The sequence below is a fragment of the Apteryx mantelli genome, chromosome 3, assembly GCF_036417845.1.
Source record: "Apteryx mantelli isolate bAptMan1 chromosome 3, bAptMan1.hap1, whole genome shotgun sequence".
Classification (NCBI taxonomy): Eukaryota; Metazoa; Chordata; class Aves; order Apterygiformes; family Apterygidae; genus Apteryx; species Apteryx mantelli.
The window spans coordinates 118,047,024-118,623,739 of NC_089980.1; the positions used below are offsets into that span (position 1 = coordinate 118,047,024).

The 576,716-nt window shown below is 37.6% G+C and overlaps 2 protein-coding genes across 2 annotated transcripts; both read left to right on the forward strand.

Annotated features, from left to right (window-relative positions):
- The first annotated feature begins 119,121 nt into the window (after window positions 1-119,121).
- Window positions 119,122-414,770, forward strand: SNTG2 (syntrophin gamma 2). The gene is made up of 17 exons (XM_067294829.1): window positions 119,122-119,193; window positions 241,474-241,611; window positions 262,100-262,156; window positions 262,256-262,313; window positions 274,982-275,025; window positions 275,143-275,184; window positions 301,837-301,924; window positions 310,796-310,887; window positions 326,203-326,330; window positions 341,811-341,940; window positions 349,592-349,630; window positions 364,543-364,659; window positions 376,319-376,390; window positions 382,233-382,475; window positions 396,926-397,018; window positions 400,820-400,930; window positions 414,634-414,770. Exons 1-17 carry the CDS (start codon window positions 119,122-119,124, stop codon window positions 414,763-414,765), a joined length of 1,656 nt encoding a protein of 551 aa, XP_067150930.1. The 3' UTR covers window positions 414,766-414,770.
- Window positions 414,771-447,106: 32,336 nt separating this feature from the next.
- Window positions 447,107-517,519, forward strand: TPO (thyroid peroxidase). Its single transcript, XM_067294606.1, has 14 exons — window positions 447,107-447,338; window positions 452,622-452,706; window positions 458,878-459,029; window positions 461,444-461,576; window positions 468,877-469,006; window positions 476,297-476,503; window positions 482,933-483,448; window positions 491,196-491,454; window positions 491,954-492,124; window positions 493,696-493,933; window positions 497,654-497,862; window positions 498,383-498,553; window positions 501,901-502,032; window positions 517,445-517,519. Exons 1-14 carry the CDS (start codon window positions 447,107-447,109, stop codon window positions 517,474-517,476), a joined length of 2,667 nt encoding a protein of 888 aa, XP_067150707.1. The 3' UTR covers window positions 517,477-517,519.
- The last annotated feature ends 59,197 nt before the right edge of the window (window positions 517,520-576,716 follow it).

The window sequence follows — 576,716 nt, forward strand, 5'->3', positions numbered from 1 at the left end:
GGGAATGCCATTATTCCTATAATTATGCCCCCTTTTAAAGCCTTAAGGAGACACATACTCTAAAACCATATGTGGAAACAACTTCATGTGACAGCCAGTATCTAAATGGGAGTTCATAGACTTGAATCCATGTGCATTGCTCTTAACACTTTCAGATGAAATTTTAACACTTCTCTATCAATAAAAGAATGAAGAAATTCCTCTCTGTCCAGATAGCAGCCAGTGGTTCACCACATGTGTTTGTGTCCACTTTTGCCTTTCAGGTCAGCTGCAGAAATGGTATATGTTTGAAAGTGGTTGAAGAGATGCTGTGGCAGATTGACGCATTGAGACCGGTTAAACTTTGTTTACCCTCAGATGGCTTCCCTGTAACTAAACTGTTAATGGTGGTGTGGTTGCCACAGTGCGCAGAACCTTCCAGAAGGGCAGCCCTGCCCCCAGCAACAGCCAATCACCAGGCACCACGGCAATTTGAGCCAATCAGAACCAGACATTCTCTGCCCAATCCCATAACCGAGGGAGCTGGGGTTGCCAGGGGGACCCAGCAGAGCCCCCGCGGAGGAGCGGGAGCGCCCGAGGGCTGGCGGCGGGGCGGCGGCGGCGGCGGCGGTGGTGGTGGTGGTGGGAGCCTGGCCCTGCACCGCACTGCCAGGACACTGCACTGGCCCCCGGTGTCCTCCAGGGCTGCCCGGTCTGCCCCGCCACAGGACAGGGAGGTCATGGGAGAGAGTCTGCTACTCGGCAGGTCCCCTTCAAATATCTGAGAAGTTCAGCTGTTTCTCGTATAACTGTTTCTTAACCATCTGTGAAATTCAGCTATCCCTCACGGCACTGCCTGTAACTTTTGTCAGCTTCTCGCATTGTTATCTGTCACGTCCAGCAATTTTTCATGTCATTTCCAGTCGTTTCTCATTCCTGTTCAGTGAGCTTAACCAAAGACCAGGGTCTAGTCAGTGGCTTAGGCACCTGCTTGCTGCCTTAACAGGACATATTGCCTACTTTTTATATCATAAAAATAAATGGGAAATTGAATTACAGTCGATGTTCAGGAAGACTCTTGACAGAGACAAATACTGGAATAATTTCTATCAAGGAATGATGTCTATCAAGGTATGGAATTAGGTATATTTGACTCACCAGTCTCGAAAAGTAAAAACAAATATTTTATCCACTGCACTGGAGTGAATGTATGAAACTGACATTTAAATGAAAAATAGATGCCTGAGTGCAGTTCTTGAAATTCATCTGTTCCTTTAAGATACATTCTCTCATAGCTTCAGATTCTTAAAGCATAGGTAGAATGTTTTTTTTCCATCTGTGCCATCAAACTGCCTTTCTTTAATATTTTTAATGTCATTTTTAAATATTCACTTTCATAATCAGGTGTAATTGCTGGCCTGCTGCCTTTTATCAAAGCACTTACCATGTATTGGAAACTTCATTTTTATTTCTTCAATGTGGGCAGACTGACAGAGGTGAGCTGTTCTCTAGAAAAGGGTTTATACTGATGCCAAGTAGTCTTTCGTTTTGACATTATATTTGCTATTTTTTCCCTTATCAACAGCTTTGTTCTGTTTGCCTGCTCTTTATTACCCCTAACCCCTGATCACTACTCTCTTTCACTATATGTTATTCTGCCTTCTATGTTTTATTTAAATGGATAAAATAATGGATGCTTTTTAAGATTACTGTGGGTTTTTTTTCTAAGATGGTGAGTTAAAAATTCTTCTAAATCATTCTAAGCCAGTGTTTCCATGCCAAAAAGAAAGAGAATAAAGAGAATGTGTGCTAAAGGAATATGATGTTCAGATTTCCCCACAAACAAAGCTCTATTTAACCATGAGCACAGACAAATCATTGAGTTATAGGGCCTTAGCAAGTTACCACACTTATAAAATGAGTTACAGTGACTCTAAAGTCATCTGAGAGTCAATAATTGTGTGTAGACTCTTATCCTGTCCCATTGACGTTATCGCCCCTCACCACAAAATTTAAGTGGCTGACGCATAAATTAATAACACTAGTACTTTTTTTGCAGCTTCTTATTTATCAGGGCAAAGGTTCTACTTGGAGTAGCATTTTTGGTTTAGAAATGTACTTTTAGATTTGCTTGAGGCTTTTTTCATTTTTCATTCTTCTGTGTTGTTAACTGCTTGCTGAGCAGAACTAGGTAGTGGTGGAGTAAACAGAAGGACCTTTCTAAGCTGGTTTTACAAAGTCTGCAGAGGCTGGTCTGGCTCTGGACATGTATGTTCTCCCTTGGGAGACTTTCAGCCTTCCAGTTTGGTTCCACTTTTTATAGAAGTAAAATAACAGGTTTCTGGTTTATCTCAGCAAGAGATAGGACATGTTTTTTCCAAAACTCTGAAAAGCTAATGTGATGAGAGAACTGCTTTCAACTCAACAATAGGAGGATCCAATCTGTACAGGTGATATACCTAATCTGCCCTTCAATGGCTAAATTCCACATGCAGGTGTAGCAAAAGCTACTCACAAATGCCTCTAGAAAGACAGCCTGTCTGCTGAAGTTTGGGCCCACAATTTTAGGCAGATGAGATACCTTCCAGGTTCAACATCGCTCCTTTGAAAGCTACCCAAGGGTTCTACTTTCTGGTCTGACCACTGACAGAGATGAGCTTGAAGTAGTGGAGTTCAACATCCTGAGATGAGTGAGGAAGGTGAGGGTGAAGGGCATGAGGGTCTAGGTAGTGTCTCCTCAGTCCTCTTGATGAGGGGCAAAAATCTGGGGAGGAGTGGATGAATCCTGTGGGTCAATACCTGATTATGCCATTGGTACCATAGACAGCAATTGGGCTTTTAGGACCACGGGACTTCCTTGATAATCAAGGACTGCCGGGGAGAGACAAATGCCACCTAATGAAGCTAGGAAAAAGCATCTTTGCCAGCAGACTGGCCAATCTGGTGGGGAGAGCTTTAAACTAGGAATGAGGGGAGAAAGATTATGACCCACAGTTAAGTGAGGAAATGGTGAAAAGCCAAGGCTCACCTAGAGCTGAGGCTTTCAAGGAACATCAAGGGCAACAAGAAGGTCTTCTACCTCTACATTAGTAGTAAAAGGCTAAACAAATGTTGTAAAATGTGGGATCATTGCTGAACGGGTTAGGTGATTCTGTGACAGTGGTCATAAACAAGGCTGAGGTACTCAATGCCACCTTTGCCTCAGCCATCACCTATGAGGTCTCTCAGGCCTCCATGATCAGTGGAACATTTCAAGAGAACTCAACCCATACAAGCTCATGGGACCCAACAGGCTGTATCCAAGGGTGCTGAGAAAATGGGCTGATGTCCTTGCAAGGTCACTATCATCTTTGAAAAAATCATAGACATCAGGGAATAAAAGCAAATGTTGCACTCATCTTCAAAAAAAGAGAGAAAGGATGATCCAGAGAACTATAGGCCCTTACTTTGGCCCTTCGGACCCTGGGGAAATCATGGTTTGAATCCTCTTATCAAACATTTTTGGGCACATGAAGGAGAAAAAGTTGACTGGGAATAGTCAGCATGGATTTAGTGAGGGTAAATCATGGATGACCAACCCCATTGCCTTCTGTGAAAAAAATGACTATATTTGTGGACAAAGGGAGAGCAGTAGATGCCATTTACCTGGACTTTAGCAAGGTTTTGACACTGTGTCTGACAATATTCTTGTATCCAAGTTAGGACATTATGATCTGGATGGCTGGACTAGATGGGTAAAAAACTGTTTGGATGGTTGGGCTCAGAGGATACTGGTTAATGGGTCATACTCTACCCAGAGGCCACAGCTGGGTCCCAACTGGAATTGGGTCCATCCTGGGACCTGTCCTGTTTAATACCGTCAATGACCAAGAGGAGGCAATGGAGTGCAGTCTCATCAGGTTTTCAGATGACACCATTCCAGGTGGTGACGTGATAATCTTGACAGCAGGGCTGCCACCCAGAAGGACCTAGAGAGGCTACAGGAAAATGGTCAGCAGGAACCTTGTAAAATTCAGTGATGCCTAATGCCAGGTCATGCACTTGGGAAGGAAAAAGCCCTGGAAACGATACAGGCTGTGGCCTGTTTGCCTGGAAGACAGCTCTGCCAAAGAGGCCCTGAGAGTCCTGAAGGGCAGTGAGCTGAGCATGAGCCAGGAGTGTGCCCTGGCAGCAGAGAAGGTCAACAACATATTGGGCTGTATTAACAGGAGCACAGCCAGTAGATCAAGATGTCTAGAATACTATGTCCAGTTTTGGACCCCCCAATACAAGAAAAAAACTGATAAACTGGGAGTGAATTCAGCATAGGTCACCAAGATGGTCGGGGACTGGAGCACTTGCCCTGTGAGGAGAGGCTGAGGGAGCTGGGCTAGAGAAGAGCCTAGAGAAGAGATGGCTTTGGGGGGACCTAACAGTAGCCTCCCAGGACCTACAAAGGAGTCATCAGGCAGACAAAGCCAAACTCTTCACAGTGATGCATGGCAACAAGTGCAGATTTGTACAGCAGAGTTTCCAGTGGAACATAATGAAAAACATTTTCTCCATGAGGACAGTTCAGCAGTGGAGCAGGTTACCCAGAGAGGCTGTGCATCCTTGGGAGTTTTCAAGACTTGGCTGGATCTGATCTCACTGCTCACCCTGCTTTGAGACAGAGGCTAGACTAGAGACCTTCTGAGGTCCCTTCCACCCTGAATTATCTTATGACTCTGTGAAGTTCTTGTGAATAAAAATGTATCACTTAAATATTTGCAAAAACAAAAACAGCACAGGCATAGTCAAAAGTGCAGATCTGCACTAATCAGATGCATTTATTGGAGGATACTTTATTTTACTTACCAAGGTAGTATTATTGATTGTCATCCTCTGTGGCTGCATTAGAAAAATCCTAAAATCACTAACAGGGCCTGTTTGTCTTTTAAACACAAGATAAAATGTGTATAACTTTTCTTGGCACTTGTGTGTTTCCCAGTACTTGTGCACACTTCCAGCTGCTTTCCGGTGCTGAATTCAGCACTTAACTGTAATTTTGGCTTTGTGTAGCTCAGAGACCACCCACATAACTGGAGAGAGCTATGAGCCTCATTATGCCAATCTTGATGGTTGAAGCAGATGTGAAGGGTATCAGCCTGAGTTTCTAGCACAAGAAATATTAGGCTGAGTGAGCCCAGTTTATCCCTGTGGTTACTTTGTTCATTCCAACAGTCTGAATAAGGCTTAAGAGCTTTAGCATTATTCAAAGCAAGATTTGTAAGTAGAAGTTACATCCTCTTACATAGGTCGTCAAACCACCTGTTACAGATAGGAAAAAAAAAAGACAAGATTTTGAGCACACAGCCCTTTAATACAAAAAAAACAAAAACAAACAAAAAAAAAACCAAACCAAAAAAACTCACCTTCCTGTACAAACTGTGTTTTGCTATATCCATACCCATCATAATCACAAGAATGTACTGCTGCTTAAATATCATTGCATCTGGGAAAAAATTATCATCTACTAATCCAAAATACAATGTTTTGGAATAACGTGCCATTTTTAAAAGATTTGTAAAGCAAATCCTGAAAGAATTTATTCCTTGTGTGAATTATTGGAAAGACCAAATCTTTTCTTCCCTGAATTTTCTCAGAGATTTGTAAACTTAACACTGAGACATTAAGACAACACTGAATTTTTAACAGAAGTTTAAACTAAATTCTCTGTAAATGCAGTGTGAAGTCCCACACAGGCATAGTCTTCATGGGATTGAGTCCTAAATAGCTGAAGATCTCAAAGGTAACTGCATCAAATTTAAGGCTGGAGAACTCAAGTACTGGGCATGAAGGTAGCAAAAAGTAAGGGTGAGTATTAGTGGTTTGCCAATGGTTTGCTGGTTTGCATTGTACCAGAGTATGGGGCAATCATACCATGTCACTATTCAAAAAACCACCCTTTCCTGTGGAAGGGGCTTAAAAATACTCAGTGCCACAAATACTCTTCGCATACAGTCTTAAGCATAAGAAAGACATGGCAAAATGCAGGCTTTGGACTATATATTACATTTTATAGTGTGTAGATAAGGGGGCTAATTAGCATACTTGTTTTTTTTTCTTCCTGCCTGAATTTTTGGTGGCACTAATATTCATGCTTTTTGTAAGTCCTGAATTCTGCCTGCTTGATTTTCACAAGCTATAAAATCCCATATATAAAATATTAAAATTAAAGCAGATAAATTACTGCTTTGCAAATAGGTCTTTTGTATAACAACATGCAGTAAAAGCATCTTAAGAAAATTAAAGAGGTAATTTTGTCTAGCCTTATTGCCAATGCCAGAGGGAAAGAGTTTAACCAATACTAAATTAATAGTGTGTTTATTAAAGCAATACAAACATTACTTTTTTCCTCAAAACAAAACAAAAACAAGCAATTTCATAGTTTCAAATTTGATATTTTGTGGGTTTTTTATATTTAATAAAATACACATTTAGGCTAAATATCTGTAAACACACAAGTATAAAATGTATGTATTTTTAATTAAATGAATATACACTGTCTTGGAAGCATCTTTTAACACTTTATTTTCACCTTGACTTTTTTGGAATACTTGAATATAACAGCACTTTGTCATAAATTAATTAAAGACATTTTTGCAAGCAACAAACGCTATATATCTTAAATGCTTATATATCTTTATCAGAAAAAGACAGAATTTTTTAAAGGGCTATTAAGAAGACAAAAACCTTTTTGAAGTATTGAGTCTTAGAGCAATATGAAAGCAAAAATCTGTAGATCAGGAAAAACAGTGATTGCGCAGCTAGAGGCTGTACTGAGCAATGAAGATTCTCTCAGGAAGTATAAAGAGGCTGTATTAAAATTTTTATATGTAAATAGATCTTCCATTAGATGTTTCAACATTTTTAAAAAGCTGTGTGTTTTGTAGAGCAAATCTAGAAGACCTACACTGAAGAGCTGCTCTCTGTCCACAGTGGAGTAGAGCATCAAAAGTTGTACAACTCCTCCTTCATAGCCTACCATATGCTCTACTTCAAAGGGTGACCTGTATGGGTGAGAAAAATCAGACATTTTCTGTATCTGTTTAATCCTTTTGCTGAGAATGAAAATCTATCTCATAATGTAAATGACAGCAAGTGAAGCTTTTTTCTGTAGTAATTTGGCCAGTCAGAAATGGAGTAATATTACAAATTAGATTGTACATAAATCACACTGTTATGATCAGAAAGAAGCAGCTGTTAGTACATACCAACCAGAAGGGCTCTTGACCTTTTGCACTAAAGCTGAAATCATTGCCTTTTTCCAGACTTTCTCTTTATTTTTTTTCAATTTTCCAATGAAAACGTTCATCTCTTTCTTTCACCATATACTTAGTTAAGTATATATTTTTTAAGATCAGCTGTGATGGAGAGGTGGAAAAATCCACATTCATGTTTTGTGGGATTTCAGTTCAAGTGTGCCTGAAATTTGGTCTGTCTAATTCAAGAACTAATAGAAAATAAAATTAGGTTTGGCTAGTAAACTCCTCCAGTTTCTGATTTTTCCAGATATTGTGGGATTGAGATATGTTTCTAATTAAAAGTATAGAAGCAAGATAAAGTCACTAGTAGCAGTTATTCCAAAGTTTGTATAAGCTAGCAAAGAAAGCAAAGGTTGAGAAAATCAATATTGGAGCCAAAATGCTCAGCTGACATTTTCTCTGGAATTTAGAAATTTCTCTCCTTAATGATGTTAGCACATTAGTGCTCTTTTGCTTTACTAAGTTCATTTAGGTTTTCATCTGACTTCAATGACCACTAGTACAGTTATAAGTAAGCAAAACTAATTTCATTCTGATCATAAAATCTGTGTTCATAAATTCTAAAACCTAAGGCTTAAGATGTGCCCTATGGAGTTCTTGGGTCCAATTCTGTTATGTCCTGATGACCTCTGGAAATGCTGCATAGCCTAAATTTCCACATTAACAGTTAAGGGTTCTTGCATACTGCAGGCAGTACCTTTCAGATCAATCTTTTACTACAAAATACTACTTACAAAGTCACGAAATGGTAAACAGAAAGTTCATAGGTGAGATCTGTCCAGAAGGTAGCATTTTTCTCTCAACTCCAAAATAAAAGATGTGCAGTTTTGCAGCCTTTTACAACTGACAGACATAAGTTGCCTTTGTTTTGATGGTTCTTTTGAGTCCCCTCCTGAGTTGTGACTACAGTTCTCTGAAGCTGCAGAGATCACATCAAGCTAAATGCTAGTCTACTGTAATCCATGAGAGAATTCACATTATCTTCCACAGATCCTTAGGGCTGTATTCTTACTCATTTACATAGCATGGTCAGTAGTTTTCCCACTGACTTTACTGGAATCTGAGTTTGGCCCTCAGATTTTAAACTGCGGGAGAATGCATGACAAGCATTTATTTCTAATGAAGTAAGAAATAAGAAAATAATCTTTGTGTAGCATTTTTTAACTACATTGCAGAAATGCCAAAGCTGTATGTCCTTAGGAGCCTTTTTCAGGAAATGTTACAGTACCATTTTGAAAGTACATTTGGCTTCATTCACCAAGTGAAGATGACGCATCATGCATGTGATGTCCCTAGGAAGCTTAGTTTTCTTTTCTATAATCACCTTTGTCAAGTTAAATTCCACCAAGCTGTTGGAAGAGTAGTAAGAGGAGATTCTGAGCAAAAGGCAGAATGCCCAAAAGCAAGAACGTGTCAGATGAGCAAGGGTTATTTGGCCTCAGAGACAATCCATTTAGCAACTGCTAGGATAGATATACTATTCTAAATTAAATAAGCTGGAGTACTGGCCTGCTGTGCTTTAATTTAAGAAATGCACACAAGAGTCATCAGCTAGAGCTTGCCCACTGGCACCTCTGACTCCTCTCTTATCTCACCCCATTGTGACAAATCAGAGAACACCATTGGCAGAGACAGCTGTAGAGGCATCTAGCTTTTCACATGAGTCTGACTTCATCTGGTTTCAAGTGGTTTAACCTTAAATCATTTTTAGACTGAACAGGTGTAAAACACATATTTGGACAGTTCATTCCATACGAAGGGTGATGCATTTCAATTCATTTAAAAACTTTCCTAACATAAACTGAAGAAGCCATTTGTTAAAGCGAGGTGAAAATATCTACTTATTCCAGGCACAGATTTACTGGAGGGAGTGAAAGACTTGGGGGGGAAGGGTATTTTAGGGGGACTTAGTCTCTTTCTTCAGCATCTGCTGCTAACTTCAGGTAATGCAAAAGATTGTCCATACTACTGTGCAGTCCTGCCATTGACATCAAGGCTACATTCAGTTCTGCATACAAGAATTTCTGTTAAATGTACTTGTAGCCTGGGTAGCTTGTAACCTAATGGAGACACCTGTGTTAAATGTACTTGTAGCCTAATGGAGATGTCTGAGGAGATGTGCCATTACACTTCCCTGAGATGCTTTTAAAAGATGGGCATTCATACCTTGGCTTTTTCAGGAGGGAGGACTCTACTCTGAACCCCTCCCTGCAGGAACCTGCCAGGTTCAGTCTGTTCCCTCTTTAAAAGAGAAGGGCTCCTGCACAGCAATTCCAAGTTAGTTCTGAATTATCAGGAGCTTTAAGAGCTCAAGGAGGCAGTGAAAGAGTTCAAAATTCAGCAGGAGTCCTGGCCTCTCACAGAGTCAAGTAGACTCTACAAAATGCAGCCCCTACTGATTTCCAGCTCCTGCTGAGTGCTGTGAAAGCCCACCTCTATCTAAGCTGGAAATCATTATCCCATCTTTTTGTTATCTCAAGCTTATCTCGAAGGTATTTCAGTTCTTACCTTCACTTCAGCCACAGCATGTTTCTTGTGGATGGATTTCTCCAGATAGGAACAAGAACAGACTAGCAAAACATTACATTTGTTTTCGTTGGTCTTTGTACTCATATTTAACAAAAACTTTCTAAATTACACAACTCTAAAACCAGTAACTGACCCCCAAGTAACATGGTTATATTTAAACATGAGATTACATTATATTTAAAACTGACATAACCTTATTAAAATATGAAAAAACAGGATTACCCTTAATGTGCATCCCTCATTCTCCAATTCACAGCTGAATTTGTTGCTTATTGTTTACATCTTTCAATCGTAGCTTGAAAGGAATAGTGTATGTGTTTTGGTAGTGAATCTAATATAATATTCTAAACTGAACTGGAAAACAGTTTAAGACAAAAGAGCAAATCTCTGTGAAGGAGATTTCAAAAGTAAGTTTACTCTCATGTCACCACTGTTGGGAGAAATTGCGTGGCACTGCAGCAGCAGTTGCTCCCAGGTCTTTGCCATCATATGTGTAGCTTTAGAAGGAAATGCTCAGCTACTGAGTCAAGGAAAAAGGATAGCTTTTAATGTCATTTAGAAGTAATGCATGACAGGATGAGATCCCTTGCTCTAGGAGGCTCAGAGCTACTTTAAAAAGGTATAACAGTATTACTATCTTCTCATGAGGCAAATTCACTCACATGAATAACTCATCTCCTGCTGATGTCACTTTGACAGGATCAGTAAACACTAGTTTAAGCAACATGTGTCATATGTACTGTTCAAAGACAGTACATGTTGTTTTCCTTGATGCAGAGCTGGATTTTTTTAGGAAAAAAGATGCACAGTGAAGAAGCTGAAAAATTATGTGCCAGCATCTAGGCAAGTAAAGATGAGGGAGGGACCTGGCTTCAGCTGGCTTTACCTTTGGGTGAAGGAGGTTATAACTGAACCTTTATCTACCATTCAGCCATAGTCCCTATACTGGCTGTTATAAAAACCTCTCTAATTTCATTTTCAGTATTTAAAAGCCATATAATAAGAGACATCAAAGGCTGCTATTTTTTTTTCCCACATTGAACGAAACCATTTTCTCCAGCTTGCAAAGAAAAAAGGAAAAACAGAAAAAGATTTAGTTGGTCTATCCCACTGAAAAGAAACAGCCAGAAAATATTATCCCCTCTGGGGGAATGGTTATTAGTCCCATGGAGGGGGATGATGTAGTATTGAAGTCTGGGAAATGAAACATTTGGGTAGAAATTCTGGTCCCAACCAGCATCTATAGGCTAGTAATAAATTATTGCTAGCATTAAATGAAACTCAGCGAAATAGCAAGGAAGGAATTATGCATCAGTGGTGTATATCTGAGTCAGAATGTTACCAAGGGTGGTCTTGCCTCTGTATAACACATGCACTATCCCTTCTCCACAGCTTAAAAACATAGCTTCTCCACAGCTTACTTAAAAAACACTCTAGCCAGAATTGTTGTATGTCTTATCCTATTCCACATTCAGGTATCTGTGCAACACTTATCATCACCTGCACACAAACTGTCAGAGGAGTTCTTGATTAAACTAAAGTGGCAAACTGAACTGGTATAGATAAAATGAGCAAAGGCCTATAGGAGGTACATAATGTTCCTTGAAAAGGTGTTATGAAAATCATGCTGTCAGTGTTCCTCAAGCTGCATCTCTGTCTGGTATTGTTAGAAAGTCCAGATGGTGGACTGTTTGAACAACCTGACACCTAGAAAAACCATGCAGTAGCATCATTTTTGGTATGCCCTTCTAGATGCTAATGCTGTGTCTTAATCAGATTGTGGTAAACTGCTTATTGTTCACTGTAGGGTCTTAGTCTTCTCAGTTGCATAGGGGTACTAGTATACGAGTTTCACTGATGTCAAATCTACAGAGGTGCAGGTGGGCAGAGAATGTAGAACTTAGCCTTTGAAAGCCTCTCCTGCTTTGCAAATTGTAATCAAATAAGAAACACATTTAGCTCATATCTGGCGATAATATTACACCCCTCATTTCTGCAGTTCAGGTCCAGTGAAAGTTTAAATTTCAATAAATTGTGGACATAGGATATATAGTATCTAATTAATGAGTGTGGTTTGCACTAAAAGACCTTGAAGACTGCTGAGGATTCAAGCTGATTGATTATTCTCTGTTCAGTATAGTTTTCTGCTACTACATGATTTGAAGGCTTTTCCCCTTTTTATATTAAAGTATAATATTTTGGACAATTAATTTTAAAATCCAATAGTACTATCTATTTTTCAAATAAGTATAATAAGCCAGCTGTAAGGAAAAAAAAAAAATATTTTCCTGGCAATAGCAAGTATTCTCATTCCCTGTAGCTAAAAGATAGGCATCAAGAATTACAGAATTTGAGCATCTTGTCCATCTGCTTCTGAAAGGAGTACAGAGTCTGTGACAGCTCAAATTATCTGCTGGCATGCCATGTGATATACAACACCATGAAACAGTAGAACATTCTCTAATGGCCTTCTTGACAAATATACATTCCAAAACTCTGTTGCCTACTAAGGAAAACACTAGCTGGGCTTTAATTACATCAACATACTGTATTCAATGTGGAAAATAAATCTTAAAGAATTAACTTTTTAAGGACACAATTGCACTGACACAAACTAATGGAAATACACGTTTTAAGAATCATCCATCTCATGGGATTAGCGCAGTGGCCTCTGGCTTCTGGAAAACAGAGCACCAACCACAAGTAAAAACAAGTTTGGTTCCATACATTCACTGCTTATTCCCACTTACTTCAGCAAGCCACTATTGGACTGTATCCCCAGAGCACTATCACATTTCATAATATTGCCAACACTGCTTAGGGAGTGCCTATCTGCTGATCAGGCAGTGTCAAGCACCTATTCACTTGCTGCCTGGGAGTATATAACCAGTGGGCAAGAGCACAGCTCCCAGAATACAGCAAACAGACAGTGAATAGAGTAGTAGCTGGGATGAAATGGGACAGCTCACTCGACTGGAGTGCTGATAGATATATACAAGCTCTTCAGGAAAGACCAGATGGGAAGAAAACGATGGGGCAATGGTTGCCATCTCTGTGAAGGAGCAGCTCAGATGTATGGAGCTCATGTACAGGACAAGCTGGGTGAGAGCTTGTGGGTGAGAATCAGAGGAGAGGCCAGTGAGCGTGGTGGTGTGGGGGGAGTGTGTTACAGCCCACCCAATCAGGGTGAGGAAGTGGACGACATCTAATAAAAATGACTCAACCCGGAGAAGAGAAAGCTTTGGGGGGGCCTTATAGCAGCCCCCCAGCACCTGCAAAGAGGTCATCAGGAAAAAAGACAACAAGCACAAGTTGAAACAAGTTCAGACTGGGTATAAAAAAGAGCTTTTTTTCCCCATGAGGACAGTCCAGAGCAGAGCAGGGGCCCAGAGAGACTGGGCCATCTCCATCCTTGAAGGTTTTCAAGAACCAACTGGAGGAAGCAACTTGGTCTGATCTCACAGCCGACCCTGCTTTGAGCAGGAGGTTGGACTAGACACCTTCTGAGCTCCCTTCCACCTATAAGTCTGCAAAAATGGCCCATTTTTACAGCTCCATCTACTTCACATTTGTGAAAGCCTTTGCAGTAATATTCAGTAGGACTATAGCACATACATTAATTGTTATACCCTTTCTGTATCCAGCTTGTCAGTTTAGGAAACTAGATAATAGAAAACAGAGCAGCTCCAAAGTCACAAATACTACAGAGTTTATTACCAGGGAGATCAGAAGAGTATTTACAGGATACAGGAAAAAAATCTGAAAGGTACACAGTGGTACAAAGATTCAGGGTTGCAGGGTTTACCCCAAATTAACTGCTGTGCTCTTGTGTGATCCCACTGAAGTCAGAGGCAGGCCTTTCACAAATAGGGCTCTGAAAATGAAGTTCATCCAGAACTCAGAGGTACACAGATTTTACAGGCCAATACTATACAGTGAAGAAAGCCTTTAACCATTCATGCCAACAACACATGTAGCTTTTCAAGTCTGATTCAAAGGTCGCTGATGTTAATTGGAGTCTTTTCTTTAACTTTCTTGGACACAGATTCAATTCCAGCATTTTTACCCTCCTAGCAGGAGGCATAGAAGATGAGGTAACACATGTAGTTTAATTAAATTATCTAAAAATTTAAGTATTTTTAGACAGTGTCAGTTCTGTAAAGCTTATTCAATTTAAATAAAAAGATGACACAAGATCTTTTGTGTGTGTGTGTGTATATATATATATATATGTATATATGTATATAAAAATCATAATGGAATCCAGGTCTATTTGCAAGATCTCAAGAAACCACTGCAACACAGGGGAAAGCCAAGTTCATGCTTAGGCATTCAATTTGTAATACCTTTTAAAAAAAATCAGTGTTAGGCGCTTAGAGCTATAATTTAAAATTACATTTAAATAAAAGCAAAAAGTAAAAGCTTCTCATTGATCCTAAACCAGAAAGGTAAGGAAAGAAAAGCATTCAAAGCACTAGGAATATACATAGCTAGAACTACCTCTGGGAATAAAAACAAACCTGATGATCTGCACTTCCACCAGGAACACGTTCTTTGTTGCTTTTACTCAGACAGCAACTAGCATTTACCTGATATCTCCCCCCCCCCACAACCCCATTGTACTTCATGCTATATCCTACATTAAAAGACCCTTGCTGTCCCGAAGAGCTTACAGTCTGAGACAATGTGTGAACATAATGGGAAGAAGTCTGAGGAGAGGAATGGGAAAGGGCAACATAATAACGAGCTAACACTATCGCTATCATTACACATCATCCCTAGCACACTTAGCCATTGTTGTGATTGCTAAGAAACAAATTGTGTGGTCTTTTTTTGCATATAAATTGCTAGATTTGGCCCTAAATGGATTATTTTTAAAAGCCTCTATACCAAGCGATAGAAAGCATAAGCAAACATACAGGAAACATTGTAACTGTTGATAATCCTAAGGTGTTTTTGCAAAGCACTCTGGAGCACTCAGGAAAAGACCTAGTCTGAGTGTTATACAGTATTATGCCTTCCCATAAGGTACCAATGTGTTTACTGAAAGGCACTGAATCCTTTTACTGGAACAAAGAGATCAACCCCCCCCCTTTTTTTTTGGGGGGGGGGCTGTAGAAACTGCAAAACAAATCAAAGTCATTGCCTTTTCTTTTTTTCCAGTTTCTCCACATTTGCCATTTATCTGCCTGCAAAGAAAATACAGCTCAGAAATACAAAAAGAATTCTTCTATTCCCATAGAGAATGTCAAAAGGAAACTTGCTTTTAAAATGTAAATCAACTACTGCGTTAATATGAAGAAAAAAAGAGGCAAACATGAACAAAATAAAAATTAAAATGAAATGAAATGAAATGAAATGAAATGAAATGAAATAAAATAAAATAAAATAAAATAAAATAAAATAAAGGAATCTTTATTATTAGTTAAGGTAGAATGCAATGGGGATCAGCAGATATGCAAATATGCAGTATACAAATTCTCCAGCAGTTTCCGATCCTCTGGTGAATAGAAAAATATGCTTGCTATTTCTGAAAAGAGTATGAATAAATCAGATATCTTAAGTTATATGAAAGTAATTTGTGAATCTGGGAACCTGTCAATTGATACAAAAATAATGTATGCAGTAAAGCAATCTATCTATTATTTATGGCTGTAATTGGGGGTGGATACAGGGAAGAAATGTATATTCAGACCACAACACAAAAGCAGCTCTGGGCAATGAACCTTAAAAGTACGTATGGTTGTGATTTTCAGAAATGACTGTAAGATTAAGGCACAACTGCCATTAATTTTAATGAGTACTGAATGTCTTAATGATCCTAGATAGCTTTTAAAATCTCATATATCTTTTTCTTGTCATCTCTTCAGACAATTCAAAACAAGGCCGCAGAGGTAACTTCAAGAATTTGCAAGTAAGAAAGTATTCTCAATGAAATTGTGTTCATATTTTCTTTCCTTCTCCAGTGTATTAAAGACATCAGTGAGCTGAGAGGTTTCAAGATGTAAGGTTTCAGGGGAAACAGGTGTGAAGAGGAGCGTGGCAGAGATATGGCGGGTCTCTAAAAAGAACACAAGTGAAGTGCTGACTGGGGCAGCAACAGAACCTAAATAAATGGCTAATCCCAACCTAGCAGAGCCTTCAGGTCCATGACCAGATCAAGCCTGGTTTTAACTTTGCAAATGGCTGAGAAAAGGATATTTGAAAACTCAGAGTGCCCACAGAAAAGTGCTCCATGGGAGCCTCAATTCTCATAAATTGAAACAACTCCACTAAATCCAACAGAGCTACTCCAGTTACATCAGCTGGAAGATCTGTCCGTGGGAGCTTATGCATGTGAAGTTTCAAAGGTGACATGTCATTAGCAAAAGCGAAAGGCAGAGAAAAAGGAAAGGCAAATGGCCTTAATTTAATCAAATTTCCCATTTAAGGTACTTAACTAGGGGAACTGAAATTCTAAGGACCTCACAGACACTAAGAAAAACAGCATTAGTACAAAATTGGGGTCAGTAACTGGACAGTCCTGGAACCCACAGGACCTGCAGATAACTCGCAGTGGGTTGGGGGCTTATAGCACAGGACACAGAGTTGTAGAAGGCAGTCTGCAACTCCTCCTAAGGAGCATTAATGCTGCCTGTCTTTTGGCATCTAACCTTTGTGCTTAAGGCCAGTCTCCATCTATAGTCAACAGAGAGCAATGAGCTCCTTCAGAAGGCAATGCAGATGACTGAAGTGGTGTTCTGCCCTTAACTGGCCTCCAGAGCTGCATCCTTCTCCTTCCCTGGCAGAGATTTGGCGGGAACCAGGTCTTGTCCTGGATTCCTGAAGTTAGATTTTTTGACTTCCACCTGCCCCACTGGAGAGCTCAGACATTGTGGGAGGGAGAAAGAAGAGAGAAGACTATTAAAAGGTTTGGAGAAATCTGAATAAGTATATGAATCTATTGATGTTAATCCAAATAGAACTGCTTGAAGTTTGTCCCAGCACAGCTGGGATAGGATATGGTGGGTGTCAGCACATTCCTGGTGACGATGTTACAGGCTTCTTGAAATGATAAAGAAGAGAGAAAGCGGACAATAAGGAGATAATCCAAATGTAGTATGGGATAAATCATGTTGGCTGTAGCTGAGAAGAAAGCAAATGGTCTGGTCAATTGAAAGCTATAAAGTAAAAAGTTTTGCTTATTGCTATTAAAGCAGTAACTCAGGTGAAAAAAAATAATTATTTTCCTCAAATATAAAAGATGCTAATATTTCAACTGAATCTTTGGAGACACTGTAAATACTTGCCTGCTTATATATTAACTCCATGTGTAGCAAAGGGGATGTGCCAGCTCATTTAAAATGACTGGATTTGGAGAATCAAAGCATTTAAGGGATACAGGGCATTTTTTTTTTCTAAATTTGTGGCACTATCACAATTCCCACTAAAATTACCATATTCTTGAAAATGACCTTCTCTGCTTAATTACGCAGGCAAGATGCAGTTAATGGTTACAAAAATAACCCCCTTACACACACTTTATACATTGATTTGCTAATGAGATATTTTGCCAACTCCCACTCTTTTCTTAATCCCTTCCTTACTCAAAATTCTCTCCTTTTCCCCTTTGTTTCTGTTTCATATAAAAGAAAAAAACTTTTTTTTTTTTTAACAAACAGTGCAGGACATGAATCTGTGAATTTTCAGTATTAAGGTTTTCAAACAAGTTTTAATTTCTTCTCCCATCCTGCAGATATAAACTACATCAGAATACAACCGGATGAATGTTGATCTTTGTGTCACTATAGATATATTTATGTTAGTTTTCAATTCAAAACATAAGAACTATGTGTTTATCTTTGATGATTAGTTAATTTAAAGAAATTCTACACTGCAAGTCACGCAAGTCATACATCTCAGTTGTCTTTGATGAGTCTCAAGGTCAGTCTTAGGAAAGAGGTTCTCGTATTGACCCATGCAATGAATTTCATAGGAACAATTTTCATTGCTCCTATACAAATACAAGAACTTTCATTCATCACTAGAGATTTTCCTCTGCTTAGATGTATTATATCAAACTTTCATACTCAGATTTTAGGAAGAGACTGTTCCAAATTACTGCAAAGCACTATTTTGCATACTTTTGAAATCCTGTATGCTGGACTTCACCTCAGATTTTGTCAGGGATGTTCAAAGTCATCCTTTAGGGTAAGGAAAAATGAATTTACTCACAATTCCTACCATCCATGTTCTTATGATACTCCAGTGAAACCCTGATTCAGTTTTAAGGCAGATTGTCCTGTACTTGTTTTCTTAAAATGAGAAGACTTGCAACACCAAAAGAAGCCCTTAAAGCTAGGCTTGATTAGAGCACTAAAAAGAACCATAGATTTTTGTAACAGAAAAAAACTCAGAGTGAGATACAACAGAAGTAAAACAGCCTGTGAATAAGTTTCCTCCCACTCACCATGTCCTTGCAGGGTAGATCCCTTCCTCAACTCTAGCTCTCAGCCCAATAGTCTTTCAGAAGCTTTCTGAGATGTAAAAAACTTCTATACAAGTTCCTTTTGGCTCCCTGGGAAAAGTATCACTCCTCTCGGTGGCCTAGCCCTGTCTCTCTCTCTTTGTATCTCTTGTTGCTGTTCCCCATATTCCTCACCATCTTTTTTGGTGCTGCAAACTTCCTGTTTGCCATGTCTCCTCTTGCTGTCCAGCATTGACCTCTGGAAACTTCTCCCTCAGAGCATGCTTGGTTGATTTTAGCGAGGGTTCAATATTTTATCCCTCCACAATATTCCACATGAAACTGAAGCACGAAGTGAACAAAGGAAAAGGCGAACAGGCATATTTTTCTCTCTGTTGCCCACTCATTCCCTCTTAATAAAAAATAAGAAGTGAAAAAGCTGTTATGTGTCAAAAGATAATCTTCTAAAAAGGAAGGAGGTATGTCAGTGGTGTAACATCCATTTCCCTGTCCCCCAGAAACATATCCACCAGTTGCATCCAGATGCATTTCAGAAGAACTTTCTAGAGCAACTTTGCAAATACCTTTTATGGGATAGAGGGGTAATAATAATTATATATATATATATATATATAAAATAACATATAATCAAATAATGTATCTGTCACACAAACTGCTTCTTCCTATCAAAAGCAGAAAACTTTTCTGGCCTTGACCTGTCTAAGAATTATACAACACTTTTCATTTCTATAAGCAGGACATGAGGGAAGGATGAAGCAAGGAATTTGTGTATATTGCTTCTTTGCAGGTGAAAACTCTTCTGGGGCCCTTATATTCAGAATTTCAATGCTCTGGTAGCTCTTCATCAGCAAAAGTTCAGAATAAACTAGTCAGCTACCTCTGCCAAAAGATGTCTCAGTGGAAGAATGGACTCTCAGTCATCCTTGCTCAGATATTTCAGTAATCTCAGCCTCACAAACCTTTTGTAATCAATCAAAACAAAACTGACAATTCATATTTCTGGCAACATACGAATCCAGGCTCCATTTTGGGTGCCTCTTTACTACCTGAAGCACTTAGTAGATGTCTGATTTCTCTTCACTTCCATTAATTCTTAGAATTTGTCAGAAGATGTTCTTCCTGGGTAAACCTAACTTTGAGTTTCATTGTCCAGTAAGCAAACATTCTTTAAACAAATAATTTTGAGCATATATTCTCATTAAAAGAAAACTGTCCTTGAAAATCTGTGCATCTTTTCTTACTGCTTTTGAGAAATGGAGAGTTTTTGATATCAGAATCTTTCTGTGCCAGTGCTCACCAGGCAAAGATATGAACTATATCTCTAATTGTGAATATTAATTTGACATGACTAGTAAAGAAAATTTCTAGATTCTCTTGAATGTTCTGTAAGGATGTATCAGTTCACAGTCCTAAACAGAATATTTGGCACTATGCCATCCCTAGTCATCCAACTGATGTACAGTATCACTTTCATCCAGTTTTCATTGACTTTGTTGGTTTCCTTTCGTCTTTCTAACCTTCAGTTTTTGAAGTGGCATTGATGTACTTCCTTCTGTGGGTGCAGTAGCTTGAACCTGAATATCTGTCCAGATCAGATGGTGTGGACTGCCATAATAGGACACTCTCTTTCTCTCCCTCACAGACTGTAACAGGCATAGCTTTGAAACTCATATTTCTTGTATGGCAGTATAATAATAGAGGAAAAGTACTAAATAACTTCCTCTCTCTCTCCTATAGTTTTCTATAATTTGTAAAAAACAAGAGACCACTTCTGGGGGTGGGGGGGGGGTTGTTTTGCAGTTGACTGCCTCTGTACATTTTCTGATATTCTCAAAGGCCACAGAGGGGAGTTCTCAGAGATCTCATGAAACTATTCGGCTAGGTGGTTGCAAAGGAGCAATGCCACTTTTCCAAACTTTCTGGAAAGAGAATCTTTTGCAAATGAAAGCAAAGTCCTGATAGCTTTTCTGTCTCTATCTCTGTCTCTAAATGCTAACTTCATTTGCTTGAAGCACTTGAAAGAACTCTTTTCACCTAAAATAGATTTCAGCAATTTAAAAGTTACACATATAGTCTAAATTAGTCATTGGTGGGGGAGGGTGGAGTTCAGTGAAACACAATTTTTGGATGAAATTAATTGCCCTCTGGAGGTATCTGTCTCTAAAGTGAGCATAGGAAATATGACTAAGTATGACTAAGTTAGATGAGATGCCTAAGTTTAGCTGCTAATCTCATCAACACCCAAAAACACAGTCAGAGAGCATGTACTGAATATTAAATATTGTATTTGGAGCATTATGTTCTACAAGTCCTTTGAATAAGAGAGAGTCAACCAATACAGACGTGGCTGAAAAGGAATTTCTAGAAACCAGTCTCTGAGATAGTACTATTGTGCCAAATCCTCTTAGCAGTTGGTAATGCACCACAAGAAGCCACCAAACCGAGTTTGACCAGAAACTCCAAAGTAGTATGGTGAGTCCTAAATAGGGACCAAGGTTAGAATACCTACTAAGCCAAAACTGAAGCCTGCTGACCTCGACAGCAGCCAGCAAAAGGATGGAGGTGAGGACAGTACTGTAACTACCTTGATAGTACTCATAGAGAATTAACTAAACTAGATTAGACCAGAATGCTACACTTGTCCTTCACCAAAAATCACAGAATCACAGAATCACTGAGGTTGGAAGGGACCTCTGGAGATCATCTAGTCCAACCCCCCTGATCAAGCAGGGTCACCTAGAGCACATTGCACAGGATTGCATCCAGGCGCGTTTTGAATATCTCCAGAGAAGGAGACTCCACCACCTCTCGGGGCAACCTGTTCCAGTGCTCTGTCACCCTCACAGTGAAAAAGTTTTTCCTCATGTTCAGATGGAAGCGTCTGTGTTTCAGTTTGTGCCCATTGCCTCGCGTCCTGTCGCTCGGCACCACTGAAAAGAGTCTGGTCCCATCCTCTCGACACCCTGCCTTCAGATACTTGTACACGTTGATAAGATCTCCTCTCAGCCTTCTCTTCTCCAGTCTAAACAGGCCCAGCTCTCTCAGCCTTTCCTCATAAGAGAGATGCTCCAGTCCCCTAATCATCTTTGTAGCCCTTCGCTGGACTTGCTCCAGTAGTGCCATGTGTCTCTTGTACTGGGGAGCCCAGAACTGGACGCAGTACTGCAGATGTGGCCTCCCCAGGGCTGAGTAGAGGGGGAGAATCACCTCCCTCCACCTGCTGGCAACACTCTTCCTGATGCACCCCAGGAGACCATTGGCCTTCTTGGCCACAAGGGCACATTGCTGCCTCATGCTTAACTTGGTGTCCACCAGCACTCCCAGGTCCTTCTCCGCAGAGCTGCTTTCCAGCAGGTCAACCCCCAACCTGTCCTGGTGCATGGGGTTGTTCCTCCCTAGGTGCAGGACCCTGCACTTGCCTTTGTTGAACTTCAGGAGGTTCCTCTCCGCCCACCTCTCCAGCCTGTCCAGGTCCCTCTGAATGGCAGCACAGCCCTCTGGTGTATCCGCCACTCCTCCCAGGTTTGTATCGTCAGCAAACTTGCTGAGGGTGCACTCTGTCCCTTCATCCAGGTCATTGATGAAGAAGTTGAACAAGACTGGACCCAGGACTGACCCCTGGGGGACACCGCTAGCTACAGGCCTCCAACTGGACTCTGCACCGCTGATCACAACTCTCTGAGCTCTGCCATTCAGCCAGTTCTCAAGCCACCTCACTGTACACTCATCTAACCCACACTTCCTGAGCTTGTCTATGAGTGTTATGGGAGACAGTGTGGAAAGCCTTGCTGAAGTCAAGGTAGACAACAGCCACTGCTCTCCCCTCATCTACCCAGCTAGTCATTCCATCATAGAAGGCTATCAGGTTGGCTAAGCATGATTTCCTCTTTGTGAAGCCATACTGACTGCTCCTGATCACCTTCTTGTCCTTCATGTGCTTGGAAGTGGTATCCAGCAGCAGCTGCTCCATCACCTTGCCAGGCATTGAGGGGAGACTGACTGGCCTGGAGCTCCCTGCATCCGTCCTCCTTCTTGCCCTTTTGAAAGATTGGGGTGATACTGGCTTTCTTTCAGTCCTCAGGCACCTCTCCTGTTCTTCATGACCTTTCAAAGATGATGGAGAGTGGCTCAGCAATGACATCCGCCAGCTCCCTCAGCACTTGTGGGTGCATCCCATCAGGGCCCATGGACTTGTCGATGTCCAGTTTGCCTAAATGATCTCTAACCCTATCTTCCTCCACCAAGGGAAAGTCTTCTTTTCTCCAGACTTTCTCCCTGGTCTCCAGGGTCCTGGATTCCTGAGGGCTTAGCAGTAAAGACTGATGCAAAGAAGGCAGCCAGTATCTCTGCCTTCTCTGTATCCTTCGTCACCGGGGCCCCTGCCCCATTCAGCAGTGAGCCCACATTTTCCCTAGTCTTCCTTTTGTTACTGATGTATTTAAAGAAGCCCTTCTCGCTGTCCTTGACATCCCTTGACAGATTAAACTCCAAACAGGCCTTGGCCTTCCTAGTCCCATCCCTGCATACTCAGATGACGTCCCTATATTCCTCCCAGGTTTCCTGTCCCTGCTTCCATCTTCTGTACACTTTCTTCTTCTGTTTAAGTTTTGCCAGAAGCTCCTTGTTCATCCATGCAGGTCTCCCGCCACCCTTTTCTCAACTTCTTGCTCATTAGGATGCACCATTCTTGAAATTGGAGGAGGTGATCCTTGAATATCAACCAGCTCTCTTGGACCCCTCTTCCTTCTAGAGTCCTATCCCATGGGATTCTTCCAAAAAGGTCCCTGAAGAGACTAAAGTTTGCTCTCCTGAAGTCCAGGGTTGTGATCCTGTTTTTGCCCCTCTTCCTCCTTGCAGGATCCTGAACTCCATTATCTCGTGGTCACTGCAGCCAAGGCTGCCCCCAGCCTTTACATCTCCAACCAGTCCCTTCCACCTGTGTCAGAAAGTTGTCATCAATACATCCCAGGAGCCTTCTGGATTGCTTGTGCCTGGCTGCGTTACTCCTCCAGCAGAAATCAGGGTGGTTGAAGTCCCCCACGAGAACCAGGGTCTGTGATCATGAGGGTACTTCCAGTTGTTTGTAGAAGATCTCACCTACTTCCTCTTCCTGATCAGGTGGCCTGTAGCAAACACCCCAGCAGTGTCACCCATGTTAGTCTGCCCCTTAATCCTTACACATAAGATCATAGCCCTGGAACTGCACAAATATCTAATTCCTCCTGTTTACTCCTTATGCTGCATGCATTGGTGTACAGGAACTTCGGAAAGGTATCCGAAAATGCTGATATCCCAGAAGGGGTGCAAGAGGTTTCCCCATAGTCTTGTAGGTACTTCCCTAGCTGCATGCAATTGCCTGAGGTATCCCCACTTGAGCTCTGTTTTGCTGACTGCATGGTCTCTACAACTCCCCCCTTCCCCCGTCTTTCCTAGTTTAAAGCCCTCCTTACCAGGCTGGCCAGCCTGTTGGCAAAGATGCATGTGCCCTGTTTAGTGAGGTGGATCCCAACTCTCCCAATCAGTTGTCAATCTTCAAACAGGGTCCCATGGTCACAGAAACCAAAATCCTGTTGCTGACACCAACTGAGCAGCCAGTTGTATATCTGGAGTTATCCGTCTATTCCTCCTCCTCTCCTTCCCCCTCACCAGCAGGATCAAGGAGAAAATGACCTGGGCCCCCACACTCCTGACAGAATCACAGAATCACAGAATCACTGAGGTTGGAAGGGACCTCTGGAGATCATCTAGTCCAACCCCCCTGCTCAAGCAGGGTCACCTAGAGCACATTGCACAGGATTGCATCCAGGTGCATTTTGAATATCTCCAGAGAAGGAGACTCCACCACCTCTCGGGGCAACCTGTTCCAGTGCTCTGTCACCCTCACAGTGAAAAAGTTTTTCCTCATGTTAAGATGGAAGTGTCTGTGTTTCAGTTTGTGCCCGTTGCCTCGCGTCCTGTCGCTCGGCACCACTGAAAAGAGTCTGGTCCCATCCTCTCGACACCCTCCCTTCAGATACTTGTACATGTTAATAAGATCTCCTCTCAGCCTTCTCTTCTCCAAGCTAAACAGGCCAAGCTCTCTCAGCCTTTCCTCATAAGAGAGATGTTCCAGTCCCCTCATCATCTTTGTGGCCCTTCGCTGGACTTGCTCCAGTAGTGCCATGTGTCTCTTGTACTGGGGAGCCCAGAACTGGACACAGTACTGCAGATGTGGCCTCCCCAGGGCTGAGTAGAGGGGGAGAATCACCTCCCTCCACCTGCTGGCAACACTCTTCCTGATGCACCCCAGGAGACCATTGGCCTTCTTGGCCACAAGGGCACATTGCTGCCTCATGCTTAACTTGGTGTCCACCAGCACTCCCAGGTCCTTCTCCGCAGAGCTGCTTTCCAGCAGGTCAACCCCCAACCTGTCCTGGTGCATGGGGTTGTTCCTCCCTAGGTGCAGGACCCTGCACTTGCCTTTGTTGAACTTCAGGAGGTTCCTCTCTGCCCACCTCTCCAGCCTGTCCAGGTCTCTCTGAATGGCAGCACAGCCCTCTGGTGTATCCGCCACTCCTCCCAGGTTTGTATCGTCAGCAAACTTGCTGAGGGTGCACTCTGTCCCTTCATCCAGGTCATTGATGAAGAAGTTGAACAAGACTGGACCCAGGACTGACCCCTGGGGGACACCGCTAGCTACAGGCCTCCAACTGGACTCTGCACCGCTGATCGCAACTCTCTGAGCTCTGCCATTCAGCCAGTTCTCAATCCACCATCCCCAAAGCTCTGTAATCTCATTTGATTCTTTCCAAGTTGACCTTGGCTGTATCATTGGTGACCATGTGGAAGAGCATCAAGAGGCAATAGTCAGAGGGGTGTATAAGCTTTGGCAGACTTTCCATGACATCTCAGATCTGAGTCCCTAGCAGGCAACAAACCTCTCTAGACAAGAGGTCAGGCTGGTGGTTGGGTGTCTCTGTCCCCTGCAGCAGGGAGTCATCCACAGTAATCACTTGCCACTGCATCCAGGTGTTCCTGCATGGTTCAGTTGTTTCCCTTGAAGCCATGCCCAGCTCCTCTTCAGCTTGGAGGGCACTGAACCTGTTCATCAACTGCAAGGCTTCAGAAGGAGCAAAAGCCTTTCTCGTCATAAGAAGAGTGACCAGTTTTCAGCCTTTGTCTTCTACAGAGTTATGACTTACTGCTCCACATGGCACAGAGCCTGCATGCATCTCCACTGCTATGGGGTTTTGAGACTCTTGAAGCTGTAGGGTCTCTCAGAATATCCTAATCTATCTCTCACTCGTCTACTCAGATGCTATGCAGCCTATTTACTTCTTCCCATAACTCCTTTACCTGGCAACAAAACTCATCAACAATAGCACACCTTCTGCAGAAAAGTCGACTGCCAGCCCAGGCCTCACAGAGAGACCCCAGGCACTCTCTGCAGCCCAAGACCTGCAGAGCTGCATCCACTGTCAAAAGGTCTGTCTGGGTGGAAGCTTCCAACATAGCAGACACAGAGACTCCAACAGCTACTGGGGAACACTCCCTGTGGTGTGTCATAACCATATCTGAGGAAGCGTATACTACCATGACTGGAGAGGTGGGTCCCTTCCTTACACACTGCTGCACAAACTGCTGCATCTGTTGGTTGCACTCTGGGCCTGGCTCTTATACAGCCTCTCCCTAGCTCTGACTAACAAGGTGGTTGACCCACCCTAATCAGCAGTCAGTTGGAACAAAGGTTCCAACTCCCTCTGATCAGGGGCAACTAACAGAACTCATTAGCAGCAGCAACAACTAGCTGGAGCTTCCCAGGAGAGGTAAAGGCCTCCTGTAGCTGTCCTTGTCTAGCTCTCCTTACCTGTCAGCAGCAAAAACCCTCTAGGCTCTCAGAGGGTCCCCAGAAAGGCCCCACAACCTCCAACAAGTTGCAGGTGAAAAAAGACATTCACAGCTTTACATTTTCTCCAATTCATCTGTTTGGATTAATGGAGCAACTTTTATTGATCTGTTCACAATGGAAATACTTCAAACCCAGAAAAGGTTCCTTAAAATTTTTTTCACAGATATGATCAGGTGACATGCTTGTGGAAGATTTATCATTCTGGGATTCAGGTTGCTGGCCTGGTGTCTCTCTGCTACATGACTTTGTACAAGATCTTCATCCATCTGGCCCTCTGTTTCCCTCTGTTTTCTTAGGTTGTTTAGATCCTAATCTCTTCCAGACAAGGGCTGTTTCTTGCAATTTAGGTGTGTGTTTGGAATGCCCAATATAGCAGAGTATCAAGGTGTTATTGCATACCTACTCTAGTGTAATACAATAATTAATTATAATTAGACAGGAGTTAATGGTCTGAGATATTTTTGCAGCTCTCCCCTTGCATAAAATGTCTTAGCAATAAACCAAATCTTTTTTTTAAAAGGAATTAATATTTTATCATGACAGGGATATTTTTTGAGTATCTTTGTGTAAACATCAATAATACTAGTTTCAGTGAAACACATGAATTACACCTTTGAAGATATGAAATTTGCTTATGAATCTTCAGGGTTTAATATATATAATTCACTTTCACTTTCAGCTTTTATTTAACTTCTGTTAAAGGCCTAAAGGGAAGGTAGTTTCAGCCATTTTTCTGCAACCACATAGATAATAATTCACATTTCATAAATTGCATATTTCATGTGATCTCTGACTTCTGGGATCTGGGGCTATACATATTGTTTATGTAGCAATTTTTTTGTGAGTGTTGGCAATAATGAAACTTGTTTTGTCTGAATTTGGGAAAAATACAAGATTTCATTCTGCTCAACATGTCTAAGAAACTGCAACTTTGTAACAAAAGGCTGAAAGTACAGGGGGCTGGAAGTCTCTTCCCCCACACCAGGAAATGAAACAAGTGTTTACACATCAGCTGTCCATTCCAAGTGATTCAGGAATGGACACCCATCCTGTTTTTTGTCATTTCCAGAATATCCATCTGCAGTGTTTGAATATCATTGCAGTAATCTAAAGCATAATCTGTATGTATAATATAAAAATCTAATGACAATCAGATGATACTCTGTAGTTGCCCACCCACATTTCTGACAGATAGCTGCCTCTATGCAGGACGGTCTAGCAAACTCAGGCAAACCAGTGACAATGCTTGTACTGATATACTAGACCTGAACAAGGTATGGAAGGACCCAAAAGCATATGCAATCCTTTTTTTTTTCTTTTTTTTGGATTGCTTGTAAGCTTGCACCATTTCTGTTTAGTTTCAATCATGCTCCCAATGAAGGAAATGGGAGCGAAATAAGTCATTGGCATGGAGCAACTGGATACCCTTCTCTGGACTCTGGTTCTATAGGTAGCATCATTTTCCATAAAAATACATAGTTCACTCTTGGAATTTTCTCAAAAACACCACAACACAGAGGATGTGTCCAGCATCGCTCAGCAGCAATGAACCAGGTGTGGGCAAGTCAGCAACAAGTGAGGACAACCTGTGCATGCGAGTAGAGAAGCACAAAATGGTGGAAGAGGGGGACTGCTAGTGGGAGGAGTGCAGAGACATGGTCCTGGGGCTTTTAGGGGGAAAGAGGATCAATATTCCAGAGACATGGCTGGGATACTATCCTAAGATTACCCTCTGCATGGGACCATTCTGCTGTCCTGTGTAAATCTGGTCTCAAGTTTATGCAATAGCAACCACATGTCTTGGTCATATTTTTATTCTGTCAATTATTACAGCTCTACTGGTGTCTGTGAAACTATGCCAGCTGGTGTAAACATACTTTTTTAAGTATCTTTTTAAAAACATCTTATGTTTTAAAAATCTTCATTCTGAAAGTGCTGAGTACCTCACCTCTCACAGATGCCAGGAGTGGTCAATTGCTAAGAAGCTCCAGCCCTTAAATCTCCCCAGTGTAACCCTTCCACCATTATCATCTCAATAAAGAGTCAATCTAAGGATCAAAGACAAGCTGGATACTCTGAATAAGCAGGGTGTTTTATACTCCTCTTCAGCATTAGCTCTGGTAGAATTTTCCTCTTAGCATTTCTAAAAATGAAGACTATTAAAATACAATAGGGAGCTTTTAAACATTCATTCTTACAGCAGTGCTAAATGAAAAATGTTGTACATTTGCACTATGTTGTATTCCATTTACAGCTTGCCATGAAATTTTTGACTAGCCAGTTTTTGTCATAAAATGCTGATCTGGCAAAATGAAAACATTTTCAAAATGTGGCAGGTTCATCAGCAATCAAGCAAGGAAAGATTTCTCAGATCTAGGATAGATTTTATCATCCAAATGACAAAGGGAAGCACCCAAATAATTACTAGCTTAATGGTTAGGTCTCTATCCAGCAAATCAGAGAAGTATATTGAAGACCCAGATTGGACCCAGTCAAGGACATCGAAGCAGCATATTCTTTTCACAATAGGGTTTCTCTCTCTCTCTCTCTCTCTCTCTCTCTCAGTAGTTTTGGAAATGTTCTATCATGTGAACATAATAGTTAGATATTCAGTGGGTCACAGAAGCTCACTCTGCCTCTAATAAAAGTGATGATATTTAAGACTCCATCCATGCGGCCGAGTAATTTTTAATGGAGACTGGAGAAATTGCAGTGTGCGAGACTGTTGGTGTTATCAGTCAGTGGCCTGACAATGAGCCCATTCCCCTATGCAGTTGGAGATGGACAGGGAAAGGATTTGATCTGGGGTCTCCCACGTCTCAGACGAATAACCAAACTACCACTACCATGAGGTGAATTCTTTCAATACTCCCCATCACTTTTCTCTTCCATTGTTTTAGTGAAAACCTTTTACTCTTTTAGTGAAAACCTTTTACTCATCATAGTTTACTTTCATAGGAGGGACAAGAAAGTTTTGAAATCTTAGAAAGTCATGTGAGATGGGAAAACTGCCTAGATCCATGGGATATTAGACATCTCAAGGCCCAGAAAAATATGATATATTTCAAAATAGTTGCTAACACTTAAAATGCTGCCCAAGACTGATCTATTTGCTATAGCAATAGATATGGTGTAGGTAAACTTAAATTGTAGTGTGAAAGAAAAATGGAAACATAAATACAACAAGAAATTGAACTCCCTCAGAGAGAAAGATGATTTGCAGCTGCATTTATAAGTTGTTTATAAGCCTTAAAATGTTTACTATTTCACATTTTGTGTTGACAAACTAGTCTGTCAGACATGATTAGTGAGGTGACAAAAACTAATCTTCTTTTCTTCCATTGGATACCCTCCTTCAAGCCAGGAGTAGCTGAGAGAAAAGTTTTCTAATGAGAACTGGGTAACATTTCCTTCTTTATTGTCAGCTATTTTATTCTTCCTTTTCACAAAGCCACTTATGATTCCTGCCCCCTCCCCCAATTCTCCTGTTTTATTCATATTTTCAGCAACTCAGTTGTTCTTTCAATCGAGTCAATTAGCATATAAAGGGTAACTTTTTCATTGAAGGGAATTTTTAAAATTCCTGATGCTGTGCCCTGAAGAAACAAGCCTGCTTTTATAGTTTTAATGCATCAGAACTGCAAAGTGGATGTCAATCTGCTTGTGTTTTTGTATCAATGTGAACTGTTTGTTCAGCACCTTCTTGAACAAATGTGATAGCTGGGGTTCAAAGGATATATGTATTTTTTGTCCTATTAGTTTTAATGAGAACTTGATTAGAAAAAGGCATATATTGCCTTCTTTAGGGTCATCTGATTATTGTAGTAGTGTGTGATTTTCCACTACCATTTGAAATAATGGGCCATGAGAGAAGCCAAAAATAACTAGCTTTTTAGCTTTTGTGTAGTTATTCAGGTTCCTACTTCAGCTTTATGAGTTTCGCAATGTTTCAATTTGGAAGTTAAGGAATTTTTTTAGGTCGAACATTGGAACAGGCAAAATTGATAAAAATTTGTAGTCACTTTTATAATATATTATTATTAATTCAGAGGATCCTAAAATAGTTTTCAGTGTAACAAAAAAGGCCTTTTTATTAAAAACTACATTTTCGCATTTCTATACTTAAAATATTATTTATCCCAACAAGAACTTGTAAAGTTGGTATTTAAGATAGCCATGGATACATTTTACGTAGATAGGACAATAGTAGGAATTCCTAGAATTATTAAAAGGTAGGAATTAGGACTGGAAAAATACTCTCAATTCCAGACTTTTTAGTGACACATCATTGGTGGTCTTTCTGAGAGTTTCAAAACAAGCCAGAAACTATGATTTTGGAAAGAGGTACACACAGAGATCAAAACTTATGCTCATTAAAGTTCAAAGCAAAGCAGTAATTAATGGGCACAACAGGAGGGTACATTTTGAGAAGTCCGCAAGAAGGACAAAAGTTCCATACGGGCTGTATTTCCAGTTTGCTGAAAGTTACATTAGTCTATGATAAAGGAACCAAGAAGGTAGTATTGAAGACAGTTGTGAGAGAGAGAGGGATGATTCTACCTCGGAGAAAGGAAGGAGAAGATGCAATATGAGGAAAAGCTTGCCAAACCTAAGCTGCCCTAGAATCAGGAACATAAGAGTGCTCTTAAACTGATAGCACCTCAAGATAGCTTAAGTTCATGGAAACTCGGAACAGCTACAGAGAAATCCAGTAACCAAGGATAACAAAAATTCACATTGTTTTGGTTAATTTTTCCTTTCTCTAAACTCCCCAATTTTATAATATTATAAAATATTTATAAATTTAACCTTTTTTCTCAATCAAAACATATTTTCATTTTAAGCTTATCTAGCTTTTAAGCAGATTTAAAATGAATCTGACAAATCTAACATTCTCTTCCATGCGAATAAAGCAAATCTAAAGGAAGTGAACTGTGCAGACAAATCCTTTTCAAGGTTTCAAGTGCAATTTTAGACCATCTCTGTGGGCTGGTTTTACCACTCTCCAGATTCATGGGAATGAAACAGATCCTCAGAGAATGTACAGGGATGTATTAATATTCTTTAGTTGTTGTTTAGATGCTTAGTCCTTTTAATAGCTAGAATTTACAGCATAATTGTCTTCTGTATTTTGTAAATGGGGAATTTAAGATTTATGTTATATTTAATTTATTAAATTTATTATATTTATATTTGATTATATTTATATTATATTTAAGATTTCATTATAATAAAATTATATCATATATGATTTGGAAGATGAGGCTATTGAGATTGAATAGTTCCCCAAAAAGCTGAACTTTATCAAGTCAGATCATTAACATGAAAGCTTTAAATGCAAATAACAGTTAAAAATTAAGATCACAATGTGCTACAACACATGTAATAACAAATATGTTTCTAATTTCTACATCAGTTGGGCCTACTCTACTGAAGACCATATGGAAAGTCACATTGACTGTTTCTGAATTCTTGCTCTTTTCCTCAAACTCCTTTATATATCCTGTTAGAAGGAACAATACCAACCTGACCTTATATTCAAAATTCATCTCTTGACTTAACCTTGTGCTTGTCCATCTCCTTTGAAAAGTCATGCAAAGTATGTCTAAATTTATAAGTGTGAGGACTCTAGAATCTGGCCTTTCTTCTCTGTTTCCACATTACTGAAAAGAAGTCCAAGCCTGGACTATTTTATGTCTTGCCTATTCATGCTCTTGACTCTTCCAAACTTTTCTTGCATAAATCTTCCAAAATGCTCCTTGAAAGATCATCATGGTTTCTCATATTTTGGTTAATTGTGCTGTCTTTAAATCATTTAGCAATATTCCCTACTATCTGAAACCCAGGTTGTATCTTTCCTTGCTTTTCTTAATTTGCAGGACAGCATTGATTCTTGCTTTTTCTTAAAGTCATGCTAAAGTATAATGCTAATTTCTCTGATGAGCATTTTCATACTCTCTCTCCAGTTATTCCATTTTTATAAGAAAACTTCCCAGGCATAGTCTTCAAATCTCCCACTTCACTGAAACTCACTTTCTCAAATCTCATCTCCGCTATAGGTAGACACAAATATACAGTCTGAAGAAGATTTAACAACTGGGAAATTGTGAGTATGGTTAACAGCTGAGAATTGTTCTTTCACATGTGATGTCCCATCTTTATTGCACTAGAGCTGTAGCTGCTATATTAGTCATATCTAACAGTGATATTTTGTTTGGGGTGAGGGAGGGAGGATGACATATTAAATCAGGTCTCTGTCTTGTCACTGTTATGCATAGTTAGCACAATTCTCTTCCTCTTACCTCTCGTCTTGCCCCTTTGAAGCAAGAATTATCTGCTATTCAATCTCAGGCTTGTGGTATGTAAAACTCTAATAACTAGAGACTGTACTTAATTTGTGTTTGCATGACTGTCTGTCACAACAGGTAAAGCTTGGTGGTGGTCTGAAGACATATAAATACATGCATACCATTACTACTACTAGTGGTAGTATCAAGTGGTAATAGTGGTTAATAATTCTGCATGCTGATATCTGTCCACTTTTAATAATGATTTGTTAAGTAGATGGGCTACTCTGAATAAAAACATTTTATGGAAAATTGCATAATACAGTTTTACAGAATACTTATCTGTATCTTATCTGTAGCAATAGATCCTTTGACATGTCATGTATATTATCTATACATGATTTCCTTCACTTTTATCTGTAAAACTCATTTAAGGAACATATCTGTGATCTTTAGAATAAAATGTTGGAACAGTTACATTATCTTTTAAATATTCTCTTCTAGAGAATTATTTTAAGTAATCTTGTCTGGAATATTTTTCTTCTCATACTGTAGGATCATTCCACTTTTTGTTCAAACACTGGAGAGAGACTATTTTTCTGATATATCACGGAGCTTTTTATGATGTATCATGGAAATAGTAAAAACAGGGTCATTGAGCTTTATTGAATTTATATTTATCACATCTGTTCCAAAGATGGATTCATTACACTCAGTGAATGCTCTATGAAAAAGCTATGGTAGCCTGTTTTGTTCTAATTGTCTGTTATGATTACAAGTACCTGATAAGCTTTATAAAAATAACATTTTGAATTATAAATTCAGTACATTATTTCTGTTTTTTCTGATAAATCTAGCATCATTTGTGATGGCCATGATTTAAATGGGTAGCTTGAATTATAGTATATGTATTTACTTATTTTTATCTTTCTTGTCACGTTAGGCTATTCTATGACATGATTAATATGGTTCTCCTGCAGTGGAGAATGAGGATGAATCTTCTTTAAACTAGACATGTGATTGCACTATAAATGGCTCTTAGGAACATCAGACACTTCAGTTTCCATAATAAATATCATCAACATTATTTCTTTGAAACATGTGGAAGAAAAAAGAGTCTTTGTGGTAGTCATAACATTGAAAGTCATAATTTTGTAAAACTTGTCACACTCTTTTTGGTTCCCAAACTGGTTTCAAATAGCTGTATATAATTTTTCAGTTCAGTTAAAGCTGTTTCCATGGGTAAGGTTCTGAAGAAGTGAATCTGTTGATAAGGGACTTGTCAGTGTACAGTTCATATATTAACCTCTTGTCCTGTATAAAGAGCCAACAGAAGTTATCATTTATGTTGATAACAGTTTCTGTGTAAACTGAAGGCCTTTAAAAGATCTGGCCTAGAAAATAAACTTTCTTGGGCTTTCTAGGGTATTCTTGATATAACATTGTTTCAAAGTCACAACTGTAGCTCTATTTTTCCTGACTACGGATCTTCAAGACCATTTTGAAAGTCGGTATAATCCTGCTTGCACTGCAAGTGTTTTAACAGCACAAGAAAATAATTATTTGACAGTATTTTATTAAAATTATCAAATTTATTAGCAGACTCAGTGATTAAAAACTGAAATTTTCACATTTTAGCTCACATTTTGAATTCTTAGAGATGGAGGTTCACTCTTTTAATCATATAAAATGCTATGTCACTACTATCAAGTCTGTGATTTTCATAAAAGATTATGCCATAAGTACCATAATAAATTATGCCATAAAATCCACCTTAGATGTTAATACACTGCATCAATTGGCATGAAAATTACTCAATACCAATAAATGTAACAAAGACAGTATATTCCTATGAAGATTCTATGTCTTAATCAGTGGAATTGAACAGTAAATTAGCCTCAAAAGAATTCAAAATTCAATATAAATGAGAACATCAAATGTGTTACAGTAGGTAACAATGAAAATAATTAAACATTAGCATAAGTAAAATACTTGCTAAAATACTTGCATAAGTAAAAAAACATGCTACTAGAAGATTTTCAGATGATAGATAATGTTATTTTAGTATTTGGACTATAAAGCTTTACTCCTTGATAACTGATCTGCCTAGAGACCATGCTGTTAATACTACTGAATTTTATCAGTACAAATTCTATATCTGTTTGGGTATCTATTTCTCATGATGGGATATTACATGAAGATTTTTGCATGCAGATTTTTACACTGAGTTAAACACACCCCTTGTATTCAACCACATTGAGAAAAAACACAACAGTAGCATTTTTCTGTAAAACTTGTTGCAAGGAGAAGAGCATAAACTGTATGTATACATATGAAATCCTAAAAAACAAACAAATAAACAAACAAAAAAACAGATTTGACAGGAAGTTTTTGTCAACACTTTTTGTTGGTTTTGAGCACAAGGAAGGGAAGGCAAGGGAAAGCAAGGCAAGACAAGGGAGGGGAAATGGTTTGGAGGACAATAAGACAAAAATGTATGTTAACACTAAAAATGCAGAGGGAGAAAAATAAGAATATATTGAATATACAAGATATCTTCAGCAAGGTTTACACTAGAAGCTATTCCCTTCATCAAAGGAGCTTATCTCCTTTGGCAGAAAGATGAAAGCAGGAGAGCTCTTTTCCTCCTTTCACTCTCCTCCTGTGAGGAATAGAAAAGAGGAGGAGCCAAAATCAAATAGGTGAGAGGAGAAGAGTGGAAGAGTAGGAAATGGGGTCACTAAATAGGCCAGACTAAAAGCTTGAAGATAAATTAATACTACAGTGTCACACTGTGGTGAAGGTATGGAATCTGTAAAATGCAATGATATCTGTAATCATAACTGTACAAGAGCATAGATATGGTCATGAATATTCTGTGGAAAACTTTTGGAACTTCCTTGTCATATGAACTTAACGGAGAGATAAATAAAGACCCAAAATACACTTAAGAAGAAAAAAAAAAACAGAAAGTGCTCTGAAGCTCACTTGACATTGTTCTGTAAAGGCATGAGGAGAAATGTCTCCTACTCTTCTTGAAGATGCCACACCAGCATAAAAAATCTCAGTCAAGTTAACTTACTGTGGCTGAAAAGCCTTTTGGACACCTATGTGTCGGAGGATGCCGGAGTGGGAGGCGGACCCGGAGTAACAACGGAGTCTCAATATGAGTATGATCGTTCTCTCTTTATTCAAGCTTTTACAGAGTATATATAGACAGGCAATAAGCATGTGCTAGCGATAACTATATGATTGGCTTACAGCCCTTGTTCACGCGCCTAGAGCGGATATATGATTGGTGCAGGGTTGCTGTCCATGCGGAGGGGTCCGTCGACATTTATGGAACCTAGTTCCGTCTAGACCTGTTTACCAGTTTTGTGAATACCTTCTTTTGTAGTGCTCAAGGCCGCTTCAAGGATCGCTTGCCTTGGCCTAGATTCCCTCCCTTACCATGAAGACGGGATTGCTCATCCCAATCAGATCATGCCCTCTCTCGCCTAACCATTCTTCCACACCTATGGGATGCATTTTAACAACTCTACTGTAGCTAGAATATGACAAATATGTTTTTTTTCTTTTTTTTAGAAAAGTACTTTTTACCTATACAAACACAAACACTGCTATGCTTCAGGAACAAAATTCAACCTCAGAAAGATATTAAATAGTAATAGTTTGTATTTCCTTTGTCTTGAAAGTTTGTTCACAGTAATAATAGAGTTTTATAATCTTGATTATAAAGCAAGTGTTTTTTTCTAACCCCCCAAAAAAAAGTTTGTGCTGACCTTGTTAATGAACAGAAATGTAAGTAGTGTAAAAATCTAATTTTGTTAGCAGTCTGCTGGGCCTTCAGGCAGGTAGGGGAAGTGTTAAGAGCATGCCAAAATAAAACAAAGTAGAAATGACAGAATTCATGTTTACACTACTAGGTGAAGAGCATGTATTCTTTTTTGTTTTTGAAACATTAAATTATCAAAGTAGTTTACCAAGTAAAAACGTTTTGTCATGAAACTAGCAAGTAGTACATCAAGAATGATTCTTAGTCACCTTGTTTTTCTGATGAAATCTTTTTCTTTCGTACCTCCAGAAGAATGACTTACCCAAAATGTTTTTCTCATTTTGAGTAACAGAGACAGAACTGAGTCCAAAGGAAACAAGTTATTTTGGGCAGTGACTCCACAAGGTGTACGTGACAAAACATCATCACTAGAGTCTTTGTGTTTTTTTTCCCGAAACTGAACTGGGGACCTTACCAGAACAAGCATTTTTCCCCATTTTCTTTTTGCTCTTTCTTTGTGTCTATTTTACCGCAGTTCTTTTGCCCAGAGCTTTCTCTGACTTGTCTCCCCATCTACTCATCTTAGCACTCCGAGGGAACAGTACATGGTGCTCATATACTCAGAAACAGGTGCTTTGTGTACTCCGAGAATGCTGAGCAGATTAATATTAAGGACAATGATGCTATGCATCTTCTTATTGTTGTAAGTTTAAGCCTTTATGCTGGAGAGATGTCAGATCTGTCTCTGTGATACAGCTTTACGTGCAGTGGTGAGCGTAAAATTGTTATTCTGGATGAAAATATGAACCATGCAGCATTGCCTGAGACAGCTATTAATGTTCTGTTTACTGGCTCCTGGGAGACGCAGCACCTCCATCCTTTCCTAAGATAGCTGAATGCAGAACACCTGAGAGATCAACTAGGAAAGACCAGGAAAAACCCACAAATGAACATATAATGAGAAACATAAGACAGAATATAAAAATTAAATCAGTTGGAAAAGAACAAACTTAAAAGGAAAATGAGAAGAGAAAGTAAGGCAGCTGAGCGCAGCGAACAGAGGCAGCGAACAGACGCAGCAGTATGGGCAGCAGTTCGCGCAGAAGGGACGTGCGAAGGGACCTTCGTTTCTGTTCCCTGTGGTGTACGCTTCCTCAAGTATGGTTGTGACACGCCGCAGAGCACGTTCCCCAGTGGCTGTTGGAGTTGCTGTGTCAGAGGCTGGGACCCAGACCGACCCTCTGACAGTAGATGCAGCCCCACAGGTGTCAGGCTGCAGGGAGCGCTTGGGGCCTCTCCGGGAGGCCTGGGCTGGCAGCCAGCTCTCCTGCAGGAGGTGTGCTGCTGTTGACGAGCTGTGTCGTCAGGTAAGGGAGTTACGGGAGGAGGTCAGTAGGCTGCGCAGCATCCGGGAAGCAGAGCAGGAGATAGACAGGGTATTCTCGGAGACTGTGCAGCTTCGGGAGTCCCAACCCCCCACAGCAGTGGAGTTGCCAGAGGGCTCTGTGCCGTGTGAAACGGTACATTATAACATCGCAGAAGAAGGCTGGAAACTGGTCACTGCTCGTGGGAGGAGAAAGGCTCCTACTCCTCCTGAAGACCTGAAGCTGAAGAACAGGTTTAGTGCCCTCCAGGATGAGGAGGAGATGGGCATGGCTGCCAGGGAAGTACCTGCGACAACAGACCCTGTGCCCTGCCGGCACACCCGGAAGAAGCGGTGGGTGATTGTTGTGGGGGACTCCCTGCTGCAGGGGACGGAGGCATCTATCTGCCGACCAGACCTCATGTCTAGAGAGGTTTGTGGCCTGCCAGGGGCTCATGTGAGAGATGTCATGCAAAGACTGCCTAGGCTCATCCATTCTTCGGACTATTACCCACTGCTGCTCTTCCATGTGGGCGCCAATGACACCAAGGGCAAACTGGAGACCATCAAGCAGGATTTCAGAGTTCTGGGGATGGTGGTCAAGGGTCTGGAAGCCCAGGTCATCTTCTCCTCAATCCTGCCAGTGAGGGGGATGGATGAGAGGAGGAGGAGACGGACTTTCCAAGTTAACGACTGGCTGCGCCGCTGGTGTTGGCAACAGGGTTTTGGTTTCTACGACCATGGGACCCTGTTTGAAGATCGACAACTGATGGCAAGAGATGGGATCCACCTCACGAGGCGGGGCACGCGGGTCTTTGCCAACAGGTTGGCCAACCTGGTAAGGAGGGCTTTAAACTAGGAAAGATGGGGGAAGGGGAGAGTTATAGTGCCAGGGTAGTTGGCAAAAAACTGCTCAAGTCAGGATGCCTCCAACAGGTGAATGCAGCCAGGGAAGTGCGCATGGGATGTGGCTATGGAGGATCCTCTGGTATCCCTCCTGGGAAACCTGCATGCTCGATCACCTCTCTGAAATGTACACCAATGCACGCAGCTTGGGGAACAAACAGGAAGAGCTAGAGATGTGTGTGCGGTCGCAGGGCCATGATCTCACTGCCATTACAGAGACATGGTGGGATAGCTCGCATGACTGGAGTGCTGTCATGGATGGCTACGTGCTTTTTAGGAAAGACAGGCCAGGAAAGGGAGGTGGTGGAGTTGCTCTTTATGTGAGAGAGCAACTGGAATGTATTGAGCTGTGCCTAGGGGAGGATGAAGAGCGAGTCGAGAGCTTATGGGTAAGGATTAAAGGGCAGGTTAGCATGGGTGACACTGTTGTGGGTGTTTACTACAGGCCACCTGATCAGGATGAGGAAGTCGATGTGGCCTTCTACAGACAGCTGGAAGTAGCCTCACGATCCCAGGCCCTGGTTCTCATGGGGGACTTCAACCACCCTGATATCTGCTGGAAAGACAACACAGCTAGGCACAAACAGTCCTGGAGGTTCCTGCAGAGCATTGGTGACAACTTCTTGACACAGGTGGTGGAGGAGCCAACAAGGAGAGGTGTGCTGCTGGACCTCGTACTAACAAACAAAGAAGGACTGGTGGAAGATGTGAAGGTCGGGGGCTGCCTTGGTTGCAGTGACCATGAGATGGTGGAGTTCAGGATCCTGCGAGGAGGCAGCAAGGCACTAAGTAGGATCGCAACCCTGGAGTTTAGGAGAGCAAACTTTGGCCTCTTCAGGGACCTTCTTGGAGGAATCCCATGGGTGAGGGCCCTAGAAGGAAGGGGTGTTCAAGAGAGCTGGTTAATATTCAAACATCACCTCCTCCAGGCTCAACAGCGGTGCATCCCTATGAGTAGGAAGTCAAGCAAAGGAGGCAGGAGACCTGCATGGATGAGCAAGGAGCTCCTGGCAAAACGCAACCAGAAGAAGGAAGTATACAGAAAGTGGAAAGGGGGACAGGCCACTTGGGAGGAATATAGGAACGTTGTCAGAGTATGCAGGGATGCGACGAGGAAGGCTAAGGCCCGTTTGGAATTAAATCTGGCGAGAGATGTCAAGGACAGCAAGAAGGGCTTCTTCAAATACATCAGCAGCAAGAGGAAGACTAGGGAAAATGTGGGCCCTTTGCTGAATGGGGTGGGTGCCCTGGTGATGAAGGATGCAGAGAAGGCAGAGTTACTGAGTGCCTTCTTTGCTTCAGTCTTTACTGCTCAGGCCAGCCCTCAGGAACCCCAGACCCTGGAGGCAAGAGAGAGAGTCTGGAGGAAGGAAGACTTTCCCTTGGTGGAGGAGGAGTGGGTTAGAGATCATTTAAGCAAACCTGACACCCACAAATCCATGGGCCCTGATGGGATGCACCCACGAGTGCTGAGGGAGCTGGCGGACATTATTGCTAAGCCACTCTCCATCATCTTTGAAAGGTCATGGAGGACAGGAGAAGTGCCTGAGGACTGGAAGAAAGCCAGTGTCACCCCAGTCTTCAAAAAGCACAAGAAGGAGGACCCAGGGAACTACAGGCCAGTCAGCCTCACCTGCATCCCTGGAAAGGTGATGGAGCATCTCATGCTGGAGGCCATCTCCAAGCATGTGGAGGACAAGAAGGTGATCAGGAGTAGTCAGCATGGCTTCACCAAGGGGAAATCATGCTGAACCAATCTGATAGCCTTCTCTGATGGAATGACAGGTTGGGTAGATGAGGAGAGAGCAGTGGCTGTTGTCTACCTAGACTTCAGCAAGGCTTTCCACACTGTCTCCCATAGCATCCTCATAGACAAGCTCAGGAAGTGTGGGTTAGATGAGTGGACAGTGAGGTGGCTTGAGAACTGGCTGAATGGCAGAGCTCAGAGGGTTGTGATCAGCGGTGCAGAGTCCAGTTGGAGGCCTGTAGCTAGCGGTGTCCCCCAGGGGTCAGTCCTGGGTCCAGTCTTGTTCAACTTCTTCATCAATGACCTGGATGAAGGAACAGAGTGCACCCTCAGCAAGTTTGCTGACGATACAAACCTGGGAAGAGTGGCTGATACGCCAGAGGGCTGTGCTGCCATTCAGAGAGACCTGGACAGGCTGGAGAGGTGGGCAGAGAGGAACCTCCTGAAGTTCAACAAAGGCAAGTGCAGGGTCCTGCACCTAGGGAGGAACAACCCCATGCACCAGTACAGGTTGGGGGTTGACCTGCTGGAAAGCAGCTCTGCGGAGTGCTGGTGGACACCAAGTTAAGCATGAGGCAGCAATGTGCCCTTGTGGCCAAGAAGGCCAATGGTCTCCTGGGGTGCATCAGGAAGAGTGTTGCCAGCAGGTGGAGGGAGGTGATTCTCCCCCTCTACTCAGCCCTGGGGAGGCCACATCTGCAGTACTGTGTCCAGTTCTGGGCTCCCCAGTACAAGAGACACATGGCACTACTGGAGCAAGTCCAGCGAAGGGCTACAAAGATGATTAGGGGACTGGAGCATCTCTCTTATGAGGAAAGACTGAGAGAGCTGGGCCTGTTTAGCTTGGAGAAGAGAAGGCTGAGAGGGGATCTTATCAACGTGTACAAGTATCTGAAGGGAGGGTGTCGAGAGGATGGGACCAGACTCTTTTCAGTGGTGCCGAGCGACAGGACGCGAGGCAATGGGCACAAACTGAAACACAGACACTTCCATCTGAACATGAGGAAAAACTTTTTCACTGTGAGGGTGACAGAGCACTGGAACAGGTTGCCCCGAGAGGTGGTGGAGTCTCCTTCTCTGGAGATATTCAAAACGCGCCTGGATGCAATCCTGTGCAATGTGCTCTAGGTGACCCTGCTTGATCAGGGGGGTTGGACTAGATGATCTCCAGAGGTCCCTTCCAACCTCAGCGATTCTGTGATTCTGTGATTCTGTGAAACATGAAGAAGTCAAAAATGTGTTACTAGTCATAGACGTACGATATCCAGCTCAGTGACAGTAATGTAAAATACAGTTACATCCTTGCTTTCCATTCAAGGAACAAGCTTCCATTCACACTGAACAAGCGTGTACTCTTGACTATACGCTGTGACTGATATATTCAGTGCTTGTTTCTTCTCTCATCTTCCACAAGTGCTTTTTCTTTTGACACTTAAAAGTGCTATTTTTAGTGCTTTGAGGCTAACACTTCCACTTGCTTCTCCTTTGCTGAGATACCTCAGGGTGGGATACCTTCCAACACAAACAGCAATATAGCTCCTGTCCTGAGCCAGAGGGAAGGGAGAATCTTGCCACTATTCCCTTTAGCTAAAACAGAAACTAAGGTCAGAAACCTATAAGTCACAACTTACTAGTTCCAAAATTTTCCAGCTGCTACATATGTTCTGTGTAGAGTTTTATTGCTGGCAGCATCAAGCCCCTGTGCTTCGTGCAGCTTGATTTTCTGATATTTTAATCTGACTTTTTTCTGCTCTCATCATCATAAGCTGATGATGTTAAGTGTTGGAGATGAAAGCTCTAGAGAAAAATAATTTACTGCAAAAACTTTCAGAAGAGCTAATATTTCTGTATATGTGTCTTTTATTCACAGGGTGGATAATGAAGTAAATATCTACTTACTTCCACCAGTGAATTATGTGGAAGAACATTTTTCCCTCAGATGGAAAATTGCCAGAATCACTCTGGCAAAGTGTAGTAATCAATAACGAGCTAATCAATAGACAGTGACTGCACTGAGATTCTTTGGTTCAGACCTCCAGTCATGAATTTCTTCCTTAACTTACATCTATACATGTAGCATCTATATCACTTGTACATACATGTTCATGTTTATACATTTACTCATACACACATACTCATAAACACGAGTGATTAATATATTTAACCTGTGTCACAATTTTTATGATTTCTGTAGGTTTAGCTTAATGCATACGCTGAAGAGTTCATGCATCTCTGTTTTCTTCCACACATTTAACCCCATGCTCTCCCTCACAGCAACTGAAACAAGCTATTATTTTTTCTATGACTGTAGAGTTAAATGAAGCAGAAAATATCGAGAAAGCCTAAACTAAATCTGGTTTCCAAACGTTAAACTGTACAATGTAGTAATAAGTAGCTAGACGGCTAGAAATTAAGTAATCTAAAATACAAAGATGTACCATTGAACTGAGTTGCCTTAGAAATGATCGCAATGCATTAATGCATACTTATTTTCAATAAGATACTGGGAATGAAGTTAGAATAAATATATGTATTAATAAATATGCTATATTAAAATCCATTATTTATACACATTGGCTTATTGATATATAGCAATTATTTTGCAAAGTTACTGTGCACATTCAGAAGACAGCAGTAAACCACAATTAAATATTTTTATAATTAATCTATTAAGCATTTATATTTAAATTGAAAATTATCCTCCCTTTCTTCTTTTCGAATAACAATAAAAAAACTCAAAAGCAGAACAAAGAAGTAAGAAGCAAAAATGAAAGAGCAGATTAAAGCCATTCTACATTAGAAAGTGAAACAGAAGATAGTCCTGATTACAATTAATAGAGGAACAGATTAATTATTCAGAGTATTCAAGGCACTCGGGCATCATAGTGATTAGTCTAGGAGCAAGTAGATAAAAATCTACATTTTATTTTAAGTTTCTGTTAGAAAATTCATCAGCAGAAATACTTATCCTTTGTAAATGAAACAGTTTTATCAGCTACAGTTTTGTACGGTAACTTAGAGAGGATTTAACCAGGTTAAGAATACTTTACCTCATGGCTGGATTGCCAGCATATTTTGGTTTGTTAAAAGAGCTGAGTTTTCAGCTGGACCTATGAAGTATACAGCAGGAACAGTGAGAAAGCCCAGTCAAAAATTGTCCCTGGATAGTTATCAGAAGTGAGGCTAAAGCTGCCTGGTGAAAAAGTTATTTCCTGCTCATATTCTGTAGTTACATAAAACTTCAGTCCCTCTTCCTCTCCTTTCATTTCCCAAATGATAAACTTGAATTGGGATAAAAGTAATCACATTCTATAGAATTAAATAAGGTTATGAAACTATTCTAAAATCCAATACGGAATTGTGTTCAGTTCTACTATGCTGAAGGAGAGAGCATTGCCACCAGAGTTCCTTTCACACGGTAAAGGATGCTCCAGCTCTTACAATACCTGCTGCTTTTCCGGAGCAGCACAGCATATCAGAAACAGCAAAGCCTTTACCACTGCCCGTTTTTACCATTGCTTTATTATGTCATACTTAGGACTAACATGCTGCAATTCCGTTTGGGTAAGTTGTGTATTCAGTAAGCAAGTTTTGAAATTACAGTTTAATTTTCAGCAGAGAAAGCAGTGTTAAGTGATCTTTCTGTCACATGTGCTTTACAGCTGAAAATAAAAAGGAAGACTTTAAAGCAATATTAACCTACTTTACCGTAGAGTTGGGTGGTGCCTAACTCTAAAGAAACCACTTCTGCAGTCACAATACATGAAAGTAAAATAAATGTCCTAGTGTTATGTGGTACTGTTAATGAATAGTTAATGAACCCAGATCTAGTCCCTTCTGTTGGTTTAGATACTCTACCCATTTGACCCCCCCCCCCCCAAAAAAAAAGCCAGATTCTTTTTTGCTTGATTTCCTTCCTGTGTTGTGTTCTTTTGCCCCATTTCAATAGGAGAGATGCTGGGCCTCCCACTTGACCTAACCTGCACAACCTAACGCTCTAATGAGAGGCATGTGTTTAAATGTCTTCAAACCCAGAAAAGAACTTTTCCTTTCTGGGTAAATGCTTTAATGCATTAATGCTCCTGCTTAAATGCTAGCACTCTAGCAAAACTTGAGGCTAGTATTATCTTTTCCTGTCCTGTTTCCCAGTCAGTTTGTGTTGTATAGATTACAGTGATACTAACCCCTTCTTTTTAAGCATACTCTGAGAACAGCTTCTGCAGCTGCTCTTTTAGGGTATTTGGGTGAGAGGATACCTTCTTTGTGAAACCCAGACTTCTCAAGAGGATACAGATGCTAGTACAATTTAGCTTTTTCAGTGAAAATAACTAAGTAGACTAGTGGGATCTTAGTTCCTTTGAATCAGGTGTCTAAAACCACTGTAAGTGCTATTGCTGATACCCTTATGCTCTGCTTGGGTCCTCCCACAGCTGACTAATTGCACAGCAGTAGTCCAGTTGGGGTATTCTTGGGCATGACCAGAAAAAAAGTATATAAAGTGTATAAAATGCAAAACAGTATGTTTTTAACATGATTAGGATTCTTTTGGTTCTTATTCTCTATCCTCTAAAAGTCTTATTAGACTTAGTGTGATGAATGATTTTCCCGACACCACAAGCTAACTGCATAAAATTTCAGGAAACATAATACTTTATTTCATAAAAGTAGCATCTAAATATCCAAGAGTGGGCAAGTCAAGGTCCTAGAGTCAATGTCTTTTAAAATGTCAGTCTGATGAAAATAGCATACTAAAAATAAAAGACTGTTGATATGCAGGTTTCTTACTTTGTGTTCAAATATTTTGAACTCATGAGTACCAGAGTTCTGACTCTAAGACACAGTAATGAGGTGTGACATAAATAGACAGCTACACTGTAATGAGGAGTAATTGGTTGTAATATGTACTCAGTGCAAACTGTAATTGTACAGAATAAAATGTATTTTGCATTCAACAGGGTATTAGACAATGAAAAGTTTGAAATATGTGGAATGGCATGTAGAGCCGCAAGCCATCATAAACAACATCAAAAAACTTTGCAACACTCATTAAAAGGAAAAAAAAATAAGTTGACAAGAATAAAAATAGTTACTATATTAAACCAGTACATAATAAAACATCTGTATGATTTATGAGTGCAGCGCTGTTGGGAATATGATCAAAGAAAAAAGGTGGATTATACTCTGCAATACATTTCATATACCCTTTTTTAATCTGCAGAAATAGTTTAAAACATAGCCAATGCTGTAAATATATCAGTGTCCTTTTACATTGGAATAGAATAACAGGGTGTCTCAAGGTCATTTATGGTTTGTAGTTCTGTTACTGCCAGTTCTGTGCTGTTCAGAGACAGCTCGCCTGGCTTGGACCCCATTCAGTCATGTCACTGATGGTGAGATTCCTTTGACCAAATCTAGACATCTCTTTGTACACACGACTAGTGATCTAAAACTCTCTTTGTAATCAAAGGACAGAATGACACCTCTAGAGTGCAACTCATCTCATCCTGAAGTAGATGTCTAAAGTAGGTCATATGAATCACGCTCCAGAGTATTTATTTCTTTCTACTAATTATAAAGGGATCATAGGGTAGGTAGGTCACAGGTAGTACAGTATCTCTGTAGTAGATATCTGAAGACAGGTTAGATGAGAAGTACCCAAATGTCCATCCACAGGAATAAGTGATTGTAGTAGATCGTTACTTATCGTTATTTGCAGTGTGAACAGGTTTTCAGAGAAGCTGGTCTGGTCTTGACAAGCAACCTGCAGAGTTCCTTTGCTGTATTAAAATGTATTAAAAGTACTGATTAGAAACACAGGGTAGTGCTTCTAACCATAAACCAAAGTGATCTGTTGACACTGGCAGATACTGCTGGTAATGAACAATTTTGCTTTTATAATCATACGTCCAGCTTTGAATGCAAACAACTAATGAATCCTTGGTGTTGACCCATCAAAAGAACCAGACCTCTATAGCTCAACTGATCATTAAGTTTTCTGGCACTGCTGTATTTTATCATATTAAGCAATAAATTGTTTGTATTGTATTGTAAAATTGTATTATACTGTGTTAAACATGGAATTTAAGTCCTTTTCACACATTCATACCCTCTAACAGCAGAATTGCAACAGCTCAATGAAAGATGCAAGTATTTCAGAAGTCAGTTTTATCCCCCAAATTCTTAGCTAGATGAACAGTGGAACTGTTTACTATTGTGCTAACAGTTGTATACTAACATTATAAGAATTTGTGGATGATGAGAGAATCTGCACGTACTTGGGAAATATGGCCTACAGAAGACAGAGCATGTGACTATGGTGGCAGGTCTGGTATTTATTCCTGACAGATATTCTCATGTTTCTCTGGATGAGGGTATTAAGCAACACAGAAAAGTTTTCATAAGGTTGCAATGCAGAAGAATGAACTCCTAGTTATTTGGTTTTGAAGTCTTATACTGTAGCTTGCTCTTTGTGCCCTGGGGCTGGTGGGGCCGGGGGCTGCGGTGGGGCCGCGCCGTGCCGGGTCTGGCCGCCAGGGCCCGTCCCCCCATCCCGAGGGAGCAGGGCCCCGGGGGAGCCGGGGCAGCCCCAGCCCCAGGGGGCGTCAGGCACCGCTGCGGGGCCGGGCAGGGGCCGGGGGTCTCGTGTCCGGGCCGGGGCAGGACTGTGGCAGGGCTGGAGCCGGCACCGCTGCGGTGTCGCAGGGCAGTGACCGATGGCCATGGGCTGCGCTTGCATGGGGCCGGGGCTGGGGCTGGGGGGGGAGGCCGGGGGGGGCAGGGACAGGCAGGGCTGGGGTAGCCCTTGGGCTCTGACCTATATATGTTTCATGACTCTTTTATATTCATTTTATTAATTTACTGCACTAGCCTTTTGTCTAAACTCAGTTTTGTGTTTCTGGCGACGGATGAATCAGTTTTATAGAGTGCTAAACGTTTTTGTCTGTAATTATCTCAAATTAAATTTAATTGGCTTTAATAACCTTAATGGAATTAATTTATTTTCTTATTCTGCTTTCAGATTTGTCCACTTCTTTTTTTCTTTGCCGGGAGAGTTTGCACACACATTCACTAGGACAGATCAAGCTAAACTAGGCGATAAAATGTTCTTTGTTATTTGGTGGTTTAGTTTTCTGTGAAATGCCCCTGAAGGGCTGTCCTCACTGCATAGGTAACTCAAGGAACTGCAGCAGGGCTTCCTCTGCCCTAACCCCCATTCCCACACAACTTTCTCTAGCACTTGTAAAGTGATTCCCTAACGTCAGACCAGGTAGGCTGGCAGAAAGGATTAGATTATAGCAGAACTGCAAATAATGCAACAAAGAAACTGTGGTTCACTTTGCAACTGCTGCTAGTATAGTCAATTGTGTAGGTTGCTCGTGGAGGTAGTGTATATAGCCTAGCTTGGGTGCAGTCACTCAAGCATATTGAATTCAAACTAAAACTTGTACCAAAGATAAACCTTACATGCTTTACAAAACAAACATTCTTAGCTTTCTGTGCTTGCAAGAAAGAATCCTCCAATACTAATCTGCCATTCCACAGGCAGCTTACGGAAACTCTAGAATGAGAACAGAATTCTGTGTCTGTCAAATACCTTAAATGCTTCTTAACATTATCTAGCTGTTTATATTTTGAAATATTTGTAAAATACTTGTTTCTTGTGTACATTTTCTCTTTTTCATCATTGCTTATCAGATCTATTCCTCTAACTTCCTAAAAGCTTTGCCTGCCCTTCTCTGAACTTTTTCCCAAACATACTTTTCAGACAGGCAGATGCCAGGGGAAGATAATTATATTTCAGATGTTATCTGTTGCACTTAAATGGATGGTAGGAACATCCACTGTGAAGCTAGGATACAACAGAAGACCTAGAGGTATAGTGGAGAGACAGAAACAAAAAGTAAAAATAACCACTGGAAAAATAGTTGAATAACTGAAGTAATCAAATTAACCTAAGAGGAGACCCTCTTAATCATTTATATGCTTTTTTTTTTTTTTTTTTTGCTGCCAAGTAGTCTCTGCTTTTTTTTGTTCAAGCTAGGTATGAAAGTCAATTCTATTATAAACCAATCTTGAGAGAGAACATCTGATTCTTGGAGATTATCCTTCAGGACAGTGTGTTAGAATATGACATACAATTCTCTGTGGCAATAACAGAAGCTGCATGTCTAAATCCCCATTTGCCATTCACTGTCATAACCAAGCAATATCAATCACAAAGCACTGGTGTGTCTGCTGCACAGGCTATTCAGCCTGGAAAATATTTGTATTTAAATAATATTATTTATAAAAGTATATATAAACACATACATCCTATTTTAAGCAGAACCCCCCTAAAACAACGAGAAAAGTTTTCAAAATAGTCAAACATTTGTGAAATTCTCATCACAGTTCAGCCTGATCTTGGTAATTCAAAACGAGAAGAAATTGGCCTCATTTCACCTGGAAAAGAGAAATTGCATTTCCCCAAAATGCTGAAGTAGCTATGCCAACAGAAAGATTCATTCCAAGAGAGCTGGTTAATATTCAAACATCACTTCCTCCAGGCTCAAGAGCGGTGCATCCCTACGAGTAGGAAGTCAAGCAAAGGAGGCAGGAGACCTGCATGGATGAGCAAGGAGCTCCTGGCAAAACGCAACCAGAAGAAGGAAGTATACAGAAAGTGGAAAGGGGGACAGGCCACTTGGGAGGAATATAGGAATGTTGTCAGAGTATGCAGGGATGCGACGAGGAAGGCTAAGGCCCGTTTGGAATTAAATCTGGCGAGAGATGTCAAGGACAGCAAGAAGGGCTTCTTCAAATACATCAGCAGCAAGAGGAAGACTAGGGAAAATGTGGGGCCTTTGCTGAATGGGGTGGGTGCCCTGGTGACGAAGGATGCAGAGAAGGCAGAGTTACTGAGTGCCTTCTTTGCTTCAGTCTTTACTGCTCAGGCCAGCCCTCAGGAATCCCAGACCCTGGAGGCAAGAGAGAGAGTCTGGAGGAAGGAAGACTTTCCCTTGGTGGAGGAGGAGTGGGTTAGAGATCATTTAAGCAAACCTGACACCCACAAATCCATGGGCCCTGATGGGATGCACCCACAAGTGCTGAGGGAGCTGGCGGACATTATTGCTAAGCCACTCTCCATCATCTTTGAAAGGTCATGGAGGACAGGAGAGGTGCCTGAGGACTGGAAGAAAGCCAGTGTCACCCCAGTCTTCAAAAAGCACAAGAAGGAGGACCCAGGGAACTACAGGCCAGTCAGCCTCACCTGCATCCCTGGAAAGGTGATGGAGCATCTCATGCTGGAGGCCATCTCCAAGCATGTGGAGGACAAGAAGGTGATCAGGAGTAGTCAGCATGGCTTCACCAAGGGGAAATCATGCTGAACCAATCTGATAGCCTTCTCTGATGGAATGACAGGTTGGGTAGATGAGGAGAGAGCAGTGGCTGTTGTCTACCTTGACTTCAGCAAGGCTTTCCACACTGTCTCCCGTAATATCCTCATAGGTAAGCTCAGGAAGTGTGGTTTAGATGAGTGTACAGTGAGGTGGCTTGAGAACTGGCTGAATGGCAGAGCTCAGAGGGTTGTGATCAGCGGTGCAGAGTCCAGTTGGAGGCCTGTAGCTAGCGGTGTCCCCCAGGGGTCAGTCCTGGGTCCAGTCTTGTTCAACTTCTTCATCAATGACCTGGATGAAGGAACAGAGTGCACCCTCAGCAAGTTTGCTGACGATACAAACCTGGGAGGAGTGGCGGATACACCAGAGGGCTGTGCTGCCATTCAGAGAGACCTGGCCAGGCTGGAGAGGTGGGCAGAGAGGAACCTCCTGAAGTTCAACAAAGGCAAGTGCAGGGTCCTGCACCTGGGGAGGAACAACCCCATGCACCAGTACAGGTTGGGGGTTGACCTGCTGGAAAGCAGCTCTGCGGAGAAGGACCTGGGAGTGCTGGTGGACACCAAGTTAAGCATGAGGCAGCAATGTGCCCTTGTGGCCAAGAAGGCCAATGGTCTCCTGGGGTGCATCAGGAAGAGTGTTGCCAGCAGGTGGAGGGAGGTGATTCTCCCCCTCTACTCAGCCCTGGGGAGGCCACATCTGCAGTACTGTGTCCAGTTCTGGGCTCCCCAGTACAAGAGACACATGGCACTACTGGAGCAAGTCCAGCGAAGGGCCACAAAGATGATGAGGGGACTGGAACATCTCTCTTATGAGGAAAGGCTGAGAGAGCTTGGCCTGTTTAGCTTGGAGAAGAGAAGGCTGAGAGGAGATCTTATTAACATGTACAAGTATCTGAAGGGAGGGTGTCGAGAGGATGGGACCAGACTCTTTTCAGTGGTGCCGAGCGACAGGACGCGAGGCAACGGGCACAAACTGAAACACAGACACTTCCATCTTAACATGAGGAAAAACTTTTTCACTGTGAGGGTGACAGAGCACTGGAACAGGTTGCCCCGAGAGGTGGTGGAGTCTCCTTCTCTGGAGATATTCAAAATGCACCTGGATGCAATCCTGTGCAATGTGCTCTAGGTGACCCTGCTTGAGCAGGGGGGTTGGACTAGATGATCTCCAGAGGTCCCTTCCAACCTCAGTGATTCTGTGATTCTGTGATTCTGTCAGGAGTGTGGGGGCCCAGGTCATTTTCTCCTTGATCCTGCTGGTGAGGGGGAAGGAGAGGAGGAGGAATAGACGGATAACTCCAGATATACAACTGGCTGCTCAGTTGGTGTCAGCAACAGGATTTTGGTTTCTGTGACCATGGGACCCTGTTTGAAGATTGACAACTGATTGGGAGAGTTGGGATCCACCTCACTAAACAGGGCACATGCATCTTTGCCAACAGGCTGGCCAGCCTGGTAAGGAGGGCTTTAAACTAGGAAAGACGGGGGAAGGGGGGAGTTGTAGAGACCATGCAGTCAGCAAAACAGAGCTCAAGTGGGGATACCTCAGGCAATTGCATGCAGCTAGGGAAGTACCTACAAGACTATGGGGAAACCTCTTGCACCCCTTCTGGGATATCAGCATTTTCGGATACCTTTCCGAAGTTCCTGTACACCAATGCATGCAGCATAAGGAGTAAACAGGAGGAATTAGATATTTGTGCAGTTCCAGGGCTATGATCTTATGTGTAAGGATTAAGGGGCAGACTAACATGGGTGACACTGCTGGGGTGTTTGCTACAGGCCACCTGATCAGGAAGAGGAAGTAGGTGAGATCTTCTACAAACAACTGGAAGTACCCTCATGATCACAGACCCTGGTTCTCGTGGGGGACTTCAACCACCCTGATTTCTGCTGGAGGAGTAACGCAGCCAGGCACAAGCAATCCAGAAGGCTCCTGGGATGTATTGATGACAACTTTCTGACACAGGTGGAAGGGACTGGTTGGAGATGTAAAGGCTGGGGGCAGCCTTGGCTGCAGTGACCACGAGATAATGGAGTTCAGGATCCTGCAAGGAGGAAGAGGGGCAAAAACAGGATCACAACCCTGGACTTCAGGAGAGCAAACTTTAGTCTCTTCAGGGACCTTTTTGGAAGAATCCCATGGGATAGGACTCTAGAAGGAAGAGGGGTCCAAGAGAGCTGGTTGATATTCAAGGATCACCTCCTCCAATTTCAAGAATGGTGCATCCTAATGAGCAAGAAGTTGAGAAAAGGGTGGCGGGAGACCTGCATGGATGAACAAGGAGCTTCTGGCAAAACTTAAACAGAAGAAGAAAGTGTACAGAAGATGGAAGCAGGGACAGGAAACCTGGGAGGAATATAGGGACGTCATCTGAGTATGCAGGGATGGGACTAGGAAGGCCAAGGCCTGTTTGGAGTTTAATCTGTCAAGGGATGTCAAGGACAGCGAGAAGGGCTTCTTTAAATACATCAGTAACAAAAGGAAGACTAGGGAAAATGTGGGCTCACTGCTGAATGGGGCAGGGGCCCCGGTGACGAAGGATACAGAGAAGGCAGAGATACTGGCTGCCTTCTTTGCATCAGTCTTTACTGCTAAGCCCTCAGGAATCCAGGACCCTGGAGACCAGGGAGAAAGTCTGGAGAAAAGAAGACTTTCCCTTGGTGGAGGAAGATAGGGTTAGAGATCATTTAGGCAAACTGGACATCGACAAGTCCATGGGCCCTGATGGGATGCACCCACAAGTGCTGAGGGAGCTGGCGGATGTCATTGCTGAGCCACTCTCCATCATCTTTGAAAGGTCATGAAGAACAGGAGAGGTGCCTGAGGACTGAAAGAAAGCCAGTATCACCCCAATCTTTCAAAAGGGCAAGAAGGAGGACGGATGCAGGGAGCTCCAGGCCAGTCAGTCTCCCCTCAATGCCTGGCAAGGTGATGGAGCAGCTGCTGCTGGATACCACTTCCAAGCACATGAAGGACAAGAAGGTGATCAGGAGCAGTCAGTATGGCTTCACAAAGAGGAAATCATGCTTAGCCAACCTGATAGCCTTCTATGATGGAATGACTAGCTGGGTAGATGAGGGGAGAGCAGTGGCTGTTGTCTACCTTGACTTCAGCAAGGCTTTCCACACTGTCTCCCATAACACTCATAGACAAGCTCAGGAAGTGTGGGTTAGATGAGTGTACAGTGAGGTGGCTTGAGAACTGGCTGAATGGCAGAGCTCAGAGAGTTGTGATCAGCGGTGCAGAGTCCAGTTGGAGGCCTGTAGCTAGCGGTGTCCCCCAGGGGTCAGTCCTGGGTCCAGTCTTGTTCAACTTCTTCATCAATGACCTGGATGAAGGGACAGAGTGCACCCTCAGCAAGTTTGCTGACGATACAAACCTGGGAGGAGTGGCGGATACACCAGAGGGCTGTGCTGCCATTCAGAGGGACCTGGACAGGCTGGAGAGGTGGGCGGAGAGGAACCTCCTGAAGTTCAACAAAGGCAAGTGCAGGGTCCTGCACCTAGGGAGGAACAACCCCATGCACCAGGACAGGTTGGGGGTTGACCTGCTGGAAAGCAGCTCTGCGGAGAAGGACCTGGGAGTGCTGGTGGACACCAAGTTAAGCATGAGGCAGCAATGTGCCCTTGTGGCCAAGAAGGCCAATGGTCTCCTGGGGTGCATCAGGAAGAGTGTTGCCAGCAGGTGGAGGGAGGTGATTCTCCCCCTCTACTCAGCCCTGGGGAGGCCACATCTGCAGTACTGTGTCCAGTTCTGGGCTCCCCAGTACAAGAGACACATGGCACTACTGGAGCAAGTCCAGCGAAGGGCTACAAAGATGATTAGGGGACTGGAGCATCTCTCTTATGAGGAAAGGCTGAGAGAGCTGGGCCTGTTTAGACTGGAGAAGAGAAGGCTGAGAGGAGATCTTATCAACGTGTACAAGTATCTGAAGGCAGGGTGTCGAGAGGATGGGACCAGACTCTTTTCAGTGGTGCCGAGCGACAGGACGCGAGGCAATGGGCACAAACTGAAACACAGACGCTTCCATCTGAACATGAGGAAAAACTTTTTCACTGTGAGGGTGACAGAGCACTGGAACAGGTTGCCCCGAGAGGTGGTGGAGTCTCCTTCTCTGGAGATATTCAAAACGCGCCTGGATGCAATCCTGTGCAATGTGCTCTAGGTGACCCTGCTTGATCAGGGGGGTTGGACTAGATGATCTCCAGAGGTCCCTTCCAACCTCAACCATTCTGTGATTCTGTAACTTTTAGGACATATGATTGGCCAGTTTAGAGGACAGGAAATGGGGCTGTAGCAAATGAAGTCATCATTATGCTTTTATATATTGTCTTGCTAAAAAGATGTATCGTATAGATGACTTTTAATGAGGGTACAGAACTCTACAGAACTATATTGTAAAATGAGGCCCATCACAGGGGAAAAAAATGATATTCTTTTAAGAGAAACTGATATCCTGACTTGATGTAATTTTCAATGGGAAAGGATGCCTTGCCTTCCTACTGAAATTATTTCAAACATACAGAGTTTCAAAGTTCATGTATGAAGGAATTTATTCAAGGGGGTCATCCAATTGTGCTATCAAAAATGTAGCACCTTGTAAAGAAAAACAGAAACATTTATCATTTGCCTTAACATTACATTGATGTAAACTCTGTGAGGACCATTAATCTCCAGAGGAAAGGAGCCTGTTTTATCAGGTGGGAAATAATAAATGTCAACACACATGCAAAAAAGCGGCAATTATGTTTAACAGTCTGCTGACACTGATTGGCAGAAACAGTGAAAGAGATTCTTATTTCATAACGACCTAGGGGTTCATTTTAGAAAGCAGCATTTCAATAGCTCTTTTTTTTGTCTCATCAATTTATAGCAGTAGGAATAATAAAGTTCTTGTTCCTTGTAATAGAAATACATTGAATCTACATTCAGTGATGCATGGACACTGTATCTTTCCCCTTGGTGAAAGGTAATTGCAGCAGTGATGTGAAACCTCCACTTGTTGCTTTCAGACCACTAAGAGCATTTTTCTGTGAATCTTTACAACAGGGCTTGTGGGTCTGAGATGATGGTTAATAATTCTTTCTACTTACTGGTGCTTTCTGGTAATGGTAAGAGAAATTATTTGCTATGATAAGAACCACAGAGAGGGGCAATTCTAAAAAATAACAGAAGCAATACTGTTCAGTTTAGAAAGAAAAATAAGAGGTCTGATACAGATGTATTAAAGGAAGAATTATACAGAAAAGTGAGTCAGAACAAGGCTATATAAGGAGCTGCCAAGAAGTGAAACTGTGCCATTTTGGATTCTGACATATTTGTTATACTCAAAAACCACAGCCTAACGATTTTATTTTATTTTATTTTTTATATTTAAGGGTGCTAAGCTATGTGTCTTTCTCCTGTGAGAAAGGAGAGCACTGTAAATACAATTACTAGATATCAAAAAGCAGGTGCATTTTCACTTTCTTTAAAACATCTACATATCCCACAGCAGGTCCAGCTACAGGATAGCGGGAGCCCACCTGTGTAAAGAAATTTATACAATCTGTGTAGTTCAAAGGAAGCTAACGAATGACTAAAAGTGAAGCCCTTGCACAAATTTGTCAAAGAACCTCTATATTTTCCAGAGCTTGTCATCTAGTTTGGCAGATTACATTTTCTGTTAAATTAATAGTTTATTATATAATTAGTATTCTTTTTATAGTTTGTGTTAGTTGCTTGTAAAATATTTTTCTGCTCTTCCTTTCCTCCAGATTTTGAAAGTCTTTTTTTCCCGTAAAAGGTTAAGGTATAAACTTTTACATAATTTATAATAATTTTTTTAATGATATATATGTATATGTATTTTGATAGATTTTTACTTTTGAGATTTTGTTCCTTTGAAGGCAGCAGGTATTTTGCTCTAAACACTATAATGACAATTATTTCTGCAAAATATTTCAAATATAGTTTTCAAAGTCCCTAATTTGAACAGGGTATTTTTATATATCAAACTCTAAACATATGCATATTTTTTCCAAAGTGGAGTGTGAACCATCTGTTAGACTGGGAATAATTTATGAATAAAGGAGGAGAATGTTAAAAGATCTCAATTTTCCTCCTGTTTGTTTTCCTTTAAGAAGAAATGTAAGCCAGCATTTCCTTCCTGTCTGTAGCTGCACAGCTTTCAAATGCTTCAGCATTTTTCAGTTGAGACCCTGAAATTGATGGGTTTGAAAACCCCTGAGCTCCACTTATCTATCAGCAAAAAGAATATCAAAATACCTGCTTCAGAACTGTCATGTGAAGTTCAAAACCTCTTGAGGTCTTTTACTGAGAGATATACAGCATTATTATTTGCTGACCAATTTGCAAACATATGCTATTGCTTTAAAATCTATTTTTATTTCAACTGACTGGAGCAGGTAAGCATATGTCTACGAAAATAAATGTTCCTCATACAACCTTCCTTTTTCTTTGTCAGACAGCTCTGCACTGTGGCATGAAGAAAAACCTATCAAGGTACGATGCCACAACATATCTGACAAATGAGAACGTTATTTTTTTCAAAGTTAAGTTTTCTTCCACATTCTAAACTTGATCTGGAAACTATTTGTTTTACTTAAAATCTGAAAGAAGTCATTGACAAATTACACCAAAGACAACCAGACTGGCTTAGATTGTCACTATTCTAGAGTATGGGCATGAGGTATCAGCTGAAAAGAAATCTTCCTTCCTACCTACATTTCTGTGTGTACAGAGGTATGTTCTCACTGAGTTGGATTATTTCATTACTTTACCCTTCTACTACCTGAAGAGTAGGAAGATATTTCTATTTCGCATATAAGGTACAGAGACTCTGGGTAGCCTAGGTCATTTGCCCCAAATCATTAAACAACAGAATAAGGTCAAAATCCCCTTGGAGATTAGAGGACCATTGTGCTTAGAGCACAGAACAAGCTACACAAAGCATCTTGAGGAATTTACATAATTTCTCTTACACGTAAGCTAGACAAGGAAGACACATCTCCAGAGAGACACAGAGTACGTGAGGTCAGGTAACAGGCCAGTGGCAGGGTGACATTTCTTCTATTCCTGCTCCATTCGCTGTATTTCGCTGGACGATTGTCAAAACTGCTTCCCCTATAAACCTCCCGCAATGCCTCCTCCGACAGTCTCTGGCTGCTGCTGTTTCCTCCTTGCCTCCCAGCGCCTTTTTACTAGCTCCTTCTGGAAGATGAAGCTGCACTACCAGTATACTCTGGCAATATTCTTAGTGTATGAAACAACTCTGGATATATATATAAAAAAAAAGTTATTTTCTTTTCATATTATTGGGGAAACAAATTCTTCAGGTGTAACTGAAGTAAAATTGTTATTTTAAAACACCATATATGACCATACAGGGCAGTAGGCTTCTAAAGAAGAACATCTTTTATTTAAAAGACAAAGGGTCATGTGAAACTGAAAATGTTTTAAGCTGTTACACCTTTAGTATCTCCTGCGAATAGTTTTATTTTATGAAGCAGAACTTGGTAACTGCTATCACTTTTATTTCCATCCCTCAGGCTACTTGATATTTTAAGGAGAGTTAATCAGAATTTCTTTAAGAAAGCATATTCATTTTGATATGCTACATTACAAATTGTATTATTGCAGAAAAGATTGTATAGTATCAGAAAATGCTTCAGAGTCCTTTGTGTCCTTCCTTCTTCTCCTCTTTCTTTTGATTCATGATACCAGAATGTTTTTGTGAAAGCTCTTGAACTTAAAGAATGTGAAACCTAATGACACTTCTTGTAAATTAGTTTACCAGTTTTCTCTTCCTATCTCACCTTTGAAACTAGATTCCTCCCTTTCCAGTATTTTAATGCTCAAGGGAGATATAACAATTATATGCAATTCATTATTTTTCATCATATTTTGAATAGGATCAATTTCTCTCCTTAACACATTTAAAAGAGAAACTTCCTTGGTTAGGTACATTGTATTAAAGAAATTGCTGATAATTATTTTGTCTGCAGAGAAGTTAAGCTCCCAAATTCACAGAATAATATGTGAAAAACCTGTTAACTCATGACAGCTTTGAGTTTCCTTCAACATTACTTGTAAATATTGTTTTTAATAAATATTGTAGTTACTTTTAATCTAGGGAAGATGTTTCCAGAGTAGGTTTCCTAGACCTAGACATATTTCCCAGGACTCAGTCATTCCTTTGCAACACAGATTTAGATACACAGATTCTAACTGAATTGCACAGAAGCGGACAACAGGTGAAAATAATCACTTTCTGCTCCAATGGATCTTGCAGAGGCTCTAAGTATCCATGGGAAATAGGCAAGTCTGGGCAAGAAGGAGGAGAGCAGTGTGAGCACATGGCTCTTTCAGAGGTTTTAATGGCTGAACAGCACTATGACAGACTATTAATTTTCAGCCTTTCCTTCCTACGGGAAGCTACACAGATTCCCACTGACAGGTCTTGCATTTCAAAGCTTGTACAGCGGGAACAGGTATGCCGAGATTTTCCAAACCATGTCTCCCTTCTAAGATTTTAAACTAACAGGACTCGCATCTTCACAGCCAGACCTGTATTACAAGATACAAGGCTACTCTAGATAACTTAATAGGTTTTCATCTATAGCCGTTAGAGGCAGATTTACAAAGCTGGTCTGTCAGTTATTGTTTTGTACCCCCTAGAGCTCGTGATATTTCTTCAGAATAATTCTGCATAAGCAAACTTTTTTCTTTTTACTTTCTGCGTACAGCAAATGTTTTCAAATCCCTTTTTTTTGCAAGCCTCTATGACTTATCAGAGAAGTATTCAACAAACATAAAGCTTACTCATGTATGGTATTTTGCCTTCGCTTTCCATAATAGCTGACTTTCCAATTTGTTCTGCTATAGGTAAGGACTCATTAACATTTTCATTATAAACCTTGATTTCTCAGGCAAAAGATATCAGCTGTTACTAGTCACATACCTGAAACTAAAGCAGGTTTTCAGCCGTGAATATATTTTAATGCATTATTAAGACATTTTGAATGGTTGACTGGTGAAGAAAAACTACTTTATCCAAGAACAAGATACACTGTTTCAGGTTCAGTGAAATGTCTAGACCATTAAAAGGTTTTCCAGAACTTCATTTTGTTAAACTTTTATTCATAGTATAAAATCATCCTTTTTAATTATTTCTAACTAAACAAACTTGGACTATAATTATGACTGAAACTATAAGGAAAATATTCAGGAGTCCTTAAAAATTTTAAGGACACTAGAAAGGACAACCTAAATGTTCATCTGATGCAAGATCCTGTTTCTGACAAGGGACAAGAGAAGATGCTTACAGAGCTCAATACTGCCCATTTCATCATGCATGGAGACCTTTGCAAACATCCAGTGTCAGAGGTACTTAAATAATTCCCCTGTAAAATATTTTTTAAATCCTCAGAAGTGTTAAGCCATTGCTGTATTGAGCATGGCAATAGCAAAACTGTCACTATGCTGCTTACTTTCCAGTAACCAAGCTAAGTGTCCAGCCTCCTCATAGTACAGACGAAGGGAAAAAGGGATCCTCAGCACTAGCTGCAGTTTACTCCAGCTAATGAAGAATGTGCAGAAGAGAGATATGATTTGGGACTAATGAAGTTGGTGGACCCAGGTTAGAATATGTCTTCTCCTGAGAGGTGACTGCCTTTCCTCAACACCCTCAGAAGGATGCTGATCTGTCTGAAAGGTCCTCAAAGCAGTCACCACTATGCTGAGGAAAAAAAGGGAAAATGACAGAGAGAAAGAGAAATTGCCTGAGAATACGTAATAACTCATTGATCTTAGTATTCTTACAAGACTGGAAAGGACCATCTCAGTCACAGAATCCCATTCACTCCTAGAACAGGTAGCCTTATACTCCTTAGATGAAAGGGAATCCCTGTTTTAAAAGAAATGAGGAATTTTTCCCTCTTTCATTAGAAGGCTGCTCCGTAGCTTTGAAGATTAGAAACTATCTAATTTTGACCTTAATAATGTCACTTCTTTGCTTTCATGCCAAGATTTTTTGCTTATTTGAAGTAGCTCTTTTGTCTTCCTGCTGTTAACCCTTCATTCAAGACAAGTTTTATTTTCCTAGAAGATCTTTTGATTTCCTCTCACATTTTAACCTTTCTTTTCCCATAGATTGGTTACAGTAGCTCTTCTCTGTTCCCCTTCCATTTGGGAGTGGCCATATACCAGTGCCTCAGGGAATGGTATTAGGGCCTCCCTTTCCACAGTGGCAATGTCAGTGTGACCTGAGCTTGTAGGAGAGGCCTGAGCTCATGATCCTCCTGAGAAGATGGCAAGTGAGTCTTTCTGTTGAGTCTGTTGGACTTATTCTATTTTGCATAGTTAATTGTTTTCATGGAGCAGAGATCTGAATTTTAATATATCACGTCGCAGAACTGGACACAAGATGCCCTAACCAGTAGTAGGCTGAGTTACTCATAAAAAAATTCTATCTAAATCCTTGTACCTAATGTCAGATGTTTCTTATGGATTATGACAGCCACTGGTTAATATGGCTACAGCACTTAGGTCACCCATGAGTCTTAGGCTCTTTGTTTGGTTCAATACATGTGTAGCTGCTGATATATTTTGGGAGTGGCTTAAAGGGAAATACTAAGATCCACCAATAGCCAATATCCTTGTGGTCAGGAGACCAGTTTGTTGGAATATGGAAGACCTAAGTAAGTTTATATAGCAAAGATTTGAACCTCAGCTTCTCTAATATTACATGAAAGATCTCATTATCAAGTGAACATTAAAATACGTGGCAAGCTTTCCTAAGCCCACATAGGAGTGGAAATACCTATTATGAGAATCTCACTTCATGATCTCAGAGCTAGATCTCCAAAAAGCTTTTGTGGATGCCCCCAAGTGAAAGTTTATGTGCTTACGGGGTTGGACACTGAAATATGGCTGCCTAGGGAAGTTAGGTGCCTAAATATTTAAAAAGGAGCTTCATAGTGGTTATAGTACCAATGACATCTAGGCAACATTTAGGTACCTAACAAGCCAGATACCTTCCAAAGTTTCTTGGAGAATATGGGTTTATATTCATTGGTGGATTATAATCTAGGAAGTTTTAGAGGTCATAACTTTCAGAAGTGTCTGAATTTGCAAAAAATTGTTTTATAATTTCAATATTAAAACAATTTCAGCTAATTACTAAGGTCTGGGCTAGCAATTTTAATCATGCAGCTGGCCTTTAGAGTGATTGTGGGTATTAGTCTTTAGAGTGAATTAAAGCTGCAGTTTAGATGGAGATTTCCTACTTTTTTTCTTTTTTTTTTTTAGTTTTGTGTCTCAACATGCTACCTCTTTAATATTTTAATGCTTAAAATTTAAAACTCCCAATATAGTTCTTTGCTGGTGTTTCCAAGTCAGAAAATTAGCAGCACAATGCATGTTATACAGGGAATATCTCAGGAACACAATCAAAGTCCCTCAGCATCCTTCTTTTTTAGATTTATTCAGGCTTATTCTGCCAGGTGTGGACCAAATGACACATCGTACACCTTGGAGACTCTTTTGCAACTTCTGCTCAGGCTGGAGAATTCCATCTGTTCTATTAAGGATTATTAACAACCAGGAAAGTATTCCAAGCAGTTTTTGCACAATCTGAAAGCCAAAATTAATACATTATTATAATTAATTGGTTTTCATTTTCTGGGGTTTTTTCCTCATTCAACCAGCATAGCTTTAATCAGCAGCCAGTTGAGGAAAACTCTATGGGACCCAGAGGCAGAGGGGCTCATTAAATCATATAAGGAGCATTCTACACATTCAACTGATGGCAAAAGTTGTATGCTGTTATAGCAGTGAAATGTCTTTGGCATTGCAGTATAAATTATTCTGTGTTGCGTTTTGACTCTTAGTGAGGAAAGAAGTGTAACCTATGAGGAGAAAACAAAAAAGCATAAGGAGACTGTATAAATTATGTCTGAAGAACTAGCAAACATACCCACAGAGCATTCAAAATCACACATTATAATAATGAATTACATCTGTAGGATCTGAATTTAAAAACTCCGTATTTGCCTGTTCTGAATAATATGTTCCCACTTCCTCTACTATCCCATACTAAATTCTCTAATAAACTCCATATCACCTTCAAGTTGCACAAAGTCAACTTTTTATTTGGAAATCACATACGCTTTTCAAAACACATCAGTTAATGTATTTCAGGCGGTTTCACATTATTACCTGAATATAGCGTTATCAGTACTTTAGCATCTCAAAGCTGGAAGACTTGAGCTTTAAAATTCTAGCATGATATTTATGCTTCCTATTAGCAATAAAAATGAGATCTAAAAACCTATGGACCCACTCCTACAGAATATCTTAAACAATGAAGATGCATAACCAAGAATCCTCATTTACAATACTAATAGCCATTTATTAAGAATCTCTGAAGATCCAAGACTGAGTAAGGGTGAGGGATATTATACTGTTTATGCACACCAAATACTCAATTTATGTTAGGCAAATTAACAGTTTTGCATCATTTTATTTCTTTGCCAAGGAAGCATGCAACTTCCTCCAAGTCACCTTGTGAGTAACACACATATAAGCACATTTAAGCATTTAAAATATATTTGAATCATGAATAGTACTTCAGAGTAAAAGGAGGCAGCATAATTAGTGTTATCAGTTCAGTTACAGTCAACTTAATAGCAAAACTTATCACTTCAGTGAGATTTTTTTCTTATTTATTAACTTCAATTAAGGCTGCAGTTCAGCAAATCTCAGAAGGATAGTTTTTAACACTCAAGTGATTCTATCCAAGCCTATGGAATAATTCGTCTGATTATAGTTAAATATCTTACCCATTTCAGCCTCAAAACCTATCAAGAAAAGATTTTCTAAGTGTGGTTGTTGTAGTAAGATCATCAATCTGTAATGATGTCATTTGGATATACAGAGAGTCGTTGCTTTATTTTCGGGAATGTTGGGTTCATACAGGAAATTTTTTCTTCTGAAAATCTTTTTGTCTTTAGGAAGAACATAATAACAAACACTGGTGAATGGACTCCTTTGCATTCACTAATGCTATGTCTGTAATGGGCCTAGAGTTATCCTAGTTGTTTATACTTACCTAAATGTTTGTAGCTTCAAAAAAAAAAAAAAACAAACAAACCACAACCCACCAATCAGAAATACTATTATATTTATTATATTGTCCTAGTGTTCTCCAAAGATACCATATACAATCATTTGCTTATAGGCAATACATCTCCACATATAAAGAGTTTGAAGTTTTTCCATATATGTTTGAGGATGTGGCCACCACAGTTTAGAAAAGGATAAAATAGCTTAGAAACAAGGTGTAGAGTGTCTGTTATTACCAAGTATAAACAATGAAATAGGACATTTGGGCTTCTAGAAAAGCTAAAATATTCTAAAATTTTTAGTGTCTGAAGGTCTTTCAGAAATAAAAATACAATGGAAAAAATTCCCAGATAATTTGTTTACATTTAAGTTTCCCAATTTCACAAACAAACGGTGGGAAGATCGTGAGAGTCTGAAATACAAAGTATTTGAACCTATTGGGCAAGTAGCTAAAAATAAGTTGTGGTATAATAGATTAAAAAGAAAGGCATTTGGGGGTTTCAAAAGAAACTAAGCATATTCAAAGAAACAGGAGGTCCATATAATTAATTTTACGGCCCTTTTTATGATATATCCATAGGCAATGATATATTATGACATTGAGATTGATTATATGTGATACTGAGCAACCACAGCCTGCGTACATTTGATATATAATTGTTAATGCTCAGTACTGCCGAAACCTAGATGTAAAGTGAATAAGCCTGGGGGGCCATGTCATGTTTTGATTTTCAGTCATGTTGAAGAGTGTATGCAGATCACCTCTGCATTAGTTGACTAAACTGAAATGTTTACTGTGGAAAAGCTTAATTATCCTTTTTAAATTATTTTTTCGCACAAATACAAAGTAAATTAACAGCAGACGCTAAACAGCATAAAGCATAAAGTAATTCTAAGAAACAATATTTGATTAAGATTTTAAGATTTGATCAAGATTTTATTAAAAACAAAAATTGATCCAACTAAATGCCTGTTGGACATTGAGTAATACTAAGGAAGAAAAAAGACACTAAAAGGCAACTGTTCACCATACATGCAAAAATTTATGAACTTCTAATCTACAAATATATATATATTCATTCAAATAAGAATTCTTTCCAAGTGCTAATAGGAACTCGTCCAATCTAAACAAACTAGTTTGAATCAAATGGTCGTCACTGGAAATAGCCAATCATGTGTGCTAACCAACAACAACATAAGCAGACAAATTCATTGAAATGACCATGACCTGAACTCTCAGTTCCAGCCTGTTCATTTATTCTATGGTTCCCAAAGAACTTTCTCACAGCAGATTCAGTTTTACAAAAGATGTGAAAAGTAAGACTGTTAGCATTCAGAATGCCATGCATTCTTCTAACTTGCCCATGACTGTAATATTTAGGCAAACTTTCTTATATCTGCTTTACTAAGGCATTTATTAAAGGGAGCACTTCAGAACTGTTTCTCTAGCTAAAGACAGAACAAGGCAAGGCATTTCGCCACAATCAGGAAGACTGACAATGCTGAACTCTCTTTTAATGAGTACTGGCATGTGCAGATATAGTAAAGCATCTTTTCAGTTTTGGCATTCCTTTTATTCTGCAACCATAGACATATACTGATGGCACCTTAGCATATTAGCCCACATTACTGTCATCATTTGTAAAAGTTGTGTTACTAGTATTTATACTGCAGCAGGGGCTAAAAGTCGTGGTCAGTAAAGAAATGCACTAAAGATGCACTAAAATCTAATTAAAATTGATATCTGCCAGGACACACCCCCAACTCCATGGTGAAGATCCCCACTTTTTGCACATATTTCTTACTGAAGGTGGTAGCTGTCTGTGCACGTACAATCTCAGCTTTTTAACATCTCATTGGGAACTGGGTCACCATCACAGTGGTGTTTCATTATGTTTTTTCCATGTTGGATGTGCCCTGATTTGTATAATTAGTATCTACATTACTTTTCACTGAATAACACAGTTTGATGAACCTATTTCTGCCTATCGGTTAATAATGACAACACAATATAACATGAGTAATACAGAGTGAGCCCACTTAAATAATACAAAACATTATTAAACAATATGGTGCTTTGCATCTGTAATATATTACATACCCACTGATTTCATTGACACTTTCATCAGTTCCACTAATTAGCTTGTTTCTATATATATTGACTCTTTTCATTGACCTTAGCAGAATGCTACCAACTCATTTGGTATCTTAATAGACCATACCTTCAATACCTCAGTAATTTTTTCAGCCTGTAAATCATTGCTACCGCTACTTGACATTATTGCCCAGTTTATGTACTCCACATAACAAATTCTCTTTACTTATAACAAACACTAATCAAATGGCAAAGGCATTCTGGCAGTGCGCTTCGAATATTAAAGATTTATGTCAACAAGATTAGCTTTTATAATCCTTGCTTGCATGGTATTTAGACGTCATGTAGATTAATGGATCTCACTGCTACAGCTGTAGATCTTTGAAGTCCCTGTATAGTGAACTTTATTTCCCTTTGGCTTTAACTAATTGAAGATAACTGCTCTACATAACTGCTCACAGTATTAGCAGTGAAAAGTCCCAGAGCTAGATGAGGGGAGAGTCCTTGTTTGTCAGGGATTTGTGTGATTTAGTTCAATGATGTAATTGGTAGATATGAACTAAACCCACAATTTTAAGAAAACACATTACAAATCTGAAAAGTACTGCCAGAACAAAAAGCAAAACAAAGCAGTACTTTCCCAGCTTTACTGCAGCACTTAACAGCTAGAGCATCTATCACTGAGGACATCTCATTGGTAAAGATATGTGATGTGATGACAAAGAGCATTACAGAGCTGAATGAAAATAGCTTTAAACACAAAATAGTTTGTTTAAGAAAATGGAAGTTCTTTTCATTAGTATTTAATCATTAAACTAAGTAGGAGAAAACACATTTTTTTCCAACACAGGCATGAACTATTATCCTATCCAAACTGATGCTTATTTCATATGTGTTTCATCAAAAAACATCCATATCTAATCAAGTTAGAAATGACTATAGTTCTACTAGAGTTCTACCTTTTAATAGTGTGCAAAGCAACAATAAGTAAGGGTAATTTAATTTCATTTGCCACAGCCTAAAAGAATACACATGAACTCTTACCATACCATAGTTAAACCTGAAGTTTTGTTTTTTTTTTAAGCCACTGTCACTTGAGTGCTGGGTCAGTTTCACAGATGGATCCATGGCTTGTAATCACAATAAAAGAAATCTCTATAAAATCTCCCCTCTGGGACAGGATGTTTTTATTATCATCCGCATGATAAACTATGCCTTATTTTTCTAGTATTGTCTTGTTTTATCATCCAACTGTTATCTCTTGTGAAAAGCCTTTTTTCAGATTAAAGAACATGTAAACACAGGAAACATCCTACTGACTCACACAGGCTGTCCTTCTAGCCCAATGTTTGGTCTCTGGCAGATGCAATAGGAGATATCACTCAGGGAGAACCAGTCCAATATTTATGGTCTATTCCTGTCTTATTCCCTTAACCGACATAATTTTTAGATTCCTGCCTAATCACTTTGATCCCTGCCTAATTGCTCTGTAGACCTGAGAATTTATTATCAACAGGGTCTTTTTGTAAGTGAATGTTTTCAGTCCATAATAAAGTCACATGCTAACTTTTGAACTGAGCATCTTATGCCTCTCTCTCTTTCTTTCTCTTTCTCAACACTTTTTTCATATTCCTTCATCTAGTTATTTTTAACCCTTTTTAATTTTCAAAAATCTCTTGAGCTTTAGACTTCAGCTTTAGACCCCAGTACTGGATGCAGTCATGGCTTCACTGATGTCATTGAAAAAGGTAACACCACCTGTTTCTTCCTTATATTCTCCTGTTTACTTAGCTAAGGCTCTTATTAGTCCTCTGAGCTCTGGCATCATACAGGGAGTTCAGGTTCAATCAGTTATCTACTGCTACCTCTCAGCTAGCCCTTTCCAATGGCACTGCATGCCAGGCTTCATTCGCCTGTAGCCAAGTCTGTTCTGCTTCTGTAGCATTCATCTATGGACTGCTATATCACCATGGAATGCAGACTGACTTGGATTTTCTATGTGAGGTGTATGTGTTTATAGCACATTTATGCTTCCTCTATCTGAAGGGATTATTTACTTACTTTAGGTAATTTCCTCTGTCTTTGAAATAAGATTGGTTAAGGGGTAATTGTCCTTTGCGAGCTAAGATGCCATTTTATTGTTCCAGAATCTAACTGTTAATCATTTCCGATTTTTGTACTGTGGCATATTAACCTAAGACAGCAGAAGGGGATCTCTTCTTCAAGGCACAGAGACATCTTTGCATATGTCACATTGATCTTTCAGTTCTCCAGAAAAGAAAGAGAATTCCCAGAACCCTGCTCAATTCAAAGAAAAGATCTGAAAATTTGGTAATTATTGGACTTAATTGTTAATCATTAGTTTTGTTAATAAAGGAACAAAAAAGGTTAAGCAGATGTGTACTGTTGCTTTAACTGAGTGTTTCAAAAGTAGGCAGATAAGTGTGCAGGAATGAAGGAAATACAGATTTTCAAGATAAAAACAGCAATTATTGGATATTGTAATATTGCATTCCTTAGCCTAATAACATTGCTCCTTAGCGTTAAAATACTGTAAATAAAAATTAAAATACTGTAAATAAAATACAATACCCTTGTCACTGTGAGTTTATAATCCCATAAACTCATCAGTCAGACTGTTATTTAGGTGTGACCTTTTCACTGATTTCCTTGCTTTCAAATGTCCTATCTTCAAAACTAGGTTCCACATATTTCATTGCCTACATCTCTCCATCTATTTCTTACCACTTCCTGACTGCCCTTATTCACTCTGCTAAAGAAGCCTTTTGCTTCCCACTCTTAGCGATTTTTTGTTTGTCAGTCATCTGTGTACAGCTCCCCTTTTCCTGCTCTGCCCTATACCAGGAGGACAATAGGGCAGAAATGTGCAGTGGATCGGAGTACCGACAATGTGATTTGGCAGACTTTGCCAAGATTTAGGGTAGAGGTATGTGGTGAAAGGGTCTCAGCCGGTATCTCCAGTTTCAGAAATTGTTCCCCAGCAACTTACCTGTTGTTGCCTGGAAGTGTTCTGCAGTGGACTTGATACCTGAATCAAACAGGACTGGCCCCTGCATTTTCTTCACGATTTCCTTTGTGGCAGTAAGAGGGAGAAATGTTGGGAAGGAAGCAGATGATGAAAGGAGCTGTCAGCCAATGGGCACCTTTCCTTCTCCCATTTCCTCAGCATCTCTCCTAGCTGTATAATAGTTACAGGAGCTGATGGCAGAGGCAACAGTGGCAGAGACCACACCTGTACAGGGTAGGTTACTCCTTGTGACCAGATGGGCATCCTCTGCTATGGCTTTAATTTTAGCTTTGTCACCAGGCATTCTTCCTTTCCTTTAAATCATGGTATCACACACTTTGTCATTAGTACTGCACAATTCACCACATGCTTAATGTTCTGTTTTGTCCTAATGAAGGAGGTGGTAGGACTGCATCTCTGTAAAGATTAATCATGATAACTTTGTACTTCTGTCCCACAAGAGCAATAGCAATAGCAACCACAGGCTACCAACTCTGAATCAAACTCCTGATCCAGCTGCTTTCATGGTTTCCAGAGAAGACACTTACATGGCTAATCAATACTCATTCCCCTAGAAGCTTTATTAACAAAAGCAGAGAAATACTTTCTTACGTTTAACACCTATCACACATCCTTCACTTCCCTGAGGATAGTAAGATCTGAAATAGCACCTCTGCACATACGAGCAATTTAAGTCAATGGTCTTAAAGCACTATCAGCTGTTGTATATACTGCCTATCCCAGCTGACATTTCTTTTCATCAGTCAACTGCTCTTCCTTTGTCTCCCTTATATGCTCCTTGAACCATGCTAGTATGACACAGAGAAAGTTCTCTCTCTCAGATGGAGATTATTCTATTGAGTTATGAAATATTTAATATTATGCAGTAAGAGAGGCTCATGTATCAAGAATGTAACTTCTATCTAACTTGATCTTTAATTCTATTAGATTTTATAGATAGTTGAAGGAGACAAAAATGTTAAGTGACATACTGAATTTAAGCAGCATATCCTTACATTTGGTTTCTTTTGTTACCAACTTCACATTTTTGCAAGCCATAACAAGCTTTCCTGTTGAACAGCACTAGCTGAACTGGTAATTAGGATGCCAGAAGTACTGAAGTGAGAGCAGTACAATTTCAATTGTGAAACCTGCTCCAGCTGTAGCAGTGGAATGCCTGTATGAGCAGGGGTTACCACACTATATTACATTAAAAGGGACTTGGTTAGTCTTGTCAACAAGCTTTTTAAAAAAGAAATAAATTGCAGTATTTTTTAATATCTCTGTATGAGAAAGGTATAAAGTGCTGAGCATGGAAAGGCATCATATGCCTTATTATCCTGTGTAATATCTGTCTGTTGTATCCATATTCATCTTTTGTCTTATACTTTGACTGTAAGCTTCTCAGGACAGTCCCTTCTGGTGTATATTCACTGTATAATTGAGGATATAGACATATAGTGACAGACTGTGCTGAAATCTTTTGCTAAGGATCTTAGCCTTCATATAATACCTCTGAGCAAACTGTGGAAGACGGACATTGCTTCTTTGAAGGGGTGAACTTCTAACTCCTCTCACTCTAGACTGGACATTTATGGGTCATGTTCTGTGGCTCCACACTTTTCTCCAAAGTGTTTTTGATGGAGACTTTGCCTTTCTAACTAAAACAAGATAACCAGAAGTGAATAGCAGTATGGCAGGTAACACTTTCCCAGAGAAGCATTTATTATCCTGATCAGTTTGCCCAAGCCAAACTATGGGAAAATGCCTCTCAGCAAGGGTAAACAGCCATATCTCACTGTATATATTAGGGTAGACTGCCGTATCTCCTCATCATCTATATTCTCCAGTTCCTTTTCTACTTTTATTAAAAAACAGTCTTTTTCTACCTGGTTCACTTGATTCATGATCTCACTCAGTGCTGAAGGTGGCAGAATAATCCCAATCATTGGGGAGTCTGTTGCCATTACCAGAATTTTTGATTTCTCTGGATCCATTCAGTATTGACCTAGGTAGCTACATGAAGGCAGACACACTTGGAGTCCTCCAGCCTCCAACATACAGTGAGCAGGCAAAGTGACATTTGTCTGGATATCACATAAGGTTTACATAGCATTCCCACTTACCAAAATATAAATAGTTGTGCTTAATAATAAAAAGTCCCCTTAAGAAATATTACTTAATCAGTTTCAAGGCTGCAGCTGATGAGAGAGCCCTTCTCAGGATGGTTTGGCTGCAGGAGAGCTCTTAGATCTTGGAAAGCAAGTGCATGGGGGCAAAGGGATACACGTGGATCAGAAAAGGGAATAGAGGTGAGATCACCCTCCACGGACCCGAAAATCAATCCTCACACAGTGCATGGATTAAAACTGCTCCTCACACAGTGCATGGATTTTAGATGTTCAAATATTGCACAATCTGTCTGGTAGAAGATCCCCCTAAATAATCCATATTTAGTCTTATATTCACTGCAGGCACTAACTGCAATCATCATGGAAGTGATGAGAAATAAGTTATAACTATTCAGTTTGTCTTCAGTTGTCGTCTGTGCAGGGTGAGACTTTGAAAATTTCTGCTCATTAGGAGCATTGAAAGAGAAGAAAGTGTTCATCTTTCAATGTAGCCCAAAAACCAATTAAAATAAAATAACAGCTAAGATTTGGTAATTACAGAGAGTTTTTAATCCTATCTTCAGACAAAAATCCTTTTAAATCCTCACAGTAACAATAAATTTAATTTTGATGTCTGTATTGCCTTTTTCAATAGTGGCTGATTCTTTTAAAAAAAAAATGGTGAAAAAAACCATCTTGCACACCATCATAATAAATACACAAAGTTATTTTTCTGCAGACATTTCTTTATTAGCCTTTACCTTCATAATCTCATTGAAGGCAAAGTACTACTGGATTTCAACTGAAAGTGGACACTGAACATTTAAAATTCACATGATGCAATTCTCACTGAATAGAGACCATTTACACATTTTTATCCATTTTCCTCATCTTTCCACTATCACTGTCCTTGATGTGCAAGGTGAACTGTATGTTCATAGGCATTATCTGTTATGAAAATAGTGCAAAACTACTTGCACTGGACTGGAAACAGCATTTCTTTCAGCTTCTGCAGGACGAGAACATAATTTTGAGAGTATTTGTTTTTGAAAGTTAAGAATGAAAGTATTAATGTTGTACTGTCAGGAAAGATTACTGTCCAGAACTGAGCAGCTGTGTGATTTATTCTCAGCAGATATACCATAACATTTGGTTATTAAAGAAAGGCAGAGCTTCTAGCGATGGGGCATTAGCTTTGCTTTAAACACATTTTGTCACTCCTCTTCCTTCTTCAAGTTTATATTTCTTCAAAGAAATAGAACCAGAAATAAACGTTTGTAGACTTTGCTTATACAGAATAAAGGTTATTGTAAAAGTAAAAATGAATATTTTTAATAATTTTGTCAAAATCAATGATAAGATATAAAATAAATAAACTGATTTAATCATTTTAGACAAAAATCTGTTCCAGCTTATGCAGTATATTATCTATGAAAAATAATGTCATGAAAGTTATTTTCGTGTGTTATCAAGGATAGTTCATCTCTTATATCAAATGAAATTAGTACCTTTCTTTGGCAATGGTTTCAGAATTAAAATATTTTAATGCATTCACTATGGGTCCTGAAATCATTCACAGAATCTAAATCACTTAAAAGCTCATAAATATGAATAATTCTTTTTTCCATCAGACTTGTTTGACTTTTGTCTTCATAGGTGATAGCAAAAAATGAATTATCCAGCAATGTATCAATCTTGTGAAATTAAAACTACATTACTAGAAAATATTGTTAACAATAAATTGCAATTCATATAATTAAAAAATCATTTCCAAAGACAGAGAGTTAATAGTATACTTCATACCTTTTCAAAACAATTTAGACTACAAATTTAGATGGGATTCCTATCTTGAAAACTATGGGAAGAGGCCTGAGATTAAAATCTACAGAATTAATTTCAAGGTAATTTTCCAAAGTTCCACTCCTGGTAAAGTGTTTTGATTGGAGAAAGTCATCAGCAAATTTTATCAAAAAAAGTTTGGAGCCGTAAAGGATAGTTCCATAGAAGGTGTCTTTCAGAAGTCCTATATATGTTTCAGTCAAACTGTAAAATGAGACATTTCATGAAATGACTAAAATATCAGCTATTTCTTTAGTAGATGAAAATTATAGGTAGATCTCTTTGTTTGGAGTCATTGGAAATATTAATGCAAAAGAATACATAAAACTATTTTCACTAGCAAGTCTCTATGTTTACTTCTAAACTACAGAGTAATACATATCACTTTATGGAATGGTTACTTATTCTCACATTTAAGACAGTTTCCTGAAGTAGTTACAAGCAGTAGTTGCTTCCCAGAGCGACCAGTTTTTGTAAGAAGAAAGAGGTTTTCCTATATGCTACAGGGTGGGTAAGGCAGAGGTATTCTGAGTCTTCTTGGCTTTAAATTTCTCTGCTGAAACTCATATCCATAGAATCACTCTCTTTTGTTACCTCATGTTTCTCCAAGGTTTTGGAGAATACCCTGGAAGGTGACAGGAAGACCATTCTTCCTAAGGTCAGTGTCATCAGGGAGCTACTCCTGCAGGTGTCTTTAGTACCCTCTTCTGCCACAACCTAGTCAGCAGAAGAGGAGGTGAAACCATCTTCTGAGCCCCATGGCACCAACCTGGAACCTTGGTCTTTAGATATCCCATGACATCACAGATTTAAAGATGAATCCTTTGACTCCCCCCCCCCCCCCAAAAAAAAATATATATATATCTCAGGAAATAGAACTAATGTAGGTCCAAAGTGGCTCAAAGGTCTAAAAGGTGGAGGCTTTCACCAAACAGAGAAAGAAAGAAATTTCTTCTTAAATAAAGTTCCCAGAAGGGAAAACAGCCAAAGGACGCTCTGTCTCCAGCTTACTGAGTGGTTGGGAACGGAGGTGCATGAAACAAGGGCCTGTGTTGCAGCATTTGAACTTAATCATTATTAATCTCATCAGTAAAAAAGTTGCTTGGGGCATTATCTCCTGTAGAAGACTCTCTTTCCCAGTAGTGGTGCAATAAAATGGCATAGTAATGCCAGGTTTCACAATATATCTATAATATATATAAAATAGATGTAGGTCTGCTTACACAGAATCACAGAACTATTGAGGCTGGAAGGGACCTCAGAAGATTGTCTAGTCCAACCCTTTGCTCAAAGCAGGGTCAGCTAGAGCAGGTTGCCTAGGGCTGTTTCCAGTTGGGTTTTAGATATCTTCAAGGAAGGACACTCCACATGTTAAAATTATGATTTTCCAAGAAAGGGAAAGAGAGGCAGAAAGAGAGAGATAAAGAGAGAGAGTAAGAGGGAAGGGAGGAAGGGAGGAAGGGAGGGCAGGAGGGAGAAAGGAAGGAAGGAAGGAAGGAAGAAAGGAAGGCAGGCACGCAGGCACTCAGGCACACACAAAACCCCAAAACCCTGAAAAAGCCTGACCAAACTGGATGCATTCAGTGAGCTCCATCATTAATAATTATATTGGGTTAGAAGTAGCCCAATGTCTGTAGAGGACCAAAAGTTTTCCTCTTCCCATGAACTACATTCTAAGACAGAGTACTGTCATAATGTAGAATCACATAAATGTTGTCCATTAACAGGTGGGTGCTGATGGGAGGAAAACAATTTCCCAGCTCAGCACTGTTGCAGGGTTTCCCTGGCTCCTTGCACCCAGTGAACAGGTTTTAGGAACTGGAAACAATATGAAATACTGTACGCTGAACATTGAAGAACCATAGAAGGAATTGGTGGACTTGTGGGGAAGGAGGTGTGAAAATCCTTTCTGTCCCATTTAAATCTAACTCCACTGAAGAGTCTGCAGCAGAATGGAAAATCAGGTGTTTTCTCAAAGTGGCACAGTAAGTCAATGGAAAAGAGCCACTGGAATTCCATAACCCTGCATCTAAACCCTGTGCTTAATTTAAAACAAGGTTTGATCCTGTCTGTTAAGGGAGCTTAAACTCCTTTTGTACACTCTTTTACTAAAACCGCCTTGAATACAAGACCAGAATGAAAGTCATATTTCATTTACTGAAGATCTCTTCCTCAGATAAACAAAGTATATAATTTGGAAAGTCAATATTTACCAAAAATTTTCACCATACAGTCATACCTGACATGACACAGCTCTTCGGTTTTAATTTCCTAGCTATAATAAAACATATATCAGAAGATTCAAAGTAGTTTGAAAGGAAATATTTTTATTCCAACCCCATTGTTCAGCCATAGGCCTGTTGTAAATATTACAAGGTGGTCAGTGCTGGCAAGCTTTAGTGGTGTCTAGGGTATTCTAAGTTCATTGTATGTGTCAGTATTTAAATGTAAATCTAAAGCCCTTCTTTCTAAAGCCCTGATTTATCCTGACAGTCCCATAAACATACTCAAAAAACAAAACCAAAAAGCCCCTCCAAAATATTATTATTACTAGTTTATTAAGACTCTTCTACAAAAAATAAATGAGAAATCATAGAAAATTATTTTACTGTATGTTCAGCCAGGTCTCAGACTTCAAGAAATTCAGATAAGCTGGAAAAGTATCCAAAATTTTAAGTGCTCATTATACCTGATTTTTAAGAGCCTTCATCATTATTCAAAGTTTTTATGCCTTTTTTTCTCTTTGAAACTTCTATGACTATTTATGTTTTATTGTATATTATATTTTCATAAAGTCTTGATGGCTCTTTGAGCATGAAACAAATTATTAATTCTCATAAGATTCTGTATAATTTATCTCAGCTATTCTATAGTAATGCAATTGCTCTCTATGGTTTATCTTTATTCTAATTTGCAACTGTAATTGATAACTTTAGGCCTTTCTTTTGATCTCAGCTACAGAAAAATAAATTTGGAGTGACTCTGTGAAGCCACTCTGATTTTACTGGTGTAAAACCTACTGGGAGCAGAACTACATTCACCTTAGGACCACAGTTTTTTCTATGTTTATTTACAGAAACTTCACATATACATAATAAGGCTCATATCTTTTATTGGAGGAGAGAGGGTGAAACCACCATGCATTAGCTCCATGCATTCATAACTGCCATTTTAGAAGGTGAAAAACAGCATAGAACTGTTCTCCTTATCAACATCTCTATCCAAATAAATTGCAATTTCCCCATAAAATCAAATCCTACCATGAGTCCAGTTTTCACTTGGAGTAGTTGAACATCAAGGGCCAAATGTGGCATGGGCAATCAAAAACCCAAGCTATAGAAAGGGGAAGAAGATGTGAAGACAGATGGCATACCAGGATGATTATTTGCACTCTACTCAAGATGTACATCGAAGGCAGAGCACCAGTTACAGAGGGCTCTGTCATGGTCATACCTGTATATTACATGCTCTGCTGGCTAAGAGACACCTACAAGCTCCTTGGCAGCTTCCCTGGGAAAGCTTAGGTGCAGAAATAGATGTACAGACAGGGAAAACAGGAATGGTGTAGCTCAGTAGGAGGTAATGCTCTGTGGCAGGCCGAAAAAACAAGGAACACAGGGGAAATCCAGATGTTTCCATCATGAACTAATCTGCTGTGGAGCTGTTGTGATATACAGGCTTCTGAAAGTATTTTTCAACCCTCCTCCTTTCAAACTTTGCCCTTACAGCCCAGATCTAATGATTCTGTGCCTTGAAGCTAAAAGCATCAAGCCGTAAACTATCCTGTACTAGTGTAATGTCATTTCTTCAGAATAATCTTTGAGATTACGCTCAACAGAAATTCATTTGTTCTGTTTTATAAGGAAAAAAAAAGATTAATTTTCTACATTTAATCTAGCTAGATTCTCTAAGATGTCAATCATTTATTCTTGTTTGTTTGTTTGTGATTTTCAAGAGCCTAGAAACTACGAAGAAAAAAACAAAACAGCAGCTACTCAGTCCTAGTGAATAGGAAAAAAAACATATTCTAAAGCAGCATTTCTCTTCTTTGTGAAGCATGAAACATTTACCAATAGTTTGGGTTCTGCAGAACAGGTTGCTCACACATCAAAATTGCTTTCTTACTCTTCTAAAAGTTGCCTCCAGAATAGCACCCCATAAAACACACTTCAAACGTCAGTATTCACATCCACACTCTAGGTTCTTTACTTCCAGAACAGTATAAGCACATATATTTTACACTGTCACTTGTCCTTAAATTCTTGTTGCTGCCCAACAAGCCCTAATAGCCCTCCACTAACCCTTACGCACGTCTGCTTGTACACTGTGATCCCTTGCTCCACTCTATTTAGAGTTCCCATCTGGCACAACCTTGCAACATCCCCACAGATATCGCTACATCAGCGTGACCACAGGACAGGGATAAATCCCAGCACAGAGGGCAAAGCCCTGGTTCCAAGCCTCTGAGGTCAGATCCAGGCTTCAGCCAGCCATCGACATCTGCAAAATTTAGCCCTGATATGTCCAATATATGATTGGACAAGCTGATGGAATAAAAAAAACTAAACAGAGAGGACTATTAAATATGAAGTTAACATCTCTGCCTCAGGAATCCCTGAACTCCGTATCAATGAATGCTAGAAAAATATTCTTGATAAATGCCACTATATTCTTTTATCATTCTTATGCTCATCCCTAGGTATCTGCAACTGATCACTGTGAAAATCTGTATAGATGGGCTTTTAGCATGACTTAGCATTGTCATTTTTATATAACTGTCTTCTGATGGTTCTGAACTTTCATTATGAATACTTTTTAGGGAACCAAAGAGTCTTCTAAATTAAATATACAACAGAGGGTATCCAATTTTCATCTGGGCAAGGTCATAGGTCTGTGCCAGGATCTGTGACCAATTCTAGCATGTAGCACACCCTTTTTTGGCCCCCCAGTATTATCCAGACACAAATGGCCATTGAATTTTCAGAATCTTCTAGACCGACCTTACAGTTTGCAGACAACATCATGCATCTTCCAGGTAACAGAAGTTATTTGTTTTACTGAACCTCTTGATTTGTATTACAAAATTGAAAGATGATTGATATTGGTTAAATTACGAGAACATTAAAGCATGCCTACATAAAGATATGCTTCCTGTCAGACTTTATTTTGGCATGTGAATGTAGAAAATGATACAGTACTTTTGAAATAACTATGTCTGTGTGGATTGTAAATGAGAGGTCTTTTTTTTTTTTTTTTTAATGTAAAGGACAAAGAGATCTATTTGTAGAAATATTAGCACTTGTTATAGAGTTTGGATTACTTTTCAAATGTTATACCAGCCAGATTTAATTTATGAGTCACAGTAAAACTTTTATAAAAGAAGAGAAAAAGTTTAACATTAACTTTAAGAAAGAAGTTGTTGTTACAGCTACACAAAACAATAGAAAAAGTGTCTTAACCCTTTTTCAGCAAAGCAATTAAACATATGTTTAACATTACTAAAGACACATTTAAGCACCTTACTGTTTCAGAATCATATTAACAAATTATTTGAGAAGCTCAGCTCAGGCAAATATTCTTAAATCTATCCATTTATTTTTGACACTTTTAATCTAACGTTACATGACATGTTATATACAACATACCATAACATGTTCTGAACAATCAGATCAGTGCCATCATTCTACAGTATTAAAAAATAAAGTGTTACTCTCAGTAAGTATAGTACAAGTACATACATGTCTTATTACACTGTGCAAGTAGCTCTGGTTTGGGTCTAGATACTTCTTTACCTTTTTTTAAACTTTTCTATGAGATGAAGGAGCTGAAACACTCTTTTTGCTTGTGTACTTGTAGTGATTTTTCTTCAGCAAGCCTGGACTGACTTTTAGGACACTATTCCCCAACCAAGAATATATTTTTCATGATTCATTTTAGCCAAGAAGAAATAAAAAAATAATTTGGGAAAAGACAGTGAAGAAGATATAGAAAGAATTATATAGTGATTATTTCCTATATCTGAAAGTATGTACTCTTTTTAGAGAGGACTAATACCCCTTTTCCTCATTTACCCAGTTAGTAGGAAGACATTATTGCCTGTTCAATTTTAAATATTAAAGATATCATTAGGATATCTTGTTTGTATTTTGCTTATAACATTTTAATTTAACTGTTCTCTTCTTTCAAGGTGTAAATCTTCATTAAATTTAAATTAATGAAGCCTTTCAAGGATAGTGACAGATAAAAGACAAAATATATGTACAAATATAATGCATATACAGAAAGAAAACTAATAAGCTACTAATTGCAAAGTCATCTGTCTTAGATCTGACACAATTTCTATTATTATCCACTCTGTATCTAGTACCTCTGTTCTTGGTTATATCAAGAAATATGATCCCTGTTTTTGTTTATGCTCAATCCTCATTTTCCTCTGAAAAGACATAAGTAAAGCACTAGTTCAGCAAATCTGCCATTCTTTTATCCCTTATATCCTTGTTCAGCTATAACATCAGTGGACCAATTTTCTTTTTTATCTTCAGTCTCCTGTAAACAGATTTGAAGAACAATTTACTATTAGCTGAAAAGCACTCTGGAATTCAATGTTTAATGTATTTTTGCATCCCTGATTCTCCTTTTAGTATCTTTGTGATCATTTTTATTTGAACTTAGCAGATGGTTCATAGCTTGACAGCCTTCCATTAATACTTTTTTTCTGAGGCCAAATGCTCTGCTAATGTGGATTCAAGATTTGAAGACCACCCCTTCAAACTGCAACACTCAGAAGGGAACGTGGTAGTGTTTTTTTCTAAAGGAAAAAAAAATCACACTAATTGAAAAAATTTGATCTCTGTCAGACACATAAAAGTATAACTAATTATCTGTGTAATTATTCATGAGACTGTCATCCTCACAGTATTTAACTGCTTCCCAACTATTTAAGTAGAGTAATATCTATAATGGTGTTTCTCTTTTTGTTCCCCGTACTAAAGAAAACACAGATAGATTGCTGCAGACAGGAAATTATTAAGGGAAAATAAGTAAAACAAATAAAAGTTGTTTTTCTTATAGGAAATATTGAACTCCGTATGATTCATATCTCCTGCATCAGTGAGCATCAGCTTCTGTCCTCAATGAAAATTCTGCTCCAGAAGTTCATGAACCTCTCAGTACTGGCTGACCTCTCCGCTTATGCCAGCAGCTATGGCTGAAAAGAAAGAGAGATGATCTCTGAAGTTGCTAGAGACTATTCCATGGAGAGCTTGCAATGCATAGACTGAATCTTTGAACCGAATTGTACGAATATACACTTTTCCTTCTTTGTTATTTCATTCCATCTTTGGAAGCAGTGATATTTTTGGTTCCAGCAATTCAAGAATAGCTGTGAGGTGTCATCTTCTATAGTCCAGCAATTTGCATTAAAAAAGAAAAAGGAAAAAAAAAAAGCATTAGTAACAGCAAGCATACCAAAACTATTTTTTCATCAACTTTTTAAATGAAGATTTTATGATGGTCAGATATGTCAGTTAAAGATGCCTTAGAAAAGTCTTCTCGTGCTGTAAATTATGAAGTTTTAAAAAGTGAAACATTAGAGCATTGTAAATATCTGTAATACAAAAAGTAGTCTTAGATTATCATGCTAAAGTTTGCTCAGATGATACAGTTCACCATAATTTTAATAGTTTTTGCCTGAGGGTCTGAATATTTAAGTTCTATATGTATATTGGATTTGGTCAAATGCAGAAAGAACCAATTCACTAATATTATCCTGAAAAAAAAACATTCTACTGTTATATGCTAGGTCATATTACTTGTCATTTATGACTACTTATATATTCATGAAAATATTCATAAATCCTTAAAGCATTACAAAATTAAGCATGATTAAGGATATATTAAAAATTCACTCTAGATGTGTTTTGTTTTCCTTCACTATTTGCCATTCATCATTCTCTATTTTTAAAAAGTTCCAGTCATGCAATTAAAGAGACAAAATATATTGATTTGTGAGACATACCACACTCACTGAGTAGTCAATGTAAATAGTTTGCAACGAATACATAGCTGGAATATTTTTGAGAAATTATTCATCTTGTACGTGTGAATAATGAACTCATCAGCCAGAAAGAAAGAGTAGGTTTGCATATTCTTTATAAACAGGGAAAAAAAGACTAAGTTCAGCTAAGAATTTGTTTCCAGTGAATAATTAAGCTAGCTGCACTAATGACACTTGAATAATTGTAGTAGAAATGTAAAAACTTAATGAAAAGTGTGTTCCCCTCAGTATTATATTTGTCTATTCAGACACTATCACAATTTGTAAGCATGTATATATGTGTGTATATATTTATATACATGTGCATATACACATTCAGAATATATTCACAAAATATACACATGCTCAGCTTGTATTAATTATTTTTGTTTTCCTTGTCACCTACTCCCAGCTGCAGCAGCAATAGGACTCTTAGAAAGTTCCTACCTGAGAACCTACAAAGCTTCAGTTACAAGAGATTGGTACTAAGGGACCCCAGGAACAACATTCTTAAATACACGTGTGCATATTTATACTCATATATGTATTATAAACAGTGTAAGTCAGCAGCAAGGACAGATGGAATGCCATAAATTATTGAAAAATTTAGAACGATGAGCAGAAGGTGAGGTGTTGGTGAGATAAGATGAGTTACCTGCAGGTTGTTTTCTGACGGGCAGTACCAGCTTTTCCACTGGTTCTCACTGTGCTTTGCTCTACCTTCACTCTGGCAACCCAAAATTTCTGATGTTTGTTAAGTTATGGTTAAGAGACAATATTCTGTAAGGGAAAGAGCAGTGATACACATTAAGGTAACACTCTACTATCCAGTGTTCTTGGTCTTTTTCTTTTTTTCTATGACTACTTCTAAAATAGCCTCTTTCCATGAAAAGATTTTAAGAAACTTTGCAGAAAACCAAACTAGTACAATCTATGGAAAAAGGCAAACCTACTTAATCAAAGATTACTTAATTTTCTGATTTTATTAAAGGCTCCATTGTTATTGCTGTTTTAATTTTTCTAAGGGTGTAAAGATTCCTAGAATTCCTACGCACCAAAAAAGGCCTTTAGTAGGCCTTTTTTTATTCTTAATTTCTATTTAATGTTGCCTATTATTTCAACCCAAATGGCAATATATCAGTAGCTCACTGCTCTACTGCACTGAATATGCCATGTTTCCTGTTTTATTTTCCCCATACCTTCAGTAAATCCTGAAACTTGGTATTTTAAACCCCCGACGAATTTCCAGTTCAGTGTCCCTGTCATTCTAATATTAATCTCACAGTGCTTATCTTTGAAAACATGAAAAAAAGATGAAAGAGAAGAAGATATTAGAATTCTTTTTAATGTATTATGCTATGCCATACCAGCATAAGGCTTATAGTTTTACTGCTGTCCTTGGTGATGAAACAGAATCATGTCTTCAACTCTCCTTGTTTCATGAAAGTTTCCACAGTTATCTGCCTTAGGGATTTTGTTCAATTTTATTTAAAAAAAAAGTTCAGCTTTCATTAATGATTTTTCAATTTCTAAGTCGTCTCTGTCAGCTGCAGCAGCAATAGCAACTCTTACAGAGTTCCTAGCTAAGCTCTGACAAAGCTCGGGTTCCAGAAGATTGCTGTTATGTGACCCCAATTCAGCAAGATACCTAAATATAGTTACTAACTTCCTGCATGCACACAGACATATTGACTCAGAAAGACTAATTACAAGCCTGAAATTAGAGACCTATACAAACCCCTGCATGAATTTAGGTCTGTACTTGCAAATTTCTTCTAGAAATGGTGCTGCATTTCAAAAGAGTGTGGAAATTTCAGCAATGTGACTCTATTTTCCTTCACTTTATAAGAAACAGGTTTTGAGGGAGACATTTTTTTCTTTGTGCAACTTTACACAGTAAAGGTATAAACTTTGTGCATTGCTGTGTGAATCTTTGTGGTAGGATTAGAGTTTGCAACTGCTTATGCTTTTATAGGTAATATGTTCTTGACACACACATGAGGCTGGTTCATTTTTCCTTCAAGATAAATGTTACTGAAATATTTTAATTAGTTTTTACTTGAATTGCTACAGAAAATGATGCACCTGGCTTGTTTATTCCTGCCTCTATAGAAAGCACACTTGCAAACTTTTGAGCAATTCAAAAAGCATTATCTCTTTGTGCAATTTCTGGCAAGTAAAATCAATGACTTGTATCCAGAGAATGTAATTTTCCACTTGTACTTTGGCATCTCTTAAAGAAATATATCATAAGGCTGTATTATTTGTTATTATTTGTATTGTGGTAGTACTATATACTCCTTATCAGAATGAAGATCCTGCTATACCCAGGATGTATTCGAGCATCATGCTGCACTTTTACTTCCCTTAAGGATTTAGCTGAAAAAAAAAAAAAAATACAGTTGAGTTAATATACTGGGAAGCATTGACCTTTGCCAGTGCTTTGCACCTCCAAAAGGAGAGCAATTGCCCCTGGCATTGTCACTAACTTTGCAAGTGAGAGAAGTTTCCTGATTCTGTATGCTTATACATTACCTAAATACAAACAGATTCTATACTGGGCCATTTAAAACAAATAATAAATGAATAATCTGAAAAGACATTAGTCTTCAGGCTCAGGCTGCCATCAATGGAAAACTCATTTCATTCAACGTTATTAATGCTCTTACCATCTCTTCCACATTTTACTTATAAAATGCATTTATTTCTATTCATTTCCCGAAGAAAACATACAGCCCTTCATGATAGGTTCAGGTTTGGATTTCTCTGTGCTATCTTCCTATTCAGTCTGAACTTTCCATTCATCAATACAAAACACTTCTAGTGAGTACACAAGTTTTGACCTCTCTGTGACAAGACTAGAGAACTGAAACATCTGAGCACAGTAGCCATCCTTCACACATTCTTTACTAAAAATAATCCTTTATGAAGAGTTCAGGGTATCTACTGTCATTTATATATCATTTATTTGTATATGACCAATTTTTATATATTGTTTATTAATTGGCCACAGCTCACAGAATTAGCAATGGATCAAGAAAGATCTTTGGATTTATAAATCAGGGGAATTTGCCTCAGCATGGATAAACAGCACTTAGCCAGAGATTTTTTTTTTTCCAGACTGTAAAGTGGATCTTTATTTTTAAAGCAATTTTTAAGCTGTGTACTATATTTCAGTATAGCAGCTTTAAATTACATTGCACATCTTAAGTAGTTAAAAATTATATGTTACAACTTCTGAATAACCAAATATAAAAAAGAAAAAGGGAGAAAAAAGATACTTTAAAGAAAGTGGGAAACAGTTGTGACACCATGTGGCCTAATCCGTTACACGGACTAATCTTATAAATGGACTGAATGAAAAGAAATTTAGCATACAGTGGTGTTGCCATGTTCAGCCTGCAGGCTAAGTTTGCTAGTATATGGTTTGTCATTAGATTAGAGACCTTTACTCATGCAGTGAAGCAGCACTAGAGGCAACTCAATTTTATTAATAGCTTTTGTTGCAAAGCTAAGCAGAATTTCCTATGCCAAGTCTCACTTTCTTGTGGCTTTCTCACTTTTCAACATGCCAAAGTCCACTATTAAAAAAGAAGCATTTTCTTTCTGTGTAATGGGATGAATACAGACCGGTTATTTTTATATTGTCCATATCCTAATTATTAGTTTTTAAACAGCATGTGTTCAGTATACTATTTGATTATCATGCTTCAGCACCTCTTCTACATTTCCATTTGCTGAAGAATAGCCAGTACCATTCCTACTAGAATAGAAGGAAAAACAATGTTATCATTCATCTACAGATGTGGTTTTATTCTTTGACTTTCAGCATAACACTGTCTCTTGACAGTTTTTCAAATTCACCCATACTGTCAAATCTAAGGGTGTATCTGTATAATAAAGTACAGGTGTAGCGTCTGATTTACAATCAAGCCTCTAGGGTGGGTTGTCAGCCAAACAGAACCAATAAAATATATATTTCCCTTTAATTATAATAAATATGCTTACATATATAGCAATGCAGGATACCAAAGTGATCAGTTCTGCATATCCAGCTGTGAAGTGAGGCACCTGTACAATTAGTTGTCTTATATACAATATAAAATGGCTCTACCTATGCTGGGCAGCTGCAATAGGTTGTTACACAATTCTGTACATGTTCAAGTTGTGCCCTAAAACTGGTCCTACCCAACTCTCAAAGTCTCTCTTTTTTCTTTTCTTTTTTTTTCTTTAAGTGATTATTAATTGATCATCTGTGATTTACATATACAACTTTAGGGCTTCTGGGTGTTATCCTGTGCTTGTATTTCCATAGTCTTTGCTATTATCTTGTTCTTGTACTCTTTGGGTTCCCTTCTGTAGTCCTGTTTTTCAATAGCCTTTACGATGTGACTTGCTGATGACATAACTAATGTTTGATTAGCCCAATCTATCCACATGTACATCCTTGCTCAAGGGTCACTGATAGTTCATTTCACAAAAATAGTGGTGCATTATATGATATACAGATACATAATATTTTGGTAACTACTTGTCATTATGACTATGAGTTGCAGGAATATCACTGGTACATCACTAAAATTGCATTACAACAGAAGCAAGCTGTCATTCTTTGAACCAGCCAGTCAAGGTTCAGCTTGAAATTAGAGGCTGATTAGTGTCTGAGCATGAGATAACTAATCCACCCTGAGAAACAGGTTTTCAGGTTTTATTTTCTTGGATTCATTACTTCACTAATGCATCTACCCGCTTACTGGTTCAGAGCTGGCTCCTGGCTTTGAGTACAGGCAAGGCTAGTGCTCATCCTCTATCAAAACAATGTCATCATATCCTACAATTTTCTTCTTAAGCAACCTGGTGTCAGAAGCAATTCTCTGAATATCTTCCATATATTGCAGGATCTTTGGATGTGTTAAGAATCAATATCCCATTAGCAGGTATCTTAGTTGTCTCATAATCTGTGCACTTGAATCAAATATTTCTGCATTTGTATGTATGAAGATCTGAATTTTCACCATGTATAAACTGTGCTTATAAAATTCTTGCAACCAGTAAAAAGAATTGGCTAATTACACCTGGCATTATAATCTGAGCCTAATGGACTAAAAATAACTTTTGCTACTTCTTTAAAGAATCTTTATATAATATACTCATATGAAAGAATCAAGAAAAGGAATAGGATTGTCATTATTCAATAACAGATCATTTACACTGGGCAAAATGCTTCTGGTTCACTTTTAATTCTTCAGAAACCATCAGCTGGAATGGTAAATGATTCATGAATCTCTGAATGATACATTCAGAGATTGAAAAATATGAGTCAAGTATATTGTGTGGCTTAGTGGAGTTCTTTTCTGCTGAGAGAGTGGGACACAGTGTGAAATTAAGACACTTAAATTTACGTGTTTACACATAGCTGTTCATCTGTGCAATATGACTCTAAGCTCCTATTATACCCATCCAGTGGACATCACGAGTTCATGACAAGTTCATTTGGCAGCTAGCGCCATTTAAGAAGTGCCAGGGATGGAAGGAAACATCTGCATGGTATTGGCAGATCTGACACTTACAGCTTGCAAAAAACCTATGTCCTTTCTAAGCAGCATCTGAAAGCTAGATGGGCAACTTTTGAGCATCACAATTGGGACCAGATGCATATGTTTAAGCAGCTGAATTAAGCCTCTATGTTTAAGCCCCTGAGTCGAGCCAGTACAAAACAATGACCCTGTACAGTAAATAATCTGACCAGTCACAAAGTATCTTCTTTAGACAGTAAATTGAATTACTCTCAAGACTCCATTGACTGGATTGGCTAGAACTTCATTCACTAAGATACATTCTCAGCCTCATTGGATTGATTTGGATATGTAAATAGAAGTGTCTAGTGCCATTTGATACAGCATTGGAAAATCTGAGCCATCCACACATGGCTAGTAGATACAACATGGGAACTAGAGTAGATCTGAGCTTTTCTGAGCTGAAAACCAAGCAGAAAACTGTAGGGCATCTCAAATTGCACTAGGAGTTTTATGAGAGCAAGTGAGTCAAGCATCTAGCGTGCCTGTAGCCATGAACATGTACACACAGAGGTATGTTAAGCCCAAACTTAATGTCTCCCCCTTCCACATGAAATTCCAAGATTCCCATCAACATGTACCTTAGATGCTACAGTATCAGTTTCATTTATACTTCTGCTACTTGTATTCTTCTTTATGCAATTTTGATAAATTTGGGGGCAATTTACAATGACACAGGTTTTTATGACAGTTTTGAAGCATAGGCAGTGTAAGTATAGAACTAAGCTGTGAAGCAGAAAGTGCTAGTAGACATTCTCATAAGCAAGCACAGATGTGAACAGTTCACAGAACTTCAGTAAACCCAAATACCAAATTCAGATTATTTCAGGACTTAATGGAATTATTTCCTTAGGACTTTTGAGATCTACCATCATACTCAAGTTCTGGACACGGTCAGATCATGGGTGAGGCAAGATATCAGGGATTATATATTATAGAAACAGCACATTCACAGTGAAAACTTTTGGTCCCTTTAGATTCAAATGCATAAACATTCAGAAGGAAAACAAACTTCTTGAAAAGACAAAGAAGAAAGTGCTTGTTATGTATAACTTGTACCGATACACAAATGAGAAACATTGCAACGAAGAAAATGGATGACAGGGTCCCTTCATTGCCATTATGTAATTTTGGCTGCAGAAGCTTAGTATCAGTCTTAGGGCTAACCAAGAGCAATTATGTGGCTTCTGGGCTGTAGCTAGTACACATCCAGAGACCAGCTGCTCATCTAATCTTTAAAAGGCTTTGTCTTCTTACACTATAATTCAGTTCTTAAGCGGTTCTCAAACAGTCCTCTGTCTTCAAAATGCATTGCAGACTTACATTGCTGTTTGTGCATCCAAAGTGAAGATGACAAAAGCAATACTGCACACAACTGTGAGACTGACAGCCCAGAATTTAAATATTCAGAAATTGAAAATGCTGAATAAGAAGAACTGTGATCATTGAACCAAGTAATCTCTCTGGTGATCTAGATATGATAACAAAGACTGATCTCACAGCAAGACTGTTACATCTATAAAGTCATTAATCAAAAGCAGATCCATCTAACTGAAGTCAACTTTTGGAGGAATACTAGACACAATTGTCTATAATTATAAAGGAGTATTTACTGTATATCTGAACAACCTTATGATGGACAGGATTGCCGAAAAATAACATATTGCAAAAACAGTTGAAAGAAAACAAATCACAGCTTTCCAAACACTTTTGAGATGATATTGAAGTACAAAGTGTGAAATGAGCCGTGTCTTTCCCAACCCTAAAAATTCAGTTAAAGTTCAGTAACTATGTCTGCTTTAATCATCTATTTTCTTCATACAGTGTTAACAGTAAGACGTTCACTAAGGTGCATTTTCCCACCGTTTGTTGGAAAGTCGTTAATAGACAATTTGGAGTTTACTGGAATATCCAATACACTGAAACATTTTGTATCTTATTTAGTAGTTATCTGATACTGCTCTCTGCCTCCAGAAACAGGTTCAGCTATAAAACAAGATGTTGACCTCCTTCTCCCCCCTGCCAAAAAAACCCATTAATTTCCATGTATCCTTCTTTAGCACAAGACAATGTTGACATACTTAAGGAGAAGAAACACTGAATTTCATAATGGGGACAGATGTTCAGCCTCCAGCCATTTGACCCACTATCTAAAAAGTCCTTAATGCATCATTTAGTTAGTAAGCAGGATACAGTCAACGTTATATCACTGTCAGTGTGAGACTACAGTGTCAAGGAAAGGGTTGTCCTCCAGATCTAGAGATAGGGAAGGATTTTACCACCACTCCAATAGAAATGACAAAGAGGAAACCATTACTTGCTTTCAATCAAAACAATCCAGAACTGCGGCAGGTTCAGCTTTCTGGTCTACTACGATACCTCAGAGAGTCTAGACAGGATCTTATTCATTACCAGCTTCTGCACAAAATAAATGCCAATGTCAGTGATGTGATGTCTAATCATTGCAGATCATGCACTAAAGTTATTAGATATAATTTGTTTATTAGATCAAGTTCCTTATATTAAAACAGTAAATGTACCACATGGAAGTACAATGATGTTTTCCAAATATTCAGAATGAGTGAATTTTGACTAATTTTCCATCTTCTTTCTGCTCCTGGGAAACGTTTCCAGGATGCAGATTTCTTAGAGTAATGTGTAGCATCTGGGAGCATTAATCAAGGATCTATCTACACAAAGGTTAATGGAAGATCAGTCTTATAACCCAGCAGTCAGGCTCTACAAAGTTCAATACAAGGTACTTCTTAGATTAACATAGAAAGAGTTTGTTTGTTTTTCCCTTGGGATAATTACACTGCTGATGTTACTCACTTTGAAGTGGCACTTAAATAATTGTGATGACATCTGCTAAGTGCATTTTGAGACAGTCCTTTATAATTAATAACTCATTTTCATGAATCATGCATCTATTTGAAGTGGACCTGTTACCACTGAGATGGTGGTAATGGAAATTTAACGGCATTTTTTATTTTCAAGTGCACTGTGGATTTTAGATTTTTGTCCATCTTTGGTGGACATTATATCTGAGTTATTCCAGGAAGACAGCCTGACAGCCCTGATTCCTGGGATATATCTATAACTACTAAATCAGTGAATGTTCAGACATTAGCAACAGGCTCAAGTGCACAGACATGCACAGGCTGCATGGCTGCAGCAACTAAAAGACTTCTGGGGAAGAGAAGTCTTATGTGCAAAATCAGTCCTGAGTAGATGTAGAAAAGAAGAAGAATTATGACACACTGCCTGTAAGTCTAATGCCTTACTTACTTCCTTACTTATTTCTAAAACAGTTTCAAATTTCATGTTATTTTCATTGTACAATGTGTGCGTATATGTTTGTTTAGTTTCTTACTTGTATTAAGAATTCCTTTTGACCCATAGATATATAAAGCTTTTCTTAAATGCTTACAATGCTTTTCTTATCATGCTGTAAGTACGCTTATTATCAGACAGGAGTATGTCTTAAAAACAGAATTATCCCTAGTAAGCTATCACTACTGAGGAACAGGATCATATATAGAAGGTTATTGGGTCTAAAAAGAGTCCTTAGCCATATATATCTTTAAAAAGCACTATTAGAACTTTCCACCAAGAGGTATCAGGAGATATTTCTGGCTGTGGCTGACTGACTAATAGCTATTTTTGGTGAGGTGACACCACTCTCTTTTTTCATTTTTAAGTGATACCTAGTTCTCCCATATTTCTCCCTTATACTCTAGTCTATTTTTTCTCCAGTTGTAGCCTTCCAATGCAGACTACTTTTTACTTGTAGGCTTATTTAGCATTGGCTCTTTGTTTGGATTCAAGTAGACTAAAGTGATAATACACTGTTCTGAAAGGGCTAACCATTTCCCTGCCCCAGTTAAGAATCCTTGCTTCTTGAGAAGGTATTTGAAAGACTCATTTGCCTTCATCACTTACAGGATGAGTGACATGTGAGCAGCAAAATCCAAAATACCTCAGATTTAGACACAAGGATACCAACAAAGGCCAAGAAACCACCCTACAAATACAAAATAAAACTCTAAGAAAGTCACAGTTAATGCAATACAAGAGTGAATAAATCTCTTTGTGAACAGGGGTGATCTTCATCTAACTGATGCGAGGATACACAGCAAAGAGCCAGATACTTCTTGGAGGCATGCAGCAATAGGTCAAGGGGCAAATCCCTTGTTAGAAGTTGTAACAAGGGAAATTTTGACTAGGTATAAGGAAAAATTTCTTGATCCTGAGGGTAGTTTAACACTGGAATAGATTGCCCAGAAATGTTGTGGTATCTCCAAAGCTGGAGATACCAAACCTCAAGAGGACAAGGCCTTGAGCAATTTGCTCTGATTGATTCTGCTTTGAGCAGGACCTCATGCTAGATGATATTCAGAGGTCCCTTAAATTATTCTATGATTCTATCAAACACTCTCCGTCATTTTCCTTCACCACGAATAAGGTTGGCTCAAGATTCAGTCAGCTTTTCAAAAAGCTGCAGACACTGAGAATTCAATTTTAATTTAAATAAATACTCCAAAATATATGTCAAAGTTATTTTTTTTCTTTTTTTTACTGTTTTATTGCTTTGTAAAGGCCTTGCACTGACAATTTTACTCAGATAAAGCTGTCATGGTTTAAAAGTACAGTAGAAGTTATTTGTATTATTTTAATTAACATATGCTAAAGACCTCCATTTAAATATCTTGTGTCTTTGTAATGGATATTGATATTTGTATAGATGGTAGTGCAATACAGCTTTTACACTCCTGAAATTTTATTTTAAATGAAACCTAATGATCTGGAGATGTCACTCATTTTGGTGACATACTGCAGAACATAGAAAATTTAATGTCATGCCTAAGCAAGTTGTAATTGAAATGTCCAGAAATTTAATTTGGTTACATGAAAAGGGATAGTAACCAGATGTTGTATTCCTGCTTTCAGTTATCATCGGTAGCAAACATGAGCTTCTCAACAACTCATCAGTAGCTTCATTTTCATACATATTTTTTTAGGATATACAAGAATGAAAGTTCTATGGTGAATAAAATTTTAGTTAATGGTGGAGGTTGCACTGGCAACTGTTGCGCAAAATAAAGTCACTGAAGCATTGTTCAAGGCTTTCATGCAGAAATATCCAGAGCTGCAAATATTTAGAATTGATTCGGCTTTAATTAATTAATTAGTGCTGCTCTTTGTGTGGTTTGTTATGTACTTCTGACATGCACCAGAATCAGAAAGTCTGGCACAGCTGATAAGTGCAGGAAGATTTCTCCTGGGACATGGTACCACTTTATGCTTAATATGAAACAGCTAACACTTAGATAGTGATAACAATACTTTTTCCCAATTACAGTGGCTTTCCTCTTAAATAACTGTACAGAGTTTACTAAGTAAATCCACCCACAGGAATAATGTGGGCAACAACATTTATTTGCTATCAAGCTGGATAGAAAAGTAGCAGGTAAAATAAAGCAGTTAAAAACATTATAAATTTTAAGAGAATTGTGCAATGGCAGGAAGGTTTATAAAGCTATAGATATCACATAGTTCTTATACTCTTTCCCAAAATATTAGATTTTACTTCAATGCGACAGACCCATTCTTCAAACTCATAGTCCCAGGTTCTAACAACAGCTGTTACTTTTTTCTATTGTTCTTAAAATAGAAACAAATAATTTGGTACACACTGGAACCAGTCAGATTTGATTTCCTTTAGATTTGTGTCTGCTGGTTAACTGTGAACTTAGGCAGAAGTATCGATCATGGTTGGGGCATTATAAGGCATCAGATTCACTGATGTCTAATAAATTGAAGAGATTCCTTCAGTTATGGCAGTAGTATGGTCTCTTTTCTCTATGCCATGTAAAATCCATTCGTTTGTTATTTTTAATTACAATTTCAATAGACCAATGTATCAAAAATTGAGGAAGAAAGGTAGAGAAACACTTATATATTTGCACCATGATTGTATAAAGCTTGTTCTTTCAGGAAATGAGGCTATGGCAGTTCCTATAATCTCCTCTGCCTTTGCTTTCTATAGTTACTTGCAGTAGGTGCTCAGAGACACCTTTCTAGCAGTTCCTTCTTCCCTTTGACTACTCATAACAACTATCAATTCTAGGTACGATGATCAACAAAATTTCAGATATTCAGAGACTTTTCTACTAAAATACAATAGAAAATACAATCCTATCAGGCTTAAGACAAAATAATTCAATACTAAGTGACAGTCATTTAAAACAGATTTGTATGTTCCATTTCATCAACTTGAAATATGCTTTTAAGTGATTCTCAACATTTAGTAATTATGCAGTTTTGATGGAATCAAACTATATACATAAACAATATCAGCAATGAATCTGTCAGTATTTGTTTTCAAAGTTAATACACCTCTGAGATGAATGCAGGAGTAGCCTTTCAGCTACATGTTTATTCTGAGTCACTGAAGACTCAGAAATATTTAATTTTATTATATTAAAATTAGAACAGCATATAGGGAAAAAGAAAAAATAAAGATTTGGTGTTATTTTCAATATATTTCCAGGCAGATTTGGCCCACAGATTTCCATCCTGCAGGGATGTGATTTCCAACATTTTTTCCAGCCTAAGACACGATCATTCTAGCAATTTTGGAAGTTACGCTTTTATCAATGTAACTTATCATTTTTTTTATTTTAAAACCAAAATCGATAATATTGAACGTAAGCCATCCTATGTTTTCTTTCCTTCCCCCCCTCCCTATCCCCTATAGCTCTATTTGTGAACATCTAGTTTTGTACAAACTTCTTGACATGGACATATACATTTCTATATGTGCACAAACATGGCCAGCAGGCACAAAAGGTATAAAAGACAAGAAAATATTCTGAACACAATCCTTTTTCAAAGCTGATCTCCTTCAGTGTTAAATACTTAATCTTTAATATCCAAATTTTCTCTTCCATATTATGATTTTGCTTAGTCTATTTGAGTTATGCTTTCCTGCTGCTCCAAATAAGAACTTCCCAGATATTTGATTCATTATAGTGAGGCATTTCAAGTACTTTCCATAGTGACAGATAAGTGGGGTCAAGAAGAGAAAGGTAGAAAATGAGCCTCCTTTAAGTTATGATCCTTATGGTCCATATATCCATAAATGGGGAAGAGCTGAAGCAGCTTGCTTAGATCTTAGAGGAACAACCAGTATTTTGCTTAGCAGTAATGTGTTTAATCTGTATAGGTTTTAATGCCCTCTGAGTGGTTGCAGTGCAGTCGTTATACTATTAATCATTCAAGGATATACCCATGTGCACTCTGGTCATGAATCCCAGCTAATGAATTAATTTTGTGGTAAACCTACAGTATATTTCAAGTGAGGTTCAGCTGGCATTGATATGTCTATTCACAGCTCTTCTCCCCTTGCTGTAGAGCACAGCAAAGGCGATGGGCTGGGGCCCACGTTCTCAGCGCTAGACGGCAGCTATGGTGAGACCTTGTTTGTGGGACCCCACACAGCATGGTCAGGCATCATACACACCAGTGAAGCTCCTCAATCTTTTCTAGTGATCCATGAAGGAAGGAGACTTCAGAGGAAAAGGGTGCTAGGTGTATTAATTACCTGCAACCATCCTTGCCCAGCGAAAGTCCTTTCATCTTCTGCTGTGAACTGGAAACAAGTAACCAATTCATTATAACAAATGATCACTGGGAAATGGCACCAGTATATGCAGCATAGTGCTATGGATGCTCACATTAAGGCAATAGAATTGTCTCTGTAGACACAATGCAACTTTGATATAACTTCTACAAAGATTATTTCCACTCTCTATATTTTTAGAGAGGTAAAAAATGTGATTATTTCCATACTTAACTTCTGAGATTCTTAATAAAAGGTGGCGAAAAAAAATGGAAAGTGTTTTGTAAAAAAAATGGAAATGCATATTTTGGAATTTTTTATTGAAATTCCGTAATTTTCAACAATATTGGGTTTTGGCTAGTTACAATGGTCAGAGAAGAGAATATGTTGCTATTCAACCAAATGATACAGTTGAAAAAAAACAAGGCTTAAGACCTGAGTCCTTCTTCAAGTCTGAAGCTAAATAAAGGTTGAAAAAACTTGTCTGAGTTCAAATACATTTTATGAATTAGCTTCTGAGCATGAACCTACATTTAACTATTGCAGCCACTGGCAAGTTTGGAGACTGTTTCTTCTTTCAGCAAAAAATAGAAACCACTTTGGCCTAGTTTACGGGATCAGCCAGTGAACCCACATGCCTGTGAAAAGCCAGAACTGATGAAAGCTGCAATGATTTTGAAAACAAAGTCAGATAAGTGATTCTTTGCATTTCATTCAACCCACCAATTAATTATGCTGAAAAGGCAAAGTTGTCCCTGACTGTCCTCGTTCTTTATGGTGAATGCAAGACCACATGTTGGGTGAAGTCCACTGTGCTTTTCGACCTGTGAGCCTTGCACCCATACTGCTGGCTTGGGAATGCCTATAGATCTATGTCCTATATAATCCCACAGTGTTTTTCAACATGAGATGTTCATCTCTTCTAAGAAGAAACATAGATGACTGCTTTCCTCAATACAAGGTTGTTATGAGATATTTAGGTATCTGTTGTTCAGGATTTATTTGCTCAGACATGAGTATGGCTTTGCTCTGTTCTACTCCTTCACAGAGCAGTGACACAGATAATCAATTCACATTTTAATTGAGGTGTTGTAGTCATTTGGCTTGTGTTTTTTGTCATGATAAAAAGGAGGACTCCATAAGCAATAAGATAGGAAGTTACTTTCTTTAAACTGTCACTAAAAATAAGCAATACTGGAATGTATGGAATATATTTATGGATTACAATATAGTTGAATAGAGGGGAAAAAAAAAACAGGCTTGCTTTTAAAATGATGACCAAAAGCAGCTGTCAGTCTTGCCTTTATGGAACATGAGTATGTCAATCTTAAAATGTGATCTAACATTTCATTTAATCTCTTTCAATTATTGTATTTGGCTTTCTATATTGCAACAATTTATAAACAAACAAACAAACAAAACTTCCAAGAAAAAGTATAGCTAAACCATAAAACCATCTCAAATGAAAGTCATGCTTCTAATCTGAATTTAATGTGACAGCTTCACATGTAATAGGAATAAGAATAGACATGTCAGCTAAGCAGAGAATGGGATAGCTGTGACAGTGGTCTGCAGACAGGGAAAGAAAGGGGCAAAGCACATAGGCTAGGGTGGGAGAAGTGAAGGAGCAGCAAACAGGAAAACAGGAGGACAAGACAGTGTGAGGCTTGGAGACAGATCATGAACAACTGATCTGCAATAAAGTGTTATCTTTTCAATGTCTGTTAAGAATCTTTCCCATTTCTTTCCACATATTTGCTGCTTTCTTGTATTTCTGCTGCTTTAATAAAAAGTGTGAAAGATATTTCTCATGTGCTTTATTTGTAGATAACTAGTAATAGGTAGGACTCTCCTTCCACCCATATTTCTGAGCTGTAGCTTCAGGTTTAAGTGTTCAGCTGTGAGCTCTATAGCTTGAAAATGTGCTGCCTTCACATAGCTCTTTTAAAGAAAATCCCATTGCTGAAAAAAGAGATGCTTGCAAAAATTAGTCAAAGCCATTGACTGAAAGGAGTTGCTGGTTAATATTTCTCTATAAATAACATTAATTACAGTGTTACTCTTCTTGAGAGCCCAGCTGTTGGGTCTGCTTAGGAAATACACATCTATCAGACAAGAAGCTGAATAAATGCCGCTGCTTATCTGAGAGAACTAAAAGCTCCTTAAATATATACATATGTGTACATATATGTACATATATATATATATTTAAAATTTGGTGTTTAAATTGTTGGACTGACATTACCGCAGCAGAGCTATTAGCCTGTCCATCAAAGGCGTACATGTTAGAGAGTCGTTCCCCAAAAAGCCCATTCAGAATCATTCTTCTAGAGTTCTTTAGAGTTAGGATAGTTTCAAACTAGATACTTATTCTATAGTTGGTCTCCCAAGAGTAACTGCAGCTTAACATTAGTTGCAATGGATAAGCCTAAAAAGTTTTAATGTTTTTATGCTGCAGGTAAAGCAGTTACATTGCCGGAAGCAGGCTGATATCACCTGTTAGACAGACATGCAAAATGACAGTATGTTTGAAGAGGTGAAATAAGTTACAATGTAAGTTGTGCGAACAATTCCCAGAGGTTTCCCTCAGTACTCTCCTCTGTTTCCAGAACTCATCACTACTAATAATTTTGACCTAACAGAAGGAAGAAAAAAGGTAATCTAAGAGCAGAAATAGCTGCTTTTCTTACCATTTATTTTGTTTCATAAGTGGAGGTTAATTGTATATGTTACTACAAAATGTTGTATACCACTAGAACCTCCATGATTGTTCTTTAGAAATTCACTTAAGTGCAAGGGCAGTTCTTACCTGGGCAATAGTGGGGTCCATCCCCACGGGAACATTATCACCCTCAATAACATCTTGCAGAGTTTTATTTTCCTTCCTTGCTAAGCATGGATGGCACACGTGCCAGCACCAAGCCCAGCACCGCAACATGCCAGAAGAAGTACACAGTGCAAGAAGTAGACTGCACTGCCCAGGAGCCCTCAGTGGTAATGCCCACCAGCTAAAAAGTACACAAACTGCTGCTGTTTAAGTGATATTTGCATCATTATGATGAGAATTATTTCACTCTTTCCATTTAAATGCCTATTTTTAGAGATTTTAATACTTGCTTCTGACTTAATTCTTGGCAAGAGACTATACGAGGTGTTGAAACATTTGAGTTATTTCCTTCTAGTAAACAAGAGTTACATGTACAGTATGTACAACCATTGCATATAGCAGAGATTTCTGAAAGCAGATGCTATCCTGCCATCTATAGCTCCTTTAGAAAGCCTATAACTCAGCCAAAGTTGCCTTCTATAAGCAAGGATCAGGGGAGTTCTGGAAAAGTTATGTAGAATCTCTGAAAATACTAGACTCAGCTACAACAAACCATTGCTATGTTGTATGCCCATATGGCAGTAGGTTAAACAGAAACTAACAGAGACTGATGTATATACTTCCTAAAAGTCAGGAAAGAACCCAATATATTTACAGCAGTATTAATTCCTTCTTAGACTCCTGACTCTGGATTCACAGGTTGCATCTATACTGGCATCAGAAAACATGCCTGGACACTGGATCTTAGTGAAGAGTCAACACTATCAGATTTTGGCATGGTCTTGGTCCAGGTCATGTAATAAGTCTCCCAAGAATTCTCTGGTGTTTTGGATATAGTGTGTCTCCCACCTCCCTTCCCTATAGTTTGGAGGTTGAAAAGTTTAATTGTTGTTTGCTAACAGCCTCAGTGCCAGAGAACGGTCTCTGGCACATTTAATTTGATAGTATAGATATAGCCAGAGGGTCTATATAGAGTGCTATCAGAAGTCTAACAGATTTCAGCCATCATCTGAACTACTGTGATTCTTTAAGCTTATAAGGACTGGAATAAACACAGCCGATAATTAAATGCAAGAAAACTTGAAACATGGCTTTAAAATATAGTACTGATTTATTTAAAAATCTATGTATGTTGACTGGAAACCAGAGGAATCTCTCAGACACAACTCTAAAGTAAAACAAAGTAAAGCATATAATTTTTGGAGAGAGATTATTTTATAGCATTATGTACTTTCCACATAACATGTTCACGTTTTTAAAGATAAGATTTTAATTGTACTTCAGCCAATTAATTATTTCCAACATGATCATAAAACAATAACTAAAATAGCACTAGGCATGCAGGCTTACCAATACTTACAACTTTAATTTTCTCGTAAAATAGTATAAGGCCATTAGTGAGCTCAGAACATTGTCCCTCTGAAGTAAAATAAAATGGCTTAATAACTTTGGAGCTGCTTAAAACATACAGCTACTGTATTTCCCAAATTAAAGTATTTTCATTTCATTGTGCTGGAGAAATAATCCCTCAAGTATTTATAATCCATAGATACATAACAATCAGTATTTTTGTTTAATAGTGCATAGAAAATAAGGATAATGGGTTTTAGAAAAGTAAACTTGCAGCCTCAGGGACCTGAGGAAGCAATATATAGCCAAAGTATTAGAATGGCCTGTTAGAATTAATTTTCTGGTTTACACAAGATGTAGTATGCAAAGACATGGTCCACAGATCTTGTCTCTCCATTTTAAAAACTCTTTCTTCATGTTTGTAGCTTGACTGTTTGTACATTACAGTACTATTTTAGTTATAAACACCAATGAAAACTGCAGTAAGTATGATGTGAGTGCATTACCCATAGCAAAAGTGGAAAGGGCAGAAACAGAAGAAAGTATCTTGAAACCTTGGCACAGAAGACAAGGCAATTACAGTGTGGAAGCAACTTAAAATTCAAATACAGTACTGGGAATGCAGCTGAAATAAAGACTTGAAAAAAAAATTGATCTCTTCATGAAGGTGAGAGGAGTCACAAAAAAAGCAATAATATACTTTAAAAAAATAAATTGCTTGCTCTGAGACATTTAACTATCTTCAATTAAGCCAGGAAGAACAATTTATCGGACTGTGCCACAGAAGTTTGCAGATCATTATGTTCCTAACAAGAATAAAGCTTTTGAAAGATCTCACTTTCATCTGATAAAACAGAAAGAGGTAAGAAACATCTGAAATATTTAAAACAGATACTGATGATACAGATCCCTAATTTGGGACCAGATTACAATGAGCCTCAGTAGTTTAAGACTAAGAGAATGACATTAGAAGAGGTTGATTTAAGTTCACTATACCGTGGTGAATTAAAAGCTACAGCATTCACTCAAATTGGATTACATGTACTGGCAAGGCAAAGAAAGAGTATGTTGCAAAAGAGAGAATCAGGCTCCCACACAGACATTTTTTCCAGCAAATGCACAAATACTAACAGCTTAGCCTTTTCAGTAAGAGACAATTAATACACAAGATGTGGAATAAAACACTTCTTCAGTGGTGTTCTCCTGTTAGATAGAACTGCTGTAACTAAAACTGTTAAAATGTTCAGACTAGAACAGAATATAAAGAAGCAAAGCATACGCCTTCTGCACAGAGAAAGCAATGCTGCCTAGAACAACAGCACTCTGCATAAAGGCGGCAGCAGCTGTAATCAAGAGAATTTATGAACAGTAGAAATGATTTCAGATGCATCAGCAGCTATCAATAGCATTTTTTTATAGAAATTGTTCAGGTGACTTTGTGTGTTGGCTCTATCTCATCTAATTCTAGGTGTATGCATGCCAGACTTCTGAGATCGTCCCCTAAGTTCCTCATGTAGCCAATGTCAAAGCAATAGCTAATCTTAAAATCATAATTCTTCTGATTTCTTCTAAATGCCTGTTTTAAGAAGAAATAAACTGCACCTTAGAAATTACTATTTCTTTCCATTGACTATAGAAGGAGTCCATATGAATAGCTCAGACGTAGCTTAGTTAAACTGTATAACATTAGTGACAGGAATTCTAAAGTAGGCATCTCAAGAGCTCATGGAGTTAGAAAGCAAAATATATACAGCGAGAAAACATAAGGATAGAAAACAAAAATGCAGTAAAGGGGAAAAACTAAATGACAGTAAATTAAAAGAAAGAAATTTAAAGCCTAAAAATAGCATGAAGGAAGACAATCTCACAGCAAATAAATTAGTGAGATCAAGAAAATACATCTGTAACCAGTGGTATTGTCAAAAAGTTTATTGACAAACAAAAATGCGCTAAAGCACATGACAAAGAAAAAACATCAGAATCTGAAAGTCTTTATGAAAATATATTCAAGAAATGTCAGACCTATGCTACATGATTTGTATAAATTTGTTTATGCTGAAGAAATAATTTCATTCTACTTCTGGATTATTATTTCCATTATCTCACATTAGTTTTTTTTAGTGACCTAAAAAAACAGCTGTTAAACAAGTAATCCAGTGTGTAATATTTGCAAAACATGGATTCCAATTCCGGTAATGATGGAAAATAAATCACAATTTGATTGTTAAAAATCTAAACATTTTGAAAAAGAGAATGATTTTAAACACATCATATCGGTTGTGTCTGCATAAGCAAGTGAGGAACAGATCTGTAGAGAAAATCTATTGGTACTCAGGACTCAGCATTCATGCTATAAGCATTCCAAAGAATCCTTATAGAAAAACATTATAACTGCTACACAGATTTTGGAGGAAAAATGAGTTCTGGCCAGCTGATATAGACTGTGGTTGGTGAATCCATCACCTTACATACTATGGATATAATACTGACTGTGAAAGATGCCACCATAGATCTAGCTTGGATCAGGCATTTATTTTGATAATAAATAGATGGTAGTATGTGTGTACATTGTATACACAAACAGAAAAGTGTAGGTTTCCACCTTTCTTCCATGAGAGAGATTTTTATGATTGTGAGGTATTTTTTAATTGCTTGGGCTATTTTCTGATACCTGCTATGGAATAACTCGTAACTCCCTGCCTCTGAGCACATGGCTGGGGTTGGCCCCTGCTGTGCGCCAGCTGGGTGGGCAACCGTGAGCGAGCACGCAAGCGAGCAAGCAGACTGCATGGGTGAAGAAGTGCATGCGCTGTGTGAAGAGCTACCTGCTATATTAATATGAACGGCTTGGTTTTATTAATAACAGCTTAATGAATAAAAGATGTTCTAAGAAATTTTGGTTGTAATCTGTGTTTTCCCCTGACTTGTTCTCCAGTCAGGGAAAAGGGAGTTTACAACAGTTCATCCAAGCTGCCTTTAGCTCCCTCAAAGAGAACAGAACCATCCCAACTCTCTGAAATCACCAGAGAAACATATGAACTTCTAATGAGTCGCATGTCTTTGGCACTTATCATGTCTTTTTCTCCTGAACTAGATGCCAAACTTGTAGATGCGTGAAGCGGAATGAAACCTTAGTATACTGATGTCAAAATAGCATGTAAATCCCTTTCAGTCAGGTTACTTTCTCCACAGTGGAGGTGTGTGTATACCACACATATAAGCATTACATCCAAAAATTACTTCTCAGGGAGTTACTTATTTTAGAAGATTTAGCATTTCACTCTGCATACTGATAAAGAACAAAGGAAAAATTTTGTTAAAGACGACTCCTATTGTGAAACAATTAATTCTCTAAAAATAGAAATACTGAGCACCCCAGACCACCTAGTGGTACGTAATCCCCAGTAAATGAGCTTAAAGAACAATATTTTGGTTAAATTTTAAAAAAATGACTGCATCCATGGGTTCTAGAATTCTTCCGACTAATAAAAAATACAATACAACCATTAGTGTAGTCAAAAATATCAAGTGAAACATTTACATCGCGGCTATATTCATCTTTGAATATTGAATAGGCTTTGAACCTTCAAGCATTTTACACTGATGCTGAAATTTACATCTCTTAGTAGTTCCAGTGGAACATAAAATTAGAAGGTGTCATGAAATTACATAGCTTTACATCCTGTATATCAGGGACTATAAAACTTCACCCTGTTTATTCTGTTTCAGGTGTAATAATACACATTTGTACTAAGTAGCACTTCTATTTTACTACTCAGTGGTTCCATTCTGATACTTAAAACTAACTCTGTGACAAATTTTTCCTTGGACAAGGACCAATAAGAGATGAGAAAAATCTGGGCACAGAGAAGGTAGAGAACAACTAACCATTTTGAAAAGAACTGGGAGCTACTGCATGTGTATTTCTTACAAGCCTATCAAGTTTGCTGTCTTTTTCAGGCTCTCCATTCCTTTAAATACAATTTCTTTAAATGAAACTGACTATGTGATTTTACTGACTATATCAACTACAGCAAAAGGAAACTAAATTCAATGACTGGTGGGTCTGCTGCAGTCCTAAGAATACTCACAAGCAGCAGTCACATGTAAAAATAAACAGACAAAACAGTAATGTACTCTCTGAAATGTGCATTTTTTTCATTGCATTTAAGAGTTCTTGAATTCCAAATATTTGAACAAATTATCTCAAAAAATATTGTCATTTCCTAGTCATGCTTAAAGTAACACCAAAAGATTTAATTTACAATCCCAACATTCTTAATCTCTTCACACTCCTCTGTCTGCTGCTTGTGTGTTCCATTAGCTCTTTTCCCCAAAGGTCACCTACGCACCTGTTTACTTTCATGGGATCACAAATATAGTCTGGTCACTGAGCAGCAGGAACTATATCTCATCTTTCCTATTTCATTCTGTTTTCCTCTTCTTGGCATATTCTCTGGGGATTTCTTGCTTCCTCTTGCTGCATCACTGCTATAAAACAAAAAAATGCAGATTCTTCACAGTGCTAATCTCACTTTCCTCATTCTTTTTTCCTATCTTCAACCTTGTAGTATTCTGAACATTATTGTAGCATCCCCTGTTCTGACTGTGAGCCAGGGTGACAAAAAGCAATAATCTCTTGCATGGCACCTATCCCTGTGTGAGTAAAGGCATCACTTTGTTGAGATACTGAGATTAAAATGAATTCACATTGATAATGTATTATGATTACTCTTGTTGGGTTATTTTGATGATTTGTTTATTGCTTCCGCTTGTCTGTTTTCTTTATGTGCAATGATTGTTTTTACATGAAACTGTTTCTTTACGTGAAACTCATTGAAATATTAGACTTTGTCCTTTTTTAAAACTGATACTGTATTTAAATCACTTCCTTAAATTACTTTTTATATTAATTTCATAACATTCTCCTTATCTATTGATATATTCTGTTATAATGGGTTTGGGAGTTTAGCAAGAACTTCTAATCACAGTGTTTTACAACTTTTGTTACGTTTCTGATGTATTTTATTTATGGAGGAGCTGATGCCTCCAATATTAAGAGGGTTTCATCTTTGCCTGAACCTCTCTAGAGCTATTTTCATTGACAGTTTCCTCTTAAAACCACCCCTCAGTATATCAGCACAGATGCCTCAAAAGGTTGGTGCTTATGAGCTTCTCAGTTCAATAACTGATTAATATAAAAGTGTATATGTGTGCTAATACAGACCAAACAATACTACAAAAATGCAAAAACCTTGGATTAATTTGCTCTCGAGCAGGAAAAAGAACAGCAAAGAGCCCCAGATCTTTTACCAACTGGCTAGTGGTCATCATCGTTTGTTACAGATCTGGATTATACCTCAGAAATATTATGGCTGTTTTTTTTTTTTTTGCTTGTTTGTTTGTTTGTTTTTCCACTCTGGGTGTATAAAGTTGTCATAAACCTGGTTTAGTTGCCACCAGAGGATTCTAGCTATGTTGAGGGACTGACCCGTAATATCTTCGATACAAGATCTTTGCGACTTCTACAGGTCATGTGGGCAAGAAAAAGTGAGATAGGGATAGTATCCCATTACCTTTGGGTAATGTCATACCTCTAATGACATCTGGATTTCTGACTGTGATTTTTTAGAAAATATATGAAATTTGTTAATAGTTTTCTAGTCAAATCATCACTTTAGTGTGTGTTAGAAGACTTGGATACACTTCAAACTCTTTTATCCCTTCTGTATAACCTTAGGGTAATTGCCAGGTCTCTAATTTCCAAAACTGTGTAAGCCTTATAATGTTAACGGACTTTTATCCTAGTAAATTAAAAGCCTTTTGCAAGTTCTGTCTGCCAGCACTTTTCCTCCCAAGTCTGTCTGCCTTTTCTTTAGGTTTAAAGAGAGGCATTTTCCCATACGATATGTAGTAAACATGTATATAGAAATCTGGACCTTCTATACACCAGCATAATACAAATAATATAGAACAACATCAAAATATAGAGGCTGGTCTAAGTTACAATTTGGAAAGTCTCTGTACTTAGAGTTGAATAAAAACTTCATCATTATAGGATGCGGTAAATATCAGCAGATTATTCAAAATTGACATGCAGAATTTTTGGGTGAGTATTCAGCTCAAAAATTTTCAATCACTTCCACATTAAAGGTCTTCCATTTTTCTAGTACATTTCATGTCTAAAAATGTTCTCATTCATTCTAAACCACATTCATTTTAAACACTTCCCTGTAAGAACAGTAAGAACACATTTAAAATATTTCTAACAAGTCACACATTCAAACAGTTACTTGAATTTTTTGTATGGTTTTGCTTGAAATGATTTCAACCCTTTTATGACACGTTGCACATTAAAAATTAATTCCAACCAAGATATGTCAAAGAATGAAAAGTTTTGAAATAGAATTCTTGACAGATAAAACTATTGAGAGGAAACCCTCACTAATGAAAAACTCTCATGAGTTATTATTTTCTGCACATTATTTTCTGTCCCTACCTTTGTATGTAATGCCACTACACTGTATTTTAAGTATGGACTCAGGAGCACACTTGGCATCACAGTATACATGTAGTTTTGAAGGAAGCCCATGCTTAGGCAGAGACTTCAGGTGAATTTCTTAAAATAAGAGAGGAGGAATATGTGGACCCAATCTAGTCATCCAAAGGTGTCCAGCATTGCCCTCTGCGGGGATACCTGCAGATGGCCGGCACGCTGGGAGGCCTCTTCTAGAGGCCCCAGGCTCCCTGTGCCATAAGCACAGAAAATATTTCCACTGAGCAGAGGGCCAAGACAACTGTTCTCCTCTGCAGACCACCCAAATTATGCAGGAGGGAAATATAGCTGAACAAGGGCTGTGCAAATTTTGATGTTCCCTGGAAAGAAGAAAAAAAGGAGCTTTTGACTCAGTTGCTGCAGACCTCAGTCTGCATTGCAGTAGATGGATTTTCTCTGATAAATGCTGCCAACATCAGGACTCCTGCTGAAACTTTTCCTCAGATCTGGGCACCTGCAGAATACATTTCATTATGCGGCATTTGAGATTACCTTCATATATTGCAAACTTATTGTATATGCCCGGTATGTGATGCGTGAACTCTCACAACTTGGTCAACTCAAAACAAATGTTTACTAGGACAGTCAGAGGCACTTTTCCACAGCAAGAGCTCTTTCCATGCCAAGTTTCAGCATTTGATGCCTGCAGCAGTGGGAGTGGTGCTGTTAAAAAAAATTGTGACTTTTTTTTTTTACTGTGAGGGAAACATGTTTCACTCTTCTTTTTTACAGTGTTCCAAAATTGTTTGAAGAGAAAGAACAAACCTGTGGGAAGAGATTAGGTCTAGAAAACTGTTCCTCAAAGACTGAAGTTAAGGCAAGTGATGGGCAAGTGAAAGATGTGCTTGAGATTATATTGAAGCCTTGATTATAGAAGTTACTATTGCTTCATCAATTAAAAATTGATCTTCTGCAGACCTTTCTGAAAGATATTGCAAATTCTGAAAATGTAAGAAAATCCCCTGATTTTACTTTTTTGTTTAACTTTCAATTTAAAATAATTTTATTTAAATATTTTGATCTTGATTGACTCTCAGCATATCTCTGTACTTTGAGGGATCTAAATATAAAGGGGCTGGATTTTTCAGTTTAATTTAGGCTTCCCTGGGGAATCTGTGCATAGAAGGTTAGATATTACAGCTGCTGTTTACTTGAGCCTCTGTGTACCAATGGGGAAAAATAAATTTCTTGCAAATCTTTTCACAAAAAAAAGTTTGCTACACTAGAGAGCAGGTAGAAGGTAGAGAAAAAGAGAAATGATTTTTAATTAGAGTGACTGGTTCTACAAGATTTTAACTAATTCTAAATCTACTAAATGAGGCAGATTTAAAATGACTGCGAGTCTGCAGATAGAGGCCTAAAATTCTTGTCATTGACTGATACTGCATTCATCTTTAAGCATCTCTGCTTGTTATAAAACTGAGAAAGATGTTATTATGCTGCCAAATGATAAAGCATTCTCAGTAGCAGCAGAAGCAGAGGCAACTTGGCATGTAAAAAGGAAAGAAACACAGTGTTTTCCTCTTCCCATCTCCCCTACAAACAGCATGACGATGTCTTTTAAAAGGCGTTCTGTGGAGCAAAAGGCTGCAAGGCACGGGGATTGCACACACATTCTGTGCCTCTTTTTGAGTGCCAGTTTCACACGCTGCTAAAATTATAGTTATGATTCTACCTGCTAAAGACAATGTGCCATGCATTCCCAGGGGATGGAGAAGAAAAAGTCCTTGGAGGTGCTAGAATTCTATTCGCCATCAAGCCAGGCAATGGAAGCTAGCTTGAACAGTGTCTCTATCCAAAATACCTACCTAACTAGCATAAGTAACTTGCTTAAGGTGATTATTCAGCTATGCTAGTTAATATGATAAAAAAATCTTGCTTTTCTTTGAAACTCTTGGGTTTAAGTGACCCTGAAATATAAGCGGGGTAAAACCTCATAAACCAGTCTTACATACTGCATTTGTTGAAAGTAGGAGGAAAGCTGCTGCTACATGAGACAATGGAGAAATGAACTTGACTATGCTAGATTTCTTTACATTAAAGGAAAAGGCAGCCTGGGCTGGTATTTATTCAGAATTCTCAGGAAAGAGAATGTCCTGATTTTGTGTCTTGAACTTCCTTTAAGGATACACTGAGTCCCATTGTTACGCTATAAAGAACAAACTTTTGAGACCAAAGATTTATTCCGTATTTAATAGTTCTCTGTATTTTAAAACTAAACAAATGCTTTTTGAGTATATCAAATCATTTGGCATAGGCTGACATCAACTCTTTTGGAAAAAATGTTTACCTAATAGATTAATTATGAAACCACTGATTATTCTACATTTCTGTAAGGCAAACTGTTGCTTTCCAGAAAAACTTCAGAATTCTGACCTAGTGAGGCATTTCTGTCAGGCACTAAAAATTAACATATGAATCTACTGAACCGCTAGTAAACTTTGACGTTTTAATTCTTTTTGCTATGAAATGGGATGATCTTTTATTCCAGTAGTAATCTTTGATGTTGGCAGTTACACAAATAAATTAAGAAAATCCCAGTGACAGGAAAAAGTGTTGATGAATTACTGCATTAGATGAATAAATTCTTAAAAGTGCAGATGACTGACTCACTACAAATAAATGTGTGGTTCATGTAAATTCTGCTAAATCAACCTGGACAGATAGTTGCCTAATCTGTACCCTATGTGTACTGCAGAGACATGGAGAAGTAGTTATAGAGACAGTTGTCTCGGAGGTGACTTATCACTTGTTCAAAGTAATTATGTCTGTCTCATTCATTGTGGTATCATATAAGCTTGTTTAAACTTGTATATAACCAAACACAAGATGCAAGTACTAAAGAACAGAGTAGCAAGATTTTTCAAAGGCTTTTTCTATTACATGGTTAATAGTCACTACACAATAAATTCTATTAGCCTCAGACATTTTCATTAAACTGCCCAATATTTATAACCCTTGGGTAACAGAATCAGTCCAACTCACTCTTCCTATGAAACGCAAGCTGGTTTGCAAGACTGGAGATGCCTATGGTCAAATACCCTAATTCTGAGAGGACAGAAGGCTGGACCTCTCCACTCTGCCATTCTCTCCCTATCCAAGACCAGAGCTGTTTATTCCGCAAACCTGAGTTTCCAGTTTGTAATTCAGATTCATCCAAGTCTAGAGTTTTACTAATGTATTCCATATTTATCAAGGGTCTTTGCACTGGGATTATATTCAACATGACCTGTTAGTTCACACTGCTGTGCTGTTCACCATGTGGACTTGTTTTTGTGGATCTTCCTTCCATCTTAGAGAAAAGCAAACTGCAAGGTCTTTTGATTCTTTCTCAGAAGACAGATGGAATAAAAGAGACATATCTACATTAGAGATTTTGTTTGGATTGACTTTTGAAGTGAATCTTCTGACTGATCCCACTTACCATGCTTTGGTTTACCCTGGGAAGTGGTGTCAGAATACTTAAACTGCTTTTGGATGAACATCCTTTTGGTTGTAACAAAATTGAAAGATCCACTCCAACTGCTGAAAAGCATTCAGTTCATGAGACCAGATAAGAATTAGTTTCCTTGAAACATGTATTATGTAGACATCAGCTCCTCATACTTGTTCTTCATTTCTGCATCATATTATTGCACCATACTAATTACATTAACACTAGTGTAGACCTAGCTATATAGTAAATTCAAGGAGTGAGGGAACATTAGGGGATATTTTTGTTTGTTTGCTTGCTTGCTTACAGCATTTCAGATATGTTTCCTGGGATGCAAAAGTCCTCTCCTGCTTTAATACTAAAATAATTTGTTTCAAGTTGCAATTTATGTTGGCTTTACCAGCAATGCTGGCTTCAGGAGTTCTCTATCCTATCCTACCACCTAGCAGCTTCGTCTCCTTTAATAGGCAATTTTTAACATTGATTCATTCATGGATGTGGTTTACAGCAATACAAACAAAATTGGTTTGGCACAAGGATGGAGCTGAAAATTTCTTAAAGTGCTATCACCAGATCACTCCCACTGTGGCATATGGTTTCATATAAAAAGGACATTAAAACTGAAAAGGCTTCCTCACTTTGCAAAACCTTTCCTTCCAAAATAGGTACATATACATGATACATGTCCAGTGTAAATAGGTTGATCCTTCACTTCCAAATGATTCATATGACTTTACCCAATAATTCATCATACTTAACATTATTTTGTCATTCCTAAATTTTAAATAGCCTGAGCTAATGTCTTTTCTCTTTACATAGCCTACCATAGATTTTCTCTTTTTCTCCCACAAATGTAAATGGCAAGCACTATCTGCCTCACAGCAGATTAATTTTTTCATTAGTTACTGTAATAAGTGTCTTGACCTAATTCTATTGACTATGTCCCAAAGTTAGTTTTATTCCTCAAAATTCTTGGTTTATTTATCACAATAACACTCCTTCAATGAAAAGAAGTATAATTAACATCATTTTATAGAGGGAAAATGGGAAAATAGAGAAAATAAGTAATTTGTTGACAAGATACTTAAGAAGTCAATGGCACTTCTCTTTTTTAAATGAGAGGATTTCACCACCATCCTTTTTTTTAGCTTTCCCTGCACTGCAAAGTTATTTTCTTAGCCTCCTTGAAATTTCAGAATCCTGTTTAAATATATCATCATAGATTTAGCCAGAAACTTTGTTGGGACTGTGTGCACCCTTTTTTTAATACAAACCTCTTTTATTTTCTTTTCCACATATTGAGTTTTCTTTTTTTTTCCCTAGAAGGATTCTGCTGTGAACTGACCACTGTCTATGAGTGACAAGTGACAGACACTGCAGTCTTATACTTGACAGATAAAAATTTCAGTTCCAAATGAAATGTGATTTTCTACCTGAATTGGAGACTCTTTTCTTGTTCATCTTGGTAGAGGCATAGAACAGAACTTCATTTTGCCTGTTTTCACTTAAAGAACATCCTTGCTCTATACAGTCTGAGTCTCTGGGTATATTTTCTTGAACTATTTAGCATACCAGATTGTTTTTAGAGTTCTAGAATTAATTGAAAATAATACTATGAAATTTCATTCTTAATTGAAGTTCTTCTATTTTGACACTGTTTTTCTCTGGGACAATAAATAGCAATATTTTCAGGGTTCCAGAACACACCCATGCATTTGAAAAACACTTTCCTTTCTATATCCATTACAATGATAATGCAAGTAAACATACCACTGCATTTATTTTTAATTTTTGCAATAGAAGACTAAAACAGTTTGTTAATTTATGGAACCTAAAATAGAATACTTGCCTTTCAAAAGAAAAGTAAGAAAAAAATAAACAGAATGAAGAATCATAGGAGCAGGTAGACAAAGGAAAAATAAAAGTGCTGTCAACAGTAATGAAGCAATATTTTCTGTTTAATATATAAGCAGCCATCTGTATGATCCCTTTCCACTCTTCAGTAGATACATTCTAAGGCAAAAAGAACTGTATTTATATTAATTATTTCTTGCTCAAATGATGCTCTTACACAAAGCATTGATGATGACTTCTGTAATATACCCTTGGTGAGTTCGGAATTTTTCAGTTCTCTAACTGTCTCTATATCTTATATGGCCAACCCATATATATTAAATTGGATTGAATTTCAGACTCATTTACCTCCACAAATCCCAACTGGCTTCCAAAATAGAAGACTTCCATTTGGTAAGAAGCCTCAAAAGTAGATGATCATTGCACTTAGAAGAATTTGGTGTCATGACGGATCAATTAAAATATATGTAAAATATCAAATAATAATTATACTCAGGTTATTTCAGCTAAGTTAATTGTCCCTTTCTTAATAAAATTTACAGATGAGTCTATGGAAAAGATATCACTGACTTGATCAGCATTTTTAGATGAAATATGACACAGACAGCTGGATCTTGCTCTCACTGAAGTTTACCACAAACTCCCTTGGACATATATATTAATAAGAATTCAGAGTAAACAGCTCACCTCTGACAGAAAGAGTAGCAATTGAATCAGTGGCTAGTTTTATCTATTGTCTTTCAGTACATTAAAAATTGCTAAGGAAAGCTGCAGAAACAGAATGGAACAAATCTTTTATTGAATTTGCCAGTTTGGGAAAGGAAATCATAGAAAGTTGGGGAGAAAAAGCAAGTAACAAGATTATTGACAAGATTTTTTATATTAATTGAATTTAGAACTTCTGCTGTGATGCCAGATCCACTGAAAACTGTATCTAAGCCCTGCCTCTACCATTTAGATCCCACTTGGGACCTAAAATGCCCACATGCTTTTACATCCTTCATACAGGATATGTGTGTAATGCTAGCATATTGGATATAGGTCCTTTACTTGAAACGGTAAAAGGCTGAGAAGAACATCTCATATAAAATATTGTGGATTTGAGAGGGTCCTTTCTTCTCCCTGATTTGTTGTAAGAGTTATTTCTGCTTTATACAGTTCTGTTTGAACAACTGTCTCCACTTCAATAAGACCATTTGGCATAACGTTGGGTCATATGCTACTTCTAATGCAACTAAAACACGACCATCTTGCTGGCATGCAAAATTATTTTGGTAGATCCACACATACGTTCCCAAATAATATCAGTGGAAGACATTTTAGTTTCTTCAAGCAGTGGCCAGTGAGGCATAGTTTCACTAGACTAGATTAAGAGGAAAACTGCTAACTTCATGGAGTATATATTTGGATAACAAGAACATATCACAACTGGGTTACTACCCATATTGGCTGCTAGTACAGTGCCAAACTTCTCGTATCATTAAGGGAGTCTCTGTCCTTAGGGAGTAGGGAAAAAATGAACTTGATAATGTGTTCCTCTGCAGGTGCAGCTGTATAGTACAGAGTTCCTGATTTTCCCCACACAAAGTCTTTGAATATTTTATCATCATTTGGATTAACATGGTTCTTAGATTCTAGGGGAACTAAGATGGGCTCCCCTCACAATAATATTTTTACTCTGACTTTTCATTTGCTACAAGGCTCCACTGTGTACTGTCATGGGGATATTCACTGACGAGAGGCATATGGAGGTGTGGATTCTCAGCAAATACATGTGCTGTAGGGAGGATCCAGAGGAGAGGCCAGGTCGGAGCCATCACCACCCTGCTCCCGAGGAAGGCACTCTCGCCAGCCCTTGGCCAGCTTCTGATGGAGTTTTGCAACGAGTCCTGGTCACCAGGGTTTGGTCCCCACTGAACAACAGACGACTTCTTGGTCATTTCTTTCAAAATGGTGTATGGGGAAAGACGGGTGAGCATTAAGAGAGCAAAGCAGGCAAGCTTCTCATTTTACTGCTGAGTAATTTAATAAAGGAGGGTTATGAGGGGAGATCTGACTGTTTTTTCTTAACTCCCTTGTAAGTATGCCAACTTTTTTTTCTTTACCTTACTTTAGAGAAAAGCCTCTTCTCAAAAAAAAAAAAGAAAAAAAAAAGTCCCCCAAAATCAGGACTCAACAGAGATGTGAGTGTGTGTGTGTGTGTGCATGCGTGTGCGTGTGTGTGAGGGAGAGAGGGAGACAGAGAGAGAGAGAGAGAGAGAGAGAGTGAATCTCCTAGAAGTTTCCTCATATACTTCAGAAATGCTGATCCAGCAAGATTCCCTCTTCCTTAGATTGGTAAGGGTGGTTATTCCCTTAAGCTTTATTAGCTCCTTGGTACACACAGATCCATTAGCAGGTTTATCCTCTCTACTGAGCTATATATATATGGGTTTTTTTTAATCCTTTGAGCTTTTTGCCCTCTCTATAAACTCAAACCTCCTCTCCTCCAGTGAGGAAGAGGACTCTGTTCCTTGCCAAGGACATTTAAAGGGAATTCTTCTGATTATCTCTCCTCACCAGTGAAACAGAGCCTCCCCAAAGCTCTCTTTCTGCTTTCTTTCTCTCAAATTTTCAGCAAATCCTTAAAGGTTTGCCTATGTTGCTTTCATACTCCATCAGTTTGTTGCATTAAACCACATGCAATTTATGTTGGCTCGACAGTATGCTCGTTATATGCAGAGCCATGAATTTATTAGTAGTCTAATTAGTGTCTTGGCAGTCTAATACAACAAAGACATATTATTAATCCAGTTATAATGATACTAACACATGTAGTCCAAATTATCCAATTATTGCTAATCCCCATTAATTTTATACTTTAAATTGTTATATACTGTCTTTCTACAATCTAACCTTTTCTTGTGGTGTTATAGTAGTATCTTGTAGTAGTGTCATGTAGTTACCCTTCCCATGACCTTCTGGATCCTAAAATCGAAACTGCCAGCCTTACTTTGGAAGAGGAAGGTTTGTAGTGAGTAGCCAGTGCCCCGAGTCCTCTGCTGGGACAGAAGTTTGATGTTGCTTTTGTCTCTGGTCTTGGGTCTGCTTAGGGTTATTTTTATACACTCCCAAACAGTCTGTCTGACCATTCTGTCTTTTCTTATTGCCCTTGAGGTTAGTTACACAATGACCACTTAATTTTTTCAGACTGTTACCGTACTTGGCTAAACCATACAATTGCAGAGTCGGTGTTAAGCAAAGATAATTTGAGCAATAGTCCCTTGACTCTTAGGCAGTTTTGCTGTTACAGCTAAACAAGTTCATGACAACCCAAGGCAATTCCAGAGAAGTCCTGCAGTTAAAGTTGTTCAGTACAAAACCTGTGGCCAGCTGCGTGCAGTACAAAGGTGTATACAAAATACTGGCTGCCTTTGTTTAGATTCACTAAATCTTTGCATATAATTCTTGTGTAAAGGCAGGATATAAATGTACCAAATATTTTGTTTGTCCATTCTATTAACATGACTGAGTAATGGAAAAATAAAATAAAACTACAAATAACTTGGTAAAGATGGCTAAATTTCTTTGGGAAAAAAATGGGTATGAAAATTTAGTATAGCTCTTATTATTTTTTCCCTATATCAGAATACAAATATTTTTTCAAACTTCAGACCTTAAAAGCTAAAGAAAAACTAGTTTAAAAAAAGTAATATTTTGTGGTGCCAGAGCACATAGCAAATTTTTGTACTTTTATAGAAAGATGAGTAGAAAAAGGCTATTATCACTGCAATGAACATTCTCTTTTATTTCCTATTCTATTTTACATGGGAACTATTAAATATAAACTCTCCTGGCATTTTTCAAGCAATAAAACCAGTAGTAAAATTCTTCCTTTCTGCAAATTGTCCACTTCTACTTTTTTAACCAAGCATGTCTGTTTCAAATGAAGCTGCAGCCACTTCTCTTCCAAAGTGAGCTGACAACTGGTTCAAAAAGGCATAGCGTAGTAATGCAGCCACTCGAACAATTCAAGAAATGCATTTAACTCATAATTCTGCTTATGAGTTGTTCACAAGCAAGTCAACAAATCCATAAAAATCATGGCCTTTAGTACAGAAATTATTCAACATACAAGGCTACGGAATTTTTTGGCAGAGGTATGCAGTGAATTATATACCCAGAACTTTCTATCTATCTGATTTATTTATTAGTCAGTCAATCCACATAGCATTGCCTCTGTTTGTTGATTAAAACTTACCAGCACCTTTACTTACAATCAAATTCCCTTTTTCTGAAACAAATTTTCTTTCTTAATTAAATGCATCTTGGTTACTAATGGACATTCAGATGATCAGATTTTGGTCAAATACTTTTGAAACATAAACAATGGATATAAACACACAAATGATGTAGTATGACAAATGGCTCACAGTGAGCCTTATACAGCGGCTAACAAATGTGAGAGCAGGAGCCGGAGAGAAAGGAGCATCACACGCTATCACAGTGACATAGGTGCTTCCCAAGAAGGAGGGATTTCCGGCTCCCGGTTCCTCCTCTCAGAACTGGTAATTATTTTGGTACTAAGCAATCACTGGATAAAACTGAGAAAGAGTGATAGAAGTAGGTTTCCAGAACTCTGCTATTCCCCCTCTCACAAGCTGAATATTTGTTTGTGCTTTCTTTGGCCACATGATACTGTATTCCTTGTTGCATTTTGGCATAAATTTGACAGAAACAGCACACACAAAATACTACAGTTTGCAGAACATCAGCTCCTCCGCTTGGTAATACAATGCAAATTTCAAGGACAGGGAAGTAAAGAAGAGTGCTTAAGAACAAGCACTTTGTTTATCAACTGCTTCAAAAAATAGTGCTAAAACCATGCTAAATTCCTCAATGCTCAGAACGCCTGCATTTTAGCCACTTGCTTGCCACATACTATCTGATTCTTTCCTCAGTTGGTGATGAACCATGGAAGTCTACACTGCTGTCTTCAGTGTTATCAAAATTGTCAGCTATTGGAGTAAGAATAGGCACTGAACACTCCAATATCCCTCTATAAGCATCCGCTGGGAATACCTCTTTCAGATATCCAGTTGTTCAGATATCCAGCTTGGATGGTCATTCATAATAACCTGCTCAGGGTAGCAATGATGAACTGCAGCCTTGAATTGCTCAGGATACTCAACATTTTGCTAATGCAGTCATGCCTTCAATAGTGACAGTGAAATTAGTATCAGTTTGCCTTAGCAGGTCTTTGACTTTGGTGGTGGGGTGCCCTGGCAAGGTATGCCTGCACTTGAATAAGGCGGTCAGGAGCAGGGAGCGATGTTTCAGCAAACTTCCTTACCATCGCTCTCACCTGCTGCTCACCCAGGCTGCTGAAAAGCACGTGGCATTTATTTTAATCACCTATTCTCAGGGAACTTTTGCTTGGGTAAAGTTTCTGTTTGTTTTAAGTACAGCAGCAACTTGCTTTCATTTGAAAATGAAATTGATAATTTTACTGCCTCTTTTCATTTCACTACTGCTGTATGTATAGTCACAGCTTCTTACCCTACTCAATGAACTGAGAAAAATATTGGGACAGCAGGTTACAGAGGTACTCAATGAAGATTTATAAGAGCAAGGAAGTTTGTCTTTTGAAGGAAAAAAATGTATCTACCTGTGGCATTTCAGTGATTTATCATTGTATATTTTAGGCAACCTCTGGCACATTATTGTGCTCTGATGGATAGTCAAGCTGCTATTCCCTGTAATCTGCCCTTACTCAAGAGGTTTTACACATAAAAAAGAAGTGGCAAGTGGAGAGTAGACTGAAATAGGGGCTTAATGTTGATTTTCAGTGTACTAACGTTCTTCTTACCCCTTCTCCTAAACTGGGGGATACTGGCGCCTAAATGACAGTGTCCTCACCAATACAGGCTGCAGTTTCCTTGGGACCTCTGGAATTTTTACCTTGTTTTATATGTGACATCCAAGTCAGAAGCTTCTAAGCGGTATTCCCTAGAAAACCAGGGTTACTTCACCACAGCTTCACTCTTTTCCCAGAACAAAAAATTAAATGGAGTGTTTATTTTTGTAGTAAAATATTAAGTATAAAGAAGTTCAGAAAGCAATTAAATTATAAAGAAGGGCCTTTTATTCTGATGACTATTGCAAATATTAACACATGAAAACTAAAACTGGAGCGTCTGCAAGTTTTGGAGCTTATTTTAAGACAATCTGACTTCAATAGCTGTGTGAATGTTTTGGTGTAGACAGAGGAATGTTTGTAATGTCTGAATAGGTCATATCAACATTCCTTGAAAATGTAATTTTACTCTTTCATCCACTTCTCTTTAACAAACCTTTAACCTTGACATCTATGTGGCTGAGTAAAATAATTTATTTATTGTTTTCATGGTAACAGTGTTCAGTTTCCATTCTGCAAGCAAAATATCGTGTGTGTGTGTGTGTGTGTGCGTGCGTGCGTGCGTGCGCACATGTGAATGCAAACATATGCATGAAAACAGAAAGAAATACAGACAAGCCTATAAATTGATACCTTCCTAAATCAGCAGTCCATGTGTGTTTTCATGAATGAAGATTTTATTTAGACTCTGTGCACAAATTGAAATTTTCCTATTTTCAGCTAAGTCAAATCTTAAAGAAACTGTGTGGGCCTATCTAATCTAATAACCCAAAATCATGAGTTTGACTTAAAATCATGGTACTTTATCAAAACATATTTTTCTTTTGACTTACAACTTTCTTTAAAGACTATCTTGTTTATATTTTCAATTTTTTTATTAAATCTTAAGGGCTGGATATTTGCAAATAATTGGCTTACTCCAAAATACAGGATTTAATGTAATCCAGAAAAAATAAGAACTGTCATCACTTAAATAGCTACTTGACAGTCAACATCCATTTGTTGTATTTCAAGAATGGCAAAAAAAAGATTATACAGGATCAGGACTGCAGAGAAACTGAAAATTACAGACAGAAGAAATGGAAAAATGAATATAAGCTTTTCACTAACAGGACACAGAATAAGGCATCAACTCCTATAAAAGACATAGTTTCATTAAGCTGTTAAAACTGATTGTGCCTTGAAAACAAATTTATTAGTTGAAATTAATTTTGCAGACTATCACAAATTGTCCTAGCTCAAATTACATATAAAACAATTATTTAATTTCTTCCTAATGCTCTCCCAAATCATACCCACTAACTTTCAGTACAGCAACACCATAGAAGAGTATAATTTTGTGAAGTGTACTCAGTAAATCCAAACTGAACTAAACATTAATAGTTCCTTAGCTATCTGATGCTGTCCAGTTTTCACTCAATTACATAAATCATTTGTCTGAAAACAGTGTTAAGACAAGCTTCTCAGGAAGGTATATATTGTGTGCATGGCTTATTATATATAATTGACAAAGATATTTAAATTAAAAAGTACATTTTATAGATAAATAGAAACATTCTGAAAATTAAGTACTTTCTCCTTATCTCTGTCAGTCATCTCCCATATATATCCCTTATACATTATAATACAACTATGCCATTCATTTTTATTTACACTAACTTGCATCTCCACTTCTTAATTGCCAGTTATGCACCGTATTTACAAAAGAACAGCATAAAGAACCATTCAAGAAAAGTTGGACGTGCTAACACGTTTGTAGTTAGAGCAAGACTACTAACCATGCTAGCAGCTACCCACCACTTCTTCATGGCAGCAAAACTTTAGTATCTCCAACCTTCCTTAATTCTCTTAGCATATTTACATAAACAACCAATTCCATATTCACACCTCATTCTTCAGCAAAAACATGCCTACAAAACATTTTTGGTGCATTAGAATTGTCTGTGACCTCTGTAAAGCACAATTGCAAAGGGGATAAGCTGAGATGTTTTTCCGGAGTATCAAGCCAGTATTTGCTGCTTCCTTTGACTTCCCAGCTCTCAGTGCCTGGGGCAACTGGTCTCCAGGCAGGTTGCAGCTCACCTATGTGGCTTTGCTTTTCCTTGACTATCTTTAAGGTTAGACAGAAAGACTCACACCTGTCAGTGTCAGCACACTCTGCGTGCTGACCTGCACACAGGTTTGTGTGGTCATGCTGGCTTGTGGCCTGGACCCACATTCTCTCGTATTTCACACTGCCAGCATGTTGTCACACACTTTTGTTCAGGCAGGGAGTGAGATAAACAGCTTTTTCATGCACAGGATGGGCTGGGACAGATTGCCTTGAGTACAAATTCCATCCCTTCAGGAGAAAGGACACTGACTACTTTCTTAGTAAACTCAAAGCCTCAGGGTATGGGGGAAAAAAAATCAGGCACAGCCAAAGGTCTCTGAACACAGCTGGAGGAAAACTGAAACCCTGCAACTGCTCAGAGCAAACTGCCCCTCTTGTCCGTATCTCCCCGTCTTCCATGGGACTCTGGCATGTGGAAAGAGGAACAAGTATACAGAGGTGTTATGCAGCATTTGGTTGTGATAATATGCAGCTTTAAGGAGAAGACAGATATTTTTGGATATGGGATGCTGGGGAGAGAGGAGTTCATGCTAGCGTGAAATACAATGGTGGGCAGTGTTTAAAAGGGGGACCAACTGTGTAAGGAGTTACTGCCGAGTAGAAGACAATACACATCTTTCTTCTTAACTATTGTGCTGCTTTTACAGAAGCTTTTGCAAAAAATGATCCTGCTAATCAGTGAAATTTAATTATAAAAATTTAAAATTAACTTTAGAAAAAGTCTGGCCAGTTCTACTCACTCTTTTTTGTTATGTATTTATATGTTATATATTTGTATGGTAGCTTCTCACGCTTGCATGACAAGACAGAGGCTTCAAAAGAGAGTAGAGGTGCCTTTTCAAATTACATTTAGATAAGAAAACAACAGGGTATGTATGTGAACCACAGTGATCTTGTGAAGTACACTGATGGGAAAAGCTAAGAGCTTTCACCTTTTTTTCCCCTTGGGGAAAAAAAAAATACATCTACTAATAGATTAGTGTGTCAGGGATCAGATCGCCTCTCTTCTTCTCAGTATTAGCCTCAGTGTTTTCAGTATAGGTCTACAAGAAGATTCTCCAAAGCTGATGGCCATAGATTCTGGGCCACAGCTAGAAACTTGGAAGCTGGAAACACCTGGGTGGAGGCCATAGATCAACCAAAGAGCAAAAATTCAAGGGACTGTTTGGGGGTGGGGACTTTCCTGCTAAAAGATGGACTGACCTTGGGTTATTCTGTGCCAAGACTAAGAAGAAGCATATGGTGGGAGGTCAGCCCTCTCATGTTTTTGAGAGGGCCTTGCTCCGGAGGAAGGCCACGTGTGGCCGTGGCTCCCGACTTCGACTCCCAGACGCCTGGGATGGCCCGCAGGCAACCTCGGGGCCCGCAGCGTAGCCTGTGGGTACCTGCCTGCTCCCGCAGCCAGGGCCCCGCCGCAGCGCAGCTGCAGCCTCCAAGCGCCAAATGCCTGTTTTCGTCGAGCAGAAGTTCCCACTGCCCAGCAGGCTTCTCCAGTCCGGCCTGGGGGGCGGCCGCCAAAGCAACCCTTGCTCGGGGCGCTCCGTGCGGCGGGCACGGGCGGCGGCGGCGCGGGCGGCGGCGCGGGCAGCCCGGGGAGCGGCGGGGGCGGCCGAGCCGAGCCGAGCCGAGCCGAACCGAACCGAGCGGAGCGGAGCGGAGCCCGGCTGGGGAGGGGCGCGGCAGCGCTCCTGGCAGCACCCGGAGCCCGGCTGTCGGGATGAGACCGCAGAGGGGAGGGGAGCGAGAGCGGCGGCGCCTTCCCCCAGGAGAAGAGCGAAGTTAAATAGCGAGCGCGACTCCGCTGCCGTCCTCTCCCCTCCCCGGCTCGGAGCCTCCGGCAAGCCGCCCCCCGCCGTGCCGCTGCTGCCCCGCGGGGCAGAGCGCGGAGCCGCGCGCGGAGCGGTGCGCGGGCGGGCAGCCCCGCGCCGCCGGCAGCGCCTGCCCCCGCGGAGCCGGGACGCCGCCGCTCGGGGGCTGGGATTAAATGCCTGAGCCAGTGCGACCGGCTGAGCCGCCCGTTCCGCGAGGACCAACCCCGCTGCAGGGGAGGAGATGAGCGTGGCGGGGAAGCAGCCTCCTCCCGCACAGCTCGAGCGCCCGGGCAGCCTCCTCGTCCCCACCTGGGCAAGTACCCCGCGCTGCGGGCCGCGCCGCCGCAGCCCGTCCCGGGACCGACTCCTGCGGCCGGGCCGGGCCGGGCCGGGCGCCCCAGCGGCGCTGCCCGCAGGGAGGTGCCTGTGTGAGGGCGGGCGGGAGGCGCCGGGCGTGGGAGCCCCCCGCCGGGAGACCGCCCGCGCGGGCCGGGGCCGGGGCTCCGGCGAGGATGGGGCCGGTGCCGGGGCTGCGGCGGGGAGTCGGCAGCCGGGGCCGGCGGGGCCGTCGCGGGAGCCAGGGCGGCGGCGTCGCGGCTGGCCGCCCCGGGGGCCGCGCGCTGGCGGCCGCGGAGCTGCCGCCGCCGCCGCCCGCCGCCCGGCGGGGGTCCCGGGCTGGCGGGAAAGCGGGAGCCCCGCGGCAGGCCCGCAGCGGCAAGGGCGCTGAGCCGGGGCCGGGCGCCGCGTGGGGCGGGGGCGGGCCGGGGCCGGTGGCTCCGGCGCGGGGCGAGCGCCTGCGGCCGCCGGCAGTGTCCCGGCGCCGGGGGGGGGGGGGGAGGAGGAGGAGGAAGAGGAAGAGGAAGAGGTGGTGGTGGTGGTGGTGTGCGGGGGGAAGCAGCGTCGCCTTTGCAAGGGATGCTGCAGCTCTGCATCCCCGTGGGGATTTACACTTGGGGAAGAGTTGCTGAATAATGGCAGGGCGCACGTGCTGTTTGGGGACCACGCGCACCGCGCTTCAGGATAAGTTTTACTGTTAGGTTGTGCAACATTAGACTTATCAGTGCTCATCCTAGGGATAATATGAAATCACGCTGTCTCTAACGCAGCTGAAATTCCATTCTGACGAACATGCGATGTGATATTTCAACGTATTCAACATCTTACATGCTTTAAAAGAAATGGCTAAATGAGGGAGTTGGAAAATACTTGCTACTTTTCATGACAGCATATTTGAAAATTTATTTATAAATGATGCCCTCTGATGGTTGTTCTCAACTGTCCCCAATTTATTAAATTAACGCAATCTAGTATGCCCTTGGTTTGTGTACCTTTTAGAATAATTACAGTCTTTGTGGTTTAAGGTGCCACTATTCTTAAGATATAAAATAACTTAATTTTGGTAAGGTATAATTGCAGTCTTCTTCAGTCTAAAAACTTATTCATTGCATTTATTATAAAATATTTTATTGGTGCTAAAGTAAACATCCCATTTTTTTCCCTGTCTAGTTATTGGAGCTGACTATTTCTATGATTATAGCTTTGGAATTTTTAAAGGAAAACTGTTATCCTCCTAACATTTTATCTGTAGCATTATTTAGAAGGCATCTCCTTTTGAACTACATAAAGGATGACTTAAAGATGTTCCTCTGACAGTAGATTCATAACGTGTGTGAGCTTCTATAATCTTAACATTGAGAGTAAATATTTGGCAAGATAAAAGTGTAGACACAAAAGATGTAGAGGATACCTGAAATGATAAGCATGCACAACAACTGCCCTCAAATCTTTGGAAACAAACTGTTGCCTTGTTCTTGGAGGCTTTTAAATTTATATGATTGTATATAGACTATATATAGTGTATATTTGCATCTTTGTTTTGACTGTTCGTGAAGAGACAAAAACATTGACCTTTTGGTTTTTAAAATTTTTATAATTCAAAAGTGAATAATAGAATTAAACCTAGTGTAGACTCTTCTGTGTTTTAAGGCTGTTCCGCAGCTTTTAATTTGTAAGCCTTGTTCCTGGACTGTGAAAATAATCTGTGCAGCAATTACCTAAAATTTTAGCAGCTGAGTAGGTTGCGTAGCAGTTTAGAATATTTCAGTGTTAAAGGTGAAGATTAATCACTATCATTAGGTGAAAATTATGACTAGTATTCTTGTAGTTGTGTTAAAAGTATACATTTAAGGCCAATACCACATCGTGTTCCTATTGATACTAGACTTCTGCCTCAGATACTAGTTGGAGCAGAACTGGACCCTTAATGAATGTCTAGCTATCCTTTTGGACAAGAATGTTAGGAACCAAAGGCTTGTGACCATACGGTTTACATGGACCCTAAATGGAGAATAGTGCTGTGAGTCAAAAGCTTTAACAAGCTGTCTGCTTTAAATAAAGAACAACCTAGCCTCACTTTCCAGAGTATTTTAAGTAGGGCTACATGGTTAAAAAAATGCATATATGTAATCTTTTTTTTAAAAAAAAAAAAGTCATGTAGACTTTTAAGTTCAACAGGGACATCTTATGGCAGATATTTATTTAGGTGCATTCATAAGTGTCTGGCTTCCTGGGCTTCTCAACTTCTGCACAGAAGTATGCTCATAACATCTTAAAAAATAAGGCTGTGTTTTATGAATAAGTGTGATACGTGCTTGACTTACAAGTTCTTTAATTACCTAACACTGTAGGAATCTGTGTCTGCTTACCTTGCTAAAATTAAATGTGTATTTTAATATCATAGAGTATTGACTATGGCTCTGCAAATTTTTCTCAGAAATAAGATAGAGCCATATTAACACTAGTTACCATTTAACTAGTAAATATTGCATGCTGACTCCAATTCATTGCTTGGGATTCTGGTAGCTAGGCAGTCTTAATACTCAAAGGTACATGTATTTTTTTCTTCCTCTCTCTTCAGAAGAATGACAATTAAATACTACTTCTTGAAAAGTAACTCAGTATACTTTCAAATTTAAGTTGGCATGATAGATTTGAATGTGTTTTATATTCTTGTATTTTTAATACAAAAAGTCCTTTTAAGGATGTTTCTTATAGTAGACCTACAAACTTCTTGAAGTTTAGTTTAGTTGTTTATATTCTGTTCTATAGAACTGAAGTTTCAGTCAGACCTTGTCTCTAGTATTTTGCCAGTATCTTCTTAGTGTAATTTCTGATACTTGTTTCGTTCTGGATCAGACACATGTTGTTACTGGGCTCATTTCAGAAAGCAGCCTGTGTTTCTTGTATCTGTTGTAAACTTTCATTCCAGATTTTTTGTACTATTCTTCCCCTCCTTGTCTACCAGAAATATTCAGGAAGTCAAATCCTGTAGGGGATTGCTACCTGCTATGTCAGCATGCATGCACCATGATTTTACATGAATTTTATAATCTCATTGATTTAGGATGCATTAGATACTGTGGTTTTCATTGTGTTGCTGGAAGTATGAATGATAACCTTACAGCCAATCTTATTGTTGATATGCCAGTTTTTTAGGGTGAAGAAATAAAGCGATAGCTCATTGTTATGTAGAACTAAACCTTTGTCACTATTTTTTTAGAATAGTGGCAATTCTCTTGAAACTGTTTTGTGTGTTATACATGACAACTAGTAGACCCAGTTTTCTATTAGCTTTCCCTGACTGTGTGTGGAAGTTATCGGAGACTACAGACTTTTTATTCAGCAGAAACCCAACGGAAGAAGGCTACTTTTTTATATGGTGCTCTATTTTAGAGTTACCCAAACTGTGGTCTGAATTAGAAGCGAAAATGTAGCACATGCAGATTTTCTGTTCCATTCCTCCTGTTTTGTCACTATGTCTCTGTAATTTAGACATTTGGATGGGGATGCAAATATGAATATATAATTATATATTATATATATGTTTTAAAGCAAGGCCTGGGGAATTGATGTTTTGTCAAAATATGGCACCCAGCAATAAAGAAACTTCCTGACAGTGAACACTAGGTGTCATGTTACCACAAACATCGGTATCTTGCCTTTCCCCGTCCATATTTACATAGTCAAAATTTAATCTTGCCATTTTTTTTAAAGATGCCCACCATTAATATTCCATGCCAGTACTTTCATAGCCTTAGACTGCACTCAGTCATACTGTATGTGCACTATAAGAAGCACTGCTACCTTCAACTTTCCTATGTTTTTTACTAAAACTTATATCAACACTATTGACTTAAATGACACTGATTTTGAGATTATTTCCAAGATCTGTCTACACTTCAATACAAATAAATAGGGTATACTTATTTAATTATAGCTTTTCCTCCAAATGCTAATTTTCTGTTGAAACCTTTTGGTGGCCAAAATCTGACTTCAGAAATTTTTGTCTTGATGTGAACAGAAACCAGATGGTGCAGCTTTATGATAGGGAGCGGGGTGTCCATGTATTCCATTGTGTAAAACCTAATAATTGCTTTCTAGTGCGAGTTTTGTTGACTTCTCACAAAGTCTGGAAACATGTTTTTTTTCCTAAAAATCTGGGAAACTAATAGTTTCAAGATCCTATTGAAGACATTCACCACTCACTAATCATCAGAATACGCAAATATATTCACATTTCTTCACTCAGCTTCCCTCTCCTCAAAAATAAAATCAGAATCCTTCATTTACCTATACATATCTCCATGAAAACAGTTATCAAAGTGATAAAAATCATATTCAAGGTTATGGCTTTAATATCTCAATGGAAATAAGACTTTTGCCCACCTACTGCTCTAAAAACAGTGTCTGATGTCAGAAAAAGAACAGCGTTGGTATTCTCTTTACACTTCAGATTTGTGTTTTATATTGTAAGCACCTTTTTTTTTATGTTTCAAAGATGTTATGTGATGAATATAAATAGAAGTACTTTCACTTGGGAGTGCAGGGACAGTCAAGCATAGAAATGGTAGCAGAGCTCAGCAGAAGGAACAATGCATGACCATGTTCCTACAACATTGACACCTAATGTTGCTTGTCAGTGGCATCATGATAATAAGGACAGTGTACAAAAATCAGACTCATTCAGGCTGGAAGAGGCCTTGGGAGGTCAGTGAGTCTAAGCTTCTGAAAGTGGTGGTGGTGTTGAATTCAGCCTAGGTTGCCCAGAGCTTTTCCCATTGGGTCTTGAAAACCTCCAAGGATGGGGACTGCACAACCTTTTGGGGCAACATGCTCCACTGTTTAACCATCCTTGTAGTGAACTGGGGAGCTGCTGTTAGCCCCCCCGCAAAACTGTCTCTTGTCCAGGTTGAACAAGCCAGCTCCCTCAGCCTCTCCTCGCAGGGCAGGTGCTCCAGCCCCCTGTCTATTTTGGTGGCCATCCATTTGACCAGCTCCGGTTTGCCAATGTATTTCTGGTACTGGGGGGCCCAAACCTGAATGGTGTATTCTGAGTGTGGTCTAATGGGTGCCAAGTAAGGGAAGTGATTATTATTGTTATACCGCTTAGGCTTCTGTTGCTATAGCGCAGGATGCTGTTAGCCTTGATGGCTGCCAGGGTGCACTGCCAACTCATGTTCAGCCTGCTGTCCACCGGGACCCCCAGGTGCTTTCCAGCATTATAACTTTATTTTCTGATGTTTCTGAGTGAAATTCTAAGCAATGTAGGTTTTCAAAAGCAGATAGCTAACAAAAATGCCTAGTTATGAATGAATGCATAACTCAAGGGGAATTTAGCAGATTATTGTACTTGCTTTTTTTGTTTGCAGTTTCATTTACTTTTTTTTCTTGCCAAAAACAAAGGCTGATGTTGATCTTGATCCGAAGTTAAGATTCATTTACTGTAAAAACTGTATCCATGTTGAAGTAAAATACCTAGAATGGTTTCAGTGGATTTATTCATCCATCATATTATTTACAAAACTGGCAATTAAGAATAACTGAGGTCCCAGCTTGTACTTTATTATGGACACACTCATTTAATCCAGGTATGATCTGATTTTTTTTTTTTTTGGACTGTTTTCTTTAGAAAAGGCAAGCTGACTCTCTTGGTTTGAATTCCTCTGTACCTAGTTGTTCTAAACTTTCTATGTGAAGAACGGTGTGACTTGTCAGTGAAAGCTGTCATGCTAGAATCCTTCTGCCACTCTTTATTGATGTATATCAGCAGGCAGATTTCTGTAATGAGATTTGCAAACTCTCTAAAGGATATAACCTTGAAAAGCTGGAACCCTTTAGCACAATTTAATCAATATTATCTCATTTATCATCTCCTTGTGATGTTCAGATTGTAGTAAGGACAAAATGCATTTCTAGTATTTCGAGAAGTTTTGGGCAGAAAAATCAATGCAAAAACTCAGTTGTTTTGTACCATGTGTGAAGAGGCATAGTACATGCTCACACCATATATGATGCCTTAAAACCAATAGTCATATAATGCTTCCCTTTACCTTGATCAACCTACACTATTGGATATGTCTGTTGTTTTGGGATTTTTGCCTTTGCACAGTTTATATGAGACTTCTAAGTCATCAGATGCATGGAAACTGAGGAGAAATTTTCCATGTGAACAGATGCATCCTATTTAATGCAGTCTGCTATGTAAAGGACATCCAGAATAGCTTTTGTTCATAGGCAGTTGTCATCAGCACTCTACACATACTTCTCAGAGTTTGGGCAGCTGGGTCTCATAGCACTTCTTTGATTAAAAGTAGTACAGACTTCCCCATTTTACTAATGTAGAGCTGTAGCAGAGAGGGGTTAGTTAACTTGCTCAGGACCACAGAAGCAGTCTTATCCAAACAGAGATGGAATCAAAGCCTTTTGGTGTTGGATCTTTATCTTCAGCACTTGAATATTCTTTCTTGTCACAGTATGGAATTTTGGTGATTGTACCTTTTCATGGGGGTTCCCTTTTTATGCCCAGTTTTGCAGGAGGGGTAACAGAACAAATAGACTTATTTTTCTCTAATTAGCTGAAGTTCAAATGGGGTTCGAAGAACCTCAGCCTGTATTTTGTGATGAACTGTATTCACATAGCCAGTGGAAAAACAGTGTGTTGGTTACGCTAGGTGTGCTGGTGGATAGTGCTCCCTCAGTGCTATTATTCTGATTCATACTATTAATAGTTGTTAACATCTACCTGTAAACTGAGCAATTTACAGATAGTAGTACCCTGAGTTTCAGAGTAGGCTGTAAAGGGGGTGAGCATTATTGTTCCTACTTTATCAGTGAAGAAGCTGAATACAAGAGGTTTTTGGTTTTTGTTTTTAATTTGGACTGAATAAATTGTTTTTCAATAGTTTTGTTTTCCTGTATTCAGGAAATATAACAAACAAAAACATTACTCCTAGGGATGAAAGTTCCCTGAAGATTACATGGAGAATGTTTTTCAGTATAAAGGTTTTCTTCCATATCTCAACTAGATTTTTTTTGGGGGGGGGAGGGGGGCTTGAGTAAATTGTGCACTATCCTGTCCTCTCCAATAATGGAATAATGGATCCTGACTTATTTGAAAAATACTTGTTCATTTAACTTAATCACCAAAAATATGGATATATTTTGTATAATATAGCTTCTATACTATATAATGTAAAAAATGCAGAAGAATGAGCATGCACATTCAAAAACAACTTATATAACATGAGAGGTAGTCATGAATATTTATTTTTTATCCAGCTATAGAAGCTGTCTTCTTCTGTTTTAAATGTATGTAAGATGATTAAGTTTATTTGAGGAAAATGTGAGAAGAACTGATCTCATGTTGGATGTCATGAGGACGTATTCATAACTGGAAACTATTCATCACAAGCATTTTTGCCATCTCCCCTCTGCCTAAAGGCTGTTCAATCAACAGGCAAAGAGATATATTTTTCATTTGTTTCATTGGCTGTAACTAAAACCCAGGTGGTTCAAGGAAATTCATAGGCACATTTCTTTCCATACAAATCCCATTTAACACTACTAAGTCATGTTTTAGAAAGGCTTAAGGAATTACTCGTAAGTGTGGTTGTGTTAATAAAATGCAAGTTTCTTCTGTCCTAATAAAATATTCTACTCTCTTCAAATAGAAATTATAATCTAATTTTCTATGGTAAGTCTTTTCCCCTGTTTTTGTCAATATATCCTGTTGTTTTATGCAGCTTTTCAATAAATGTAGCATTTAGATGTTCTTCTGCCACCCTTCATGAGCCATGACTGAACAGCATTATAACGACATACAGTAAGCCATGATATGTGCTCATTTTTAGAATACAGTTAAAGCATAAATAAACATATATTGACAGTTCAGTCTGACAGTCTTGTTTAGTGATGTAGCTGCTGCTTTTTATAAAATCTGTTCTGTTTATAGTTTTGAACTGTCAGTGTATTCATCAGTTGCGTCAACACACTCTTTTATACAACTATTTATTATAATTTTCATTTAAAAGATGAATTAATTACTAAAACATCTGGTGCATCATATGGCGCATATACTGGAGGTGTGATAAACAGAATAGTCTGTTTTAAGTAATAAGACAAAAATGACATTACATAAAAGTGATTAGACTTTTTAGTGCGCTTTGAAGAGCTACTCTACAGTACTAAAATCACCAAATCTGTTATTTGGGGTTTAATGATCATTAAAGGAACCTTTGGTTCTGCTGGAACAAATATGCATGCCTGTGTGTATCTGTACTTTTAATATGTCAAAAATGAAAAAACAAACAAACTTTTTTTTAATATACTGTTTTCTTACAAGAACTTTATTGTATATGAGCTAATTATATAATACCTCTGCCAAATGCTTACCACAAAGTTACTTCTGTGAGTATTTCCATTTACAGTTTGTAAGGCAAGGAATTTTTACTCTTACTGTATATAAAAATTATTTCCTTCAAGGTTGTCATACTTTAAATGCACACCATCTCAGTCTTCAGATAACCTATTATAACCTATTACCTATATAGGTAATAGATATTATTTGACCCACCGTATCTAACTTCACATAAACCTACATTTTTCTTGATATACCTAAGATAAACTCCATGTTCATTTTACATTAGAAAATTACTGAGATCTACCATAGCCAAAATTACCCACTGACACCAATTTAAGGTCGAATTACTTATTTATCATATAGTGTCCTCTCTAAGGGAAGGATGACAGAAATTTAATATGGAGCAAAGTATTTATTCTTTAGAGTTATACATCTTTGTTCCCAGTCAAGTGAAACCAGATACACATCATCCTTTTACTTAAGAAGTTTCAAAAGTTGAGGCTTAAACCTATCTGGTATACCTTCCATTTTCAGTTTTTAATTTCTTCAGAGAAGTTAGACTTCCAGAAGTTTAATAGCTGTTTTTTTTTTTTTCCTGTTAAATGGAGCATTAATAAAAACATGGCACCATCACAACTTAATTTAAGCAGTCAAGGCTGGAGATGGGGATAGGTGGGATGGGTTGGTCTCAAAGAACTTTCAAAAGCAAGATAATCGTTTCAGGAACAATACTGATTCCAGCAAGAAGGAAGTCTTAGCTTTGAAGTAATTAAGTACTCTTGGGGATCAGTGGCTTAAAATGGGAGGTGCTCCAGGAAGTGAGTCTGAAGTCTGAATTGGCAAAGTATTATGACAACTGTCTACTGAGGAGAATTAATGAAATGAAACAGTTTGGAGTTGATTTATACACAGAACCCCAAGGAGCTCTCTCTTGATTATGTAAACCCTAGCTTGGAAGAATGCTTCCTTTTCCTGTCTTTTACTACCAGTGATTGAACTAAGAAAACAAAAATTAGCTTTGCAATGATTTTCAAGAGTAAACTTGTGGCAGTTGGGACCATCTGTGATGAATACCCTCCAGAATATGTCCTTCAGATGTCAGGAGAGAGAATAGAATGTCTAGTTTTGTATGGACTCCAAGTCAGGAAAAAAAATCATGATTAATAAACAGACTTGGTTTTGATTTTTATCACCTGTTCATTTTTTAGTTTATTGTATGACTAGTTTGGAGTGGAGAAAACGGGGCAAGCAAACTACTTATATACCCCTCTGCTTCTGTTCTTCCCTGCTCTCTGCTGCTTTCTTCTTTTTAGTCTTTCCCTCACCTCCTCAAAAAAAAAAAAAGTTTCAGGGTTTCTCATTAACTGAACATTGACGTTGTTCAGCTGTTCAAAATGAACAGAGGAGAAACATACTTTCTGAAGAACATAAACACTGCAGAAGGAAAGACTTCAGGCTAGTTATTAAAGGGAGTGGAGCTGACAGAAGGGGTGAGAATCCATATTTTAGCCTCTGCTAGCTCTGTCTCTTCTCCAACTTCCATCAGTTTGACAGACTTTTGTAAATGTCAGTAAGGTTAACTTAATGTCTATGGGCTGAAGGTTTCATATCTAAATATAATTAAATGTAGTAAACCTGCTTGAGTTGACTCTCTAATTCTCATAATTCTAGTGTCATTTTAATTTGACCAGGGTCAATCTAATTCTGTTCCACAAAAACATCTTGCTTCATCAATTTATGGCAGAAAATGAAGACTTTATCTTTTAAAATTTATAAAGTTTCCCTTCTGTTAGTCCAATGTATGATTCACTGCCGAGTGCCACAAAAAAGTGCAAAGAGTGCTTCATGGATAATTTTTAAGCAATTAGTGTTAGTGATGTCTGCTCTGGGAGAACTATAAAAATATTTTTAGATTTTGAAAATTAGCTGCAGACTATGCAGCTCTACATAAGTTACGACTTAGCCAAGCATATCTAGCAGCAGTAAAATAAATAAAAATAAAACAAACTCACTAATCTCTTGCTATGGTGTGAGATGAATATAGTGTAGTTGTATAAATTCCTTTTGGTAGGAACTTATAAGTGGTAAGAAGTGAACTCTTTTGCAGAACATCATTATTTTACAATTATTTCTGTAAAACCTTGGCAATAGTCTCTATTTCAGTCAAGCGAATATTATCAAAATAAATCAAAAAATTCTTGTCCTAGGGAGAAGGGACCGATTCCATTTAAATTATGTAATCAAAACATTCTCTATAATGAAAGATGAGGGAATATTATTTAGAGAAAGTGACAGTGTTTCTCTTATCTGGTTTGTCTGACTATAAACTCTGCTTTTACACGTATTGTTGATGTTTCTTTAGAAAGGCTTCTGCTCATTGAGACCTAATTCTCTATTTTATGTTTAATTGGATGTCTCTCAAAAGAACAATCCAAACAGTAGTCTATGTTCTCTATGTATAATCTGCAAGAAACATTAAAAAGTTTTCTTAAATATCATGGAAAATTGTTGTCTTAAACATTATCACACAGAATACAAATTTAAATATGCTAATTGGAAATAGCCATCTAAAAAGTCACTCATCAGCTTGCTTGATATTTACAGACCAAATGTCTTGTGGAACTAATTTCATATTCTACATGAAATTAAGGTACTTGCACTAATGAGCTCTTCAGATACTTTTAACGTGACATTGTTTCAGTTAACTGGGATGTAACACCTTGCCTTAGTTTTCCACAATTTTCTAATCTATGCACTGGTGTTACAGGATAACCTATGATTCAGAGATGTACCCGTAGCTTGAGGTGTGGGAGTTTTGCTGAATGTGGTCAAGTATCGACTATAGAAGCAGCATAATATTCCATTCAGATTGTACCCTTTTGAAAATAGACTTTGGTATCTTTACCTTCTGTAAGTAGGAATTGCTGGCTACCTACTACACTAACTGGGCCATGGCATGGCTTCAAGCACTGATATGCATTTGACCATACTGTCAAAGAGCTAGTATTTTGCTTAGCGTAGTACTGTCCTGGGCTAATTAGTATCTCAGACAATGTCCAGACTGTGACTTGGGAGTTTGTATAGACGGAGGACCATTCCCATGGACCCCATGATTGTGGCATCCATGTCCTTGAGGAAGGAGGGCAAGAGGGTTTAGATATGCTGATATGAGCTGTGCAGTGCTAGCTGTTTTATTTGCTAGTACAGATGTAACTGATTAGACTCATCTTCTCTGCTGTAGCTCTCCTGTTTGTCAGTGGTGTTAACCTGACGGGCTCAAAAGCGTTGGAAATTTGCTGACTTTTTTTATTCAGGGGAGTCTACTACCAGTGAGCTGAGTGAAGAACTGAAACCAAACTTTCTCCAGAACAAACGTTAATATACTGAATGGTGTAGCATGCAGAGCAAAGCATAAAACAGCAATGGAAAATATTCTGTTACAAATATTCTTACTTTGTCATAGGACATGTGCATTAGAATTTAAGTTTGGATTAAGAACATGATTTTAAAGTGAATCTCGCTATCATCCTTATTTACTGTCCTTCAGTTTGTGTTGCAAAGTGGTTTGGAGTGCACCAAAGGTGTGTCTACATTGGTAAGTAGTGCACCTGAATACGAGTAGGTCAGCAGAATAAGACAGGTCTCAGCCTTCACCCTGTACAAATTTCTGGGGGGCTTATTTCAGATTAGCTCTAGTCTGATCCTGTGGACTGAATGCCTATTAGTGACTCGGGCTCTTCGGGTGTGCCCTTTTAGTCTATCTCCAGCTTGGGTTCATTCATCTGAAAAGAATCCATTTTGCATGCTTTCAGACCACGTGACAATGCAAAACGAAGTGTGAGGAGTAGGGATGACTGGAGGCAGATTTGCTTCAAAAAGTGTAGTCCTGGCCCGAACAAATGTGCTAATGCAGAAGCATCCAGTCTGAATTTCTTTCAGGTAGAACCAAACTGAAAGGTGTTGCAGGAATGCACCGAATTAATTGCAGCCGCTAATGAGGGTTGAGTCCATGGGACCATACTATAGCAACTCTAACATAAAACCTCCCCAAAATGCCCATAGTATGAATGTTGGATCCTTGACAAAAACAGTTTTGCTCTACAGAGCTATTTGTCTTGCAATGCATTACTAGTCTGCGTGGACATAGCCTCAGCAAATTTCATTCTTCCAACTCTGATTAAAAGAGGCACCTTCTTCTTATCTGCTTTTTGTCTCCCCTTTTTTTACCCAATAGTGTACAATTGTATGTTGTATGTACAGTTTTTATCCAATAGCGTACAGTGTAGCTACTGGTTTCCTTTCCCACCTACATCTACACTGTCTCTTCTGCACCTCTTTCCACACCCCTCACTTCTCCTTAGAATCTCTAGGCTTTAAAATCAATAGTAGCACTGTAGATCAGGCTCCAGGAATAAATGTTGACAGCTCATTCTCTTCTTCCTCCTTTCCACTCCTTCCCAATTTTCTTATCTTTGAAAGAGTCTGATTTTGAGTATTATTCTCAGATGTGCTATAAGAAGTGTGAAGGAAAATATTCCCTCAATTAATGTAACTCTGAGAGGGCAGGCACATGACCTCTGCCTCTTGTTTTTCTGTTTTCCTTTATGGACTGCAGAATAATTGTTGTTACTAGGTTCTTTTAGAAGTGAGGCAAAGCAAATTGGTGAAGAGTATTCCAGGCAATATACATGGGTAGTCTTTGAGGCATGCAAAACACACTCTTTTTCCGAAGGGGAAATTATTATTCTTATCAATTCATCAGGAAAAGTTAGGAAATAAAGCATGGAGGAAGATTAGACTTTACAAAAAATTCCTTTTAAAAAGAATATTGCAGACCCTGTAATTCTGGTTTACAGCATCCTTGAACCAACAAAGCACCAACAAAGAAAACAACCTAACAGTAAGGTAGGGCTTTTTCTGCCCACAAAGAGCAATATATATCCTTTATAAATGTGACTGCAATTCCTAGTGCCCTAATGACTAAATTCTCAGTTATTCCCAGTTCCTGTTGCAGGCTGCCAGGTCTTGCTACTATTTTGACTATCAGTCTGCCAATAACTTTATTATAATGGTAGTGAAAGAAGTACATGACAAGAAGTTTTTTGATTATAGACCAGCTCAATGGAGGGAGAGAGGACTTTTTGATTTGGTCAAGTGTGACAAGAATTGGCATGTCTCACTTTCATGCATTACCTGTGTCTTTTTATAAACATTTATGGCTACACTGTCTCTTTTGATATTGTACTTTGGCTGGCATTTTGCTCTCCTTTTATTGCTCAGATACTGTGAGACTGCACTGCTGGTCAATATGGACACTGCCCCTGCCTGCCTCACTGCCACCCTGGGCTCCCTGCTCACCTTCCCTTGTGGAGCAGCCCACTCTTGCTGCTCCTTGGCACCTGGCAGTCCAAAGTTGATCAGGATCAGATGGAGCTTGAATAATCTGCAGTTCTTCACTCATTTGACTTGACTCTCTTCTTACTGCAATACAAGCCTACTGTTACTTTGTCTGGTCTCTGCAGTAAGATGGTCTCTGCAGTAGGATGTTTGCTCTTTGTAGCAGCTTTCTGTGCATTTGAAGACTGTTAACTTGAACTCTTTTGTTCCTCTGTAGTACAAGAAGCACCAATCATCTCCTGGCTCTGTCAATCATACATTTTCTTTGCTGCCCTATGACCTTCTTTAATTGACCCATATCTGTCTTTAAAATTGATTACAACATTCCAGCTGTGGCCTGGTCAGTTTGCTGAATTGAGCAGGGTTACTGTAAGTGTTAGTCATAAGGTACTTGTAATTATACATCCTGAAGCATGAAATAGGTGATTGACTCCAATTTCTTTTCTGAGGAATTGCTAGCAGTGTTTTTGTAGCTGTTTCTTTCTGATAGAATGTTGTTCTATGTGCTTAACCCTGTTACACTGTTGTTCTTTAGCATCCAGATTTCCAGCTGTTTTGAGAGCAAAATCCCTTAATATCATCACAGAGTGAACACTGTTCTGTGGACCCACCTTATTGTGGGTGCTACAGGTTCTCAATTAAATTTGTCATGAAGATGTTTAATTACTTAATTAACCATTAGTTCTTTTTTATAGCAGTGATATCGGTTTCAATATTTCAGTTGGGAGCTTCTTGTGTGATTTCTGTATAACATCTGATAAAGAGTATTCAGAACGAAGCACAACAACCAAGTCCACAGATCCAAACCACTCTTGCTTCCTTGGGTGAAGGGGTGTTTGGGAGGAATAGGATTATTAATTGATATTCAGTTTATTTAATGAATTGTGCTGGAGAATTATTCTGTTTAATTTTCTCTTTAATTTTCTGCATCAAAACAAACTGAGGAATTCTTGATTCAGGAATCAAAAACCTTTCAGGAATGGTATGTCATAAATATATGTAGAGCAGCATTGAGACACACATGTTTATGTATGTGTATATTTATATATTTTTTGCCTTTGCCAGGCTGAAGCTAAATTTCAGTTGGAGCTGGGAGAGTGAGCCTCTTTAAAAGTAAGATATTAGCAATATCTAGCTTGAGTGTGAGGCCATGATTCCCAGAGCTCATGTTCAAAGTTAGATTAGGTGACTCAGGGCTTTGACTAGTGAAGTTGTGAAATTTCCATCCATAGAGATGCACAAACTCATCTGAGCAATCTGTTCACATGCATTTTCACAGTGAAAGTGTTTTTCCTTCCGTCCCATTGTAATTCTAGTAGTTATTTCTAAAAAGAAGAAAATGAAGAAATAGAGGGAGATGAAGGCCATCTGTCAAAAGTTGAATCGCTTGATTCACCATTCGGTGTCTTCTCCTCTAAAGGAGAAGATCTGTAGAAGAGTACAGTTTTGAGGATTATGAAATGTTCATCAATCTCTCCCTTCTTGTCTAGAGGCTTTTCACTACTAAAATTATTTTTTGAAGGTGAATAAAGAAAGCCTCATATAGAGATATTTTCAGTATAGATTAAAAACCATTTTGGCCATGACATTTATCTTCTTGATGAAGGAAACTTTTGGATCTCAGTCATGTAAGGTATTTATCTTAATGCATCTTCATAAGTATAAACAAAGGCAATTATACTCTGCCTTGCTGTGACATATTTTGCATCATGCAGTTGCTTTTGTAATGGTGAATTCTGTAAGATCTGGCCATCTCTCCAACCAGAATGGAGGGACAGTTTGGAAAGACCTTGGACTTACTAATGTAAAGTATCTTAGTGGCATAAATTGCCTAAGTGTTTTAGCCCTTGAAAGTCTGATTTTTAGAAAAGTTGCAGAAAGATGGCATATACACAAAATGTAGAGCTGGTGATATGCATTGCTTTTGTGTATTGGTATGTAATAGGGAATAAAATGACGAGTTTTTCTCATTTCTGTTACTTGAGTTTCATGGCTAGTTTTTACTACAGTTTATGTTTAATCATAAACTTAAGTACAATCTTTAAATTTGTCTGAACTACAGAGGTCTGCAAGAAAGGATTATTATGATCCCTGTTCATCTGAGTGTGAAGAAGCTATCTAATTGAAGGAACAGGTTATTCCTATGGTCATTGTTAGGGCAGTGATATTTGTGCCCAGATCTCATGTATGTTCTGTTAAAATAAACCTCTGCCTTGCTAAATGAACTGTAGTCTATTCTCAGATCAGAAATTGTACCAGAATTCTTAATCAAAGGTTGTAACATTAACCTTTTTAAGTTAGAAATTGATCTCTAAAGTCTTTGCTCAAATATTAAAAGCATGTACTTCTTAAAAATACAAAGCTTGTTTTTAATACAGTTGACTAGTTTTCAAAATTGCTATTAAAATAATTTTTTTCAAATTAAATTAAAAGTGAAAAATAGACCTGTTCTAACGAGTCCCAGTGACTAGTGAGGGTTTTGTTCCCTCACAAGGCAAAATGAAAACAGTATAGAAAATTCACTTAGTGATAACTGTGAAGCTGTTTTAGGCAAATCTGCAGTCCTTTTTTTTTTTTTGCCAGTGTAGTACAGGAACCAGAAAAGTATTTCCAGTGCCAAAAATAGAACAAGTAACTTCTGTACTGAATCTGCAATTCATTTGTTCAAAGAAATTCAAAGAAATCCTTGCATGTTCCTGAGCCACTAGGACAATTGTCACTCCCTGAACTGCTAGAGGAAATTCTTTCCCATGGGAAACATTGCAGTAGTGCCACCATATTTATGCATGTTCCAACTCAGATATTAAAACTCATAACACTGCTATAAAAAGGCCCTGGCACATGCAGGAGGAGCAAGAGCTCTATACATGGTCACAAAACTACAACATTGTTGGAGTACAGACACAAGGTGGGACAGCTTGCATGACTGAATGTTGCGGGGGCAGGGGGTGAGGTTATTGGTTATTATTATTATTATCTCTGGGTTTATTGCAAACAGATTTCTTGAAGATGGCTATACAGTGTAGTCATAGCAAGTGAATCTTACTGCATTTTTGTTATTGCCCGAGTCTCAGTTTCTTACCACTCCAATGGTTTGTTGTCAGAGGTTCTCTTAATTCCAGGAGAGCAACCTTGAGAGGCATCCCAACTCAAGGGGAGATTCACCGCCATGCAGCCCGCTGCCATGCAGGAGAGCTCAATGGGCTCTAGGCTGCAGCGCTATTTAGGGGCACAGAGTTTGACTCATGGTCATACAATATTTGGTGTGGAGATATACCTTTTTTGCTGACCTCATGCCGTGTTGGGGAAAATACACCTTTCTGCTGATCTCATGCCCATTTCTGGCCTCACCAGTTGCAATCGGTATCACCTAGTTCCTCCTGGTCAGCCCTGGGCGCTGTCAGTTATTTGTGGTCAGCTGAGGCCTGAGATAAGGGAGGTAGGGGGGGTTGTGCTCCACCACACTTTGGGCCTGAGATGGGGGGGGGGTAGTTGCACTCCGTCACATTGAAGTGCTGGGTTGGATGGATGCTCTTCAGGAGGGACAGGATGGGACGATGGGACAGGGAGGGTCACCTTCTATATGAAGCAGCGGCTTAAATGTAAGTAGCTCTCTTGTGGAACAAACAGGCAGGGTGAGAGCTTGTGGACAAGGAGAGAGCAGTGAATGTAATTTACCTCGACTTGAGCAATGCTTTTGAACTGTATTCCACAATATACTTGTATCCAAGGTCATACGTACACTGGGAGGACAACCAGATGGTTGAAAATTCAGATTGTTCTGGATGTCTGGGCTTGGGGGTTGTGGTTATGGGTCAAACTCCACCTGGATGCCTGTGGCAGGTGGAGTTCCACAAGGGTCTGCCCTGAGACTTGTCCTGTTTTACATCCTCAAAGACCTGGATGGGGTGATGGTAATCAGGTTTGCAGATGACATCAAACTATGTGGACCTATTGATTGGACTCTTGAAGGCTGCCAAACAGAGGGGCCTAGGCAGTGGGAGGGCTGGAACAACAAGAACCTTATGAAATTCAACAAGGACAAATGCCAAGTCTTGCATCTGGGGAGGAGGAGCCACTGGCACCAGGGCCGGGGCCTGTCTGCCTGGGTGGCACCCCTGCTGAAGAGGCCCTGAGGGTCCTGGTGGGCAGTAAGCTGATCATGAGCCAGAAGTGTGCCCTTGTAATGGAGAAGGCCAACAGCATCCTGGGCTGTATTAGCAGGAGCACAAACAGCAGACTGAGGGAGTGGATAATCCCCCTTCCTTGGCACTTGTTAGATCACATCTGGAATACTGCATCCAGTTTTGGGTCTCCCAATACCAGAAAGACATTGATAAACTGAATTAAGTTCAGTGGAATGCCACCAGGTTGCCCACTGGTTGGGGTCTGGAGCGCTTGCCCTGCGAGGAGATGTTGAGGGAGCTGGGCTTGTACAGCCTGGAGAAGAGATGGCTTTGAGGAAACCTAACAGTAGTGCTGCTCTGCCTATAAGGATGATAATGAGAAGACAGATCCAGGCTCTTCATACTGATCTATGGTGGGAGGACAAGTGACAACAGACATAAACTGAAACAAGGCAATTTCTGTTGGGATATAAGGAAAAACCTTTTCACCATAAGGATCTTGCTGTCTACCAGGACCCCCAGATACTATTCAGCAGTGCTGCCTCCCTGGGCAGTCAGACCCCAGCCTATATTGTTTCCAGGGGCCCTTCCTTCCCAGGGGATGAGTTGGCATTTGTCCTTGCTGAATTTCATGAGGTTTTTGTTGCATTCCCGCACCCTGTCTGGGTTCTTCTGGTTGGCAGCCCTGAGCTCAAGCACAGAGACGTGTTGTCTCCATCCTCAGAGATTTTCAATACCAGACTGCATAAAATGATGCATAACCTGGTGTGATCCTGTAGCTTAGCCTGGTTTGGGCAGGAGCCTGGACTGGAGACTTCCACAGGTCCCTCCCTTCTTACCTGAATGGTTCTGATTAGATTCTATGTCGTGCCTTTAACAACTGAAAAATAAGTAAGCCTAGATGGAATTACAGAGTTAGAACACTGTACTTCTCTTTCAGATAATGTACTAATTAATGTAATAAAGTTGTATTTGGTCAGTGGAGAAAAAAAAGTCATGCCACATTAAGGCTCTTGCTGCTTCAAAGTTGCTGAAAATAAAATAAATTTGGGCAGAATGAATGAAAATGTGGGAAAGTCGCAAAATAAAATGGCATAGCTGGCCATTAGTCCAGAAATACCACATTAAATGTGTATTATTAGATTTTTGGCAGGGGAGAGGGGGAGCGAGTAGGTTTTAGAGATTCTAATTCTAGATGTGAACCATCAGAACACTGATCCTGACTTGCTGAGAATGTATTATTATACAGAAATGAAGAATATTTTATCTTCCTAATACAAAGATCTAACTTTATCAGTATATATTAATGGGATGAAAGAAAGTAATTTTTAGGAGACTTTTGAGAGCTGATGTTATGCTTTTACAGGTTTTTCTTTTTTCTATAACATGTAATGTATGATGCTATTCTACATAATTCATTTATTAAAACCTTGAAAATGCCAGCATTCTGTACTGAATTTATTACAACTTATAGTAAGCAAAATTTATTAAAGAAGTATTACTGGGGATAGGCAGAACTACATTTCAAATTCAAACCCAGCTTTACTGTTACTGTTTTTAACTACTTAATATCAGATCTTTTAAATTGGTGGATGATATATGTGTAGTGCTGTCCAAGATTTTCATCATCATAAAAGTACTCATATCATGACCCAGCTGAATATAAGTCGGAAAGCTCAGCTTTTTTTTTTTTTTTAATCAGGACAGAAAAACAACAACAAACCTGATTCATGAACGTGGAGAAAAATTATATGCATTAAAAAAGATGAAAATTAATTGACTTAAATATGAAAAGGTGTGGAAGGAAAGAAAAGGAGTGAGCAAAATGCAGTCAAGAAATAGTAGGAAAAACAAGAAGTGAGACATATGTTAGTATTTTCAGCAAAACATTTTTTTTTTCTTCTGCAAATGTGGTCTGAATTCATTTGTAGATATAACTGAATTATATTACTTATCTCAAGCAGCAAAATACAAAACAAATCTCTTAGCTTTATGAAATGCTGGATAGAAATCAAATAGAGTAAATAATGTCAGGAGTTACTTCACAACATTAACAACTAAAGCTTAATTATTTCTTGTCTCATTTCCATTCTTTTAATGCATGTCATTCCACGAGGATTAATACACTTCTGTGACATTTACTCTAGATCCATTGGATGCTGTGCAAATAATATGTAATTCCCTGGGACACATTAACTTCAGTGAGATTGCACAGTTTGTAAGTCAGTACAGTATTTGTACTATTTCAGTATGGATTTTTTAAACTAATTATCTGAGAGTTATGCCTGTGTCTTATTTTCCCTTGTGTATGAGTGTGCATGTGCATATTTTGTTTCTTTCCTGCTTGTCTTACTATTCAGTAGTTCTGGAGAGTTACAGAGCCAGATTGTACTTTGCATTTATAAAGAACTTAAGTGAAGAAATTGAGGTCCGATATCATGTTCTGCTCCCTGAAGCATAGATTTCATTTGTGATGCATATGAAGGCTGCATGTAAATATCTTGAAGAAATGTGTGGAACCAGTTTATTTTTTGTGCTATTTAGTCCAAAGTATAGAATTAAATAAAGAAAACAAAATTTAAAATGTTACTTTTTAAAAAAATGTTGTGCAGTTCATATTTTTGCTTGAAATTACCTATGATTTTGGAAAGGAAAAATAAAATACATCTTTTATTGTTACAAATGATAATTAATACCTAGCACATCTGGAGGTTTTATTTTGATTGGATACTAGTTTTATGAAACTGATTAGTTCCATATATATTATGAAATATATAGTGAAAAGTTATTTGCGATCACTATTTTTCATTAATCAGTAAATAAACCAACCAAACAAAAAAATCTTGACTCTTTCACAGGCCTGTTTTAAATGTTCTGTGAAGTGCTTATCTTTTGTAAATCCTATCAAATAAATATCGGTTGATCTTAACTTTTTTAGTATGGTTTTAGGATTTCCTATTTGCAATTGCCTTCAGGAACTCCTTTGTTATTTTAATATTTTTGGTTCTCTCTGTATCAGGAAGAATGATACTGCTGTTTAGTTTTTGTTTTTTTTCGGGGGGGGGGGATGAGGGGACGGGGTTTTAGAGCTTCTACTTGTAGATGAGAATGCTGGTCCTGACTTGCTGAGAATGGCACTGGCATGAGGTTCAGATCAGACTCTCTGACCTACTCAGTTGAGCCTTGCATTCTCCTAACCTGGTGTGTAAAATTCAGCATATGTACAAATGTTGTTTCTTACTAACATTTCTCTAACTTTGTGTAACAGCTAGTGATTTTTCTAAACTCACTATGGAGGATACAGGCTCATACTCCAAGTTAGGCTTTTCAGCTAGTCTTCTTTTCTTCTCTCTTTTCTTCTCTCTTTTCTTCTCTCTTTTCTTCTCTCTTTTCTTCTCTCTTTTCTTCTCTCTTTTCTTCTCTCTTTTCTTCTCTCTTTTCTTCTCTCTTTTCTTCTCTCTTTTCTTCTCTCTTTTCTTCTCTCTTTTCTTCTCTCTTTTCTTCTCTCTTTTCTTCTCTCTTTTCTTCTCTCTTTTCTTCTCTCTTTTCTTCTCTCTTTTCTTCTCTCTTTTCTTCTCTCTTTTCTTCTCTCTTTTCTTCTCTCTTTTCTTCTCTCTTTTCTTCTCTCTTTTCTTCTCTCTTTTCTTCTCTCTTTTCTTCTCTCTTTTCTTCTCTCTTTTCTTCTCTCTTTTCTTCTCTCTTTTCTTCTCTCTTTTCTTCTCTCTTTTCTTCTCTCTTTTCTTCTCTCTTTTCTTCTCTCTTTTCTTCTCTCTTTTCTTCTCTCTTTTCTTCTCTCTTTTCTTCTCTCTTTTCTTCTCTCTTTTCTTCTCTCTTTTCTTCTCTCTTTTCTTCTCTCTTTTCTTCTCTCTTTTCTTCTCTCTTTTCTTCTCTCTTTTCTTCTCTCTTTTCTTCTCTCTTTTCTTCTCTCTTTTCTTCTCTCTTTTCTTCTCTCTTTTCTTCTCTCTTTTCTTCTCTCTTTTCTTCTCTCTTTTCTTCTCTCTTTTCTTCTCTCTTTTCTTCTCTCTTTTCTTCTCTCTTTTCTTCTCTCTTTTCTTCTCTCTTTTCTTCTCTCTTTTCTTCTCTCTTTTCTTCTCTCTTTTCTTCTCTCTTTTCTTCTCTCTTTTCTTCTCTCTTTTCTTCTCTCTTTTCTTCTCTCTTTTCTTCTCTCTTTTCTTCTCTCTTTTCTTCTCTCTTTTCTTCTCTCTTTTCTTCTCTCTTTTCTTCTCTCTTTTCTTCTCTCTTTTCTTCTCTCTTTTCTTCTCTCTTTTCTTCTCTCTTTTCTTCTCTCTTTTCTTCTCTCTTTTCTTCTCTCTTTTCTTCTCTCTTTTCTTCTCTCTTTTCTTCTCTCTTTTCTTCTCTCTTTTCTTCTCTCTTTTCTTCTCTCTTTTCTTCTCTCTTTTCTTCTCTCTTTTCTTCTCTCTTTTCTTCTCTCTTTTCTTCTCTCTTTTCTCATTATTTGTTTGAAAGGGCTTGGAAAATGAAACAGTTCTTCCCATACTGTCCCTCCATCATCCATACTTTCAGTCAAACCTTTTGCGCTGTGGAACTTCCAAGATTAGGTTCTCCCATAGCATGTGCATTTTTAATGCTGCATGAGAAGCTTAACGCTGCCTCTATATCCTTGAGTATTAGATGAAGTACTTCTATGTTGGGCACCAGAAAATGGAGCTTTGCACAAATGAACATTTTTGTAACTGCAATCAGAAATTTGTTCAGCCAGTGTCCAAGAGTGCTGGAAGCCTATTTACTAATATCAAAATTAGCACCTTCCAAACTCCATTAAAAGCAGATTTTAGCTTAGATTCAATATATATTTTGATTCATAGATTTGAAAATGGTAGCTGTGTATATATTCACAGATTTTTTTTATTCTGCAGCAAATCAAACACTTTCAGATATTGCATTAAGGGAAGTAAGTACCCCTCCTGGGAAACCTGCATGCTCGATCACCTCCCTGAAATGCCTGTACACCAATGCACGCAGCATGGGGAACAAACAGGAAGAACTAGAGATCTGTGTGCAGTCGCAGGGCCATGATCTCATTGCCATTCCAGAGACATGGTGGGATAGCTCGCATGACTGGAGTGCTGTCATGGATGGCTACGTGCTTTTTAGGAAAGACAGGCCAGGAAAGGGAGGTGGTGGAGTTGCTCTTTATGTGAGAGAGCAACTGGAATGTATTGAGCTGTGCCTAGGGGTGGATGAAGAGCGAGTCGAGAGCTTATGGGTAAGGATCAAAGGGCAGGCTAGCATGGGTGACACTGTTGTGGGTGTTTACTACAGGCCACGTGATCAGGAAGAGAAAGTCGATGAGGCCTTCTACAGACAGCTGGAAGTAGCCTCACGATCCCAGGCCCTGGTTCTCATGGGGGACTTCAACCACCCTGATATCTGCTGGAAAGACAACACAGCTAGGCACAAACAGTCCCGGAGGTTCCTGCAGAGCATTGGTGACAACTTCTTGACACAGGTGGTGGAGAAGCCAACAAGGAGAGGTGTGCTGCTGGACCTCGTACTAACAAACAAAGAAGGACTGGTGGAAGATGTGAAGGTCGGGGGCAGCCTTGGCTGCAGTGACCATGAGATGGTGGAGTTCAGGATCCTGCGAGGAAGAGGCAGGGCACCAAGTAAGATCGCAACCCTGGACTTCAGGAGAGCAAACTTTGGCCTCTTCAGGGACCTTCTTGGAGGAATCCCATGGGTGAGGGCCCTAGAAGGAAGGGGGGTCCAAGAGAGCTGGTTAATATTCAAACATCACCTCCTCCAGGCTCAAGAGCAGTGCATCCCTGTAGGTAGGAAGTCAAGCAAAGGAGGCAGGAGACCTGCATGGATGAGCAAGGAGCTCCTGGCAAAACTCAAGCAGAAGAAGGAAGTCTACAGAAAGTGGAAAGGGGGACAGGCCACTTGGGAGGAATATAGGAACGTTGTCAGAGTATGCAGGGATGCAACGAGGAAGGCTAAGGCCCGTTTGGAATTAAATCTGGCTAGAGATGTCAAGGACAGCAAGAAGGGCTTCTTCAAATACATCAGTAGCAAGAGGAAGACTAGGGAAAATGTGGGGCCTTTGCTGAATGGGGTGGGTGCCCTGGTGACGAAGGATGCAGAGAAGGCAGAGTTACTGAATGCCTTCTTTGCTTCAGTCTTTACTGCTCAGGCCAGCCCTCAGGAACTCCAGACCCTGGAGGCAAGAGAGAGAGTCTGGAGGAAGGAAGACTTTCCCTTGGTGGAGGAGGAGTGGGTTAGAGATCATTTAAGCAAACCTGACACCCACAAATCCATGGGCCCTGATGGGATGCACCCACGAGTGCTGAGGGAGCTGGCGGATGTCACTGCTAAGCCACTCTCCATCATCTTTGAAAGGTCCTGGAGAACAGGAGAGGTGCCTGAAGACTGAAAGAAAGCCAATGTCACCCCAGTCTTCCAAAAGGGCAAGAAGGAGGACCCAGGGAGCTCCAGGCCAGTCAGCCTCACCTCCATCCCTGGAAAGGTGATGGAGCAGCTCATCCTGGAGGCCATCTCCAAGCATGTGGAGGACAAGAAGGTGATCAGGAGTAGTCAGCATGGCTTCACCAAGGGGAAATCATGCTTAACCAATCTGATAGCCTTCTCTGATGGAATGACTGGCTGGGTAGATGAGGGGAGAGCAGTGGCTGTTGTCTACCTAGACTTCAGCAAGGCTTTCCACACTGTCTCCCATAGCATCCTCATAGACAAGCTCAGGAAGTGTGGGTTAGATGAGTGGACAGTGAGGTGGATTAAGAACTGGCTGAATGGCAGAGCTCAGAGGGTTGTGGTCAGTGGCACAGAGTCTAGTTGGAGGCCTGTAGCTAGCGGTGTCCCCCAGGGGTCAGTCCTGGGTCCAGTCTTGTTCAACTTCTTCATCAATGACCTGGATGAAGGGACAGAGGGCACCCTCAGCAAGTTTGCTGACGAAACAAACCTGGGAGGAGTGGCTGATACACCAGAGGGCTGTGCTACCATTCAGAGAGACCTGGACAGGCTGGAGAGGTGGGCGGAGAGGAACCTCCTGAAGTTCAACAAAGGCAAGTGCAGGGTCCTGCACCTGGGGAGGAACAACCCCATGCACCAGGACAGGTTGGGGGTTGACCTGCTGGAAAGCAGCTCTGCGGAGAAGGACCTGGGAGTGCTGGTGGACACCAAGTTAAGCATGAGGCAGCAATGTGCCCTTGTGGCCAAGAAGGCCAATGGTCTCCTGGGGTGCATCAGGAAGAGTGTTGCCAGCGTGGAGGGAGGTGATCCTGCCTCTCTACTCAGCCCTGGTGAGGCCACATCTGGAGTACTGAGTCCAGTTCTGGGCTCCCCAGTACAAGAGGGATGTGGCACTACTGGAGAGAGTCCAGCAAAGGGCTACAAAGATGATTAGGGGACTGGAGCATCTCTCTTATGAGGAAAGGCTGAGAGAGCTGGGCCTGTTTAGCCTGGAGAAGAGAAGGCTGAGAGGAGATCTTATCAATGTGTATAAGTATCTGAAGGGAGGGTGTCGAGAGGATGGGACCAGACTCTTTTCAGTGGTGCCCAGTGACAGGACGCGAGGCAACGGGCACAAACTGAAACACAGACAGTTCCATCTGAACATGAGGAAAAACTTCTTCACTGTGAGGGTGACAGAGCACTGGAACAGGTTGCCCAGAGAGGTTGTGGAGTCTCCTTCTCTGGAGATACTCAAAACGCGCCTGGATGCAATCCTGTGCAATGTGCTCTAGGTGACCCTGCTTGAGCAGGGGGTTTGGACTAGATGATCTGCAGAGGTCCCTTCCAACCTCAGCGATTCTGTGATTCTGTGAAGTCAAAGCAATTTTTTTTTTCACCAGTTTATTTTACCTAATAAGTTACTTCAGGTTCGTTAATATAGTGCAGACAATGTCACAAATCTTTTATATTTTGGCTATTGCGTGGACCTTCTTCACTGTAATTTATAGTAACTGGGTTATTGAATGGCTATAATAGATATCAAGAAGTAAAGTAATAGATATAGGCAGAGTAATTTCATGCTTTTCAGATGAGATTATATTACATTTAGGCTAGGTCACAAATGACTCTGTGACTTCACCAATTTTAATTAACTTTAATATCTAAGAAGAAAAAAGAACCTTGCAAATTGTCAGTCTTTATAACTTTGCTTGTTATTTTAACAGTTAGTAGTTTCCTATGAAAAGATTTTATCTTTTAATTTTTTTGACTTATTTCCTTTTCATGGTCTCTTCAAAATGCTTCTCTGATAAACTGAACTGTCCTTGAAACTGAAAAAGGTGATCTGTTGGACCAGGTTTGATTCTCTACCAAGACTGATTCTTTGCCAAGCTGCCAATCATCTTTTTGTTTGTGAGGAGTCTGCTATTGAAGCCTTGATGCAGGTATCTCTGCCTTTTGTCTATGAAAGCCATTGAGTGTGTGGCCCAAGGTCTGTGTAATAAAAGTCAAGAGTTTAGGGTTATTTATCAGTCCTAGTGTTGCCTCTCCTAAGCCTTGCTAAGGCAGTGCTTGCAAGGTAGGCAGTGCACGATTGCCACTGCCGTAGTCACTTCTTTTCTGGTTACGGTCCCAGCTAATTTCTTTCCCTCTGTATTAACATATGCATACCACTAAACTTAGTACTAAGTAGTACTTACTTTGATTCTACTAGATTTTTATATTGTTTACCTAAATCACTGAAGCATACAGGAAACATCTTCCCAGCGTGGCAGAACTCTGCTTAGGACCTCGTTTAAACGGGGTCTGGCCCATACTGCAACGTTGGAGTCGGGCAGAAGGAGGTTAGCACGCTTCTAGCGAAACAGCTTAATTTTCACAACCAGGAGGTCATTGTGGGCAGAACTTATTTTAAAGTTCAGAGAAAAAAAGAACAGAATGTAAAATCTCAGTTCTAATGTAACACTTTGGAAAGGGCTTATTTCTTTAAAAACAGAGGCATTTTGGTGGCAGGGGTCAAGGGTCCTTCCCTTCGGCAGCTGCCCACTCCTGCTGCTGCCCGACACGGGGTTTTTGCTGCACAGCGACGCGCGGTGGCACCTGGCCTGCTTCCCCGGCTGAAGCTGTTGCCCAAGGCCATGTTTACTCCCGTACCAGCTGGTGTTTTTCCTCAGATAAGGTACGGAGTGGAGTAAACGGCATACAAACAGGATTGATCTTGTTTACATGTAGAGCAAATATATGCAAAAAAATATAACTGAAGTGATGTTATTTTCTGCCCCAAACCATATTATAGATGTTCTCTGAAGTTATGAATTTCAAAATAGTAAGGAAAGAAAGGAAGGTTTACAAAGAAAAGCCTTAATAAATCCACTGCCAGTCTAGTAATCTTTGAGGAGGCTGTTTACAATAGCACTTTGCCTGTTCATTATTACTGACTGAACAGAATAATGCAGATTGTAATAACAAGTAATTTTTGTAATCTAATCAAACTACTTCATTTTTAGAATGTCTCTCTCCTGAAATTTATGGACAACCCATTACCGTTTTGGCAAGACAGATTTATTATTTCTGGCTCCTCTGATAGGTGTCATGTTTCAAGTGATAATGAGTCTGTAACTTCACTAGGCAGTTTGTTTAATGATCTGGTGAGTAATTTTTTCCTCTGGTAGGGATGCTAATGTTACATTACTGCAGCTTGAAGTGTTGCTACTTGTTCTGTCAGTAAGAACAAATGAAATTAATTGATTCTGATTCTCTTTCAAGTATGCTACGTGACATTATAAAATAGTTGTCAACTCTGCCATCAGAGTTTTCTTTCTGATACATTTGTGCTGTTTGTGTAAAGGGTCTGAGAACATGAGAACGGTGGTTGGAGATAAGGAATTAAATAAGGAATGCTTTCTCTTTGTGTCTCCATACAGAAGGAATATTTCTGATTGTAAATCTCCTGTATTCTGTAGGAAGTGTGACCAAAACCCAGAAGAAAGCCATCTGTACGTTTTGGGGTTTTTTTCATTTTAAAAATGGAAGTTTCTGTTGACTGAAATATGCAAATAATGTAGTATGTCTGTTCTGGTCTTGCATCTGATTTCAAGCTGTTTCTGTAGACACTAACACTTTGAATTGAAAATTCACAAGTTCATCATGAAATAGGTTGTGAGATGGCAAATGAGGAAAAGTAGGAAAAGTTTGGGCAACAAGGGTTGTATTTGGTTTTCATGGTAGCCCAGAGCTGGCATCGCAACCGAGGACAGTGATGTAACATGTAATTTGTTTTCTGTTTTATCTTTACAGTTTCTAGTAGCAAATTCATTCTGAAACCTAATAATCACAGAATCACAGAATTGCTGAGGTTGGAAGGGACCTCTGCAGATCATCTAGTCCAACCTCCCTGCTCAAGCAGGGTCACCTAGAGCACATTGCACAGGATTGCATCCAGGCGCGTTTTGAATATCTCCAGAGAAGGAGACTCCACCACCTCTCTGGGCAACCTGTTCCAGTGCGCTGTCACCCTCACAGTGAAGAAGTTTTTCCTCATGTTCAGATGGAAGTGTCTGTGTTTCAGTTTGTGCCCATTTCCTTGCGTCCTGTCGCTGGGCACCACTGAAAAGAGTCTGGCTCCATCCTCTCGACACCCTCCCTTCAGATACTTGTACACATTGATAAGATCTCCTCTCAGCCTTCTCTTCTCCAAGCTAAACAGGCCCAGCTCTCTCAGCCTTTCCTCATAAGAGAGATGCTCCAGTCCCCTAATCATCTTTGTGGCCCTTCGCTGGACTTGCTCCACTAGTGCCACATCCCTCTTGTGATGTGATATTACTAACTACCATCCCACTGAGATGAACAGAGGCTGCACTACATGCTTTGTATGTTCTTTTCAGACTTATTTTTTTAAGGCTGTCTTGTGATTCAAAGATGTCATCCACATTTGCACTGAATTCACGGATATTCCTTAGGACCATAACAGATATAATACAGAAGTCTTCAATCTGAAGTCACAAGTATTCTGTGTGACTGAAGTGTTTGACTGTCAGCTAGCAGTGTAGATATCCAGGAAATGACAGTGCTAAAGAGTTCAAGAAGTTGCATGTCACTGTTGGTTGAACAGTAAAATAATTGGTTATTTTATTCTGTGTGGTTAGACTATGCAGTCTTTATTTTAAAATTAATGATATTTTTAAACCAGCTATGTGTAAGTATGAATATTGGTTCTTGTAATAGATAATACAGCTTTCTTTTCCACTAAGCATTTACGCTTTTTTCAAATCCTCCTATGATCAATGAAACTTGGTTTAACACTGAACTGAAATATTTTTCTATTTCTTGTCAGGCTTATAAGACTAATATTAAAATAAAGAGAAGAAAGTAAGAAACTAGCTACGGTAGAGGAAAAATTGAAAGTATTCCTCCAGACTTTTGCAACAAGTGACAAATAGGAAAGGGATTATAACTAATCTTTGTAGGGTACAGTCTATATTAGCATGGCTCTGTAGCCATGGTATGATTAAAAGCAATAGTCCACAGCCTGTGCTGAGCATGTAAGGCATCTGTAGCACAAATAAGTGTCAACTGGTGGCTGTATGATGACACTAAATTGAGGATTTCAGGATTACTGTCCCACGTGTTGCACGTAAAAGAGATTACAAGCAAGGAATGTGGTTAAGTAGACAAAGGTATATTAAATGCACCTGAGAAACTACCTGGTGATGCTCATCCAGTGAAGGCTATTAAATACTGAGAATGCATCCTGAGCTGGGTGTTTGCATAGACCCTACCCTCTTGTCATGCTATGTCACTCCTTTCTTCCAAACTTTTTAACTTTTTTATAGCATTGTGGGATTCTACCACCTATAAGAAGGTTCAAATCAGATGAATGCTTTTATCATTTTTCTGTTCTTCAGCGTAAGGCAGCAGACTTGATCTCATTGTTTGACTGAATAGAGTTTTGCTGCTCGAGTCTCTGCGGGAGAGGGTTAGCAGCTTTGAATCCTCAGCTTGGGGTGCGTGTGTGTGTGTATCTGTCCATCCTCTTGAAAAGACTTTTTTCCTCAGTATTTTTCTTAGTACTTTTGGGCATATCCTATGCTCAGCTTGTGAATGTCTGGCAAGCTAACTCATTCCTCTCCCTTGTTTGCCCCGAAGAGGGACCTTGGGCTCCCCAGGATTTAAGAGTTCATTGATGACAGGACACTGAGTTAGGCTCAGCTTTTCTGTATTGAGATTGTTTACAGACTTAATCTATGGTCTGTCTGTAAATCCAGATGTTTGTGCGTGCTTCCTTGAGCCTACAAAACAAGTGTTTAAATAGACTGGTCCATCTGTATTCATATGTTGTCATTCTGAAGCAAGAGTATCAGGTGATATTACTGAAATACATGAACTACTGTACTGTATCCTTTCACTTTGTTTGTTTTTTTCTTTTTCAAACCCAGATGTAGCTGGTGTAATCATTAAAAAGGCGGGGGGAGGGGACATAATTATAAAAGTGAAAGGGGAAGGAGGGGAAGAAATCTATTCCTTTTAGAACTAAATGTAGTGATAATGAAACTACCATTACGTACAGAAAAAAAAATCACTAGGACTCAAATGTTACTTCCCAGTGTTCCAGTGGAATTTTCTACGTTTATATGAAATGCACTGGTGCAATTTTGAAATACTGCCTTTTTTTAGCTGTGAGTATAATTCTAAGAACAAAGGTAAAGTTAAGTTTTTCTGCCATGTGAATAGTTTAATATTTTTTAGTATGTATAGGCTTCAATAAGAAATGAAAATGCTTCTCTTTGGGTTGTCCAGTATGTTACAGAATGAGGTGTCTATATCAGAATGTTACAAAAACATTTTCTGGGATACATGTTTCTTTGGATTTATTTCTCTTTAAGAATGACAGTTTTTGAGACCTAATCAGTTAGCCAGTGTCATCTTAAAATGATTCACTTAAAACGTGGATCAGTCCTTCATTTTGAGTCTTAATTCAGATTACCTGAAGGTTTGAGGATATACACTTGAATATCTCATTTAAGCTTTTAAAGATCAAAGAGTTGCTCTCTAACTTCAAAGTGTTACTAAAACCCTACATAAACAATTAAAGCTGACTTAGTGTCTGAGGACTGAGTCTCCTTAACATATCTACAACACATTAGTTTCATTTATAAAATTGGAAGTATCTCTAAGGGACATTTGCATTGCTTGTGTTTTGTAATTATTTACAGCATAGTTGCGAGTCTTACTAACACAATTAGGTAGCAACCATGGAAGGAGACAAAGTAAAGGTTGATATGTCAAAATAATTTCTTAGGAATGCAGTCAGGAAACTGAAGCAAGATTTAACCTTTTTCTGTTCGTTTTCTGTCCTTAATGAGTTGCTGGGTAATTGCACATGCTGTAGGCTATCAGAAAGAAGCAAGGCACTTTTTAAAACTGTGTTTCCCTGGAGCCGTTTTCATTTCATAATACACATAGCTCAGTTTGATGTGATTAAATGGAGTAAATGTATATTCATAGATTAATTTTATTATTCATGTCATGGAATAGGAATGGTTTGATACTCGCTCAGTCATTTGGGAGCTGTACTTTATTGGGGGGAATGTTAAGACAAAGAAGAGAGAACAATTTTTACAAAAATAACAACATCTGTTAAAGCAATGTTTACATGTCATGCATGTCTCAAGAAATTTAAATAGAAAGTACAATTATGACACTTTTTTCTGTCTCAGTCATGTACTCCTAAGTTGGACAAAATTCTACCTGGCTTAAGGTGATATGCAGCCAGCTTCTTCCACTTAACTGTCAGATTTTCCTCTATTACTGGTGCTTATTGCAAACTTCATTGGCCAGCTGTTTCCTCTTGCCCTTGCAGGATTCCTCTTGAGCTGCCAGAAATAGCCTTACTAGTACCTCTCATCTTGACCACATACTGCTGCAGCTCTTTTCACCTGTTCTTCAAAAAATGTCCTGTGGACACATATTGCATTAGGTGTCTGAGGATGCTTCCATGAGATACTGCAGCTCATTACCACCAAAACATGGAGGGTTCCTGTTCCTGGCCACATACTCCTTCAGCTTATAATGTGCTGGCCTTCTTGCTACATTTCTATGGAAGAAAGCAACAAGGACAGAAGTTGTAGATGTCACCAAAAGATGTTTTTTCCAAATGAGGTGTGACCAAAAGCTCAAGCTGCATGTGTACTTTAAGTGTAGGTGAAGGAATGATTCAGCGACTCATGGTTGGGGTACCCAAAACGCAAACTGCAGACACCTGTAGCCTACAAAGCTTTTATACATGTTCTGCAAAAGTGCTTCATAAAGCATAATAATTTTTATATAGAGAAAAAAATATTGATCCAAAAGGATTGTAGCAATTAAGGAATCTCTTCTAGCCATGCCAGAATCCGGGGGCTTTTTTGGCCTTTATCTTGCTGTCAGCCAAAACATGGAGAATTCTGCAGCTGTACATTCTGGATCTCAGCAGACTTTCTTGACCCTTGAAAAAACTATGGAAGCAACTCTCCACTGGAAAAATAAACCCTTTTTACTCTGTGCAGCAGTAGAGTGGCACTGCAGTGATTTTTCTAAGGGCCCTATGGCTCTTACCACTTTTCTGGGTGATAAGAGAGGAGACACCTGACATGTTCCACGTCTCATGTTCCTGAGGTTATGTGGAGATGCATCATATATCATGTCTGTCTTAAATCCTGAGATAATTAAGTATTAATTTACAGTGTTTTGACAAAACATTGTGAATATAAGTATAGTCAAGCCAAGAAGCCCTGAGTGGGTCAGCATCAGGGTCAGCAAGGTATGTGGTTGGGCAAGGGCATACCGGCACCATAGCTCAGGCAAGGATCCAGGCCGAGTGTCTGAGCTGACCTGCAGCTCCCGAGCGGAGGGGGAGCCACCAGCAAGGCTTCTCCCAGACCTCTCCCACAGCTCTTCTGCCAGCAGCCTCATCCCCACAGCGTTGGCCTTGAGCATGTGGCCAAACCCCGGGAGGTGACGAGAGGTGGCAGAGCCTCTCGGTGCACTCAGAGCCCTGACAACACATTGGAGGTGGTGGTAGCTTCTTCGGTGCCTTCTTTCTGTCCAACTTCTCATTATTTTGCAGTAATCCTTGTATCTTCTTTCTCACTGAATTCAACGTTCTGGATTTGTTTCATGATTGAGCTTTCTGAATGCTTTGATCTGGTGATACGTGGTCCCCCTTCAGCATTTCTTTTCTCCAGTCTTAAGTTGTTCTCTATTCTGCTTACTACTTTATTTAAACTTCCTCATTCACTTTACATTTTGCCCTTGTTTGTCAGTCCTCTGTGGTGTTACTGCTAACATGTTAAGGCATTCACATGCAAGCTTTATAATACTTGCAGTTTCTACAGTCTGTTTTTTAACAGGTCTAAGGTGTGATTGAAGAAATAGTTATTTTGTTATTCATAATCTTAAATGACACATCTCTTAAAGAATATTCTTTATTATCATTCTAATTCAGAAGAGCTTACCAGTTTCATAATATTTTCCTCAAATAAGTGTTCCCTAAAAAAATACTGAAAAGAATTTATACACATCTTACTATCTGAGATAGTTTCCTTTAACTCATGCATTTATATTCTTTTTATTAATATTTTTTCTATTAAATATTAGAGGTTAATTGCCATGGCTGGCAACCATGAATATGCTGTGTTTCCAACTTTAGTAGTGTTAGTCTTTTAAACAAACAAACAGAAGAATAACGCCTTTTCTTTTCCTGAATCACTGTCAAGAATATGTACACTTTCTTTAATGGGGGGGGGGACCTATAAAATGACACATTTTGGTTTTGCATTCTTCACTGAACCATTTTTTAGTAGATGTGGGCTCTATTTATATATGCATTGTTATATTTGTATGCACTGTTAGCTCATCCAGTGCTTTATTTGATTTCACAGGGGCAACCTGATAGTTGCTTGAAGTTCAAGAAGGAAAAAGCAGAATGGTAGGAAAGTTCAGCATCTATTGCCTCCTGCTGTGAAGCAGTGAAAAAGGGGTTGTTACAGTTTTAGGGAGAATGTTTATTTCCTTCAACCTCTGAAGATTATGAGATCACCTTTGCAAAAGTGCTTTCCTCACTTAAAGTACAAATTTAATAAATGCTATATTGATAAACAGTTAAGTAGTTAGTTCTGAAAGCTAGTTATTGATGAAACTTTCTTTTATTTAATTTTTATCGCACTAGTAGCGAGTTACTTTTTCAGCCCCAGTACATGTTTGGAAACAGGATTCCTGCTGTGTGAAGATTAAAAACTGAGATTTGGTCACTGAGAAAAATTTGATAGCTAAAGCTCTTATATGTAAAATACCATGCAGCTAGCTTTAAATGAAGCTTCTGGCAGATAGGATTGTTGTAATTGCAGCTAGTTTTAAATGAAGCTTCAGGCAGATAGGATTGTCATAATTCTCTGCATGCTAACTCACTTCAGTGCCTTCTGAAAATAAACTTGCAAATCAAATTTGTCAGGTCATCCTGTTTCTAAATCAATTAGTTACACCACTGAATTCTCACACTCGCTTTTTTGGATGTCTCAGTTGCCCATGTTTGGATATACTAAAGATTCAGAAGAATTCTGGAGTACTTTATGTAACTGTGCAGATCAGAAAAGCACGTTTGGCTGCACTGCTGCAAGAATGCTCAATAGAGCAGAACTTTCATATAAAACATTACCCCCTCCACGTGTGGAATATCTAAAAGAGCCTGGTCAGCGAGTATTGGCCTCTGACAATACCTGTTATAATCTGACTTCATTTTTTTTGAATATAGCCAAAGTTAAGTGTGAGGCAGATGATGTCTCACCAGTGTTTCCTCATCTGTCTTTCATCCTTGTCTGATATTACAGAATGGTATTTGGTTTTTGTTACTTGCATTCATATAATATTACAACTTGCAGTGCTCTTTGACTGCCTTTCACAACTGGGTCTTTCTTGTCCTTTGATTCCAGTGAATAAGTCCTAAACTTAAAGGAGATATTTTTTGTTTTCCCCCACTGTTTTGTCTTGCACTGTGTCCTATTGAGTTGTATACCATACCTTTTATATCAGCTCCCAAAGACATTAGCTTCTTACTGGTGGTAACCATCCATTTTACATCATCAGTAGGTTAGTATCAGTATTAGTGCTTTTAGTATTTCTGCTATTATGCTGCTTCTCTTTCCTTTCAGATTCCAGAGGTGATTGTGTGCAGAGAATGATTTGAAAAAAAATATGACTGAAAATAGGGATTTGGAATAAAAAATCTCTTATCCTTTAGGATTAGCCTCTCTAGTGTGATATTAACATGAAAAACTTAAAAGAAGTTTTCATTCAAAAGAAAATTAAAGAAAGAATAAACATTAAAAATAATATCTTGTACCTAAGATGACATTACTTGTAAAATTGAACTTACAGCACTCTGGAACTTGTGATCGAGATGAATGTGGAGAATAAATTATTGGCTGCCATTACAGACATCAAAAAAAGATTTATGTAGTTAACCTTTGTTGCCCTCCTCTCAAGGATTTTGTATGTCTTATCAGAACATGTGACTGAGATACAGTAGCCATAGATATTTGATTAAAAAAAGATGAGTGGTGGGAAAAATTAATGCATAATCTGTGCAATCTTGATTTAAGTGGAATTGAGTGAATTGATTTTTATAACAAGAGAATCAAAATATGCAAGTCAAATAGTCTCTTGTACTATTGAAACTTCCAGTATTCCTTGCACATACTTTCTGTTAAAATATTTGGGATAATGCACACCCGGTTCCTTGCACAGAACAGTCAAATCAATTAGCTCTAATGAGAGAACAGCAATTCCTACCTGCTTACCAATCTTTTGTGTCTGAAAATCATGCAAAATAGCTTTTAATAATTAAATCTGATGATAGTTGTGCAAGATAAATAAATCTTTTCACTTTCAAGAAAGTGTAAGTCTTGTCTCTTGGTAACGGTATGTTCTTGATACTGAAGAGAAGTGTGAGTTAACTTCTTTATTCAGCACAGGCTTTGTTCTTGTCAAAGGCAAATTTTAACATAGAGTTGTTAGTTTTTGCACAGAACCACAAATACATTCTACTTTTGATATATGTGAACAGCACTGAGCTGACTATACCTGTACTGTTTCTTGCTTGCAGTTTGCTTGTGGTAGGTTGTTTTGGAGCACAGCAGAGAAAGTTCATGTCTGACTTCTCAGTGGCAGGCAGTCATGCCCATCTCCTCCTTTGTCTAGATACCTACACAATTAGCAAACAGTACTTTGCCTCAGAAGCCTATTGTCTGTAGTGCTTTCAAGACTGTAAAACAATTACGCATTGTGCGAAAGGGGTTTATGTGCAAAAGTACTTTATGTGTATGATAGCTAAAGTGTAACCCATTTGTACTTTTATGGAGTGTTCAGGAGGACAGTATCTTCATTATTAACTTACCTTTCTTTTTTCTCCTTTAAATCAGAAGAGTTTTTGACTAATGAACTGTCCTTCTGATGTTGCATAGACTGAGAAATAACTGAGCATTCCTGATATGAAACTCTTAATCAGCTTAAAATAGAAAAATTTTAAATTAATTTTTGATTGGTCAGTCTTACTTTTCCAAGAAGATGAAACGTATGAATGCTTCAGTTTCTGTAATGCTATATTATTGTGGCTGTCACTCAGGCTTTTCTTGCTAATCCAATGAAAGACTAACATTTTATGATTATGTACAATAGTTTTGGAAATCCTTTGAGACCATATTGTGACTAAAAATAACTTAGTTGTGGAAATATTCTGTTATATTTTAATAAGATAGTGTTCTGTTTCATTTAGAAACACATATTGAAATCTCTGTAATGAAGAATACTTTAAAGAGGCTTTCTTTTATATTTAAATTAGTTTTTGAAAAAAAATCACAATGCATTTTGGGAGAACAGAACAATAAAATCATAGTGAAACTTAATGTTTAGTTAATATGTATCTAAAGTTGTCATACCCTACATGCTTGTACTAAACAGCATTTTTATGTTGATTAATATTTATAAAATGATAAAATAGGAAAATGCATATTTTATAGACAAAAATTATATTCATGCTATTAATGTTTTTCATAAAGAAATATTTTGGGATAATTTGATAAAAACTTGGTTTTGACTACATAGGCTGTTAAAAAGCTGCATAACCTAATTCATTGCTCATCTGTTCTGAGATCAATACAGTTCTTACAGAGGTGGAAGAAGGGCAGAATGTATGAAATAGTTCCTGGTCCCACATTGACAGAGGTACTAGATAACTCATGAGCTGAAAAAAAATACAGCGAATGAAGGTCTTATAAAGAAAAGCTGATATGTATGTGAGTTGCTACCTGGGGCTGATCTTAGTTTCATAGAAGTTAGTAATGTTCCTGCTAAGGATGATATACTCTGTTCATCCCTGTTAGCATACCAGTAGGACAATGCTGCAAAATTAGTATAGATAGTCTGATTTTCTCCTAATTACTTTCTAGCGTTAGATCTGAGGTCTTTCAAATATGTAAACAGGGAGAACATTTTCAACATGACTCAAAAAACTATTTTCGGGTCCTCTATTTTATTTTTGATTCTGCCTGTTGACTATTTGCCAGAGAATTTCCTAAGTGATTACACACTGAGATACTACCTTACAACATGTTCAGAATGTCAGGAGTAGCTTCTCATGATATTTTTGGTGTAGGAACCAGTTCTTTTTTTTTAGTGTTTTTTCTATTTCTAAACCTATTTTAGTTAAAATGTACACCTTCAAACAGGTTTTGAAAAGCTTTTTGCAAGCTTTTAAAAACTAAGATTTTATTCAAACAAGGAAGACCAAGATTTTTTCTTTTCCGTCCAGCTATATTAGGAGGATGACATGACAAACAACTATTTTCTGTCACTTCTTGTCAGTTTTGCTCCTTCTTTCTGGAAAGGAAGACCTTTTCCTGTCTGTTTACAATTTTTCTTTCTTCTCTTTAATGGAGAATTAAAATTAGCAGAGGCAGCTTCTGTGGTAAATCACATGAAGCTTCATGAAACCATTACATTTTGAGCTAGAAGAGAAGGTTTAGAGGGTTTTTTGTTCTGTTCTTTGTGACTGACGTGTAACTTTGACAACTCAATTTATCTAATGACATGAAACTCATGTCATATCTTTTTTCGCATTAGACAGTTCAGTTTTTAGCTTGGACAACTCCAAGAGCACTTAAGTTAAATGGTGTCTGAAGTGCAGAGTTCAGCTTTATTTACATAGTTCCTATTAAACTCTATTTTTATAGAAGAAAGGGAAAACGTGTTTAGCAGCATTTTGCAACTCAAGTACTCCCATTTTTTAAAGGCTACAGTTAAATGGGAAAAACCTATTCTGTCTATCTCCAAGCTTTAATTAGAAAAATCCCCACATATTTGTACGTGCAATTGTAAATAGGAAATGCAGCATTTGAGTTGAATGTATTGTACACGTTCCCCCCCCCCCCGGTTTATTTTTAGTTAAAATTGATGCTAAGGTACATAATATACCTATATATTTGCATATACTTATATTTGTCCTCATAAATGTTCTTGCCCTACTGCAATTTGGAGAAGCTGAGCCATTTACTTTAGTGAATGAAAAAATAAAGCATTTTTTTTCCATGAAGTGTTCTCCCTTTCTTTAAAAAGTAAAATTTGAATACAGATAGAAAAATATATGCATTTGGGTTGGAGGTGTAGATTGAGAACTTAAAAATGAATAGAGCAAAACCAGAGGAAAATTAATTAGTGTAAATTCACCACAGTTGCTTGCATATGCAAACAATAGATATCACCAATTCCATGAAGAACACTTTATAAACAGAATGGAATAGGAAATCTGCATCTTATTGGAACAGGAAATAAGATGTAATTCCATCCTGATGGATAGAATTTCATAGATGTAAAATGATCCAGAACTTAAATTGTAATTTTATAAGAACCTGAAATATCTGTAACTTAGTTGTTCAATACATCTAAATATTAGGCCAATATTTCTGCAGTACAGTGACAGTTTTACAATTTCTTTCTTCTAAAGTCTCATGGATTTCAGCTACATAGATCCTATTTGCAGAATCTTAGGGCAGAAGTAGAGGTATTCAACAAGTGAGTAAACAAAGCAAGTAAGACCAAAATGTATGGAGAAGAGGGTTTTTTATAAGATGGAAAAGTTAATTTAGAGTAAAACGGGGAGATTTATAGAAATTTGATTAATGTTTATTTAAATGTTTTGTTAATTTTTAATTTTGAGATTTAAAATATCTGTAATGCTCTATCATTGTTTATGAAGAGAGCTCTTAGTGTTTTCATGCATAGAGTACAATAACAGTCAAGTTAACCAAACGAAGAAAGAAAGGAGACTGAAACAAACTTTTGCTAAGGTGTTCACAAACACCACTGAATCTGACAGCAAAAACTGCAAATAGATTTTCTATCATTATATTCATTCTTTTCTGAATGGCAGCTTGGATGTGCTGAGCTGTACTTTATATAAAATCTAACTAAGCACAATACTGTAGCTTGATGGGGGTGTGGTGAATGTTTTATTATGTGTTCTGAATTTAAAAATGTCCCTTTTAAACTCTTCAGTTCATTAAAACATAGCATTGGTGCACATTCTGATCTGTCTTCTGTACATTTAAGGTTAAATCCTCCAAAAGTTTTAGATAAAAGGCTTAATCTACCATGCAACTAAACAGAATTCATGTCACCAAAGTTAGAATTGTATTTTTTTTTAATTTTCACTAGTAATATACGCCTCTAATTTGCCTACTCCCTTTTGACAGGTGGCTCTTTTACTATGTCATGAGCTACAAAGAGAAAAAGAAGAAGATGGAACACCAAATGTTCTAATTTTCACAAATCATTGTGTTTAACAATAGGATTTGGTTTTAAAACTGCTGATGCGTAAAGAAACTCAACATTGCAAACCTGATCTAGTGCCAGTGTATCATTAGTAGAAGTCTTCCTCTTGACTCCAATAACTATTGGATTTAAATATTCAGAAAGAATAGAAATATACAGATGTTCTCAAGATGGTTTCTGACTTGGCATAAGGGAAAGAAAGTTGGCTGTTTGGCTAGACATGGCAGTTCCAAATAGGAAGCTTGGCTGCCGTGTTTGGATCTGTGCTAGAACTCCATTGGGCTTGGACGCAAAAAACCTTTTAACACATTTTTGTGCATTGCTGTGAGAATCTCCAGAGTCCTTTATAAAATTATCATTTTCGCTAAATATTGCTTGCAAAAACCCTTCTGACTTTATCAAATTCTCTAAATATAATTTTTTGTTGTTGTTTTCTTTTTCTGCCTGGATTATATTGAACTAGTATGCTCAGTATGCACTCTTGATACTGACATGCTCAAGTTTTATTTGAAGCTTTACTTTTTAAAATGACAATTGAGCATGTCTAAAATTCAATGAGAAATAAAGTACAATCAGGAAAGCAGTCTCTTTTCAGTGTTGAGGAGGGAACATGTGGTCTCTGTTTAATTTGTTAATTATGAGAATACTCTCATGTGGCAGACAATTGCTAATTTGCCTTTGTCATGTGCCCACCATATAATTCAGATACAAAATTCAGTATCCTCATTCCTTCTAAGTAAAGATTTCAAAGCAGTGCTGCTCTTTTCTGCTACTCAGTTTTCAACATTTTTAAGACAGATCATCACACGTATGCAACTGCAGAATATAATCTTAAATAATTAAAAATAAGAGATCCTGGTCATGTGTGAAGTAAACTAACATATTACCCTGTGATTTTTCAGAATTTTTGAGTCAATCCAGTAGCTATTTCAGTTTGCATTGGGAAATCTCAACTACGAATTATTGAAATGTGTGCATATTATACAAATTAATTGCTCTAAAAATGAAACGAGGCTACATTTTTGACAACTCCACACTAAAGTCTGAGTTAGAGTAACTTCTGATTAGAAAGCATTCTCTTAAGAAACAGAAGCAGAATGAAATGTTCTGAAATGTTGTTCTAGGCAATACTATTTCTTTAGTTCAAGGAAAAAAATGTTCTATACATATCTGCCAGTCCATTGTGCAGTTCTTGTTTGAGTTTGAACCAGGATACTAGATGCTTATGTGTATACAGCAACTTCTTCATTTCACTATCTCAGCTCTGTTTTTGTTTTTAATATTGTTACCATTTTTGTTTTTAATTTTGTTACCTTTTCTTACATTTAGTTTCTTTATTTGCAAAACACATAAACATTTGATTTTTCACTGACAAATGATATATTCACAGATTAGGACTTAAATTCTAGTATGGAAAAAATTGCTGATCATATAATAATGAAAGTAGTTATTTTAAAATCATTGTGGCCCATAAGTTAAACCTTTTAAGAAGACAAGGGAGGAAAGGACAGTATAAAGTCTAAGGAAGTAGAAGTGTTGTAGGAAGAAAAAAAAGAAGTATCTCAGGAGCTCTTCACAGGTCCTTGAGCTAAAGCCCATGAGAGTTAATGGGGATCCCAGTGAGGTCTTTCAGTCAGGCCATGGTTTAGGATGTGTCAGTTCTTAGAGCAGTTGAGGCTGGAAGGCATCTCTGGAGATCGCCTAGTCCAACCCCACTGCTCAAACAAAGCAGGGTCAACCAGAGCAGGTTGCTCAGAGCTGTGTCCAGCTGGATCTTGAATATCTTCAAGGATGGAGAATGCACAACTTCTCTGGGTAACCAATTCCAATGTTTGACCACCCTTGCAGTAAACCACTTGATGGCACAACTCAATATGACCAAAAAGAGTTATGAAAAAAGTATGGCCAGAGCAATTTATGATTGTTCTTGCTTCCTACCTTAAGCCTTTTGCCTACCGATTGCATTCATTTCCAGCTTGAAATGTAGGCTAAGGTATGGTTTGTCACTCTGCTGCTTGCTTCTTCTTTTTTCCCCCAAATAGAATGATGGTTTCTCTTTCACTTGTCATTAGAATCACTTAGCCTTATTGTTGTGGTCCTTTTAAATACTCATGGGGGCCAACAGTGTTTTAAATTAGTGAAGGGTCTCACAGTTGATTTCACGTCCACAGAGTGATTTCAGTAATATAAAACTAGTTGAATATTCTTGGTCATTGAGAGAGGAAAGTGACTTTGCTCAGAAAGACCTTTTTGTACATTGTGAGTACTATAACAAAATATATAGAAATTGCTTTGTGTTGTTGGACACAAACAGTATATTGTTGCTGGTGCTCCTGGCAGAGCTGAGTGGAGAGGAAGGCTAGACCGAAGCCTAAGTGACGTGTGAAGGAAAAAAAATGGGACTGTAAAGGATAAGATGAGATGTTTATATTTCTCCAATGAAAAAGGAGTTTGGAAAGCTTTAATGTTATTTGTAGATCTGAATGAAAGGAAAACAATAATATTTAAATAGAATACTTCTAACATGCTAGAGAGAAGGAATTTGGGTACCAAGAACCTCAGAAAGAAAGAGAACTGTGAGAATCTTACTATATAATTATTGTGTTTTAGGTGGAAGAAGGATAGAAAGATACTTGCATACTATTTTTTGTGTGTTTCCAAATGTTGTTCATATCCGTGGGGCCATGTTTAAAATCTTATCCTTCTCTGCAACAGGAAGGATGATGGAAAGGGTTTAACAGTATGGTGGTTTCTTTATATATTATTTTTACTTCATAACTTTCACAGTCTAGGGAACTTTTCAAAAGTGTCAGTTATCAAAGTTTCATTATTTTTAAAGGGCAGCTGATTACAAAGGCAAGTGGTATAAGAAAGAATACATCTTTTACATACATACTTGTAACCCTGCTGCCTGAACAGGCAGGAAGTTGAAATAAAGGTTAGGGCAAAATTCAGTTAATCTTGTTCATATAAGTATTCTGTATCTCTTCAGAGTTTCAGGTGTGCAGGCTTTTTGTAAATATCAGAATAAGATTATTTTTTTTTCTTTTAGCTTGGGAAAACCTTTGTGTTAAGAAAGTTCTAATAGAGGTGGGAGAACCAAGATGTTGCCTTTTGCCTTTCAGCATCGCATGGGACAGTTGTGAATATACATAGTATTGAAGTAGCTGAGAGAGCAGCCTCAAAATGACACTGAACATGACTGCAAGGAAAATACATTCTTGAACTGTTCTTGGGATTTGAATCTGAATCTTTGAGGATCATCTGTCTGTGTTCAAAATGTAATTTTCAGCTTGACTTTGAAAGAATGAGATGATTGAAATTTAGAGATTTTTAGTGTCAGTTGTTGAACGATATTGCCCAAAGTAATTACAGTGTTTTTGACTGATGAAATTTTTTTCTTTTTATGTAAAATACATTCTCTGGTAAGAAAACCTGATTGATCTTTTCTCTCATCTCTTTTACCCTGAGTGAAAATCTCATTGTATGCCTAAGTTCATGACTCTTATCCTGTGTCCAATCTTTTCAAGGTATGAACAAGTTATATGCTTTTTAGCTTGCAGCCATATAATGGATGGCCAGTGGGACCTGCAACGGTTAGCCTTTCATCATGAAGAGTTTCATTTTCTCTTTTTAGCCTTAAAGCAATACTAATGAAAACTGTCTTATTTAATATGTAAATTCTATTTTGATTTGCATTCCTGTTCTGAAAACAGTTAAAACTGTTGAAAGAAGAGCAAATTTGTATTAGCCTATTAATATTCTAGGATTTCTGAATGTAATAAACTGAGCCAGATACAGCAATGTGCTAATTCCTTCAACTATTGCTGGCTGCAAAATAAAGCTGAGAAGTACTCAGCATTTTACAGAGTATATTTAACACTGCATTATATCGCATAAAAGGAATTGGTGGCTAATATAAGAGAATATATGTATAGAGAGAATAATAATAGTGTAGCTATAAATACATAGAATAAGCAGAATGTTATGAAAAAAGGTGTTAAGCTGATACGCTGTACTTTTCTTTTCCAAATGAAGAATTTTTCTTCTCTTGCCTTGCATAGATTTCCTTCCCTTAAAAAAGGACATTAAAGAACATATACAAGAAGAATATGTACTTAGAAAGAAACTCTAAATGGGAGCTTCATTATGCAAATGTATCAAATTATATACCACACAAAATCAATGGAACAGTGAATACTATCTCCCAGAATTCTCAAAAATGAGCTCAGTCATATAAATCGGAGAAGAGGATTAAAGCACTGTGAACAGGATACTCTTTCATGATGACTGGATTAAGTCATTATTCAGTATGGCAGGTTTAGACAAATACGAAATGTGCATAGTTTTGTATGGCATGACGGGGAGGAGATACTGGCCTCCAGTATGACATTAGTGACTTCAGTACTTGTTTCTTTTTATCTGAACACCTTACAGTTATATTAGTCCTGATAAAGCAGCTGGATTATATTTGGGCAAACCTGATCTAAGCAAATTGTAGTCAGTGAAAAGATTTTTTTTGCTGGCTTGACATGGTTTATTTAAACAAGTAACAAAAGATACATTGCAAAGTTGATTATAGACACAGTTACTCTACACACAGAGTAAGGACAGAGAAGATCTTGTAGGTAAGAGAAAAATCAGTAAATCCAGTGGATAAGATGATTTTCAATGATTCTGAGGAAAGTGGTTATTTGAATTTTCAGCTGGATGTCTGATAAAAATATATAGATGAGTGGAGGTAAAGGTGAAGAGAAAGAAAAATGATAGTGAAAAGTAGATAAGATAGGTGACTGGGGATAGATAAAGATATCACTTGCTAAGTAGAAAAATGTGTGCTATTTGTGTGGTGGTTGCTTGCAGGAGAAAAATATTTTTATCTGAATACTTGTTAGTATAATTCTGTTTACTTAAGGGCAAGGCACTTACTTCCACCAACAAAGAATTGTATGTATAGTATATTACAGACTAAGGGCTCTTTTCCTTTTTCTCTGGGATCAAAAGGCTCAGTGTAGCTGAAGGTAAGAAAAGGAAATATGAAGGTTGAAAATTTTCAAGCTTCAGGGATGGGATAATCTTTCATATTTATTTGTGAATGTTAAAATGCCAACATGTTCCAGCATCTTGGTTTAGCAAAGTAAAGCTGTTCTGGACTCCACTTATGAAGAATTTTTGTTGGAACAGGAGAGAATTTGCTGAAGAGATACCTGATCTAGTTCTGAATGAGGTATTTCAGGCCCTGGAGGAGTAGAGGTGTATCAGCATCCTGCTAATTATCCTTTTTGAGAAACACAGTATTTTAGCCTTTGTGGAGCCACTCTAACAAATTTATGCTGCTTCTGAGATCCAGGTTAGCTCAAGTATCTCTGTCCTATTCCACTGAGAGCCTAAGTATCAACTGCTGATTCCTTAGCACCATTTTTGACTGTAATACAAAATATGTATTTTTAAGGTGCCTACATTCAAAATCAGGCTTCTGATGTTTACAGCGTGGTTTTGGAAATCTTGTCTCAGTTAAGTACTTATGTTATACTCCATAATTATTAAATTGATTCTCTGGGATATATTCCAACAGAGCAGTCATTAAAATCAAACAGATCCTACCTGACTGACATGTTGCATTTTAACTGTTTTCTGATCTTTAAGAAGATACTCAGCAGAGTTTGCTCATGAACATGTTTGCAATAACACGTTATCCTGCAGGGCTGTAAGTAGGCTTTGCTGCCACTACAGTCAGTTGAATTTTTTTTTTCTGTATGTTGCAGGATTAGATACAAAATGTGTTTGTGAGTTGATGTCTTCAAAACTGAAAACATTCAGAAAAGCAAAATGCAGTGAAAAAATATGAGGAATTTATTGTAGGTTTTTAGTTTGCCTTCTGCTCCCTTTGTCTCAACACAACTGTAAGCTGCTTTATTGTTTTCATGTGAAGATGACATTCAAAGGCCTTGTCTGTGTCAGGTGGACACATTTTTTGTTGAGTTCATACATTGATATGACGTACTGATGCTCTTAAAGGGATGAAGAATGTCTGCATGGGTGTTTATGGATGTATCACCAATGTTGCTTTCATGTTATGTTTTAGTCTGTAGAATGTGGCAGTATGCAGGACTGTTACTAAGGTGTATTTCTTATGCTTTTTTTTTTTTAATTGATTAGTCAGTAGGATTTCTATCTTTAAAAAAATACTCCTTAGGACTGTAACAGTGGGGTTTTTTTTATTTTTTAGCTAAATTATTAATAAGTTATCCTTTATTACATTTGGGGATTGTTCTCCAGTTTCAGCTATTCCAAACAATGCAAATCATTCAAAATTGTCAAATTATTTATGCCTCCATACTTGTGACTATATACCAGCCAGGAGTAATGAAAAAAGTCTTAGTTCTTACTGCAGGTTGTTACTTATGTTGCGAACTGATATCAGGTGTTTGCACAAATGCATATGGAAAAATCTTCAGTGGAACAATATCTACTTGCTCTGAGACAAAATTAATTTTAACAAGAGAACAGATTTTAACTGAGCATGATACAGAATAAACCCTTGTTAATTATAGCTTGATTGTGCTAGAAAGTCTTATGCCCACAGGTCATAGAACCATAAATTATGTTCAGCCTCTGTCTCTCTTAAAACAGATGGTTTTAGAAAGAAAATCTGATGTCTCAAAGAAAAAAAAAACAAAACTATTATGTAGCATCATTACTTGTTGCAGTTTTCTTCTCTAAAACTTGCTTTACTCAGTTATATCATGAATTTTATTAGGAAAAGAGATGCAGATGGTATTTCAGCTGTTACCAAATAATTTTAACTGAAATTCATTAAAAAAAAAAGATTTAAAAGTAGAAAGTATATTTTAAATCAGAATTAAGATTTGTTGGATTTTTATTTGCAAATATGTTCAGTTTCATTAATAAGGTGAGATTTGCCAGTCCATCATTGTTTAACTTCTGTTTCAAACTTTTATTTTCGGCAAACATGCAACAGAAATCGCTATTCTGGTTTATTTTTCCTGTGTATCTAACTCTTTGCAAAAGCTAATTGGCCTGTCCCTGACTGTTTAATTCAACAGCTCTGCTTAGTAGTAAATTAATGTAGGAAGTATATTTCCAAATTAAAATTTTCCAATACTGCAACTAGTTAATCTTCTGTGAAGTACAAAACATGGGTGAAGCTTACAGTGCTGGAAAATATGAAGTTGTTTACTGCTGTGAATCTTAACTCTGTGGATGTAAATTGAGATAATGGTCACTCTTTGGATAAATTTAAACAGTCTTGCACTCTCAATTTATGTCAGATGGAGTATTTAGTTAAAATTGTAGTTTTGTCTTCCCATTCAGTGTACATGCAGAAAGGATCTTTCCATATTCATTAGCAGTGTGAACCTAAGATTAAAGTAGAAAAGCAAGTATGTATTCCATAACTTTTAAAGACTTAAGTTAGTTTTGTGAAACCCTTTTTTTGTTAGCATACAAACCAGGATTGAGTTCCAAAAAAACAAAGACAATTTGGAAACACACTTTAGAAAAAAAGAATGTTCACATACTAGTGTATTGTTTGCTTTTGAGAGTTTTTCCTCTAATTTTAATCAATTGAAGATTAAATTGGCTATTTGGAAAATAATTCATAGAAATTTGCATGTTTCTATATTAAGCATTTTTAATGCTACATGGTTCTTAGGGCATGCATTTTAATACTTTGGGTCTAATTCAGACTACCTGGTTTGGATGTTTAAGACAGGCACTGTAATAAAGTAGTCTTTTGATCCAAGAAGCTGGATCCAGGAGCTTGGATTGTTTGGAGGAACAAGAGCTAAGCGGCTACAAAGGAGGCCTCAGAGGGCCTGAAAAATATACCTGCCTCTCCCTAAAGAGATTCTGGAGCATGCTTCTGTTGGGTAATTTTCTTTCCAGATAAGGTGCCTAGTGACTAGGCAAGTGGTAGGAGCACCTGGCTCTGAGGGTCACTGAGGATGCTTTGTTCCTCTTGCACTTCTGGCTGCAGGTTAAGAGGACAGAGCTGGTCCTTGTGTGCAGCGGAGCAGCCGCCCTTCAGTGAAATGGCTGGGGCTTGACAGGCAAACTGTGTAGTTTGATGCAGTGGAGGGTCAGGGCTGGTTTTGGTACTCTCAGGTCACAAACTCGCAGCTCGCAGTATTAGCTGGCCAAACTCAAACCGCCCCTTCTCCTCCCCCAGGAGGTTCTTGGCCCAGATGTCTTGACAAGTTCTTTCTCATTGCCTTTCCATGGGCATTGGCAGGACCTCTTATCCAGCAGCCTGCCTGCCCCCACAGCCTGTTTCCTCCCATATCCCCAACAAAGTGAGACTTCAAGCCCCACTGACTTGAATGGCACAGGTACTTCAACTTAGCGACTAACTGACGGGTGCTTACTACTGTCTTCCAGAGACCCCCACAGGCTTTGAGAGCTCTGCTTTCTGAAGCTAGGTCCTGTTCCCCAGATGGCCCTCTGCCACTTCTAACTGCATGGCTGGGAGGGTGGATACTGTGAGGGTATGGGAGAGACGTATCTAGGGAGGGGAAAGTGTGTGCCTGGAAAAGATGGGAAAGGTCAGTGTGTCAGGAAACTTTGCATGGACCCAAGGATGTACCTGGTGTACAATGTACTTGAAGCAAGGCAAATCTGGCTTGTCAAAGATGAAAAATGTGTCTCATGAGATTTATGCAGACTGCTCTGTGGTGGCCAGGTCGTTTCCTGTGATGCCCCTTTTACATCCCTCTGGAGGGAGTCAGTGCCAGCAATGTCATTGTCCCTCAGGTTTTAGGCACTTTCATTCCCCAAGCTGCTTCCCCATGCTTTTTATGCCCGTCTCCTTCTCTGACTTGTGATGAGATCAGGGATCTGGCCAAGTGTCTGTCAATGAACTGGATCCTCCTTTCAGCTGCCCCAAGGGTGTGAGCGGAGCTGGGCCTAAGTGGCACATCGTAGCTGGCACAGGCTACGAATGGAATGAGGGTTAGATGGTATTTCTCTCCTGTCAGTGGCTACCAGAGCCACAGCTGAGGGAGAGATGGGGGACGTTTCAGGGGAATGATGCATATACCCAATTTCTCTGCTTTGCAGAGCATCTGCTCTGGGGACAAGTCCTGCTCTGGAGATGAGCTTCCTGTCTCCTGGCCTGTTCTTCTGAGTGGTCTGCTACACATGCAGCCACATTAGAGGGGAACATTTCACTTCTGCCACAGTGCAGAAACTGGCCATACCCTCTGCTTCCCATGGGAATGACTGCCTTGGGAAGACTGGGGAAGTTGAGAGGCCAGTGAGTGACTTTAAGGAGGTACCTGGCCCATGTTAACCCATAACCGTGCCCAGGGAAGGTCTGGCCACTGCAGAGACTGACTCTGTCAAGTTTTTTTACACCATTACTGTAATGGTGTTTCCAGAGCTAAACTGAACAAGTGAGGCAGTAATCACCTGACTGCTAGACAACTGTAACCACAGCTAAAACAAGCTCAAATCATCCCTGGCCCAGACAAACCCAAGCCCTTGCAAGTGCTGAAACCTAGCACTGTCAGGTCAGTGCAAAGCCTATGACCTTTTCTAGCAGTGACAAAATCATATTTCCTGCACTATTGCAGAAATCCCAGCAGTTTTGTCATTGTGGATATTTTCTAGATGCCACAAGACTGAAGACTGCATGAAGCTTTTTGCACGTGGGTGAACTCTGATGTCTTTTCTGCGTCACAGTGAGGGTCTTGCAACTTCCTCTTACAGCTTCTAAGCTCTTGGTTCTGTGAGGTGGGGCAGGAGAACACAGTTGTTCAGCTGGTGATGCCATAGTGCCTGGATGTGTAATATCCTTCCAAAGCTCTGTATGGAAGAGCTTGAAAAGTTCTGCCTTTTTTCTTACTTTTTTTTTAATAGTGACTCGCTAATAAAAGTGCCATAACAAAAGCATCAGACAGCATGAAAGTCAATGGTAACAACTTTTTCAAATAAGGTACATTTCAGCTTTGCTCTTGTTAAATTAAATAGTGTATGCAGAGGCTGTGTCTTGATGTCTTGCCAAATCGTATACACTTCTCCTTGCTCCAGTGCAAAGATACAGGGTCTTGCTATGCTAGTAACTATTCCAGGGCTGAGCATTTCACTTTACCGTCTGCACTAGGACGTTGTTAGCATGAATCCTAGTACTGTTTGGCCCAAACCATCCTCAGATAGAGTCAGGGATTAGCAAGAGCCAGAGCAGTCTGGCTGAGGCACCTGTGTTTGGGACACAGGAGGAGCGTAATGGTAAGGACACAGACTGTTCTTTGTCAGCAGGGCTCCAGGCCAGAAAAAAGTCCTGGCACATTTAATTCATGAGTCCAGACATAGTTTTTGGACCGCAGCCATATTCGGGACGGGAGACAGCAGAGTAGATGGAGAGTGCCCAGAGCACAGAACTCTGCAATGTCACTCCTGCTCTGAGAGCTGACTGCACTCTCCACCTTGCAAAGCAGTTTGCGGTGAAAATAGAGCACGTGAGCTTGCTGAGCGGTCAGAACATCTGTGCAGGACAGTCGTGCACAGCAGTTAGCAAGCTGGGAAGCCAAACTCCATCCTTTAAGGGGCAGTAAGCTGCTCTAAAGCATGCCTCAAGTGTGCTCCCATCACTGATTAAAAACTCATGCTTCCTCCCAGGACAGGGTGGGATTGATGTTTGGGTACCTGGACATTTGTAATGTAATCCAGCCCGGCTCTCCCCTCTTGGATGAAGTCTTGGGCAGGGCTGATGGCAGAGGGTGTTAGCTGCTGTTTTAAAGTCAGCTGCTGCTCATTCCAGCTAAGGCCAGCAAAAGGGTTGAGCAAAGTAAATATATAAAGACTGAGTAGAGAAGGCCTGACTGTTTCAGGTAGAGGTGGAAGATCTGGTTTTGTCACAAGCTAGGGGCTCAGGCTCTCTTATGAGGAGAAGCAGCCACTGCTGGCAATGCTGGAAAGTGGGGATAGATGAGGATGTGAGCAGGACAGACTGTGAGGAGAGCCTGGAATGGATGGTGTCGCTCCGAGGGGATAGGCTCTGACTTAGCTGGAAGGGTTGGGACACCTCAGGGTCACAAACACTGATGCTCCTGCACAGTAGCAGTCTGGCGAGCCATGCTAGATGGGAAACTGAGGCAGGGGCCAGACCTAATTCCTGACACTAGAAATCTCTTGTGGCCTTGACACTTCCCCCGGAAACAATGAGCCAGAAAGTCATCATTGTTACACTAAGTCCTCTGTCTCCTTAAAGGTGTCCCACTGTTGACATTAGGGAAACAGTCAAGGACCCATCGACTGCAGAAGCCAGTCAGACACATGCAGAGTGGTCACAGGAGCAGGTTTATTGTCCGGCCCCAGGCTGCATTGAACAGGCACGGGGCTGATAAGCAGGGACTCCCGATCAGCTCTGAACACAGTTTTGCTTTACCCTATATTCCCTTTACCTCTTTTCCCCTCCCAATCAAACAACCTGTTTCCATTTACCTTTTCCTCACTGGCCCCAGTTTTGTTGCCTTTGTACCCTTATTTGTTGTTTCTGACATGGTTACCTTTGTAGTTCAGTCAGTGACCCCAGTAAGCCAGCACTCCCTTTTTACTATCCTTTAACATCTTTCACTTCGGATACTCCTCTTTCCCTATCTTTTACCTTATGAGGGAAAAGGAGGAAAAGGCTTCCTTCTGCCTAAGGGAATAAGAACCTCCGAACAGTAAATTAGGGAATATGGGGTTTAGACTTTTCTCAGCTAAAGCATGAACAGCTGTTTGTCACTCTTCTAGGAGCCTGCCCTTGCCAGCAGAGTACTATGGGATCAGGCTCTTCTACGCTCCTCCTCACAGCAGAGAACGTGCAGGCAGGGGTGCAGGATGTGCACAGGGACAGCCAGGCTTCCCGAGCCTGGTGGGGAAGAAGTCCTCTGAGAAAGAAGTCCCATGCTCTTTGTATGCTTAATCTAACGCAGATTGTATACTACAGACTAATCTATTCCCTTCAATTGTTAGATTTCATGTGGAAATCTATGAGAGAAATCTGACCGAATTAAGGTTGGTGACACTAGGATGTAGTGCTCTACCTCAGTGGATTATCAGCCTCAGCGAAATAATTTCTTCTCTTATCATTTAGGCTGAAATACATATTGCAGCTCCCAATATGAATGAGGAGGAGTGAGTGAGACCTGGCCAAGGCTGGAATGTGCTCAGCAGAGAGCAGAAGAGGGAGTTGAACTGGCAACTGGTTTACGGGGTAGGAGAGCAGGGCCCAACGCAAGGAGGCCTGGCTGGGCCTGACAGCAGTAAGAGGGCAGCAGGGTGGTGAGATGGACAATGGTTGCAGTGGGCACTGGGTTGGAGCTCTGGGAGCCACCAGCATGGGAAGCCCTGATGCGCCAGTCCCTTGGCCAAGTACCCAGGACAGATGTAAGTGTGCCTAAGTGAGTGTTTTCCCCTGAATTGTGCCCATTTCTCTTCTACTTTATTCAACTACTCTCAATAAAACTATACTGTGTAGATTATTTCTTGACTACATTCTTCTCTGGGTAACATTTCTTTCTCTTAGCTCTCTTAGCTAAAGGTGTTCATAGCACGCTCTTAGAAGTACTTATAAACATGCTTACAAACTGTTTTCTGAGGTTCATTCTCACAAAAAAAATATTGGGCTTTCAGGTTTTGTAATCCCTGTAGCAAAGTGAGAAGGCTTTTCTGTCTTCTGGACCTACAGTGCAGGCTGAAGCTTATGGAAAAATATGTAAAGTGCTATTATACTCAGAGAGCTGAATATTAAGTAAGATATACCAGATGATGATGGGAAAGGGATGGGTCCTATAGAATTAGACAGCAGCATATGTTTAGGTGGTATAGTGAATGGAGAATGATATGTTAGAATGGCAACTCTTTCCACATGTCTTGACCAGATAATATGTAGACAAGGAAGACTTTCATACTTTGCTTCAATTGCTGTTACCGCTATCATTCCGTTTTTTATCAGAAGCAGATATTAATTCAAAAGGACCTCTTTTAAAAGACTAAGACTGATGGGGGAATTTGTAATGTAACGTGTTTTGGGTTGTCCAGGGTATATGAGTGAAATTCTCCTGAGTAAGATATTACTTGCAAATGAGGCCAGAATATGTCATTCTCAGTCCCAGTTTTAAGCAACATCGTTGCTAACTGAGTATGTAAAACGTTCAGCAGTCCAACTCTATAGTGGCTTTGGAATATTTGACATTTATTAATTATTTATTAATTAATATATTTTTGAAGAAAACTTTGGGAGCAGTTAAAAATGCGAGTTATGTTTTGACTAGTATTCTGATTTTTTTTAACTTTGAGTCCTGTTCTGTCTCTACAAAATAAATTGTTCATGTTGATATTTTAAGATTAGATTTCAGCAAACAGTATTTGCATTTTTATAAGATCTGAGCATGATGTACTTAATATGTTGTAGTAAGATTTTATACTCTCTTTTGATATATGATTGTTGCCTAAAAACACATTATAAATAAGGAACATAATCTTAGTAAACATTTCATGTAAATGCTAAAATATAAACATATAAGTTATACACCATACTAAAGATCATAATTCCAGCTGACTTTGAAGTACTTGAAAGGGTAGTGTTCCTGGTATTTCATGTTTTTGTTTTTGTTTTTTTTTTTGAAATAGCAAGTACTTCATACAATTTTTCCAAATACTGAATGAATTTAGAAAATGGTCAGTAGGCAAGTAATTATTAAATTTTACTTAAAATTTCTATTAAAAATGAAACATAGTACACAATACTTTCTGTATCATGCTTATGGTTGATGCAGTTGTATGGGGGATATAACGGTGGCTGAACTTTCCAGGATTGTGAGGTGCAAGTGAGACTAATGAGAGACAAAAAAGCAGGGAGGAAAGGGAAGGAGAGCGAATGTTGTGAGGATATTATCTGCGGGCAAGTTACATGCCGTATCTCACTTTGAAGCAACTTTCTTTCCCTCTCAGAAGTCGATGGCCTAACACATACTGCCCGTTATAGTCATTGGCCTACACTGTCTTCTGATCTGTGCTGGGGCATTGTCCAGGAAAATGCTAGTTAGCACAAGCCAGGCTCCTCCAAGGAGTAAACTAACACCTAGTTAGTATGGGTGACTTGTGTCCATGCCCTGGTCTTGGTGGTGGTTTATTAGAATGGATATGCTATGGAAAAAGTCATCCCTTTTTTAAGACTTAATTGTCATCATTTCTACCATATACCTGACTCAAATGCGGGTTTCAGCTTCTAACGATTGGTTGATATTAAGCCCTTTTCCATTAAAATGACAGGTCCCTATAACATACTGAGTTTATAGTCATTTTAAACATGCTTGCAATTATTGGATTGCATGCTAAGAACATATATTTTTGTGAATTCCAATAAAATCTGTAAGAATTGTTTTGGAAATGTTTGACTTGTAGCTTGTTTTCTGGAACTTCTAAATTATGTATTTCTAATACTGTATGAAATAAATGTTGTTCAACATGAAAGATCTGCTAGTTATTTCCTCACTGTTTGTAGCTAGTATAGTGATGTCTGATAAAAAATTTCTAAACTAGCCATTTATTCATTTCATCAGTTTATAGATTTGTCTATATTGTTTCCAGGAGATTTGCATATAAAAATGGTTATATATGAAAGAGCAAATGCTCCATGCAGTTATAAATTTCCAAAGTCTTTTAAAGTCAATATAACGAAGGATTTCAAAAGCAGTAACTGTAGAGTTCATTTCTGGTGTTATGATTTTTTTTTTTCAGAAAGGCTTAGACTACATGTCCCAGCAAAATATTTAAGTGAATAATTCATGTAAAAACTAACGAAATATTCATGGTGAATATGAAAATTATGTGTTCCACCTCAAAATGTTGGAGGTCCTACAGAAAAAAATCATGCTTCCTAGCTCTGAATAAACTCTGCTTCTAGCTTATGCATAATGAAGTAGTGACAGATAGTATAAACGCCTACATAATAACATGCATCATAGAATCACAAAACCGTTGAGGTTTGAAGGGACCTCTGGAGATCGTCTAGGTCAACCCCCCTCTCCTCAAAGCAGGGTCAACTAGAACAGGTTGCCCAGGACTGTGTCCAGTCAGGTTTTGTGCATCTCCAAGGATGGTGACTCCACAACCTCTCTGGGCAACCTGTTCCCAGACTGCCAACCTTGACTACCTTCACAGTAAAGTGAGGCCTCTCGTCCTGTCACTGGATGCCACTGAGGAGGAACTGGCTCCATCTTCTTTACTCCCTCCCAACAGATATTTATACATATTGATAAGATCCCCCGAGTGTTCTTTTCTCCAGGCTGAACGGTCCCAGCTCTCTCAGCCTCTCCTTGTGTGTCAGATGCTCCAGTCACTTTATCATCTTTGTGGTCTTTTTCTGGACTTGCTCCGTATGTCCATGTCCCTCTTGTACTGGGGAGGCCAGCACTGGACACAGCACTCCAAATGTGTCACCAGTGCTGAGTAGAAGGGAAGGGTCACCTGCCTTGACCTGCCAGTGACACGCTTCCTAATGCAGCCCAGGATACTGTTGGCCTTCTTTGCTGTGAGGGCACAATGGTGGCATAACCCATGGGATTCTTCCAAGCAGGTCCCTGAAGAGGCCAGAGTCTGCTCTCCTGAAGTCCAGGGTTTTGATCCTGCTTTTTCCTTACTTCCTCCTCTTAAGGTCCTGAACTCCACCATCTCATGGTCACTGCAGCCGAGACTGCCTATTACCTTTGCATTCCTAGCCTGAGCATGATTTTCAAAGGAAAAAGTTGTGAATAGAGCTATAAAAGAAGTATGTTTAGACTGAATTTTACAGTTACAAATCAATAAAAAAACCAAGCAGAGTCCCTGTATGGCAGACTCTGATCTAATTATCAATTGCATATCTTTGTAGAGATTTTATTAAGTTGTATTTAGGCAGGGATTTCATTCATCTTAAATACTTTATTTTTTATTGATCAAATCTTTTGTGCCAGAGACTGTAAAAATAGTACTGTTCTGTTCAAATAATTATTTCAATTGTTAAAAGTCAGAAATGTGTTGCGAATTCTCTTATCTTAGTAGCCCAGATGGACTCTGCAGGTAATTGTCCTGCCATAATTTTTTTTTTTTTTTTGACACTGAGGAGAGCAAGTATACCTTACAGGAGAGAAAAGAAAAATCTTTCCTTCACTTTACATATTTGTATGCTTCTTAATAACCAGGTAGCTCAGGGACCACAGGTATAAGATGGACAGCAGGTTGCTCTCATTAGATGACAACATCATCTAGTTTTGGGAAAACATACTCCAGCCACAGTCTGTGACTGCAGAGAAAATTATGCTGATCTTTCTGTTGCTAAATTGCCTACTTATGCAGAAACAAGTTAATCCTTTGTTACAGTCTTTTATTTTTGCTAAGATCAAAGTTGCATAACTGGGACCATTTTCTTTTAATGTTTACTTCCTCCCTCTTTCCATTCTACAATGTTTTCTGAACTTTGAACAGTATTTACTGATATCTTTCAGTCTCTCTGGTTATCTGCAAAAGAAAGTGGAACATAAGACAGATGGCATCTTGCTCATTAGGTGAGTTGCTTTAAAACTTGCTCAGTCATTATTATTAGCAAATCTAAGGTATTCAGCAAAATATGTGTACATCAAAGAGATCAGAGAAATGGTATTTAATTCATTATCCACCTAGTGCTTTTTCACAAGTCCTTATATGCTTTACTGAATTTGAAAGAGGGAACTGCTTTTATGCAGTATTCAGCACTATAAAAATAAGCAGGGTAAGATTCAGTTTGGATTTAGAAGTCTTCAGGAGTGTTTCCTGCCTAAAAGTATATCTAAAAGACTAAAAATAGGTATCTAATGTCATTTGAGATATCCACAGAGGGGCCAGAAGGTGTGACAGAGACTCTGTGTCCTTCTGTAATGGGGGCTGGAGTTCATGTGTGCTGCCATATGACATCAGATTGCATATGCTTCAACAACTGGATCAGGCAATGGGTATCTAAATTCCCATTTTATTCAGTGCTGATGCTTGGCGTGATTCAACCTAGACATCTAGTACTGCTTGAAACACGCTGGGTTTTCTGTCTGGCCTCTGTCTGCTCTTTCAAACGTGGACATATATTCTGAGGTCGTGTGTCAGAACCTCCAACTGTGTGACAGAGCTGTTACAGTGCGACTTCCCAAGTGCATAAGGGTACCTATGTTTAGGCAACTGAACTGAGTTCTTAGCATGATATGAAGATATCTGAATTTAGGTGTCTTAAACTTAATCTTATCCCTACTCTCTCAACTTGTTTATCCTGTAATTCTTTGGAGCAAATTTTTTTTTTTTTTTTTTACATACAGATATGTTTCTATCATTCTGTATGCCCCTAACTATCTCTGGTTTTAAGGGATACACTCCTAATTATTGATAGAACTACCTCTTGATAAGCTAGTTTGATGCTTTCCATTGTATGTTTGTCTCAGTTTCTTACAATTTGCAAAGTATAATGGTTTGAACTGAAATTTCCATGTTGATCAGGTTTATTTACTCTGGTTTGACATATAATTTTTAAATGACCAATCATTTCTCAAGTATCTTTAAGGAAATGGTATTTACTTTTCATTATTTTTGAACGATAAAAATGTAGCAGCCAATTTATTAACAAAAATCTTAGATTTCTGTGTTTTGAAGGATGGGCTTGAAATTTGAAAGGAGTATTTGTTCTGTGTTCAGAATCAGAAGTATGCTTTTTGTATTGCTGTGAAAATGCACCCACGTACACCAGATCTTAAGTCTGAAAATCCATGTACGCGTTTGTATAAATTATCTATTTCATACAAATAAGGTTTCATCTCTAAGGAAATATTCCTATTTCAAAGTATTTTGTTGCCTAAAAATGCATTAAAATTAAAATACCTAATAATAGTATATTTCTGTAGTTATTAAATGTCCACTTTTATCTTGATCCATTTGGATTAAACATCTTAGAAATCTGATATTCAGGAGCAGGGTCACTGTGATTATTTTAGCATAATTCATGTACAAAAAATCTGATCTCTCAAAATGAACCCCTAAACTTTGAAAATGAGAAGGCTGCTTTCTAGTGAAAAAAGTGAACTAGCTTCAATCCTAATTAGCTATTAGCTTCAATACTAATACCAATCAGTTAGCACCAATACTAATTAGCTTTTAGTATGGCCCAAATCCTGGAACTTTTGAATCTTGCTGGAAAGTAAATTCTACTCTTACCAATTAAAAATGAAAAATTAGAAAAGCAGATCTTATTGCAGGCCATTGTTGTTTTGTGGTTCGAACCCTATTTTAAAACTAAGCAGAATTCAATGTTTGGAGCACATTTAATTTGCTTTTCTTTTAGATAATGGTCCTGTTGTAGCCTTTCCAATGTTTTTTTGGTGCCTCTTGAGGAAATATGCATTTCTATGTGTGCTTTCTCTGGCAAGGAGGAAAGAACGTATAAAAGTGAACTGCCTTCTCTGGCTACACCTGATGCATCCCAGAGAGTGAAAAAACTACTTTCAGTGTTTTAGTTATCGTTTCATGTTTGTATACTGAGACTTGTTACCAGCGTTAGAAACACAGACATACAGAGGCCTTTTAATAGAGTTGAAGGTCATGTAAGAGATGCACCGTAATACATCATGTTAAAGGGTCTTCTGTAACATTGTTATGTCATGTACTTTAACATTAAAGTGTGTGGTTCTTTTAACCTGTAATGTCTTTTGTATTAGATGAGATAGGGTCTCTCAGAACTAGGGATGAAATGAGTATTTGGATGTTTTTCTGTTGGATGTCTCTTTAGTAAAATTATGAAGCCAGCCATCTAGGGCTTCACTTGTTCTTTAAGATTTGACAGACAATAGATTGAGGAACATGCATGAAAGTAATGTTAATCCGTATTTGTTCCTTTCAAAGAAAGTGCCCCGAAACCTCATTACTGCCACTTTCTCTTAAGTATCTCAAGTAATGAACTGATCTAATAGGTTTTATAATATGGAAGTAAGTATTTCTAAACTCCTGTTATATGGAACTAAGTATTTTTTAACTCTTGTTAGAGTTACACTTTGTAAGCAAAGAAAATAAATAAAAATGACACTGTAGTTTCTTGCTTACTGTCCGGTTGTACCACATTAATGTTGGGCTACTGGTAAAATGTTTCTTTCTTACTATAAGCTCTGTGGACTTAGGGTTTGCATGTCAGACTCTGTTCTTTTGAGTTAATATCATTGCTTGTAATTCTGCACAGCAAATTCTTTCCTCCATTGCCCCTGACCAAATCAGTTTGGGCCTTACATCTTTGAATTTTGTTGAATTTTAAAAAATAATGAAAATACATAGAATTCAAAAATTAATTCTAAAAAATTCATGTAAAGGTTATAAAGCTCTATCCAAAAATTGATTTCTATGGGAGCATTTTTCGTAGTTAGTGAATTATAGGGATTATCTCATTTTAAATTTTTTGCACTTCCTGATACTGTCAAAATTAGCTTATCCAGTGCATGCTGATACCTGGCATCATCTGATTTGTATTTTAATAACTCTGAAGAAGCTGAGGCAATGGCCACACTGATTCCAAAGTTAGATGAACATATCTGTATGCCTTCATAAAATCTTCACTTACCTCAAAAATACTTTCAGAATGTCTGCTTCTGCAAAAACAGATGTTGTAATCTGTTTTAGAAAACCCTAGATCATTCCTCTGAGGAGACAAATTTATGGCAATCATTTTTTTTACAGCTTTCAATTTTTATCCTAATGTTTTGGTACTCATACACATTCACTTATGAAAAGAAGAAAATTAAAATTTAAACTCCCTTTGAAACACAGGTAAACTTTTCTGACACCCTGACACCCTTTCTAAACAGCTTTCCTCTAGATGGATACCAAATTTAAGAAAATTTTCACAGAGTAGTTGAGATTGGAAGGGACATCTGAAGATTGTCTAGTCCAGCCCCCTGCTCAAAGCGGGGTCAACTAGAACAGGGTGCTCAGGACAGTGTCAAGTCGGGTTTTGAGGATCTCCAAAGATAGAGACTCCACCACCTCTCTGGGCAACCTGTTCCAGTGCTTGATCAGTAAAAGATTTTTATGTTTAGATGGAATTTATTATGTTTCAATTTGTGTTGATTGTCTCTCATCCTGTCACTGGATGCCACTGAGAAGGAACTGGCTCCATCTTCTTTACTCCCTCCCAACAGATATTTATACATACTGATAAGATCCCCTTGAGCGTTCTTTTCTTCAGGCTGAACAGTCCCAGCTCTCTCAGCCTCTCCTTGTGTGTCAGATGCTCCAGTCACTTCATCATCTTTGTGGACTTGCTCCATGTGTCCATCTTTCTCTTGTACTGGGGAGGCCAGCACTGGACACAGCACTCCAAATGTGTCACCAGTGCTGAGTAGAAGGGAAGGGTCACCTGCCTTGACCTGCCAGTGACACGCTTCCTAATGCAGCCCAGGATACTGTTGGCCTTCTTTGCTGTGAGGGCACACTCATGTTCAGCTTGTTGCCCACCAAGGCCCTCAGGTCTCTCTGCAGAGCTGCTTTCCAGCTGGTCAGCCCCCAGCCTGTACTGGTGCCTGACTTGGCATTTCTCTGTGTTGAACTTCATGCAGTTTCTGTTTGCCCATTTGTCAAGGCTGCTGAGGTCCCTCTGAATGTCAGCACACCCACCTACTGTATCAGCCACTCCTTGGAGTTTTGCATCATCTGCAAACTTGCTGATGGTGCACTCTGTCCCATTGTTCTGGTCATTAATGAAGATATTTTTGCCCAAAAGGTAATAGATTCAGAGTATTCTGAAAGTGAGTTTATAATAAAAGTCTTAAGCTTTGAATCTTGATCTAGAAGTCCTGAAGATATTAACCTGTTTTTTATTTTTCTTTGCAGTTTGGAGGTTTATATGCATTTATGCATATGCATATATGGAAAAATGAGCTACTTGCTGATGTACTGATATGATTTAATAATGTATTTGCACAACTGCTTATCAATGTGAAAGTGTAACAACAGTCTACATCTAGATTAGCTATACTATTAAACAGTGCTGGGGCTTAGACTGAAGATCTATGTCTCTGTAGATTGTCTATATCCTGTTAGTGTTTTATCTAGGCTGTTCATCCAAACAATTCCCAGTTTAAGAGTTAACCATTGGCCAAAGACCCTTTATACTAGGTGCTTTGGATATGCCTTTTTCTCTTTGGAGACCAAGAGGTTTTAATGGAACGGATGTAGCCAGACCATGCCCTTTGGCCTTCTGAGTTGGAGAAAGGCCCTTGGAACAGGTTAGTTCACTGGTACAGAGGTAGCAAAAGGTTTGGTTTGCATTCTTTAAGGAATTGTAGATTTTTCTGGGCAAATATTAAGGTTTTGGTGATTTATTAAGTAATGCAAATGACCAAACATACATATAAGCAAAAGGGGAAGATCTAGGGTTTAGTAGGAGCAATCCTGTGGGAGAACTGGAAAAGCAACTAAGCAGTATGAAAAGATTGAACTTGTGTGACTGAGTTTGTTTCATATCTGTCAGTGAAGTCAAATCCCAGGAATGAATAAGGTGATTTTCTTTGCCGTGTTTTTGCAGGGAATGGCACTTGCTTGTAGACTGTTGGCTTGGAATAACGCTTGGGACTTTTCTTGGCAAAGGGAGAGGTTTTTGCATGTAGTGAGGAAAGTGAAAGTTTGGGAGGATTTATTTTTAATTAAGGGATAGCCCTAGTCTCAGTATTTGCTTTGATCTTTCCCTAGCATCTGTGTGATGCCAAAGTCTATTTCAGTTAGATTGTAACCGTGGAGGAAAGAATGCCTTTTAATATTTCCAAGTAAAAAAATATATATATATATATGAAGAACTAAACAAGGAAAAATAGAAGTATATTTGCTTTTTAATTTTGATTAAACTCATTTTATTAGAGGAAAGATGTTTTGCTATGATAGGTGGACATGCAAGGAGAAAGAAGATCTTGCACTAAGAGTTCAAAAGATAGACTGGTCTAAATTATTTTTTTGCTTCCAGATGAAAAGGTGAAGAGGACAGGAGAAGATGAAAGGAAGAGCAGTATTATACAGGCCTGACTTTTTTCCCAATTTGATTTATAAATGCTCAGCTGATGTTTTCTGTATCATGTGATTTCATATAAGAATGCATGATTATTGACCTGTCTGTTCACATCCCTTTTTTTAACTACATACCAGTATATTTTTGTGAATGCAATTGCTGAACTCAAGTGGGAATATAAACATATGCATTCGAAAATTCCTGTCTTTATTCATTTGCCCTCTTCAGTTTTAATGCTTTGAAATTTGTTGAATCTGCCTTTATAAGGAGTCTGTCTTTATAAGGCATTTATTGAGGGCCTTTAGGAAGATGTATTTGGTAAATGTAAGCAAATATTTAAATTCCAGTAACATCTTATAGTTTGATATTTGATATGCTTTTTAAGGGGGAAAAAAACCTGTAAATGAAATTAAAATCTCTATGGTTATTAAAATGTTATGGTTTTAAAGAGTTTTTAAAGTTTTTAAAAGTTTAAAGTTTTTTTTAAAAGAACAGAACAAAAAAGAGAAAAGCAGAAAAAATATTCTGTGTTGGGGAAGAGCTAAAAATCCAAATTTCTAAACTTTTTTATCTAAGCAAATTTTTTCATAAATTTTACTTTGTGAAGAATTTTTGCAGAGTGGAAAAAAAAAACCCTCATTAACTATTATCTTTATTACTGTAGTAAGATCAAGATACAATTTTAGTAGGACATGTACAAACTAAACTTGGTTTGTTTTGAAAATTCCCTCCATCAGGAGTTGCATGTGGGATTATATGTTACAGTAGAAAAGCCATATGGATTGACAAATAGAAAGCAAACCCACACGGTAGTAGAGAAGAATAACGGCAATAATGAAAACAAATAACTGCCAACCAAACTGCTTAAATACTGTGCAGATTCTCACAGCATATAATCTTTTTGCCTCGTTGACTACATCTGTTGTAGTGAAGTAAACCAGCCTAGGCAATGTTTCTGGGCAGTGAATTCAGCCACCTTCTCTGTCAGTCTGTTAGAATGATCTCAGCTTGGTTTTGGCATAGGCTCCTGGGCATGGGTTGGGAGTTAGCTGGGACAGGGACTATTCCCAGTAAGCAATTTGTGCATAGTCCTTCTCTTCTTGATGGCAAAGGAGATTAACATTATGGAGCGGAGCTGTTCCCTACCTGTTGGCCTCAGTGACCAAGAAGGATCCTGGCTCCATTCAGTTTATTGGCTTTTTGATCCTATTGTGTACACCCTAGCTTGCTTTGGGAGGAGAGTTGGGTGATCCCTAATGACTTGTACTCTCTCTGCTTAGGGAGATGTCAGGACTGTAGTATTTATGTTAACCTGTCTTAAATTGTTTGAGTGATATCCCTAATGAGTATAATGAATCTTTATATTATAATAGAAATAGAAATTTTCCATCGTTACATTATTTGTCTCCCTGAACAGAAGACTTGTGATATGAGAAGGTACCTGAGAGGGATATAAATTCATATTATATGCTTCTAAAACTTATTGTATCCATCTGAAAAATTTGATTACACCTTTAAAATAATATTTCTTTTCCTAGTAGGTTCTAAATTGATATTTAGTCATATTATTTATTGAATACATGTTTGTAGACTTTTTGTGCTAAACAGATTTTGTTAATATATAATTTATGATGTGTTTCTGATTACATTAAGATCTCCTGAAAAGTTGATAGTCAGAAAAATAAAAAAGCCAGTCTGAAATACTGGTGCGGTGGTTTTCAGAAGAAAACAATTACAGAAAAGTTGCACCCTTCTTGAGAATGCTGTTGATGGCTTGAAAACAGCCTTTCTCTCTGGAATGTTATTTAGTTGTTTAAAAAGTTAGAGGATTAGATTAGCTAGAGGATTAGTGGGTTGAAACAAAGTACTTGTATGCTCCTTTTTACTCTAATCTTAATCTAGAATGTTGAATCCCAAGGCATCCCACAGCACAGGAGCAGGTGAAAAATATCTGCCCCTTTTGACTTAGTTTGGACCTTTAGCAGGAATTACCCCCGAGTTCATAGTTTTTATTCATTTCAGACTTATCTGTTTCTCAGGAGAAGCATGTGATGTCACTCAGGCTTGAATTAATTCTTTGCTTCCCTGGAGCAGACAGCATAAGAGAAAACATACCAGCGAATAACACTATTTAGGATATAGTAACATTGATCTCTCACATAGTCTTTACTCAGTGTAAACAACTTTTATATTCTGACTTCCATAGATGGCTGATATTCATCCAAAATGTCTAAATCCAAGTTCCCAGAAAATGCTGGTTTTATTTTTTGCACTCTTAAGAAAAAGTGCTGTTTGATTAAAGAGGTTTGGACTGAATAACCCACTTTATCAGCTAATCACCATGACTGATGCGATAATTGGTGCTGATCTACATAGTTTTTATGCAAAATGTTGTAGTAATTAGAAAATGAAAAAAGAACTTGAAATATGTCCTTTCTAAAGGGGTAGTAGATCTCCTCTAAAGGTCAACAATTATTTTGCCTGTAGAGGTGAACTTTAGTTTGAAAGTAAATAGGAGGGAAGTGTCGTTATGATGTTCTCTCAAGTATATAAGTATTGCATATAAGTATTGTTCTGTTTTGCAACTAGATACAGACAGTGAGTTCAAATTAATAAGGTATTTGAGGGTTTATCCAATTAAATTAGTTTTTTTTTAAAAAAAGCAATTTCATATCTTTTTACTTTTTCTCAGAGATCTTGTGATGTTAGTGAGCCAAATTTTCTTAATTCTGCAATTCCACTGAAGTCAGCAGAAATATGTTCATATAACAGATTAAAAATTGTCTTTACAATACCACTAAGTACATAGTATATATCATGTAAGAATTTGACATTCTGACAAATCAAAGTTTGTCATAGCTAACAGGCAATAGGTGCGGTTGCCTCTAGATTCATTTACATAAGCCTGAAGCAAACCACACTGAGTGGCACAGGTACCTCTTTTCTTCAAAATCAAGTATGCAGAATTGATCACTCTGGTATTCTGTACTGTACTGCTATTTATGTAAGCACTGTCTTGTCATTATTGCTACTTCAGGAAATTGTAGCTTGGTATTTGGTCTATTCTTTTGTGGATTGTGAGTGATTGGACTAGTTACCTGCCCCTGAAAATTAGCTGTTAAATCTAGATGCCACAGCAGCCGTACATCAAGGTCTCTCAAGATTTGGGGGGAAGAGAAGAACGTTTGTGAATGCTAGATTGCTTTTCAATTTAGGTAGTCAGAACGGGGAGAGCGGGGGGAAAATGTGCGAGTTCAACTTCTATTAATAATACTTCGTGTCAAGAAACCTGTACTTCTCTTGGACAAAAGCCTTCCTGTCGTGTGAAAGGGAGGGACGGAAGGCCCTTCCTTATCTTTATAATTTACGTTTGCCTGCCAGAGCCCCCCTGTTTGAGGACTTTCCCTGGGTCAGTTTCGCAAAGTAGAAAGAATAAGATTTTATTAAAGCGACAGATACAACAGGTTCGAATTGCCTTGATAAATGCACTTGCTGCTACAAATTTTCTTTCTATGAGCTCAAACTAACATTTAAGCGCTTTCAATAATAATATATTTTCCCGGGTAACATCCGACGTTTGTCGGAGGCGCAAGTCTTACCGAAGCGGCGTCCCTGTTTGGGGGAGGGAGAAGGAGGCTCGCTCGTCAGCAATCTCCGGTGAACAGGTCGGGAGTTCAGTTTTCTTCCCTTCCAAAAAACTTTAGTGAGCTATCCTCTGTTTTATAGTTGCTGAAGGTGGGATGTGGACGCGCGGCAGACATACTTCATTGGCCAGATTGCCATTTGCGTGGTTGTTGGGGGTATGCCCCCCTTATTTACATATCATTATGCAGCAAAGGGCGTGATTTTTAATATGGTAAGCAGGGATAATGAGGCTGGGGGTACTATAGGTCAACAGTTAGTCTGTGAGCAGCAATTATTTTTTCGGGATGCAACCCTTTGTGGTCGGGGTGGACCGTGATACCCCCATATTGCTCCCTTCTCCGCCGTGCAGCTGGGACAAGCTGTCTGGCCTTCACCAGCTAGTTTGTTACTCATGTTGCAAAAGGGTGGTGTGTTTTGTCTGCCACGTACTGTTTTTCCTTTGTGCCCCCTTATCTTTCCCCCTGAATTCTCTCTTGATCCCACACTTCCTTTCATCTGAAGCATCATTGTAAATCTGAATGGGGATTTTTTTTGTTTATTTTGTTTGGAGTACCTTGCTTTTTACTGTAGTTTTGTGACTGGTGTATGCTTTGCAAAGCTTTGGGCTCTGTACAGTTAATTAATGAAAATAACATACAATGAATAGACACATAAATGTGGAAAATCTTGATTTGAAAGCTTTACCTGCCTCAGAGTCTTTGCCTTTTGCACACATGCAGGTGTGGTCTTAATTTGCCTATATCTTCTTTCTTGCTACCTAAAGGTAATATAAATAATGATAACTTGTGATAATTACACTGAAAGACACTGGAACAGACCACAGTACTGGGTTGTTCAAGCTCTGATCTTTCTGTGACTTCTGTCCTCATGGTAATGTGGTCCATCTGCATGGGTGAAATGAACTGTTTCAGTTCTGGAGCAAGCTGCGTCAGAGCTAACCAAAGGCACTGCAGGTGAGCCTGAACAAATGAAGCGATTGTATTATTAAAACAAGTAGTAGACAGAGTGGTGAATCTGTACTGGATTGTCCAGTAGGACTAGTCAGGGGGACGATACGTAACTGGTAGTTGAAGATGTAAGAAAGTGTACAGTGGAGTGGACAAGAACCTGGCAGGACGTGGAAGTGGAAATGGAAGATGCAGTAAGGAGGGAGGGAATTTGAACAAGAAGAAAACAGACAAGATGGTAATCAGATATTTCAATAAAAAAGAGAAGGGGGGAGATAGAGAATGAGTGGGAGAGTTCACCTAAAGCTGCTGGTTTAACAAAGAGGTCATACTCACAAAATTCTAATCCTAAGTGCTTTCCTTGTTTTGTCATATCTCTTAGTAGCATCATAGCTTTCTATTCGATAAAGGCTATAAATGCCTGTATTGAAGAATAGACCATGGCCCTGTGAGCTTACTGGTACTGAGGTTTTCTGTGTGTGACAGCAGTCTTGTAGTTGAAAGATAGCATTTATGTACCCGTATTTATGCTCCAAATATTTCCAACAATTATGTGACTTACTATTGTTGGGATGTTAGTGAGTATGGATATTTGACACCATAAATAAGACGTAGGGTATTGGTAATCTGTTGGTAATTTTCCTCATTTCTTTGATTGATTATACGTGGTAGCATAAAGACTAGAAAAGAGATAGAATCGCATACATTTCAAGTGAAGATGGATCATGTGGCAATGGTTTGCTTGCTAATAGTTCACTTGCAAGGAGAGATGGAAATCCTTGCAGGTAATTTCTGCATGGCATGATTAGTGTCTCTTTCATGAAGTCAAGTGTAGTGAAAATGTTTATTATACACCGCGATCTTCCTTATGGGCCCTCCAGTATGCTCTTCTGTATGCTCGTAGTGAAATTCTGATATTGGGCCAGGATGGGTGCTGCTACTGGGTACTGAGAAACTTCTTTATAACCCTTACAGTCTTGCATTAATAATAACAGAGTGGAGCTTGGCAATCAGTTTTGTGCTAACCTTTCTCTGCTTCATCTTTAAGTTTAGTCGGTGCCTAATTCTTACTGGCCTTTACTACAGTAGTTAGCTCAGTGGGGGAATACAATATCACTCCTTGCTAATACAGGTTGAATGCTAGTGTGAGTAAAAGGTCCTTGTACCCTAAGTATTTTATAGCTACATTTATTATACATGTTGTGCATAGTGTGCTTTACGGTAATCAGAAAAGAAGTATTTTGTGTGTTTGTCTGAGTTAATGATACCATAAATATTTTTTTAGGAGGATAACATACATAATACACAGCACACATAGTATGCAACTAGTCAGTTGAAACTTCAGGGAGAATATAATGACTGCCTAACGTCTTTATCTTGTGAATGGAATAACTGGGGATGTTAACAGTATCCTCCAGGGCTGGAACATTCACTGAGGAAGGAAAGTGATTTGTGCTTTGAACATTTTCAGAAATCTAAATTGCTCTTTGATTTTAGAAAAGGAAGAATATTTTGATCTTACTAATGACATAATTACCATAACCTGTAGTTCCTGTAGAGACATTCTGAACTGGACTACAAATAGGAGCAAAAATCTAAGTAATCATATTACCTCAAGCTGAAAAATGATTGATAGTTTGTCATTACAATGTATCTTCTAAGGACAAACCCAAATAGTAAAAATGAATTTTAAGGAAGGGATAGACCACGGACAGATAGCAATTTTTTATTCACTGTCTCTGTCATGCAGTGGTGCTGAAATAATAATACATTAGCATAAACTTTATTTAATGAGCGTCTTCACTGCTGAATCTGTTCATTCCTAATGGTATCATGCAAAAAGTTCAGAAATCTTTTTCCTGTTTAAAGTCATCTTCAGTCTAGAGAGATATTTATTTCTCAAAGTGACTACTGCAGAAAAATATATACCTCACAGATTTTATCTCACATACTAATCATGACTTGAAAAATGATATTCTTCACCAGTGATGATAGTATTGGTCTTGCATTGTTGCTTATTTTCAAAGGCATCTGTGGATAGCTTTTAGGTTAGTCAGCTCTCATAGATTTTTACTTGGCTTTTCCAGAATAATTGTCAATATGAAGTCTCATGTTTTTAATGGAGCTATTTCCCTTACTGAATACTTTGGAGCACAGGAAGAACTTTTTTCATCTCTTCCAAATATTTTGCTTTCGTTGCCTTTCGTGTGTTATATTGATCCCATCAACTTTGAATTTTTCTCAACCCACAGCAAAGAAACTGGCACCTTTGCTATTTCCTACTGTCAGGAGGCTTTTGAATGTTGTAAAATTAGATTATGAAGCAATTTAAGATGTAGTGACTACATAAGCTCTCTCAGGCCTTCATCTTTGCAGAGGTTTGGACAAGAAGACGACTCTTCTTATGTCTCCTGTTTCAGTAATGCCCTAAGATAAAGCCCTAGAGAGAATACTTCCCTGAGATTAAAAAGTAATCAGATAGGATAGTCTGAGAATATATTGAGATCAGGATGTGATATGTAGATTTCTGTGTGAGGTGGCCTACCTTTTCCATAGATAATGGGAATGCATATACAACCAGAGTGTTTCCTACTTCTTACTTTACCCCTAAGTGTACAAAGTTGGTTGAATGACCCCTGTGAAAATCCTTTGGGGGGAAGAAGGTTTTGTATTCATTTTATCCACTGCCTTCATGATCTTGTAAACCTTGCTCATATTCTTCCAAGCCTTCCATTTTTCAGGAATTCCAAATTCTTTAATATTCTTTGAAAGGCAGCTGCTCTATTCCCTAGGCTGTTTTAGCTCTATACTTCTTTAACTCCACTATACCTTCCATGAGATACAGAAACTAGAATTACACATATGACTGAAGATGTGAATGCACTGTTTTTTGTATGTGTGTGTATGGGTGTGGGTATATACATTTTATATATATATATATATATATATATGCATGTTTGTATACACACACACACATACACAATCAGAAGTTCAAGAAAGTTTTCAAAATAAGGCTGGTGTGGTTTATCTTATATGACTTATGGTATAGAAGATGCTTGGGAAATAGGGGCCAGAGAGTGATCTGAAGTTTGGTGTCCAGAGGTATTGATACAACACTTTAGATAATGCAGTCAAAAACATTTCACATACATTAATTTCAATACAAGCATAAAATTGGAGGAGATGGCGCATCAGTTCTTTTCCAGCTCAATACATATAGCTTCACGAAAGAGTAAATATAGAAACTAATACCAGCCACTTTTTGGCAAAACTGCTTGTATTCATTTCTGTTCAAAACTGATCCAGGGGCTTTTTATAAGGCAATCATCTGATTAATTGGCATATCTTTATCACTTACATATTTTTGGCAGAGAAAATCAGCATAGAAATGAATTTGCACCGTGTTGGACACCCTTTCAGTATAATGTTGGGAAATTATTATACTGTAAAGTAAATGATCATTTCAATTATGACTTAGTTGGTAAAGATTTTGAGCTGGTGTCTCTGTCAGGTTTAATTAAATTATTTTGGAGTAAAGTGTAATTAAATTAGTTTTCTAAAAAAAAAATCATGTTTGAGAAAGAGAACCATATGCAAATAATATAAGGACTTTTATGGATTGTCTAACTAATTGAATTAATTGAATTTACCTGAATAATTATTTTTTTCCAATTGTTTTATGTTTAGTTTCATAGCCAGGCAAAACATTTATATTATAAATACTATATTTTATTTATATTATACATAATTATTTTTATTTGTTTATATTTACTATATGTTAGTCCTTACTATCTTTTATTCTTTGTTTTTTCTCTGTTTTTTCCATGATTTTAAGTTTCTGGCTATTTCCCCCTTTTCTCCTCAAAGGAACTTATCAAGGGGAGGCTTTAATGGTTCAGTGTGCATTTGTATTTATTAACTTCAGGACCTGAGGCTTTTTTCCTCTTGTAGAAATAAATAATGTAGGCTTAGTAGACGACATTTGCTAATGGAAGCATAGCAGTTTCAGTATATTTATACCTCTATATATGATCTCCTTCCATATCTTTGAGCCTCTTATTTCTTAACACATTTCTCTACCTGCATCCCTGTCATTTGAATATGAATATTCATATGTCACAGAGAGTATTTGGAATGTGTATATGTGAGCATGTGTACCTACAAATATATATACTTATAGCTGAACAGAGAAAGAAAATTTTATCCTTCTTTTCGCATATTGAAGTGATAGTCTGTTAAGTAGCTGTGGTAATTGTAGAAGTTATTACACATGTAATGTATTTAAAACCTAAATATTTGATAAACGGTCTGACCAAAGTACTTGTCAAATTACTCTTATCTTTCATCTTGTTAAAGAATAATCTGAATGTTATCTTTCAAGTTGGCTAAGATTTTTACACCTGAAATGTCCTTGAATATTGTGTTGGATGTTTTATCAGACAGAAATGATAGAGAAATTTCTTATGTTCAAGTTATGCAACATGTCTTTTTTATTTCATAGTTCTTTTCTGTAGCTTTTCAATAGAGAGAAGGTTTGTTAATGGAGATTTTAACTTGTAAATTAACAATATCAGTAAGATGATAATATGATAACATGATAGTATCATAATATATTAGTATCAGTGAATGACTATTGACTTTACCAGAAAAAAAGATGAGAGTTAACATCTGAAACATTTGAATTACTGTGAAATAAAATTTCAAATGAAAATTAAATTCAAAAAGGTAAAATAAGTGTTGCGCTGGAGCAGAAGTAGGGGAAAAGGTAACAATGCTTAAGGAACCACACTTTACTGGTATTGTCTAGTTTTTCTTTCTCTTTTTTCTTAACAAAGTCAAAAACTTCTTCTGATCACATTCTACATTGTCTTTTTGTCGTGCCTGCTTTCACTGCTGTTGTTTTCCACATCCTTTTAAATTGCATTAGCCTGAGTCTGAGCTATGTCTAAGCACTTTGCCACTCAGAAAAGAGGGCAAAAATGGCTGTTTGCCAGCCATTGGATACTAAACTCCTGCAGTTCTCAAACACTTTCCAAGATTTAAGGAAGATTGCTGAAGTACAAAGAGGACTGAAGCTATTTAGCAGAACTTTATGGGTAGTGTATTCTTTCTTCTCCATTTGAGAGGTGGTTACTGCTAATTATTTTTGTCTCAAATGAAAAATGACAATGCATGGTGTGATACAGTTAAGAATGTCTCAATCTTTCATAGTAAATTTAGCCTGTAGTGCCTTTATGTTTTATTTTCTTGTCAGTTAGGCTTTCATTTTCAAATATGACATCTAAAATTTCTTAAGGGATATTGACTTTGATGTCACTGGAGTGTTGCAGCATTGTGATTGGCAATAACTGGCAGAATAAAAGATACATTTTTCCCCCAAAAGAGTAAAAGTATAGATTTTATTGCAGAATGAAATGGTGTAAATTTGTCTGTTGTCCATTCAAGTCTAGAAAGTATAAAAACAAATTTTTGATCCATTAAATTACATTTTTTACTCTATTGTACTCCATTACTCTATTGTTTTCTCTTAATTCCTTTTTTAGCATTCTCAGTGGTTTCAGGCTGTCATTCCTATTATCTCCACTGTGAAAACCACAATAAGAATAAAATAAAATTGATCAAAAGCAACTTTTTTTTTTGTATTTATAGTTTCATATCAATTCAGTAGTATGTCCCCAAGCAAAAGAGAAATGTAAAACAATTTCTGTGGAGCAAAGAGCTTTAGTCTTTCTAGCTACTTGTAGTGAATCTGTCACTTGCCCAGATTTAATTTAATGGGGTTACTTTTGTACACTTTTAATATATAAAAAAATATTTTTTTAATATAGAAAAAAATCAATTAAGAAATTTTAATGATGTTGCTCTAAAGGCCTTGCTGAATTTTGAACAAAATCCTTGTTCTTTTGAGGTCAAGTGGGGTTTTGTTTTTCATTTCTTTGACTTTACTGTAATTTTCTAAATTTTTTAGGTTGAGTGTGGAGGTGAAATATTTTGCTGTTTGTAGTATGCATGAATAAGAATCAGTGATAAGATGCCTCTGTCCTATTTAAGATCATACACAGAAGTCAATTAGCGAGCAAGAGAGGTATGGTACACTTTAGAAGGTCTATGTTATCTCTAAGACTAGCATTTGAAAAGTATATATCTAAGATCAGATGTTTTAAAGTGCTACAATATATAGAAAATAAATAATTAAAGTAATACTTAAAGTAATTTGTGATATTTTATTAATTAGATTTGAATACATGAAGGAAGCTTGGACTATATTGGCTTTATTTCAGTTCTAGCTTCCATAAATATGAATTCAATTTTTTTCTCTATTTTTCTTCTTTTAAGCTCAAAATAAAGGCTAATAAATTATACTTGTTTATAAGTCTCTAGTAAATAGTTCTCAACTATTCCATAATATGTTTAATTCTTTTTAAAATTAGCATCTTCAGCATTGCTGACTGTTATGTCTAATCTTTGCCTCTATATAATATTCCATTAACATTTCACTATCAAAAAATTATGTCAAAAATGACACTTCTGTCTATTAACAGATGTTCTTTCTTTATTTTAAAAAGTGATTTCTTAAGAATGGTGTATTGTGATTGCATTTAGGTCAGAGAAGATGATGGAAGTAGGAATATATATTCCTATATTTTCCCTCTGAAATCAGTTCTCACCATTCATATGAGAAAATAATGCTGAAACTGAAGAACTCATCAAACAAGTCCTGGTAGAATAAAAACTTAAGTTAATCCATCAAAGTCCCCAGTCTTATGCTGTTCTGCCCAGCTGACTCCTGTGTTCGCAGACAGGTAGTGGAATTGGTGAGATATTTCTGTGTACTAGAGGCAGAACAATTCTCTACCAGGGCTTATAAAGCCTTTTTTTTAATGGAAGTTGACAATAATTACAGAAACATTTACGTTCTAATAGGTAGGAACATAGAACAGAACAAAACTTTCTGGTCACTGAGTCCTCTTCTATTGCTGCTACTTATGTTATTACACTTCTAAGTAAACATATTAAACTATTTTTTTAAAACTTTTTTTTATTTCTTCCAGTGATTCCAAAAAAAAACAGAACAAAACTGCTATTAAATTTCACTTCTCTGATTATCATATCTTGTAATATAGTTATGCTATTTTGTATAATCTGTTTGTTCTGATGAGATTGCTGCCTTCAGCTTCACTAGCTCTCCAACTTCTTGGATGTTCCCTCAACCTGAGAAGCATTGACAACAATCATATTCTCTTCCTCTCCCTTGTCATGGTCTGCTGAACAAATTCTTTTTTTAGCCTCTAAAAATATATTCTCTTTCCTTATAACTTCATATCTTTAATTTAATCTTCCTAGAACACAAATGAGTAGAATTGTACATAGTATTTCAGTTTGAAATTCCCTTGGTGTGCTCCATATCACTGACAGAAGTCTACCTCTATGGAAGATAACTAACTTGTCATTTGCCTATCCTCTGGTTGTATTATGCTGATGGTTCAGAGCAACTCTGTGTAGCATTCCTTCTTTTCCAACTAAGAAAACCTCATTTATAATGTTTCTAGTCTTGACATTCATAGTCTTGAATATATTAGCAATTTTTGACTATATCCTTAAGGAAATGTAGTCATTGCCGTTTGTATTTGAAGCCTTTCTTGTACTGGCAGTATCTCCCACCTTTGTGTCATACCAGTTCTCCTTAAAATACTCCCACATTATAAATGATAAATTCAGTGTTAGATAGGTTTGGCACAAAACTGCCCTTTGGGGAATTCCACAAGTAACCTTCCTCTAGTTTGATACCTTCTCTATGCAGTGCAGTATGTCATTATATTCTCTATTAATTGCCTGTCTCCTACTTTATATATATATATATATATATCTTTTGTTTTACTGATGTCTAGGCAGACTGGATATGCCAAATACTTCTCACCTAGAATGACATGGTAGATATCAAATTAGCTTGGTATAAGGTACTTTTGCTATAATGTATTTTATCATATTTTCTGTTTACTCTGGTCTTTATTGCCTTCAAAAATTGTCCTGAACCTATGCATTATCAATGGGGCCAGAATAAGGTGCCATCCTTGCCTAGATCATTTCCTCCATACTTCCCAAATGTAATGTAGTCACTTTGTCTTTCCAAATCTTTATAAAGGAAATAAATTTATTTGGTCACCTGCAAAATCTAAGCTCTAGCTGGACAAGGAAAAAGAGCATAAAAGATTATTCATAGGATTACATCATTGTAACCTATGTGTTAGTCATAATTGCATTTATCATAACTAAAAAAATACCATAATAATGCAAGCTAGCACATCCAAAATAGCGTTCATTATGAGTTTTCTAGCCTTGGATAAGTATAGATGAAGACAGTTATAAGAGTCAGATATTCTAGACAGATTTCTTGACATGGTATTTAGATTACATTACATTATCCTGACTGAGAAAATGTAGTTGAAAAACTCATCCCCTTTGCTTATTAACACTGCCATATATATGTATGTTGTATCTATACTTGGGTTAGAAATGATCTGAAATTAATTCCCTCCTTTCCCCCACCGAGGGTGGTATCTCCACCACTCTGGAGAAGAGTATTCTCAAGAATTATTCCCTTAACAAATTAAAGGGATACATAAAGATCCATGATATGATTCAGAAAGGAACATTCTGTTCCTCTAAACAGAAATAGAAACCCTGTACATCAGAATTGCTCTACTGTTCTATCAGCTACCCAGTTCTTCATCTTTAAAGCTCATAGTCTCGTTGGAATAAATGACAGAAAGGTGAAGCATGTGAATGCAGAGAACTCCATAAACTTTATAAGAAATAAGCTTTTCCTTACATGAGTACACAGAAGGAAGCATTGGAAAAAAAAGCAATCAAATTTATTCCTAAAGTGTATTTTACTTGTTGTTCTTATTGGCTCTGGGTGTCTTAACAGATGAATGAGTACTGTGAAAGTAACTGGACAGAACTGAAAAAAAACTGTTGCAGTGAAATGCTTTTTTTTTTTTTTTTTTTTTCCCAATTGTGTATGTCTTGCTAGCTCAGCAGGTTGCAGTATAGAACTAAGATGTGGGTTTTTTTACCTTCTGATCAATATCTGATTCTTTTTGTCTTCCTCCTTCAGAATATTGTTATCAAACACAAAGTCTAGGAGGAAGCTTGCATATTGGTCTCCATGAGAGAATGCAATGTTAGGAAGAAAAATGAATAAAATTGAAGGTGACACATAAGTTAAAATCCAAGCTCTCCAAGCCACTTGCTTTGTGAACACAGACCAATGATTTTCTTTGTTAGAAAGCTACATTTAGCAGATGGGTATAAATGTATGTTCCTATTATCTGTAGTCTGTGCCAGCAAGAGACAGACTATCTTCAGTATGGAAGCAGTCATTTCATTAGCAAAGAATAGTTTCCAGTTTGCTGAAAGGTTGTGTGAGTACAGCACTTTAGTAAAGTAGGCAAATGTCACCTGAACTGGGGTGGCTGCTGTCTGGCCAGCTTGGAAAATGAGTAGAAAAATTAACACTTGCACTTGTAGAAATAGCCTAATTGTCTTATATGTAATTAGCGGGAATGCTATGCCTGGAACAGAAAACATCTCATCAGTTATGATGATGTTCTTGATAAAAGAAATGGTCTTTATTACACTGGCAATAGAATAGTCATTTATGTTGCTTCAGAAAGAAGCACAAGCAATGACTACTTAACATGAAATACTACCTTCCTTTAACAGAAGTTTGATTTCCATTCACAAGTATAAGAATATACCTGGTACTCTGCCTAACTGCTAGCCATTAAAGTTCTTGTGCTATAGATGTGTTATTAGTAGTGTATCATATATTGATTTACCATCCAAGTTCTGCCTAGTAACATAATAGCTGATGTATAATGGAAATTTTTAGTGGTGAAATGATGGCAGATGCACATTCTTGTAATAATACTCAAAGATTATGTTGTAGATTTTTATGATAATGTGAGTGAAAACTGAGTTTGATAACTTACATAAGAGACTCCTTAAGATAGAGTAGAAATGTTAAGTGAGGGAAGTGAAAATAGATAAGAGTATTTAGAAATAGAATAACTCAGGATATTTTGTATTCAAAGTACTGTAAATTAAAAAGCAAAGGTCATAAGCAGATTCAAGAGGTAGGTTGATTGTGGCCATACATTTCAATGTCTTACTGGTCATTTATCATTCAACTTAACTAAGAAGTATTGAATAAAATCATTTTGAGCATTGAAATATCTGAAGCCTCTTAAACGAAGAATTAAGTGATAAATTATTCTTCCTTCAGTGTATATTTGTGTACAGGTTTATTCGTATGGTGTTTTAAGAGTATGTAGGCTTTGATTCTGTACTGAATTTGGGATTGTAAAAGTAGGTTCTCCTCTTTTTAAGTATAATTTGCATTTTCAGAGGCATGTGTGTTTTGATATAGATTTATATTGAGTTCTATCTCACAGGTGTTTGTATATAGCATAAATTTATATGTATAATTACTGGACAAGAGTTCGATGCTAAATCAGTGTATGTACTATGTTGTTCCTTTTGTCTACTTACATTACTGTGTAGGTATACTTAGGCTGAAAGCTTCTTAGGGTAGACTGCATGTATTTTAAAATAAATTATTTACAGTACACCATTCCTGCTTCAAGTGTGTATCTAGTGAGGAAATATTTCATGTCTGATAGTATGTAATCATGAGGATTGCTTCCAGTCCTTCATTATGCTGAATAACTATTTTCATGAGTTTTATAAAACTCATGATTTGCTGGTTTCTATCAATTATATACTTAGACAGCACTATTCAGAGATAAATAATCAAAATTAGAAATGTTACTGATACTGAGTAATTTAATTTTAAAAATAGGAAAAGACCACTGTTGCCTTTTTGTCCTTCTCCCTCATTAAAAAAAAAAAAAAAGAACAAAATCTTCATTTTTAAGTCTCAAAAGATTTAAAGATGAAATGCTTCAAGACAGAATTCATTTAAACAGCTGGTCACTAATAACACAGGAAAATAATCTATTGAAAAACAGTTCTGTGTTGTGAGAAGTTCTCTTGTTTCATCTGAAGTTGATGATACCTCTGGCACTGAAAATCCCTCGAATCTTTGTATTTTATTTGCCTCGCTACTGGTTGAACCTGCAAATGGGAGAGCAGCAGCTGCATCCATCGGTCTGGGACAGAGAGACCCCCCACACTGGGCTGGGCTCCAGCGCCCGGGCAGGAGGGATCCCCCAGTCCCAGATCCCATTGGAGGTGGCGACTGCCGTAACTCCCTTATCGATTGCAACTTCTAATGCAAATGACCGGGGCAGTGGAAAGGAAGGGCATGGTGTGCTGGCTGAACCGCGGGCTTCTGCTGGTAGAAGGAGATGGGCTTCTTCGCTCATTGTCGTTTGGGGTGTTCTTGGCTGTGTTGTGCATGATATTGGTAAAGCGAAGAACCTAATTTAACTTGTTTAGCATGCCTTGTAGTGAAGATTTTCATAAGTTCATTGGCACTTTGTTTCTTGTGTCTAGTTCAGAAGATTTAGAAAACTGCCTGAGTCTTTAGCATTAATGGAAACTACAGGAAAACATATATTGTATGAAGTTACATATTTTTATTATTTATATATTTGAAAGTAAAAGTATAAGCTGCATACAATTTGATTATTTAGAATACCTGTTTTGCTGTAGTTGAGCAGTTGCCATGGTTCCTATTGTACTGTCTGCTTTAGAGGCAAACTTCATAAACAGAGACATTAAATGGAACTGGGCTTCTTAAATGTCCTGCTAAATTCATAGTACACTCAACAATGTTTTGAGTTGATCTGTATTTTCCATTGCCTCCCCTCAGCAGAATGGAATTGTAGGCCAAGAACTAATAATACAGAATATTAACTCCTTTTTTCTTCTGTCTTTCCAAAGAACAACAAATTACTTGATTAGACTATTTGATGAATGTGTATTAAGAAGGAATTAATTAGAGAAAAAAGTAATGAGGTTCAGTTACATGTGGATGATAACATACTCTGTAAGCATAATGAACTTGCCTTTCTTTACACTAATCTTGCTCATTTTATTTCAAAAGGGATATGAATGGGGATATAGAGTCAAAATAGTTCTGCTTTGCAAGGATGTGTAAACTGCGGCAATTTGTAAGGTATCAACTTAAGGGAGAAGATGAAATCTTGGAAAAGGAACAGTTTATATGCCCTGTTGCTGTATTTACATCTTGTGTAGATATGAATTTGTGGAGGAAATGCATGCCTTTATTCCTGGAAACTCTTAAACCAGTGCATACCTCAGGACTAGACTGTGACTTGAGTTAAAATTAGCCCTTTAGTGACAACGGACACATTCAGTTTGTGGTCAAAGAGCAGAATCTTTCAGTATAGTTTCTGTGTCTAGTGTAACAGTTAAGTTTTTAGTGATTTGCTCTGTGTTAATTACAGTGGTTTTTCTTTTCTATTGCACTGCAGTTCTCTCTTAGTAAGTGGAAACTGTTGGCTCCAAACAAGTTAATCAGCTGTAAGTTTCTGAAATTATTAACGGTTTAAATGTTGGATTTGTTAATCAAGAAGACTCTGATAACTACACCTGTTAGTGAAATACAGTTGATTTTTCTCCTCTGTTAGGTGCTGGGATTAGAAAAGAATAAGCATTTTGTTCCATGAATTTTAATTCTTACTGGTCCATTAATTCCTGTGCTGGAACAAAGCTTTCCAAACATGTATAACTAAGAAAATACTCAGAATGGGAGAAAACCTTTAAAATCATTTGCCTTCACTTGGATGAACTAAATGAAATACTAGAAACTGGATTACAAAATCCTGATAATTTATGACTTTTGACCTGGTGATGATAATTTTAAATAGCAGTGATACCAGCAGTTTTAGGATGTTACAGATAATTATACCTGTGTATTACAGCATTTATTGCTGACTACATACCAAACAGGACTGCGTGGAAGAAACATCTTTTATCTCAGACCTAGGACCCACAACAGGTTCTGCTCTTCTGCATAGGAATTCATTAATTTCAGTAATGGGGTGTCCTTAGTGATTCAGTTCCCTTTTGTGCCAAACTGAAGAACTAGAAAGTTCGGGGTGCTCTGGATAATACTTGCATGGTATCATATGCTATGCCATGATGCAAATTCCATATCCTAATTTCCTAAACTATTGTGTACCATATTAAATTGATTCATGCAGAGTTCTTTGAATTTCAAGTCACAATTTGCATGGGTAAACCACACAGAGATGAACCAAAAATCGTAAAAAATGTGCATAAACCACACCCATTACTTGGGAATTGTTTCTTCTTTTTTGTTATCCATTCTCAGTGATCTAATACATTCAGACACTGTCCTTGTCTCCTCCTTCCTTCTAATCTGCCCCAAACTCCTTCCAGTGTGCTTTTACCCTTTTCAGCTTGCATAAGTTTTGCAATTTGAAGTATAAGAAGCAGAAGGGAAAAGGCATGAGTGAGGCCTGGTAAATGTTTTCAGTGGCCCTGATAATCTCAAGTCCTTTTCTACAGATGTGTTGCTTGGTCCATCTTCCCATTTTATTTTTGTACATTTGATCTAATGTTTGGTTTTTTTGCAGTAGTCTATGCTGAATTGCCTCCAGTATGTTTCAGAGCATTGCTTTCATTGCTCAAGGTTTTGAAGTGTAATCTACCTTCCAAATATAGTTTTAGCACTTTAATTAAAACACTGAGGAAATTATTTTAAAAATAATTGAGAGGCTCACACAGTGAAAGTGTTGGCTAAGTCTTTCAACTTAAAGTTTCGTGGCTGCCAAAACATTGGCAATGACGTGTCATTACACATGAAGAACCATTCTACATGCACATGGTGGGGTGGAGAAGAGAGTAGACCTAGCTCAGGGGTTCACACCTTGCTAAGTAAACAGTGAGAAAATGAATTCCTTGCCAACTCTAGAATTGCCACAGATACTCACTGACTCTCATGTAAAATAGAGTAAGAGAAAAATAAAAGGGAAAAAGAGTTGATTCTATGAAATTTCTAATTGATCCTGAACAGGTTTCTGCTAACTGCTTTGATGGAGATATATCTTGTTTCTAACAAACTGTATTTTTGCTTCAATAGTGTTGAAGTATACAGGGAGATTAAAATTATTGCCTGTTTTGTGTATGAAGATAACCTTTGAATAAAGTGAGGGGGGGGGAGTGAGGGGAGGGGGGAAGCTAGCAAACAGAAAAAGTAAAATTAGGCTTTACGGAGTTTGCTATATAATTATTTTGTTGCTTAGCATTCTTTAGGGAATATTTTTAGATGATAATTAAATGAAATAGTGGACTAGATGTTGAATTCTTATTTAAAATTCAAGGGAAAATATAACAGCTGTGACTTTTTATATCATAGATCAACAATATTGCATGTTTTGAGCTTTCTCTCTCTTAAATTAATAGGATTTTTTTTCCGGATAGGTCTCTTCATCAGCCAAATATCTATAACCTTTGGTTAAGTGAATGCTAAAAGGATGGATTGCTCATAATGGATCATACTTTGACTTATGATTAACAGCTAAGAAGCTGTAAGAAGCCTTAATAATTAAGGTACTATGATTGTGGGTTAGTTTTTTCCCCCCATGTGACTGCTGAAAACCAAAAAAGCTGCTTCTCTTTTGAGCTTTGAAAATCAAACAAACAATTCACAGTATTAGAATTCTCAGTATTAAAAGTAAAGGTGAAATGTATAAACTTTCTTTTTCTGAGGACTCAAAGACGCGATGAGATTTTTTGTTTTTCAGACCTCTGTGTTTATATCGTAACAAAAAATGTTTTGGCTTTTCCGTTCTTTGTCAACTTGGAATACAAATATTTTACTTGCATTTCTACTATGAAAATGGTAACTGACCTTATCATACATCATAAATTGTTTGTGGGAGAGTTCGGTCAGCTACCACTAATAATAATCATTGAAGAAGGTTTTGGTGTCTCCATGTGGGTCTCTGTGACTTAGGTCCACATACTTCAACAAGCCAAGAAGCAAGCTTTCTTCCTCATCAGAAAAATACACGCAACAAATCATCTCAGCTGCCAGGCCCCCTTCCTCTCCCATATGAATAAGAGATCGCATTGTGCTTAACTGTAGCAAATTGTCTTTATATACTTTGAGTGAAAGGACCTTGTTCTGTCTGTGTCTTCTGTTCATAGGTTAATGTGGTTAGGTACATTTTAGTCCATAATTAGCAAATAAAGTTCTGCTCTGGCAAGTTCTGTGCATTTGGGTAGTTCTACTGAATCGGCATTATAGACGCCTTATAAAAGTCTCAGATGCGTCAGTAAGTTACTCCATGTCAGATTCAACAATGTTAGCTGATTGACATGTTTTATTTAACTGTTTTGGCTAATGCACAGTGGTAAATTGTGTGGATACCTGAGCTCAAAGCAAAAAACATTCTAACTTGTTTGAGGCAATGAGAAAATATATGCCTCTGTACAATTACCGACTTTTTATCAGTCAGTGCCGATATATGTAGGGTTATTGGGAAGAATAAAAAAAGCTATAGCAGTATTAGGGATGCTGAACATATTAATCTTTTTATCATAAAAAACTTCAGTATCAACAAACTGATTATCTTATTGCTGGCTGATGTAATGGACCTTGCAAAGAATAAGTGAGTGTCTTCATCTGTTTTTTTAAGTTCTTCATGTTTCATCATAGTAAGTCTGAAAGATTTGTTCTTATATCACCCTAGCTTATATCAATGGACTAAGAAGTTTAGACTTAAGTGAGACATAGCACACATTTAAAGAAGTGACAGATTGTCATTACAAAATTGTCAGTGGCTTCATATATATATATATATGTATATATATATATATACTTAAATATATAAAAATGAAGTCCACCCCCTCATAATCTATCACAGACACTTTTATAGTATGTGCTTTTGGCACCCTTTCTGAGAGCATTGTTTCCAAGGAACTTTAAGTAGCTAGATTCTGAGTCTTACAGTCTGACTGAGATATCCCTCGCAACACTGTAGCAATGTTATATCCCCTCTTCTGTATAAATGTGTAATTTTTGGATTGTTCTATTTTAAAAGCTTTGTTCGGTACGTTATCTGCCTGACAAAGATAGCACATACAATCAGAGTAGACTGACAAGAAGTCAGGTTGTAAATGGATTCCAAGTCAGGTGAATCCAGAGAGATTCCCCAAGGAATTTCTTTGGCTTTTGTTTCAGTGGCTGTATAAATTGTGAGGCCAAGACCCAAAGCTGGAATGGTTAATCAGAGGCAAGTGATTAATTTAAAACTGAGAGATTCAAATTGTCAGAAATTCAACTTGAGGTAGTTCAAAGATGTATGCAGGAATGAAAAACATTCTAAAGGGCAAAGATGAGTTAAAACAGAAGGTTTAAAGGAGAAGTTATGCAATTTTGATGGGCTTGGATTCTGTTTTGCTTCAGTACATTTACTCTGAATAAGCATTTGTATTAAAGACACCCATTTTGTTTTTGTATGCTAAATGTAGCAAGTTAAAGTCATTTTCCAGCTAAAGAGTGTTTTCAGCCTGCTATAAATTTAGTTTTCAGATTTCAGTTTTTCATTTTTGTACTTGTCAGTACTTTTCTGAACTACCCAGAAAACAATAGTTCAGAGGTATTTTTAAAAAATAGAAATGTAAAATAATTTATTATTAAATGTCAAATCCCATTTAAAAAATATACGTGTGTGTGTGTGTGTGTGTATACACATACATACATATATATATACACACATATATACACACACATATATATAGTGCCAGTTGTCTTGCCAAAGAAGTAGGCTTCAGGCACTGTGGCTCACCAGTCTGGTATCTGCTCGGATGGGAGATCAGTTCAATTTTTTCTGTACATTTTAGTCAGGTATAGGAATTAATATAGGCATGGGAATACCTATATTAACTGATTTTGTTATGAAATATATACAGTAGAATAAGTCTGTTTGCATATACATGCTACAGATTTATTTATAAGAGGTTTGTATTATGTAGGTTAATGTTTTGGCACCTACTTTCTGTCAAAGCACTTATATTGATAGATCTATGGAGCGTGTGTGTTGGCTCTCGAAGAGTGCTTTTGGAAATATGCCGTATGGAAAAATTAAGGTGGAAGAGTTTGTAATTGGATTTACAGTTTAAAAGAATTGTAAGAATGCTAAGACACTAGCTGTGCAGAAGACATGAGTGGGCTGAAAGGTTAAGTACTCTGCTGATGCAACATATTTTTAATATTGATCTTGAAACTACTGCATTCATTAATGAACTAGGGAGGAGAACTTTGGAATCTGCCAATGAAATCAGCAAAGTTACAGATGATTGACGGTTAAATGGTATTAAATCTATACCTGGGAGGATAAGAATATCATAAACAGTCTTGATGAGCCATGGAATGCAATAGGATGAAATTTAATACTTCAAAGTCATTCATGATTTTAAATATATATATATCCAGACACACACACACACACACACTCACTTCCGCTATAAGATTGGAACTCAGAAATTGCAAAGGCAAAGGTGGAGAAAGATTTAGCTATATTAACAGTTGCAGGATGATTGAGAGACAGTAGTAGAATTTGTCCAGAAAAAGCCAAATATGATTTTTGAGTGTTTCAGATGAGTTATGTGCCATAGAGACTGGAGATCATAAATACCATTGTACAAACATACCAGGAGTACTGTTCTATTTTAACCATATATTTTGGAAAGAAGAATTCAAAATAAAATAGGTACAAGATGAGCTACTGTAATTATTAAGGTAAAGAAGAGCCTGTCTCATGAGAGACAACGAAGTAGTATGTGGCTTTTTTGCTCAGCGGAAGAAGGTTTGAGGTGGGAGCTAATAGTTCTCTATAATTAGATGTTGGGCTTGGATAAAAAAGGAGGACATAATGGCTATTCAGAAACTAAAAGCCATTGTTGTAGCTGGGGTGGGCTGATAATATCACTATATTAGAATGAGCACTTCCCGTGGTGAATCTGCGTACTCTGGCTTTCAGCGAAGTGGGTTGTAGATGGGTAGTTACTGCTGAATAGAGCGTTGTGCTTGCTTTTTACAGGAATTAAGGAAAACATCTTGCTAGAACTTAGTGAAACATTTCTTTCAAAAGGGGAAAAATAATTGCAAAAGGGTGTGTACTGATTCAGTATTTTTAAAGGCCCTGAGAAATGACTTAGACCTGCTTTTGCTCTGCTAGGTGAACTATGCCTCTCTGTAGTGCTATGGTATGAAGGAAAACAGTTTTTAGCAGATTCCGTCCTTAGGCAGCTGTATGTTTTTGTCACCTGCCATAGATCCAGTAAGGCCATTGCAACTTGAGTTAAAGAAGAAAATGAAAAACACGGTTTGAACCTCACTCTTTAGAGGCAACAGGAAGGGGAAGGCTTACCAGCGATGCTCACAGCAGGGTTAAGGGCTACTCACAAATAGTGTGACAGAGGAGAGTGAAGCAGTGCTTTTGCTTTACTACTGCTTTCAGCTCTGGGAATTCTGCATGTTCACCATGTCCCAGCATCGTACGAGTACTGTGAGACAAGTGCTGTTACACTCCCTGAGCCTACTGTTTGAGCTTAAAATCAAGACTGTGGCTAACTAGAACATTTTGCAACTGCACAGCTGCTGTCATCCTTAGTGCTCACTTACAGAAAAGCTTCAGATACAGTATTAAACTTAAGGATACCTCTGAGCACCTGCTATACTGTGGAGAACTCACTGCACTGAAGCGATGCTTGACTAGTTTATTTTCTAGGATAATGTCAAAGTTCTACATGCCACAGAAATCAAATTAGTGACAGATTAGTTTCAAGATGCATAGATAAAATGATAATTCTTCAAAACCAGAATGCTCTAAAATAATCAACAAACTTTGCAGAACGTTTCTATATTAAACAGGTTTTTGGAAAGGGAGGGAGTTAGTATATTTTCACCCACAAATCTAGAATAGTGCTTTCTTAAAATTTTCATAGCTTAATAGGATAGTTCAGGTTGGAAGAGACCTCAGGAGGCCTCTAGTCTAACCTCCTGCTCAAAGCAGGGTCAGCTGTGAGATCAGACCAGGCTGCTCAGGACTTTACCCATTGGTTCTTGAAAACCTCCAAGCATGGAGACTGCGCAAGCTCTCTGGGCAACCTGCTCCACTCTTTGGCTGTCCTCATGCGGAAAAAGTTTTGCCTTATGTCCAGTCTTGCTCCAGTTTCTACTTGTTGTTTCTCGTCCTCCTGCCATGCACCACTGCGAAAAGCCTGGCTCTGTTTTCTTGATACCAACCCCGCAGGCACTGAGGGGCTGCTGTTGGTCTCCCCAAAGCTGTCTCTCCTCCAGGATGCACAAGCCCAACTCCTCCAGGCTCTCCTCCCCCGACCATCCTGGTGGCCTCTGCTGAACTCGTGTGCTAACCTAATCTCCCTCAATACAATTAAGTGCAAAGTCAGTTCCACAAAGAAAAAGACTGCCTGTTCTTTAAATGGTATTTTAAAATACCAACCAGTTACAAAAAGTACTTGGGGAAAAAAATGTTCTGTATTTAAAAAATATATATATTCCTTGCAGATCTTGGGAACACAACTTGAATCACTGCTTAGTGCCACTCTCTCCTGTGTAAGTTAGTTAGACATTACAGAAAAACCCTGCCAAAACAGCTCTTTTCCTCTGTTCTAAATGGAAATTTTCTGTCAGTTTTTTTTTTTTTTTTTGGTGAATGTGCAATTTTGTAGAAAGTACTAGCTATATATATTATTGTTAAGAGCCACATTTCCTTCAGGAAACAATAATCTACCGAGTTCATTGGGATACCCAACACATACCTCTAAATTAAAAACCAAATAGTGTCCTACTTAGTTACCTCCTTATCCTGTCTCCTTTAAGAAGAAGCACTGCTTTTGTAGAGTTCATGTGTTCTCTACTGAGAGTATCTGAATATAGATATATAATCCTTTATGTTTCATATTCTTTGCCAAGTCTTTAGATAAACATTTTGTGAAAACTTTGCAGTGCCTGTAATTGCACAAGTGAAATCATTAGCTGTTTACCATCCAGCTACTACCTAAATCTCAGTTAGCTTCAGTAAATTAAACACTCCAAGACAGAAATAGGGGTCTGGGCCTAATAATCTTTTTATACAGAGAAATTAATGTGGGCTAAAGTAGGACAAAAATTTCGTTGTAATAGATTACTGGCTATGTAACTGCATGTGCTAAACTTGGAAAGGATGCAGCTATTTCAAAACAGTGGATAAGTCAAAAGATAGCAGAAATGACATATTGGAGCAAAAAAGTTTGTAAATCTGAGAGAAATTCTGAGAGAAAGTAGGGATCATACAATATAAGAGTATGAAAACTGAGAAACAGTAGAAAAACAAAGACAAGAAAAGCAAAAAGACTGCATGAAATAGAATGGAGGAAATTCATCTCTAGAAGTATGTCAGTCGTATTCTGTCCAGCAGGGACAAAACCAGCAAGCAAACAAAAGTGTAAAATGACAAGAGAATCGGACTATGTAAAGCTGAAAGAGGGCAATTATGAAGGACGACAGGAGAACAGAAAAGGAAATAGAAGATAACAGGAAAAAAGAGAAGTGCTTTCTTGATTCAATACTTTTGGCATACCAACTATTCACAACTTTCAAAAGATTTTTTTTGTGTATACATTCCACCAGAACTCCTATTTAACTTCTGTGTTACATCTTTATTCCAAATTAAAGAAGTTCTGAACTCCAGAAGGCTGACATCTGCTACAGATAGACAGGTAGAAAGATCACACTCTGGTCCAAAGCTTTTCACTAATTCACTTCAATGTCTTCAGAAAAGATATTCTATTGAGGAAGTATATGCATACACACATAGATATGTACATAAATAATATGTAAACAAATAGATCGATATGTGTATTCTGGGTAGTCTTGTAAAATATCCAGTCCTTACTGGTTCTTTTAGAAATGCCAAAACAGACATCCAGCATGTCTAAGGGTTCCACCTATAACTGAAATAATTCAAAAATACTTTTTAAATTAAATATTACTCAGGCTTTTGCAAGCCTTTATAAGTTTACCTTTCCAATATCTTTAATTTTGATTCTTACTATGTGTTAAGAATGGTTTGGGACTTTCCTAACACTATAACCTCATTGTAATAGGAAAAAAGAAAACCTGTTAAGTGCACACAGATAGGCAGAATTCTTATAAAAAGAAGCCGTGACACAAGCTATATCATTTAAGAACAGTAATAATGAAAAAGCCAACAAAGTAAGCGCTAAATGCAAAATCCTAGCTCAGTGAGAATATTGCCATTGACGATAGCAGTGCCAGGATTTCACAGCAAGAGTGAAAGGTAACAGAGTTCAAAAAAAAAACAAAAACAAAAACACACAGTAATTTTTTAACAGCCTAATGACTTGCTACATACAGGACCCTTAGTGCACTCTGTGCACACAAAAAAAAAATTCTGCACATTGTTTGCTTTAAGGATTGGTAAGAAGCCTTTAGTGAAATGCAAAGAAATTTTAAGATAAAGCTATAAAGTGAAATTTTGTTTTTAGATTGTATTTTTTTTTAAATGAAGCTTTGCAATAGACAGTTACCAAAAGAAAAATCAAAGCTATTTTGGGTACAATTCTCATATAGATAGGGAGCGTAGTGTTATTTATCACGCGTATTCAGAAAAAACTCACATTTTGTATTGTTGGATTGTACAACTAGAAGTAGTTCTTATAAAAGCTTCACAGTTATGTATATGTTTTATATAAATTAGTGGTGCAGAACCTCTACCTCGTTTCGCCTCCAGTCTGAAGTGTGCTGATTTCCTGCCTGTCCGGCAGCTCCCTGGCTGCTCGCAGTCTCGTCCGTCAGGCAGATCGCTGCTGCTTCTCTCTGGTGCTAATTAGGGGGATGGAGCCTCGCGGTATTAGCTCCAAACCAGGTAATTTGCTGACCGACCCAGCCAGTGTTGAATACCACATTCCTGCCTAGGCTAGGTACTCTTTTGGAGCCCATATGAACATATACAGCAGGAGAGGGGCTTTACAGAGTGCATACACCTGCATTCACACCTGTATGTCAAAAATAGGTCTCTTAATTATCATTTGCAGAGATGTACGTTCTAAACAAAATCTGTGATTCTACTTATGCTATGTAACTATGAACTCAGAAATGCTGTTGGTTTTCAATATTATTTCATACTGAAGTAATAACTGTTATTATATAACCAGCTGTTTACAATGGAATATGCCTTTTTTTTTTTTTTTTTTTAATCTTGAAGGTGCATAATGTATGTGTTCTTAGAAGGGATGAATTATTCAACAGTACCTCCCCCCGTCCATCCTCCTATGTCATGATGAATGGACAGTTGAATGGACCTCTTTTCATAACATATATTATATTTATATATGTAAATATATTATATTTACTTGGGGATAATAGTATGTCAGTGAGCAAACTACTATAGAGGAGCTGCTAAACTGTAGACTCCTATCTAGCTTTTTTGCATGTTTTCACATGCTGAGAATAGCAGCTCTCAGATCATGACTGGAAAGGGACAATTGTAATAAAAAGAAATTCCTTTTTTTTCTGTTCAGGTATGAAGCAGTCGAGATAGATGGGATATCTAATGTGGTAGTGGCAGAATGAGACTTTACAATTTATAATTTGCAAGTTATACTTTTTAATGCTTCAATCCAGTAGTCTTGTTTCTCAGAAGATTCTGGCTGGTTTTCATTTGGCTACGTGGATGAATAAATTAAAGACTTCCCATGTCCTCGTTCCATTGTGAGACCGGAGATGTGGTTGGAAGAGGTAGTATAATTTAGGAGATGTACTTGAAGCTTTTGACAGAAAATTAATAATTCATTAATTAGTCCTGGTTTGCATTTTGTTTTCTTTCAGCTTTACTGCTGTTGCAATAGCATGTTTTCCAGGGCAGAAACCATTATCTATGCATTTATGTGGACTCTGTCACAGTAACATTTTGAGCTGTAATGTCAGGCATTACTGTAAAACACACAAACGCACAGGATAAAAATAATCTTGATTTTCAGTAGAGTGTACAGTGATCACATTAGACCAACTTTTCTGTATGCGCAGCATCATATTGCTGTATTTGTGTATTATTAGTGCTAATGATAGCTTGTTCTCAGTTTAGGTGATACTTCATTTTGAAAATGCAAACCTTGTGAAACAATCTAACATAATTAAAGATTCTCACCTTATTCTGAAGCATGCAGCATTAACTACACTTAGAAAAAATATATTGGACCTTAGAACTCATTAGTCTCATCAGTTACTGAAAAATTTATAATATAAAGAGTCTGCTGGTACCAGGTTTTCAGTCTTTCTTTTTATTTTTATTTTTTTTAGCATCATAAAAGTGCACAGATCTATATTACATATTGAAGGGTTTTTTTTCGTTATTGGCTTATATCAAATATTTAATATGGTCTTTTAGATCCTTTGCAATATATTTAATGTAAGGGTGTTTTGGTCAGTTTTAGTACACTTTACAGAGAAGTACATTATTCTCCTTTCAGTGTTTGTCTAAGTTTTTATTATAATTCCTATTTATAATATTAGTAAAATATCTTATTTCTATGAAAATGCTTTTCTTAATGCTTTTGAATCTATTCAATAGTTTAGCAATGGAGATAGACTCAAGATCAGTGTATAAGAGTATCAGAGGCCAGCTTTTCCATATATATACTTTTGTGACTTAAAGGAATAATTCATTTTCAATCTAGAAGTCTGTTTTTGAACAATCATGCAGATAATACCACCTATTCATGCACCTGAGTATCATGTGAGCGCAGTTTTATCATACACATCATACTGAGTCACATCTATCCTGTATTATAAAAAGACAGTATGCTGAATTTTTTTGTACATTGGTACAGTGGATAATTATTTTTTAAAATGTTATGAAGCCCTGTGTTTCAGCACTGCCAAGATGCCCTTATGAAGACTGGATCCCATTGTAATGCAGTACTAAAGAAGAGGAAGCTCCGAGTGCAATTCTTACAGTAGTAGTTTCCAAACTGGTCTGGCCAGATGGGGAATTATGGGAGCATGTTACCTTTAAAGTGTGTTCAGTTAAAAATTTGATTATCCAAATGAATACCATAAGACTAATTAACATTGAATATGAGGACTATTAAGGTTAACAAGTTCTTTCGTTTCTCCCAAATGGGGAACTTGCACAGTATAAAAAGGAAATAAAACAAGTACAAAATGGTGACAATATTTCACGTGCCCAAGCAATGTGACAGCTAGCTTACAGTTACAATTTCTTAAAATAACTCCATTACAACTTTTAAATATAGCTATAAATAAGTACAGATGGTTGGAATACAGGCAGCCATTCACAAGGGTTTTATTGAGCTGTTATCATGCATAGTATGAAACTGTGGGATCAAAAAAAATATTTTGGAAGGAGGAAAATTAATGAAGAAAAGAGTGCTGATAATTTCAGTGTTGATAATTTTAGAGCTGATATATTGTCAATAAAGTGTTTGTTCTCTCTTTCTGCTGCAATGTCTTAGTCGTGTTTTGCGGATGACTTTTTAATTCATTGTGATCTTTTACAAATCTATCAGTTGAGAGAAATATGATATCCTGTTATGGTCCACTGTATACTATATCAAGTATTCTTCATATTATTATTAATATGTAATTGGTCTCATACTGGGATACTGGGATACTATGTTACATTACTAGTATTTTTCTTTATGTACATAAAGGTACAGCAGAACTAAAAACCGCCTCCATGTATGTTGAATTACTCTCTTGCTTTTTCTAATGATTCATTCTAAGTATGTCAAGCTACTTCTTGAAAAGACATTATTAAATTAACCTAATAATAATTCTTCCAGACTAAATTCCTTCAATGCCACAAACTCTTAATGTTGCTTTTGGTAATAGGTAACTTTATCTGACCTGTCTCTTTGGAATTTATTTATAATATCCTAGTTGGTTAAACCAGCATATACCATGTGAATACAACTACTAGCTATGTAGCTATAATAACAGAATAAATTGAATAAAGTCCAAAGTGCTTAGCTCTTTTTTTCTGAGCAGTGATAGATCTGAGGTTATGCTTGACTACACATGAAGTTGGTCAGTGAAGAAAGCCTTTTTTTGGCTAAAAATTTTCAATTTGAAATGCCATGAAGCTAATGGATGTGATCTGGGAACATTTGAAGATAAACTGTGGACATTAGCCTTCCAAGGGCCTAACTCATTTTTTTGCCTTTTGTTGTCCTTCCCAGATGCAAGTTTCCTTAGTCCATATTCACTATAATGCATCTAGCAGGATAAACATAACTTCTATGAAACACATAATGTGATCTGGAGGGACTTTTGGCTGTAAAAGCATAATATTATGAAGATATGGTTTCCCATATCCTCTTTATACTTTATAGAAGTGTATATATATAAATTATAGTAATGCTCAAATTCTGTGACAAAGCAGTGTTCTTATTTTTCCTTCTTCCTAAGGGAAGGTATTCAGTGAAAGTTCATTTGCATTTAAAGGAAACGAATCATTTGCTAACAGATCTCAACAATATTAAAATAGTTTGGCACAGCTATCTTTTGTTTCCTGTCTGTCTTGCAAATAATAATGAATGTGCGTGAGTTTTAGGAATTATGTGTCTGTCCCCTTCAGTTGCTACTTTTCTTCATCCCTGAATATGCATATTGGCCACAGTAGTGCACTTTACCATCATTTAAAAATTCAATCCTTATTTCAGTTTTAGTTTCTAAAAATGCAGCTTGCATTTTCAATATGTTGTACAAGTAATATACATTTTAAATACCTCTTATTGAAAATGACAGTTGTCAACCTCGTCAAAGTTTGACATATTTTATAATTGGCATTCTCTGGTGGGGACCATCTTTCAAATTGTAGATGTACTCAGTTTGAAAACTTGCCCATAACGTTTATTCTTCATTACAGAGCTGGACAGAAGAGAAAAAATAAAAGTTAGTAGATAATATTTTTCAAACATTATCTTATTTTCTAGTGACTGTTATAGAAACAATAAAGGTATATTGAAGGAAAAGGAACAGGTAGAAAATAAAGAAAGGTGGAATTCATGCTGAAAATGGTATATTTGATGTTTGCATAAGCAATTCACAAAATGTAAAATGTAGCAATTGTAAAGCACTCCATAGGGATATTTATTGAAATATTGCTGAAATATTGACAGTCTAAGTCAACATTTTTTTTCAGTCATAAATATCCTACTCCTGAGCTTTTGATTTTTTTTTCTTTTTTTTTTTTTTAACTGTGGCTTCTTTATCATATAATGCTAGTCAGCGTGGTATCCCAGATTTGTATCGTTGCATATCTGCAGTCATCTAAAGAAAGTGCAAGCATAAAGTCTTCATTAAAAAAAAACAATTAAACTGCCTGTGTTACAGGAAGAGAGTTCAAATTTCCCAAGGGAGACCACTGTTTCCTCAGCTCACTTTAGGTGGTTTCTTCTATTCCTTTCTAGTGTTCAATATTGTTTAGATCTTAAAAGAAGGCATTCACTTTCCTAGTATCTATCAGACATGCGTACAATATAGAAGAGTATCTCTTTTAAATCTCTAATCCAGTTAAAGTAGCAGGTGTTTCTGAAAGTTCAGAGCCTGTGTTTGCAGTCACCAAAATGCAAGCCCAGAGTAAGAGCAGACAAATCTTTTGAAATAAGACTGAGTTTGACTCCAAAGAGGAAAATAATGATTCTGCTTTATCAGGATTATGTGTAGACAGAACTGAGCGTGTGGAATCAAACTGAATTAACCCTTGCTAGATATCTCTGTACAGTTTTAAATAGTGCTCAGCAAGGAAGTGAAGCTATATACTTCTTAGCCAACTCCTCCGTTTATGATGTTCTCAAACTTTATATCACAGTGAATCGTAAAACATGATGAAAATATTTGTTCCAATTAAGAAACAATTTATCTTTTCTAGTCTTTCCTCTTACCATATTATTTTGGAGAGAGATAGTTTGAGGCAATATGAAAAAAATCCTCTCCGATTCTAGCTGTTGGATTAATTAAGCTTGGGGAAATTAGACATACCATCAAAATGTCTGTTTGGACAATCCATAAAGCCTATTCGTTACTCATTTCAAAGCATGCAATTTTTTTTCTACTACTTAGACTATATTTTTAATATGAGCCATACTATATCAAGCAGAATCTTCATGCAGTGGATGATGAAGGCTTCATATAATATTCAGTCTTTCCTAATATTTTTAATCTTGTGCACCAGATTTTTATAATATGCTTTCTGATGCAATGTTAAAATCCATAGGTTTATTGTCAGTCATAATCAAATTTCATCTTTTTAACATTCTTTTGTTGCTGTTTATTGTTCCTGTTTATGCCTGGTGCTTTCACTTTTACATAGTGATCACATTATAAATGTGATGTTTTTTGCATTCATGGTGAAATCACCTTCATCATCCACAGATTTCTGAAATTTTGTAATTTTTCTTTCTCAGTGAAACCATCTTTTTTTTAGCTGCGCCTTTTATTCCTTGAATCAGTTTTAAATAGATAGATGAAGAGAGAAAATATGCAGAGCTTTGCAAAAGTAAAAGGTAGAAACAGGAAAAAAAATCAAATTAGCGGATTTCTGGAAGATTTCTGGGCATCAAATTGGAAGTTTGTAATTTTTAAAGTGAGCATTGGGAGTGGAAGAAGGACCATCAGAAATACAGAAAAAATGAGGGACATCTATTTTGGAAGTCCTGGCTATTTATCAGATCCTTTTAATGTGAATATGTGATACTGGAACTTTGAACTGGAATTCCAGGAACTTTGCTCTCCCAGGAATTTTACAAGAAATAAAAGCCTTTACATATTAGGTCAGAGAAAAAGTGGAACTATATGCTGAATACTTTGCTTAAACATCATCTCTCAAGTATATTAAATCAAAGCTTTTAGTGATAACTAATTACTGAGTCTTGAATGGTATTGGAATATTAACTTAAGATATGTATAAAGGTAGCTCATGAACTTCTGTTTTATGTATTTCATGTAACCAGTATGAGGTTACAAAGAATTAATAATGTTCCTGGAAAAACACAACATTGCGGATATATTTGCTCTATAAAGAAATCAGCAAGATGCTTTATAACTAAGAAGTATGACTGAAAGATAATGAGTTACACTTGAGAGAGTATGGCTTTTAAATAAAGTCACTGTAGTGACTTAAGCAGAAATAGCATGTTATTTAAGGATGTTATTAGAAAAACATTATGGTATCAAGCTGAAATAGTCTGCATTAAATTCTGCTTATAAGGAGCCATCATAAATCTGGACTGCAGTACATTATAGTGATCTAGTTCATGTATTCCTATGAATAATCTATATAACTACTGTGTCATCTTGTCTGTCTGAACCACAACCTTGCTAGGGTATTAAAATAGTATTTTATAAATAACAATGTTAAATGAACTGAAACAAATTCACTTGATGTCTGCATGTTTGAGTTATATGTTACTGTTAAACATTCTTTAACTTCCTTGCATTTGACTTTCAGCCATTTGTTTTGCTATTCCTCTCACCCCTAAAGATACTTAGGCAAAATAGTCAAGAGATCTCTAAATTTATTTTGATTAATAGATTAAACTCCAGAAGTTTCTCATAAAATGTTTTCCCATTCTTAAGTTCTTGAAGGAATGCCATTTTTATGACTTTTTCCTGCTTTCCCCATTTTTTTTAATGTCCTTTTTAACACTTCACACCACAAGTTAATGGAGTATTTTAGGCTTTGCAAATGCTACACATGGACATTATAATACTTATCTGCAGTTACTCATTATATCAAAGATTTCTTTTAGGTGTGTTGCATTGGATAGTGTATATCCATTATAATTTGCTTCTTCCCAAAGTACTTTCTCCATTATGCAGTACATTTTCTTGGATATATAACTGTATCTCCTCAAAACTCATTAAAAATCACACCATTCAATTATAATTCCCCAGTAATGACTTTTACTTATTAATCATTTAACTAATTCTGTTCTCCATTTCTTAAAAGCTCTTTTGGTAGTGTTTGTTTTTAACCTACTTATGAGGTATATGTGAACGTGCCAGTTTTCAGTACAGTCTGCCCATTCATCCGCCTTCCCTCTCCCTGCTGGTTTTCCTTCATGACTTTTTAATCTAATAGCTAATTTCAAACAAATACAGCCAAAAGAACAGAGCTCTACAGAATAATAAATTCTAAGAGAGTGTATAAAGATTTAACTTGTTAGAGGAGAGAAACCAAATCAGTGCCTTACTAGGGGAAGTAAAGTGCCTTTATGTGACTGTTCGGCCTGACGGTCTGGCTGGTTGGTGCTTGTTCTGGTGGACGCACTGGTGCATCTACTACTGGGTTCAGCCACTTGCTCAGCCCAAAGTTAGAAGTGTTAGTGGGACGTAAGGAGGGCCGGGATTTGCTGGAAAGGGAGAAAAGTGTGAGCTGAGAACGTGAGACGACTGTTTAGGAGGTTATTGGATGTATAAAACCAGCAACGGCAGCTTTCTTGCTCTTGGAACTTAACTTTAACGGTATATAACATTTTGCTAATCAGCTTATAGTTATCTGGGGTATCCCCCTTGCCTATCTAAGGGTGACAATGATGTGCTTTATTTAAAGTCTTTTGGAATTTTCCTGCTATTCTATGATTTGTTAAAAGTTGATGTCAGTGGCCTTGAGGTGTCTTACCTTATGTTATAATGCTGAGTGGGCGTTGTCATAATTTTTAAAGCCTGTCTTCATTATAGTTTCTTTTTTTAATCAAATTTTGGTACTTAAGAAAGTCTGTTTTCTGATAATTCCTGTATAGTTTTTTCTGTTTGTTAGAAATCTTTTTTTATATATATATTTAATACCTAGTCAGACATGATAGCCTTTAATCTTATGTTCTTCCTTATGTTAGTCATTTCATTTTTTTGCTCTCTTAACCTCTCTTGACTGTGCCCTCATTCATTTCTGATCTTATTATAAAGTTCTGTAAAGGCAGCTCTTTAGGCTTGGTTCTGACATTAGTGATACTGCTATAGCCTCTGAGTATGCCTAATTCACCAATGAAACAGTGCTATTGCCCCTCCTCTCATTTTCGGAAATACTCTACTCTTTGGGATTAAAGAAAATCTTGGCTGAGTAGCAAATAAATGTTAAAGAAAGCATTTTCTAACAACTAAGAAAAAATTTATAGCAGTTGACAAATCCTTTTTTTTACATGATCATCTACCTAGAGAATATTGCTGTTGTAATAATTTTCCCATGTATAGTTAAATTTCTATTAAACCATAAACTCAGTTGCAGTAATGTCTAAATGTAAGATATACATTATAACAAGAAGCTAGAATGATAAATTGATGTATTTCTGTAAAAACAAATAATTCTAATGTTAGGCAGTGAAACATTATTGTGGTGGTAGTCTACCATTTTCTCACATTTTATCATTGGTCATCCTTGCACAGTCTTTCCCCTCTCTTATTCGAGTATTTTTTCTCTCTGTTAGATTACAGCTTTATGGACAATCCCTGGAGTTGTATGCAAATTTATGGCACATTTGCTCTAAACACCCTGACATAGCTTGCTGGCAGTTAACTTGTTCATGTGTTTTTACAGGGTTTGTTGTCTAGTATAAATCTTGTTCTTTCCTAAGCATAGTTTGCTCCTGAGTGTTTGAGCAGAGACAAGGTCAACTCATTTTTGGCCATCCTTACCCTTTCAGTATCAGCTGGTCTGAGCTGGCAGAGATTGAGCTTTAGCTCTTCCATTCCTGGGAGAGGTGTTGCAGGGAAAAACTGCTTGCACACATCATTTAAATGGAACCAGGATTGAAGCTGGTTTTTATTTATTAACAATATGTAATTAACCCACAATGAGTAAACTGTCTGATTCAGGATCAATAACAGCAATACAAGAGATGAACCATGCTGGTAGACACATACCAAAATGTTAGTAGATACCTACAGATTTCCAAACACCCGCTATGTGCTGCCACACGCGCACGCGTGTGGTGGGAGCAGCGGGCGCCCGGTGCCGCAGTGCCTGAGGTTCCCGCACCCGCCGGCTGGCTGGCACCCCGTGGTCTGGGTCCTGCTGCAGCCCTGGTGAGCGCTCGCTGGCAGGTGCTGCGTGGAGGCTGCCACGCTGCGGGGCGACTCACGGCGGCATCAGCCCGTGTTGTGCCTCATGCGCTGCTCCCGCGTCTCGCCTGCAAAATTGCTGTGCCTACATGGATGAGTAGTCGGACGATTTCAGCTGGGCTGCACTTCGGCAGTACTCCCAGCCTGACCCACTCCACCAAGCCACTGTTATGTTGTAATTAACACTACTGAGATAAATCCATGGCACTGCTGTGAAAAATTCGGGTGTCCAGGCAGCAAGTATACTGAGTCTTCACTGTCTTTTTGCACATCAGGGCTGGGCTTTGGTCCAGTCCCTCATGAAAACCTACAAAGTTTCATCAGAGGAATGAAGTCTTTGTACCAGGACAATAACTACACTGATATGCTGCCAAGAAGTGGTTATATAGGGGGAGAGACAGAGGATGAAATAACTCTTGAGCGATGTATTGTATAGGTGTTTTGAGGTGACTTTCTTCTTCCCATTCTGCAACCATTCATTTCAGTTTGTGAATTTATGCTTGGAGTCTATCTTGTCTTCCCTGCTTTGCCACAAAGAGTTGCAGTGTGTGAACAGTTCATTTTTAGGTTGTCACTGCTAGCTGTCTTGCTGGCTACCAGAGTGCTGTGTAAAAGTAATTACAGAGGTGTTGACAGACAGTGGGACTAAATACAGAAATGCCTTCATACATGGAGAAATTGCATATTGGAGTATAATTCAAATGCCCTGGATGTCACTCAAGGTCAACACCAAAATGAAGGATATACTGAAATGTTAGAAGCTACCCTTAGTTTGAACTGTATGTTCTGTATTTCTGTCTGTGTTGCCTATTCTCTGGGTCATACAGAAGAAACTGCATATAGGATAATCTCTCTCTGTTCTTTAGTCGTTGTTATATGCCTACATGAAACCTGTGCTATCAGTAGTTTGTGATTCTGAAGACAAAGAGGAAGTACTTGAAAGATACCTCACTTTTACCTGGATGGGTAAGATTCACCTATGCAGGGGAGTTTTGACCGCATTTACATTATTATGATGATGATTTTTTTTTTAGCACTGTAGTTTTGGAACGTTGTGAAGAGAAATTCAATGAACTCATATTTAATTTGTATTTTGTACAAGAATGGGACAGAACACTGACACAGGTTGCCCAGAGAGGTTATGGAGTCTCCTTCTCTGGAGATATTCAAAACCCGCCTGGATGCGATCCTGTGCAATGTGCTCTAGGTGACCCTGCTTGAGCAGGAGGGTTGGACTAGATGATCTCCAGAGGTCCCTTCCAACCTCAACCATTCTGGGATTCTGGGATTCTCTGATGAGTCATAAGTTCTCTTTTTTTCCATAAATAGTTTAGCCATCCCATTGTATTTTAACATTGGATTCTGATGTTTTAAGAAATGGACAAAATATACTTGCAGAGCCTATAATAATAAATTATTCATTAATAATTAATTTTTACAATAATTTTGAATTAATAAAGTGACTTTTTTGTTGGTAACCAGAAACATTTTAGAAAAATTAGGCAGTTTGCTTACCTAATTTTTTGTTTTGTTTACAGTCTTTCCACTATAGCAAAGGTACAAAAGTGTTCCTTATATGTGTAATGATAAACTTCTTATAAGTTACAAAGATGAATATTAAATAATGAATATTTAAATTTTATTATACAAACAAGAGCTAGTTGTTTGTTACAGATTAACAGGTCATAACTGGTTCCTTACTGCTATGGGCTTCTGTCATAAACACACATAAAACTAGTGTAACTAGCAAAGTGGATCCAGACAGAACAAATATAATAGAAGATTAATGAAATTAGCAGAGATTTGTTAATTTCATTTTCATGAATTTTGACTGTACTGCTTGCAGATGTTAGTGTTACACATCTTTCAGCTGTTGTTGGCCTTTCTACCAGATAGCAGTGAGGTGTCATGCATAATAATACATGAGACAAGTAATTAAGCTAAGCAACCTGTCCACCTGTTTCATCAAATATACTGTTACTCATGTCTCATTTTGGAAAGCAGTAATAATGCTATCCTAAAACAGAAAATGTGAAGAAAATGCAAATGTAAAGGCCTAATCCTACTGCTGGTCTTGCACAACCTCTTTAAAAATCTGCAAACAGAATATAGAACACCGAGGAATATATTTTTTCATTTTTCTAAATTTGGAGTCTTTCAAATGTCAGATTTAAGAAGTGTTTTGGCACTAATGAAATGCACATTCCAAATCATGTAGTTTAAAAGGATACAATTCATGTCTATGTATATGTTATTCATTACAATCATTTATTTTTTTCTCATGCAAATGTCTTTAAAATAATCAGCTTAAATTGACTGATTCCAAGCAGATACGCTCTAACCTTCTCTGTGCTGTGAGGGTGGATTTGCCAACTTGTGGAGGGTTACTCTTTCTCTGAGTGGGCACCCCATCGCTGTATCATTAATACTTTCCAAACAAGCTGTCAGTTCTGGAGCGAGGGCAGCGGTATGCCCTGATTCAGCAGAGCTCCGACAGACAAGCATGGCATAAAAAGTAAGTACAATTAACTCCACTGGAAATACGCGTATACACAAAGTTCACTTTATGCAGTGTTTGAATAAAAATGTGTTAGTTAATACCCGAATGGTGTTTAATGCACATCAGTATGAATGAGTATGTCTTTTAGCCCATTACTTTCTTCCTGCCCACCTTGTACTGAACTCCAGTTGGACAAATGTGAACATTAGCTGTAAGTACTAAGAAAATGTCTCCCACATTACTTTTAAGACCTTTCCTTATGATATACTTACTCATTTTCTATCTTTACATAGAAAATAAATAAAAATTAATAAATTGGCTTTTTAGTCCCATACAGACTGTTTCTTCCAATCTCTTTGACTGTCAAGAAATGAGTCTGCTCTGGTTGTAGGCTGTGTTGTTGTTCTAATAGGGATTTAGGTATCTTTTTCTTTTTTCCCCTCTCTCACTGCTTATTTTATTCCTTGCCAAATTACTCCCTATCTCAAGATGTATGAGAACAAGATTATAAAAAGGGTCTAAGGAAAAGGAAGAATGCAGATATCAAACAATAACCCAAAAGTATATTGTTTTCCCCTGGGGGCAGGGAGTGGGGGGGGAAGGCAGTAAGAAAGTATCTAACTTTAGGCAGTATGAGTACTGCAGGGAAAATGGTGCCGGAAGTTCAGCATTACAAAGAAAAATTTTTTTTTAGATTAGGAGTGTGTCTGCTTATACTCTGTTTTGGCACTCTTATTTTGGAATTCAGTGCCAATTATACAAATAACTGAAGTAATTTAAACTATAATCAGAAGGGTTTTATTTCTGAATTATTCATGTACAGATGTAAATATTCAGAAGAATGATCATACTTTTATTTCTTTCCATATAATAATTTCAAATGCTTTTCCGTTATAAACAAGACACAGTTTCCAAAACTAATGTCCTGATAAAAAAAAAACAAAAAAAACTTTGTACTTTTTGCACTTCTGAAATATGAGTTATCTCTAGTTTAACATGAAGACAACTAAGTCATAGACATGGAAATGTTGAAAGGCAAATAGCTGTATCCTTTCTTAAGCAACATCCTGTACAGACACTGGGCAAAGAAGATTGCCCAAAAAGCAAAGTCCCTCTTCATAATATCACAGTGATATTTTGTGATAAAAAAAAAGAAACTGAGGTAACTTAGGTTGGAGTAGATGCAAGTAGCTGTGCAGAAGCCTTTTTTCAAAGGAAAGAAAGGCTTTGGTAAAGAGATGTTAGTGAAAGCAGGAAAGGATGAATTATGGGAGTTTGTCAAGCCAGAAACTTGCTGCTTTTCTGAGTATCGAATCAAAGCAAATTTCATTTAAGAGAAAACTTGCCTCTCAGGGAATATCCATTTTTATTTAGAACAGCTTATCACATCTGCCTTTATCATTTCTCCATCTCTGGGTGTCATTAAGTTTGTTGGAAGTCATATAAGTAAATTCAATACCAAAATTAGAATTGTATAGTGTTTTATAAAGATCTCATTTCTTTCAAGCAGTAGAAAGAGGTGCTAACAGTAGAGCTAACTGAGAGCATCAAGAGGTATGTAAAACTGCAGTTCATAAATTAACATCTGATTGGCAGGCCTTCAGATAAATTAATTCTTTTCTAAACGTGTTTGATTATTCTGATAGTTTCTTTCTAATGTTCTAACTGTACAGACATCCCTCAGAGTGGGTAAAAACTGACAAATGTCATATACTGCTTGTTTGGTTATTATTTTGCCTAATTTCTGCTGATGATATAAAACAATTTGTGAGAAGGTATGAAAACAGTAAATACTATTAATTTTTTTTCGCAGTGATCTTTTTTTTCTTTTTTCCTTGCCTTTGCTGTATGTTAAGAGTTCTAATTTGGGATCATTAATCCCAAAGCGTACGTCCATAAGACATAGTATCCCTTAGCTAGGGAAATGTAACTGTTTGAAGCTTCACTTTTAAATGAATTGCTAAAATGAATCAGGGTAAAAAAAAACAAACAAACAACAACTCTATAAGCAAGTGTGGTGAAGGGCCAAAAAAATTTCCAGGAGTGAGAATTTCTGAATTAAGTTTATCCACCAGAGTATGACTGAACTAAATACCCAGTTTACTAACCTAATCTAGCTCTCAAAGGAGTATTCTGATATACAAGTTTATAAGTAGTATTTTTTTTTAAGTATTGAAACTACATTCTGAGTTCTTTGCTGTATCTTCCTTTTTGTATTATGCCAAACACAGACGACTTTTCTCATTGTTCAGTGCCTGTTCCTGTCTTACCCGTTTCCTCTTGCTTAATAATGAGGTTGGCTCTTGCCTTTCATCAGATCATAGTATCAGCTTCTGTTTCCCTCAAATAGTATATTTTCAAGCTATATTTTTCAAATTTTTATTTTTGAACAGACATGTTTAAAAAAAAAAAAAAAGGCACCTTAACAGAAATATGAACTTTCCTGAAATTCAACCCCTTTATATCTGGAATGTGTTTCACCAAAATTACCATTAAACCATTTTGCTGTTGGGTTACTGGCTTGGGCTCTGTCTTTAGCTGAATGAGAATCACCTTCAGAGGGTGATTAATCTCTAAGAGTCCTTTGGAACTGAAATCTCAGGGAGTTTAGTATAACTATGTTCTTATCTTAGGTGTTTCAGCAAACTATCTAAAATTTGATGGGATGAATTTGGTCTATGTGATCTTTTTACCTTCTATATAGACAGAATATAAAGGACTTTTGGTCTGTAATTAAGGTTAAAGTTATTACGGTGCAACATACAATATCTAAATACACTTGGCAGGATGATTATTAATCCCTTTTTTACCTCCTGGACTTTGAAAGATTCTGTTCATATTACCTTTGACTGTAAGGGCACCAAAGCTGTTCAGAAACCATTAATCGTTCCAGTCCTAAGATATGTGGAACACATTTAATGGAAAATGAAAAACTAATATTGTAATTACAATTTCAATAAGGTTTTATTTAACTAAGGTCTCTATTTTATATGACATATACTAATGAAAACGTGCTATGATTTTTTAAAATAATTTCTAGCTCGTTCTTATCATTGTTCCAACCTTCAGTCAAATGTACTCATAGATGTTGAAAGCCCTTCTTAAAAAATGTAAGTAAATTTCTGTCAGATGGGCAGATGGTTCATCAGGTAAATGCCACTGACATTATGAATACCATTTTGGTGCAGCTTAGGTTGTCTTTGTAATCTAGGAACCTACAATTTTATCAGTCAGCTGTTTTGAAGCTGCTGTCTAACAGTAAATAAGCTGTTCTAGGTTCTGCCTCAGGCCAGTTTCCAAAACCTGAATTTTAGTGAATGAGAGAATACCCTTACATACACAACATGTTCCCATAAATTCTATGATCAAACTTTCACAGGAAGACCCAGCACCAAAGATCGAAGTGTCTGTTCCTAGTTTGTCAGCCATGTGGGTCAGAGCAACTACTTAGGAATCTGAGTCCCCTTCATCTTCCACATAGGCTGGGTCCCCCCCCCCCTTCAGAATTTTACTCAATTTTAACTTGAACAGATTTCTATTATGTGTCTGACTCCTTAAATCGTTTTTCAGTCACTCAGTTAATTGCATACACTCTATGAAAAATCTGGATGCAGTCTAGAGCATTCTTTTCCTGCCAGTGGGGTAGGGGAAGGGAATTAGGCTGCTCAGCACGGACCCACAGTCCTCAGGATCTTCAGGGATAAACTACTGGGTTCAATCTATTCTTACGTTCAATAATACCTGGTTGTCAACTGCTGTTTCCATTATCTTACCTGACAATCTTAACTATTACTTACTGTAAAAGACTCTTTAGGGCTGTTTTGCCAGTTGGTTAATTCTTCAGCTCATAGGAGAGTAGATGGAGCCACATCAGAGCATGCCAGTTATCTATCCATCATATCCATTATCTTCTCCAATTTTATGACTCTTGGAAGAAAGCAAGATTTCTGCGCAGTTATACAGTAGTATAACATGGAGGAAAAATGCCTTTCACTTACAGACTGGCAGTCAATTTATGAATTTAGAAGTAACTTTTAGAAATAAAATAAGAACAAAAACATCTTTACAACTGTATTATTTCTGGAGGGGTTTGCAGTACTTTCAAAAGAATTAAAACTTTAAAAAATTCTCTAACGCGTGTATTGTCTTCAGTTTAAGAATGTGGAAACTGAAATTTAAAGCTGAGCAGGAGAACTGTTTTCAAACATGGGAATTCCTGTCTCACATAATGCAGTTAGACAACTGTCCAGACACAAAGGACTAAAGTGACTGATACAGTGAAATGGTAGCAGCATGGTGCTCTTGGTAAAAACAAAAAAACAAAAAACAAACAAACAAACAAACAAAAAACAGCAGGGTAAACTAGCCTGTGCAACTTACCTTCTTGTAATAGCTAATCTTTAAGTTATGCATTAAATAAAGCATCAGACCTCAAAACGTTATACTCTATTCTCCACTTCGCTGCCCATATATTTACATGATGTCTATACCACTGTTATTTTGTAGATTATTATTTAAACTAGAGCAGTAAAGATCTAAGAGAATAAATATATTTTTTCATAGCCTTTCATGTGGCTGTATCAATTTAATACATCATGTTCTGGATTTATTAATTTGACTGGATCATTTTAATTCATTTACCTTTCAGCCATAGCAGAATAACTCAACAGTTCTGTGATTCTGTCCGAGAGTTCTCCTGTGTTTTCTATTAAGTTAACAGTATCAGAAAAATAGGTGCTTTTGATAGCAGTAAGATGAACATGATTATCAATTCCATGTTTCCTGTAATCAGATCACAAAAAGTACATTGCATTCATTTTATTAATTGATCATTCCCCAAAAGTAACAGAAGTAGAGAAACAGATAAGAGGGTTACCAACATAGATTTTCTGCTTATTTTAAAGTAGATTATTCAGTATTTTTAAAGTTTTTTCTTTCTTGTTTTTCTATCATAACTTTGCTTTGAACATCTCAATTGAAATTTATTCCATTTATTATCTGTTATTTTTAAAAATTTTCTGTACTGTCTGATATAGTCTTATGTTTAAAATTCACCTTTTTTACACAGTTACAGCTTGTTTCTTTGTTCTTTTTTCAACAAGTGTTGATATTCTGAGATTGACTTGAAAAACAGTCAAATTTAAAATAATACAACTTGGATTCTTTATATTATTATTTTCAAATTAAATTATGAGGTTGCATTTGCATTTTTTCATTCACAGGTTTCATGCGGGTTAAAATTTTTCTATTTACTATATATAATAAGTCTCTTCAACTAGCCAGAAATTAATATCTATCTTTTTCTTTCTTTAGATTCAGGAATTGGAAGTACTAGGTGTTCTGAGCTACTCGATGAAATCACCTTTATAGTTTGGTAATACACCCTTTACTTGTTCAGGAACATGAAGGAATTGTTAATGAAGTATGAAAACCAGCATAAGTTACAGAGTCTTTATATCAGTTGACTAAGTGGTTCAGATTGATTTCAGTTAAGAAAATTGGTAGAATCCTGAAAGATGTCCTTCTGCATGAATTTTTATAGTTATTGCAAAAACTGTGCTATAAATATGACAATTTTAAAGCTGACATTTGTGACAAAATTTAAATTAATTATTTTTACAATGAAAGCCTGACTTGACTGAGAATTTTCCATTGACTTCATTGACTTCACTGACTTCACTGGGACTAAAATTAAATCCCTAGGATTTTGTGGAACGTGCATTCATTTGTGCCAGAATGCTATTTCTTTTTTGTAAGAGGAAAATGATAGATTGGTTTTAGATACAAGTAAAGGAGGGAGTTTAAGATTATTCCTGGGATTTTTAATGGCCCATTAAAATCAATAAGAATTGTCTAGGAAAAAAAAATATGTGTGTCCCTATAGCATGAAAAGCAAAAGAAGATAACGAAGCCAAAAGTAAGCCTTTGACATTTATGAAATGAAGAAAATCTAAGCAGGAGCATGGGAGGTGCCCTGTACTGACCCCTCTAATCAGAAAATCTTCAATGCCTTATACACTAAGGCAAAGATCAGCAAAAAGAAAAGCACAGAAATTTTTCAGGTGTAATAATACTTAGATCTGCAACCAACAAGTCAAACCAGAAATAAATGTTTACAAAAAGGCTGCGGGAGAATATTCTCACTGTTTCAACTTTTAACGTGTATAGAAAAGTGTATTATTTTTCTGTGGTGTAGAATAGTGGTAATGGAAAGTATGGCTTAGTGTGTAAGAGGGGTATAAAAAGCACATACTTAATAATGTAATCATGTCAGAGATAAATAGAGTTAAATAATCAATGATAAACTGTAACAGTGATCCTTAGGTTAGTTTTTGTGCATCTGTGTCCCAGCACATGTTGAAAAGGAAGTTGTAGAAAGTGGTGGCACAATTTACATTAACGGTCATCCAAATGAACTTTCTGACACTGGAAGAAGCAATGATATACCTTGGGCAGGAGCCACTGTACACATGAGCTGTGTTTTCTGAGCTTATTTTTCAGCTATCCTTACAATTGTTTTGGATAGCACTATCACTAAGTGCAGCTTTTGTAAATTCTCAGTTTCCATTTTTCACGTAGATTTTTATACCAACTCTGTGCATAGTTAATATGTCAAGTTCTCACAGTTAGAATCGCTGTGCTGCAAAAAAGAAGGACATGTTTGTTGATGGGCAACTACTCTTTCTGTATGCATATTTTTTAATTATCTTTTTTTTTCATTTTTCCCTCCCTATTCCTTTTCTTTGCTTTTTTATCTTTTTCCCTGCTGCTACTGTTAATTCCTCTTGTTGTTATTTCTTTTTTTCTTATTTTAAAGTCTATATTCTTCTCTTGCACTTCTCTCAAAATGCAATGTTATGCCAAGCAAATACCCCTCTCTCCACATCCGTACCTGTACTCTCCTGGTTTCCTTCACAAAGGACACACTGCTGTCTCTTGCCCTGCAAAGCTGACTCTTATACTTGCATAAAAATATGCAACTGTTAATATTTTACTTAGGAGTATATACCTTTTTCCAGCAAAAGCCTTTCATAAATGTGCTTCAAATATATATACACAACACAGGCTTTTGTATTCAGGCCCCCATCATCAGAGATTTGTACATACATAGACATTATCTCCTTTGACATCTCCACCGTGAAATATCATTAGGAGAATCTGGCAGTACTTCTGCTATGGTACTGGTATGATTTTATGGTGCTGCTGATGCTGTTATCAAAACCCTGTAAAACACTTTAATTAAGGTAACTGGGAAAACTTTCAGTAACTTAAGTGATATGACTATGTTCAGAAAACAGCTTAAATAACTATGTTACTTCCAACTGCATAGTGCTTTAAAAGAGCGATAACTTAAAGCAAATTGCTGACTAAATGAATTTTTAATTCCAAGTTTTTGCATGTTTTGGGAGGCAGTGGAAAGTAGAACATATAGGCAACGTTGGTTGTCTGTAGTGGTCTGCCAAGGTTGTTAGGAAGAAAAAAGGCCCAAAGGCCAACAACAAACCCTCATTTTATTCTGTGGGCCCTTTTCTTGCCTGTGCACCATTGACATGAGTAGTACATAATAACCTTGATTCAGGGAATGCTTAAGGAAAGTGTATTTTGGAAATTAATTCCCAGAGGTTTTTATAGCAAATACACACTCTTCATCAATGAAATCTGTCATCTATATAGGTGGACTGCCTTTGTGCTGAATAATGCTGAGTATTTTTGCAGTGATATACTGTAATATCTTATCCATCATGTCTTTGCTTTGCCAGCTTTCCTAGGAATGACTAGAAGCCTGACTTTTCTATAATCTTCCATAAGGATTCTTGTAAACATGACAGGAAACAACTTTCTTGTGACTTTGCTTAAAAAAAAAAAAAAAAGAAAACAAAAAAAAGGTGTTGATGCATTTAGTTACCCTATGATTTTTAAAATAGACACCTAAAGATTGAAAACGCTTCCTGCAGTTGATATGATTTAACTCTTAAAAATATGAAAAAATAACAAAGATGGTTTGACTTGCTCAAGACTAACAAAAATTTTAAAAAGAATTCATATTCTCAGGGCTTTAACATTTTCCTTTCTTGTGGCTTTTTTTCTCTCGCAAAACTGAATCCCAGAATTCCTGTCCACAAGGTATCAGCTTAGGCAAGATCTGCCATTTGAAGAGAAGCCTGTTTATAAATAAAATTCTAAATACAATTCTGAATCAACTTATCTGAGCTTTTGCATTTGTTTTTACAAAACTGTGTTTGAATGTGGGTTGTTGTTTGTTCTGTTCCATGACACATGCGTTGAACTGCAGCAGTATGTGAGGTAGATATACTCCCTTACTCGCAGCATCTTGGAGTGAAGGGTTTCCATGAAGTATCAGTGGAGAATTGTGCTAGTCCAGTGCCCTATGGCTAATAATTGTGAGTGTTAGATGACATTGGAGGGACATTTATGAATAAAAAGCAACTTCCACTGTAAATTTATTATACTCTGAAGCATATCTTTTAGGAAGCGTTTTGTCAAAACCCTTGAAGTGTCCAAATCTTTTGTCAATTGGTTTACCTTTGAATGCTTTTGTACTTAATATTGCTTGAAGATTTATTTGATCAGTTCCTAACAGCTTTATTTTTGTGAGTTGGTACACAAGTATATGTATATAAATGTGTCTGAATAAGCATAAGCCAAATGGTTATATTGGCTGTGTATCAGAACCTGTCGACTAGACTGGCTATATATCAGCCAGTTCTTGAAGCTGAGAAAGAGACGTGAAATAACTTTTATATTCAACTGCCAGAATCAGACTTAGCACCATTTCTGGAATATTTTTTTAGCCTTAGTCTTCTTGCTCAGTCATCTTGATGCTAATGAGACAGTGTGTGCTTTAAAAATAGAAATCTCTTTGAGTTCTGGACAAATATTTATTCACACCAGATTATATATTGCTTTTAAAAGTATAGGCAAACATACAGTTGCCACCTCTGACTACATTTTTTGTTGCCCATAAAAAGTCACTTAGGACAGATATTCTTCATCTTTCTGAAGAAATCTGATTCAAAGAAATCACTTAGTTTTCAAAACTCACGTTATCTGCATTTTTTTCTCTATTCCTGGGTATTCCAGAAAACCTTTAGAAAACCTCTTAGATTTCCAATTTTAATGTTTGATTTTATTAGGGTAAGCTTACAGTTTCTGAAGGATGCTTGTTTAACTTCTTGAACATGTTAATTTATTCATTTTTCTGTTTATTTATAGTTTTTGTCCTGAGGTGATCTTAAGTATTCTTTTTTTCTACTCTGCGCTGAGAATTTTTGTTTTCCCATCTCTGATATTTTCAGATATTTTACCAGCTTCTTCATTTTGTGAATGCTCTTTTTTTATAATAGTTATTTTTATAATAGTTATAATAGTTGTTTTTTTAAAGACTTCTTTGTTGCAAAAGACTCAGTTGGGACTAGCTCATCTTTATGTGTGCTTACCATTACCTCATACAATGATTTAATACTTAAATACTGTGGAGCAGTCCCAGCAAGTTCAGAAACTCATCGGTTCAAATTGTACACACTTCTGAAAAAGGCCATTCTTTGTGAAGCTTACAACATAGTAATCAACTATTTACAAATTCTATATGCAAATATATCTTTTGGAATTTTTTATATTCACATTATTCCTAAGAAACCTCTATTAAGAACAGAATGAAACTATGAAACTCTTGTTACAGGAAATTTTGTTTTTCCATGTATTTTAGCTGTAAACAAACTGCTTCTCTCATCTTTTTCCTAGCATGACCTAGCACAATCACTTTTTAATGGAGACTCTTCTCCACTATTTAATATTGGCTGTCTAGGTACTGCTCTCATCTCTGCTCTTGAATATGAGATTGCTAAGAAGTATAACTTAGAAACTTCTCAGCTTTTTCCTGACTCCTATCCTACTTAGCCATTTACTGCCAATTCCACTGTGTTTCCTATAGAGGCTCATAATTTCAAAGTAGAGTTTTTTTTTTTCTTTCTTTCTTTTTTAAAAGTAGTTTATGCCTTTCTCCTCTTTAATGTTTCTAATCCTGTTTTTTTTATTAATTTCAGGACTTAAAATGTTTGTTTTCATATTGATAAGTCTTCATCCATCCCCTCCCAGATTTATCTGAAATACTCTCAGTATTTCAACCCATTTGACACATTTAATTAGTATTCTGTCTGTCAAATATAGAAAGTATTAAAAAGTTACTGATCATCACAGTTATATTTGAAATTTGCAACCAAGACTAAAAGAAGAAGAAGAATAAAGTGTAACAGAGGATCAACTTAAATATGCCATTAAGCCTTTGGATAAAACATGAAGCTGGACTCTCTCCTTACTTTCCAGGCTAGTAGCCAAATGTGTGGTTAAAAGGATTTTAATTTCCGACGTCTGGGTTTATCTGAGCAAGTGGCCTGTAAAAACAATAACTACAGATGAAATTAAAATTTTTTCCTGGACTTGGTTTAATGCTCAGAAACTTTTTTTAACTCCCATTGTATTCTTGTGATAAATCTTTACCTAAATCTTGCTGTGAAAGTCCGATAGTAGTAGAAGACAACACAGCAGGAAAAATTCTTACTGTAATAATGACATGAATTTCTTTGCCATAGCAGTATTCACAGTAGGATGATGAAACTATAGAATTTAATTTTGTCATTTTAAACTTAGAAAGAAGCCAGAAATATTTACACACACCTTATTCAGAAATTAAGCAGTTAGATGTAGCTTTGTTTAGTTGGTTCTGGCAGAACAACTCGTCACAGTTTAGAAGAATGGAAAAAAACTTGATGGGAAAGCTAGAAAAAGAATGAATGTGGTAGAGTTGTATCAGGGTAAAGGGGAAGGATAGCAAGAGTGGGAAGATTTGTCAAATGAAACAAAGCCAGTTATTTCATTACAAAAACATGATACCTTTATGTATGGTCATACTTGGTTATTCTAGATTAAGAAAACAGAGCGAGTCTCTTTTGATGAATTATACTCCCAGTTGTACATATTAGGGGAATATGTTCTTTGTGTTTACATGTTGATATATGAACAGGAACAGCCTACCTGTCAGGGTAGGCTGAATGGTACCAATAGTAGAATTGATCAAATAAATTTTCAGATAATCTCTTAGCTGTTTCTTAAATAATCTTCAAAGAGAATGTTCTTGACGTCCTTTTGGTCGTCAAGAACTTTTGAAACTTTTGCTAAGTATTTCAAGTTTCAAGTGTGAAAATTTTTCTTTCTTGTTTAACTAGTAACTGTCTGCTGCATAGGAGTATCTTTATATTCTTAGGCTAGCTAGTTCTGTCCTACTGACCAGTTCCCTGAAAAAATGAAATATAGTAATAAACAATCAATTTACTTAAAGATATTATTTAAATCAAAATAAAAGTTTATGCCCTGACTATTTTCTGGGATACGGACTATGTTCTAATATATTCAACTGTGTGGTACTATTATTTAGCACTGATTAGAATTTGTATTTTTAAACAGGCAATTTTTATCCAAAATGAGGTTCTGAAAGTTCATTTTCTACATATGCATTACAGGATTCAAATATTTGTTTCTGATCTTTTGAGAGGTGCATGAGGATGACAATAATCAATCATATCTAATTAGCTGGTGACACACTGTGCTTGCAGTAATTAAACAAGACATTACTGCTTCCTTTCTAATGATTAAGATCACACAGATTGAGAGCCAGCTGTTAATCACTTTTCTTGCAAGACTAATGTCATTAACAGAAAATCCCAACATTCTGCCCCTAAGGCTATTTTGAACAGAGCTTTCGGTAGACAGACTGTGATGTAAGCAATAAAATAGATTTTTTAATTATGTATTTTGAGCATCTTTTCAAACATCTGTTAGCTTGAGCTTTTAGTCTTTCTTGTAGATTTCTATATGCTACTTAAATATATAGAAAAAAACTATGTCCTGAAGAAAATAATATGGCAATGCTGCAATTAAAATATTCTAAAAACTTTTAACATTAATATACCCTTTAACTGTATGTAGTAAAATGTTACTCCACAATAAACATTTATAAATGCAGATACACAAAAATAAGAAAAATCTTTTTGAAAAATAGTAATTTTCAAGATGCGTATTTCATATATTATAATCTGTACTTTGGGGAAAATTGTAATCTTTTTTTTATTAAATATCTGTTCTGAACATTTTTGCTTCTAATTCAGATTCTTATAAAAATCATATAACTACCTATTAAATATCTTGCATTGAAAATTTGCAATATATTGTGATTCAATACCTTTAGTCTTAATTGACTTACTCGGAATCATTAATGCCCATCAGATAAATTCCACTAGCTTTAGCATGAATATGAATCACCTGTTTAAAAATGGGCTGTCAGGAATTTGTGTCCTTCACCACTGACATTCATAATGACTGAACTCTATTAAATGGTGTAACAGCTAATCAAAATACATAATCTAGTCTTATACTTGAACTGCTTGAGAGGATTAAAAAAAGGAAATAAGTGAAGAATAAATACTCTTACTAGCTACTTACTGATTAGGCTACCAAGCAGTTTTCTTTTTTTTGATTAATTTTTGGTGGGTTTGACTTGAGGGTTTGTTTGTTTGTTTTAAATAGCAGCTGAAACAAGAGACTTTTCAAATACATCTTAGATAGAAGTAAGGCAGCTGCTAAGTCAGTTTGGTTGTATATTATTCTAGATTAGAAGTTACTGTTGACTTTGTGATATTAAAAGTAATCTGCTATCAAAAATTAACATTGGCAGTTGTTTTCAGACTGGAATAAAATTCACAATTTATTTTGTTTTGGTTAGTTTTTCAGGGATGAAAATAATACTACCCTTCAGTCTACTTCATGGTAGTGACAAAGTAGACTCTTGCTTCACTTTAGTTTGGGGGGAGGAGGGAATTAGTAGAATTAGGTAATACAAATATGATTTCAGATTTTTGCTTTTGCTGACAGAACGCATTCTAGAGTCCTCTGCAGTTCAAGTTTAAGGCTGGTTCAAAATATTTACTTTTCTTTCTAGATTATATAGATCTATTCTTCCAATAATTTTATTAGGAAATTGTAAAGCAAAATAAAAACAAGCAATGTGTTTAAAACGTCATCCACACTATTTTTTCTGTCATTCTTTCTGTATAAAAATTCTTAATAGAAGTACTAATGAGAATATTCACTTGTACTTAGAGCTGCTACGTTTGATATGTTCTGCTAAGTTTAAGAAAAGTTTCTAATTGAAGAAAGCAAGGTTATATTGCAAATATTATTTATAGTGTTCTGCTTGGGTTTACAGTACAAGTAATGTTTGACCAGTCAAACCTTCTTATTACCCATCTTAATTATTAAATTCAGCTTTACAACTGTATGCGTGTGTTAAAACTATACTTAAAAGGGAAAATTAAAATCAATGATTAAGTGTAAGCACAGCTAATACTCCTGAATTCCTGTGCAGCATTGCATAGTTAGTGATTAAAGCTTATCAGTGACAATATTTGCGAGATATATGTATTAACAAATGCTGTATGCTCTGTGGCTGGCCAAATTATTAATTTAGTGAATGACATATGAATGATGCATTTGTTACTTCTTTTCCTAGATGATTATGAGGGAGTGAACATTTTCTGTGGCTCAGGCAAGTAGGTGCTTAGTCCTCATATCACATTTGGTCTAACAAAACGTTTCAACATATGCTGAACTCAGTTATGTTGAAGTTTACGTAAATGTGGTGCTCTTGTACAAGTCATTGACAGAATTAGCATTTTAAATTCCTCATCTTTTTTATGCTATTAAATGCTTTTATCTAGGCAAAACAGTTACAATTCTGAGTTTTGCAAGAGCGCTAATCATCACATAGAGGAAAATACATTTTCTATGACAAATATGTGTTGTTCTTTCAAAGACCATATTGATGTATTTTTCTCTCAGGATTTATTCCAGTAGAATGTCATTCTAGTTTTCAGAATACTTATTATCATAATGGGTGCAGTTTTTAAGCTATATCTCACAGTGCACACCCACACACTGTATCATTGAGTTACATGGGAGTTTGCCTTTTCATATAGGTTGCAGTTTTTAGGCAGGGTTGTGCTGCGGGCAGTTCTGCCTTGTTCAGTCAAGTAAGTTCTTACATCACGGCTGCCTGTTACAACTCACCTTTGGTGAAGTCACATTGACAGTGCTCTTCCTCTGTCTACACAGCAGGCTGTAAACCCATGGGCTTCCAGTGCTACCTTGCTGTTTTTCATGGATGTAAAGGCAAAGTAAAGGGGGCTGGCTGGGAAAAAGGGCAGCTTCTGGATGGAGGGTGGAGGTTCAAGCTGAGAACAGCTCTAGGGGAAGGGAGTAGTCCTGCCCCAGCCACAGGCGAAGGCCGAAGGACTGAATTGCTGGGGCAGGCAGCCACTTCTTGTGCAAGGGGCAGCACAAGATGCTGGTGCTGGGGTCGCCACTGCAGTTGCTGTGCTCACTTGCAGAGGCAGAAGCAGCTAGCAGTGAGCTATGTTTGTGTGCGGGGAGAGGCCGGGGGCATGGTCCTCAGCCCAAAGCACAAGGTGGAGTGTGCAGGAGTGTCCAGCACAGCCCTGGCCTTTGGACTCTGCGGTTGGGTAAGCAGGAAGGGCTCCTGGCAGCATCTCTGGGCCTAGCATGTAAAGGCACTGCCGCGCTCCTCTGTACGTGGAAACTGGACAGTTATGGCACTGGTGATGGTGAGCAGTAGGAGTTTAGAGCAGAAGGGCATCGGAAATTTGAGCTCCCTCCTGTTTTCCCCATCTACAGTATTTCCTGTTAATAACCCAGCCTGATTAAGTCCTTGACTGGGAGGGGATAGGAGCTCAGAAGAAAACCTCCACCAGAACCCACTGGTACTCTCTGACAGAGCACCCGTGTTTTGGAACAGCTTTGAATTTTAGTCTCATGTCTGAAGTTTTACAACAAATGTTGTATTAACCAGCAGGAGTCATGGCAAGGTGGAATATTTCATATAGTTCATATCTGATGACCGTAATGGGTCTCTGATTTACTGCCTTCTCTGTATCAATATATACTGCTACAACTAAGTTTTTCACTTTCCTTTATTCAGTTAAAAAAGAGGAAGAAGGGTAACCTCACAATGTTTGTTGCCATTCAAATAGTAGATGATTCCTCATGAATATTTTTAGCAATATTTAGTATGCATTTCCATAATACAGTGGATTTTAAAAAAAAGGAAATTTCCAAGAGATCCTGGCTTTTTCCTTTTATTACCTAATAAGAAATAACTATTATTGTTGAATGTGTGCTCTTAATCCTAGGTTCAACTTCTTGCATGATAACTTCTTTCTTGATGTTTAAAACTCTCTATAAAGAGACCATAATGTCTAGGCACTTTGTCATAACATATTGTAATTGTTATTCCTATTGCTGCAATATAAGCAAAAACCCTTCTGGTACCAAACCTGATAATTCATTCAGGCACTTCTGTATCATCTTCTGAGTTTTGTACCTCTTGTGGATATAGTGACTAAGAGAAGTGGTAATGATTTTTTTCTGGATTTTTTTCAAGTTAGATTACCATCTTCATTGTGCATTCTTGTGTTAAAGAAAAAAAAACAGACTAATGGCTTTATTATTAACATTATTATTATTATAATTATTGATTTTATTATAATGTTTTTTTGTCACAAGAAAATAAATACTCTACTAGGGGCTACTCTATTGCTGTAGCCTCTGACTTTGAGGAATTTAGTCCAGATAGGTGGGTGGACAAGTAGATGGGTAAAAACTGCTTGGAGTGTAGTGGTTAATGGTTGTACTCTACCTGTATGCCTATGGCAGGTGGAGTTCCTCAGGGGTCTATCCTGAGACCTGTCCTGTTTAATATCTTTATCAAAAACCTGGAGGAGGTCATGGAGAACTTGCTTGTCAAATTTGCAGATGGCGCCAAATTGGAGGGTACAGTCCGTATGCCATTCAAAGACCCAGGACAGAGAAATGGACTGATAGGAACAGTCCTGTTTTGGATCCCCTAGTACAAGAAAGATGTTAATAAACTGGAGGAATTTCAGCAGAAGGTCACCAAGATCGTTGGGGGCTGGAGTACATCCTCCATGAGGAGATGCTAGAGAGCTGGGCTGGTTCAGCCTGGAGAAGAGATGGCTTCAGGGCAGCTAATAGCAGTCCCCCTGTATCTACAAGAGGTATCAAGAAGACAGAGCCAGGCTCTACTCAGTTGTGCATGGTGGGAGGATGAGAGACAATATGCATAAATTGAAAAGAGAGAGGTTCAGACCTGATATAAGGGGAAGCTTTTTCCTCATGAGGACAGCCAAGCAGTGGAGTGGGTTGCCCAGAGAGGCTGTGTAGTCTCCATCCTTATAGAAGTTTTCAGCCTGGTCTGATCTCATAGTTGACCCTGATTTGAGCAGGAGATTGGGCTTCAAACCTCCCAAATTCCCTTTCAACCTGAATTATTCTGTGATTGTAAAATGGCATTTTATCTCCAGATCTACAGCAGTTTTGAAATACTCTTTGAGATTTGGGAAAATCCTATACCATTTTGGCATCCAACGGTTAGCATTTTTACAGATGGTTTTGTAACTTGTTCTCAGAAACCGCTAGTATTAGGGAACCATAACCTATCCAAACAATCTAAGGACTTCATTATCATTATAATCCCTACATATCTGCTGTCCTTATCCTTTTATTCCATGTTGGTCTATCAAAAAGCCTGTATTTATGTTCTCACTCAAGGCCTCTTAAGCCTGGAATTATCTTCTGGTCATCTATCTTAGGTCTTCTTAGGTGTTCTAGTTATTTTTCATGTCTCCCCTGTATCAGCAACAAGTTTTCAATGCAGATACCCTTTCAAAGCCAGTCAGAATTCTTCAAGGATGCACAATTCCAGTCATATGCAAGAAGTCATAACTCTAAATATTAGTATCATAGACAAATAAATCTGAAAGAAATCATTCTGTCCAGGATTTTTGCCATGTAAGAGGATTAGTACCTGTACCATTTGGACAGATGCTTGTTCAGTTTCCTCTCAGAATCCCTCAGTGATGAAAATCCATAATCTGTCCCAGCAATCCGAGGACTTCAGTTTACTTGCAATAGGAATATGCTAAAGAAAGGAGATTTTTTTTTTCTTATTGGATTGTTCCATTTGTCTTTGTAATATGCTCTGAAGTACTTGAAAACTGTCATCATCTCTCCTGTTCTGTCTTTAAGGTAAACAACCCTAATTCATGCAGAATTACTTATAGAGTCCATTTTCCAAATCTCTGATCATTTTTAATTTTTGTTTTGTTCTTGACTCTTTTCAGTTCATTATCTCTTTTCTCTAGTGTAGCCATGAATCAGCACTGTCATAATATTGTATAAAAAGAAACAATTTACTGGGATGTATTAAATGCAACCTGTGGTAATGGATTACTTCATGGACATGAAATAATCTTCCCTCATATTCAGCACTGTTAAGGAACATTTTGTACTACAAAGCTGGAGTGCTATGTTCACTTTTGGGCACTGTCTTTTGTTGCGGGGAGGGAAGCAAATCAGTTGGAGAGAACCAAAAGTAGAGCCACAGAAATGATTTTTGTTTGCCTTTATTGCAACAAGATAGTGACACTTATATTTTGCTGTTGATTCTCAGTATTACCTGTTTTCTTTCTTGAAGAAATGGTACAAGTTTTCCCAATTACATGCAATTGATTATTCTTCCTAGAGTGTAATGCCTTCCACTTTTTTCTGTGGTGCTTCATCCCATTTTTTAAAATCTTTTTTGTATTAGTCAAGATCATTTCAAATTTGAATTCTGTCCTGTTCTGAGAAAATGCCTTCCTTTGTCTTTTGATCACAATAGTAGAAATTGTATATAAAATATATCAGAACAGTTATGAGAGAGTAAATTTAAGTCTTCCTTAACTTAGTGGTTAGACTGCTGACTGTGGGGCAGACAGCGAACCTAAAGTTCTCTCTCTGCTTAATTTAAAGTGACATAGGATAAAAATTATTGACTCCGCTTCTCACATGTCCTCCCAAACATCAGTAAACCACAGATATAGAATTTCAACATAGTTAAGTTTTCAGGAAAACCTTCAAAATTGGATTAAAGCATTTAATCACTGTTTCTGAGATATAAGAATTATTGTTAAAATATTTTTATTTATAATGTGTAATTTCACTTTAAAAAGTTAAATTTAAGTTCAAATATGATGCTAAAAGAATTTTATGTACAAATGAAGAAAGCTTATTTAGAAATGTATTTTTAGCAGTTGAAAATCAAACTGCTGTGCTATCAAAGCTATAAATATATTTATTAGGGATGAAAATCAGCAAATGGTAATTTTTGCTGGAGGACCAGTGTGACTCAGTGCACTAGAGTAGTGTATTTTTTAGATACAGTAAGGGAAACTCCAGAGGCTAAATTTTCATACAGGTCTGAAGACACTGACGCTCCATTCAGTTGGCCACAATACTGACCACAAATGATAAAAGCCATTTAGGCAGAGGGAAGAGGAGAGAGAAGTTTTGAGTTACTGAGAACTTCTACAATCTAAATCTATGTAAAAGAGTTTTAAACTTTTTTTTTTTAATGTCAAGTAGTTACTAGCATGAAAAGCCTAAAAACCATTGCTCTAATTCAGTATTACATTTGAGAAACAATTATATGTAAACAAGTAAATAGTTTCTATAAAAGAAGACTTAATACACCTCAACACCACTTTTACACTTTATGTCTGCCTAGTTTTTTGCAAGCTTTTTCAACATTAAACGTAGAGTAATGAAGACAAATACTTATGCCATTAAGACCAAAGTTTGGCCTATAGATGTCCTGAAACACAATTCACAGCTGTGACGCTTAGGCTGCAGATACAGTGCACTGAAAGAATTATGATAGTTTGAGTAGGGTCCCAAAATATTATGCTGAACAGGGAGCGCTCTAAAGCAAGTACACTGACAGAGGACCTGCCCTGAGTAGTGAACAATAAAAGTCTGATAAAAGGATGCATCTACAATTCTAGCTCCCTCTAGAAAGTGCTGTTTTGTTCTGTGTGGTATTGACAGTTTTTGAGCTTGCTCAAGAAAATAAGCCTCAGTGTTTCTTCTTTAAAAGACAGAATAGTGACTAAGGTTTCTTAAATGTCACTAGTGTGATGTGTATGCTACTGTTCTCCCTTTTCTCTTCCTCTCTCTGCACACACATACACACACACACCCCTTTTCTTTTCCTGAGGCCAGTGTCTAGAAAACTTATCAGTATGGTATGTATTGGTATAGCGACCAACATTTAATTTCCTCATCTGCCCAAATGAATTTAAACACATATTCCCTTACTTCTCACTATAAACACCTAAATCCTTTTGAGATGCAACTCTCTAGGCACTTTGTGCATTCTTTTATTACAAAGCACATGCAGATTTGGTGTATAGTCTCCAACATTACTATGTTGTTTTTAGGAGATATTTCTACTCTTCAAATCTCACTTTCTGATACCAGTTATTGGAACAGTTACTTTATAAAGAAACTTTTTAAAAGGGAAATCAAGACAAACCCAGCACAGTTTAAATGTTGTAAATACATGCAAAAACTAAATTTCCATTAGAATATTCCTGTTTGAAGAAGCACTTTGTCCATACTGGAATTTGCCTAATGAACGTAGAGTTGCTTGTAACACCTCTTTAATACAAAGAGGGAACAAGTGAATGTTCTGAATTCTAATTCACAGCCATTTATAATGATCTAAAAAGGCATAATTGAAAGGCTGAGAGAAATCTAGATTTGTCTTATTGATTCTAAAAGCAAATAGGGTATTGCTGCATGCCATCTTAGATCACACTGAAAGTTAGATGAATTGTGAAGTAAGTATTCTTTTTAATAGGAATAGATGAACTTCAGTGAGACTTTCAGTTTAAATAGTGTGATAGAAAATGCTAAAATATTTAATCACTTTCTCTACGTTTCATTCATTATTTGATGGGCTGTTACAAATAAAAGTTTCAGGTTTTTTTTTCATTGTGTTACTTCTAAACGTGTAACAATTGCTAGCCAGTAGAATGTTCTGATTTTAGATTATATAAAGTGTTCTGTTCTCTCAAGATGTTTCTGTAAAGCATAATCTGGCATATCAGCAAAAGTAACAATGATTGCCAGGCTGGGTGAAACAGTGATGCAGAACCTTTGAATGGGAGCAAAATGTGGGTAAGGTGATTCTGCAAGGCAGTTCTACTATTTGAAAATATTTGCCCTTACATAGCATAGCTGTTAAGCAGATGGTGTTGACACAGTTTTCATATCCTGCCATTTATAAAATTGTATTGATAAATCACCCGATCATACTAGAAATTTTAAAATATTGAAACTTTGGGAATATAAAGTAATGACAGTTTACAAACAAATGAGAACAATCAAAGTTTACACCCCCACTGAACTTTTTTTTTCCTTTAGGCATTCCTAGCAAACACTAGGGACAAGATTCATCTGTCCAGAATTAGACACCTGTGTCTGGGTTGTCATTTATATTTATTTTCTAAGTTGAAGTAGAGAGCTATGATGCAATTTGTTTCATTCTAGATGGGTGTATAGAAGAGATCAGATAAATCATGCTCCAGAAGTGTTTATTTCTCACCACTGGCTTTACAGAATCCAAATGGCTGTCCTAGATGTGAATTTCTACTTTGTAAACCATCATGGTGAGATTAATTTCAAGCTTAAAATATCTACAGGTAGATGTCTACTAGCATGTTAGGTGTCTGTATCTCATTATAATCATGGAGATCCGGCCAAGCCTCCAGCTAGAAGGACCTGGGTTTCCCATATGGCCCCATACATGTATAGATTGTCTTGGATATCCTAAAGTGTCTTAAATGGCAGCAGTGGCCTACATGGGGCACTAATGAGAACCTAATGAGCAATTCAACTGAGCAACTGCTATGTAAGGGTAAACTGAATTGCAGTCTAGGCTGTTTTCCATTTCCGTGGACTATAATGGATGCTTTGGCACTTTCTTTCTGCATAGAGCTACATGACATCTAAATATAAGTGCCTTAAGCTTGAACTTATCCTGCCTTTAAAGACCAAAAGGTTTTACTAACAATCACCAAAGAGCTCTCTGCTTAATCTTTATAGTGATGAAAATATTGTTATAAAGGTTATGTGCCCTTTTTTATTTTACTTTTAAATCAGTTGAGGAGCATCCATTCAGTGCACAGGGCATGTTTCTTCTTTAATTCCATTATTCTGTTCTTTACACAGTCTGCTATTTAACAAAATAAAAACAAAATACATAGGTGAATGACTTGATTTAAAACAGTCTTAAAAAAAAAAAAAACACCACAACACTGTAGCTAAACCTTAAGTTGTGACTGATTTCTTCACTTGCACAGAGAAAAGTGCACAGTGGTCTGATGGTAGTATTATAGACATTATAAATTAATAAGCAAATATTACTCTCAAATATGATCATCTGTTCTCAGAACAGGTGCTTTAATCTTTCTCTTCTGTGCAACAACTGTAAATTTCTGAAATTATACTAGCCTGCTTATTTTAACAAATAACTATAGCATTCTGAATTCCAGTTTAGTAGGAAATCTGTGCATATGTAAGTAAAGCAAAAGTCAAAACAGATTTTCTTTTCTATTAGTCATGTAGAAAACTCTGAGGATAATCATTTCTTCTGGCTACAAGCTATCTTTTAGATTTTACCTTTTTTTAATACAAAAATACTTGACGACCAATAGACTTTACTATTTAATATGGTATGATGTAACTTCAGAAATATATGTCCATTTGACTTAAGCAAATTGAAACCTGTAACACCTGTATGTTTGCAGCGTGTACATTTGTGTGGTTTACTGCATGAAAACAGTTTTGTAGGATAATGGAACTCTGTATGTTAAAGGTGACATTTATTAGACAGTGGAAGAAACAACTTTGAGTCAGTAACAATATTACACTTCTCCACCTCTTGTTGAAACTGAGAAGTACGTGTGCATACATACATATATATGTGCATACATTCTGCTTCTCATACAAATTCAAAGTTGTATGATTAAAAATAAACAGAATTTGCTACAGCAAAAAAATCCCTTCTTGAACAGTACAATGGACAATATTTTTTTATATATTAATACCTACTTCAAAGACCATTTAGCTGTCTTTTTATAGTACAGAAGAAGCTTTTTATGTTTAATCCATTTGAAGCCTAAAAAGCAGACCAGTTTTCCACTTTTTATAAAGAATGCTTATTTATACGCATTTTGTGTACTGAATGGGATAGAGGTTATTATTTCTCATCATGAAGTGTTCACATAATTAAAATCTGTTTCTATTTCTGTGCCTTGTTTTCACAGACTAAAACTGGTATTGCATTGTTGTATGATGAAGTATCTGAAAATGCCTACGACATCAGACTGAAGCTTACAAAAGAGGTATTAACAATTCAAAAACAAGATGTCGTCTGTGTTAGTGGAAGTGATCACAGTGCAAATGTAAGTGCTTCTAGATCTCTGTGTTTTTGACTGTATATTTTAATGTCTTCTACAGTGATCAGATTATGCTATTGGAATGCAAGAGATGTTATTGGGTAATAGAAAATATGTAATGATCAATATTTTCTTTTGTGCATATTTGCATTCTTGTAGGCAAAAACTTATTTTTTACCTACAAGATGCTATGTGTCCTTTATTCTGACATGACGTTACAAGAAATTAAAAATCTATAAATATTGAGGCTACAGTATTCTTCCACCAAATATTGTTAGGTTATTAAATGAAAAAAAAACCAAAAACCAAAAAAACAAGAAAAAGCTGTATTTCCAACTGAAAGCATTTTAAGAGTAAACGAATACAATAAGGCCTTTTCTTTATTCGTGTATCAAGTATTGACAATTGTCTGTTTAAGGGCAAAGAGCTGGCTGGAAGAACACTTGACAGATACTTACTTCCTTCATTTTAATTCTTTTTTGGGCACAGATGGGGCTTACTCAGTGCCAGCATATGTATGGTGTTCTTTTTTTTTTTCCAAATTCAGTTACAAAGTTTTTCTAAAGTATGTGGTGTCCCTAGGCTATAGAAAAGTCTTCTGTATCACCATTTAATATTGCTACTAGAAAATCTGGAGGCATTTTGTATAAGGAGTACAACAGTGGTGTCGGTGTTTTGGACATCTCCAAACAGTATCTTTTATTTCCTCATATGAACAGTGTTCCTCTTAAAACTAAGTGTAGATATTGCAAATTTAGTGAGTAAAATAAATTTCATGACTGTGCTGGTATTTGCTAGAATGAACAATGCATGGCAACCTTTTCAGAGAGAGGGCAAAGAGGGAGCCTTCTGTCTACTTGTTATATTGCACATTTCATCTGAACATAAAATCTAGCACTAAGAGACATCATGTAAGTTTATGATATCCTGCTGAGGATTAAGAGCCATATATAGGTATAGAGCCAGTATATAGGGGTATCTGTATATACATACATACATACACACACACACATATATATGTATGTGTGCCTGTGTGTGCGTGTGAAAGCGAGAGAGAGCAAGCCTGCTTATGTAACACACACATACGTTCATTTCTGCCACAGTAAATATCTATATTTTTGGTTTAATGTCATGCAAAAACAAACAGCTTTTAAAAGTTAGAAACATTATATACTAGTTTCAAACCTTGTCTGTGTAATTCAATGGAACATGACTTGCTTTTAAAAATGTGCAAAAAGACTGCATCAGTGGGCAACTAGTGGAAGGCCATTTAGTGAAGTGAAAGGCAGGTCACATTCTGGTTGGTTTGCTGAAATAAATATAAGCCTCAGCCAAAAATCATCAGCTTGCATATACTTTCCACTTCACTGAGAAGCATGAAATGCTGCAGATTTTAACTAGAGACATTGTCTGTTGGTAGCACTGATAAGTTGTATGCAAATTGTGGTTACAAAAGCCATAGTAAAATGTTGTTTGACTGCAATTCATGGTGTCTGTACCTATAAGCATACATGATCACCCTGGTCTTGGTGGTATCTAGATGCCTTGTGTATACACTTTCTTTCACAGAAAAAGAACTGAAATTCTCTCCTACTTAATTCTGAGCTACTTCTTGACTGACTCAGCACAGGCTAGTTGCATCTGAGAAAAACAAAATGTATCAAATCTGTATCTGTATTGATCATCCTTCACTGAGCAAAGAAAGCAAGCCTGATGCACCTTACTACTACATTTTACGTGTCCCCTAAGTAGTATTTCCTGGAGAAAGACAGGATGAGAAAACAGGCTCTGATAATACTTGAGATTTTAAGATAAGAAGTAGGATTTTGAAAAAAGTTCTGGAAAGTAAGAGTCATTGCAGAGTACCAGAGCTCTGATATTTAGCCACTGTGTACGAAATGAAGATCCTAGGTTGTATTTCATGACCAGTGACAATTAAAAGTAGGTAAGCCTAGAAATGAGGGCATAGCCTGGGACTATGTCAGGAAGGAAACAGCTTTTCCAGGATATAGAAGTAGCATTAATGCGTAGAAGTGAGGGATTTTCAAATACAGTTCAGATGGCAATCTAGGTTTGAGTTGCAAAATACTATGTGGCTCTAGATATGAAATTCATTAAAAAGGAATTCTTCCTCATTATATTGTTGGTAGGCAATGTGGGTAATTCTGCCAAGATGACCTTTCCAGGAAAACACTGAAACATCAGGTGATCATACACAAACAACTGGGTCTTCCTCAACCTGTCCAGTTGCCTATACTAGAGCCTATAGTTTTATACTCTTCCAAATTCATTTAATTCTCATCTGAACATGTTATTTTGATGTTACAGTTGAACTGTTGTTCCTTGTTTCCCTTAGTGGACAAGATAACATTTTTCTCACTATTTTTCTCCATATTGCTATAATTGGTGTTTTAATTGTTTTTTTTTGTTGTTTTTTTTTAACAAATGCATTGAATTTATATAATAAAAATTCTAAATTGAAAAACTGAGTTGTTTTGAAAATCTTAATCTTTAAATGTTTGGTTGTTTACAATATTCCTAAATTATCCTTACGTTTTCCTTAAGTTTTTCATAGGTTTCATTGCTGAAGACTCTAAACTTTAAATTACGAAGCTCTTATCTGTTGCTTTTCCATGTCCTTTTCAAGATCTCCTCAAGTTGTCCCTTCTTGAAAGTGTTGTCTTCAATCCACATGAATCCACATTTCTGTTGTCAAATGAGAAAAATGGATTAAATCAAGGCTTCATGGCAATATTTGCTTTGGTTTACTTTGAACCAAATAGAAACTTTTGGAGCATTAGCTTTCAAAATAAACGCCAATTGACTGTAATGTTAAGATGAACATTTTAGTTTTTACAGAATATAAATTACCAGTATATAGGAACTCAAAGGCAGAATTAATAGCTGGTAGTCCTCAAGCACTCTCTTTGGTAATTCTAAAATTCTGAAGATAAATTCAGAAGAGATAAATGTTTTACTTTTAAGTGTATCAAGAAAATAATTTTGCTTCTGTCCTCTATATGACTATACATAATTCAATATAGTAATAGAAAATTGTAACCCGAAAGACAATTCTATAGCAATCATAGACAATCACATTGTCTTACTGATTTATTCTCCTTCTTTCTATACTTTGCCTTTGTTATTTATTATTCATAGTTAATCTGTATTTTGCACACAGCCATTCATCACACTATTTCCTTTATAACAAAAATAGAAATAACTCATTTGCTTTCTTTATGTAATCATCTCAAATATGTAGGAGGAAAAAAAAACCCTTTTGCTTTTAGAGTTGCTTTTTGTAAGTGAAATATGTGAATGGGAAAATACTGAAAAAGAAAGTTCTGTTTCTACTTGTGACAGTACTTAATTCTCTATCCAGTTTTGTGGAAATCATTCCATGTTATCTGTTCTGCTCCTCTATCGGTTCTTTCTCATATACTTCCAGCCTCCCTGGGGCTGACCAATTCGTTGATCTTGCGCAATACAGAGGACTACACAAGCCACTGGGGTGGGTTGGACTTTCAGCAACACAGATTGTTCCATAAGGATCTCACACTGATTGTACAGATAAAAGGCAGGTCCTCTCACTGTAAAATACTACTAATAGTAAATTACTTTTATTAGCATCATCTTGACCTTTACTTGTTTCATATTTTGCCATCTGCCATACATTTTTAAGCACTGAGAAAGCTGTTTGCCTGTTCACAAGAAAATATAGAGCTGGTGTTCTGTAATTTGATGGCAGTTCATCCCATTTCACTAGCCCATTTCACTAGTCATTTGACTTGGATGTAGAATGATAAGGGAGAGGAATGTGGTTTGTGGAATTCAAGGTGGGTATAGAAGAAATAGGTAAAGGAAGAGTTGTCTTTGCATTTAGATACCAGATTCTTCACAGTAGAAAAGATGGCTTTAAAATATGCATAAAAATCCTTCCAGAAGTGGAACCACGGTGGGAAAGAATATGTTCTCAGTGTTTGATTATATATTATTTGATTGTCTATATATATTATTAAATATGTGTTCCTTCCAACAAAATGTTTCAGTCATTCAGACTTGGAAAGTCCAAGCACTCCAAACAAGTCTTCCTAACTTAGTTCAGAGAAAAAGGAGAATGTATGGGAGAATCATTCATAGAAGCAAAATTTGAAAATATTGACAGAATTTGTATGTTGAAATTAAATATTTTTAATTATTTTCTAAGTATTTAAAATAGTTTTTTTTTTCAAGATGAATAGTTTAACAGTACTCACAAAAGCAAATTAGTTGTGTGACAGCTAGGCAAAGAATCCATTATTAGTTAAAGGGAAGCATTTGTTTCTATACTTTCATAATATGATGCGCTTTACTAAGGTGTGATATTTCTATAACTTTGGGTCCTCCACTTGTTAAAAGTAATTTCCTATAAATTGCTAGTGCCTCACTCCCTATATATTGCTATCTTAGTCCTCCTGCTGTCAGTCCAGTTTTATGCCTCTCCACTTTTCATAAACATTGTTTTTTCTTTTCCTTTATATTACATTTCTGTGTCTTTTCCTTGCTAAGTCCACTTGCAAAGTAAGAAAAAAAATGCATTTAGCTTTTTATCACTATTAATCAGTCCCTCGCATAGAGCTGAATTGTCTCTGACTTGATAGGTGGTAGGACAAATAGGTTTCTGATGCGGGCTCTTGGCTTGTTAATTGGAAGAGGACTCTTTAGAGGCTTATGGGAGGAATGACAAAAGCTTCACATCCTGGTACAAAATCCAGTTTCATAAGTCTTGTCTTAGCTGGAGTTTGCCACGTTGAAATAAGGTAGGTGAATAGGGACAAAAAATAGCAAGACGGGTTGTTTTGTTGATCCAAAAAAATAGAAACAAGCATCTGAAAGTACTGTTTAAATCCCTGATGAGACTGCTATGACTTTTTTTTCTTTATAACTCAGATGCTAATAAGAACATAAAAGAACGTTCTTTTAGCAAACCTCTAGAGAATGGGTTGCATTAAAAGTTTGTTTATAACCCAAGTATGTTTCTATCTAGGTAATTACTAATGTTACTGTTTGCCCAGTGCTCATTTTTCCATAAGAGCTAATAATTAACATTTTTATTTATTTGGAAGTATCAAGCTAGTAATTAAAGAAAGACTTTTCCTTTTGAAAATAAGATATTTTATATGGAGGAAATACATTATTTAACCTTTTGTTATTTGTTTTCCATATTCTGGGAGCTGACCTAGATATTCAGAAGACAGATATCAAATAATCCCTTAGGATATATTATTAAAGATCATAAGCTCCTGTTGCTGTCACTTTGAGAACAATTAAAAGTTTACGTCACAAAATAAATAATAAATATGAGTATTCATCAGCATGACAAAAAAACCCCCCTCACTTTGGTTTATTATTAAAGGCAAAAAAGTAAGTAGCCTAGACAAAAATAGTAATAAATGTACAGAGGAAAAGAATAAAAGGGACACTGTGGATATCCCTGAAAAAAAAAAAACCTCTCCCTTAGGTAGGGTCAGAATCTAGCTGAGGTTAAGTGCTCTTACCAACAAGGTAGAAAAGAGAGCAGTACAGCATCAATATTTATGTGTTGTTAACCAGGCAAACAGGCAGATGTATGCACCCTTTATTAAAATTTAAATTAATCTATTGTTGTAATGGAGCCATGACAAGACTGTCAAGATTGGTAAATTGTTACTGTATATATTGTGAAAGATTGTGCAACAGTTAAAAATCTTCAGTAGCTAGATGCAGAATATCTGACTGTGTGGAAACAAGCATTTTTAGTTGTGGAACAGGAAACCAATGGATGCAGCCTCTGTTGTTCATCTTTGCCTTCACACCTGCCAACAGGTAACAGCAAATGCCAATGAAATTATTCAACTAAAGAACAGCTGTGTTCTGGAAGGATTTAGCTATAACTCTTGTTATAGGATGTCTTTTTACTTGAAATAAATCAGCTTATTCTTAATGGGAAAAGAAATATAATTATATCTTGCCACTGGGCCCATACATGTAATAACAAATAACAGCTCTGAAAATCCAGATTTGTAGATGATCTACACAGCCTTTATTTATATTGTCACTCTCACAGTCTGGGATCAGTCCAAGTCCCAGGTCCTCTCTTATCACCTGCCAAAGATAGCTCCTGTCCCAGATTAAACATTTTACAACTCAGTGAAGGAGTTCCTGAAGATTCTTGTGAACTTATACCAATACTTATACCAATACTGTCACTTAGACATCTATAATATGGAGTTCACCCTGGAGAATGAACTACACTATGGTTTGTCAGAGTCATCTTTATTAGAATAGATTACAGGATAATTTAGATTGAAAGGGATCTCTGGAGTCATCTAGTTCAACCCCTTAGTTCAAGCAGGGATAGCTTCCAAGTTTGGTCAGGTTGCTCAGAGCCTTGTCCCCTCAAGTTTGTAATATCTGCAAGGATGGAGATTCCACCATTTCTCACCAGGGCAGCCTGTTCTAGTACTTGACCACTTTCACTGTGAAATTACTTCCCATTATGCTCAACTGGAATTTCCTTTGTTGCCAATTGTGACTGTTGCCTCTCATCTTTTTATTGTGCACCTCTGAGAATAATCTTCATTCAGTTTTCTTTATAATCCTCCTTTAGGTTGGCAGGCTTTAAAAATAGAATGAGTGACTTCATTTTACTCTATCAAAAAATGAACTAAGACTTTGACCTACAGTAATGGAAACAGTTATAACAAGATAAACCGATCAAAATGTCTTATTATATTATACTTAGTAAGGATCATCTACAGCTGTCCCAGATCTCAGCTTGCATGTGAGATCTGCTTTGCCTCTATACAAACTGCACTGGTCCTGGCATGCCTCAGTCAATTTTTATAGCTGCATTATTTTCCTGTTCCTTTGGGGTAAAGATGACATCCTGTACAAAAATCCTGTGTTAAAAGTTCCAACTATCTCTTATATTCACAGTATTCTCTTGCTTTCTGTTTACTTCTCTTTTATTACAGCTTACCTCCTCTTCATGGCACTGGAGAATGAGGCATCACATGTTGCCATGGAGGATTACTGCATGCCTTTCTCTCTCTTTATTGAGGTTTCTTGACTTATATTTCCATTTTCTCCTTAATTCATTCCACTTCATGGCAAATTACAGTGTCTTTTTAAGACTGTAGAACTATTTCTAAGGCTATAAAACAGTATTTTAAAAATGACATGGATTTAGGGCTAAAATTTATACAGACACCCTTTGAGCAAAAAGCTTTTCCTGAAGGCTAAACATGTTAACAACCAACAGTGTAACAAATTCTATTTGTAAAATACTTCCTTGATTGGCAACCTCTCCCAATACATGGAAAAGCCTTTACATTAGTTTTCATTTCATTATATAACAGTTTATCTGGTTAATGGTAAGGTGCTGGTGGTTACAGTTCCAGAGAGAGCTGTATTAACAACCTGTGGAAATACATAAATGTGGCAGATTCATTCTAAGTGACTAACTGTGAAATTTAGGTGAAACCTTCACTGGTTTCTTAAGATTCGTGTATACTCATGGTCTTTCATAAAGGCTGTGGGACACATAAGTAGTAATGGTAGTCAGTAAGGAAACAATCAAAACTCAGTGCTTCTTGGCATTTAATTAATTGTTCTTTGATCCTGGACTACAAAGTACTGGAACAAGGAACCTCTCTATTCCAATCCTAGGTATTGTCATAGCAATTCTTCTGAAATGCTGAATGATATGTGAAGTCTGCAGGCCTTATCATGGATGCCTATATTAGTCAGTGATAAGTCATAATCCAGTACCATCTCTACTTACAGCTGTCACATACATTCTTTCTCCCAGGCATGGTTTTTCTTCTGCCTTCCACCTTGATAGAATTTTGGCAAATGCAGTCCCTTCTGCAGTTTAAAATCCTTATTTCTAGGAAGAGAGTTGGGCAAAGGGCAGACTGACCACTGCAACCAGTGGGAAGTGGAAGTGTGCTGCTAATCAGTGAGCAGTGAGGGTTATGTGAGTGTAAGTGGAAATCTCAATATATGGCAGAATATTAAATATATGTAGGGCAATATGCTGAGGAAGCTCTGGGACTGGACAGGTGGAAGGTGTGAGCTGAGAAAATCCTTATCTGCAGTGATCTCCCCACTGAAGGATTTTACATATTCTTGTTCTCCTCTGGATGTCTGCATTTGCTGATACATTTTACTGGGTCTTACATTCTCGCAGCATCTGTCTCTTCAATCATTTTTTATCTTATAACTTCCTTGTGGCAGCTTCAGCAATAAGAAAAGATTTGGCTGGTATCTTAAGTATCTTCATCTTCTTATCCCTTTTTGTATCATGCTATTTCTTTCCTTGCATCCATGTGGGACAGGTTACAGACTTGTTTTAACTCTTCATATTGTACCTTCTTGTTCCGCTTCTTCCTTTCCCCTGAATATTTCCCAAGGGATTGGCTGGTAAATTCTGCATTATTGATTAAGACTGGCTTTCGTTTTGTATCATCACCCTACTGTGTGACTTGGAGAAAATTTGGTGCCTTACTTTCAACATCTAAGATGGCCTTTTGAGGTTATTCTTTCCAGTAAAGGACTGACACAACCACAGTACTGGGAATAAAGTTTCTTTATCTAATAAAAACAACAAGGACTTTGAACTACTATGAACAATGCAGCAGTGAATGATTTCCTTGCTTGCATTTTCCTAGCTTGCTGTTTAGCCACTTAGCTTGCTTAAGGAATTGTCAGTTTGCTGTTAAGGTAATAGTGTGTCGTGGTTTGAGATGGAACCGGCAATGCAGAGGCTAGATGGGCTCAGGTACCAAAGCACGTTAGTCACAGATATATGGACAAGTGACACAGCAGCCTTACAGTGGGGGAGGCCGCAGGAGGACATTGGGTGTGCCAATGTCATGGTTTCTCCCACAACCTCCCTGTCCCATGGCAGGGCAGACCTGGTGGCCCTGGAGGACACCAGGGGCCAGCACAGTGTCCTGGCAGTGCAGTGTGCGGCCAGCCGGGCCCCCCCCGCTGCGAGCCCTGGGGCGCTCTGCTGGGTCCCCCTGGCAACCCCAGCGCCCTCGGTTATGGGACTGGGCAGAGAATGCCTGGTTCTGATTGGCTCAAATTGCCGTGGCGCCTGGCAATTGGCTGTTGCCAGGGAAGGGGGGCACTGCTCTTCTGGAAGGTTCTGTGCACTGTGGCGATGGCACCTTCGCCACTTTCACTGTGATAAACAGGTTGTTTACCCTAAAATTACTCACTTATTCTTGTCTGCTTCTTTCTAACTGTAGTACAACCAGGCCCAACCCATGCCAGCTGCCACACAGTCATGACTGCTGGCTGGCATCTCCTAGCCTTGTTATGATTTATTTCGGATACAAAATAGATAGTAAAATGTCCACTATTTTTTCCACAATTCATGATGAACAGTTGTTTAAATAATTGTTTCTCTTTTTCTAGGAGAAGGTCTTTCTTTGCCGTATGAGCTTACATTTTTAGAAAGAACTCAAATTTCCAAGTGTGTATGTTTGTGTATATTAGTTTTATAGCCACCTAGGATCATTATTTTTACTCTTTTCCATTTAATCAGTAAACATATGAAAATAAAGTGTTGGTGACCTTCATTTTGTTTTAACAAGATCTGAAGAAAGAGCTATTTCAGAATGTTGCAGCATTTTCTAAGATGTGCTTGAGTTTGATGGTTGGAAGTAATACATGCATTTGTTAAACTTTTCTAGCAGACTTGTACAGAAAAAGGATATGTGATACATATTGAATCTTCTCCCAAATATATCCCTTTATATCAAATTGTGTGGAAAGCTTCAAGTACCTCCTCGTGAAACCTCTCTCCTTGTTCATTAAGGTACAAATAGAATATTCTTCATAATGAAGGATCCCCTTCCTCGACTGCCAGTGCTGGATGTTGACAATCTGGTAATGATGACGTAATGGGTGGACATTGACAGGTGGATGTCAAATCCTGCTGCAAAACACTAAACTGAATTCTGTGATTCTTCAACGACAGACAGCAAGCACTACCAAAAATTAGAACTATAATTGGCTTCTGACATTGCCCCTTAAGGTCCATTCACATCACTGCATGTGGATGGATACAAATATATAAAAGACTTTTCCAGAGAGAAATTTTTCTGTCAAACCATTGTGTTTTAAAAGAATGTAATAGGTCACCTATGCCAAGAGCTATCTCATAACTAAAAGACAGGTGTCTGACCACATAGTTCCCCAAATTACATTTAAAAAGTATCATAAGGCAAGTCTAGATGTTCTTTTAGAAACTTTATTAAAACTATTGGATGTTTTCAGCTATATCATTCTCAGGAGTTAGGTCTGTGAGTCAGAGTTTATAATTTCTTTGTAGGGAAATATACTTAAAGTGAGGATGGTCATTCATATTTTTCCTGGCATAGAAAGATTCAAAAGTGGATTAAAAACTTATTGAAAAGTAGCTAGTATTAAAAGCTAGTTTCAGTGGCAATGGAAATTGTTACAGCCTTCACTTTACACCTCCATTTACCAACTAGTCTCTTTAGTTATTGATCTCTTGCTCTTTTATTTGGTGTTTATGTTTTCAAGTTTGCATTGCATTTGTTTTTCAAAATATTCTCATCTAGCGTCATTCTTGAAGTTCTTGAGAGTTTCTGCCTTGATGTTCTCTGTTTTAATATTGATGACTGAGATCTTTTAAGCTCCCCCATCTATTCAGTTATATGTGCTATTTCAATCTAGAGCTCTCCTGAAATTGTCTCTCTCTGAAATTGTCTCTCCAAGGGCTTCTAAAACCTTCTGGGACTACGTGTAAGCAAAAAAATACAGACTTAATTAAAGAATATATTATTGGTACTGCTTTTGCTCTTAAAGCTTTGGAGAGCTACTGGTTGTTGAAAGCAACACAAGTACTGAACTGCATCAGATGTCACTTCTTGACACTTTCCCAAGTTATTCAGGGTTTTTTTGAGCAAAATATGGTTTGTATTAGCCCTTAACAGAATTATTTTCCATGTACTTGTCCAGTCTCCGCTTGAACCCATGTAGATTTTCAGCATCCAACATTTTTTTTCTCATCAAACTCTATAGATCTGCTACTCACTGCACAAAGAATAACCCGTTTTTGTTTATTCTCAGCCTAGCACCTAACAGTATCATTTGATGCCTCCTAATTCATGTATTGGAAAAGACACTAAAAACTGATTCCTATTCACTGTCTTCCATACCACTTGTGGTTTTGTAAGACCCTCCTGATCCCCAGTCTGTCTCTTTTCCTGGCTGAGGAGTTATAGGCTATTCTGTTATTCCTTGTACAGAAGCTGTTTTTTCCTTCCATCATCCTTATTGGCCTTCTCTGAACCTTTTCCACCAGTTTTACATGAGGGGACCAAACTGGTATACATAATTCAAGGATGGGTGAACTTTGGATTTTTACAGTTGTATAATTTATATATATGTAAACCTATATATACATACATATATACACACACATTCACATATATATTTATTTATATATTTTATTTCTGTTCTTTTGCTTAGACTTTCTAAAATTTGATCTGTTTTTCTGACCACTACTGACACTGAACTGATGTTGTCGTGGAACCATCTATTTTAACCTCAAGGTCTGACTCCTTTATAGAAACGAGTGATTTAGAAACAATCCTAATTTTATATATAAGTAATTTATGTGGGAAAAAATAATCTCTCTCATTAATATTTACCTGCTATTATCTTTTATCTGCTATTTTTTAATTACTATTTCATGAGAACCTTCTGCAGATATTCCAAGTTCACTCATCCTTTTTGTCTCAGGTATAAGCAGTGAAGATAATCTCACTATCTGACCCTGGTGATTTGCTACTGTTATGTAGTCAATTTGCTCCTAAAGTGATTTTAAAATCATACAGATCCATACATGATTTGTGCCACAAGGAGTATTGGAGGAACGTTTCTATTTTCTGTCACAGTAAGCCCTAATGAAAAGTGTTCATTTATCTTCCCTCCAGCAGCTTTATTTTCTCTCAGTACTCCTTTTATATCTTGATCATAAATTGGCCTTGCAGTTTCTTTGGCAGACCTCCTGCTCCTGATATATTTGAATATTTACTATTATTTTTTATTCTTTTTGATTCTTTGATTCTTCTTTGATTCTTTTTGTCAGTTGTTCTTTGAACTCTCTTTACTTCCGCTGCCTAATTCTGTTTTTATATTTCATTTGCTTATGTTTCTTTCTTTTGTCTTTATTTCAATATGATGTCCACTCCTTACATCTGACAACCGCTCTTATCCTGCTGCTTAGCCATACTGCTTTCATTTTCTCTTTGTTAAGTTTTGTTAAGCCACATTCAATGGCTCTGTTTCCAGCATGGTAACCTTAAGTAGTTTTCACTACCCTTAAGTAGTCTTCACACTGCCTGTGAACATTTAATATTCCCTGTGGTCGCAGGGCCATGGTCTCATTGCCATTACAGAGACATGGTGGGATAGCTCACAAGACTGGAGTGCTGTCATGGATGGCTGCGTGCTTTTTAGGAAAGACAGGCCAGGAAAGCGAGGTGGTGGGGTTGCTCTTTATGTGAGAGAGCAACTGGAATGTATTGAGCTGTGCCTAGGGGTGGATGAAGAGCGAGTCGAGAGCTTATGGGTAAGGATCAAAGGGCAGACTAACATGGGTGACACTGCTGGGGTGTTTGCTACAGGCCACCTGATCAGGAAGAGGAAGTAGGTGAGATCTTCTACAAACAACTGGAAGTACCCTCACGATCCCAGGCCCTGGTTCTCATGGGGGACTTCAACCACCCCGATATCTGCTGGAAAGACAACACAGCTAGGCACAAACAGTCCCGGAGGTTCCTGCAGAGCATTGATGACAACTTCTTGACACAGGTGGTGGAGAAGCCAACAAGGAGAGGTGTGCTGCTGGACCTCGTACTAACAAACAAAGAAGAACTGGTGGAAGATGTGAAGGCTGGGGGCAGCCTTGGCTGCAGTGACCATGAGATGGTGGAGTTCAGGATCCTGCGAGGAGGCAGCAAGGCACTAAGTAGGATCGCAACCCTGGAGTTTAGGATAGCAAACTTTGGCCTCTTCAGGGACCTTCTTGGAGGAATCCCATGGGTTCGGGCCCTAGAAGGAAGGGGTGTTCAAGAGAGCTGGTTAATATTCAAACATCACCTCCTCCAGGCTCAAGAGCGGTGCATCCCTGTAGGTAGGAAGTTAAGCAAAGGAGGCAGGAGACCTGCATGGATGAGCAAGGAGCTCCTGGCAAAACTCAAGCAGAAGAAGGAAGTCTACAGAAAGTGGAAAGGGGGACAGGCCACTTGGGAGGAATATAGGAACGTTGTCAGAGTATGCAGAGATGCGACGAGGAAGGCTAAGGCCCGTTTGGAATTAAATCTGGCGAGAGATGTCAAGGACAGCAAGAAGGGCTTCTTCAAATACATCAGTAGCAAGAGGAAGACTAGGGAAAATGTGGGCCCTTTGCTGAATGGGGTGGGTGCCCTGGTGACAAGGATGCAGAGAAGGCAGAGTTACTGAATGCCTTCTTTGCTTCAGTCTTTACTGCTCAGGCCAGCCCTCAGGAACCCCAGACCCTGGAGGCAAGAGAGAAAGTCTGGAGAAAGGAAGACTTTCCCTTGGTGGAGGAGGAGTGGGTTAGAGATCATTTAAGCAAACCTGACACCCACAAATCCATGGGCCCTGATGGGATGCACCCGCGAGTGCTGAGGGAGCTGGCGGATGTCACTGCTAAGCCACTCTCCATCATCTTTGAAAGGTCATGGAGAACAGGAGAGGTTCCTGAGGACTGGAAGAAAGCCAATGTCACCCCAGTCTTCCAAAAGGGCAAGAAGGAGGACCCAGGGAGCTCCAGGCCAGTCAGCCTCACCTCCATCCCTGGAAAGGTGATGGAGCAGCTCATCCTGGAGGCCGTCTCCAAGCATGTGGAGGACAAGAAGGTGATCAGGAGTAGTCAGCATGGCTTCACCAAGGGGAAATCATGCTTAACCAATCTGATAGCCTTCTCTGATGGAATGACTGCCTGGGTAGATGAGGGGAGAGCAGTGGCTGTTGTCTACCTAGACTTCAGCAAGGCTTTCCACACTGTCTCCCATAACATCCTCACAGACAAGCTCAGGAAGTGTGGGTTAGATGAGTGTACAGTGAGGTGGATTGAGAACTGGCTGAATGGCAGAGCTCAGAGGGTTGTGATCAGCGGTGCAGAGTCCAGTTGGAGGCCTGTAGCTAGCGGTGTCCCCCAGGGGTCAGTCCTGGGTCCAGTCTTGTTCAACTTCTTCATCAATGACCTGGATGAAGGGACAGAGTGCACCCTCAGCAAGTTTGCTGATGATACAAAACTGGGAGGAGTGGCCGATACACCAGAGGGCTGTGCTGCCATTCAGAGAGACCTGGCCAGGCTGGAGAGGTGGGCGGAGAGGAACCTCCTGAAGTTCAACAAAGGCAAGTGCAGGGTCCTGCACCTAGGGAGGAATAACTCTATGCACCAGTACAGGTTGGGGGTTGACCTGCTGGAAAGCAGCTCAGTGGAGAAGGACCTGGGAGTGCTGGTGGACACCAAGTTGACCATGAGGCAGCAATGTGCCCTTGTGGCCAAGAAGGCCAATGGCATCCTGGGGTGCATCAGGAAGAGTGTTGCCAGCAGGTGGAGGGAGGTGATTCTCCCCCTCTACTCAGCCCTGGGGAGGCCACATCTGGAGTACTGCGTCCAGTTCTGGGCTCCCCAATACAAGAGGGATGTGGCACCACTGGAGCAAGTCCAGCGAAGGGCCACAAAGATGATTAGGGGACTGGAGCATCTCTCTTATGAGGAAAGACTGAGAGAGCAGGGCCTGTTTAGCCTGGAGAAGAGAAGGCTGAGAGGAGATCTTATCAACGTGTACAAGTATCTGAAGGGAGGGTGTCAAGAGGATGGAGCCAGACTCTTTTCAGTGGTGCCCAGTGACAGGACGCGAGGCAACGGGCACAAACTGAAACACAGACACTTCCATCTTAACATGAGGAAAAACTTTTTCACTGTGAGGGTGACAGAGCACTGGAACAGGTTGCGCAGAGAGGTTGTGGAGTCTCCTTCTCTGGAGATATTCAAAACCCGCCTAGATGCAATCCTGTGCAATGTGCTCTAGGTGACCCTGCTTGAGCAGGGGGTTTGGACTAGATGATCTGCAGAGGTCCCTTCCAACCTCAGTGATTCTGTGATTCTGTGATTCTTAACTTTGTCTTTATGTTCCTTTTTAGCAAATTTCCCTACTTTTGCGTAATTCCTCTTTTGGGATCACAATCGCAGTGGAATTTTTGGACTTGCTGCTCTCGCAGATGTTGAATCTAAAGTACATAGTGGTTACTGCTACAGAGTAGCTTTTCTGCTGTAAAAATCTTAATTAGATCCTTTGTGGTATTCAAGACTAGAGCAGGTATTGCATCTAATCTTGTGAGCTCCATAAGCAGCTGCTCCATGAAGCAGTCACTGATAGACACCTACATTTTATTGACTGCATTATATCCTGGTGTGATATTTGTCTGATCTACATGAGACTAATTTAAATCTGTCATCAGTGTTATATTTCTCATTTTCATCACCTTTTGCACACCTCAGTTACTGTTGTCAACCTAGTGGACTCTTAGCATTGTAATATAGAGTCTTGCTTGTGTTTAGCTTGGAATCCATGGAGATTCTGTTTTATTTGATGAGGTAGTTAGTTTGTTAGTTTTCTTTGAGTCTAAGCTCTTTTTTCTCACAGAGCATTTACTCTGCTGTTTATGCAGTCTATTTTACCTTTCCTATATATATATAGTTTGCATCCTGGCATTACAGTCTTTTTCTACCTGTCCAAAAACCCTTCACTTGAGGATACAGAATTTCTCTGTTTATATCCATAATACAAGCATAGTCCACAATAATGCTCTTCTGTACTTCTTTCCCAGCCCTACAGTTTAAGCCCTTACAGCCTTCCTGAGTTTTAAGTACTAGCAGCTTTGGCTATTTACAGTCCAGACGAAGTCTGTGCCTCCTGAACAGGCTCCCTTTAGTTCAAAAATTCGTTCAGTTTCTGATGAACCTTAATCCATATTACTTGAGTTATCTTCTCAGGAAGGCATTAAAGCCTTGTCTGTCTCCTCAGTCCTGTGGGGAATATTGGAAGTGTTTTGGAGAATCTTACTATAGAAGTACAGGTCTCCAATTTCCTTCCTTGCAATCTAGTTTTTGTCTGTAGGACTTATTTTCTGCATTTCCCTATGTTGTTGGTACCCATGTAGATCAAACTTAGACTCCTTCCTGTTTTTTTCTGGACTGAACAAGATTCCTGTGAGATGTATCACCTTGCACTTGACTATTCAGACTTTCTGGAGTCTTTTTCCTGGAGTCAAAAACCTATCTGTTTGCCTGATGCTCATCTACCACCATTTCAACTCTCTAGGATCTCAACTTTAAGAAAGAGATTCTCACAGCAAGAAAATATATGGCCATCCTCCACTGGGTGAACTACCAGTGGAATTACTTCCCACATCACCAACGTGTTGCATCCTGTCACAAGACTAGACTTGTGGATCCTGCTGCACGATGTTCCTGGAAGTCTTCTCAATGAACCGTGTATATATGCTGTCTTTCCGTGGGGAGGGTACTCAGACATATGATACTAACACAGTAAATTTGATAACTCTCATCATCTTGCATGGATTCTGCCTTCATCTTCTTCTTTAAACAGATAACGTTCATACAAATATTAAATACTTAGAAAAAACAGTATTTAGGCATTTTACATCAGTAACACAGAATTAATTGTACTTTAATCTTTAGGTGCCTCCATTTCTTACTCTGTAGGATGAGGCTACTTGTGATAGGTTTAACTAATTTCATTTATACGGGTGAGCCCAGATATTATAGCGGATAGTACCATAAAAATCCCATGATGATTTTAATAAATCTACATTTAGAACTGAATTAAATCTGTGTTCATGAAATAACATGATAGATCATGGTTTAAATAAAGGTAAAAAAGAAATATCATTTTATTTTAAGGTCTAAAGGCCATCTTATTGTTAAAAAAATGTTCACTATTTTAAATTCTAATTTTGGTTTATCCTAGGAGGAAGGTTTAAAATGTTGTTTTGGGCCTGTAGTCTGAATGTGTCCATTTTCAACTTCGTGTCACTGAAATTTGCGCTATGTTTGTCCATAAGATTCGCTCTTCTTCTGCCAAGGAGGTTGCTTAAAACTGTGCTTGACCATCCCTGAAATATGCTTAAAAAAGCTAAATAGGTTCAAGTCCTGGTATCTGTTTCACTACAAGACAAATCTCTCAAGCTGTTTGGCGTTCTTGTGGTTCTTCTTTGCTGCCTCTCCAATTTGTATGTATCATTTTAAAAATGAGCTTATCGGAACTTGCTGTATTCTTTCAAGTGTGTGCACCACTGCCAGGTGCAGAAATAATTTTGTGTCCCTACTCCTACTTAGTACTGTCCTTATGATGTAGGATTACACTAGTGCTTTTGGCTGTGGTCTTGTGTAGGAACGCAGATTTTTCTCATACTCAGTAGAACTCATGTCTTTTTGCAAAATCACCTTTTTGCAGATAGAGTGCTCTGCTCTGTTTATTTATGGGAGTTGTTTTCCTTGTTACAAGAAGAATTTATCTTTTATTTGTTAGTATTAAAATATGTATTGTAATTTACTTCTAATTGAACAAATCATCAAAATTGCTGTGCACCCAGAATTTGTCCTGTTCATCATTACTTCTCACTTTGTGTCACCTGCAAACATTATTGCAATTAATTTAGATTTTCTTTCAAATCACTAATTTTTTTGAACTTTTTTAATAATCCAGGGAATGTCACTACCCTACCAGAAGCATATCCACTTAATGATGACTTTATCTTAATTAAATTTTGATTTGTAATCTTTTAGTTAGCCAATTTAAATGCATTTAAAATATGCCATATTATTTTGCATAGTTTTATTTTTTTTCATTAAGTCTTTGTTTGGTGTCAGATTGGTGCCTTATGTGGGTTATTACAGCATTGGTAACTGTCACTAAAATTGGAAATTTCATAGCAAGTATTAATTTAACTTGAAAAGCTGTTTTCCATAAAATTATTCTCCTTTAAATTTTTGTGAACTGGGTTGACTGCTATTCTGTAATGGCACAGGTGGTTGGTTGACAGATTTATGATCATCTGACCTTTAAGCTCCTGTGATATAATGAAGGCCCATGCACTATTTATATGTTTTAAATATTGACCGAGTTTTAGCTTTCTTCTGTTCTGCAATTATACACTCTTCAGTTTTTGGAAAATTGAAAATCAATAACAAAAATCTATCTTTCGTGAAAATCAGAAGCAGGATTTGGTCTTGTATGACCATTAGTTATGGTCATAATGAATGATATATGAACATGGAATCGCAATACTGTCTCATAAGACATATTTATGCCTACAGTTGAAATGAGTTTGTTTAAATGATCTTGATTATGACACTGTCCAGCTTTTGGTATTTGACTTGGAAGTTTGAATATCTTTACATGTAGAGGGTTCTTTTGCATTTTTTTACATGTAGTTCTAACTTAAAAGTCTGTTATTTAAAAAAAAAAAAAGGTACATGTGTAATAACTTCTGTCAAAGTATGTTTTAATAGTATTTGAAGCTACATAATGAGCTATGCTATAAGCTATGAAAATATATCAAAATTGCAACAAACTATTATGCAAATAGAATGTTTTGCAGGGCTATAAACTCAATAATATAATTAGTATTATCAGTTGAAATTTATCTGTCAACTGTATAAAATACGTGTATTAGTTATAGTTGAATGGAGAAAATGCCAATAAACAATATTTTGCTTGTCTTTTTTTTATTTTAAAAATGCAAAAGCTATCCTTGCAGTGTATGTACATTTATTGCCAAATAATGCTCAAGTGATCTAAACTGTGAAAGAATTTATTTCATCATTCCTATACAATGAGTTATATTGGGATAATTTTTTAGAGGGAATAAATATAGGTGCAAGGAAACAAAAAAAATTAAATAAGCGGGTAGGATTTATGTCATAGAAAAATGGCCCTTGGGAATGAGTCAATGATTTTAAACATAGAAATCATGTATTCTCACTCAGATTGGATCTGAGCTTTCTCAGTACATATGATTATTTTGATTAAAAGTTTTGATTCAATTCAAAATATTGAAAGAATCAATGAAATAATCTGAAATAGCACATACTTCACTAAAACTGAATTATATGGTCTGAGATTGAATCATACACACCTTTGATATAAATCATTTATCATATGTCATGATATAATAGTTTTCCATTTTTAGCAAAGACTGTAGTGATATAATATTCATGGGCACAGAAAAGATAAATTTTAAAAATGCAAGGAAGTATTCTTAGCTTGTTTTAACTATATGCTTTAGTTTTTACCCTCTTAAAGTCAAACTGAAATGTATGACTTACTCTTTGTAATGACTTGTAATACTTGTAATGTATGACTTGACCTTTCCCCCAAGTCAATATCATCATAAGTCTGCTAAGTTGAGTGTTAGAAAAAATAACTTGTTAAAGTATGAGTATGGGCTTAACTGTTGAAGATCAAAATTCACATTTATCTGAATTGATGAAATCATAAAATGCCCAGTCAGAAATTTACATATAAAAGTAATCTCATATAGGATTTCTGATATACAGAATAATAAGAAAAATATTTTACCTTAAATGTTCAGTAGTTACTGTTCTAGGTGCTGGGAGATGACATTATATGCAGTATTGTTCACATGTTGCTAAAAAAGTCCTGCTCAGCTCTATAATTACTGTCAACAGATGAAGTAAAGATATGTGTTCCATTATTATGGTGTCAGGCACTGAGAGGTACGCATGAATGAAATGTCAAATTCAATATACTAGTAAACATATGATAGGTTACTATAAAAAATATTGATAAATATTTATGCAATTCAGCAGAAAATGCAAGAAAGTAATCATGAGAAGCAGATTGTCACAAAAAGTTTTTTAGCATATCCTGCAAAAAAATTCACATAGGCCTGAAGATATGGATTAGAAAACATTGGTATTTGCAATTGAAAAATGAGCATCTAGAGAAAATAATTCAGCTGTAAAAATATGCATCTCAGATCTCTTCATATACTTTTCTCATGAAAACATTTGTCAAAACAAAGCAAAAGCATGTAAAAATTTCTATCTAGGAAGAATATCACTTCAGCAATAGAAAAAAAACATTAAAAATCTATGTGCAGAATTCACAATATAGAAGAGTTCTGCTCTCAGTGCGAAAGACCTTGATGGTAAGGAATTAAATGAGTGCCTATAAAGTCAGTCTTGAATCATACTTCAGTACTGAACTTGATCACCCAGATTCTAGGGTACCTTTGAGAAGTAACTTTTTTAAAGTTAAAAAAAAAAAGTCAAAGACATTTTATATGCTTGTTCAGATATCATATTTTCACCTAAATTTGTTTTTTCTGCAATTTTTTAAAGCACAGAACTGTTACACTTCGTAGACAACCAGTTGGTGGCTTGGGCTTAAGCATAAAGGTATGAATAACTTCTTGTTTGTTTTTCTTTTAATTTGCAGTATAAATAGTTCACTCCAGTCTTAATTGAGATCTCATGATTAATACACATCTTTTGCAGGGTGGTGCTGAGCACAAAGTGCCTGTCGTCGTATCAAAAATATTTAAAGACCAAGCAGGTAAAATATATGTTTATATATTATTTATTTATATAAAGTATCTGAAAATAGCATCTACTCAGTGTTCTCGCTCTTAGATCCACGCCTTCAGCACTAAGTTTAGTTTGATAGGACCGAGTAGAACATTCTTAGCATTTTGGATTTTTTTCTTTTTTAATATTGCATCTTTGAGACTAGGCAGGCCCCAACAGGGACCTCATTATCTGTTGATAGAAAGAACATCTCTAGGAACTGTTTAAGAGCAGTCAACAAGAAGAGGCAAGTAGTTTGATCTCCGATTGAAGAAAATATTTTTATTCAAGATAATAATTAAGCACATACTTAAGTTCCAATGATATGGAGTCACTATATGTTTGATGAAAAGTGTATGGATAAATGAATTCTACAGTTGAGGCTCTGGAGTAACTTATAGTAATGGGATTTGTTTTGAGGGTTAAGTGCTGAAGCAAGGGACTTCACTTATTGAGGTAACTAAAGAATTCTTTGAGTAAAAGGATGCACAAGCTTAATTTTTAGTTGTTCGCTTAAGTGAACAGGCATATACTTAAAAGCAGATCTGAGAAATGTTTCTAATACATAATGTTTTTAAGAAGATATTGGAAATATTTGTTTGCATTAAAAATATTTATAAATAATTCCCCAAGCAAAGAAAAAAATGGAATAAAATATTTGTAAGTTTCACTTGGAAATTATGTTTTGCTGTGGAATTTGCTTTAATTTTCTTTTTATAGTATTTAAGAGCTTGATGAATTCAAAACACATTTTTACAGAGAAAACCAAAGCATGCACATTTTAGATTGATTTGAAATTTTTTTTCAGTTCTTTTGATTTGGCTAAAAAACCAGAAACTGTGAATTAGCTGACCAGTTCTAGACTTACACAGTCACTTACTTACTTTCCTGAAATGAGGCTTTATATATTGATATACATATGTGTGTGTGTGTGTGTGTGTGTGTGTGTGTGTGTGTGTGTGTGAATGACACCTGAGGGCTGTGCTACCATTCAGAGGGACCTGGACAGGCTGGAGAAATGGGCTGACGGGAACCTCCTGAAGTTCGATAAAGGGAAGTGTAGGGTCCTGCACCTAGGGAGGAATAACCCCATGCACCAGTACAGATTGGGGGTTGACCTGCTGGAAAGCAGCTCTGCTGAGAAGGACCTGGGAGTGCTGGTGGACACCAAGTTGACCATGAGGCAGCAATGTGCCCTTGTGGCCAAGAAGGCCAATGGCATCCTGGGGTGCATCAGGAAGAGTGTTGCCAGCAGGTGGAGGGAGGTGATTCTCCCCCTCTACTCAGCCCTGGGGAGGCCACATCTGCAGTACTGCGTCCAGTTCTGGGCTCCCCAATACAAGAGGGATGTGGCACCACTGGAGCAAGTCCAGCGAAGGGCCACAAAGATGATTCGGGGACTGGAGCATCTCTCTTATGAGGAAAGGCTGAGAGAGCAGGGCCTGTTTAGCCTGGAGAAGAGAAGGTTCAGGGGGGGATCTTATCGATGCATGTAAGTATCTGAGGGGAGGGTGCCAAGAGGATGGAGCCAGACTCTTTTCCGTGGTGCCCAGTGATAGGACGAGAGACAGCAGGCACAAACTGAAACACAGGCAGTTCCATCTGAACATAAGGAAATTTTTTTACTGTGAGGGTGACAGAGCACTGGCACAGGTTGCCCGGAGAGGTTGTGGAGTCTCCTTCCTTGGAGATATACAAAAGCCATGTGGACAGGGTCCTGTGCAACGTGTTCTAGGTGACCTTGCATGAGCAGAGGGGTTGGACTAGATGATCTCCAGAGGTTCCTTGCAACCTCAACCATTCTGTGATTCTGTGAAGATGTTTCTGGAAATTGTACCTTAGTTCTATAGGTACTTCATAATCAATATTCGCTTTGGAAGGTGCATTTTGCAGTTTATGAAACAAAAGGTCAATATTAAATCTGAAAATCATAACCTGTAATTTCAGTGCACTTGTAGTATTACAGTTATCATTCACATACTTTAATCTTAATACAGAAAGGTATCAAAATGCAATATATTGTTTTAATTATCGTCTCTTCCATGTAACAGTTCAGTGAATAAACCACTGCCTTAGGATACCACTGATATGAAAATTTTCTCTTCTTTCTTCTACCTACCTCTGGCTGAACGTAGTTCCTTTATCAATTTCAGAAATCTAATCAAATAGAGTTAGAAGTTACTATTTGAATTTATTACCACTACAGTCCATGTAGAAGAAAAAAATTATAATTATTCCATGCAGGCAGATTAGAGACCTAGATCATACATGTTCACTCAGATCATTTGTTCAGGAGAGAACCACCTGAAATCTTTGTGAAGATGGATGGCATTTTGGACTTTGAGTTTGGAGCTTGCTTTTACCATAATGCTTTAGTGTGGAAGCTGGAAAAGCAAGCAGATGGACAGAAGGCATTCTCTGGTCTGTAATACAGATTCACAGTGCATTGAAAGATACTGATTATATTCAGAAGAAAATTCATTCAGATATTTTGGGGCAGAAGCACAATCAAGAATCGTACAGTATATTTGATGGAAAGAGCAAATGTAATGATCCTTCTGCTGGGAGATAGTGTCATATGGAATATGAGAAATTTAATAACATCCTTTGGCAATTTCAGAAAAGTTCTATTTTTGTTCTTTTCGCTGTTGTTATCTTTCTTGTACTGATTTATGAATTAAAGACTTTTTAGGCTATTTTAGGAAATATATCTCTTCTTTCCTTATGAGTCATTTAATGTATATACTTCTGCTATTTCTGACATCACCTCAGTTTATCAAATATGTTTTCCAATTTTCATCTCTACAGCTTTTACAACGTTTTTTTGCATTCTGTAATGGTATGTAATGGAAACTGAGTTACGTATTTTAGAAGAAAAGATTGAAGATAGCAGATCTGCCTTTAATTTATTTCTGTATAAAATGTTACATATTCATAACTTGTCTGACTTTATATTATGCTATTCAGCTCGGTAAGCCTTTTACCTGTGTTATTAATCATATGTCTATTATAGCTAACCTTACACCTTAGAATATTGCAATTATGTGAGCAGATTCATCTTCCTTTACATTTTACTGCATTCCTCAAACAATTTATTCACCAAGTGATTAATTAATTTTAAAATGCATACAACTATTTTCACCTGAAAATTATTGTAATCATTCATAAAATATTATCAGGTTTATACTGAGTAACATATAAAGACCTTCTGATACTATTAACCATATTCCTAGAAATGTTGCATTTTTATCAATTAAAGTAGCTTTGCACTGACTTTTAATGGGGTCCTGATTATTCTTGGCTGGTAGAACTTTTTTGTTGTTGTTTAAGAATAAACGTAGCTTACTCGCAACTGTAACTGTTGATTTTGCTACTTGCTTATTGTTACTTAATTCTGTCCTTATACAATAGATGAGTATTTTTATTTTCAAAAGTAATGAACTTATTCGCTGTCATTAGGCATGTATTTCAAATAATAAATAACAGTAGTGACGTAGCATTTTCAAATTTTCTAAAGATAGATTAAAAAAAATAGATGCTGCGTTTCTCATTACCCCGTTTTAGGTGCCATGTGTTTCCTTGAAAAAGTGAAGTTTTAAGTACTTCCATGACTAAAGTTCCAATTTTATGTTTCTTAACTTTCAGTATTGATATTTTTCTATAAAGGCAAAGTCAAATGAGGAAGAACTGATTTACTAAATGTGTGTAAAACTGAAAATATTTTCCTCTAGTACAAATTTATTCACATAATCACACATTCACAAGTTATCCCACTCAACACTATTGGGTGAGACACATGAATTACAGTGAGATGAAACTTTACTGTTCATCAGCTCATCCATGATAACATTCATATGGGCTCTCTTTGCAGGCAACAAATACAAGATAATCTGAATTACATTAAACCCCTTCCCTTAACTAAAAAGGTAACTTTGTGTGTCTTAGTTTTTCTTCACTGACTTCACATTGAAATATTATTTGCTTGGAAATCACTGAAAGAATCACATTGCTAGTAGTTTGGCTTAAGAATCTTATGATGAGACATACAAATACCTGGACTTCTGCAGGAAGTTCAAATTATTTGCATTTTTCTCCTCTTGTTTCCTAAAGTAGGTCTAAAGTGAGTCTATTTTATCACAGTGTGTGTTGACACTTCACACAGATCATCGAATAAACTGTCTATGCAGCTGATGTCACAAACCCACTTGCAACAAGAAAACCATACAAAAGCCTTTAATAATTTTTCTTTTACTCAGTGCTAAGAGATAGATGGACAGAAATTTAACTGAACTTTAAAGCTTTTCCTGTTATATCTTTTGATATACAAAGAACATTTAGTTTTTTAAAAAAAGGAGTCATCCCCAGGACTTATCCAGATGTCTTCTATGTTTTGATATGCGTAACAGTTGTTGTCCACACCAGGTCAGAAAAAAATGGCAAATTTTGGCAGTAATATAGGCTCTCAGAGTTATTAGGCAATTAGTATCAAAATGGTATTTTTTGAAATTGGCAAGAGACACAGAGAACAGCTATAATATCATCTGCCTTCTAAAAGTCATGGCAGGGCAGGAGAAGGTTTGTGTTTTTTAATTTTTTTAAGCTTAAGGAAAGAATTTTCTCCTGTTCATGCTTTTCCTTGATGCCTGTTGGTATGTTTTTGCGATTGCTAATTGCACTTACCCATTTGCCTCCTTTTATTTTTTGGCTTATATAAAATACAAAGCAATATTTGTTTATAAGAAAACTACATTTGTTCCATTAATATAGTTTGCAGTGAAAAATATTATAAATTTGTTGTTGCAGTAGTTTTCCTTTCAAGCTGGATTCAGTGCCAGCCATATAGGGAAAAACACTTTTATTAGTAGAATGTTCTAATAAACAATTTATTCTGAAAACCTGCTTTTTTGCTTGTATCATCTGAAAGGAAACAGTGAAAAAGCAAAGCCAATGTCAAATACCCATCTGCAAAACAGATTCATCCCTGTTACATTTTCCTGTTTGATGTTTTCTGATTTTTTTTATAATTAAGACTTTTCATTTGAAAAAAAGAAAGTTCTAGCAATTCACAGCAATAAAGCAGACTTTGAAAACATGAGCTAACTGTAAAATCTCCCCTTAAGCTGCCTATTTCTGTAAAAGATCTCATAAAATAGCTTAGATGGTCTTAAGTATCAGAACTAATTACATACTTGCTGATCCTTCCATGGAGTGGAGAATGGGATGAGAGAACAGCCCATGAGGGATTCTCAAACTGAAAATGAGTAGAAAAAGGGATGGGAAATCACAGAGATAAACAGAGCTAGAGATGAATAAAGCAGAATAGGGAAGAAAAATGGTAATAATAGTGGAACAGAGAAAATCATTTTTGTTACAGGACCATGGTAAATATGACCTTAGCAATCTGAAGTATATATGGTTAGAAGTGTCCACCATTTCTTTTTTTCTTTTTTTTTTTTCCCCTCCCCACGGTGGAATCTGACTCAGTTACATTTTTCTGGGTGAGATTCTGCTATCCATGTTTAATTTGGAAGTATTATTATACTTAATTTCCCTTGTAAGTCTTTCTCAAAAACTGCTATGAAAATCTGTTTGCTCTCAGTGTGAGATTCTGTTTGCTCCTCATGAGGCCTGTTTTTTTTTTTTGTGTGTGTGTGTGAATACAGTTCCCATCTCACTGTAGCTCCCATCGCATTCTAGGCACTGGGAATTAGAAAAACAGTGCTTAGGTTTCTCACAGCAAAAAAGACCTAGAAAATGAGATGGGTTGCATAGAGTATGAGGAATAATTCTGAAAAGAATCAACGTCTGGAAATCAAACTATAGTTTATACTAAATCCTGTTTTCATCCAGGATATCTTTATTTACAACAAATACTTCCTTAATATGTTAATGCCATGTTAAATTAGTTGCATTTTGAACAAATATGCTTATTATTAGAATACTAAATATATTTCTGTATGCACCTTTGCAAATGTTCCTTTGATAGTAACAGCAGTACTCAAGGATTCCACAGTGTATTTCATAACCCAGGAATATGTGTAGTTCTTCTGAGTTAAATATCTTTCTCAGAGCAACAGCTGTTACCTTTTCAGTAAAAAATATCAATTTATTTAGCAATAGTTTACAAGAAATGAAGAAAATCACAATATTGGTATTCTCAGTGAAATAAAGGCAAAAATTAAGGTCACTAGCTAGCATGGAATTTGAGTAGAATATTGAAACAAATATTTCTATCATTGTAAAAAGAGATAAATCATCTCAAATTCCACATAATTTATTGGAAACAAATGAACTCCAGTGTTCAACAGTCTTATATCAAATAGCATAGCTTCTTCTGAAGTATGTTTTTGCTTACCGTCACAGTAAGGCAATAGTTTAACAATAAATTCAGGGCTTGAGCAAAACTTACTGACTCAAAAAGCATCACTTTTTGCAGCAGCAGTTATTTTATGGGATCCTTATCCAAGTATTCAGCCAGCCTAATCCTGTTTAGCTTTTGGAATCTGATGCAATTACAGGCTACTGTGATAAGGCAAAAGGCTTACTACCCAGATTTAATTTATGGTAATGTAAGGTCAAAACTTGCTGTGTTTAGATATAGTTTTCTCCCCTTTTTCTTGGCAATGTTACATCAGGTAAGTCTTTCTCATGCTTTTACGGATTCCTGTGTTTGCCTTCAAGTTGCCTCTGTATGTTTAGCTTCTGTTTGTGTAGCTTCTTAGTACTGCAGTAATCTTGAGACAGTAAATAAATAAGAGCTATAAAACTCTATTTTGAATTACGTGCCAGTGAAGAGGAGGAGGGAAACAGAAAGTAAAATTAAGCAATCCATAGTTGGAATACAAAGCCTACATTTGTGCTCTCGGCTTTCTGATCACCAGAGTGGCACTAAATCACACTTATTAATTGCATTAATTTCTTCAAATGATTTAACATTTTTGGTATGCTCCCGCAGATTCTCCTGTTGTAATAATTGCACGTTTAATTAGTAACAAAATAATACCTTTCACTTGCAAACACAGGAGTGCCAAGTTTTTTGGTATAAATCATGGTTTCCCCAAATTTCCCATATTACTACTACTATGAGCAGCAACATTAGTAGTTGTATTTTGACTCATGCACATATTTAGTCTCTATCCAGCTAGGATCCCAGCCCTGTGACCTGACTTTACCAACCTTCCTAGTGTTACAAGAAAAACACAGCCTTCTATTGTGTGCAGACCCTGCCTGCCCAATGCAGTGAATAGAACGGAAAAAGACTGACTTTAGTAGTACTTCTTTTGTTGAAGAAAATCTGAAGTTTGCAATTGCTAGCACATATCTATGACAAAGGTGTTGTAGACAATTCTTGGTGTCAGTTGTATACACATGAATATGACATATGCCAGGTTCGCTCAAATGCTTGTATGGTGGGTAGAGTCTTTGCTGGTGTCTTCATGTTATCTGCACACTGTTATAGTTCATGTTGTTCTTTACATAGTCCAAGTTCAAAAATCTTCTGATCTTCAAGGCCAAGCCAGTTTTATCTTGAGTTAACTTTGCAGATACAAGAGCATATGCAGCTATAAGAGTACCAGCTAAAATGTTGTTTGGCAAGATGGCATTAGTTTTTTAACAGTTCTATAACCTATTCACTTAGAGTAGCAGTTTTGTTCACTAATCTGCTGTGAGTCGTCAGGAGATTCGTTCTGCCATTAAGGCATTCAGGGATGTTGAGGAGGGTAGTGGTATTTTCTGTATCACTGCTGAATATCCCACTCCTTCATTCACATAAGACCTATAATCATCTCTCCAAAGGTGTCTCCAAAGGTCTCCATGCTACATCCTGACTTGACCTACTGCTGTATCCAGTACTTGTCTCACCTCACTTCTCCTGTGCATGTCTCACATTGAGTTGATTCCTGCAGCGTGTCAGACTTCAGGCTTGTGTACACATAGGGTCCACAAGTGAATTCCTAAGTGGGTGTGTAGCCAGACACAGTACTTCAAGAACATGAAGCCATCTTTTTCTGCCTGCTCCACAGGCACTGAGAGAAGTGAGGAAACAAGTCCTAAAATCTCCCATGTACCATCAGTTGTTTACTTACTACAGTGTGGGCAACCCCATGCTTTAGAATAATGGCATGGTGTTTTGAAATGTATTTTATTATTGAGTGAGTTACAGCTTTTCTTTATATGATAAACTGCACACACACAAAAAGGAGGAAGACTAAGCTGAGGAAACCTCATATTCAAGAATAGAACTTTGGACAATTTTTTTTGCTTTAAACAAAGAAATGGAATTTAACATACTCCACAGTTCCACATGGAAAGGTTCTCTAACAAGGTAGTTTTCGATGTCTGATGTAAGAAAGTTCCTCTTTAAAATACTGATTAGAAATGTCAAATTGTTTGTCTTTAAAAAATAGTAATAAAACAAATGGCACCAAGTGTATCTTTACAGTCATGATGGAAACTTTGTCCAGTTCATGGGAGAGGAGGGAAAAATACATCTGTACAGCTTTATTTCTGCAGTCTTTTTGTTTTATTTCATCTCATTTCTTAATTAATGATTTTCATTTTCCTCATGCAGTGAATACTTATATTTAAAGTTAAGCCTATGGGTTGAGAGGTCTGTGAAGTCAATGAAGCTAATCATATGCTTAAAACTGATCATGTTTTTGCATAAAACCAATAGTGTCAGAGAACTTAGTGCTTTGTATATTTCCTGTGTAATTCAGAAATTTAACAGTTTTTGAAAAAATAAATGGAAATGTTTATTGTGGCCAACCTGTAGGAAAATATGCACATCAAATTATTTATAGACTCAAATCTGTATATAGGAAGTCTGATTTTTGCATGAATTAACATGTGGTAAGTCAGGATTTCCCTAGCATCTGTTCTGTAAAATTTACAGTTTCACAACCTTGCAAATTTTAGAAAATTTAATACAGCTCTCCTTCAGCCCTAATGAATATGAAACGCAAACAAGGTAAAGCTAGAAAAAATTACTTCTGCTTCCTTTCCCTTCTCATCAAGTGGAAAATAATTTCACATAGTCCATGACTCTTTCTGAATTTTTTAAGTGACTTGAATGATGGGCAACTTGCTTTTGGGAAAGTGTTTCAAATCTGATACATTCTTAAAAGTAGGAAATTTTTATTTGGTTAATTTCATATCATTTCATCTACTTCATTTCCTTTGGACTTCCCAGATGCCTTCTTCCTACTGCAGTATCATTTGTGAATTTTATCAATGTACTTTTTAAGCTTTTTTTTTTTTAAAAAAGATAATTAAGATGAAGACTAAAAGTGTTCTAACACTAATTGCTGCAGCATACATTTAATGTTCTTTTAAAGCCTGGTACATTTCTGCTCCTAACTACTTTGTGCTTATTTTCTTTTGAAATTCTTTTTTTTTTTTTTTTTTTTGGCCATGCTCAGGTCAAAACTACTAAAATTATTGGTATTGGTACAAAATTATATATTATTTCAAGTGAAACTTCATGAATTCCGGAGAAGTTGCATTTACTATTTCTCTAAATAAGGTTACATACCACTTTGTACCCCAAAATTCTTTATCAGGTTTCTACTTTTCAATACTAATTAATTTTACAGATAATGAATCATAGTTACAGAGCAGCTCTTCATAGACACCTTTGTGTAGAGGATGCTAAGTGGGAGACAAAGCTCCACATAATTTGAAACATTTTACTTGAAGTTAAAAATGTTTTTGTTGTGTAGAGAGCATGTAATTCCAATGAAAACATCAGTAAAGTCTTAAATGATATATCCACTTGTCTTCAATATTTAAAATATGTCCTAGAGAAACAGAACTGTCTTTTTCTCTCTTTCTTTTTCTCTCTTACTTTAGTAGCAACTAGGTTAATTCCCTGAACCACAGCTTCTTGTCAATTTTTTTTGTAGATTTACACATTTTTGTGAGAAAGTGAATATTTCCCTTAGACCTGGCATTCACCTAGTTGACAAAATTATTTGTTTTAAGGGGGTAGTATCTGTTTAGTCTTACAGACAACATCAATTTCTAATACACTTGTAACCTATAATATGACTTCTGCATCTTATGGCATGTCCTCTCAATTTGATTTGGGCAAAATACTTTTGTTAGAAATCATGTTTGATTTTAAATTATAGACCATTGGCTGAAATCAAAATAAGATATTCAAGGATGGTTTGCCAGAGTACCATCACTAGCTATGATGACAGCTAGTACCATTACAGCAGCCATGGAGGTTTCTACATTATTGTTTTAGTTTGGAGCAATATTGCATTTTTGGAGCAAATCTCCTTATTGTCCCCGTTTTCAATGCTTTGTTTCAGATCACAGAGCATTTGGTATCAACCATATAACCCACCTTCTCTCAGTTACTTTGTCTGGGCACACACAAGTCTGCGCAGAGACTTTGCAAGAAAGATATAAATGCTTTGTGCTCTTAAGCTGTAATATGTATTGGCTAATGTACATGATACATTGATATTGCAGTACTCATCGCCCGTGTGGAATACCTAGTGAGTCTTTGCTGGCCTGGAATTCATCAGCCAGGTGGGGAAGGTTCAGCCTCCATTGCTCCCTGGAAGAGATTTGATCTCCAGTGTTGATGAGTTTCCATCTTCCAGTTCCCCGGTCCCCAGTTTCTTCCTTGAGATTTTATACCTTTTCATGTCAGTGTTTTTCCCCTTCTATCTGTAGCTGCAAACTAGCCTCATCTGAACAATCTTACCTGTGTCTGTAATTTTACCTTTCTTATTTGCATGACACTGGTCTACATATTTTATTATAGCTCTTTCTCAAAATGTAGCAGTTTTCGCAGAAGTCTGAGTCAAGATTATACAGCTGTGCTGCACCAAATTTAGGCAGTGGGTCATGGCTAGGTCAACAGCTAGGAGGACGGTTACATCTACCGGCCTCTGGCTCTTCATGATTCGCTCTTCCACCAGGAACTCACCTTCCACCCAAACCTCTCCTGGCTCAGTAGGCTTTCCCTTTTTGCGGCCCTTCTGTTGTTTTCAGAACTTTTTTTCAAACTCCTTGTGCCCCCACCTTTCTTTTATTGTACTTCTTTTTTCAGTTGTCACCATTTCCAGCTAAATTCTTTCCAATGGTGACATCAGCTGCTTTGGCCTCCCAGAATAGCCAACAAGACAGGGCCTCAAGGAAACAACACTGCCTGCTGCATTCCATCCTCATCGTATCGGAGGCCTGTAGGTTAGTTGAGTGGCAGTCATTGCAGAATGTATAAATACAGCTGCCTTGCTGCAGTGATTTGGAGCATGGGTTCTGCCACCACCCCCACATAGACCGAATAATATCCAAGAGGGCCAGGATTGCTTCATTAAGGGTGTCCTCCTGGACCAGGCTGAAACCTTACTCTCCTGGTATTACACGTTTGTTCAACTGAAGTTGAAGTTCTGCGCTGTAAGGAGGTTCAAATAGCAGGTACCATTGTATCACTTGTAAGTAAGGCCTGCTTCTGCTGATGTGGCCCATTATAGCTACTACTGGCATCAGGAGTACGTCACTGTGTGACACAAACAGCAGCATGCTGGTGCGTCTCTGGATGGGCCGCTTAGGGGCCAACATCCCAGAAAGCGAAGGTTTGTGTGATAGCTTTCCTTAGGCAGCTTTGCCTCACCTGGGCTGTGGGACCATTCAGTCCAGGAGACCAGACTAACTAGTCTGAAACAAAACTTCTGAAACCCATATAGCATAGATGTAAGGAGTGTCAACAACAGCTGCTTCGGTTGCTGACCCATTTCTGTTGTGCTTCATCATTGCTCATACAAACATAGAAAATATTTCTCTCTTCATTGCTCAATCTCATATAGTGGGCACAGCATGCCTCCTGCACCCTTTGACTTTATCCTCTCATACCTCAGCTAGAATTTCAATCCTATCCACTCTCCTATCCTATACAATCATATATATGACTGTTCATATACTTAATTTAACCACATCAATCTTGGCAGGATCAGAGCCTTGCTTTTAATTAAGTACTAAATTCCAAGAGGTAAATGTCCTCAAATTCCACTAAAAATTACAAAATTTAAAAATCAGTAAGTACACCTCAGGAAATGTCATTGTTTTTACCTATACAGAATTATTTTTCTTTGCAGTTTCATTGAATTATTCCCATTAATTCTGTAAGGCAGGACACATGCAAATTACAGACTGAAATAATGTATTATGTTACTCTCAGGAACAAAGCTAACTCAAAGTTCACATTAAAGAGTGGTATTATAGTCTAGGCACAACCTCTTTAATTATAGCAGTCCCTGTAAATTTGTTGGGGGGGAGGGGGGAAGGAGTTGCTAAGTAGTTTTTGAAATTCCTGTTTTCCTTTTGTAGAAGACTAATGAAAAGTGTGAATTACACTTTCCATTTAATGAAATCTTTTATTAGTGAGAAATTACACTTGTGCTCCATATTAAGTAAGCTCTTTGTGCATGGAAAGTAACTCTCTTAATTTGCTTAAAATTGGAAGGAATCTATTAGCTTTACAGGATGGTGACTGATTGCTATGTCATTGGTATTTTCACAAGCAAAGCAGTTTCAGATGACTGTTACAAACAGCATGCTAAACCAAGTGCTGAAAGGCAATATAGCATTATTTTTCAGTACCTTTTTCAGTTAAAATGTACTCCTTTTGTAATCCCACAGCTGACCAAACGGGAATGTTATTCATAGGAGATGCAATAATACAGGTCAGTAAACATCTGCTTGTTCTGCAGACCCATTTGTTTCATACTTGGCTTTATGTTTATTTCATTAGCTAACTTACACATTGCAAATAATTTTCTCTCTATCATATCTGCTTTTAGGTTAATGGTATTAATGTAGAAAGTGCTACCCATGAAGAAGTGGTAAGTCATTCTACTTTGATTTTTTGATAACATGCAGAATATCATGTCCACACTGTTTTTTCTCTAGTTTTGTACCATATCAATTTATTTTTTCACTGTAAAGACAAAATGCTTTAGCCAGGTCTGTCATATGTGTGAACATTAAGAAGAGCTTTATTTTGGCTGTTCACATTATTTATAGTTTCTTTATGGGTACCTTTTTGTGACTGTTCTTCAGAATAAGATACATGCACTTGTGGCACAAACGTACTATTCCAGAGTCCAGTCTCCATTATCATTTACTATAGTTTTTACATTCCTTAGAAAAAATAAATTTTTCAAAGCAGAAAATAAGGCAAAAATGCCAAATCTTGGTAGGTTATGTCCATTCTGTTCAGTGGAGTCCAACTGCTCTTCCCAGAATATGAACTTTATCAGTTTCACCAATGAACATATGATGATTTTTTTCTTTCTGTAAACTGTACACTCTACTACTTGCCATAAAAAATAGAATGCAAATAAAAAATTAAAAGAGCTTCACTATTTAAGAATTAATGTTAAACATATGAAAAACATACATAGCCTTCTTAGGGATGCTGCCACAAGTACTCAACAGTCCTGGGGGTATTCACAATTTCAGTCTCTCAGGGAAAGCAAATATATTGAATAGTCTTTATATACATATATGTGTGTGTGTGTATGTGTGTATGTGTTTGTAACATTATTTATTTATTTATGCACAGAAGTATAATCTTTATGGAGTATGACTTTGTTATAGTTCCTGATCCACTGGGATTGTAGGTGGTCCTAAAGGGTTTAGGTACTTTGGTAATACATTTAAATAGTACAAAAATTCTCAGCTTTTTAGCATTGCAGGAACAAGGATTGAATTACTGTAGTAAAGAATCTGTTTTAACTGATTGTAAGCACAACATTGAAAAATTAGATTATGTGAGGTGAGTGTCATGTGTCTACTCAGGTATTTAAAATCTTTGATATCCATTGCCTTCAGTACGATTAAAAGGGACTCAAGTTTTGCAGGTTATATACACACACACAGATATGTGCACACACATATATATACACACACACACATATATATGTGTGTGTGTGCACACACACATGTGTATATATATGTATAATATTATATATAATTTATATATGTGTATATACACCTACATTCATGTGTGTGTGTGTATGTATAGAGAGAGAGTTATAGTTATAGTTATATAATTATTGTTGTTGTGGGCTGTAGTGCTTATCACAGTGTACCTGTTTTGTGTTAGGAGTTTTCAAGTGTTACAGAAATATAGATAGTACATAACAATAGTACATAACATTAACATTTAACATTATATTTAGACTGTGTCTAAATGCTGAGGCAATAATGGGAGGAATAGAGAAAGCAGTGGTGATAACCCCGTTCCAATTTCAGCTTATTCTCTATGTCATTTTAAGACACTATTCATCAGATTTGTGGGAAGTTTAAAAGAAAGAAACTTTCTTTAAAAGAAAGAAGCTTTCCCCAAATCTGATGAATAGTGTCCTAAAATGTAAGAAATGTACTTAAACATTGGTTGCAGATTTTTCTTCTTTTCTGAAGATTCTTTTAGATTGTATCTGTAGGACTAAGATTCACTTCCTACCTTCAAGTCTGAGTGCACATATTGTACACATCCTAACTCCAACCTTATACTGCCAGATGTTATAGGGATAGAGATAATAAATAACCATAATATAAAACTTTGTACCTAATAAGACTAAATGTAAATGTTGAAGCAAGAAGGAAAGGAATACAGAAAACATACAAAGATCTCAACTTCAAATTGGGGTGAGAATAAGGCACATGTTGCTGTATCGTGGTTTTCTTGTGAAAACTGGTGTGTGTGGATTACAGGGGAGCTGCAACACTGTGAAAAGTCCCCTTCTCTAGAAAAGATTGTCCACAGCATGCTGTGGAATGCACTTGCAGGTTGTGCAGTTGCTACTTCATATTACCTATTGGAGTTTAGACAAGAGATAAGCCAGAAGTTGCTAGCTGAATTTCCAGAATGTTTTTACCAACACATGTTATCTGGCTGGCCTAAGGTATTGATTCTGACAGTATTTCTTATACTTTCTCCTCCAATTCATACTTTACTGCAGTTTAAGAATCACTTGCACTTAAACCCTCAAACTAATGTATTGACATGCACAGAGGAGAGGAGATGACTGAGATGGGAGTAGGCAGTGCACAGAGCAGAGAGAACCTGTGGATTTTGGAAGCTACTGAAACAAATCACCAGCTCTTGTCTGAGAATATCTGAATGGCTCCTAGTAGTAATACATTCTCATCGCATCTGTTCCCTGTGCTGGCATAAGAGGCAAGGCATTAGACAAGGATTACTACCTTAGTCCTATAATTATGAAAAATTTATTGAATTTTGTTGCTTAAAGGGAATGGACACATGCCATTCTCACTGATTTAAAGAAAAATGGGGGTCAATACTATGTTTATTCTTTTTTCTTTTACTGTTCTGATTATTTCATCTGGTTTTGAAGCACAAATCATGACAATGTTTGTTTTCTCCTGCATTTAACATTGTTTAGTTTTATATCAATTTAGTTCATTTATCAGATTGACTGTATGCAGGGAATGATTTTACACACTATGAGATTAGGTAGATTGCTGGCTCCTAAGAGAATGGAGGATGTTTTATTCCTTGTTTTTATGTATGTTGCATTTTCTTGAAATAATGGCTGAATTTTCTCACCCAAAATAAAGCCAGTTCATATTCTGTCCATGTGCACTGCTTTTCTGGCATGCAGTAAAAGGCATTATAGATAAAAGTTCTTACCACCTGTTGTGTGTTTATTGGCAGTATCAGTTGATTCACTGACAAGTGTGTCTCAGAATAGCATCTGTAGCAATCATAAATGACATGGGTTTTGACAGTCTTATCAGCAAGGCAGAAATTATATGGGCAAAGAAACTAAACTTGCTTTTATTACCTGGAGGTGATCTCTCTAGGTCAAAATAAAGTGCAGCTACATGATCTTGCAGTCCATTTCTTAGTGCTGATTAATACAGTCAGGCTGAATCTCTAAAATAATAACAGACAGAATCTCAGTAAAGCACTGAGTCAGGTCTGTTTTATATTGGTGAACTGCCCTCCTGCTGCTTGTATTGTTATTGCACATACAAAACTCTAAACCTTCTGAAAGCTATTCCTCACAAAACTGTAAGTTACATCCCTTAAGGACTGTTTTTCAGTACCAAGAAACACTCAAGAACTGCCAGTGTAACTCAGCTATTTTCAGTGGTGAGGAATGATAGAGAAATTTGTAAAACTACTCTTTGCACTGTGCATGGGAATTCAATGAGAATCACTAAACAAAACATTTTGGAACAACTGCAGGCCATATGACTGAAAGAAGCTCCAGAAGGGAGAGATCTCAATGGGCCTGGAGACAGATCTGCAAAGAGACATTTCTACAACCACAGTCTGTTATCAAAATCAGAGTGGGGTTTGATAAGGGGGTCAAGTAGTTTAAGAAGGGACTGATTCTATAGGGTATGAGATTAGGTAGGCTACTGCCGAAGTTTCTGAAAGAATGGAGGATGTTTTATTTCTTATTTTTATCTAAGTTGCATTTCCCTGAAGTAACAGTTGAGTTTTCTCACCCACAATAAAGATTTCCATATTTGAATATGGTATATGACTTTGTAATTGAGAAGAAATGCTTCAAAAAGTGTGCAGCTAATGTTCCTTAGCTTGCAGCTGTAGGAATCCCTTGTTTGTCAGTAGCCACTATTTGTAGATGGAATATGCCAATGACGCCCTTGTCTGCTACCTATCAGGGGGTTAATATTTCTTATCTCATGTTCATTGAACTACACAGTCCCAGAATGCACATGCATGTACACAAACCTGTCACATAAACAGCTAAAGTAGATTTCATATGGAATTTAGGAATGTGTGTGAGTGATCCATTTAATTAAAAAAAAAAAAAAAAAAGACTTCAACTTAAGTTCTTGAGAGTCTGTGGGTGCCTGTGTCATTTTTTCTGATGAATGTAGATGTGTTTAAATTTCTGGTACTGCATACATCCAGAACTGCATCAATATTTGCTTTCTCAGTGCTTCTTTCCTATGTGAGATTTTTCATATATTTGAAAGAGGAAACCCCACTCCTAAGATCTGTTTAGGGTTCAGAGAACTCATAAACTAACAGCTTTGGGTTTTGCATACAATACAGTAGCTTTGGGCACCTAGAAACACCACTGGAGAACATAGTGTTGCTGCTTCTGAAGCTATTAATATAATAGCCTAGTGATTAAGAGTAATTATCCAATTCAAAAAGCAGGAGGTTAGGGTTTGAGGAGCCATCTAACCTTTAGGGAATCACACCTGCATCTTCTGTCTCCATAAAGAGTTCCCTATTTTCTATGTGCCTAAGTCAGGTGAGAAGTAATCCATGAATTCCGTTCAAAAGGCACTCAGCAATGAGGCTTGGGTAGTCTCAGTTCATGTTGGGTTGCATTTTACACTTAGCATTGTTAACATCATACAAAATAGTTACTCAATGGGAGAATGCCTGTCACAGGATTATTGAGTCATTCTTCTGGCTTGCTTTATTTCCTTTGGCACCATGATCATATTCAGTGATCTCCTTCAAGAGGAGGCTTCTGAAAAGTCATCCCCCAGCATAGTTTGAACATACTTCTTCCTGTTCACATCCTGGGAGATGAAGATGTCATCTGTAAACACCTAATTCAAGATGATGAATTGTAGTGTGTGATCCAAAGGACTACTACAAGGATGCTGGTAGTAATGGTAGAGACACTGAATTCTTTCACTAGTGCCCGCCACAGTGATAAGCTATTGAGGGGCAGATTCAAGAACACAGTCTCTGCTTTTAGTTTTTTGGTTTGTTTGTTTGTTTGTTTGTTTTTTAATCTTTTTATTGTAGCACTAAAAAGTGGTATTTAATTTTTTTTCCCCTTTTGTTCTTCATTTCTTCTATTTTAGAATACCTGCTGGTTCAGTCTTAGAGTAGGTGAGGAAGTGTGCTGCGTAGACACTAACTTAGATAACCTGCACTTCATTAAATGGAAGATTATGTGTAATCTCCTGTCAGTTTGGCTGACAGGTGTTAAGTATTCCAGAGCCACCAAGGGTGAATACCTTGGGAGAGGAAGCTACAAGATCTGGGAGTAGTGGGAAAGGAGGCCAATTTGTTCTATCTACTATTTACCAGCCTCCCAGCTTGTACTGTGGAGATGGTTATGCAGATGTCTGATCGTGGTTGCACCAAACATATAGTTTTGTTTTTTGACCCTTGCACTTTCAGCAAGGTTAAAAGACCCTAGCTTCCCCGGAACCTAAACAACTAGCTGGGCTGTCAGTAACAGTCACAGCTTTCCTGTTTCACACTACTGAACATTAGAATTTGCTTTTCTCCACAGTTCTTCAAGCTGCTGCAGACTTGCAAACAACTTGTGGTAGTTCCTACCCTTCTGAGAGCTTGTCTTGATGGCTTTATTTTCTAATACAATTTGACTTTTTTTTGCACCTTATTTTGTACTTTTCTTCAGCCTTGCATTGTTGTTTCTTTATCCTTTTCATCTAACTTCTAGCAAATATCCTATCCCATAATTCTTCCATTCTTTGTTTTATTTCACTCATATGCACCAACCAAACATCAGAGGGCAAGCAGACAGAATACTTAAAATAACTGTGTGTCCAAATTTTGGCTGATACACAAGCACAAAGGGGAGCTGCAGTAGCCCAGACTGTATTTTTTGTGTTGTATTTTGTATTCAGCCTGTCCTAGGCCTGACTCAGAAAAATATTCTTTATTAGGTCATCAGATAAACCAGTGTTCAGTCCAGTTGAGATATATGGGAATGAAGCATGTGCTTAACTATTTTAATTATTGCATATGGTAGTTTCTCTGAATGATATATGTTAGCAACAGATTCAAATATAATAATAATAAAAAACAAAAAGATTCATGTAAATTTAATTTTAGATTTATTGCAATCTGTGTGGGGGATTGCCTATTTCCATTTCATATTATTAGAAAATAGATCTTTGAATTTTTAGATCACAACAAACTTAAGGACATCATGGATATGGATAAAATTCTGGATGAGTTGCTGTAGGTAATGTTTGAAAAGAGTGTAGATGAAAACATAGAAAACTGGAAATCAGAATCGAGTAAAATGATGCTTTTACAGTAGGAAATGCAACAGACTGTGAAGAATTGAAAATAAATTATTTTCCTTGAAAAATAAATTCATTTTTAGAAATAGTATATTGGCATGGAGAGACTGTGAATACAGACAATTTTAATAGAGATTAATCTAGTTTCTGTATTGATCATTTGAGAGGAAAATATATTTTGTTTCCCTGATGGCTAATCAGATTATCACCCAATACAACACAAATGGAACAGTCAGTTCTTCTAATAAAATGTCTGTTCTACCTTTGCCCCAAAATATCCTTTCAGCATGCAAAATGCTGTTTCATATGCATCAATCCTTTGCATTGCGTGTTTATTAAAATAAAAACTGAATACATATTTTTTACTCCTTTTAAAATTTTAAAGTCAAAATCTTTAATGTTTTTTCCTTCTTCTAGTAATGCTTCACTGTTTAACAGAAATCAAAAGATTTCAAAAGAATCAGATATTTTTCTGAGTAGCCTATGTCAACCGAGAAATATTTCTACAACATAGAACCGGTTCCTCCAGTGCTGTCTATGTGTTATTAGGATATGAGGAACATGGACAGACAGCCCGTGGGACAAACTCCCAGTATGTTAATTTATATTTAATTTGGGGACTATTTCAGATCATTGTCAGAGAGAGTTATGTCCAAAACAATGAACCAAAGTCCTTATTTTTATAAGCTCTGCCATACTGCTGTAGGGCAAACTATTCATAAACATCCCAATATTATCTACATTGGTCAAATCATACATTTACCATATGTCTGATCAGAGGTTATTCTAGAGAGTTACTGGATCAAGCATTTCCTTGATCAGGTCAAAATAAAATAAAATAAATTATTTTGGGTATCATAATGAAAGACCACTCCTGTAGTGGTGAATAAATGGCTCTTTTTAAGGGTGAGCCATAAAAGGATGTGCTGGCCCTTTACTGCCACAGGGAAGGGGGAGGCTGTCTTGAATTTACCCTAATTACTCCCTATTTTAAGGAGCAGTAAGAAATACTAACTCTAAGTAAAGACTTTTTTTTCCCAGAGAGCGTGGTGTCTGCAGAAAACTTCAGCAATGCTTGTAGGTATTTTATTTTCAGATGTTGTTGATGGGGAGGTTTGCAGTCACTCATGCTGAAGCTTGGAGGCAGTTTAACAGTTCAGTGTGATGAATCAGCGCAGAGCTGTGGACTGCATCTATTGTAGTACACCAAATAGGCCACTGAACCGTCACTGAGGTTAACTGGTGCAGCATGACTTATGTTCATATAGCTAAACTTACCTCTCCAAAAACTGGATGCCCATCTCCAAAATGCCTGTTGATAATGGCCATCAGCCCAGGCTAACCCAGTCCGTGCTAGAACTTTAAGAAAGAGCTAGGTAGTCTAGCTCACAGCCATGCCAGGCTCTGTGCTAACAATTTAACTGTGTAGAAAGTTATGTCTTAGTGTTTGGGTTTGTGTCCTGATATGTTTATTTTACTAATATAAATGTAGCCATAACGATCATTTATTTGAGATTACACAGTAACATTTACTATACTATAAAAATGATTATTATATTTTGTATTTGCATTTTGGCCCATAAGAAATTGCTGTTTATGAAAAGACAGTGTCTAAAGTATCTTGGTATTTGAGGACTGAGAGGTGACAAATATGTGTTAGTAAAAAATGCAAAAGGTGATCTGGAAAACCACAGTCTGGTGAGCCTGGTGTCTGAACTAAGCAAATTATTAGCAAGTAGCAAAAAAATAGAATTAACAAACACATAGATAAAAATGATTTGCTGGCAAAGAGTCAGTATGTCTCAGGAACCTACTAGGCTTTGTTGGGAATTGGTAAGCATGTCCATAAACGAAATTTGATTAATATAGTCTGCTTGGCTTTCCAAAACGCTCTCAACAAAATCCTTGTCTCAAACATGCTTTTAAGTAAACTAACTAACCAGTGGATAAGAATGACAATTCTTGCTTGAAATAATTGATTAAAAGATGGGAAGCAGAGGGAAAAACTATTTGGTCAATGTTCACAGTGAAGGGATACCACCACATCTTTGCTTCATTCACAATGAACTGTGAAAGGAAATGAAATGTGAGGTGACAGTTTGCTGATTCAGTAGAATTATTCAGGTTGGTAAGGATGAGGAGTGACTGGGTAAAAAACTCAGTGATGAAATCTATGTGTGTAAAAGTTAAGTGGTACACATAGAAGAAAACAGTGCTAACTTCACATGTGAAATGATAGGTTGTGAAGTGACCACCAAAGCTTTGGAATAAAATCTCAAGCTTTTAGTAATCAGAAAAGTTAATCAAATGTTGGGATTTTTTAAGAAAGGAGCAGAAAACAGAACTAAAAACAGAATTACACCACAAAGCATCCAAGGTGGCTCTGTATCTTCAATATTGACAGCATTTCTGGTTCCCTCAGTTTCAAAGAGTTTAAAAGATAGCAGCAAGGCATGAAGCAGCATGGTCAAAGATGTGGGACATTTTCTGAACAGTGAATAAATAAAAGGCAGCTAGAACTTTACTCTGGAAAAGAGATAATTGAGATGGGGGATTTTCGAGGCCTATAAAATTGAGTGTTTTTTAACAAAAAATTATCTACTTTGTTCAACTTAATCTTACAAAGTAGCATTCAAGCACACAGACAATAAATTCTTGCCACTCATCTTATGTACGAATTTCTGGACAGCTGGGTTGTCAGGATCATCTTTCTTCTACACACCACTTTTTGTGAATAGCCCAAGTTGTCTATGATGTTCTCTGTGACTTTGAGGGAAACGCGGGGAAATCTGCACTAAAGGCTATTGCACAGTACACGTCCTCTTCTGGCGTGGTGTAGTGTGGGCTAGGTGTTAGCGTAAGTGCTCTCTGCGCGTAGTGGAGGAGGGAAGCATGATGCAGAAAGATTTTACTGAGGTTTGTCTGCTTTGTTTGGGAACACATCGCACTGTCACCAAAGTGAGCACTACCCTAGAGTGAAATGAATTATTCACTAGAAATGCCTATTTGTATCCACCGTAAACAAAAACCTACATGACTAGTTCAGATGCAAGTTTAATTGAGATGAATCCCATTTCAAGACAATAAACTGTTTTTTTCCATTAACTAGAAAAGACAGAATTGAGCATCTAAGAATATAAAATGCAGAACAAGGTACTACACATTTTTTCTTCATATATTTTCTTCATATATTTTCATATTAAATTAGTGTGTTTTAACATAATTTTGGTATTTCACACAAATGGTAATTTAATTGAAATCTTGCTCACCGATCCAGGAAAATGCTTAGGGATATTTCTTATTTTAAGTATATGAGTAATGTCACAGAAGTGAATCAATAAATAAGTACTTCTTTAAAACAGAGAATCCATTCAACGGGGCTTGTTTTAGATTTTCAGAATTTCAACTGCTTTTAGTCAGTAGTCATCAAGTGTCTTTGTCAGATCCTTGAACTCTTTCAGCTATTTATTGTAATAGTTTAATGTGTTACTGGCTTGTCTGGCAGAGGATGATGTACTTGGACTTGAATAGGTTGATTCATTAAGGACACAAGGGAAACATTTGAAAATTGCTCTTCTTCCTTAAGATATTGAAATTTTTGTTTCACTCATCCCTTATTTCATCATCCATTCTTTGTAAATTGTTTTAGAACTAAAGTTCTTTGCACAGAGTCTTCTTAAATTCTATTACAAGTGGAACAGAATATATCCTTGAGTTTGTATCTACATAAAATCAGAAAGAAAAAGGCCAACTAGAAAGAACTAGATACATGCCTTAAAAGGTGCATAGTGGTTAACTGCTTAGCAGATACTTCACATCAAAGATAATAAAAAACATATAAGTAGAATTATAGTAATAAATTAATAAAATCAGTAAAATAGTAGAAAGAGAATTATCAAATACCTTGACAGATTGATAAATTCATCTTTTTGATATGTAAGTGAAATAATAAAAACATTTTTATAATAAACCATTCATTTACTAATTTTACTGTGTAGCAGTGCCTCATAATCATATTAATAAGTAATTTTTATTGACATATCCAGTTATTAGAGTCATTTATTAAAATCTACTGCTACCTTTAAACAATTTAAGATACTAATTTATTTGCAGTGTGAAAACTACAGTGTTATTTTCTGTAGATTTAACTACATGCTAAATTTTAACATATAATTCAGCTATATTTGAGGCAGCAGTCATGTGAAATTTGGAGAAAATAAAAGTAAAGTTTTTATTCAATACCAATAGAGGGTTAAATACCTGAAGATTCCTGCAGGAAATAATGAGCAGTACAGATTATAGCTGCAAGTGAAATGTTTTTTGTTTTGTTAGATTGAACATATACTTGCTACATTAAAATGTATAGATACACTTACAGACGTACATGTATTTCTGACTTGAGACTGACACTGACCTTTTATCTTCAAGTTATTTCTCCAAGCTTTACAGTTTCTCCTGTGGGGAGCTTTTCATTTTAAACATGCTCTTTTGCCCAACAGAGAAAATGTTATGATGTCAGCAACAACATGTTATTTGAAATATGGCGAGTATAGTATGAGAGTTTGATCAAATAAATGAAGGAAAAGACAAATATTTTACTACATATGAAAACTGTGCACCTCTTTTGTTTCTTTGAAGTTCTATCTTAATGCTGCCAAGATGAGTATTTTTTCAACAGTACACTGTACATTTCACTTTAATAGTTAGGCTCTTATACTGCAATTTCAGAATTCTATCAAAATATAAGAAATATTCTGCTAATACTGGGAGGTAATTCCTCCAAGTCCAGAAGAACCAGTAACTAAGAGTTTCTCAGGTCACATGTAGATTATCTGATGCCTTTGCATGTTGTGGCACCGGTTCTTCATTTCAGCTGCGTGGATCTCCCATTTTATCAATACTTTGCAAAATTATTTTTAGACATCTTCATTTTAGTAAATTAATTTGCTTTTTTGTATGGAGAGTTTAGAAGTGATGTTATAAATGGTTTCCATCTAAATGAAATTGTGCTTCTGTATTCCCTATCCCTTTTCCTCCCATGTCCCCTTTTCCACATGAAATTCAGTCAAAAACTGGTCAAATAAGTATTAAGAAAAAAAAAAAAGGAAGAAAGGATGTGGTTATTCCTAAGATGGTCCTACATATCCATTACTTCCATATAGATGTTGCTGCCTTGCTCAGACATTCTGACAAAAGCAATCTGTTCCTCCTCTTTTTTTTTTTTCCTGATGTACTGAAAGAAGAGGTGGATGCTTTTAAGAAGCATTTTTAAATGAACAATTACCAATAAAAAGAGACAATAAAATTGTACACAATTTCTGAAATATTGTATATACGTTATTGCAAAGTTTTGTTGGAATTAAATCCTACTATATTAATGCAAGTAAAAAAAAGTATGTGTTATTGCACAGAAACTTAGCAGTACTGTGTTAAATCACCTGAATGTTGTGTTACAATTCACAGTCTATTTCCTGGAATTGCCATGTGTTCAAGTAATGCAAATGCAGTAGAGTGGAAATAAATGAATCTCTGAAAAGATTATATTGAACATATAGAGAAAAAGTGTGTGTGCATTTTTGTGAGGTTGTATATTTTGTCATGGGAAACCTAAAGAAATATGGAATAGAATAATCAAACTCTGTGTTCCGGTGAGACTACAAATATGTCTCAGGAAAATGTCAGAAAGGGAAGAAAAGGAAGTGCAGTAGGAAAAGGTTGAAAATCTTCCTCAGTGATTTTTTTTGTTAGGGCTTTTGTTAGTGCCTTCATTGATGTCAGTTAAGCAGCTATTAAAGAAAAAGAGAAAAAATATAAAAACTTACAATATGCAATTGACTAACCTAGAGTTAAAGTGGCTTCCTTCTCTCTCTCTCTCTCTCTCTTTTTTTAAAGAACTTAATTAATCAAAGCTTGTAGAGCAAACAATTAAGGTACGTACTTTCACAACCTTGACTCTCCACACTACTACTTCCCTTCTCTGTATCTTTTCTGCTCATGAGACCTGAAGAGAGAGGAAGGGAAAAATGATGGAGATTATCTAGAACAACTTGGCAAGGCTATGCTGTGAAATGACTTAGGAGGATCCACTGAGTCTCCCTTTTTTTTCAGAGTCTTTACGTGAAATGCATTTAAACTTTTGAAGATAGTCTTAGCATTTTCTGAATTTTCTGCTTATATAGTCCCCCCTCCCCCCCAAAAAAATAGTGTTTAAAACAGTAAAGGCAAAACCTTTGGTAGACTGTACTTTTCTTACTCTAGCTGATTTCCAACACTGATCTAAGTTGTCACTGAATATTGAAGAAGAAATGTAGAGGTTTTTGTCTATCGTCTTTTCCATGACTAGTTTCTGTGTATGAAATGCAATTTATTTAATTTGTGATGCCATATTCTCTTCCCTATATGTTGCTGTTGGTTTTATTTCTCTAAATGGGCTATATGGGGCATGAAAAAAAGTGGCCAAATACTGAGTGGCTGCTAAGATTTGGGTGTGCTCCAGGCTAAGAGGTTATCTCCAGTTACACACAGACACAAAGAAACAACGTGGACAGAATCCTTCAGCCCTGAGTGTGTTAATGAAGGGAAGCTGCACTCCTGGAACCCCTGCTGAAATAATGCCAAACTCTCACTACGAGGTATTCCCATTATTAGAAGGTTTACTTTTTGAGTCAGCCAAAGCAAGCATGGAGCTTGCCAAAGCATTTATAAGTGAACTTTAAACAAAATGGGATTTTCAGACATAAGAGAAATTTCAACCTTTCTATAAATAAGATTACATGGAGGAACTCTTTAACCTTGAAACATTCAACAAGTCTCTGTTTAGTTAAAACTTTTTAGTCTATTTCTAGGACTAGACAGAAAAAAAAAAAGGTAACAAGCTTCTGAAGATTTTATTTTCAGAACTTCATCTTGGTAGTTCTCAAAGAGTTCTTTTGTCGTCGTCCCAGATCAGTCTCAAAACAGTGCTTTAATCGGGTTCAGTATGTGGACAGCAAATACCTCTTATGGTGAGTAGATAGCTGCAGAATGGCTGCATTCATAAAAGAACCCAAGCAGGAACTGAAAGAAGTAGATGAACCCTTTTTTTTAGTAGCATTTATTGAAGGGTTTAACATAGGAGCTTTCCTTAGTTAAGACTTACCATGTATTTTAGAAAATTAGCTGCTGCTATTTTGGTAGGCAGTAACAGAAAGAGAGAGAGAAAAAATTTACATTAATAACAAGAATGCTAATTTGAGTGCAGAATGAAGTCCTGGTGTTCATAGTTTTCCTAGGCTATAAAATAGTATTCTTTCAGTTACTCTTTAGAACTTTTCTGGGATATTTTCCTGGGGATTTGGTCACAGCAGAACAACCACCCTCCTATCTGACTGTAAGGCAAATAATTTAGCAATAATTTTTACCTTAGATGTGAAAGATATGAGTTTAGTTTCATTTCTCCAGGTGCTAATATGCCATAGGCATTCTGTATCCCAGCACTACATAAAAATAAAACTATGTAAAATAAGCAAATTACAGTACTACTGAAAAATATTGTGGGATACACAATTCATCATTGCTGTTTACCAGATGCCATAAGAAATGGAGTTATTTCATCACTGGATGCATCTGTCAGCATTCCTCATTAAGAATTAAGTTCTAATATGCCATCAGTCTCCAGCATCTTTAACATACAAATGATAAAACTCACATACTTTAACACACATTTTTGCCATTTGAAATTGCACCCTTTTGTACCTCTAGAGTTCTTTTGTAAAGAATAAAAAAAAAAAAAAATCAAGAAAAAGATTTAAAAAATAGAGTAACACCATATGGTATCTATATTAGTTGTATACTTAAAAATATTACATGATTTCTGTAATATATTCTTGGAAATGGACTTATTTTCAAGCGCTAAACATGTTAAGAAAGCATCCACAATGCAATAGTTCTAGATTTCAGTATTGTTATTTTACCACCAGCTATTTCACAATCGCTTAATTCCGTGCGTGAGAAAAGCAGCAAGTACTCTGTTATTACAAAAATTTATGATATGCATAATCTTTGAACACAAAAGCCAAATTATTATAATTAAAACCAATAGAAGAATTCAGCTTCCTGGCACAAAGGAGCTATAAGTAGAATTTAAGTCTTTGTTAAATTACGGACACAAAATGTAGCACTTAGATAAAGCACATAGACAGTAGACCTGGACAGCTACCTTTTAAAGCAGTACTTTCTAAGGGTAAAAAAAATAATATTTAAAAAAAAAAGTTTTACTTCCAGACTCAGGCATCTATATCTCTTCCTATAACATTTAGCCTTTTTCATTTCATAAATTCTGAAAGACCTACAAAAGAGTTTTAATAAATTGTACTAGTGATAAAGAACAAAAAAATGGGATTGCTGTTAGAGTTCCATGTAAACAAGAAAATGAAACAGTGCCCAAATTGTCAACAATTTCTAAGTCAGAGAATGCAGCATATGACCTTCTGATTTGGATCACTTCAGTAGCTTCTAGTTTAGCTTTTGCACTCAGTGGCACAAGACAATCTTCATTAAAATTGGCCATTGTTCAGCTGAAATTGCCTTCATCATCGTTTCATACCATTGCTAGTGGACAATGGTGAAAGTTTCCTCTCTATTCAGAGGCACTTCTGGTCAGTTATAGTTCTTTGCTGAGTACTTGCAGGTATGTTATGAATACAAACAAATACTACCAAAGAAAATTGGAACTGTAAGGCTACATGAAAACCTGCACTTACTCTTTTTGGATCAATCTATGCTGATTGGAGTTTGTATTTTCTTTTACAGAAACACAGCCATTTAACTATCAAATAGAAAGATTTTTGAATATACTTGAAGAATCTGAACCTATGGGCTTTGGTCCAATTTTTGGGCTTAAAGGTCTGTATTTGGGATTGAAATATTTTTATTTTTACAAAGTCTTATTCCACGTAAACATATGCATTTCCAGTCAAGCTCAGTGAGAGGTGTGTATATCTGTTTGAAGTGAAAATGGCACATTGATACGATAGTGATACTATGGTGTTTCTGACATACCAGATATATTAGTAATGATTTAAATTTTCAGCTAGGAATTACATGATGGTTTTTTGGTAATTTAGCTATTTCTGTCTGTTGTGATTTTCTGATACATGTGCAAATTCTTTCTTTTGACAAGTAATACATAGCAATATTTGAGCTATAAAACATACTGCTTATTCTAAAATTATGAGTTATGTGGCTTTGAACTCTTTTCAATTATAGCACAAAAATAACAGTTGAGACTGACCTGAAGTTTCAGAGAGAAGTCACTGTAGGGCTCTGATATTCTTGGAGTTTTTGAAGGATGGCAGTTATTTTCACAGGGATGAATCTTCATGCTTCAGTTAATAGTTAGCCTTAAGTGATTTTCTTCAAACTTCCTTTGCTTCAGAGAACAGCTGAACTGGCTCTGATTGTATTTTCCAGTCCAGAATACATAGCAACTTATTTTATATGCCATACATTTGTGTAAGCAAAGACTAGAGTGTGTACTTAAAAGAAGGAAAAATAATGTACAAAATTGTGAAAAAAAATTAAAATAATTTCCTTTTTGTCTTTAGTTCTTGTTAATTATACTATTCAGAAACAGTGTTATTTGTTTAAATGGATAATCAAGTTTTGTGGTTAAAAAACATCTTTTACTTTATTTGTAGGCAGAAATAGGAGAAAAGTGTTAATTAAGTGAACAAAGAGAATTTGCGGTATATTTTAAATCTGTGAAAACTTCCATAAGTTGCATTGTCTTCATAAGTAGGTAATGGGGAGGGGGAGTTTTTAAAGTGATAATAAACAGCATTTAGTTTCTCACAGAATAGCATGTTTTATTTTTGAATTGGAAGATGCATAGATTCTCTGCTGTTTCAGGGACAGCAAGTCCCCAGTCTGGGGAGCCCCAATCTGGGACACATACCAGTTGCTGTTGCACTTTCACCAACCATACTAGTATCTTCTCAGATATTTATGCAGGCCAAAGGGACTGATTTGCAAAATATGAATGGTAGCAAATCCAAGTGAGTATAGTAAACAGGAGGAAAAATTTCAGATAGGAAGAAGATATGGGTGAAGATTCAGGCTCTTTTCTCCTTTACTTTTCTGCATGTTTTGTCTCCAATTAAGTTGATAACTTCTGCCTCTAAATTTATATCTGGTTCTTCAACAAACAAACAGTTTAAGGCTTCACTGCATGGGGCTTGTACAGTGGGTTGTATGGTGGGGTTGTGTTATAATTGATAGGTTTTGGTATTCCTGCAGCCATAGAGGGACTTGTGCCTTAGGGGCTGTGGTGGAAGTTTGCTGTGAACAGCAGTTTGCTGTGAACACCTACTGAAGCACAAGAAGGTGCTGAGAAAGTTCCCAGATTATGGTAGGGAGAGGAGCAATAGTGTGATCTGGGTGCAGAGCTTATGGTGTACTAGAAGGTTCATTCACCAGGTCTAAATGTTTTCCTGCTCACCGACATCTGTCTCAGTCAGGTTTCTTACTTGTATGAGATATATATGATAGAATACAAGTGCAGCCCAAGTTGGAGAACTGTTGACTGAATATCTAAGATTTTTTTTTCCTCTTCCTGTAGTCTTTTCTGAGATATAAAATCCATATCACAGAATCACAGAATCACTGAGGTTGGAAGGGACCTCTGCAGATCATCTAGTCCAACCCCCCTGCTCAAGCAGGGTCACCTAGAGCACATTGCACAGGATTGCATCCAGGCACGTTTTGAATATCTCCAGAGATGGAGACTCCACCACCTCTCGGGGCAACCTGTTCCAGTGCTCTGTCACCCTCACAGTGAAAAAGTTTTTCCTCATGTTAAGATGGAAGTGTCTGTGTTTCAGTTTGTGCCCATTGCCTCGCATCCTGTCGCTTGGCACCACTGAAAAGAGTCTGGTCCCATCCTCTCGACACCCTCCCTTCAGATACTTGTACACGTTGATAAGATCTCCTCTCAGCCTTCTCTTCTCCAAGCTAAACAGGCCAAGCTCTCTCAGCCTTTCCTCATAAGAGAGATGCTCCAGTCCCCTAATCATCTTTGTGGCCCTTCGCTGGACTTGCTCCAGTAGTGCCACATCCCTCTTGTACTGGGGAGCCCAGAACTGGACGCAGTACTCCAGATGTGGCCTCCCCAGGGCTGAGTAGAGGGGAGAATCACCTCCCTCCACCTGCTGGCAACACTCTTCCTGATGCACCCCAGGAGACCATTGGCCTTCTTGGCCACAAGGGCACATTGCTGCCTCATGCTTAACTTGGTGTCCACCAGCACTCCCAGGTCCTCCTCAGCAGAGCTGCTTTCCAGCAGGTCAACCCCCAACCTGTCCTGGTGCATGGGGTTGTTCCTCCCCAGGTGCAGGACCCTGCACTTGCCTTTGTTGAACTTCAGGAGGTTCCTCTCTGCCCACCTCTCCAGCCTGTCCAAGTCTCTTTGAATGGCAGCACAGCCCTCTGGCGTATCGGCCACTCCTCCCAGTTTTGTATCATCAGCAAACTTGCTGAGGGTGCCCTCTGTCCCTTCATCCAGGTCACTGATGAAGAAGTTGAACAAGACTGGACCCAGTCCTGACCCCTGGGGGACACCGCTAGCTACAGGCCTCCAGCTAGACTCTGTGCCACTGATCACAACTCTCTGAGCTCTGCCATTCAGCCAGTTCTCAATCCACCTCACTGTACACTCATCTAACCCACACTTCCTGAGCTTGTCTATGAGGATGTTCTGGGAGACAGTGTCAAAAGCCTTGCTGAAGTCTAGGTAGACAACATCCACTGCTCTCCCCTCATCTACCCAGGCAGTCATTCCATCATAGAAGGCTATCAGATTGGTTCAGCATGATTTCCCCTTGGTGAAGCCATGCTGACTACTCCTGATCACCTTCTTGTCCTCCACATGCTTGGAGATGGCCTCCAGGATGAGCTGCTCCATCACCTTTCCAGGGATGGAGGTGAGGCTGACTGGCCTGGAGCTCCCTGGGTCCTCCTTCTTGCCCTTTTGGAAGACTGGGGTGACATTGGCTTTCTTTCAGTCTTCAGGCACCTCTCCTGTTCTCCAGGACCTTTCAAAGATGATGGAGAGTGGCTTAGCAGTGACATCCGCCAGCTCCCTCAGCACTCGCGGGTGCATCCCATCAGGGCCCATGGATTTGTGGGTGTCAGGTTTGCTTAAATGATCTCTAACCCACTCCTCCTCCACCAAGGGAAAGTCTTCCTTTCTCCAGACTTTCTCTCTTGCCTCCAGGGTCTGGGGTTCCTGAGGGCTGGCCTGAGCAGTAAAGACTGAAGCAAAGAAGGCATTCAGTAACTCTGCCTTCTCTGCATCCTTGTCACCAGGGCACCCACCCCATTCAGCAAAGGGCCCACATTTTCCCTAGTCTTCCTCTTGCTACTGATGTATTTGAAGAAGCCCTTCTTGCTGTCCTTGACATCTCTCGCCAGATTTAATTCCAAACGGGCCTTAGCCTTCCTCGTCGCATCTCTGCATACTCTGACAACGTTCCTATATTCCTCCCAAGTGGCCTGTCCCCCTTTCCACTTTCTGTAGACTTCCTTCTTCTGCTTGAGTTTTGCCAGGAGCTCCTTGCTCATCCATGCAGGTCTCCTGCCTCCTTTGCTTGACTTCCTACTCATACGGATGCACCGCTGTTGAGCCTGGAGGAAGTGATGTTTGAATATTAACCAGCTCTCTTGAACGCCCCTTCCTTCTAGGGCCCGAACCCATGGGATTCCTCCAAGTAGGTCCCTGAAGAGGCCAAAGTTTGCTCTCCTGAAGTCCAGGGTTGCGATCCTACTTGGTGCCCTGCCTCTTCCTCGCAGGATCCTGAACTCCACCATCTCATGGTCACTGCAGCCAAGGCAGCCCCCAACCTTCACATCTTCCACCAGTCCTTCTTTGTTTGTTAGTACGAGGTCCAGCAGCACACCTCTCCTTGTTGGCTCCTCCACCACCTGTGTCAAGAAGTTGTCACCAATGCTCTGCAGGAACCTCCAGGACTGTTTGTGCCTAGCTGTGTTGTCTTTCCAGCAGATATCGGGGTGGTTGAAGTCCCCCATGAGAACCAGGGCCTGGGATCGTGAGGCTACTTCCAGCTGTCTGTAGAAGGCCTCATCAACTTCCTCATCCTGATCAGGTGGCCTGTAGTAAACACCCACAACAGTGTCACCCATGCTAGCCTGCCCTTTGATCCTTACCCATAAGCTCTCGACTCGCTCTTCATCCACCCCTAGGCACAGCTCAATACATTCCAGTTGCTCTCTCACATAAAGAGCAACTCCACCACCTCCCTTTCCTGGCCTGTCTTTCCTAAAAAGCACGTAGCCATCCATGACAGCACTCCAGTCATGCGAGCTATCCCACCATGTCTCTGTAATGGCAATGAGATCATGGCCCTGCGACCGCACACATATCTCTGGTTCTTCCTGTTTGTTCCCCAAGCTGCGTGCATTGGTGTACAGGCATTTCAGGGAGGTGATCGAGCATGCAGGTTTCCCAGGAGGGGTAAAAGAGGGTCCTCCATAGCCACATCCCATGCGCACTTCCCTGGCTGCATTCACCTGCTGTATTCAGGGAAGCTGTAAGATTTTCCAATCAGTAAGATTTCCCAGTCTCCTCTCTCCGATTAGTAACTTCGTAGCAAGCCCGGTTCAGAGTACATGAATCAGTATTATTATTGTTTATTTGGAATTGTATGCAAGTGCTGTTTTTAAATAAGAACTTTGCATGAGACTCATAATTTAATAATGTTTTACTTCTCTATAATAATAAAAATATGTTGTATTTACTAGCTTGTTAAAAAAATCTCTTTGTTCCCAAAAAGAGCCATCTTTCTGCTTTGGAACTGTACGCTTGCTGTTAACTTTCCTGTGGCTGCAGTCCTGCCATACCTCTGAGTGTAATTCATTTCCCTTTGGAGGTGATCATTAATAGCATCCTTGCTAAATTCAACATTATTCTCTGTATTTTTATTCATAATTTATATATATTTATATATGTGTGTGTGTGTGTGCATGCCCATACGTGTCTGATGCTGGTCAGCTATGTGATTCTTTGTTGCTTGAGGGTTTTCAGTTTCAGAAGAGAGATGAGAGTAAAATCTTTTACCTATGGATATTGTCAGTAACAGCAGTCTGCTGTGTCATTATTATTGCTTGAACTGTCTAGTCTCCAAACAACTTCCAAACATGTTTTAGTTTAGGATACGTTTTAAGTATTAAGTACTATTGTTTCCTTTTGCATTTTGAGGGTTTAAAGATTTTTTTTAACTTTTAGCTTTTTAATCCTAAGAGTTCTTTTTTTTTTTTCTTTACTGTTATATGTTATGATCTAATACTCTTCCTATGACTGACTACAACTTGTTGGTTTTTGCCTGCTGCACTGCAAAGACCTACATAATCTTTCCCGCTCAGGTACTTGTCAAGCCCGAGACTTGTATTTCATGTGCATTTCCTGTGTTTCATTTCAGGATGAATGTTTCAGGATCAGACACTCACCATGAGATTCACCTCTTTTTACTTTACATGTCAAAAAGTTAGGTGTTTAATGCAAGTTTTCATCTATAGATGGGAGATGGGATTTTATCTAACTTCAGGCATTTAAAATCTATTTGTCTACCTCCAAGGTAATCATCCAGGCTCTTTCTTTATTCAGAGCTAGTCACCTGCAGCTGATGATTCCTTTTTACCCTAAGATCTCTACTGGTTTCTAGAGAAAATATTGACAACTACTTCAGAAGTGAATCTTTTAGATGGCTAAAGTTAAATGATGTGACCTCTGCTCACAGAATAGATCTTAACTAAAAGACCATATAGGTGAATTCATTCATCAAAGAAATGTTCCATTTCAATTTTAATTGTTGTTACAGTTCTGATCTATAATAAGACAGACCTCATTCAAACAGCCAAAACCCTGTCTAAATCTCTGAGCAGTGTGAATATTAATAATCAGGCATGATTGAAGGTCTAGAGCAAGCAATGGTAAATGCAAGGCACCAGAACTTCAGAAGAATGCAGGCTGTATTGACGTGGAACATCATCATTAAAGCTGGTGTCGCAGGACGACCGACTGTCTTACACTCCCAGACTGTGTGGGTTTCGTGTGGCGCAAAGGAGGGGAGGAGGGGGAGAGGAGATTTACTGCATGACTCCACAACTTGTTTCAAAGACCAAAATTTACTACAGAAGCTGCAATGGTACAAAGCAAGAATTCATATTAACAGAAACTCAGCTCAACTGCAATACTTATTTCTAATTACACTAAAAGTTATGCTAACAGTAGCTACTTAGTAAGCAGAAAAAGATAGCTAATTTATACCAACTCTAAATACCCAAACTAATGAACTAGGCAAACCAATTTCGGCAAACCGATCGATCTTACCCACGCGTTGCCTCAGCGGCCAACATACATACACTCAATCCCAGGGAAGTAACTGCAGCAGGGCATCCCTGTCCCAAGGGGTTCCACAAGTTGGCAGACCCACTGCCACCCACAAAGAGACAAAGATGGCCTCCAGGGCCAACCTATTTATACCCTTTGGGGGAAGGTGGAGGTGGAGTTGCTAGGCCAGTTACAGTTCTCTTCATGCAGGTGCAGTCCCTGGCTCTTGGCTGCTGCAGGGTTCAACTCTCCTCCATCGTTTTTATGACCATCGCACCCACAGTCATGGGTTGAGGGGGGGTGGACAAACACCCCCAATGGCAGGCTAGCTGCCTTGCACATTCCCCAGCACTGAAGAAAGGAGTTTGAGTGACTATGAATGACTGCTTTACTCTTGCAGTGGGGGTCCCAAGGAGGGATCCCATAGCTGGGCTAAGAAGGAGTTAATTCCAGTCCACAAAGGGGCCCCAGCCATGAAAGCAGGTGTTACCTCTCAGGGTCCTGATGAGGAGGAGACAGTCCTGACCACAGCAATTTACTGCCCCAGCAGTGAGAGGAGGCTTTTGTTTCTCAAGCTCCAGGCACCCAAGCAGGCCTTATCTCAAAGTCTTGACATCCTCCCTTTTGGAGTGTAAAACACAGGAATTCAGGCTACTTGTAACTGGCACCAAATGTGTATGGGGGGGGGGGGGGGGAAGCTGGGAGCATCCCCCCACAGCTGGTGTTACCATTGGTCTGATTTTGAATTCAGTTTGACCCACATGCTTAGCAGGAATTAATTTAGAAGAATATTGACGAATAAATTTGTCTCCTAAAATAAACAAATGGACCACAAAACTGTGGAGTGTTCAATGGATATTTAGCATGAAAAAATTTATACTTACAGGTTCAATTACTGAACAGTTTTATGTGTGTGTGAGTAAATTTGCTTATGTGTTATTATCACTGAAGGACAACCACATGGTAATAGCATATCCCAATTTAGAGTTTTGTCCACAATTCAGACAGTTTTCAGAGTTGTATTTAGAACTGCAGTTACTGCCCAGCTCATCTATAAGGATGAGAATGCTATGATGTAAGAAAAAGGAAGTATTATCAAGCAGTAACTTTCAGCTGTGCTGTTGTGCTCAACATGAAAGCAAAATGTTTGGTTTGTCTTACTCCAGAAGTAAAACTGTACATTTGAGAGAGAATGAGAATATGTTTCACTAACAGGAAACTAACATCCTATTCTATCTGTGTAATCCAGGGTGCGGATCAGTAACACCCCAAGATAAGCAATACCATCTGTAAGCATAAGATTTGCTTAAATGACATTTGCAGTTAGGGAAAAGCGCATAACTATGAATCGTGCTACTGACTGAACTGTCTGAACATAAGTATATAGGATTTCCCTAAAATGGAACTTAATAGTAAAGGTGAGGCAACAAGGGTCATTCAGTTTTGCCAAAATCTCAGTCATATTTTGTTCTGCAAACTCTGTAGTCAGATCTAGAGGGTCCTATTTATATTTTTTACATTATCCGTGTTATAGTCTTGAGAAAGGGATGTGAAGAAAGAGAAACATAATGAAGCCTGTCTTGATAAATGCACTTAAGAGATATGCAAAATCCACAAATTAGAGCCAGCATGGAAAGTAAACATTTTCTTTGATGCCGTTTTGTCTTCCATACTTATGAACACCTAAGAAAGTGTATACATATACACAGTTAGCTGCAGTAAATGTATTTGATCTAGTATTAAAAAAAAAACTATTCCTTTTTTAAATTCTCTTTTTGTATTATTACTACAGAAAGGCAACAGTGCAATGGTGAGTGTTACTCCAGAGCTACGGGATTTGTCTTTTTGTATTGGATTTGTGTTAAAAGCTTCAGCACCTCAGAGTATACATTATTTAATGACTTTCTGCACCGTTAATTCCTTCTTGTGAGCACTGAAATTGATTTTTTTTTCTTGGTATGTGTGGTTCCATACTACTTCCTCTTTGGACATTACCTAAGAATATAAAGTAGCTATGGAAGGGTAAGATACAGCACTAGCATCTTTCAATGCATTACTGTTTGGTAATTTTAAACTAAAACTTAAATATTTTAGTTCTTCCCTTTTAAAAATCATGCAAAATTAAAAAGTATATATCACTCTTTGCAGCAGTTTTGTTTTGTTCCATACAATTTTTTGCATTTAATTTGTCTAGATAGTGTTTTACAAAGGTCTTCCAAAAATACCTTAAGCAGTATGTATATCATGCTGTCTCCTCTCATCTCTTGACTTTTTTACAAAAGTCAGTTTACACCTTGTTGTGTAAACATTATTTGAATCAAATAAGAGTAAACATAGTTCTTGTGCTGTATTTGAAAGATTACTTCAAAATGGTTGTATCTATTAGTGAGTTAAAATTCTTCCATGTTATTCCAAAATCGAAGAATGAAAATGATTCCTGTTAGGAGCTTTTCTGAAATCCCAGTTGTAACTGGTTAGGTGAGTTCTTGGTATTACAGTAATTTTATTTGATTCATATTTTTTCCATTACATATTTCAATACAGTACCATGACAATATATTATAATATTGTGGTTTTTTAATTTGTGTATTGTATTTTACAAAGTACTGATGTTGCTATACTGAGTGCGCACTAAAGTCATTATTGTTGATAGTTACCACACAGTGATAAGGAAAATGATGTCACAAGATACAGGAGCATTCTGTGACAGGATCTTTTTATATCTTGCTAACTCTGACCCTTCAGATGACTTTCTGACAGCATGATTTCTTTGGAGGGAATATAGTTGGATGTCCTTTTCTCTTCTTGTTCTCCTTTTGGGAATCCCACTCTTCCTTTGTATTTTTGATAGCTATGCTGATGATATGTTCAGAAATCCTCGTTTCTTCAGGTACTTTTTGATGTAAACAAGCAGTTTTTCTTGACACCTGAACATTGCAATGACCATTGCAATTGTTGTTTCAGCTATACCTGCACTCGTAAATTAAATGGGTCCAGGACTGTTCTCTGGGGCTGAGGCCAACTGATACAGGATGACCTGCCTCCATGATCTTTTCCTCCAAAACAGGATAAAAAGTTTAAGCACAATCTTTGAATAAACCCATGTATGAATTATGTCTGGGAATTTTGGGGGAGATGGCTAATGACCTGGGCTGAAACCACACCAGGGCCATTCCAAAAATTTAACAGAATAGACAAATAAGTTCTAGTGCCCAGGAACGTTATTTTGCAGTGTTTACTAGTATACAGAAAGCCATATGTCCTGATAGTTTGGAATCTTTAACTTTTTAGAGACCAAGCAATAGGTGATATGGTTATAAGACATATGTAACATCTGCAGTTTGAAATACTTAAAATTTCATAATGAATGACTGTTTATTTTAAAGGCAAAAAGTAATTCATTATTTGTTAACTTCGTACATGCATAAGTAGAAATTGTTTCTAATTAAGCTGTTTTGATCAATGAATCAACAAATCAGCGATTCTATCATTAGAGCATGGCAAAAAATTGATTTACTCTTTTTGTCTTATAAATGCATTTGTCAAATTTAAAAGCATTTGATATAGTTTTGAAGGCTCCATTACAATGCAGATTAGCATAAATAGTGCAAAGTGATTAGGTGGTGTGACTGGCCTAGAAGGAGAACGTCAATTCATTTCACATTCTATTGTGGATATTAATGAAGTTTGGGAAGCCACATTTATCAGCCTGAGACTGATAAGTAAATGCAGCCTAACATACAAGGATGTACCAACAGTTTCTTCATTTTTTATCATAGCTGCTTTTCATCTCTAGATCAGTTTATGTCTATAAATATATATATACCTGTGTATGAAATAGATGAGTGTATATATCTGAACAGTGTATTCACATATGATTCAATATCATTCAGGTGGTTCAATATAATTACTCTGAGTGTCTGTTTTAGCTTCTGAACAAAGCAAGTGTAACCTCTATATGTATATATATGTAAGTTATGTAGCTCAGCTGTACATGGCAAAATATTAGTGAAGACCTGTAAGACAAGTACTATTTTTTTTTAGCTGCTATTTAATCTATCATGAATGTTTTCCTAAGAGAACTACTTTCAGGGAAATTAATTTCAAATATTGCTGGAGCATCCAAATATCATGTGATAATAGGTCTATATAAGTACCCAAATATTAAAACATTACTTTCCAGCAGAGGTTTGGGGGAGTTCACCTGAGTTTCATGAGTTTCTGAGCATTTTGTGCAAAGTAGCTGGTCTAGGTCACAAAATATATACTATTTCAATTTAAAGTGTTGTTTCACTTCACTTACATTTGCATCTGCCTACGTCCTTACTATATGGGAAGGATGGTTTCGTCTCACTTTTTCTCTCCTTTTTTTTTTTTTATCCTTATGCAATAGTGTGCTATACCTTTAATTAAATTCTGATGGTTTTAATACACAGATGTCTATTATGTATATATATAATGTGTGTATCTAATGAATGTGTATGTATATATATATTCACTTCTTCTGCTTAGCAAATACTTACAGATAATGAAGACACTCAAAGAAATCAAGACTGTATTTGAAATAGAGAAATGTGCTTAATGTATCAACTAACTGAACCAAGCCAAACACTTCAGAAATAGATATAAAATATATATTATGTATTAATATATATTAATATTATGTATGTGTATACACATACAATTAATATATACACACACACATATATACACATACACATATCTATATGTATATATACATATACACACACACACACACACACACGCAAATATATATACACATATATAGACATAAACATATATATCCCTAGTATCCTATCCCAGTTTCTAGAGGCTATGTTCAGCAGGTATATAAAGTCAGAGTGCCCACCAAATTATTTCTTCATATTGTTCCTGTGGTCTTGCCTACTCACATCTTTTATTGATGTGGCTTGACCCTCAAGACATTCTTCATTTCCAGTCAGAAATATTCATATTGAATTTCTTACAGATCAACAGAGATGTAGATTTCATTGTAACTAATGTGCTTTCCATGACTGGTGGTTCTTTGGTTTAAAGTAGCTGTTATTTGTCATACTGACAGGTACACCTACTGCGAAATGCTGGCGATGAAGTTACCATCACCGTTCAGTACCTCAGGGAAGCTCCATCATTTTTAAAACTCCCATTAGGTAAGGGGAAATTAATGGATAGGAGTAATTTGTTTTCCTCTTTGCAGTATATCTCATAATAAGGAGACACCAACAGAAATAGGAATTCAATCCTTGAGTGTTTTACAGCAAGAAATAGAAAATTATTTATGTACTTTATCACTTAACTTGTAAGAATCTAATGTCTACTGCATGATTGCTTCTGTATATAGTTTATTCAAAATGAACCTGAAAACTCACTAAAATGCAATACAATCTTGGATGCTTTCTGAAAGTTTTTCCACATCAGGGTTGGCTGAATACAATAAAGTAGTGTTTATAAACATTTGAATCCTACATTCACAGTGAAAGTTATGGGTTTTTTTTACTCAGAACAATCTAGAAAAATAGCAGTACACTTACACACAAAACAAATGCATGACATTAGTTGTGTATATGTAATAAATTATTTTGATATTTTGATCATTTTATCAAGCAGAATTATGATGTGCCACATGTAGTCAAACTGTAGGAATAGTAGACTGTTTATGAGCAATGCAGATGAAGGAAATTTTCTGTTCTTCTGGTTAGCAAATACTTACAAATAATGAAGATACATGAAATCTAGATCATGTTGCAAGTAGAAAAATGTGCATAATATCAGCTAACGGAATCAGACCAAATACTTTAGCACCATTTTGTCTTACATATGATTCTCTTTCTAAATGTAGCAAAACAGATTTAAAATGTGTCTGTTGTTTGGGTTTTTATGTAAGTAGTGTTCAACTGTGTACTTGCTTTTTGTTGATTTGAACAGATCAAGATTTGCCAAGATCTGCCTCTTGTGGTTAGAAAAATGAGTGTCTGTCATTTCATCTAGATTCTTACACCTGTTATAAGCAAAGTTGCCAGGCCTCTTCTAAGGTGAACTATACCTTTCATCTTAAAACCTTTATTTCACTTCTTATAGCTTATCATTTCCATTTGAAAATGGAATATAAATTCATGAAATTCAAAGAAATCCTACCCTGAGATATCTTTGTCTGTTCAATGTTCCTTATAATGAGACTTTAGTTTTCTTCTTCCTACTTTTCTATCCTAGGTCATCAGACAGCTAGAGTCTACTGTCTGTAATACCTTTGATAACTGTGCCCAAGCTTAGGTATGATTTTGCCAAGCTAGTAGGCTCTTATGAGTAGTATCTGTACTGTTGGCCATATTCTTCTGTAGTTAATGACGGTTGCACCATCGTGGTCTCTGGCAGGAAGGAAGTGAGGCCCACTAGCTTTCCCATACATTCTTGTGGCACCTATAGCAGCAAATCCTATTAATATTTTTATCTCCTCTTGTTGATTGACATCACATACACCCTCGGACTCTCTAATAGTCTACATGAATGACCTGCCACCTTCACCAGGAGCACATGCAGGTTGAGGAATATTGATGTCCCCTTGGCTGAGCCCAGATACATCATGAAAGAGATGAGACTTACTTGACTTCTGCTTTGCCTTTCACACCAGGAGGCCCTACACCCATTCCTAGCTGGGAGGCTCAGATCATGGCACTCCTTCCAAGAAGTAGCAATTAACAGGGACACCAGATCATCTTAAATCTGCAGGTGACCAAATGTGGTGCAAAACTTCTGTAGGTAAATCAACACTCAACATTTGAAGTAGGAATTTTCACCTTACAAAAACCATCATTCTATTTTAAAGGACCTGCTTCAGGGCCTGCAGCTAGCTAGCACTATTTGGAATCTGGCCCTGGTTACTGTTATTCAAGGAAGACCTGTTTGAAACAGGAGGACTACTGTAACTGTGGTGTTGTATGCATATACATCATCTAGCCTTCTGTGGGTATAGGGCATGTTGCTGATGGAATTTCAGTCAAAATCCTGGTAGCATGAACATGCAGAATACCAGTCTATTCTTGGGCATGTCAGTAAGGTTGGGATTCAAAGCTCAGATGGAATTTCCATAGCAAGCAAACCTACTGTCTTGCTTTTGGCTACAGCCAGAGTACAAGCATCATGAAGACAAGATAGAATTTCCATAGAGACAGGGAATTCAGGCTGAAGTTGGAATTCAGTCTCCGAGTAATTTGATAATATATACGTCTACATGAAGAGTTCATTTACATTGGAACACTCTCAGTTTGGGTCTAAAGTCCTACTTTGCCAGTCTCCACACTGCCTGTTTTTTGATGTGGGCAACGTCCTAAATGTTCTTTCTGAGAAAGCCCAGGTATGGAGGGTGTAGAGTGCTAGGCTGGTGCACACATTTTGTTAAGGCAGTATAGCTGTTCCACTGCAGATTTTCTGAACACCACAGGCTCATCATTCTGGTTCAGTTACAGTCCTCACAAGATGTTGTGCATGGATTTGCAGCCTGTTGTACTTCACCACAACCTCTCATGTCTTTCAGTATACATATATCACCCTCATCTGAACAATGAAGAAAAAGCGCTCTCTCCTGGACTGTCTTGTTTCTGTCTCTGCACCAATGTTGTGCTGCAAGGAGGACCATCAGGCATTGCATAACAGTATAGGAGGGTGAAGGGAAAAAGGGACAAGAGAGCCGTAGTGAATATCTGTGATGGGTGGTAAAGGGGTTGCTACTCCACTCTCTTTGGCAAGTTTTCCTGGCAGTAACATAGTGCTATTTTAAACAAGTTTTCACAGAATATCAGGAAGCACAACAGAGAAGCAATGCTTAACTGAAAGAAACTGAAAGAGACATGTTGGATACAAAAAGCTAATTTGGTGCAGTTTATTAGACCTGCCTCCCTTACAGCAAACATGAAGAAATCTTTGGCAAGCATTATACTATCCTACCCACTCCAGTGCATGATCCCATATCTGGGGTCCTATACTACAAGCTCAACAAAAGGACTCTTTCAGTATGATCAGGCAGCTGAGGAATTAAAGAAATGGCCCTTCTTCTGAACTAGACATTGACTTCAGCACAGAGCTTACCTGCTTGTCTCTGAGGTGGTCTGTGCAGCCATCCAGTATAGGCTGAAACCAAACTCAAAGAACAAGATGATGTTTGGACTTGATACAAGTACTCATTCTAGTGGTGAGTGGGAAGAAAATAAGGACTCGGAGAATCATGGAAAATAGATTGCTTTAGGAGTACACACTGACATTATGGAGATGAGCAGAAGTGGGACAAAGCACTCTGTGTTGGGAAGAACTTTTCAGAAACCCATACACAAAGGGGAATTGCAGTCATGAAGCATCAGTGACACATATAACAGGCTAATTAACAATTATACTAATCAATAAAGTACATCCCAACTCACACTGCAGGCAAATTTGAAGTGTATACATGCATAACTGAAGTATCTCGGCCTTTCCTGGCATCCCAGAAGACTCAGGCATATAGTCCCCTACCTCCAAGCATTCAGTCAGACTAGCTACCACATTGGCAGTTTTAGTACTGTGGTGTTTTCCTTTTGAATGCAACTGTATTGTCTCTTCCCATAAACCGGTGTTATTACTATTTCTTTTAAGTACATCCTCATGAGTAACATTTGCCTCCCCTGATTACTTTTCATAGTTCTTCCTTCCTTACACTATCTCATGCAGTGGGCTAGCAAAGGCACAAGATGTCACAACAGGGAAATACCTGCCTACAGTTCTCAACACCTTTCTCTGGTTGCTTCCCCGTTTCATGGGTAATGAACAACTAATACAGGATTTGGTACGGGTTTAGGCAAGGGTACTGACTAACTGGTGCTTAAGAATGAGACAAGGACTGCTTGTTTCTTCGTTTGGGGCAGGTCCTACCCAGTGATGGTGTGCCAGTGTTGGTAGAGATCTCTTTCTCTTTCACAGCAGCCTGGGACTTCTGGACCGTACTAGAATATTATGATTGTCCATAACAGTATGGTGTCAGCAAATATTCTTTGGCACAGGAATTTGATCAGCAATATTATTAAAATATTAGAGGATACTTGGCATAGCTTGGCCTAGACCAAATATTTCTTTCTTAAACAACTACCAGGCCTGGATCAGAAGTTAGCATGGGCCAGCGATTCCCAATAGTCTGGTTACAGCCACCCTGTTTTGGAGGGTAAGAGAGATGGATATGGCCAGACAATGCCAGTTGGTTTCAGTGCCAAAGAACAGGCACTGACACTATTTTCTTTACTAGTTTAGCTGCACCTGCTGAACTCACTTTACGCATCCATGTATTTAAGTTGCAAAATTTGTGCTGTAAGGAGAAATTTGTGCTTGGCAGATTGGGTCTGGCTACCAATATATTGTGTACCTTTAAACAGAAATAGAGATTGATGAATTTGCTGTCATTGTCTCTACAGAAACAGCCGAGGGAGACACTTCTGTCTCACCTTCTCATGGGTTGCCCCAAACCTCTCACCGTGAATCCTCCAACAGCAGACCATCCACTGCTTATGCTATTGAGGTCATGTTCCTCAAGCACAGATAGATGAGGAAAGATCCCTCATCTATCATGCCCCAGCATAATTTTGTAGGACTGGAAGGTGCTGGGGTGCTAGCAATGCTATCCTCAGGGGAAACAGCAGTAGCAGCTGGACCCCTCCAGCAGAAACCATCAGGAAGAGCTAGTCCATCCTGTGGGATTGTTCACAGAAGATAAAGCAGTAGCTGAATCAGTAAATCTTTGGTCTGAGACCCCAAATGCTCTTCCATGTGGCTCCAGCCTTGAGGGAGGAGTGAAGGGAACAGGACTAGGTGCTTCCATTGATAGAGCTGATGGTATCACAATCTACCCCTCCCTGGATCCACAATAGTTGGCTGGTAGGAATTGTAGCCATGGCACCTGCTAATATAAATTAGGACAGGAAGACCTTGATTCTTGTGGGAAGAAGGCTTTTTTTTAATAAAATTAAAAATATATATATTTGGGGAAAGTAGGACACTTAATTTTCTCTTGTTGACTGGGTGCACTTTTTTGGTTTTGAATTTGGAAATAAAATGCTGGTAAGTAACTGAAGTTGTGTCTTTTGCCTTTCCATGGATTCCAGGAGCTCCTGACATGTTATCTTCTCCAAGACATACAGCTATGTGCCCTGGTGGCCACCCCACGTTGAGGCAGGGCACCAGGTTTCAGAATCTTCTGCAGGATAATAAAGTAGGCCAGCTAAGGAGTGGTGGGCTGTGGATGAGGTCCTCCACCAGACAGGTTTTGTGTTCTTGAAGGGGAAACGATTTGTAGTGTCAGTAGCGTCAATAACTCTCTGCTCATTGGGTTGTCTTGCTCCATGAGTAGGATGATTCCTCATAGCCTGTGGTTTGCTCTAAGGTCACTGTGGGCGAGCAAGAGGACAGATCTGTGTTCCTGGAAACAAAAATTTCCCTTTTTGGAACTGGGTCAGAAAGTTGTTAGTGGATTAGTTATTAGGATTCTTTGCTGTAGATGGAGCTGAGTCCATTACCCATTCCAGAGTTGAACAGAGCATTAAGGGCCCTGTAGGGCCCTTTTAGATAAGGTTCACTGCTGCTGGAAAGATTCCTCAGAGCATTTTATTGTCAATCACACTCTCTTAAGAAATTTCTCTTTCTGATAGTTAGACAAAATTACCAGAATATTCTGAAATTGCAAGGCTTGTAGTGTAATTAAAAAAATTATTGGAAGCTTTTCCTTCAATTTTTTTTTGTGGTTTGACTGGAACGGACTTTTTTCAGTTTTGTCTATTGGAGGTTGTCTATGACATAATTAGCAAGTCAGATATATGAGATTTATTAATACCAGAGATCCCCAGTATAATTCAGCAGTTTTGATAATAAGACAAATCGTAGTATTATAAAGAATAAAAACTTGCTGACGGCACAGATCTGCTCGCCTGCTTTACTTGTTTTTGTTTGTTTGTTTTGCTTAGATGTTTAGTGTAATTCACTGATTGAAATAAACAGCCATCTGGGACTCTCTGGTGACCTTCTAGGTCTAGAAACTTAAAAATAGAATCCAGGTCATATTAAAATAAAAAGTAGAGTGCCTAACTTTTTAAGTTGAAAAATATCAGTGATTCAGTCAGAAAGAACAGAAGGGAAAAAGATTTATAAACAACTCACACCTGTACAACTGCAAATGAGTTCTTGCTTTCAGAATTAGTTTCATCTAACTCAGTGATTTCCTGAGTTACTGCTAACTCTGCAAAGTTCCCTGTGACCCTTTCTCTCATCTCTGAGTTCTGTCTCTCTGCTTCTTGGCAGCCTCAGGAGTGTTCCAGTCTCTTCATGAACTGCAAACTCCTATATTGTTGCTAGATCTCTTTCTCTGACTCCTTCTCAACTTGCAGGCCAAGTTTCTTTCTCTGAGTATACTCAGCTGTTGCTCGAGTAAAGATCAATCTTCTCCTCAACCAGAGAATCCTTCCTAACCTAGCCTTCTTAAAAGAGTAAAAAATGACACAACTGAGAATAAACACATTAAACAGATACAGCCTGTCATAGTCTGCATTCACATTTCTCATAGGTTGGCTGTCTAACTGCAATTTGTGTGGGGTAAGACGAGAGCTAGGTGATAAAAGGGTGCTGAAAACCTCACAACGTACCAAATACGTGGTATCTGGCATGAATATCCATCAGGATATTGTACTGTAGTCATGGAAAGGAGAGTTACCTATAGCAGATGTTTTATTTTACATATATACTTTGTTTAGATAGTCTTTCTTGAACTACTGTTCCAGGGTTGGACTGGTACCTAGCTCATTTGGTCTCATCTACTTGGGCAAAGACTATAGTAGCAGATAGTAGAAGTTCTATTTCATGTTAGTATATTGTGTTGTGTGTTTACTGTCTTTTTGTCTTTTGTTTTGTTCTGAGAGCAGGGAAAAAAGACTACTTGTTTGCTTTTGGGCTGCCATGCAGGGAGGCAGGTGGAGCTGCTTAGAGAGATGAGAGAACAGCACCTTCCATGAAAGCATTTGAGCATACACAGGGGCAGTTTCTAAAATGCTGAATGCAGCCATGAGTAAATAGTCCGTGAGCATGTGAGGCACAATAAGCAGGGACCAGACTAAAAGACTTGTGAACTTGATTGCAAGTCAAGTCTGGGAGGTGACAGAGACTGAGAGAGGCTATGTAGAGTTTGTTGTGACTCAGACAATGACAGAAAACTGCTGAACTGGAAAGCAAATCTGTAAGGACACTGTAGTAGGAGGGAAATGTGTTATTTATCCTTTCATTCTAAGTTTTACCATGCAGAAGATGTCAGTTTTCTCTATTTAAAAAAAATAATTTATTCTAATGTAATGCTTTGTATTCTAGTAAAACCTGGATTTAGAGATTTGGAAATCTCTAAAATTCATGTATTCAATTAGCAGAAGAGATGGGATAGTTCAATTTTAAGAATCTGGCTGACTAATGGACTTGTCATGGTTGTGTACTGCAGGAGGTAACAGGGTCCCCAAATAGCACTCTTCAGTGGAGAGTTTAATGTCAACTATTTTATTTAAATATTTTTATAAAGAATGTAGAAATTATTTCCAGCAGGTTATGATCATCTACCAGTGCAAACATAGATTTTTGTGTTCATATATGTGAAACTATCCATAAAATGTTATAGTTAGTTACTACAATTGGTGCTTGGGTTAGACAGATATAAGCAAACCATACCTATGCTATCTAAATATCTAAATGTTTTGTAAAATAAATGTGAAAGTATGGTTTATTAAATGAACAACAATCAGCCAGCTTCTATGGCCATCAGAGATATAAAACCATTATAAATGCCTCTTGCTGATATCATTTAAAGGCATACAGAAATGACTGCAAATGAAAACATGCTGAAACTTCAGAACTCAGGGTATTATTTTGAGACCTTGGCACTGAACTGACAGAGATTTGTTATGGAGAGAATGAGCTTTTGTTGAACTAACTTCCATTTTGCTAAATCCTTCAGATATGTGGAATAAATATATATGAAAATATATGGCCAAGAATGACTTTTTGACTTTTGTGATGTTAGACTTGAAAAACCTATTAATGTGAAATGATTTACAGGCAATTTCAGGTGACTTCTTCAGATAGAAAAAAGAGTTTTCAGTGATGATGAATATAATGCTGTAAAATTGATTTTATGTACTTCATTGATAAGATCAAGTCCTGTCTGATGGTAATTGTATGAAGTATATTATTGGAGCTATATGTTAAGATTATACATTTAAGAAAAATTGTACAATGATGTGACTTTGTGCTGTTTCCATTATAAAAATAGGTTATTACATACAGATGCATTAAGCTAACCTAGAGTCACATTAACTGCTAAAGTAGGATCATAACGCATAACTGTTAAAGAAAGAGTTATCTCAGAGATAATTTTTGAGACTATAATGGTGCAAAATGACTCCTTGCTTTTAATCTCTCAGTTTCAAAAGGTACCTCATACTTTAAAATAATTGACACTTGTAACAAAAAGATATATCCATTAATAAAGTGTACATATGTGTACAGTTAGTGCTTGCCTGAGAGGTTCTTATTAGCTTTGTCTATAAATACAGTCAACGGTTATACTGTAGGGTGAGACTTTCAATAGTGAATAAGAAATGTATTCATTAAATTAATGCGATTTGTGTAACTAAATTACTTACTTGGTTTTAAATATATCATTCTCAGTTCAAAAAAGACTTAATTCTGCTAACAGTCAAGCATATTAGAAGTTCCCCTGAGCACAGTCTCTATATAATGACGTCCAGCTGCTTTTATCTTTCTGGACATATAAAGTGTAGCATATGATCAGACACATTTTATTGGCTGTCATTCTAAAATGCAAGCAGTACTTCTCTTTTGATTTGGTGGTTTATATTGAAAGTTCTTATTGTGTTATCCTTTTTCAGCTGAAATAGCTATTGTCTGCAAAAAAAAAATATATTTAATGTAATATAATATATTAACATAAACAGTTATCTTTCATGATCTGATTTCAGGTTCCCCTGGACCATCTAGTGATCACAGCAGTGGAGCTTCATCACCTCTTTTTGACAGTGGCTTACATTTAAATGGAAACTCAACTAACACGGTAAGCAACTTAGTAATAAAAACATGATGTAAGCTGTGTAAGTTTGCTTTCCATTCTGAGCTTCAGAATGTTAATATAGGACTATCCGAAGGATTTTTATTTATTTATTTATTTAGGTGCATATGCTGTAAGATTCTGGATTTACAAAGTAACCAACACGGGCTCTTGAATTACTAGGTTCTTATTCTGAGAAGTTTGTAAGAGTGACCACAGTAAGACTGGGTCACTGTACTGGGGGATATGAGTTCATGTTAACTTTTGACATATTTTATTGAATTTAATACAGCTAAAGATGCTGACTTACACGTGGAATTCTGAAAAGAATGTAAAGATTGAATTACTGAAGCAAACGTTCATGACAGGAAAGAAAGCGAGAAAAAGAGAAAGAAATTAAATGGGAAAGCAGACTTAGGGGAAAAAATTCAGTTCTTTAATCTGGAAGATAATTGGTTCTTTCCTCTTCAGCAAACATCTGTGACTGAAGCATACATAACATCATGAGGGGTCTTTTTTTGAAGGAAAAAGACCAGTTGGTAAAGCCAAAGAAGATAGGTTGTCTTAGTAGGTTTAAAATTAAGATTGAAGATGGTAATAGTAGCTATACAAGGAGAGACCTTCATGGTGACAACTCCTTTAGCTCCTAACTAATTGCAACTGTAGTCTTTTCACTTGGATACTACATTTACAGAAAGTATATCCAGAGAATGGAGTGCAGGCTGCTGCTACTCTTTCTCCTTTTTTTTTTTTTTTTTTTTTGACTCAGCAAAAGATATCACTGTCCACTGCCTGCCATAGACTTCTCCCACAGCTTTGCACTTTTCTGAGCAGTGTCTCTGTAAACTAATCCTTAAGGCTGGTTTTCATCTGATCAAAATTCTGAGATTCCTTTGTGCTGTGATACCTTAGGGCCCAGAGTCCAAACTGAGGCTAGATACAGAAAGTTTCATATTTATTTGTTTGCAATTAATTATTTCCTTTAGGTTGTGTTGTTGTCTTACCAAAGAACCACAGTCAGTCGTGAGGGCGCATCATTCTGCAGTGCCTGAAGAATGCCTGTGTACCAAGTGCTCTGCAAACAATCCATTTTGCAAAGAGCATATGTTATAAGAAGAGGGCTATGGTCAGATGTTTGCATGTGATTGCATTAGCATGTTTTAGTAAATTAATGCATTTTAAGTGCTAACATGAATGTTTCATAGTAACTTACAAAAATTATTATGGCTGCACTTTGGAAATTGCACATTTTGAATTCTACACATTATAAACGTATAAATAAGTGGCTGGAGATGTTTAAACTTCTAACAGATTAATTTAGAATTGCAGTTTCCAAGGCAGCACACAAAAGACTGTGAGTAAGCTTGAAATATAGACAGAAAAACAGAAAGCAAAAAAAGGAGAATACTTACAAACTAATTTGTTTTTATACAGCACTTACTCTCTTTTTCTGAAGTTTGACGTAAGCTCGCATGAGGAGCTATGCCTAAGCAACAGACACTATGCCTTAGAAGTGAAAGAAAGCGAAACAATCTACGTTTTATCTAGCCTGGAAGAAATGCCATGATATCCCTTCATATGAAACAATATGAAAAATTACCAAGTTCTTACTCTGATATGAAAAAGAAAGGTTCTAAATATTCTAAACAGAAATGACTAGATTTTGAGATAGCCCACGGAAAGTATATGGTCAAACTAAGCTGTGACTGAGCTGTGATCAGAACTTCAAAAGAGGTTATGAATGTGTTTCAACTACCAGCTAGAGGATGCTTCTCTTTTTTTTAATTATATGTTTTCATTCTTATGGGAAAGAAAGAGCAGGACTACTGTTTCCTCAGACAGTGGGGCCTGGTTTCTTTAAGGCTAAGGATATTTAAACCCCTTTAATTTCACCTTGGTAGCGGAGATCTGACTCACCTGAATAATCTGTTACATCTTGTGAGTTTTTACTACAGTTGTTTCTACCTTCCTAACCACAGTCAGATCAATGCTGTATTAGACAATGCACATATATTAATGGGTGCAAATGCTGCTCCAAAAAGCATGCAGTGCAAAGGAAAGGATAGAAATGAGAGAAAAGGAATTACTGTTTTGCCAGTTTTACAAGCTGTCATTCAGCATGTCTGTTCTGAAAAACAATAATACACAGATACTTGAGCTAATGCTATGCCAGGCTGTAACACTCACGTGACACAATGGAAAATGCTGTGGAAATACTGACTTGTATCACATAGAAAGTAGTCTAGTCATGTTAACATAAAGCTGTTTCTGCCTAGCATACCATTTTCAGTTCTGGTGCTAGCTTTCAGTCTTCTGTTTGACATACCTTTATGAGTGTTACTGTGCAGGGTCTGTTATATGTGGTATGTGATATCATCTTCAGGATTTATATACAGCCTTCCTACAATATTTGAGCAGTATGCAGTAGAGCACTTTAACCAACAGACAGGGATTTCAGTAGTGCATACATCAAAACAGAAAAGCCTTTCAATGAACCATTACCTCAGTAGTGACTCCCCAAAAATCACAGTATCTATATACTTTCTGGAGCATAAAGAAATGAGCCGAAGTGCCCTCTTTATGTCTAATTATTTTGTGCTTTGGCACTGTGACAAATGCTATAGGGATTGGTAGTGACAGCTACATTCAGCTGTATATGATATGTGGTTTATTGAATACAATGTGAAATCTCAGAGGGGAACAAAAAAGGTTCAGTCCTTAGTACTAAAGGAGGATCTGGTCTCAAGGCTAGAGATTACAGGTCATGTACCTCAATGATTCTAACTACAAAACAATGGGGAAAATACAATATGGATATTCTTGCTGTCCAGATGTAGATTTCCAGGCCGGCCCACTGGAGAAAAAGCAAAAGCCTGAAAAACTTTTAATAAAGACTTATAGCGAAGGTATGACAAAAATACCATTGAATTATTATTATTCAATAGGATAGTTGCCAGACACATGGGGAGAATGTAGTTGTTTTTCATTTGTTTGAAAATCCAGCTTCCCTGAGATAAGGTAAATGGTCTAAAAGTGGTACTCTGATAAGCGAACTAAGACCAAAGTAGACCATGATTTTCTGTGTGTTCATGTAATTTAAGAACTCCAAGTAAATTTTGGTAAAGTGTATGATGAGTTTGGTTGGTTAGATGAAACTAAATAAGCATTTAGGATTTTCTAAATTGCTTTAAAATCTTTTTTCCTTAGTTACTTTGTTTCATCTATTAAATTAAAATGTTCTGCATAAAGAAAGACATTGTCTACTTCATCACCTGCTACAGCTTATAAAAAAGAAAAAATACAGATGTCCAATGGTTGATGGGACCTGTAGGATGCTAAATATTTAATAGAGTATGCAAGATCCTGGTTTCAGAGTAAGAGAAAGGTATGGCTCAGTCAAGCCCATAAAAGGCAAAAAAGGAAAAGGCTCCAAGAAAGGGGATGGATACCCCAATACAGAGAGAAAAGGCTATATTGAATTGAGATCCAAGTGCTGCCGTACATCTAAAAGCTTCAATGGTTTTATTTTTTGATTGCTTATATGGCATCTTCCAAGTCAGTATAAACACACTATATATCATTCTGAAGTTTTATTTTATTCTCCATTTTTACCATCCTGTAGCTCACTTTGAAGAAGTTTCAAGATTTCAGATCAATACTTTTTCTATTAGAATGGTTTAGCATGTGATACCAGTAGACTCAGCCATTTCTTGATGAGAAAGTCCATGATTTTCTCACCGAGAATGAAAGCATTATAGGTATAGATCTCGAAGCTTTAAATTGACTTCCAATTTACACTGCATCATTTAGTAATGTATGTGCATAAAATGTAACAAATACAAAGAATAGCTCCCTTACTTAGAGGGGCAGTGCTGGTTACTGTCCTGAAAGTAATCATCAATATCTGCTGAACAGAAAAGAAAAATGTTGCAATAGATGAGCATAGCTAGGTACACTTAAATATTTTGGACTGCTGCTGGGCTGAGGACCTATATGAAATGAGATAAATACACTGCAAATAAGTGCACTCCTTTTACTTCATGAATAAATTTGAAATGGCTGTCTCTTTTCTGCATACAGGGAAAAGTAATCTGAATTTTCTGTTCTGATTACACCTTTCAGGAATAGTAGCAGTAGAAAAATAGGCTGGAAGAAGACGATTAATTAATGCCCTCCTACTCTACTAATACCAAATTGTATATGAAATTATTTTGATATTGAGTAAGAAAATTGTTTAGTTTAGATTTAGGTGTTCAAAAATACTGTATGTCTCTAATTCAGATTAGAGTTGATTGGGACTTTCACTCTGACATTACTGAAGTGAGTAAATGGTACCTTTAAGTCTTACCTTTTAGTTATATTGATCCCCACTGTCACTGTTAATCCTTTCACCAGACATATTTCTTCTGGTATTGAAACTGATTGTTGTTTGTCATTTCTTCTGAGCAGAAATTAAACACTTTTTAATTTCCCATTGAAGTTTAACTCAAACATGGTTTTATGATTTTTTTTTTTAAACTTAGAGCCTTAGCAAAGTCTGGTGAAAGGAAATACAGAATTGCAAAAGTCTTATTAGCTGCTAAATAAGTAAACACTGAGCAATATTTATTATTTTATGATATCTAATACTAGTAAAAAAAAATTCAGTTAAAACTCTGGAAATTGATCTGATGTTCACATACTGTCCAGGAGGAAGCTTTACATTTTTTAAGTAGGGCTGGCCTTGTTCTGTTTCCACTGGAAAATAAATCAGACCAAGAAAGGTCACATAAAAGATTCTGGCTTTGTGTAGTCTTTGTTGAGACTTCTAGCCATAAGCATAACAAAAAAGTGCGGCAGTGGAACTATGGAACTAATATACCAAGCAGAAAACAATAATTAGAGTTGTATTTTGTAGCTATTCTGGTTTCATTTATTATTTCTATGTATTTTTCCCATAAACAGCTCTTTCTTGTTGTGAATAAGTTGTTTTCATATTTTTTTTTATTTTACTTTTCATCAGTAGCACAAAGGAAATGGCTTAGAAGATAAACAAAGCTTAGTTTATTACTTAGTTTTTTATTCTTTCTCATATAGCTAGGGTTATTTTCTTTACCCTTGTACTTTTCCTTTTTTATAAATTTCATTTACAATTAAAATATTTTGAGTTGGTTTGCCTAATTGATGGATCCTAGGGAGCAACTTGTCTGACTGGTCACTAGGAATCCATGTTATAGTAAGTTGTATTGCCCTGTAGGTTCCACTGGTTGTATTGAGTAGTTTAGTTTTGCACAGATAGTTAAAGGAGTTCTATGGAGTAGGTATTACATTACAGAATGATGGTCTTCTGTCTGGCCTAAGATATGCAGGAGTCTAGGAGGAGAGCTCTGGACGAATGACATTTACATTAGATTTTTGGATAAAATCATCTCTCTTTTCTGTCAATATCTGTTCTCCTGCCTATGACTAGAAAATTGCAAAATGGACCACTTCAGGTCCAAACTAGATTATAAAGAGAAATCATAAAGTTGAAACTCTGTTTTAAGAGTAAACAAACAAACTACTGACAATTTCTCAGCCGTTGGCAGTGTGGTGAACAATAGGGACAGCAGCCTTTCAAGTGTCTTGGCAGGGAGCATCAGAAGCTCTTGGTAAGCAGAAAATACTTACATGTGGTAGGATTCATGGGATTGCAGAGTAAATGAGGAAGCTGAAGTGTTATTTAGAAGAAGTAAAAAGGAAGCATTTTTTTAATATATATTAGAAAGATCCACCTATTGTTGCCCCACTTAGTGTAGATTATTGTTCTAAATACCAAGCCCTGATAATGATCAGCATGGAAATAGAGAAGCAGATAGTGATGGCTTGCATCTGAATATGAGTGAAAGACACAGCAGAGGTGGTTCCAAGGTTTGCTGGAGATCTCCAGCTGTTCAGATATACGCTGTAAATGGCCTGTGCAGAAGTAATAAAAAAGAGGCAACAGGTTCTCCCACAAGGTTCCATCCAGTGTTATTCCTCAAGTCCCTAAGGATGTGCAGTTCCTCAGACTGTGTGGAATTATAAAACTTTGCCTATCCATGAGCTACTTTCTCTGTGCAGGGACAGTACTCCTCATTTGAGGATGTGAAAAGCTCCCCAAAACTGTCTGCAATAGCTGAAGTTTGGATATACTCACATTTATACTATAATTTCGTATTAATCTCAACATTATTTTCCTTATTGTTCTTTTCCTTATATACCTGTAACATTCCTTATATACCTGTGACATGTTTTGATTTCTGACTGCAGTTAAAATTTGAGGAGAGGCACAATTACTTTCTGCTTTTTGTGCTGAAATTTAATATAAATTACTCTGTTTCCCTGCCACCGTCCCCATCTCCCCCCAGAAAAGAATATATCTAGAAAAGCATTCCAGGTAAGGTCATTGAGGTTACTCAGGAACCAATTAGATACTAGCCCGGGGGAAACAAATTAAAGAAAAAGGTGCAAGATTCTGTCAAATAGTCCATATCTATTCTCAAAAAATATCTTAGTCAGGCTTGTACCTTATTAAGTCATTAAAAAATAATAATGTAATGGTACCTGGCAGCACAACTGTAATGAAATATTCATTAATATTTCCATTGTAAATCACTTCTGGATAAATTTATATAATTGAAAGGTTTGTAATTTGCTCCTCACCAGTAACAGAAATACTAATCCGACTGATTTAAACTCACAGCTACTGCAGTGAACAGGGCAGCATAAGCCCCTAACACGTACTGCTATGACTCTCATGTAAACACCACATTATAGGTGTTCGTTCAGTGTCTGCAAGAGCAGCCATTAAATTAAAAAACATTAAAAGTCTGTGAGAGCAGCTATTAAATTTCAAAAGCATACATATGAGACAGCCTTAGAATCAAATCAATTTTTTTTTCTGTGACAGAAAGAGAGGGGGCAATATTTTCACATGCTGTTTCACCTTCCCATTTAATTAAACAATGTCTACCGATTAAAATAACGTAGAATAGAGCTGTGTAATTAAAAGTTGCTGCTTTCACTGAATTTTAAAGACATCAAATTACTTGTCCAAATTGTTATTTCATCTGGAAGAGCTTCTTTCCTATATAGAAGCCTTTATCTATTAAAAGATTTGGTGATGCATGCTTTACCACATAATTACTATCGTTTTAAAGCTGTCACAGAACTGTGCACCTGCATCTAAGCATTCCATTAAAAATAAATAAACACCAACCCTCTGCTGAATTGATGCTGCATCAAAGGAATGCATAAGTATTTTGATATCATCATTAAATTAATTCTGAGACTAGTCTAACACTCTAATTGACTCCTGTTTACAGTGGCTATCTCAATAGTGTGTTTCATTAGCTGGGCAATGCAGAAGTTTCAAGTCATGTCACTGCTCCATGTTGAACATTTGTAATTTTGCTGTTCCATGATTAATATAAGCTACTGTAAGACTCTGCTAATACTAAATGGAACAGTCTTATTTTCTTCTCCAGCTTGTCCCCAGCCTCTGTTTCCTCTCTCTCCCAAGAATCAGTAATGTTCAGCCATACATTGGCCAGATCAGTTCACTGTTCCACTGGAAACTAATCCTACCTATATATATGGGTATACATATATACATATATATGTATATACGTATATTTCAGTCATTGACCTGACTGAAAGCTATAGAGAGTTCATTCAATTCATTGTGAATTGTGTGGTTGCTGGTGCTGTTGCAAGAAATGTAACAAGGAAATATGACTGGGGCAAAGACCAGAAGGTTAGAATCACTGCCATCAGCACCAGCATGATTTTATATCAGCTTAAGCTGATCATGAGACTGCATGCTAAGGCCATAGCTTTGTGTACATTTAAGTTTGCATTCACCAGCAATAGTAGTGAAAGAAATTCTACCTATCCCCTAAACTAGTAATTCTCATCTGTGCCTCCTGTGTACCTTTTCATGCTTCTGTAGTGAACTGGACTGGGGAATTGATCCAAGTTAAAACTAGCTGGCAAAAACTTCTTCACATAATTGTACAAATAATGTTTGTGTGTGGGGTGGAAGTGCTGCATTCTTTTGACAATGATGCTAGAATGTGCAGGCTTTAAGAAGTGAAAATTACATGAAATTATAGCCTTGTTTAGAGTGGTGCAACTTCACAGGGTATTGGCTGGTTCTGAGGCTTTTAGACTATACAGGATGAGCTTTCCAACTTCTCAAGTTCTCTGCCACTCCACCTCCAATTTTAGTTATTAGTCTACATTGAACAAACCCTGAACACAGTTTTACTAATCAGAACTAATGTACTTGAGCATATTCAAAGACTTGTACAATTTCTTTGGAAATTATAAGACTCTAAAGCCCTTCCTCCAAATTAACTGTAAGACAAATCAGCCTGCTTTGAAAACCATATTACATTGAGGGCTTTCTTTTCAGTATGCTCTAATATATCTAGTAATGGAGGTTCAAACAGAGTAATGGAGGTACAAACTCTAGTTTGTACCAAAAAGATGCAAGAAAGTTAATATTTACTACACTCAAAGTTTTACTAAAATCCATCAAAACTGATTGTCCAATGTTTTCAGTTATAGCTTAAGGAAATGAAAATATAGAACAATAGGGCACTTTTTAGCATTTCAACCTCAGAGTTAAAGTTTATACTTTCTGTATGGTTTAAAGTTTCAGTTTATTAATTTCAAATGTTGTATTATAAAATATTGTATTAATGTTGCTAACATTTTCATACACATATTTTATAGAGAAAGATTTGTTTTTCTGTTCAGAACTTTTCAGCAATGCTTACTAAAGAGTAAATAGCAAAAAAATGCTTTAGAAGATAAATAATACTGTCCTCATAACCTCTTATTTTATCCAGTGTCAACAACAGGCAATAATCTAGTATTAGTCATGCTCTTCCATATGCATGTTCTCGATAGAAAAAACACTTTTACAGAACAGGTTCAAGAGTTTAATAATATACTTTGAAAGATAAATTCTCTAAAACAAAAAATGGATGAATTTTAAATGATCAGTAAAGATCTTACAGAAGGAAAGAGGAACTCACAAAAATTAGGCTGTAATTTTTCCTAATGGGTATCCCATTTGATTCTTATTCTTATTCATTTCCTTTTAGATAGTTTTACCTTTCAATCTTCACCAAAACAATAACTTAATTGAAAGTTAAGTTTCAATATAAGAATTCAGTGATCTGTATGTATTTGATCCAAGTTTCCTTGAAAGATGTTGTAAGTGTATATCTTGCCAGTCTTTTGAAACCTGCAAACATGGAAGTTAGCAAGTAATTGCAAAAATTGAGGGGTTTTGATAGAAGATAAAAATCTTACAGAACTCAAATAAGCCTTTTGTGAAATCATTTGCACTGGTTACATTAATAACAGGTCACATTATGTAAAATAAATCTTCTTACACATGATAAATTTTTAAACCCAACTTATTAAATTTTTAAACCTGTATTTTTATTTTTGAACATTGCTTTCATTGTTTTGTTTCATATTCCATTGAAATATTTACTGAGTAGTAAACGCTGGGTATATCCAAAAAGCACATTTTGGGACATCAGTTTATGCCTTTATCCATCCCCAGTGGAGAAACATCATTGGTAGGAGGAACAAACCAATACCAGCCAAACACATTAGCAGGTTGAGAAGAAGTGACAAGGAAGGCAGAGTACCCCCAAAAGAATCACATCTTCTTAGCTATTTCTGGCCCACATCCTTCCAGTAGGATTCTGCAAGAGCAGCAGAAATAGCTTCAAATATCTCCAGTTTGCTAGAGCCTATCAAAACAGGAGGTTGTAACAGGAGGTTATTCAGTTATCAGGAATATCTGGAAATAGAAGCATTCCAGAAAGTGGAAGGTTCCTAGAACCCTTTTTCAATTAAAATTTGCCACCAAGAGTAAGATTGCATTACTTGGAATGAGAAAGCCTTGAATCCTTGACTTGTGCCATCATCTTTGCTGTCCTACACTGCAAGAGACCATTGGAAGCTCAGATATTGGTAAAAAGAAGGTTCTGCCTTCTCCTTCTTTCTCAAAGCTGGTGACAGCAGAGCAAGGCATCACGGTAGTAAAGAAAAAAAGATAGCTTCTTTAAAGGGTACAAATGCTTGATGCTAGTCAGTTTAGTCTTCTAAGAATAAACCCTACCAATTATTGTTGCCTCTTTTTCTTTGCCTAATTGTGCCATGACAATGCTTGCAATAGATACCTTGCTATTCCAGGTATAGTCCTTCATCTTCTTCCACTATGAAGACTTTGCAAGACCTGCCTTCCTGCAAACCAGATTGTATTTGCAGTACAAAGTAAAAAGCATATTTAAGTGCAAGCTTAGGCATGCTGAGTAGCATGACCCTGAGTATTTTTTGGCCCCCAAACTGGCTTAACTCAGCTTCAACCTGTTTGGAACCTGTGTTTAAAGAAAGAGCTGTGTCAACATAGAAAATCACTGTGTCTGCTTTCAAGAGGCAGCGGTAAGAGAAATTGCAAATTAAATTGCTAGGGAAGATTCAGAAGTGCTTTCCTCCAATGACATGATATTTTCTTTGTAGAGATTCAGAATCAGTGGCAGTTTAAAGCTCTGCAAATCATACATCACAACAAGATGAAAAGTTGACAGCCACAGCCAGCTGCAATCCTATTTTCTACCTTCCTCTGTTCTGAGAGTGGAAGCTTGATTATAGAGATGTATCTAATTAGGTCTCCCACTTAACAGAGGACATTTTATTCTACCTATGGAAAGACTTCTTGGTTGACCCATAATGAGTTGTTATAGAATATGTTTAAAAAAACAACAAAGCTCTCGTCTAAATTGTCCTTCATAGGTCAGTGATTGCTAATGGGATACAGAATCGTTCCCTCCTCCAGGTCAACAGTTCACATCTGTCCCAGGTGGGTAGTGATTATGTGTCATTACAAACTGATTCTTGTTCAATGTTCTGTCAAAAATGAGATTTTTGTGCTCAATCCATTTCCTAATGGACAGGTGTTACAAACAAATTGGCATTAATTGGCAACATTGTTGGCGGTCTCAGCAGAAAGCCAAAGGTGTGAAATGGACCAGAGAATAAAAGATGTGATTGCAGAGGTGATCCCTAAACAGCCAAATTTTTAGTGCTTTGGAGGGGCGATGTGGAGAGTTGCAACATGAGCAGCAGCTGTTTCATAGACAGAAGGCTTGAAGGGCAGCCAGCTCAGCACACTGGACTTTGTCCTTCAACACGTGCTTTCGACAGAGTACAAGAACAGAGGAAATATATAGCGTTATTTCTATGGTATATTCTCTACACCTCCAGTGATTTCTCACACACTTCCTGAGCCAGAGTTTGTGTCTTTGCGTTTAGCAGCCCTATTTGGATTTTGATTCCATATATTTGTATTTCTTGATCACATATAAACTTTTAGCCTCTACAGCTTTGTGGATAAAAGTTTCACAGCCTCACTCTATGTTATGTAGAGACATACATTGTTTTTATCCTGCTGCATTTTACCTCTATTTGATATCTCTGCTTCTTCTATTAAAAGACCCAGTGAACCATTGTTTCCTAGACACTTTCTCTGTATTTTTGTTCCTTTATAAATCTTTGCCATACACCCCCCTCAACTGTTTCTTTTCTAGTCTAATGAATCTTTGTCTACTTACTCATTATTTGCATGGAAGCCATTCCATGCCTTTCAACATTTGTTTTTCCCACAACAGCACGATCTTTTTGCTGAGTAGTAATCACCTGTTCATATCCCACCACAGCATATGGAAAGTTAATATTGTCTTTTGTCAAGTGCATTTATTTACATTAACTTTGTCATTTTATCTCTCAACTGGAGAAATATTGAATATCATGAGATTCTTCTGCAACTATATTCATTTTGATTTTCTTGTTATTGTTCTTCATTGCTTGGTGTGCTTAGTAAACTGGGTCAGTCCAGTGTTCACCACCTTGTCCAGTTTGTTCGTCAATATGCATAGGTTTGGCCACAGTTGTCTGTGGGAGTATGATAATGCCCCTCCACAGTGAAAAATGGATATTAATTGCTGTGTTTTGTTTGCTGTATTTTGCTATATTTTAGCTAATTATTTATCTGTATTTATCTTGCCTTATTTCATAGCAAATTAGCTGAGAACCTTTTGTGTGGGACAAATGATTTTTGGAAACCCAAGTGTGCCTTACCAACTGGTTCTCTCATATTAATTGACTGGTTTGAACAACTCTGAAAGATTTGTGAGACATGATCTCTGTGTGCAAAAGCTGTGTTGACTTGATTCTTCCCCAGTTTGTTATGTCTATCCATGTGTTCACTAATTTTGAAGGGGATAAATCAAAGGATGAGTCTCAAATTGAAATGTAATAGGTTATAGGACAAACTGAACAAAATGAACTGTTGGTCCTATGATAGAGTTTACTTTTTGTGTGGTAGCCTATGGCCATGTGTATGCCCTCTTTTTCCCTTAAGAAGATAAAGAGGGGTCAGTCTCTACTTTGTGCTCTACCATAAACTGGGTACTAAAATATGTTTCAGTATGAAGTAGACATTTGAGAATGTCACCAGCTTGACCCCTTTGTATCCTTTCCCTATTCCTTGTCGTTACAGACCAGATCATGCAGTACATATTCCACAGCTATAAGTAGTCCAGAACTGGAAAAGCTATTACTCTTTCTAATGTGTTTCTCAAATATCAAAAAACAGAAATTGTCTGTGGAAGCCAAATTTTCCTTAGAGTTTACATCAACTATAATAATATTTCTCCTACTGTAGTATCATTAATAGATTTTGACCAGCTGTTTTTGGTTATTTGTTTTCTTTCAATTCGTGAATCTAATGAAGGAATGCGATGTGGATTTTCTAAAATTCTGTTCTTTGCTTACACTGAGATATTTATTCTTTGCACTGGTATCCTACTAAAGCATTTGACTGCAGTGGAAGGTAGCAAATGGAAACATTACACTGTGAGAGTGACTTCCCCATGAATTCTTATCTGCCAAATGCTCTTAAGTTGCCTAAAATTTTACAGGATATTGTTTAGCAGTCTGCTAAAAAAGTACAACTTACAGTTCACGAGAAAAAGACAGACTTTTATCTTTAAATTATCTAGATCTGATCCATATCTAGAGAGTGGAGAGGATGGGAAAAATAGGTGAGGATGCTTCAGAAATTGTGGCTTCTTTACTTTCTGATTCCTGGATATAAATTCAGTGATTGTATTCAAGCATTTATGTTTGACTGTAATAAACTACCTTCAGCTTTATTCTTAAACATTTCAGTTTCCAGACAGGCACTTTAGATTGTGTTGATCATTTTCTACTTCGGATTGCATGAGGTTATGTCACAAAATCATTTGTACAGAATTCAAAAATATGCAACAGATTCTTCACTATGATCTTATAAAATTTATGCAAAGCTCTGGAGACACCTTAGCCTTTTGAGGCTAATTGTATGGAATAGAATTAGTCTATGAACTTTATTATTAAATATTCATACTGCAACAACACCAGGAGATCTCAATCAGATGAAAGCTGGATTTTCCTAGGAACTTGGAAATACTCTAAATAAAATTCTTTTCCCCAAACGGTTTGAAGCCTAAGAGATATTTTAGTATTACCAATTCTGGCAATTTCATTACAAATTTTTCATTTACTGGAAGGCGTTCCTCAGTCACTAACTCTCAGTTGTCCTGTTAGAATATGAAACTCACTGTTCTGATTTATTTAAAGAAATAAATAGAATGATCAGCCCTTGCTGACTGTAAGAGCTTTAGGAAAAAATGTTAACCCTAAAAGCTTATGATCAAGAAAAAGAACTAGAAATAAAACAATTCTCAGAATGTTCTTTATTTTGAGTAAGTTTTATGGCTTTTGAACACCAGGGCTTAACAGAGCTGAAGCTAGGTCATCCTGTAGTTTATTTACTTTTGTAAGTACTACTCAGTGCATATTTGTGACCTTTTTTAAAATAGCCAGCTTTCAACTACATTCTGTACTAGGAAATTCTCTCTACAACCTGGAATAAATAATTTTGGTTCAGAGATAGAGAACATCGATGCCTAGTTTTGACCTTAATAGTTATGTCTCTGAATCTGTCTCAGCTGCTTCTCTGTAAATAGTATTGCTATCTTTATAAAAGAGTGCAATGCTCAGATGTCATGATAGTGAGGAGATAAAAGTACCAATGAAAACTTTCCAAGTTTTTATTTTTATGCACTTAGTAAGAAGCTCCTTGCTGTTCTATTGTTCCCATTTAATAATCATTTTGCAGTACATAATCATGATCATAAATCCTGAGTGGTACTCTGAACAATGAATTCCAGCAGTTACTCAGCTGTTTCTAATTTAATTGATTTTTGCCTGTAAACACAATTTTCAAATCAATTGCAACCAAAACCAGTTGCCACCATTTCTTTCTAAATTTGGACATATTTCTGTACTTTCACTGATGTAAACCTCTGTTTTTACAAATGGTGTAAACCTCTGGACATTATGTCATAAAGAACAAACTACATATATATATATACCACTACATATATATATTAGTGTTAGTGGTTCTATGACACCTTTAACAATCTAAAAAATACTTTTAATCATGTTTCATTCTGTGGTGCCTTCATGAACTAATTAAATAATTAGCTGTGATACATAAGAGGCAATATATATTAGGAGGCTGAACAATCTCTGTATACTCTCTACTTTAGGTTTGGCTAGACCCTTTTATCGATGACAGTATGTCCAGTCTAATTCCCCTAACTTAATTTGCAATGGCATTTACACACATTTAATTTAATGTTATTTTCTTTTGTTTGTTCTCATAACATGAACTGAGTACGTCATACAAGTACATATTTTCACTGTTCTGAGATCTGGACATCTTTTACTGCTTAAATAATGCCAGCAATCTTTACTAGAAAAAATATTTGGAGGAAAACTTCAAAGATAAAATTTTTAAATTCATCAGTCCTTATATAGTTAGTGATAACATGAAATTCAGGATTTGCAATCTGTTATTAAATAACACTATGGATAAAAGTCACAATGAATAAATAAGAAACCAGTATTCTGCATGACTACTGTAGTCTTTGCATATATATACTGAAATTAAAATTACTGAAATACTGAAATTAAATCACAAGCATAGTATCAAGATGGCCAGTGCTCTTTTCTTACACAAATGCTTTTTTTTTAAATCCTTTCTACTAGATCCTGAGCTTCTTGAATACTTCTGTTGCTATATATTATTCACTTCCAGGACAAGCACAGCCAGAAATGCATATTTATGCTTTATGCACTATGTTGTCTGATAGACTGTGCTTACTGATTCTCATTTATTTTGTACAGGCTCCACCATCACCTTCTTCACCCATAGCTAATGAACCAAAATACGAGAAGCGCTGGCTAGACACCTTATCAGTTCCTCTGTTGATGGCTCGAATCTCGAGGTACAAAGCTGGAACAGATAAATTAAGGTTTGTAATCTAAAAAGGGAAGCACTGGGTTAGCTAGCTGGACCTAATACTTTGCTATGGAGTGTTGGCTATGCAAGAATTCTTTGCCTTATGAAAGTCTTTAGTTCTTATTATAAAATATATATATATATGCTGGTCATCTTCTCTTGAAATTAATGGTATGTTTGGTGATTACCAATGACAAAGTAAAAAAGTATAGTAAACATAGCTCCATAAAATATGTTTCCATAATCGGTTTTATCTTGGGAGTTCAGTTACCATCAGCAGATAGTGCAGAGGTTAAGCTTGGCTTTACTTGAATTAGTTTTTAAGGTATTACATTTCACTCCATATCTCTATAATAGAATACGCCTATATTCCATATTCCCAAGTTCTGATATTGTTAGTTAACACCTTTTTTAAAAAAAAATGACATACTGCACAGTTCTTGTGACTATGCAACATACCATTGTCATATAGAAACAAATATTGACTGTAACAGAGTTTTACAAAGTACAGGGTACAGAAAGTTGTATTTTTGATCATAGAATCTTTTTGCATCTCAGAGACCTAAGCAATGGTTTATAAAGCAGCTGTGGAATAGAATAGAAGAGCTGATTTTGCTGGACTAACAAAAAGATGTGAAAGCAAAAGTATATACTGTCACCTGAAGTAGCTGTCAGCTCCTCTCCCAGACTTTGCGTTAAAGCATTACAAATCAAATAATAATAATCTGTCCAGAAGAGTTTTAGGTTCTTCCCCAGTCTTTGTGTTAACTGTTAATTCTATTCTTTACTAAGTCTCTCATCACTTTCTCCGCCACTTTCTTTCTCCCTCCTTCAGCTGGCAAGTTTGCATGGTCACTCTTCCAAATCTATAACAGGCCTCTATCCATTCCAAAATAAATATATCAAAACAAGGCTTAGAAGTTCTCCTGTGGGTTGAATAAACAAATCTCTGCATGCATGTTTAGGCATCAACTCTTATGATCAGTGTTATTGCACTTAAAGGATAAGTGGGAAGAAGTTAAAACATTTAAACGACTGAGTTCAGTTATCACCCTGCTAGTTAGAAAGTTTCACTCCTGTGCACTCTGTGCGTTAATTGGAGCAATCCAAATGGATTCCAATTCAGAAAATGTCAGCAATGTGTGCATTTTGAGATTGCCTTGAAATAAAACACCTTCTGTTATAAGTATTTTTCATGGAAGGAATAAGAAGCCTAGTGCTTTCAGCCTCAGCCTTGGACAGATGCAGTCTCTTGTGATGCATCTGGCTCCAGTATATACTTTCTGTACACAGCATTCCACTATTGCTGTTCTTTTGCTCTTTCTTTTAAACACTACAGGAAGTTGGAATCATTCCATAGAGCCTGTCACTATCACATAATACTTCAGTTCTACTGATACGCACCCTGCTGCTTTTTATTTTTGGTAATCCTACAGGAATATCCACAAGAGCATTAAAGGAATACCATGAGAGTAATTGCTGATGAGGCCATTCACATGTTCTTACCAATGCTGTATTCTTATGAGGGGTACCAGACTGCTCTTACCTGTTCTCTCCTCCTCTGAAATACATGCTGATATTCTTACTATTATCCCACGTATTACTCTTTCTTTTACATTTCTCCATGTTTGTATAAGCATAAATTCCAGCATTTGTCTTCAGTACTTACTTTATATAATCAAATGTCTGCCTTGCATGAAATGAAACCTATAAACAACTCTAAGGATAAATGGTAACATCAGTCTGGATAAAATCCCTTCTTTCAACCATATCTGCATATCTCGACTCACTTTCACATTTCAGCCATCAGTCTAAATTCATTTGAATGAGTCCATGCCAATTTCCTTGAATATATCATGGGTCTAGCTGACTAATTTGCTTTTTTTGCCATTCTCTGAATATTTATTTAGAGTCTGTCTGCATAAATTAGGTAAACAGTATGCCTGCTTTTTCACTATTAAATGAGTTTATTAATCTATATGTCATCCTTGCTACTTTCTGAATCCCTCCTGTTCTCTGTCATGGCTTTGTTTTGCTGTAATGCTTCTTTATATATTTCTTTCTATATACTTCTTTATATATTATCCTCAGGATAATATATAGGATTATCTCAGTTGATCTTAAGAACGTGCACTGGCACTGGAACAGCCACTCTTGTTTTTAAGTCCGTATCATTGAACTATTGGAACTGTTTTCTGTAGTATCACATACACAGCTGTGTGCTTTCTCTTCTACTGGGTGAACTGTATGAAGGGCCTTTTCCCCTGCCCTCTACATCAATTAAACTGAGAAAGAATGATCTGTATCATTCTTTGTATCAGAATGATCTATGTCCTGATGGCTTTAGGAATTTGCTTGCAACTGTGCAAAATGTTATGGTTTGGGAAAGATTATTAAAGCCTGTGTGATTATCTTGCTGTCTATCCACTCAGCCACATAACACACACTGCTTTCTTCCAGTCCTTCTTTCCCCGCTGGAAAACCAGCTTTTTCACCTCTGAAATTCTTGCAGATAGCCACAGCAGACTTAGCATTTTTTTGTTATTAAAATCAATTGCTTAATTGCTGTGGCTTGTTTTAATATATAGTTTTGTACAGTATATGTGTAGTATCTTTAAGCCCAACTATTCTTGCTGTTCTGATGTGGAAAACTGCTGTCAGTCAGTTTACATGACCTCATGCACTTTTCTTTTCTTGTCCTTCATAATTTTCAGCTTTCTTTTTCTAGTATCGTAAATAATCTCCAGCCTTCAGACAATCTTATGAACAAAAAAGAGATTGCCTGTCATAAGGTCAAACAGAGTCTGATATGTTACTGAAGGCCATCTTTTTGTTGCTTTTACTTTAAAAAAATATTGAGTATGTCAATGTATAGCATGTCAGTGTCTTGCTGAATGTCTTTGACCATTTTTTTGGATTAGAAACATTTTATAAGCTAGAGTTGTCTGTTAGACTATAATATAACTTTAGTGTGGTATTAGATCAGGTCTAATCTAATCTAATCTAATTAGGTTATATCATTTCCTTTGTGGTTAAACTACATGTTTTAAAAAGCTTGGTACTTCTTCTGAGCTTTCCAGTAACTTTGGCAAGATAATGCATACTTTTAGCTCTTGTGTCATCAGATGGCCAGGAAAACCTGTATCTGTTTGATTGTTATTCTTTTCTTCACTATAAAGAAAAGGATTTACCTTTGACTTTTCATTTCACTTGATTTTTCATTTGATTTTCCTCATGAAGTCTTCAGTCTTTTGACTTAGTGTCAAAGAGTACATTTTTTCATATATATTAGATTTCGTCAGCACCAGAGGTATTAACAGAAACCAGAGAGAATGGGAAGAAATTTTTTCCTTCTTTATACTCAAAGAGGAATGATTAAAAATACTGCAAAGGTCAAGTCCATGAAGTGTGTTTGCCCCACACAAACACGTTTTTGTTACAAAACAAAAACGGAAGAAAAATGGTCCCAGGATACCTAAAGGAAAGATAAGAAATGTAGTAGATATCTCTTCTCTTCTCAGTGCAGGATTTTTCTAGCTATATCTTGAGAGAGTATGAGTATGGGCAAGAAATAATAACTACCCAAGTCACCCCTAATTAGTGTATTTCAGATTGTTGATATGATTGGAGTTTATCTGAATATTTCTATGTAGCATGTAGATTAGTGTACTCTTTTTGGTAACTTACTAAATCAATAACTTTTTTATTTGCTTGCTTTTATAATACAGCACCACCACTTTTATCATCCTAAAGTTCTCATCAATCCATCAGTGTCTTAAATGCCCTGTTTTCTGTGTAAATATTACAGTAATATATGCCGTGAAAACTCTGTTCCTGTGAATATTAATTGCTACTTGGTGATGGAAACATTAGGGATAGAGTTGGTCACTAATTGTAATATAAGTAAGTTTGACAGTGAAATACTGAGATCAATAAGTCTTTCTCACCCAAAGTATGCACTTCACAAGTTTGTAGTTACATAAAAGAGGGAGAAAATAGTTCTATTAATCTATAGCCTTTCAGTTTTCTTAGAGAATGTCTAAAACCTTAGAAAAATGTGTAGATAAGTATTTTTATTCTTTTAGCAGTTGCTGATAGTACTACATAATCACCTTTATTTGCTGCATTGACCAGAGCTTTAAGAAGTGAATATTGTATATCTGTAACCTCTGGAACATTATGAATTTAGAGACTGGGGGAAAAAAAAACCCTCATTTGGAAGCAGATGGAAACTAAATTTAAGAAATGAGTGGACTGGAAGTAATGTAGGCACAGCAGCTATGATCCCGTGTAGCTATTATCCCAATTAAAAAAACAGCTTAATTAGGTTTTGGTGTTATTTTCTATTTCTTGATTTTCTGGTCATTGTAATTATTGCATTGTATTGTGTTTTTTGTTTTGTTTTGTTTTTATAATTGGCTTACTGGGTTTTTAAGAGAGAGAATCTTTCTTAAGTCATCTATTTCCCATTTTAACACTTCAGTGGGTTAACAAAATGCCTTTAATTAGGCAAGTAAATAGGACAGTAAGAAATGAAGCAAACCGTTTTGAGATAAGGAAGGTGTATCAATTGAACAAAGAATGAGTATGTAAATGAAAAATACCACAGCCAAACTGGAATCTAACTCCAGCAAAGGGGCCAGTAGGGTAGGAAACCATGGCAGAGAGTAACAAAAGGAAAAGATGAGGGCAATTTGTAATGAAAAAGAAAGTGTTGATTTAGAGAGATATTATTAATAGAGTGCCTTAAGGACTAATTTGGCCGCTGCTGATGCAGAACATCATAGAATTACACTAATCAAGCTCACTGGTGACACAGAATCAGTATCATCAGTACAGAAAAGGAGCACTATATCTTAAAAAAAAGGAACTAATGGAAACGGGATGCAACCTAACAGTACAAAGTGCAGGGACATGGCATTAGGGATTGTAACTATTGTAACAGGGCAGTTTGATCCTTAAGGAAGACTTATAGTTTGTCACAGTTCTGCTCAAGCAGCAAGATATTTTGGAAATCAGTTGTCAGGAATCAAGTAAATGCAGGCTACAGAATAAGATCTGCTCAGCAGAATATAAACACAGAGATATCCAAGAAGTGGCTAGGCATTCTGCAGATCTCTCCACGGAGAGACATACCCTTGACTAAAATGAGCTGCTAACTCAGAGAAAAATCAAGATATAGGCAGGAAAGAAAAGCTAGACAGGAACTGTGCCACACGGAATTAGAGATCAGTACTGAGTACTGATTCTCAGATAGGGAGCATTTTATTACCTGTTCCTTATGCAGCAAGTGAAGTAGAATGTCTAAGTCAGAAATTAGACATCCTTTAGGATGCCAGATGTTTGCAGTCTAAAAGTGTATCAAAAAATCAGTGACATGAAAATTAAGGAAATTGCTGCTTCTTTGCAGTATAGAGCAGTGTATTTACATGCTCTTTACAGCTCATATATATCCCTTTAATTTGTTCAGCAGCATGAAGGCAGCATAGCAAGAGGAGTGAGCTGGCTTATTTTTTGAATCTTCACCCTTGCAATATTTAGCTGAATTCTAGCTTTGAAGTCTGTACTGCAATTAAGTGTGCCACAAGCAAAAATGAAGCATCCTCATTCTTTTCAGAATCCATGTATTCAGGAACCACTTCCCCTTATCCCCAAAGGTTGCATGTTGCACACCTCTTCATTTGTGCTTCTTCTAGTAAATAGCATTCCTTAGAAGACAGAATCATGGATCACAGTGTGGCATATTGTTAGCAAGCAGAAGAAAAGGCAAAAGAAATCTCCTTCCTATCCCCCCCAAAAGATAAACAGATTAATACTGTCAGAGGATTGTTCATATTAATATTACCACGGAGGTCAAAGAATTATTACTTTTTTTTTTTCTTTCTGGAGGTGGTGAGACTTATTTTGCCTTTTCTTCTGATTGCTGACAACATACTAAATTCTAATCCACTAGGATTATTTCAGAAAGACCCTGCCCCCAGATGTCTTCAATAAATGTCTCTGGATAAATAGCCTTGGATTTCAGTGGCAGACCTGCTTGCTTTCCACTTACTTTGGCATCAAAATAGGAAAAAAATAAGTCTGGAGTGAGCTGAATATGTTGAAGTGAGTAGTCGTGGTGCTCATTACTGAGCTTTATTGCTTTTGTTTTTCAAAATACCTGTTTGTTCAAGAAGTGACTGTTTTCAGAGATGTGTTATTGAAAAAATCTGATTTGCACTATGTTAGCTTATTGTTATTAATAATAATAATAAAAATATAAAAGCAAGCTATATTGCTCTTCCTTCTGAAAGCAGAGGGTTTCTAGACTTCAAAGAAATCTACCACATTGCTAAGTATGTCATGCACATGAACATCCATTCTTCCCTAACAAACACGTCTGAATTTCATATACCATATAAACTATATATTTAAATCATGTGGAGAGCTGAAAAATCTTGAAGAAGTAATCCTTTGCATATAATTTAAACAAAATGTACCTGATGTTCTCTGTATTCATGACACTGATTAATACAATTCAGTTGCCATGGGTTATAGACTGTCCTCTTGCCAAAAGGCTTACAGAGCATGAGAGGAAACTGAACCTGATTCTGAACGAGCATTACAATGGCAGAGCAATCCAATAATTGTTATCTAAATGAAGATTTTATTAGCCATCTTATATGTCAGGAAATAACTAGGGACACCTATATATTATATATGAGACTGAAGCTATTGACCTGTCAAGTCATCTGTAAAGGCATCATTAAGATAAATCCAGTTTTCCTACAAGGAAGGTAGTAGGATGGCTTATTATTTAAAATTTTCACATCTCCCACACACTCCCATTGTGCTGAAAGACCAATTAGAAAATAACATGCCTCTGTATCATCCAAGTGATTAAAAGAAAATACAAATACTTGCATTAAGACTTCTCAAAATTACAGCTGAAGGGTTTCTTTTTTTTACCTTTGCTTGTATTTATTTTGACAATTCATTCAATAAGATGAATGAAAACAATCTTGTCTGCTTTTTTTCTTTGTCATTTTAAATTCATATTTAGTAATATTTTCTTGTATTTTCTAAGATGAGTTAACGTGATTATGCTCTGTTTCTACAAAGATCTGCATGTCGATAATGTAAGGCAAACCAACATTCCAACTAAATTCCATGGGACTATTCACATTCTTAAAATCTTTATGGATTTGGAACTTAATAGGTGAGATTGCTCTTGTCTGACTGTAACATGAAATAGTTGCTCATCTACAAATGTGCTGAATCCCCGGACTCATCTTAGAGTTAATGGAGAGAAATAAGAATCTCCAGAGAATGATTCACCTGACCTATCTTGTGCACCTACTTATGATAAAACAAAATTTTTCCTGAGTTTAGCATGCCTTGCTTATAGAATCATAGAATAATTTAGGTTGGAGGGGTCCTGGACATCATCTAGTCCAACTCCTTGCTCAGAGCAGGTCTAATGGGATCATATGTCACTAATGTCACCCCAGTCTTCCAAAAGGGCAAGAGGGAGGACCCAGGGAACTACAGGCCAGTCAGCCTCACCTCCATCCCTGGAAAGGCAATGGAGCAGCTCATCCTGGAGGCCGTCTCCAAGCATGTGGAGGACAAGAAGGTGATCAGGAGTAGTCAGCATGGCTTCACCAAGGGGAAATCATGCCTAACCAATCTGATAGCCTTCTATGATGGAATGACTGGCTGGGTAGATGAGGAGAGAGCAGTGGATGTTGTCTGCCTTGACCTCAGCAAGGCTTTTGACACTGTCTTCCATGACATCCTCAGAGACAAGCTCAGGAAATGTGGTTTAGATGAGTGGACAGTGAGGTGGCTTGAGAACTGGCTGAATGGCAGAGCTCAGAGAGTTGTGATCAGCGGTGCAGAGTCCAGTTGGAGGCCTGTAGCTAGCGGTGTCCCCCAGGGGTCAGTCCTGGGTCCAGTCTTGTTCAACTTCTTCATCAATGACCTGGATGAAGGAACAGTGCACCCTCATCAAGTTTGCTGATGATACAAAACTGGGAGGAGTGGCCAATACCCCAGAGGGCTGTGCTGCCATTCAGAGAGACCTGGACAGGCTGGAGAGGTGGGCGGAGAGGAACCTCCTGAAGTTCAACAAAGGCAAGTGCAGGGTCCTGCACCTAGGGAGGAATAACCCCATGCACCAGTACAGGTTGGGGGTTGACCTGCTGGAAAGCAGCTCTGCGGAGAAGGACCTGGGAGTGCTGGTGGACACCAAGTTAAGCATGAGGCAGCAATGTGCCCTTGTGGCCAAGAAGGCCAATGGTCTCCTGGGGTGCATCAGGAAGAGTGTTGCCAGCAGGTGGAGGGAGGTGATTCTCCCCCTCTACTCAGCCCTGGGGAGGCCACATCTGCAGTACTGTGTCCAGTTCTGGGCTCCCCAATACAAGAGGGTTGTGGCACCACTGGAGCAAGTCCAGCGTAGGGCTACAAAGATGATTAGGGGACTGGAGCATCTCTCTCAGATGAGGAAAGACTGAGAGAGCAGGGCCTGTTTAGCCTGGAGAAGAGAAGGTTCGGGGGGGATCTTATCGATGCATGTAAGTATCTGAGGGGAGGGTGCCAAGAGGATGGAGCCAGACTCTTTTCAGTGGTGCTTAGCGACAGGACGCGAGGCAACAGGCACAAACTGAAAAACAGACAATTCCATCTGAACATGAGGAAAAACTTTTTCACGGTGAGGGTGACAGAGCACTGGAAGAGGTTGCCCAGAGAGGTTGTGGAGTCTCCTTCTCTGGAGATATTCAAAGGCCATCCGGACAAGGTCCTGTGCAACGTGTTCTAGGTGACCCTGCTTGATCAGGGGGGTTGGACTAGATGATCTCCAGAGGTCCCTTCCAACCTCAACCATTCTGTGATTCTGTGATTCATATGGCTCGGGGCCGTGCTCTGTCAAGTCTCAGACACTTCCCAGGATAAAGAGTCCACAGCCACACGGTGGCAGTATTTGATACTGGCACCTGTGTCAGTATTTGATCACCTCCATGGCAAAAAAATAAAAATAAAAATCCTATTGTCTAATTGTAATTTGCCATGTTCTAACTTCTGTTTGTTGCCTCTCATCCATATACATAGACAATAGAACTTTACATAGCTAAATTGGGTGAAATGCATCTCACTTGGATTATTCCTAACTATAATTATGCTGAAATTATAAAACACTTGCTCACAAGTACACATACACCCTGTTCTCCAGCCTACCACAGTGACCGGTCCTACTAGACATGCTGCACTCAAGAGAGGACAGTAGCACAGTGATATTGCATATAGCTTTCAGTAATTAAAGCTGCTCCTGTTTTCCAGCAAAACTCCTCCACCTCTTTCTTTCATCTGTTATTTCCATACAAATAAAGCATGCTGAGTGTGACAGACTATAATTCCACAGACTTTTCTCCCTGCAGCAAAGCCAATTAAATTATCTCATATCTGCATTCCACTCTCTTGTTTCTCCTTCAGCTGCTTGTTTTCTGTCCTACTCTGTCCTGTTCATAGTGCCAGTGTAACTATTTGTATGACTTCATGAAGAGCAGGATAAGAGACCCGATCAATGCTAAAACTGTCCCATCTCCTCACTCTCCTTTCTTTCTGCACGTATTATTACAAATCTGATGGAATACAGCTGGGAGTTGCTTCTACTGGCAAATCAGCTAAGAACATTTCTGTAGAAGCATAATCTTTGTGTCACTTCACTTATCTTACTCTACTACTCCAAGTTTAATACAAAATAAATCAAAGTTACGGCTTGGGAAGCAAAATGTTCAGCTAAAACAAACATGAAATGCAATCCAAGTTTGTGCTTAATAGCTTGATATATTTTTAGCTCCATAGTTTCTGCTAATAGCCCAATTGTATGAGTAACTTGATCATTATTTGAAAATATGAGGCTATATAAAATCTACAAGTACTAAAGCCCCTCATTTCTTAAATTTCAAAGAGATAAAGATTCAGAGAATACTTTCTTGGGAATTTCCATTCATATCCACCCATAATCCATAAAACTTCAGCCTAAATAGAAATAGAAATTCTAGCAAGAGTGCCATACAGTAATGTAGATAAGCCAATAGAAAATGCTGTAAGAAACACAAGAAAATTTGAAGCCCGTCATGAAAACATGTACAAACAGGGAGGAAGACTGAGTTAGGACCTGGGAAGATGTAAAGCTGATTGAGTGTGTCTGTCTGTAAGAACATGTTAGTAAACTTCTTTGGATAAAACAGCTGCTGCTGTCAGACAGGCATCTAGACTTTTATTAAGGAAATACTATATAACTTTGAGATAAATCTAAAGAACAGACTGTTTCACATGCCACAGAAACTGAAAATCTTAAAATAGCTTTTGCTGAAATCCTTAGCTTCTAAAAAAGTAGAAATTTAGCTTTTCCCATTTCAGTTGGCACTGAGAAGGCATTTTCTCTTATAAAAGTCCTTTTGCTTAACACCTCTCTAATAGCTAATGGCTCTATATGGCAAAACTCACAGTGGCCATTTTAAGTTTTATTAGTGTTAATTATTATTAATTGCCAAGAAGTGTCAAAGTCAGGAAGCGAATTTAAGTCTATCGATGCCTATCTGTTATTCTGACTGCCATTTTCACTAAAACAGTGTTATTTTATTAAAAGAAATTAATGTAATTAACAAACCCCAAAACAGACCAGGATGCAGATTCATCCATCATTTCACCATGAAAGTGGGATATAAATAGACTGAGTATATAAAACTGTGCCACATGCTCCTGAGTGGTTATGCTTACAAGAAACAACAACAAAAAAAAGTTACAGGTAAAAGGCTGGAAATAATATCAAAGAAACATAAGGGCAATGTGGCCCGAATCCCTAAAGTTTAGGAAAAGCAAACATTCTAAAATTCTTATTCACACTCGTGCAATGTCCAGTTAAAGATAATATGGCCAGATTCAGTAGTGTCCAGCTACAGAAATGTAGAGTGAGAGAAAGCTGTAGAAACTAACAACACAATATGAAATATTAAAAGGAGACTATTTTCATCAGAATTTTTTCTGCATCTGAAGTGTTTGTACTTTTCCCCATAGAAGTCACACATCAGCAAAAATGATCTCTTACATTTAATGCATGAAACACATACCTAACAATTAATGTTTGTTATCCTTCTTCCACACCTGAGGAAGAGATAAGATATTTTAAATGTTGGAGAATGATGGCTGGCTCCAGATGATTGTCACTTCACAGCCACAATGATGCTGTCTTTGAACAGGCTACATTGGAGAAAATCATGCATCTCCAGTCTTTCAAGATGAGAAAAGGGCCTTCAGTTTTCTCAGCCTGGGAGTTTAAATGATACTTTCTCAGTAAGACTAGTTATACATGATACATTCAGTGATTGCTGCTTTGTGGTGAAGAATGCTTTCAATCATATCAAAGTGGGAAAAATTCCATAAAGTTGATGCATCTATTAAAGTGGAGAGTTCTGTATTTGGAAGGACTTTATCTTTTACTTGACTCAGAGATGAGTTTCATGAGCTTTGGTAGTCAGTTAAAATAATTATGTAAAATTCTTGATAATATCATCCCGTCTGTATTTGAAATGATACTGAGAGTAAAGCACCAGCACACAATCTTCCTCAGAAAAGTAACTGCTTACATTTCTGTTTTCTTTTTTTTTTTCTTTTTGGGGGGTGTTTTTTGGTGACGGGGGCATTTAAAGAGTCTCAGAAACATTTGAAGCATGTTTACCTTCTATATAGTTGTGTATAAGTTGTATGTTGTAGTCAATATTCGTTGCCTGCTGTTTCTAAATATTACCAGGCTTTAAGAACTGCAGTCCTTTCATTTCTGGTTCTATTTGCAATAATTGGTACAGTAACAGGAAAAGTAGAAGAGATGGGAATTTCCTCTAGCTGTGTCTTTCAATGGGCAGAGGAAAAAAATAGCCAAAAAAGATGTATCTTATCATATTTTGTGGTGATGAGATGACTACATAGCATCTTGAGATCTCTCAAACCTGTTTTTCAGTATTCAATAGAAAACAGATAAAAGGAGTAGGTGCATACTGGTGCATTTCCCCCCATTCCCACCCCCATGCTTTGAAGAAATGGAGAAAGGCATGATCTTTAAGCCTCCAGGATTTATTTTCTCCTGAATTTCAATGCTGTCGTTGTGCTTGCATTATTTATTGATTACTTCATATAAAAAGAAAAGAAAAAAATTAGGCATTCAGTAGTTTTCTACTTAGCTTTTATTTTTAGCTTCGATATTTGTTTTTACTTTTTGCCGTATATATATTATACTTTTCAGACTACAGAGTAAAACAGAACAATATGTTATGTGATTTGTAGAGGGAAACTACTGTAATTAAAGGCAAGAAATAATCATAATAAAGTTGAGTATGTTGAGAACAAAACCACTGTATTACCAGCACAGACTTACTGGCTGGCATCTGTAAACTTTGCTTGTTCCTTTTCTGTTTCATTTCAGTCACTTGCTTCAAAGGGGACTGCTTTCTGGTAAAACCAGCTTTCTGCTAAAGTCACCACCAAGCAGTGTGACCACCTGTGGCCCATCAGAGGCCTTGAACCAGAGAGAGCTCCTGAGGGAGGATGCAGCCATCCTGGTCACAGGCTGCAGGGGCACATTGGCTGGAGACCAGGAATGGGGTCAGCGGAGGAGGTGGTTGAGCTATCAGTTGAAGAGGAGATGAAGGAGAAGAGCAGCTGCATAGCATCATGGAGGATGAACAGGAGATTGCCAGGTTCTTCGCAGAGACTCTGGGGGGACAGGACTGCGCCTGTCCACCCAGATTGTTTCATATGATGAAACAACTGTCTCTGTAGATGAGGGGAGAGCAGTGGATGTTATTTACCTTGACTTTTGGAAGACTTTGTGCAGTCTCCTGTAGCATCCTTGTAGCCAAATTGGGGAGAATGGACTAGATGAGTGGACTACAAGATGGATGAAATTCTGGCTAGACTGTTGGGCTCAAAGGGCAGTGGTTGATGGTTCAAAGTTTATCTGGTGGCTGTTTACAAGTATTATGCCTCAGTTGCCTGTAGTGGGGCCAGTAATATTTAACATCATTGGTAATCTGCTCAGCTGGACAGAGTACATCCTCATCAAGTCCATGGATGGCATCAAATTGGGAGGAGCAGTAGACATGCTTGAGGGTAAGACTGCCAGCAAGAAAGACCTCAGAAAGGTAAAGAATGAGCCAACAGGAATCTCATGAAGGTCAGCAAAGACAAATGCAAAGTCCTGCACCTGGGTCAGAATAAGCCTATGCAGCGATAACTGGTAGGGAACAGTTCTGCAAAAGGGCTTGGGGATCCTAATGGACGGTACACTGAGCAGAGATCAGCTTTAAGCACTTTCAGTGGTGAAGGCTAACACAAATGGGGCTGTATTGGTAATAAAAGGGTCTACAGGTCAAAGGAAGTGATTATTCCTTTCTGCTTTGCATTTGTGAGGCCACATCTCAAATACCTGCATCTAGAATACTGTGTCCAGTTTTGGTCCTCTTGTGGAAAAGAGATTTGTAATGTAAACCTGTTAGCCAGCAGGTTGGACTAGAGGACTTTTGGGATCCTTCGCACCCTGTTCTTTGGTTCTGTGCAAATAGCCTGTGACTGAAGCATTCAGAACTCTAGACATGTTTGTTTGAATCTGTCAACTGGCTTTTATAACTGATCACCATATTTTAATAAGGAAAAGGATGTGACAACTGGAGTTTGTAGTGTCATCTGAAGTATTGCCAGCATCATGCTTTCAAACAATAAAAGATTAGTTCATTTTTATAATAAAATTTGTTTTGTTTTGTTTCTATCTTGATTGTTTAGTGCATTAGTTGTTAGCCTAAGAGTTTATTTCTGTGATCTTTCATCAGCCACTTGTATAACTTTGTGCCACTTGAATAGGGCATTCACATTGCATTCATTTATGCATCTACTCTGAATGAGTTAGAATCCTAGGCATTCTATGGATTCAGTGGAGGACATTTACTGTTTCCTGCTTCACTTAAATATATCTTAACTTTGATATTTAAATTTGATGTTTAAAGTAGGCATTCTGAATGGCTTAACTTCGTGACATCAGATTCAGTCTCTTTCCATGCTCCACTGTCTACACAGATAGTAATAGAACTTTCCTATCTCAGAGGGGTGTGTGTATATATATATATATATATATATGCATAGGGATACTGTCTTGTGAATATTGTATTTGATGGGAATTTTATAATACCATTTTGAGCAAGTATATAGATTTGAGTCTTCATGTGCACCGTCAAACTCCCTATGAATGACAAATATTAGGTTAATTATTTTTTCAGTAGGTCATGAGTAAACATGCCTTGTAACCTCCAAGTGTCACTTTGGATGCCCATTTTGACATATATCATAAACTAAACATTACTGGACTTGACCTTAGATCAGAGGATCCCAGGGAAACCCTGCAACTTCGTAGAGCACTATTCTTGAGTCAGTATCTTATTTTCTTCTAGGTTAGTTCTGAAAAGAAACCAATATGACATATAAATATAAATAATCTGCTCTACAAATATTGCAGAGAGCAGCAATTTTTTCCAAATGATATACAAAAGAAACATATACACAATCTTTCAACTATTTAGAATTGTCTTTTATAGGAGTATTTGAGCTTTCTGAAGTTCTGTTGCTGAAAATAATATGTTACATATTTTAAAGATACCTAAACCAGTGCACTTCCATGCCACTGCTTAATTTTCTGTTGTTCCTACCAAAAAATCTAATAGTTAAAATGCATAATGATACCCCATTCCATCATCCAGATGTGTGGGATTTCAGAGGTATGTGGATGGTGCCTAACTTACTGCAAGTAGTGAGGAAAGCACTGGCATTTTCAGAATAAAGTTGTTATATAAAAGATGCATAAAAAGTGAATAAATGCAATTAGAAATTAGCATGTGTAGATGCTATTAAGAAAAAGGGCCTTATGCTGAAAGATTCTTTAAAGAAAATTTTAAGTATATTCTTATATTCTTCAGATATTCTATGTCATAAAGGAGCCTAAAGGAAGCATTGCTTAGAATTTTATATAAAAAATTATAGGAATCCAAGAAGTTAAAACTAGGGAAGTCAATTCTTTGCAACTTATACATCCTTAGTATATGAAACCAAAATGCATCAAATGCAGAAAAAAAGTCTTTTTGGTTTCAAGATTTGTTATAGTTGTTCACAAAAATCTAATGCATATGTCCTTAGTCTGCTACACTAAGTTCAGTAATTATAAACATATATCTATACCCTAGCAAATGATCAGGGCGTACAGATACCGGTACAGAGAAAGTTTTTATTGTATGTATTGCTCCTGATACTGTCCATTATTATCTTTCTTTCTTTTGCCTTTCCTTTGCTTTGTAAAGTCAAAACCCCAAACTTGTCAAAGATTGTAAAGATCACTTGAACCCTGAAAAATATTGGGCAGTTTCAGAAAACTGACTATCTTCCTTTATGGATATGTTTCTTCTTACTGCAGATCTAATGCATTTGAAGTGCTGGCACTCGATGGAGTTAGTACTGGGATACTTCAGTTATATACAGCCCAGGAGAGTGCTGACTGGCTGAGAGCAATATCAACTAACATCAGTGATTTGACACTTCAAAATGTATGTTACTTTCTGCATATTTTTTGTCTATGCTGTCTTAAAATTATTTCTAATTTCCAAAGACAGAAAATAATTCACATTTAAGATACAAGATATAAAACAAATGTGTGTGTATTGGGAGGAAAAGAAGAAGGAAAAGAGAAGAGACAGGGTTTCTGGTAAATCAAAACAGTCCTGAAGTTTTCAAGACTTGCAGTACTATTGTAAAACAGAGAACAATAGAAATTCAGGTTGCCTTTATCATTTTAAAGATTCTTTTAAGGCAAAATATTCACCCTTTCTAGTCATTTCACAGAGCTTTGGATAGGGCCAATTATATCACTTTTACATTCTCGAAATTAGTGTGCTTAAAACATGGATTCAGAAATTAGCATTTGTTGATTTTGAAGTAGGGATGTGGAAATTTTGTAACTAGTGAAGTGTAACTTATAGGGGCTCATTGGGAGGCAGTATTTTTTACCTCTCTAACTTGTCTAGGAATTGGTTTATTTAAAGTCTTATGTTCCATCTTTTTGCCTACAGGTATAAAGGTGCTTGTGCCAGTGTAAATTACTCCTGTAAATTCAAAAGTAGCATTTGTTATTGAAAACAGAGGTACTAAATAAACCCTGGAGAAACAGAAAATCATTATTTGGACAACAGGTTATTATTCCAAGAAAGAACAGCTGGAAACTATTGAAGATTCTGGAATGAAACATAAAGTCAAATAGGCAACTTAATAATGTACACTATTGAAAATATATACCAGTCTTTATGAGCTGGTAGAAATCAACGATGAAAAAAATACAAGCACAGTTTGCCCTGAGAGAATTACCTGGGCAAATTTTTAATCTCTTTCTTTAGATGTGTTAAGACTGAAACATCTTCTATAAACCAGGATCTGGTAGAATAAATATCTTTAATTTGTACTCCAGGTTAATTGATGCTTAGTTATTCAGATTATATTGTGTAGAATTTGTATCAGGTTTGATCAATCTTTGATCAAACTAGATAATAATTTGACTTTTTTGGTCTTCAAAAGTTACTTGGAATCATATATTTGATCACAGTAGTTCTTCTATTAAATTAATTCTTTTTTTTTAATCTGAAATTATTTAAGGAGATCTTTGACAAAATCAATATATTTGCTTATGATGTATCCTTTATAAATATTCCCTTCTAGGCACTATTTAGGTAAAGTTACCTCGTTTAGAGGTTATTGTTTCTATTTGATAAATCTAGGAAAATAATATACATTATTCAAGAATGTTCATAATTGCCTGCTGTGTGAATAGTGGAAAGCAGTTCACTGTAATATTTTTAGAGCAATTCCACTTCCTAGTTCCTAATCACAATTCTTTTTCTTTCTAAAAAATTCCCATGAGTTAAAGCCATTCCAAGTATGTAGCTGAATATGACAATAAAAAGTGGCTATAAATACAAGCAGGGTATTTATTAATATATTTTATTACTGGTAGGGTTCTGGTCTGGTTCTTTGGAACGCAACGTGTGTGGTAGCATGTGTCCTGACATAGTATCCTCACTGTGTTGTGACCTGTCTGCAAGAATATTTTGTTATCTGCTGAGTACTTTTACTGATCTTCATTTTTCAGTTATCTATCACAATATAGAATTGTGTAAACAAAATACTGCATCTTGTGTCTTCCTCTTTGGGAGGGGTTTCATCAAGCTTTGTTAACAGCAGTGATAAATTCACATGTTTTAGGTCAGGTAGAGAGTAATCTCTATACAGATCATATTAAAGTGAGTAAAATCTTTACTTGGATTTAGTGCTTAACAGGCTGTGACAGATGTGCAGCCTTTGGAATAACTGAACAGATCTGGCCACAGTGCTATTTTAACTAATTACTAATCATCAGAACAACAGATGTAAAAGTCAATGAGAAACCATTTTATTGCAAACCTTTTTTAAGATCAGGAATGTGAGGCTGGAATGCAATTTCAGTAAAAGTTTGCAGTAAAAGAAGGCTCCCTGACTCTGAGAGAGCCAAGGGTCTATTTCATATGCACAGTGCTTAGGGCAAGGCCTTTACATTAGACTTCTTGAAAATCCATTCAGAATGCTTTTTATTACATTATTATCATCTCACAAATGGTCAGTATTTTTCTTTGATCATCTTATTGAAGTTGAAGTTAGGCTTTGTATCTGTAATTCCTCAGACTTTTTTTCCTGTATTTGCCCTTCTTTAGTCCTGTAAAATTTCAACCATTCTCCAGGAGTCCCTGAAGATAATCAGGATTCAAAGATTAGGGTTAGGGTTAGGGATTAGGGTTCAGCTAATTTCCTAACTTCTCAAGGGTTAATTTCATGAGTTCAGGTGAACACTGAGTTCATTGGCTTCTCTAAATATTTAACCTATTCATTTTCTGTTCTGCCCTATGCTGTCATGTCTGTAGATAAATGAATTCTGTTAGATACGTGATCACAATGGACCTTGTCACTAAGACTATCGGCATCAAGAATTTCAGCCTTTTCACCTGACCATAAGTGAGCTTATAAAAACTCACTTTTGCTTCTATATATTTTTAGATTTTCTATGTTTATGTTTATGCTTCTTGATTTTAGCAACTCTTCCTGCACCTTAGTCATTCTTACTTTACCTGTGCCTATCTGTGCCTCTTCTATATACATTCTTTGTCATACATGTTTGCATACCATTTGAATAATTTCATTTTGACGTTTAGTTCTTGAAGAGCTCCTGATGCAGGTGAATTGTTCTCTTACAACGCACCCTATCTTTCCTACATCATAATCCTTTGCCACTTTGCCCTTTCAACAGTTGGCAGCTCTCTGCCAGATCCCCTGCTGATGCCAGAAGACAATCCTAATGTAAGCAATACAAAAATAACTCTGCCACAATCTGTCACTTTTGCTAATGCTGGTCTACTCTTTTGAAGTACTGAAACATCTAACTTCTATGCAAAGGCAAGCTCACAGGGGATCAAGTGAAAGGGAGGAGTCGTCTTTCAATAGTGAAGATGTGAGAAGTTGTCATTGCCTAAGGATAACTACCACTGAATGTTAGCATAGCTAGAAAGTGTTACTCTGTAGATGAAATAATGATTCTGGTATTAGCCTGGAGAAAGTTAGTTCCTATAAGACAGAGAAGCACAGGGAATATAGCAACATGGAGAAAGATGTAAGCATGTCTTCTCAGCCTGCCTTCCTGATATTTGCCTTGCAATGCTGAGCTAGGAAAGCCTCCCAGTAACTGTCATCTTTACAAGCAATACAGATTTTTTCTAAAGATCCATGCCCCCCATTATTCACCATTCTGTCCATACTCTTATTTTTTGCATACTTTTCTACCAAAGAGAAACTTCCCTATCCTCTTCCTTTGTGATTCAATCCTCAGTCTCCTCAGTGTGCTCCAAGATCTTCACATTTACCTTTGGAGGAGGAAGAAAACAGAGATGAGTAAGCACCTTCCATCTATTTCTTCTTACAGCCCTTTTCTCACAGAAGAAGGTACAGCTAAAGACACTGAGGGAAGAAAAGGAACAGAAACTGGCAGTGAAGCTGCCATAATGAATCAAAAATCATAGGCAGCAACTTGATCCACATGTGCTTCTCACTGCTACTGTTTGATTTGTTTAGTTAGAAGGTTCTTTGCGGGGGAAGTGACAGCGCTGTGCAGGAGGTGTTTTTAGGAGACAGTTCTTTGGAATAATTTAGAATCCCCCCTCTGTTGTACACCATTCAGATAGCTATCTATTAAACATTTTTAGCTTGTGTCATGGGCTTTAATTATTTTCTTTCACACATAACACCAAACATTAATATAGACATGATAGGTAGAAACACCTAAAGTTGATGTTGCCAGTTCATTTGCATCATAGAAACTTATTTCTTATATTTATAGCTCTCTCAAGGTTTTCTCTTTTTTGCGGTGTGTTCTGAAGGCGTTGTGTTTTTCAAATTTAGTAACAAATTTAATAAATGAGCCGTTCATAAACAGATAAGGAATAAAAAGATGCAGTTGTTCCACTTTAACCATTATTTATGATATTTTTAAATCATTCCAGCAGCTCACTGGAGGATGATAGAAACTTAAAATTTGGTGTCAAAACAAGGATATTAATCCTAAATCATATATATGCTTTTGACAGCTGATTTAATTTCCATGTGTTGTATGGCTTAAACATTTTCTTTTACGTTTACGTACATGTATGCTTATGTACATGTATATCTAAAACAGTGGAGTGAAATTTCAGTTTGAGTAGGGAGAGATTTATGAAATATGAGCTTTGAACATTCATATAAAAAGGAAAGAGGAGCAGGTCTTTCTTTCTTTACAAACCAATATATGAGGTGCATGTAGATCAAAATGAAATCAGTTGTGTGTCCGTAACCTGTAGGAAGCGTTATACAAATCTTACTGCTCAATGATTATACAAATCATTCTATTGTTGTCTAGGGGGTAGTACCACAAGATAACATATCTTTTCTGCTGCTTCTTTTTGTTTTTAAACTCAGGAATTCCCATTTGGAAGTACCTCAGATCAAACCACTGAGATTGTAAAGGGTAGTCAGTAAGGGTAGGAATCCTGTCACCTAAATTTAGCCAATCAAATAGGATCCTCTTACTGTGTGAAAAGAGAAATAGACAGCTGTCAAGGTCTTCATATGTCTCTGCTGATTAGAAAGAGAATATTGATCTATTAAATGTATAACTTTTTTTTTTTTTTTTGAATTGCCAATGTTAAGTGAGGTAAATCCCAGCCTGGGAGGTATTTAGGTTTAAATGAGAGTTCTGAGTCACAGCAACCCCATTCTCTTCCTGCCTCCTGCAGATACCTATGCATTCATTTAAAACACAATATATTAATTACAATTGTTTAACAGTTCTAGTTATCTGACTCAGCCACTGCACTCTTTGTAGATCCAGATTTTTGGTTTTAGCTCCCCTGCTGTCCCAAACACCCATTACTGTACTGCAGTGCTGAAAACTCATGCATTCCCAACAAGGTGTAGCAAATTCCATTTGTATTCCTGCCACAATGCACCAGCTGTGGAGGGATGTAGGGAACATATGGTGATGTGCAATGTGGAGAGTGCGTACTTCCCTCTCCTCAGTCCAGTGACATAGGGGCATCATGTGATGCAGAAGGAGATCTTTCCTCTTCCCCCACTTATATCAGGGCTGTAACCATCCCTGCTTTGAATAGAGAATGAGTTAAGGCTCTGTGGTGAAGAGCGGAATCCAAAGCATTCTTCCTTATTGCCCTTACCAACTGGAAGCGATGCTGTTCATGAGGATGCTCTTCACATTACTTTTCTCTCATTCGCCAGAGATTATGCATGGCCAGTCTCACACACTTTTTCACAGGCACATCTGAACATAGTAAGGTAAAAAGTCGGCTAACAGAATTTCTTCCTTTTATAAAGAGAACTTAAAGTAGTTTGATTTGACTGGAAAGCAGGGTGAAAGGAGACAGGATCACTGCTTATTCTGTTTATTTGCACTGTATTATATTATAGTGATCTTATAATTTAGTGTGTCTGTGGTCACCTGCAAGAAAATAATATTTTCTGTGTGCATGCCTTGGTTTCTGAGTAGTTACTTCTTGTGTATATATTTCTCTGAAGCATTGGAGAATGGCTGGAGCTGAAGATAGGCAGGGCGTGATGGTATTCCCGGTGATGTTAAAGTATTTCAGATGCCTTTTTGTTATGTCTTTTCAAATGCACAACATTAAGCCCACTACCAATCCCCCAAATCAGATTGATGAAGACTGCTTCCTTCTGTAACACTGGGCTTGTCACCAATCTGTAGCATGCAAGTTACAGACAAGGTTTCTTGGGTTCCCACCACTTTGTTACTGTCAAGGCCCTGAGAGTGCCAACGACCTCTGCCACCCCCCCTCCCAGGGATTTGGCCGCATGTGCTCAAGGCCAGTGCTGACACTGTGCAGGTGTGCAGCCGGGGATGAGGCTGCTGTGAGAAGAGCTGTGGGAGAGAGCTGGGAGAAGCCTTGCTGGGTGCTCCCCCTTTGCTTGGAAGCCGCATGTTGGGATCGCTCATCCTTGGTCTTTGCCTGAGCTACGGTGCAGATGTCTGTGCCTGCAGGGCTGTGACCTGCCTCTGTTGTGGTGGCCCCACTCCTCCTCTGGGGTGGCAGGGCCCCTGCAAGGGGCTGGCGGACCCTTCCTGCGCACCATCAGATGCCTCGCCAGGGTGATAGCCAGGCCTGGCAGCTGCCCCAGGCTCCCGACAAGTCAGCTTTGGCCACCTTATCACCCAGGGCCTCAACTGGCACACCTGCACGGTTCAAATACACAATTCAGTTCAAGTGGGTTGCAAAACTTAGTGGGGAAAAAGACACCTTATGGCCCACTGTGGGTTACGGATGACTGACAAGTTCTTATAGCCCTGGGGCCTTTCTGTCATCCTCCATGTGTACCTTAAGGCTCTTGCTATCATCCTGTATTCCTCTATGTTGCATTTCATTCTAAGGTCATTTTGTTTAGGGTGGTTCTATACAGAATAAGCACTTGTTATTGCTATTGATTAGTTACAAATATATACAAATGTATATATATAACATTACACCCCACAACTGCAGTTTGCTATAAAAAAAAAAGAGTCTCATGCTCTTTAGATAATTATTATGGCTAAACAAGCTGTAACACAGCTCCAGACATGCCAAAGCAGGTCCAGACAAAGCCCAGCAAGACCTGAGGCTGGTGGTGTTAGCGTAGTGCAAGGCGTGTTGGCCTCTTACAGTCATGCTCTGCCTTTGAGGTTTACCCACAGATTTCGTCTTGCAAATTGCTCTTGCTCTTGCTAGGATACTGGTGATAGCCTTGGATTTCTTCTGCTCTTTTCCAGTGACTGTATCTTTTCCTGTGTATAATTGTAGCTTTTAGTCTGTTATCACAAGCTTTTCATTTTTTTATAAAATGAGGGGAAATGCTTTGTGATGATAAGATTGTTTGGAAGGACTCATCAGCTGTGTGACTGTTTGCAGGTTCTATCTAAATACAGGGGAGTCTTTCCTTGTAGTCATTCAATCTTTTCTTGTCTAAATCCCATATCTTTAGTTCATTGTTACTAATATTTCACTTTAAGAAGTGTTTCACTTTAAAGAAGGGTTTGTCAGGGTTTGTTCAGCAGTCATCTATGCCAATTATGACTGTCAAAGAAAAAACAAAATCAGCACACCTCTTCATTGACTAAACAGTGAGCAAAAAGGAAGATATCTAACTTTATATTGAACAAAAGGAAATCCTAAACAAAATTCCCTTCATCTGTCTTATATGCTACGTCCTTCATTTCACAAAGTACTTGAGCACATGCCTAATTTGCAGATCTGCTTAAGCAATTGTTAACTGAGATCTAAATGACATATCTACAGTACAGTATAATATTTTCACAGTGGTAAAGTACAATTCATAAAGCCAATACTTTATGAAGGATTTCCTGAAAACTCTGATGAAAGGTTTCCTGTCTTTTGAGTCCTTTGTTTTCTAGGCTTAGTATAATTATAATCTAGTATGTCTGCACTGAAAATGTATAATTTCTTATCAGTATAATTTTAAAGTACTAATACCAGTGTGCATTAACTATGTCAATGCTAATTGCCTCATAGTAACTCTTAGCATCAGAATATTAATAACTCTGAGTATTTTTCTATATCTGTTCTATAGATGAAAATGGCAAATAAATGCTGTTCTCCCTCAGACCAGGTAAGAATTTAATTGTACTATCCAAATGTATTCATCATTGCCAGAACAAAAATTATTGATTTTTCTAATTCTTGTCATTTCTTTAAGTTGCAAAATTTGTAGAGCTTACATACAGACATATAGTCAGTTTGCAAATTCTAAAACCACATTTGCAAAATCTGTTTTAAATTCTGAAATATCATAGTTAACACAGCAGATTCTCACTAATCAACAGTAATGAGTAGAACCCCCCATTTTAGATTTAAAAAATAAAAACAAAGGAAAACTAAAAAAAGAAGTCTATATCACTGGGTTAGATGGAGCCATGATCTAAGGTAAAAGAGGGAGACAGTGTAACTTACAAATATGACTTGGAAAACATACTGTATGCTTGTATGCCTATAGCTGCAGCGAGTCTGGCAAATTGATGTAACTTTTTATATATATCACATTATTATGCACAGATAGCCCAGGAATATATTGCAAATACAGTCTCCTTTGGATGTGTCATGCTGTGCAGACTACATGTTTGCAGTGACCATTTGTCTGGGGCTTTTGGAGCTTAGGGAGCCTGATGAAACATTGCTGCACCTCTAGCTAGCCAAATATCCTGAAGACCCAATGAATTTACTGCACTGGAAAGCCTTCTTACTTACTGTGGCATTGCAAAGTTTTTTTGTTTTTTTTTTTCCATTTACTTTGTAAAATATATATATATATATATATATTTACAGGCTAATTCTATAATTCTGGGAAATAAATTGAATTTTATATCATAAAACTAATGAACTTTACATTTATTTGCTATCCTTGCATCAATCTGGTGCTGAACAGGAAAAAAGAGCCCAATCCTTGTCTGTTTCCAAGAATGCTGCATTTGCAGATTAAAAAAGTGAAAATTAGCCAGGTTTTCTTTTACTACTTACTGCTTTACTATAGAAATTTATTATAGATTTTTACTACAGAATTAAAAGACTGAGTCTAGAAGTATTTTATATTGACATCAAATAAATGTTTAAATATTTGTTATTAATTACACAGCTTGTATATTCTTTCATGTATCACCATTTTGTCATCTTATCTGAAAAACATACTTGGACATTTATAGACTTTTCTAGAAGTTATTAAAAATATCTAACCATTTACATTTTCTTACCCAGAAAACTGCTTTATTTTGTTATATTTATGTCCGCATTTTGGAGAGAAAAAAAAAAAAAAGTACACCTGAAGAACTACTATAAACTTTAATTCTATGCATAGTAGATACCCAAAAGTTATCCCTAAAACAAAATAAATACCTACATAAGAAGGGAGCATTTAATTATTCCTTCTCATTGTTAATCAGACTGATATGAAAAACAGGTGATTATGAATGGTAAGGGAAAAGATATTGAATTTGGATATATGTTGTTGGATGAACTCCTTACTACAAGTACTTTAGTAACTATTTTCATAGCATCTGAATCACATTTTAAATTTAATGATATATTATCTATAAGTTAAAGAAATGAAGAATAATGATAAATGACAATTGTTCCCTGTAATTGCTTACCTACCTGCAGTATAGTATAACTACTAGTGTAATTAATAATATGTTCCAAAATGTATTTAATGTTCTTGGGTCTATCTCTTTTTTGGAGCTGCAGGGGTACTGAAATCAAAGAAATGCCATATTTGCTATACTGTAGCATTCACATGAAAAGCTGAAAATGGTATTCCAACTTCTATTTTATTAAAGACAGAAGTAATAATTGACATTAAAATGTCTGCTTTTAAGAAGCTCTTTCTTAAATTAAGCACAGGAGCATTAGAAGCACTCTTCGTTGATACAGACAGCCTGTAGAGTTGCATTTAAAGGCTTTGGTTCAAGGTGCTGAGAGTTATAAGGTGAATGAAGATGATACAAGAATGAGCTTTTTTGTGGTAATGGATGACTTTGCAAATGATTGATTCTATTCTCTTAAACTTTATTTATCTCAATTTTTGTACATGTAATGTGATACTTTAAAAAAAGGAAGAAGTGTTCTTCCTCAATTTGTAAATATTGGGGACAGTCATACGACCCAACATTAGATGCCTAATTTGATTTCCCAAGTTAACAGGTTAGTCTCTATAAACTAGCCAGTTAGGGCAGAAAAATATTCTTTTCCAGAGTGTTATTCAAATGTGGAACTTAATACCAACCAGTGTTTTAAATGATCCTTTATGAGCCTCTCCTTCTGCTTTGACTATACTGGGGTCCTAAGAAGACCCCAGTAGCCTCTTAACTTATCATCTAAGGTAGGTCCCTAAAGTTAAGCAGTACAAATCAATCACCCTTTTTACCTTCAGAACATGAAAGGAAGGAAAGATGCAATTAGAACATAAATTTCTGGAATGGCAAATTTAAGGCAAGACTAATGTCACTTACATAATGTGTTTACAAACCTGAATTGATCTTGTTATAATTGATTTAAAAGACAGAGAAAAGATAAGCTTGAGTGAACAGAGGTAATTTGAAGAGCTTCCTTAAGTAAATTTTGTGATAGTTGCAGATTTATCCTTCTTTTTGAGTATGGACATTCCTGATGAATTAAATAGAGCCTTTGAGTTTCATTACTGTGTCAGTTGCCATGAGTTTTCTTCATTGCCTTCAGAATCCAAACTAATCTTTCAAAAAGGGGTGAGATCGGATCAGGACAGGTTCTATTTAGATTCTGTTTTTCATAGGTCTGTAACATACTAGGATTTGGCATCAACAAATACAAAATTAGTTTCTTAAACCTGGGTTTCTTGCTTTCCTTTCATATTGTCCTTGACTGGTTTAACTGGAAATCTTATTCTGGAAATGCAGAACAAGATGAATTCCATGGGCATATAGCTAAGCAAATTGTAGAGTAAAGGGATAGAACTAATGGTTTTCAGGTCTAAAACAGCTGTATTTCTGGGTCTCATTGCCCAAAGAAAACATTAAACAAAGAGTTTGCACTTTGCCTTGCGTATAAGATCCAAAGTTAGGAAGAGGTAGTAGCAGAGGTAATGGTAGCAACAATTGTAATTATTATGACTATATTTATAATGTTAAATTAAACAGTACCAGGTCGTCAAGCTAATTGGCATAGTCTGGCTACATTCATACTACTAACGTTTCTTCTCCCTCCGAAGGAAGCATTTAAACTGGGAGGTATTTGAACTATTGGAATTTCATTTTTGCTAGTGCTTAAATCCCAAACTGTTCTTGGGAATTTTTTGGAGACTGCTAGCTATCCCAGACCATGTCATGCTAGTTAGTCTCTGTCAAGGACTAATTATAAAAATTTGACAGGTGTATGCAAATAAGTACCACTGCTGAAGCCCTGACACTATATGTAACCTGTGTAGACCTCAGATGATTGGAAACATCAGGTACCTAGGCATTGGGTACTTTTAGAGCAGATTGGTGCTCTGCAAAGAGACAGGGAGTTTGAGCTAGGTTGTACATTATTTTATTGAGTATGGAGGATGTTTACAGCTGCCATTGTCCAAACATTGTAACTTTTGATTCTGTTTGATATAATTTGTTACAGTGCTCTAGAGACTTGAAAGCACTTAATTCTGTTATCAATAAGCAGTTAGATTTGTGACTCAGTTTTCAAAAAGAAAAGCACTACTGGATTGCTGCATATTTTTTATGAAACAGTAAATTAGGTGATTCTTTCTGTACAGAAAAAATAATTGCAGGGTTGTTGTTTTTTTAAGACTGTATGAGCATTTCCCATCTCCCACTAAAGCAATACCTTTTCTTCTCAGTATTAGGAAACTGATCATCGGATATTAATCAATACTATGTATAATTTTACTTTATATGCTATAAAACAGATTTTCAGTGTTTCCTACAATGTCTTTCCTTGTTTGTTTTGATTTTTTGCAGTTGGAGGAAAAGGTGAACTCTTTCCCCATCATTGTTTGCATATGTATATTCCGTTTGCTCTTTTGTAGTGATCATATGGATTTCAGTATTTATAACAGTCAGTGATTTAGAGCATGAGGGGAATTTCATGAATTTGGAACCTTGCTTTAGTTGTGTCTTTTACCAGACTTCTGCATGGTGGTGCACAGATATTCTTATCTGCAGCCCTACACTTGTGAAACTTCCACTATGTTATACCAAAGTTTTACATTTGTGTTTCTGGTACAGTATCACCAATCCATAACATGCTTTTGAATCTGCTGACACTACTCCAGAACTGTTCACTGGCCTTTGCAACCTGAGTCAAGGCCTACAAAGGGCACAGTAACGTACTAATTGAATTAACTGGGGTTTGAATCATTCTTTTGTTTTGTTTCTGACATATATCTTCAGTAAAGAAGTGGAGTCACTTGCTTGCCTAAATCATGGGCTTTCCATTGACCTCCAGAGGAAATCATACAGAAAAATTCTAGATACAATTAAATTCTAGATACAATGATTATAAAAGAAGAGCATGTACCTGAAAGGCCAGGACACAGATTAAGATGTGACCAGCAAGAGATATATAGGTAACAAAAAATTACCCTGCAAGTTCATTAATAGCAAGAAGACAACAAAGGAAAATATTTGCCTTTACTCAGTTTATCAGAGATCAGCCTTCACTAAAAAGGTCAACTGCAACAGATGGTTATTGCAAGTAATACTAGCAAAATATGGCAAGATCTCAGATTACAAAATGAGGGAAAGTTTTGGTGCTACTTATGCTTTCAATGACTTGTGAAGTGAAAAAATGGTCAGAGTAATCTCAGAGCTATTATCAAGATATCTCAGAGGATTTATGACTGCCAGCTGATAGATCAAAAGACTAGGAAAGGGCAAACACAGTGGCTGTTATTGAAAAGAAAGAGAGACTGGAGAATTAAGAGACTAGTCGATTAACTTCAAACCCTAGAAAGAAATCTGAAATAAATAAGCAGAACATTTGTATACAGCTGAAAGATAACAAGCAGATGAGTGGCAGCCATGAAGGATTTGTCAAGAATAAGTAGTGAATATCTATTCTAATTTCCTTCTGTGGTAAGATAACCCATCTTGTGGATGGGTGAGAAGCAGTTGCTGACATATCTTGACTTCAGTAAAGCTTTTAACACTTCTTGACATGAGAGTATTGTAAAAAAATTTTGTCCAGATTTCCTGGTACAAACTTTGTTGGATAATCCAAGAATAGGTGTAAATGGTTCACTTTTAAAACTAAATGATATGTTGATGGAGTCCTGAAAAGGTCTCTCCTGGATCTAATTCGCTTGAATATTTTCCTTCCGATGCATTAGCAAAAGTATGTGCACTAGTTTCGTAGACATGAAGCTGTAAAAGACAGCATTAGACATAAGAATGATCTTGGCATATTGAAGAATGAGTCTGAAAAACAGGATAGAAGCCAGTTCTGGTACAGCACATAAGCAGGAATAATCAACAAATATTTGTGAGAGGCTGGGGAAGCTACTTGTTCTTCCAAAAAGTATTTGGGGCCATAAACTCTGTTCGGCAGTTTGGTCCATCCTCTGTCGTCTTGCTAGCATTAGCGAGGGCATCGTAGTGCTACAGACACACAAGGTTTTGTCAGAAAAACAACAGGTTTATTATTATACCAGGCTGTGGTAGTCAGGCACAGGGCTGATTAGCAGGGACCCCTCAAAAGTCCCAGTCATATGGTTTACCTTAAATTCCCTTTTCTCCCTTTTTCTCCCTTCCAAATAAGCACCCCCCCCCTTTGTTTAATCTTTCCTCATTGATCCCTATTTTTTCTCATTTTTACATTCTTTTTTGATTATTTCGGCCGTAGTCACTGATCCTCCACACCCTCAGTAAGCCAGCACCTCTCTTTCTTCTGATATTCTTCACCCAAGGGGAGTTCCTGATGCTTCCCTGTCATATATTTTGCCTGCCAGTTTATCCCATTATTGTTTTATTAGTTTAGCAGTGCTAGCCTGGAGTTGGCCAGCCACTTTTTCCTGTACATTGTGTGCAATGTCCAGCAGTTTCTCACATTGTTACCTTGTCAGTTTAACCTCAGGCCAGAGCTGCATACTATAACTACAATGTCTCCTATGAGACTTTTGATAAAGAGGCAAGCATTCTGGGCTCTATGTTAGATATAGGAGAGTGTACACTGCAAAACATGCAAAGTGTTCCATCTAATTTTGTGCACTATGCTACGGAAAAGATTTTGACCAAAGGCTTTCCATGGCCTCTGTGGAAAGGTTGAAAGAAATTGAGTTTTGTAACTTAAAGAAGAGAAAACAGAGAGGGGGATATGAAAGAAGTCTTCAGAAATGGTAACTCGACATTGCAGAGTGGAAGAAAATAAATGTTTTTATGTGGTTGATCAGAGAACGACATGTGGAAAGAAGCAAGGAATGATGCTACACAAACTACATGTTATGATTCATGGAATTTTTGCTCCAGTTATGGACTGAAGGAGTTTCTATTTCCTCTACTCTAAGGATGAAGCAATTTGAGTCTTTAATGGAGAGGGCAAAAAAAAGTCTTGAACTGTAATTATAGCACAGATGACTCATGTTAGACATGAAGAATAGACTTCATCTCTGGTAAAGCTGATAAAGTGCTGGAGTAGATTGTTGGGAGAAATTATGGAGTCTCCATTCCCGGAGGTCCTTAAGAGGTTAAAAAAACATCTTTTAAAAATAAAATAAGTATCACGAGTCCTGCATTTCAGAGAGGGTTTTAAACAATTTCTCAGAAGCCTTTTTCCGTCTCTGTTTTCGGTGATTATATAAACCTAATTCTGAATAAGGAACTTCTCAAATGTGAGGGGTTTTCCCCCTGTTCTTCATAGTAGAACTCCTGCCTCAGGCATGCCATGAACTCTAGCTTCATGCTGCAGATTCAAACACTGCGTATACTCTTATAAGATAAATTTCTCTTTTTCATTTTCTTAAATTAGAGAAAAACGTTTTATAAGTATATCATATACTGATAAATTTAGTTTCTCCAAACTGTTATTCTGCAAAAGTTAGATTCTTGCAGACTATAGTTTTAAGACTTACACATCTAGAAACAGAGCAGGACTAAACTCCTTTGAACATAATGCAACCACTTAAAGATAGAATTGAAATCTTCCTTTGTGATTGCTCTTACTTTATTTATATGCGATGTCAGTTATGCAATTCTTAATGAAATTCTCTTGATCTGCTTTGGAGATTTTTTTGGGACCTCAGTGCTTTCACTGAAAATAAAAGTTGTTGGAACAAATAAGCACCACTTCAAAGTACCTAAACAGTTGAACCTCTAATCAGATAGTTACTATGAATTCCTCTGTGACATAAATAACTATTACTATTATACTGATTTTGAAGATGAAGAAACTGTAGATAATAACGTTAAGAAATTTGTCAAACCTGATGGAACAAATCAATACATTCTGATTATTCTTGTTGCATTTCTGAACATGTTTCAAAAATCTCACTGTGTACTCTAAAACAAACACATTTCACAGTGTGTCATGGTGTTTGTATGTTCCATTTTTCTCTCTTTAGAATGGAAAATATTTGTGTTAATGAAATAGTTTGTATTAGTTTACTTTTTTAAAGTTGGAAGACTTCAAAACATTTGATTCTAGAAACTCTAGAATGGGTCAGACTAAGGAATCCTGTCTCAAAGACTTACCAGTAGTTCCTGTTGAAGAACTAAGTATATGAAACACAGTATTTAAACAGTGTTTCTTACCCTAATATTTTGACCATAGCTTCCAGCTGTCAGTTGCATTTATGGTTTCTCTGACAGTGACTGGAACAATGTAATTCTGGTTTTGGTGAAAAATCATGTTCTGTGATTAAGCTGTCTTCCTGATAATTTCATTGAGCTTCCATAAGCTCTTAGAATATAAAAGATTGTTAATGATTGTTCTTTATTCTCTGTTTCTGTACCATTCAGACCTCTCCCTGCTCTCTTTTCAATTTCTGCTCTCCAAGCTGAGTGCTGACCTACTGTATAGATTTCTTGTCTTTATGTCTGGACATCCATATTGTCATTTTCTGTAGTTTTTCTAGTTCTATTTTATCTCTCAATTTTCTTTGTTAGTTTCTGCCTTATGGTTATGAGAAGGAATCTAGAGGATATAGTCTTCTGCCCAGGGAGCTCCTCTTCACAGCTTTTAGAACGAATTGCTTTTCCACTCAGTTTTACAGAGCAGTGATTTCACTGGATTCACACTATGACATCAGTCCTTCTCCTTCAGGAAGATTCTCCAATCAAAATTATGTTAACATATTTTTAAGCAGAATTATCATGTGATTGATTAGGAAATAACATGCAGAAGGAAGCTGGGAGTTAATTTTCAGACTGAATTTTATTTTTTGAAGACCTTTTTGCAACAGCTATAGATTGATATTTTTTTAATTTTCCAGAACAGCAGAAGAAACAATTTGAGTCTTTATTTGCTGAGGAGAAGTTTTTTAAGCTCACTTTATGGTGGTTGTAATTTTGATAAAAAACTAAACAGAAATTTAAGAAAACAGTAACTAAGGACCTGAGTTTTCCACTGTTACTTAGTTTGAGTTCCTGCTGCGCAAGTAGTCCCACTGATTTAAAAAAATACAAGAATATGTAAAAGAACAGGGCTTCTACTAATATGGAAGAACAAGAATCACAATAGTTAAGTAAGGTTTGACCATCAGCTGTTGAGATATGAATGTTGCTTTGGAAGGGAAAAGAGGAACAACTGTACAGCATGAATAAAGAAGTACATCTAATTAGGTAAAAATAACAATAAGATTCAGATTAGACTGCAATTAATTCTAAATTAGTTCTAAGTTATTGCAGGACATATGCTGTGGAGTGATTCCATGAAAGTGACAAACAGAAACACAGTGACTGAAAGAATTAGCAAGAGGAGCTGTGGGGAAAATTACAAAGGAAAAAGATAAGAGGTCAAGACAAAACAATTTAGGTTTGATTTCAAAAACATATTCTATAGATTGAACTGAAAGGAAGAGTATCCATAAGATTTAAAGCATTTAAAGAATCTGAATCTTGTTTTGCTGATAGCCAGTTATCATGATCTCCAGATTTGATAAAGCAGTTCAGACCTCTTCCTGCCCAGATCACTAACCATTACATCAGATATGGTCTCCCAAAAGAAGAACATCTGAATATGTTTAAATATTGAAACTTTTGGTAATTTGGTCAAACATTGGAGCAGATTACCCAGGCAGGTTGTAGAATCTTCGTCTTTGATGGATATTCAAATATATATATATATATATAAAAATTGTGTTATGTTATTTGTGTTGATACTAAAAACTCATTTGGATAAGTCCCTGAGTAACCTAATCTACACTGGTACTGCTTCAAGCAGGAGGTTGGATTAGATGAGCTCCAGAGGTCCCTGTCAACATAAATTATTCTATGATTCTGTTTGAATCTTCTTTTCTAAAAGGCTGTCAGATGTCATCAAAAGGCTGTATATAGGCTGTAATAACTGTTTTGACATACCATTTCTGGACAAGAAGCTGAGAGCTGGATATTCTTGACTTAGTACAGGTGTGCACCCTTTTTTAATTTTGGTTGCACCTGCTCCAGCGAAATATATCTGACATTTAGCCATGGACACTGATCTACGTGTATGCTACAGGCATTCATAGCACATGGTGGGCAACTGTGCCACTTTGGCCAGTAGGTTGGGCATTACACTGAGCTACTGTATAAAAGGCAAACATAGGTGTATCACTTCCTGCTGCATTCAGAAAAGGATTTTTTTTCAAAGGCAACTTATTGATAACTGTTCTCAAGAGAGAGTTTTAGGTTTTAGATACCAACTTGAAAGAGAAGGCTATTATGAAATTACCAGTAGGCTATTATGAAAAAAAGGGGGTAACATCAGCCCCAGTTTTAACATCAGCCTTGTAATAGAAACAGTACTCACTAACCAAAGGACTCTGAATCCAAATTTGACATAGGCAGCCAGCTCCTGGGAAGATGAATGAAGTCAGACACATACCCATCTTCATGGTTTCCTGTGGGTTAATGTGGACATGTTGCTATTTGTGGTGTTCAAGTTGTGTCTAGCTTGGACTTATAAAATTCCCTCTGGGGTTGAAGCATGTAAAAATATTGAGTATCATCATTTCTAAATTCCTCTGTAGTTTCATCCCTAAAATATGTTATTTTAAATAAATGTTAAATATGTCATTCTGACAGAAATGAATTCAATTAAATAGAATGGAAGGCATCAATGTAATGCATCAGATCTTCTGGCATTTATTATTGTCATAATAATTATGTATGTGAGAGGCCTGCAGGTCACAAAGATACAGAAAAATCTATTAGTTTCCCCTCCGCCCCAAATACTGGTTAGAATATGCAGTCTGCCACTTGCTTTGGAAAAGACCAGAAAAAGGACTAAAGCTAAAACTAAAGCAATATATACTTCTCTTAGCTTTCTTATTTTTGCATTGTTCCATGGTGCTTTATGGTACAACATTAGTTTTTGACTTGCAGTCAAAGCTGACTTCTGTTGTAGGTTCTTCTCCCTCTTTAACTAAATGAGCATTCAATCCCATCTGTTCTGACCTTTCGTATGTCAGAGATCTACTTGATTTTCTTTAACTATTTTCCCCTTGAGTGTTTTGCTTCATTTGCTTTTCATAACTATTTAAGTAACAGTACTACATACAAAACGTACTGATGACTTTATTAAATGTAACACGTTAAGTTTCTAGTCATTTAGATGCTCTATTGCTGTAGGAAAACAGTAAGTGCAAATAAGAATGTTCATTCATCTGCTATCATTGGATTACATTTTGTTCGTGACACATTATCACCCCATAATGAGTGCCATTGCTCATTTTGTTCCTACAGGAACTTTTGTAAAGTATATTGGAAGACTTTAGGAGATTAATAACAGAGCAATGATGAATGGGCAATTTTCCATGCAGTTGCAAATAGCAGTCAGAAATTGATTAGGCAGTATAGGAAAGGAGTGCTAAAAGCAGTGCTAAAAATGGGGTAGTTTGTAGTGTTATGCCAAGTCAGCACTCCTCAAAACTTCAAATGGGAGGTTTTGGTCTAATCAAAATCTCCCTAGCATACTTATCAACCACAAGCAGCTTATTATTGAGTGCCAATATTTGGTTGTTTTGTGGGGGTTTTTTTCCATACAGACTTCTGTTGAACTGAATAATTATTCTTTTACCCATTCACGTGGTCTAAATGACCATTAAATAAACCAGTCAATAAGAAGGAGAGATGGAGAGAAAGTAAACAAATGTTAGGTCTTTTTTCATTTTTTTAATAAAATATGCATAATTTTATTTGCATATGTTAATTAAACACTGATTCTGATAAAATTCTTCTATTTTCTTTCTTTACTTTTTAAGCATTTTGTGTCTTTATAGTTGATTATAAATTTGTTGTACTCTCTTCTTTATGGCTTTTTTTTTCTCTCAGATTTATTTTTCCTTGATTTTTCCTTCTTCACATACTGACAATCTGAAGCTAAGCAGTGGCTTTAAAAAAAATGGAAACCAAAAAACTGTTAATCAGTTTCGACATTTCTTGGGAATTATCATCAAATATAGAAACAAACAAAAAATTTTCAGGATTCTAAGACTGTTTGCTTTGATGATGTTAAATCCTTTGTTTCTGGAATTGGATTTTTTAATTTGGCTACTCATTTCAGTCAAGCAGAGTAATATTCTGTCCAATGTATTTGAAGTGTAATTGAAGTATTGCTGTTTTGTTTTTTCTGTAGTCTTTGAAGAAATGGAACAAATAGATGACCTCATGACAATCCATATACCTGTTTCAATAAGAAATTAAATGAGTGATATTACAAAGTTGCAGTTATTAGTTAACAGAAAGACCATACTCTCCAAAAGGGTTTCACAGTCCCCCCAAAATCTAGTCCAGTGAATGTGTTTTTGTATAATTTTGGTTTTTTTGGTCTGGGGTTGAAAGAGATTCCAGCATACCAAGGCAGACTGTCAATGAGTTTATAGGTGCTAATAGTTAGAAATCTGCTTGTGGTGTGGAGGAGGATATACTTGAAACCAAGCCTTTTGATTCTGACCTACCACAAGTAGTCTGGTCACAGTATCATGTGACTACAAAAAAAATAATAGTATATTTCCATTTTAGTAAAACACTTAGAATACAAGCCCAATCAATGAAAAAGTAAATGAAGCCCAAACCAATGCAGCTGATCGGAAAATGTAATCTCTGCTTGTAGTTAAATACATACTTAAGAGAATTATCCAGAAGATTAAGTGATGCACTAAATCACAGCTATAATATTTGGTACTTCTAGCTCATCTTGCAGTCACAGATAAGAATACACTAGTGGTACAGCCTTCATATGAATTCTAGAAAGCAAGTAAGGGAAATTATCCCCATTTCACAGATGGTAAACTTTGGCATAAAGCATATTTCACTAAAAACAAAACAAAACAAAAAAAACTTACGTTAAAGAAATTCAAATACGCTTTTTGTAAATTTAATATCTTAATGAAATGAAAGTATGCTTGTCTTTTACACCACTGTTGGTAGGTAAGGCCAATGCTTGCAGGCCAACCTACTGATACATCAACTAGATACATAGAAGTAAAAAAATTCCTGTCAGTCACACAAAATCATAGACATATTTAGAAGTGAAAACACAATCTTGAAGAGACTGATTGACACATCTAAAGTCACATAGGAAAGATGTGGAAAACCAGAAATGGGATTCCAGTGTTCTGATACCAACCATCCCAAGGTTTTGAATGAGAATTTCATATTTTCCTTGTTTTAACATATTAAATGAACATCTATGGTTTGCTACAAGATATGTAGTGTTTTGGGTTTTTTTTTTTTTCAGGATGTATTTAATTTAATGTGTGATGTTTGATTAATGACCTGGGCAAGCTGCAGACTTTATGTGTGTGTTAATTTTGCCATTTGCCATTGTGGAGATTTCTGAAATTCTTTGGTGAATGCTACTGTAAGAATAAATTATTATTATTATCATTATTATCACTATGAACATAATAGCAAGCTGTATCCTTTGCTTATCAATCTACTAATTTCATCAGTAAATTACTTTTTTAGTAAAGACTTAAAAATTGTTATAGGTTACTGAGCTGCGTACATTTGCAAGTAAGCAAACATAACTTTGTGAATATAAAGGAGAGTATTGTATTGTTTAGGTCCCCAGATTTGGACATTGTTGTTTTTTTTCTGAATTATTTATTAGTTTATTACCACACTGATAAAAGCAATGTATAGTATAGTTTGTAGTAGATTACTAACTACAGTATGGTATTTTTCATTAAAGTAGTGAAGTGCCTGAACATTCTGTTTCTAAAGCTTTGCTGACTAGTATGGAAGCAATAGTTTGGTGACACTTATTTAATTTACATAATAGCAAAGCGAGAACTGGAAAATCTAAGATATTTATTGTGATGTTTCTTAACACTTTAAAATGTTAATGCTGGAGCTCAGTGGAAAAGTATAGCAAAACAGTGTCTGCCTCAATATATTTATTTATTATATTTCTAAATAAATTGATTGATGAGAGACAGAACTGATACATCAGATTACAAAAACTAGAAAACAATATGTGAAATTTTCATGATGTAAGAGTGTGACTGTATCTCTACAGGAAACTATTCTCTCTATCTGTTGTTTCCACTTTAGGGATCTTATGGTAGTAACTACACACATGCACACAAAGCTTTGAAGAGAAAAGCATTTCTGAGATGGCCACTTTTTTCCCCGAATCTTGTCATAGAACAAATGCTGAAGTTTTCATGCAATTTAATTAATACCATCTTCAGGCTATATTTCCACTGACTTTCAGCAGAGCTCTGTGGGCTGAGAATATTCATAAGTGCCATGGCCCTTGTGCTCCTACATAACCCAGCACTTTTCAGAGCGTAGCCTTAACTGAAAAAGAGCAAGTTTATCAGCAATAGCTGTGTTTTCAGATCAGTGGATCACTCTAGAGTTAGGTGGCTGTTTCAAGGTTCCTCTTAGACATTCAAGGCTTCATTTTGCATACATTAAGGTTGTTGTTTTCCATGAGCAGCTACATTCATGATATTCCAATACCACACTATGGCATTATTGCTTCTTTTATTTGCATTTACCTCAGAAAGGAAGCATACAGTCTTACTTCTGAATTTTATATTTTCTTAAAATTACCTGATCTATAATGTAAAGGGACATGTTATAATACTGTTAGAGCAAAGTTGTGTAATGAGTGAAACTGACATTTCATTTTACTACAACATAAAGCACCTATCCCTCTCATGTGATGAAGTTTATCCAAAAAAAGGTATATAAAGAAAGAATCAATGTGACAAAGACACTTTGTTAACAATGGCAAAGGTGAGCATACAGAGTTTTTTTCAGATAAATCTTGTGACTTATTCAGATGTCTCTCTTAAGAAGTATATGTCACGGTTGTTCTAGTGTGTCCAGCTTTTGACTGTCCTAAAGGTAAAGTAGAATCTAGAGCACTGGCTGTACTATTTTAGTACACCTAGTTTTTCTGCTGGCTAAAATGAGAGTCTGCTGAAACATATATAGGTGACTTTTTAAAAGGTGATTATCTTTGTAACCTTCTAATATGGTTGGCTTAACTGTATAAGAACACCTGATTTTACCATAATAACTATGCTTAGTTTTTACATATTAAATTCCACCTTTCCTCCATGGCTGAGGCAGACACACAGCATACCAGAATGGATGTAGCTTTGCTGCCTGGAATAGGATCAGGATTCAGAAAACCTGTACAATATGGATTATGTCTCCTGAAGGACTTTTGACACACTGGAATGGTTAAAAGCTTTAAGAGTGTGATAGCAGTGAAAAGGCAGTTTAGAAGCAGAGGATGATACATCCAAATCTAAGACACTCTTCCCTGTGGAAAGATTTGACCTATTCAGGTCTATCTTATGCCTCACTGGAAAAATGAGCTTTAATTTTCAATGACTTTGTTTTACAGGTCATACATATGGGATGGGTAAATGAGAGACTTGAAGCAACTGATTCATCTCAGCTCTACAAATTCAAGTTTCTGGCACTGAAGGGTTCATCCTTCTACATTTTCAGCACTCCACCGGTAAAAAAAATTATATATATATATTTTGGGGGAGGATTTAAGTGTAGATGGAAACCTGTTTGTTATGTCTGGGTTTATTTTTTCCTACCAAGTAGAGTTGTCAACTGAGATTTCAAAAGCCGTTAAATCCATAGATGCTACTGTATATCAATAATCTTTAGATATCTAACCTCTTTCAAGGTCCTCTGAAAATCCTACCGTATCTGGATATCTTAAGAAATTTTTAATAGGGAACATCTGTTTTACTTTTTTAAATTGTTATGTTCAGATTCTTTTCTGGATGGTTATAGCCAAAATTTCTTACCTTAAATTTATTCTGAGGCATTTTTCCAAGTATAATGACTTGGTAGTTACTCTGTTTTCTTAAAGACAAGATATTCACATCATGAAATACACCACCCATACTAAAGTTGCGAATTTTGCATACAGGCTAGTGATTGAACTATTACAGAGAATCCAATCCTAAATGTACAGTTTGAGTGAGTGACAACATCCTGCTTTGATTATTTCCATAGCTAATAACTAGAATTGTATTTCATAACAGATGACTTATACTACTGTAAAACACTAAAAATTAATTTAAAAGAATGGAACAGAAATCAACTGGAGAATTCTAAACTCTTAAAAGTGACCTATAAATAACACATGGAAACTTTTTTATGCTTTCTTTCTCCCTTCAGAGAGCCATTGCTTTAAATACATCACAAAGAACAAAATGTAGAATTAAAATACATTTGCAGCTAAACAGATTTCTTAATTCTTGATCAGTAAGTGGTCAGTCCACTGATTTCTTCAGCTGAAGAAAAAGCAAATCTGATCTTTTATATGTGTACCACCAACATGCCTTTGTGAAGTACTTACTCTTTCAACCTTATTCATGAACAGAAACAATCAAAAACATTCTCTTTCTCTAGACTGAAATTCTAAACGCAGTGATTCCTATTAACTTCTAACATATTTAAATGACCAACTAATACTTTTCTTAACATGAGAGAACACATCTGGAAAAAGTTTTATTTTTCTCTGCAAAAGAATATTCATGTTTATATGTTAAGTTGAGGAACTAAAATCTTATCCAGTTACTAGAATCCAATTACAATGCAAAACAAAACAAAAAAAATTAGGCAAATAAATAGCACACCAAATATTCATGTTGCTTTACCTTTATGAATTTCAATCATGATGTTCAGACCTGTTTTTGAAGGAAAATTTTTGATATAATTAAAACTATCCACCTACACGATACTAATTGAGGATAAACTACTTAATTTATCATATTCAGCATATTCATTTATCATATTCTACTAAGAACAGGCAAGTGAGGATAAATGTTTGTTAGCATTTTTACCATCTTATTTGTCAGTATCTACTACACTCTACAGTGTTTCTGTGCAAAGCATTTGTAGAAACAATGGCTTTTCAAAAAAAAATGAACAAAGGTGACCCCTTTGGTCACTGTGTTATGTCATCCCAGTAATCAGATGCACTTAAGTGTACAATATCAAAGACAGAACACATAAATCCTAAAACCCATTGACCAGTTTTCCTGATATTTAATCACACCACAGATGTTTTATCAGTTTTTTATTAAAAAAAAAAGAAAAAAAAGGAAATTGGCAGTTTCCAGCAACCACACACATTGAGAATTCAAACCTGGATCTCGAGCCACAAGCTGGCTGGGGCTGTCCCCGCTGCCCCCAGGGCCCTGCTCGGGCGGGGAAACAGGCCCTGAGAGTCAGGCCAAGTCCAGCCCTGTCCTGCCAGCAGCCCCTGCCGGTACCAGCCCTGGGGAGCCCCCGGCCCTTGTGGCATCCTGAAACTGGTTCTATATTGCATGTCCAAGCATGAATAACTTTGTAGCTTCAAACATAAGTCCCCATAAGAAGCCTTACACTACTTTTAGTGATACTTAATTATGCTGCTCTTATCATTATCCCCACAGATTTTTTTTTTACTACATTAAGTGAAATATAACAAATGGACTGTTCTAGCACAAAAATATTAATGCTGTTATCTTGTGTGATCTTTAGATGTTTGCCATTACGTTTTATTTCAGACATGTTTCTCTGATGCTATGATATTCACAATGCAGCACTGTAGTGTACATGACATAGATGATGTACAAGTCATATAGCTAGTTGTAATGACCTTATCCATAACTTATAACTGCTTATAAAAACATCTGATACAATTTTTACTTTATTTCTTTGTGTATAAGAGATCATATGGGGGTGAATACAGTTTCTAACTTTCAAAAGAATAAACAATATACAGCTACCAATGGGCAAAATTCAAGAAAAGTACAGATCAAGTATGGATTTTGCAATTTCAGAGAAACTACTATAGAGAGTAGTGTTCTATTTATCTTCTGTTTAAGCAGTTTCTCAGATGGTGCTTCCAAAAATGTAGAAGCTTCCCAGTAAGAACAAATACCAAGAACAGAGCTGCTTACCAGAGTAACAACAAAAAAGGGCTAGAAAACTCAACTGTGATGTGTAGACCAGGGAGTTTTCTAGCTCCATGATGAGGAACAAGCTGTTTTCTAAAAGGCTTTATGATATCTTCTGTCCTCTCCAGGAAGAGGTGTTATTTAACATCTTCCATGCTGGAAAAAGCTCATAGGCTTGTTGTTGTTTGACTATAATGGGCACATTTTCAACTTTTCTGTTTTCAGTTGTGCATATCATTTAATTTGCATGATTTGTCACCATGAGTTGATGAGAGGTTCTACATTTACACAGAGATATGTATGTACAGATACAAAGCCCGGCACCTGTTCATAATGGAATGAAACATAGTCGCATATATTTGGTGTACATAGGTGTATCTATATGCAGAAGAGTTTTATATACAGAAATGGGTGATGGGTTGAAACACTTTTACATTCGGACCTAACAATAATAATCAAAATATGTCTTTTATATACCTATGACTTATAGGTCATAACCTATGACATTTCCCACCATAGATTTAATATCCGTAATCTTGGTCTTGGCGAAGAGATAATTCAGTTTAGTATCAAATTTAGCAATGTAGTATTAAAAAGTCATTTTTTGTGTCATCAGGTGCTGTACAGCCATCAAAATAATCTCCTGTTTTCCTGTTTTAAGTAGAAGGAAAATTTACATGACTTCTGCATACTTTCCTCCTCAGAATCTTCTCTGGCCCTAGAAATGCATCTTTGCTGTAGTTTGAAAAGACACGCTGACTGAGATGACTATGTTCTCAGAGTTTAAATAGCTTGGACTGTGAAAGTTCAAAAAGCAGTTGCTTGGGAATGGCTGCAGCAGGCACTGACCTATAATGTGAGACTGACCAAAGAATGAGCAATTTGTGTTTATAAGGTGTAAGCACAGATCTACTGCCTGTGTTTACTCCATTCATTTAAAAAATTTCCTCTGTTGTTTTTATGTCAATCTAGTTAGTTAATTATACACTCTGTAACAGAATTCTCATTCACCCACTTTACAATATGTAAATCGGTCTGGATCAAGATCATTACTGAATAAAGCCAGTGAGTTTATGGTGAAGTTGCAGCTTGAATGCTGAGACTAGAATATCTAAAATGTCTGTATTGCAGTCTGCTCTGCCTAAGAAGTGTTTTACTGGGCTTCTTTTTTTATGCAACAGTATCGGGACAAAACTTGGCAGATTTAGTGAAATTAGATTTTAGATTGCCATTATGGAAAATGGATAAAGATATGGTAGGTGCCGTAAATATTACAGAACAGATAACTCAAGGGGAAACAACTCTTTGAGTCATTGCCAATGTAAGATTTGTCAATTATTCTGTAATCATGGCTGGCTCTAGGGGATAATTAAGGGCTAAAAATGCATTCATTTTTATTGCAGCTGATGGAGTCTGAGTTATTGCCCTCCAGATGTTACGGTATATAAATAAAACAGCAAACAGATGTGATTACAAAGTGTGTTCTATAAGCTGTTATTATGCTGTTTCCACTTATAATTGTATTTACTGTAAAAATATTTTAGTCCAATTATATCCAAGGAATTCTGGGAGATTTTCTTTTTTGTAAGATAATACTTTATTTCTGAAGAAGCTAGTTTTTTAAGAGAGTGGAAATTTTTCCCAAGAATATAAACATGACCAATGGTGAAGAAAAGACCTTCTTGTTAACTCAGCATGTACATAATTTGATTTAAAAATTAAAAATTCTTAAATAACTATATTAAAAATCAAGTCTTTATTTTGAAATTTTTATGAAGACTCCATCCTCAAAATTTATTTCTAGGTTATATAGATGTGCAAATGAAAAAAATATAGTGGTTATAACAGGCATATATAAGTTAAAATAATTCCTTCTCTGTAGCATTCATTTTGATCTTAAGGCAATATATTAGACATCTAAGAACTAATGCATAATCAGCAAGCTACAGCCTGTTCTCAAATCAGTCTCAAATTTGCTGCATGATGTAGACGTTCAGTAACTTCAAGACAAGAAATTCTTCAAGGCAAAAAAACAGTCAGTTTGAGTTTGGCAGATGATCACCTCTGCTGAAACAACTAGCAAAGTGGAAAGTGAATATGAATATTACGTGATATGACAACAGTGATGGCCCTCAGGAGACAAACCAGCAGATGTTTTAGAAAGAGTTACATTTGTCTAGAGGAATCAGGCTATCCATCTCTCATTTAGGTAAGTACATTAATCATAGACTATTATATATAATAGCACATCTAGAACCATATCCTGTGTTAGATTACCAATTCTGTGATTGTCTTTGTTATCTGCCATTAACCTGTTATTTCAGCTTCTGCTCATCAGTGGTCACTGGACTCCCCTTTAATTTTCATATGATTTTCCTGAATAAGTATCACTGATAGTTGCTGCCTGTGAGGATTTTTTTCTTATTAGAAGTATTTAACAACTTTCAAGTCATTAATGACTGATTAAAAAAGTTTGATAAAACAATGCAAAATTTCAAAACTGAGGCACAGATTCAGTTTTGGATGAAAATTTGAGTGACTTGTAACTTGAAATTGGCAAAATAGCTGGAGCAGAATATATTATTGCTTATTTTGTTACTGTAGTTCTTAGCAATTACAGTCATGGACCAATATTTCAGAGTTTTGTTGCTGTTCAGAGAAGGTTCGACCAAAAGATCTCTTCTCCAGAAAACCTGAAATGTAAGTATGAGAGAACAGATATAGGGTAGCTACAGGACAGGGAAATATAAAAGGATAGTATTGGTAATAACCCACAACCCAAGTTCACAAAGGTATTGGTATAAAATTTGCTAGTAGTCTACAAATAGAAACTAGATGGAATAGTGTAGAGTGTTAATGGTGAAGAGAAATGGAGTGGATGTATTTGTTAGGTAGTGAGAAAGGACTTTTCTGAGCTTTTCACAAAAGCCAAGAGGAATGCCAGGGAAAGTTTCTCTTTTCTTTTCTCTTTTCTTTTCTTTTCTTTTCTTTTCTTTTCTTTTCTTTTCTTTTCTTTTCTTTTCTTTTCTTTCCCAGCCAACATAGGTGTCTCTGAAACAGAACATAGACTCTTTTTTGACCTTACCAAGATCCAAAAAAACTCCTAGATCAGATCATTGATCATAATTCGCCCAATGAAGCTCAAACAGGAAGACTGTTTGACAAAGAATGTTCTTCCTGCATCCCTGAAGTAGCTTATCTGACTGTATTTAACAGATTTACAGATTTAATTCAGATTGCCATATTTACAGTTTAAAATTATGATACAGTTTTAAAACTATAAAATACAAAAAACACTGTATCACAAATAAAAATTTATTTTTATGGCTATGTTACTATGCAAGCTTTATTTTATTACATTCTGAAAGCATCTGATAAATTTCTGTCAGTTTTCAAATCTTGTAAATGTTCTGAATTCATATCTTAGAAGAAATTGGGAAGACATTATTCAGTGAACAAAATATGCAAAAACATTCATTTAATAACAGACTAGTTGAGATTTAATTGAAAATTTCCAGAAAAAATGTTTTATATTCATAGAATAAGTGCTATATTGTGGGGAGGTTGTACTGTTTTGTTTTTCCTGTCTTCCTCTTCCTCATAGTTTAATATCATTTTTAGGTTCCAGTTTTAAAGTAACCATATCTTTGGAGCTGTTGTGGTACTTTTTAATATGTTTTTCGAGATGATTAAATAAATAGCACTGAAGTGACTTAAGACAGTTTGCTGTCTATTCTCCTTACAGTTTTAACAAAAAGAATAAATGCAACAGTATTGTGAAAGCAATAGAAATAGTTATGAAGCTAATATACTCTATTTTATCAGTCTTTTACCTTTGAAAAAAAATTATAGAGAAGAAAAGTATGAGTAATTTAAGTAGTACATGAATAGTACTCTGATATAGAAGTGCACTGCTTTTTAAGTGGTAAGTATTTGCAATTGTAATTGTATGCTATATACATTGCCAATGTAACATAATAGGAATTGAGTTGCAGTGCATAGCCTTAACCATGGATGCTTTCAGTTCACTTTCTAACTCTACATATAAATCCTTATTTCTTTAGTTCACATCTTTGCTTGGATCTGACTACTCTTTATTGTGTGTTTTGTAGCATCTAGTTCAGGTTGTTTTAGACTTCTTTAGGCTTCTACTGTTATATCACTGTTCACATCAGAAACATTTCTTGATATATTTTTTCCTTTGTAATGTTTTTAAATAATTTTTGAAATTTTTACTGAGTTGGTTTTTTCCCCTTTCGTGAAAAAGCCAGTGAAGTGAATACTATTGACCTAGAAGTATTTCATCTTTTTGTCTTTACCTTTTTAATATTTTTAGATTGACTGGATAATTCTACTTAATTGTCAGATAATGAAGCTCCTCTGTATTCCAGAGATAGGTATTAAAGTCATTTGCATTTTGTCCCTAAGTTTTATTCTTTAAATATATCCAAATTTGTTAATATTATTTAGGTACTGTAAATTTCTGGAATTAGATTCAGTGTTCACAGAAGTCAAAGAGTATGTTCCCTTTGACTTCAGTGAGTTTTAGATTAGGTCTAGGTATAGTCATGCTACAATTTTTAATAAATTGTGATACTCCCTTATATACATCCCGAAATTATATTGACTGTATTTGCTTCTTTTTGTTCTATGTCTATAGTGTAATCCTTTAGTGTTATCTCTGAATAAGCATAAAAGTCTGTTTTGTTGGGTATCATTGCAGAATTCTCTTCTAAGAAATAACTGTTGCTCAGTTTGCTGTTTGACGCCTGCATGCATATGTACTGTATGCATGTGTCAAAATGATTTTAATTTTGTTGTTTTCTCTCTCTTATTCTAAAATCTTAACTGTGCTTTTAAGAAAAATCTATTAATTGTGTGCCTGTTTAGAGTTAAGCATATTCTGAATATGAGCATTCTTCTGAACTGATGTTGGGATTACTTGGTCTAAATACTTAAAACAAGAAGGCTTGAATAGTGTAGTTTAGTTTCTTAAATCCATTAGAATGCCTTTATTAGAAACATGAGGAGCTCACAGAAACTTGCACTGAAGTAAAAAGTACCTGTTACACACTTAGCATTTTTGAAACTCAAGTCTGTTATTCCAGTATCTCATTATGGATTTAGAATTGTAACTTCAGGTTATATCTTAGTTCATTTGTATTATCCCTGTGTCCCTGTGGGTGTTCCTGCAGCCTTTCATCTGAGCTCAGCATCATCTGCCAGTTTATGAATGTGTTATTTTACACTCTTTCTGAAGGAATGAATATAACCAAATATCTGCAAAACCTGTATTCAATAACCTTTACAGTTTTTCACCAGGTAATGCATTGAGTTAGCTAGGGAGTTGGCTATACACCTGAAAAATGCTCAAGAGTGTAATTCTTTCTAATACTGTATAATTAGACTTTCACCATATTGTTGTGAATAATAGCATTCAGCTAGACTTAGTTATAAATTCATGTATTAAACAAGAGTTAGGTGGAAGCTGACTGAATGCTACTAGGTATTTTCATATATTTTCACACTATTTTTTACTCTTTGCCAGACCTAAATTCACATGAATGAAAGTATGTCTCAGTCTTAATTGACACATTCTGAATATAACTTTTTGAGATATTTTGTCAAATGCTTTATTAAAAAGTAAATATCTTGTCATTTTAAAATAATTCTGAAATATTGCAATGTAGGGAATATTTAGAGGAACAATTCCAAAAGACAATAATGAGGAAAACTTCTTTATTGCTTAAGGAATATATTTCAATACCTCATTTATCTTAGACCTATTTATTAAATGTGTTATGATGGATATGCCCATGATAAATTGAGACATCCTTTAAAACAAATGAAGTGTATTGCACTTTTTGTGAACTCTTCTGATTCTTTCCAGCTTTTCTCATTGACTAGAAATATATGATCACTTGTGATATTTTTAAAGCAATGCAGACTATAACAATAACATTTTAAATTTAGACATCCTAGTTCTAAGGAGAAAACTATAAATAATGTCAACTGCCCCTTTGTATTTCAACATCTCTTTGTATTATGTTTGTTTCCCTTCCTTAAAATCCCTCAAAATGTCGTTTGTGTTCTCCTGATGACCTTGCACACTATGATATTCCGACTGTTTCACTCTTGGTTCTAAGTATGATAGTTTTCCCTTGATATACATGGTAAAAGAAAGACTTGGCTTATATAAGTGTTGATTGTGATCTATCATCCCTTGCTATCTCTGCTCAAAAAGTCATAAGAGGTTACAGAGAGTCAGAGGATGAAAGAGATCCACAGGATAATGGGGAGAATTCTGAAGTTTTCATAGTGAATTTAATGGCTCAGCAGTGTTACCATTGTCCATGGCAGCATCGTTAATAGTAGCAAAGAACCCTAGCAGTTTAAATTAATCTTCAGGAATCAGAACAGAAGGTAGGAGCAAATGAAAATTCAGTAGTCTGGACAGCTTTTTAAGTTATACCCTCTGTCACTAAGTTCACTTTCATAAAGAGCAAATTAAGCAGTTGCTTCTGCTTTTTTGTCTTGTCTAGCCACTAATAGGAATGGAGGATTCTCATACTTTTAACTGAGAATGAAAAGAATTTTTTTCCTTCCAGAAATTGAAGACCAAATAATGAACTAGCAATCACTCTGCTATAAATCGTATTTTACAAGAAGCATTAAGATCTTTTGAGAGTCAAAAATAATGGGCCAGAACCTGTTATCTTTAATTAGTTTATTTTCAAAACAACTATCAAAGTAAAAAAGTCTTCCCTTTAAATAAGGATCAAGGAAACACCTGCAGTACTTAGCCCAATGTCAGCATGTTTGAATATATAGTATTCCCTTATGAATCTGCCATAATTCCTCAGTTCCAGTTGCCTCTAATCTTGTGTTATTGCCAACTCCTAACAATAATTAAAAATCAAAATTCAAATAAAATATTGACTGCACCTCACTAGAAAGAAAAGAGTAACAGAATTTTTAAAATCAGTAATGTGCGACTCCAGCAATTACTGCACTTTATAAAGTGATGGGAGGACAAGTGTAATATCTGAAATTGCTTCGAATAAGTTTCCTAAAGCAGCTGACATTAGATTTAAATTTGATGAAGTTCCTTTAAGGGAGTAGTAAATACTTTTAAAGTTAGCATTAAGTAATGTCTTGAGCTTTAATTTATGATGAAACAATGCCTATAATATTACAGAAGGAATATGCATATAAAATACTTTAACATATTTTACAGTATGAATTATATTTAGGTGATTTTTTTATTTAATTTTTAAAATATAAACACTGTCAAATGGACAATCCTGGAATGAGTCCCTTTACATCATGAGAAGATGTGGTGATACAGCTTTCACTTCCAGAGGTCTTCAGTCACATTTGTAATATGTGATTCATCTCACCTAAATTTAGTTTTCTAAAAGCTACGTATCTAATCTAAAGTAGTTATCAACTTCTACATCCAGTGACAGAAAATAAAAAGCGTTTCCACAGACTGTTCATAAATCCTATGGCAAGGATGTAAGATGGCTTGGAGAAACCACTGTCTTGTTGTGTTTTTTTTTTTTCTTTCCCAAACATGAGGGAATTAAAATTAGATTTATGAAGAATTAGATTAGATTGTTAATATTAGAAACGTCTGATATCTACATTTAAGTGAGATGCTTTGCATGCTAGGAAGAAAGATTTTAGGTAAATTCTGGAACACTGCTTTTAAACTCATAGCTGTGATGGATATGTGGCAATAATGTCCATTAGTTCCTATTGCAGTGGACATAAGAGCATATAAGATTAGACAGAAACTAGAACAGCAGGTTCACATGACTCTTCAAACAGCATTCAGGTGCAATAACTTTTAGTCACTGATAAAAATCACCACAGTCTTCTCCTGAGTTTTGTGGTGGTTTTATTTACCTCTTGAGTTTTGTTTCATGGTTTAGGATTTATGAAGATTTGGAAATCCAACTTAAAACTAATAAATATCATATTGATTTTCATACAACAGTATCAGAAACAAGATTCAGGTATTATAGGTGAACTTTGTGCTAGTGTGAATACAATTAAAATAATTTAGTAATTGGATTTCACTTTTCTTTCCTGGTTAAGTTTCATCCACAGAACCCAGATGATTTACAGCCAAATTTTGCTTTGTCTAAATAATTTGATTTAATTTCTCTTCTTTCTTCTTTTTTTTTTTGGGGGGTGGGGGAAGTGGTGATGGTGGTGGTAGGGGTAGGGCCAATGCTGTATTTTCCCTAATGTTTTAAAACATCCATGTTGCTATATAAACACCAAAACATGGGACATTTATTTCCATGCTAAAAGCTTCAGAGTTCAGTTTAATCACATTCTCCATATATCTGAACAGCCATACCTGTGCATTCACCAAGAAAAAGCCAGGACTTTGCTCTAAATAATATAAAGAAAATAATGTGTGTTTGCCTTGTCTTTTTTATACTTAGAGGTTCATATGTTTTTTCTTGAACTGCATAGGCTAGATCCTATTTTTAAAATAAAGCAGATGATTATTGCATTATACTATGACCTAGACATTAGAGAGAAAAACTTCAAATATCATTCTAACTATCAAACTATAGCAGTCGTTAATGTCAACAGGTAACAAAATCAAAAGAAAACAAAAAATTCAGTTTGTTTTTAGTATTAAGAAATATATGCACACAGCTGACATTCTTTCTAATGTCAGATATTGTAAACATATAGTCCTTTTTCATTTTTAATATAAAATTAAGGTTTTCATGTTCTAGTGTATGTGAACTCAAAGCTGAATTTAGGATCACGTCTTGGTCTACTGATTTAAGATTTTTATTAAATTGAGGAGTGCATTTGAATGACTCGGAACTTGAGAAAGTTCTGTGTGTTAGCATTTTGTAAAATAAATATGGTTATGTACCTCACCACAGAGATTACAAACAGGTTTCCATCATGCTGAAGTAATAATAGAAAAAATGTAATTATTTAAATGTGTTTTAATTTTAGTAAGAATCCTGTAGGTTCTGTTTCTTTAAAAATGAAATGATATTTGGCAGTCTTTTTTAAATGCTGGATATTAAGTATAGTAACGTTTGAATCTTTTTATAGTATCCAGTAGAATAATCTTTGGAATAATCATCTTTTGAATTTTTCATCTTTTCATAATTTTAATTAAAAATGTAAAGAAAAATATGTTTTTAATATTTTCTTTTGATATTATAGGTAAGCACACTGGACTGGGTACGAGCTGAAAAAATCTATAACCTCTGTGAGGTTCTATTTAAAATTCACAAGGTAGGTTTCCCAAAAATTACAATTATACTGTTTAGTAAAGAGAGTTTACCTCTTCAGGTTAATGATGATCTCAAGTTAATCTTAACTGGTAGTAGCTAACATTCAAGTAGTTTATCTGTTGTTATAAAGCCTATTCTTAAATAGCAGCTGCTGCATTATTTATTTAAGTATAAGAGACTATGGCAAATGGATTAGGTTCCAAGTGAGCAACTTACTAAAATACTTCCATATTGAAGCCATTTTTCAGTATTACAGCCAGCCATGTGAATTATGAATGAAACAAACAGTCATAATGAAGCTGTATATTGCATTTCTCTTCAGTGAGTCAGATTTTTAGGTGACTGTGACAAAAAAATGCTTTCTTTGTAATTTTGATCTATGTAAAGGTACTTTTATTTAATTTGCGTAATAAGGAGTATGAAATTCTATCCTTGTTAGATTGTGAGTAATTTACTAACACTAACTGGTTTTACCTTGCAAAGGACAACACGGTGCATTCATGTATTGTAGTTTTTTTTTTTTTTTTGCACAATCTAGAGACATAGTCATGTTTTCTCTCTTTAGCTTGTCCTGAGGAATGATTTTTTGGCAAAACATTAGCAGTCTGTTTATAGAATTGACTTGTGAAAGATATTTTTATGATAAGTTCCATCAGATAGATTAACTAGTTCTTTACCAGCTAATCGGAAACTGCTTTACAGCTGAGAGAAATAACTTGATCATCATCCTTTTAGACAGGAAAACCCAAGCATAGGTATATTAAAAGTATGCTTGTAGAGTCCCAGAAGACTGAAAGTAGAGCCAGAAGAAGACTATAATTCACCTGAGTCCCTGGACTGCACTCTAACTGTGAAATTATACTTTCCTTCACTGTATTTGCAAGCTATGAAGTTTATACAGGTTGATGTCCAGAAGGACAGTAATGGTACCAGTTTGTGGCCATCCAAATCGGAAGTTAGCTGGAAAAAACTTGTACTTATCTCTTTCATATTCTGTGAGAGTACTTTAACTACTAGGCTACTTGCTGTTAGAATTACATCAAGAAATGCCATTCTAAATAAGAGATATTTCCTAGAAAATAAAAATGAGCAAATTCCCAGAAAAAAAGATTTTCAATAATTCAGTCTTTTTTTCATGAAACGCTATTTCGTTGAAAAATTCCAGACCAACTGAAAACAATTCTGACCAGCTGCTGACCCTTTCCTTGCTGTTCTTCCTTTGACCATGTGCTAATGTTACAGAGAAGACAGGTTGGTCTGTTATCTGTACGTAACTGCAGAAGGAGAACAGTAGCTGGCTGACTTAAGTTCCATTACTGTAAGGGAGTGCTAGTTATGGATGCTTCTCTGATGCAACACAGTTATTATTCAGGACAAGTTACAGAAGGAAAAGATCAAAAAATATATCTTTCAGAGAGCTGACAATAACATTCAATCCCCCGTTTTTGCCCGGCTCAGAATGGAGTTCTCTGTTGCAGTAAATGACCAAATTCTTTAAAGACTGGGGTGACAGGTATGGATATGTACAACATCTTGACCAGTCAAACTATTTGTTCCAAACTGGCTTTCAACAACCTGAGCATACTTCCTACACTTGTTTTGTGGATAATGACTAAAAAAAAAAAAAAAGAAGAAAAGAACAAACTTGAAAATATGATCAAGTTATAGCCTACAGAGCAATGAATACACAAGCTGACAGAAAACTACAAAAATAGTTCTTAAACACATGCTGACATCTGCAGTTTAAGGAGGTGTCATTCCCTTTAGTTGACAGCTAAAGGAGCCTCTACTGATGTCAGTTGTCAATTTTGCTGTTGTAAATGAAAAGTTCAGCAGTTCCAGCCCTTCAGCCAGAGTGAGGAGATTCCTTCAGTGCCCATCACTGCAGCAAAGGGCAGAGGCTCTGTCCCAAGTTATTGATTCTGTTTCCTTAAACTTTTATTAAAACTTGTATTTTCCAGATAAATAAATTGGGCAGCAACAAAGTAGATACTTGTTATGCCTTTTGAGAAGGGTTTGCTATATAGTGGGCATTGTTTTTGTTTTCTCTCCTATAAATGTTACTACTGATTTCATACTCAGTCCTTCCTTGAATATTCTCGTAAGGTTAATTTCAAGGACATCACAAGAATTTGCTTAAAGTAAATTCTGTGGTACCTTTTCATTAAGAAAAAGAAGTGGGAAATAAACTACCCATGATTCAACTCTTAATGTTCTTGACATTTTGATAAATGAATGCTTAATTCCAAATCTTCATGAATATATTAACTAAATTACAAAAGCTTAAACTCAACACTTAAATCTCTTTTCTGTTGATTCTTTAGTATATATGACAAATGAAGGAAATTGTGTGAATCAATAAAGGTGGACAAAATTCTTAAGAAATTAAAGCTTCTACATTGCAGACTAAAAGTGGAATTTGTGTTGTAAAGACTGCAGTTTTGGGAGAGCGTTTTTAAAGATTTTCAGAAGCTAGTTAGAACTACTGTAAGGACATAGTGGAGAATATTGTATCATTTTGGTTCTTAAAAAAGATGGTTCTTAAGGCAAGGTCACTTGTTACACATCTGATTGTAAGCTTCTCACATGTGTTGATTATGACAGAAGAGTTAAAAATGGAAAATAAGAATTCAATATGGAAATTAGATTTTAACACAAAACACTTGCTATATTTTAGGTTTGTGTGTGTGTTTACATACATACATATACATATACACACGTGCAAACACAAGCATACATGTGCAAATATGTGAATGAATATTCATATTTCACATTCTTACACTTGAATATACATGCACATTTAGTGGTAACAGCCAGATGATTGAAAATCTGATCTCATTTATCTCATATTTTTCCCCCTACACCTTAACTCATACTCCATATTTACTGGAACTGTTATGGAAAATCTGTATTGTTCAGAGGCAAGAACATTAGATACTTTTTAAAAATCAGTCATCTGCCTTAAAAAACATTTCATTTTCTTGTAATACATAGTGTTTCCACACATCACATTTTCATATTCAATCAAAGTAAAAATATGTATATATTAGTGTAAGAGCCAGGGTGAGCATTACTGAGTCTTGAAGCAGATGTAGGCTTAATACTTACTTAATACTTATACCATGGCTGCTGAAAAGCAGGTGACACTTGGGAACATAGGAGAATCTCTGCTCAGCTTCCATTTCATTAGTCCAAAAATGTGTGGGAAAATTTGTTTGAACTGCCCCAGGACCGTTCTCTCCTAGAGCAGCTGCAGGGCCATTTTTGACAATGAAATGCAGTGTACTCTGGTGGTATTACATGCCGCCTCTGAGGCGCCTCCTAAAACACCCACAGCACACAGCACAGCTTAGGTTTGAGTAAATTGCATAAGGTTAGATACGCCAGCTTTATGTTACTCAGTAGTTCACCAGCACAAGCAAAATTTTCAGTTCCCATAGAAGAAGTTTGGTCCTGTTTGTGAATGTGAGAGCAGTACATGGAGGAGAATGTGCTAGCAGTGAAGTTTTTTCCTTTGCTTTTTGTTACTGAAAAGGGAACCTTCACTGCTCTGCTGTGAAGGTGGTTGTGTGTTCATCTAGAACAGGAAGGACACAGGACCCTAAACTTTTAAGCATTTATTTTATATTCATCATTGTAGGTTACATGTAGATATTCAGATCCCAGTTGTTTTTTGGTTATTTGTTTGTTTTCATATGCATGAGTTGCAGGTCCAGACTTTGGTAGGCTATGATAGACTACTATACATCCTGGAAAAATGAATGCAAAATCTTTAAAATGCTTATTCTGACTACAAGATTCTAGAACTTGGGTACAAAGCTGCATTCTGATCTTTTCAAAGCCACCTGTGTCCAGTCCAGCATCTGCTTTTACCACAGATCCGGCTGACTGAACCCAGAAACAAAATTCTCTTTACAGGTGACATTAGAGCATAAAAAATGGAATTCTCTTTGCAAATTCCCTTTTGTTCTTTCACTATTCTCTTCCCTGTTTCATCAAAGAGAAATGGAGATGGGAAAGAGCTCTATCTGATACATAGAAATTAAAAAATATATAATTTGAAAATTCAACTGGTGAAGATATCTAAATCTATAAGCAGCTGGAGAGAGTGGCTTTTTAATTTAGTTTTGTTTTTCTCAATTTTTGTGCTAATCAATGATAAATTGAAACATAAAGAAAGTTTCTTGTAAGAGTGTGTTTTCATTTACACAACCTTGTGTTACAGGGATATATTTTAGTTATAAAAGAGTAATGTGGAAGTTCTTGTTTGCCTGAAGGTGATGGCAGGGTCTCACTTCACTTCCCTTGTAGTTGCAGGGCACACTGGCAGCTACTAAGAGACTTTTGTAAGCTCATGTTGTCATTTCCAGAATAACTATTGGATTGTTAATAAATTACTGCATTCCCAGGTGTTTAGCAGACTGGAATCCAACTACAGTGGAGTACTTGTACTCTGCTGTAAGACTGGTGCAGAGCCCTTGAATTGCATTCAAGCAAGTCAGGAATTTCCGTCCACTTGATTGTAAACAAAATACCATTTCTTTGAGCTTAAAAGAAGTTCCTTTCTGCTGAGTAATCTATGACTGGACCAAAATTGTAAAATGAAATGGGCTCATTAAAAGTGCTTCAAGAAAAAGAAAATCAATCTTTCAATCTTACAAATCTGACTTTAGTGTTTGGGAAACACTTTAAATAAGATACCATTCATTTAAGTCTGTTTCAAAAGTAATTTTTTCGTAGAACCATTTGTTACTGTGTGGAGCAGTCTTTTGTTTTATTTCAACTTTAAAAGTTTCTTTCTTTTTTTTTTTATATGTCACAAAATCACACTAATCAGTTCCTTGATTAACTGTGCAACTTAAACTAGGTATGTGGTCAGTCAAATTTCTCAGATACAACTCCGCTGACTGTGAGGGGCTATTTCCTGCTGATTTTTTCATAAATATATTAGTTCAAAGGAGTGCTATTAACAACCTATTATAAAAAAACATAAAAAGAATATATATTATAAATTCAAAAGTTAAAATATTTCAATTAGAGGGAATTGCTTTACTTGGAACAGGTATCTGACATAGCTGTGATTTTTGCTATTTTAAATGGTCCATTTTTATAAAGTAGGTAATGCACTGTTTTGCTTAGAATTTTGCTTAGAAGTTTGAATTCAGGTTCATTTTTAAAACAAAAATTAGTAATTTACTTCCAAATGGTTGATACAGGATAACTGGAAAAGGGGGTAACCAGGACTGGAAGGATATAAAATATAGTTCCATGTATTATCAAGACACCTGCTAATAGGTGTTCCTCTCTCTTCAGCATAATAGTGTGGACCTTTTAGTCATGACCTGGAATCATGGATGAATTTTTAAGAAAATTCTCCCACGTTCCTCTGGAAAAACAATGGTATTCAGTCTGCTACACAGATAGTGGCTTTCTTAGAAGTTCTGATGCACTCCCATATGCTGTGTCCCAAATGTATCACCAGTATCTCTCCAAAATCCTTCTTTTCCTCTTTCATTAGTAGGTTTAGTTCTCTGACCTTAGTCATCCTCCCTGGTCATCCTCCTAATCATCCCTTCCTCCTCACCTTCATTACTATAAACTCCTTTTTAATTACAATGTATGTATTGCTTAGATTACTTTGACAGTATTTTGGAACTACAGAAGTAGCTCAGATAGTACGATACAGGTTAAAATGAATAAAAAGTAAAAGAAAAGTTGTCTTTGCAAATGTTACTTAATTCTCAAAACATTGCTTCAAGATAATTGTTGATATAACAACATAATTATCTGAGTATCTGTCATTTACAGAAGACAATGTTGCCTTAACTGCTTGTTTTTGCTAGATGAAGATTCACATACTGAAACATGTCTTTCAGCTCTGGCTTGCTGATGATTGCTGGCTACAAGCAAACTTGTATTTAGGTATTCATCAAGACTATGATCTTGAAGACCAGAGGCCATATTGTTTCAGTGTTATGGTTGGACAAGGCAAGAGTCATTATTTCAATGTAGAGCTTGGCAGTGAGTTGGCAGTGTGGGAGAAATCATTTCAAAGAGCAATTTTCTTGGAAGTTCAAAGAACAGGGGTAAGTAATGAATAATTTAAATCCTGGAGCCATTTCATCAGTAAAATATTCTGTAACAAATTTTAGCAAAGTTACTTCATATGCTTAATAATTGTATCAGATTAATATGCACTATGAGTAAGGATCTGAATATACTTTAATACATCAAAGGCTTCTGAAAGCTTCATCATCACATAAATATTTGTCTGTCTATGACTGTGTGATAACACTCTATGAACATATTATGACAGTTTGAAAATTAGAAGTAATAATGTATAAATTTACTTTGATTACAAAAAACTGGAAATTAATACATTCTGCAACTGGAAAACAATTTCTGTGGAATTTCTTCAGGCCATCTTAGACATTTTGCTCCATAAAGCTTATTTGCCACTTGCAAAATATAAATTTATTATGTTTTACATAATGGTTCTATTTTCAAAGAAGAAAGAAAGATTTTGCTCTTACATTGTTAATTGTAAATTAGGAATGACTATATTAACACTGGGAGAATTTGAAAAATCAGTGTAAAAGCACTGTGATAAATTTTGTCGTATTAATTTTTAAATTCTCAAAATTAAACAGCAGACTATCACTATTTACTGGATAGTAAAATTCTCTCAAGCCAGTTCTTTTCTCAGACCAGAGGATGCATTTCCCATTAGGTGATATGAAATTTAAGATGTAGATTCCTAGTATAGTTGTCTACAAGTGGGTGTCTATTAGCATTGTGGTGTCTAAGCTCCAATGAGAGTCAGTGAATGAAACCCAGAGAATGATTGTGCTTATCCTAAAGGAGATATTTTATCCTAAAGGAGATATTTTGTGGTATGAAGACAGAGCAGATTTTGAGTTAAGTTGTAACTTAAAGCACATTTATACTATATATCACTGCTATACATAAGCAAGTTATTGTTGAACATCTTTATCTGTACTCCCAACTGAACTGGATCAGTAGTACGTGAACGTATGGGTTAAGAGTATAAGCCTTCTCCATTTCAAAATCTATTCACACAATTTAGCACAAATGCAAGCTTGATCTGGTATGTGCTGGTTTGCAGGGGCCTCCTGAAGATGTTTATGCTAGCCAAAGCACTGGCTCATTATTGCATTAGCACAGCTTGTGAGGAGTGGGAGTCCCAGCAGGACTGTTGAACCAGCTTTTCTAAGTTTATATATATTTGCAATTCTCAGGAGATTTCCGGGTGCTCACTTAGAACAGTTTTAAGTGTCTCTTTGGACTGATAGGATAACAAAAAAGATTTTGTAATGGCAATGTTGTTGTTCCTGCACTTCTAAGAAGTAATGCAGTACTTCAGTAAAAATTGATTCTTCCTGAAAAATTTCTAGGCTTCAGGGAGGGATTAGTAATGCATACTGAGTATGTGTAAAGGATTTCTCACACACACTCTTCAAGAAATAGTGATGTATCTGTTTGACCAACCACGTAATTATCCTATTCATCATCCATATGAAAAATAGATAATATACAATTAAAGTATAAGAAGAGTGGGGATCAAATGATTCAGTAGCTGATTTAAAAGACATTATTTTCTGAAGTGTTTATTCTTAAATCTCAAAACCTCATGTTCTGTTACATTCTAACAATCTCAAAATTAAGGAACAATTATTCACTTGTGCAATGATCTTTGTCATTTGAATTCAACAATCTGCTAACCCAGTATAGCACAAAAGATATTAATATTTCTTCCAGTCATGGTTCAGCCTATCTGAAGCCTCCAGCTGAGGCATTCAATTAAAATTCTGGTCGCAATGCTTAAGTTTCTATGTGTGTGTTCCCATATCTTAATTTTCTGTCAGTCAGTTTCATACATTCAAGTTTGCTCTAAACCACTATGCCAGTAGGGTACAGAGTGCTGTGGTCACTCTCCAGCAGTGAAAAATCTTTCTGATTCCATTATTTCCTTTCTTCCTTCAAACCATAAATGCTGCTTTTCATGTCCATCTTTTCAGAAGTATATCAGGAGTAGCATGAATGAGGTCTGCAATTTAACATTACACAGAATATTTCTAGCCATATAAAGGGGACTGACCTTTCAGCATCCAGAAGATTAAAGATTGTCAACTGTAGGTTAGTCTGTCCATAAGAATTCTTTCTTTTGGATAGGGACCATAATTGCAGTGGGAAATTCATTTTTATTCCTGAATGATTGGGACAGATTCATGTCAGGTGTGGGATTGCACTGCACTGTTTCAGCCATTCTTTTTTAAATGTGGATTGGTTCTATTTACTTCTGAGGCTCATTAGGATCCTGTATTTGACGAAGTTGTTGTTAATCTTATCCTGTACGTGTTCTTTGTGTTTGGTTTTGTGTTTGGAACTGTATTCCACAGAAATTTCTATCCTTCTATCACATCTTACTTGATTTTTATATATGTTTGTTTATTCTGAAAATGGTAGCAGTGTTAAGTGGCAGAAAGAATGCAGTAAAGCAAGAAAAATTTCCCCTCACATGATTCTCCTTTCAGCTGTCTTAAAGCCATGTTTCAAAGCTGCAGATGCTTACAAGAGGACCATACCAAGAACTGTGAAATTCAGTGAACCTAATGAAATGAATCTATTTAGAAATAATGATAGCAAGCAAACTTACGTTAAATGCATGTGCTAGAAATATTTATATTTTCTTCACGGAAAATATATTGTAATTGTTTATAACATAATTTGGGCTTATGGGGCATTAAAAATGCAGGAAGGCAGTCCAAAGGCAGAAAAGCGTTCTTCAAAAGTATTTTCATGAGGTTGGTGATAAAAGCATTGCAATGGCTGAAGATAGGGAATTAACTCCTCTCAATCACAACCGGAAAGTCAGTCATCTTCCACAAATCCCCGCAAGCCTCTCTGTCTCATCTGTAATGCTCTAAATTGCGGCAAGACCAATTCATGATGCTCAAAGTCATTGTTCTTATTTTTTTATTTTATTTTTTTACAGTGTAGATAGTCTTCAAAACCATTTTAAAGTAAAAGTGTAATGTTTCTTTTCCAGATATCATGCTACTTCTTTGACCAGTGCAGTTTTACTCGATGTCTTTTCAGCATTGTCTATTTTTAGTTACTTCCTCAGTATTCTGCCTTCTCCTCAAACTATTCTTTCCAAAGCACTGGATACGATTGTTAAATTAATGCAGAAACATTTAGATAGGATGATTTGGATCTTTGGATACTTCAGTCTTGACCTGTAGGAAGACAGAGTAGGATATGGCCATAGCATTTGGGAAGCAAAAGAGTTACAGTATGGAAGAGCTTTCCAGAGACCATACAAAACACGCAGGGAGAAAGTCATCTACTTTAAGTGTCTGAAAAACGTGCAGCTGGCATATAGTGAGGATACGTGGTAACATACTCTCTTCAGCTATCTAGCAACTTTTAAACATGAAAGAAAGGATTCCCTTTGTGCTCCCAGTACTGTTGCAGATCCTGCAAGCAGCTTCCAGTCCAAAGAGCTGGACAATTTAGTTCCATTAACCGTTTGTTGGGCAGAAAAACACATTGTTTAATGTGAGTTACTGCATACAATAAAAGAGGTCAGAGGTTGGACTCCAGTCACAGTAGAAGAACTGAGAACTGCCGCAAGATTATCTTCTCTGGCAAAAAGGTAAACACTTCAAGCCAACTTCTAGCCAGCTTCATTCTGTAAGTCAAAAATTGATCTTGACAGACAAATAAACTCCGGAAATCAAAAAGTAATATATATTTGTTGAGAATGGTGATATGAATGCACAGAGCTGAGAGGGATATCAGCAGTAAAATTTCCTGTTTCTGGAACAAATTCTTACTGTCAGGGATATACATTAAAAATAACACAATAGTAAATATTTTTTACAAATGATATGTAATAATTTGTTTCACTTGCATCATAGAAAATTGTTATGTAAATTGGAAATTCAGAAATAAGGTGTAATAAACATAGAAGTATGATGCAATTATCCTATGGTTTTGCCCTATATAATTCAGTTAACATGGATCTGCTTTCTTGGATTTATTTTTTCTTATACATTTTTTTACATTTATTTGCCTAGGAGTTAGCAACAATTTGTTATAGTGAGATTCTTGATGCTGAACATATAAGCCAGATTGGCTCATTGTAACTCATAATAGGATGCCGATTATGTCTGTTCCTGGGTAAATACAAGAATACTTATGTTGGGATATAAGTGTGCATACACTTATATATCATAGAAATGAGTTTCTATAGGATTGTCATATGAAGCTTTCAATTTTCATTTCAGAAATATTATGCTGATAAAACACTATAATTAAAATTGCTATAAAAGAAACAAGAATAGTTAAAACAAATGCAATTAATCCATTCCTTTTCTGTTTTGTCAGCAGCAATGAATTACTTTTCAATACTGGTGTGTCCTGCCAATCCCTGTTTTTCATCTGTGATCGTAAACAATGTTCCACAGTTAGGAAAGATGACAGAGCTGAAATTAACATATCTCACAGGATCCTGAGTTCCTCATCTTCTCATTCCAGACTTTAGCATTTCCCTCCATCCACTGAATGTTCTTCAGGATGATCTATACAAAATTTCTGAAGAGTCTACAATCACTTGATTAGTGATTAAAAAAAAAAAGTAATAATTTTAAAGAAATGGTTTGTACAATATCCTTTCCTCAGCATTGTTTCTCTTTCTTGTTTTGCTTGATGACTATCGCTGATTGAGTATCTAGTCCTGGGTGTCTTTGACATCTTCTCTTCTATGAGTCTTTCTAAATTTCCTCTTTAATATCTTGTCATAGATTTTACCAGTTCATCAGTTTATTTCATTTCCAACCCCATCATAATATCTGGGTCGGAGAAAGATGAGATTATTTTCCATGAAATATCCATTGTTAATTGTATAAATCCTTTCAGAATCCATACTGTGCTCATGTTTTGTTTTTCACTTCTTGATTTCCCAGTAAATATTTATCGTTTTAAAATTTTCTGTATAAAACATATCCATATAATACTTTCTTTTCATCTGTCCTTTGCAACTCAGACAATAATCTGTACAATTTCCTCATTCCTACAGCTGCTCACTGTTTGTTCTGAAGTATTATTTAATTTTGCATGTATATTTCTATTAAAAATGTCCTGAAAGGGTTCACTAGAACTGATCAAAAACATACAGAAGTGAATAGGTTGGCTGCATCTGATTTCACAGAATCACAGAATCACAGAATCACTGAGGTTGGAAGGGACCTCTGGAGATCATCTAGTCCAACCCCCCTGCTCAAGCAGGGTCACCTAGAGCACATTGCACAGGATTGCATCCAGGTGCGTTTTGAATATCTCCAGAGAAGGAGACTCCACCACCGCTCTGGGCAACTTGTTCCAGTGCTCTGTCACCCTCACAGTGAAAAAGCTTTTCCTCATGTTAAGATGGAAGTGTCTGTGTTTCAGTTTGTGCCCATTGCCTCGCGTCCTGTCGCTCGGCACCACTGAAAAGAGTCTGGTCCCATCCTCTCGACACCCTCCCTTCAGATACTTGTACACATTGATAAGATCTCCTCTCAGCCTTCTCTTCTCCAAACAACTTCAACAGCCTTTTCATGAATGAGTTTAGTTCTTGGTTCTCCTTCCTCCACAAAAGGTGTTTTCTAGCCATTCTCCAAGGGCATCTTGAATTGATCTTAATACGACACAAGTTAGAGGTAGTCAGAATAGACCTAAGACACAAAGTCCCCACTGGGGGACTCAGAGGCAGAGAACAGGTATCTCCCTACTCATCTTTGTATCACAGCTAACCTAGGACTTCCAAGAACTCAGAAGACTTTGGGTGTCTAAGCAGCTCTGCAGTCAAAACAAACACATTGATTGTTTCTAGGCATCTTTAGGAATTAAGTGGTGCTTGAGAAATAGGAGTGTGAATCACCTTCTGAGTTTCATCAAGAAATGTTCCCCTACATAAGTAAAATTTAGCAGAAATTAAGCAGTCTGAATAAGAAGTAATTGTCATTTCTAGCTTATGAATCTATTAATTCTTCATGGTAAACTAAGAAGATGAATAAAACAGGACTGATGAATGTGATGCTTGTGAGCATTAAATAATATATTTACAATACAAAAATGTTCAATCAAGTTGTCAACATTATCTTAATTTTATGTTCTGTGATGATGACAAAAGCATACATGAAGCAAAATTATACATAGGAACCCTTTAATAATGGAAAGACCAACATATGCTAATTTTAGAACATACTGCATTTTAATTTATGAAGCAAACAAATAGACAAACTGAATATCCTCTTTAAATTCAGGTGAGATGTTAAATAGCAGTTAGATTAGGTTAGATTTATAGGCTCGTTAAAAGATACTTATCAGTTTGTTACCAGAAGCACTCAGTTTAATTACACAATTACGTTTTAGATTGTTTTAATTATGTACGGGAAGCTTACTACCATTCCAATTTAACTGGTCATCTTTAGAAACACCATTAAATTTTAATTAATTTTCATGCGAATGCAAGAAAAGTTCCCCAACCAAAAGTCAGATCATTAGAACTATACAGATTAATTGTATGTGTTTAACATTTGTAAAAACAATTAATAATTCAGCAAATGGGATACAGAGGAAGAATCAAGCAGTGCACTTATTAATGTTGTAAAACAGACAAGAAATTTTATGCATTTATACTATTAAACAAAATCTTGCTTATATATTCTGTAGTTTATGTACTCATATTTAAAACATGATTAATATAAAATGTTGATTTTCATGAAGGTACACCAATATTTCTAAAAATCCTAGTATATTCTTAAAATAACAAATGATCTAAGTCAAAAGGATAAATCTAAATTGTTGCATATATTATAAATATATTTATTTATAAATCCAAAGCTTTAGGTAAGAACTACATGGTTTGAGTGTGTTTTTGTTATTTTTCAGATAATATTATAGACTTGCATAAGTATGAAACTACTAAAGCTGTAAGAAAGTTACTCAAATGGAATGTCAGATTTATAGAGAAAATTAATCTTAAAATTTTGCCATCTTATTTTCTATTTTTAAAAGTTTATAGTTCTCTATTATTCCCTCTCTGTGATTTTTTTGTAAGAATCAAGTACAAAAGAAAACTCTAGTCCAAGGAGCCTTGATCCAGAACTGAATATAGTACTTGGGAATGTCTCTTGTTGATATTTCTAATTAAATCCTTTCTCAACTGCAAAATCTGTAGTAGCATCATTCCAGCTTTTATAAATCACTGGAAAAGAAGAACCCTCTATTATATAATAAAGAACTTTTTTGAAAACAAGTCAGTGCCTTTGCTAGAGTAAGTCAGTAAAATTCTACTGACGTGAATGTTGCCAGCCTGATTGCTCTGTGAATCTGCTTCAGATATGTGAAAATATGCTTAGGACAATCTAGAGATAGGAAAACATTAAACAGTACACTGTTGTACTTTGGTTTTCCTTCTGGAAAAATAGTTGCTACGAATCCATGAAACTGTTGCTCAGGCGCAGAGATGAGGAAGCAAAAGCTTTTCCCAACCTAAGCTTAAGCTTAATCATGCCATTTGAATTTTCACTGTTAGAGGAATACTCCCACTAAGCTACCTGGCCTTTGATTTTGTCCTCCTACTTCCATTTCTCTCATTGCCTTCTACTAACAATTTGATCCATAGTCTGCCTGTCTAGCAGAGGAGATAGCAAGTCTTTTTTCTTCTGTTGGCTTTACACTAGCCTTAGGTTCTCTTTACAGAGAGAATGCAATAGCCATGAGTAGGTAACCATATCTGCATTGTTGACTAGTCTTGCCAAGTAGCTCAGTTCTAGCTGAGACTGTGACACAGTTTTCCTATAGAAACAGAATTCCCTGTAGAGAAACATTTGGTTCCAGGCTTCAAGTCCATGCAGTCCTAGTCTATCTGTCACAGTTCTTTAACACTGTGATCACAGTTAACACTATGATCACATGATGATCACAGTTCTGTAACTTTTTAATTGTGACATGATGAATTTCTTAAAGGTATGACTACATGAGTGGGTATGCCACATTTTTTAAGTGAAGATACTGTATATTCATGCGCAGGTACACAAATTATTTCACTGATACCTTTGCAAAGTTATCTGGGACAGGCATACACCTGATATCTGAAAATATCATTCAGAATTTTTCACATACCAGAAAACCAAAATATATGCATTTTTAAATCAATTATTTTGGAATTTCAGAAAGTTTAAAAAGCACTTCTGTTCAGCACTAGTAATTCTATATAAAAAAATACTGTTGAAGAAAATGTTGTAGACTCTCTTCAGGATTAAGGGTTTTAATTTTGTATGCTTCCTAGTATATTCTCTAGAGTGTACTAGATGTGGGCTGAGATACATTTTTCTGCACAATCATAACAACTGTATGCTCTTATCATCATTTTCACTTCCTCCTCAGAGTTTTGGTATGCTAAAAGTAGACTTTCAGAAAGGCTTATTCTTGGCCTATCCTGTCCCATATTAAGGCTTTTAACAAACTCTATGTATTGATAAATACTTTGGAATTTATTCTGAAACCTCACCCTTGTAGGGTATAATAACTGCCTAACAAATGGAAAAAAGAAAAAGACAAGGGCATTGACATGTCATATATTATGTTCTTTTACTTGTGGTTCTATAAAGTCTGTCTCCTTAATGCAAGAATATGTGGTACAAACTGTCAGCAGTTTGTACCAATTTCTATTTTTTCTAACCCTCACTGTATTTTAAATTCTGTTGTGCTTTATTTTGCATCTAAAGCATATGAAAAGAACCCCTCATTTAGGTTCTTTTCTGTGTCAGGCCTTCAGGTTCCTCTGACAATTTCCACAAACTTCCTCCCATTTTTATAGTTTTCATAATTCCAAATGCAGAAAGACTAAAGAAAATATTAAATGTCTAAAGAAAATACTAAAATATAATATATTGCTTGGTCTTAGAACCTGGGTGATACAAATATCAGTGATGTTTGTATGATACCAAAATGTTACCAGTTCAAACTGGGAACACTGGAATTTTCTGTTAATATCATTGAATTGTTGACTATTTCTAGGGAAAACTCTTATAATTAAATTCAATGATTATGTTAGTGTCCAATCTAATAGAGAATGATAAACAAAACACTTCATACACATGTAGTCCCTTAAAATTCCACCGTCCCCCTCTTGTGCATAAAGCTCAATTTTTTAAGTCTTTATGAAATCACAGACTTTATTAAAAAGTCAAATACCTTTTAGTTCAGCCTATATAGTTAAGTTCTTATCTGGACATTAAGTAAAAACAGGCAAATCTTGAATAGTTCAAGAGAACTTTGCCATTAATAGATTTAATAGGTTTTGGTTATCACTTAAGATTTGCATAAAACACATTAAAGCTACAGCTGTTCCTGTAGTAACTGTTGTTATGGTTTGTGTATATTTTTATTGGTAGTTAACTATAAACAAGGAAAAACACCAGAACAAGTACTAATGGCTATTTAATAATACATGAAGTAGATACTGTTTTTACTGAGCAAGTAAAATTTGTTCTCATCAACTGTATTGTTTATTTTGCATGGAATTGGGATGACTTGTCCCTGGAAAACAATAATTATTCTCAAAATTTATTAATTACTTTAAGAAATTAATTCTAACTTAATTTGAATGCAAACACTCCCGTGTTGTAAGCAAAGTTGTGTTAAGATTTTAGCAGTTAGCAGATCGGTGACAGATTAACTTCCACTCAGAGACATAGCATATATTTTAACTTCAAATGACGTAAGAAAGATGTACAATATGTGTACCATATACGTTATGGTTCCTGACAAAATTCTTTGTTGTCTGGTTATTTTTTATTATTTATTTTTATAAAGTAAATATGTGCGGAACTGTATAACATGAGTATATTGAAAAATAGTATCTATTTTCCCCCATACATGTAATAAATAAGTACAGTACCTCTTAGTGCAAATATGTGTATACATATATTAAGTAGTTGACAGAGTAGCAAGGGGACTGTGTAATTTAAGCAATAAAGTATAGCAATATTATCTGTTTTTCCAACGGCTTTGGGGGAAGTGAACATGCAAAGTAATGTAGGTGCCAAATTTGTTTTTATTTGGAACAAAAGAGCTGTAATTTTTGCTGTACTTTGTCTGATCAAAAACATTAAAGTTCCTGCTCAACAGAATATATGCAACTGTGCATATTACCCACTACATCTCTGTAATTCCAGTCATGTTGGAGTCCACTGACATGAGCTGATAATTCTTTTTTTCCCAAGCTTCATTCATTGTTGCACAGGCACTTGAGGTATACTGCTGAATGCCCTGCTTTCTAAGTGGATGTGAAAGTCCCTCTGGTAGCCTCTTCTCACATGTTCATTCTCCGTTTTCAGTGTTTCCTTACCACTGGACTTAGGTGTGTGTCATCCCCCCCCCCCCAATGAACCAAATTTAAAGCCCTCCTCATTATGTTAACAGATCTGTTCACAAATACATTCCCTCCTTCTGAAGGAAAGATGATCATACTGATGATCATAAAAAATAGTTTTGAAATTAATTGGCCTGCTGTCAAGCATTTTTGAAAAAGCTCTTCTAATTGTTACTCAAAATCCTACATCAGTCTTTGTTTAAGAGAATTGAAGCAACCTGTCCCTGGTCCCCTCGCTAATGTAAAAACTCATGGAACATGACCATGAAAAAAGCATTTCTGCTTTTTACCATTAGGAGGTACCTGACCCACATCTTCAATGCTAATTACCACCTGCAGATACCAGCAGGTGTGCACTTGTCATGGAAGATAGTAATTGACTCTCTGGTGATGTGTCTAGGAAAAAAAGAAGAAAAAAAAAAGTACCGAGTTCTCCTAGCATCAAAACATTAGTAAACTGTAGTATAATGCTTCTATGGATGTGCAAAGAGTTTCATGGATGGGGGTGAAGACCTGCTATCTAGGTGATCTTGTTATATGGCTGAAACCTCTTCTTCACCTCCTGCCTGTAGATACAGGACCTGCTTTCCCATCATTTAGCTTCCAGGACCCTTTCTTCTTCCTAACTCCTCCTGCAGTATGAAACTGTACTCTACCCAGGCTTCTCCTCACTCTCCCCCAGGAGTCATAGACCCCAGGTGTTCTTGTACAAACATCTCAGTTTTGTTTCAGTGATTTGCTGAAGAGAAGTAGCAATTTCATGGCACAGGAGGTCTGCGTATAAAAGATTCCTTTTATGCATGAGTCGGAAACACAGTTCTCCCTCTATTTAGCCGGTGATATTGTCATCTTAATGATATTTTCAAGAGTTAAAGGTATATGTATTGAGATAGTGGTACCTGAATAAATACAGAGATAAGACTTTTGTAATCATCTTTTATTACAAATAATAATTCTACAGATCATTTCACTATCAAAGGACTTTGAAAACATTAAATAATTGATCTGGGAAATATATGCTAATTTTCTAATCTGATCTGATGCAGTTTAGGCATAACCCCTTCCTTTTAACAGCTAAATTCTTAATACTTTGGCTAAAAAATCTCATCAGTAGTGCACTCTGAGTCTACATCCCTACTACCTTTCAGAGCCACTAAGATTAAAACTGGAAAAATATTTGCTCTAGTCTGCAGCAGTGTCAATCAAACATTGTCACTGTACCACACTTGCAATTGTTTTGAATTTCCTTATCTATATGATCTGTGTAACTGCATTTATGTAAATTAATGTGAGTGTTAGACTATTGCTGTATGTCAGGAAAATATTTTAATGCATATCTTAAGGCTGAGACTTTGCAGATCCTCATTTACCTGTACTTACCCAAGTTTTTTGTAACAAGCCAGCATTAGATTTAAGCCCAGAAAATCTAATTTCTTGAAAGTAAGGAAGATTATTTACTTTTTAAATAATCCATTCTTTTCCTCTCTGTTGCTTAAACTGTGAGTCCTCAAGTTGGACACCTCAGAGAGCTGGCTAATATGCAGTACTGTTGACATTTTTTTCTCCAAAATTGCATTAAAAGACATCCAAACCTGGACTGCTAATATTAAACTTCCATGCAGACAATTGCTGTAGATACCCAGGGGTGATCCCATAATTGCAAGTGTAAAGGAAGCTTATTGCCAAAGTCAAGAATGGAAAGGGACAGTGGTCTGTACTAGTCTGAATGAGTGGGGATGGGAGTCTATCTTATGGAGGCATTTGAGAGGTTGAGTCATGGAACATATGCCATAAGCAGGCTTTTAAATTTAATAACAGTTGTTATCTCTACTTTATATGGCAAAACACAAACTATATCTGTTGTTAAAAAAGCTATTAGTCTTTTGTAAGTATAAATCTTGATTACATCTATTTGCAATATTTATCATGCTGAAAATGCAACATATTCTGTTTGTCTTTAGTATTTATTTGCAAATAATTTCCAAACCATTTACATTATTTGCAAATATTGAATATTCATAAAATACTCCAGGCTTAATTATTTGTGAATAGTTCATTTTAGTATTCACCATTTGTAGCTATGTAATTAGATGCTTACTCATTGGGGGATCTAATTTATTTTGATTTTTTAAAATTGCTTTGCTGAGTCAGAGCTCAGTTAGTATAACCTTTTTAATTGGAAAATAATGGAGAATAAGTTATGACTGGTGCTTAATGCTGCATTTTAATTACCATATAAAATGTGGGGATATTTAAAAACGCTATAATTGAGTATCAATCACTGAAATATTTTAAAATGACAAAAATACGATCTTTGAACACCAGTGAGTAAAATAGTTTATTCAGAAATAATTTACAACTCTGTCATTGTTCGACTGATTATAATACTAGTCTGTGAATAAGTGAATTTCATTCCAAGCCCTTTCAAAAATCTATATAAAATGTTATATGTGTAACTCAGAAATGTTTATGTTGATATAACTCTAAATTTTTTTGAATAGTGAAAACCTTCAGAGATACTAAATACTAAATTTTTATATTATACTAAAAATATCTTTAAAAAAATAATTAAGTGGAAAACCTTCAATAACTTAAGCAAGCTTATTAATGCTTTCAATCTCCTCCTGGCCATTCTTGTGTTAAAACGATTTTTAGGCATTCAAAGAGACTATCCTGGTACGAAAATTCTAATTAACAAGTGTGTAAGGGTAAGATGACAGTGTGATGCTCTCTTGGGAAAAAACAACAACAAACCCAAAGCTTTCATAAAACACGAGGATATATTAAGCATTTTAAAAATGGCTTGTAGACTTCAGTGGGGAAGGGCTGAGAGCAGGACCTTATCTCTACTCATACAGAGGTCAGTTGTCGGAGTGGGGGGACGGACCCGGAGTAACGATGAGTCTCAATATGAGTATGGTCGTTCTCCCTTTATTAGAGCTTACACAGAGTATATATAGACAAGCAATAAGCATGCACTAGCAATAGCTGTATGATTGGTTTACAGTCTGTTCACGCGCCTAAGGCGAATACACGATTGGTGCAAAGTTGCTGTTCCTGTGGAGGGGCTTGTCGGCCCCCTCCTTTACTTGTTTACCACTACTTGCCTTCCCCTTCTGTAATGGTCTAGGAATGCTCAAGGACAGTTCACATAGCCGTGGGATCCTCCCTTCATCATGAAGGCAGGATTGCTCACTTCTAAGAAAGCATGCCCTCTCTCGCTTAACCATTCTCCCACAGTCAGTGGGATTTTTGCCATTGACTTAAGTATCATCAAACCATTTCATACTCTATTGGTACCTGAAATTTTCTCTCTTGCTTTCAGAATGCAACATACATTCGGGTTAGCTAGTCTTAAAAATGCATGTAAAGGAGAATTTTCATTGACTTTTTTTGTAAAGCTTTTTCTGAAGTTTAAATAGAATTTTTTTTTTTTTAACCTAAAAAGAGATCAAAGAATTGGCATATATATAGTACTGTCTAGCAAGTAGCAGTACTGGTTAATTAGTGCTAGTTAGCTCTAAGTATTAAATTATTGTATTAGCTGGCATTAATCAAAAGTAGTGCAGTGGCATGTCACCCAAGTTTACACATGAAAATGTTGCAAAAAGACTGTCTTCAAAGTTTGAATAAGAAAGAAGGGTTAATAAGGGTTACTTAATAATTCTTTCATAATTAGATTGTAATCACCAGATATTTAGACAATGTTACTCGCACATTTGTTGAAAATGATGTGCTAAACCATTAGTAGGTCAGGTGTAAGCAGTTTTCTGAAAGCTTTGAAATGGTCAGGTTTGGCATTGTTTGTTCTACATTGCATTTTGTAAAGGATGGTTTCCAAGAATATGTTATTTATTTTGAGAATTAGGGACTCTTGATATAAAAAAGACCTCCAGTTAATCTCTAGCTAACTGATCTGATACTACATTACTGTCAAAGCTTTTATTAATTTAAAATGCAATAATATAAAGCAATAGTAGTGTTGCCAGCTGAGTGTCTTCTCATGCTCAAAAAAATGTATACATTATTCTTATATGATAAATGAAACTGATGGCTGTTCTCTCAAAATTCATGCTTTTTTTCCAGTCTAAAACATATGTGTGCAGTTGGCAAGGGGATACTCTGTGCTTCACAGTTGACTTTGCTCTTGGATTTACCTGTTTTGACAGTAAAACAAAGGTAAGAGGAAAAGGAGCAGAAGACATAACTCCCCTTGACTGATAATTCCAGGAATAATAATAAAAGTGGTTTTTTTTCATTTATATGTAGTATTTCTTCCCCTAAAATACTGCAATTTTTATTTATGTGGCACCACTGAAATGCAGCCAATTTGAGACTAGAAAGGGATAATCTATTTGTACTGTAGCATGTGAAGAGTGATTTTGGAAGAGGATATAAAACAGCTCATTTTCTTCTCAAGTAATAAAAGGAAAGAAAGTTAATATTTAGCACAGAACTTGATTTCTTAGTATCTGAAATACTTTATTTTTTTCATGATTAGTAATCTTTATAAAATCTTGAAGTGTCATCTGATTCAGTTTGTTTTGAAGCCACAGATACAAGATAAGATTAATTATTCTTCCGTCATAGGAAAGCTAGGCTATGTCCATACTAGACAGAGCCACGGCCAATGTGCTTCAGTCATAGTCTATATGATTAAATTCTCTTATCCTGCAAAACAGATTGGCTGCATCTAAAATGCCTGTTGTGGATGGTTTATGACATATACCAATTTCCAAACAATATCTAGAAATCTACCATTTTAAATATAATTTTAAATGATATTTTAAGCTATTTTAAATGAATTTCTATATTTGTAAGTAAAATTAAATTTACACATAATAAATGTTTCTACCTTAATAAAGCTATACAGCAGAAGGTCTTTCCCAAAAAATATCATCTTTTACTCAAAAATGAAAGCTTTCTCTTCTTTCAAGTGTCTATGAAAGAAATTGAGTAAGTCATTTTACATAAAGAGGAAATATACTGCATTTTAAAATATTGACAAAGAATCTAGTGGTTTTTTTTGTCATCCAAAATGCATGTTTCTTGAAATCTTTGTGAAGCAAAATAATGACCAAGACCACTGGCATTTGAAAACTTAGACTTTACATTGCATTTGCTATCCCATTAAGGAAGGTAAAATCCCAAGAAACATCTTTGCATACTTTTCTCTGCCTTAAGGTGATACTGCTTTCTCAAACTGTGCTCTGCATATCACATTTTACTTTCTATACCTAAAGCTACATGCAATCTCATTGGTTTAGACTATAGAGAATGTTTCTTTTAAATGTGTAGGTTGATTGAGTGTACTCCTACTTTTAGGATTATAAACTTGTCTATTGATATTCATTTTCAAAAGATCAGAAAATAAGCCAGAATTAAAAACCTTTTCCTGCTGCATTCAATAGAACCAAGATTTTATGTACAGGAAGAGTAGGACTTTGACCCAAAGTGCCTACCTTCACTCTCAGTGATCAGGAGGATTTAGATCAATCCTTGTTGCTTACCTAAAGGAAAAATACAGAATAAAGTTAAATAGATTAAAATGTAAAAATTTTGAAGACCTATATACACTTATTGTACATTTGTGTGAGAGATGGAGATGTCGTGTGCATCCTCAAGCCTCTGAATGAGGCAGTAATGGGCAACTTGCACAATTCTTTCTTACTGCCCATAATTGCCAGCTGGAGTTGACTGTTCCAGGGTCATCATAACTTTAACTCATGCAGCTTTTACCATTTGGGGCATATCGCAGAGCTACCCTTGTCACCTGCAGCTGCTTTGTATGTGATCATAGAGGCTTTCTTGTACCTAGCTGCCTTAATTGGTTCACCTTCACTATTCTGTGCCTCCAGCAGCTCACCTAAAATAAAGGAATCTCAAAGTGTTCATTTTCTTCTGCCTTCCAGAGCCATCTGCTTCTTCTGTTTTTCACACACTGTCAACTGTTGGGAGAGATGATCACTCCAGCAATGCACATTATTGCTAAATTGTTCCTAGGTCCTTGTTTCCTCTCAATCCTCAGCAGTTACACTGTATAGAACATTCATCTATTCTATTTAGATCCAAACCCATTTAAGCTTTGAATACCTTTCAGGTGGTCTAATTAGGCCCTCTGGACCCAGTTAAACTCTATTCACGAATGTAAAATTTAAGCACCATCACAATGCCATAGCATAGTTGATTTTTTTCATCTTTTAAATTAGGAAATCTAAGAAGCCAACTGGGTTTGTGTCTGCTGGGAACCAGGAGATGGAATCAAGCTTTTTTTGCCTCCTGTAAGACTTTTTTTTTTTTTTTTAATAAGGCATTACAAAGTATTAGTAGGGTTGTAAAAACCATAACAGAATATTTTAAATTCATGAGGCTTTCCTCACGCTAAATATACATTGTTGTGTTTATCAGTTGACATTTGTTCAAGTGGTGCAATATCCACTACAAAGACAAAATTATTGCCCAATGAGACAAACTCTGTAATATCCCAACATTTGTTACCTTTCTCATTTTAAACATCTCTCAGTCAGATATTCTTCTTTTCTGCATTGCTGTAGCACTCAGAATGGTGGGATTTTAATCACAATTAGCATATGTGATGAGTGAATATTTAATCATTAGCATTAGCATCAAGGTATATAGTGTAATAGCAACAATGTGAAGAAATAACTTCCCAAACTATTAATTTGAGGGAAGCAGGGCTCCTGCTCTCTTCCAAGCTAACTATGTTCTAAATTAGGAATAAGCCAGCACATTCTTTCTTGAATTTACCAACTATATATGGCAGTAGTCTAATTTACAGAGAATAGTTCAAAACTCCCCAGAATATCAACCTTATCAGATGGTGGAAATAGTCTCAACTCACTTAGAGAGGACTGGTATTCCTTCTTTCTATAATTGCATGTGACTCACAGAGCAGCTATTCTACCCCAAATCCAATCAGCGTTATCTACAGAATATTGGACAAATTCACAGGGAGAAAGTCTGCTACTTCCAAGTGAAGGTATAGAGCCAGTCTACATAAGGAGAATATTTTGCAGTGAGGCAAAGTGAAAAATGGAACATATCAAAAATTTTCTGCCTGTTTTATGTGTGCTTTTGAAATAGCTTTCAAAGCATTTAAATCATGTTTCCTCAGTAGTGTCCAGGGAGTGATTCACATCTCAACATGTGCATCAGATTTTCATTAACATTACAGGACATTAAGGAAACTTCAGCAGGAAATCTGGATGCAAGTTGTTAGTTTGTTTTTTTGAACTTGTTATACCTTTAAAGGTGATGAATAGAAAACATTCAAATAAATACAGAAAATGAAAGTGGTTTCAAAAATAATTTCCCAGGGTTTGTTTTTAAAAAGCACCCTCATAACTATTAAAACATCCTTTTGATCTAGGATTTGCCTAGTAGTAAGACCACATATGTAAGCCCGTAAGAGAGCTAGGTTTGGTCATACCCTAGAATTCTTATGTATTTGCAAACAGCTGTATAACAGAGAACATATTTTTTGTAGTTTGCAAGACCACATTAAAAAATAACAATTTCACGTTTCCATAGCACATTTCAAACCACTTTACACACGTCAGTGAATTCAACTTTGCAACACCTGTATAGGGTATTATTACCTATGCTATGCAGATGAGCCCGCTGAAACATGAGAGATTAAGATATTGTATGGAATTGTGTTCAAACTGAAACTGATACAAATATCCTCATGGTTCATTCTAGAATTAAGCTTTTGCCATAGATGTTGATATTATTTCAGATACACAAGTGAAACATCTACATATCAGAGAATTTCTAGATAATTAGTTAGTGAATATTAATACTGTATCTTTTTCTCTCACATATGATACAGAACCATTAATTTTATTTGCTGTGCAACTGGCTTAAAGCTTTATTTTAATACGTCAACATCTATCAGTTATCTATAGTTCTAGGTGACATTGTGTAACAGAGTCCTTAATCAAATTTCTTTCTCTTTAGAATGTGCTGTGGAGGTTTAAATTCTCTCAGCTGAAAGGATCTTCAGATGACGGGAAAACAAGAGTAAAGCTGCTTTTTCAGAATCTAGACACCAAACAAATTGAGACAAAGGTAGGCAGCATATGCTTTCTCAGTTTGGTAGCAAATGAAATGGAATTACTATCAAGACATCAAAATTTCCATTTCCTGCCGCACACACACATAGTGAACTGCAGATCACAGATTATCTTTTTTTTCCCTTTTCTCTAGAAACTCCACAACAAATAAAAGTGGTGTAGTGTCTATAGATTTGTTGCACTATTTATACAAGTCTGTTACTGCATTGTGTTATGATAAACGGCATTTTATTATTTCGGAAAGATCATTTCTGTAAAGTTGTGTAGTCAACCTGTAAAAGATATAATATCTAAAAACTGATTTTAAAAAGGATAATGGAAAAAGAAGGCTATTTAAATGCAAAATGTATTTTTAAAGCTGCCATATAGTAGACAAATTTCTAAGCACAAAGATAGATGTTTACAATTTGCTGATAAAATAAAATATGGTATAGCATTTATTGCCTTAGAAAAGGAAATAATCTTCCAAAAGGCCAAGAATGTCCTGAAATCTATTGGTTCTACTGTGAGTTAAGAGTGCTCAGCGCTGTGCAGGATCTGGCATTAAGCTGTGATGACATACAGGCACTACTATATGTGAGGTATTTCTAGTGTCTGGTTTTTTCCCTCTAGAAAACATCAGAGAAAGTTGTGGAACTTAGAATTCAAATTCCGAACTGAATTTCAGCAGTTTCTAATTCAGGATTCCAGTTTGAATCATTATCTGTAGGTGTAGCTGTAACACTTGCATCTGGGCTCAGATTCTGTCCTGTGATCCCCAGTTTGATGCTGTTGTATGTATCGTCTAGGGGATGGGATAAAACTTCGATAAATGGAATATCAAGGCTGAGATCACTAATGAATAAAGAAGCTTGGAGAAAGATTCAAGAAAATATGAGGAAATGAAAAGGGAAATGTGCAGTCACACAGTTTTCAAAGGAATGAGAAGAATGAGATATGATAGAGAAGAGGAAGCTAAATGAGGTTCAGCTGGGATCTAGTGGAACAAAAGTCAGTGGAAACAAGCAAGCAAAAAATCTTAAGAGCTATGAATATTCCCAAACATTCTTTCCTGGGGTTTCACAGTTAAAGTCACTTGCCACTTGCAAGCTGATAATTTGCTCTAGTGACCACACACAAAGGCAGAACTGGTATTACCTGTCTTTTCTAATATTTAAAAAAAGTTGTGTGAAGAAAATCTCTGACCTTTTCTGTTTATCATAGAGATACAACAAATGCAATGTGTCTTCCTTTGTATATCTATACTAGTACACTATTCCAGAAGGTATTGATTATGTGACTGTGTTTTCCATCCATTATTTATAGATATAATTGTAAAGTTTGTCTGAATTCTTTTTCCAGAGGAAAATGGCTTTTTTGGTTTAAAAGGTTAGTGTTTTGTGGTGTCTCCTTGTCATAAAAGTTTTCAGTATTTCATCAGCAAACTTAACCTAAGTTATTATTTGGCTCTGCTGCAAAAGATAGTATCTACTATAAAATACAGAGTACTATAATAACCTGACCATAGGAGCAGATCATTTCCAAGTCATCCTCACAGTACTCCTTGGAGATAAAAAAAGAACTACTATCATCATGTTATACATGATCATTTGTTGCACAGAGTTCAAGTAACTTGTTCAATGTCAGACAGGAAGATTGTCCTAGTGTAAAAACCTGAATATGAATCCCTGGATCCGTGTACTGAATGGTTAGATAACCCATGTGTGATAATTGGCTATGGCCCCTTTCTGTTGCTTTAATACAGAATCATTCCTTTAACTCTTGTGATAAGCAATAAGATTATTTTAAAAAACCCTGTATTTTCCATTCATTGTAATTATGTTTTTAATTGTTTCTCCTTAAATTTTGCTTTCCAGATAGAAAAATTGTAATTTTTATTTTTTATGAAAATTCAATTATTTTGTTATTTGTAAAATAAAGATAAAAATGAGCTCTAATAATAATTTTTCAGCAATTTTTGTCCAGAAGTGCTGATTTAGCAAAACATTGAATAGTATTCTTTTGCATAGCTCTAATGAAAATACATCCATAATTCGCAAAGTTTTTGTGAATTTTTGTATGGTACTTTGAAATTTTCAAAAGGGAGATGGTACATGGTTATGAACTATGTGGATTCATACAGACCAATAACTAGACATTTACCTAAATGTACATGTCATTGCAAATGTTCGAAGAACAGAGGGAAAGCTCATTAAAGGTCAGAGGGATACTATGTAGCTGAGTATTTATCAAGATTTCAGTGACTGTACTTTCACCACTGGCTCTGCTCTGTGCAGTGTACCCATTAGGATATCGCGTTAAGTGGGACTGGGGATAAAGCTTTGCAGCCTCCCCACTCCAGATTCGGTGTATGCCTACCATAGTTGTAAATGGTATTACTTCTTAGACTTCAGAATTAGAGTGGTCAGGAAATAAACAGCAATGATACCCGCAGTGTTGTACAATATCTACCTCAGTTTATCGTACTGAAAGAAAGATTTTATAAAGGCAGGTGGTGCTGTAGGGTGAAGTGCAGCCAATAATGAGAAACAGGAAATGTCATCAAATAGCAGAAGTTTCATTTCTCCTGAGTAAATGAGCCACTGCATGTGAAATAAAGCTCGATAAGGATGACTTAGCCTGTTCACTTGGCAGTAAACAGGAGAGTTAATCTGCAAAAGAATTTACCTGTTTAAGTCTAATTTTACATGCTTATAAATTCTTGGGGGGAGGGGGGGGAATCACATTTGGGAATTCTATTTCTGTGTCTTGGTGACTAGCTAGAGATATTTTTCTCCTGTAAATTTGAGCAAAGTGCTTCTTACTGTACATTTCTGTTTTAGATGAAGAAAAAGCATTTTTTCCTTTTAAAATAAGTGGTTTTCTGCTCAAAGGAACTAATAAGGCCTAGATTCCTAATATTTGTGTCTCCTTAAGGTCCCTCATATTCCCTACAGCTTCCCCTCATAGTTTCCCACTTCAGTACTTTCCCAAACTTACTGTACCTTTAATACTTCCAGTGATGTCTCTACCCCAAATCCTTGAAATCCCCCAAAAGTTAGTGCAATGAAACCATCCTACTCTCAAGTCATGGCATATTTTTGTCCATGCTGACAGTGGGAAAATAGAAAGCACTTTTTTTAGCTGGTTTGGAGGTATGTGTGTATTAACTGGTTAGATAACCCTTGTTTGATGGGTGGCCAGGGAGCAGCTGCCCCCAGCTGCTGGTCAGAACAGAAAAGGACGATGCTCTCCCTGCCTTTGCCTTGGCGTGTGGTGGTAACAGGACCTCTCAAAGCTAGCCAGCAACTTCCACCATGCTTCTACAAGTTCAGTTTCTTCAAGGTGTCCACCTCTTTGACAAATGAAGCAAAAATTGCACACATGCACACATATGTGATTTCATCGCTTCATTCCTGTAGGAAATCAGACTTAATGTTTTTAAAAACATACTGAAAAAATTATGTGTTTGCAACTTAGCACATGAATAGATCTTTATGAAGGGGTGCCTCTGTGGTTGTTTTGAGAGGGGGAAGACAGTGGTTAGTTATGAAGCATTTTGGGACCATGATGTTAGTGTGGAGTTTGTAAGGATTGTGCAAGACTGTTTTCCTTGAATAAAGAGATGGAATTCTTTGAGCTGGAGCTGCCTATTCATGTTTTTTTGGTGCAGTTACAAACATGAGTCAGAATATAGAAGATAGGTGGTTAAAATATTTTTAATGTTAGTTTTGGCAGTATTTAGAAGCTGGTAGAAGTCATGTTTGAAAAGTCCAGACTGATGTGTAAGATTCCAGAAAATGGGAGAGATTGTTGGGAAGAGATTATATCAAAATTGCTCCCTTTCCATTTTTAACAGGATAACTGCTCTAGAGAGAAACAATAGGTGTGATCTGTTTTGGCTTAGGCATAGTCCCACATAACATTCTTATAAATAATGTTGGTAAATACTGCCTAAATTAAGTTACTATAAGGTACACAAACAGTGATTAAAAGAGAAAATATAAAAGTAGTTTCAATCAGTTGCTTGCAAAATGGAGGGGTATAACATGCCTGAATTTCCCTGCTCCAGGTTCATACCCCTTTAATTTCTACATGGTTGAAGTCTGAAGCTGGAGCATGCTCAGTGAAAATTTTATCTTTGCCAGCTATATTTCCCAATTAACAAATGTGGGCAAATTTCACAGGAATAGTAAAAAATGACGTCCTGATACAAACCTCGTCCCCCTGCCAAATTTCAGAGTCTCCCCGAGAAACCTGAGGATACTAGAGTTTTTCAAAGCAAATGTCATGAGAGCTTTTCAATATGGGCAAAATAATAGATTTTCCCCACACATCTTCTCAGGAATGATTAAACTGTTTTGGCTGAAATTTTATTTACAAAAGTAATCTTTTGCAGAAAGGTGATATGGTAAATATCAACCAAAATATTCAAAATTTGGCAAAGTTGTACATAGCTTATGTACCTGAATGCAGGATCCCATACTGAGAAGTGACAAGTAATCTTAATAATAGTAGGTATTCTTAGCCTACATGACATGTATACTGAGTTTTCAAGATTTAGGGTTTTTCTTCTTCTTTTTAACCAAAATTAATACTTCTAGGATTATATTGATAATTTATCTGCCCCAGTTAAGGAGTAATTACCTGGAATGTAAGATTCTTTTTAATTGAGCCATATGAGCATTTTCCTTTTCTTCCCAGTTTTTTAATCCTTTTCTTTTTCACTCTGTAGAAAAGATGGTATTATATTTTTGCAATTCATTCACACTGCAAAGGTAAAGAGAGCTTATTTCTCCTTCTTCACTAAATTTCCTTTTTTACTAACTTGGTCTCAAATATTTCATCAAGGAAAGAACAAAGAAAAGAGACTCAGAATTTTTATTCTTCTGCATATCTTCCTACTATTTTGAAACAAAACAATGTGGATGACCTTATAAAAAGAATTCTCAGCATTAATGATTTGACATTTTTGCAAATGGTGTACTTTTTAGATATGAAAAATATTATTTTCAATAATTGTCACTAGCAATTAAAATTAAGGCAATGCTACTTTCAGCACAAGACCAATTTATTTTTGGTGGGAAACAGGAGCAATGGCAAGCCTGAAGACAGCTCTTTGTGTTCTGCTTATACTACTATAACATAATGTTCAGTAGAATGATCCACTAAGAGAAATCATGGTGTCACTTGATTATTGTGAGCCATAACAAAGCTTCAGCTACATTTTGTCCCATACAGTTCCTGTCTGTTAGGCATATAACTTGAGAACCTTGTATATTTATCTTAGTACATACAGTTTCCTTTGTTCACTGACTTCAGACCTCAACACTTGTATTTTCAGAGAGTATTCATCATGGTATGCTTTTGCAATTAAACTCTTCAGCATAGTTTTGCAGCAAATCCCATTCTCTTTAAAACTTCAGCAGCATGGTCAAGGACATGTCAGCAATTGGGTTGCTTTTGTTAGATTTCACTGTATTTGTCTGACAGAATATTTATTCCACATTAGTACTGTTGAGAGATATGGCAAGTTAAAGAGAGTACAAGCAAAGCTGTCTCTTTAGAGCAACATTTATCTCTAATCTAGTACTCAAACCCTTCTGCATTTCTATTAACATGGGTCTTTTGTTGCTGACATCTGGCAGTTTACTATTGAACATCTTGAGAGCTTGGTAGTGATTCACAAGATGATGGTGGATAAGAGTTAAGACTTTGCCTGTGTGGCAGGATTGGACAGTCTGATTGCTGTTTGAAATTTATGTTAATATTTGCTGGAAGAGATTAATTTAGTTGGCTGCTCCTAGACAAGCATCTCTGGAACAACTTTTCAAATGAATTTCTTGTGCGTTAACAAAGTTTGCATCCGCCAGTGCAACATTTAAAAGTGTTACAGATTTAACAGGAGACAGTGACATTTAGAATCACTGAAGCTGGAAGTGAAGAGCTGTCTGACTCTTCCAGATCCCTGTAGAACAAGTATTAAAAATTTAAGTACAATTTATAGATAGAGTTGCAATTCATTTGTCACAGACTGTTGGCATCATGGAACTGGTTGTTACACTTGCAAGGTAAAAGCACAATTTTAGCTTATCATTCTGTTGTTTGTGCAAACGACAGACACAAACAGGAGGCCAACTAAAAGTTTATAGCTGAACAAGCTTTCATGCCTCATTCCATTGCTGATAATTTATCTTTGCATATTTGCGACAATCTTAACAAGCTGTGAGCTACTAATACATTTGCTCTTCTTAACCATGATATGGCAACGATCAGTTCCAAGCCCTGGCATACTTGTTGAGATTTAGAACTGTCAAAAAAAATAGCAGAAATTCAAGATTTTCTTCTGCTGTTTTGATGATTTCTGCTGACGAGACTTAAAATCTTAGCTATCTTTATCTGTTCTTTTTTTTCCAAAAAGTCTGATTATCGTTTTAATCTGAAGGACTGAAATAATGTGCTGAAGGATATAGTAGTAATATTTGTAGTTTTGTCAACAACTAATAAACAATGAGGCTTGCCAATGTCCTTAAAGAAGCCATGGAATACACAGGGCACAATAACGCTATCTATCAGTGTCTACAGTGTCTACCTGTCGTATTATGCAGGCTCGTGACTTGTTCAAATGGTGATCCAACAGCTCTCGGAGTAATCGATAAAATTAAGTGTTGTGTGGTAGTGGTGCAATGGGCCTGTGCAAGCAAGCTTTTTATGGTACATAATAAATTCAGCTCTTTTAGGTGGGTGGACAGAAAAGAGCAAGCATTTTTCTTACTTGGCAATGCATATGTAGTGATGCCAATCAGTGCAATGTGTACATATTTCATATTCTCAGTACCAGCTGACAGTTTTGCAGTCTCGTCCTCCCACTGCTTTAATACAATCTTTTATGTTCTTCTCTTGCTGTCTTTCTTCTAATGCCTTTGTTGTACTTAATCCACTTATTAGGAGATATACAGTAAACTGAAATAGCCCTGATTAGTGAAATATTAGACACACACAAATTCTTCTAAATACATATAGAAATGTACTGAGAACCTTAATTAAAGTAAAAACATCAATCACAGATGGGGCAAACAAGCAGAAGGGTGGAGTTAGATGACACAGAGTGCATGACATGATTAGTTACCCAGTGGTCTGCCTGGCTGGGTATGGAGAGAAATAGAGTATCAAATGAAACATAGATTATGGGAGCAATGCATTCATTTGAAAGAAGTGGCATCGGTGTTATTTTCTAGGAGAAATTCTCATTACATTCTAAAACTGAAGAAACCGAATTTCTACCCTAAAAAAAGTGTTCCAGATGGTCTATTGCTAAGAGATATATCCACCTCATGTCACCTGACTATGCAGCACCTGCATTTCCCCAAACCAGGAGGCAGTTCCTATCTTCCTACCAAATCCACATTTCCAAGCTAAAACCCTAGTCCTCTTCCCCTTTCTCTGTTGTAAGCTGCCTGCAAGCTGTATCCGCTAGCACAATACCAGTCCTCTGAACAAGCTGTATCCTCAGCCCACACAAATCTGCACTCCAATTTCTGCTTTGGATATATGTGACTCTCCATTTCCCAACATCTGCCTCTGGTGAGCCACCATCAGGATTGTAAAGGCAGTCAGCATGGACATCAGATATCCCTCAGACAGCAAGCACCACAGCCTTACTCATACTTTTGATCCTCTGGTCAAATATTACTGTGATCAGCTGGATCTGTGAGTGCTTCCGATGTGTGAGGCCACAGAGGGAACCCTAGTCCTCTGATACCACCATCGTGGGCCACCCCTAATTGAGCCTTGCACAGGACACCTCCAGGGCTCTGCTCCTCTCTTCATATGGTCCCACATGATTGCTCACCCCCACAAATAACCTAACATAACCTGACACTCGGTCTTGTAAAGCAGTATGCCATATATGAAATATCGAAGACATGAGAGCGCTGGAAAGTGAATCAACTGGTAAACTGCCTGTAGAGTACTTACATGAGCCACCCATTTGGCTACCCTGCTCTATAACAGCTTCCCAAACTAGCATCCCTCTTGAAAATAATCCTCCAAATTGAGGGACCTGCAGTGTTAACTGGAGAAAATAAAGCCTGTCTTCACTTAAAACACAGTTTTAGCAATACTGCTCCTCTTTCAACTATATATAAGTTATATTAGATAGAAATAATAGCAGAAAATTAATATTCAAAAGGTAAATCTCATCAGGTTAGACAAGCTCTCTCATGCACACAGGTGGGGCTTCTCCAGTTTTGTTCCACACTCCAAACTCTAACAGAAGCAATGAGGAATCCACAAAAGGTGTGTTGGAAAGGACTGTCGCCAGGCCTGAGACATCCTTACCTTTGATCTTCTTGTATCTTTCTATGATTATTCACCTCACATTGTCAGGGCAGCCTGAAGTCCTGCCTGCAGTCTGTGTTAGGTTGCCTCTGATTGTTTGTCTTGATAAACAGATATAGATTAGATGTGAATAAAGCTGGTGTATAGAAATGAGCAGGTTTGTAAAGGACTCTTTTCTCAGCTCTTTGGGGCATTTGGTCAGTGTGTTGAATGTTCAGCAGTGTCACGTCAATGAGTTGCTAATGTGGTGGGTCTGAGATGGTAGAGGATGGAGCTAAATGGTGATAGGGGAGCTGTGACACAGCAAAGCTTTGTCTTCCTTGCAGGACATAGTGTACGTGCTGCACCCTGTGGCACTAACTTACTGTAGGACTATGGCATCCTAAGCTGATACACTAATATAAGCTGATATACTGTTTTAGATTAAGGGTTGTATTCTACTGAAAAATATAAGTGTGTACTTCATTTCAGTTTCAGAAAACTTGAACAATGAAAGTTACATAATAGCACTAGATTTTTCTGACAGTGTTTATATTAATTTGTATTTATTTACAGTATGCATCTATTCAATAAAATATATTTAGAAACGTATTTCCATACATGCTCCATATCTGTCAATCAAAATAGAATAAGTGGTTTGTTTATTATGCAAAAAAAAATCATAATAAAGATTATCTGGGCTTAAATTCCTCAAAGGATTTTCACCAACATTTTATTCTTCATTTTTCTTTCACAATGAGATCTAATTTTGAGTATGAGGCCCAAATGAATACTTCAGCAAGTGAATGCCAGTTATTACTCGTTACCTAAGTGTTCACTTTGCTATAAGTTCTCAAAAGAGTTTTCTTCTTTTAGGGTAATTATTTCTTAATCTGTTGACTAGCAAGCATGCAAGAGCAGAGGTTGAGAGAGTTTTGCCTTTTTCTTTAATGTTACTTTATTTTTTTCTTTTTTAACTAGACATGGATGACAAAAATAGTACATTCAGCTCATCAGTAATATCGGCTTATGGTCCTATTGTTTTTATTAGAGTGTAGGAGTGTTTTGTATTTGCCATTATTTTATAATCTTGGAAGTGTCAGTCTGTAATTTCCATTAAATTCATAGGGATTCATAGCTGTTTAACACATTTCAGAATGAGAACTTCTACAGTGGATAGTTTTATTCCAGTTAAGGTATATTATATCCTTTCTTACCTTTTTCACATTTATGCAATTCATAGGAACAACAATAAGCTTACCACAGAAATGGAGGTGCAGCATGACAAAAAAATATCTAGAGCTGCTGAGAGAACCAGCCTCTCTCTCTCTCTCTCTCTCTCTCGCCTTCTCCTCTCTCTTCTCTCTCTCCCTCTCCCTCCCCACTTCTCTCTCCTTTCTCTCTCACTCCTTTTTCCTTTCTTTCCTCCCCCTGCCTTTTCTTTTTTTAACAAAGCAGGCTGGAATCTTGTCAAAACATACTTCTTCCCTACATAAGCAGCTCTGTCTTATTTTAATAAAGCTGTAATATCCACCTGCCTTTCCCAAGAGTCCTTATAGTTTTGTATCCCGTCCTAGAGGAGACTACAAAGTTCACATTTTGATAATGCAGAAGCATGTCCAGTGCAGCATTTAAATCATGTTAAGGGTTTATGAACTTTTTTGCAATAAAATATACACAGGTAACAACATCTTGCTGAATATGATATTATGATAACGTTGCCACGGCTGACTAGAGACTGTGAGAGTTTCTGAGCAGTGGGAAGTTGGATAGCACTTTGAATTGCATTGCAAATACATGGAATGTTTTACACACCCTGAAAGCAGAGCTTTGCTGTTAAAAGCAACAAAAGATGAATATTAGTCGGTCTCCCAAGACCTGAATCTGATCTGGACACCTCATATAAGTTTCCTTAATTTTCTGTCATGTTTCTGTAATCCATTCTCCTGAGTTAGCTGCTTTCAGATAAAAGAATATGTGATTTTTATTGTGATAGTTATAAAAACTAAAATGTTCACCCACTATACAGAAGGAAAACTAGAGGCACGCTGTATAACATATCTCATTATAATAAGTTGTTTTAAATTACTTATTACTTTAACTTAATAGTTAAAGTAATAGCATGAAAAATGGCTATGCATAATGCCTGAATTCAGCTGTTTTTTCTTGGAAAGCTATAGGAAAACTGGTCAGTAATTTTGGAGAACAATTATTGAATGGAATGGAGAGTCACTTCACTTCTGTTAACAAAGTCTCCAAGCTGTTTCATTGAGAAATTCTTGTGTTTCCAAATTCTGGAAAGAGTTAAAATGTGATTGTCTGATCATGAGCCACCCAGGATTGATTATTATATGCATCTAAAACTCTCTACTTAAGTATGCTCTGCAGGACTTGGGGCTGAAAGCATTGTTTTCTAAGGCTTTTGTCTGCACTGAGCAAGCACCAGAAGGAAGACAGCTGGTTGCCAAAACTTTTTCTGTCCCAAGGCTATAGTGTCTGAGCAGGCCTTTCCCTGTAGCTTTCTTGGGTGTTTCACAGAAGATAAAGGCACTTGTAATGCCTGTTACACCTCGGGAAGAGCATATCTTGGGAGCCTGTTGAATATCATTCTATCACTCTTACTGCATAGTAATATTGTTTACTGCCACCTTATGTTGGAGAAAGTAGACAATAATGAGAAATTACATTTCTCTGAGGATAATAAATGTGCTTAGTGGGAAATAAAATCACTGAAACAATAAACTACATGTGCCTGAGGTTGTAAAGAACCTGTGCACAATTGATTGAAAAAATCAGTACAGCGTCTCATCTTCAGCATGAAGCAGAGCCCTCAAATGCTAAGTCTGATAAGTTATCTTCTCCTTCTCTCCCCTTTTTACTTTATTTCCCACTTGTGCCTGATGAAGCACTTCCTATTCTCTTCACAACTCCACCAGGACCCCTGACTATTTCTTGAAATGTAGAATAGTAGAAAGTAGAAAGGAATAGTAGAAAGGCAAATACCAATTTTTTTTTCTGCAATAGTTGAGGCAGAATAAGTATCCACAATTATTTGCATTCTCCTATTTACAGCCTAGATAGTACAAAAAAATCAGCAATGATCCTATGTCTGTGATAATTTTAATCAAGGAAGATTTAACAGTTTCTTTAAAAATCATTCATAATTCCCAGTGAGTTCTTTTTATTCAGACTCTTGCTGAACACATCTTTCATGTGAAAACTCTGATTAGCGCTTGTCTAAGGGGGAAATCAAGCAATTTGTCCCATATTTAAACTGAAATATTGTGTCCAGTATCACTGTTTACTAGATGTGCCTTAACAAATCCAAATGGATTTTTGATTTCTACTGAGCCAGGTACAGCTTTTTCAATACAAAGTATATTTAGTTTACCCTGGGGATTCTGCCAAGCAGGAGCAAAGAGATATGGCTAATCTAATTTGAAGATTTTCCCTGAAGAAAGTTATCCTGGCTTGCCAATCTTGCTCACAAGTTGATTTCCAGTAATGAAATCACAGTATTATTTATTGTGTATCAACGCCTGAGTTAGTCATTGTCTACTGTCCTTGGGGATGTATACAGTGACCCAGCATTTTGATAATACTTTACTGTCATAGAAGAGGAGACAGTAAGATTCTATCATACAAAAGAGATATGTAAAATATTTATTAAAAATAATACAGCTATCTGTCACCATAGCATAAAAAAGATAGCTGTTATTTACTGCACAGTATGTTCAAATATCAGTATGTTTACAAGGACACCTGTCTTGCTATCTGTAGCTTCCAAGGGAATCAAACTAAGCATCTCAAAGAAAAAAGTCGATAAAATAAAGCCGTTGAAAAGAAACAAAAAGATATTTATCTCTGGGAGTGCTTAATCACAAGAGAGTTGGAAATAGGATAGTAACAGACATTGGAAAAAAATATCCCATGATGGAAAAATAAATCTCTCAAATGCCAAACATCTTTTGATGAACACTGTAAATCTGGACAAGATGAAAAGCAGAGTTTCTGATTACTTGTGGTAGTTAAAAAAGTCGTAGGTTATAGTACGTAAAGATGACCTCTATCATCCTGGTCCAATTTCAAAATACCTATGGTAACTCCAGACTTCTGGGTCCCTGAAAGATCAAAGGTGCCATATAAATGCACCATACTCTTTATGGCTGAAGTAGATATGCACAGGTATCTTTGTTTTCCAAAAGCGCTTCTTAGCAAGCTTGGCCTGATCCTGAAGTCATTACTCATGTGGGTAACTCTTATCCTCCTGAGTATTTCCAATAATTTCAGTCACTGATTCCTTGAGTACAGCCTGGGCATGTAAAGTGTCACAAAATGAAACACCATAAATAGCTGTTAACAGTTTAAGACATTCATTATTAGTAGCAAAACCACTCCTGCCAAGTAAATAGCCTTTGATCCCAAATTGGTGTGATGATTAGCTTTTCTTGAATAGTAACCTTGAATTCCAGATATACTGTTTGAAGCAATTTTGTTTAGAAGATAAACATAAAATACTCTGATAGGAAAAACAAAAGTCCAGTTCTTTGATTTCTTTTTAAAAGAAAGCATATAGAGTGTGCCATGATGAACTAATGTAACCAATGCCTTTAAATAAATTTCCCATTGAAAGCAAATGTCTTCTCTCCAAACCAAAAACTCTTCCAAATATCCACACAATATACTTACCAGGTGCAGACTTTACAAATCACAGTATAATGTAAATGAAACATGTTTTTTACACTATATTTGCTGTATTTCTGCAAAAAATTACCCCATTTCTGTCTGGGAAAACTGGGAAAAAGAAATGATGTAATTTGTGCACAAGTAATTAAATGCAAGTTATAGAAGTCAAGGGATTCGAGAACTGGTTGGGAGTAAGTCTGCCCTTCTTGCTGAATTAGGACATATGAATTTCATATCCAGCCATTATTTCTCTACGTTGACTGTAGTGTGTCTTTACCTCAGCTTCTGTCCTGCCTCTGTCCTATCAGTTTGATTATTTGACTCCCAAGAGGCTGCCAAAGTATGTGTCCTCCTCACCCCCCTCCTGGCTGTATCTTGGCACCACATCTGCCCCAACTGTCCTTACTCCTTCAAATATTTTAAAATATGTTGGATATTTATTCTTGCAAGTTGAGTCTGCTTTCATTGTCCAACAATAAAGCGGCACAAAGATTGAAAACTAAAATGACATACTCATACTAGTGAAAGAGGTAAGGTTATATATCTTTTAAGAATAACACTTTTAACTTTACACTTTCCCATAGAGATTCAAATTTTCATTTAAATTCCATTGTTGTTTGCTGACCAGTCTTTTCTGTGTTTACATAAAATGTGTATAAACCTGAATATGATTCCCTTTTTTCTCTTTTTTCTTTCTCTTTCCTCCTCTTTCAGGAACTTGAATTTCAGGATCTGACAGCAGTTTTACACTGTATTCACTCCTTTATAGCAGCAAAAGTGGCATCTGTGGATCCAGTATTTATGGACAGCCAGAGTATTGCAAGGAAATATATGTACAGTAACTGAAATCAGATTATTTGTCGTGCTTATGAAAAATAATTATTTTCTTAAAGAAAGTAGCTATTTCATGCACAATATTGCAACTTTGTGATTTTATAAGAAGCCTATAGTTGTGTTATCTGTAGTGTTAACAGTTTTCACACTGTTCATTGCTGTTGAATCTGATGAGCTAACAAACATTAAGTCAAACTGAATCAGTTTGTTGTCTTTGGCGTTAATCTAAAACTCAAAGCAAATATTCACTCTATAATATTTGTGGTGTCACTTCAGTTTCTGTTCTCATGGTCATATATACCCCATATGCTACATAGAAACATGAACCAACATTTGCAAAGTATGTGACCAAAATTTCAAGTTTCAATCCATTTTGAAAAGTTCGAGGCACATAGACAACTTCTATATCATATTGTGGAAAAGAGCTAATTTTTGACAAAAACTGCAATGGGAATTAACTTCTATCTTGCTTTGTTATATTTGAAAAAATAATTCCTCCATCCAGTTATTTTAAGGCCTGAGAATTAGCTCTGGCAAAGCACTAAGTACTCTATCTCTGATTGAGGAAAGGACTTAAGCACACACTTGACTCTAACCATATGAAGTAATCTCAGAGTACGCACAAGATAATACTAATTGTGTATTAAAATATCTTGTTAGATCAGCTGAAGAGGCATGCGTAGGATCCCACCCTAAGGAGCCTAACTGTAGGCATCCTCTTTTAGAAAACTTGCCCTAAGTTTTTCTTTTTATTGATAAAACTTTCACGAATCATTCATTTATTCATTCATAGACTGAGTTGACAGTATCCTCTGTTATAACCCTATGTGTGATTGTGAACAGCTTCTTTAATAACTGTTTTGTTTAGAGGTAGATGCTTTAGGTGTAAGGTAAACATAACTAGACATAAAGATTTTGCTGGCCCATCCATCTACCATTTTTTTCTACAGTTCTAATCTTGACTCAGTATGCTTATACAGAAGCTAAGTGGGGTTTCTGCTTACTAAGGAAATACTATGGCTCTTTTTTTGACATATTCCTAATCTCCCTTCTGAAATCACTTGCTTATAATGGTTCCTGCTGTTGAAAAATTATTAAAGAAACACATTTTATTTTGGCTGATAGTCCCTATCATCCCCCTAATATCAAGTATTCCAGATTTCTGTGATAAAAGTCACAGTTGTTCTCTAGTGCAATTTTGAGGCAGCAAGCAAAAAAAGCAGACAAGTGTATATGGATAGTTCATCATAGTGTGTATGGACCCCATTCATCAAAGTTCTCTCCAAATTTTAGGAATCTAATGAATTGTTCTAAAGCAAAAGCCTAAATTCACTATTTACTAAGGAAAAGAGGTAGGTGCTTTTAAAAGCCCTTAGGTGAGGCTTCTGTTCTTGTAACTTAGGTGCTTACAGTTGGGCAGAGAAGATCAGCCTCTTGCAGTCTTAAGCCAGGTAGCTCTCCTGGCAGACTGCAGTGGGGCCTTAGGCACTTACATTAAAAGGATCCTTCTCTGTCCACCTAAAACTTAGGGAGAAGTAAAGTGCCTAAACCAAGTGATCTGCTCCTACCATAAGGATTACCTATTTCCACTACCAATACATCGGATCCTTAGAGGAATTCATCTTAACCATGGGAACACTGTTTGCAGTTCTAATGTTGTTTGCAAGGAGACACAGTAGGAGAGCTAAGTTCTATTAAAACAATATTTAGCAAAGATGAGAAATATTTTAATTAAATTTAAATATTTGTAAACAGCATGGTATTTTTAACAACTATCATCTCTTTTTTTTCAAAAAACACTACATTAATTATGTTTATAGAACATGTTTTTATGCAAAATGTCTCATTTAATCATTTTTCCACTCTTTGTATTTACTGAGCTTTTAAGATTCACAAATTATAGCAATAAAATCAGAATAGCTTTCTTACAGTCAATTTTCAGTTATTAGCATGAACAGTTATAAATGACAGAGAGACTGTAGGTGGAAGAATGATGGAATTCCTCCTCTACTTTGTTGTACTGCTATTATCTGTTATATGAAGTTAAATATTAACATGAAACTAGTGTAACTGAGTGGAAAATTGCACCAGTTACTACTGAACTAAGACTACACACTCAGGCCTCTAGACCTAATGTTTTAAATATTATGTGGTAAAAATATAATGCGTCTTTCTAAATATTGTGAACAAAAGCTTAACAGAGAGTAAGCTTAGTTTATTAAATAATCTTTCATTTCTACAGAAAAGTTCTGCAATTCAGAATGAACATTATTAAAAATGTAGTAAGTCCATGGGAGTTGAATGAAACAAGACAATAACAAGCTAATTGCATATAAAAGTTATGATTAAGACTCTTCTGAATTTTAATAGCCTTAACTTTAGGGGGCCATAAAATAATATCTCTCTGGCAAAGAATAATTCTTAATTTGCCTGGAACCATAAAGATACCTCTAGTCCTTCATTTTGACAATTCTTTCCGGTGCCCATTCTCTCTTCTTACTTGTAACTTACTGATTATATTTGATAACACATGCATTTTCTTGCAAATTATTTCTCATTTTCTCTTTTAAATTTTCTCAGTCTGTTATATTTATACAAAACTGTATTTATAGTTCTACTGAGGACTTCTCATTCTGCTGCTCATAATCCTGTTTTCCCTTTCCTGTTACCCCTTCTCTTAGAACAGCTTTGTGAATGCTCAAAGAAAATAAATCAAAGAGTTTTTTTACAAAAGCAACTGGATATTTCTCATGGAATTACTAAATTCTGTTAGAGTCTTTTGGTGAGTTAAGTTCTCTTCCATTTTTGCAAGACAGTAGCTTTCTTCTGATTTGTGTAAATCAGTCTCTGTAACAGTATTATGATATAAGGTATATGTAATATAAGGTCTTATAAATTCCCGCTTTGGATTTTAAAGTTGTATTTTAGAAATAATTTTCCAAACATATTTTTAATGAAGCAACTGAAGTACCTTGTTAATTCACTTGTTTTTTCCTACCCTTTAAACACTGAAAAAATTCCAAATCTTACCCAGTCTTCTGAGGAAGTTGGCAGAGACTGGGTAAATGTAACAAGCAGCTAGTTATGCAGCTGTTATATAGGACTTCCACAGGACCTTGTATTTCTTTGTAGTTCTTTTAACAGGTTAACATGTACTTCATACATGGAAATGTTGCACTTTGAACTTGTTTGGTTGCTAATGCTCTTTTGTTACTTTTTTTTTTTTAACATCAGTAAAGTGTATTATCTTATCATCGGCTTCAGAGGTTTCGCAATATAACATCCATGTATTTTGCCCAATCAAATGTTTTTAGCATTTGCACAATTTTTCAGCCCACTGAAGACATCAAAATAGTAGGATTACCAAATCATAAATATAACTAATGGTGGATGGATACCTTCCACAGTCAACCTTAAGAAGGCAAACACTGACGCACATGAATGGCAGCTGCTTTATGGTGACTGGGCAGTTAGAATGTCAAATATTAAATTACTAATCAAAGCAGAAAACAAAATATAATATACTTTATTATGTAATTGTAATATATTAAGCTTTAGTCTTACTACCTCATTATTCACCTGTGTATAGTTTTCCCTTATTTCTTCTAGGGGACAGAAGGTTGTACCAGAACAAAATAAGGGCTAGGAGGCTACAGCAGAGCCATAAACAGAAAACTGAGGAAAGAAGCATGAAAACATAGATTTAGAAAATTGTACACCATCACAAAACCAAGTAAGACCACTCATAACTAGAAACATAGCAAAAACAGGATGACTTCTGTATGTCCAGATTATCTTTATGTCTTTAATTTAAGCTCAAAACTGTTAAAAGTATTTGCAAAAATGACTTAAAGTAAATGATTGCTCCAACAATTTAAATCAGAACAGACACATCATTGACTTGTAAACTAAGCAGTGCTATGACTTGGGCTTGGGCACTGGCCTTGAATCATGCTGTTAATTTATTAAAACAATTTCTGGCATTCTGTGGTCTGTGCTAATTAAAATTTGCAGAAAAATGCCTGAGCACAGTTTATGAGCTAGAGTCAGCTCAGATCTATTCCCAGTAAGTGGTTTAGTTGTGCTACCCCATTTAAAACGTAAGAGAGTTTAATGGAATAGATAAGGCCAAACCATGCCAGATGACCTCAGGGACAGAAAACAAGCCCTGACAATTTTAATTTATGAATTTAGACAGAGCTTCAGATTATGACTTCACCCATTGTATATGACCTATATTATTTATTTTTCCTTATAGTCATAAAACACAGAATTCCAGTATTGAAGCTGTGCTGATCCATCCAAAGCTCAAGTTCTGCAAGTCTGACTTAATTTTTTTCAAAAGATCTCCAAAAAGCAGTAATTCTTTCTAAGTAATTTCTACTCTTGTGCCGGAAGACCTGAGGCATTAACAAGACATGTTTTTTGGAAGGACTAAACTCTGCCAAACTTTACAATCCTAAATCTAAAATCGTGTTTTATATCTGGACTAGATTAATTCATAACTTCAGACAGGGAATGCCTTTTCCATGAAGCCTTTAACATATAGTCTAATCTTTTCAGTGGCATAAACAGTATTTAGAAGTGCCTGAATTCCTTTTTAAGTATATTTCCATAAATTCATCTACTGTCAGGATTTTGTAACACCCCATTCCCATCTGAATATGTTCTCTGTGTCAATGTTCGAAGTGGGGCGTGTGTAATGGCAATGCATTTTTTGTGCTTTTTATTGGATAAAACAATCTAGGGCAGGGAAGTTTGGGACTGTAAACATGTTAAAGCTTCTCAGCACATACTGTAACGATGCTAAGGAGAGAGTATCCCTCCCTCTGCAGGAGGGGAGAAGTGAACCTGCATGCAGAGATCTGCCTGGACAGCCTTCACCACAACCTTCACTTCACTGAGTGTGGCCCTGAGCTACCTGCACACAAAATGCATGTGGCAACATGCTAATGCAACAGATAGAAGTATGTATTTTCTGTGCTGTGGCAGCTCGAACTACTGTGGTTAATTTTTGGTTCGATGTAGTCAGTCTGTGTGCTCCAATCTGCTTCTGAGGGCAAAGAGGACGGACCTTAGCACGGGATGCCTTCCCTCTGTGCTCCCCTGATGGAGCGGGGCAGAGAGGCCGGTGCTGGTGGCAATGCGGAGCGATGTGGGTTTAGCAGGGGCAGCCGGTGGCTGCCAGGTGGACAAGGGTGCCGCACTGGCTTCTGCCCGTCCTGCCGTCAGGGCTCTCCGACTCTACCACCTGCTGAATTTCACTAAACCTGTGGGAATAAGATTATCTTTGACCTTTCTGTCGCTCTTTCCAGTCCATTGGCAATGGAACCAAAATGTTTCACAAGTGGAATTGGGGGAAGGAAGGACAAATAGACAGGCAGTGCAATTGTGCAAACCTTTTTAGGCATCCAGGCTAAATGTATCACTCTTACCACTGCATAGAGACATTCTTTTAGTGTAGTTCTGTTACTTTAAATTGCTATTCATTGTGTTATGGCTGATGAATAGGGAAACTATTTCAAAGAAAATCATGTAAAATATTTCACATAATCATGTATCTAATTTCTTAACGCATGCTCCAAAAATATTTTGGTTCTTCCGTGCTGAAGCATGTAGAGAATAGATTATCTTCTGTGAAGTAAAAGACCTTGTAGTAGATTTATTAGAAAGTATGAAGGGCATTTGTGTAGCATGCAAGATGAAATTGAAGATGTATCTTAATCTGGTTCAACTAGAAAAACTCTACAAGAAAAATCTTTTCATTACATTTGAAATTATTAAATTCCAGGGACTTCAGCCAAAATCCACTGCTGTTGATGAACGGACTCCCAGTGACTTAAAATGGGACTTAAACCGAAAAATGACAGAAAAGAATATAATTTAAAATAATCCAGAGGGGGGAAAAAATGTTTTCTTTTCTAATATTCCCTTGGTGCACAGCTGCTAACATTGTCAGTAAGAGGATTTATTCCTACAGAAAAACTGCTGACTTTTCAGTAAGAAATCAAAATCAAACTATTTTGACTGAAAGCTGTGTTTTTTATTTGGAAAGGCTGCCATAGTGCCTCATAAGAGTTGCCGTAATGCAGGTACCTCTAGTCTTCTCTTTAGGTAGATTACAACTCCCACAGTATATCACAGTCTCCTTTTTCAGTGAAGAAACATGGTGTAAATCTACATACATGGAGAACTGAGAGTGCAATAGGTCTTACCTTCACAGCAGACTGAGAAAACAAGGCAAAAGCCTTCTACTCTTGTGAAACACTGCAATGGTAATTTCTAGTGAAAGCATTGTTCTTTCTTTTTGGCCCAGTTTTCCCAAAGTCAAAAGCTTTTAATTTCTAGGGCATTTGAGTAGGTGTAGGAGGGGGTTCTGTTAGTTTGATGTTTGGTTTTTTACCGGGAATGAATTTTTTTTACCAGAAATCAATTCTTTTTACTAGAAAGCAAACAGATTTACAAGAATGTTTAGTTGAAAAGATATGTAATTCTCATATATCTAACATTATTTTTAGTGCTGTTACATCTGTGAGAGCGCTTCATTCTTCCCTCTTAGAGTGCGCACTTAGTTGGTCATGACTGAATAGTCATATATCTGTAGGACTGCCAGACAACCAAACAGGGAAAGGAAATTAAAGGTAAGAAGGACTTTATTTTTCTTTCCCAATACTACAAATTGTTCTTGGAACAGCATTATTTCTGTTATATTTCAAGGCTAGGAAGCTGCCAAGTTTATTTCATGTCCCTAAATCTTCAAGTATGATAGAAATATCATACTTGATACTTATTAATGGATTCATTTAGAAATTAGGTGTTTAGTCTGTGTTAGTCACTGGTCTCAGCTCTGTAATCATATGAAAGAAACTGGCAGTTCCAGAGTGTTTCACTTTCTCGTAGTATAGATGGATACCTAAGACAAATGGACTGAATCACTTTCTGCAGAGACAGGCATTTTTCGCCATTGACTGGCTGATAGCCTAGATTCTCCTAGGGTATAACATAGCTTTTATGCGTCAATGGTGAGATGACATGAACCTCAATTTCCTGTAGATAGCATTAGTGTCAGATTTACATACTAATACAATAAAAACTAGCAGTCATGAGCAAAGTTGGAGGATTATGAGAATAAAATAAATTCTGAAGTGAATGGGGTGTAAATCAGAGATTTTTCAATTCCTTAAAATGTTGGGGGGGGGGGAAATCAGCCTGTTTTTCAAGCTAGCATTTACTAGCTGATGCATAGTAGAAAGTATTTCTAAAATGAGACAGTAGAAATAGCATTAATTTGTAGACTGGTTCTATGTCCCAGGGGATACATTGACTTTTGGAACATGAAGCTCATAAAATAAATATTAGAGACCTTTTATTGTGTCTTTAAGCATTTTGTTCAATCAACATTCAGAACCGAGCTAAATTACTGCCCTTTAGTATACCCTAAAACATCCATAAGCAGAGTACATAATCAGCTCACTATTTTCTTTTTGCACAGAAGCTGGACAAATATTCTCCAGCTGATTTACTATGAATATTTAATTGGCTTTAGAGATAAAACTTTCCCTGCGTTTAAAAATGGAAATGTTTTACTGAACCAGTGTGTTCAGTCAGATTATTTTAGAATTCGATAAAAAAGGAAAAAAAATTGTTTATTAAATGTTTCACAGCAAGACTTCAAGAAATGCTATGGTTCGCATTTGCCTTCCACTCCAGCTATATTCAATACTACCAAGAACAATTTTTGGAGTAAAGGTTTCATTTTTCCCTATTTGCCTGTTACTAAGAACATAGTGGTTACCCTGAAAGCCCCCAAAACTTACTAGCACATATTATACCTTGGTATTTAAGATATGCTAGTGCTTTCTTAGAATTCCAGTAGTGAAATGCACGCAGTCAGAGAGAAGAAATATGAAACCTTGTAACGTTAAAACAGCTGCAAAATTGAAAGTCAAGGACACTTTTGGGCTTCAGGTCTTTGTTGCAGCCAGTGATGTTTTTTTCATCATTATTAGCATTATTATTGATTTATTTCTCCCCAACACTGGAATATTGATAGCAGGATGAAAGGAAAAGGAAGCAGATTCATAATCAAAGTTGTAATTCATTTGTCCTCCACCTTCCTTTGGATCAAGGCATTGAGGAGTTTAAACTATTAACTCTTACTTCATACTGTAGAATAAAAATGCTGTCTTCTAATGAACATTTTATCTTATGACAGAGCCAAATTCTGAGTTCATGGTCATTTTAACTTATACAGAATTCACTTCTTCCCAGGACTGCTATTAAACTTCTTGAATTTATTCTGCATTTGATGTGCTGTAGTGACATACTATGTACCTGAATTATGTTTGCTTGTATCTTTGTTTTGCACTTTAAGTTTTTAGAGTTTTACCAAGATCTCAAAGTACTCTTAAATGCTCCTTTTTTCATTACAATCTTTTTCATCCTCAAGAAATAATTTCTATAAGACTCAATGTTTTTGATGTCTTTTCTTATCACATTGACCATTTCTATTCCCTCAAAATTTTTTTGCATTTCCTTTTAATCTCTTTGTATTTTTTCCAAACACTGTTTTTATATTCTTTAGGGAAAGGTCTGCAGTTGTAATCAGCAAATTACCCCATAAACCATAGTTTTTGAATGTTCATATGAGACACTGATGTGAACTACACTTCTCTGCTTTAATCATTAAGAGCTTTTCCTTGTATGGATTTTCCTCTTGGAAAATCTTGCACCGTACTCCTTTCTTGTCTGGTGTTGTAGTAGGCACAACAGTATAGCATGTATTTACCCATGCTAGTTAATATATATCCCACCAACAATAGATGGCTTTTCATTAGTAGTAAATCCATTTAATGGCATGCTCCCTTATGATTTTGCTTAATCTAGGCATGCAGGTTTTTTGTTTTTCTTCTTTCTCTGTCTGAATAGTTTTGCGATCCATCATCAAGTGGTTCTTTGCTCTCATAATTGTTGAGCTTCCTTGCCTTTGGAAGAAGCATTCTACTAGTTTGACACAACTGACTGTTTTTTTCCTAACAATTCAAGTAGGCAAGGTATGGACATTATTGTTTTCTTTTTTATTTTCCATATTCTTTTTAATAAGAACAGTATTTTCTCTGCCATCCACAGCTGTACAAACTTTCCCAACATTGCTGCAGAGGTATGCTGACTGAAAGTATATGTTAAACTCTTTTCCCAGCAATGCTGGGTTCCATTTTTCCCTGTTGCTTGCTAATTAAATAATTGCTTCAGTTTTGTCTGTGCATATTTTTCTGTGCTATACTTTGATTTATCATATCACTTCATATTTTTTCTGGATATTTTTATGAAAAATTGTATGCTGTGTTCATTTGTCATAATCCTTTCCAAAAAATCAGTCAACCTTGTTCTTTTATAGTTACACTGTCATTCCTTGGTCTGAAAAAATTCAACTGCCTGAAAAAACATCTGTAGTTGTTCTCGAACAATTTGCTTTACTAATGATACTTTTGTTTCTCTTTATTTAATTTTGTTGACTATTTTTGCCTTCTTCAACTTCTACAATATTAGAAAATAAGACTTGGAATATTTTAATGGTATTGTCCATCCTGTTCATTTTCCCACATTCCTTTTTTAACAAAAAGCAACTTTAAGCAAAACCAGCATTTTCTAGAGATAAATTGGACTAATTGCGTCTCTATAGCACGAAAGGATCACCTCTGAATTCAAATGTTAGGAGTTCAAATTTATGAAAGAAACACAAGTATTTGTGTTGAACAGGTCTGTGTTCAATGTTCTTTGCCATCTCAAACTTTAGAAGTTGCCAGAAGTGTGTGCAGATGTACTTTAATTAGTTTGAACTCCAAATATAATTCGAACCAAATGAAGGGATGTTTCATTAAATATTGCAAATATTAGGAACATTTCCTAGCATTAAAAAGAGAGAACATCCCAGTATCAAACATGTTGTTTCATTTTATTTATATATATATATATTTATATATATAGCTGAACTTTTATATATATATATATAAAAATATATATATAAAGACTCTCTTTCTATATATACATATGTATAGTTTGGATAATATATATATTATCCAAAGCAGATGAGCATAAGAACTACCATATTGGTGTATGATCCAGTTTTACATAATCCAGAATGATCAGTATCAAATAATTAGGAAGAAGTATAAGAAACATGACAAATACGCAGTTAAAAATCCTCACCACAGTTAATGATTATTTTTGCAGCATTTAACACGCTGTCTTGACTGCACAAAAGGATGACGTTTTACTGAACACTTCTAACGGTGCTATTAGAAGCTATGGATGGTCTGGTTGTTTCATATTCAGTGCTAAATATTTTCTGTACAAATTGCAGTCTATTGTTTAGGTTAGCAGAGAGCAGGACTTTTTATAGATGTGTATTAGTTTCTCTGCACCAATGTTTCTTTGATAAACCAATATACTTTTATTCACAGTCTCTGAGCAGGAAAAAAAAAATCAAGAAAAAATCCTAACTTTTGCCTACATAAGGAAGCTTACATTTTTATTAGATCCTAGAATCTGCTGCCAACTATTAGGTCATTTGCATATCTTTTCTAAACTAGTACTAACAGAAGTGGAATAAAATTCTCTTTCTCGAAAAGTGTTGAAAAGGTTTCTATTGTTTTCCAAACTGATTCAGCTCTTCAAGAAATGCAGAATGCTTGTGTAGATGGACCTCTTGCTTGTCCCGTTCATTTTAAATCGCCATAGCCAAGATTTTATAAAGCAGAAATCTAGTACCTGACAGTAAAATCCAATTTCAATCACTGTGCTATTTCTAGTCTGCAGACTGCTTATAGGATTTCCCAACAGAGAGGAACCTTCAGCTAACAAAAGCAGAAAACAAGGAGATGATATGTTTAACACATCCGCAAAAAGGGTTTATAGCAGGCAACTATAGTAAGATAAGGACAAAATTGTAGTTCTTCTATGAACTGTATTTAGTGTCAACAGATGAGACCAGATTACAGGCTGTTAAATGTTCTCAGTGGTTCATTCAGAGGCAGCTCGGGAAGCACCAATCCATAACGGTCATCCCTCCCCCCAGCTATGAACAGATCTTGCAGTGGGAAAGAGATCTAGCCTTTCTATTAAGACATATAAGTGATTATTTAGATTTCTCTAAATTGACCTAATAATTAAAATTGCTAAATATACAATCAGCTACTTGGACATTCACTTTACAGTTGTTTACTGAACAAGTTTCACTTAATATTTGCAATAGGCTGGGAGTATGCCTACAGATGATTACAGTGCCTGAGCTGATGAGTGGAAGTTATTAAGCTGTAATAGCTTGGTTGCTTATGGTTATTTATCTGTGAACCTATCCTTTGACTTCTTGGGTCAAATAGATTAGCCCCACTGTATGTGTGCTTCAGTGGTTGATTTGAAACAAAATTAAGCATATAGGAAATTTCTGCAAAATATTCTTAGTGTGACAAGAACGAACAGAAGTAGTTATATCATGAGTGGAAGAAGTACAAGGATATAAACACACTTTGCAAACCTATTAAATGCTATTCTTTTTTTGTTTCCTCAAGATGAGATTTCTTCATATCAAGCTAAGTCACTTATTTTGTACTCATTGCAAAATATTTATACAGAGGAGGAAAGTCAGCCTTTAAACTGTAATACTCTAATGTTTTCAAATATCAGAGGCCGTTCAGATCATCTGACTGTTCAGTCACATCATTCGTTAATGCTTCTTGTTTTAAATTCATGCCTAACTCCCTTGTGAGCATATCCGCAGTTATCACCACTTTTATTCCTTGAGGCCTACATCCTGCACGTCCACTACGCCATGTCAGAAAGTAAAGAGTCACTGTTGCTTATTTGTAGTTTGTTTCAGATTTTTATTTGAGAGGAAGGGAAATTTTTATGTTTAAACACAGAAGAAAAAATGCTTTCCTTCCTTGAATTAAAAATGAAACAGAACAGGGCAAACATTCTGAAAAACTGTCTTTAGAGGGAAAGACATCCTATCACTCAGCATATAGAGTTCCTAAATCATTTCTGGACAGTCACGCTTTTATTCGAGTAAGCCTCTGTTAGCTGAACAAGATTACAGGCAGTTTACCTCAGCAAGGCTTTAGCAAGCAAGCACGCCCTAAGCCCCAGTCTTCCGCATGCATGCAGAGTCATTTCACTACCAAGCAATAAAATGTGTTCAGCAGACGTTTGGGTCCCTTGTTCTGTGTCATAAAATGAATCACTTCAGTAAATACCGTTCTGCTGAAATTCGGTGAGGAATAGGGAAACTTGATGACACTGTAATAGCTTTTAAAGGGCAAATTCAATTGTCTGGCTGCACAACTGTAAGTAGTGGAAGCCTGAGCTTGGGCTGAACAGGAAATGATCTGATTAACAAATCATTTGAAGTGGAAAAGGCACAATAACTTATTCAATGACTTTCTGTAGCACAACCAGGTTGCTAGAGTGCAGAAGTATTGGTGAAAATAGGAGAAGAGTTAAAGTAAAGCACAGACTTTCTGCAGGAGAGCCCCTTGTCCGGTGTACTTTTCTACAGCATCTGATTCCCGAAGGTATTCACTAAAACTGTATATTGATCAATAACATATTACAGGTCTCCTGGAGAAGGAGTCTGAGATGAGAAAGGAATGGAGGCTAGGAATTATATGCAAATCTCTGAACCAAAGGTATGATTCACAGCTGTTACTAGGAAAAGGAGAATGAACCTTCATAGGGAAACATATCTTAATCTGAATTTTTATTTTACTCTTTTGGGTTGTCTATACTTAAAGATGTTGTTTTTTTCCATTGAACTGATTTACCTCCACAAATCTTATTGTTCTTATTTTTCTGATATCCTAACATGAATTATAAGAGCAATTTGGAAGTGTGCTTATTGAGATGAATTAACAAAACAGATTTGGGTGCATCCCAGGACAACTGTTGTGCATCTAGCAATTCCTTTCAGCCAGCAATCAATCTACCTAAGCCTGGACAGCTGAAATTTGAGGCACTGGGATCCAACACATGGGAATTCTCAACCTGTCAGTTTTCCTATTAGCTTCATGTTTTTGTGGTGAAACCATGCTCATGTGCCCGACTTCATCACTCTTTTGGGAGAGGAGTGAGTCCAAGCATATCAGAGTGGTAATGATTTGATAGAAATCTACTGGTTGCTGTTACAGTGAAAGCTTGACAGGAACGCAAGACTGAAGTAACCAGTGTTGTGTGTCATCCCAGAAAATAGGCCCTGTCTTGTAAAGATATTTCCAAGTTCTCTCTTTAATAATGGCAGTGCTTTCAAGGTGAGCAGCCAGGCATGGAGAAATACCCTCTTCCAGTTACAAATTCCAGCACCACATATCAGGGCAAAATCTAATTCACTCTCAGGATGTGCTGAAAATGAAAGATGTCTGATTCTCCTCTTCCTCTTTGTGCTCCCTTATCACCTTAGTTCCGTACTATCCTGTAACTTTGGCTGCGCTTCCTTGGCTTGTTTATCACCATGATGATCACAGTACTCACCAGTGTTTTCTTTGCTTTGAAAATGATGTCTGTTCACAAGGAAGAGTTATGGAATGAAACATTTAATTTAGTTCATGTCCTAAACTTGTGCAATTTTCTCTTGTGTGCCATGTTCACTTTTTATTCAAAAATGAGCTAATTTGGAATGGCGTGCCATTTTATTTCAAACATTTAATATTTATGTACTAAACTTTTTTTGGTAATAAAGCAATATTCATACTACAACATGTGATTACACTCGGAAAGACAAAACTTACTGAAGTAAAACCATACTGTAAATTAGACAACTGCATCCACATGACACTAGTCTGTAGATCACAAAGCACTTTGAAAGCAAGGATAAGTACCTCTAACCTCTTCTTATACATCGGGTAACTTTTATGTCTGTTGAATGACTTGTCTTGTGCCATAGTCATGTGCAATGTTGGCAACAAAGTGGTGGACCACATACCCTACTCCTCACACAGTCAGTTAGACCATTGATACTTACAAGTCATTTTAAATATGACTTCAATAGTGAGGAAGAAAATTATATTTAAATGGCAAAAGCCAAGGACTCTCTGGAGTGAAGAGTATGAGATGTGAACAGAAGAAAAATAAAATGCAAACTAGTGAGCTACACCGAAATTGCTCATGCTTGGGAGTAGGCTGAGCGTGTACTGAGAAGCTGTATGCTGGCCAGGGTAGGCAGGGTACACAGTTACAAAACTGTGAAGATTAGGAAGATCGAATTACACAGCAATACATCACACAGCATGAGGAGAAATCCTGTTCAATTATTATAAAACAGTGGACCTAAGAGAGAAAGTGAAATCTTTCTTTTGTCCTAGTGAGCCACTTTGCAAATGCAAGCACTTTCTGTACCTCTTCTTGAAGCATGTGGTTGCATATCTCATTATCCTGCTCCCTGATGATAATGTCCTCCATCTATTTTGGGGGCTTTATTAGCATTCCCTTGGAGGATGAAATTCCATTCTCCAGGAGCTCAGATCACTGCTGGTGACTGGATAAATCTTTCTTGTCTCATTCCTTTGCACTCACATCGTCCTGGAGAGCAGCAGATGGCTGTTCACTAGTCATCTTTCTGCTATTGACTGTATTTGTACAATTATATCAGCACCTATGTGTTTGGTTATTTTTTTCATATCTGATCTAGTGCCTCTACTCATTCCCCTTGGAAAACAAAAGTTATGTTCTGTTAAGTAATTTTTTCAGAATTTCTTATTTCCAGCACATATTTTGCAGTATTTAAGTCTCTCAAAGACAGAGGGTAATGGGAATTTATATCCAAATGGAGCTTTATGATAGGTCACGGTAGTGACATACCAAATGTCTGGTGTTTCAAAATTTTACTTTGACCTGACAACATCAAGTGTATATAAAGGATTAATTATTTAGGTTTATTGTATTATCTTTATTCCATTACAGTAAAAAGATTGAATATTACTTATATAAACCATGATTATTAAAAAAATAATAATAATTTAGAATGTTAGATGCTCAAATCTGCATTTGCCTTAATCTCCACTGGGAGATTCAAGAAAATGTATGAAATGCTATGTAATATGTTTGGTGTTTTTATTTTAATTCAAATATTTTAGCACCTTTCACAATATATTAGTTCAGAACTGGTGCTATTTCAGCAGGAACATGACTAATAATATAGTTTGGTCATAAATCACTTGGGATTTTAAGATTAAGAAGATTAAAGTTCTTACAATGTGCTCAGGTTTCACTTAACAGTAGTAAAATGAAGATAAGACATTACTTTTCTTAAAAGTGGTAAGTAAAGACCAGGGAAAGTTAACTGACTTCTCTGTTTTTGAGAAAAGTAGTTATATATATTGTTCCCTGAAAAGCTGTATTAATAACACCACCACATGTACTTTTATATCAACACTTCCAGGAGTTTCTATCTCAAATACTGCAGTAAATTTAACCTCTGTGGATGGCAAACACCATTTGTAATAGAGCCACTCACTCCAGCTGTGGGAATTTCCCTCCCAAACTGATCAGTTTGAAATAGGCAGCCATCGCCTCCCCGTGCCCCCAGTCATGCAGTCTTGTTTGCAAAGTAAAAAGCAATTTCCCACTTCTTGGTGAAAACTTGTAAAAGGACATTATGTAACTGGAACGTGGAGGTTATTCATGAAACTAGGGGTTTTCTCCTGCGTGTGACTGTCACCAGCCTGTAGGGACTCTGCGTCTAGAGTTTGCTCACATTCTGATCAGCAGCCCACAACACAACATAGCAAAATGTTTCTTGAACAGACTGATTGCTTCATACTATTGTTCACTGAAAAAATGTGTATATTTCAGATATTCTTTTTAATGTCTTTTTTTCTCAGTCAAAATAGAAAAGGATATAACAATATCCAGTGGGCACTTTGAAAGAAATGTTTTAAATAACTTCCAGACTGATATCTTTGAAAGTTGATGGTTTTCCCTAAGAATTGGGGACTTTTATAATTAAATAGTCAGTAGTGATATTAACACTCAAGTTTCTCCTCTAACTGTCATTCATTAACATTTCCATCCTGTAAATCTTTTTCTGTTGAAAGGGAAAGATCATCTTTTTTTCAGTAACTGGCATACATTTTGAAGGTTCAAATATATTGAAATCTCTGGCACAGTAAAAAAAAATATCCAAGTGATCTACATCAGATAATTAGCACAAGATTTTCAATGTTAAAGGTTTACACAACATAAACTCAGAGATTATTTTTTAAGAAGAAACACTGCCAATATTTTATTTAGTGTAGTCTATAGTAACCAATAACCATATCTTATTATATCTTATGTCGTATCTTATCCACTAGCTCACAACTGTTTGTATACATCTCTCCTAGAAATACATTTAAATGTTCAAGAAGTCATAATATATACAAACCTAATAGCTATTAAAATTTTGTACAATTGCATAGGGCCTGTTTGAATGTTGTTATTCTTGGTTATGTGGCAATGTGGTTTGTTTGGTTTTACTTTTTTTTTTTTTTTTTTGCGTCTTGCAGATTTATTTCAATATAGTGGAAGGTTGTACTGAGGGCCAAAATAATATGCAACAGAATGAGGCATTAAACATGTGATCATCTTAGTTGATTGTACAGGGAACTACATGTAGGCAATCCTTTACTTCATGGACAAAGACAAATTAGCAAGAATTTTTCACGTTCATAATGTTTCATATCTAAAACAGTATTCATGATATATTTTGCTACATGTTTTGTGTATTTTGGTTGGTAAATGAAAAAAATCTGAAATGCAGCATATTTGTGTGTGTGGCTTTTTTTCCTTTTTTTTTTTTGAAATGCAGCCTTGCAACATCTGCACGATTGTAGTAGTTCAGGAAGTCAAAAAGGGATTTAATAAGTAGCCAGATGAAACTAGGAAGGAACACAAAGGCAGAGTGTATATATTTTGCACTTTTAAATAACCTTTTATAACAAGAGAACCTATTATAGTACAGTATACTGTAATTCCACTTTCTAGTGATACTCTTGCTATTGTCACTGTGTTGTCTTTACATCTGGATATGAAGAGTTTTCACATGTATACACTTCAGAAGTGATTTCTATAATGAAATATGTGCTCCCTGTCACTGTTATTAACATCCAACTGCAAAAATTTCCACCAATTATTTTTTTTATAAATTATGAATGTACAGTGTAAATTAGTAAACCAAATATTGTAGCAATGAAGAGATGCACTTTAAAAATATAAAAGTGTTTATCTACAAGAGTGTTATTTTGTATAGATGTTTTTGAATAAATAATTTATTGCTCATCAGTGTGTCTTTTTTTCCCCCCCCATTTATAAAATAAATATAAGGGATTTGCTACCAGCTATTTGAAGTTTTAGATTTTATCATTAGAGATTTGGTGCTTTTCATGTTTTTTGGAATGAAAGTTTTGTAATTGGATCAGTAAAGGACTTATTCATATTTCACCTTTCATTTAATAAGTCGTCATTGGCTTGACCTAGTTTCTGTGACTAAGCTTAGGTGTGATCCAGGATGCACCCTGCAGTTCTTCTCCAGATCAACCAGAGATGGGACCTGGCAACTGCAGCTTCCTCCAGCCAGAGTGGGGTTTTGACCATTGAAATCAAGGTATGAAGGGAGGGCTATATAAGCAAGTGCTCTCAGTCTTGGATCAGGACAAGTCAGAGTCAGGGTCTGGCTTTTATATATAATCTGGAATAAGGAATTAAAGTATTCCCACTTCTCATGGTTTCAATGCAGCCAGCTGAGATTTACTGAGAGACATAGGGACCTCAGTATGCAATTGATTCAGCACTAAGAGACCAGTGGTGAAATCCTGAACCCAGAGATGCCAACAGCAAAATGTCCTTCAAAACTGGGCAGAATTCAGATCTGCAATTTGAAATTTCTTGTGTATTTTTTCCTTGGCTTTACTAACAGAGGAAAAATGTAGGGACCATCCACATCCAAACAAATATACTGGAATTGTACAAAGCATTAGGATTAGCACTATCAACTGTATTAAGCAGATTTTTGGAAGAAAGAACTTCAGAAATGTCTTACAAAACATACATTTTTTTTCAAATCTTCTAGTCTCTATCTAGCCTCTGAGAAGAAAACAGCTATATTTCCCAACATGTAGGTGATACCCATATTGTTAACAGTGGAATCATTGACCTGTAGGGACTGTTAATTGTAGAAAGAAATTCTTCCTACAGGAAATAAAATTTTTTCAATAAGAAGAGAATATATATTCTGAATAAACAATAAATCCTGAGTTTAAATGTAAAAGAAAAGTGAGTGCTAGTAATGGAGCTGAGCTTTCTTTCTTAGGTAATGCCAATATGTGATCAAAGACAATCTGCAAGTAGTAAACATTTTTTCGAAGTCACCTCATCTCTCAGTCTTTGAGTCAAGAGATATGCTAGTATCACAAAAGTGCATAGGTATCCAAAGTGAGACTTAGGCAATTAAACTGAAAGTTGAGATTGAAAAAACAAGCAAAGGGAAAACGTTTTGTCTATCACCAAATCTGAAGGTTGTAAATCTTTTAAAGTTCCTTAACATTTGAAATGTCCAAGTATGCTGATGTGCTGATGTAGAGAGAGGACAAAAAATATAGGAGGAAGAATGCTTGGTCCAGGGAAAGGCTAGATGCTATGGTGCATTTTTAGAGTGCAGTCAGAGCCAGCTCTTCATGAAATGAAGTGGCAGCTGCCATTTCTATTAAGTATGTACTTCCAGGTGGGGGAGGCAGAATGACTCCATTATTTAACTGGTTAGAGCACTGGACCCAGAAGTGGGAAATGTTCTTTTTAACATCTCTGCTCACAGCCTGGTGTTTTACCTTCAGCAGTTCCTGAAGGGGCAGTGCCAGGCTCTGAGCAGCAGCACTGCAGGAAGGAGAGGACGGGGGAGCAGGCAGCCAGGGAGCTGCGCACTCTTTAGGCAATCACTCCTCTTTGCCTCAGTGTGTGCCTGAGCCCTTGGGTTCACCATCATAGCTCCCTAGACCAAGAGGCTGCTGTGGATGGCAGCGCTCCTTGGCCTCATACTGAAGTTGTGTCAGATTTCCTTGGGAGGGAAAGTAAACACACATTAAGGTGCAAGCTTCCGTACCCCGGAAGGAAGGGTGTTTGCCGGGGAATGTGTAAACCTGAGCTGCAGTCCTGGTTCCAACCAATTCTTCTGCTCTTAGTCCAGTGTCTTTGTATTGTAAGATGGGGAGATGTGAGGAAGGTCTCATTTACATGCAGCTTAAATTGCATTTTGCAATGACATATTGGACTTTCTCACTTCCCTGTGGCAGTAATTGTATTTGTCATGGTAACAGAGGTAATTGGTTTGCACTAAATACTATTAACTATTTCAGATGCTTTGTTTTACTTTCATGCTTAGAACTACAGGGCTGAATTATTTCCTACAATACTCAGTTCAACAGACGAGGAGAATTCCTGCTGATTAGAATTCTTTTGTTATTATTCTCTTTTATACACATTTCTGTTAGCTTTGAACTTCCTATTTTCTCCCCAAAAGAGAACTTTTCTTCACAGTTCCCTTATATTAAACTAGGTCATATTCAGTCTTCATTGCAGTCCATGAACTCAGGACTGGTAGTGTTGCACCTGACTGAGAAATGGAATAGGTTTATCTTTTACTACCTAAAGAGAAGAGGCTGCCTTCCTTTTCTCCTTAAAGGTGTTCTGACTTTGTTATTCCTTTGCAGCCTTGTTTAATCATGCAGCTTTAGTGCATCTGAGAGGGAATTTCACTTGATGATGTCAAAAGTAGATCAGGAAGGACTTAAAACTGCTTGTTTAATATCTGTGACATTACATGAAATACTTACTGCCTGCCTGGTATAGAGGTTGCTACCCTAAAAGCTCACTCAAGAAGCTGCAACAAGCTCAGATTTGCAGAACTTTTTAGACTTTCATAGGGAAGGGATTTACACCAAAAAGTTTGACAGCACTACCAAATTATAGAATTTTACCTAAAGTATATGTGTGGAACTGGCAGGAAGTATTACCTCTTCTTGTTCTTTAAAGCATCCTAAAACCTTCCCTGTTGGAGCAGCTAATCCTAGATATCATTACCAGGCACATGAAGGACAAGAAGGTGATCAGGAGTAGTCAGCATGTATTTGCAAAGGGGAAATCATGCTTAACCAATCTGATAGCCTTCCTTGATGGAATGACTGGCTGGGTAGATGATGGAAGAGCAGTGGCTGTTGTCTACCTTGATTTCAGTAAGGCTTTTCACAGTCTCCCATAACATCCTCACAGGCAAGCAGATGAAGTATGTGCTAGGTAAGTGGACAGTGAGGTGAACTGAAAACTGGCTGAATGGCAGAGCTCAGAGGGTTGTAATCAGTGGTGTGAAGCCTAGTTGGAGGCCAATAACTACTCTGGTGTACCCCAGAGGTCAATACTGGGGCCAATACTGTTTAATATGTTCATAAATGACCTGGATGAAGGGGCAGAGTGCACTCTCAACAGGTTTGCTGATGATACAAAACTGGGAGGAGTGGCTGATGCACCAGAGGGCTGTGCTGCCATTCAGAGGAACCTGGACAGGCTGGAGAGGTGGGCAGAGAGGAACCTCCTGAAGTTCAACAAAGGCAAGTGCAGGGTCCTGCACCTAGGGAGGAATAACCCCATGCACCAGGACAGGTTGGGGGTTGACCTGCTGGAAAGCAGCTCTGCGGAGAGGGATCTGGGAGTGCTGGTGGACAGAAAGCTGACCATGAGTCTACAATCTATCCTTGTGGCCAAGAAGGCCAAGAGCTGGGTTGCATTAGGCAGAGCACTGCCAGCAGGTCAAGAGAGGCAATCCTTCCCCTCTACTCAGCCCTGTGGAGGCCATATCTGCAGTGCTGTGTCCAGTGCTGGCCTCCCTAGTATGAGAGAGATATGTAAGTACTGGAGTGAGTCCAGTAAGGGCAACTAAGATGAGGAAGTAACTGGAGTTTCCAGTCATGAGGAAAGGCTGGGACTGTTCAGCCTAGCGAGAAGACTGAGGGAGGATCTTACCAGTGTGTATAAATATCTGATGGGAGGGTGTCAAGAAGATGGAGCCAGACTCTTTTCAGTAGTGCCCAGCGACAGGACGCGAGGCAACGGGCACAAACTGGAACACAGGCAGTTCCATCTGAACATGAGGAAAAACTACTGTGAGGGTGACAGAGCACTGCCACAGGTTGCCCAGAGAGGCTGTGGAGTCTCCATCCTTGGAGCTATTCAAAAGCTATCCAGACAGGGTCCTGGGCGACCTGCTGTAGGTGACCCCACTTGAGCAGGGGTTTGGACTAGATGATCTCCAGAGGTCCCTTCCAACCTGAACCATTCTGTGATTCTGTGTTGGATCCAAAGTTGTGGTGGAAATTAGTAGAATGGTTAAGATATCAAAGTGATAATAAAAACAGACACAGAGAAGAAGTAGGATAAGGAAAAGAATGAGAGGGAAAACAGAGAGACAGGCAGGCAGACAAACAAACAGAGGAGGGGCACAAATAGAGGTTGGGAGACATGGGAAAGGGTCAGAAAACTGGAAGCAGAAATGTGAGCTCAGCAAGAGAGACCTGAGTGAAGACAGTGAAAGATAGGTAAGTGAGGAAGGTGAGGGAGCAAAGATGCCTTGACAAAAGAAGTAGTAAACGTCTATATGTTTGACTGAGCATCCGAGCAATGCTGAGGCTCTAATGGAGTTTGTTTTCCATACATGAAAGTTGCTTTATCAGATCACCCTGTCTCAGGGTGATGGGCAGTTTTATTTGTTTCTCTGTTCATAGTTTCTGAAGTCACAATACAGTTTATTATTTCTCTTGAAAGTTTCTGTCTGGGCAACAAAGAGGACCCTTACCTGTTTGCCTTGCTGGCAACCCTGGGCTACGTGCCCAGGAGGAAAGGGGAGATTCCCCTTTCAACTTTTTGCATTGAGCATACTGCGGAGAGAAGGATGGTGTGGGTGAACATGCAAACAAGATAGGAAAAAACACTGAATAAAGCCAGACCAAAGTGACATCAGAAGTAAACATCTGTCCTGCTCTTGCAGATGATACAGTATGTTACAAACATAAAATCACTGAAAGTTTCTAGAAAAAAAAACAAGGTTGGAAGGAATGACCTCCAAAGAGGCTTTTATTTTAATGTCCTGACCAGAATATTTCAATTTTGTCTATTTTCAGAGCTACTGTATTATAATTTGGGTTCTAATACAACTCACCTGAGAGATGAGGTGCACTCAGTTTAAGGAAAGGGTGAGACAGTTGTACCTCAAAGTTATGGATGATGTGGGGAACATGGAGAAAAAAATGAAACTTGAGGTAGTAAAGGAACTTGAGGTAAAATACAGCTGAAAAGAGAAGAAAGTAATTGGAAGGTTAAACAGAAATGGTGAGGAAAAGCAGAGTGTTTGTCATGGGTGCTGAACCCACAGCTGAACCACCTGAGCATAATGGCTTACATACACAGGACAGGGGAACACAGGCACATGAAGCAGATTTAAATGGCAGGTCACAACTTTAACACCCCAAAATTGTATTTAAGTATACCAAAAGCCTTTTGAGTAACTGTCCTTTGGCAGCCAGTTCTTATCTATTTTATTCTCTGAAACATACAAAACAACACTACTAGACATAGGATGTTACTAATAATACCTTTAATGGAGGACCCTTCCCATTGCTATAAGAGATTCCCCATAACTAACCCTGCATTGTGCCTGTACTGCCTTCCAGCATCTTCTAAAATAGCGCCTGGCCTCCAGATCTGTAATCTAATTATCTGCCTAGAAAACTGAGCAAACCAGCCAGTGTGCTGCATAAGGTGAGCCATGCAGTACCATACTGAGTACTCTCATGGGGAGAGAAAAGGCCACCTTCTTCTGCAGCCATCCTGCTCCCTGAACTTCCATGTTGAACCTATGTGGCCCTAGCATTCTTGGAGCTAAACCTAAATACATGTGCATCTATACAAGGTTGTACATACTGGCACACTTATAGCTTCATGAACGTCTCCTTCCTGGCTTTAAGAGAAACTTCCCAACATCTGCTGCCCTGAAACCAAGACGAAACATCTGCTGCACCATTACCCAGACCCGGCACATGCACTGTTTTAAAAAGAATATTATGGCATAAACAGCGGAGCGCAAAAGTCATCATGAACTTAGGTCCCTGTGGGGCTCTAGCCATCTGCTTGCTAATTACATATACCACAGCCTCGTTGTTGCACAGAAAACAAACATAGCTGCTGGCAGCTTCCTCCTGCCATATAATTACTGCTACCAGCATGGGCAGAACTCCAGGAAAGTTATGCCTTTTTCTGTCCATTACTGTTGCCACTTTTTGCATGTTCCCCTCTTAAAAGATACATCTTGCTCTCGCGGCTGCCTTCTACCTCATTCCAACCTGTTTGCATCTGCCTTTCCTGGCCTGTGCTAGTCTCTCTCTCTGACAGTGAAAGTACATCCTATCACCCAAGAAATGCCTCCTATGCCATAAGATCTTTGCTCATATTTAGCTAATGTTGATATAGCAGTATAATACCTAACACTGGCAAAATTGCTGGTAACATTGTGTAAAGTGACCTTTTTGGTCACTCAGCTAATAAAGCTGTTTTTCTTTGCCTGACAATTCTCTGGAAAATAGAGATGAAACCTTGGTACTTGTCAGAATCTTTCTTTCCTCCCAGAAACACTTCTCTCCTCTGTGCCCTCACACCTGTCCGACAGTGGCCGGCAGCCCACTGTGTTCATTCATTATGGACAGACTTGTGAAGAAATAACCTGTGAGAATGGGCACTGCCTCCCAATCGCAGGCTGTTATACTCCCAGTCACACTATGTTATACTGCTGGGTAGTTGCACTGTTGCATAGGCATGTAAATGGGATGACATTTTATTGAAGCAAGTTCAGGTACTTAGGTGTTATGCAACTTAGACAGTAACTGTGAAGAAGTTAAACATCTAAACTTCTCTGTGCTTCAGGAGGAAAAGAATATGAACATCAGTACTAGATTTATGTATACTAAGAAAAGCTACTTGATGCCATAACATTATTTTGTTTTAAAAGATATGTGAAGATTATAGTCACATTTATATGAGTTATACACAGGACTTTAGACTCTATTTAATAATACCCACATTTCTCCTCTGCTGGCATAGGAGTAATTTCATATTCATGGTCCTTCAAAGGTATTACATTATCTTTGTCACATCCCAAACTTTCTACTGGTCCTGTCATATAGTTTGTCCTTGTTTATGAATGGTCATACAAACCAAATTGATTAATCATATCCTCCTTACATTGCTCTGGAAAGTTCATTTTGTCCCAGGCCATCAGGAACACCTGCACAAGTTATTCAGCATATTACATGACACAATGCAAGAATTTGAGATACTTCTGTCTTACAGGTTGAGAACATCCAATCATATTGAAAAGTTGATTAGAAAGGCCTTGCATGTCCTTTTTTTCAGTTCATTACTGAAGACCCTTTTGTTACTTCAATACTAGTAAATTAAACTGCATCAGGAAATATTCACAGTATGTAGTGAAGTATGATTGTCTCTGTGGTAAAATTATTAAAATGGTCTCTGGTATAACTTTGGCCCAAGCCAGCTAATGGCCCACTAAGTAATCCCTAACCATGTCTGAGGAATTAGCATGGGCCAGGGTCTGTTGGTTATAGGCAATTTAGCTATGCTTACCCTGATTTGAACGATAAGAGATTTCTAATATTATGGATGAAGGCTATACTGTCCCCTATTAATTTACTGTACAGCAACAGCTTTCCATGCCAGACTGCAGCGTTAGTGTAAGTGTTTTACCGCACAATGTTGACACCATACGCCAATGAAAAACACTTTGTCTGGTTCCTCTGACATAGCGAATGTAACAGAGAGGTGCTACCAACTTCCCAGGGCTGTCTTCTATATTTGCCTTTTGGATAATAAGGAGCTCTTTCATCCTTGAAGATATTACTAAAAACTATAATAAAGAGCTGGGTATCACAATGCTGCAAAATTACATGGTACAAAACATACTATACACTTACAGCACTTATGGTAATGTAAGTGCATATTTGGAGTGCACTCAGCAGCGCAATGAAAGAATAAGGTTAAAACTCTTTCTTTGGGTACATGTTGCCACTGTGCTACCAAAAAACATCTACAAATGTTGTTTCCCACCAAAGGACACTTCTCCCAGGTCTTTTTTTCTCATTAACACAAATTTCATTATTTCTGAAGGTGACTATGATCCTGTTGGAAAGCAAACAATTTTACTGTTAAACACCTTTGAGCTGACTAGCATATAGACTCATTTTTTCTATCAGCTAAGAAAGCACTCCCATTTGCTTCAGGGATCAGCTGCATGACTAAAGAAATAAGGGATACATTGTTAGAACAACAGACTTAGAGATTTTCTAACTTTGGTATACATAGCAATATACAAAAATGTGCAGGTGATTTACAGCAATATTACCTCTACACATGAGCAGACATCAGCTGATCTGCCAGGTAAGACCTTGTCCCAGACTGACTGTAATAACCAAATTCCTCTGTACCATTATATGCCCTGAACTCAGCTGGCAGTTAAAAAATCAGTCAGCCAGTTGGTCATCACGTGCTGGCTCGCCAGACATAGCTCCTTGCTAGGTGCTGCAGAGCCGGGTAGAGGACGGGTGCAGGAGCACCAGTTGGGGACAATGGCACGGGCAGCGGGAGGTGTTAGCGCCTGGTTGTGGGACAAGTGGTGAGGAGGAGGTATGAATTTGGTGTCCTACTGTTGCAACATGTGATGGGGGGTGGAAGAGGAGCAATTCCTCTTCTTTCACATGTGCAGAGATGGTACCACAGTACCCAGGCAAATTGCACGAGAGCCCTGAACAAAGGCATACGAAGGGGCCTGGTGCCCTGTGCAAATTGTTTTGCTTCTTCTCTTTCTTCAGTGTTCACACGTATAACCTCTTTCCATTTCTAATTGCTTTTTCTGCTTGGAAGTTGCATTTTATTTCATGGCTGAGGTTGTTTAACTACAATGCAGCTCACAGCTGTTGTATCTTGTTATGCCTTTGTCTGCAGAATTGCCGAGTTCCTCACTATAGGTTCTTTTTCCAAGTGTAAATACTCAGCAACATCAAACATCACTTCTCAGCATTTTCTCATGAAACCAAGCAGTTTGGCTGCCTTAAGCTTCACATTGTTGAGACTTACTCACAGTCTCCAGACCTCAGAAGTGGACACAATGAGCCTGTAATAGGGTTGTCAGTTCCTTACATAGACACCAGGTCACTTATTATTGCTAATTCTCCTTTCATGTCTCGGGAAGACACATTAGTTTCTCTTGCTAGGGCATTACCCTGAAAGGTCTGTTGAACTTTGTGATAATTCCTTTATATCTTTTTTTTTTTTTTTTTCTGAATCACAGATCTCCAAGAGTCTCTCATCATGTCTGGATAATCCACATAATTTGTTTTGAAAGACACTACCTTATATTTCTCTGCATTAAAATCATTTTGTTGGATTTCTTGGTCTACCACATTATCTATTCTTTATTTTGTATAATTTCAAATATGGAGGCTTAAGTGAAAAATGAATACTTTTGTTGTGACTATCTCTGTGTAGTTATAGATAGATGGATAGATATTTAAATCCTCTTTTTCCTGTTCCTTCAATTATTTGGTAACCTCTGCTTAATCTTTTATAAAGCGTTGATTTTCATTAATATTAATTTAAATAATTGTTTTCATTCTTGTTATTATTTACTATTTAATGCTACATGCTTGATAATTCTCATACTCCTTTTCATCTGAATGCTTCAATATAAATGAGAAAGCTGTAACATCTCTTGTTTGTTCAGCCTGAGAGTTTTCTGAAATGCACTTCAAGCTAGCTACAAACTGCTTCAAACTCAGCAGTGCATTAAAAATAGCACCTCTAGTTTTGTGGAACCTTGACATGACATGACGTCAAATAGCCAGGCTGTTTTTATTACTCAGTAAGGCTTACTTGAACACTAAATGTCGCAGAGACTGGCTGCTGTGTGACCTCTTAATATCAGTGCTTGTGAAGAATGTTTCATTTAACTTCTTCAGATCATTTACTTTCCTGATTTGTGACAGACTAATGAAAATTTGGAGATTAATTCAGGAGCATGCACATTGGCTTGAGTGAATATGAACTTGGATGAAAATAGTTCAAGAGCATCTCATAGATTTAAAATGTGTTTTTCAATTAACAAAATGTGTTTATAATGTAGGATGTGCCTAGTGAACAATCCGTCTAATGAGCTGGTGGCCATCTTGAGAGATTCTTGTATTGCTTGACTTACTGAATAAAAGTCTAATTTTTCACTGGCTGTTTGGTTCCCTTTATTGCCTCTTTCTCCAAACTGCTTGACAATTCCATCGCTCTAAGGATCTCTTACTATGCTACCATTACCTTAATTTTTAAATGAATCAAAAAATTAATTAAAAATTAAATAATAAATTTGGAAAGCCAATGCCACACTTGGGAAAATGCAACCTACCAGGCAATCCACTGAAGCAGACCGATAGGAAGCATTTAAGTGTGAGGAATTCCAGCTCTGCTGCTCAAAGTTATTGGAGCGTTTGTGCCCACAGAGGGACTTTAACATCACAGTCTTGACAACTCTAATGCCTAATTTTGGGAAAGCTATCCACCCCAGCAAATTCCAGGTACTCCGATTCTTTGCATAGCGTAGAGAGAAAATAAGGCTTTTCAGAACAGGATGTACAAATGCCATCATGCAAAGTCACCTCATCCAGCTAATAAGAACTGCTGAGAACAGAGCTACACCATAAAACGCACTTCAGGATATAGCACCTGGGCTGTTCACTGCAAGGCAGCCTCTCCCTCCTACCAGGACTCTCAGCTCCTGGCCTTTTGTTGGTGTCTATGTCCTTTTCTTGAGGGCTTTGACTGGGCCACTTCTTTTCTTTCTTTCAAATGATGGGTATAGAATGAAAGCATTGCTGGTGCTTCGTTTTTATGCCGTAACTAACTTAGTGTTGGGAAGCAGGAGGTGGAAGACAGTGGTCCAGTTCCTACTATTATCAGATGAACTTCTGACGTGAAACATCCATGCATTTTACTCACTGCAAAGCTCTTCAAAAGCAAGACAAGGACATTCCCCAAGCATGAGCATTTTGAGCATGGCAGTGAATCACTCAGTATTGGCATCTGCTAACCCTCCCTCTATGTTCTTAAATACACTTGTAGATTTGTCCCAAACCACACTGATAGCCTCATTCATTTGCAGTTTGCGAGTAAAATACTAAAATGCATCTGCCATAATTATATTACATGATCATTTTTTTTTATTTTCTGAAATCAATTTTTATTCCTGTTCAGTTACAAAGATCATGCTTGTTACTTTGTTAGTACTTGATCAGCTTTTTGGCTGCATGACATATGGTGCATCTACTCAGCATCCTTAAATCTGTGCCATCATCTTCATTATGTGACACCTCTGTAGGGCCTGCAAGATGGCCAGAGATTGTAAGCAGGCAGAAACCTTGAACTTGCCATTAAAAATGGTCTGTCCAAAAATGCTGAATTTGGTCTGAAATCAGTGCTTTAGCAAGAGGTTGTTTTTCCGTCTCATTTTAAAAAGAAAAGTTTTTGTGATTCAAGCCAGTAAACTTCAGACATCCTATAGCAGTAAAAAATGTTCAGCCATTCCACATTCTTCTACATAAGTCATAATTTTCTCTCTACTTAAGGCAGAGTTTTCAAACAGTGATATGCTGGATTGGCATAAACAAAGACATGAAGAATTGAGTGTGCTCTCCTCTGCAGCAGAATCCACCTTTAAAGACTCTTGTTCAGCATTTATTATAAGGTATAATAAACCATTGTATATTTTAAAAAATTAATAGGTACACTTGCTGTAATTTGAGACTTAAATATTGTTTACTTGTATGAGGAATAATGTTAATTTGGTTTGAAATCAACATTTAACAAGACAATATTATGTTCTATGCATTGATTCAGTTAATAGTCATTGAAATTAAATAATTCCAGACTTTTTTTTAATATTATATGCCACCTGATTCTGAGAAAAAATAACTTACCTGAAAAAGTAATATTAACATTAATATTTAATTGCCAAATTCTATGAATCTTACTCATGCTCAAGGCAAAGCCTTTAACCTAAGGAAATAGGTTGTCAGGCTGGGAAAATGCATCCTTATTCTTATAGAAGATATATTTTCCCAATCTTAGGACAGCCTTTGTTCTTCAAGAAAGGCAAAGGCAGAGAAAGTATTTTAGAGAACAAGCACAGCATCTGGACAACCTGGAACATTCAGTCATCCAGATGGATAAATAGTTTATTCAGTCACAGGCCAGTCCATCACACTCTTCCACATCAGCAAATTGCCTATTCCTTCTTCGAGTTTACTTCTTGCAGCAGTGCAGAGCAGGACAGAGCTGCTTGCAGAAGCTCTTCTCTTCCTTCTTTGCTTATAATGCTCATTGCTACTCTGGGTGCTCTTAGTTACTATAGGCATACATTTAGTTATTTGCTGGCCTACTTCAGTTCATTTCCTGACCTTTTTTGGTTATATTTTTTAATTATATGACAACAGTTTAATCACAGAGCCCAAGCCAAATGAAATAACTCCTCCTCCTCCTCCTCCTCCTCCTCCCCTTTTCCCCCAAATTATATTATTCACTCTCATATAAACAGACAGGACTCATACCTGAACTATTAAGCCACTGTACGTAAGTGTATTTTTTCATTTATTATCTATTCTTTAGTTTAGAACACCTACATACAGCAATTAAGCCAAGCTTCAGGTCTGCACATAAGCCATAGAGAATTAGACCTAAGAGTCATTTAGCCTTGTATTTTGCATCTGACAGAAACCAGCAGTTGGTGCTGAGTGAAGACTGTAAAAAAGGACAAGTAAAATTCCAGTCCTAGCCATTTTGTGATTCAGAGACTTCCTGACGCAAGTCTTTTATTCCATAGCTCTTGACTATATTTTTCTTCCACAAAACTGTTGAAATATTTTTATGAATCACTTGAACTTTTATCACCAAAACTGTATAAATAATTACCTCCTTTTTTTTGTTTTCAGACTGCCACCCACATGTCTCTTAGTTCTGTACTGTAATAAACAGTAAATAATCATTACCTATTCACCTTCTTTATGCTACTCATGGTTTCACAGACCTCTACAAGGTCTTCTCTAACTAAAGAGAATAATGTCAAAATATATATTTCATATAAAATGAAATTCATTCTAGGAAAAAGAAATGCTTACTGTGACTAGAAGTCATGGTGTTGGAGAAATCCTGCTAATTTGGTCTCTCCTTGTAAACTACTTTCATCCACCTCTTCCTTGCACTTCTGACTTGGTGACATTTTGCTGGACTAACTAGGATGAAATTAACTGATATTATTTGTATGATATTAAGCTGGAACTGCAGCAAAATTACTTCTATTGGAGTACCGTATAGCTATGTGCACTTTTAGCCTCTCCTCTTGTAAAAGAGTGTTCAATAAATTTTAATAGCTGGAAGAGACCAGAGACTATTTTTTTTCTATCCCAGATTAGGCATCTATATTAAAAATGTCCTTCACACCATGTCAGAGCCCAGGATTGCCACTAAATGCTACAAAATAGTGTAATCTGCTATTAAAAATAGTTCCTGCAGCTGCACAGATTTGTCTTGGAGGTCTCTCATTCTAATCCAATGCTTGTAAGAACCGATAATGCCTCAGACAGCCTGGTAGGGCTACAGGCTGTTACAGTGCAAGAGTAAGAGTAGTTTCGAGATTACAGAAATGTGTCTGTTCCCTGTATTAAGCTTTGGTTGAAATAGCATATTTTACATAAGAACTAGTTTCTCTGAATATCTACCCGAGTAGGATTGCAGAAATCCATATGTGTGAATAATCCCAGATTCTGTTGTTTTTTATCTCTTTATTGACTACTCAAAGATTTACTTTAGAGGTCTTTACCTTTTAAGATCAGAAACAGATATAGTACTGCTCTTCATGTGCAGATGGAAAATCTTTAAAAGAAAAAACATAGCAATAATATAACAAATTGGATGAGCCACTTATTTTAAAACTTTAATTTTAATATTGTTAACCATTAAGGTCTACTGCTGTTTTCCTTACCTGTGGTGTTTAATATAAGAATGTTTTTTATGTACTTGAAACTTGCCTTGTATTTCATGTTTAGACAGGCATTGCAGTTTTACTGTTGGGCTGACACTTTCTGCAGATAGAATGGCTGAAGTTAGGTAACTAATATAAACTCCAGAAAAAAAAAAGACACAGTCAGCAAGATATTCATCCAAATTATTTGCACTATGTAGGCAATATATGAATCCTGGATTCAGAAAATCAAGGTTGTTCTTAAGCCATTAAACTTTGCCCTCTTAATTCTCTTTCAGTATATCCCAGTAGCAGAATAATGAATGAGTTCCAGTGAGAATGGGAATAGAAATTTCATCTGTTTAAATTGGTCCAGTGTCATCAAGATTCCCATACTTCCTAACTAAAACCATGTTTGAGTCTCAAGGGAGAGTTAAGCAATTAGACTCTTAAATAAAAATCAGAAGTTATAATATAGACTGTATTTATACAGTCAGAGAAAAGAAACTCAAAATATATGCTGCCATTCAAATATTCCCTCACAGAGCAATTTACTGCCTGTTACCATTTATAATCTTTTGTTGATGAATACTTCAACCTCAAACAGTGAACAAAGGTTATGGTTCTTATTTAAACAAACCTTGACGTAGGTAAATTCTTCTTGTACTTCATGAGAATGCTTTGATTTTTGACCATGAAAGAACAAAGAAAATCAGACCTGTTTTCCACTTTAAGAAAGCCCCTCAAGTCTCAGAAGTAACCCATGATACTTGTGAAGTATACAAAAGGATACAGTTCAAAGCAGATCCATTTGGAACGAATCTGCTTTTCTCAACGACTTGCTGCGACATGGAAGAAGTCAATCTTCTTTATATTTTGTTATATGAGGAGCCAGCTTTAAAAGATTTACAATTTAGAATTGTCTTAGAGCAATATTGTAGTTTTAACTCCTTGTCTACATTCTTGAAAGGCCCCAACTAAGTTGCACATAAACAACTTGCTTAATAGGGGTCCTCTTACCTCTGGTCTGCACACTTTTCACAAAAGCCTGCTCACCTTTGCAGGGAACAGGATTATAGATGGTAGTCCTTGATTGGTTTGTTATTATTATACTCTATAATGATGATGATGATGATGATTAATAATAGAGATTTATCACCAATCATTTCACGTGTTTTTAGGTTTTCTTCACCACCATATACCATAGCCACAAGCTTCACGATGGCCCTGCTGCCTAGCCCTTACATTGCTTATCACCCATTGCAGAGACCAAACCACCAATCTTTGGCTCCACCTTGTGATTTGCCAGTAGAGACCAGCGGAGTTGGAATGAGGGAAGCCTCAATCCCCATTTTAGGTCTGATTTTGATTTCTCTACCTGTAAAGGAATTGGAAAAAAATACCCAGTTAAAGCCTTTAGGTCAAAATACTGACTTCAAAAGAAGCAATAAGGGTAAAAAAAAGTAAATAAAAATAAATATGCTCAGAAGTGTAAATTAAAGTATCCAAGAGAAGAAAACACAATAAACCAAGAAGTGCTGCAAAGAAGTTGCTGGGTAACCTGCAGGTCATCCGCAGAGTTTGTAGGTCATTTTGGTAAAGCACTAATGCTAGAACAAATAAAAATATGAAAAAAAGTTGCTCCCTTGGTCAGATGTATTGACGAAGAGAATTAGTGAAAATTGTAGCCAGAATGTACTTTAGTACATACTATAGCAATATTTTTTTTTATTTAGGTGAACACTTCTCTTTGCATATCCTTAAAAAAAATTCTGATGTCAGAAATATTAAAATGACTGCACAGGTAGCTCTCAGTTCATTAGCAGGACAAAAAAAGAAACATACCAAGCTTTTACATCACTTTCTGCATTGTGAACATACTGATGCCAAAAAGATTTTGAAATCATTTGCACTTTTACAGCTTGAGTGAGTACCAGTGCGCAAAACTGGTACTATAGGCTGGGCCCCTAGAAAGTACTTCACTTTCATATTTCAGAAGAGTTACTGCCGTTGATAAAGTACAGAACTGCAGAAGATAATCTCCTCAACAGAAAAAAGGTCAGATTGTGAAACTTTTGATTGCCATTTTCTAGATGAAATTCATCATGTTAACTTGTTAAATGTAAAAGGAAGGGTTGTTTTCAACATTCGGTTTCCTGGGCAATATTGCTTCCCTGAATTTTTAGAATTGATTTGTTAATTTTTTATGTTGATAAAATATAGAGCTTAAAATATTTTAAATCTTTCAAACTCTGGTTGGCATAACGCATTTGAAAAATGTTACCTCTTGGAGAGTTTAAATATATTTGCTTTGCTGTAATAACCACCACAAAACCGACACAATGAAATGGCAAATGTAGTTCTCATTGCCCTGTAAGCATATTCATTGTGATCCCACAGTCATACATGGTTCGGACTATAGATGGGTTTGATCATGTTAATGCACAGGAATGTTCAAAATGGATAGTAAACTATTGCTGAATTTTAATATCTAGGTTAAGCGTTGCTAATATTTTCAGAACATAATATGCTATAAAAGTGCTGTAGCTCCCAATGCTGGAAGTTTCTGAAAATCGAAAAAGTAATAAGCCAGAAAAAAAAAAAGTGAGCTAAAATTATTTTTACAAATTAATGTTTTGAATTTCACAAACGTATATACAACATGTGACAATAAATCTAATCTAAAAGTCAAATTTACCATATGCTGGAAATTATTTATTCTTTATTAATATGGAGGACAATAAATTTATTTTGTCAACAATTATATCTTCTTTCTTGTAGATGAGAGTGTTCATTATTTTGGGAATTTCAGCAGCTATAGCCTTCACAGCCGTTTTTTTCTCCTTCCTTCAGATAGACAGAGATAGCCTCTTTGGTAAGTAGCAGATAAAATACATATTATTTTTTTCAGCTTTTATTGTTTAGCTGAAAATGCACTGCAATGGAACTGTAGACAGGTTATCAATGGAAGTTTAGCTTAATCTCTTTTTTTGTGCAAAATATACTATCATCTGCCTTCTGTGAGAATTATTCCATGGGTGTTTCCTGTTGAAAATGCAGCTTCATAACTTCAGAAAGGAAAACTTTGTATGTTTAACATATCTGAATTATATATTCTTTGACTACGAGTGTTTTTACTCTCTTAGTGGCATTCATGTATCAGAGGTAACGTTTACAAACATTACTCGATTTCTTTCCTGGGGTGGCAGTCATTGCATTTAGTCCCCCTAGGCTTGAGTCAGGTGCCGTAGGGTCTCCTTCCCAGCACCCTGCTTTAGGCCCCAAAGGATGCGTGTCTGCGTCGGCCTGCCGTCTGCCAGCCCTCTGTGGATACAGGGCAGATTTCGGAGCATCACAACTTGCAGTAGTGCCTGTGTTCAGGCAGCAGAAGCTTGGACTCCTGGGCTATTTAATTTGCATCTGCTAAATTGAAATCAATGAGATCTAGTAAACTAGAAATATGGTAGATATGCTAGATTGAACCAAAATTCTAAGAAAAGAATTCTGCAAAGACTGAAATCAAAGTAAAATAGGGCAGAGACAATGAAGAACCAGGATTTTTCTATCTTCACATCCCCTTAATTGATTATATAGCTGTAGATACAATTAAGAAGAGAAAATTCTTGGGAATGTTTTCACTTGAAGTTAGTGTTTAATCACAAATAAAATGAGATCCAAGATTAAAGAAAAAAAAATTAACCAACATCTGAGCTATTATTTCAGATAGGAAATCTTTTCCTGACTATCACTGTGAAACAGGAGATCAGAACTGTTTTCCATAGTGGATTCTCTGTTTGGTGCTTTCATATGAATTGTTTGAGAGGACATGGAATAAAACAAGGTAATGTCGTATGTTAGTTAATGAATAAATATATTCATAAATTTATATGAATATAAAATGAATATGTATGGGCTGTAAATAAATATAATATATGGACTAGATATGGTTCTTATTTACAGTAAGCGCCCATTGGCCTGATTGGAACAATATAAAATATTTTTTATTACAGCATCTTTTATAATAAAACTGCATTTTTGAAAATACTACGTAAGTACCAAAATCATACTTCTCAGTAAAAAAGAAAGAAGCCAGTGGAATTCAAGTATAGCATATGGATCTTGTGGTTTAGATCAGAGTATAAATCAAGACCACATGATCAACAATGCTTTGAGTACAGTATATTTCTCAGAGATAAACCCATAAAAGTAATTAAAAATCCTACAACATTAAAATTCTAAAAGAGCAAGCTGTTGTACAGCCTATAAAGTTCGATCTTGCTTTTTAATATAGACTCAAAAACATTTTCAGAGACTCTTGTTAAGAGATGAGGAGCAGTCTTTCTTCTCTTTATATACAGTTTCAGATGTAATAGAAATCTGAATGATAACATTAAATGAATCATATAAGTTTTTTTATCAAATACAGGGGAAAGAGAGAAAGATCTATTCCTATTTTTAGATGCTGAGAAAATCTTTGATAGAGTGAAGGAGAATCTTGCCTAGGAAAGATTATCCTTCATCACACTTATTATTTTCCCTTTAGCTGAGCACCTGATTCAAAAGACACATCACAGAAATAGTGCAACACAGACTCCAGTTAAAATATTACACCTAAAATTATACTGTAATAAATGATCAGCTATTGATTGTTAGCAAGTTATTACTATTTATGATTTATTTTCTGAAGAAAAAAGTATTCAGTGATATATAAGACTATAATATTAATTATAGTATATTTGAAACATCGATCACAAGTCATTAGGAACCTATAATTAAGAGGTTGCAATATATTTTGAGTTTCTGTGCATTAAACAAATACAGTAATGAGAAAGCAATATTTCTCCAAGTCTTCATCATCAGCTGCATTTGAAATTAATTTTTGTTATTTTAAATCTGAAGATCTCCTGAACTGAGGGAAAAATTACATTTTACATGACTAACTGCAACAATAGCAATAATTTATTAGCTGGCAAAACCTAGTGGGTTTTAGGTCCTATTAATATGGGTTCCAGAAAGAAAATCCTCTAGAATTCTAACGGGAATTATTTTATTCTTATTAAAAAAAAAAAAAATCCCTGGTGCAAAAGGAAAGTTTTCTATTTATTCATTTTTGAAAGGAGAATTCATGACTAGAAATTTGCCAGCAGAATGCTAGGTGCATCTCCCTGCCCTATTGGCTGATAAACTGGGGCAATCCCAGGAAATACAGATGTAAATTAAACTATTAGATTTTAAACATAAATACCACTGACTTCTTTAATATAAACTAGACTAGAGGAATAAATTAGTACAGCTAATATGCAGTTATGAGGTTCAGGTATCCCTTCCCATCAAACATGGATAGGAAATGGGAGGAAAATAGCTTTCATGCATTGGCCACATGCACCAGATCCAGGAAGGCCTTAAAATTTCTGTCTATTCCTGAATACAGATTTGAACTCCTCATGTGGTTCAAGCCAGCTCACACTACCTGTAAGGAAGGCTCGGATTTGGGCCCAAGTTTACCTTTTCCCTGAGTTTTCTGCCCGGGTGATGGAGCTGGCTTGCTTCAGAGCAGATGCCGAATGTCAGGACCCTTACGGGCAGTGCAGGCAACCTGGAGCTGGCACTGGAGCAGGCACCCATGGTGGTGCTCAGCACCACGGCAGCCTGGATAAGCCTGTCATGCTCTGCGACACCTAAAATGTAGGCGCTTGGGTAGGATCTAGTTTGCTTAAATTGCACCTACATTTAGAAGATGGATGTGTAAAGCCCATCTGCAATGATCAAATCCTCACATGGTCATTACATACTTCTCAAACCAGGGAACCTGGTGTTTAAGTGCTTATATGGTGGATGTGAAAGTTTCTTGCGTGTCCGATTTCCATTAGCCACACGTAGTCACATTTACTTGTGCTGGGGACTGGGCACTTTGCCAACACATGAAGCTCCACCGTGGGTCCAGTAGACAAGTTCATTCTCTGCAAGTCCCCAGAGATGCCTGGAAATTTAGAAGTAATGGTAGACCTGGGCATCTGGTCCATCCTCAGGCTGAGGCAGTTGATTTTACAGCTCAGAAATAGGCCCTACTGTCAGGATGAGAATGTTTTCCGGACTTTTTTTGGAACTCGCATCATTTTATAAAAGCCTGACTGGAAGCTGACATGGAGGCTGTGGACCTTTTATTTTCAGACCAGGGACAGTTTAATGTAAAATGCACATGAAACCTAGGGAGTAGAGCCTGAAGTATATATGTATGTATGTATATATGTATGTATGCATGCATGCATGCATGCATGTATATGTATATAAATATAAAACATCCCTAGCACTGATGAACACCAGTAGGTCAGATGATGCAGTTGCATTTGGTATGAGGCACTAAATCAGGCCTGAAAAAAACATAATCACAGACACATGGCACAGCACTTTTCAGCTGCACTTATTAGGTATGGTACTGCATAACATAAGCCTAGCTAGACTTATACTGGAAGAAAAGGAAGGAAAGCTTAACTCTTCATGCCTTACAGAATTATGGAAGAATCGATTTATTACTGCTACTTTATCTTTCCTAAAGGTCAGACACCAGAACATTATTTTCAGAAATGTTAAAATATGGAGATCATTTTAGTGGGGGAAAAATTACAAATACCTTAATATTCCAATCCTGGAAATTTTATAAATATAAATATTTGAATATGTTATCAAATAATGTATTCATCTTTTTTTTGTTGTTTTTGTTTGGTTTCCTGTGAAGAAGAAACTGAAGATAACTGCATTACTGCGGCTATCCAAAAGGGCTCTAATCTGGTGGATTACGCTGTACAATATACACTGAAAAGGTAAAAAAAAAAGTAAAGGATCTAGTCAGCAAAAAGCTTTCAAAACAGATAAGTTTGATATCAAGTTTATTTCTTTGATTTGAACCAATATAACCTGGTGCATTATCACTACTTTAAATGCCGTTTTAAAATGTGAGAAAAATAAGAAATATGACAACAAAGAGGAATCATTTTCTCGTCTCAGGAAGACATCAGATTCCATGAACATGTGGCTCATAAGTTTATAATTTTACAAAAGTTATGTACTTTTGAGCATTAAGTATATATTAAGCATTATATGTTTTCTTCAGTGCAGAGCAAGATGGGAACAACTCCTATGACATTTGTGTCAAAATCCTATTACCTTAAAAAAGTATTGTTGAAGTGAGTTTCAACTGCCCCTTCTCAAATCAAATAGATGTAATGAGGGGATTAGAGGAAGAGAATAAATCATTTATCCTGAACTGTAGATAAGAAACAACTTAGGAAAAGGTCCTTTGTGCTTGTGTTATGCTATGAGAGAAGACAACAGTGATCCCTTTCCAGGAGTGATGAAAGTGCCTAGGACAGCTAGCACCGAGTCTAAAAAAATGTGTCTATTTGCTGGGTAACTGACTACATTTCTGTGATGTCCGAAATTGTTTTTTCTGCTATATTCAGAGCACATCAGCTAATTTTCACTGGGTGCAATCACCATCCTTTTACTCACACTTTCCTAAAGGTATTACGCAAACAGGATTTACCTCTGTGTTTCAAGCGGAGTTGCAGCTCCGAGCTCCAGGAGAGACGACTGCAACTCCCTGCGAGGACAAAACGAGGCAAGAACTGCCTGGTACTTAGCAACTGAGGTCACTTTAATTTTGTAGTGTGAGCACTTTGGTGACAGTCCTGAGGCAGTCACATTTAAAAATGTAGATCTCAACCTTTCAGTATCTCAGCTGCCTCATGTGCAAAATGAAGATGCTAATATTTAACTCCCTCACAGGATATTACGGCAATTATTTGGTCAATATTTGCCCAATGTCTTAAAGATGATAAATGGCAGGTATTACTGAGATGATCATTGCAATTTTATTAGGAATAAAACTAAGTCCACTTGCTCACTCCAGATAAATTGCCTGACTCTTAGAACTTCTTTCAAGGTGCTGTATGCGTGGATAAATTGGCTCTGAAGAGTGGCATTATCCAACATGCCTTTTATTGGGTTCTCTTAAAAAGCTCTTGCAGTAATAACTATTGCAGAAAAGGCAAATACTTTTTCTCCTCCCCATCTTTTGTCCTCTCCCTTGACCATCCTTTCCCTTCTCTTCTCTTTTACTCTTCCCCTTTCCTTCCCTTTTTTTAACAACAGCAGTTGAAAATCAGATCAGCAATTTAAAACTGCCAAATTAAGTATTTGGTCTGACAGAAATTGTTGTTAACCTTTGGGTCTTTCAAAGACAGACCATTATTAGTACTGACAATTTGAGAATTATTTATGTCTTTTGCAGTTTGGGTTTAATCCTGTAAACGACCAAAGGCTTGCATTTTCATCACAGCATTTAAATACGTGCATGAATACTACCACTGAAGTGCATGCTTCTCTGCTCTGTGCAATGAGAGCCGCAAGAGCCCAATGCCTGCGGTAGGAGTTTGACTCTCCTCAGAATATCGCTTGCTCATAGGTTAACTGGCATAAAATATTTGGACTGTAAATTTGAAAATGAGCATTAGTGGAAGTGAAAAATATATTTCTATTGTGTGCTGTTATGTAAATCAATTCATTGTGGCCCAGTTAAGTGCAGCAGTGAGTTTCAAGAATATTACTGAGAGACTTTTTACTGTTTTAATATATGCTGGTAAACGTGTTCTACATTTACCTCTTAGACTCTAGTTCCTGGCCACTTACAGAGTACTGAACTATTGTTTAGTCTGATATTATATTGAGGAGAGAATGTTCTTAAATCCTTAAGTTAAATATTTTTGCATTTTCACATCAATTTAAAGCTGCTAAGGCTTTTTTTTTTTTCCTTTGTAACAAAAAGAATACTGTATACTTGAATTAAAGCTTTGATCAGTACAAAGGCTAAAAAACAAGAAAGGAATGTGTGTGACTGCATATTTGAACTTCTGGAAGTTATGGAGGTCACAGTACTGTGGAAACTCAGATAATTTTACTTTGGCTCACAAATAGTTGAAAGAAGCCACAGTGCAATACAGATGAGCTCAGTGCTGTCTTTGAGAATGAAAAGGCAGTTCTGAGATGAAAAGGTAGTTTCTTTTTGAGTTTAGAGCTGGGAAACTCTTAATCATCCCAAGTATGGTAGTCCAACAATATGTTTGCTGAATTCATGATCTAGGTGTCTGAACTGCAGACTGTCTGAGTGAACATAACTGGATTTCACCTGAGACCTCAGTCTGAACTTGAATGGTAATTAAAATGGACAAATATGTTTCTTTACCTCACCTGTTTAATATCCTCGCTTTTGTTCTTGGTTGTTTATTTTTTTTTAATGCTGGAGCAAGTGAATGGCAAAGCACTAAACATGTTTTATTATTTGGATTTTTTTTTAATATAATGATCTTCAAGGAAAATGCAGCTTCTTAATAATTACTTCCCAGATTTTAACATCACATAGATCCCAATATACTTCATACAGTTTGTTGTGCTCATCATGACTGTCTCACCTTTGCCCAGCGCTTCTCCCGACTGTTTGCTCATACCCGCCTGCTATAGCAATTAGCTTCTGAGTTTGTTAGTTGTTTTTAAGATAAGGTGTTCATGTCTGTCATTATAATATAAACAGTCATAATAGTATTAATACAGCGTAGATGAAACACAATGGCATCATGATTAAAATGTATTATTTGTATTACAGGGGCAATACCAATGGGGACTCTAGGCAGTTTGGATATGGCCCTCAGAGCCATATGTCACCTGTGAGATTGTGACACTTACCCAGTGGCATCTGCAAATTGTAAAATCTGCCATTATAGTTGCTTCTGCTGTTGGCCCCTATCTATATCAACTCAAAAGGACCATCTGCAGAAGGGACCATCTACAGAACAATCTATGGTACGGTTCATATGTGTAGGGAAATGCAAAACATTCTCTATGCTCCAAATAAGTAATTACAGTGTAGAAAGTCACTGAGCATTATCAGTTACTCAGTGTCACTCTGGTCTTAAAGCAGAATGTCCAAGTACATACACATAATAGGAAAGACGAAATGATTTTCACTTTATATTCTGCAGAACATTACTGTTTTGAGAGATCTCTTGAGGTATGACAAGTATCTCAGGTATTAATTCAGGTTAGAAATCTCTAAACAATACATTTTGTAAATATATTAATTTATTTTAATTTAAGGCAGAAGGTAATCTCTGAGATTCAAAATATCTGAAGCTGAAAAAGAACATGTGGCTGAAACTCTGGAGAATTTGTTTTAGGTTTAACTTTGTTTTGTTTTGTTTTGTTTTCTCTATAATGAGACTCAGTAATTGAGCATCTGGCAAACAGATAGAACCTTCTGTCCAAACACCATGGTCCATCCTAGGACTTCAAATTATTCAAATTATTAAACAAGTGCTGAAGACACTTCATACTTAATGTCATCTTTTTAATAACAGTACTATTGCAGGTCATTCTATTAGCTTCATGGGTACTTCTGAGCTGCAAAATATCAAAACACTTTGTAATTTACACAGGCCACCAGCATCTCCTTCCAGCATCAGAGCTCAACTTCAGGAGAGTGGGCAGGGCCTGGAAGGGACTATACGGAGTACATTGAATTATGGGGGAGGAGAAAGTGGCAAGCTAATAACCAGTGTTACAATATTTGTAAGATTAGACAGAATGGAATAGACCTTGCCCTTAAGTTTTGTTTTGTTTTGTTTTGTTTAACTAAACTTCTAGCTAATTTGTACAGATGTTCTCTTTAACCCATTTGTACAGACATGTTTGAACATGCTTATGAAAATGTTTAAAAATTATGTATGACTGATATTATCCTCACATAGATATTAAATATCAAACCTGAGTTCTTTCATTTAGTTTTATCCTCTTTTTTTCTTAGCAACTGGGACACAGTTTAGGAGTGTTAACACTCCAGATTCCCAGCCAAATTCCTAATTGTCTATGGAAAACCTGAAAAACACAGCACTGAAGAGCAAGATAACTCTTTTTCATAGTTACGAGACTTGTTAAGCTGATAAAAGGAATGGAATTGCTTCTGTATAAAGAATAACTGAGTAGGTCAAGACTCTTTTGGATCAATTACAGACAAATTTTGCATCTAAAAAAAGCCTTGTAGTCATATTCTCTTACTTTATGCTTTTTATTTATGTAAGCATGCTCATATTTTGCAAACAGGTATTTAACTGTTTGTTTTGCCCAAATCAAAATGTTATTTCCATTTTAAACTTGTCCTGTGGCTTAAGTGAACCTAAATGAATATGACAGCACAATATTTTCATGAAAGGCTTATATCTAAATAGATCTGCACTGCAGAGAAGCCCATAAAGACATCTGCAACCTATGACATGTTTGCAAATAGAAGAGGGTGGGGTATTTTTTCTAAGCTGTAGGAATCAGTTTGGGAGTTGGTACCTCCAGCTAAAGGGGAAGTTCTCTCTGATGGGCTTATCTCAGGGCTTTTTTGCCAATAAAAGGACCATGACAAGAAGGTCCATGTTCAGCAAAAAGAAATCTTACATTGTCACATTCACATTTTTACCCTGTTCCTCTTTAATTTCTGCTTTAACACATTTAGGGATCTGGGCTAAAAATATAAAATAGTACATGGATGTCGCGGTCCGCGGGAGTAGCGGGAAAGAATCAGACGCAGTCACAGAATGCAGATTCAATTCCAACTTTATTCAGCAATGTGCCCATCTTATATATGTTTGTGCAGTCGTGGCATGCAGGCACGCGGCGCCTTGGCCACTATGATTGGTTAGCTGCTATGAAGCACGCGGCGTTTGCCTTAATATGATTGGTTTACAGTCTCTGTTCACGCGCCTAAAGCGAATACACGATCGGTGCAAAGCTGCTGTTCACGTGGAGGGGCTTATCAGCCCCCTCCTTTACTTGTTTACCACTACTTATCTTCCCCTTCTGTAATGGTCTAGGAATGCTCAAGGACAATTCACATAGCCGCAGGGATCCTCACAGATTATTGTTGTGAAGCACTGCAAGGGCCCCAACACATGTACATGTACAGAAGGCTTAGGAGGCAGGACATGGTGAAATGAGAATGATATAGTGCATATTTCCTCAGCATAATAACTAATAAGTTGGTGCTATGCTACATAGTGAATCACAGAATGGTTGAAGTTAGAGGGACCTCTGGAGATCATCTAGTCCAACATCCCTGCTCAGAGCAGTGTCAGCTCAGTGTCAGTGTCAGCAGGTTGCCCAGCATCGTGTCTAGTCAGATTTTAACTCTTTCCAAGGATAGAGACTCCACAACCTCTTTGGGCAACCTGTTCCAGCGCTTGATCACCCTCACAGTAAAAAGGTTTTTTCTTATGTTTAAGTGGAAAAGAAGTTATCTCAGCAAACCTTAGTTGTTTAAGAAGTTTCCATTTTAAAGGCAAGGCCATGTAACTTAAGGCTAATGAAGTCCTACTAAACTGGGTGCTGAAGGTCCATATACAGGTAGCCAGTTGGTCAGGTACTTGGGCAGTCTTCAAGAAGAAGCCATTTCTACCTAACTTCAGAGTCACATCTCCGTTCATTGGCTGCAGATGGCATCCAGATGACTGCAGACCAGCTGTTTGACCATTAGGTGGCTAAGGCAAGAGATGAATCCATCTTTAATAACAGAAGTCATCCTTGATATTGAAGATATCAAGTAAAAGCAAAATCTACTCATTTAGATGTTGCCATAGTGGAATTCCTATATTGTGACAATACTGCACAAGATCTTTCCAGTCAGTTTGTGCTGCAGGCTCTGTCCACTAACAGTTTCTGTCTCTTCCCATTTGCTCTTCACAAGTTTACTCCTGTTGTGCATATTCAGCAGAAGGGCACTCTTCCTTTATTTCCAGAATTTTCCACCTGCCTGCAAAACAAGATCACTATGTAGTCTTTCTTTTTGGTTTCCCAGCATGTCCTCTAATCAAAATTTATCTTAAACTCTGAATATACCCAACATAGACAAATACAGCAATCAATATGTTTAAAAAATCTGTATTTTGTCTCAACTATAGAAATATCCAAGGAAGGGGAATAGCAACTCCTACTTCGCTGCTGGCTTTCTCAAAATCTCCAGAACAAGAGAGTCAAGATATTTCCCAAGCAGCTGAACGAATGGAAATGTCAATTCAAGTGCTGAAACAAAAAGTTTGCCAGAAGCGCAAACGTTCTTTTCATCCAATGGGTAAATATAGTACACTGACATTGGCAAAACCCCTTGTTGTTTGTTTGAATGTTGCCTTCTAGATTAAAGCTGGGTTAGCTTCATTTTTATTTTATTTTACCTTAGGCAGGAGTAGGTTTCATGTCCACGCCCTGGGGCCAGAACACCTCTGTTTTGTTCTTTACAGCACCGCAGATAGTCACTTTGTAACATGTTACTTCCCCGGAATGCAGATTTGCAGAGTTGCTGAGCAGAGCAGCACTGAGCTGCCGACATCCTCTGAACTCATCAACATATATTCGTATTGTCTATAAATCAGCTTGCATATCCGCCGTGCTGCAAACTTCTCGTTTACAGTGAAGTATCTCTCTCCCCCAGCACTTTGGTTTTAGTGCTTGTGGGGCCTAGAGTCTGCAGATAAAATAGTACAATATCTATCATTTACTTTGTGGCACTGGCATTTTGAAATACATTTCCTCTGGACATAGATGGCCTTATGAATACCTATCTTTTAAGAAAATAAAGTTCTTAATTCCAAAACTAATTTTCATAGTGTATTACTGTTATACATTATTTCCCCTTTATTTCTGTTTTAATTTTTTTTTTTATGTTGGAGGGAGAGAGAGATACTTTAGAAAGTTCAGTGATGTATCATTGTCTAAGTAAAATTGCTGTTACTGTTATTGCAAGATGAGTTTAACAAGTGTCTGTGGTGTTTCGAAGGCTCAAAAATTCAGAAAGACATTGATTTTTTTCGTAATTTAATTCCATCGCTAAGAGCAACATGAACCAGAGAGTTATAATTTGTATTCTCTTCTTAGTATTAAAACATGACAACTTTTTTCAAGAGATGGAATTTTTAGACTGCTGTAGAAAAACATAAGAGTCTACAATTATCTACTTTTCTTTTCCCTTGAGGAAACTTTTGGCATGCTAAGCTAATGAGACATCTATATAACTATATTTATATATGTACACACAGTTTTATACACACACACACACACACACACACACACAGAGAGAGAGAGATACAATGATTTTGTGCTAGTGCAGTTTCAAAAGAACTTGAAGAACTCCTAAATCACAGAACAAAGGCATGAAATTCTTGTTAATTAACAAAACCAAAAAAATTTTCATGGAAGATGAATGGACACTGTACATGCCATGACAAGGAGTAGCTTTACATGAAGTAAAGAACCACTAAACTGATTTTATAGAAAACACGTGAGTCAACACTTACATGATAGATAATTTGAGAACAGGGCTCTGATCATGACTTTGAACCTGAACTAACATGGAAATGCAGTTGCATCCACAAAATTAGCCTAGGTACCCAGTACATAAACAAGAGCCAGCCCAACAGCTCATCCTCCTCCTTTCTCACGCCTACATGCACAGGGTCTATTTGTTCAGCAGAATGCTTCTGGAGCTGATTCAACTCTTGAACTTATTTTTTTCTCCTGGCTTACTTTTTTTGGCTTGATTAATGAACCAAATTATCTTAGTTCAGAGTCCTACCAATGGGTAGGACTGATAAGTGGTAGGACTGGGTGACCTGCAGTAGGCAGTGAGGAGATGGGGGCAAGAGTTAGGTGCTGACTCTACCTTTCTGTTTTAGGACATCATGGTTACAGTCAGTCTGAGTGAGTTCAGTACACTCAGTTCGCTGACTTCAGAAAGAATATTGCTTTCTTTTCATGTGCCCCTCTATTTCCAACCTGCCAGACACATGTTTACCTACGTGTGTGTGTGTGTGAGAGGGTGCCAGAACTCCAGAGCTCATAGAATAATGTGAATTTGTCCCTCACCTGAAGAATGCTCACTGGAAGAGCTGTCTGCAATCATATTACAAAGACATGAATAACACACTGGTTATTGGTGTACAACTCTGTTCTTCCCTATCCTGCAAATTCCAGTTAATAATTCTATGCCTCTTCCACACCACATTTTATTATACAGTCCACTATCCCTTCTTGCACCTCCTGCATCTTTCCAGTGCCACGTTTTCCCCTCTTGTGTTCCTGAGTAGCATTTGTCACACTTTTCTTGTAAGCACAGTCCAGGTAAGTGGCACGACCAGGATGCAGGGAGAGAAGGAAGCAGAGAGGAATCGCATAACAGTAAAAAGGGAGCAGATTGACCTCTGGTCCCAAACACGTCTTCTTCCTTCTCATTCTCTACTCATGAGATAATAATATCAGTTCTTCCCTTTCAGTCTGCATCTCTTCTAGGTCCCTAAGCCTACCGCCTGCAGCACTTCTCACTAAGTGCTTTTTTCTAGAAACCAGAGGGGGCTTGCTCTAGCTGCAGCTGACAATACTGTCTTTTCTACTGTAACAGCTGTAACAATACCTGTAACAATAACATCTATAACAAGAGCAAGTTGCTTGTTTTGTTTTGTTTTGTTTTTCTTTCAGATCTTTTATCAGCTGATCTGCTCACCACAATTGCTAACATTTCTGGATGTCTGCCTTATATGTTGCCACCAAAATGTTCAAATAATTGCTTAGCTAATAAATATAGACTCATCACTGGTGCCTGCAATAACAGGTATGTAAAATAAGAATTGTGTCCAGGAAAATCCTCCCCCCCTTTATTTTTTTTTTTTAACTTAAAAATTATGTTTACTTTTTTCTGGAAAACATGGGTGTGTGACCACAGTCAGCTAACTTAGACACCTCATTTATGCTTACATTGTATATGCCCATTAAAGCAATAATCCAAAATAGATGGCTTATGTTCCTTCTGTACTTAGTGATGAGAGATGTTGATGCTACTGAAAGCTTCCAGGGAAGGAGTATCTCCATCTAAATTTCGGTACCCTAATTCTGGTGGATAGAATCTCCCTTTGAAGGCCTATAAGATTTCTAAGATTATGTAATTTAAATTTAGAGAGGACTGATTCAGCAGATGCTTTTTTCTATATAATTTAGACAGACTGAATTCTAACCCAATGTTCATTCTTCATTAAATTGGGTAAAATAATATTGAATGGGGAAGTATAATTTCTTCATGAGGAGAAATAAGAAAATCAAGCACATTCTCAGTTGCAAATTTTCTCACAGCCTTGTCATTTAGCAAGCATACATCTAAAAATTCTGGGTCCTTTTTTTATATATAGCAAAATTATGCTAAAATGTCTGTATATTATAGCCTTATCTCACTGGAGCCAAAACACATCTGAACAATTTGAATAAACACAACTAGATCTGTATAAGCCTTCCTTCAAACCCTGAGCAGAGTGTAGAAACACTCACCTGTCTCAGTTGACCTACAAATGAAAAGTGAAATCAGTAGGACTTGTCAATTTTAGAGTAGCTGAGCAAGGGTTTGTTTCTTTATCACAGAATCACAGAATGGTTGAGGTTGGAAGGGACCTCTGCAGATCATCTAGTCCAAACCCCCCTGCTCAAGCAGGGTCACCTAGAGAATGTTGCACAGGATCGCATCCAGGTGGGTTTTGAATATCTCCAGAGAAGGAGACTCCACAACCTCTCTGGGCAACCTGTGCCAGTGCTCTGTCACCCTCACAGTGAAGAAGTTTTTCCTCATGTTCAGATGGAAGCGTCTGTGTTTCAGTTTGTGCCCGTTGCCTCGCGTCCTGTCGCTGGGCACCACTGAAAAGAGTCTGGCCCCATCCTCTTGACATCCTCCCTTCAGATATTTGCATAAGATCCCCTCTTAGTCTTCTCTTCTCCAGGCTAAACAGGCCCAGCTCTCTAAGTCTTTCCTCATAAGAGAGATGCTCCAGTCCCCTAATCATCTTTGTAGCCCTTTGCTGGACTTGCTCCAGTAGTGCCATGTCTCTCTTGTATTCGGGAGCCCAGAATTGGACACAGCACTCCAGGCATGGTCTCACCAGGACTGAGTAGAGGGGCAGGATCACCTCCCTCCACGCTGGCAACACTCTTCCTGATGCACCCCAGGAGACCATTGGCCTTCTTGGCCACAAGGGCACATTGCTGCCTCATGCTTAACTTGGTGTCCAGCAGCACTTCCAGGTCCTCCTCAGCAGAGCTGCTTTCCAGCAGGTCAACCCCCAACCTGTACTGCTGCATGGGGTTGTTCCTCCCTAGGTGCAGGACCCTGCACTTGCCTTTGTTGAACTTCAGGAGGTTCCTCTCCGCCCACCTCTCCAGCCTGGCCAGGTCTCTCTGAATGGCAGCACAGCCCTCTGGTGTATCAGCCACTCCTCCCAGTTTTGTATCATCAGCAAACTTGCTGAGGGTGCCCTCTGTCCCTTCATCCAGGTCATTGATGAAGAAGTTGAACAAGACTGGACCCAGGACTGACCCCTGGGGGACACCGCTAGCTACAGGCCTCCAGCTAGACTCTGTGCTGCTGATCACAACCCTCTGAGCTCTGCCATTCAGCCAGTTCTCAATCCACCTCACTGTCCACTCATCTAAACCACATTTCCTGAGCTTGTCTATGAGGATGTCATGGAAGACAGTGTCAAAAGCCTTGCTGAAATCAAGGCAGACAACATCCACTGCTCTCCCTTCATCTACCCAGCCAGTCATTCCATCAGAGAAGGCTATCAGATTGGTTAAGCATGATTTCCCCTTGGTGAAGCCACGCTGACTACTCCTGATCTTTCCCTCCATATGCTTAGAGATGGCATCCAGGATGAGCTGTTCCATCACCTTTCCAGGGATGCAGGTGAGGCTGACTGGCCTGTAGTTTCCTGGGTCCTCCTTCTTGTCCTTTTTGAAGACTGGAGTGACATTGGCTTTCTTCTGGTTTATTGACAAGACCATTAAAAAAGTCACAGCTGTGATTTACTTGTAGCTTCACAGTTTGCATGCTCATAAAAGTTGGAAAATCTCATAACTCAGAAATGTTCAGTGACATTTATTAGCATTACCAGTTATTTAATTTTATCTCCATAAGCACTGAATTGCTATAGTCTCCTGCTGCATTCTGTAGCAGCGTTTGACTTCCAGCTGTAGATGATAAGAATAGGTTTCCAAAGCACTACTGAAAATTACTCAGCCAGAAAAGATGCAAGTTTCCTTCTGGAAGTGGAGAGACTGTTAAAGAACAAGTTTAGAATGTTGATTCCAGAAGAATAACTGCAAATGCCAAACAAACAAAAACCCCCAACAAACAAAAAGAGCTCCACAACTTTGATCTGCATTTGCAATGAAAACTTGTTGATTTTATGCATATTATGGGAACTGAGATGATTTTTTGAGATTTTCACCAATTTCAAACAAACCATTGTTGAACTAAAGATCATGCGAAGGCTTACATACAAAAATATTTATTTATAGGGTCCACAGATGGTGTAATACATTAACTCTTAATGTTAAAGCTTATCTTCAGTGGAAAAGGGAAAGAAAAGGAAAAAAACGGAATGACAGAGAAAAGGGAAAGGGAAAACTCCCTAGTGGTCAGCTAGGATGAGGATCAGTAGAGGTCTCCCCAGATGAGCACCCTCTTCTGAGTGTCTTCTCCAGTGCCGCAGGTGCTTCCCCCAAATATGTTTTTCAAAGTAACTGTATAGTTTCCCAAAGATCTGTTCAGTCTCCTACTGGTGGGTCTCACTCATTAAGCTAATAGCTCTGATTGGAGCACACTTTGATCAGGTGTGGATGTTGAAATGGTCTGATAAACTTTGTGCATGTGCATTATTTATTGCTTATTGGCTATCTAAATGACTATTATTTACTATTGCCATCTACTGGCTCCCGAATATAAGATCACAAAATAAAGACTATGAAGCAAGGGGTGAAAAAGGCAGGGGTGAAGAGGAAGGAAAAAACTGTTCATACATCAGTGGCAATTGCTTCCTGCAAAACCCAACATAATAGATGTAACCATATTTCTGGAATCCTCCAGAGCAGGACTATGAGGATAAGAGCACTTTCAAATACAAGGGTAAAAGGTACTTATACTTAGCAGCCTCTGGATACATAGGCATAAGGTCACAAAGTGAAAGGCAGACAGCATTGTTACAAATGAAAGGGTAGAGTTGTGAACGGAAGGTCATTAGCATTACCCAGGTTAAGCTACTATGCAACACAGTGACTGAACAGTAGTAAAACTCTGCAGTTTTATTAGTCACTCAGTCTGTTTTTATGAGAACAGCCAGTTCTGCTACATCACAAGTGATTTGGAAGAAACATGTCTGATAAGCTCTTTGTTGAAAGGGCACAACCTGATATGCATCAATGATACAAATCTAACTATGTGAGTATCCATAAATTCTGCTATGCACTTGCAGAGTTGTCTAGAATCTGAAGGAGCAGCTGGTATTATATTTGCAATTGACAACTCCATCAGGACTTGAACACATTGGTCAAGATTCATGCAGTTGAATTTAGGCTCGTAGGCTGTGGCTCTTAATTTACAGGCTTGGCTGCTGTAGTCTTTCTCTACAGGCATAGAGAGAAATAGACTCTGCATTGGGTAAGTGAAAACCTCTTTTTCTCTTCAGTGACTATAGTAATACTAGGATGTGTGCAGGAATTTCAGCTTGGTTCCTAAAACTGGGTAGGATAATATGATTCATTGAATCTGGATAGTCTTTAGTCACTGTGTGTTACTTTGCATGATCCTATGCTTACACCAAATCAGTGCTTAATGCTGTCATTCGGATTTGGTGGTATTTTAGACTTTTTGCACTAAACACCTACAAGAGGCCAAAGGCAGCAAAAAGCCAAAAACAAAGACTTTGAAACTAGCAAGACAGATCTTCACTTAGTTTAGATCTTTGTGAGCCTTTTGAAATACCTCAAGCTTTACTGAGATACATCAGTAAAGTTCCATTATATTATCATGCAAACAACATATTCTACTACGTAAATGAGCTTCAAATACTTCTAACATTAAACAAAGAAGTACCAGTCTGTACTTTTTCCTTACTTTACAGCTGCCACTTTCAGGTAGAAGATATATCAGGATCCGTGTTGTGTTTGTCATTTTAGTCACCCAGCAGGAATGCGCAGCTCTGTGGTAGGTCAGTAACTAAATGCTGTATTTCATAAGTGAAATGTAAAAACAAATTTCAAAGTGAAATTAGCTGTTTACCCATAAGAAGAATCTAGTTAAATATATTTAAAAGTAAGCACAGAATTTCTTTACTGATGCTTTGTTTAATTAGTTCACTTATTTGGGACAAATCAGCTAGATTACAAGGTATTTATTCAGCAGCCCTGAGATTATTTTGTTTTAGTGTGATATTCTTAGAACAAAGGCATAAAAGAATAGCATATACTTGCTCTTCTGTGGAGAATATCAACATGACATCAGGCATTCCCAACAGTATCATTATCCAGATTTACTAGTAACACATATCAACAGATTTTGCTTTTCTTTCTGCCTAAAGGGATATGTGTGGATAATAAGCAAAACATATTTACAACATTATTTTTTAATGAAGAAAGCTGGGAGATAAGACATGTCCAAATAGCTTTCTTTCTTCATTTTTATCTCAACTAAGTGGCACTGATCTGTGTGGTTTTTAGTGTTTAGTGCAATGAGAGGGGTTTGAAGATAAAGGAATTACAGGTGCTAAAGGACAGGAATCTTACAGTGCAATTAACCTCACTTAATCTTAGCTTTCTAAACCAGTTAGACATCTACTGCAAGCTTGCTGTTTTGGCTGTTCCTACTTGTGAGACATAGGATGAGATGATAGGATGGCACTTAGGAATTATCTGTCTCTCCGGTTTGATGGGCGGGAGCTTAGACAGCTAGATAGATTTTTATGCCTAACATTTAGGCAGTTAAGATAACCTAGGAGGAATTTCACCTGCAGCATTTCTGTTTCATTGCTGTGCCATTAGCCATTGCATCAGACCAGGATGTGATGCCTGGTCTGAAAACCTAAGATCCAAGGCAGTAAGGGTTTGCATGTGGCTCACCTTGGGGACAGAATGACATCCTGACAGAATCCATTGGTTATAAGAAGGAATTTGGGTATTTCCTTTAGAGTGACTGCTTCACTATTTTAGTGGCAAGTTTCAGAAGTTTTCCATGTTTTCCAGAAGTTATGTCCATGACAGCTCAGAGCAGTAGAAAACATGACAGACTCCAATTGTTTAATTATCATATCACATTCATTCAGCTTTTTTTTTCTACCAGTAGATCCTGAAACTAGGCAGAACATTAAAAGACATAAATCCAGATAGTAAACTGCATCTTAAAACTTCAGGTTCCTCCTAAGGGAGCCAAAACAAAATCTCAGCTGTGTAATTCCAGTATTTCACAAGTGAATGTAAAGTCCCAATTTCCATAAACAGAATGTATCGTAATCACATATGACTATTTTATAAGGTTTATGGCACAGAAATCATTATTTCAACTGCTCTGGATGAAAACCTTTTTTAATTCATACAAGATTCCAAGACATTAGCATGTTTTATGTAATAATAAAAAGGCATCTGAGAAGAGTTTTACTACAGTAGCATTCTAGTGAGCTGCTAAAATATAAAAGCAATCAGGAGAAAAATCACTGGTTAAGTAGTTAAATTAACATTTCATTATTTTTAATTGAGTGAAATAGCACTACACTATGTGCAGTATTTTATGCAATTTCAATAAAGACAAATCAACTGCAACTAATTTGAATGTTTTATTAAGGCATACTTCAACCTTCAAGTGTGAATTATTGTGGATAATTAAGTGTATTACTGTACCATATAGCTTGACAAATTGAGCCTCTTTGGTGTGGTGGAGATCAATGGAGTATTAAAATAATTGTTCCCTCTTTAGTATCCCCATGTGTCAATGTATGTGTTCTGCTAACTGTCTGGGACATTTCTAGTTCTCTGTGTCTCACTTTACAGTATTGATCAACTGGGTGCATTGCTAAAATTTTATTTATTCTTTTTAATATTAATGTATATTTAGCAATTATGAAATATATTTAACAGATCATGTAAAAAAATAAATCTCTTATTAGAAAAAATGCATTAGAAATGTTCATGATGACAGAAGGAAAATTAATTGGGTCAAGCCCAGGACTCAGTGGCTATGCTAATAAATAAAATGGGGCAAGGACCATTCCCTGGCTCTCCAATCAAGTGGCATGACCTGACTCTTGTCTCTATGGTTAAACCCTCTCCTTCCTTTGGAAGAGGTTACTCTCCTACCCTCTTCCAAACCGACTGAGTGCAGAGCGGCAGGCTGGCACACACTAACCCCAAGATGGGCCCAGCCAGGCATTGTTCAGAGGAATGCTAGCTGGTCTGAGCAAAAAATACACTGGGTTAGTGTTAACAATTTAAAAGCATAGTTACATGCATGCCACTACTTCGGCTTGTGCATATGCCATCCAAAAACTGTACCAATTTATTAGTATAGATGTAACCAGATGGAGCAATGCCACTGACTTCAGTGACATTAATCAGCGTTCCACTTTCTTCAGTCCTTTCTCCTTAGAGCTTGTTAAATCATTACTTCTGTATCACTAACAACCATTTTTCTTTTAAGCTTTCTTCACCTTCCTTCTAGGGTTCCATTATATTTTCTTAAGTCTTGATTTCCTATTGTTCTAAACAAAAGACTCTTAAAAAATGCCAGCAAGAGCCCTTGGTTATATATCCAATTTTCCAAAGAAGGAGGACTCTGTCAGGAATCACTGTATGGGCAAGTGTTTCAAAGATACCCAAAGGTAACCAGCCTGTATTAAAAATATAAGTCAGATAATGGTATTTCATTAGTAATTTAACTCTTCTTTGCCTTCATTTTGACTCAGATTGACATTGGCATGATGACCAGTATTTGATGTCTTTTCAAAGATATAAACATCTTATTACAAGGGAATATTGTCATCTGACAGCTCATTATTTTCCATTCAGAATTTTATGGAGGATTTTTTTTCTTTTCTTTGTCTTTCCAGAAAACATCCTAAGTGGGGAGCATCCAACACAGCCTTGGCTAGATGGCTCCCACCGTCCTACGAAGATGAATTGGGCCAGCCCCGAGGATGGAACCCTGGTGCCCTGTACAACGGAGTCCAGCTGCCCCTGGTGAGACACAGCACCGCGAGGTCACCTGAAACATTTACACTTGGCTACAACCATATCTGCCACCATACACACATTTACATCAGTATATCGAACCACAAAAAAAACTGTCTAATTCAGTTAAGGAGCCATTAGTTTTGCTTAAGCATAAGTTCAGTCAGCTAAATAGTGACAGATTCACTGCACATGGGTTGGGGTAACCTCAAGCAGCAGTGCAGACAGGGGACTGACAGCCTGGGGAGCAGCTTTGTTGAAAAGGACCTTGGTGGAGAGCAGACTGAGCATGAGCCAGCAGTATGCCTTGCCCTGGTGGCACCAGTGACAGGACAGCCAACAGATCAGGGGTAATGATTGCTCAGCCTAGAGAAAAAAGGGTTCAGGGGTTGGGGCGAGTGGGGGGAGATCTGGTCACAGTTTCCCAGTACCTAAAAGGTCATTATAGAGAAGAGGGAGGTACTGTCTTCACAAAGGTGCACATTGATGGGAGAAAAGACACTGGTCACAAGTTACTCCAGAGGAAATGCTGTTTGCATATGAGAATTCTGGGTTTTTTTTGCTGTGAAAAAAGTTAAATGTTAGAATAGGCTGCCCAGACAACTGGTGGAATATCCCTCTTTGGAAATATTCAACACTTAGCTTGACAGGGATTCTGGATAACCTAATTTAAGGCTATGTTTTCAACAGAAGTTTGGACCAGATGATCTCCAGAGGTCCCTTCCAGCTTAGACTTTTCAAAGATGTTTTATGATTCTATGTTTTAATAATGGTGCCTTTACTTTGGGGAAAAACATCTCATTGTGGGTGTTACCTGAATAAATACTAGGCAGATAAAAGCACATGCACATGTATGTATGTATGTATGCATGTGTGTAGATGTATAACATTGCATTCTAGGTTAGCATACGGCTGAACAAGTATTACTATTAAACCATAATTTCATTTTTTAGATAACCCAAGTTACTGATCTAAGAAGGCACTGCAGTATTTGTGGATTTTAGAGGCTCATATAGTTATAAAATAGCAACACTGCTGTAAAGGGAAGTTTGAACAAAATATTTACATAGGGAACTGGATGAAAAATTCCCCATGTGCAATGATTTGGGCTGGTTTTGCTATTTGTGGTTTGTTGTCACTGCTTTGCAACATGACTTTTAATGAATTCACAAAGTCTTGTTGTTTTAACCATCATGTATTTAATAAGGATGAGAAAGAATTTACTGTTAATGTCACTTTTAACTCCTGTTACTAATTAACTACCATTGTCTCCAGAGCTGCACAATATAGTGCTTAAAGATGAAAATCTTACATTTACCTGTGTAACTTTACAGCAGATGGTACAAACTGCCTATTTCTAAATTCATTATGTTGTATGCTGGTGAAGTGAAACACACTCAACCAAAACTTCTCACTGCACAGAATTTGATCATATTGGTTGCATAATATCAGAAAATTTTCTGCTACATTTTAAAGTAAGCTAGGATAAAACTGGTGCCATATATTCTATTAGCTGGTTTTCCTCATTTACAAAATTAGGATTTTTTTGTACTTTCAGCTATCCACCTATCTCCTTTAAACAGCAACATGCAAATAATGTGAAGGTAAGAGATATGTGTGAGGATTATTATAAAGCAGTATTATAACACAGCGTAGATGCACTAATTAACAGTGATAAGAAAATCTTACTAATAGCAAGAAGAAATTTTGTGTTTTGTGATCACCAAAGCTATTCAAACGCTGATATAAGGATTTGTATTTCTGATGAGCTCCATGGTGCCATGTATCTCCACTCTTGACTATTTCAGTATAAAGCCTGATGTTCCTAAACAGTCACATGTTGCCTCTTGTCCAAGTCTATCTAACTGCTCTTGCCTTATCACAGAATTGCTGAGGTTGGAAGGGACCTCTGCAGATCATCTAGTCCAAACCCCCTGCTCAAGCAGGGTCACCTAGAGCACATTGCACAGGATTGCATCCAGGCGCGTTTTGAATATCTCCAGAGAAAGAGGCTCCACAACCTCTCTGGGCAACCTGTGCCAGTGCTCTGTCACCCTCACAGTGAAGAAGTTTTTCCTCATGTTCAGATGGAAGTGTCTGTGTTTCAGTTTGTGCCCATTGCCTCGCGTCCTGTCGCTGGGCACCACTGAAAAGAGTCTGGTCCCACCCTCTCGACACCCTCCCTTCAGATACTTGTACACGTTGATAAGATCTCCTCTCAGCCTTCTCTTCTCCAGGCTAAACAGGCCCAGCTCTCTCAGCCTTTCCTCATAAGAGAGATGCTCCAGTCCCCTAATCATCTTTGTAGCCCTTTGCTGGACTTGCTCCAGTAGTGCCACATCCCTCTTGTACTGGGGAGCACAGAACTGGATGCAGTACTGCAGATGTGGCCTCCCCAGGGCTGAGTAGAGGGGCAGGATCACCTCCCTCCACGCTGGCAACACTCTTCCTGATGCACCCCAGGAGACCATTGGCCTTCTTGGCCACAAGGGCACATTGCTGCCTCATGCTTAACCTGGTGTCCAGCAGCACTCCCAGGTCCTCCTCAGCAGAGCTGCTTTCCAGCAGGTCAACCCCCAACCTGTATTGGTGCATGGGGTTGTTCCTCCCTAGGTGCAGGACCCTGCACTTGCCTTTGTTGAACTTCAGGAGGTTCCTCTCCGCCCACCTCTCCAGCCTGGCCAGGTCTCTCTGAATGGCAGCACAGCCCTCTGGTGTATCAGCCACTCCTCCCAGTTTTGTATCATCAGCAAACTTGCTGAGGGTGCCCTCTGTCCCTTCATCCAGGTCATTGATGAAGAAGTTGAACAAGACTGGACCCAGGACTGACCCCTGGGGGACACCGCTAGCTACAGGCCTCCAGCTAGACTGTGCTGCTGATCACAACCCTCTGAGCTCTGCCATTCAGCCAGTTCTCAATCCACCTCACTGTCCACTCATCTAAACCACATTTCCTGAGCTTGTCTATGAGGATGTCATGGAAGACAGTGTCAAAAGCCTTGCTGAAATCAAGGCAGACAACATCCACTGCTCTCCCTTCATCTACCCAGCCAGTCATTCCATCAGAGAAGGCTATCAGATTGGTTAAGCATGATTTCCCCTTGGTGAAGCCACGCTGACTACTCCTGATCTTTCCCTCCATATGCTTAGAGATGGCATCCAGGATGAGCTGTTCCATCACCTTTCCAGGGATGCAGGTGAGGCTGACTGGCCTGGAGTTCCCTGGGTCCTCCTTATTGCCCTTTTTGAAGACTGGAGTGACATTGGCTTTCTTCCAGTCTTCAGGCACCTCTCCTGTTCTCCAGGACCTTTCAAAGATGATGGAGAGTGGCTTAGCAATAACATCCGCCAGCTCCCTCAGCACTCGTGGGTGCATCCCATCAGGGCCCATGGATTTGTGGGTGTCAAGTTTGCTTAAATGATCTCTAACCCACTCCTCCTCCACCAAGGGAAAGTCTTCCTTTCTCCAGACTCTCTCTCTCTTGCCTCCAGGATCTGGGGTTCCTGAGGGCTGGCCTGAGCAGTAAAGACTGAAGCAAAGAAGGCATTCAGTAACTCTGCCTTCTCTGCATCCTTCGTCACCAGGGCACCCACCCCATTCAGCAAAGGCCCCACATTTTCCCTAGTCTTCCTCTTGCTACTGATGTATTTGAAGAAGCCCTTCTTGTTGTCCTTGACATCTCTCGCCAGATTTAATTCCAAATGGGCCTTAGCCTTCCTCGTCGCATCCCTGCATACTCTGACAACGTTCCTATATTCCTCCCAAGTGGCCTGTCCCCCTTTCCACTTTCTGTAGACTTCCTTCTTCTGGCTGAGTTTTGCCAGGAGCTCCTTGCTCATCCATGCAGGTCTCCTGCCTCCTTTGCTTGACTTCCTACCTACAGGGATGCACCGCTCTTGAGCCTGGAGGAGGTGATGTTTGAATATTAACCAGCTCTCTTGAACGCCCCTTCCTTCTAGGGCCCGAACCCATGGGATTCCTCCAAGTAGGTCCCTGAAGAGGCCAAAGTTTGCTCTCCTGAAGTCCAGGGTTGCGATCCTACTTAGTGCCCTGCCTCTTCCTCGCAGGATCCTGAACTCCACCATCTCATGGTCACTGCAGCCAAGGCAGCCCCCGACCTTCACATCTTCCACCAGTCCTTCTTTGTTTGTTAGTACGAGGTCCAGCAGCACACCTCTCCTTGTTGGCTTCTCCACCACCTGTGTCAAGAAGTTGTCACCAATGCTCTGCAGGAACCTCCAGGACTGTTTGTGCCTAGCTGTGTTGTCTTTCCAGCAGATATCGGGGTGGTTGAAGTCCCCCATGAGAACCAGGGCCTGGGATCGTGAGGCTACTTCCAGCTGTCTGTAGAAGGCCTCATCGACTTTCTCTTCCTGATCAGGTGGCCTGTAGTAAACACCCACAACAGTGTCACCCATGCTAGCCTGCCCTTTGATCCTTACCCATAAGCTCTCGACTCGCTCTTCATCCACCCCTAGGCACAGCTCAATACATTCCAGTTGCTCTCTCACATAAAGAACAACTCCACCACCTCACTTTCCTGGCCTGTCTTTCCTAAAAAGCACGTAGCCATCCATGACAGCACTCCAGTCATGCGAGCTATCCCACCATGTCTCTGTAATGGCAATGAGATCATGGCCCTGTGACTGCACACAGATCTCTAGTTCTTCCTGTTTGTTCCCCATGCTGCGTGCATTGGTGTACAGGCATTTCAGGGAGGTGATCGAGCATGCAGGTTTCCCAGGAGGGGTACAAGAGGATCCTCCATAGCCACATCCCATGCGCACTTCCCTGGCTGCATTCACCTGCTGGAGGCATCCTGACTTGAGCAGTCTTTTGCCAGCTACCCTGTCACTATAACTCTCCCCTTCCCCCATCCTTCCTAGTTTAAAGCCCTCCTTACCAGGTTGGCCAACCTGTTGGCAAAGACCCGCGTGCCCCGCCTCGTGAGGTGGATCCCATCTCTTGCCATCAGTTGTCGATCTTCAAACAGGGTCCCATGGTTGTAGAAACCAAAACCCTGTTGCCAACACCAGCGGCGCAGTCAGTCATTAACTTGGAAAGTCCGTCTCCTCCTCTTCTCATCCATCCCCCTCACTGGCAGGATTGAGGAGAAGATGACCTGGGCTTCCAGACCCTTGACCACCATCCCCAGAGCTCTGAAATCCTGCTTGATGGTCTCCAGTTTGCCCTTGGTGTCATTGGCGCCCACATGGAAGAGCAGCAGTGGGTAATAGTCCGAAGAATGGACGAGCCTAGGCAGTCTTTGCATGACATCTCTCACATGAGCCCCCGGCAGGCCACAGACCTCTCTAGACATGAGGTCAGGTCGGCAGATAGATGCCTCCGTCCCCTGCAGCAGGGAGTCCCCCACAACAATCACCCGCCGCTTCTTCCGGGCGTTCCGGCAGGGCACAGGGTCTGTTGTCGCAGGTACTTCCCTGGCAGCCATGCCCATCTCCTCCTCATCCTGGAGGGCACTAAACCTGTTCTTCAGCTTCAGGTCTTCAGGAGGAGTAGGAGCCTTTCTCCCCCCAGGAGCAGTGACCAGCTTCCAGCCTTCTTCTACAGTGTTATGATGTACCATTTCACACGGCACAGAGCCCTCCGGCAACTCCACTGCTGTGGGGGGTTGGGACTCCCAAAGCTGCACAGTCTCCGAGAATACCCTGTCTATCTCCTGTTCATCTTCTCGGATGCTGCGCAGCCTACTGACCTCCTCCCGTAACTCCCTTACCTGACGACACAGCTCGCCAACAGCAGCACACCTCCTGCAGGAGAGCTGGCTGCCAGCCCAGGCCTCCCGGAGAGGCCCCAAGCGCTCCCTGCAGCCTGACACCTGTGGGGCTGCATCTACTGTCAGAGGGTCGGTCTGGGTCCCAGCCTCTGACACAGCAACTCCAACAGCCACTGGGGAACGTGCTCTGCGGCGTGTCACAACCATACTTGAGGAAACGTACACCACAGGGAACAGAAACAAAGGTTCCTTCGTGCGCCCTTCTGCGCGAACTGCTTCATCTGTTCACTGTGCTGTGGGAGCTGTGCTCTAGGCCTGGCTCTTATATAGGCCTCTCCCTAGCACTGACTCACAGGGTGCTTGACTCACCCTAATCAAGGGCCACCAGGATCAAAGGCCCCAACTCCTTCTGGTCAGGGGCAACCAAGAGCTCGTTAGCAGCAGCCACTCCTAGCTAGAGCTTTTCCCACGAGCTTTTCCCAGGAGAAGTCAAGGCCTCCTGCAGTTGTCCTTGCCTAGCTTCCCCTTTCCTGTTCACAGCAATCACCTGCTAGTTCCTCGGGGGTCCTCAGAAAGCCCACAACTTCCAACAAGATCCTCAAGTTCTAGTCAGAGCCCAAACACTGCTGCGCAAACTGCTGCCTCTGTTCGCTGTGCTCTGGGAGCTGCGCTCTAGGCCTGGCTCTTATACAGGCCTCTCCATTATATTTTCCATTATATTTTCATTATATATCCCTTCAAGTTATGACAGGCTCTGTGACTCTACTTCAGTATATGTGCTGCCCTTTCAACTGCTTGGCTTCTAAGGCAGCTGCTGTATATGAGGGAATTTTGCAGCATGAAGGAGGAATCTGCGAATGACAACAATACCCTTGTCAGCACGCACTGACCGCTGATTTTGGTTTGGTTATTAGTGCAGGTTGGCCACTTAGTGCAGATGTCTCCTCATGCTGCCCCTCATCCACATCTCTGTGTTCACAGAAGGGCTCCTGAAATATGTTCTAGCATCTCTCTGCCTGGGAAAACGAAGCAGAGCTTCAGCTACTATTTATTTGCAACCTAGCCTGTCTTCTCTTGGACTGAATAAGCTGCTCCATTTATGCATGGAGCAGTGTGGAGCCTCTGTGTATCTCCACTGATTTCAGGTTGCCCTGCAAACAGATTCCATTTGTTAAATGAGTAGAAAACAGAATAAATAGAAAGAAAACTTTTAGACAGTCTAAAAGAAACACATGTTTTTCAAAATTCTGTGAAAAAGAACAGATCAAAGATACGATGATCATTTGGCAAATATATAGAAAAACTCAGCTGAAATATCTTTTGAATCTGTTCACGGTACTGATACCTCAGCTTCTAAACAGAAATATCAGCCTGTCAGAGCATTAGGCTTTCTTTGTTTTTGTTTTTTAAGCAAACCATTAAAAGTACTCCACAACATAAAGTATCTCAAAGAAAAGAAAGATAGCTTTCATCACTGCTCCCCCTCCTTTTTAGGGTTTTATCATTTTGTGAGAGGTAAATACTACTTGGCACTTAGGGTAAATTAGTTCTTTTTTCCCAGGTTCGTGAAGTGACAAGAAAAATTATTCATGCATCCAATGAGGCTGTTACTGAAGACAAACTATATTCTGATATTATTATGGTCTGGGGACAATATATAGATCATGACATTGCATTCACACCTCAGAGCACAAGTAGAACTACCTTTCTAACTGGAGCAGAGTGCCAGATGACGTGTGAAAATCAAAATCCTTGCTTTCCAATACAGGTAAGATTTTAAAAGCATTTGTTCAAGAGAAACTCCAGTCTCTAGATGGGTAAATAATGTAAAATACATTAGTGATATACATACACTGAAATAATTATAAAAAAAATTGATAAGTCATCCAGAAATAATAAAGCAGGAAAGTGATAGAAATACTGCCACCCAATGCAGCTACTAAATGAAGCTAAATTGTTTTGTAGAAATAAATAAGTTTCTCCATGTGTAGAGCAAATAAAATATAGCTAAGGTATTTAGTACAAATATCATACATTTCTATCTCTCAATTTTATTTTGCAGAGAAATCTTATTACCCCAGAAAAAAATGTTATTGTTCTCATGCTTCAAGGTTTTGAGTTCCATTGAGGAAAATAGGCAAGTAGTCACAAATAATTCTGTTTCTAAATTGCCAGCTAGATAAAGTGAAGGGATCTTAACTTTACTCAGTAAAAGCAAAGATATTTCCAGCAGCTAATAAAAACTTTTGAAAAGAGACATCTTTTCAGTATATGTATAAAATACTCTTCAGGGGGTTGCTGAGACATATATATATATCACATCCTTGCTTTGAGTAGATGGAAAACAAGAATTCAAAGCTTGTTACTGGGTTAGAAGAAACATAAATTGGTATAAATACAGGATCCTATATTCTTCTCTGAATAATTTATCAGTATAGTCATTCTTTCACACAGAAAGCAAGTAGCAAAATCAAACCACTTCTTTATGGTACCAGGAAGTTTTTTTTTCTCAAAGCAGCAGCCTGTCCACCTCCTTGTGCTGCAGAGAGACCATGCCAATTTCCATCCTTGGGCTGATGCCCCAGTTTCTGTCCAGAGCAAATTAAATTACTTTTCTTAGTAGGAAATCAAGGTGGAGCTTGATTACTGAGCAGCTTCTGTATTTGTTGAAACCAGAGTATGGTATAGATTCAGTCATAATCAAAAATTATTTTCCCTAACAAAGTGTAATTGATAAACATATCCATAGTCTCATTTTGCTGCAAATTCCTCATTCCACTTCCATTAAACTTAAAGGAAAATATTCTGCTAACTGTAGGGGGAACTGAATCAGATCCTGTGTTGGAAGATGGCTCGTCTTCCATTTGGTTAGAGAATCAAAAGCACAAAGATGGCTAAGTGAAACTAATGACTTTTTGCAGTTTTGCTACAGACAGGTAAATTTATTATCTCTCACCCAGGAGATATGGACTTTTGAAGGATTGCTGAGCATGGCTTGAGAGCATTTAGAAAGAACACAGGCTTGTTAAAGAATCATATTTTCAGGACACATTGGAAGTATCACACATTACAGCAACTGGATAACTTGGTTTAGCCGCAACAGTTTCAATTACAATGATTCTTCCATAGCCCTTACAAAAATCTCTGGGGTGCTATTTGTCTCAAATTTCCATCTGGAACAAGAAATTATTTACTGTTTATGCTCTTAAGCAGTATCCTTGGAAACTTTCCCATTCCCAAAGTCACATCGTGAGAGGCTAGGGCAGAAGTCCAACAGGCTTCACATAATGTGAGGAGGGAGTTGGAGTGTGTCTCCACCATATGACAAAATGTGGCCATGCCTTGTATCCCATTTAAGAAAAAATGAGTTTGTTCATTACACTGGAGATATAAAACTACAGCATTCTTCAAAGTCATATTTTGTGTTTATAACATTTTCTTCTTTGAAACAGTGATTGGTATTGATCTTTAAGTGCAAAAAAACCCCACAATAGATTTTCAAATTAAAAACAGATTCATTCTGTTGTCCATAACTTGAATCAAATGTGGATCACAAGGATTACAGCAGTCTAGTCATTGAATCCTGACTAGTTCAAGCTGCCTAGAAATCCCATCTGCTTAAAAAGCAGGCTATTTAAGGGACCTTCTAAGAAGGATGCCAAGGCTAACATTCCTGTGGCAGCATCATTGCAATACAGAGAGAATAAAGCTGTATAGATTACCATGGCATATACACATAAATGCATCCTTCACTGCTCTAAATATAGGACATATTTGCAGTCTTTATCTTGGAGTTGCAAAGAGGTTCATTACAGAGTGAATTTCAAGGGTGCATCTGAAAGCAAGCTATGAGTACATGTAATACAACCAACCTTGAATCTAGCCTAGGAGCTGCTCCTGCTCAGCAGTATAGCCTAGCACAGAAATGGTCTCAAGACGTTTTCAGGGCTACCATGGGGATTTAGAAGAGTCTGATACTCAGAATGGCTACAAGGGAGCCCTATAAAGAAGTTCAGACATGATGCTTTAAGTTTAAGATAAATTTCCCAACTTCTGGATCCGTTACTTGACCACAGCCCTGTGAGTCAGTTCCATTTTGTTATTATTCCATTATTCATAGCTTAAAGAAGGTCATATGAAGATGGATGTTCTTTGGCTTTTATCATATTATATATTAAGTACTTCATGACTGCTTTTGTCAAAGACAAAGAATAAACATTGTATTAAAAAAAAAAGAAAAAAGTGGTAGTTTATTAGTGTGACTAAAGGAACTATTTTTCAAACACTGAAGCAAAGAGCTAATAATAATTCCCCATAGAACTGATTTTCTCCTGAAATTTTAAGTAGGTAAAGTTGTTCATCTCTACCTGTTAAATAAATATTTGGAAAACAGCCACAGTTAGTTTTTTACATTCATTTTATATAAAAAGAAACTGTGTCTAGTTTCCAAAGACAGTGAAGCTAATAGCATATTATTCATCAGTGTAAACATAGAGGCTGCAGTTTGCACTCTTTCTGTATTCCTAAAACAGCAGCACCCAAGGGAAAATTCATCCACAGAAGAGGACAACGGTGCTTAGCACTGCAAGCCCTCTCGGGGGGGGTTGCTGGGGAAAGGAAGCTTATTAGGCTACTGGAAGCTGTCTGGAGAATGTTCTGAGTCAGTGCAATTCAATGGAGGGTTGAAAGTTGCAGTAGTGTATTAATATTTATAACAAGTGTAGGTAAATGATTCATAGGTTGGCAGGAACCATTATGATTTTGTATTCTGGCCATTTTCATAATAAAGGCTATAGAATTCCACCCAGTGATTCTTGCATTGAGCCTGTGGCTTCTGGTATGGTCTGAACAGTCAATTTCTGTATCTCTTTGGAATGCTACAGTATGAAAAAATAATGAAAAAAACCCACTACCTTTAGTTTGTACTTTTTTTACAGCAGCCTGACATAGAACTGGGATGCTGAGATAGTTTGTCATTCCTCAGATGATTATTTCAGGTTAGGGCTGAGACATAACACAGCATTAGAAAGACTTCCATGGGAGAGCTACTGTCTTTATTCACTATTAATTACATTGCTGACATTAAGATAGGCACAAACCCATCGTAAGATACAATTCTGAAAAGCTTTCAGTCAAAATAGTTCAGATACAAAAAGGTGGTAAAGAAACAGAGGCACAGAAAAGTGAAGTGATTTGCAAAAGATGGCATGTAATATGACAGGTTACTGTCTAAGCTACAGATGGATCAGAATGTGTGTGTTCAACAACTACCGAAGTGAATGCCCTCCTTTTTCTGCTGTATTTCAGAGGTAGCAACTCACTGTCAGATGGAGCCATTGACTCTTCTCTGAATTTCATGTGCACAAATACAGATTTTTGTTTTCCTTGCTGGCAAACTTTCATAAACCGTCAACTAATTTTTTAAGGCTGTAGTCATAATTTTTTTACAAGGAGACCATTTCCCACAGAACAAATTCACAATAACAAAGGCTTTTCTTAACTGAAATAACAGTTTAGACATTGTCGAGCACTAAAACAATTAGTGCTTTTCATTTTGCTACACATCAAAAGAATTCCCCCGTAAGCAGGTTCCACTGTGCCTATATAATAACAGTTTAAATCAATGTGCAGCTCTACCAGGAAAGCTATTATAGACAAAGAGGTTTTTGCTGTGTTTTTTTTTTCTTCTCAAATTATACAAGGTGAAGAAAAAATTGATATGAATATTCTTTATTAGTTTTGGAGAAAAATGTGGTTCTATACCCATTTGAGCAGAAAAAAGTCTTTTCTTCTCAAGTTATTTTTGATGTCATCCGAATAATAACATAACAAACCTCTCATTTGCACATTCGGCTGCTGGCTGCATGCTGCTTATCCCATGAAAAGGGAAAGGACTACAATATGCTGTTCCACCAGTACCTTAATGTTCATTATTGCTGTTTTTCTCCACTGGGGCACAAGATGATTTGAATTAAAATTGCAGAGGCAGTTAACCAAAAATTGTTCACCATGAACTTCATACACTGTTGATATGTTTTGTTCTGGGGCTTCTTTGTTTAACAGTTTAAAGTCAGCATATACATTTTTTCTCAGTGATACCAGAACATCAGGCTTTCCTGATAACTGGAAGCAGGAGGCACCCAACAAACACAACACTCTGTGTCTGCCAGGTTCAGAAGAAACTGTATTCTTCATGACAGAAGAGCTTTTTGTTTACATTAGCAGCTGAAGGGAGGAAGAAGCCACAGTTACAGCAAGAGACTTAATAATGAAGAGAAACACTGAACAGAAAACCCAAGGCAGAGAAATTACTAATTTCAGCAACACGTGAAAGTAATAAAAAGCAAAATAAACTACGTATTTCCTTCAAAATTTGTTCAAGCCTAGCTAATGAAGAAAAATTTGTAGAATTTCTTTACCAAGCAACACTTGAAAAATAAATGAGACCCTTTCTTAACCTAAATGATTTCTTGGTACCAATCCCTACTACCATGCATTCTCAGTAGTAAGAAAATATTATTTGGTATAATGTAGGGAGTAGTGATGTTATTAAATGAAGCTCTTGAATTCCATTCCTAAATTGTCTTGGTCTTTTTAACCCCAGTTTGATGACTGTTCTATCTTCACAGGCTAAACTGTTAAAAGTATGAAGAAGAAATTGTATCATTTTATATAACATCTGCAGTATTCAGTCACTTCTGCCAAAGAATTTTCAAAAATGAAGAGCAAGCAGACAAAATGCAAAGAAAAAGGATTAGATCAGGTGTCTGTACAAAACAGATTCATATTCTCTTAGTCAAATGTTTGAGGATTTTTTTTCTGAGATATTTCAGCAGCTTTAGTAAGTGTTACTGTACCTATTTCATGTTGATCAGTGGATAAGAAAACCCCAGATTTATATTCCCTGAAACTCAGACTACATGATTTTTATAACATTTTTAATTCAAGTTAATCTTTTTTAAACTCTTTGAAGGGACACATTTTTATGTCTCATTGTGGGTACACAATGATGTATTGTTAGAATTTAGAAATAGTAAGGTTTTCAGAAAGACAGAGTTCATGAAGTCAAATCAGCATTAGAGAATGCAGATAGGTTTTAATCATTTCAAAACCTGACTGTTTAGTGATGAACTCCTTTCTTTGAAATAGTCTTGCTGATCTGAGCTTTCCTCTTGGATATCCTACAATGTGAACAAAACCTTCCTCCCACTGTACTTTCTCTCCCCCTCCAATATCTCTGCTCACCTCCCCACACCTCTTAAGTTATTCACATAGTATTTTCAGTCTTGTGGCAAAATTTCTAGCTTTCTGGTTTGGATTGTGTTCTCCCCTAACACTGTTACCTATATGCAAGATCCCTTTCCATAACACTCTCACAAGTGTCCCACACCCTTTACCTCTATTTGGGATAGCTGACTAACCTACGGGCTGGTTCAGCCTGTATCCATGCTGACTAGCAGGCCATCACACAAATGCTGATGACCATTTGGCTTCAGTCTCTTGGTCGTGTGCGGACCAAACTGATAAAGGACTTTCCATCTTTCATTTGAGGATAACTTGAGGCAGCCTTTGTTATTTTATAAAGATTGTCAGCATTTGATACTTGCAAGACAGCTGTCCCTGTAAAATTGTGGGGGGGAATATTGGTGAGGGACTGTCAGAAAGCAGACAGAGTGAATAATTACATATGTCCTTTTTACCTTAGGAAACTGGGATAAATTTGTGTATTGAAACAAAGATTTTACAAAGTGCTGCTGCAAACAGACAAACTCTTCATTATATTTTTATATATGCATGTAAACCTGCTGCTTCACTTGGTATTCAGGAGAACATAATTTGACCAGATGTTCGCATGTCTTCGCTGTGATACATTCCATGATGAATTTTAATTGTGAAGCTAGGTTAATTCACATATAGAAATATACAAAAGGCCTTATACTAACTCACTTTTATGACAGAGTTAGGGTTTTGTTTTGCTTTTTTTTTACTTCTGTCTTTGCTTAAATATGGTTAAATCTTCTTTTTACTTCAACCTCAGGGAGAAAGAAAAAAATTTCTGCAAGTTTACAAAATGTCAGTATAGTAGTTGAGATCTGAGCAACTCGAACTGAAGCAGAGGATGGAAATATTTAAACAAGTCTTAACATCCACAGCTATGCTACCTTCACCTCAGAAGATATCTGTTTTTATTCCACAGGTAACCATGAATGATACATTATCCAACGGGATGGATTGCATGCCCTTTTACCGTTCATCTCCTGCATGTGGCACTGGTGACCATGGAATTGTCTTTGGAAATCTATCAGCATTAAATCCAAGACAACAGATTAATGGCTTAACCTCTTTTCTTGATGCTTCTACTGTCTATGGCAGTACGCCTGCTGCTGAAAACAAGCTAAGGAATTTAACAAGCAGAGAAGGCCTTCTTAGAGTAAACCTGAAATATTATGATAACAGTCGGGAATATCTGCCTTTTGTAGACCTGATCCCGTCCCCCTGTGCACAAGACTCTAATGCGAGTGAAGGTGAGAGGATTGAATGCTTTCTGGCTGGGGACAGCCGATCGAGCGAGGTCACCTCCCTGGCAGCTATGCACACCTTGTGGCTGAGAGAGCACAACCGCCTGGCCCAAGCCCTGAAAACCATGAACAGACACTGGAGCCCTGAGACCGTGTACCAAGAAGCACGGAAAATTGTCGGGGCTCTACATCAGGTTGGCTGTGTATTTGCTTATCAATATTTTGTAGTGAATATCTTAGAACAGAACCATTTACAATACTTCAAATATGTTTCTGTGAGTGGTTTTGGAGATCATGTTATCTTTTCTTTGCCATCTATTTCTGACCTATAAATTTGGCATGTTAAGAGCCCATTTTGTTCTCCAGTTTCATGAACGCAGCTTCCCTGTCCATAGTTTGTTCAGATCCCAGATCTCAGTGCTCTGATCTTTATAGCAATTTCTATTCTGCTTCATCTTTCTTCAGACTTCTCCCATGTCTATCCAGGCTACTGAAGTCTAAAGAGACCTTTTCAGATGCAGTTCTTTGTAGCATTTTTGGTAAAGGAAACAAGTAAAAAGTAACATCTCTGCATTTACATAGTGCTCAAGATGTTTATTTTCTCTTAGGTATTATATAAACAAATAACTTCCTGTGTAAAAATGTCTGTGGAATTCTCAATGCCACGTTAATGCATAAACTCCAGAGGCTACTCTCAATACATGAGAGGGAGAAATCAATATGGAAAAAATAAAGGAGAAAAGAAAGTCCATACGAATGTTATTATTAAACCAGTGAACAGGAAAATCTATTTCTACTCAGTATTTTCCTATTTTTTCCCCAAAAATAGTTATGCAAACTCTAACTTCTTTTTTCTTCACAGTTAAAGTTCATATATTCAGTGTGGACAGCTTCTGTTCCTAGACCTTCATGTGATCCAGATTATCCCTATCATAACTGAACCAGAATGAAAACATTCAATGAGATTCTTCTTGTATAGTTTGTAGTAAAAAAGAGTATAGTCATTCTTCTTAGAATTTTAGTTCTCTGTGGTATTTTAAATCAAACATATCTTAGAATTAACGCAGCACACTGATTTTTTTATTTATTAAAGTATGATGATGAATTCTGAGAAAGTTAAAAATCTCAATTTAAACATTTATCAAGCTACAAAGGTCCAGTAAGCACTGATTATGCAACCAACTCACTCTGCATTCTGAATTTGATCCCCAAAAATATTTGTTTAGCATTTTGCCAGCACTGTGTTCTGCTTGCTCGTAGTGTTGGAGGCAGTCGGCTCTGGGAGCAGCAGGGTCCAGGGGGACTCCTCCAGCGCTAGCCTGATAGATGGGAGGGTGATGCGGCTCCCTCTCCTCAGGTCCAGCCAGTACAAGGCTGAGCACTTATTCCCAATTAGCATGTGCGCGTGCATGCGCAGAGCCAGCTGCATGGATCAGCACGTTGCGAGAGCCGTGCCTTTACTGGCACCCACAAACACACACGGCACTCACACAGCCACAAGCCGCGCGGGCGGCCCGGCCCTGTTTTCCTCTCAGATCAGGATCCAAGCTTGCTAGTGGGATATGCACACCCACCCCGTGGGGCTCTCCAGGAGCAGATCCCCGTCCCCTCCCGCTGCCGGCACCCACCAGCCCCTGTGGCTCTGGGTCCTGCTCTCTTTGTTGCAGCTCCAGGTCCCGGTCTCTTTGCTGGTCCTCAGCTTTCTTACCCTGCTCATCAGCTAACCTGGCTTGAAATCCACCAGTGACCACATACACACTCAGAATCGGCCACGCGCCCACACAGCAGGTCGTTAGCAATAGGGTTTCAGAAGGATACAGCATGAACTGCTGTCACCGAGCACAGGGCTCAGTCAGAGGAGCATACTGAGTAGTGTCAGTGTAAACCTTTCATCCCCTTTCCCTTCTGTTTCCCCATGCTTGTTCCTCCCCAGTCCATCTCAGGCTTTCCCTTTCCCCCCTTTTAGTCCTTTCCCTAATTTCCTATCAGGTTTCACACATTTCCAAAATCCCCTTAAAACATCCCATACAAGGTTCTGCACAGCCCCCAGGTGCTCTTCTCCCTGCGTCCCATCATGAGCCCTACACCCCTGCCGGCAATCACCCCTTTAGTCTGCATGGCATTCGGGGCAGAGTTTCTTTCGTTGGCTCATCCTGGTGGGTTTCATACCCAGGCCCGGGGTCAGTCCATGCTCTCTGTGGTGGCCCCAGTGGCGGTCCCTTTTCGCTGAGTAGGTTGCCAGGGCTCCTGCGCTTCACCTTGCTCCTCCAGTCCTCCCCAGGAGCTTGGTGCTTGCTGAGATTGCCTTTGCTCACATAACCATAGTGAGTCTACCTGTCATAATCCATAATACGAGGTGAGCAATATCAGAATCAGGATACACTGGAGAATAGAGAACTTTCACATGTTCTCTGATTCTTAGAAACAGATTTTTTTGGTACCAAATGGAGGCTCTTTTGGAAGAAAAATTGGGGTGGGGAAGGAAGATTTCACTATTATGATAAAATTCTTTTCCTTTCTTCCAATACAGTTTTTAGTCAGGAGAATATGCAGAACATATCCTTTAAGAAACCACCTGCATTCTCTTACATGTTGTTATTTGCACTTAGAGAAAAGTAACACACTTCATTTAATTCTATTTAGTCAGTCCTTTTAAAATGTTTGGCTTTAATTTTTTTTCTCTTTTCTTTACTTTAACCATGTCAGCTCCTCTGCTGTAAATGGGCTGTTTGCTTTAAAATAATCGCGTTGACAGGTCAGAATGGCTGTTAGCACTTGTTAGAAGAAAAGAGCAAATCCAAAAGTAGGCCTCTGTGCTTTCAAATATTTCTGATTTCTGTCCAGTAACATCGTGACCTGAGAGAAAATACTTTGTGCAATACTCTGCCTGAATCTGGGTGACTCATTATCTCTACCGGTATCACACACTAATGAAATTTGCCTGTGGCTCATTAGAAATGTATTTGAATTATATCTAGCTAGTTCAGAAACATTCATTCAAGAGATATAATTGGAGTATCTCTATTAGTGTGGTATGATAACCAGTACACTAATGACAGCTCTAGTCGAAGTTACTTTAGATTTCCACTCAAAAATTTTGTTTCAGTCACTATACATTTCTAAAATTCTTTTTGGAATGAATGCTTTCAAGTGCAATTTTTGCATGTGGGTGTGTAATTATAGAGAATTGAACAAAAAGCCTTTCCTTCTTTCTAGAAAAAGGAAACTGAAAAAATACCTCTCTAGATGATACTTTTCCTCCTAGATGCTTTTTTGGTAGTATAAATAGCTCTGGTGACAAGCGTCTGATAATAAAAACTTGACAAAGTTACCAAACACATAAGTGTCTGTTGATACCCTGGACAAAACTGATTTTGGGGGTGTTGTAGGCATTACAGCAATTGTACAATTGTGGGCATATTTCACTGATAGGTAATAGTTTATCTACACCACAACAGTGGTTAATTCTCTCTGTGTTTTATGTGTACCACACATGCTTAACTATAGAAGTATTAGCATTGCAGTATGCTGTAGTAAAAATACATGTCCCGATTCACCCAGTGTTTTATGCAAAAAGAAATGTTTTCATTGTTATTTACTAACTGAAATGAAACTGATCCCTTGTTTTAGTTATGCCTGTTTTGACCTGAGAAAACAGAATGAGGAGAGTCAGGACGCCTCCTTTTAAGCTCTCTGAAATAAAATAGTTTAAATTTGTTTTCCTTTAAACAAATTTAAAAAATGTAGGCAAAATAGGAAAAAAAAATCTCACTATGAAACTGCTACTATCCTTAACATTGCTATCTTATATATACATAGTCTTGCAGGACGCAATTGCATACACTTGTACTGTTACTTGCAGAGCCTATTTGCTCTGATTTGTCATTTAGACTGCGAAAGCCAAATGAGGTGGCACAAGTCAGAGAGTGAAGCAGTTCTGCAGATCAATCTGAATCAAATGCTCTTTGGTTTATCATGGTATCTGCTCAGAGAATCATCACTGATATAACACCATTACTGACAGTTGATCCCACCTATAGCTGACAACTGCACTCAATTTTTAGGATGTATATAGTTTTCTCATTTACTTCTACATCTGCTTGTGCTCTCTGAGCACCTTCTATCCCTCCCTCACAAAGGCCAGTGTCTTAGGTGTTGGCTGCAGTTGAGTCTCTTGCAAGGCCAACATCCTTTAACCTAACTAAAATTATTTGGTTTAGCATTGCTAATTTGGATAAAACTTGTTTGTGAAATTGGAGGACTAAATAACCCTTCTCAGAGCTTAAACTCTACAAAATTATAAAAGTTAAGAGTTATTGACTGGGCTATAAACTGAAGTATAATAATGTGCTCATTATTTATTAAAATTTGAGCTATTATGCGATCGGTCTTTATGAAAGTATTTCAAACTTCGATATCATCTGTAATCCTTTAATATTCATAGAGTACACTGAGAACTTCAAACCAACTATGCATAACACTTTAATGTATTAAACATCATTGCTATGTTTGGTGGTTTCTATTATTTCTGCATTCTTTCTCAAATGCAGGTGATTCATTTAATTGGCTCATCCATAATTCAATGACATACTACTCCTTTGCAGTTAAGTTATCCCTGGCCAATGGCCAAGGCAAGCTGCACTTTTGGAATTGCTTATTCTCGTGATAGTTCATGTATTTTTACATTCTCTTTTCCGCCCTTATTTTTATCTTATTTTTCTATCCCATTCTGCCCCATTCAAAGCTAATGTGGAAAGTCCTGAGGAGGAAGTAGTCTGCTGAGCCTGATGAGGAAGAAATATGTATTTCTGTATCTTTAACACCATATACATATAACTTAATTTGGAATAAGTTTTAACAAGAACAGAAAAACTCACAGAAATAATCTGAAATTATGTAACCTATTTCAGATTTATTAATGCATGGCTGACTGCGGGTTGCGTCCCACTCTGGAGACAAACCCGGCCAAGGTGCCCGCAGAGAGAGCCCTGCTGTATTTCTACCTGCTGAATGGGAAGGGTACTGCCTCTCGCACAAATGACCTGTTTAACCTTGCCTGTTGGTATTTTTGCAGGTCAAGGTTCAGTTATCTTTCTATACACAGTGCACATATGATTCAGGCTATGCTATAAAATGTGTAGGAAGCCTTTTCTGACAGTTTTGGTATCACTCAGATTTTGTCTGGGTACTTAGCCGGTGATTGGCCGATTTGATAGGAAATTAGAATTTTGTTTTCTCTGATATGACTGACTGAATTAGCATATTTAAATACTCTTGATTCCTCTTTTATTATCTAGTCATACATACTATTAAAGTAATTCAAATACTGACCATATGACATGCATCTCAAGGACAGTGTCCAATTTTTATCATTTTTTACCAAGTTGTACCTTTGAATCAGTGATTCTCTTCAGACAGTAGAAATATTGACAATATGGATTAAAATGAATTTCTTCATGAGGATCTTATGGTGCTTGGAGTTGATGCTATGAGGTGCCAAATATCTCCTAAGAGGAGCTTGGATATCCACTAATCCCATTAATGTCACAGACACGTGAGAATACCTTGCAGGCCCACTATGTTCTACATTCCAGAAATTCCTCATCCTGTTGCAAACACCCAAAATTTAACTTCTTTCTCAAAATTAGACTCAAAGGAAGTGATAAATGGTAGTGTAGTTCATTGCAATAGCTTGGGATTTCTTTTCTATATAATACTACCACTTTCTGCCTCTGATTTTCGTGAAGCATTTTTAGACAAGAACATTCTTTTGCTTCCACAGATGAAACTCAATGTTGAAGAAACACTGTGCTGAAACAAAATATTATGCTTATTATGCCAAATGTGAAAGGAAATAAAACTTTCAAATCATTATCTCAGAGCAGGGAATGAATGCAAAAGAATTTTAACAGAAATAATTGTGATGTTTGTCAGCTGTTTACACCTTCTTTAAAACTTATGTAAAAGTATCAGTTATGAGAACTTCTTGCAGTCGACCTTTCTTGACTTTGTACAGGCAAATTCAGGCAAAGTAAATTCAGAAGTCTTACCACTTCTACACAAAAATTAGGTGTTGCATTGTGATGTACTTCTGATGTGGTTCCACATCAGGTTCCAGATTCTTTTTGGCAGTAGCATCTTCTCCTTTATTATCTCAGTCAGTATTTTCTAAAAACCACCTCTACTTGATACAACTTCATTTAGTCATCAGAAGTTTCTACAAAATTTCTTCCTTTAATCAAACATAAGCATCTTCTAGCACAAGGCAGGCATAAGACTCCCTTTGGCCCATTGCCCTTTTAAATTTCTTTTAAAAATTCCACCCCCACCCCCCAAGGAGTGAGAAATGAAGATCTTGCCTCTGGAGTAAATAGAAAATCTGAAATGCCCTTTCTTTCAGGGGAACTGGCCTTTATGAGCTGCTTAGCTTGGGATTTCATTTACAATGAGCAAAAAAAGCGATAGTCACATGTTTGTGTCCAGAGCTGAGCTAGTCCTATGTAAAGCCTTTGCTATTCCTCTGTATCCATCTTGCCATGGTGAGGTGAATAAAGTGCTTCTTTCCTTTTGTCCCTTTTCTTTTTCCTGGATTTGTGGGTACAGCTGCCTCATTGATGCTTCCAGGTCACAACCACCCCAAGTTGTGAAGAATCAGGCTTGTAAAGTCAATATTTCAGCCATTTGTAGTAATCCAAGTGTGCTATATCTTGTCCATAAAAACTAACTCTAAATCTAAAACTAGAAAGAACTGTTGTCTTGCCAAAACCTTTATGAATGTAACAAAAGGTTAGCTTTTCAAATGACAGTGTCAGTATTAATTTCCAGCAATTATTAGATTTTCTTTGTATGCTGTATTAAAGGAGCTGTAAAAGGAATTCTAACCAATATCTTTCAAGTATTTTGTTCACTGAATGACCTAACCTGGAATAACTCTGTTACCTCTGTCCTCTGAGAAAAGTGAATGAATTCTGCAGGGGCTTGCTTGTCTCTGCATTGTGCCTAAAATAAAGAAACAAGTTTCTGATAAGGTCATTTTATGCCAGCTAAGTTTTCAATATGCACTATATCAAGCTCAAATTACATTTTTCTGTATGTTTCATTGCATATTATACTGAATCTATAATGTATTTTGTTGCATTCACTGTGCTTCATATCCTTCCCTTTCTGCTTGATTAAGTTCAATGTATTCTTTAATCTATAACGTACTTTCATTTTATTCAGTATGTTGTATCATTTTACTCTGTTTTGTTCAGTATTACTTACATGCTTTTTTCATCTGTTCCTGCAATACTGTTATTTTATAAAAGCATTTGATAGAAGGTATTTATCAGCTTTTTCATATTTGAAGTATGTTTTTTAGGAGCCTATAAATTGGCTTGAGCTCTGCATAGAATGTCTGCCAAGGGATTGTGGGCACCAGTATTTTAAAGCCTGGTCATTTTTAATTTTCAGTAGAGAGGATTTGTCTTACAAATATGTGACTGAAAACAGAATCTGTTGATATCAACAACCATTCATGAAAGATTTTATAGTAAGTCATGCTTTCATTGTCATTTTTAAGGGCATTATAGTTTATGCCATTGCAATCCAGGTTTTAAATCTCAGAGCAGCTCCTGTGAGCTCCTATGAGCTGGATTACCCCCTTGGAATGGAGGTGGCGATACTGGTAATCTCTGCCCGCGATGCTTCAGTCTAGTGCTTAGAGCAGAGGCTTGCAGGAGCCTGATTATGGTATGTGCTGAGCCCTGCCACTGATTCTCTTGAGTCATTCACCTCCTTACTGCAAAGGGGAGAACAATATTATTTACCATCTAACACTGCTGTTAGTCATGCCATATGCTTGGAGACAGATGAGGGAAAAAAAACTCGTTTTGCACATGGGAAGCATTATTATTCCACAAAAATATTGAATGATAAATGTTTCTTTTTCTTTTCTTTCAGATTATTACTTTAAGAGATTACATTCCCAAAATCATTGGTCCAGATGCTTTTAATCAGTATATTGGCCTTTACAGAGGTTATGATCCCACAATAAATCCCACAGTTTCTAACATATTTTCAACAGCTGCTTTTCGTTTTGGTCATGCAACAATTCAACCAATAGTAAAGAGGTCGAATGCACAGTATTTAGATGATCCAGAACTCCCAAATCTTCATTTGCATGAAGTTTTCTTTAGTCCCTGGAGGCTCATTAAAGAAGGTATGGTTTTATTTAGACTTTTTTTTTCCCCAGAGTATTAAAGTATTTTTCAAAGCTATTGATGTTAAACTAGGAAAATTTGTTTAATTGCATCACTGATGTAGGTTGTCGAACAGGTTCCAGATAATTAACATGAATTGGAACAATTCATTTTTGTTAACTAGTTCTCTGAATCAGACAGATGTTATTTGCTAGGAACAGATCACTCACCAGATTAAACCAGTGTGGTAGGTAAAAGATTAATAATATCTCTCTTTTATGGATAAATATATTGTCAGTTTGTAAATTTTCTGACATCTTAAGAAGCAGATGGAGCCTTTTCATAGCATTTTTACATCTGTTTCAACCTGGAGCAAACTTTTGCATGTGTTCAAATGTAAAAGCCTGTGGGGCCAACATTTAAAAACATAGAAACGTCCTTGCATTCTCATTTGTTAAGAAAGTTAGAATGATTTATTTTCAAATATGCTGTAAGATTATATTATTTTTGTGTTTAAAGGAGGTTTGGATCCTTTACTACGGGGTCTTCTAGCACATTCAGCAAAACAACAAGTGCAAGATCAACTGCTAAATGAAGAGTTAACAGAAAAACTGTTTGTGTTGTCCAATAACGGCTCACTTGATTTAGCATCATTAAATTTACAGCGCGGCCGTGATCATGGACTCCCAGGTCTATTACTTTTTTTTTATTATTTTCTTCCAACTAATAGCTGAGCTATCACTGCTTATATTTGGGATGTAAATGTAAGCTCTTAAATAATAATTTTGGTAATATAACCAGAAAAGTATATTAAGTCTCTTTTAAAAAGTAAGAAGCTAATATTTCTGACTTTGATGGCAAGAAGATATTCCCCAATATCTGAAATTAAAATTATCTCTTAAACCTGGAATCTGGAAGGAAGATATTACTGAGTGGATCTGTGTCTGCCCAATGTACCTACCATAGGCTTGTTCTTGCTGGAGCCAGGTCCAGAGGAGCGGGGGTTTCTGCCCAGAGCAGCTGCTCACTGTCAGTGGGAGAGGTCCACCTAGACACCATCTCATTAGCGTGCTGGTAGTGGAAGGTAGTGAAATGTCTCCAGGAGTGGTAGCTGGCACTAGTTAGATGTATACCTCACTTTGAATGGTTACATGGCTGTGCGCTGTTTTTCCTTATTCTTATTCTATTTCTTTATTCTTACTTCAGTCAGCCCAGGTAAGGTTGAACTAACGGTCACAGAGAGTTAGCCCATCAGGGCAGGGGTTTGCAGGGTTAGAGGAAGACTATGCTGAAGCTTAGTCCAGTGTGACTGCATCAGCTGTTAAAACATGCAGCTGGTTCCCAATCCTGTCTAAAAACCTTTGGTAAGCGTGTCACAGCTCCTGAGAGCAGAGCCAGCAGCGCTCAGCATGGCAGGCAGAGCCTCTTGCTTTGCCTTTTCCCCTCACATCCTGACCCCCTGCCCGATCAGGCTCACTCCGCTTGCCTGCGTAGAATAAGGCACAAACCTGGCTGCCCTTCTATGCTCTGAGCCCGATGCCCTGCCCACAGAGGTAGGACTGATTGTCAGAGGGTGTTGCTTCTCTTGGTGATAACCCTTTCCATTTTTCCTGTTAAAGCTGTGCCACTCTGCAGCTGGGAATATAAAAGTCATTGGCCCCAGACAGTGGAAAAGAAGTCTGGCTCTAGCCTGGAGTTTAAAGCTTTCTAGCTGGACAAGGTTAGAAATAGAGGTTCCGGCTTTAGGACCAGAAATGGAAGTTTTGTTGGCAGGAAGGGGGGAAATTAATGCCACTGACAGCCAAACATAAAAGAAGTCCATTCTCCAGGGAGCTAGACGTGTCCTAGCATACTCTCCTTAGTAAAGTGCTTTAAGTTACTAACTTCCTTCACATTCCTTCTTGCCTGCACTTCATCTCTCGCATTCCTGCTCTGGAAATCTCAAATTAAGATGCAGTGCATGCTCCTGTTTGTATTATCTCAAAAAATTCTATCACAATGGTTTTACTGCTAAAATACAGGAAAATTGTTTTACACCTTTGGTTATCTTCATGAAAATGATGTAGCATCTGTATATCCTGAAGTTTCAGATCCTGCCATCATTTCTCCAATCAATTTAAACAATATTAATAGGCCTATTTTTAGACGTAACTCTTCATGACTGTCATTAAGGCTGACAGAATTCAGTGTGTAAGTTTATTCATTTTGAATACCACATTTAACAGTTGAGTCTAATCTTCCTTTTAACATAATATTTATAGGTTATAATGACTGGCGAGAATTCTGTGGCTTACCAAAACTGGAAACTGAAACTGACCTGAATACAGTAATAAATAACCAGAAAGTCACTGAAAAAATCATGGAATTGTACCATAATCCTAACAATATCGATGTTTGGCTTGGTGGTCTGGTAGAAGACTTTCTTCCGGGTGCTAGAACTGGTCCCCTGTTTGCATGTATAATTGGAAAGCAAATGAAAGCACTAAGGGATGGCGACCGGTAAGTTTATTCTTGTTGTTGAACGGTTTGTGTAAAGCAATGGAATTTTACTGATAAGTGAGAATACTTTCTACATCAGACAACATGAGGCAAAAGGAAAGGCACTCTTTAAGCAAATTATTCCCTCCCACTTTCTCATTTTTATTTTAGCTCCTCCAGCTTTGCTGGCTGATCTGCATATTCTTCTTTTGTTTCCATATGGTCCCAATTCCAGATGACTGGGAGATTGTTTCTAGGCTACTGAGATGCCCAACCTTGCACCCCTGATGGCAATGTAAGCAGCTAATTGCACCAGGGAGCAACAAACTTCTGTGTGGATGGAGGTAGCACTGGGCAGATTTTAGCAACTCAATCCATAAGGACTGCGCTAGGCTCTGGATCCTTACCCAGAAAGGACCCGAACATCACAGCAAATACAGCAAAGTCAGATGGAATAGGTAGAGAGTTGTAACTTTGGCTTCCTAGAAGGGATGGTAGAAACACCGGGCACTTGGCCTTGGGGAAACCAACACTTCAGGGGGCTCCCAGAAGGGTCTCGTCAAACACAGGGCAGGATCTCCCACATCCAGCCCCACACAGCTGCTGTCAGCAGCTTGTGCCAGTGCCACGCTCCACACTGGGAGGACAGGAGAAACGCAGCTTTCAGGTCCCAAAACAGTGCAAGATTCAATTTATACCTTGCTTCTATTCCTGGAAATAATTATAAAAACAACTTTTTTTTATTTCTGACATCGGCTGTAATTTTGGGTCTCATGAGAAAACTAATTATAAACTACTCACACCAGCCTAGGAGTGGTGTTTTAAGTCCATCTGATTTTTATCCTCGCCTACATTAACGTTCCTTTCCTTGTTGCTGCTGTGGAAAGAAACCATTATGTAAATAAACATCCAAGACAGAGTTTAAATCTGAACTTTAAAAAATGTTAATTAATTAGCTAACTGAAAAAAGTGATGTTAATCATGAAGATGGCACCTTAATAGCACAAACCATACAGACAACAAACATTCCTCTCAACTGTGTTTTAAACACTGTTAAAAGTCTTCTGAATCATACAGGCATACCTGAGCCTACTTGGGGCAGGCTGATGGTACTACCAAGATCCCCTCCAGCCTTGCTTCTACTATGCAGTATCTTGTGATACTACTTGCATTAAACTTAAGCGTACTTTAACATGTTGACTTAAAATTCAGTGAAAATACTTCTAATAATGAAAGAATCCCCAAGTCTATACCATAAAGTTTGTGTCAACTAACTTAAGTTTGAAATGGTATTCTTCTCTGGTAAAGGCTATTGAAAGGAGTTATTTAAGAAAGGTTGCTTCAGTATGTAATATGTTATAGTTGTCACACAGTAAGAATAAAAATGGAAAAGTCTAACATTTTTAATGCAGTGGCTTGTTAAATACTTAGCAATATCTGCACTAGAAACCTGACATACTAATTGGCATGCCAGTAAGTAGGGATTTCAAAACATCTCTTCTAAGATATTTGTTTAAGTTCATAAATCGCGAGTAAGCAGAATTTTTGACTGACTGAACTCCATCCTGATAGCCATAAAATCTTTTGTCAGTAATCCAACAAAAAATGAAGGGATTTCTTTTTCCAATATACCAAACCCAGGCCCCTTCTCAACCTCAGCCAAATCATCTGATGCAAGTTGTTTCTGTTCCATCAGCCTTTATTTTCTTTTTCTGTCTCTTCTCTTTTTCTGAGTCTTTGTTTTATCTCAGGATTTGCAATATGCAGGCAAAAATTCTGAAGCTGACCTTGTCATTCTCTGCATAGAGATTGTGCAAGGGGTTGTGTCTCTATTTTTTTTTCTTTTTTTACTCTAACCCTGTAAAATTCATCTGTAAAATTTTAGTGACATGATACGTGTCTGTTGGAGCAACCCTTCTTAGAGCAATCACCTAGCTTCTGTGTAGGATTAAAAAATAATGATCTGTTTAAATCTTCTCAGCCTTGTAGGTAAAACTGAATTTTGTGATCAAAGTAGAATATGTTTTAGACTAGACGAAAGAGGAAATGAAGGGTGTAGGAGAGCTGAGCGGAGAGCAGTCTGCAGGGTTTGAGTAAGGGAAGAACCTGGGAGCCAGCAGTGCGATGTCAGGATGCTCTGAGACGTTTGGGAACACTGTGGGTAGGTAAGGGGTACGAGGAAGTCATCTTTTCTTTCTCTCTCCAGCCCATCTGTCTCATGTGGACTTCCTGTCCCAGTGCTCCTGAGACATGGGGCATTCACCTCGTCCCGGTAGAGTCTCTCCTCCCCAACGTAGGCAAAGTGGGACATGTTTCTCCCAGAAGTGTGCTGCCATAAGTAATTATTTGCCTAAACCTAAAGTCAGTTCCTCAAAATTCAGCACGCGCTTACTTTGCTAGATATGAGGTGAGTTTTATGACTGAGTGGCTTTGGGCCCCTAAGTACACTTCTGTTGGCAGAGGGGTCCGATTTACCCTGGCAAGACCACCGGCCCTCGTCAGCAGCCTCTGTGTTCCCCAGAACACAAACGAGATTATCAGACTTCTGATCTGCAAGGTACCATCTCCAGGGATGTGCAGTAACGTGACAGACAGCTCTCAGGCAGGCTTTGCACAGGACACACGCTCACCACTGCTGTTCCCTTACTGTCATAGGGACATCAACATAAAATCCACAGACCTTTCCTGAAACTCCCTGCCTTGTTGCCCCCAGTATTTTGGAAATCATGCCTGCCCTAGTCCTGTATTAAACCTGAGATCAACTGGTACAGTATGATCATGTCCATACTAATGGGAATGGCCCAGGTCAAGTTACCTCCCAAATCCTGTCTAGCATTCGGGAAAATGCTAATTGGTCTGAGTACTGCGGGGACTATTTTAAAAATTTAGCAGTGCTTACCACTGTTTAATTTACTAATGCAGATGTGCTGTCAAACTCTCTGGAAATATTCTTTTGCCATTCACGACATGACTGTAGAATTGACCCAAATACGCTCACTTTATATGATCTTTAATAGAACAGCCTTCTCATTGTTATAAAAGTTACAATATCCTGTTTATCTTTTCTTTTTTTCTTTCAAGTGTTTCCTCTCCCTTTCTCACTAAGCCCTGTTATATTTATATGTATGTGTGTGTATGTACGTTTATATATTTAATATAATATATAATAAATAGACCGTCATAGCACAAATGCGATTCTTCAGTGAGGGACTCCATATTAAACAAAGAAGCATTCAGCAATATGTACTTTTATAGCAACAATCTGTAATGGCAAACAGAGTTCAAAAGCTACGGTATGGGGAAATCTATTATCACTATTTCTCCAGTAACTTATGCTTAAACCAGTTTGAATTGTGGATACAAATGCGCACTGCATTCTGGTGTGCAAAAATTATGCTTCCAATACAAACAGTTTACTTTCAAATTGTCTCTCAGGTTTGTAACTTTTTTGTGGCTATGTGTAATAAATGAAAAGCAATTTTATATGTGTGAATAGTGAATGGTTTTAACTAACTGACCTTAACACACCATCTGAGATGACCAGCACTCACACTAGCCCTTTTGTGACTTCCGAGTTGGGTGTGTAAATCTGCAGAACATGGAGTGATGTTTATTATTATTGTATCCACTGCATTTTGGTGAAATTCTTAGTTTTGGTCTTAAGAACAGGGTACTGTGAATGTAAGAAGATTCAGCTCTTTGAATTTAATCTTTTCCAAATGTTTCTATCAATCTTTCCAGATTTTGGTGGGAAAATGATAATGTTTTCACAGAAGCTCAAAAGCATGAACTCAGAAAACATTCTTTGTCCCGCGTGATTTGTGAAAACACAGGGATTTCTGAAGTGCCAGTAGATGCCTTTCAACTTGGAAAGTTTCCAGAGGATTTTAAGCACTGTGACAATATACCTGGGATGAATTTAGAAGCTTGGCAAGAAATCTATCAGGAAGGTAATCCAGTAATTACCAATCTTTCCTGGCAGAAAGGAATCAGCAGTTAGAGCACTGACCTCGCTTATGGCAGGTCTTGAGTTCCTGATCTGCCACAGTCTTTAGCATTTCTGTCACTTACCAATGGGATCTAGGTCTTTCTTTCCTTCTTTCTCAGTTTCGTGCTTGGTAAAAAGGAAAGCATTTGCTAGCTTCACTCTAATAACAGATGAATGGATTGTGAGATACCCAGACATTATGGTAACGGGGACAGGAGTTCTTAGGCAGAAGATATTAACTAAGAACTGTATAGAACATACTGTTAGAAATGAATGCTATTTTTACAAGGATTATCATACAGGCAAACCTGAGATATTCTATATAAATCCTTGTTCAGAAAGGAAAAATTAAATTCCTGATCATCTTGAAGCGAGTAGTTTCACTGAAGTTAATTTTATAGCAGTAATGGAGAACAGCATCCATTTTTGGGTTAAGCTGGTAATTTTTAAAAATTCATAATATAATCTTTTTTTATTTATAGAGGAAACATGTGGAACACCAAAGAGTGTAGAAAATGGTGATTTTGTATACTGTTCAGAATTTGGAAAATCTACAGTGATTTATTCATGTCAATATGGGTTTCAGCTACAAGGAGAAGAACAATTAACCTGCACAAGTAAAGGATGGGACTTTCAGGCTCCTGTTTGTATAGGTATCTCTATATATTTTTTTTCATTTCTAATTTTTCTAAATGCTAGAGCCTAGCACATCAAAAGCAAACTCCTTCCTATTTTCTCTTGAAGTGTACAGTTTAAGTGTCCCTTTTCTTTGTGCTGCATATAAATGAATGTAGCTCATTAGATAAAAAGATAGCCAGCCTTCTGTGGTATATAGATATGATGCCATGATGATGTGAAACTTTCCTTGCTCCAGATTTGCTATCTCAATCACTACCCGTTCTGATTCAGCAAGCAGGCTGAAAGGAAGACCTCATTAGAAATTAAATAATTATGCAAAAATGAGCCAATTAACAACCAGTAGAAAAAACAAGCAAATCAGAATTATACATTGCTTCTTCCTACATGCCACTTCACAGCAGAACAGATGGTCATTAAAAGCCATTTTCCTAGCATTGTTTCAATGGATGCTCTAGATACAAAATGAGTTCAGCCCCAGTAGTTCATGTATCATCCTAATAAGATAAGCACACATGAAGAAAAAATACTGAATTTAAGTGAAATTAAGCAAATTACTTATGATTTCAATTCTAACTCCCCTTGCCCCCCAAAATAGCTGTGAAAAGATTTCCCAGAAGTGAATTAGTTCTGCAGGTAGAAAAGAAGAGCAAGTAAAAAAAACAGTAAAGGGATATTTTATTTCAACACTTATGCACATTTTGGGGAAGATGGTTTTGTGTTATTTTAATTATTCTTTCAGCTTTTCTCTTTTTTTCCCCCTATTTTGCTGTTTTAAGGAAGAGGATAGGGAGAAAGAGAATGTGGCAAATATTTCATTACTAGACCTTCACTGTTCACAGCTATGAAGGATGAACTCTCTCTCCGTTCATATTTCAAGTGTGTGGGGGTATAATGATATATATATAGATATAGATATATAGATATATAGATATACACACACACACACACACACACACTCAAACTGCTCAGCTTTATAAGAACGTGAGAAAAAATGAAACCTGAAAAGGCCATATTTAGGAATATATTATAGATGGTGGAAAATTAATTTGAATGCAAGCGCTGCAGCTGATCCTCAATAAAGTCTGCTTATCAGTATTTCTGTGACAGCACAATAGAAAGCTATTCATTCTAATTCTATACCTGGTATAGAAAAAGTCAAATGAAATTTGCAGCTCTTTCCTTTATTCAAATCCTATTTATCCACTGAATTCCACCCACACGAATACCATATAAAGAAATAAAGCTGTTAAATGAACTATAATAAAATCTTTCCATAGATTAATGTTCTGGCAGCAACTGAATAAATAAGTTATATGAATGAATCATTCCTTGTCCTAGTTTCTTTTAATATGTTCAGTAATGTAAACAAAAGACTGTATATCTGCTATAGGAAAACAAGCTGCTGCATATATTAAATAAGCAACGCTTTTATTAAAAGAAAACCATCAAAACCCACTTACGCAGATGCTACTTGAGTTTTACAGTAGAAAGCACTTTGTTCCATGCATGTCTGTGCAATGTGTTCCCATTCTTTTAAACGTTCAGCAAATTAGGAATAAGTCAAGCAATATAATCAGGAGGATAGAGCTTAGCATTTCTGCAGATGGTTTCAAAATTACATGCTGCTCTGGAAAAGACAGAGTGGCCTGCTGGCAAAAGCATAGGAATTTGAGAGCTGTTAATTCCTGCTTGCTAACTTTAGCTTTGACAGAAATCATGTCTATTGATTCAGGAAGTCATTTAGTTCTAGACTGTGCTACCTTCCTTTATATTAAGTGTTATCTTACGCTTCTTAGATAACCCTGTTTACTTTGCCTGATTAAAGTACTGCTCCCCTTGGGCAGTGGGGTAGGCTGGTAGGATCTGACACTCACTATTTGGTGATTGCAAAATTAGTTAGCTGGCTAGTTAACAGAGAGCTGGACTATGGGTCTACACAAGCTAAAAGAGCACTTTTGAATTACAGTGCAGACAAAGACTGTGCAGGTTTTTCCTTCCCAGAGAATGGCCGAAATGTGGTCTTGAAGCAAGTAATACTTAGCAAGGAAACTTCATCCTAAACAACGCATTAGTCTCTTATGTTAGGAAAGGTAGTATTTCTTAATGGTTCTGAAGTTAAACATTACTCCATGCACAATTACTCTTTTGACTTTCAGTTGATGGTTACCTTTGGACACACCCACTGCTTTGTCTTAAAATTCGAGAAAATATTAAGTATGATCTCATTTCCAGTGATGGATTTCCCTCAATGGTCTGAGTGACAAGACCAAGCTAAGTCAGTAAATCCTTCTTACAGGGTCAGTTTCTAATACTGGTCAAAAAGAGCTACTCAGATTGAAGAGGCAGATCAAACATTGTGGTAGGGATGGAAAGGAAAGGAATATAACCCAAAAGAGAAGACTGAAGGTTCAGCTGGTTGCCAACAGATAGTGAGCAGTGCCCTCCAAGATCAGGAGTCTGAGACATTAGCAGATATGGTACAGGATTTATCTGCAATGGCAGGAGGACACATGCAGCATCTGAAATGGCACTAGACACCTATGTTTAGGCAACAGAATCAAGTCCTGTAAGTAGACATTACACAGAAAGAAGAAAGATGCAGAAATTTGAAAAAAGCTGTATTTCTTCCCTCACTGAGAACTTCGTTTCCTGCACTCCACACTGACTTCCATTTCATTGCATAGTAAGAATGTGAGAATGAAAGGTCTTGAATGGCCTCAGGGACAATATGCTTCTGTACATCTTCACATGGGTAATTGTTCCTCTGCTCATCATTCTGTCAGGATACTGTCACTTCACAGAATTTATATGGCTTCTAGAAACAACCATTTTTTGCAGTGATATCACAGAATATTGTTATAAGATTTGTTCCCAAAGCTAACCTGAATCCTTGAATCACAAAATCATGCCTCAAAGTGCATTGAACTGTGTCAGTTTTATTACTTTTATTATTTATATAGAGAACAGTATGAAGAAAGTTCATAGAGGTGCTGGGAGTCTTAGCATATAGATATGTACAAGAAGAGGTCCCAAAGTTTATGGTTTGCATTTTAGAAAATTCAGTCAATCACCATTTTTAGCTTTTGGCAGATTACCAAAATAACACTTTTTTTTTTTATCATTTTCAACTATACAGAAATACATAAATAAATAAGTAGTGTGCTTTAAACATCAACAACAAAAAGGAATTTTGGCAGTATCAATGAAAATATACACTGAAAATATACAATGAAAATATACTGAAAGTATATAATATAGAGCACTTAAAAGTACCTGTAGAAGGTGTATATAAAAATGTAGTAACTCCCCCCGTAAATTGTAATTTGTAACAATTATTGATCGGTGTGTATTCATTTTGCAGACACCAATGAATGTGAAAATGAAATTAGTCCACCATGCTCTCCTTCTGCTACATGCATTAACACTAAAGGCAGCTACAAATGTCTCTGTACTGATCCTTACAAGCTGGCAGAAGATGGAAGAACATGCATTGGTAATGCTCGTGAACCTACTGTCCATTAAAATTTTCTCTGTTCTGTTTTACAATGCTGTGCAAATTGTAAAAATGAGATTTATGGAAGAGCTGTTAATATATTTTAAAAATCTTTACACAGTCATAGGCATAAAAATGCAGTCACATTCTGTCAAAGTAAATGAAGGTATTGAATAAGTTATACAGACATAGAAGTAAGCTTTTCACTTTGCATTCCTACCTTATATAAACCACTAGGTATTTGTTATATTCCCTACAAATTTTCTGACAGTGAGTATGAAGTGAGGATCAAATCTGACTGAGTCCTCCTAGTTAGTATCTAAACTCAGCATCTACATCCTGGCTAAGTTCCTCCTATACAGCTTATTATGATTACATTCCAAAACTGTTATCCCTGTTAGGGTCAGCATAACTTATGCACTTTCTTGTTTCTCAGCTTTTCAGCATCCCTAGAAGCTGTACTGGGTCTTAAAGTTTGGCTGAGGACTTCGAGTGTAGTTGCCTACTGATGCTAAGCAGTACCTGTTCTGGGGAAATAAGGCCTAGATCTGTCAAAAGCTCCATCAAAACCTGCAATTCAAATTCAAGTGGCTGAATACCTACTTTTGCCAAAGTCTCCAGGAGAAGCACAAAAAGTTTAGAGTGTTCATGACTTGCAAATTCAGTGCTGTATGCCACACAACTATAAATAAACTCTGAATCTCACTGATAACACATTTCTTGTTTACTGTTCAAGTGAATACCTTGGTTATGAAATGTGGAATCTGGCTGCCCCTTATTGTTATTTGCACAAAGAAAGCACAGGATGATAATTCCCCAGGAAAAATTATCTTCTTGCAAACAAACAAGCAAAATTATTCAGCGATAATCTGTACATCCAGTTAGCTTTCCATCTATGCTTTAGGACCAGTAATAACTGTCTGAGCATTTTTTGCTGGTATATGGACTTTCTTTAGTCTGGGATAAAACTAGAAAGGAATCACCATTCAGATTCAGGATAGTCATTTAGATTTTCATCTTCTAAAATGCCAGAAACAGAGAAAAAATACCTTTTTGTAGGTGTTTCTTATCTTTATTTACAGCTTATTCCTTTAGCTGTTCAACCATAGTCAAATTTTTTGACTGCTCCAAATCCAGAGACAAAACCTGCCTTCAGATTAACCTAAAGAGATTAGCTCAGTGGTGCTGACGGCAACAAAGAGAGATTACATATGTGGACGCTGCACTGGCCTAAATACTCTAGCTCCATATATAAGGCATATTTTGTATTTCAAGGGAGGAAACAGAAAGTGCTTATGGTCTGTGCCAAGGACTGTTACCCAGGGCCAAGCCAAATGTGATTTTCAGAGCCTCACTGGCTTCCTGACATTTCAAGCAAAGCAGTGCAGGTACAGCAACCCCAGCCACACTGAATGGCTAGCATATACGGCTAATGCCTTTCTTTAGACCTCAGTGGCTAGAGGGTTGTGTTGTCTCCATGGACCTAGCCTTGCATGCTTAAGCTAATGCTTGATTTGCTGTATCAATGATCTCTGGAGTCAGTCATAACAACCTCTGCCATGTGACACCCAGTTCTGACTTCATTGCTAGCTGCTACCTCTTAAAGCTTAAGCCGTGGAAGAAAACTTCCACTGGCAAGTGACTGGCAAAAGTTGGGGAGTGATTTTTCTGGCTGTCCCCTACACTATCTTAACAGAAATAATGAGATTTGCCTTACAGTATCTCTGCCATAAATGCTTTTTAGATTGACTGGTCAATTTGAAACTGTGACATTAACCAGTCAACAACTGTTTAAGTCACTACAAAGTGACAGCCATTACATGAGAGCTATAATTTGTATTAAGAAACTTTTAAAAGACATCATCCCCTTCTTAGAAGCAAGGGTACAGATGCAGCTATCCTTTACCTCGGTGCTGGCCCCTTGAGTACCCCTGAGCTAAGTACCATGAGCGCAGGTCAATGCTTGAAGATGAAACCTTGTAAGAAAGTGATACCGGAGGCATACCTACCGAAGAATTAATGCCAAGTCCAATTTCCAGTGTTATCATTGTGTGAACTGTAGCCCAGATATGCATTAGGTTTGGTGAAAGGGAACAAGTTTCTAGCAGTGTCTTTTTATCGTTTCTTTGTAAAACCATGGTCCTAAACATGCTCATGTCCAGTTAAACTGTCTCAATATCATTTTTCAAACTGTTTGCATTGAGCAAGAAGTACTTAATTAGTTAATTGGCAATGGACTGCTCCCAATAATACTAGTATTAGCAAATGACAGAAGAATCAACAGCCAACTGTGTTCTAGTTTGTTTTATTCCCATATTAGATAAATTTCTGACAAATTTATAGAAGATGATAGCTTATTCTGGGTTTCTACATTAGCTGATCTTGAAAGTTTTATCAAGGTCATTGGTAGTATGGTTTGCTTGATTATTGTTTTTGCATTTTTAAGAATAACATTTCACTGTGTATTTGGAGCGAGGTTTTGAATCTTGGTAAGAAGGCAGTGCAACAAATTTTGAAACTAACATGCTGATTATAATAAATGAGCAGATGAAATTTGGCAGTAATAAGAATTTGGGGATCTTCAGTATAGAGTGATTTAAAATCATGAGAGCACTTCACATTATTATGAACATTCCAATCTAAAGTGCTCTTAAAATTTTGAAGAGCTCTAGTAATGTTAACCATTCACTATTGCACATCCATAAAACCCTCACTTGTGTTTTCATGGATGGAATTCATCACTAGACTCAAGACTTTCTTTTCTAAAGTTGGATAATGTTTCTGACTCAGATGTAAATTTGCATAAGGTAACTTAATTGAGTAAGTGAATTTATTATGTTGCTTCAGACCAAAGTTGCTCTACCTTTTGGTTCATGGTTTGTGCAAGTGATTGAATCATGATCTAAAAAAAATAATGCTGAGCATAAAAGTTCCAACTTTTGATCTACGCACACTCTAAACCATGATAAAACTGTCATGTTGTTCCATAATGAAAATATTTAAAATGTGTATGTTTTGCCTCACAGCTGAAGCAGACTAGAAGTAATCATTTGTGATGATTTAACCAATGGGCAAAAGCATTTTAAGTTAAAGTGTGTCATATGATTAAATAATTACATGTTCTTACCCTCAGACCAACGGAAATAAGATTTGTTTTACAAATTCTGTGACGTGGTCTCAAATTAAAATGAATTAAAATGTATTTAGCCACTATTTACAAATACAACATATAAAACAAATACAAAATATATTAAAAACTTGAAAAAAATGTATTAAAAATGCTTTCAACCAGCAGACCAGTGTGTGTTTATGTGACTGAAGGATTAGAGGATTATCCAAGGTGCTCATGGGAAACATCTGTCTACTCTAGTGAGTAACACAGTTTGGTCTGTACTTATTAAATGACATGAAAAATCTATCCATTGTATTAAATTTCTGAAACCTTAATGGGGCCTTTGAATGCCACCATAATATAAATAATAGTGAGAAAGGAAGAGAAAAAGAACTGAGCAATTCATTGTTCAAAGTGCATTAAATATCACAAATATTGAAGGGGCCAGATCATGTGGTGTGAGTGCCCTCTGTCTTCCTCCTGTCCATGCTGTGGGCAAAAAAGCGATAGTGGGCTTTTGCCCCCATTGTCATTCAAAATGCAGCAAAGATTCCATTCTGGCATGAAAGGTATCACAATTTAATCAAAAGGTGTTAATATGAATGAGTGAATAGGTTTAAAATTAAAGATCAGGATGAGTAAGTGTGAATGAGTCTTTCTTCATTTCTGTACTCTTGATGAGCAGATTAATATCACCTCCAACTCTGCAGACTGCAGCAAGCATCACTTCAAGCTGGGAGGAGAATCTCATTCATTCTACCATGCTGTTTCCCACAGTGCTAACAATTACTTGCCTATTTCAAGAGAAATATTCATATATATCTGGTCCCTCTCTTATTTTTAAGGCTATTAAGTCCATCTAACTATGAAGTGAAGTTCTTTCACCTGTAAAACCTATATGTTTCTGAAGCTGATTAGTCTAAACATTCTAGAAACCTTGCCATTAAGGAACTAAGCCTTTGGATACTTGATTTTCCTCCCAATTTAACTTGGCTGTGGCTAATAACAAGTCAACCTGTACTGTATTTACTGTTTTTACTCGAGTAGTTTTCCCCTTAGGCCTCCATGATAACCTTTAGATTTAGGATTACACTGTATCTATCTGTTCTTATCTTCAGCTGATTTTTAAATTTTGTTGATAGCTTTTTATTACTATAACTTGAGAAATAAACATAAACCTTTTGCATAGCCATTTTAACCAATTCTTAGGGTATACGTAAAAATGCAAAGAACAGTTTAAAGGCAGTTTATTGCAAATCCCACCAGCATGATCAGAAAACTCCTACTCATAAATGGTCCTTAACTGTTAGTCCCAAAGACCGAATAACCTAAGACAAGATACACAGCAGGCAGTGATGTCAGGTTTATCTGTAATACGCCAACAATAGGTCTCAAAGTACATTCCGAAAGACCAAACTGAAAACTAAGAGGTAGTTTCTTCTCTGAAATAAAATCTATCTATCAAGAAATAATAATGCTGTTCCACTTAAGATATTTTCAGAGTAGTTAGAATGAAAATTAGACATTTTGATTCATTCTGCTTAAAAGAAAGAGTGATGCTGAGGCCCTGTAGTCTGTTGTTCTGGGTATGGACTTTATGGCATCTCGTAAAAAGGTGCTCTAAACACTGGATTCTGGGAAAAGGTGCTCTCAAATAGTTTCAGCCAACCGATGTTTATTTACCTACCCTATTTAAAAGCTCTACTGAAAATAAAGCTGTCAGCAAAACTGACAGTATATCAGTGCACATGCTCTCACCTCTTCTCTCTCTCTTTTTCTTTGAGTATATATTTTAGAAATAGTGGTATACAAGAAATACAACTGCCAAATAGCTTTCAAAAGGCATTTCGTTACTATAGAGACTAATTGTTAAGAATGAAGTCCTGAAGCCATAGGAAGATTCCTTTCTGCACTGAATAAAATCCGAATAAGGATTCCAGTTTTTGAGACATCTCCCCCTTTCCTTTCCTGTCCTTTCTCAAGAAATAGAGCAGGCTCCATCATGATTTTTAGCCATGAGGTCCAAGGGTCAATTGGCAAAAGGTCAGTTGGCACAAGGGGCAGTGGACCATTCTCCCTAAGCTGACAGGCCATGGCAGCATTGTAATCAAACTGAAGTTACACTCCCAAAGCCTGATACTGGGAATGCATGTTCTTATTTATATATATTCCATAAAAAGTTGAGTTCAGGCTTCCTTAGCTGGCCTGCTGGGAGATAAGAGTAGGGCTGTAAAGCTGGGATGTGTCTTTTCCCTCATTTGTTGTTTGACACTACCACAAAAGTGGATGAGACGGGCAAAGGCTGCTGAGACCTGGCCACATTGCATGACATCTCAGCAAGAACACTCTCCAGCCTGGGGCACACAACAGCTGCTCTTGCCAGCAAGCAGTCCAGATAGGCAGAAATGTTGTTGCGAGCCCAATGTGAAGGTGCTACTGAACATCAGTGTGTATGTAGGCTTAGTGGGGTTTTTTTCATTCTTCTACCTGGGTCCCTGTGTGAGGTCACGGCAGAACCTGAGCTCTCAATTATTACATAAATAAGTCATGCAGACAGGGTGATTTTAGTATTTAATATTGACTTGCATTGGGATCATGACCAGAGGCCCTTTTCCAGTAAGGGCAGGCTCTGTACCAATTCCTACTTAGACAAATGTCCCTTCTTTAGAGACCTTACCTGTGTATATAACAAAAAGGAAAAGAGAGATTACAAAATAATGGTGAGACAATCGTGATCTACTTCTTTAGTACTCGAACTCTTTGATCAATGGTCTAATGTCAATCCTGAATGTTTCTAAGGAAACACAATGCACCTTTATCTTCAAATTTTTAATTACTATACAGGCAGGATGATTGCATAAAAAATACTACATGGTACCACAGGTATTGTGTACTTTTTTGATGTTGCAGATTCCGAAAGATTTCCTACAGGCTCTTTAGTTTCCATCATTTTAGGAGTCATCATGATTAGTTTTTTGATAATATTAAGTTGGAAAGTTCTTAGCCAGTGATAAGTTTAAGCAACTTTTTTACCTTCTTTTTTTTCACATGCAAACATTCTTTTTCTTCCCATTAGAATTTTTGCCCTATTTGTTTTTTCTTTGCATAGTTAGCTAGCAGGTGACATGAAGTTCTCAGTTTTTGATCCATTGTAGCATTTCTTCTTAGAAGAGTCCAAATATTAGAAATACCAAAGACTTTTATTTTTTACTGAAAATATATATCACTTTCTCACTGTAGAATGCACCAAGAAACATTGAACATATACTTACTCTATTGAAGTAGACTGAAATGCCATTGAAAACATTCAGTGAACATTTTGGGTAAAAATGGGCAAATAGTTTCTTTCAATACATGTTTTTAAATTAGATCCTGCTACTTGTCCCTGTTTTTACACTTCTACCTTAAGAATGTTGACAGTATATAGAAGCTGGGATTTAATAAGACCCTGGGTATCACTCTCAAATCATGCTTTCCTGGATACCTTCTGACCCATTACAATCTCCAAAATGAAGTTATTGAAGCCTGTTTAGAAGATCAGGAGATATGAATAAGCGTGACTAACATTGGGGACACTGAGTCATCTCTCATGAAGAAGGAGATATCTATATAAACCTGCACAATGTTATCTGACTGCTTTTTCTGACATCTTTTTGAATTATGTGCATTTTCCTGACACTAATTTGGAAGCCACAAGCTCTGATTGGCTTTTTGAAGCCAATCTTCACAGTTAGGAACATAAAAATATGCCAAAATTTATTGTTTGGTCAAAATGTTAGTACTCAATACAGTTCAACTGAGCTTAGCCTACCTGAATTCCTTTTTTCAGTCTCCAGGAAAACAATCCTTTTGATTTGCATATGTAATTACACACATACCATCTTTTGTCTTCTGTAAATGTAGTCCTCTTTAAGTATTATTAGAAAGACATATTTCTACAGTGCATTTTACTCCAGAAGGATAGAATTTATGCTCAGAATCCCTCAGAGTCATTGAGCCCCCCAAATTTGTCATTAGCCTCTTAATTTTAATTGGCTTTAATTTTTCTTCTGAATTTTATGACAGTGACAGATTGTAACCTTTGGAGAAATGTGCTTACTTTTCTGCATGCTTTTAATGCTATGTCAAAGGAACATAAATTCTAAAAATTTTACTTCTTTAAGCTTTGCTAGAAGTATAATATAGGACAAACTTTCTTTGCTGTGCTGCAAAATGTAGGATGCTCTAAGTACTGACTCATCACAGCAGGTGCTTCAGTCCTCAAAGTCGGTTGGTACTCTCAGCACTGCACCCTGCAGGGGTAAGAAAATCAGCTGGCTTGAGGTCACACAAAACATGACTTTTGACACCTTTGTCAAAACCATGAGAAGAAATGCTGCCTTTATTTTAAGACAATTTTGCTATGGGAGCCCTGGATTCTGTGCTTTTCAGGTCTTACCAAAAAAAAACCCTCTGACATTCTGAATTTTTTTTCTTGACTAGGTGGATTGATGTCCTTGCAAATACTTAATTAAGAAAATAAATCCTGAGCTGTATTCAGACAGTAATAAAGAGAGAAGACTGAAACAAAACACTGACGCACTTTAAATTACCTTTGTAGTAAACTCAGAGCAAAATGTTATTCCAATAATGATAGATATGTGTAAAAGCAAAACAAAGTGCATGGATTAAAGTAAAATTGGAGAATTTTTGACAATGCTTAGCAACTATTATATTCTTTTCAAACATTTCCCGTTCTATCAGACTGTTTAAATGAAAAAAATCAAAACTATATTATGAGTTCTATGAGTATTCACAGCAGTTGCTTTCAGCATTTCAGCATACTTATGAAAAGCCTTGTACATTTATAGGAAGTTAAGAGCACCGAAAATTCAGAACAGCTGAATTACCAATATCACCCTTTTTAAAAAAAATCTTCTGTAGGGCTTTTGGTGGAAAGCTAATGAGGAATTAACCTTCTTACTGTTATTCTTCCCATCCTGGTTCACAAGCTGCAAACAACCTTGGCATACCTAGTTCCAGAAGTCTGTCGGTCATGTGATATATCCTTCAAACACTGAAATTCAAGATGAACTGCTGATCAAACTTCCCAGATTGGAAGGTCACCTTTATTTCACATGGTGCCCTACATGGCACTGGAAGCATACACATCTGCTGAGCTGATGGATGTCTGCCCACTCCCAAGATAACAAGCCAGTTTTGCTAGGATGCAGATGGCAGCTGAAGATATATCACATACCCAACCCTGCAGGGGCACAAATTCCGCCCTCCAGGAGAGCTTGGTCACTTTATCACCATGTGCCTGTTTACACTTGGTCATACTTGCATCAAAAAGACAACACAGAAAGTGAGAAAGTGAGATACTCGGGCACTTGGCACAGCAGAGTATATTTGTTGCAATGGGCTGCTGGAATATGTATTAACACCCAGTATGGCAGAGCCTGTGTAAATGTGAATCTTGGGTCTGTGGATACAGCATAGACATCCAGCCTCTTTGCAGACCTTGTTACCACAGGGCTGATGCAGGGGCAAACACTCAAGGGGAAGGAGTCCAGACCACAGGGCTGAACTCAGCTGAAAGGCCAGTGAAGAGGCAGAGGCAGATGCCGACCGTTCCCTCACAGTGATGCTTTGCACTGTTCATGGCGCAAAGAATGATTTTAGGTGCTGCGCCTTTGCAGAACAGTGTTGTCAAGCCACCTGCGCAGTGCTTGAAAAACGGTAGGCAGCCAGTGCTCAGTCAGGATTATCACACTCCTTCCATTCTCCTCCTATGTTTTTCAGGCATTTGCTTTTTTATCATATACGTGGCCTGTAAGCTCTTTCTCTGCCTTTTTATCATAAAAGTGTAGAGTGCTTATCCTTTATGTCCAGTCATGGTTTCTTGGGGATACTATATTAATTGTAATTAATTATCTTTTCTCTGCTTTGACTGCTGAATGAGATTTGGCCACAAGGGAAAGAGTGAATGTTATTTTTTGAAGAAACAAGAAATGTTAATATTTGATCAGTCCCATAAAGGTGGCAAGAGAGATTTCAGCCAACAATCAAAATGAGCTGTAATTTTCCCAGTTATTTCTTCCCAGCATTTATCTGTCATTCAGCCTGGCAGAGCACTATACATTACGAGTGCTCATAGTCTCACATCTTCAATAATCATTGATGTAACTGAAATAAAAGCTTTGTATTTCCTTTCCTTTTTCAGCTCCTTGAATAATGAATAATGGACACTGCCATTCTCTGTATAGCCAAATATTAGTAAAGGTAAACAAGTACAGGCTGAGGTTAGTGCCCTACTAGCTGAGCTAAAAATCAAATGCACTGACCCATTTTGGTCATTAAAATCCCATGATCCCTTGTGTTAATGGAGAGACTTAGAAATATGGTTCAAGGTTTAGGTATTCCACAATGCTTCAGGGAGTTTTTGACATTTTTCACAGGATGACAAGTAACCAAGATGTCAGCTGGAAAGTATCTAAACAATACTAACTTCTTGGACAAAAACAAAATATCAGCCTATATTCTTCTTTTTTTTTTCTTACCATTTTCCATCCTGTGATCAAATGTGCAGGAAGGTTCAGCCTTCCGTTTTCAGCTTTAAGAAAAAAACAAAGCTCTCAGCTTTTTTACATCATTTCCCAGCTAGAATGGCCCTATAGATGCCTTCTAGTATTTTAACACAGCCATGTTAAAACTTTTGTCAAGGACTCTGATCTACTGCAAATGCTCTCTGAATACCAGACATGCAGACTACTGACCTCCCCTCCAAAATTAGTTGAGGTCTGGAGGCAGAGTTGGTGCTAAGGTAGCCAAACTGTTAATGACTACAAAAAGCCCATTGGCTATAACTACAAATAATTGCTGATGCTTACTTCTACCCTTACCTAAATTCAAATGTGAATCTTATTTCAACTAAAATGTAAGAAATATGACAAAGTGACAATGATAGTTATGTAAGATTTTAGTAGGAGGAATGATAATAATTGTTATGTTTCAGAATGATGCTATTCGTAATCTGTTCTGACCTATTTTTGACTGTTTCTGAATGAATTATTCCATGATATCCCTCTTACATATTATTCAAATAAACTCATTAAATGAAGTTATTTCTCATGGAGTGAGAACAAGTCCTCACACTGTAAAATTCTGCCATTTTCTTCAATGGGAGAAATTCTGCCTTTGGGCTGTTATCATGTAAAGTAGTACTGTTCTCTTTGACCTGTTTCTGAGCTTGTGATATCTGGCTTCTATCTGGTATGTATTATGCTTTTAAAATAGAGGGAATCTCTCTGTTTAGTTGAGGTAAGTACCAAGGGAGTATTCGAGCAAGCATATTATACAGAGCGATCTTCTTGTCTTCTCTCCTGTGGTGTTTTTATACTTGTTTATTCTTGGATTATTGCAAACTCTAGTATCAATTCTCTTTATGTTTAACAGAAAACCAAGTGATTATTTATACCTTCAATGAAAAAAAGCCTGACAACAATAGGAAGAACAAATTAAAGCATCCCGTGTGAGAAACTATGTCCCTCTCTCCTCAGGAACTTTAGAAATCTTTCCTTAGCAGACATGGCCCTTGACTTCTTGCGGTTAAAGGCACACTGAATAAAACCAGAATCATAAGTGATTCAGCTTAAGATAAAAGAGAAAAATGACGAGACGTGAAGTCAAGGTCTTTGAACCATTTCTAGTCATAAAAGATGCTACTATGTTTTTCACAAGTGGAATAACATCTAGTCTCCTTCCAAATTTATATGATGGTACTAGAACCAAAACCTCCATATATATATACATATATATATATACTACTTTTGTGATTTCAGTGATTTAAGTTAGTTGGTTCCCCTTCTATGAATCTGGTCAGTTGGTTTGCTTAATTCATATCCCACAGGTGTTGCATTCTGGCAGTATAATCTTGCAAGCTACGACGTACTCTACTATGCATCGGCATTCCACATACTAAGTCAGCATGGAGAATGAGCTTTGCATCACTTAATTTTCAGTTTCTACCTGGGGCTGAATTTAGTCTCCCTTTACAGTCAGAGGGCTCTTCTGGGGCAGAGATCTTTTAACCTACTTTAGCTGTCTGTCTGAGGGTGAATTTAGTCTGTAAGTTCATAGCATCATAGGTGTAGACACATAAAGGAGAGGGGCCTGTGTAGAGCCTGATGTCTGTGACTACGGGGCCAGGCTGAGGCTGGGCCAGGTGGTCGCCCGTGGGTCGGGGTCATTGAGGGTGACTGGGGCCCTGCCCCGCGATGGCCAGGCAGGGCCGTGGGGCCAGGGATGGGCCAAGGCAAGGCCAGGGAGTCAGGTGTGCAGATCGGGACCGGGGCCGGATGAAGAGGGGCCGTGGCCTGGCACAGACATGCTGCGATGCCTCTGCAACATAGCTCAGGAGGGGGCCAGCAGGGGAACCTCAGCTTGAAAGCAGATCCCAAGCAAAAGCTGTTTTACAGTGCATACAAATGCTAGAGCACAATTAATATTTTATTTTACTGGAACAAGTGTGGGGTTTGTGGCTCTTTTATAGAATCTTCCCTATCTTTTTCAGTTGATGTTTCTCTCTTTTACAGTAAAGACCACATGACATATAACAACTGAGACACCTCTTGTGAAAGCTATTTACATCTGAAGTTAATTTCTGGTGCAGCTTGAATAGGTGGAAATTTTTGTTTAAGAGAATTTGTTACTTAATTATCCTCTCACTACAAAAACCTAATAGACACAGAGTGAAATTTATTTAACAAAATGAATAATGATTAATTACACCTCTACAAAGCATTTCTCCTCCTGCAGACTTTGGAAGCCCTTTGGAGACTGCTAGTCTAATCTGCATTAGCAGTGGGACTCTTTTGCATCACCAGGTCTATAAGTAATTACAGCAGTCTTTCTCCACTAGTAAATCTACAAATGAGATTTTTCTGGTTTTGGAAAAGGAAAAAACAAACCAAGTTCTTCTGTCATAACTGCAAGGATGAATTAGAGAGGCAGAAAACAATCAGCAAACTGGAAATTTAGGAGCAGCAATGGGCTTAATGCTTTGGAAAGTTTTACTGAGACATACTCACATGGTTAATAAGAATTTATAATAAGGAGACTGACAGTTTGTGAAGCATGACAGATGTGATCCTTTGGGGCCATACAGTGCATGGACTTACACAGCAGTGCTGAACACATTTGAAAACCTGGCTCTGCCTCCCTGCTTTTGATACCCAAGCTACTTCCCTGTCCCTGAGTAATACCAGATTCAATTTTCACTCTTTTTATCCATCACACACTGAGCTGTGTCCTTACACTCCTTCCCATGCCCCACTTCTTTGCAATATCAGAATAACATGAGGATGCTATCCTTCTGATATCCATAAGAAAAAGAACAAAATGAATTAAATATATATATATATTCTAAATAGCTTCCTGGTCTCTGCAGCAACTCCTGTCTTCATCACTTTCACTTTTTGAAATTATGACTCAAACATTAGTAGCATTAATAAAACACAATAGGAAGAATGCTCGTTCAGTAAGTTAATGTTAGCTACAGCATCAGCTTACCTTGCTTTGCCTGTGTTTTACCTACATTGCACATTCACATACATTTCACCTTTCTGCCCTCATTCTCCTGAGTTACAAAAGAGAATGTCCAAAAGATCATACAAAGAAAAAAAAAATTGTTTGAAAATTGATTTCTTGCAAAGCTCCAAGCCATTCATAGATAAGTCATTCACTGAATAAAGTTTGGTCTCCTAATTTGACTTTCATACAAAACAGAAATTTACCTTTTTGAATTTCCTGTGCTTACTCCCCCAGTGAAGCTTTGTTTACTATTGATCATTTTTACAAGAGCACTTGGTTTATTTTCTTCAGGAAACATTTTTTAAAGAACATAGAAGCCCAAGGGTTAGATCAAATACAGCAAATGAACAGCTAGGTTCTCTACTGTGAATGATTTGCATCAGAATGACATTCAGCTTCCCTCACCAAATACACAGACAGAGAGGGAGGGAGAGAGAGCAGAGCTGCCTAAAATGAGGCAGTTTGGAAATACATGAGCACAGAGCATGCCCAGCCAGCCCCCAACCTTTATTTCCTATCTTAAGGCTGCAGGCAAATTCATTTATGCATGCAAGATTCAGAACATGGGCTCCATCGCTGACATTTCTTGAAAGAACAGTTGAGACCTACTTTTTCCTTTGTGAATAGGCCCTTATTAGATAATAGCATACAGGTTAGAGAAAACAGGACTTCAAAGGGCCTCACAGCTACATCCAAGACATCCCTGGAGACTGCACTGATCACGAGCGTAGGCTCGATACTGTTAAAGCTATGCACTACTATCCAGTGAGGCTGAATTAGCAGAATTAAGAAGAAATCCAACCATTTTAGTTGCAATAGAGGGAGAAATAGTAGCAAGTTATGTTTTAGACTATCTGTAATAAAATCTCAGAAACATTGGTCACTTGAAAAAATAATACATACAAGGTGCCTTAGCCAGCTGTCTTGATCACAGACTCAATGGCCAGGGCTTGCAAATGATTTTGACTCTATTCTGACTACTATATGAACTGAATTCTTCATATGGCACCCATATAAAGGTATCTTTTTACTCTTCATGTAGCCAAGTCCTCTGACTGCCCTGTATGCAGTAGACAGTGTATTTCTATTGAAATGATTCAGGGACAAGGAGCAATGTAACATCTGTACTGAGCTAATTTACATGTTTGACCGACTTCTACAGGCAGCATGTTTAATAGCCAACCTGCTACAGGAGAACTGTAAAGATGATGAATTAACAACGCCTTGCCAGAATTTTCTAATAATATTATGTTAAATCGCTGCCTTAAATTCACACTACATGGAGATAAATACCGCTGCCACCATCTTTTTTTATTGTTTTTTTTATTTTGTAATTTATTATTATTTGTAGGTACAGAAAAGTGAACAGGATTTAAACTCTCACTCCTCCCCTAAAAGCTACTCAGAAGAGAATATTTTCACTTGAGGTGAAATACCTATATGTCTCTGTAATAAGGAAAGCTCTATTTTTGCCACTTTTAGGATTTCTGTTGTATAGTAAATTACTTTAAAAAGAGGAATAGCTGCAAAATGTTAACATTCAATCTGCATGTCCTTGTCTGCATGTATGTGTGTGTCTGCATGTGTGCACATGTGCTCACTGACAAGATAGTTGTAGATTAGCCAGAGGGAGCTGAAAAATGGAAAAATTCTCAGGATTAGAATTTTTAAATAAGTATTTTAAAAACATCTCCATTGCTGTATTTAACTGGTAAAAAATATAGTCTGATGGGTTTTAAAGAGCTAAGGCTGAAAACTGAACTATAAAGACCTCCACCAGCACTTGCATTCAGTGCTGTCAAGCTCACAGAACTTTCACAGAAATACAGAGATCCCTTTGTGCACATTAAATTGCCAGACTGGGAAAACAAAAGTAATTAGTTTTAACAGAAAATTAAGCCTGCAACTTCCATTGTAAAGTCTGCAACTGCCAATACAACTTCCATTGTTATCTTTTTTGCTTGTTTGTTTTCTGCGACAATGTTTCTGTAGATAAGAGCTGGACAAAAATGTACAATGGACATGTGTAGGTATGTGTGAGTGCATGTGTATATGTACACATACTTGTGCTCAGGTCTTGAATTCTGCTTTTAAAGAAAATGCTCAAATTGGGAGTCTTTTCAGGCTGATAACTCTGCTTGAAGTCAGACATTTCCACAGCACCCTGAAAATTTAAAAGATCTGTGGTATAGCTACCACTTTAACTGCCCTGTTTGACCTTGCAACTTTGGAAGTTTGTGGCTAAAGGTTAGAAAAAGTTACAATGGTAATTTTATTTTCTGTGTGTTAAACTAAAAAAAAGCTGAAGTTGAAAGAACCTTCAACCTTATTGATTGTCTTTTATTATCCATCTGTCAGCTGTCATCCATAGTTGAGAGATATAAAACTACTGTGGTCATCATAGGCTGATGACAGCAGAATCTGGATCTTTAGGCACTGTTTCAGAGTATATCCTAATAGATGGTACAGGCCTTCAGTATGCATTCAGTATTTTGAGGTCTTAAGACAAAAATTCCCCAGTTATTTGTGTAATTTCTCCTTTTATGTTTGGAAGCCATTATAAATAATATATTTCAACTTTTTGCTAAAGAATTTCTTTAGGTTTTGTGTTATAGTTAGTTATATGACACAGAATTCATGCTGAATATCTCACCTAGTCTGCCGTCAACTTGAAAGGTGCAACATATTTGTTTGTTTGTTTGTTTGTTTGTTTGTTTGTTTTAACAGGGCATATTCAGCTGGTAGATCAGGTGAACTGAACATATTAAAAGATGGAATCAATCTACCCACAAGAGAAAGCTGCAAAAAATGCCATGAGCTGAAGACATCGCAAACCACTGCATTGAATGATCCAGCTAGTAAAGTATAATGTCTCCAAAACACCAGAGAAAATATTTCCACAGTGAAATCCTACATCCAGCCCAAGTTTTCATGACAAAAATAATTTTTAGTGGAACTCCAAAAATACTTTGACAAAAATGTGAGTGGTTTTACAGACTGGTGTATTTACATAGAGTGATCCAGTTCCCAAATTCAGGGTAAGGGTGTACAAAATGTATGTGAAGAAGATTTGGAAGGCCTGCAGAAGCATTGGGAACTTCCTACACGCCTTGCTTACCTTTTGTTCAGGAGTTTTTGGCAAATTATTGTCTTTTGGTGTTAATATACCTTTGACAATGTGTAAAACACTTGAATCAGTGAAAGAAACAACTTGGAGAACTCTGTTAAGCAAAATTCAACTTCACCTTGAAACTAGACATCAAATGAATTCCTCTTTCCTTCCAGATGAGGTACCACAGAAACGAGGATTGCAGGTAAGCCATGGAGACCAGGGAGCTCAGTAGAACACTGGATGGAGACAGGAGTAAAACTCTGCTTGCAGACTGCTTTTTGAGTTGAATCCCAAATTAGCAGGGAGCCACTGAAACTGTATTAGATAGGAGGAGGATGATGATATATAGTTTTTAGCGCACACACGAAAAAGCAGGTGACAACTATAGTCTGCTTGAATTGAGGAAAATGGACTTTGTGAGATATAGAAAAGACATTTTTAATAGTCAAGGCAAGAAAAGATGAGTAGAGGAGGATATTAGCAAGGTGCAGAAAGAGCCATTGATACATAGTGGATGCTGAGACAGGTTCATAAGCACCAAAAATTTGCCAACAGGGTTCAGAGCTGATGGCATATATTGACTCCAACAGTGAAAGTTACTTTTGGGGGGAAAATACAAACCAAAGGAAAGGGAGAGACAGAGAAAAGGGAAAGGGAAAACTCTCCCCAGTGGCCAGCGGGAAAAGAAGCCTCCCCTGAGCTCCTGTCCAGCACAGCAGGGTCCTCCCATAACACTTTTCCCACAGTAACTACACAGGTGTCATTGGAGCCTGCTCAAACTCCCTGTTGGTGGTTCCTGCTTACGATGCTGTTAGTGCTGATTGGAGCACGCATTGGTCGAGGCTGCTAAGCTCTGTGCACCCGTATTATTGGGTCCCCAAAAGCTCCAACCAAGCAGTAGGAAAAGGGAAGAAAGATGGGGTGATTCTCCTGCCAGTGGCAGTTGCTTCCCCCGAGAACCTGCCACAGCCATGCTACTGGCTTTACCAGGGCAAGGCCATGGGAATGACAGCACAAGAGAAGAGCTGAAGACCAACAAGGGGAAAATCCTGTCCCTGAGTCCCCGGGAAACCCTGTCCAACAGCTGGGGTGGCAGGTACCCAGCTGCCAGTGGAAGGCTGGCTATGCAACTGCAAATGTAAGGCTCTTAGCAACACAAAGGCTAAGGCACCTAAGGCACTGTGCAACACTATGCATGCAGCAAATTAGCTCCCAATATCACCATTGTCTGATGAGGTTGTAAAGTATGAAAATCCTTTTGTGAGTTGTGAGACATAAGACAATTTTGCTGGTGCAGTCATTCATCAGTTTCAGCCCTCTAAAATTAGAAAATTAGATTTTTGGGGGGTCCAAATCAGCAAAACATTTTCTACATGTGCATGAAATTCAGCCAAGATTTAGGTGAAAAATTTATTTAAACTTCTTTTCCTTCTCTTTAGGATCATCATAACTTACTCAGCATGTAAATGGTTTAGAACATTTTGAAAGACAATGGACAAATTAAGAATATATTAAATTAATTTGAGAGCATTCAGTATCCAGACACAATCTTGGCAAATAGTTTTGAATTTCTCTTAACAAAGTGCCTCCATAGTTAATACCATCCTACTTTAATCTGGTGTTTAGACTCTTAATGTTCTGTATCACCATCAATATCATCATTCAAAGTATGTTACATTTTAATCTATCTAGTCTCCCAGTGTTTTGAAGTAATTAAACAGGGATATAATATCCACTGCAAATGTAAATCGTATTTAATCTGGAAAGTCCCAAGATGTTCTCTTCATTTCTTGGTAAACAGAGGTGAACATGTTTATTCTTTATCTAGCTCCAGAGTAATCTTCAGTAAAAAAATAAAGATCCAATGTACTCCCTCAATTTCATTTATCTGCATTTCATTCCATCTATAAATGCTTCCTGCTCAGCCATTAGCACATCCACTTGAAATATAGCTTCCTTGCTCTCTCTATTCATCCAAATTACCTCTTTTACATGCTAGCCACTTGGTATATTAGAGATTCTGGGTTTTGGCAATCTTTGTCCAAAAACCAAATTAGGAATATATAAGCAAGATAGATGCATATGTCAGGAAATGAAAATTAAAACAGGACAATTGCACTTGCACCAGTGTGTAGCAATATTTCAGACTGTCATTTTTGCTGGTATTTATATCCATAGTGATCTCTGCACATGACTCATAGTTAAGACACTGTGCCTTGACACTGCCTATCTTTTTGTACAGGTTTGAAGGTGACTTTTCAGCTTTCCCATGTGTATAGCTCTCTATAAAAAAATTCTTTTTTTTTTTTTACATTTATGACAAATTTGACCACATTTTCAGAAAAGAGAGCTCATTTTTATTGCTGTTGGGTGAGCTAATTTTAAATATTGTCCTACTGCCTTCTAAGGAAACTTTGTCTTTTCTTGCTACTTCTCCTTTCTGAGCTTCTTTTGGAGTTTCACACACTGCTAAGAATATGGATTTTTTACATATTAATTTTTCATTTGAAAGAGGACATGTTTAATATTGGCAGAAGACAGTCAACAAATCTGTAAATACACATATAAAAAAATCTATAGCTTTCTCTTGTGAATGCAGCAATTAGGGAAAAAAAACAGAATGCATGAAAAAATAACTTTCCTAAGATATACAAATGAATAGAAATGTGAAAGCATGGAGGAAGCAGAAAATAAATGCTATCTAGTACACAGATTCAGCAAGGATTTAGAATCACAAAGATTAACAAACTGTCTGAGCTGTTGTCACTGCCAATGGTTATTGAAAATCTGTCTAAAGTAGTAGCATTGATATTTTCCAGACTGAGCCTTCAGATTTTTTCCATGCTCTCTGTCTTCAAATTCACACTGCATTTTCAAAGGCATGGTTGAATAATGCCCTGTTTCTGCATTGTAAGACAGAATAGCTGTACTGCCGTACAATACAGATTTACTGTAAGGCATTACAAGATAACATGGAACTTCTAATGAGCTCCATTTAGCACGTTGAAATGACAAATTCACCTGCACCACAGGGATTAAAAAGACATTAAACTCTTTCTGTAATATTAAAAAAGAAGAAAGCTCAATTGGTCTTGAACTCTTGTCTCTAGCAGTAAGAAGAATCAATTACATGTTCTGTAGAGTCTACAGTATGAAATGTAGCACCACACAGAAATATTCAGTTTAGCTCCAAATGAGCTGGTATATCTACACAGCACAAGGTAGAGACAGTGGCTGGCACTCCTGGAGTAGCTGCACAGTATGCTACAGATACACCCATAAGCTTTCACACAGCTGATGATTCCTACAAGACTGACTGACAGACAGCTACTTCACATTACACCTGTACACCAAGGGTCACTACTGGGGCTGCTGCTCTTCATTATGAGCAACATGGATGACACGAGGTGCACCTTCTGCAAATGTGCAGATGATACCAAATTAGGACTGACACAACAAATGGCAGAGCTTCAATCCAGAAGGACCTCGATACATTTGAGGACTGAGCCAAGAGAAAGCTCATGACATTCAACAAGAAGTGAGACGTCCTACACCCTGGTACAACCACCTCCTGCACGGACACAGACTGTGAGCAGGCCAGCTGAGTAGAAGACCTGCTGAAGGGCTGTAAGCTGGAGTACAGTGGGTGCCTAGTGTAGTATGAACACTGCACCCTCACCAGAAATAATGCAAATCACATAGTGGATACATTAGAAGGACTGAGAATAGTTATTATCCCCTTTTACTTGATGTTGGTGAAGCTGTACTTGGGACACTGTGCCTTGTTTGGGACCACCTTACCTCTAGAGAGATCACAGAATCAGAACAGTTGAGGTTGGAAAGGACCTCTGGAGATCATCTAGTCCAAACCTCCTGCTCAAGTAGGGTCACCTAGGGCACATTGCCCAGGACCCTGTCCAGATGGCTTTGGAATACCTCCAAGGATGGAGACTCCACAACCTTTCTGGGCAACCTGTGCCACTGCACTGTGACCCTCACAGTGAAAAAGTTTTTTCTCATGTTCAGATGGAACTGCCTGTGTTTCAGTTTGTGCCCATTGCCCCTCATCCTGTCACTGGGCACCCCTGAAAAGAGTCTGGCTCCATCCTCTTTACACCCTCCTTTCAGATACTTAAATGCACTGATAAGATCCCCCCTCAGTCTTCTCTTCCCCAGGCTGAACGATCTCAGCTCTCTCAGTCTGTCCTTGTATGTCTGATGCTCCAGTCACTTCATTATCTTAGTGGCCCTTCACCGGACTTCCTCCAGTAGCTCCATTTCTCTCTTGTACTGGGGAGCCCAACACTGGACACAGCACTCCAGGTGTGGGCTCACCAGAGCTGAGTAGAGGGGGAGAATCACCTCCCTCCACCTGCTGGCAACACTCTTCCTAATGCACCCCAGGATACCATTGGCCTTCTTGGCCACAAGGGCACCTTGCAGGCTCATGGTCAACTTGTTGTCCACCAGGACTTCCAGGTCCTTCTCCGCAGAGCTGCTTTCCAGCAGGTCAGCTCCCAGCTTGTACTGGTGCATGGGGTTATTCCTCTCCAGGTGCTGGAGTTGAACGGGATTGGACCCAGTATTAACTGCTGGGGTATGCCACTATCTACAGGCCTCCATCTGGACTTTGAGCCACTGATCACAACCCTCTGAGTTCAGCAGTTTAGCCAGTTTTCAGTCCATCTCACTGTCCACTTGCCTAGTACATACTTCATCAGCTTGTTTGTGAGGACACTATGGGAGACAGTGTCAAAAGTTTTACTAAAGTTGAGAGAAACAATATCCACTGCTCTCCCCTTGCCCACCAAGCCAGTCACCTCATCATAGAAGGCTCTCAGGCTGATTAAGCATGATTTCCCCTTTGTGAATCCATGCTGACTACTCGCAAATCCAAGATTAGTTGCTCCATCACTTTCCCAGGGACTGAGGTGAGGCTGGTGCCCCATCTGAGGTACAGGCAGACCAGTCTTGATTAAATGGGTAGGAGATTGGTAGCTGTAAATATTTTGTGTTCCTCCTTTTTTACCATTTAAATATGCTTGCTTAAGTGGAAGAACATGCAAAATAGCAAAGTATTTCAATTGTTTTTCCCTCAACTTCATTCTTTAAAAAAAAAAGTAAATACAAAGTTAATACTTACTTTAGTTGGGTCACCCAGTATGCAAGTCATTAAAAGAGTCCAAGGAAGTGATGTACTTCAGAAAGCATGTAAAACATATTAGAGTCTTGCCAAGCTGTAGGAATTTGTTATCATTTTGATTTAGTGTTTTCATGAAGAATTTTTAGGCTCACCAAGTGATCGTTATGTGGTGGTTTATATAAACTATAAACATTTATTTAAAAGAATGATTCCGACATGTCTGCATCCTAAAGACTCTCTACATGCAGGAAATACAATGGCACATTTTGGTGAAAAACTTGTGAAAAATCAAACTATAAATATATATATATTAAAATTTTCAAATGATAAATTGTTATTGAATTAAAGCACATCAGTATCAATTACTTCAGACAATTTTTATTCTAAATATATAGGCCCTTGCAATACTCTGTATCTGCACTTAATTTGAATATCTCTGCCATACTGGCTGATTCATTACATTTTTCTCAGCTCTTCAAAGTTTCAGAAATAATCGTTGAGGACTTGTGCTCAGTCCTCCTAATCCATTAAAAATAAAAGTGATGTATGAATCAGTGAATCTTGGTACTTGAGAACACAGAATTATGATGCAAGTGCTGAATTTCACTTGTGTCGGGCCTCATTAGCCATACATTTGGAAAGACTCATATTTTGGTTTATATTGTAAGCTCTGAGTCTAGGAGTCCTTTTAAACCAAATGCTGTTGTTTTAAATATAATTCAGAAAAAATGTATAGATTCACAAAACAAAAGTGAGATATGAGGATTGTGCTGTGGTTTAGAAGTACTAACACTACAATAAGACATTAATAACTATTAATAACAGTGAAATTAATGAATGGAAATTCAAAACAAGAAAATTCTGCTGAATTTCACTTTTTAATTGAAATTTTAATATAGCTATCTTCTGGAAAGATATACTCGGACTAATTTTATACCATCCAGTTTAATTACAACACTTTTACTCTTGTAATGGCTAAAAATATAGAGAACAGATCACTGTTATTCTACTAAATTGATAAGGTATCTTATCAGAGGTAGGAACTATTTAAATTAACTAGACTTTATCTATGCTATTAATTCTTGTCTTAATTAAAAATCTGCTAAAAATACTACATAGTTCTTTTATGGTAATGATGTTCATTTGTATTCAAGTGTTCTTCTATAGTAGAAGATATTCATTGCTTTTCCTGCAGTTATAGGAAAGCATACAAATGAAAACACTGTGACTTTATCTGAACATATGGGAGAAATGACACAGCTGTATTTCTCAGGACTATTTTTGGTATGCTAGAAATTATATTATTCTTGATATATTAGATGCATTAAGTAGGTGACCATTAAAAGGCCAGATCCCCAAGTGTAGTTCACCAGCCTAGTTTCACTGAAGACAATGCAGCTATGTTGGTCCACCTTAGCTGTGGATCTGGCCCGTGGACTAGAAGATAAAGTGCTTTAAGGGTCTGCATTTATTCAAGGCTATCAGTGGGATTCAAATTCACTTTTAGAAGACAAAAGCTTTTAAAAGAGAAATGGCTGAGTAGAAAGGGTAGCTCTGCAGACAGAACAAAAGGAATGGAGAAAGGGATTTGGGGAGTGGGAGGAGAAGAAATTTTAAAGAGGAGCCAGATTTGTACAAGCATTTGCACTTTAATAATGCAGATGTAGTCTCAATGAGATTTTAAAAGCATCAAGAAACAGCAGGTCAGTGTCTGAGAGGATGTTCTCAGCTCCTATCTATATCTTGATCTATTTCCTTATTTAAGTTTGGTTATTTAAATAAACTGCATATGATCAAAGCAGCTGCTTACATCAGTATATTGAATCTTCAGAAGCGTATTGGAGCCGATAAGTTATTATAAACATGTGTCAGGAAAAACAATGTATAGTAAAGCTAAAGCTTTATGCATTGGTAAAATAATGAGACCACAGCAATGACATAACTGAGAAAAAGAATTCCCTTTGAAATTGCTGGGAGTTCTCATTCCTGTTCAGCGGTCACTCAAAGTAATGCGTTTTTCATTTTTTTGAAAAAAAAAGAAGTTATTATTCCTGGAAGGTGTTCACTATTGTACATAGTTCTAAGACAATTAACAGAAATCTGATTGTAAATTCAGGAGCAGAAAAGACAAATCAATTATTTCTCACAAATAGCTTATGATTAACTCACGTTTACCGTGACAGCTTTTCATTGATACAAGCATTTCATCAATGACAAACGGTTTTGCCAAATAACTTCAAGGTTATATTGTGACTGACAATTTCTGCTACCAAATTTTCATCTTTAATGAACTTTCTTTCCGATCATGCAGCCCACTACTGTTGCAGTCTTTACGGGAAGGAGCATACCTGATGCTTGCTGCAGGAACACTCTTCAAATTGTTTGAAGCTGGCAAACGTTGGGGGGTTTCTAGCCCATGCTAACGCTACCCTGTAAAACACTGCAGGGGAGGAGGAGGCTGGGAGGGACAGCAGCCAGGCTCAGAAAACGAAAAGCTCAGGGCAGGGAACGCAGCTGAACTCTCAAGTTCTGAATCAAAGGCTTGATGAAAATGCCTGGCAGATGCACCCAGGGTCCCTCCCTCCTGCTGGCCAGCTGCCGCTCCACACCACTGGCACACGGTGCCTGGGACAGCCGGCTGCCTGAGCACCAGAGAGGAGACCAAATCCTGCCCTCGTCAACAGGTGTGCTCGCAGACCATCCACAGCTCATTACTCCAAACTTTCCTTTCAATCCTACGTCTTTTACAGACCAGGCTCACTCAGCCGGCAGTTCAGCTTGACGGTAGCACTGTCACTCAGTGCCTTGACTCAGGGCAGCTTCACAGACAGCAATGCCGTGTAGCCCTGATCGAACAGCACACAGCAGGGGTACAGCTGTCCAGAGATCTGATGCTAAAGAGTTCAAACAAGAGCTCTCCTTTTATGTATGCTTAATCAGTTCCCTTATATATCGCATCATGCATTTATCATATACTTTTTAACTGGTTAATTACTTTATAGCTAGCTCACAGGCAGGCCCCGGTCCGTCTAGCACTGTGTTCAGCTCATGTTATAAGTCTCTAATGCTGTAGCTGAACATTTCCCAGTTTGCTCATCCTTATCCTTACAATTCCACTTGGAATATCCGCTTGGACAGAATTTTGTTAGTCCCTTGGGCTGCAGACATCCCAATTCTTAGTTTAACCTCTTACTGCTTATCAGTCATAATATTAAATTCCTAGTTAAACTGTATATTTTTAGGCCCTCATACCACTGCTTTTAATCTACTCGGTCCACACAGAAAGACTAGAGGGTGCAGTGGAGTCAGGGGAGGTACATGCAGAAGTATGTCTCAAAACAGCACATAGAGGCTAATCTGGATTTTGCTTCTGGGTTCCCTGTGTCTGTGGAGGCAAAATGGGTCAGGAGAAACTCACGCGGTTCTGCAACTGTTTCTGCTCCACTATACCCATCATCACTCAGAAGATTAGGATCAGGATTTTTCCCTGAACAAATAATGCAATAGCTGTGACTGACAACTCATAGACCGGTAGGGAAAAAAAAAAGAAAAAAAAATGGACAACCCTCTTTTATAAACAACTCAAATAATATTTTGCCAAATACAATATGTTTACATTCTAATATGAATTTTCATAACCTGTCAATGTTTTATCTTTCCCTTCATCTCTCCTCTCATCATTTCTCTTTATATACTGCTTCTTTTGACTAGGAAGCAGTCTCAGTTGCCAAACAGGCATACTGGTGCCTCCAAGTCTAGAAAGGGTGGACTAAAGTATACAGTGATGTGAGAGAGCTTCCTAAAATGTGCTGTGGGTGATTCTAGGAGGCCCAAGAGACAGCTGTTTCCAACAAAGCGATTAGCATGCATTGCATTATGAGCGCTACAGTGCAGCGAAAACCTTTTTTTCTAGAAAACCTGATACTGAGAGGAGAAGGAAAGCAAGATTGGGCCTCCTTTCTAAAAACAAAAGGATCAGTCAAAGCTGTTCAAGAAAATTCTTAAAAAAGTTCTCAGGTTGAAGACCCACCATCTCAGCACTTGCTCCCAGCCAGATTAGACAGCCCCTTGCTCCCTGCGCTCTGTAGATACCTGCTTAAGCACTTGATTCTCCCCAGATAGATGCATGCCAAGCATAGGTCATCCTTTAGAGCTGTAGATTTCACTTGGCAGCAGGGCATCCAAAGCTTCAGTGTGCAATGCTGCTAAAATATGAGTCAGCTTTTAAGAAAGAAAAGCCATTTTTTCACAAAGTGACGTGGGGAGCAGACGTCTGGGTTCACGCACACATATTTGGATGAGAGAAGAAGTTTTTGAATTTAGCTGAGTCCTAGTATTCCACTGAAGTATTCAAGTTATATTTTTCAGTAAAAGGGCACAAAATACTCATACAAAGCTCACATCATCTGTTTATATCAGTATGTTGCTGAACAAAATCCAGAATAAAACTGAGTGCTATGAGCAATTAGGCTATTCCATATTCAGTCATTCTGATTTCTGCAGCATTCAGCGATATCATCTGCTTTTGCCAAGACAAATGAATTTAGCTATTTACTTAATTTTCATTGTTACCTTTGCCCCACAATTACCATGTTCAGTGGACTTGATGCTAGGTTGGCATATGCTGATAGAGCTCCACCGTTTTTCAAGAAAAAAAGTGTTCCATGTCCAAGTGGTAAACATTTGTGTGCAAGGCAAAAATCTGGGCCTTTCTTAGCCCTCTCAGCTGAAATGCTAGGTAGGGCATAGGCAAGAAATCTCATTCTGTTCATCCTGAGTTTGTGCAGGGAGTTGTGTTTCAGCACAGCATTGGCTCAGGGAAAAGGGAGAATTCGCTGCCTGAAGCAGCACCTTTCACAGCGTGACTGACCTGCACCAGCTGGAGAGCTGGGCTTGGGGTTTGCAGAAGAGCTGATGGCTCACTCTGCTCACAGGTGGTCGTTTAAACTGCTGTTACTGGTGTGCCGGGAGCATCCGTCATATTTTATAGCTGAGTAGTGTGGCTTCTGCCGCCCTCAGGACTGGGAGCAGCCTCCCAGGATGGTGCTTACATGACCATTTCAGTTACTGCTGCTGAAACAAAGAAGAGGAGGAAGGTGGAGGTGTGGGTTTTTTTCTACAGTGAGCCATAAGCATCAGCATTTGCCAGTTTAAAAGAGACAAGAACAGCATTTTAGCTCCAAACAATATGCAATAAAGCTAGAAAATTCTAAAACCTTAAAGCTCCAAGCTCCTGCAAGACCAGGAGGATACTGTTGCATGGGAATGGAAAATAATAGAATAACATTCTGCCCTCCTTTACTCCATTCTGCTGGAGTCAGTCATGTCACTGAGGTCAGAAATAGCTTGTAGCATGCAGCTATCTCAGTGAGACACTCATTTCTCCTGTACAAATACAGTTTTTCTTTCAGCTTGAAGCAGGGCATCATAACTTGATGTCTTTGGAGACTTCTCTGGAATAAGAATTGCTTGTACCATATGTGTCAAACTTGATTTTTACTACTGCTCTGTATTTGCACTGTATAAAGTTAATTCACATTAAGGAAGAAGTCAGTATGAAACAAAGAAGGGTGGAAGTGTCTGGGATTTTCCCTCAGGAAAAATACTAGGCTGAAATCTCACCTTACTATGTCCCAGGCAGAGCAATCAAAATAAACAATAAGAGGTTGATCCTTCTCAGCAAGTAGATGCCTGAGGTCTTTCTAAACCTCGCTCTGGCCTGGCATATTCTACAGTATATCAGCATATTTTTATTATGGCAAGAATTCAACTTATTTAGCATTATTTCTTTTTTTTTTTAGCAATCTTATGCTTATATATGAACCATATATAAATGGTTCACATGTTTACATGGCCCCTCACAATGATGTGCATAGGAATCCTGTACACTTGTACAAGAATAATTTGTATATTATTCACAGCTAGACTATTTGAATACTAGCAGGCAAGGTGCAATGCATATTTTATGCTACAGTACCATCTACAGGAAGGACAGGGGTAAAGCTCAACTGTATTTTATCACATGTTAAATCCCAATAGTCTTCATTTGTAATACTGAAGCTACTTATTTTCTGACTGATGGATGATAACCTTTGCTTTCATGTCTCTTCTCATTCTGTTTTGCTTGTTTATATTTTATATGCAAACTTTTCTAGCTTTTTAATTTGAGAATATTGTAGTCTTTTTTGACTCCTTATAATTTTATATAACATAAGAAGTATTTAGCACAAGCATCTATTATTAGGTTATGTGGTACAAAGCTCACCTCCCCAAGCACAACAGAGCACCAAGGCATAACTGCAAGTGGGGAACACAGATTTCCTCCTTGGAGAAGGGACACCCTGTCCAGCTCCTCCCAGGTCTGTCCCAGGAGGACATCAGCCCCAGGGCCCAGGGGTGAAACCCACCACAATGAGTCAACGGGAGCAGATCTTCAGAGCACCCTCTGGACTGAGGGGGGTCAATGCCTACGGGTATGGGACACTTGGGGGATGCAGGGGAAGAACATTTTGGGATTGTGCAAGGCTTATTATGGGATATTTAGGGGAGGAACCAAAGGTGGAGAAAAGGAGGGATCTAGGTGATTTGGGGAGGAACAAATGTGGGAAACCAGAGGGACAAGGGGATAAAAAGGGTCGGCAGCATGTAAACAAGCTGCTGGTCGGTATGCTTGTCTAGCCATGCCCCGTGCCTGGTCAGCACAGTCTGTCTTGTCTTCTCAGTAAATGCCTTTCTAACTATTTTCATGGGTCAGGGACTCTCTATTCTGTGTGCGCACGTGTGTGGAGGTCTGAATGCCAGCAGCTGGAGTTAGACCGTGGGTCACAGGGCCCCATGTCTGTGGTGCCAGCGACTGGAGAGACCAGAGGAGTGATGTCACGTGTCAGCAACCCAAGAGGGACCAGGGCTCAGAGGGTCCCGTGTCTGCGGTGCCAGCGACGGGAGCGAGTGAGGGTCTGTGAGTGAGTGTGTGATCGCTAGTGAACATCAAGCTGGACGGGCTGGCAAGTAAGTGCAGTGACCTGGGAGTCAGGGGTGTGTGTGTCTCCAAGGCGAGACCGCAGGGGCAGCTGGCTACCGGGGGGAGCAGGGGAGTCCTGGTTGACTGCTGGGGAGACCATTGGGTCTGGGGGTCCACTGAGAGACCTGTTTCTGTGTGTGTGTGTCTCTAAGGGCAAGACCACAGGGGAGTTGGCTACTGCAGGGACTGGAGAAGTCCTGGCTCATTGCCAGAGGGACTGTATGGTACGGGGTGGGTGGATCAACTGGGAGACCCGCTTTTTTGTGTGTGTGTGTGTGTGTGTGTGTGTGTGTGTGACTCTAAGGACTAGACCACTGGAGGAAGTGTGCCTGTGTCTTTAAGAGCAAGACCACAGGGGCAGCTGGCTACCAGAGAGACCGAGGGAGTCCAGGCCAACCGCCAGAGAGACTGTGGGAGCTGGAAGCTGACTGAGACCCATCTGTGTATGTCTGTCTGGTGTGTGTGGGTGTGTGTTTGTGTATATGTGAGTCTCTAAGGGTGAGGCACCTGGAAGAGTGAAGATCCAGGACCAGCTAATCGATGGACCGTATATACAAGGCCAGCTACTGTGGGGATCTACTGTGTGTGTGTGTGCGTGCATATGCATGCATGCATGTATGCATGTGTGTGTGCGTGAGGGGGTCTGTACCAGCACCTGGAGCAGGGCTGTGAGTCTCGGGGGCTCGTGTGTCCAGGTGCCAGCAGCCGGGGAGACTGGGGATCCAGGGGCAGCTGCTGGGAGGACCAAGTGTCTGAGCCCAGCTGCTGGCAGGATCCACATTGCACACACGTATGTATGTGCCCCCCTACGGACCTGCCTCCTGATCGGCCAGAGAGGGGAACAGGATGAGGCTGTTGGTGCTGTTTGTGTTTCTGTGAGTGCTGAGACTGTCTGTCCGTGTTGATCTGTGTGGCCAGCCATGTATATATGCATATATATGCTGTATGGGGATTGTGGGGAAGGATACTTAACTGGGAATACATGCTCAGCCTTGCTACTGGTTGGACCCAGAAACACGAAGCTGCAGCAGCCTTGCCCCATTGGGCTACTGGCCTTGACCTCCTCACCTAACATCTGTTAGCTTATATCAGATGTTAGAAACAAAACAGAGATCTGAGACTTAAATCCTGAGATATGTCGTTGTAAATTCATCAGCAATGAGCTTTGTGCATGGTTTATGTTTTTCTTGGAAATAACTAACTACTTTTAGGAACTTGCAGCTCTGCCCTTTCACCTCCATAGGCAATTATTCATATATCACATTCATATATGGCATAAATTAAGTTTCTTGGTAAAGTCATGCATAAATGATTAAAAATTGAAAAGAAAAAAAATTCAAGGAGCAAAAGTATTCTTGTAGTTTTCTTACATCTTTAAAAAAACATCTTTGAAGTTGCTAGTGCTTCTGTAATAACTATATTGATTTAATATAAGTTAAAGACTGGAGGATTTCCACAGAATTTAGATGCAGTTTGTCATGTCTTGTCTGCAAGACTTCAACAGTCAAAAGGCCAAATAAGAAATGAGAGTGAAAAATAGCTTTTCCTAGCCAAAAATTAAAATCTGCTACTGCCATAATTACTGAGACTAGGATATTAGAGGAAGTGGCACCTTGATAGACCTTTATGGCAGAGGACACAAAGAGAAGTCATTTTTCAGAGTAATTATTTTCAGCCAGCAGACCTGGGGTTCCTGGACTACTTAGAAGGGTTTCACAGAAGTGATGAAAAAAGCAAGTTCATATATATTGTAAAGCAGTCCCTTCCTGTGGTCTTCCTAACAGCCTCTGCACCCTTTAAAATCTCTAGGGGTCTTAAAATTGAAAAAGACTCAAAATTCCTGTCTACTACACCATGTCCAACTGTACGGACCAGGGACATTGTGTGAATACACAGGAACTCAGATCAGCCCTTGAAGTCACCTGTACATTTCCAAGGACTGCCATTGCTAATAGATATTTTAATAACCACTCCAGGCCAAGTGTGCCTCAAAGAGAGTCTCTGTGCAGTAACACAATCCCAACCACCTCTGTATATAAGAACATGTTATAATTTCCATGTGTCCCTGCTTCTCTCTGCAGTATCCCCTGCTCTAGATGTCCTGGCACAGGCCATGACGCCTATGCCCATCCTCCACAATTCCACCTGCTTTTAACCAGGCTTTCAAATAAATTTTCTAGAAACATCCAGTCAGTCTCTAGGCACCCTGTGCTGCCATTTAGCCTGCAGATCTTCCTCAAAACACCAATATTACTATTGCCTATCGCCAGCTGGACAGCTAGGGGTTGGTTATCTTAACCTGGGGTCGTTGCCGAATTGAGACTTTCTTGGCTGCATCACCAAATTCTGGGCACTGTTATCAACATCCTTCACAAAATGCCATCTGATTCTTTTCTTCCATGCCCGACTCTCCCTCCTTCCTCCCTTTATCACTCTTTGAGGCTTGCAATAATGAGCACCAGACGGGATCATTAAAAGAGAGGGAGGGAGAATATCTATTTTATTTCACTGACAGACTTAACCTCACTCTGTCCACGCTATGAATTGAGAGGGACTTATTCCAACCAGCAAGCCTCAAAGTCATATTACATTTAAACCAATAAATTCAGCATTTTTACCAGACTAATTAGCTCATGTACCGCTCTGTGCAACTCAGCAACTTTCTGTTTGGCTTTAGGTTATGTGTGTTTGGCACAAAGCATAGACAGGGCAAACTCTGATTCTCCATTTATAGATACTTTTCCTTGTTTATTGCTCTGAGGAGAAGTAGAACAGAAAAAGAACTTTTTGTCTTCTGTATTCTCTGAGTTTCTGGAAATATTTTGTCTCTAGATGGCACTATATCACAAAACATCTTTCAGTTTGGTTTACATATTTATGTGTCTCCCCCCCTCCCCGATTCTTGTAATTACACAAACTCACTGTATACCTCATTGCATACATTTATATTCAGAATTTTTGTTAACTGTATAATCTCTGCTGAAACTGTCTGTATTTTAATAAAGGCATTTTTTAACTGCCTGAGTACTTTTTTCCTTTATTTTTCTTTTCCTATAAATCCCAATCGGGATGTAAAAAATAATCTTCCTAAATTTTGGGATTTTTGGCACTGATCTATACCAATTTGGACTGTGGGATACAGGGAATCTACTTGCCCCACCTAAATGCTCCAGACTTTAAAATTATATTAGTTGACCAGAAGTAACTTATTCTACGTATAAAATTCTTTATTACTTAATACATAAGTGGTATGAAATATAGCATTTACACAAATCAGACCAAGCATTAGAGTGCATAAAATAAAGTGCTAATTTTTTTTCTGTACTATGATTAGCCCTTTAATTCTACTCTGCAAAGAAAAATTGTGACATGTGAAGAAAAAGGTAGGAAGGAGTGGAGGTGGGAGGAGTCCCAAACAGGATAGGAGTTTATAAATGTCTTCCTTGTGTTCCACACTAAAATGTCTGCACCAGAAGAATTCTTCTGAACAGTTTCAGCAAATCATTTTTCTTCTGATGATATACTATAGTCTTAAGGTGATTCACCTCATACTTTCTCCTGTGACAGTACATGAGTTTGATCTAAGAAACAACAGGTGGAATTAGAATTACAATCTTATTTAATTTAAGAGGGGAGCTCAATGTATGGAAAGACTATTTTGTAAGTTGATGGAATAATGGCTCCTGGCAAGCGGATTTCACAGTTAATAACTTTACCTCCTGACTGTCAGCAAAGTATTGGCAGAGCTAAAGAGAAGCTGTAAGAGCTATATTGGTGGGCTAATATGGATTCATAAGTGGAACAATTCCTGAAGGTATGTGTAATGTAATGTATATTTGGAACGATAAAACAGCTGCTCCACAGTTTGCTCCTTTTTTGCAATAACTTTAGCTAAAGGCTAGAAGGTTCATGAATTGAGAGGCCAGTTAACACTCTGAGACTTCCTGTAAAGTGGGCAGGGCAACAGAGATGTCTGTAAATTTTCAGATTGTCTATAATTTATATCTTTATCTGACTAGATGTGGCATATATTTCACTTTTTCTGGTTTTTAAAAAGTGCTGAGCCAGTTGCAATAGTCTTTTCAATCATAAAGTCCTTCCAAGAGTGTCAGATCATCTTTATATCTCTTCCAGATCTTAAGGAAATCACCAGTTCTTTATAGAATAAAAGTGAGAGAAATTTATAATAAGCATCTATTCTCTTAATGACCCATAAAGTTTTAGACAATTAAAAAGCATTAAAGTCTGGTCTGGTTTCCTACATATGACACACCATTCATTTTTGTGCAGTTACCCTTGCATTTAAACCCATGATTTATGTTTAATCAAAGCTTATCTTCTAGAGAAAGAGTTTCTGACCTCTTTTGTAGCTGAACATCAGATAAGAAAATAGCCGGTACTCTATGTCTGCCTGGATTAAGCCACTTGCCCATCCTCATTTCAGGATAGTTGCTGTCCTTTCTCTTTCTGCACTCCAGGGTTGCTGCCATGTTCTTATATCTGGTGCCTCTGGTTCTTCTCCTGTCTCTAAATGGGGATGGCATGGCATTTTAACTTTAATTCCATTTAATACCTCATCTGTAATTTGCTTGTGCTTCCCTGGTTGGGAATTAGTCATGATTTGAAGACACTGGGAGATGAAGTATGCATAATTTTGCCAGTAGTCCATTCCAGCTGCTAATAGTGCTTTATTTTAAGTTCTCTGACTTTAGATTTCAGTTGTTGCTTTTTGTTACCCCTTTCTCTGGTGCATGTTTTTTTCTTCATGGAGGTATTAAGACGTGGTAAATAAGTCACGGATCAAATTTCTTCTTTGTTTAAACAGGTTGAGATCTTTAATATTCACAAGGTATTTTCTTTAGTCCTTAATTGATTTCTGTGACTTTTTTGCACCTCTCCAAGTTTTTCAGCATTTTTTAAACACCAGAAATGCTGAATATAGAGGTAAAGTCGATAAGTCTAGTCACTGCTGTCCTATTAAATTTTAACCTAGTATCACATCAGCTGCTTTTGAAACAGCAGCATGTTGGGAGCTTCCATTGAATTACTTGTCATTAAGACCTTTCTGAGATGCTTTTTTCCAGGACAGAATCCTTTCTTTGGTAGGAAGAGAAAGCATTCCTTGTTCTAAAATACTGCAAGATATTAGTCTTTTATACCTTAGCGAATACTTAATATCATTTTGTGAGCAGTATCAATGATAAGTTTGTATCATCCCAGTTAGGCTGTGAGGTAAGAATCAGAAAATCACCACCACTTCAGGCCATGACTGAGCTGACCTATCCATCAAATTATCAAGCATGAGAAATCAAACATCATTCACCATCTTGATGCTGAGCCACTGTGCAGCCAGAAATGCAAGGGCAATAAGACAAGACAGAAAGCTTGGCTTTGACCTAATGGACAGGACATTTAGTTGGGAAGAGGCATGTCTTTGCAGCTGAAATGAATGTGTATTTTATAAATACTTTCACTGGATATGAGACTGTCTTGGAGGAAAGGAAGAGTGCCTAAAGGTTTCTCCCCTTCCATACTCCCATAGTTGGAGTAGTAAATATTTAACTTAAGATGATTAAATCTGTCCCTGGAAATGTGCAAATTTCCCACAAAGTCAATGGAGACAGGGATACATCTAAAGCAGACAGAGACATATCCCTGTGCAAGTCTTCAGCGGTACTTCTCTCCACTGATTGTACAGGTAAGTATGCTGGCCAGGACTTAAATCCTCATTGAAAGTGGGGCCAAAGTCTAAGATTTCAGTGAATACCTGAAAATGACACATACATTAGGGAGACTAAATTCTACACAGTGATTCTCTGGGGCGGAATGGGACTCTGAGCCTCTGTACTCATACAGTTCTGTTTTGTATTTATATTTATTACCACTTATACATGACACAGTATCTGATATATGTGCTGGTGGCAAAGATTGAAATTGCTATTCTATTTCTTCACCAGCTGTGTTTTGTACTTAGGATCTGCAGCCTTTCAGGTGTGACTGACTGTATTTTTCTTTCTCAAATTAGAAGTTAAATGGGCTGATAGAGCCTTAGCCACAGCTGAGTTAGTATCTCTTGGGAGCCTATAAACTGTACCAATAGATACTCCTCATTTTAAGTTCACAGAATCCTTCCATATGCTTTTATAGGCCCACCTCTATCTTTTAAAATATCTGGATTTAGCAGAGCTGAGGCTGGATGACTGTGCTGCTTGTTGACCCAAGCTGAGGAGATGTAAAAAGATCAGACTCCATTTTGAGTTATTCGAAGTGCCATCTTCTCCTCCCTTCTCCCACCACCTCCTTCAGTGCCTTTGGTGACTTGAGGAGCTGTTTGTCAGCTAAGCTATTTCTTCTCAGAGAGTGCCTGCTGGGCTCCACATCGACTTGCTTGTGTGAGACAGAAGTGCTGGTTTGCAAGAATGAAGTGAACAAAGAAAGAACATGGGCAAGTCATGTTAGAAGTTACAAAATAAAAAACTGCTTGTGTCAAAAGTCCTGTAGCTGAGGAGGAAATGAGTACAGTCCGGGTGCTCTAACTAACTTGTAGGTTACACAAATAACATTGCATTCTACAAGTTAGACCGAGAAAAATCATGTCATAGTGTGAGTTTTTAATGGAAGTGTAATCACACAGAGTTTAATCTTAATAGAGCTTTCTCTGTGCTCCCCCAGCTGTACGAAGCCTGGGCTCATAATACTTTCAAAGAGGCGTAGAGTTCCTGGCCCCTATTGAATTTGGATCTCAGGGAAGCCAGTTGCTGGAAGCCATGGCCATGGGCTCTTTTTATTATCATTATCCCATAGCCCCTGGTCCTGGCCAAACCTGCTTCATGCCACTGAAAATCTACCTGCATGACAATTTTTGTATCAGCTCTATAGGCCAATGATCCTGGCACTATACAGTCATGCTACATATTTGTACTGCAAAATCAACCCAGTTCCTTACAACGCATGATGTACTGGAGTCTGTGTATTGACTTCCTAGGGTTTTGAAGCATGACTTGCAATGTGCAACAAAATTGTTTGAAATCTCATATGTCATGTAAGAGCATGAAACTTGTTTTCATCACTGTTCATTGTTAGAATGACTAAGCATTATCAGCCATAAATATGAGCAGCCCTTTAACATGTTCCAGTGACAAGCGCCACACAGGCAAGTGTGGGACTCCAGATGGTGCAGCCCATAGAAGAGGAATTTGCTCTGGGGCGCTCCCCAAGAGTTAACAAACCCAGGTTTGTTAGCCAGATCCACCACACTGTGGGGTTGCTGCAGCCTGGGGGCACACCCTCTAACAACCCCATCACTGACAAGTCCAGACAAAGGAGAAGTGACACCACAGACCCACACCATAGACATCTTGGCCTGTGGAGCCATTCCCCACAGCACAACCTGCTAATGGACGCGTTGTTACCCACTGAGCAGGGCTGTGCGCTGAGCATGAGGTCATCTGCTGATGTGCACGCTGCTGTTGACTGGAGCCATGTGGCAGTGGTATTGGCTGTGGGCTGGTGTTGTTCTGACGGGGTATAAAAGGGAGTCACATAGGCTTGTGTGGACTTGGACCCATGGTCAGCTGCCCTGTGGATCCAAGGACCCACCTGTCAGCAGGGACACCCCTGATGTCAACAGCGTGGTGAGGAGAAAACAGGGAAAATTAGACTGGAAGGGTGGCCCATAAAGGACAAGAGCAGTCACTGTACCAGGCATCTGTTGTTAGAGAAACCAAGAAAAACTATACCAGCGGGGTGGCCCATAAGGGGCAAGAGCAGTCACTGTACCGTGCACCCATGCTTGAATTGTAGAGCTCTGATATGTATATATATAGTTTCAGTTCTGTTATATTTCTAGCTATATTATACTTTTAGCTTTGTTATAACCTCTTGTCTCTAATAAATTCTCACACTTGACAAATGATGCGCTCTCGAGTTCAGTGCAACTAACCCCGAATCCAAAAGAATCCCGGACGCCCCTCTGGTGGCGCATCACATCCAGTCATTCCAAAAGGCAATTGTTTCCAGGCTTTGAACACGGCCTCCTAATGCCTTACCAAGCTGTGAACTTGGTTTGGTTTGGTACCTGTACAGGGTCTATGCGTACATTTTGCTGTTTGAATTTTCTTCTGCCTTTATCTTTTATAGCATCTTTTTAATGCTTCTCACAGTTATGATGCATTGCATTTAGCTGAGGAAGATAATGATTTCATAACCCACTACCAGGTTTTCCCAGCAGAATATGCTTACTAGCAATGATATCATAAATTAGACTATCATGACAGTTTTGGACACAGATAGCCAACTCAGATTTGAGCAGGCCTTTAGAAAAGATATAAACATTAAGACATACATAGAAATAAAAAATTCTAATATTTAAAGCAGAATTGTCAACAAGCAAAATAACCAACTTTAGACATTGCTGAGAAGCAGGATATCCGCTCTCCTGAAAGTAGCCAGCTGCCTTGGTCATGAAAAATACAGGGATAGTCCAGTGAGTCAAGTTCATGCCTCAAATCAAGAAGGTGATGTGGGGCAAGAAACCCTGGCAAAGTTCAGCCTGGCTCTTTTGCCTCATTTTTTCTCCTAATGTTTTCATATTCTAGTTCAAACTTGTAACATTTTCTACTGATTGATGATTATTTCCATCACCAAAATGTCATTTTATTAGACCAGCATGCTAAAATAAAAAGATGACTATGACTTTGCAAGAAAATAATTTAAACTACCCTAACCAGATACCTTGTGGGTTTGGGGGGCAGTAGGGAGTGTTTGTGTTTGTGTGTGTGTTCAGGGGTTATTCAAAGGAATTGCTTGAGTTTATAGTCACTGCCATGCATTTATAGCTGAAAAATAAAACTAAACCTGCTTTTGAGTTCTTTAGCAGTCTTCATATGGTAAATAAAACACATTTTTCTTCATAATGAGTTGTGAGAACTTGAAATCAGTGGTGAATAATTCTATATATTCTTATTTCAGGAGAAAAGCCAGATTTGCTCTGTTTCCTTTCAATGAAGATGTTTTTGTGATCATACTGATTCTCTGTGCATGTACCCTTAAGTTTTCCCGTGGCTTCTCCATTATCCATATGACAGCCAGACTGATTTGACAAAGAGAAGAGATTTCAGAGAAAAATGGGAAGAGCGTGCATCTGGGGGGATGTGGAAGAGGTCTGTGAGCACCACGGAGGGAACCTGGACACCACATCTGGGGAGACAGGCCCCATTTGCCTGGCCGCTTGTGGTGCGAACTTGTTAAGGTAGAGGAGCAATGGTGAAAGGGAGCCTGCTAAGTGCTGCTGAATGCTGTGACGAGCCGGGAAACCAGGGATGGCTGACGGTGCTACGCTCTCGCTAACACAGTCTGGAGAAAGACTGGAAATTTCAGCCACAAAGTGGCACAGACTCCCTTTTCAATGACTGCTGTAAATATGGCAGGCTCATGCAGTTGGCTCCAGTCTCACACTGCCGTGAATTTAAGCCTGCATTTGCCTCATTTTCAGGGCAGTGCCACAGGCTTCTCCCATTCCCTGATGATACAAGGCAGGCTAGCTGGGTTGGCAATATGGGCTCGCAGAGCATCGCACCGCAGCTGGGTCATGCCTGACAAGCGCTGCTAAACAGTCAGTGATGCCCTGACACAAAACTCACTCCCTGTCAATGACCTACCCCCTCTGCTACAGGACTACCGCTGCTCCGTCCCGTTATCAACATCCTGGGTTTCATACCATGCAAAAGATGAAACTGGAGAGGTGTGAAATATTTTGTGTTCGCAACTGATGAAAGTTGTGATGTTCCTGCTGCTCTGTAAGGAAACAGTTTGATGCAGTGTGCACATTTTCCTATAAATGTCTGTCTAGAGGCTTTTTATGCTAAAACCTGAGTTTTCTTACCTGTTACTGTCACGGGGGAAAGGAAATAACAGGCAACACCAGACTAACACCAGGCTAAACTCAATCTATTAAGTGGATCAAGCAAGGGATAGCCTGTGTCAGAAGAAGCTTTGCGCGCGCACACACACACACACACACACAAACACACACACACACACACAGTTACCACTCCAGTGAATGAGCGCAGTCCATCCAGGGCAAAACGTGGCACTTGCCCCAGCCTGGCTCAGGGCCAGGCTCTCGCCAGTGGCTCAGCACCGACACATAATGGTCCCACCTGGGGTCCCCTGCATCTCTGCCGTGTGGACGTCCACGCAACAGTATTTCCCCTAATCTCTATTGGGGGTGGGGGGAGGGATTATAATAGCCAGATGGTGGCACAGACTGTCAGTCAGATCAGTCGCTGATAACATGGTATACTTTTCCAGCAGTTGCAAGTACAGTTATATATACCCATATAATTGAATTGAATGAAGAGTACGTTGTCATTGTCTTTCAAGACAGTTTTGATTAATAACTGTCTCATTGTTACTCATAATAACTCATCTTAATAATAAAGTATCACTTTGGTATACTTTAAGATATATAGCAGTATTTCTGGCATAAGATTTTCTCTCATTACTAATCCGAAATTTTGCAAAAACCCTCTGTCCTAACATTTCATTTGCATTTCCTGCATAGGCCATATCTTCTGCTGAGCATTGGAAAGACTTCTGATCTTGGGGTGACTTCCAAACTTGAGGTCACATACAGGAGGGCCTACTTTACCTTGCAAGAAGTGTGAATCGGTTGCTTTCCCATTAAAATTTGTACATCTTATTTTATTCTGAACTTGTTTAGATTTAGCTAACAGGCAGTGGATATTTTTATGTCTTTGTTTGTAAGATTAATGATCCATATACTCTCAGAAATCACTTTCCCATGTAGGTACTTACAGACTGTGTTTCAATCATTTGTTAGAGTTAGATTAGAGAGTGTTATCAGGTGTCTTAGAATTGCATTACATTGTAAAATCCTGTCCAGTTCATTATCCGCCATCATCATGCAAAGTCCCTTTTCTAGTCAATGAACAGAACATATTTCCCAATATGTGAGTGACATCCTTAGTTTCTAGAATATATCCTAACATATTCTCTCAAACCCTTCATAAGTCAAATTTGTATTCATATAATGAAAATTTGATTTAGCTGGGATGACCTACTGTCTACACAACAATGTTCAGTGATATTAATTAGGTTACAGTCCTTTAATTCTTTTTCTGGGAGCATCATGAATCAACTTGTTCATGAAGGCTGCATGAGCATTGTGAGAATATACACTAAGTGGAAGCTGTGCCAAGATATGTCAACAGTTTTTATTAAAATTTTTCTACCTGCCTATTTTCATTAAAAGGCAGTGTAAAAAGGGATGTATGATTTAGAGGAATATAATTTAGAGGTACTACAGATGACTGAAAGCATAGAGTGGGGTTTATACAGTCTGACCGAAGAGATGAGCTAACATACGTTTCAATTTTGCAGGGACAGTACTTTTCATTCCCAGAAATCTTGTCAGGGCAAAGTAGTTGCTCAGTCTTTGTCCATAATTTCCAGACATCTCTCAGCCCAGCAGATGCTCTGGTCATAATGTCTGTAGATCAGATATGACCACTGTGAAACCTCAGACCACCATCACAGGACCAAAAAGAGTGAGTCTTACAGATCTGACCCTGATCTGTTGAACGTTTCACATCAATATGTCTGGACACATTGGAGTTGCTGCAGATGCAAAAAATGTTACAGCACCTGTAAGGTATATCTAATGCTTCCTGGACATGGTGCACACTCTGGCTGTGCTATACCTCGTGCACTCACACATACTTCTGGGCAGGAAATGCTAAGCAGAACTTTGCACTTCTTGCCATCAGCCACATGGTCTTAATAATCCTCTGTATGCAGGAGTGGTATAAAAACGTTAGCAGAAGATTTTCCTTGCAGATTCCCAGGGGGCAGCTGCAACACAACACACTCCAATGATCCTGGACAGAAGCACATGTCTTGGAAGCCATGATCTGCCAGTTCAAGATAGAGCAGCCCTGAAGCCGCTTCAATCTGCATCAGCAAATTACCAGACTCCCTGTGCTCTATGGACAGAAAGAACATATTTTCATTTTCACATAAGAGAAATGATAATGAAATATACTCATGATAAAAAGGTGGAAAGTTTACCTCAGAGCCAGTGTGACTAACTGAAGTGCCTAATTGAGGTGCAACTGTATCTGAATACTGAGCACACAGCACCACCAGGGAAATGTAATCTAGTCTTCTGAAGGGACATGCTTAAATTCTTTCCACAGTCCTCAGAGAAAGGGCTATACCACTGAATGCCTCAGGACAGCTATAAAGTACAATTACTTTAGGGTGTCTACCTCTCTTACTGACTTAATTGTAAATGCCAACATCCCTTGGCAGCCCAAACAGCCCAGCCTCCTCGAGGATACAATGAAGTAGTCAGAACAAGACAGCTCTTTTCCTCTTTTCCTTGAGGAAACTCTTTTCCTTGTCAGAGGGCTTACCACCTTCTCCCGGGGAAAGGCCCTAACTGCTACGTTTTGGAGTTGTCTCCACTGTTTTTATAGCTGTAGAGCCAAAAGTGCAGGAGTGAAAAGTCATGAGACAAGGACACCAGACAAGTGAGCCCATTTCTCACCTGCAGGGGAAAAAAATTGACTTTCAGTCTCTGCTCCATCACACTAGCAGAGTTCTGCCATGCCAGGAGGAAAAAACAGTTTTTATTGGCGAGAAGAGAAAGATTTCCAATTATTGCTATTGCTATTGAGTAAGAAACAAATCAATGCTGTCATTGGCCCACCCTTATAAGACATTCATCTCCTCAGGAGATGAAATCATTAAAGTCCGTATGGCAGAGCAAGGCAGTGCTGCAGTGTTTGAAAGGCTCCTTTTAGACAAACTGTCAAAATTATTCCATCAGTTTTATTCAATAGCTATTAGAAAACTGCATGACTTTATTCAAAAAGTGACAAAACCTTCAATTAATTTATACTGCTGTTAGCAAAACTCTCCGGGTATTAGTCCTGAAACTGAGTTATATGAAGTTCTATAAAGAATGTATATGAAAGCTTGAGTGAATTTAGCATTTAATTACCACTCACAACATGACGTTTCAAGGAGGTGACATTTTTTTATCCCTGAAGTAGTGCATGACTTTGTGTTTGCTCTCTGCACAGGTATAAATTCAGCCTAATTCCTGATAAGTATGATAAAGCTGATAAAAACCTCAGCTCACAGTCACTCTGCTGCTCTTTAATTTATTTTCTGTATTTCCCACTTCTAATTCCATTTCTGTAAAAAAGAATGAGGAAAACGAGCTTGTGACATAAGCATGTGGTCTTCAATGAGAACAAATCCCTAAGGAGACCTCAGTGATGCCACACACATGAGAATACACTCTTGAAAAAATACTTCAATATGACCAGCTTAGTATCAGTGCTATATAAATCTAAATTCTTGCCTGGTTTATTCCACTTCCATTAAAAAAAAGCCTGCATCTTAAAATGGTTCAAATAATATTAATTTGATGAAAAATAGATTTGGTTACTTTTTAAAAGCAGTGCATTTAAAGCTGATGTCTCACATAACCAAACGAAAAATCAAGCAGATTATGGATCCTTTGACTGAAATTTTTTCATCAAAAAATGTTGATTCACTCAAATTGTGACTCTGCACAGGAGTGTGCACTTGAAGTGAAATGTTTGCCTGGTAAGGACATCTGAAGTTCAGAACCACACCTCTGCACAAGAAAGTCTGATCCTGAAATAGCAGCTGGGACACTTGCTGGATCTCCAGCCACAGGATGTGAGAGGTATGTATTGGCAGAGTATCACAGGGAAAATTGCTCAATTCACATGATTTGAATCAAATCAGGGTGAAAGCAATGTACTGATTTATTGATGATGCAGAGGTCATCACTGAACTACACATTCAGGATCAATAACAGCAAAACAACAACCCCTGTGGCTCCTGACCCCACAGTGCAGGTCCCATTGCACTCCCAAGGCTCTTTCCCAGCAGGCGCTGGTGGCTTTCGGCAGTCCATGGGGAGGCAGCTCGTGCTGGCCTGGGGAGGCTGAGATGCCGCAGGGTGACCCACGGCAATGTCAGGCTCGGTTGTGCCTCATGTGCTGCTCCCACATCTTTCTCCCCTGGGTACAAATTTTCATGCTTCTTTTTCACTTCTTTGAAGGTGTTCCCTTCTTTGAGTCAAAGGTCTCCTGGTACATGCCTGGTTACTGTTTAATTCAGCTGACAGTCACGTGCATGCCTTGTGTCATGCGTTGTTATCCAGGCCGCTTCACCAAGGGGGCTGCACGGATTCCCCCACAGGAGAGCAGCCCAGGGGCTTACTCCTGGAGTTGCCACAGGCACCAGTGCACCAGTGGATTTTGCTGAAGAAGGCTGTAGCCAAGCAGAGTTTTAAATGGCTGAAACTCCCAGCTGATGCTGCTCAAGAAGGACTGAATGACTGCAGCACCACTGGGCAGAAACTGGGCAAAGGAGAGGAAGAAACATGGGGTTGGGAAGGTTTTCTCAGAGGAAACCAGAAGGGCACCTCTGATTTTCCTCACAACATAGATAAACAAATGAACTTTGAGACCTCTTAGGCTTTTTCTTAATATAGAGTAGGAAAAATATTGAAAGCTTGAAAATTTAACCATGAAAGTGGTTAAGCATGGAAGCAGGTTGCTGGAGAGCTTGTGGTATCTCCATAACTGAAGATTGTCAGAAAAGACCCTGAGCAACCTGACCTAACTTGAAGGGTAGCACTGCCCAGAGCAAGAGGTTGGATTAGATGACCCCCAGAAATACCATCCGACCTAAATAAATCTGTGATTCAGTGAAAACAGGCACTTGATTGAAGCAGTATGATAGAGAGGATCCTCACCAGGAGGTAGCAAAGTCGGGTTAAGCCATGTCCCCAGAGCTGGCTTCAAGACAGTGGTGGACAGTGAGATAGGCTTCTCTTCTGAGCTTCAGCACTTCTAGATTTTGCAAACTTAGTATTTTACTAAGGGTAAAGGCCTGATTATTGTGAGCAAGTCTGTGTTCTAGTCTGGCGACTAAAGCACTCATGAGTAACACTGCATCCAAAGTAACAAACAAAACAGTGTCTGAGCAGAGAGAGTCTGGACAAATCCATTCTCTTAAATACTCTTAGACACCAAAACAGATTGGTGCCAACGATCTTAGGACCCTGAGGAGTAAAGCATAACACCAGAGAAAGGGTTAGATACTAGAAAATTTGTGCATATCTGTATTAACTCTATCAGTATTGGGAATGAGCTGTAATAATTAGACTGCTCAAGACTATGTCAGAAAAACAATGAAAATGAAGGGATCTGCTGCCTAAGCAGGGAACTGTCTTGAGAAAAAAGAGCCATCAAGAACAACCAACATCAGGAGCAAAAAAACCTAGAAACTAGAACTTCTCTCTCTTAGCAAAGTCCCTTTGTCCCAGGAGCTGGGCTCATTTTATCCTATTTTCTTGCTCTGATTGCAATTTGTGCTGTTAAAGGCCCATGTTCAACAGAATTGCAAAACACTCTCAGCCCTGACTTTTCTGACAGCTTTTTGGCTGTTGAATAGTTGAAACTGTGATGCAAGCATCCTCAGGCTAGTGTGAACCTAAAGCCTCTTCCTGATTTCTGGGCAACTGCTCTACTACTGTGTGAAATAAGCCATCCTGCTCATTTCTCCTTCTTCAGCAAGTGCCTACTCCCAGTAGAGTAATCGGTGTCTGGAAATTAAGCTGTGAGAAGTGCCATTATGAAACAGGAGTCGTTCTGCTATCTGGTCACCCATTTGGGACTTTCTGGATAATAACAGTATGCCCCTAACTGAGGCTATCTGAAAACCCTCTCTGAAGACCTCCATAACTAGATAGGAAGCCTAGGACCCCAAATTAGACTGTCTGAATCGCCTTGCAAAAGCCTGGAGCCTGCCTTTTTAAGCACTGAATCATCCAGGTTAAAGATTTAAAATTAAAGAACTGGGCACTCTAGATAACACCTTTGTGTTATCTTTGAGGAGTGCAAGGACTTCTGTGTTGTTTTGTTCCAATGCAGGACAAGAAAAATAATTCACTTCACTTATGTCAAGTTAAAGCTATAAAGTCATCTTTAAAAGCACAAATTTAACAGAATGCTGTTAAAGTGTGTTTTAAATATACTACATCCTGACAGTCTTCTTCTGGAGTACATTGACTCCTTTTTTCCTACATGAGTACCAGGACAGAGAAAAAAATATATCACTTCAAGTAGTAATACAGAATTTTCTTAGTCAGGAGTACAAAACCCCTTCACAGGTATATATTTTAGAAGGTGTCTCCCACTTTCTGGTGTAAAAAAGTTTCTTATTTTTCTAAGACCTACAGCACTTCAGTGGTGTTATAGTAGCAGATAACAGGATGTTTTGACCCTTCTCTGTAACATAAAATCTATGGAAATAAGCATGAAACCCTTGTAGTGACTATTATTAACATCAGAACTTATTCAAAAGTATTAGGAAATTCTAGAGTTAAACTTCAATTCTGCTGCTAAACCCTGTGTATAGTAACAGTCTGTAATAACATAAGCATATACTATTTTTTCCACAGGATACTGCGTCATTCAGTGCACAGGATAGACTGTTAGGCCTCTAGTGAATGAGACTGTTGTCTATACCGGTCTTGCCTTATGTTTGATAGAATCTGGAAGTTATATGGAAAACAAAAAATGAGAGCTTAAGGAGGAGAAAGGATGGTCTTGTTCTTACAAGGTGGGTATGTTTCTGTCTCTGCCAGGTGTCCAGCTCCTCAGAAGAGCCTAATTTTAATGTTTTCCATGAAAATGACAGTTGGAGAAAACAGAATTGCTGGCAACACTGTGTAAAGTAGCTCTTAAATGCATTAAACACATTTATGCATCACTTTTAGATTTATAAATGCATCATTTTTATAATACTTTTATAAAGTCATCAAATATATTTATAAATTTTAAACACCTTTATTTAGGGCTTAAACCATACTGTTTGCAATTAGCTGCACAACAGTTGCATGAAGTCTACAGGGTTAATAGTGTTAAGAACAAATCAGAAGATATATCTGTCTATTGCAGTACCTTGTCATTTGCAATACAAATTATATCTTCTGTTAAAATATTTTTTTCACTTTTAATTTCAGCAACATTGACTAGGTATTGTTTTTGGTTCTCTCTATTGACTACATAGGTGTTCCAGGAATATTCACAGACATTAGAAGGGTTGTACATAGCTAAGCCATATTTCTTCTCCACAAGGTGGTGATATTACTATACATTACAGTATTTTTGTTCTGGAAAGAACTGAAACAATTCTTTTTTTTTTCCAAAAGGAAGAAAATGTCATGCCATTTCACATAACTAGGGCAGTACAATTTAAGCTTGTATTTATCTAGTTAAAAGGTTAAATGACAATGCCATCTTCAATTTTTGGAATTAAAATGTCTCTTTGTGGCTGTCTTTACCTAGAATTGCCTAGACAGCAATTTTGTCTTAACAATCCAAGAACTGAGATGCAGAGGAATCAGCTTCTCCATGTGGTTAGAGGCATAGGATTTTTCAGTTTGATAGAGCACTAGCATATATTTCTGAGCATATGTTTCATCCACTTGGATGAATTAGGAATTAAATAAGTTTCAGAGTTGTGTCTCCTAGCTAGATTCCCATATTAAAAAGCCCACTGAATCCTGCAGTCCTCCTGATGATGTACCAAGGAGTTCCAGGAAGGAAGGCACGTACAAAGAAATTTAACTGAACAGAATGTGGGGACTGGGGCGCTACAGAAAATCGTCACTGTAGTCATTAGGACAATGAGTACCATCCCATCTTAAGTGTATTTTGGAAAGAGAGAGAACCAAATAACTTTTAGTATCATGGCATGGCCAGTATTCCTTATCCACTAAAAATTATCTACATTGAACAAGGTGAAATATGTGGAAATATCTTTACACTCAAGAGTCTTTTTTGACTGTAGCTGCTCAGTGCTTATTGGACAAAGTTGTAATTGTTTTTTTATGGGTAGGATCAGTATACTGGTGTTAGGCAGTAAGAAACATCAGGTCAGAAGCGGTGTCTGAAGAATATATGTTACAGCAATTGTCACTTAGCACATTTTATCCACAAATCTCAAAGCACTGCATTACTAATATTAGCATGTCATTATCAAGGAAAAGATATTTTATAGGTACAGCTGCAGATTACTCCTCTTGCTGTTTTCTTGCTGAACATTAAACCTGCCAGAATTTCATAAAAATATAACTTTTTATTTTATTGTTCTGAAATATCACATTTCTCCTGCATTCAGAACAATATCTATAGTGAGAGAATATATCCTATGTTAAGATTTTCATTTCAGTGAAAATATGGGAATGAATAATATCAGTCTACATACAGCAAAATTCCTTACAAAAGTTTTGGTGTAGCTACAAAACAGTCCTACTACAGAGTGTCTGAGTGCAGTTTCATGGGAAATGAACTTTTAAAAAACAATGGTAAAACAGTCAAAATCTGCCTTCAAAAACACTCACATAATTCACTCTGGGGAAATGATGTTCTTAATTACTCTTTCACAACCTGATTCTTTGGCCATGGGCATGCATAATAGCAGAATTCAGCATTCGCATAAATGGAAGCAGACTTTGGCACTCAGTGGTTTCTTCAGGAAGCTTGGTGGTCTGGAAACATTACTGATGTGTCTGCAATCATGTGAGAGAAATACATTTAAACACAGCTTAGAAAGTTTGTTTTTTTTTTTTTAACCTTCGAGCTATGAAATGTAGTGATCGTATCAGTCATTTCTAGGATAACATTGGCTAGTGTGGAGTGACTTGCTCTGAAAAGCATTGCTTCATATAACAGCTTGCAAATGTAGAAAGGCAACAACACATGCAGCAATAATTTGACTGCAGGCAGTTAAGAGGAGAGTAAGGATTCTGCCTTCATCTAAGAAGAGATAAATGGAGGCATTCTCTGTAAATAGGATCATTTTTATCAAAATCCTTAGCAACCAATCTGGTTTTGCTTTTCTTTCAATCACACTAAGGAGAGGTTAGATGAGAAAATAATTAACATGCTCACAATATTTTTTTCCAAAGTCCTTTACTATCATTATATATTTACTCTTCAAAGCACCTCTGCAGAAAATGTTTTTTCACTTTCCAGATAAACAGTCTGAGGAAGAGATTTTATTTTGTAAATTGGGAGGGCAAGAGTGCTTCAGTGAAGGAACAAGAAACATCTTACTGGAACAAGAAGAAAATGAAGTAATTGGAAACCGTTGAATATTGTCTCATTCTACTATAATCGATGCATGACCATATTTCCAGGAAAAATTGGTAAAAGGGAAAGTAATTTTTCTAAATGATATGCTAGAACATCTTCTATTACGGCCTTTGTTTGTGTGTTGGGAACAACATGGGTTTGCTGGGCTGTTCTGCTTCCTTCCAACTTCTGAATCTTTGAATCTCATGGTTCCTCTTTTTCTTTTTTGACCGTGTGAGGAAGAAGATTACTCACATTGCCTGCAGCATACTCATGCCAGGTGCACTGCTGCGTTAAGACGACTACACACAAATCTCAACTTCGGTGTTTCTGTTAGTAGCCTAGGGGATTTTCCCCGATAAATTTTTGGCCAAAAGTAGTCTGAAGAGTTTCATTGTTTTGTTTTTACATTGCTTTGAAGTACATTGAAAATATTTGTGGTATGTTCATTAGGGCAGTCATTTGTCTGGGCATCTGTTATGTCTTCACATATCACTTTAAAAATTCTCACACTGATGTCCAGTCATCACTGAAAAATCCTTGGAGTCCTATTTCTGTGCACACCAAGAACTACTCAGCATTGCTTGTATTTTACACAGTATGTGCAGTATTGAATTTCATGGTGCAGGAAATAGGGCCCAAGACTCTTTCCTTTCCACTAGGAATCCTAACTACTAAGCCACCCAGTCGGGCTGCCAGCACCCATTCGCTTTCTGTCTGACTACCTCATGTCAGTCTTACATCCAAGATGCTCTTTGTCGGGGAAAGAATTTGTGGCTTACATTCCTTTTTTTAACTGAGGCAGTAGGTGAAACTAAATGACCCTAAGTGACCCCATTTCTGCATCAGGAGTTTAGCTACAAGATAGGTATACAAAAGATGAGCATCTTGCTCTACCTTTTTGGTCCATTTCCATATCCATCTTTTAAAAAGCATTATCCTTTGATGTCAATCTATCATAGGCATAGAACATGCAATCAGATTCCTAAACAGAAGTTACACAGAACCAGCTACAATTTTTGCCAACAGTGCTTGTGTATCAGGGGAATCCAGTCCATAACTCGACCCAGAAAAAGGTCTTAATTATTCCTAGATAATTAAGCTAACTCTAAAACATACTTTAGTTAGTCAATATACCTGCCTGGAGCCCTGACTCTGTGCTTAAACTCCAGGGGGAGGAAAATTTCCATCATAATCCATCTTTGGCAATTTGTGTTGGCTAGCTCTCCCCACTTGGTGCACAGGGTTTTTGGACTACCATTTTAAATTATGTAACTCTTCCCATGCTCTGAAGACCATAACTCTTCTTTCTGGATCACATTCCAGGGAAAAGTGCTTAAAATTTAGTTGCTACACTGCCTAACTTCAAGATCCCTAAATCCTCTTTTGGCTTTAACCTAACTTCCCAATGTAGATCTAGCCTTTAACTTTCATGAAGTCTGTGAAACTGAGAATTTCAAACGGTTTGTTGAAGATACAGGACCCAGAATAAGGATTAACAAATACTTAAGTCTGAATACACCATGTCATTTTTATGTGTATTCTTCCAGTTGGAGATAAATTTAATTAGTGCAAAATTGTTGCAGTAAAACCTGACACTGGGAACCACATGAGATAATTATATATACAGAACTGAAATCAAGCCCATTTAAAGATTTCCTAAAGTTCATGAGCCTTTTCATATTCACCCAGACCACTTTGAGGTTTTATGCTAAAATTATTTCTAACTTGGGGTTTTGACATGACACCAAGTGAAACTCAGTTTCAATTTTTAGTTCCATTCAAAGGCAAAAAAAAAGAGGAGGGCCAGATCCTTATTTGCTGTAAACCAGCATCATCACATTACCTTCAACAAGGCTACATAAGTTTATAGCAACTGAAGAGATAATCCTGGCAAAGAAAAGCCATGTAGTGAATTGAACCAAAGAAAATGTTCAAATGAACACGGCCAGCTGTATAGCACAGGCAGACTCTGCAGATGGGCACTGTGCCAGGCTTCCCCATTAACTGCCTCCCTATGCTTCATTGAAGGAAGTTTGAAGCCAGTCCAAATCTCCTAAGCTCCCCAGCACCACCCCTCTGTTTCTTCTCCAGCTGTGGCTTCCAGACACTGCTTTTGCTGGCAGCAAAAATGAGAATACACACAAGGAAGTTTTCTAAACAGTGCTTGCGTGAGCTGCAGAAATGGGGCTTAGTCATGGGTAACTCTAGTTCTTGGAGCAGCAGCGTTGCAGGGGCTAATGATCATGAGCCAAGTGGAGGAAATGAGGAAGCAGGAGAAGCTGGTGCTGGAGAAACAGGGGAAAAAAGCATGTGGGAGAGTAAGAGGTCATATCAGCTGGTTTTGAAGGAAGGGGGAAGGGGCAGCTCAGACAGCAAAAAGACTTTGGGAGAAGACTGATGTGGAGAACAGGACAGGAAAGGCCAAAACAAAGCATATGGGGCAAGGTGTGTGAGTGAGGAGATGTTTGAAAGGCAGTACTGTGTCTGGAAAGGAAACAGAGTGGGGCAGTCCGGTAGAGGACTGAAGAGCTCATTTAAGGCAAATAGTCAAGAAGGTTGACTGGTCTAGGAGACTGGGATGTGAGGCAATGAGAGAAACCAGGGAGACTGAGGATTGGGAGACTGGAGCTGAGAGCTGAAGTGGGAAGAAATTACAGAAGCTCAGAGACAAAAATGTGGACTGACTGAGCAAAAGTCTAGAAACAAGGGTATTTGAGGGAGATACCCGACAGAGGAGCTGGGATAGGAGAGAGGTTTGGCACCAGGCCATGGTGAAAGGGACGTCTGCAGAGACGCTTCTGCTAAGGAGAAGAGGTGGTCCAAAGTGTCTGTATCAGGTTAAGCAGAGTCTCCCTTAAAACTGGAGCACAGATCCCAGTTTCTGAGCCAACATTTCTAGTGGCAGCACATAGCTGTGAAAGCCAGAGCTAATTTTATGCTGAAATGATCCAAAATAGTGTTTTGGAACTGTTCTGCCCATCAGTTATCTGTGCTGTTCAGTAATAGTGTTCTGGAACTTTAGTTCATTCCTTCCAAAATAACTCTGATGAAGCCCGTTGGCAAGCACTCTCAACTCCCTCTCATGGCTATTGCATAGATGATAGCAACTTATTACTGCTATCAATTAATCACTGAATGCAACTGTGCCTTGAAGAGGAAACGAGAACAGAGGGAAAGCTGTGCTGTGGAACTAATGAGCCACTGTGCACAGTCTAGAAGGGCTGTTTACAAGAGTTTTTAAATTTTACTGTACCCCAAATTAAAGTGAAAAAAAAATCCAAGATTTTAAAATACTTCACAAAGAAAAATTCACAGGTTTTGCTATCTGTAGGACTTCTGCTTGCTATCTTGCAGAATAGAAAAGACTTTAAATGAATGGGGAGAGATTGTGAGGAAAGGAAAAGACAGTTCCTGGGGAAATGGACTTCTACCCTCTCCACTGGCACAAAGCGCCTTTGCCAAGCTGGGCAATCAAGCCTGCCAGCTGGCACACAAAGCCCATATTTTCCATTCCCTGGTGACCAGTTTGGAGGACTGAAACAGAGACTATTTGCTGCTTAATTTTGCACTTTACTATATCAGGTTATGTTCTCTGATGAAAAGTGTTCAGCTTAAGTACTTCAGCCTTCTATCAAAAGTCTCAAATTGGAAGGGCTGATGAATTTAGCTAGCACTCTCTCTGCTACTTATAGTCGTGAAACTAGCTCTATGATAGAATTGTTCATATATACATATATATATATTCATAGAATAGCTATGACAACACTCAGAAGACATTTTACTAAGTGGTTAACCAAGTGTTATAGATAACTACACTCTGCCTCGGTTCCTTTTAATGAGTCCTTCCTTAGCTTGTTATTACATCTGACAATAGCAAAGACAGCTTCGTGTCATCTACAGCACCCAGCCTCTGTAGAGTTCAGGATGCTTTGGTGAAGTACCCTCTCACCCCCTAATCTCCTGTTATAAAGATAGCACTGGGGGGAAGGGGGAGAGGCAGGGGACACACAGGACATGACAGAGGGATTTTCCCTCTTTCAAGTTGTTAAATTTAGCAGAGTCCGTGCTTCTTTATCCCAGAAGAAAAACCAGAGGTTATATGAGGAGGTTTGAGAAGCATGTGGATGGCATGTAGTAGATTTATTACCACTATTACTATAAATTCCCACAAAAGTTAGACTTGCTTTGTTTTTAATCACCAGCAGTGAAACAGTTCACAGTACACTGCAAACACAGAGCCAGCTTTTTGTTTGAGATGGTCAGAAAGGAGGGGGAAAGAGAGGGGAAAAGCTCATGAGAAACATGAATGAGTAGGTTTTGCTGACTCTTCTAACTACAGGGATTGATAAAGTGCTTATAAGCACATTTCCCATGCTGTTAATAGCAGAGCGGGAGCTTTGTTATATGATAAGTGGATATTTTGAAGCTTGTCAAACCCAGACAAGTGGGAGTAAATGGTAGTTAACATCACTAAAGAGCATTATTTATTAAAAAATTTGTCTGTAGCAGAAAGCAAATCCTAACTTTTAAATTTATCTCTTAAAATAGGAATACATAAAAAAATGCATTTGCTTTAATGATCATGTTTTCAAGTTACCTCTTTTTTTCCTATCCATAATACAATCTCCAAGTCTCTGTAATCAAAATTGCAAACATTAACCATAAATAGTAGATTCAAATATTGTACTAGGAATGCTTATTATCAATGATGATGTACAACTGTCCATTCATGATTGCACAAGTACAATTACTGACCATGTAGGGTTACATGATTGCAAATAATGTGAAAAAACAGAAAACCCATGAAAAAGTACCCCACAGTGTGTACCTGAGAAGAGCAAAACTTTTCTTAATTACCTCTAACTTGCCCCTAAGGATATTTATTTCCTGAAAACTTGTTTTAGTCATAAATCTAGTCATAAATGTATTGTAGTAAAAACACCAGAAAAAAAATTTAGCAGAGAGAAATTTGAATCAGAATTTCCTCTCCACTATAAAATATGACTAATAAAAGTGAGACTAAAGCAATGTTTAAAAAGGATTTTAACAATTTTAGCTAGCTGAAATTTCAGGAGATATAGAATCTGAATCTGTGTGCTGGTATCATGATTGACTTCTTGCAAAAATAATAACTTTCTATAGCTACTGAATTTTGAAGAAGGCATGAGATTCAACACTCCAACTCTGTATCTTGTGGTATCCCTAATTATATTACTTAGAGTTTCCTATAGAAGAGGCTGTAAAGTTTCACCCAGTTCAGGTGCTCATTAAGATTTACTGTTTCATCTCTATTAGTACTAAGTATTTTACAGTTTCACTTTAAATCCACTACAGTACCTTTATTTCAAGAAATTCATTCATTATTTTATTAGAAAGGGGAGAGGATATCCATACTTCACCCCAGTCACATCAACAACTTCTGAAAATCATTCAATGACTCCTTGCTGCAGTTCGTATTGGAACTGTTAATAAATTCTAAATTATATTCTTTCTCCCTATTTGCATGAGGCCTGAAAGATGATTCTTTGCTGTTTTCAACAGAACAAAAATACAGAAACATACTAATGCAATATGGTGTCTGTAGTTGGAGACCAGATGATCTTCAAAGAAGGTTGAGATTTCAATACAAATACAGGTCTACAGTATAACCACCATAAATGTACACCCGAGTTCACATAACATTTTCCCTACAAAAGAGCCACAAAAAAGCAATATGCATTTGCTCAGTGACATTCGCCATGTGTTTCAGTATGTATTTCTCCAACCTCTCCCCACATTCCCTTCATCATATATCATCTTCCACAATACTTGTGTAATATGTGTAATTGGATTTCTATGTACAAATGCAGTTGAATATTCCCGAAACAGGAACACTTTTTTCAGACATATTTTCCTTCATACTGCAAGACAATAGATCCCAGTCCAGGGAGGCTTCTTCCAAAACTTCAGCAGACCTCACTCCTAATAGTCTAATGAGTAAATTTTCTTTCCTACCTGTCTTCCTCCATTCCCTCACCTTAGTGATCTCAACAATCTGTATATATGTGGAAAATGTATTCATACACACATACTATTTCACCAAAAGGTCTCATTCCTTCATCTTTTCCACAGGTTCGCTCTTTTTTGGTGGACACCAAACAGCAAAATACAAGCCCCAAGAGGCAATCACCATCCAGGCTATTGCTCATGGCACAACATATCTCTGACTTCAGAGTAATACCCTCATCCAAACCACAGTGCCTTCTTGCGAGTGCTCATGATCTCCCCCATCCCTTCTCTTGCTGTTCTTAAAACATACTTCTCCATATGGCATTTTTCACCAATAAAGAAACAAGCACTTATTTTTTGACTTTGGCAGTGAAAAGGTACACAGGAGTCACAAATCTACCACCTATAGCCTTCAAAAACAAGAGCAAGAGTGGTGGCTGACCAGATGTGCATAATAAGATGTGGAGAGGTGGAGAAACCAGTGAGGGAAATGAGGTTACCCAAAGCAGTCAAGTGGAAAATTGAAGATAGAAGACTATGTTAGAAGGGATAGGAACCTGAGAGGCAAGGTACTGAGTAAATCTTCACTGTCCTTTAACTCACCATCCCCACCCCCAGGAGGATTTCTGGTGCTGCTTCCTCCTCCTGCTGGCTCTGGCTGCCAGAACACTGTGAGAGGGGTATGAGAGCAGGACTGGGAGGCACGGCTGCGAAAATCAAAGGTCAGACATGGAAGGTGGAGTTTTGGAGTAACAAGACCTGGGCTATTAGCACAGCAGGTCACAGGGCTGTTGTTGCCATGTCAGACTTATGCAATATTTAAACAGGAAGAATTTAAATGAAGCTTTCCAAGATTTAAAATGCACCTTCCAGAGATGTGCTTGAAAATATCCAGATTCTATTCAAATAGTGGTTCTAGATGCATTAGTTACATGCATAGAAACAGCATAAATTGATTGACTGAAAAAAACACAAGAGAGAAGGTTTAGGCAAATGTGAAAAGAGAAAATATGGATGAAAGTATTTCAAACATGTCTTTTGACATCAGGAGACCCAGTAAAATGAGTAGTGTGAGGAAAGTGGCCTCACCAACACTAGTGGTACAGTCTTAAGTACATTTGATTATTTCACTTCTAGTCCATGGATTTGCATGGACTGATATCACAGCATCAATATTATACACTAAGAATGAGTGAGCTTACTTAAACAGTACAAAAGGTATGAAGAAGTATTGGAGAGGATGCTGAAAGCATGATATTTAAAGAAGGGTTGCAAATCTAGGGTCCCAAGAGATTCCTTGATTAAAAGCTAATGGCCAACTGTTTAGACAGAGAAGCATATAACTGAAGTTGGTTCCTGGCTGCAGACGTGAATTTCACAGTTCAGGTTTGGGTACTCCTGTTCTATATGTTGTGAATATAGAGGGAGTGAGACACCTATGCATGAAGTTCCCAGCAGCTGGCAGCTGGGTCCAGGCTGTGCAGGCAAGCCTAGGTCACCTGGGATGCTTTTACTGAATGGCTGTTACCAGCAGCCTAACTCAGTAGTACGTTTAAAGTCCTCCATGCTTGCCGGATTCACAGGTAAGAATTACAGGTAAGAATCACGCTAGCATCTTACTTCAGATCAGAAGTGCATTTTTGAAGGAACTCTCCCAGTCAGCTCTACTTATCATGCTTTGGTCTTAGAGCACCCAAGCTGGGCTGCTTTTGAATGAAATCAAACCTGAAAGCATGCTCCAACCACTAGGAATTATTCAGCCTATGGGACCAAACTAGAGGTAGTCTGAAATCTGCCCAAAATGTGTAAAGTGTGACCATCAGGTACCTAGCACCAGGTCTCTCTCTACAAAGCTGCTTTTAATACACCATGTGACTTGCTGACATAGACATAACAGCCCCAGCTTCAAGCTATTTCTTGTGCTGAAGTCATGCACTTTGGGTCCAGATGACTAGATCACTGTTTTCTCTCAAAACACAGCAAGTGTCATGCCGTTCAGTCCTCAGAGTGTAATTAGAAACCAAAGCTGCCAGTCCCAAGTTGTGCCTGATGGGAACATGCCCAAGCAAGGCGTCCAAGGTCTGGGAAGCTCAACACACTGACCACCAGAGTCCCACTCCCCCAAGGCTGTCAGACAGGGGATTAATAGCTGGGCATGCCTGAAGCTAAGAACAGCAATCACTCATCATCCAGAGACTGATGGAGCTTAAAAGGGCATGAAACCCTGTGACTGGATCAGTTAAAACAAGCAAAAGTCTGACCGGAGAGGGAGGCAAGTTGTAGCAGGTGTCCAGAAGAGCTGGTTGGTAGGTGCTCCATCCTTCTCGTTTTCTCTCTCCTGCAAAGTTCTTTGAAGGAGAAATTCTCTCAGCATGGAGAGGCTGAAGGCAAATCAGAGAAATCTTTCAAAAGCACCATCAAACCCGTATAGACGGAAAAAATGCATTGTTTACACTACATACATAATGCAAAAATACTACTCTGTTAGATAAGATACTCCCCACCTGATTATGATTTGAAGCAAAAAATAGGAAGAACTAGTCATAAAACAAATGAGAACTGAAAACACATGCATTTAGGTCTTTGGCTCCAGAATAAATCAAGTACAAATGTAGATTTTCCACAAATCTGCCAAAAGTAAAGTTTGTATTGTTATTTTAGCCTATTTAACAGGTTGTTTGTATGAGAAGCTTTTTCTGAAGCTGAAATACTCATTGTGAAAGAGCTTTAAAGATTTTGTTACTGATACAGTTAAAGTGCAAGGGTATTTTCTGCTTTTCTGTGCCTGTACAACTACCATAAATGTCATTTAAGCTTCCACATACCTACTGATGGTAAAATAGACCCTAAGCTCTATTACATCATTAGGTCTATTTACTGCTTTAAGTCTTTAATAAGTTTAACTGATAATAAAGTCTGGTCTCAGTAGTTTATGTGATAGGTGTGTTTATTTAATTAAACTAAATTGTTTAAAAGCTCCCCAATATTAGAATTTAATGAGCCATGTGCAAGAATAAATTGTTGAATTCAATATACAGGTAATATGAATTGACTACTAACATTTAAAGAAATATTCTTGATTCAGCCAGTGGGCCATTTCAGTGACAGTCTTGAACTCCATAAGCTAATATTCAGACCCTTCTCTTGCTATACAATTCCCTTATGATTCTGTCAGATCTCTTTAAATTTCATATTTTTAGAAGTATTTAGGCACTGAAATCAATTAAATCGATTTCAATGAAAGTTAAGTGCTTTGTGGATGCAGGATTTAGTCTTCTTGTTTTTCAGTTTCTAATCTCAAAAATGGAAATTTCCAAACATCACCAGCTGTTCAAAAATCATTTTGCACAATAAATTGCTCACATCAGAAAGGGCAAACAAAGCCAGGGCACTGCAGAACATAGGCAGACATAGGTGTTAAGTAGTTTATATTCTGCAGTTATTCCAAGTTGTCAACATTTTATTTTCAGAACAGCTCTACTGATTATCTAAAGACCTTAGAGGAATAGAAGTACTGCCATTTGGAGCTACTCTTATTCTACAGTACGTCACCCTCCCACAGAAGTATCAGTTAACTCTTCTATATAATGCTCCTCTATTTTACTGTCTAGTTCTATCTGCATTACTAAACCACCAATTACCATAAATGACTTAGGGCTGCATAGCCAAGTGTAACACTGTGACTGTGTTTATGCCTTTTTATAGTCTTTAACTTTTTTATTAGATTAGAATGTTAGTATTAGGATAGTATTTGTAAGTCCCACTCATGTTCGTTGCTCCAGTTGCACAAAACCTCACAGCAGTAGTCAACTCCTGCTCTGAAGACCTTAGGGTCTCAATACGTAAGGGAGACAAAAACTGCAATTTTCCTGGCATTAGAGTTCTCCTGACTTTAACACAATTTGATGCTTATGCTCTGATTAATTATCACGCACTAGAAAGCAGAAAGTGACTCCTTTCCCGTTTAGACAGTAAGTGGCAGCATTGCAGTAGCCTTTGCTTCTTCCTTATCTTCTTTTGTCTGATGAGGAAGGCCTGCTTTTCTGCTCAAGCACACAAATCTCCTTCTGCCGTTTCTGTGTCCCTAAAATCTAACTGTACACTGGAGCATGATATGATATATTTAGAATAAATAATTTTATGTGAGGTGAAATCATGATGAAAAGAAATTTGCAGATTTTGGGCCTGTTGTGAATGGGGATTGTGTATTTTAAAAAAACAGTCCAGTCCTAGGAGAGTATTCTGAATCCTTCTCAACATTTCTCAGATGTGTATCCTGAGCAAATTAAAACAAGTATAATGACAGCTGGTTTTTTTTTTTTCCTTTCTTTTTTTCCCCTAAGGCAGAGGATGTACAGGTGATGTCTTTAATGTAGATTCTTATTTCTGAGCTTTCTGTTTGATAGCTTCTAAAAAGTAAGGCTGCAAAATCAGCAACAGATACTTCCATGTTAATTGTCTTGCCAGTGATATAGGATTAGATTTACTCTGCTAAAAAGGGCTTTTAGAACAACGGCTGTGATTTTTCCTGGCTTATAATCATCACTAGCAGCAAGGAAACGGCAATCAGAATGGAAGAGACAGATCTGCTGATGAAGCACAAGCCTGCCTAGTATCCAGCTCCCTTGCTCAGACCCCTTTGTTGGCTCTGCAGTGCTAAAAGGAGTAATATGCATCAAGAATTTACTGTTGTCACTAGCATAAGCATATAGGCCTAAATATGCATTACATCCTATTCAAAGCCAGCTGAAGTCGATGGCAGTTTTCCAGTTGTGGGGTGGAACTAAAGAATGGATCTGTTCAGCAAGAAAGGGATTCCTGGGATAATCACTTTTCTGAGTAGACCCGCTGTGACTAGTTTGTATAGTCTTTGGTTCTTAAGCTGTTTTTACACCATTTGGCTGCTTGCATGCCGTGATGCTAGATGTTACTTGTCAAAGGCTGTTGCTTTCACTGGAGTGGCATTTATGCTACTGGGCCTTGCAGAGAAATAATAAGTCTATTCTCTGTCTCTTGTGGAAGTGTGTCTTTATACATACCCCATTTCCTCGTACAAACACAGCAAATTGTGTAAGTCAGCTTTTCATTGAGAAATTCTGCTTATTACCAGTCAGGGTTGAGAGGCAAATGAGAAGATTCATTTATCCTTCAGAGTAAAATTGAGCGTTCCTAGTGACAGAATTCTGGAAACATTTGCAAGACAAAACAATAAAACACATAGCGGGTAAAAGACATAACACCATTCCTAATGACTGTTCTGGATTCTGCTTTTGGCCCCATAGCTGAAGCTGTGTTCTAGCATCTATTTCATTGGACAGAATGATGCTTCAGAAGATCCCATCTTCCTTGTGTTGCAGTCATTATCTAGATTTTCATTTTACTAGAGCGCATGGGTTGTAAGTGAACTATTGAAACGTGTCTTCATACAACCTCAAAGCATGTCTCCTAAGGAAAAGTTATTTTCCTATTAATTAAGGGGATTCCTTAAATAGTCATATTGCCATTAACCATTTGGTGTCTGTGACATGCTGAACACTTAATAGATTTCTATGAGTCAAATGTGACCCTAAAATCCCCAGCATATACTTTGATTTACTTCTTTAAAGAAGTAAAATGAATTGTTGTTATACACTAACATAGTAATATACTGCACAACATGAAATGTTATTGGTGTTCTTCTATCGATTTCCCCTTCCAGATAGCATGACCTCTAACTTGAAACTTTTTATGGCTTTATAATAACTTGCATGATATCTATATAAAAAAAAAATCACTGTTTTTTACAACATTTCTGAGTACTCATTTTGAGTAGTACCATAGTAGCTTAGGTCTGCCTTGGTGCCTGGGCCCCCTTTGTCACATTTAAGAGAACCTAATGATACATTCTGAAGATACACTGTGTATCCCAGCAAATTATTCAAAATTCAGTTCCTGTGATATATACGTTTTTTCTGCAGCAAACCACCCCAAGTACAAATGTTTCCATACATCACCTTTTTAATATACTTTGGAATACTGGGAGTAAAAGTACTATTAGGTATTACTACAGATTTTTTCCTTCATCATTTCCCTGACCTTTAAGGAACATTAATGAGAAAGTTTAGTTGTTGCGAGTGTGAGTTATTTTTAATGAGTGTCTTTCACTGAGACTATATGACTTCTAAGATGAAAACTTTCAAATGTTAATGCACTTGAGGTTTATAATGTCTAATGTTAATGTCATAGGACATAGGTCAGAGAAGGGAACTGGGAGTGATTGTACATAATAAACCATCTGCATGTTATTTTGCAGCAACAAAACAAGACAAACTAAGTCCCAGGACATGTTGGGGGACTTCATACTGAGTTATGAAGTTATTGCAGAACTTCATCTAGCATTAATGAGGCTGTTTGAAAAACTGGGAAATTCTTGAAATAGGATATCACAGAACCAACTTGTAAGGATCTCAAGGGAATGAATTTTGAGGCTAGATTTGGCCTTTAATGATGCGTAGGGAAAAAGAGGAGAGGAACTTCTCACATTTCATACTCTGGTGTTAAGCTACAGAACCTGCCCTATGACCCTTTGAGACATAAAAGGAGGATTTTTTGCAGGGTATTCTTTTTATCTTAGTTTTCCTCTCCTTCCTTCTTTGTCGCTGGGAAGGTCAAAATTTGAGGTTATATTTTCAAACACAGAACAATGTAAAAAAAAACTTAAGCTGGATGTATACATTCACAACAATAACGCAGAGAAAATTTCTTTAATGTCACCGTCCCTCCTTTGCTCTAAATGACATTTTGCCTGTTAGTATAAAGCTATAAAAGATGAGTTCCAGAATAAGCTACTGTGTCAGCTAGATAGTGAATCACATGTGCTTTTATTTTATGGTCTGGTTTATGTTCTGCTTAACTTTGTACTGTTCAGTTTTGGAGAGAAAATATAGGGTGGAGCAAGACTGGAGAAACTAAAAAACTCTGAAATTTTAGTTCTTTGAAAACAAATTTAATTTTGAGCTGGACTGCTTGAAAGTGTCCAAGTCTGTAAATGTTTCAAGACCACTAGCTTTAAATGTTAAATTTCTTTTTATTGCTAAAAGATACAGCTTCAGAATATATAATGGAAGCTGTACTTAAAATGGTAATGAGGAATGTGCAAGGGTTATACTATCCAGTTAAAGGCATGTGTATCCTGCTAGCATTTAAGACAACAAACACACAACCAGTTCTCTTAGAAGAGATGCATTTATTTCTGCCTGTGCTCTCAAGCTCACAGAAGCAAAGGTTATGTCAATTTTCCACCCGGCTTCTTATACTCTTCCTGTGGGATGGCTAAATCCTTATAGTATAAAGTGCCAAACTCACCCTTACTCAAATTGTTCTTAGAGGATTCCCAGGAGGCTGGTTGATGGGAGTAAATGGGGTTATGGCAGCAGAGAATTCAAACTATTTGTTCTTAAGTGGAAAACAGCATCAGCTACCATTGTCATAAGTCTCTTCTGCAAGCTTTATAAGAAATTAGAGATATGTAAATAAGGTACAGGAAATTATTTCCCTTTCCAGGGAATTAGGTTGCTTGATTACAGCATGCTTTGGTTATTTAATAACATCTGGAGAGGCAATTTCAGCTGCCTTCAAGATAAAAAATAGATAAAAATCTTGGAACATACCATTCATGTGCTAGGAAGACAAGCAAACATTTCAGTGTATAAAGCAGAGAAATAAATAACAACCATATATTCACATTATTTGGCAGTGCATAGCATTAATTTTTCTATGACTTTTTTTTTTTCATGTCGTCAGTCATTCCTGACAAGCAATCTCTTTAGAATATGTTGCTCCTTGCTACAGCAGAGGACTTTTTTTTAAGCAGTTACAGTATTTTTTGCAACCTCTAAAGTTCTATCATCTAGTAGTAGAACTACTAAGTAAAAGACTTTCAGGGTGCAACAGACATTTTCTTAGCTTTCTCCTGTGCAGAAATAGGAGCCTTGAGCACACATTCTTTTCTTCAGCTCTGTTCAGGAAAGACATAAGTGTGTTAAAATGACATACTTATTTGACCAGTCTTTAAATGTAGCCACTCCCCACAAGCCACATGGGCAGTCAATGGAGAGAGAGAAACACATTAATCTGACTTATTATAGATGTCTTTTAGGATGAGATGAATTGTGTCCCAGGACAAAGGACACTTAGATGACTAGTATAAACATCTGCCTTGCAGACATCCTCATTATGGCCAGTGATTCCAACTCATAGAGCTTTATTTTCTAAACTGCCAGAAGCAAAAGTGGAAATGGAAGGAAAAGAAAAGGAAAAGGAAAAGTGGAACCAAAAGAAGGGAACCTCGAATTCAATCATCAGGCCAGGTCCATCTGCGGAGAAGCCCAGCCTAGGCAGCAGGAATTTGCCCATATATGTTCAACCAGGTGCCAAGGTGCCTGATCAGACCCTTTTCTTGATCTGGTACAGTGAAAGTCCAAAGAAGACTAAAGGGTAAAATGAGGTGAGAAATGAATTCTTATGAGTTTTTAGTCATCCTCATATAGAGGGCTTGCTGGGGATCCTAAAAATAGAGTCCCAGACATTTTGTCTCCATTTTTTGCTGAAGCATTTTAGTCATGTGAGCTCATAGGAAGCCAGGCAAGCTGGCCAGCCTGCCTCTAAGCTTGACTTTCATCTTGCAGTCAATGGGTGATTCCAGAACATCTCAGTGTCTCAGACCAGCACCATCACAGAAAATGAAGTTGAAGTCACTGAAATCACATCTTGGTTTTACACTTGAGCCATTATCATTTTATACGTAATAAAATAATTCAGTCTAGGTGCTGGGCTTAGAAAACTGGACACAAGTGAAATACTTTATTTATTCTTGTGGGATTAACTGGCAGACTTCTAAATTATTGCTATTAGTTTTGTTGTCTTATATCTAAGGAACCTACTAATTTATTCTTATTATTTAGGATTTTTTATAAAATATATGAAATATGAATATTCAAACTATACATTTGAGGGGAATTCAATAAATTATCAAAACAGTAAATAAAGTGGCTTGCAGATGGTGCAAGGACATTCTGTGAAGTGAAAGAAATAAAGAAACTTCCTCAAAACACATATTATGAGTGCTTTCCAGGTCTAACGTCGCCAGACAAGCAGCCGTTAGAAATGCTAGGTGAGCTGGATGGTCTTGAATGAACGGCTTTACCCAGTTGTGACTAAACACAAATACCTAGCAGAGCACATTACAGTCAATCAGTTTAATTTACATAGGAACAGCAATAATTTTCTTTATTCTGATGTTGTAATTTCTTTTCCATAAGGTCACTCTCATTTACCCCTTTTTTTAGTTAACCAGAGAACTAAACCATCTGCACTCAATTATCAATGTCATTCCTATTCAAAATTGAGCTTGCGTTATTTGCAAAGGTATTCATAATGTTCTTATTAGTTAGAATTTGAAGAAATGTGCTGACTTAACTAATGACCCATAAGAATGGAAGAGTTCGCATTCACTGTAGGTACTACAACTGCTCTCATACATTTTCCTTCTTTGCTATAATGGAAAGTGTTTTGAAACAAATGTTTTTAAAGCCCTCTTATACTCTAACCCTTAGCTGTACCACTGCAAAACAAAATGGCACATAACATATATGAGCTGTTTGTTCACAAAGGACTACCTTGATGAGATTCATTTCATTTAACTTCAGATATCTGAGGTATACATTTACCTCGAAGCTAGTAACCCTGGGTTCCTTTTGCAGGCAAAGAAGAGAAGTCACTTCCAGAACATGATTCACCTCAGCACAGACATGCATATGAGGTCAGTTCAAACAAACTGCAAAAGTGTTGATTTCTCTTCCTCAATGGTGAAGTGAATTAAGCCTGACTAGTCTGAGGGCAGATACTCACATTACAAATGTCTAAAATTTAGTAGAATGAATCCAGGCAGGTCCTGGATGGTGTTTGAGAATCTGAAATGTCTATTGTCTGCCATTGTGTTTGTTTTGCAGCGATTTCATTAAGTTTAGAGCACAGCAAAGCCTTTTAGTAAGTCAGTGGACCCCCAGGACATATATGAAGAGAAGGAATATCTTCTAAGGGTCTATAGGGAGGAAAAGGAGTAATGAAGGAGGGACATATTGCAACTCTAGCTGACACTGATAACATGTACACACATTAGCATCCTAGTGCTTTTGCCACACTCTTCTGTCCTACATCCATCATCCTCTGTGCTACCTTCAGGTTATTACAACAGAGCAAAATACTTCCTCCTTTCTGCCTTTTGGTTACTGACAAAGAGCAATGCACAAAGCTCTACCTTGCAAAACGTTGATGCAAATTGTGTCCCTATTTTTGCTTAGACATTGTTTAGGAGGCTTGTTTTTTTCCTGAGGTTGCCTGTCTGAGGCACATGTATTCACATTACAGGCTAGTTCTTTTTTATATGTTTTTCTGTCTCACTGTTTTTCAAATGAGATATATAGAAAATTTGTGTTAAATTAAAATTTTCAGTATTTCCCTTTCAACAGTAGTTATTATAAACTGCCAGAAATGTTCAATATGTGCAAAACTGGGAAATATCAATGTTTTCTTCCAATCTGGAACAAAAAGGATTTCACATTCCAAAATGTATGTGAAATTCCTGATTCTTTTTCATTCAGTTTTTCTTTTGCCTTAAAATCCAGGTTTTCTTCTTTTTCCATATTCACAGAATCAAAAACTGATTCTATTCTTTCCTTTTTTTTTCCAGATATTCTGGATTTTTTCATTTCATTCCGACACTTTACTTAGTCCAGGGGAAGCAATCAGGGTGTTTTTCATAAGGACTCTGCTCAAGAACAGTTCCTCAGTGAAGTGTAACCTGTTCCCTATTCTTCCTATAGACAGTGGTGTGCATGCACTGCTCCGAGGAATGAACCCTGTTCCCACAGCAAATTGGGGTGATCCCTCAGTATTTTCCTAGTACTAGCTGGTTTGCTAGCTGCTAGCTGTTATTCAGTTCCTTATAGTCTGCAAGCAAAGGTTTTAGGGACCTTTCTGCTCATTGACTAGCTAGCATCCAGGGTTACATAATCTATATTATTTCGTCATGTAACTGTGTCCAGTGTGGGGTCTTTATTTGGTGGACTTCTTCTGTTATATTTGAAATTTAGAACACTCTTTTTTTCTGCTTATGGATTTGCTAAGTCTTTTTAGGTGTAGCAAGCTTCCAAAATAGCATGTTTATGTAACACTATCAAGACTACATCCTATTTTCCAAGTATGTCACATTAAGTGAATTGAAGTTATACATTCAAATTGATTAAAGCATGATGTATTTCTGTGCTGGAAGAATTTCACAGTCTGAATCAGAGATTTACATCACAAACAAAATACAATCTCTGAGTAAATTCAGATACATCCTTTACATATTCACCTTTATAAAGGCTTCATCAGCGCCAGGTTTGAAGTGGTTCTATGTCTGTTATAATAAGCCAGATTTAAAAATATGCTGTGCAAGAGAAATATACCATTCACCAATTAATAAGTTATTCCACATTGCTTAGTGATCTTATATGCTGAAAAAAAGTCCAGTTATGCTGAGACATGGAAGATGTTGATTGTCTTAAAGCAGCTCATATGGGAGCACCTTCCAGCAATTCAGAATCCACTCCTCAAGGATTTCATGGGGCTAAAGGACTGCAATGCAGTAACTCCCATGCAGTGTGGTTAGTTATCACTGCCTATTTCTTCAGCAGAAATGTAAGGAGACAAAGTGGGAGAGCAGCTATTGTTTCCTGTATTTGATAAATAATTGAAAGCTTCCCTGTGCCTGCATTATCACTCTACTCACGCTATCACAGCCATTCTTAGGATTGCCTGACTTCAAACAAGGATCTTAAAGGAAAGACAGTGCAGGTAACTAAAAATGCCAGCCCTTTCTGTCAAAGGGATATAATTTTCAACAGAAAAACAGAATTTAATATAAGCTGGTGTTGAGTATCCCTGGAGAATATATTTCTTCTGAAATGCTCATTTTGTTATTTTGAAAGTATAAACATTATGTTTGCTTTTATAAACATAAACATCTTTTATTTTTCAATTCATTTTTGATGGAGTAAGGGAGGAAAGGTTCATGACTGTTTACTTTCAAGTGGATATGGGGAAAAGTAAGAACTGGCTGTGCTAATTGCTGTGTCTTCAAACACAGTTCACAAATATTTACAAAACAAATGTCTCTGTAATTGTATTACAAGTGGATTGTAAGATTTCCTGTCCTGTTAAGTCAAGATGCAAAAGAAGGCCTTAACAGTTACATGCAACTAAGCATCACCTACTATTTTGGCTCCAGACTCCCATTGCACTGTTACTATCTTTTGCATATTACTGCAGGCTCTTCCATTTGTCCTCATTCTTGTAGAAAGGAGTTTGGTTGCTGCACAGTAACACCCCTATTGATCTTACTATACTACCTTACTCTCCTCATGCTCTTTGTTCATGAAGTCCTCCTACACATTATTCCACACAGTGGTGCTGGGAAAGATTGGGGTGTATGAATCTGCCTTCAGCAGACCTTCATTCAGCATTTTGTCTCCTGAGGAACTTAGGTTCAGGCACTAGACCTTCAGCCTTTATGTCTCATCTCATCAGGGTTCATAATTCAAAACCTCAGTCTCTGGACTCCATTTATTTGTGGAAAGAGCATCTGGACACAATATTGTCCAAACAAAGTTTCTAGACCCACAGCTCTCAGGCTGTTAGCCTGTGAAAAAGGGTTTTGTTACTAAATATAAATTTAAATTCATTTCTTTATGAAAATGATTAGTGCCCAGGGAAACTTCTGGGTTTGTTTATTTCACTTACACTATCTTTTTATTTACCAGTCACCACATGTCCTAAACCAGAATCTCTATTAAAATTCATTTGAGATGTGACTACAAATACTTAACCAAATTGATTGTGGTGACTATTGGGTGCTATATCTAGCTCTCTTTAGGTTCTTACACCAATATTTCGGACATAAATAACAATTTTATTTTCCTTAATATCTGGGACTTAACTTGATAAATTTAAAGAGTCTGCTTTTCAGAAGGTGTAGGCTGTCTCTGTCAAAAAATGAGGCTTATTACAACTGGGTGGCTTTGGAAGACATTAGTTTTAGTGCTTATATATTGTCACACATCAACAAGGCAAATGAAATCTAAATTCATGTCTTCCCATATTTACTATAAATACACTTGTTTTCTGAGAAACATCCTGTGAGAACATAGCAACAGAGAATTCTCTGCTTGAGAGCTAAAAAAACAAGGCCAATTTCAAAGAATCTTTTCCTGAAAAAAAGATTAGCTTGGGAAAATGTAGCAGTTTACCACAGGTTTAACTAATTAGAAGAATCAAATCACTGACCAGACCCTTGGCTAAGGGTTAAAGTTGTTTTATAAATGATTGTAGACATCTACATTTGCTACATCAAATGGTGCACTGTGATTCTTGCACAGAGGTCAATGGCACATGGATAAACTAATAGGGGGTACAATGGAAGAGACAGAAAAGGAGTTTATATAATTGATTGGAAATTTAAAAAGTTAACCAACATGTTTTGTTGCGAGGTGGAGAATGCCCCTGAGTAAATTCAAGAGTTTCCATACACTTCTCTGATTTTGTTACTCATCCTCCCACATTTCTCTTTCCTTCCTCATTTCCGTCACAGCTGTACTTTAAATACTGTGAGCCTGGTTCAGCATTCCCTTGCTCCAGTTTCACTGCAGTCCGTTGGGGTTAGGACTTGTTTTGTTTCTTTACTTTAGGTAACAGTAATGTTATATGCAGAGACAGGGAGGCAGAATTTCAAACAGTAATGCAGGGTTTGGGAATGGTTCTCCAAGAGAAAAAGTAGAATGAAGTAGAATGAAGACCATTCAATCACACAGATGAGCCAAAACACTGTGGAGAAATATTTTGTCCAGTTCATTATCTGAAGACCAAAGCATCTGCACACAGAAGTTGTTTCCAGTTGTGCAGTGATTAAGGATGAGACATCATGTGGAAAATACTATTTACTAGCTTGGGAGAATTTTCCTCCAGGTATACTATTCAGATATTATATCAGTGGCTGTTGCAGGAAAGAGTAAAGTGAATTACATCAATTTCAGCCCCCAAAATAACATTGCATCTATGATATCCTGGGGCACTTGTAAGAAAACTGCTCTCTATTTGAGAGAATCATCGTATCTGTTTTTATTAAAAGGGTGTATAAGAAATAGATAAGTGTCTTCAATAATTTTGACTACGTTATCTCAGTGAGAACAAATATAATGAGAAAAATTCAATTTGTTCCTTGAAGTTGATTTAGAATTTACAGTACCTAGCAGAGAAAATCTTTGAAAATCCTCTAAAATCTCATTGCTCACTTTACGAAAGAGGCTAAGGTTGTCAGATCTTTATAATTTTCTTGAAAATCTGTAAAGAAATGCAGAACCCAGGATAAATTTAACTGGATTTTTTTAAACCTTTTTTACCCCTTTTTTTCACTTAGCTGCTCAAGAAGGATCACCTAGGTTGCCCAAGACAGTGTCCAGACAGCTTTTGAATATCTCCAAGGATGGAGACTCCACAGCCTCTCTGGGCAACCTGTGCCAGGGCTCAACCACCCTCACAGTAAAAAAAATATTTTTTCTCATATTCGGATGGAACTGCCTGTGTTTCAGTTTGTGCCCATTGCCTCTTGTCTTGTCACTTGGACACCACTGAAAAGAGTCTGGCTGGTTAAGCATGATTTCCCCTTTGGGAAGCCGTGCTGACTACTCATCACCTTATTGTCCTTCATGTGCCTGGAAATGGTATCCAGCATGAGCTGTTCTATCACTTTTCCAGGGATCAAGGTGAGGCTGACCGGCCTGTAGTTACCCGTGTCCTCCCTCTTGCCCTTTTTAAAGATTGGAGTGACTTCTAAAACTATATGCTATAAATACTTCGGAGGCAGAATCCAGGTCTCTCTATCTATCAGTGAGCAAAAGGGCTCATGGTGACAGGGACCCCTTAATGTGTGTGATCTACCCACTCAGAAGACCTGGAGCTTCTGACCAGAGGCAGCCCTAGGTAAATATACTGTACAGACAAAAACAGTATATTTCCTGCTGTTCACCAAAAGATGGGAGCAGAGAGCTCCTTCCTCTGCAGAGCACTGAAACACAATGTTTACATAATATCCTTAATCATTTTTTTCAAGTGTGTCAAACAGAAGTTTTACAGTGCTGCTTGTCTCAAAGCTTCTTCCTTTCACGGTAAGGAAAAGGGATGCAGTTGAGTCTAATCCAAATTATTGTTCTAACGGAAGACAGATTATGTTGCTGCATTGAGCAGAGCTTTGTTTACAGCACAGTTTTTATATTTTTGTATTTTAAAGGTAGATACAGGATTAGTCTCATCTCTGTGGGTATTCAGAAAGGTGAATAACATATTTAGTTAAGAGAAGAGCTTAGGTCAATTTTCTTATCACATTTGAGGTGCCTTAAGAACATACATACAATACATATAAAGTCTCCATACTGTCTATGTACAATATATAAATCTGAGGTTCAGTCAAGATGAGAAGGTCATTGAATGAAAGGCACATCGTAAAATACTGATAAAAATTGTGAGACAACTTGACTTTGAATAGAGTATGAAGTAAATCACATAACTTACTCCCAAACTAAATCAACAAGACCTTTAAAGAGTTTTCCATTTGGCCCACTCTCTCTTAGGTTATTCAAGAAAAATACATACTGAATGAAGTGCCACTGATTCAATGTACAAAGCAGAAAAGGCCAAAAATAATGTTAGCAGGAAATCCTCGTACTTCACACATAACATTTTATACTGCCAAGCTGCTCTGTTCTCTTCTACATCCTGGAGATTTTAGCATAAATGATTATTTTACAATCGCCAGCTGTTAGCATACATACTGTTCAGTCCACTCTAATGACATTCATTTGAGATTAAATTATATCAAATCATTCCCCAGCTATCAAGCTATCCATTAACAATGTCTACTGATGATTCCTTATAATGCAGGAGACAGTGGGCATACTCTCTGCTACATCCACAAATCACGTGCCAGGGTCAAACAACCTTAGGATTGCAGACAAACACTGGGATCACTTCAGATAATGTGAAATAAGATGCTGTGGTAGTTGCAGAAAGACAAGAAAAACATGAGAGAGCTTCAGAGAAAGGCTCTATCTCACATGCTCATGTACCAGAGAGATATGGAGCTACTGCAGCGGGTCCAGTGAAGGGCCGTGAAGATGATGAAGGGACTGGAGCATCTCTCATATGAGGAGGGGCTGAGAGAGCTGGGACTGTTCAGCCTGGAGAATAGAAGACTGAAGGGGGGATCTTATCAATGCATCTAAGTATCTGATGGGAGGGAATAAAAGGACAGGGACAGATTCTTCTCAGTGGTACCCAGCAATAGGACAAGAGGCAACGGGCACAAACTGAAACACAGGCAGTTCCATCTGAATATGAGAAAATATATTTTTTTTACTGTGAGGGTGGTTGAGCACAGGAACAAGTTGCCCAGAGAGGCTGTGGAGTCTCCATTCTTGGAGTTATCCAAAAGCTGTCTAGACAGAGTCCTGGGCAACCTGCTCTAGGTTGCAGAGGGGGTTGTCTAGATGATCTCCAAAGGTCCCTTCCAGCCTCAGCTGTTCTGTGATTCTGGTTCTGTGGTGATTTCTCTCTCCTTCACCATTGGCCTGCCAAGAATAACTTCTAATTTAACTCCTTAAGTTAAATGTCAGTAACTAGATGCTATAAAATTCTTTATACTATAATGCAGACAGAGAGAGAAATTGGAGAGAAAAAATCTGTTTTTTTTTCTACTAGTGAACAGAGAAATAATTTCTATATTTTGTGTCTGCATAATGGAGACTGGGAGTCTTCATCTTTAAAGCTCCACCTGCGACACTGTTATTATGACAAATATTTTGCTCTATTGTAACATTCAGCTGCTAAAGTCAGGACCAGAGATTTGTTGTGCTAACCTGCACGTGCACAGATTGTATAGGAGCATATGCAGCTGATACCATGTCAGTGTGTCCTCCACAGAGTCACTGTAAGCAGAAGCTATACATGCCAAATATTCATGTCTAACTGGTACAGTAAGGCACCCATAGGGCCGCCGTGGTTTCAGGTCCTGTCCTCCTCCCCTGGGTTTTGAACTACATGCTTGGAGGATTTTTTCTGTTTCTTTCACAGCTGTAAACTTGTTCCTAGAAAATATAATGCACTCCACTAAATAGGTCATAGTCTTTAGCAATGCACAACATTTGCATAACATTTTTTCTAATCTCAGAAAGGTATGAGGCTTTTTTCTGTGCTTCAGGGCTAGACAGAACTGTTTTCCTTGCGACTTTTGTTTTTTAATAGTTGCATGGGCACAGCTTGGCTTTCGGGGGAAAGCTGGACTGGCTGGGAAAAGTGGGCATAGTAACACTTCAAGGCTAGCGTACTCCGCTGTCTGAAAAGTGTAAAAGTAACTATGAAAGGAGAGGGTCGTGACATATGAATGTCTCCAGGAGCTTTGGGGCTGGTTTGCCAGGTCAGTATATGACCAAAGTCTTTGTTTCAATTAATCTCTTTTCCACTGAGCTCTATATTCTGCTCCATCTACAGTATGACTATAAAAAGTAGTAGAAGCCGGAAGATTCATAGCTCAACTTATTTGGAAAATTTCTGTTGGAACTCTCTCTTCTTTAATTTCAATCAGTTTTAGTCACATATTTTGCTTCCAGCTAAAAATAAATAAATAAATAAATCAAGAATCATGATTGTTTTAGTCTTTTTTTTCAATAGGGTAAAGTCAAAATGAGAGAAAAAGTTCTTTTCCTTTCCCTAAAACAACTTTTCACTTAAAAAGCTTTCAGAAACTTCTGATTGTCTATTAATTTTACAAACTATTCTTGCTACCTTTGATCAACTGTTTTTACCACCAGCAAATGTAAAATATTAATTTACTGTTTTAATTATAACATTATGAAATAAATGACTAATTATCAGAAGATTTATTGTTTTAGACTTTGGTATCACTGTTTTGTTTACGAGATTCTTTGAGCATAAAATGAATCTAACTTTAGTGACAAAATTAGAGTAGAATTCATCTTCCCCTGGGTGTTTCAGTATTACTTTCTTTGAACTACCTTTGACTTGCTAAGTTAGTCTCACTTGAATTCACCAACATATTATACTCACTCCTTCTTATAGTCATTCTCTTCATCTGGAAAGGAAAGCTAAACACAGTTAAATTAAAACTTTCCTATTCCTATTTGGACCTTTTTCTTGCTCCTTGAAATGTAAGTTATATCACTATTACCATATTCACATCAACAAATTGCTTGTAAGTGCAGATCTTAAAGGCATCGTTTAATGACAGGAATTTTGAGGAAATGAAGCTAAAGGGAGTCTGCTTTATATATCACCTCTATATTTCCTTCTTATTTGCATAGAGTAGGCCGGAGTTGTTCAAAGACCAGGAGTATTTTAATCTGTTCACATACCATCCTTAAATATAGACCATTTCTGATGAAGCAAAATAATGCATTCTGAATATATACTCACACAAAGAAAGGCCAGCAAGTTAGAACTGGGTCTCTGTCCTGGGCTTCATATTATATTGTTCGTATACATAACTCTATAATTCCACTCTTTGCCCTATACAGTAAGAGTTTTTAGTTCTAAGAAGTTACCTTGTTGTCAAGTAATCCACTAAACATAAGGTGTGGAAATAACCAGTTTCTAACACTGAATGCAAAAGTCCTTGAGCCATAAAACAGGTCATAAAGAGAAAACGTTTCAGGAAGCGCCTTGACAGCAATGTTACAACTGCCTGGAAGAATCACACAACAGGCTCCTTTTACTGCCATCTTTTGTACCAATTTTACTGTCTCTATCCCAACAGCAGGCTAAGTACAGGTACCACTATTACATACGCAACCAGACGGCAGCCTGCATTGCTGCATAGCTTCCTGCTCAGCTGTCGTCCTGACTGATGTTCAGTGGGCTCACATGTAATCCATTGGAGATGTCATTCCCACAGGAAGCTGAGGACTGGTTCACACAGGACTTTGTGTTTGTTTGCATATGTGTATTCACTGTAGTTAATGTCATTTTACTGAATGTACTTTAAAATTTCCCCCCCCACCATACTGTGTGAAATGAGATTATCCCTCAAACCGTGAGACTGTTTCTGACAAAATATATGTGAATCATACCACAGAATGTCTCCCACATTCATGAGAACTACTGGTTTCAGAAAGCAAAACCCACCTAAACATCTTCAATTCCTATTTTGTCTACATTATTCCTACTAGAAATAATGGGACAATCACCTTTTTAAGTTTATGGTCCAGAATGACTGCAAAGTCAACCCTTTACATCTCAGACAGATCTCAGTCTTTCCCTACAGGACACCATTCATTAACGTTGCTATGTCATACCATCTTCCCAGGATAAATTTTGAAAAAAATGAAAAGCTCCAATTTGACTCAAACAAAAATTACTAAAAGGATAAAAATGCAATGAAAACAGTAAAAACAGGATTAAGAAATAACATTCCTATCTATAATGAAAATCTTACAGCCTCTCCTACCATTTAAGAAATATTAATAAGACACTCAAAAATCTTCATCTGAGAGTCCATTTGTTTACAGCTGGAATTAGAGGAGATACATGTCACACTGTTGAGCAGTGAGTGGCTAAGAACCGTCATAGCATCAGCTTAGGTTTGGTCTTCCAAATCATTTCAGACTCACTCCCCATACGCACTGTATATCAGCCCCTTTTCCACTCCAAATTCTACAAGCTCATAAAAATTTATCCTTTGAGAAAAAAGAGATAGCAAAATTCTGCATTTAGTATGTTGGCCTATACTAAGGAAACAGGGATTTGTACACACGCGCATGCCTGTATGTAAAGATATGTGTCTTTATGGAGGGCTAAAGTAAAAAGGAACTAAATTAAACAACAACAAAAAAAGGATGATAAATTCTGAGATTAAGCTGAAACAAGAAAAAAAAAACTGCAAAGAAATGTGTAATCCCAAAATAACAAAGTGGAAGTGAGAATTTATAGTACATCTGTTACCAGTTTCTGACTGGCTGTGGAAAGACCAGATACAATTTCAAGACAAACTGTAGTACATCACCTCTTAGCCAGCTGAAGCCATTGAAATAAATATTGAAAGGCCTGTCAATTATTGAGAGAAAGGATGAAACAGAATGAGGAAAAAATCTTTTCTTAGAGAAGAGCTCTCTAATAAGGAGTAGTTCCATGACACAAAGTGCAGAAGTCACCTTTATCTGATGCCTGAAGCAAAGGAAAAATTAAGATTTGCTAGAGAAGGTGGCAAAATTCTGTGTCAGAAGCAAACATTTACCCAGGAAGAATGGGAAATAATCACTGCATGGTGAAGTTATCAGGTTCTACCACTGACTATGGGTGTGAGATGATGTGGAGAACAAATATGCTTTCCACAAAGCTGTAAAACTCAGAAATCAGAAAAAGAAAACCAGATATCTAAATGTTGCCAGCTAGGTTAATAAATATGCAAAAATAACCATCTTGTGTGCTTTTAACCCTAGAAAGTCTGATATTATGCTGATATTTTTCTGTTTCATTGTGTTTTAGTCATATTTTAATGTCTTGTATAATCTCAAATAAAAGCATAGCTTCTTATATGCCACGGCACCCAAGTATAGCAAATGCAGCCTACGTCCATTCACCAGTGGCAATGTCTTACCTGCTGAGTCTTTAAATTGGTGGAACTGACCACCAGCTTACGCTGTCTGGATGGCCCAGTACTGTACACTGATGCTCTAGGACAAATGGATCCAAATTCTTTGGCAGCACTGATAATACAAATATCATCTCAGGCCAGCATGCTGTCAAGAAACGTGATGCTGTCCACAGCAGTTTCAGAAATGAAATAAAGATATGGCAATTGAGAAGCACAGACAGGAGATCAGGGGAGACAGGCTGGAAAAGATTAAGAAGGAGTACATCTGCTTAAGAAGGAGTACATCTGCTTAAATAGGAGGAGTGAAGAACACACTTCTTTTCCCCTTAAACTTTCCCTTTCCCTGACATCAGCATTTGAAATGGTCTTTGGGTGGCTCTTCCAGGAATTTCCTTCAAATCTTGACAAAGTCTCTACCCAACAGGCAAATTCTTCTGATAATGGCAGAATAGTTTTATGTTTTAAGATATCTGAACTTTGTGGCACCCAAGTTTGAGACATCTAAATTCTGGAACTCACCAAAAAAGTCTCTCTCTCAGTCTTTCCCAATCTTTGTTTCAAAGGATGAGGCCAATGCTGAAATTGTACAATATGCAATAAGTATACTCAATTCTTCTGAGTAACATCATCAAAGTTGTTGGAGAAAGCTTTGGACGATCAGATCCCAAATGCCTTATTGCTTTCTGTTTTATTTCTGTTAGTATGTTTTTTCATGTTAGTAAATACAGGCTTTTTTTTTTTAACACTTACTGGAGAAATAGATAAATATTCAGGCACGGTT

What these genes read in the sequence shown, in the direction of transcription:
- TPO (XM_067294606.1), top strand. Translation starts at nt 447,107, where the DNA reads ATGGCCCTGCTGCCTAGCCCTTACATTGCTTATCACCCATTGCAGAGA. An exon ending in CTTCAAAAGAAGCAATAAGG is followed by an intron (nt 447,339 to 452,621) that starts GTAAAAAAAAGT and finishes TTTCCTGTGAAG; the next exon opens with AAGAAACTGAAGATAACTGC. An exon ending in GCACTAAGGGATGGCGACCG is followed by an intron (nt 493,934 to 497,653) that starts GTAAGTTTATTC and finishes CAATCTTTCCAG; the next exon opens with ATTTTGGTGGGAAAATGATA.
- SNTG2 (XM_067294829.1), top strand. Translation starts at nt 119,122, where the DNA reads ATGAGCGTGGCGGGGAAGCAGCCTCCTCCCGCACAGCTCGAGCGCCCG. An exon ending in GCTTGGGCTTAAGCATAAAG is followed by an intron (nt 262,157 to 262,255) that starts GTATGAATAACT and finishes CATCTTTTGCAG; the next exon opens with GGTGGTGCTGAGCACAAAGT. An exon ending in GTTTTGACAGTAAAACAAAG is followed by an intron (nt 397,019 to 400,819) that starts GTAAGAGGAAAA and finishes CTTTCTCTTTAG; the next exon opens with AATGTGCTGTGGAGGTTTAA.